The sequence below is a fragment of the Solenopsis invicta genome, chromosome 16 (assembly GCF_016802725.1).
Source record: "Solenopsis invicta isolate M01_SB chromosome 16, UNIL_Sinv_3.0, whole genome shotgun sequence".
NCBI lineage: Eukaryota > Metazoa > Arthropoda > Insecta > Hymenoptera > Formicidae > Solenopsis > Solenopsis invicta.
The window spans coordinates 21,425,679-21,907,633 of NC_052679.1; the positions used below are offsets into that span (position 1 = coordinate 21,425,679).

At 34.5% G+C, this 481,955-nt stretch overlaps 18 protein-coding genes and 3 long non-coding RNA genes across 35 annotated transcripts; 10 read left to right on the forward strand and 11 right to left on the reverse strand.

The window, feature by feature from the left end:
• Positions 1–4,093: 4,093 nt before the first annotated feature.
• On the forward strand, positions 4,094–19,203 carry LOC105193219. 4 transcript variants are annotated; one of them, XR_005576589.1, is made up of 7 exons: positions 4,094–4,108; positions 16,070–16,199; positions 17,009–17,233; positions 17,335–17,415; positions 18,088–18,524; positions 18,618–18,949; positions 19,129–19,203. It is a non-coding gene; the product is annotated as an uncharacterized LOC105193219 (long non-coding RNA). The 4 variants fall into 4 exon arrangements; XR_005576590.1 differs by lacking the exon at positions 4,094–4,108 and having other exon boundaries at positions 15,983–16,199; positions 18,602–18,949; XR_005576588.1 differs by lacking the exon at positions 4,094–4,108 and having other exon boundaries at positions 15,992–16,199.
• Positions 10,964–15,153, reverse strand: LOC105193218 (multiple epidermal growth factor-like domains protein 10). Its single transcript, XM_011157588.3, has 13 exons — positions 15,021–15,153; positions 14,570–14,743; positions 14,342–14,482; positions 14,118–14,258; positions 13,892–14,038; positions 13,658–13,792; positions 13,477–13,596; positions 12,782–13,069; positions 12,586–12,705; positions 12,283–12,402; positions 12,027–12,182; positions 11,784–11,945; positions 10,964–11,274 (listed from the first exon to the last, which is right to left on the reverse strand). The coding sequence occupies exons 1-13, from the start codon at positions 15,079–15,081 to the stop codon at positions 11,198–11,200; spliced, it is 1,842 nt and encodes a 613-aa protein (XP_011155890.2). The 5' UTR covers positions 15,082–15,153; the 3' UTR covers positions 10,964–11,197.
• A 4,879-nt stretch (positions 19,204–24,082) lies between the features above and the next one.
• Positions 24,083–28,817, forward strand: LOC105193220. Its single transcript, XM_011157589.3, has 3 exons — positions 24,083–24,231; positions 25,132–27,396; positions 27,677–28,817. The coding sequence occupies exons 1-3, from the start codon at positions 24,204–24,206 to the stop codon at positions 27,889–27,891; spliced, it is 2,508 nt and encodes an 835-aa protein (XP_011155891.2). The 5' UTR covers positions 24,083–24,203; the 3' UTR covers positions 27,892–28,817.
• A 2,371-nt stretch (positions 28,818–31,188) lies between these two features.
• Positions 31,189–39,594, forward strand: LOC105193222. The gene is made up of 4 exons (XM_011157590.3): positions 31,189–32,088; positions 35,216–35,371; positions 36,566–36,697; positions 37,221–39,594. The coding sequence occupies exons 1-4, from the start codon at positions 31,959–31,961 to the stop codon at positions 37,295–37,297; spliced, it is 495 nt and encodes a 164-aa protein (XP_011155892.1). The 5' UTR covers positions 31,189–31,958; the 3' UTR covers positions 37,298–39,594.
• A 65-nt stretch (positions 39,595–39,659) lies between these two features.
• On the reverse strand, positions 39,660–43,361 carry LOC105193224 (EEF1A lysine methyltransferase 2). Its single transcript, XM_011157593.3, has 4 exons — positions 43,023–43,361; positions 42,838–42,936; positions 40,130–40,539; positions 39,660–39,813 (listed from the first exon to the last, which is right to left on the reverse strand). Exons 1-4 carry the CDS (start codon positions 43,076–43,078, stop codon positions 39,719–39,721), a joined length of 660 nt encoding a protein of 219 aa, XP_011155895.1. The 5' UTR covers positions 43,079–43,361; the 3' UTR covers positions 39,660–39,718.
• Positions 42,812–46,844, forward strand: LOC105193223 (ferrochelatase, mitochondrial). Of its 2 annotated transcripts, XM_039458989.1 has the most exons (10): positions 42,872–43,007; positions 43,853–44,137; positions 44,227–44,292; positions 44,727–44,925; positions 45,005–45,226; positions 45,348–45,449; positions 45,750–45,915; positions 46,001–46,108; positions 46,209–46,373; positions 46,444–46,844. In XM_039458989.1, exons 3-10 carry the CDS (start codon positions 44,253–44,255, stop codon positions 46,639–46,641), a joined length of 1,200 nt encoding a protein of 399 aa, XP_039314923.1. In that variant the 5' UTR covers positions 42,872–43,007; positions 43,853–44,137; positions 44,227–44,252; the 3' UTR covers positions 46,642–46,844. The 2 variants fall into 2 exon arrangements, with proteins under 2 accessions (XP_011155894.2, XP_039314923.1); XM_011157592.3 differs by lacking the exon at positions 43,853–44,137 and having other exon boundaries at positions 42,812–43,007.
• A 3,085-nt stretch (positions 46,845–49,929) lies between these two features.
• LOC105193225 (leishmanolysin-like peptidase) lies at positions 49,930–319,081 on the forward strand. Of its 2 annotated transcripts, XM_039458987.1 has the most exons (15): positions 49,931–50,195; positions 112,276–112,358; positions 175,171–175,271; positions 261,739–261,769; positions 277,698–277,780; positions 304,326–304,437; positions 306,191–306,372; positions 307,988–308,191; positions 312,548–312,773; positions 313,057–313,250; positions 313,326–313,458; positions 313,590–313,749; positions 313,833–313,999; positions 314,081–314,200; positions 314,303–319,081. In XM_039458987.1, exons 2-15 carry the CDS (start codon positions 112,353–112,355, stop codon positions 314,456–314,458), a joined length of 1,875 nt encoding a protein of 624 aa, XP_039314921.1. In that variant the 5' UTR covers positions 49,931–50,195; positions 112,276–112,352; the 3' UTR covers positions 314,459–319,081. The 2 variants fall into 2 exon arrangements, with proteins under 2 accessions (XP_011155897.1, XP_039314921.1); XM_011157595.3 differs by lacking the exon at positions 112,276–112,358 and having other exon boundaries at positions 49,930–50,195.
• On the forward strand, positions 112,366–162,870 carry LOC113003187. The gene is made up of 2 exons (XR_003268302.2): positions 112,366–161,351; positions 162,581–162,870. It is a non-coding gene; the product is annotated as an uncharacterized LOC113003187 (long non-coding RNA).
• A 1,086-nt stretch (positions 319,082–320,167) lies between the features above and the next one.
• LOC105193227 (prominin-2) lies at positions 320,168–425,161 on the forward strand. Of its 5 annotated transcripts, none has more exons than XM_011157597.3 (21): positions 320,168–320,539; positions 320,604–320,761; positions 320,953–321,107; positions 321,245–321,289; positions 402,655–402,809; positions 403,678–404,061; positions 405,695–405,750; positions 405,991–406,166; positions 406,673–406,860; positions 409,968–410,063; positions 412,804–413,006; positions 414,211–414,346; positions 419,050–419,220; positions 420,508–420,607; positions 421,369–421,563; positions 421,967–422,189; positions 422,751–423,050; positions 423,345–423,497; positions 424,043–424,176; positions 424,254–424,298; positions 424,837–425,161. In XM_011157597.3, the coding sequence occupies exons 5-21, from the start codon at positions 402,755–402,757 to the stop codon at positions 424,871–424,873; spliced, it is 2,652 nt and encodes an 883-aa protein (XP_011155899.1). In that variant the 5' UTR covers positions 320,168–320,539; positions 320,604–320,761; positions 320,953–321,107; positions 321,245–321,289; positions 402,655–402,754; the 3' UTR covers positions 424,874–425,161. The 5 variants fall into 5 exon arrangements, with proteins under 5 accessions (XP_011155899.1, XP_039314918.1, XP_025987253.1 ...); XM_039458984.1 differs by having other exon boundaries at positions 320,168–320,528; XM_026131468.2 differs by having other exon boundaries at positions 320,168–320,384.
• Positions 325,465–398,057, reverse strand: LOC105193226 (trace amine-associated receptor 9). Of its 2 annotated transcripts, none has more exons than XM_026131470.2 (12): positions 397,752–398,057; positions 397,051–397,304; positions 371,420–371,696; positions 369,720–370,034; positions 366,745–366,870; positions 358,999–359,115; positions 354,311–354,465; positions 353,470–353,617; positions 335,992–336,246; positions 331,883–331,982; positions 330,405–330,533; positions 325,465–329,298 (listed from the first exon to the last, which is right to left on the reverse strand). In XM_026131470.2, exons 4-11 carry the CDS (start codon positions 369,936–369,938, stop codon positions 330,406–330,408), a joined length of 1,248 nt encoding a protein of 415 aa, XP_025987255.1. In that variant the 5' UTR covers positions 369,939–370,034; positions 371,420–371,696; positions 397,051–397,304; positions 397,752–398,057; the 3' UTR covers positions 325,465–329,298; position 330,405. The 2 variants fall into 2 exon arrangements, with proteins under 2 accessions (XP_025987255.1, XP_039314922.1); XM_039458988.1 differs by having other exon boundaries at positions 397,051–397,265; positions 397,340–398,057.
• Positions 424,983–428,312, reverse strand: LOC105193233 (insulin-like growth factor-binding protein-related protein 1). The gene is made up of 4 exons (XM_011157605.3): positions 428,143–428,312; positions 427,723–427,924; positions 425,654–425,957; positions 424,983–425,416 (listed from the first exon to the last, which is right to left on the reverse strand). Exons 1-4 carry the CDS (start codon positions 428,298–428,300, stop codon positions 425,247–425,249), a joined length of 834 nt encoding a protein of 277 aa, XP_011155907.1. The 5' UTR covers positions 428,301–428,312; the 3' UTR covers positions 424,983–425,246.
• Positions 428,313–434,708: 6,396 nt separating this feature from the next.
• On the forward strand, positions 434,709–436,476 carry LOC105193228 (trafficking protein particle complex subunit 1). Of its 2 annotated transcripts, none has more exons than XM_011157598.3 (3): positions 434,709–434,945; positions 435,420–435,629; positions 435,718–436,476. In XM_011157598.3, the coding sequence occupies exons 1-3, from the start codon at positions 434,847–434,849 to the stop codon at positions 435,844–435,846; spliced, it is 438 nt and encodes a 145-aa protein (XP_011155900.1). In that variant the 5' UTR covers positions 434,709–434,846; the 3' UTR covers positions 435,847–436,476. The 2 variants fall into 2 exon arrangements, with proteins under 2 accessions (XP_011155900.1, XP_039314250.1); XM_039458316.1 differs by having other exon boundaries at positions 434,710–434,997.
• Positions 436,477–437,591: 1,115 nt separating this feature from the next.
• Positions 437,592–452,476, reverse strand: LOC105193230 (E3 ubiquitin-protein ligase RNF19A). The gene is made up of 13 exons (XM_026131465.2): positions 451,940–452,476; positions 448,522–448,759; positions 448,298–448,437; positions 448,001–448,190; positions 446,563–446,874; positions 446,349–446,493; positions 446,131–446,267; positions 445,880–445,977; positions 440,161–440,359; positions 439,822–440,014; positions 439,583–439,748; positions 438,592–438,974; positions 437,592–438,511 (listed from the first exon to the last, which is right to left on the reverse strand). The coding sequence occupies exons 2-13, from the start codon at positions 448,682–448,684 to the stop codon at positions 438,265–438,267; spliced, it is 2,373 nt and encodes a 790-aa protein (XP_025987250.1). The 5' UTR covers positions 448,685–448,759; positions 451,940–452,476; the 3' UTR covers positions 437,592–438,264.
• LOC105193229 (uncharacterized oxidoreductase dhs-27) lies at positions 442,135–445,631 on the forward strand. Its single transcript, XM_011157600.3, has 3 exons — positions 442,135–442,814; positions 442,929–443,177; positions 443,266–445,631. Exons 1-3 carry the CDS (start codon positions 442,701–442,703, stop codon positions 444,211–444,213), a joined length of 1,311 nt encoding a protein of 436 aa, XP_011155902.1. The 5' UTR covers positions 442,135–442,700; the 3' UTR covers positions 444,214–445,631.
• Positions 448,060–448,520, forward strand: LOC120359700. Its single transcript, XR_005576472.1, has 2 exons — positions 448,060–448,201; positions 448,292–448,520. It is a non-coding gene; the product is annotated as an uncharacterized LOC120359700 (long non-coding RNA).
• Positions 452,477–454,555: 2,079 nt separating the features above from the next.
• On the reverse strand, positions 454,556–456,091 carry LOC105193231 (dihydroorotate dehydrogenase (quinone)). The gene is made up of 2 exons (XM_011157603.3): positions 455,588–456,091; positions 454,556–455,507 (listed from the first exon to the last, which is right to left on the reverse strand). The coding sequence occupies exons 1-2, from the start codon at positions 455,937–455,939 to the stop codon at positions 454,684–454,686; spliced, it is 1,176 nt and encodes a 391-aa protein (XP_011155905.1). The 5' UTR covers positions 455,940–456,091; the 3' UTR covers positions 454,556–454,683.
• A 1,032-nt stretch (positions 456,092–457,123) lies between these two features.
• LOC105193235 (odorant receptor 2a-like) lies at positions 457,124–459,792 on the reverse strand. Its single transcript, XM_026131438.2, has 4 exons — positions 459,566–459,792; positions 458,920–459,394; positions 457,800–458,024; positions 457,124–457,619 (listed from the first exon to the last, which is right to left on the reverse strand). Exons 1-4 carry the CDS (start codon positions 459,695–459,697, stop codon positions 457,279–457,281), a joined length of 1,173 nt encoding a protein of 390 aa, XP_025987223.2. The 5' UTR covers positions 459,698–459,792; the 3' UTR covers positions 457,124–457,278.
• Positions 459,793–460,822: 1,030 nt separating this feature from the next.
• On the reverse strand, positions 460,823–465,664 carry LOC105193236 (odorant receptor 4-like). Its single transcript, XM_039458471.1, has 5 exons — positions 465,464–465,664; positions 464,817–465,291; positions 463,233–463,463; positions 462,657–462,991; positions 460,823–461,208 (listed from the first exon to the last, which is right to left on the reverse strand). Exons 1-4 carry the CDS (start codon positions 465,593–465,595, stop codon positions 462,660–462,662), a joined length of 1,170 nt encoding a protein of 389 aa, XP_039314405.1. The 5' UTR covers positions 465,596–465,664; the 3' UTR covers positions 460,823–461,208; positions 462,657–462,659.
• Positions 465,665–467,516: 1,852 nt separating this feature from the next.
• Positions 467,517–475,983, reverse strand: LOC113003169 (odorant receptor 30a). Its single transcript, XM_039458780.1, has 4 exons — positions 475,938–475,983; positions 475,620–475,738; positions 468,585–468,923; positions 467,517–467,732 (listed from the first exon to the last, which is right to left on the reverse strand). The coding sequence occupies exons 1-3, from the start codon at positions 475,981–475,983 to the stop codon at positions 468,588–468,590; spliced, it is 501 nt and encodes a 166-aa protein (XP_039314714.1). The 3' UTR covers positions 467,517–467,732; positions 468,585–468,587.
• Positions 470,602–472,084, reverse strand: LOC120359723. Its single transcript, XM_039458472.1, has 3 exons — positions 471,957–472,084; positions 471,363–471,583; positions 470,602–471,190 (listed from the first exon to the last, which is right to left on the reverse strand). The coding sequence occupies exons 2-3, from the start codon at positions 471,489–471,491 to the stop codon at positions 470,624–470,626; spliced, it is 696 nt and encodes a 231-aa protein (XP_039314406.1). The 5' UTR covers positions 471,492–471,583; positions 471,957–472,084; the 3' UTR covers positions 470,602–470,623.
• Positions 475,984–476,583: 600 nt separating the features above from the next.
• Positions 476,584–480,677, reverse strand: LOC105193232 (odorant receptor 49b). 4 transcript variants are annotated; one of them, XM_039458468.1, is made up of 5 exons: positions 480,372–480,676; positions 479,874–480,189; positions 479,715–479,801; positions 477,312–477,542; positions 476,584–477,081 (listed from the first exon to the last, which is right to left on the reverse strand). In XM_039458468.1, exons 1-5 carry the CDS (start codon positions 480,501–480,503, stop codon positions 476,741–476,743), a joined length of 1,107 nt encoding a protein of 368 aa, XP_039314402.1. In that variant the 5' UTR covers positions 480,504–480,676; the 3' UTR covers positions 476,584–476,740. The 4 variants fall into 4 exon arrangements, with proteins under 4 accessions (XP_039314402.1, XP_039314404.1, XP_011155906.1 ...); XM_039458470.1 differs by lacking the exon at positions 477,312–477,542 and having other exon boundaries at positions 480,372–480,677; XM_011157604.3 differs by having other exon boundaries at positions 479,715–480,189; positions 480,372–480,673.
• Between the last annotated feature and the right edge of the window lie 1,278 nt (positions 480,678–481,955).

Sequence of the window (481,955 nt, forward strand, 5' to 3'; positions counted from 1 at the left end):
TTTACATGCAACACTTGTAACTAACACGTATAACTAATTAATTAATTTTATCTATTGATTTGTTTAGGTAACTGAATTGAAGTAACAAGGCAAGATTAACGGAAATTTATGTAAATTCTATAGAAGATTTAATAAATGTTTAAATTTAATAATTTATTAAATTATATGTTATTAAATTATATTTTAAATAATAAATTGGTAAAACAAATATTTTTTTTAACTATTTATTACAAAATACATTATGGCTACTGTATTCATTTGTAATTATAGAAAAGATAAAAATAAAACTTGTATTAATTAATGTATTTATATTTACTTTCTCGAGTATCTTATATTCTTTAACATATATTCTTAAAGATTTCGAAATAATTGATATGGCGCGCGTAATAATCTGTAAAAACGTTTTTACGTGTAAAATTATGAAAAGAGCTTATTAATATTTTTAATGATTTAATCTTTTCATCTATAAATTTATTTAGATAACAAGAGCACATTCGTCATAATAAAGAATCTTGTTAAAATCATGTTATTAACAGAAGAAATCGTAAGTGGTGACAGATAAATACGATCTATAATGCTACATTGCGAATATCAGTTATTTCAACAAAAATAAGATAAGTATCAGACGAGATGTTACACACTAATGAATGAAAATTCCTAAAAGAATTAAAGAGATCAGTAATTGAATTATCTCTTTATTCACTTCATAAACGTCAACAAAAAGAAATATATAATTTGCTGAAAAATAAACAAAAATTAACTAGACTTTAAGTATAATTTTTGTCTTTCATATCAATATTTGAAAGCTATCTATACTTTTTGTATTCGTTTAGAGCGTTTCTTTCATACCCTGAATGTACGAGAAATTACATTTGGGAATCGCAAGTCCCAAGAGGAATACTACCTACGCCCAACCTATTTGAAACGTGCACGATCAGATCGGAAATAGATGACAACGTGTATGATACGGGGAAAAAATACGGTATTAAGATTAAACAATTTATATGCGTGCTTAGAAATTCTTTTCAAACATAAATAATATCTTAAACATGCTTAATCTAAATAAATAATAACAAGGATTAATTTTTTGAATATTTCTTGCGATAATATGCAATAATATTTAAAATATAAATATATAAATTTATTGTATTATCTAAAGTTACGTTACTAAATACACGAGAAAATATTTTTAATATTTTGTGGTTTATAAATTATTTTCTGCAAACTACATTTTTATCATAATTTATTTTTAAACATATCAATGATATTTATTTAAATTAGCTATCAAACGTTCTGATTATAATAACCAAAAATTCTGCTTGCTTTCACCAGAAACATTCAATCATACAAGTTTTGTTAATATAATCAGATTCTTTTTCTCAGTGCAAATATTTTCGAACACATTTACTTATATATGGTCAGATATCGTCAGACCTGAATAGTTTTCAATCAAACTCAATCTTAGTTCAATTTATATTTAGATAGATGGATAAGGATAAATCTTAGATATGATTAGATTAAGGATTAATCATATGAAGATCAAATTTGATTCTAGATGTGGTTACATATGAACATATATTATTTATTTGAGCATATCTAATCAGATATAATTTGATCTGGTCAGCTCTAGTTCAGAAGGTGTCTAAAAAAACTGGTTACAGATCTGAATAATTTTTTTTAAACAAAGTAATTATGTAAGACGCTCATGAGTAAGGCTACTAAAATTTTTGTAATTCTAGCAAATAATTTGAATATCTTAAACAATTATTTTGATGGTTCAACAAAATTATTTTTAAGATCTGTATCAGATTAAAATGTTAAACACTTTAGCAAAACCGTTTTTTCTATATAGATTAATTTTCAATATATGTTTCAAGTAATATTAACCTTTTCTGATAACATTTACTTAAATACACATTAGAAATTTTCTGCATGCATACTGATTTAATGTATGTATGTATATACGTAGCTAATATATAGAACGTGTCTATATCTATAAATGCACAGAACATGCGTCACCGTACGATTTATACAAAGCATCGTCATGATTATCTTGGTTGCAGGCAGAATGATACAAGAACAATATATCTAAATGTATATCACGAATTGCAACTCGTTAATCTCCTTTATCGTTCGATGCATCTGTTGCTTTACAGAAATAAAGTGATAACCGGAAACACAGTTCCAACGATTAATCCCGTACGGTCTTTTACTTTCTTCAAAATTTTACTGAATTTTGATACTTCAAAATTCAACATTTTTTTTATTCTGGAGATGTGAAACGCATTCTTTTTCTCTCTATTCCGACGTTTGCTTTTCCTGCAACCCGTAGCCTTGAATTGAACGGTTTTTATGCATTAAGCCTTTTGAACCCAATAATCCATGCAGATTGCAGCTTAGCGTCTCAGGGATTTTTCCTTTTTCCATTGCGATTTACACTCCTCCCCTTTCCGTTTGTCTGGTCTTTTCCTATTCCCGATCGCTTACAATGCGTTCTTATTTTTCGAACGTACAATAAAAGCAAACGTAAACTATCATCCGCATATGATCTTTCAACGACGCACATCCATGTCAAACTGTTATGGATGAGAGACAGCCGTTTACCAATAAAAGTACCTTTAACTGGAGGATACGAAGGACATGTTTTACTTGTCTTAAAGTTTCATTTGACAGTGCACGCTTGTGGATCTAAACTTGATCCTGCATTTTTGAAAAAAAATATTAGTGACGTATTCTCGATGTAATTTATAAGCATTCATACGTTGTAAATTTATTATGGGTTGTATATAAGAATAAATAAAATATTCTTTATAATTTGGTTGATATAAAGTAATAATGCGATTTATTTATAAAGTGGTTATGATAACTGTCGATTAAGTTAATAGGAGAACTTATTAAAAGTTTACATATACATTTTTGCATCTAAATTTATGAATAAATAAATGGACTATGAATAAATAAAAGGACTGACCGTACAATACCGCTATTGATTATTGTTACTTACATAAAATAACTTTGTCTTTAACTTTGAAAAATAAAACAGGATCTAAACAAGACGTGTTTAGAAATTAAAAAAAAACAAACGAATAGTAAACGTTTCATAGTCTTTTAAATTTGTAAAATCTGAAAATAAAATGTATATTTTCGAGTAAATTGTATAAAATGTATTGTTGATGTACTTAACATACATATGTCACTAACGCCCTTGAATACGATATTCTTTGAATATATATTCGTATTTTTTGATAAGACATAAGGAAGTGCTTACTTAAATTTATCATATCTCTTCCTTTATTACAGATAAATTTGCTTGATGAGCCTTCATATTTCTCATTTTTATCTCTACAGAGAAAAATTTGACTTACTGAAGTACCTAAAAATATTCAGATATAGATATGAAAAGAATGTTGTTGAATCATTAATTACAAAGAATGCTCAAGCATAATGAACAATGTTGTAGAAAATTTTGACGTTTTGTCAATAATTTTGATTATTTTATTCTAATTATTTTGAGAATCCAAAGTTATTATAAAGATCTACATCTAGATAAATTTTTAGATACCTCAGCAAAACTATTTTTTCCGTGCATATGTATGTTATATACACAACATTATTTAATAACAAAAAAAAATAGAATATTTTGTATACTCTTAAGTTTCCCTTAAGACACAATGTTCTAATTTATAACAAAAATTCTAATATAAATATTAAAAAATTATAAAAAATTTATTTTTGTGTTATTTTTTATCCGTGGAAAAAGTATATACTTACATTTTAAATTTTCAAGAAAACACATAACATGTCATTGTATTTGCAAGCAAAATACTTTTTAATTGTGCTGCTGGCAGCGAATTTTTAAATATAAATTGGAAATTTAGACCAGATAAATAATCATGGAGGAGAGTCGTCGTCGAATATCCAGACGACGCTGAATTACACGCGTGTGTGGCTGATCGATACTGGCGTCGCTAGCTGGTAAACCGTATATTCCTCCTTTACGCATCAACCCCTCGGACGGATCGCGCCCTTCGGTCCTGATTCGCCCTTTGGCTGGAGCTACCCTTGGTTAATACGGGGTAGACGGTACAAAATACTTGCATCCTGTTGTGTAAGTTAAAACATTTTTGTTGTTGTTCGTAATAAACATACAGATGAGAAAAAATTAAAATAAACTATGATAAATATATAATTTTATATGAATGTACTTTACAATATATATGGTCTTACAAGAAAAGAACTATCCAATTTATTTAACTTAACGTGTGTTTACATGTTACATTACATTAACTTTTAATATTTTATATTATGAGAATTTAAAGTTTTTTAAATTTTTTGTTTTAGACATCTAAATATAAAGAAATATAAAAAATTATATATGTATTATATTCTAAATATATATAATATATTTAGAATAATGTATATCATACATTAGAATAACATAGATATATATATATATATAGATTTATTTGGTTATTTTATATATTTTTCAATAGACTACAGTCAAAAACATAATTTAAAGTTTATTTGTATATGTGTAAATTTTAATATTTAAATTAAAAAATTTTGTAGTTTAAATTAAATTTTTTTAAAATTTAAATTTAAAATTTTATTTTTTAAATTTAAAATTTAAATTAAAAAATCCAGAATTTTTATTTTTATATGTCTACTTCCTTTTTTTTCTTTCTGTGCTTTGATAATTTAGAAAAAATGGAAATTTAAATATAGCACAAGCATGTATTAAATAAATGAATTCAACGATAAAATATTGAAAAAGCAAAAAAGAGAAAAACTCGTTCTCTTGGAGGGAACTTTCGCGAAACGATTCGTTACTCTTTACAAATTTCCGGACAGATCAACCTGGATATCAGCAAATGGTAATTGCATCGGTTCCAAGAGATGAGTATGCATTCGAGCTTCGAAATGGAAGATTTCTGGCTCACGTCCAAATTGGGTTCCCTACGTGTTGCATGTTGTAAAGTAAAATGATACAGGAAGTGCAGGAAGCTACGTATATATGAGCATACAGTCTGTATTTGCAATACATGTACTTACTTAAGAATTATGTAACTTCAGATGTCACATGTAAAATTGATATAAGAAAAAATATTAAAATAGTGCAGATAAATTTTTTAATTCATCGATTGATTAATCGTATTACACGTAAATGCAATTTTGTTCTGTAAAAGCTGCATTTGCGCATAATGAGATTGATCAATCGATGAATTAAAAACTTACCTTTCGTATAAAGGATTTTATGTAACGTTAATTAAAGTTTGTCTCAAATACGTAATTAAGTTTGATATGCTAATGATAAAGTTATTTAAAATTTAAATCTTTTCTAAAAAAAATAAGCTTTTTATACATATTTAACAGTAATTTTTTTGTTTAGCTTATAATGTAAATAGCTTCTATAAGTAAAAATTAATATATTGCATTAGTGTCTGGCTATGACTGCATTTAATAAAATGTGTTAAATAATTTTGTACGATGTTAACACTAATAAAAACTGCATTTGTAGAAATGGGATCACTGAAACAGTAAGTTTGCGATTCGTTTGATAGATGGCAATACGGACTTCTTTCTCGCACGTTTTTGTCAAATAAAATGTGCAAATATGCATCGTGCATGTCGGTAAAATTACACGATTTTTAAATTGCATTGAGATAATGATTGCGCATATTTACGTTTGCTTTGCTCGTGGGAGTGTATGACAGTCATGAACATTTTATGTGACTTATTCAATAGCAATGATGACATTTAAACGCTTAAAAAGTTGGACATTACATGCATAATAATCGAGGAAAATAGAAAATAATATTTAATCAAGCGCATTGGAATCGTAACGGGGTCATCGTAAGAAGATAACTCGCCCGCAATCAGGAATGACGCATTATTTCTCCCTCATATCTTTTGTTATGTATAAATTTTTTCGTCATAAATAGATGCTAATAAATTCAAAGGAACGCCGAGCGACGCTGCGTGCCTGGTATGCAAAATTCATTCAAATAGCCATGCATTGCCGGCAGCAAACGCCATTTTATGAAACGTAAAAATAAAACGCGCTGCAACCATACGTATATATAAATGTTGGATGCTGTCAGGCATGCGCGTTAAAAAAAACACTTATTCTGCAGATACGATCGGACGTCACATTTTGCGGCAGCCCTGCTGAAATCTGATAAGAAAAGTGCGCAAGTTTAACGAACACTTAAATGTAACCATTCCTTCCAACAACGTTCACGTTCCACTGTATATAATGTCGCGATAAGATCTAAGTAACGAAATTAATTCGATTATATCAGTATTAATATTCGAAAAGTGTAAAAGCTGCGTTTTCTAAATTTTATTTCTTTTCTAATTTTATCATATTAGAATAGAATTAAATTCTATCCTTAAAAAAAAAAAAACTGTTTGATATAAGAGATTGTGATGGCAATACATAAAAATATTGGAACAAACTATTTTCTTTTAGTTATACAAAGTATTAGTTATACAAAGAACACAGGAGAAAATTATTTTACATTTTCTCTGTTTAACATTGCCGCGCATAAAATAATTTTATTAAGAAGATATAATTTTTTGATAATTATACTGCCCTCTTCTAATAAATGCTTTCCGTCTCGATCGAGAAGTTCGACCTAAGGCGACCCGGCTCGATCGTTGCGTATTCTCGCGTCTGGTCGCGCGACCTTGGCCTCCGTTAGCACCATATAACGCATGACACATAAGGGCGGGTAATGTCGGACACGCGATCCGATATGTATACGCGGGTAGCAAGAAAATCGCTGCGACACAATTCACGACGCGCGTTCCGCGTTACCGCCTTCAAACGCGGCTGAGCACGGAACCGCCGCTGGATTTATAGATCACCCGGGCGCTCGCAATATGGCGCCGGCAAATTGCACCAGCTCTTCTCATTCCTCAACTCTGACGTCTTTCTTCAACGACGATTTTCGTCACGGGTGTGCGATGCGATATCGGACACGAACTTTCCCCGACGCCCCAGATCGGCGCAAGTCTGGGCAAGTCGGCCTGAAATTACGTGGGGAATTACGTGGTGCGACAGGCCGCAGTATCAGATCTCTGTCCGTCTGTAATTTTCTTCCTGCATTAGTTTTCGCGACGTTTTGTGCATGGTCGGGAACATTTCGCAGCGCAAGAAACGCGAACTTGTTAAACTGAATCGTGACCTCTGCGTCAACTTCGCGTCGCGATTTCCTTGTAGCTTATAGATGATATCAATGGCTGTAGAGATTGTAATGCTTGGCTACGCCTTTTAACTGTTTCGCAAAATCGCGAGCAAACGAAATATAACTATTCCACAAGTAATTAATTCTTACTTAATTTTGCTAATGATCATTATTAGATATTAGGAATAATTTTTGTTGCATTTTTTGATGAAATTAAAATATATTTTTCGAGGGTTTCTCTTTATAAGCGTTACAATATTTTTAGAATATTATTCGAAAATTATAAAAAAATTAAAATAATATCAAAATAATCTTTCAGGAATATTATTGGAATATTGTATTAATGATACATGTTTGTTTTATATTATATCCTTGGAACATTATGAAAATGTTCTATAAATATTATTTTTGTTTGAAAATTAATGTAAATTATTATGCATAAAATATACATAAACTTTACAGTTATTATATTTAAAAGTTATAGTATACGATAATTGAAAATATTGAAGTAAATAATATTATTTACTTCTCACATAATATTCATATAACATTTATATAATATTCTTAGGATTTGGCATATAACCATTTTTTATTAACATTAAATAATTTTTTTTTTTACAGAAATGCTATTTAATATTAAATAATGTTGTAGCGCTTGTAAGATTATTATAAAAAATTTATATTTATTTAAATAAAATTATTAATTGATAACTTCGAGTTTTGGCTTGTGTTTCTTCTTTTGAAGAATGTGGAGAAATATCATTCATTTTTTTGCTATTGTCACAACTAAAACTGTTTTACTGTTTTACTTGAGTTATTCTCTCGTGTGCGTACTTATCTGCAACGTTTATGAAATATGATTTCCGAGTATAAGTCAGTGCGAGGCCATGAAGAATGCTAGAATATTTCTTTGTAACTTAACCGCGTGCTGAAACTTCAAACTCCGTGCTTACGATCTTCGTGGTAGCGTCACTTCCTATCCGCGTGAGCGAGTTCTGACCCATTTTACAAAGAAAGAAGCCAGGTCGTGCCTCTATCGGCTGTCCATCTGGTTGGCGTGTGACCTTTCGCATCCCTTCGTTAGCTTACCGCGCGCGAATAACGGATAAACGAGGGAACGTTTTGGCTGATAGAGAGAAGCATTTGTATACCGTATCCGATATCAAATCACTTATTCGAAGATTTATAAGCAACTCGATTTTTTGTGATAGATACATCTAGGTGATAAGAATACTAAGTAGGAAGGTGTGTGGCTTATATCTTTGAACTTTCGTGCCTGTGTCTACGACAATATACTCACTTATGAAATGTGCTTTTAATGCTAACAGAAGTTCTTCAACTAACAAAACTATTTTGATTTTTATCTAATTATCGTAAAGAAAGTACTCATTAAAATTTGAAATAATCAAGGCAGCTTTGTTTAATAGAATATATAGTAAATATATGAATCTATACAAAAAAATTGATTTAAAAATTAAATTAGAACTTTTAAAGACTCGTGTTTTATTAATATTAATACGTATAAAATTTTACTGTATAATAAGTTAACTAATAGTACGAAGCAATTTGACCATGTAGACATTTTACATTGGCTTTATACAGATTCTAATGTCCCCTATCTTTATCCTTGCGCCGCGTTATTATGATCGATTGACATTATCTCGGCGTCAATTACACAACTAATTGAATTTCCCTGTTTCTAGCGTGTGAATGTATTCTTGTACCGCCTTTGGAACAGATTGATAGCTCTTCCGTTCTTCTATTATTTGAAATCCATATTCTGGTATCCAATTTTGTGCACGACATTTTCGCACAGCTAGTAGCTTTCAGAGTATATTGTTAGTATAAAAGTTAAAATTAAGATAAAACACACTATTGTTAAAATGATTTCTAAATTTCTTTACTTTTAATTAATATATATATAAATTATTTTTTAAAAATAGGCTAGTCATGTCTGAGTAGAACAAAATAATGTATTATCATTTCAAGCGGTAAGTAAATTAAGAAAAAATAGTATTCTATCTGAATTGTAATTAGATTAAGAAAAGATAGTATTATATCTATCTAATTAGTTATAATCGTCAAACAAATATTGCGATAAAATCAGTTCGTTCCTGCGATCGTTAGAAATAATTTTCCTTAATCTGATTTCGTATCTATGTTGCATAGCGCAGGTGGTAATTTCGCTTAGGTCATATAAATGGAGATTGCGCAGAAGAGTGGAAGGGTACGAAAGATCACGAGGTTGTTCGCAATTCAAATTGTAATGTCAACGATGCACGCAGTACTCAGAACGAAGTAAGCAGTAACCTTCGGTATTGTTGGTCACAAAATTTACGAAGCAAAGAAAAGAATATAATATAGAAAATACAAGGAAAAAAAGTTAGAACGTTTTGTGACACAATTCTTTTTAATCAATTTCCGCAGGGTGACAAAAGTACTAAGCTCGTTAGCAATCTGTGACGAGGACTTGGCCTTTGTTAGCAATCGTCAGTCTTGAGATCCTTGACAGAAGAACCTTAATATATCTGATGTTGTCAATATAACACGCTCGGTACACTTGTGAAATGCATAATCACGTATAGAACTGAATAGGCATTGAATTAATACAACTTGTAACGAAAATCCCGAGATGTGAACTATATAGCTGAGACTATCCAATAATTTAGGGCTTGACGACAACCGTAGATGGATCCATAAATTGAGATTGATGCTTAGATTAGAGGTAAATTATTACGGCGGTCCTATTCGATGGCGATCTTAAAGCGTATCGTAGCATTCGTAACTAAAATTGCGGCGAAAGTGATATCTGAGTAATATAAAAGCCCGAAATGTACCAAAAACGTATTTAAAGAACTTCTTGCAGGCAGTATTAGAAAATTATTAGAAAATCTTTTATATTCCTCTTGATCTTTTAGTATTCTTTGAAAAAATTTCGCTCAATTTTGCGCAAAAAACAATTTTAGTTAATTAAAATGATAATGTTACATTTTATATTATCTATTACTATTTTTTTAAAGAGATCGTCGCTATTCCAGTGTCTATCGGACTGTAAATCTTACAAAAGAACATTTCCATCGCTCCACTCATATCTTGAAAATGTCAGACAATTTAAAACGTATAACAGATAAGTAAAAGATCCTTCGATGTAGTACGTTTATTTTAAGGTTAGTAATACTAAGCATCTTTTAGCAATAATAGTCGTTAAAAGAATTAACAAAATTTTTCTTTACAATAAACTATTATTTATTTCTACAATATTTATGACGTGGAACCTTATCATAATTTGGTGAATGTTCCACGTCTGGTCGATCACACAAAGGGTGTATATATACTTAAATAGTACGCCTTGACCTCTCTGCTCCCCATTTTTATGACGTCACAACCCTTAAATACATCGGCGACGTCATCGAGAGCACACTTTAAGCGAGCGTTGCTCGCTCACTAAGAATGGTCATAATGAGTACGGCCGCGGCTCGCGTGTCGACTATTTGGTCTCCTTATCACGTCCGGCGGAACCTTAAATACGCAGTTTTCCTTTCATCAATCTTTAATCTCGATCACCGGAAATTGCGGTATTCAAATCACACCTTGCCTATAACCCCATTTTTCTTTTACCTACATCACGCACAAATAACCTAATTGCATTATAGCATAATTGCAATTGATATTAAACTTGGCTGCCCAATCACTGTGATTCAATTTATAAAACGTATGAGCAGAATAGCATTTTCTATTTTTTATTATCTATTTTCTATTTTCTTTTACTTTTAAATTTTAGTTTCAATTTTACTGTGCATACACATATATGCTCTAGAATATATGCAATAGTTGCTCTAATTGTACTATTTGCCAACAAGAAAAAATTTGCCAGAAATCTTGACTTTTATCAAGTTTTTTTATTAAAAAAATATTAATGGTAGGTAATGACAAATAGTGCAATTTATTTTACAGAATACTTGCGTCCTTTTTTATTTCAAACTACTTTCATATATTTTCTTACAAATCTAAATTAATTTACTAGAAAGTATAAAAGAGAGTACGATTAAAAAAAATCCCGTGGACCTGACGTTAACTGCACTACCTGGAAAAAGCACAATTTAATCAATTTATTATTCAGGCTGGCCTGAATAGTGACAAAGTAAATAATGATAGAAATAGCTTTCATCAGTCAAACGTTGGTTGGAAGGCGAAAGCTATTTCTATCGTCATCGATTATTACGCGATAACGGATTTCATGGCAGTTGTAAATTTATTTCCGACTTGGTGTTCAAAAAATAGCAATGTTTAACAGAACATTGCTTTCCACGCTTTCTAAGAACGCGCAAAAGTCCGTTTTTAGATGAGCCATGCCGTTGCAAGCACGTCTTATCTTCAATGCTAATCGAAAAAATTACACGACACAGCTCTCTCAAACTGGCGTGCGAATGTGTGACTTGTAATTGCAAGTACATTATTCTGCCACATAAAGGGTTTTATGTGGCACTTGGGGAAAGGTTCTCGTTAATCTAAATTACTTTCACGTGAGCGGAAAAAAAATGCAGCAAAATTTTTTTTCATTAACTGACGTTTAACTGAGTCAAGGCTACTTACCTGATAAAAAAAATTTTGATTTTTGCGGATGATCTATACAGATGCTACCATTAAATTCTTTATAGCCCCAGTTGCATGCGCATTTTCCGTTTTTGCAAACTATTCTGTTCTCATTGTAGGTTTCGTAACACTCGCCCCAATTCGTGCAAGTCTCACCGATAACTAAGCGAGAGAATATACATATAAATGTCTCAATAAATGATTTTGGTGAAAAAAATAATGTAGCAAATTATTTAGTCTTACGTTTCTTCGGGAAACATCTTTTAAATTTGTATTGGTCTTCTTTTTTACAGGTACACGCTTTGTTGCCTTTTGACGTTGGCAATTCTTCACAAATCGAACCCGCCGTAACGGCAGAACATTGTATGTCCTCGAAACAAGGCTTGCCAAACAACGATTCTAGAAACATATCAAAGTAGCCAAACGTTAAAGTTACCGCATCGATATAAACATAAAAAATTTTAACAATATTTTCTTAGAAACTGACACAAATGTTTACCTGGTATGCATGAATTATTAGACGTAGCCACGTAACCTGGTCTACAAGTGCATTTTTTCGAAATACATTTAGAATTCCCCGGTGCGCAATCCTCGTCATTTTCGCAAACGGCATCGATACCTAAAATTCAATTACTACATCGCGTAAACATTAACTTTAATTAAATTTTAGTTACATATTACATTAATTTTTCACATAATATTTCTTGAAATTTACTTACAAATGTGATACAAAAATATATAAACGATTTTCTCTCAAGAAAAATTGATTGAAGAAAAATTGCTACAAGAATCAAGATATTACCTGCGTTACATGTCTTGTGTATTGATTCGTAATAGTTCTTGTCACAGATACACACTTTTTTCTTACAAACGGAATGTGGTGTCGCACAATCAATGGGTTTTTCGCAAGCTTCTCCAAGTCCTAAGATTTAGTGCAAAAATTTTGTCAAACTCCACGCAATAAACTTGGAAAAGTAATAAAGTAAATAACTGCTAACCTCTTGGTCCTATACAAGACTTCTTATCCTTGCTTAAACGTGTACCATCAGGACAACTGCATTTATCCTTGCTGCACGTTAAATTGCCATTGAAATCTTTTACGTAACAGTCTCGATCTTGTTTACAAGTTTTGCCGATCCCGGTGTTTCCCCAGCAAAAGAGTTCGCTTTCGACGTAATGGGAAGTATCCTCATTGCATGTACATTTATTATTATTACACATAGCATCAGGACCAAAGATATAACACTGCTCGTCCACTTGGCAATTTCCCTTATACTTTCTGGTCACTGAATAAAATAAATATATTAAAAGTCAATGTAATTTTAACATCCTAACTGGGATGATACTTTTCTCAATAAGTTTTTTACACTTTTCTAAGATGTTTGTCATCATTATTAAATCTGACAATCAAATTAATGTGAGATATTATTTTTAGCTTCAGTTTACGATTGCATTTCCGGAAAACGTTGGAGTACACGCAATTTACAGAACTGAAAAATGTGCTTAATAGTTGATATAAAAATATTATTAAGCACCAAGATCCCTGTTTCGAAAAAAATAGCATTTCTTCTCATTTTTTAATTTTAACGAGAATCAGAATTTCTTTTACACATACTAGAGCATTTGTTTGTCTCCTACATAAAGAAAGAGAATTTATCAAAGTCATGTTTAGCTCTTAACTAAAGTTACTTACCATCCAGACATTTGCGATTATCTTTAGATGCGACCGTGCCTTTCGTACAACTCCATCTCCCCTCACGACAAATAGATTTCTCGATGTGGCTGGCGTCAGTTGGACAGGGCTCCCCTAATTCTGTCGACATAAGTGCACAAATACATTACCTACAAAATGGTGTCTGTGACATTAATATTACCTGGGATACATTCGGTTTTCGTGGTTGATGCAAAATATGCACGAGCACAACGACATGTCCCAGTAGGGCCACATTCGGAATTTTTCACTGCTTTGCAATCCTTATCGGCTGTACAAATATCGCCCACTCGAGTTTCTAAATATACACATGTATAGACACATTCATCAATTTATTATTAAAAATGTTTAAAGATTTATTTGTACTATTGTCACATGTACAATTTATATTACAAACCTTTATCCCAAATTCTTTTGGTTAATGTAATGTCAGACGAAAATTCGACAATTTCATCGACTTCGGATTTTATTGCACATACGAACTCATTACATGTCGCATTGCCAAAAGTACAATCGATATCAACTGTGCACTCGTCGCCTTCGGCTACGCAAACAACATTAAATAATGTTATACGATATTTTAACGTCGTGTAAATTTATGTGTCGCTAAAAGCATGATCTACCTTTTCCTTCTCTCCGACAAGTACGATATTCGCGCTGATAAAAGCCAGACCTACAGTTGCAAATTCCTTCGTTGCAAGTGCTTGCTTCAAAATCGGCGTTCACATAACAGTCAACATCTCTTTTGCATTTTTCGAATAAACCTGTGCATTAATAATATGATTCAAAATCTTTCTATCATTAATGATATAAAAAAATACAACAGAATGAAGAAAATATTGCTTACCGACATATTGGTTACATCTACCGTGTAGATAATAATAACCGGGACCACATACGCAGACGTTTTTCACGCATTTAGCTCCGTTAAGAAGATAAGCTGAACACTGCACTGTGTCCTCACACGTTTCATAGATGTTAGTTGCAACTGTGAAACGTAGCAATAATCTTTTTATTCACATGTTTTCAATTATAAGTTTAAGCGAACAATAAAGTTTCGATAAAACAATGTTACCTTTAACGCAGGCTGTCATATCGGTGTTAAAGATATATCCAGACGCACACTGGCACAAATTGTTAATGCATTCACTGTTTTTTGCCGTACAATCATCATTAGAAACGCATTTCCATTCATTTGTACACATTACATCAGTCTTTTTTTTCCATATATTAATGTTAAATGTAAACACTAAAACATTTTATTTTTTGCTTTAATAGTAATAAAAATTTTTATTTTATATTTGACATAATTTAATATTTACATGATTTATTATATTAAATTATGCCAAATGTAAGATAATTTATTATGATGTAATATATAATATGCTTAATATATTATATATCATATAATTATGTACAAGAGACTATTAATATAACTATTTTAACGAAATTGCACGAATAATATGCACATAATAATGTATAAAAATATTGACATTATTATATTTAAAAGTCTTGTATATGCTTACCATTACAGACGAAAAATTGTAAATATAATAAAATATAAATGACTTGCTGAATGCGCTGCATCTTTCGAACTTTCGAGTATTATTGTAGCGTCTTCAATAATGAAGTTTAATCAGACTGGCTTCTTTTATCAAATCTAAGAGCAGTGCCGGCCCTAAACAGAGATAAAACGCACGGATTAAGTTTCATAAATTTCATCAAAACGATAATAATAATTGTTAATATTTTCTTCTCTTTATCTATTGCATTTGATTTTTAGAAAATCTCTTCTACTCCGTTTTCTTTTTGTGTGTTCTATCATAGAGTTCACTATATTTTATTTTTGTATCTGCTTTTAATCATGAAAAGCGTTTCTCTGTTTTATAATATGTATTAATGTAAATGTATTACGTTATAATAAAGATATGTAAAAGTCATTTTTTTAATAAAAAAATTGTACTGTTTTCTTATTTACTTCTTATTAGAATGGCATGTAAAGATTTTACACTTGGTTCTTTGGAATATAGGATCGGCACTGTGTTTCATGATATCATCCCGATTAGAACACCTGCTCTGTTATCGTAAAATAATCTTTGAAATGATATTTGAACTTATATTGTCAATATATTACGGAAGTAATTATAAAATATACAAAATATTAAAAAAATGTGCATGTAGGTATGTGCGTGTATGTGAGTGCAAGTGTGCACGTCATGTTGTGTTTAAGTGAATGTGTGTGATAAAAAAATAAAATATAACATGTCTTTTTTTTCCTCACCAGATATGGAATTCCTCTTTATTCTTTAAGCTATTTTTTTTTCATCTCTGTGTTTATTCTGTTTACCATTTTGTTAGCAAGGTAGTTTAATAATTAACATATAGTTTTAGATAAATATAAATTTAATTTAATCAGTTATTATTTTATATTATTTTATATACGATAAATTCCATAATATAAAGCAGTGATGCATTGATTACAATACTAACTTCATTGAATCCCTCGTCTGTGTGGCCAAGCTGTACGGATAGCGTTCAGCTCCTGTTACCTTCTAAGAAGTGAATTTGCTTACAGAGATTTAGTTACTCTTTTCGCACACCATGGTTTATGAGTTATCACTGACGACTGTAGCATTCATCTCATTGCCAGTAGAACGATTCAGTTAGATCATTCAGTCGTGAACGAACAACGGAGCATTAATAGAGTGAGCAATATTACTTATATTTTTTATAACTTTGGGTTAATTTAAATATAAAAAAGTGATAATTATTTATGTCGCAATAAAAAATTGATTAATACATTGCTTATAGAGTAACTAAAAAAAATTATTGTAGTTAAATAATATTAAACATAAAAATGAAGAAATCCATATAGTCTTGTGTAGCGATTCTTGGTGCCTAAAATAATTTTTGTGTGAATTTTTACAATCTCCTTTATGAATTCTGCATATAAAATTATAACATATAGTGAGAAGGTCGTGAAATAGTCATGAGCCATTACAGACGTAAAACCATGCAATTTTATAACCACATAGTAGACGTTACATAATGCTTACTAATACCAAAGAAATTAATTTTTAAAATTATTTTTTTAAGACAAAGAAATTATTTTTACAAATAAAATACATTTTTCAAAGTGTTCATAAAATCTCGTTTTATAGCACTTATTAATGTGTAAGTGTTTAAATTGTAAAGGTACTCTATGGTTAAATCTGTATTCATAAGAATTGTGTCGCGTTAATATTTATTGAGGCACTTAACAAAAAACAAAATGATATTTCCCCACCCTCTATCTTTCTTTATACTACCAAACAAGAGCATTAAAACTTTATGATTTTATGTATGTCTTTCTAAACATATTTCCAATCACATTTTGTGATATTTATATATTGGTTTTAAAACTTTCTCTTTGTTAAACTGTCCAGAAAGAGTGATTAAAGTTTTTAATGCAATTTTCGGTTTTTACATGACTGTACATATAACAACTAAATAATTCTATTATTCTTGTGTTTAGGATAAAATAGGAAAAAATCTTGTCGAAGCTAATACAAAAAGAAAAAAAAAACAGATATTTGAGATACCAATTGTGATTATTGAACGCACGTTGCGTACTCATAATCTATTGTAATTTCGTGTAGTCGTAAAGGCATCAGTTTCCAAAATACTTACAAAACTTCCTCAAAATACATTTTTAAGATCTTAAACTACAAGAAATTGCAAGAAAAGTAAAAAATAAAAGGTAAGTTTTAAAAATAAAAGACCTTTTAAATAACTATGTTTATTAATAAACATAGTCACTTTGTAAATAAAATGCCTAAATAAAAATTTATACTTTCACAGATAACATGGAACCCTCAATTTCGAAAATAGAACTACATCAAGTCATGCAAGAACCCGTACAGAGGGGCAAATGTACATGCTGTAAGTGTTGTTGTATTTGTTTTGTGATTTTAATTATTCTTGGAGCGATTTTTGTTGTTATTATGGTGCAGCAATTTGGATCTTCTGTTGATTTTTCAACAATATCAAAAACACTATACAATGATGTAAAAGATACTATTGAAAATACTATAGATACCAGCCGTATTAAATGGTGATTTAGAGAGATTCTATTCACTATTCCATACGTTATTGAAGATATCCTGCATGCTATTCGAAGCTTTATTGAAGAGATTCTATATTCTATACTCTATATTCTCACATTTTCAAATCATTTGATATATCTTTATGGATAATAAGTTTAAACAGAAAATGAGACGTTACTGATGACAAATACCTTTCAATGATTGAATCACTGTCTGAAATACAGATGCTACTTCCGAGTACAGAAATACTTGCAATGTTTGACATATCTGAGGTCGATATACTTAGATAACATAAATAAATAATCTTTTAAAAGACCTAAATTAAAAGAAGAAAACGAGACAATTGTAATAAATATAGTCGTTATAATGCAAGTAAATACGCAAAATTCTATTAACTTGCGAAGTAACAAAATAATTAACGATTACGTTAGTAATGTCAAAAGATTTTTGATGAAATTATCCGGAAATTTAGTACACAATAAAATATTTACAAATTGTCTGGTACCAGGACAATTTTTTCATATTGCACCTGTTGATGAAAAATGTTAATACTGAAGAAGAATGAAGGATTTGTTTCATACAATTTCTTGAGAAATTGAAACATATAAATGAAGTAAAAACATCAAGCAATTTAAAAAAGTTCAAAAGTAGGAATGATTTTGCTGAAGACGTTAATCATTTAACATTAAAAAACTAAGAAGATCATGTGTTAAATGCGTCCAATAAACTAAAAGATTTACAATCCAATATTATAACAATTTTAAAAGCTAATAATTTCGAAAAACATACACGCCTGTTTCGGATGCAAAATAAAGCTTTGACAAATAGCTTCCAAAATCCGAAAGTTTTCGATTTAATCAAAAGATGCACGAGATCGTAGTGACAACATTGTTTATTTGAAATTTTTGTTAAATAAATAGAAAAAGCAGAAACGGATACAAAAAAGTAAGTAGTAGAAATTATCTCATCTCTATCTAATGTACGTAAGTCTTTTGATGCATTAGTAAACAATTTTGAAAAAGTTTTCTTACTTTTCAGTGTAACAAAATTGTTTGGAGATCGATTTGTAACACACCTGCACGACTTCAACTAATCACTAAAAGCTATTTATTACTGAGCGAACTGTAATTATACTCGATTGCTGGATCTATCAGATTTGTCGCAAAATAAATACCGATGGTGGAATCTGCCAAAGGAATTCGAAATATTGATGATCGACGCTTATGTAGAGCAATAAGCCGCTCACAGATCACTCTAGCCAATCTCAAATTTAACCGATAATTTTGTTACACACGCGTGGCAACACATAAAGCACGCAATACGAGAAGAAACCGTATCCTCAACAAATTTACGAAACAATTCAAAAAAAGGTAAATAAATTTTTATTAAGTATCTCGCAAATTTTACAATTGTATATTAAATGTTATATTGTTTCTATTACATAAAAAATTGGATTTATCAAAATTATGTAGCTCTTAGAATTAAAAGCTGTGTTTAACTCTTGGTTAAAATTACTTACATTTATTAAGACAGTTGCGATTATTTTTAGATAACTTCACAATAAACGGATTTTTGGATGTCATTGTTTTAACAAGGATCTTCGAGTTCTGCCGAACATCATAAATGACTGAATATATCATCAGTATTACCTGCAAAATTATATTAATATTGCTGAGGATACATCTGATGCCTGTGTCGGATGCAAAAGTTATACAGTCACGATGGCATAGAATCGCTTATAACATTTCGACATTCTGCATTCTTCATCTGTATCTTACAATCGCAGCTTATCAAAATTCTTGATCATACACATGTATAGACACATTCATCAATTTATCATGAACACATTTTTAAAGATTTTACGTTTTGTATTATTGTGCACTTATTTTATTATGATAAAAAAATAATTTTTTGAAGGTATTATATTATTTACATTTTTATTCTCAATATATTATAAATTGGAAGTAAAGAATATCAAATATATAAAACATTAAAAAAATAAAAATCTAGTTATGTATTCATATATCATATATAATAAAAAAAATGTATAAACAGTAAAATGTTTTGCGTGAACCGAGTATTCTATTATTTCAAATATTTCACAGTTACGCATGATAGTTAAATAGTATCAATAAATAAGTAGTTTAAATAATATCACTAAATCTAAAAAATAGTTGACTATTATATTTAAGTAAGTACGTCATCCTCAAATGATGAAAAATTGCTCTATTATGCGATAGTTATTAAAAATAACGAAAAATATCAGTAGTAGTAAAAAAATATTCAAAATCTCAATAACAGTTTTATCCGTATCATAAAATTTATCACACATCTTTTAAACTTTGATCTTATTGTAAGCATCAGCAAGATTAAAAACATTGTAAAAAGGTAAAAATTGTTTCGATATATTAAAAAAAAAATTATTTAATTTAAAAAAATGTAATTTTTCTTTTTTTTGTACCAAAACAATTTTTATCTTTTTACAATTTTTTAAATCCTGCTGATACGTCATACACGTTTACATGTTTTCACATATACTTACATCGTTGCCTACTTGGCCTTTGCGAGGCTACTCCATGCGTTTATCGGCCGTCGGAGGGAGAAAACTTGACAAAATGGGACTTGACAGAATCGGCATCGCACTGTAACTATATATGAACATGTCTAGAACAGTGCAATCATTTTTGCACACGGGTGGCTAACTCTTTTTGTATATCCTTCCTTTGCTTATGACTATGACGTCATTACTGACGTCTGTTACGTTTATCTCATTAATAGAACGATTCAGTATATCATTCAGTCATGAATGAACAACGGAACATTAATGAAAGTGAGTAACATTACTTATTTTTTTTATAAATTTGTTCTATTTTAAATATAGAAGTGTGATAATTATTTATGTCGTAATTATAAAAAATTTATTAAAGCATTGCTTATAAAGTAACTAAAAAAAAAATTTATTGTGTTTAAATAATATTACACATAAAGATAAAAAAAGGCAAATAATCTTGTGTAGCAAATTTTGGTGCTTAATAATAATTTTTGTGTAAATTTTCACAAACTCTTGTCTTATATAAACCGTGTGCCGCATGTTCATTGATCTTGTAACACAATCACTACATGAAGCATAAATACATAAATTAAATTGACAAGCAATTTAATAACATTGATGCTACAAAGTATTCATTCTTCTCGAAAAAATTATAAAGAATTAATTGTAAAAAATAACACCTTAGCCAGAATTCAAGATTCTAGATTTTTTTATATTCTACACAAGTGTCCTACCAATTTAAAACACGTGACATTTTTATCAGTCTTAATTTTACTTATAGTTTATATAATATTCACAATTTATTCTAACATTTTGTTTTTTTAATTAATTATAAAATGTAAATAGAGTCCATATAAAATAGTCCATTACAAACTGATTCTTGCTTATTCTGACGGATTATTTTTCTGGTTCTATATCATCGTTCAGAAAATTTCCTATTCTTTCTTTCGAATTTTTATGTTTTTAATTTTATGTCTTTTTATACAATAATTATATATAATATTAGAAATATTTTAAATAACATTAAATTCTTTCTATGTGGTCATAGATGCATCAATTTTTAAAATTCTTATAAAACTTCTTAGAAACACATTTTTAAGATCTTAAGCTATAAGAAATTGCAAGAAAAAAAAAGACAATCAATTATATTTCAAAAATATAAGATTTTTTAAATAACTATTATTATTAATACACATAGTTATTTTGTAAATAAAATGTTTAAATAAAAATTTATATTTTTACAGATAACATGGAACCACTAGCTTGGGTAGTAGTACCACATCAAAACGAGCAAAAATCCATACAGACAGAATGCAACTCTATATTTAAGCAATGGTTGAAAATTTGTATTGGAATTTTAGGGTTTTTATTGTTTTTTATTTATGCTACGAAGGAATATCGACGCTACGCTCGTTATTCGAGAAGTTAGAGAAACGTTATTCGCTATTCCATACATTATAAAAGACATTCTGTATGCCATTCAAGACATTATTGAAGAGATTCTATATTCTATACTCTATATTCTCATATTTTTAATTTATTTGATATTTATTTACAAATAATACGCTTAAATGGAAAATAAAACGTTACTCTTGATGAATACCTTCCAATGATTAAATCTGTTTGAAATGTAGATGCTACTTCCAAGTACAGAAGTGCTTGCGATGTTTGACTTGTCTGAGATCAATATACTCAGATAAAATAAATAATTTTTTAAAAGACATAAAACTTACGAAATAGCAAAACGAGACAATTGTAATAAATATAGTTGTTATGATGTAAGTAATTAAGCAAAATTCTAATAATTTGCAAAGTGACAAAATAATTAACGATTACGCAAGTAATGTTAAGAGATATTTAATGATATTATCAAAAAAATTAGTGCACAATAAAACATTTACAAACAGATTAGTACCAGGACAATTTTTTTATATTGCACGTGTTGATAAAAATGTTAATACTGAAGAAGAATAAAGGATTTGTTCCACACAATTTCTTGAGAATTTAAAACATATATAAGTAAAATAAAAACATCTAGCAATTTAAAAAAGTTTGAAAGTAGGAATAATTTCGCTGAAGACGTTAATTATTTGATATTAAAAAATGAAGAAAATCATGTATTAAATGCGTCCAATAAACTAAAAAAAATTTACAATCCAATATTATAACAATTTTAAAAGCTAATAATTTCAAAGAACATACAATTAATGAAGCTTTGACAAATAGCTTCCAAAATCTTTCGATTTAATAAAAAATGCACGAGATCGTAGTGAGAACATTGTTTGTTTGAAATGATTGGTAAATAAATAGAAAAAACAGAAACGAATACAAAAAAAGTAAGTAGCAAAAATTATCTCATGTCTATCTAGTGAACATTTACGTAAGTCTTTTCATGCAATAGTAAACAATTAAAAAACAAAATTTCTTACTGTTTAATTTAACAAAATTGTTCCGAGATCTTTGATTTGTAACACTCCTTCATGACTTAAACTAATTATAATCACTAAAAGCTATTTATTATGGAGCGAACTGTTACAATTATATTTGTTTGCTTATCTATCAGATTTGTGCGTTGAATGATTTGTTGCAGACTAAATACCAATAGTGGAATTTGTTAAAAAAATTCTAAATATTGATGATTGTTTGTATAGATTAATGAGTCGCTCACTGATTACGCCAGTCAATCTCAAATTTAACCGATAATCTTGTTACACACACGTAGTAACATGTAAAACCCGCAACACGAAAAGCAACGGTATTCTCAACAAAATTACGAAACAATTTGAAAAAAAAGGTAAATAAATTTCCATTAAGAATTACAGAATTTCGTAAATTTTACATACGGAGAATTTTATATTGAATATCATATTGTTTCTATAACATAAAAATTGAATTCATCAAAATTATATAACTCTTAATTAAAAGCTATTTTTAAGTCTTGATTAAAGTTATAATAGTTTCATTTATTAAGACATTTGCTATTATTTTTAGATAACAATTCAACTTAACAATAAATGGATTTTTGGATATCATTGTTTTAACAAGGCTCTTTCAGTTCTGTTGACATAAATGTCTGAATATCATTAGTATCATTACCTAGAATATTGTGTTTGCGACGTTAATATTACTGGAAATACATTTGATGCCCGTGACGAATGTAAAATGTGTACGGTCACCACGTCATGTTTCGTAGAATTGCTTATGACATTTACTCCGACCGATACTCCTCATGCGCACTTCTCATCTATACCTCACAGTTACAGCCCATCAAAAATTTTGAACATACGTATGAACACATTCATCAATTTACTATTAACATTTTTTAAAGATTTTACGTTTTGTATACTCATTTTATTATTATAAAAAAATAATTTTTGGAAGGTATTATATTATTTATATTTGTATTCTCAATATATCATAAATCCGAAGTAAATAATATACATAAAACATTTAAAAAAATGAAAACCCATTTATATGTATTGGTTCAATACTCTGATCATTTCGGTCATCATTTCATACAAATATTTTTACAATATAAATCTAAAAAAATAAAAATTTAATCACTTGTTGTAAGAGTTATTATAAAATATAGTAACTTGAATTATTGCAATGTATTGAATTATGATTTAAATTAACAATAAATTTTAAATAACATATTGACAATCAAAAGATCAACAAAGAATATATTGATTTAATATATGTTACAATTATTAGAGTTGTTGTTTTCGACTTGTGGCATACTTGATCTTTCTAAATGTATCTATTGTTCTTTAAATAATTTTCCATACTATTCATATTAAATTTATTTTGTAAACAAATTTTAAACAAATACATAACAACAAGATAAGTTTCTGTTGGCAGCAAAACATAGCCATCAGTACTATTGACCCGGAAAGATAAGTCCGGGTGGTGACCCGATGAACATCTTCCTCGTATCTAAAAATATAGAAGGGGACAAGGAGGTCTTTATCACAATTTATATGTTTTTTTATATCGGGTCGGAATTACTACTGCGCTAAGCTCTTAATGATTTCGTCTCAGAAGAATGTTCAGTTCACGATTATTCGCTCATCATGAAGGAACAGTGGAGAACTAGTAAAAGTGAGCAATATTACCAGTATTTTTACGTTAAATCGAAAAGAGTGATAATTAAGGTGATGGTCATTTAAGATTAGGGTGGTTTTTATTAATTTGTGTAAATTTAACGTAAAACATGTAAAAAGGTTATTGGTGTCAATGTAAACAGCAAACATAATTTCAAAAAATAAATATTATATTTATATTCTTTAAATTAATTGTGAATTTTGGAAAAATATTTAAAAGTGTTTATATATAAGAATTGATCACAAATATGGATTGACATATTTAAATAAACGTTAATGTACATTAATGTGCTTTTCAAGTTTAACTTGTTGTACGTTTAGAGTGCTAAATACAATCTAGTAATTATAAGAATATAATAATTTTGAAGAATTATGAAAAAGATTTAGAAAGACTATAAAAGGGTAACAAGTAATAATCAAATTTTTTTTTAATTGTAATTATAATTGATTTTATATTACAATAATCATTAAGAAAATTATAAAGAATGCAAAAAATTTTCTATAGTTTATTAATATATGTATATCTGTAAAATATTTAAATTTACAAATTTGTCTCATAATTAATATTCGATCGATAATTGTTACCATCACCTTATTTATATCTCTATTTTGTATAATTATAAAAAAGTTATTTAAAATATTGTTCAAAGTTTATAAAAACTTTACTATGCTATAATATTAATATTTCTATTTTATATTTTCTTCTTTTATTCTTATAAAATAGTTATACGTTGTAATATAAAGAATTTTTGAGAATGTAAATTTTTATTTTACAACAAATTAATTTAATCTCTCCATCTAATCTGACATATTTATTCCTTAAATAAATGTTTATTAAAAAACATAATTATTTAGCAAATAAATTTTAAATAAAATAAGAAAATTGTAATTTGTACAGATAACAAAGAACTCGTACTTTTGGAGGAAGGTTTATATCAGGAGAAAAACAAATGCATAAAAGAAATCGAACGTAAAGCTAGCTGTTGCACGCGATGCATACCGTATCTAAGATTGATATTTTTATTACAAGTAATGTTATTCTTTGGATGGGGCTGTTACATGGTTTTCAACATTTATTTTCCTCAAGTAACGGAAAATGAGACTACAGACATCGTTCTTGAAACATACTCACCAATTAGTGAATCTCTGTCTGAAATACAGAAGTCACGTCCAAGTAACGAAATGCCCGCAATATTTGTCAAGCCTAAGGTCATTGTAGATAAGATAAATAATCTTCTAGAGAATATAAAACTTACAAAAGAAGAAAATTTAATGCAAAACGAGGCAATTGTAACAAATGTAGCTGAAATGGAACAAACAAATATGCAAAAATCTAGTAACGTGCAAAATAACAATATAGGAATAAGTAATATCAATAGATTTTTGTTGCCGACACTATCATCTGAAAATTTACAATTTTTGGGGAAACTATTAACCGTAAATAAAATAGGAACTAATTTAGATTTAGAAAATGATTTTACTGAAGACGTTGATCATTTGACATTAAAAAGTGAAGGAAATTACGCATTCAATGTGCCCTATAAACCCAAAAGTTTAGAATTTGATGTCGCAGCAGTCATAAATACTGACAATTTCGTAGATCATATGATTAATGCAGATCTGACAAATACCTTGAATCATATGATTATTGTGGATCTGAAACAGGAATTTTCCGATTCAATCAAAGACGCGGCACAAGATAATCGCAATGAAAACAGTTCCTTTGAAGAAACTGACGAGCCAGCAAATGTACGACAAGAACTGGATCTTGTCATTTGTCCACCTCACGATTCTCATGAATCTTCTGATGCGTCAATAACAGACTCGGTCAAAGATTTCTCTGCTTCTCAACCCGTATTAGTAGTATATTCAAAACAAATGGAAAATAAATTAAATGACAATATTGATGAAAGCAACGAAGATAAACAAGACGTAAATGATAACAATATGATGATGTTAGCATCCGTGTTTGGAAATGAAGATTATTTGGATGTATCGACAGTGCAAAATACAGAAGAGCAACATTCGTTGGAGAGTATCGAAGAGAGAAGAAAAGATGAGGAGTACGAATTATTGGACTCGTTTATGCAACCAAAAGTGCAAGATAGCAAAGAATCTTTAACGCCAACAGCTGACGAATTCCAATGGTTTAATATGCCTCCTCGCTTTACAGATTTTGAAGATATATCAAGCTTGGTACCTCAAGATATATCAAGTGATCCCAAAATACATAGTTTCTCCTGGGATACGTATGAGAAGATGGATATTGATGACGTTACTCCAGAAAGTCACTGCGAGATAACAATTAACATGGGTATTCTTAAGGTACAATGTCCCGCTATTAAGTTCGATGAAAAGTGGAATCTTACTTCTCCCGAGATACCTTCAATCGATGTTTCAAAATTTATTAATTTGAAAGATCTTCTCGATGATTACTTACCTCCTGAATGTGACGAAGATGCAAGTGAGCAATTGGGAGTTGAAAATATTTCTAATGATAATTCTGATAACGAAGTTACAACGTCGCCGCATAGTACACCTGGCGTAATCAAGTCTGATTTACAAGAAAGCACTACAAGTATGAAATTTTTGAATGATGCGTTATTGGATTCATCTGAGGCAGCATTTATAGATCCTTTCGATAGCAGAGAAATCAATCATGATTATTCATTTTACGATTTATTTTACGATTTAAATGAGGAGGAAGTGACACAAGTAACAACATTATCTTCTTCTACTTCAGAACTCGATTCCAGTACTGTTGATTCAAATAAAGAACCGAATCTATTTTTCGATAATTCAAACACACAACAGGAACAGCAAAAAATCAGCAAAGAGCAAGATTCTTCAGTTTCTGATAATATTGAACTTACTTTGAAAAATTTCGAGCATTTTTATGCTTTGGAAAAGAAGCTAATTTCTCAATTTAAAAATGAAATGTCAAATATCTTGCAAAATCTACCAAAAAATAACAATAACCGGCACAATGTTTGTAATATATTACGCGACATACGTAATTCCATATCGCAACGCCCATTGTTTGGACAATATGTTATTTTAAAGTTCTTGGAATTTATACAAAATCCACCATTCGATTATCCACACGACATGGACGATTATTATCGAAAGAAACGAATGGTTGATGATCTAACATGGCAACAAGGTATGTCAATTATTACATTAAAAAAAATAGATTTGTTAATATATTTTACTTGCAATATATTACACACATTTGTCAAATTATTTGTTAAACTTTGAAGGGCTCTCGTATTATTCTTTAATTAGTTTTTACAATATTTTTTAAAGCAATAGTTACATTATACAAACAAAAAAAAAATATTTTATTAGTCACTTATCATTTTCGTGATATAAATGTAAATGAATACAATATAAAGAGACATATCTCTCTTGTTATTAATTTATGTAAAATAATTACGTTACAGATCCAGTATCAAATCAGTTAGAAGAAAATAGTGAAAACGTGGATTTATTAGAAAATTTGAGAAAAATTTTCCATAAAATAAAAATTCTTGCTCTCTCTATCGACAGACTTCAAGAACGATATCTTGTTCGTAATAAACTTGAAGATTACGCATCGAGTGAATTTCCAAATGAAACTGAGGAACGCCAAGAATTGTATGTATCAAAAATTGTATAACAAGTAATAGTAAGCGGAAAAACATGCAAACTTTTGTTTGTTTTTGTATAGTGTTATTCTTTCTCTCTCTCTCTCTCTCTCTCTCTCTCTCTCTCTCTCTCTCTGTTAATTTGATACTTTGTGTGAATGTTAAATAAATGATTTATTAAAATGCTATAAAAGTTATTTATGATTACTGATTATCACGTATTATAAGAACCTTTATCATAATTAAAACAAATATTAATATAACAGCGTTTGCATAAAGCTCATTATAATTGTTTCTATCGCAATGCGTTAACGATATACTTAATATGTATTGTAGTCATAAAATTTGTTCGTAAAAGTACTTGACAAAAACATGCTATGGAATAATTAATGCATTGCTCATATGCCTGCGCATAGACCTTGAACTTATTCATGCTAATTTCTTACGATTTTATACGTAGCTGCGTTAATGCGATAACGATCCATGCGTTAGTTGAGTGACGATTGCAATTGGTTGTCCGGTGATTACAGAATTGGAAAAGTAGGCCAGCAGGCTTGTATATCTTTAAAATAGGTTCTTGATTATACTGAAAGTGCACGACCTTTGGTTATTGTTTTCACTTTAAGATAAATTTTAAATTGATGTTGTATTTACTATTTAAAAGTGTTTGTGCACATAAATAAAGTCACGAAATTTCCATTTATCTTATTAATTCGAGTGTACTGTAATATTAACCTTTTGATGTTAATAAATTCAATGTGTTAGTGCAATTAGTCATTAAAAGCATATATAAAATATATATTTTATCAATTGCACTTTATAAATTGCATGAAAAAAAATTAACAATTTATTCATAGCAATTTCAATATTCTAATTAATCGGAAGAACGCTGCAAGTATTGGGAAATACTCAAAGTTACGTAAATGGAACTTTTAATAAAATATGATTGCCGATCTTATCAGGTTTGTTATTGAGTTGATGTAGTGTTGCGCTTCTTTATTAATGCCAGCACTCAGCCAATCACAGGCTTAATCGCGCGCTGACCTTACACCTTACAGTTTCGTGAAACATGCAAGATCGACCACGACAGTTCGATCAGTATTTCGATCGCCGGACGAGCATTCCGGCAAATTGCCTTGTAAATCATGTCTTGCACGCGTCTTGTTAAATTTATGAATCACACGCGAGCCTCGTGATCGACGATCGATGAGCTTTTCTAGTCGAAACAAAAGGCGGTGTGATGGTTATAAAATTGGCACGACAATCCGACACGCGCTTCCCGCTATTGTAAACGTGCAAGATGAAGCGCGATGCACTTGGCGTGCAAGCGGACACGTTTCTATAACTGTCTGCCTATAAAATACCGGTAACACTAGGTGCTATAAATTTTCGGTTGCTTTCGTGCACGAGCCAGTCGGATGCGCCTCCTTTGTAACTTACATAGTTAACATTTCGAGCTCGATGGAAGCTTTCGAGATCTGACAAAGAAATGCAATATTGCGATACCGAGTACGTGATAACTAAGAACTAAGCCAGATGTTTAGATAAGTTCTTGCAAGAATTACTTGAGAATGCTTTAAAATAAACTGTGTTTTGCGGGAAAATGTTGTTTAATTTTTATACGTTCTTTAAATATATTTTTTACATACTTTTAATAATACTTTTATATTATTTGGGGAAATATATGTTCTTAAATATGCTATTACAATAAATATTTTATGATAAAGGTGGAGTAATACTAAATATTTTACGATAAGTTGCTTCTGGCTTAATCAAATGTTTAGAAATAATTATAAATAATTCAATGATACAAAATTCTCTTTTTGTAACAAAAATAATCTAATTATTACTTATTTATTATTTTTTTAAACGTATTTTTTGAAAGTTTTTTTACATTATTCGTTTTAAAATATGAATGAATGCCGTGAGAGCCAACACAAGATGTTCACTTTGATGTCAAATTAATGTAATTAACAAACAATTATTAATACAGTACAGACATTTTCCTCAGTTTTAGATTACATTCAGTGTAAAATTATTCCATTCCACTTGCGATGGTTGATAATCAAGCTTGTCCAACGCATATATAAAAATGTCTAGATGCAGTAAAATAGTGTAGACAATATGATAGTCGTTGCATAAAAAGTTTTTATAAATAATCATAGTAAAATAATTATGTATAATATTTTGACGACGCGGACCGTAAAGTATAACATTGTCTACACTATTGTACTGCATCCGGACATTTTTGTACCTGCGTTGCACAAGCTTGATGATCAACTATTGCAAGTGGAATGAAGTAATTTCACACTGAAAGTGATCCAAAACTGAGAATTGAAATGTTTGTACTTTATTAATAATTGCTTGTTAATTACATTAATTCACACGTAAACATCTTGTATTGGCTCTCACGGCATTAATTTATATTTTGATTTACTTCCTCAGAGCCTTTCCTAGTTTAATTATTTATTTTATTTTTAAGTTTACAGCAAATAGTAGTAGTATTTTAGTACAGGGACGTAAAGATTATTACAATTATTAAAAGAAAGTTATTAAAAATTGTTAAAATAATCAAAGTTGTTAAAAACGATAATTAGGTAGTAATTTCGTTGCTTTTTTATGTTCACAAACTGTGTTGCAAACTCAAAAGCAGAAAAAAATATAAATAATAAAATAAAAATTTTAAGACTTTTTTGAAAGAAATAATGATTAAAAGTAAGTAAAACTACTTAAAAAAGAAATTTTTTTGTTTAATAATTTATAAAAAAGTGTATAACGATTTACAACAAACTCATAAATAAATTTTTTTTACTGTAGTATATGAACGGTAAAAACCCAAGCGAATATTTGACTCAACGCATGTAGGTCGATTAAATTGCAGGTTTTTTAGATGAGGTATTTCATGTAACCCATATTCGGCGGCAACATGAGACTAACTTTTTACTTCACTAATCTCGTGATTGCGAAATATATATACTTTGAAAAAACCTTCAACAAACATTCTTGTAATTTTCTTTGAATTAACAGGGAAAATTTAAACAGATTGTTGATATGGCTGCAGTAATTACAAAAGTTTGCCTCAGATATGTGACTTTTTAGATAAAGCTGATGTTATGGTCAAATTGATGCATTGTTTAATTATTACATAAGAAATTTATGCGGGAATTTTTCAAGATTTGCTATTGATATATACAAAAAGAACAATTTTGTTGAAATGCCGACCTAAAAATAATTATGTTGAATTAAAAAAATTGTATCGAATGTTTAACTTAATTGCTTAAAAAGAATGCCAAATTGTTTGCAGCAACATTATCATGTTTAGACGTCTTACATAATTATTTTAATAGCCCAACATAAAATTATTTTCTGATCTGTATCTAGTTAAATTTTTAGATGCTGCAGTAAAATTGTTCTTTTCGTGTATGAGAATCTCTACATTGGAAATTGATAAGAATGAGTGATAACGATGCAAAGTAGAATGCTTCGGGGGTTTTCGTATGGTATCCTTAAAGGAAGTCAGATTCTGTGTGTTGTATGCATAAATTTTGCTGGTAATGCTCAACAATGGCTCGGCAATAGAACATCTAGCCGCGTCTTTCGAGGCGATCGAAGTTCAACCAGCTAGCTTCGTATTCAGATCTCAAGGAAGGTGGTAAGGTAACCACCCTATGGCAGAGCATTTTCTGCTTTAGTAGTGGCAGCACGTAGGTGGTTTCGTAGTGGGGAGGCTTCGAAGGCTTAAAAGGCCTTCCAACGTCCTTGTAACACGCAGTCTTGGAATCAAACATACTAGTATTCCGCGTAAGTGGATCGAAAGTGTGAAGAATAATCTCACCTAACTTTGTCGTCACGGGTTCGTCCGGTTAGACTTTCCTGAGTGATCTGATGTAGCGTAAACCGAAATTAATTTATTGGGAAGACAAGGAAGAAATAAATTGGGGTGATAGTTATCGATATAAAAAAATAAAAAAATCTTAGAAAGTGATTTTTTTCTCGCGAGTTAGCCCTTTGCTTGGACTTGTGATTAGTGACTTGTGTATGATTAGTGATTATACACAAGTGATAATAATTAAATTATTTGCGTAACAATTGAAAAGTTATGAGAATGGGATTTCGAATAGTTTTGTCCATCGTGTTGGCCATATCTATCTTTTCGCCACCGATGTCCGGTGCTCTCACAACTTTTGGGAAGAGCCCACAAAATCCACCACCGCCACCTGCACCTACAAGTATGTAATAAATGAAAATTCAAATAAGAGTATACTCTTACAAAAATAATTCACTATTTTTACATCTCATATGGACCATTTTTAGATCGTTCAATTACTTTTATGTCCCTTTCTTTCTTGCACTTTCAAACACACGCAGTCTATTGCGAAAGAACATTATGGGTACACATGAGTATGCATATGAGTATTTTTAAGTAGATCGTCAGTTTTCAATACTCATTTTTTAATTGATGAGGGATAACACGTTAATACGTTCCCATTTTACTTATAAAAGGAAGCTCAAGTAGAATACCCGCGAATTTCGTATAGCTTCAAATATATTTTAGTAGTTATCCTCCACTAATTCACATGTAAGCGGCATGTCATAATATTCACCTTGGCAAGAATAGTACGTTTATAAGATGCTTGCGTAAGTATTGAAAAGATATATACTTAGAGTTTCAAAACATTTATTGAAGTATTTATAAGATGGAAATTTAAACATGAAATTGTTTATGAGATGTTCATAGATTGTTTGATAGACGTTCGAAAAGTATCGTGTGTTTTCTGAACGCTACAAATATTTAAAGGATGTTTTTAAAAACATTCCAAAAATATATAACATTTTTCAAATGTTAATAAAATAGCCGTAAACATCTCATAAACAATTCCATGTTTAAATTTCCAACTCATAAACACTTCAATAAAAGTTTTATAAACATGCTATTTTTGTCAGGTCAAGTATTCGCAAGAAATTTGCATCGAAAGTTTCTAGTGCAATGTCTTTTTGATACCTTTTGTCTTTCTATTATACAATAGAAAAGAAAATAATATGAACCCATTTTTATTTTATTGAATAACTTTGTTTATAATTAATATCTTTTATTGAAAGATTATATTCGTCAAAATGTTTAACAGATTCTCAAAATAATAAAATATTTATTATTTAGGATGTGATTTATAAAAATCTAATGCACTGCATAATTGGTGGAAGAAAAAAAGTGGTTGTAATATGGTTATCCATAAAAATAATTTGGAAAAATTAGTTTAAAAGAAACACAAAATTATATATTTTTAATTTTTCATTGTTAGGAATGGAATTCCTGATTTAGAATTTTCCTCCGTTCAGAAACTTTAGAAATACCATTAGAAATTTCATTAGAAATATTATTTTATTCCTGGTTAACATTAAACAACAAGCATAAAATAATGTCTCTAATGTTTCTGAACATTGCCTTTTAAAATGACATTCAATTTATCGAAGAAATATTTTGATATAAAAATTTTGCTGAAAAAATCATATTAACAAAATTCCATGTTATTATTTTTAACTTTGTATAACTCAAAATGTATAAAGCCGAATAAAAAGTTAAATAACAAAAAAATACTCGAGTGTATGTACATTCGTGTGACAATATACTCAAGTTTAAGAATAATAGGAAAATATGTGTAATTAAAGATTAAAAGTATACCTTGAAAAAGTTTAGAAGTGATCAAAAGTAAAAAATGCCTTATAACAACTGTCAGTTATTATGTATTGACTTATTAAGGCTATAACACACACCTTCCATAACCGTAACCATAAGACGTACCGTAAGAATTAGCTAATCACAGTCGAGAATTCAGATTCTTATTTTTTAATCTTATGATTACGGTTATGAAAGGTGTGTATTATAGCCTTTAGCATCACTAAAAATTGACGGGCTACTAAACGAATAACTCCAAGCAATTGTTAGAATACGTCACCTAATAACGGAAATAATAGGAGTAGCCATAATACTCTCTTCTCCTCTAATAATTATAATCTACTGAATCGTGCGGTTTTAATATATGCAAGAAGAGTGCTTATGAGTGCTAAACGAGTACTTTGTACTTGTAACTGAATGTTTTTACATCTCAAATTTACGCAAAGCACGTTTTCATAACTCATAAGTACTTATAAGTACGTTATTACCACTCGGATGTACATACTCGTATGCAACCTACTTTATCATTCTTTTTTTGGAAAAGTTTCTGATCTAAATTAATGGAGGACATAACTCATTGAGTCAAATGCACGATTTCATTACTCAAACTAAAAACAGTGAAATATTTTTATAAGGATACTATTAACATGGTAGAATATTTTTATATTCAAATAAATATTGAAAATAATTATTGAACACAATAACTTAATATAATCTTGTAATTTCACCATTTGTAAAGTACAATCCAAACTCAATTGTAAGACTAATTTTTGAGTAGTAGACACATATCTTTATGCATGTGTATCAATTCTATTATATTATCATCCAATGATTTAATATCAGGAAAATAAAAAATTTATTTGATAAACTTAACTCTTATTTGGTTGATTTAAATTTTTTAAAATGGCTCAAGAATTACATTTTAATTATTATTAAAATGGTACAGAGCTTTATTTTACTATAAATAATATTTATATACATTTATTGTACCATGTATACATTTTATTACTTTTCTGATATTACATAAAATATAATTTTATTAAGCATAACTAATGCGTAAAGTGTGATAATTTTTTTTCCATTATGTTTCTTGAATGCATAACAATGTATGGACATGTTCTATAGCAATCGGCATTGCTATGAATATGCTAATTAATGTCTAATAATCAGTCAGTTTAAAAGTGTGTAGATATAAAAATCTGATGCTTGAGTGTCAAGGTTAAATCTTGGTGCGGATGAATATTAATGCTGTGCTGAATGTCAGAGTAGCAATCTGCATGGTTTGCAACAATTATTATAATATTTTAATTTTTATATTATTTGACATTATACTCATTTGTACAAAACTGTTTTAAAACAATTTACAAATTATATTATAATGAAAATATTGCACAAACATTTCACAAATTTTATCTTCACTTTTTTGCCTTAATAAAAAAGAACAAGAAACGAAAAGACATTTTGAACATTTAAATATTAAGTAAGAACTCTGCATTTATAGAATGATTATTGCAAAATTTAAGTTATTATTTTTGTTTCAAATTTGCAAATTTATCTCTAGTAATCTGCCAAAATAATATATTGCATGCATTTTTATGAGATGGATAACGCATTAAATTGGTTAAAGGTCAAATAAAATTACGGTTTCTTATACAGAATATTATATACATGATATAATACAGTTACAGCTAGTAGTGCTCGCGAGTGTAAGACGAATAGCGACTGTGCTGCAATTCAAAATACGACGTGTATGTCAGATCAACGGGATGGAAAAACACGATGTCTCTGCGGCGATTACTCGCCACCAAAGAATGGTGTTTGCAATAATAAATTTAAAGGTAAACCAATTTTTATTAGAAAATTAATTTTAAATTGATAAGCTAACATATATAAATTATTTGTTGACGAGCTTCAGAAACGTTATACAACATGCAACATATTTTCTATTAAATCTTTTATATATGCGCGTTTATATTTTCAATGTCATGCATATAATTTATTTGCATATTTTATTGCTTTCATTTCTTGAAACTGGTCAAATTTGGAAAATTGTTTTAACAAGAGGGCGGTACCAAGATTTGCATATACTTACGTGCTATAGCAATATGTGAACACACACATGTGATAGTATTCGCAGTCAGTCTATGGTTATCTATGCAAATTGGTACGGAGTAAAGGAGTACCGCCCCGACCTACCTTCAGTAGTTACGGCGATATACAAAACTCGTTTTTCTTCGCTTTACAGCAAGAAAAGACGTGAATGTAGAACGTCATTAAAAGTAAAAACAATATATTTCATCACTAATCTCTCGCAAATTATGTTACGCAGGAGAGAAGTAAATGACATTAAAATATTATATATTTATTATAATATTTTATAACTTGTAAATTGTGCTCATATATAATTAAAGGTATAGCCCTATGACTCTCATATTAAATTGCATCAACACGTTGACAACATATTATTAAAAGTCACAGCAACAACCGTACCTGGTACGATGAATTTTATAACTTTGGAAATCGTGTAAACGTGTACGTTGTACAAAGCAATTTGTAGTTCGATACGTAATTTAGATTTTAGAGGTTCGCGAATTGACCCGGAAACTCGGCAATTTCATTTGATTAAATGATCACTATGCACGTTTCCCTTCTGATATACGGCGGAGCAGCCGATAATTGCCTCGAACATTTTAAGGGTAATCGTGATTACGAATCGATTGGCGCTTGAAAGTTCGAGAAATTAGATTGCTCTATATTTACAATGATTAAAATAATATAAATTCATATAAATCATAAATTTAATAAATGCACAAACTTGTAAATGTAAATAGTAAATATAAAGAAAAATATATTAAAAAGAAATGTTTAAATATAATTTATTATCACATTCATTATATATATTCTGCATTTTTAAAGATAATTAATAAAATATGTTAGACAAAATTAAGAAATAAAGGACTTTGCACTTTGCTTTTTTCAAACGTTTGCATAAATTTTTAAACTGGTTTAAAAATCATGTTCTTATTTTTTAGCACTTCATGCAACTTGTAATTCTGATATAGAATGCTTAGAAAATGCTCAATGTGTGCGTCAAAATGGCACATCGGGAAGACGCTGTTATTGCCGAGAAGGATATTTTGAAGATTTTCCATTTTATTGTAACGGTAAGTTTTATTTCTCTTTTTATTGCTAGAATTTTTGTTAGTAGCATATTAATTGTTAAAAGTATATTATAATACATTTAACTGTGATCTCTGTATGGAAAACATAACAATTACGCACTATTGCTTTATCTATCTCTATTCACATATAAACAAGTTTATTGTTCACTGCCGGAAGGTTCATTTAATAATACTCAAAATTCTGTTTTTAAAAAATTAATATTTAATATCTTTTTTTCAATTTTTCTGAAAAAGAGAGTATATATAAATCTATGTTTACATTAAAAATTGGAAAACGATAATAATTTTTTTGTTAAATATTGCTTATCATTAAATTAACAGGAAATATAATGATGCAATAATCTCGTCTAACTGTGTTTTGAGATATCATAAGCATATGTTGTAATAATCGGAAATTTGAATTTTTCTTGTAAAATATGTAATTTAAATAATTAAATATCACGTTTCATGTGTACGTATACATTGTATTAAAAAAATTAGCTTAAAATATTTACATTTTTTACAGGTTGTTCCTCCATCTTCACGTTGTATACGACGACTCTTCTGGCTGCTTCGCTTATGCTTGGATTTAGCTGCATCTAAAATATTTAAACTTATAAAAAATTATCTTGATAACTTCTGAGTCTGATAACCCACAGTAAGAAAACATTATAATTCTTCGAATCAACGAATCAAAGGAGAAAAGTCGCCTTAAAAATACACTTATCTATAAAAGTGTCCATTTAGTTTAATGAAAGCGTTTAAATAAGATGTACGTACGAATATGTTCGAATGGTAATGCACATTTATGTGTCAAATAACTATGAACTACGAAAGAACCTTCACCGAATATAAAGTATGTCAGTAACGACTCACTTTTTCTTGATAACTCTCTTCAAATTCTTTAGAAAAATGGTTTTCTTTAAAGGGAATTTATTTGTTCTCCATCCTATCAGCAAATTTCGAACAAACAATTGTATGAATAATAGAATGTTTCCGTATCTTGGGTAAAACGTTTAAATTTTATAAAACTATTAATATGAAACACAATAGAAAAATGATTAATTTCTTCACACTGAAATAATCGTCATTATTTTTATTTTATTCGTAATTCAAGGCAAACAATTTCTGGAACAGTTTTAGGTAGGAAATGCATATGCATTATATGTTACAAATATACGTTTAATAAAGTTTAGTATTTTCTTTTAGGATTTCCTTTTAGACTTGGGAAATTATCTTCATACTTTCAATCATTTTATAACTGATGTATTAGTTTATAATCGATTCTTATAAACCTTATAACAATTAGCAAGAAAATATAAAATATCGTATTTAAGTTGGGAGAATAAATTTAAATATTTTCGAAGTTATTTCTCTACGAAAACAATGAGTGATTCAGAACTTTCAGTTGTGTTTAATTTTATAATTTTGCGAAAATAAACAATTTCGCCACTAAATAAATTTTATTGAAATGTTGCATTAATTGTGACTTATTCTATTGACAACGTAATTTAATTAATCAATTTGCAGCTTAAACTCGTAATACAAAATGAATCTTAATTCTGAATCATCTCGTCTAAATCAATAGTCAATCAATCGTAACATAATAGCGAATTCGATTGGACTGCACTAGTGCACACTGATGCACATAAAAGCCGCTATACATTAATTTAATTGCAGTGTAAAAATGGCATATTAGAAGTCACATATCTTTATGTAAATTTATGTACGATGGCTTTAATGTGCGCCAATGCGCACTAATGCGTCCAATCGAATTCGCTTAGCAATCCTTCGTACTCGTCAATATTCTTAGTAGTTTTAAAATTATTACAATTAGAAAAAGTTGTTACAATAGTAATTAAACTAGGATAAACATTAAATTCATTATTTTATACAAATTTTTTCGTTTGTTGTACAATCATAATCTGCCATTTTATGACAGACTACGATCGTGCATACATGTACTTTAATACGATCATACTACAATATTATGATATTTTTATTCTTTGTAATAATCATAACACGAGTGCGAAAGACTAAAACAATATATAATATTAATGTATTTTAAATGAAATTTATTATTAGAATGTTGAATTTAACTATTTTTAGAATCTGATATAATAGAAGTAATGCTTTGATAGTAAATTTTTGCAACGTACATGATTAAGCTTCGTATTTCAACACTCAAAAATAAAAGCATTCATAAAGATTGCACGTATTGTAATATATTAAAATATGACATACCTAGAGTAATTGAATTTTATGTCATATTTTCCTCAATGCACGAAGTATACGATAAAAACAAATTTACAGAATGATAAAATTCTCACAAAATTTTACAAATACTTCAGAATTCTGAATTCTAAAATTCAGAATATCAATTTGATGAATACGCTACATCAAAAGAAATTCTTTTAAAAAATATAAACTTTTGTCAATTATAAATATAATCAATATCTGAATTATTAAAATATTGAGTCGGAACAAAAGTTTGTATCGGTTTTCAATAGACCTGTTGATAATAACTATATTATACTCTAATTAAAAATATTTCACGTTAAACGACACGAAACATCGCAGAAATATTCTATATATCTCTATATACATTTGTACATAAATCTATGTACAAATATTTAAACATTGTCTTTAAATTTTAAAAAAACGCTACAAATTTTTGTTCCGACCTAATAACTGCACCCAATAAGTAATATTCATATTTATTTACTATTGTACATTTAATAATTAGATTAGTCGCCGTTTAATTTATTATTAGTGTAAGTATCTTTTGTAAAATTTGTAATGTGATAATAATCAAGAAATGTAGTATTAGCAATTAATTTCACTCTAATGTCATTTTATGTATTTGGATATTTCTTGCACAAATAAATTCTTGAACCTTTTTGCAATCATTTATTCTTTAAAAAATATTCAGGATGAAAAAGGTGTTTAGAGTAATCAAAATCTCTTTACAAATTAGATAATTATTTTATTTATCTTGATGGCTAGGTATAAAATTCTTCAGTGTTACTTTTTCCTAAATACCATTTGTGTTACAGTATTTCCCGTCTGCCCACCAAACTGGAACGTATCCGTAGGAAGTTGATTCACGAATTCGAAATCTGTGAATAATAATCCCATTATCATAACGTAGATTCCAAGAGATCACATTCCAAGAGATTATCTTCACATTATATTTCAAAGATGCAAAAGACGTGAAATGTAATGATATAAAAAAGTGACAATTTCTTTGTGAGAAAAACACTTGTCTTTGATAAAATAATTGGAAAAATCGCACATGTGTAATAAATTTGATTAAATATTATAATATTATAAACAATAAATAATAACACAAATAATATTTGAACTATTTTAAAGAACAGAGATATTAAAATTTTACTACGTTAATTTGATTAAAAATGTCATAATTATACTAACGACTCTCAAAATGTTTCAGTAATTCTTCTTTGGTCCAGTTACAGGATGTTAAGACAAAATATCCACCTGGCAAAAGGATATGGTATATATTTTCTATATATTTCTGTCGCTTTGCCATCGGATCTTCTGGATTTAAACTAATAGCGTCGTAAGTGCCTTTATCATGGACAACTTTAAAATCATGCGGTAATGTGTTATCGAGTATATCGCATATCTCTATCTTTACATTCGGTAAGTTGTTATCGTTCAGCACTATGCGGGCCAGATCTACTCCTTTCTGTGAATAATCCACCCCAGTCAAGTTCGCGAATCCTTCTTTCGCAAGTTCCACCAAAGTCATCGCATTACCGCATCCTACGTCGATTATCTTATCGCTCTCTTTATTTAAATCCAATTTCGTAGCGATCCATCTACAAAATAACTTCCTTTATATCTATTCTAATATTTTTCGGGTTTTACAACAATCTTCATTCATTTTTATTTGCTTTTGTCTACTTCAAATATTTTCAAAAAAGTAAAAATTACTTTTACGCTAATTAAATTTTCAAAAAAATTGTTTTTCTTTAGTATCAGAATTTTTTCCACATTTCGTATTATATAAAAATTATGAATAACAATATCAAAAATTTGTTTACGCAAATAAAATTATACTAATAATATCTCGACTACAAAATTTTGTACAATTTTTAATATACTATTCTAATAATGTCGAATTGCGCGAAAAAAAGATCAAATGGAAGAATTATAACACTTCAATAAATATTAATTTATTATACGTATTTTAAAAATACTTGTTAACGTAAAAATACTTATTAACATTAGAATTATCAAAGCAGTCTAAATAATAAGTGAGTAATTAATTTGCAAGCATTTTTTACATCTTCTAAATTCTTATTTTTATTTTTTTCAATTATTTTTTCATCTGTATTTTGACCAGGCTTGGGTAGTAACTAGTTAAAAAGTTAAAAGTTAAGAAAAAAGTTAAAAAGTTAATAACTTTTAACTTAATTTAGTTAATTTTAAATGTGTTAATTTTTAACTTTAACTAGTTATTTTTAAACATTAACTTAGCAAAAAAATTATAAAAAATTAATGTCAAACATACACGAAATCAACTTCAAATCGTTCCTACCCGCTTTTGCACTACTAATTAATTTTTGGACATCGCATTGACGATAATTTACGCAAACGCAATTGGAACGAAAAACGAATGCTGAATCTTGAGAGCGAATAAACAGTAGATATAAATGAATTGACTCACCGTTTACCGTTGGTAGCTCGATTTCGTCTAGCTCCGTATGACGACGGAGTTTTTAAACGTTTGAGATCCAAAATCCTCCCTCACGATGATTCGTCTTGATTCACGCTTGGCAACCGTTCGTTTTCGGTACTTCCTGGTACTCCCGGTACTCACGTGCGTCGGAAACTCGGGATACGAAGCAACGAAGAAGATGCGAAACACGATTAAACGCGACACGACTTCGCACCATGCATCGTATGCGACACGACGACGACGGATGTTTGCACGAACGCCCGACATTTTACTTCACTTTCGGTTCTCTCGAAACACTCACTCGCGTACGGAACGACGAGAATGCGAGTTGAAATACGCTGCGACGCACCGCGACCTTCCGTCCTTCTGCCTAACCGACCAACTCCTGCCACTGCGTAGCAGCGTGACTGGCGCGTGGCCGCGCCTGCGCGCCGCTGCGCCACTAGCGCTGCCGCTACGCAGTAGCAGCAGTCGGCCGGTTAGGCAGGACGGCGGAAGATCGCGGCGTGTCGCAGCGCATTTCAACTCGCATCCTCGTCGTCCCGTACGAGTTTTTAACGCAAGTGAGTATTTCGAAAGTACTGTGGGGTGTCGAAAGTGAAGTGAAATGTCGGGCGTTTGTGTCAACATCGTCAGTCGGATACAATGCATGGTGCAAAGTCGTGTCGCGTTTAATAGTACGTTTCGTATCATTCTTCGTTGCCTCGAATCATATCCCGAGTTTTAGACGCGTGTAAATATCAGGAGTGTTTAGAAAGGGCAGAAAACAAAGGATCGTGCGTTTGCCAAGTGTGAATCAAAAGGAAGATCGTCTTGAGAAGGATCTTGGATCTCAAGCAAACATTCGAGAGCTGAGGCCGAGACGGAGCTGAATAAATTGCGACCAGCGGCGAAAGGTGAGTCAATTTGTACTTGTATTCGTCTCTACAACTCGGTATTCGCGTCTTGTCCTCATTATGCTCACATAAATTATCGTCGGTATTTTTGACAAACAAAGCACTTTAAATATATTTTTTATATTTCTTCATAAAATAAACTAAGGAATATCTCCTAAAATTTTTTATTCGAATCACTCTGTATAGTAGAAATAAAGACACAAGTTAATCATTGATAGTTCTAGTGTTAATAATGTCGAAGAGAAGATAATTATTAATCAACAATCGAGAATTGTTTTTAAATCTATATGTGAGCTCACGATTATCCGCAGTAGAAAATACTATCGTGCGCGAGATTGACGCTGGCGGTGACAAAAACGATACCGACGGAGACGATAGGACACCGCTCGGGCTCGCAGATGTCGCCACCAGTGGCGCGCGGGGGAACAGTCTCGCTCGCGTCGCGGTTGTTTACGTTTCCGCGGGAAAGCCCATCGATTTTCGGTGCGGTGCTGTTTACCCGCGTGTTGCGTGCCGACTCCTGTTCTGGCTTCGCTTACCGTACGACCTTGCGCGTGTTGGCCGCGCCGAACCATACCTCACCCACGTCGCCGTGGTCGCGGAAGTTGTCGAGCTCCTGCGCGTACGCGTTCTCCCAGCTGCGGCAAGAGCGGGCAACAGAGGGTCAGAAAAGCGGCGAGTGATGCACAACGGGTGTTACGCGATCACGGTACGTATTACTTACTACTCGTGAGTGCCCAGATCCGAAGATGCCAGCTCCTCGCTCGACCGTTCTGTCATTATTCCACTGTGGTTCGCCGAAGCCTGACTGTACGTGACAATGTCGATTCAGTCGGGTCTCGTGATGCTCGTGAGGCACGAGTGACCTGCTTGGGTGGTACCGGGCGTAGACTTCAAACGGAGTAATCGCGATCTAGTTAATTGCGTTGTCGTAAAAAATGAATTGATTGTGAATCGGAAATTCAACAGCAATATTTATTCACGAACCGGTCTAACAAGATCAACGTGGAACAGGGGATTTCGTTGCTTCGAAATTTCGTGACTAGATGACAGCACCGGTTGGATAGTCTCTGTGACAAACGCACGTTTACTTTTTAGAATAAAGTTGTGCTGTATATTTCAAGATCCAGATTACGTTTATATGGATCATTTGTTTACGTTTTATTCACGTTATGTATACATGGATTTTTTTTTATTGAGACAATGCAAGCAATGTAAATGATTCTATTAAATATGAGATTTTATCGAAAAAGCAGTTTTTTTTTATAACTACACTAAGTATTAAATTATTCTAATAAGACTAATTTTAATATATAAAATTAATAATTCTATCATAAATTAGTCTTTTTTATGTTGCATTGGTGTTGTTAATATTTTTTTAGCGTATTGCATAGTACAGGTGTTTTCAGCGCTATCTGGGAACCGTAATGCTAACCGCAAATCACACAGTCACCAACGAATTCATTCACATTACGAGAGAATTCTTACGGTGAATTCTTTCGTGAATGTATTCAGGAATTCGCTATAAGAATTTATTTCAAGAATTTATTTCAGGAGAGAGATGGATTTGCCAGGAGTTTTATAATATACAACATTAACATGACAGTGTAATGAACATGTGACAGAAAAATCGAATGCATACGTTTTAATTTTGTTGTTCAGTTTTCACTCGTGTGAAATTGTCGCCATTTATCTAAGAAAGCAGATTTTGTAGAATTAAAAGTCTTTAATGAGTCTGTTTACATAGTTTTTACCTGAATGCGAATATATACATTTGCATGCGTTACGTCGAATCTAACCTAACCTATTTGTGGAACTCAAATTTTATCTTATCTAACGGTACGATCTACATGTCATTGTAATAGTGCACAACTGACAACTCACAACTCTCGTGATAACTTTTAAGTTGCAATTTTTAATTTTTTCAGCTTGGGTTATTAAGTGCTAATTAGACATGAGCATTAACAGTCGGTTATCGAGCCTGTTGTTTTTCGGTAAGTGAATGGACTTCAATATTCTAAATTATATCTTGTAGAAACAATAACGTGAACGAACTGTCAAGTAACGGCAGTATAGAATTGATAAAATTCTCTTTTGATAAAGTTCTCTCTGCGAGCAACATTTAGGAATTTATTAGCTATAATGTTAACAATGAAATCAATATATATATTACATCTTAAAATGGCACACAATATTAATTACGTTTTATTTGTAGATTTAAAAAAAAATATATTATAAACTTTTTAAATTTAAAAGATCTTTTATAAAACGGGATATTACAGTAAAAGTTAGATTTTGTGCAGTTTTTTTTTTTACTACAAATGTAGAACAGTTTTACATTTTGCTTCATATTTTATTTGTCCTTGAAATTTTTGCTATATAGAGTAATCAAATAAATACTAGGTAATTGTAATATATTATTGTATAGGGCGACAATGCACGAAATCTACTGCTGTAACACGATGTTACGCTTCTGTTGCTGCAAATCCAGCAGACCAAGACGGTGTAAAACCAAAAACTGGTATATTAATGTTGAATATGGGTGGTCCTGCCAATATCAGTCTAGTCCATGATTATTTATTTAGGATAATGACTGATCGTGATATGATCCAACTGCCAGTTCAAAGGTTTTAATCGAAATTTTATGCATGGCTTGTACACAGAAGCGGCTATATAGGAGAGATCTTTTATAAAAATATGTTGCAGTAAATTAGGTCCTTGGATAGCTAAACGCCGTACTCCAGAAGTGCAGAAAAAGTATTCTGAGATTGGTGGCGGATCACCAATTCTACAGTGGACGAATAAACAGGGCGAGCTTTTATGCAAACAACTGGATAAAATTTCGCCTGAAACTGCGCCACATAAACATTATGTTGCCTTTCGATATGCAGATCCTCTCACAGAAGATACTCTTGAGAGGATACGCAAGTACGGTTATCATATTTTCTTAGGTGTAATGCAATCCAAACATCTAACTACATATAAACATGATTATGGAAAGATGAATGTTAGAAGATAATTTGAATGAATTGCACCTTTCCTTTTTCAGCGATGGAATACAGCATACCGTACTTTTTTCTCAATATCCTCAGTATAGTTGTTCCACTTCAGGTTCCAGTTTCAATGCCATATACAATTATTACAGGTCTAGGTGATTATTTTATTTAATGCACTTTTACTATAGATGAGACTAGTTATAGATCGATATGTGTGAAAGGCTAGTTGAAGTTATCTGTTTTCCATGTATTTATTACAGGCATATTTATTCAAAATTAGAGATGCGGCACGTGTTCCTTATACTGTATATGTATATTTGCAATACAGAAAATTTTTTACGTTATATAAAATAAATTACTGCCTGTTGTTTCAATGTATGAGATATAATAAATAAGAATAAGTAGAAAATATGTTAAGATATATGTACACAAAACGAATCAAAATTATTTTGCAGAGAATTACCAAATGACATGAAATTGAGTGTAATCGATAGATGGGCCACACATCCGCTTCTTGTGAAAACATTTGTCGAGAGAATTAAGGAGGAACTTGCACAATTTCCTAGCGAAAAAAGAGACGATGTGATAATTTTATTTTCAGCTCATTCCTTACCATTGCAAGTTATTATCACGATTTATTTAGTATATTTTGTCTTATGATCTCTTAGAAATTAGTTTGATTTGTCTTTTCCTATAATTACTTTAGGTTGTAAACAGGGGAGATTCTTATCCCTCGGAAGTTGGTGCCACAGTTGCATTGGTAATGAAGGAATTAAATAACTGCAATCCATACAGCTTGGTGTGGCAATCAAAGGTATATACATAAATGTATATACTGTATTAAAATTAATTTAGTCGGTCTAGAGAAAGGCTTGCGTTTTACGCATTACGTATTACAAAATCTATATATTTAGGTTGGACCTTTGCCATGGCTAGGGCCTTTTACCGATGAAGCGTTAAAAGATTACGTTAAACAGGGCAAGAAAAATTTCATTCTGGTACCAATTGCATTTGTAAATGAACATATTGAAACCCTTCACGAATTGGACATAGAATATTGCAGAGAACTTGCCGAAGAAGTAAGAAGTGCTGCCGTATTTTACTATCTCTAATGCGTTGAAAAGAGAATTTTATGTTTAATTTTTCTAGCTTGGAATTGAGAAAATACGAAGGGCCGCCACGCCGAACGATCATCCTGTTTTCATCGACGCTTTGACAGATATTGTTGTATCTCATCTTAGATCGAAACAATCTGTAAATCCTAAATTTTTAATTCGGTGTCCTCATTGCGTAAATTTAAGTTGCGATGCCAGCAAAAAGTGGTACGCTAAGATTTGCAAAAGTTAATGGTATTTACGACAATGCCCGGGCAAAATTATCATAAATATTATATTTAAGTGTAAATAATAATTAATTGTATAATTTGCTGTATCAATTATATGTAATGTTATATAATGGTTTGTTAATAATTGAATGAAGGGATCTAATGGAATATATATGTATATTATATTTGTGGAAACATCGGTGCAATAATATCGAATAAATTATAATGCTTGTTTCATTTCGTAAATCCCTTGCAAAATTCCTCTAGAGATCGATAACTGAAGCAGCTTTATTAACAAAAAATTTTTATTTTTTTTTAAGGACATATTGCTAGAATGTTCAACAAATTGCTTTTGTTTTTATTTATTTCTTTATTTATGACATAATTCAAGATAGTATAATATCTGATTTTTAAGTAAATACAATATCTTCAGTTCTTATCAATCATATTTTTTGTTACTTTTCATTGTTTGGTGTATTTTATATGTTTAGTGCATTTTATTTTTTCAACGAGGTAAAATCACGATTATACATCATGTGTAGAATCAGCGATCTCGACACTTCTCCTTTGCTTACTAGCTGCGTCTTGTAAAAACATCACGACAATCAGGCCGTAATAATTCTATTATTCCTATACAAGAAGATTACTGCATGTCAAGCTTGATAGATCAGACCGTAATAAACCTATTATTGCTATACAAGAAGATTACTGCATTTTACATATCAAGATTGATAATTTTCTCTACATAGTTGCTTACAAGGTGCTTGCGATTTTGCGAATATTTTATACATCTGATTCTTAGTATAGAGGTTTTTACATTTGTTAAAATTTTGTATTAAAATTCTATTGAAAATTTATGCTAATGCATTTTTAACACTTGAAACTTTAGACGTATTCGAAAAGATATAATTATACTATATATATGCATTTAAATATTATATATAATTATTACGCTCTTAGAAATAAAACGCGAAATATAGTTGCGAATAATTTAATACTTTTTATTTAAATCTATTTCGATGTTTATTGGTTTTGTAGTTTACTTTAATCGTATTAAGTTATAAACAAAAAAATATTTCTAGAATTGATTACCTTTATTTTTAGAAACTCCGTGCGATGAGATTAGAAATAAATATTTAAAGTTTAAAAAGCTAACTTTTATTGTATGTGCAGTATTTCAACTCTCCACTCAAGATTTTGTTTTATCACTCTCTATATAGAATAATATTGACCTCTTTAATATTTGGTCAAAATATATGAAGAAAATGTATTTAAATTTCTTTTGCAGAGTACTCAATATATTAAATAGTTGAGAATTTATTATTATGAATTTCAACATACTTGAAAAAAATAGAATTTATTTTTATTAATAAGGTTTTCAAGAGATTCTCTGTGCATTTTTGAATTATCTTTTTATTTATCTCATTTCTTCGATTTTATACGTTATAAACTAGTCAGCATGTCGTTATATTGACTCAAATTCACATTCTACTGTGTAAATACTGAATATTTAAAAAAATTTTTTATTTTTCTTTGCGTTTCCAAAAGAAGATATGAAATACGATTGATAACAAAAAAATCTCGATTTCTTTCCGATCACGACAATACAAGGATCAGATTTTTTATTGCGTCAAAATAGGTATTATTAACTATGGAGAATAACGAATTATCGCGAATGATATAGTGTAGTAAAGATTAAGTTACAAAAAATCAAATTAATTAATAATTAGTAATTAGTTTCATTTTAACTTACGGTCACACGTAGAAAAACGAATTAATATATCGCTTAATATTACTTTACACCGTGTAAAGTAAATTTAGTTTTACTTTTGATAAATATTTAATGATGCAGAATCGACATGTTACTTGATATCAAGTAGGTAACAAAATTCTAGGCAATAAGCATCTTAAAGGGATGCTAAAGTGACAGAATTATCGACATTACAGGTTTGAATTTTCTTTGAATCTGTTTTACAGAATTGAAAACTTTTCTACATGTTTAAGAGAATATTCTATAAGGTTAAAAAAAGTATTTTTCCAGAAGTTTTTAGAAAGATCTAAAAATTAACAAATTATATATAATCTTTTACTACCTAATAGTTTAATAGTTTAATAATATTTTGATATCTTATAAATTTAAAAATATATATTTTAAAAATTTGATTTTTTTTTACCTTTTATTTGATTATACGAAAATATTCTTTTAAAATAGACAAGACCAAACACTTTTAAATTCTGTAAAACTAGTTAGTACTATTTCAGCAGATAATTTGAACCTGTAATGTTGACAATTCCGTCACTTTAATGTCTTAAAATATATTTTTATTTAATTATTTTGGATTGATTGTAAAACTATTAATGTTATTATTGTTGTCAAGAAACTTTTTTTTTATTGCAAGCTATATTAATTCTTGTGAAGAAAAAATACCGAGTTATTTCGCGACTAGATAAATCAATTTTATTCAAAATATATTGCCTTAAATGTTTTAGAACATTTTAGAATAAAAAAAGTTACTCTAAAGGATCAATACATATAAGTATATGTATATATATCTATTTCTAAAGTTAATCGTTTGTCAATCGTATTTCCAGGTATGTTCAATATTTTATGCAAATTTTATAGATGTTTGTTTCGTCATTGGAATAAACAATTATAATGTTTTTCAGTTTTCGTAAGAATATACGAACTGTCGAAAAAGATTGTATTTGTTACATTGGTAATGTTACAAATATCGTTTGATATTAATTTATTCGCCGTTATTGACAAGCTTAAAATACCTTTAAATATTCGATAAATAAATCATACATATAAAAATGAAGCAAATATACCGTAGTCAAATGATTATTACCGAATTATTTTTCTCTATCTGTATTTTTTGATGATGATACGTTAGCATCTCGTATGCATACAAAAACGTACGTATTATAATAAGATACAAGTTGTAAACCGTTTCATTATTTAAGTACATTAACTTTAAATAAACATAAACATCTTTTCGCTTCGATTTTTTGCACTGTTTGTTTCGACTGGAGTACGAGCGAGGACGGTCGGTTCCCATTAATTCAGTCATTCATTATTAAACAGCAAATAAAAGCGTCTATGTCGCATTAAATTTAAGCTTGCCTCAGCACATCGTACAAATTCTTCGATTTCTTCACAGGTTCTTTACGACGAGGGGTTTATCCCAGCGACAGCGTCGTCGTCGTCGTCGTCGTCGCCGTCGTCGTCGGCGGAGTGCCGCCTCCACCACCACCACCACCACCACCACCACCACCACCACCGTCGCCGCCGCCGCCGTCGCGCTCATCGGGGTATCGAACGTGAGTTGCGCGGCGCTGCCTGCCGCCGCGGCGCCGGCTGTATAAATGCGCGGCGCCGGCGGCCGCGCTCAGTATGTGTCATGCTCTGCGAGCGCGCGCGTCGTGCGTGATGGCGGCTCGAGTGCGGTTGAAGATCCGCCGCGGCACCGGCGTGTCGTCGCTCGCCGTTCTGCTCGCGGTGTGCGCTGTGTTGGCTCCTGCCAGTGGGATGTTCGAGCACCGGCACTGCGATCACCAGCATCCACGGGCGCACGAGGTAAGCGGCACGCGTTCGCGAGCATCGCGAAGGGCGATTCTAACCTCTTCTCGCGCACCTTCGTTTCCTCGCTTTACTCCTCGCTCTGCTTTCCCCGCCTGCGCGCGTACGTGACGTCTTTCGCACACCTCGCGTTATCCTCCTCTCTGAGACTCTCTCGCCGATATCTCGCGTCCGGGTGATCACGTTTCTCACGTATCTCATCGTTCACGTCGAACGAATTTTTACTTTGCTCGAAGGAAAGTCGGAGTCGAGCGCGACCGATCCGGCGGCGCGCCGTTACTCCGCGGTAACAGTGTTTGTCGCGTGCGTCCGCACGTGTTCACTCCGCGTCTCTCTTTCGCGCACGTCGCGCGATAGTCGTAGCCGTTCCCCAATGGGGATTGAATCGCGCTTAACGGCACTCGCGAATGCGTTTCGACGTTTCCCTTAATTGCACAATTTCTCGTAATATTTGAACGGGCTAACATGACGTAAATGGTGCGCAGCTCGCTGCTACGAATTCGCTGAGGTGAACGAAGTCAGAGTTGCGAATTGCATTGGGACGTGAGATCGGTTAGTGTCGTTGACCGCGTTCGCTCGTAGCGATGACAAAGACGCGCGTGCACGTCTCATTTTCGCGCGGCGTTTCGACGCGCCATTCATACGTTGCGCCGATAGAAGGAAGACTTCGGTGAATGTTTCCATGCGCGGCGTCGGCGGCGGGAGGGGGGAAACACGTGTTTTCGGAACAGCACGTGCTGCTGCGGGATGTCTCGGCGCGTTGACCTTCCGCGGATTGCGGCGTTTCACGGACAATCGAGCTCGATGACGCTTACCCGTACCTGTGTTGACATTTAGCAACGTTCTCGGAGCGTATCGTTAAAATCTGAGGTATTTTTAGAGAGAGTCATTGAAGTCAACGTGGGTGTGCGAGATTCGTCAATATTTCCCCGTTTACCTCCTGTTTTTTTTTCCACGCTTGATTGCACGTCACGTTGATACGCGATTCGAGACTCGCGTACTGTCGAGCAACGTCTGTTGTGCTGTATAAGATATTAGCAGTCCAATCTCGAAATAATGCTCTGCTTATCGTGTGGTCCTTCGAATCTGCACAAAATCGGTACAAATTGTATATTTTTGTAACTACAAGCTGTTCTAAATAGAGAAGAAGGCGGTAATATGGTAACTGTTTTTCTTTTATTGAATAACTTGATTAATAGTTAATATTTTATATTGAAATTGTTATATTTGTCAATGTTTAACAGATTAAAATTAAACGAATAATTCCATAAGCAATTGTTAGAACCACCTAATAATCATCGTAATGTCCACAGTAGCCATAATACTACTTTCTCTTCTAATAAAAATTCTTTGAATCCGTGTTACGTTCGTTGATTAAATTAAATTAAAAATACTTAACGTCCGTTTATTTCTAAAATAATTGAAAAATGAGAAATGAAAAATGAGATTGCAAAGAGTTAATATATGATTTTGGGCGGGAGCAAAATATTTGATTTTATTCATGAGCAGTAAGATTTATTGCTTGCTATTTGAGGCATGAAATCGTTGCAGATAAGATAGTAACTTTCATTGTTTGAAGACTAATTTACCTCCATCATTTATTTTGCCATTGGTTTACGCGAGTCGCGTATACTAATTGTCCGTGTTGTCATTTTGAGGAAAATAGAATTAATATTTGTGTGAGATATATTTGTAATGTGATGATTTAACTTCCTATTAAGTGCTTTTGATGTGTACGTTGTACTTTCGAGGATCATTTACGTTCCATCTCTTGTTACGGATATCGTTTATCTCATTAAATCTCCATCATTTGCTGTAATATACGTTCTTTAGACTATATTGCATAATGTTGCATAGAACGAACTTCGTTGATACTTGATGCTTAATGAATAATTCATAATTATTGTAATAATCATATCATTGATGAATGTTAATTACATTAGTTGCAAATATTAATTGCGCTGTCGCAAATGTTCATTGATCTATAGGGTATTCTATTATCTGACACCATTTTACTACTATTGGGTAAATTTGGTAAAGCAGAAACAGTTTCGGTAATTAATGTTTATAAATGAGATGCCATTTGTTTTCTAATTCAGCTTTCTGAATTAAATCTTTCAATCGATTTTGTATTTTCTGTTTTAGATTGACTAGAAGGTTCGGTTATTCAACAATAATTAATTTTCAAAATTAAAAACTTACGAAAAGATAACTTTCAATCTTTGATTAAAGAAAAATTGATTCCACTTTGATCAAAGAAATCCGTGTATGAAAGAACGACGAGATTGATGGAACATGTTATATCGTATGGCTTGTATCGTTTGCTGGGTACTGTAATAGTTTCGAATTTTAATTTCGTCCTTTGAACACGGACTATTTTTCGCATGACGGAAAACAATGGACAAATGCGACACAAGTTTCAAAAACGTAGATAGATGGACAAGTCAGCCATCCGTTTCCTTTTCCGTCTCTCAGCCTCTTTTTACCGCCGAAAAAATAAACTCAATTTTCAGGATTGGAATGGCTGGTGTGCGACTGATCCTCTATTCGCGGAACGAAGTAACTTGATTGACTTTTCATTTGGTTAGATTTGACAATTTTTGTTTGCGAAAATAATCAATGTAAAATTGTTCTTAATAAAATAAAAAAACGCAGCATTCCTTAATTTACAATCGATAAGCATAAGATTTTCTTCTTTCACCCCGTATAAAGAAAAAAAAAAAAACAAATGGACTTTTGTAATTGTCAAATTTATATCAATATTTATATCAAAATCAATATTTATATCAAATTTCTATGAAAATTGAATTTGTGATACGTGAAATTAAAAATTTAGTGACAATTTTTTAATTGTATTTATCTTGAACTCTTTTTATTATTCTACGGTGCAAGAGCATTTTCGTATCACTTCAAAATACAAATCCGGGTCAAAAACATATTTTTCTCCGGGGACCCGTTTATTTTCTTGCGCTAAAAAATAGTTTTCCATTTCGACACGAAATTGGGTGAAAAACGAGAATATTCGGTAGCACGGTGTTGTGCCCATGGGCGCAACTTCAGGGTCTAACGATTCTATTGTTAACATGTACTGCATATGAGTTTAGGTACCATTCAAAACAAAAATGAAAAATCTTAACATTCAATGTTTTGTTTGAAGAAAATAAAAGGTAAATACACTCTGTCACGCGGAGCGTGCTTTAAAAATATATGTCTGAACAACGTAATCACACGTGATTGTCCGTTAATTTTCATTCCAAAACTTCATAACAGCGCATTAAACAAATTTTTGAATGGTCGATAAATCAATTTTTCCCCCAGTTTACAGTTGGGATTTATATTTACAGACTAACCAGTTTCTAACATTTTGATGAACAAGTCGAAATGCACGGTGGCGGTTTTATATACGTATTGAATGCATTCGTTTTAAAGGATCGTTTCGGGGAGAATTTGCATGCGAATGCAAAAGTTTACGATCGTCCCACTCGTGCTTATGGCACCTCATGCGCTAGTATTCGGAAAACTTTTTTATTTGGCGGTCTCACAGTCATCACGCACTGATTTTATGCGTTTCTAAGGATGCAATTCATTATCTCGCTTTGCTCCGTATCTGACGATAAAAGAGATACAGAATTATGCGAATTGTGTATCTGTAAGCTGGCGCTTAGCCAAACTGTTTACGTGCTCTTTCGTTAATATAGGGCGCGTTCCAACGTTTGCAACGCTCTTAACCCTTTGGGCCCCCCCAATGGGATACATGTTGTATACATATATATCCCATCAAGCGCTCCAAGATACTGCATTTGCCATATAATTCTCGTTTTACCTTAATAAGTAGAAATTATTCAAAATAGTTATTAAAGAAAAAAGAAAAAATTGGGCCCCAAAGAATTAAAATCATCCTTGTTGTTTATCGAATATTAAATGAGGATAAATAATTCTCACGAACGTTGCAAGCGTTAAGTGGAGCGTGCCTCTAATAATACGGGAAATAACGGTCTTGCACAGATTGGTATTATGTTGGGTAGCGTTAATTTATTTTCCTCTAAATTACGTTGTGCTTTTTCTTCTTTGCAAAAGGTGCGTAATAATTTACGCAACTGTTAGAAATTTTTTCTCCTTAATCGTGATTATAATACTAAAAAGTTTTACGAAAATTAATTATTCTGAATTAAGCTTATGCGAACGGGAAGATCGGATAAAATCTGAATCGTTCGTATCAAAATTTAAATCTGTTTGACACGACGACGAAATTGCACTCGTAACATCTATAAAAGGGATAATTGCATGTAATATCTCGCAATTCGCTTGCGCGGCGAGAAGTGTCGGGTTTTCATTACGATTATCCTCGTAATTTTCCCCCGGCTGCGCGAGAAGAACGTACCGCGCGGAGTGTCAAGTTTTCATTACGATTATCGGAAGTACTTCGCGCTCGCTTGCTGTCGCGACGAGAATAAAAGTAAAACGAAGGTCGCACGATTTCGTAGGAAAAACTTTTCTAGTACGGGCGCTTCAATGAAAGTGTACGCGAATGGAATTTCACCATGGCACACGTATACGCGCGCGCTAGCTCTCGCAAAGTCCGGTATTTTTCTCCGGCACTGATTTATTTACGAGGCGGTCGGCTGAAATCTCGTGTGCAGAAAGGTTATTAAGAAACTCGATTCCCATCGAAGTTTATGGGCTTCGTGAGACGTGCAACGATATATGCGACGGTGAGGGGCTTAAAAGGGAGGACATCGTGGAAACCGGACACGCGAGCTTTACGTATTGCATTTTTCCGACGATCTCCCCTCGGCTCGGATCAATCGATCGACGGTACTAAGTTCTGTCCGCACAGACAAATTATAGACAGTACATAGAAACAATGATGGATTTATCGACGATGGTATATTTTTATCCGGCCAGTCGATATTTACGCACGTTTTATTTGAGAAAATTTTATTTTATAAGCTTTTCCACGAAGTATTCGATACAATTTTTTATACGGAGATAGAAAAATATATAAATGCGTGTTTATTTAATTCCAGTTGTAACAATTTCCAAGAAATTTGTATGTGCTACGTGAAAATATTCGCAGTAATTGACGTTTATTGCTTAAGTGAGGACCTGTTGTTTCATTGTAATTTTATTTTAAATAATATAATTATGTTATACGAGTTTGAAGTTAAAAAAAGAGATTCCGTATATATAATAATTTCCAAATACTACAAAATATTTTTATTAAATATTACTATCTAACAGTGTTAATTTTATACTTAATAACAGGTTATCATTAAAAATGCGCATATATTACGAGATTAGACTATAAGATTCATTTTAATTGTTGATTGTTTTAAACTTGACGGATTTTTTCAGTTTTAAAAAGAGAGATGATGACGAATTGATGAAACGCGATATTAAAGCATAATAATGAGGATATATTCTAGAGTATAAATGCATTTATGTTATCCCATGCGTGGACGTTGCAATCTTTCGAAAGCTAACACGTTGCAAAATCTTATACTCAATATAACGATTCAAGGATACTAAGGAACTTGCTGATATAAATACAATTATATGTGTATGTAGGAGGTAACAAAGAACAATAAAACCGCTATTAGTCATGCAATGAAAAATATATTTTTTTTAATTAATAGAGAGAAATTTAGATTTATATTCACTAAAAAGAAGTTTAATTTTAAAATAATTGAAATATTTTATTTCTGTTTTTATTTCTTAAATACTTAAAAAGGTTTTATTAAACATTTAAAACTGAAATCTTTACAGCATTTAAATGTTTTAGTGTATTCATTCTAAATGCCGTTTAAAACTAAAATATTTTTAAGTATTTAAAAAAACAGAAACAAAAGTAAAATATTTTAATATCTTTAACTTCTTTTCTGATCTAGCATTGATATGTAATTAATTATAATTATAAAAACATTATAGACATTATATGATATAATCGAATTAATTATATAACCATAATTACAAGAAATCGGTGATCGAATTTTTTTACGAATTCTAATAATAACGCGTAAAATATACGTTATATATCAGAATTTATATTATAGACTCGCATATGGCTACAAAATGTGCATATTTATAAATCCAAATTTTATAAACTTACTTGTGTGTGGAAAGATAATGATTCACATGTAGTTTTGTAATCTGTCCATCTGGCGCTGGCTAATTGGGATCTTTGCAAGTGCATATATCCACACGCAAGCGCTCGATTAGCGCCGACGTTGACAAATAAAAATACTGCAATGTAAGTCGTTGCATTCGATCGGAAATAATATCGCATGCAATAAGAATCATAGCTAGAAAATATCTCTCGCAATCGTGTGAGTTTACCGAACTGTGAAAAGTGAAACGTAGCAAGACGATAAATCTGAATCTAGAAGTAGACTGTAATGTCATTGATAAAATATGTTGTGGCAGTTCGTTTTGTTAAATATTTACGATTTTTTTACGCGTTTATTAAGTAAATATTGAACAAAATGTTTTAATATATCTAAAGTAAACAAGAGATACATTATTTATAATTTAATGTTCCGCAAAGTAACCATATAATTAAACATTAATCTTTTATTAATTATTTCACTTTTCGCGTTATATTTTGCGATATTATAATATATTACACAAATTGAAATTTAAACAAAGGTTTTTGACATAAATCTAAAAAGCAAAGTTTTTAATAATTAAAAAAGTTTATAATATTTATATGAATATGAAATACACATTATTCCATTTATCATTTGCATATTAAAATTTTATTCGTGTAAAATTATATTTATAATGTATTTATAATGTTTAACAAATAAGGAATTAATGTATACAAATTATGATTTTCTATGAACGTAAATCTAGATCGAGAAGGATTTAAAAACTCGAGGCACGCGCGATTATGCATTTTATCCCGAATGCAGAAACGTATACAAGCTTCGAAGCACTTGCGCCAACCGCTTTAACATACACGTATTAACAGTTAATCAGGTCGGGCATGCAGCACTTCTCATTAGTAGCTTCTGATTACGCGGCCTACTTAAATCAGGGTGCAACAAAGCTTTCTAAATTGTTGTTTGAATATTGTATCACTTCCGCATGCGCCGGGAGATGGAGGATTTAATAACAAACGTATCGCGTCTATAACTATGGGGTCATGCATTATATCCGGGACGGTATGTTACAGCAGCCGCGGCGCGTTGAACGGGTAAATTAAATTTCATCTCCATCACGTTTGTAACAATGGTGATCTGGTAACGCCGTGGCTCTTATCAATAGGTAATGATTATTACCCGCGCACAGTTTCGCGTCGGTTCGTATGTCGCTTGTAACACGCGCTTCATCCGCTCTCGTCATCCCAATCATTTCATCAAAACATCTACGTGGCGCATCCGTTCATGTTATCGGCGTTTGCTGTCGCTATATCAGTAATCAGATGACGCACTCTACAATAACGAGTTGTACATATGTATTACGCGAAAGCGATGAAATATCTTTCATGCAACTAACATCTTTCATTATTAAAGCTCTTTGTGATGCATATGTATTTTAACTACTTATATAAATGTGTAACATTCTGAAACATTTCTTCATGTGATGAATACTTGGTAATTTCATTTACAGTTACATTAGGTAATTCCATAAGATATCAAAAATGGAAGAAATTGATAAAATTATTTATAAATTATAACTTGATATTAAAATTAAAAAAAAAACGTAATATAGATTTAATTGGTTTGACTTTTGCGATATTTGTTTAAAAGTATCTTTAAAAAAAAACTGCTGTTTATTAAATCGCTGGAAAAATTAGTAAAATTCCAATTTTTCCAAAAAATTAGTTTTTTTGTGAAAAAGTGCTGTTTTTACTGTGTAAATGACACGCCTAATTTTTACTGTCCATCATATTTATATGATCTACAAAATTATGTAATTTAATTTTTGTTAACATTTTTATTTTTCTTTCTATTTCCGGTCCGACGCACGGACCGGAATGTGGCGAGCTACGGATTCAAAAAAATATATGTGGGTAGCTACAAAATTATATACCGTGAAATAGGGTGATTTTAGCACTGGTGAGATCACCATGGTACAACACTTTTTAATTTTAAATTTTATAGCGTACTCATATTTACTACTGTCACGAGAAACCATGATCTAAAGTTATTAAATCACATTTTTTCGTGACAGCAGTAAATATCAGCTTGTTATAAAATTTTTGAATTTTGAAAAGTGTTGTATCAAAGTCACCCTTTTTATAATGTATTTTGATAACATTATATATTTATCCATAATGTATTCATTGTAATTCTTTAAAGGTAATGTTATTGCTTAACATTTCCGATAGCACAAAAATCCAAAAGACGTCACAAAGATATTCCTTAGACGTTTTTCGGGCGTCTTTACAATATCTTTCAGACTTTTGGGATCTTTTGGGAACTTTGGGATTATTATCACATAATAATTTTATTTAACTTTAGTTAAAAGTGTACGCAATCATTTTCTTTACAGAATAAAGCTAATATTTTACGAACACATGTAAATTTTTCCAATAAATTTTCTACATTTGGGAAAACTTCGAAAAAATCTGCAAAAAAATTGAAAAAAAAATCCGTTTTTTTTTTTCAAGTCTTTAAAACTGTACTTAAAAGTCATTTTTGAAATTATAAAATATGACGTATTCATATTGACGTATTCATATGTGATATCAGAGTAATTTTACGCAGGTAATGAATTATGAGAATATTGCCTGTAGCAATTAACGAAACAGTGGTGTGCGTTAGTCAGATAAATTATATTTGTACCATTACGTGATTAGGAATCAAACTGGAATTGTGCTATTTGCTTCATAATTTGATGAAGATATAATATTTGTACCTCTGTATGCCTAAGGCAGAATATCGCGATGGCAATGGTTGGTAGGCAACCAGAACTGTTAACGAATGTCGAAATAAATCCAATTTTAAACTCGACGGTTACAAATGATTGGATGAACGTGTTCCGGTAGATAACTTCGATGAAACGTTCCTCCATTAATTGAACTTGCAATCAAGTCGAATTCGTTTAATCTAGACTGACTCCGGGCTGAGATTAAACTTTTTACGTTTGCGTAGAACGTTTGATTGACCTCGAACGATGAACCGAAGATACGTAGTTGCGAAGGATAAATTGATTTGATGTAACGGATATCTATCTTTTTAGAGAAAATGTTCTCGTCTTACCCTTCTGACTCGCTCGCGAACGACGTTCTCAAAATTCTAAACACGAAAGGAAACGTGCAACTTGATTTATTAAAAGAAATTTCATTAGAACCAGTTCCCGGGGTATTTTGGGACTTGCCTTGTACAGCGAAGAATGGCATTCCGTACGCGTCCAGATAGTTATCAGCTGTGCACGAACAAAAGCAAATTAAAATGCCTTTAGAGTCGCTTTCCACGTTCGCTGTTGTTGGGAAATGCAAACTTTCTCCTGGCAGCAGCCTGAGAATTTAATAAAACGAATCGCTCACTCGGGAGTAGTATAACGGTGTAACCTTAACCTCGATCAAAATAGTGGGACGTGAAATTGGCGGAGTCGCGCGTCACCGGAGCCGGATTACGTATTGCCTTTGCGGCCGCTTTGAAAGTTTCGGGGCATCGCTCGCTTCGAATGAAAATGGATGGCCGGCCGCTCTTCGTGCGGCGCGACGTTCTCTCTTTTTTTATTCCACCCCTTTTCTACCGCTACCGCGCTTGTTCTCGTCCTTTTGCGTCCCGTTTTTCCGTCGCTTTTTGCCCAACCAACTTTTGCATCCCTAGGGACCACGCGAATTGCATAGCCATGCATATTCGGAACTTTCTGCCGGCGCGGCACCTTCGGTTCATCCTTTCGTTAATAAAGAACGGCCCGTTTGGGACATCGATTCGATCGGAAAAACTGCCAACTAATTTCTCGCGTATAGACGTATCGAAATCCACTATCGCTTGTCTATGCCCAAGTAAAAAAGAAACGCGATTTGTCCGTAAGATAACATTTTATTTGGCCGACAACACGCGAGTTTATCGGTATAATAATCAATTTTCTGCTAAAACTGACATTTGTTGCAAATCTGCAAATGTTTGATGTTTTTTTTTTTTATCTTGTACACATGTGCAACTTTTCACGCGATAATTAAATTTACGCCATATGAATTTCAGTTATCTCCAATTGCATCTCTTACACCTTTTTTTTCGAAAGTCTGAAATTTATTCATTGGAACCTAAAGGATCTTGGACGCAAATAAATGTTAAGAGAAACTTTCCTGTGGCGAGAAGCATATTTACTTCGTACAAATATAAGCCAAATAAGAAATTATTAGAATCTTCTGCACAGTCACAGCGTGTAGAAAGAACTTTTATTTTTCTTGCATGAGACTTTATTTGATTCTCTCGACAATTCGAAGCCAAAGAGATCACTCGTACGTTTTATTTCTCAGGTGTTACTTTTAAAATTCTTCGATTTGCATACTACGACTCTCACCGTGTTATTATAGAAACTTTATTGGCATAAATTCCGCAGTCAGACCGCATAAATGTGGTCGGTTGGCTGAGCCGTCTGTCTAACGACAGGTCATAGTTTTCGTAGGAAACGTTCCGGATTAATCACGGCGGATTGTTTGAACAGACAATGGCAGTCACGGTAAACTCGAGGCGTGGGTGAATATGGTTCAAAGCAGCATGGTACGAAACATTTCGGGAACGCCGCCACTGCGCTAATTAGTGGACCATTCGCAGATGAGCTTAATATTCCATTTCCGCGAAGGCGGCCGCGTTTTACATTTTCTGCCCCGCGTACCGAGATATCGCGTCTCAGCCGCTGTAGTTCTTCGCCGCGGAGTTCGCCGGTCCCGTTGTTGAATCTGCTCGTTTTTCCGACAACGCGGTCTTGATTGCGAAAAATTACACTATTCTTTTGAACTTTGGCAACTGTGACGAAGTCCTTTCACTGGTACAAACGGTACGATCTGTCGTGAAAGAATAAAAAATTTCTATGCCAACTTGATGTCCAAAAGCTCATGATAGAGAACGGTGTAGAACAAATGATTGTATATTAAAGTATTTAAAAAAATATACATATAATTTAAAGAATTTAAATGAAATAGTTAAGAGTTATAATTGAGAACTAGAAATATATACACATATATATATATATATATATATATATATATATATATATATATATATATATGTATATATATATATAGTTCTGCGCTCTTTTAAAGTTGGCAGATATACCGTTATGCTTAAAAAAGTAATTAAACTCTTAGAGATTCTTAGAGACATGAATCCTATTTTATTTTTGCAAAGCATGATATTTCGTGATATCTTTTTTCTTGGTCAAGTTTTACGATAGACGCTAAATTGTCAACTCGCCGCACTTGTTAAGCTTATTATGCATTCCACGTCCAATCGCGACTCCCGCTTCCATTATTTATGTCATTCGGCAACTTGGCCCTATAAAATAGTATCCTTCCTGACCCGGGAGGACGCGTTCGCGTGTCGACGTCTTTACGCTGCACAATTTCCTGGCAGCGCGCCAAGCGTGACCCTCCAGACAGCGTCACGCCCCTCCTTACGAGTGTTGTAATTCCAGCGCTCTTGACGAAGTCGGATAACGAGGGGATCTCTCGGACGCGAGAAGGAACGCGGTGGAAAAAAAAGAGTATACGCAGGGATTCCTCGCGAGCGAAACGCGGGGAGATTTTCGAGCATAGATCCGGCACGTCGAACGAGAATCCGGAGCGAAGTGGCCTTCCGAAGTAAACCAATCTGGCCGAGGCTTTACGTCGCTTTCGTTCTTCGGTAAAAGTTCCAGCTTCATGTGGGCGGTCCCGTGTGCTCCGGGAATGTCGGCGTAAGCGAACGGGGTGTGCAGTTCGTGGATGGCCGAAGGTGGGATGAATGAAGAGGCAACTGGAGTTGCATCCATCGATCGGTCTATTCGCACGTGCATGTACGTGCCGCTAGATATAAGAAACCTAAGCCCCGACCGAGCAAAATAGGATTTCTTCTTTTTTGCCGATTGTGACATAGATCAATCAGAAAGATATACGTGTATACTCGTACTCTCTATTGCTTTGAAACCGGGGGGTTTTCGCCTTTTTTACTGATGCAGGTAGCCATGGTTGATCATATCATGTTCGAAAAAATAATATTTTTTATCATGGGTCGCGTTTACTGTTTTTCTACTAAAAGCTAATTTATTTGTTACGTTGATTACTAATCCATTACGGATTTTATTTTGGATAAAGCTTAAATTGGAAAACACTCCCTTAATTGACTCGCTCATTGTTTTTTGTTTATTTTAATATTTTTTAATAGAAAAGGTCTGTTTTGCGATTTTTTTTCGGAAAATACCGATTTTTATCACTGACGTGACTTTTATCTCAAAAATATGAAATTTTGCCAATTCTGTAGTGTTGACTTCAATAAAATCAATGCTATAATTTAATTCTTTTTCTTTACTATTGTTTTTTTTTGTTTTTTTTTTTTTTAATATGCCTACATTTCTCTAAAAATTTGACATACGTTAAAAAAATGAGCACTACTTACGATACGGGTTTAGAATGATATTTTTCAAGATTTTTCTTAATAAATGAAAGAGTTAAGTCATTTACCATAAGCACTTAAAATGGTCCAATTGGTACACGTGATACATTCACAGACAGCTACAAGTTTTATGATTCATATATAAATATGTGTACAATACATGCAGAAATAAGAGTAAAAGCGATTTCTTGATCGATAAAATTTCATAATATACATGTTTCTTTTTTTAATCTTTATATTTTGAATTTTTCAATATTAATTTGTCTATTTCCCTTTCTCTCTTGATGTAGAGAAATACATTTCTATTTAGTACTTTGCATTGTTTGAATTGTTTCGAATTGTTTCGCGACAAATATTTCAATTGCACCATAACAAATCTACTTATAAAAGATTAATTATTTGAAAATATTTAGGCATCGTTCAATTAAACGTGGATTATTGCATCGATAGCGACGGTAGCGAATTGCTAAGCGGTTTAACACATAATATAGACGTTCACCGAGAAATTAAAATTCGAATTGCCTCATTTGGTTTAAATGTATCAATATTTATGAACAAATGATTCGGCGATTAGGGGAGAACGAATGTTTGTACGGTAGAGTGGATTCAGTGGATTAACACGAGACGAAAATAATGGTGTGCCTTCATCTCGATGCCGCCAGCTATTAATTCGCCCATAATTAATGATCGATTTGGATCGAAATCGAAATCAAGAGCCATGACGTCGCGGTTGATGCGGTTGCTTTAACGCAAATATTTGCCGCAATCGTGCCGCGGGGCGCGAGGACTTAGATTAAACTATTAATTATTCAGCCATTGAGTGGCGTTTACAGACGACGACGTTCAGCGTAAGTTCTATAAATGCGGTTAAGTTGCACAATTACATTTTCGGTGCAATTGCACGTTTAGCTTACTAGCCGCTGTTTGTTCAGAAAGTCGGAAATGCATTTACGTCATATTACCGAGTTATTTTAATCTATTTGCTTGAGCCGTTCTCGTTTTGCCAACAGTATTAAGGTTAATAACAATTGTGGTCAATTTTATTTTTCTGGTTAAAATCGTTTTCTCTGGCCGAAAATTGCAAGAGTTAATTGTACATCGTATATTTTACAACTTTTTATGTTTATATATTTAATATTAATTAAAATTTATATTAAATTAGCACCATATATATATATATATATATACGTATTCATATATACAAAATTGATAATACAAATGTCAATTTTTATTTCATTTTAGTGTGATATGTCTGTTTAAAATTTAAAGGATATGCAATTAAAATAAAATAGACGAATACATTGGTCATATTGGATTATTGTGCTTATGATAATTTACATGTAACTTTATATATATATGTTCTAGTTCTCCTGAGATCCGCACAGCATATTCATCAATCTTGAAACGCAGCTTTCAAATTGAACCAGAAAAGTTTTATATCTTAATATTAAGAATAATTGATTATAAAAATAATTATAAAAAATTAATATTGTAAGATTATTTTTCTGGTTTAGTTTAAGAACTGCGTTTCAAGATCGATAATAACCGCATACAGTTCGAAAAACTAGAAAATCCATATAAAATCATATAAATTATTATTTAATAAAGGTCCATTATGATCGTTGTTACCGCGTTCTCAATTTTAATTGTGTTGCATACTTTACGGGTGTTATATGTATGTATTAATTATAGTTAAAAGATATACCATATTTGCCCAATTGATCATCCATTATGCTATAGTTTGCAACCAACGTGCCGGTGCAAGAATCCAATTCGCACTGGAGCATTATTAGTCTACGGGAATACATAGGAATGTATATTGTAGATGATCTCTTACACAGCATACAATACGGATAACAATGTTAATGAATTATATCACCGACACTAGAGTACTTAAGAGAATCTCGGATCCCTTGCGTAATAAATTATACATGTTGAACTTGTGATATTTATTTGAGAAGTTTCTTTGACACGGATCTATCTGTAAAACAATTTGGAAAACTCTAAATCACCTTGATGCATGTAGTGAATTTCTCATAACACCAGCGCTATTAAAGCGTTTTAAGGTCGAAGCGCGAAACCTACTTTCAAGGAACTTTTATTGCGCTGTACACTGTACCGTGCTTAACAGAATATTTATTGGAGCTTGTCCGTAGTTGAAAGCGTGAAGTTCCTTGGCCGCTATAATATGCACATGGTCATCCGTAGGGTCATATCCGGAAAATTGGCGGAATTATGAATAGATCATACAATGGTACCTGCCGTTACACTGTGTTGAAAAGAATTATTCGAGTTTAATTTCACGGTTCTAAAGAGACGTAAGAAAAACGGTGCTAGCTAGCGACATACTATAAACAACGAAGAGAAGAACGAATTCGTGCTATATTTAGAAAACTAACATTTATTGAACAATATATGCCCATTGGTATTTTTCTTTCAAACGATTGTATAAACTTTAGCTACAAAAATGTATTTTTTTTTTTTAGTCAATTTTTAGTTTTTGCGATTAAAAATTATTCCGCATAGCAGGCCAGTAAATTAATAAATTTTTCGAAATTTTTAAAAATTATTATTCAATAAAAAAATTAATAAACTTGATTTTATTATAAAGTTTATTAATTTATATCCGCCGTAAAAATTTTATTGATTTTATTATATATTGATAAATTATTAATAAATTAAAAATATAATAATATAAAATTTTAAATAATAAATAGATCAATCATGAATGTAATCATAAAACGAAAATTAAGCTTCGCACAAAGTAGAGATTCCAGCGATATTTCACTCTGTGTCCATGACTACATTCGTGATCACGATTGTACTATTATAGTCATACTCTCAATCGAAAGGGAGAATCACGTCAGAAACTCATTGTATTCCATTGGAATCACGGGCGAGTTCAAGCAGTGAGGTCAGGGCACAACTGACTTTGTCGATTCGATGAGATTCACCCGTTCGGGATGCGTTTCACGGCACGTCTTCTCGGACGAGGTCGGAGGGCACAATCTCTGATATCTGCGAAGGACCGTCGGAGAGGGACACGCCACGCCGCTTGATTTTACAACTCGAGAAGTTGCCCGCGAAAGTTTTCTCTGAAGAGTTCGGAGTTTACCGCTTCTTGTGCAAATAACGTTTCGTACGCTAAACTTATTCCAAGGTAGAGGGTGCCGCGTCCGCGCGCGCATACGCAGGTGAAACTTTTACCTTGCGTTTTCCTACCGTCTATTCTCTTTTGATATAACGCACTTCCGCGCTCGTGCCAGATACGCACCCAATGCTTCGTAGGTACTGCGTGAAATAAGGAGCGAATTTAATGCGCGTACGTTTCTCAAATCGGCTTTCTCGAGATTAAAAGACCGTATCTTAGCGTTTCTTTTACGAGTTTCGTCCGTGACACGTGTCACTTTAAAAGATCTGAATTTAGAAATTTATTTCAAAAATATCGTATAGTAGATATTTTATAATATATTAAAGAATTATATAGGAGAGAAAGAGAAAGGGCGCATAATATGAAAAGATAATTCAGTACTTCAAAGTGATTATTACCTTTTAGCTTGTGATAATATTACATAATACTGAAATCTTATATCAAACACAAATATGAAAACTAAAAATCAAATATAATTTTTAGCATAATGTTGACATCAACAATATAATCACTTGATATAACTATCATAACAATGGACTAGGCTTACCCGTAATATTTCTGACACACAGATGTTGAATGTGTAATTACTTCTGTCATAAATTGAAAAATCTCTTATATCTTTCCTGTGCAAGCGCATGGCACAAAATATTTTATAAAGCTTATCGCAGATCCATTTCCCGTCACGCATAACCGCATTGTAATTGCCCCGGATTCTGCATTAATACAAATGTGATTCTCACATATAAGCTCGTAGGCACGAAGGGGCGAATTGCATAGAAGCCATTCGGCAACTACGTAAAAACCGTTTCTTTCATTCTGACGCCGACAGCGACGATGATTCCTTTAAATATCGCGTTTCTATAGCGAACGTGAGTTGCGCTAATTACAACCGCAAAGTATACCGCATAAGCAAAAGTGTTCCTCTTGTGTCGCTTTTTCCTCGCCGCCTCGTTATTACTAAATGCATTCACAATGCGGCATTAATTAAAAGGTCAGTTTCTACAGCTTGCTGCTATCCTGCTGTGTGCACGATGAAACTTTTCTAATTAAAATTTTACAGTAGTCATAAGAATACGGCGACATAACGCAAAGGTCTCTTTAATTAAATCGAAGCCGAACTAATATTTTCCATAGAAAATAATACGCTTAAATTGAAACTGCTGAACTTGGGAATATACCGGAACAAATTATGGATCGTCCCACCATAATATTTATACATTATTCATATAATAGGAGAGAAGAGACGCATGAATTATAGCATCGGACATTGATTATTCTCTGCAGAGTTTGCATTTTGAAAAGCAATCATTCGGTCCGTAACAACTGACGTAATTGATTTGATTTCAATTATGTATTATCCATCGAAACTAAATATAAGGAGCATCAAAATTAAATTTTCGATTAATTCATTAACGACCTGTACGAAGGAATTAATGTTAAGATTTTTATTTGACTGAATTTGTTGTAATATGTATTGTTTTTTATCGCAGTTTTTTTTTATCATTACATACTCTCTAAACATCTAGTCATATTTATAATGTATGTTGCTAATGAGTCTCTTTTAATTCTGTAAATAATGAAATTTCTATCCGCGAGAGATCGCGAAGATAAATGAAATAAAGCTCGTAGTATACCAACAATTGTTATTCATGTTAAATTTGTGGCATTAAATGTCTTGCAAGGAATTGCATGACGTTGAAACAGATTGTTAATAGCTCGTTTGACAACGATTAAAATATTTCGTGATATAAATGCTGGCTCGAGAAAAACGTTTCTCGACACCTACTTCTTTATCAAATTTTCTTTTGTTTTCGACAAATAGACTATTTGCGTCACAATGTAAATATTGAAAATACAAAATCTGGGTTTTTTAGTTTTTTAGGAACATTTAAAAAATTTCTAAATAGGATTTAATAATACGGAATATTATTAAATAATTAATGATTCTCTTTTAATCTGGTAATAGTGTCGTTTATATTCGAAACAAGGGGTGACGTTGCAATGTAATTATAATGCAAATCACTGACGTGTATAATGCTTATAGAGCGAATGATAAGGTAATGGGAGCACCAGGAAAAATATATGGTCAAGTTGGCAGTTAATCACGCTGGATTTTCGCAACTATAACTTACGGACGCTACAAACGCACAGCTGGTTACTTTCTGAAGATATCTCTGAGTGCAAGTAGAAAAGTATGGGATTGCGTGCATTTCCGTTACCATCTTTCCGTGATAAAATTTAAACTGTTACAGTGTCAATAAAAATTCCGCGAGCTGCATTAGATGGCATGCACTTCAATAAATTCGCTACATTTCCTGCTTCTACCGAAATCTACCGAACTTTCGATACATTTACGTAACTTTCGAACGTTTCAGGATATCGAATTCACGATCGCTTGCTTCTATTTGCCTCGTCTTAAAAAAAATATACATTTAGTCCGTTATTTAATGGAAAGCTTTCGCAATTCGCACAAATATACATTCACGTAAAATGCATTTCTTTGTACTTTAATTGGTGAAAATAAATTTCAAAAATTTTAAAAATGCATATGTTTATAAAATCAATTTTATTTATATTGCAAATATTTTTATTATGATAAGATTTGTCATGAAAAATTCGCGATAGGGAATAACTTCACGTTCTGGTGAATTTAATGCATGACGTTAGGAATCGTGAGATACAGGACACTCCTCTGTACATCTACGCGGGACATCTGGTAGGACCACCCCCGTGTAAGAGATGTAACTTTAACGTATCGATCACGTTACCGGTCTAACCGTGTTCCTGTACACGCGACGCATTCACGTCGACAGCCGTGATTTGTCCCAGGGTATCGAGGAAGCGACTCGGCTCGATAGCAGAGAGCACAATGCACGTGTGCTTAAGGCGGCCCCGCGTATGCACACAATGCATGCAGGTGCCGCATACGCGCGCCTTAACGGCGACTTAGAGCCGTGCTAAATGGTACCCGAACCTTGATACAGCTCAAAGGCCATGTGCTTGGTATCCTTGCCTCATCAGTCTCAGCGCACAACAACGGGCTCACCACCGTTTGCTGTGATCTAAGTGAGTCTCTGTCTCAGAATGCAATGGGGATGGTAGCGGAATGATGGTAGTATACGCTCTACACACACTCACACACATATACGTACTATGCACACGAAGAACGGTCGGCGGCACGTAACCGGCGCGAATTCGAGATCCTGAATTCGAATCGACTGGTTGGTTCCCTTGGTTGGCCGCTTGCTCGTCTAATCAGATCGGGTTTGTAGGCGGGGCACGATCCAAAACCTCCACAGGCTGGAAAATCGAGGGTGCACAGCATATATATATATATATATATATATATTTGTATGTATATGTATGTATATGTATATATATCCGGCGACCTGGGCTATACTGTCGGAACAAAAGCTCGCTTGTAGCTACTATGTGAATCGACTAGAAGTTGCTCTTTTTCGGTGAGTGCGTTGCACGGCGTTGCCGCAAATAGGAAGCGTCGAAATAGGCTTCGATTGGTTTCACAGTATAGTCGACTCACAGTATAGCTCGATTCCGTCACGAAAATCGTATATAAGTTGCAAATTATTGAATATCTTGTACACCGATAAAAAGACTACTTGATTCGAATAAATGTTATTAGTACTATTTAAATAACTCACTAAACATTGCATACATCCGAATATAAACTTTCTGAATTAAATTTTAAGTAGAAATAATCGAATAATTGTTCTACTAAATTTATTTTATTTTACTTTTATCTTGGAGTTTAATTTTGGGACTTTGACTTCGAGGAATTATTTTTAAAGAAATCCTTTCCTCAAAATTAAATAAAGTGAAAAATCTTTTAATGCTGCGCCTTTTTCTGCAATTTTTACGAGAAATACTCCATCCATTGGCGGTGCCTGTCATTTGCTAAAGTCGTTATATGACGTATCTTATTGTAAAATGCTGTACTAATTTTAGGTATCTTTTTTTAAGAATTATTGGCTAGTCAGCGAAATTTAAGTGCGCGACGTAAATTTTGCTTTCTTGAAATAGTACCTTTAAATACATACTACGAAAGGTGCAATAAAATCACAGTTTCTTACGTGAAAGCGTCGTTGGTTTTGAAACGACGACGCTTTCATTTTGCGCAAGAGGCGCGCGCGTACTTTTGCGCGTATCGAAAACGATGTGCCAATTTTGTTGTTAATAATTTGGACGATGTAATGACGTCGCGAGAATCGTTGATTGGTGAAAGCGAAGTTTTTTTTTTTAACATCGCCGATGATTGACTTGTGTGCGAGGCGAAATCGGACATGCAGATCGGACAAGCAATTGCGAATTTCAATGCGAGTTAAATTTTTTTTTTACTACGAATTGATGACTCTATGCAACAAAAAAAAATTTATCGTTGGCCCATCTGTACAACGAACATATTTCTCTTCAGTCTTGTGCAAATATGTGTACGGTTCCGACATTTTTTTTTCACTGTAATATCATATCTGTATCACGATGAAAGCGTGTGTATACAGTTACGTGTATATGGTTACATTTTATTTTTATATTTAATTCATTAAATCGTTCTCTGATGAAAATACCGATGCGAAGCATCTAGCGGAATATCAACCGTCGTCACGATTGCGAATCGATCTTTGGTTCCGTATATTAGGCCGCCGTTTAAGTATTCCTAAGCGAGAAGGCTACGAGCTCGTTCGTGCCGAGAATTTCGAGGCCGAGTGCTATCAGGCCATTTTGATGTCGGCATTGCATACCGATAGTCCGACAACTCAGTGGCTTACATATGGCGTCTGAAGGCGTGCTCGTAGGCGTTTCGCGAATTACGACCATTTGGCTCTGCGATTGCAATAGGAATTTTATTTTGCGCGGAATCCGGCCCGAATCCGGAGCCGCGACTGTTTCTCGAGAGCTTAGCTCGGCTCCAGCGTAATCGTAGCACTCGCTACATTATCAGACGACGTAAGACAGTTTCCGCTATCGACTGATTTTATTGTTTCGGAAGATTGGTCATAAAGCGAATGAGCACCCTTCGCAGTGTCTCGAGTACGAAAAAGCTGCGAGTCCTGCCCTATCCGACTTTCGTCCCACTCATTTCCCTGGGCGATATCGACACCCATGAAAGCGCACGAGTGACGCTGCCTTTACTTCACCAGTTTCAAATTTCCATTTGCCAATTCCGGAAGAGAAAAGGCCGAAGATCGATCGATGTCTCCCTCGCGAAACGTGTGTTGCATTTCGTTTACATTACTCCCTGGAGTATGCGACATTCGAATTCGACTAAATAAAGAATTGTACCAGACGACAAATAAAAACGCGATCGTCTTTTAAATCGATTTGTTTCAGTTTATTTCAATTTAGAAGCATACATCGTATTTGAGACAGAATATGACAAAAATATGTTTTAGACGATTGTTGCAAAAAATCGTGTCTATAATCATTTGATTAGTTTTTTTTTAGAACGTTGAGAAAATTAATCAAATTATTATGAACACGATTTTTTTTCAACGATTGTCTAAGAAAAAAATTTTATTATGTAGTATAATTTTGTTTCCAAATACGACATATACTTCTATATTGAAATAGACTGAAACAAATGGATTCAAGAGACGATCGAGTTTTCATTTGTCGTCTGGTACATTATTTAGTCGAATGGATTTATGATGGAATATGTTCATTAAATTGATGAACATATTCTCCCTGTTAACATGTGCAAATAGATATTATCCACATTTTGATAGAATCTTGCCTTTCCCTCTTTCTCTTTCGGTTTACAGTGTTAAAATATTAAAATTTAAATGTAAATTTCTCACTTTGGACACATTACGGAAATTATCATTTGTCTTGCTAATCAGTTTTCTTTTATTGAGAAAATTATTGCGGAGCGTAACATTGTGTTGCATTTGTCCAATACCTATTTAAATCTGTGTACCAGTTGAGTATATAACTGCGCGAGACGGATACGAATGCATCGTGTATTGACGTGATACATATAGCATTGTTACTGAAGTATCAATAACCCGGTCGTAACGCAAACCACGTGCTTAGCGAATGAATTGTTCAGTTACCGTAAACATTAAAGAGTTTACGACGTATATGCAGAATCGTATGCAGATTGCAGGTACTTTATGTCGATTGCGTGCATAATAATTATGCCGATGTAGTAATAATGTTACGTGTCGAACTATAAACCAAACGTTATGCGATATTTGGAAATTAGCAGATGCACGAATGGTAAATGCTGGTATTTGCACCAATAGAGTATGCTAAATGTTAGTATTTAATGCTAGTGTTTAATGACATAATCGACAAAATGTTGAGAATTCTCGTTAAATGAACAATACTTGGCAAGTAGAATAATACACTCTTTAAAGATGAACAAACGAATCTTTATTTTTGCAATCAGTTAATTTTGCTTTCACAATTATGAGTAAATATTTTTTTTAAGAATCTTATTTTCTTTTTTTTATTTATTACTTTTTATAAATAGTAAAAGGTATATATTAATTAGAAGAATTTGTAGTAATTAATAGGAACAAATAATGCTTTATGCAATAGTACAATAGAATTATTACTAAAGTTTGTTTTTAAATTAAAAGTCGAACATTAAAATATTCCATTAATATAATTTAACTTTACTATTTTTCACGTATGTAATAATAATAAGAAGCAGAACATTATAAAAGGTTCTTGTGAAATTAAGAATTGAGGGGGCATGCACAAGAACTATATGCTCTTGAAAAAGTAATAACGTGAAAGGTTAAAGTTGCTCAACATTATTGATTTCCTAATGTACAAGAAAATTTCCTCGTTCTACGCTACAAAAGTCATGAATAATTGTACTGAATTGTTTCAGAATTTTGCTAGAAGTACTCTCCCCTTCCCTCTTCTATACATAAAACCAATCGTGAATTTCATCGATAATATAATAGAATAATTTCGTAGATAAGAGATGTTTATTATTTTTAGCTATCTTTAATATCTACATTATCGGAAGTCTCTATAAGTACAGTTAAATATTTTTCTTGAGTCTTCTAATCAATCTTGTCTTCTTTTAATGCTAACTTTTAGATAATTTATACAAGTATTTTTTACTTCTTAGAAATTTACTTTTTTAAATTATTAATATAGTAATTTTTTTTCTTTATTGCTTTTTGCACAGTTTGTAACGAAGTATTTTTATTTAAACGTTTTTATTGCACGAAAGGGATTTTTTTATTCAACATTTTGTACAGGAATTGTGATAATGTAGAAATGATAAAGTGTATATAAACACAATTTGGAAAAAGAAATATCATGAAACTTGCAAAGTAACCACAAGCTTTTAAACCTGTTGGCAATTGTGGTGACATCAATTTGCGGTTACGGGAATTAATACTCGCAAATTGATCTGTTTTATTCATTTAGTTGTCATTAATAAAAAAATATATTTTTAAATAATGGTTGTTTTTTTTTTACTACGAGCAGCAGATATTATAAATGCAAATGATTCCGGGCATGAATTCGAAATTATTTCAGTTGTATTGTCCGGCAGGGTTTAAAATAGTCAGATTTACGATAACGATCGCGTAAAGATTCTTCCTGCTCGCTCTCGATGGTTGCGAGCAATCTCTCTTGTGCTTTCAATTTAGCAATTTTGCTTCCTTGCTCCGACGAAATGACCATCGGAGACCCTTCCGTTTTTCACCGTTCTTTCTTTCCCTCGACAGTCAAGATTGGAGTGACGAAGGAATCCATTCTGCCCACGAGAACCATCGATCGCGGGAATTGAGAGGATTAATCTTAACGACGCATCTATCGTTCTTAGTTGTGCCATTTTCTTCGTTCATGAATTAGGATGTCACTGTTTTGGGGAGATGATAGATGGTCGTTAAGGACGTCAATCTACAGGGTTGTACGAGTTTCTGAGTACAATACTGAGGAAAAAAAAATGATTCATGCAGTATTTTCCCCACGGTTATGTACGCGTGATATATAAATAGGATAAAGAAAAATAAATCGGTTATTTTTTTGTACGAAACACATAATACATAACAGTACTTTACGTGCGAAAAGTTAATTTATGAAGAAAATTCAACATTTGTTAAGATTTGTTGAAGAAATCAGAAAATTGCTAAAATACGAGTTGATTTTGAAAGGTTTCGTAAATATATTTACTTTATACAGTTATCTCTTTTTAAATATTTATTTGCATTTTGTGATTTTTAATTTAAAAAGTAAATTTTTTAACATGAAAAGTTTTGTAGTAATTAATGTTGTCTACGTGCTGAAATAATACATAATAATAGCTCGCGAAGAAACTAATAAAAATCTTTTCTTGCTTTCATTCATTTATTCCTTTACAATAATTTTGCTTAATTTTCCATCTTGAATTGAAAGATGATGCTTAATTTTCTTTGTCTGACTATTCTCTATTACAAGGATTGTTCATTACTGAGCTCTTATACAATTCTAGGTATTACTGGCATCATAAAACATGCCTTCTTAAAGGAAGAAGATAGTTTTCCTTTTGATACTTTATTATAGTCTTTATTCGGGTATAATTGGTTGCCTTTTATGAATGTTGATGACACGATATGATACGTTAAGAATATAAAGTACGATATGTATTTACGAAGAATTACAATAATGCCATTTATGACATATAATCTTATTGTCATGTCCGTAACGTAGCGATGATAAATATTATTGAAAATTTATAAAAGTATTACCAACAATTGTTTTAAACGTCACGTCTACTCGTGTTTGTCAATTTTTATGACATTTATGCCGATAAATCGGTAATAATATTTTTGATATAATGGATTTTTGTTCAGTGCAAATTATCTACGCGAAACTACTTACTAAAATATACGATTATCTTTTTCACAAATTTTTATCAATCGCCACAGACTGCAATGTATGCTAAGGACGATTTGATTGTAAGAACGGTGTAAAATTATTAGAACTTTTTACGCGAAAAGAAAAATAAAACATAAGACGAAAATAAGTTTTAAATGAATAAAGAAATGTTCACATTTAAAGAAAAATGGAGAGGAGAGGAAAACGTATTCTTGAATTTTTTTATTATTTTTTTCCAAATGGATAATATACATATGATAATTTTTAATAATCAAGTAAAATATTGTTAAAAGTATGCTGTTATTGTTTATTTTAATCAAATAATCGTGTAATATTGTATTAGAAATGAATATTTTCATTAAAATTTTTACATATCTTTTTTATGTTTAAAATTTTTAATGTGAAAATTACAGCAAAAACATTTTCCATTATACAAAATTGATACATAATGCTCGGTATTTATGTATGATACAGAGTAATATATTATTTGTTTATAAGGTAGTCTATCGTAAATTTTAATTTAGAGTCTGATAAAGCTAATGAGGATTAAAACGGGTAATTGGATATTATTAGTATTTTTAATGTGTAAGTGTACGGAGATTTACGTGTTTTTCTACGTATTACATATACAGCTTATAAAGCATTTGTATTAATGTCAGAATCAGGCAACGTGCGCCATGTATGTGTCGTCTCCAAAAGTTTGCCGCCGTATATCACATTATTTGAGTAAATTATATCCTCACACCATTCCAATCCATCAACTACGTATATAAGTTCAACGTATATAAATTCCACGAGTTTAATTTGGCTCTTAAGAGAAATGTGCATGGATATATATAAAAAATGTATGCATATACATAGATATATATGAACTATAGCATAGGAATTTGTAAAGATAAAAATTTTATTCATAAATCAGAATGTTATCAGTGATAAATTGTGATATACTAAGAATAGAAATATTAATAAATAATACTACGATATTTTTAAATATTTTTCTAAAAACTGAGAATATATATGGAAACTTTAAAATTAAATATATATTTTTTAATTAAAATGTTATACAATATTACAAATTAAAGTTTTGAAAATACGTAATAATAGTGTAAATAAAAATAAAATAGGTACATATTTACAGTGTACGAGTTTTTGTATGTAATATATTTCGATAAATTTGATAAATTTGATTTGATTAACAATGATAAAATACAAGCCACTATTATATTTGAGGCTTAAAATTATGCTTAAAGAAATAGAAACAAAATGACAATTTGAAACTGAGGTACAGAAAACATGTTTTGTTATAACAATAGTTGTTAAAAGAATGTACCGAACAAACCTATAATATAAACAAATATTTTATTTACGTGTAGTTCTCAAAAGTTATTTTTAGTTGAGTTTTGTTATATTTTTCAACAGTAATTAAAAATATTTTGTTTCATATAACAAATTCGAAGCTTATATGAAATACATGTAAACAAAGGATATTTGTTTATATTAAGTATTTGTTTATTTTAACTAAATAGTTTTTCTTCAATATACATATTCTAACCGAATTATTGTTGTTACTAAAAAATTTTTTTCCTGCAAAGTATACTCTGATGTAGTTATCAATTTTTATAAATCGCCTAGCGATAATAACATAAAATTTTTATCAAAAATTTACATAGACATTTAGTCTTTCGAATGCAGTCTTTAAAAGCCGCATATGCGTGCGCACGTAACAAAACAACAGAATTTTCTATGGTCGATTCTTTCGCGAGGGTGTAGGTACTTACAATTGCTCACGAAGGTGAGAAGTTCTTTCGAGTGAAATATAAGCTATTACTGTAACAAGGTTAGCACGTTTAACGGAAAGGTGAATGACTCCTACGTTCGAAAGAATTCTTGACCGTAATCAAACGTGACTACCATTTGATAACGTGACTGCCGTTCGAACGAATCTGCACGTGAAAGCGCTGCCCGAGAAAGTTAACGAACCGTGCGTCACTATTGCTGCGTAATCGTGTGATGAACATATAGAAGATGCGGGACGCCTAGTCTAAGAGTGCGGCTTTATAACGTGATGATTAACTCACGGTACACGGAGTTCTCGCAATTGCTACGATTTATGGGTTAAACTTGTGTGCGATATTGCGGTATCAGTTGCGTTTCTTACATTTGAGATTACCGGCTGTTGTCTCATTTTACATGACTGATGCATTGCGAGATGCAACCGCCAGTTTCCCGGAAGAGATGCAGATTTCGGATGAATCTAATTTGTCCGCTTGCTTTTGCTCGCGTGAACTGCGGGCGTGGAGTTTGAAACTGTACGACTTGCAAACATTTTGGCGAAACATTAGACATAACTCTTACGTTCCATGTTTCAAAGAAATGGGTAATATGGCCTTATCGGGCGCGCGCGGTCCGACACGTTTCTCACCAGCGTGAGGTGATGTTGTTGCACGGAGATGCAGGAATTTCGTGTGTGCTACTATATTCGGCTGTTGGTTGCAGCGCATCGGGGTATTATTGCCATTGTGCGATGTCAGTCTCATTTCCCCGTATCTGTAATGAAATCTTCGCCAGCGCTGCTGCCAGTGGTCTTCGCGCAACGGCCCAGTCGAAACCTCATTGTCCTAGGCCAGCCGTATCTCCGCGTGTTCCCTCTAATGATATATACACGGTGGGCACGTTCTTGTTCGCCTCGTGTCTGCGCGGCGCGCACATTTGCAACCGTGGATCCGGCGCATACGAGTTAATGGCACTTCCGAAAGTCGTTGTTGCGGGACGTTAAGTGCGGCTAATGATCTCTCGTCGAGTTTCCTTCTCGCGTCCGAGGGGAAATAATTACATTCTCGTTCGGGCGCTTCCAGCCGCAACGCACGATCGGTCGGCAGGTACTCGCGCGCAGGTGTGCTCGCTCGCTCACCGTGAGAGGAACGAGAGAGTCGGAGATGGTCGACTAAATCGAGAAGATGCAATTTCAGCGAAACGAGCACGTACGCATTTCGCCGATGCGTCTTATTTACAAAGTGAATAGTAATAGAGTTCCGTCGCTTGTTCGCGATTCGCCGGGTTTCACTTGAAAACTTGATATTCTTTTATCACGATCGCGCGCAGAAATGCTCGAATCAATATCGGGGAAGGAACGAACGGAGCGGTATCGGCGGCAGCCGCGGGGAACTCCCAGGCACGAATCGAATGAAATTATACGATTCGACGAGCCAATTTTCCATACGACGTCCTCAGACTTGGTGTGTCTGCTACGCGGCCGCAGTACATCCACGCGTCTTCCGTATCGTACACGTAACCGCGCAATGAAAAAGTCATTTCTGCTCGATTCCGTCGTGAAACACACGCGGGATCGTACACGTGTGGGCAGGCGGGATGGTGTGCGAAAGGATCGTACACATACCTCGAGCCCCGCTGCTGCACGTTTCTGCGGGTAGATACCGACATCCTTGAATTCCATGAGCGGCGAGGCGAGCACCGTAGGTCCGACCATAAATTTCGATTTCCATCGCGACGGGAGACCATTCGATTCCACTTGGCGATCTATATTCGCGCGAGGGTAACGTACGTGCGGCAGATAGAGCCGGAAAATCGCGCGCATGTGTCTTGGAGATCACGCGAGGCTCCTGCGGCGTCCCGTGGGTGTCTCTGCCATCTATCGAGTTCCTTGACCAACGGGTCGTTGCCTCTATCGTGTATACTTAACCTTTGGACACTGTATCTTTATTTATTCAGGCGTAATTTCAAATTTTTTATAAGACCGCCTACGTAATTCTTTCATAAATTTTGCCGGTATTATTCACTCGGATGGATTGCGCGTAATATCTCGTCTGCCGGTGATAGTGTGCAAAATAACTAGAATTCATTTTCAAGCTTGTGTTTATAAATAAATAAACCGTGCATATCTTTTCTATTGATTTTCAAATTCACCCTAACAAGATATTATATCTAGAAAAAATTACAGGAATGTGAAACATTAAGTCTGGATTCTCATGCAGACATCGGCGCTTTGACATCGAGTGCTGATTGGTGAAAAACTAATAAAATTAGTGCTATTTACCCCTACCATCCATTTTTTACTAATCAATGCTCGGTGTCAAAGCGTTGATGTCTGCATGAGGATCCAGGCTAAGGTGGCAATTAATTATTTGCTTGAAATAAGATTAATTCCATACGTTAAAATTTAAAAGATTTATTGAACAGCAGCGAACGAGAAATTATAAAATGAGATTATAAAATATTCTCCTATTTAATCTCCTTAATTATATCTCCTATTTAAGATATTTAAATTAAAAAAATCGATAAGTGATTACATCGTATTATTTATAACAACATTCTTTATGATAATTTATGTATTGTGTACAAGAGATTACACTAGGATTGTCCTAGTACTAGGATTATCCTAGGCAAAGCCTAATTTTAATATGGCATAAAGAAATGCGAAAAGTTATAATCTTTATTATTATAATTAAAATTAAAACAGGAAAGGCTCCAAAGGCTAAGAACTGTCTGACATGGTTTTCTTTAACATAATTTTTTTTTATTTCACGTTTCTAATTACGCGATACATTTTATTGCTTATATGATAATCTTTAGTATCAAATCCATAGACTATTTGGGAGAAATGAAATTGGGAATTTAAAGCGTGCAATGTCTTTTTAAAGATGGTAATCCTATCGTAGTCACTCGCTCACTACGTGTTAAACCAAGTTGAGCACGTCGTTACACAAGTTTCACCGACGTCGCGATGCTAAGCGCTGCCTGCGCTTTCACCTATCTCCTCTTTCTGATATCATTCGTTCGGAATGTGTTCACTGTGCGCTGCTGCGCGGGTCGATATTCATGCGACAACATGGATACAACGATCTCCGTGTTATTCCACGACACACGTACAACACGGGTTGTGACATACTACACATTGCAGATTCTCGTGGAAAGAAGGATGCTCCAGATAACTGTGATTCTTAGTTTTCGCATACCGGGAACTTTATCTTCCTCGCGACCGTGGCATACCTTTGAAGTTCATAGAACAGCTCTCTGACTTTACTAGTGGGGACTAGTGTTTCTTTGCGAAACTCTGCTGTTTCTTCGCGGTTATCGTTCTTTTGCAATACTCTGAAAGCAACGATCCGCAGCGAAACGCAGATAAAATGTATGCAGTAGCACAAAAACAAATGTAAATGCCTGTGAAAATCTTTACGAAATCTTTAAAATAGCTTCAAACGAAAAATTAACGCTTTTATCCGACGCTTGTTTAAATGAATAACATTACGAAATAGTATACGTTACGCGTGGCAAATGTCGCGCGCGAGATCATGGTGGAATTCGTCATTTATCACCTCGGCGGAATTCGTGTATCTGAAACATTGTGATTCCTCGTAAAACTCTCATGAAGACGTCGCAGGAGCTATAAGAGCATAAGGCAGGAAGACCTGACGTAACCTGCAATATCGTTTATCCGACGGAACTTAGCTTAAGGGGTTAGCATAATCTTATGCACTTTGCCCTGATAAACTGGATTACGGCCTCTCTGCCATCCCACGCCAACTTACTCGGCCGCTTACCCGTTCCCCTCCTTCTCTCTTTGTCTTTCCCTTTTATTCTCTTTTCTTTCCCCCTAAAGTTTTTTCAGATTTACTCTTCTTTCATTTGTCATTCCTCTCATTTGGTGCCCTTCCTCTTTCACACACATACCCAGGCACACACATTCTCTATCCTCTCTTTCCGTTTAATAATTATTCTTTCCGCTTTACACGCATTTACTACTCTCTCTCCCCCATGCTTTCCTTATCCTTTCTTCTCGTATAATGTATGGTTTTACAGTTCACCACTATGCGCTTACGTATTATCTTTCCGTTTATTGCATAAACCCAGAGCGGTCTCCTAACTCTCTTAGCCCTTCAAATTCAACCCGGCGAACTTGACTTTACAGCCCTGTGGGTCCTGGCCGGTACCGCGTTTATCGGAGATTGCACACCGGGAGCATACATTTTCGAGCATACCCATCGATCAACCGCGCTGAAGCGACCCGTATCTTTTTTGAAATATATTTTCATCTATCCTCTTCTTCTTGATTACATTTGCACAGGACATTCTTATATACAAAGCGCTTTATATGTATATTCTATTTTATCCATTAATATTTAACTATTGATGCATTTACATAGACTAAAAATAAAAATTCGTAAATAAATGGTAAACGTTTTATTTATAAAAAGTTCTTGGAGTGGAATTTTTGTATATTTATTTAGTTATTATTTTAATATTATAAACTAAATAGTAAACTAGTACTAAATACTAAATTAGTATTATAAATTAAATACTAAATAAATGAAAAATTCCACTCCAAGAATTATAATATTATTATTTAGCATTAAATATTAAATTGTAATATTATAATATTAAAATTGATAATATGTACATTTATAACGTAGTTGTTTCATTAAAAACTGATTTCGCTAAATCTATGTACACATTGACTTATGTGTCATTTGTGGCGTGCACGATACGTGCATTTCTCCGCTTAGCAATTCCCGTTTGAAAGGGAAGGAAGTAATCCGTTGACGAGAGTAGTGCGTAAATACACGTTTAGCGTAAGCCGTAGATCGTTCGCTGATAACAGTCTGTATGCATGGGAGAAAGGAATTGGGAGGGAATATTTCGTCGTTGCATAAAGTACGAATCGTGCCAGGAATTTTTGCACATGACGGGCATACGTAGAAATCTCGGACGTACGTCGATGCCATGCAGAGACGACAAGAGCAAATACGTAAGGAATACGTTTTGCAACGTGTGTCGAAAGCATAAATTCTTTAAACTGATAAATTGCATCCTCTTTGCGTAGATACGGGCAATCGTAACGGCCAAGTTCATTGTTTTACATATCTTTATTTTGTTCACCTTTGTCGCAATCTATAACTGGAGCGAACGTGCTCGCTATTACGATGCATTTCTAGATCAATGTCTTATGTATCTCGGTACGTCAGACGGGAAAAGAAATGGCAAGGCCAGTTCGCGCGCGCGCGTAAACCGGTTTCCTCTCTTTTCTCTTAGATCATCTATATCACGTCACATTTCACGTAAGCCTACGCTCCAACGGTATGCATTCTAATCATGCGTACAAAATTTCTACGTTATTCACGAACTATTCAAACTGTCTTTTAAGTTACGATATTTATTCTCATATTATAGAGAGTTAAAATTTGATTTTTATTCAATAAGTAGGAAATCAACATAAACTGACGTTTGAAACTGATCGATCAATTTAGATATCAAAAGTTAATAAATGAACGAATTCTTGGTTCCACTTGACTTTATAGCCACTTCGAATCACTACATTACGGCAATCTGGATAATTGCAGTATGCCCTCGTTTCTGCATCGCAGCGCAGTACGAGAGGAAGTGCGTATCGAGCGGACATACGATTCATGTTGAATTCGTCAACATTACGTCTCGAAATGTTTCGTAATGCAAATTCATTGCTTTCTCAGAACTTTACGATGGCTTTGCAATTTCGGCTTTCACGAACTTTAGCACGAACCGATATATTATATGTTTTAATAAGGTACAAGAAACCAGGTTTCGTCGAGCATGCGGGATGGAAGATAGCATGCATCGTATAAATTATGGCCATATTTCATGTGATATCGTCCAACTACTTTCAAATAAGGACGTTCAGCTTCAATGATCCGATCATGTGCATCATTTACGTGTCTAGTCTATATGCAATCAATATTTTATTACATATTTAGATTTAATATTTTATCGCGCGTATATATATGCTTATAATATATTTATTGAAAATATCATATTAGTGTTTTTATTATTTATATGTAATATATATTTATAACAAAATTCTTGCCATTGACCGCAGAATTGTTATCAATATTTTCACACGTGGACAGACTATACGTGACAATAATGACTTTCTCGTTAAAAATTGAATGTTGTTTCGCGTTGATATGGACTCTTACTAACTCTAAACATAAGATGATCGCGATATAAATTTGTTAATTAATATACATTTAACATAATTTCCATTGAGTTGATGAAGACTAACTATAGTCGATACCTTCTACATTTGCATTGCATAAATAACGAACGATGCAGCACATATTTCTTTTGTAATATATTTATGTTTAAATGACGCTTTACTTCACCGCATGTGTACGTGGGCAGTTATTGATTACGGATATTTTTTTTTGTTTAATGTAGCTTACCATTACGTAAGTCACATTGAGAAACTTGAGCGTTTATCAATTCACGGTGTAAAGAAATGCACGCGTAATAGTCGGCTATATAGAATGACAGGTCGGCTAATGACGTGTAGCAGGGGGGAGGTAGCATGCAAATTACCACTTGCATACGATTTTCCCGGTAGCGGCGTCATGGCGTGTTGCTATTAAACTCAATACACGCTCCGGAATTGTCGCACCTCCATCACGCGCCATTGTAGAACTTGTAAAGTTCCCGCGTGGCGAGAAGATTTTGTCATTAGCATGATTGCGGTAGTTCTGCCGCGAAGCATTTACAAGTGATCCTACCCAATTGCATGCGCGCAATGACGGCGAGGGGGGTGGGGGAAGGGAAGTGAGGGTGGCTAAATACAGCATTAATGCGAATCGATAAATAGCTGCCGCATCGATCTTTAAAACGACGACAGCAATTCCGTTGATCGACAAATATTCTCTTCCGTATTTTGCCGTCATCTTTTCTAAAGAAGTCAATCGTACAGAGGTGCACGTCACGATTGCGCCCTTGCGCCCGCATTAACTGACACGCGTGCGATAGCCTTTCATCTCGACATCGCTTCGTAATGCAGCAATGCTTTGCGCTTTGTTTCCCTCATGCAAAGCACAGCGTGACGCAGAATGCCCTTTGAGTACTCGCGATTTAACATTGTTTGTGTATTATGCATTTACATTACGCGCAGGTACGTGAACATTGACAAATGGTTCGCCTTCGGCATTGAAGTTGAGGTTCTATACAAGTTGCAAATCTGACAGTTTTACTAACAAGAGTTGTTCTCGGTGAGAAAAACGCTTAGCGAATTCAGAGTTGTTCATAGCCCAGAGTATGTCCACTAGAGAAATTTATTATGACTATTTGCTCACAAATTGCTCGAAATGCATAAATTTTCAACTAAAAGTCCAATTCCATTAAGAAAATTATGGCGCAATGTTTAACTTTGCACTGATAGAGTTTATTCGGAGTTTATTTTCATTTTTAGGATGTAAGTTAATAAAGATAAAAGATTGCTTGTAATATGAAATATTACTTACAATCTTTTTAATTTTCCAATTATATAAATGTAATTTTTTATTTTTTTATAAAGTACGTATGAAGCACGAAAGAAGAACGTATATATGTTGTTTAAAATCATATTAAAATAAATATTTATTTGTATGTAAATACATTAAAAAAGTGTATTGCACAGACGAAGAAATTAATAGGGTCAAGTGTCTAAAGGACACTTCGTTAACGCAGAGTGTAGGTGATCACGGACGTTTCATGTATATGTAAAGGCAAGCTTTTTACGAGATAAATTTCTGTTTTGCATATGCGTGCACGATTGTCGAAAGGTCATTTAAATTGAGAGAACAAACAAGGTCAGAGCAGTCCGGTTAGTCGTGGTATTTGACAATCAAATTGTACGTCTCTGTGGCGCCGTCTTTCGTCGCTCATAATCCAATATGCTATGCTGAAAATTTCTCGCATAGTTCCGCCTATCTCTCCATATGCTGCACTCGTTTATCCGGCAATATCGTTCCGCGAGATATACGTAACAGTTTTGGAATACCTGACGTTGTACATTGTGCATGTAGAATCACTTTTGGTATGGAAAAATAGATTTTTCGTTTACCAAATTCATACCTGAATTTCAGTGACCATGTAACATTTCGAATACGCGGTAGCATGTAAAATGCATAGCAGAGAACAGGTATTGCACAGTCGCCGATACAATCGCTTATGTTCTGAAATCTAAACATTAATGTATATTTTGTCATTATCACAATATTGCCTCGTATTCTCGCTATTATCACCTCATAATTCGATATAATCAGTATTTACGGTTTCATGGGTATGCTCTCACCGAGTACCATTTAATAGCTTTCATAATAAACCAGAATTTGTGCGAATTGTTTGCGCGTCCACGATATACTAGATTTATTTATTCGTTATAAACATAAACATAGTGCACTTTCTAATGATGCATTGAATTACTGTTAACATGCAATCAAATATGCACACGTATAAATGTGTTTTTTGTTACGTATGGGACCCACGATCGATAAGAGCTTGATAAATATTTTAACAAATTTAATGTTAAGAAATTGATTTTTCTTTTATGAAAAAGAGGACAAACATATATAATTTATGGCGATAGAAATGCATTCCATTAGTAACAAAAGGAAGTAATTAATCAACATTTCATTACATCGGAACTCAAAGCATTCCGCGTATAAATAATAGCACGTTAATTATATTAGTTTCACAAATTTTCAATAAAATTTATAGCTTTTTCTAAAAATTTATTTTGTTTATATTATATTATTATAACATTTCCCAGTCCTTTGTTTGATATTTCTCTCGCGCGAAATGTGAGCTTTTTCTTATAATGAATCTTATAATATTTTTAAATATATTTTCGTATTATATAAAGAATTTATTTTTTATATTTTTAAAACAAAACCACAAAAATTTATATAACAGATAAAAACTATTATATTATATTTAAATCTTTTTAATAATACCGAATTGACATTTTTCTCACAATTAATTATAAATTAAAAATAAATTCTTATTCATTTTTTTTATATTAATAATCTTAAACAGAATGACAAACTATATATTACAAATTTTTAAAATAATATTGATTGCCGCTCGTGTTTGTACAGTAATAAATCATAGAAGCTCAGACCAAATTAAAGCGAACGTAACATGTTGACTTTCATTTAATAGCAATTTGTTTATATAATTTGACAGTCAAATCGTTAAAGTTCGCGATTTTTTACAAATTAATAGCGGTAGTGAACAACGTCAACTGCAACTCGGTTATCAGCGCATCTAATGCCAACGAATTATGTTTACCACCATATGGTTCGGAAGCAAACCGTTCTCGTCACCGTGCCCCTACCGTCCTCACATCACGTTTTGCTCGCCTTCAACCGCGCATTAGCGACATAAATCAAAACTTAGAACCCGAGTTCTAGTTCTCCATCTGGTTTCGGTACCGTTCTGCTCCGTTCCATTCTGCCAAAATCCGCCGCCCCGAGCGCTACTTACTTACGGGAAGACGCAAGTTACCTGGGCGTAATACGCTCACGTAAGAACGTAGCAGGTTGGGGATGTGGAATATCAGCAGTTTACTGGGCTACCATCGCGCGACGGGCCCATTCTCCCGGCTCCTGTACCGCGCGCAACTTTCCGGTCGAAGAACCAGTTACTCAGTATATTTGGTTATCTTCTCGACTGGCTCTCTCATTTAGCCATTTCCTCTAAAGCATGTGAAGTTCACGAAGACATTACGAGGTATAACTAAGCACGTTACCGAACTAATAAGAACGTGATTCAGTTGCTACCAAAATCGACGAAATTGGAGGTAATTAAGCATCTACTGAACGGGAATAAGCAAAGATATTGCAACTCATTTCTGCGCTTCTCTCCAACAAAAACTTGTTTTTACGCTAAAACGTTGGCCGATATTTCTCGTAAGTTTTATTATTGCTTATAAATGTTCTTTTTTTAATAGCCATTTTGATTCGATAAAACCAAGTTAATTCTATTTTTTATTTCAACTACAACTCACTGTGTAATTTTATTCAATAAAGAAGATTCATGGCAGAGTGAACATTACTGAACATTATTTTTTTAAATGTAATTTTATCCTAACAAATTGGAAAAGTTGCATTGACTCTAGTATTCTTTAGATATATAATTTAATTACTGTGGTTTGGTTACTTTAAATTTCGCATTTATATTTATAGTTGATGAAACGCTTTTAGTAATTTTTTTTAAATCAATATTTATTTTATTTGTACTTATATAGATACTTGTTAACCAATCATAGAATCAATAAGTTGATCAAAGTTATGTTTGTACAAATTTATTATTTTTGTTTATAAATTTATGACTAGCAATTTTTTAATAATTGTTAGACTATTGAATTTTTAATGAAACGTGAGATACGGCAAGATCTTTCATATAATTCACTTGAGCCAACGTCGAGGTTTACGAGTTCTCCAATATTCCCTCAAGAGTATCAAGATCCTCCAAAATCTCATCCCTCATTACGGTACCACATCTTCACGAGTTCACAAATCGTAAAATTATGTAAAATCGTCTTTGTGACCATAATCTCGTTGATCTGCATCGTTAATCACCAGTATGTAGATTCCATTTTCTCTCTGTTCGAAAATAAGTTTGGTTATTACAAGTAAAAATAATGCAATTGGCAGAAGTGAAAATTACTAGCGTTGCGTTTTGTTTCTTCCACCAGTAAAACCTGTAAACGATTTCAAATAGTCCGAAACGTCATGAAGATTTTCAGGTTTAAAATTGTGGACATTTTAACATTACCGCAAGCTTGTAGTAACATTGCAGAAATCTTTTGTAACTTTCATACAGTATTACAATGTATCAATGTAAGGTTTATGCAATGTTTCTTTAATCTTTTAATGATTCTAATCTTCACTTTTTAGAACAAATGTTATGATTAATGTTATTAAAATATGGATTTTTTAATTTTAAACTTAACTTTTTCCCTTTTTTTTTCTTTTCTTTATCTTCATTTTGTTCCATATTTAAAAACTCCTTAAATCATTTAAAATTAACTAAGAGAGTTAAGTTAAAAGTTATTAACTTTATTATTTAACTTTTAATTTTTTAATTTTTTAATCCTGCAAACGAGTTACGAGAGTTTGTAATGCGATGCAAGATCTCCATAAAAGTCTTTGATCAAGAAACATGGTAGCACTCGGTAGTCTCACACGGTCCCATAAGTTAGGCGGCACGCCGCGCCGTCTGGGCCGATCTCCCCACTCTTCTCGGTCGCTCAGTCATTCATTCTGTTCAACGCGCACGTGCGCGCCGTCGGCCACGTGCGCGGCAGGTTGAATGACCGAGCGACCGAGGAGAGTGGGGAGGCCGGCTCAGACAGCGTGCGGCGTGGCACCTATCTTACGGGACCGTGCGCGGTCAACAACCTGAGTGGGGCATTAATAGAGACGGCGTACATGTGCGCCTCGGGTAATGCGGAGTCTCTCTCGCTGCGCAAGATTACCGTGTCTCTTGATCAACGACTTTTAGGGAGATCTTGCATCGCACCGCATTGTAATAGACTCATAAATATTATTAAACGTTGGATGTAAAAAAGAAAAGAAATAAAATAATGAAAAATGAAAGGAGCAGGAAGAAAGGAGTTTTTAAATACGGAAAAAAGATGAAGCTGAAGAGAAGGAAACGAAAAAAGAAGAGAAAGAGTTAAAATTAAAAAGTACATATTTTAATAATATTAATTATTAATGTAATATTTGTTATAAAAAAGTGAAGATTAGAATTACAACCAGCATTGGAAGATTAAAGAAACATTGCATAAACCTTACATCAAAACTAATATTGTACGGAAGTTATAAAAGATTTCTGCAATGTTACTACAAGCTTGCAGTAACGTTGAAATGTTTGCAATTTTAAACCTGAAAACCTTTATGACGTTTCGAACTATTTATATTTACTAGTTTTACTGGTGGAAGAAACGAAACGCAACGTCAGTAATTTTCACTTCTGCCAACTGCATTACTTTTACCAATAATAACCAAACTCATTTTCGAACAGACTATCTATATTATAGAAAAAAAACATTTTCATCTTACTACAATACAGCCGAAATATTGCAGAATTATACATTTATCTTCTTTTTAACACAATTAATTTTTTCTTAATTATTCAATAGTCATGCGCGAAATTAGCAAGAGGCAAATACTAGATTAATTAATATTTGCATTCGAGTATTAACATAGATACTTCGATAGAAACCGTTGTGCCACTAATTACGCTGAGATTGGCAGCATATCAAATGATGCATAGATAATTAGGAAGGTCGAATTACATACACTTGTATGTTATAAATTGATCGATTCCAGAAGCCATGATGATGTTTTGATGTGATGAAAATATTGATATGATAACAGTAAAAAGATGCAAAACACAAATGATGTATATAAAAATGGAAAAAAAGCAATTTTACCGGAATAGTTAGTCAATAAATTGTTTGATTGTTTTCATTTGACGAGAAGTCGGAATTTCGTACTTGAAAGGACATAAGTAGATGTAGGCAGATTAAATGAAAGCAATCCCGATTTCGCAATGAGTCCTTCGATGGTCTTTGGCGACGTTCTTTATGGCGAATTCTCAAGCGTGAGTATTCGTTTGAAAACAGTTTACTTTGACGAAGGTGCTTTAATTAATCGCACCATGGTTTACCGATTAATTCAGTGCCTTCGCTTTGCGAAACGAGGAAATGCGGAAAGAGCGCGTTGATGTAAAGGGCGTGTCTCTCCAATGGGTACAACAAACGAAAGGAAAACACGGGAACAGCAATGACGGCGTCGCTACTTCATTACAGAGGATTTCAATTGGGTCGTTCTAATTATCGCTGAAAGCCTCTGAAATCGCGTGCTCGCAAGCCGACGGTATAATAATCCTGCGATTCATCCGCCTTGGCATTTATACGTCCGCATGAAAAACACGATCGTGCGCGAATGAAGGTGTAGTTTCTAATTAGTGATAAACTCAGCTTCGCGATCATGCATATTACACCTCCTACATTGGAGAATGGTATTTCTAATCTTTAATTAAAGGCCGAGAAATATTCTTAATAGAGAGAAGGAAACTTGAACTCTTAATATCTTTTATATATTATCTTTAAATTCGGAACATTCTGTAATTGTAAAGGTGACATGACGGACCTTTTTAGAAGATTAGAAAATTTCAGTGCTACCTTAAATGACATAACATTTAAGATTTAAGATAACACCAAGATTGGTATATTTAGTACATTGGATGGTATATTTATCCGAATCAATTTTGGCAAAAACCGTTGAAGTAGTTCTTACAGTTATCTTCTAATTGGTAGATGATATTATCTATTAATTATTTATATATCTCAGTGAAAATAAATTTTTGATATTGGCATGAATATTCCAGCCGTGTCATGTTAACCTATTTCTCTCGAACTTATGAGAAACGTTAAAACAATGACGATGGCAGGACGAAATTTATATTTTTCATTTATGTCTTGTTTCAATCGCTTTAACATCACGCAATCGGAGGTACTCACGCGGCGAAGATACAGATACGTCGGCTTTAAGAGATGACGTTTATCGTGCTTGAGGTAATATAACGTCGAGTTTCTTGCTCACTTCCATCCATCTTCCGTAATTCCTCATTTCTCTATCTATCTATGAGCATCCTTGCTTCGTGAGATACGTCTGGCAGATCCGACATCACATTATACACCGCTCTGCGGCTTCTTTCGGCAAATTGGTTTCTCGATACAGTTTAACGCAAAGCGAAAATTAAAAATATGAATCTTTTCTTTTCGATCTATCTAGAAATTAGCGCAACGTTTACATGTCAATTATTTCCCGATAAAAATTAGGATAAACGATGAATGGAAATTCTCTTTTCTCATTCTAGATTTATTTCAAATTAATTAATATTTATTGTAAAGTAATCTATCATATTTTGAGTGATCTATATTTTATTTTACTTAAAAAATAATTCTTCTTTAATGTTTCTGACGGATACTACATGTCAGTTAAGTAAATGCTCAAGTAGCATTGAAGTATACTGCAAATCCAAGTGTGTACACTCTAAATCTAAGTGTGTGTAATTTTTGTACTTTTTATACCCTTAGTGTATCAATCTTAAAATATAAACGTGCAAACGTGTAAAAACAAAAGTTATATGCATAAAAATTACGTAAAAAGTGATTACACATTTTGCACACTTAAGTGTGTAAAAGTTACACACTTGGATTTAGAGTGTATCTTAAGTATTTTCGCGCGTGCTTAAACATATTGGCACATTAATCACCGGCTAAGAAACAATGCTTTCCGCTATCTTTGTTATCGTTCTGCTTTACGCGAACCTGCAAACTACAAATACCTCTTAGCAGTGGGTTTAATTAAAATCCTCTTTCTACGAGCTTACCTATATGGCTCCTCCTTCCGATGATGCCGCCTCTTTTCGACGTTACAATTTCTGGCAGTGACAGTTTCTGGCAGTCGACCAAAATCAACCGGGGATTCGCGACATGGCTGCGGAAAAGGAAGACGCGCCGAGCCAAGATAACGTAATTAAGAGTTCGCTTTAAGATAGCGACGCACCTGGTTCTTTCCCGTTATCGCGAGCCGGCTTTGTTTCCACCATCTCGTGTTCGCGATTTCTATCCCCGATTTTTAGCACGTTTTCCAGAAGAAGAGGCAGAATCTTAATTCTTTTTTTTTCTTCTGTCTCGTATTACCGAGGATTTGCGCGCGAGAGAAACGTCTGCCGCGCCGGAACATCTTCGTGAGATTTCTCGAAGATTTGCGCCGGATGTCTCTATGCTCCGCTGAGTCGTCCACCAGTCGGGTTAGTCTTATTCGCGAGGTACATTTTAACAAGACTATTCAACGACTGTGACCTCAGTCGCAGAGATAATAGCAGTATTTTATGCCTTATCTCTCTCGCGAACTGACAATGGTTAAATCGACCGTTCTCGGCCGCGAGATACGTGAATTTGAATATTTCAGAGCTCGGCAATGTGTAATTAATGTTTCCCGTATCGGCGGTACAGATAGATATACACTATACTGTTTCAGTGCAGAATGTAGAAAGTAGTTCGCTCCATTTTAGTTTTTATCTCTTAAATTTTAATTATATTTTTTTGCGATACATTATTTACGCATTTAAACGCGCCGACGCGCAATATTGTTGTCTCAATAGGAACTCGCTGCTTTTCTCTCTTGATTATCGTTGAGATACGGGATCGATACGTAGCTCGAATATACGTGGAAATTGTTGCTTCGCACACGTATATACTCGTATTGCCGCGCTGATCAAGCGACAGACATTTCCAACAATTCGTGTCCTCGTTTGTTTCGCGGTAACTATTCCTGGGTAGGGGATTGCCTCGTCGACGAGCGCGAATTGTCGTCTCCAGTTATACATGGCGACGAGAGGTGGGAATGGAGAAACGACGGAGGATAGTGAGTACCACGAGTGGAACGTAGATGTAGGGGGAGGGGCGAGGGGGAAGCCTTTAGCGGTGGAAATGCAAGGGCACTTTGTATCCTGAGATTCATTGTCCGCCACAGCTCGAGCAACCTACCAGCTTAAGCAATGCATTATGCGGGACCACCGACAAGACGCCATTTAAATGCTCCGGAAGGTAACCGCTCCGCTGTCAGCCCTCATCCTGCCCGCGGTCGTGGCTGTCGTGTCGCGTGTCACCGTGCCTTAAACAATGCTTGCGCGCGTGCAGAAGCGTGCATGCCGCTTGGGCGAAGATTACCCGTCTACGAGATGCGCGCACCGCGCAACACTTCGATGTTGCGGTTTCGCGTATGTTGTTGTTGTTGTTGCTGCTGCGCGCATTAGATCATTCAACAACAGTTGGCGAGCCGTGATAAGTATCCGGCGTGTGCGTCGCGTTACGAGGCGTAACGTCGCTATCGGAGGCTGAAATTTTGATCGTGTCGTCTGGAAGCGGCGGCGCGATCCATTTCTACGGCCGAGCGACGAATGAAAAATGAGTTAAAGGGAAGTTAACTTCATTCGATTGCCGCGCTTGCCGTTGTAAAAACGCAATTTGTCGCTTTATCAATCAGCGTCAATGAATTTATCGCGATGCTGTTTAATTATTTCATTCTATCTTAATCAGATCTCGGTTGTTGTATTATTGCATAATTTCTATCCTCCCTGCGTGCCATTCCCCGATAAAATAAACGCGCAGCTGCACGCGTACGAGTGCATACGTCTAATCATCCGTCTTCGTAACACGCCGCCGTCTTGTATTTTCTCGCTCAGACCGGCGGCGGCGCGGCGCGGCGCGAATCAGGCGGCAGAATACCGCGTGTTTCGCGGTCGAATCTCGAAGTCTTTAATTAATCATCGCTCGCTACAGAGCAGCAATGCGCGTGCATTTCGCGGAATGCACTCGTGACATGACCGGGCGCAGTTTGTGGATAGTTCGTCGGTTATCTTACGTAATTGCGTATTCACTCATTGCATATTAAATGACGGCGGTTATGTTTATGTTTCCTGCAAAAGATAAACGATACCCTTTTTTTTCACGATGTACCTCGCACGATCGATACCCTCAACTCTTTTTTTTTATCAGCGCATCAAAAATTTTGAAAGTATCAAAGCAATCGCGGTGTTTTTTCTGCTGCCGGCAAATGAATTGCAAATATCGATGGCAAATATCTCCATAATATTCTCTTCACAAATATCAATATTTTGCGATATCAGTGTTTTATTAACCGATTGAATGAAGGTGCTGGGTATCGATGCCGCTCGAGTTTGATATTTGTGTAGAGAAAATACATGCGTAATATTCCGTACACGAGTTCTTGGACGCTCTTTATCCATCATTGTGGAAATATTGCCGGGAAACGGTGTGTATGCGAACACGTGAAGCTTCTAGCTTGATATGAGATACAAGAGGAATGTGTTAACGTGTTGTAAAGAGGACGCGATTTCTCTTCGTCTTTCCCCATCTCATCCTGTTTCTCTTTGTCGAACTCTATCTCATTCTCACACATGCTTTTCCCCTTCTCTACGTTTACCAACCTCACTTTTTATCCGCCACCCTCGCGCGCTTAGAATTGTGTTCAGTGATAGAACGCAAAAGAGGGGAACAAAGAGAAAAGAAGGTGTTGAGCGAGGGAAATGGATGTAAAAAGCAGTAGACACACTGTTGACAATCGAATTGTGTCCAGTGGCACATACGTGATGTATGTTTGAATATTTTTGTCAACTCAATCAAGTAAGCGCAATCGAATGATTGAGGGGAGGAGAGAGGAGGCTACATATATATTTAATTATTTTGCGTTAATTTATTATTCGATTTTCATTGACTGAGCTCTTTTATCGAACGTTCTATTTTCTATCGCTTTTTCTTCATTAATCTGCATTTTACAAAATATTTAAAAAGATTATTCCAAGCAGTTGAAGCAACTGTTGTCGAATTAATAATGGATGTATTGTTTAAATGTTAATGTTCTATTATATTGATTAAATTTGTCTTCGTGTTATTTTGTAAAAATAGTCGAGTAACGCCGCCGACGCAATTCCTCCGGGAGCGAACGTTAATCAACCTTCAATAACAGAATGAACGATTCAATTACGGCGTATCACCATCGTCACTATGTCGTTTTTGTCTACCTTTCCCGACGGCGTATCACCATCGTCGCTATGTCGTTTTTGAATTGGCTAGGTCAAACGCACATTGTGATTGACATTAAATGCACGTGTCACCCCCTTCGCACGGCCGGAATCGTTTTCTGACATGGCCGGCAATGCTCTTTGGCCCGGTCGAATGGTCGCTCGTTACGTCCGTCGTTAATCGTCAACGGCATCGAATGCTCGTTTAGCGCGCCTGTCATTGCCGACATTAGCGGAGCAGGATGTTTCACCGTTTTCCTCGCCCGTTTTACGGTCATGCCGTTTCGCCGTGAACGACGGCGTTGCGTGTCGTGGGAATCGTAGCCGCGAAACGATATACGATATTCCCTTAATCACAACTATTATGTTCGTCGAATTAGTCACAAACGCGAAAATCGATACCGCGCCGATAATCCATCATCCTCGCGATGGCATCCGCACGTCATTGTTGTCGTTAGTGCGACGATTAAAGCGTCGTCAGACATGTCCTCGCATGGTGCAGCGCGGTGCAAGATTTACGGTCGATCCAGATTAAAATCTAGTCGACATTCATAGGCAAAGAATTTGCGGCATAAGTAGACAAAATTTTATTTCCTGACGTTTGGAGCCGCGAGACGTTGGAGATTTAATTTCTACGCGACTGCAAATCTTCGATCTAAACGAGATATCTCGTTTCGATTTGAAATTAGCTTGTCGCATCGGTGACTGATTCTACGAAGAATTTTCTTACGCCAAATGGGCTTTAAAACCGTCTGAAGAGTCGTTTTAAGATAAGAGCTCGGCTCGATGAGGATCTTAAAGCCCGTCCATTTCAAGGGTCTGTCTGTGCCCCTCTTCCGTAGATACGTAGCTCTTGGCGAGGAAGGAAGAGAAGAAAATAGCGAACGAATAACACTCGTTAAAATCACGAACGATGTAACGGTGGAACAAACCTGCATGAAATTATGAGCGGAGTTTATTTTCCTCTTTCTCCTTCCGTTATCTTCCGCGTCAGCTTTATGCTGATCCATCATGCTTATCCACTGCGCGTTCGAACATTTTTTACCTCAGTTTATGAAGCACATCGCTTTTGTCTTTTTCGATTTTTGATATTTCAAAGATAAACGATTGCTCTTATCGCATGCATATTTCTATAAAGGAATTGTTTTTAAAATTGTTCCGCGATAGAGAGAAAGTGCGAGATAGACCATTCAAGTTTTTTTTTACGTTTCGTAAATGACCGTGCGATTCCACGAGCTGTTTGGAGCTGGAAATTACCTATTTAGGGAAATCTACTCTGTTTATGCACTCTCATAAGGAGTCTTACAATTAGCAGTTTTTCCAAGACTCGAACCTTGAGAATCTCTAGGAGCTCTTGAGGTGGGTGCGTCGAGGAGTTTACGAGCAACGACGAATCCCATTTTCCTCTACAAAAGAGGCAAACAAATTGGAAGTAAACGATGATCGTTAGAATCATCGCTAATTCAGAATGTAGCAAATTGTTATGAAATTGCTATCATTTCTTTCTCCTTTTTTCTTTAATGTCAAATAATGGCTCGACAGGTTCATGCATATCATCCCCCGTTCGCTTCCGGGATGAATATAGAATCCCCTGTCCTTGCCCCCTCTCCCAATCTCACAGAGCGGCGGTCTTATCTATTCGCCGTTCTATTACTCGCTTCCACTCGAAACCCGATTTCTCTTGGCGAAAGATTCACGAAATCCCAACCTCTTTCTCGCTCGTCGTCTTCTTCCACTGCGTTCTTCTCCATCGCTGAGCATCCGTCAACGTCGCGGCAGGAAGTTCTCGGGAAGTAAGCGGTCTGTGAATTTACGTACGTCGTTCCTCTGTGCATCCATGTCACAGTTCTTACATTCAAAAATGCGGTAACCATAATATTCTACTCGTTTGTGTGTCGCTCCGAGGTACTTTAAAAAAAATGCATTTGATGGTGAATATTTTTTACGCTCACCGAAGGAAAGAAATACATACTCTGAATATTGCAATGGTGAGAAATGTATGTTTTAAAGAAATTTTTTAATTATCAATTTAACACGCCGGAACGGAGAACAGAAAGATTATATCTTACGTAAATCTTCCACGAAATCATGCAGAAACGTTTAAAATCAGCGTTAAACAATATATACAAAGACTATTTGTTTGTGCTTAGGAGAAACTATTCTAATTTAAAATAAACGCCTGACGAAGACACCGAGATAACGCTGCGCATAATCGCGGCCGAAGTAATTTAAATTGGAGCTTTAGTTGCTGGTCGATTTCATATCTTACGGCGAAGACGGTTTTGCGCGAAATGCCGCTGCTCGTTTCCAACCCCTGCACGTTGGGGGATGCACCTTTCGCCCGCCTATTCTGCCTTATTCGAGTCAACGTTAATCTTCCATCTTACACAGAAGAAAGATGTCTTCCGCGCTTTTCTCCCGCTTTCAGACCGAACCTCGCTGATGCGTTTTTATCGGACCACTTTATCGGCGTCGTTCACGCGCCGACTTCTACCTGTTCTCATCCCCTTCACCGGTAAAACAAGTTTCAGCGTCGTGTCGACGTCGTTGTCGCCGCTGAAAATCTCACCAGGAATGAGAAGCATATATAGAACGATTCTAAAACAATATAAAAAAATTTGCGAGCCTATTTATTTATTATTAATATTTTATATTAGATGCAGTTTGCTAACAAAATAAATTAAAACTAAGTTAAATTTATATTAAAATTAAAATTCTCTTGAAATGAAAATAATTTGCAATTGAAAAGTTTTACTATTTATTAACATTTTACTTTTGAATTTTCCATTTTCAAACATTAATATAAAAAGTAAATTTTAATATTTTAAAATTATATTTTTTATACAAATATATTTTAAAATTTTCATTAAAAAAAACTCCAAATTGATTTAATAAATATTTTTTTAAGTTTTATGATTTTAAGATTGTTCTGCATGAGTCAATTTCAGTCGTTTACTGACGTTGCTTATGGAAGTTAAATTTATATTAAGTGGAATTTGATTATTCCTTGCACGGAACGAGACTATTTTACGTCATATACATGGCTATTATTTTTGTATTGTTGGAACTTATTTAGACATATGTTATTTTTAAAAATAATCGATATCGTCTGTCGCGCTTTTAGCGTGTATTGCAAGCTGCTGTAGTAACACCAATGTCAGCTCTAAATGTTTATGTGAGTCATTTATACACATATGTATGCATGTATATGTACTCGTATACACACCCATACATATACTTACACAATATACCTGACTGTATCCCCTCGTGACAGTGGGTATAACGAGACAAAAAAAATAGACAGTAAAAAAAAGCAGTCGTCATATTTTTGCGCAGGGACAAATAGAATTCGTAACTGTAGTAAAATTTAGTAGTGAAATATTCCGGCAACAGTAACTGTAGGGCGTAGATATGTCAGTGATGCAATCTTAGAATGTGTCGTTAAAAATTTAATACAGTTGGACTTTACCTCGTTTTGTTTTATTATTTTCAAAATCTTCACAGAGATAATATTTTTTTATTTTATGTGTTATGCATTTATGTTAGTATATTTTTTTTTATTAATTCATTACTGGGATAAAAAATAATCAGAATTAAAGAAAAATAAATAGAATATCTCAATTTTTATATTTAATTAATGAACAACGTTGTTATCTCATTGTCAGCATTCAAAATACATTTAGACGCGTTTAAATTATGTTCATAAATTTATTACATTAATACATACTTAATGAAACAATGATGTGATTAATAGAAGAACATATTGCCGCTTATGTATCTGTATTCTTACAATCTTTATTTCATGCACGTTTTATAACGGAGAAGCATTACACAAATCTCTTTATGATCTCTGTATTGCGAATGCTAAATCTAAAAAAATCATATTGTGCGAACAATTCGTGTCACCGTACGCAAAATGTACAGTCATGTTATTAATAGCGCTTCTGCGATCGTGATACCGCATAAAATTCAAACAGTTTTATTTATCTTTTATCATTCTGATCCGATAGCAATTTATTTGATAAAATTGATGTATTTTTGCTAATGAGATTTTTGCATAATGAGATTTTAATTATATTTTAAAATGCTGCTGCTACAGGAGCAAGAGAAATCAAGTTTGAATGTGCAAATAAATGTAACGTAATATTATAATTTCTTTCTTCCTGTTTTTCATAAGATTTTTAACATCTAATTGCATTTCTCTACATTTTATTTTTTTATTCTTTTTTTTTACTGTTTATTGCTTAAAATGTACCGAATATTTTATATTTATTTATTTTTGAAAATTATTTATCGAACATTTATTGAATTATTCATGCTTCAAATACTGCATGATACATGTCCATACGTTTTAACAGAAGTATCTCATATACAGCTATTAAAATTACAAAATTACAAAAGCGTCTCATTAAATTGAGAACACTAACATTTATGTGACATTTCAAACATGCATTCAATCCTGATTGCAAAAGTAAGCAAAACACATCAACCAAATTAAATGATGGAATTTACGTTACGAGATGAACCAGAGCATTTGAATTATGTTAAATACCATTTCTCTTTCGTTAACGTAATCCGTCCAATCTCACGCTCGGAAATAGTCCAAGGAGTTTGTAATGGAATCAAGTAGTTTGCAAAGTCGGCGACGGCTTTGAATTACATTTTCGAGTATGTCAAATTTATATTTAACTTAGCGTAAATGTTTTGTCAGTTTTTATTTAGTGTTAAAGTACGTCCAGCGCTTGATACATGAATTTTACTTGGGTTTATTTGTCGTGTATTTTAAATTACTTTGCAGCTTTTACCGTGCTGCATGCAGAGTTTGCCACTTGCTAAGCGCGCGCGCGATGCTCTTGTTTTATCGTCATTTTGACACGGGCGAGAAGGGACCGACGCGACGGCCGCGGCGTGTCAGCTTTGCGAGCATTCAGCAATAAAAGTTGTACCGTTTCGCGCATTTGCACGTGTACGTAATTTTTTCGCACGGCGAGAAATGTAACTCGCTGTGAACGAAGCCCGTTAAAGTATCCGGAAAACGACGGGACAATGCAGTACACACGGAAAACTTTACGTGGCAACGAAATGTAAGTCGGTAATACGCATAAGGCTCGAAAGTCCGTTACAGTGCCATGAGCGTTCATCATAACGAGCACGAAACGCTTAACGCAATGGACACACGTGTGGTAGACCGATGCGTAATCGGGGCAGCATGAGTTTCGCATTTTAACGTTGGTTTTACCTGGTGAAAATTATTTACTCGGTGAAAACATTTATCTGCGCCTCGCGTGAGAAGGAAGGAAATTTCTACTTCATGCCACGTTCTACTTCATCATAATCTGATGGCCACGTGAGACGTGTTAATTGACACACGATATTTCACGTTAGCTGCGCCGCGGGGAATCGCAACTCATTCCGACGAATATCGCCTTCCGTCATTAATCACGCGATACGTACGGACTAATCGATTGTCGACAATATTTCCGCCACGTATCGCATAGGAAATACGGCATGCGAGGCGTACGGAAGCATCGCGAGAGCGGCTCGTGTCGCTTCGCTATCGCACCCGTCCGTACCGTTTTATCATCGCGGCTTGAAGAGTGCGAGTGCGTCGCACAGAGAGTTAGTCGCGCTCACGAGTATTTCACGTAGTGGTGAGAAGGGGGGCAGGAAAAAAAAATAAAATTTTGCACATTCGCCCGTTCGCGTATGTGCGCAGCTCTGCGCGACGTGAAAATTGTAATCTGCACCGAGCAGATAGCCGAAGTGTCCGGTAAATGCTGAGAAATACGGTGCACGCACGACAGCCTCATTCTACTATGCTGCGCGTTGTGCTGTGTTATAACCCGAGGCAAACTACGCGAGCAAAAACAAGATTTTTGATGCGCGCAGGACGATAGGAAATCTGGATGAACCGTAGTTCACCGTGAACGAAATACGTTTCGCTATTGATCAAATATATTTTAGTCTCTTGGCAATTAATGAACTATTTTAAAATAACAAGTAGAAAAAAATTTAATTATAACTGTATAAATGGATTGGCATTCTCTAATTAATTGCAGATAAACGAGAACACGAGGATCGTGAGTTAGCATTTTTTTTTTTTAATTTATTTCCCAAGTGAAATATGATAATTTGTAGTATATTTGTGACGCAACTTTTTTTTTGTTTATTGATATTATCATGTCCAGAATATTAAATGTTATATCGATTCGCATCTGCCTGTTTGAAATTGAATTCACAATCCGCGTCCGGATAACAAGGCGTATGTCGTTTATCCAATATCAAGCAACGCTATCGCTCGGTTCATCGACCTGCAGTCTGTCGCTGTCTTTTTCGTTTAAATGCGTTCCCAGTGATGGATGGTTTCGAGAATATAACTGTCGGCTTCGGAGCTTCGTTGGAACTGAGAAGCGCTTGCGCGTAATCTGAAAGGCTAGAAAGTGAGATGTGGCGAAAGTCAAAAAGAGAATACCGGGCAAGAAAAGTTACATTGAAGAACAACGGGGAGAGGAGAGAGAGACAGAGAGAAGAGAGAGAGAGAGAGAGAGAGATAAGGAGAGATAAGCGAAGAAGAAGAAAGAAAGAAAAGGAAAAATGAGAAAGGAACGAGGAAGTACGAAAGGGGGAAAGACAGAGAAAGACTATTCCTTCACGGCCGAGCGACAACGCGAATCATTTTCCCTTAAAGCTCCCTTTTGCTCCGGGGCAGTCTTCCGTTTCGAAAGCAATTTGCCCTGCCGAGCGCCGTGCTACGTATATCTACCTACGCGGATCCAACGGACCGGCAAAAAAAGGCTCCGGACTCGTTACGTTTCCCGAGCGAGGTAAATTCAGGGTGCGAAGCGTAGAAGGAAAACAACCAGAATTCTCTCTAGTTCTCTCTCTCTCTTTTTCTCTTTCCTTCCTTCTCTTCTCGGCGCAATCGCGAGGGAAGACGGTCGTTTTCCATTAGGCTTTCGGATGTACCGGATGCAATAACTTTCTCTCGATACGAGCGGTAAAAATTCATTTGACCGCAATTCGCCGCTCCTATGAATTATCGGTATATTGATTTACTGCACCGCGATGCTGGGCGACATTTTGATGAAATGTCCGATGATTAGAACCACTTTTAATCGACTTGACTCCTGTCTCGCTCTTATATTCATTATTTCAATATTTCTGAATATTTGCTGCGGCCGTGAAGATATTTCTATTAACTCTGCGCTATACTTGATTAACTTGCATAATTCTTCTCATTGATAATATTTGCACGTTAAATTCGTTTGCTATGTACAGAGGAGGCATTGACCTATTAACAGATTTCTAATTAACGTAAATTAATGAGTGAATAATTATTAATTACAATGTATTCATTTCACACACACACAATGGTACACAAGATGCTAGATTTGCTCGATGGCATTATAAATTAAATATAACCCATAAGGAGTAAATATATGTTGGCGTGTAATTTTTTTGCTCTTGTGATTATTCTTTCTTCGACGAATGTCATTTTACACGAAGAGTTAAATGTATATACCTTTAAAGCTAGTGTATCGACGAGATTGTTAAATATATATGTCTATATCTATGTACGTTCGTTCATTAATTATGACAGATTCGAGCGAGGATAATAATTTACTGTAGATCACGCAATCCGCATGAATAGATCACGCTATTGCAATGAGGATATACATAATGTCCACATATCTGTCAGAGAAAGCTGCAAAAAAAGCGTATTATCGAATGATAAAATGAAAGTATCAAAAGAAGGTTTCTACGGTTGTACAGGTTTCACCATTTGTGCACGTCATCGTGCTAGTTTCAATTTCAATTATTTCAGAAATCATTTTGATGTTTGCAGATTAAACAATTTAAAGAATTAATTATTTATTTAATTACTTCAAGAACGACATACGTGTGGTGCATGTGCGTATTCACTTTATTCTGAAAAATTGATTGAATTACGTAACATTCGCAAAAATCTTTTTTTTTAATTACATTAAATCTGATTTATTTTTAAATTAATAAAAAAATGAAAATGTGTTAAAAAGATTAGATTCATTTCCTTCAATTTGCAATTAAGGAGAAAAAGTGAAATTTCCGTATTGTCGCTGCACTGTGTGAACTAACCATTGGATGCGATGCGATAAAATCTTTATTATCCTCACACGCGGCATAGTTTTTCGGTGCCACGCAAACGTAATACCGGAACTCTGCTGTTGAAACGAACGTGATCTTAGCAATCTGCGTTCTCGCGACCTGCAGATTGCATTTCCTGCTTTCTTCTCTTTGAGCGACAGCAACGCCCGAGCTTGTTCCGATTTTAACGTTCGACGAAGTGCATTTTCGCGCGGCGAACAGTGAGCTCTTAGACGCGCGCCCCGTATGCAAAATAGAACCGCGGGAATAGAAGAATCGGTTTTACATTGGTGATCGATAAATCCATTCTCTCCATCGCGTACGCGTGTTTGCTTTGCCAGCAACCTCCGACACGACCGTTCCCACCGACGTATCCTATTCGCAAGACCGTATGCGACGTCGCGATCGACGTTCCGTCCGCCTTCGTCGGAATTATTTCCATGGGGCTTGGCAAAGCGAGATGACATCGCAGTCGCCGGTCTCCAACTTCGAAATTTCACATGCAGAAAGTTGGTAGTCTCCGAACTGTTTGATGTTCTTTTTTCAGTCTGAACAACCGGCGAGACTCACTAGTCTGCACCGCCATCCGTCGACATTGCGAACATACGTAATACTCTTTCACTTCGACGCCTTTTGCGTTCGTCCTGAATCTCTTACATCAGTATTTAGATAATGTTGCGTTTGCATCACCATATTCTACATCAATTCGCATGTTACATATTGAATATGATGTACGATATTTACGTGAGGAGATGTAAATGCGCATATATAAATATATAATTATAGATTGGAAAAGAAGAAGATGAAGAAGAGATTAACTTATTGTTTTTCTATAAGCATTTAAAAATATTATTTTTGCCGATTTAGCATATTTACGATATTTTAAAAGCTGCATTAATCTGTATTAAGCTATTTTATAAATGCGATACATCGATTGAGAAGAAGAGAACAACGAAAAAAATATAATTATTTACTTGATGGCTGTTTTAATGCAAATATCTTCTTTCATTTTAATGATATCAGGTCGTATTTCAAATTATGTCCCGAAAACGTCAATTTTGCAAAAGATAATTGATAAGGATGCATCACATGAATAGTCATTATGTGCATCTTATCATATGGATCGACCTAATTGCAGCGAACTGGGATATGCCTCAATTACAGAAGCAAACAATGATAAACGATGTATCGAGCTTGACAACTCAAAGTATCCAGTTCCATATACGTTGCTAATTACATTCCACTAATTATTACTTTTTCCTCGATATGTCTTATCTGCTATTAGCAACGTCAGGCGAATAACATGTTTGTAAATTACTGCGAAAACTCATAAAACTGAAACGTAATATAAATTTTAAGCATTACACTTTGCACGATGTATTTATGCGTATAATTACTTATACATCTATAATCACGTTATAAATAGTAATTTTATGAAATAATTAATTGATAAAAAATAAGAGGAATAATAGAAATAATGTGGAATTTGCGTATTCTGTGAACGCTATTGAATATTTATAATGGATGAAAGCGAATAAGGGATGTGGTGCCAAAGGAAAGGATGATAAAAACGACACCGAAGAGGTTTACGAGTATTGATCAATGTTATTCTAGAGATTGAAAATGCCTAAATAAACTCGCTACCCTTAATGCGCTTATTGATACATACTGGCTTTATAAGAACAAACTCGTTAAAGAATATATATTTCAATGAAAAAGAATTATTACGCGGATATTAATTGTTATTAATTCCTAAAAATATTAACTAAGCTGATGCATAAAAAATGCAACGATAATAATACTGATTGATGAAGCAATTGATTTAGCTTACGTAGCAATTATTTATCTTTTCTCAATTTTAGCCATTTTTTTCTGCTACTACGAAGAACATTTATTGATCTTAATAAATGGGTCATATCTTCTTGTATTCTGATAATTTGACATATAAAACTGTACTTTTATGAGGTATGAATAATGTTGTGTGATACTTCTTGCGAATGAAAGCAAAATCGAAGATCGTGTTATTACAGATAAAATCAGAACCGGTTATATATTTTTCAACTTTTGAGCGAGAAATAGTAATGCCTAATGAGTGTGACATGAATTTTATTCTTGATGGAAAGTATGCGAGAATCAGACTAATTAGGATGTTCTATTTTCTCAAAAAAAGTTTTTTTTCCAAGAAAATAAGACATTTTAATTAGTTTGATTCTTGCATACTCTCTATCAAGAGTGAAATATATATTTTTAATAAGTTCTGAGAATATATATAAATCTAACAAATTTAATTGGAGTATAATTTATTATTTGACATAATTGTATTCATCCTGGACGCGTGTGGGCATCTGAAGAGTTTATAATGCATCACTTGTCTTTTAATTATATTTAATTAGTGGACTCATTAACTTGCGCTTTGCATCTTACAGTTTGCCATTCATCGCTTGTCGATGTAGCACTCTGCAGGTGGGAAAATGTGAAGGGAAATATTGAAATTACTTTCTCGTTAACGAATACGATTCGGCGGAATAAAGCGTCGAATACATTTAACCATTGCTGCAATGCTACTCTTGTATATGCTTCACTCTCATTCGCTATGTAAATACAAACAAATGCATTTCCGTAACAGAGAAGTAACTAATACTACATATTGCATTCTTATCAAACGCTAGCGATCTCGATTATCTTCAAAGCACTGCCGCAATTTTATAAAAGCTTCTATGCGTATTGTAAAATTGATTACACCGGACTTTGTGAAAACTGACTTTTGTATACATTTCAACTGTATAACTCTCATCTCTCTATCATTACAATACGGATTATTCGTTACGGAATTCATTATATACTCTGCATTAGTCCGCAAATAAAAACTTAGTAATTTTCTGCTTTGATTACGCAACATTGGAAATCTTTTCATATTGGAAAAGTTCGCTTTGACAACGTTTTGCTTCGAGATTGTTTTGTTTTCTTTTTTTTTATACAACGGAGAAGATAACAGATTTGGAAAGAATTCACTATGTATACTGCAGGTCGAAGACCGCGAAGCAACAAGAAAAGAATTCCTGTCGGAAGTGCGCTCGACATTGCTCCTTCGGGATGTTTTCCCTCGTGTATCCGCGACGGCGCTCTTCGATCGTGAAGAAACGCATCTTGTGACGCGACTCGGTAGCTACCTGACAGCCGTCGGTGGGAAACACGTCCAGGGACCGATCAGGAAAAGGGGGCACGGAAATATCGTCGTTGATTGCGTTCGCGCCTTGGCGCTGCCGCGGCACACACAGGCCCGCGCGGTATGTCAAAGCGACTGGCATCGATCGTACGACGCTCACCTTGTTACCCGTTTCATGGCTCACCTTGCGATAGCTTTGCGAGAGGGGGGGGGGGGGAAATCCTCTTCTAACAAAATTCAATATCCACCCGGCGGCGCAATACGCTCTGGAACAGCACCAGAAGGGCGCGCAATCCGAGAATCTGCGTGCGTCTTATCGGCGGAATTCCTGACATCGCGGAGAAAATTCTTTCGCAATTGAGGCGCGCCGCCTGTTCTCGATGCAGTTCGATGAACCTTCTGAACGGAAATGTCGCGCTAGGGATAAAGTAGATTAAGAGAGATGTGAGCTGCGCTTGTTCTACTTCGAACGAAGGTAACGCACCATTGCAGGAGTATAGAACGGTTAAATATTGATAGGTGACCGGAGTAATTATGAGAGTAGTGGAGCAGTCGTGAGGTAAGCGCCTCGAGTGCGCCAGGAGTGAGAACGAAGGATCCCCGAGTTCACATTCTCCTTTAATTTTGCCGTCGCTTGCCCATCATTTGTCCATTCTCTCGATTTAGCATTTTCTAATATTCAATTACTTTCCTCACGACGGACGTTTAAACCTCCTGACGTTCGTCAGGCGCAACATTTGTTTGCTTTTAAACTACGAATAATCGATAGATTAGTCCACGTCCGCGTTCCCATTATTCTCGCCTGCTTTATTCGTTGTTTGCTTATACATAATCGCGCGCGATTCTCCGGTCCGTGCAGCATGTGGCGCGCTATCAAGTGTAGAGACCTTCTCTAAATGCTAATCCTAATTGCTACGCATGTAAACACCGCGGAGACTTTACTCGAGTTTAATCTCCCCGTCGCGAGACAAGGCTGGCCTACCTTGAGATCTCACGCGCTGCACATGTTGATATATAATACGAGCTTTCACTCTCGCGCGTGTGACATCGCATGCGAGTGCACGCGCGTCACTCGCAAGTGTACCACTGTGTAAATAATAATATCTTGAAGGGGGAATGTAATTAAAGGGGTGAATTCTTGTTACCAGAGACTCGACGTCTCATTCCAGAGACGTTGATCAGTTTCATCTTACCCGCCTCCATTTTTCGAGAACGTTATTTGTACATATACATACATTTTCTAATGAGAATCGTCGAAGTCTGCACTGGACTATTGCGAATGTTACATTAGTCCCTTTTGAATACCGCGACTTCTCTCACAAATCTATACACCTGATATTCGCAAGCCACATTTAATCTTCCTTTTACCGAGCGGGTTCCAATATCTCGATATCGTTTAAACGATCGACCTCAACTATTATCTTTTAATATTCGACTTCAGTCTCCGCGGTCTGATTTCGCACGACGTAATAAATCCGTTGTTCTCCCCTGTTCTCTCTCAATTTCCGCTTTTCTTTCTTTTTCTCTCTCTGTCTCTCTCTCGCGTATATACTAGTTCCCAGTTCTACGTTACATAATACAAAATTTTCCCTTCCATCTTTCGTTCCGCCAACCGTCGCCGTCGCCGTCGCCGTCGCCGTCGCCGTCGCCGTCGCCGTTACCGCCGCCATCTCCTTGTCGGTTCTTTTTCCGCTCTCCTAATACCACTCAAAGCCAATATACCTTCCTACTTGCCCTCGTAATGGCCCATTTGCCAAAAAGGGCATTTTCCTCGGCGCGCAGCGACGACGTGCTCTTAACACCTACCGTAATCGACTTTCCCGCGTAGCGCCACGGCAGTGTAATTTTTCGGTAAATTTAAAATCCAACGTAGCGATACATCATATTTCAACTGCCGTCGTTCTTACTATATACTGGGCCGTCTTTACTGGGCAGCACTCTTTTGTCTAGCGTAATTTTGCCAACGATCTTCGGTACGTGTACACGTGAATATATATTCGCCCGAATTTATCATCATGCGTTTCTTACGACGCGACGCGCAGGGGAACGAGGAAGAGCGCGAAACGCGAGAGCGGGAGGATAAGGCGAGGTGGAGGTGTCCGACATTATCACGACGGCCTAGAGTAAAGAGGGTGGTAAAAGTGAAATTATGACTGCGCTAAGTCCGACTCGCCGCTTCTACGGCGCAACTTCTCTACGCGACCCGTTTCTATAATGTAACGATGTGATGTATGTGCTCTCGCGGACCGGAGGCCGGCAAAGGCCGAGGATGAGTTATGAAGGCGGTGGGCCTGCGGACTCTTCGCGGAAGAAGCTAGAGGTGCATCCGGCGTATTTAACATCCGAAAGAGCCTCGGAGTACATACTCGACACGTGCGCCAGGTTGAAAGGATCTTTGCTCTCGGTGGAATTAATATATCGTTGGAACGTGATATCAAATTCTTTCCTTCGCTGCGACGGTGCGGCGGAAAGTCCTTCCCTTTCTTAGCATGTCGTTAATTAATAATGCGTGTACGTAGAGATGTTTTTTTTTACAGTTTTTAATTCTCGCTGTGACATTCGTCGTTAATTTCATTAGAGGTGGATTTCGCAATAAGAGAAAAGATTATTTATATTTATTTTTTTCTTAGATTTCGTAATCAAATTTAATATCAAATAATTGGATAAATAAAGCTTGGTAAGAATTCCAAGTTCGATTCTTTATTAAATTATTATATTATATGTATGTGTATGAGATCTTGTCACTTAATATCTGAAAGAATTTATCAGATTATGACTAAAATTATAATTCAGGTTAATTCAGAGATTGTAGAGATTATAAAAAAATTATACAGAGATTAAATCCGTATTCGTATAATTGGATAATATAATAATTGGATAATAACGGAGCTAGAAATGTGACAGGCGCGCCAATTATAAACTCTTTAATTCTTTAATTTCCTTTGAAACAACATGTTATATTCGTTTTGTTGGATTTTATCTTGCCACTGTTTTCTTGCGCGGCTATTCTCTGTCGAGAGGATACTTTGAGAAGATGAATACCTTGTGACTGCTATGAGACATGCCGGGTTAATGAATAATAAACATCTCGAGTTTTACCTTAGGAAAAATGATCGCGTCGTTAAACTTAATTGAAATATTTTCGCAATATTAATCACACTTACCACTGAACGTATTATATTTATATACGATATTATCAATGGATTAACAGAATATCGAATAAACAAAAATTAATTATAATACTTTATATTATTTATAAGAATAAACTTTTGAATGTAATTATTTGTTTAAAAAATCTATTCTTTTATTTTGAATTAGATCATGTAAATTACTTTATCAACGCGTAAGGACAAATATTAATTTTAAATTAAAACAAGAAATATGACATAATATTGTATCTTATTCTCTTGGTTTTTTTTCCGAGCTCCTCTTTATTTGTCACTCTGCTGCGCTTCACCGGGATGCTCTTATTATCAGACCTTGGGCGCGTTTTCTTCGTTGTAGAGAGCGCAAAATCGTCATGAATATTTCACGAAAGTGATGGCGTAGAAATAAAGGGCGAAGTGGGTGGGATTTCATCTCTCGTCGCGAATATTAAAATACTGAAGCGAGGTAAATGAAAGGTGGCAATGTTCGATGCGGAAATAAATGGCGGGATGGCGAGTGAACGTAATCGAGGATGAAAGACCGATAAGATCAGCGTCGCTCGATGAATGCTGGCGCTGCAGGAGGACGTATGACGCACAATGATCGTGTTGCGCGGATTAATCTGGAAAGTGGTCCAATAGCATCCCCAGAATCTCGGGAAACCAATGACAAGCGGAATACCGAAGCGTCGGAACGGCGATGCACTGCTTAGACAGTCAGAATCTCTGCTTAGATAGTCTGAACATAATCCTGATTCTATTAAGATGGCGGCCCACTTGCCTCTCAAATCTCCAATCGGGCTCCGCGTATGCGCTCTATTTGCTATGCAGAGTAGCTGCTAGACGTGATGGATATCCTGCAGGGTGAATTTCAAAATCCAAACTCATTGTGCCATGATGTAAGTGCCTTCGTTAAGGTTCCTTGCATTACCTCTTTCTTTTAACGGGGAAGGTGAAATATTGGTTTAATCATGGCTGAAGACAAAGGATAGAGAGAAATCTATACGTGATAGCGATTATATATATTTTATATATACGTATATACATAAATTTCAAAGAGATTTTCATGGGTCTCGACGATGCGCCTTACGTCTCTTTTATGAGAAAAATAGCATGCTTACGCTTACAATTTTCAAGTAACTATGGGTAATCATACTTAAAATGACTTTTTTAAGCGCGCTAGAACATTTCCTTTGCACTTTGCCCGCCTTGTTCCACGCGCAGATTGTGCTTCTGGTCGTGATCGGAGCCGAGTTCACGTGCATACGCATGTTATCGAGCGAAATGATCTTAATTCCGTACTGCGAGTCTCTCTCTTTCTCTCTTTCTCTCTTGCGATTGGTGTGCCTGCCCGTGGTATCGGTGGCACTTCAGTAGCGTTCGCGTGAGAAACGCGAACCAACGAAACTGCTCGTCGCATTATTCACAATGATTTATCCGTAGAACGACGACGGCTCGGAGGTTACGTCGCGATTCTCTCTCTCTCTCTCTCTCTCTCTCTCTCTCCCTCTCTCTCTTTCTTGGCTGTTAACTGTAAAAGTCCGCTCGAGGATTAACGATCGATACGTTTGAAGCACGGCTCGTGTTCTGGCACGAGCCTCAAAGGGATTCCATCTCGATCTCCGTGCTCTCGATTCTTCAAACGGAGCGCATTATCCTTCGTATATCTGGAAATGCATTAAGCTACGTTCCGTGAATTGCTATAAAAATTGGTTTCTACAACCCTTGTACCTTCGCCAGCATAGATTAAATCTTTTCTCTGAGGGTACCGGAATTATTTCAACGCTAATGCACGCTATCGGATCTATATATCACAATCGATAGCTACTTTTAAAATAATTTCTTGAATTTCGAACGCATCATTACTTTATTTATCTCTTCCTTTTATTAATGATTTGTTATCGTCTTCTTTGCTTCATAATGAATAAAAGAATTTCTTATCTTAAATCTCATAAAAGATTCATCGCTATGCCATATCGGAAATGTGCTCGTACAAGCAAGAGACAAATTGATCAGATATGTAGAAGCACTAGAAGAGTGCTTTTACATTTTTACACTGTCACTTTGTCTTTGAGTAAGGCGTATTTCTGTTTCTTTATTGCTTTTCTAGCGTTGAAGGAACTAATGGGTCAGGCGGAAGCTGAGTTATCGTACGAAGCGTTAAGAAAATGCTAAGGTCGAAAGTAAATACCATTCACTTCAACTTATGGTTAGCGTAAGTGCATGGAAATTTATATTTTACGTCAAGATTTTCTGTGTTCGCGATAATGCAACGCTGTGTCTATAAAATGTTGCATCTTTAGAGATGTTCTTAGAGATATTTTTAGAAGCTTTTTATTTTATGACGCAGCCGATTGTGTGTTCGCGCTCAAATATTAAAACTAAATAAAATAAAACTTGGCGCATGGATAATAATCACTATATTTCAATTACAGCTGTAATTGTCTGCTTAAAGTCGTTAGTAAATGACGTTAATTATTTCTATAAAATTACACTTTAATATACCCTGTAATTTATTGCTGTAATTATTTTCTACTTTACAAAGACTGCGTAAAAAAAATAATCATGAATGATATATCTGCGTAAGAAATTGCCGGAGACGGAAGTTACGCAGATCCCAGGAGGGGAACCTGCGTGAATCTCTCTCTCTCTCTCTCTCTCTCTCTCGGTGCCAATTTCACGGGGAGGCACTTATCCCAAATGGTAGAAAATGACGGGGAATTATTTACTGTAGTAAGGTGAAGTAGCGAAAATTGGGCACAGCCGTTCTAATTTCATGCCAGGGTAACGATCTCGAGCGCAACCCATTGACTGAAAGGCAGCGCGAGTTACTAGCTCGCCTCAGCTGCCGTCTGCTTTCTCATCCCTATATGTGCTTCATCCAATTCCTACCCCTCCTCGAACATCGATGCGGAGCTCATAAGTTCTACGGTCAAATTTCGCTGTACGAGTATAATTATATAGTATATACTTGTGCGTACTTATACGGATGCGTTTATTTACCTACTCCGCGTTATCGAGTGCTCTGAAAATCGAGTGATATGCGTTATTAATTTCTTTATGTTGAACAAACATTAAAGAATCAAATATAACTGAATTAAAAAAAACATATACATTGATGAAAAGAAAATCGAAAACTTTCTATTTTTTTTCTAATAAAAGAAATTACCAATAAAGACTTAGTATAAGTACGCTTCATGTGTTTTACAAAAAGTTTTATATAGCTGGTATAAAGAGAACGCGCGTAAAATCAAATGTTTTGCATAAAAATAATTTTAATAGGAGAAACAGAAACCTGGTATGCTTAGTTTTAAAACAAGAAAAGTAAAATGCAGAAGTCTTGACCTAATTACTTTCTCCTCTTGGTTCTACAATTACTTTTTGCGTGGTGTCTGTGTCGAAAGTTTTACTGTCATTGCAAGAACTTTTTATTTTCATCCGTGTATCTCGTGTTTAAACGCGCAATACATATTTATAAGCAATATTTACTGGCACAAAACATAGGCTAAATGTAATTCAAGATTTATATACGTATTTACATTTGGAAGAAACATTTGTATTACGCTTATCAATGTAGAAATTAATGTAGAAATTAAGATTTTTTTTTACACTTATGATTTTACTTTGAGTATTTATTTCTAATCTCACAAATGTATGTAATGCTCTGTTTCAGGTACGTTATCTTCATAGCACTCTCGCCAATGGTTACTCTTTAATGATATTCTGGGAACATGTCGGTTGCGTCGATTGATGTCGGTATGTAATTTGACTCACATCGGTTGCTTGGTAATGTTCGATACTCAATTTCCGAATGTCCTCCATCAGTGTCTGCTTTGATATCGATCCAATTTGGAACGCTAATCACATGTTGAACGATTAAATTATTGCATTAACATGGCAATGCCTGCATTGCAAAGTGTTTTCACGACTCGCTTCCGACTTTGAGAACATAGAGCGATCATGATTGTTACGTCATCCGAAATATTACTCATGCTTCCGACAATTAGAGCTTGTATTTGTCTCAGTTTGATTTATTACATTTGTTAAAATGAAAACTACAATAGGATAATGCCTGTGAAATCAATATATGTCCAGATTTATAATCGCATTTTTTGACTCTTGAGCAGCATTTGCTGAAATCAGTTTTGACATTATACGATAAATAAATAAATAGATTTAAGATGTTGAGAGCCAGTTTAATATTCATCATGTCACATTTGCAATAGCAATTTGAGGAATTTGAATCTGTTTTAAAACACAGCTTGAATTTTATTTATCTTGATTCAAACATCGATTTGTAAAAAAAAGCATGTAAATAAAAAGCTTTATAAGCTTGCATAAAGAACCTGATTTGTGTGTGAAGTTTCAAGAATAGATTTATTAAATTCAGAATATGTGAAATATTATTCTTTACTACAATATTTTTATATATTCTGAGATAATACTTATGATTCTCTATATTTGATATTAATAAGGTAGCAATATGCGCTTATTTTAAATTATTAAATTATTTTTTCAAATTTGATATGGACGTATCAGCGACGTATAAACATGCTGGTAGCTTTAATATTCATTAATATAAGCTTATCTATGTTTTAATCGGAAAAGTACTTATGGAAATTATTTTATTATTAAGTTACTACAGTTTTTGCGACGATTTATTCATTCTATTTTTTATTTATTACAATTATAATATTTGATTTAAAAAATTTGTATGCTTTACTTTTCTTTTATAAAAATCTGAAAAACATAATGAATATATTCGCATAGTTTTTTTTTTTTTAATTAAAACTGATAAATTTTAAACGATAGGTTTACTAATTCTTTTCAAATAAAGAGTAATTATCAATTATTGAAATTGTTATTAAAGAAAGAAATTATTTACACACAGTAAGAAAAATTTTCCATTAGTAAAACACGTTTATTTAGTAAAAATCAAATTGAGGCAAATTCTCTCATTAATTAGAATTCAAGTAACAATATTTTCATTTCAATTAAATGGAATTAATCATTATCTTAGATAACGTTAACGAGCTCGCGAAATGAAACGCGAAACGTGCAATAATATCTTTACTGTTACCAGAAGGTTGTGATAAAAGACTATTTTTGTTTTAAAAATCAACAATTTAAACGCTTGTCAAATGAAATACTTCCTGTCTTGAATAACGAGCGTTTAGTCGATATCGTTCAGGCTAGCGTTGCTATATCAAGCTAACGTAATATCCTTTTGTACACGTAAACCATGCGTCTGTCGATCGATCTTGTTCTACCTCGCTGATTCTGTTGACGTATCTACATATGGATTCACATATAGATTCGCGACGTGTTACAATCGCGCTGAGTTATCGCAATTTGCATCTCACGCATCAGCGAGATGGAAAGGACTTCGGGAGTTCATAGAATAGTAGGGTGACTGAAAAGGAGAGCTTTTGCGTTCAGTTAACGAGTCTGCTCTTACTTTGATACATCAAGAGAGAGAAAGAGAGAGAGAGAGAGAGAAAGGGAAGGAAAGAGCAATCATCCTTTGTACGAAGTAACGTACGTCAGCTATGCTAGATATTTACCAATAAATTATGGCATATGTGAAAATTTAATGAAAAATTTGAATATAGAGGTTTATCGATTTGTTGGCCATAATCAGAATCCTTTAAAATTCTTCGTATACTTACAGATTATAAATAGAGTATTGAACGATCGTTAGATGTAAAGGTGAAATTACATGATGTATCTTATCTGCTCTGTATACGGAAAGAAGCAATTATTCTGGTATTCCATGCGGCTGCATTGAACGTTACTTAATACATACGAACAGAATGAGGATTCGCGTCATGAGGATTGCAGGGCATGCGTTACAATTTTGCCGAATGGAATGCGCACTAGCGAAAGCTAGTGGTTTATAGCAGAAATTCGTAGAATTTCCAATGAACTGCGGTTGTTTGCTGACTATAGCATTCTCCACTGCTCAAAATTTTATCTGTCTCGTTTTATGCCGCATTCATCTACAAGTATACATAAAAGGTCGAAATATTTATGCTCTTTTAACGTTGATTTAAATTTAACTGGCTTTTATGCAAAAAGGATCAAGCTGTTTTAAATTAGATGGACTTTGAGATAAAAAATATGTATCCAGATCGGATTTACTTTTACAGTAAAGCGGTATTCATCCTTTCTAAATATATCATAAGGAGCAAATAGTTAAGCGATTGCTAATGTTCTTTTTGTATAAATATAAATGTATAAATTACTAAATATTTAAAATTAACTGATCAATTAAATTCTTTAATTAAATAGTTAAAATTGAGTTAAGCTTAAATAAAACGACTAATCTTTTAAGTAGAGATTTGTGTATTCAGATTATATTTAAAATTATTTTTGTTTTAAAATAGTATCATATTATTAGACTCTTTAGCCTATTTTTCAGTATTAATAAAGATACATATTTGTTTTGGATATTGCTCGATATTTTTTATATATAATAAAATCCGTCCAAATATTTGTTCACGAATTCATTTGCCCTTTTATTTACGATTTTCATTGTCCGTATGTTGTTAACATAACAGCTTATTCTTTATCAACGATTTAAATTTATACATGCTTGTTGCAATATCAGTAATTAGAGAATATCATGAAATTTATCGAATTGCTGTTGTGAACGTTTGATATAAAGCGTGTTTTTATCGAATATCACTAAAATGCATTAAGTATTGAATGAAGTATTTCTGCGTTTGATAAGGTAGATATTATATTTTTTATCATTCTTAATGTTTAAAGACAAATGAGTATTGTCATTGCAAAAGTGTGAAAAATGAAAGACAAACCTGCATAAATAAATTAAGCTAGATATCCGTTTACTGTCGCGATATATAGCAAAGATTAGGTCAATATCAATAAAATATATCGGCAAATGTCAATGAAAACGAAATTTAAAATGTATAACTAACGCTTGATTGATTTTAGATCAAATGCATTTATCGTTTATGCATTATAATATTTTCTATTAATTAGTTTCTAAAATAAGTAATCGTTTATCTAATTCGCGTATCTGGTTTTACTTTACTTTTCTCTCTACGCGGAGGCGAAATACAGTCGCCAATAGGCGTTTTCTCGTTTCAAGATTGATCGTTGGCCTCTAACATTGCCTCGTGTGACCGCAGGGGATCTTCCTTTAAATTTTCAACGTTTACGACGCGTCGAGTCATCTTCGTGGGCGTGAACGATCCTGAAAATACGTTCTTGCGAGATTGCGACCCCCGAGGAAAATCTTCCGTTCTACCAGGTGAAATCTCTGCGAGAGAGAAAAATCTCTCTCGCCGGTAGTCCTGGCGCGCGCGTGGTCTTCGCGAAAGTTGATCGGATTGAGCATTGTAACTGGATAAGGGTGTCAGGTATATGTACAGCCTCTCTGTAGACGCGCGTACGAAGGCGAAGGACCTGTGGCCCTACAGCGTCTTCGCAAGCTGTGCCACGATGCTTTCTCGCCGGCCATTTTGCTTGATCTCCAAACAAATTTAATTAAACCGGAGACGCGCGACGCGGTGCCATGCTCGCGGAAATTGAAATTAGACGCGCGCGCGACTTGGCATTCTTTTTTCTTTTTCTCTTACCCTTCTTTCTCTCCTCTCTCTCTCTCTCTCTCTCTCTCTCACTTTCTCTCTCTTCAATTTTTTTATGCCGCAAAGTACTTGTACATCATCTCAAGCTCGTCCCACTACATCCCGCGGTGTTTTACGCGGTTTCATCGCGCTTGTGATCCTTCTTCATACGCGTGTGGATCGTGCAGTCGTTGCCGTTACTACGGCAACCTTAATTGGAAATTTCTTTGTGCGTGTCTACAAAGTTTATGCGCAGTAATAGCTTACGAAAGTAATCACTTTTCAAGGTTACCACACACATATATTCTCTTTTTCTTATATCTCTTCAAAGACGCAGAATTTATATTTTACATTCTTAACACAGGTATTTCTTAAGTAGATTATTCAATTTCTGTTTGATATACAAGTTTCAGTATAATCTGTTTTCATCGTTGATTTCTCAAACACAAAAACAATTATTTTGACATGTACTTTATGTATTTATTTTTTTCCCGTAATCCAATTTAAGTTTTGTTTCAAAATTAATTAACTACAAGTAGCATAAATCCGACGTTAAACCTATGTTACAAATTGCAATTCTTAATTGCTTATGTTTTTTTTTAGTTACGCGTTTAATTATGTTAACATGATGCTAACAGAAATTGTAGTTAGAGTAAACTGGGTCTCATAAGCCGCTAAATTCGCTGGGATGTTTAATACACGAGGGATTAAGGATTACTCGGTATCAGTTATATATATGTTACCGTTGATTACGATACCTAGACAACAGCAGCGAACACGATTAAAGATTTACGGTTAACGATTTAAAAAAAAAAAAACAGTTACATTTGAATCTCACTTTTTGTTATCGCGTTTGCGCAATAATGCATTTTTCCCAATTGCATAATGTGTTTTATCGCACATGCAATAATAAATCAAATGGACATTAGCTAAAGCAATGGTGCACTAATTGTAAGTTATTACTAAATTGCTCGAAAGATTTCGAATGAAACGTCCTTGGCACAAATTGTTCGTGTGAGCGAGTTAGCGTCTGAGAGACGTTGCATTTGCCTTCAACTTCGAACGAGGGAAACAGGTTAAATCTCAATCGAAGTCTCGAACAACGTCGTTTGTGGAGCGGCGGGCCGCGGTGAAAGCGTTACCTATATCGAGTGTAATTCACCTCGGAGGGTCTCGGTGTGCATAAAGTTGTACTGATCGCGCGAGGATAGGAGAGAATCGACTGCGAGTTGAAACCACCGTTTGAGAGGCCCTTTAATTGCAACACAGGGAGGGAACTTCTCCCACGAAACTTTGGGCATTCGAGGCCCGCAAAATGTTGCGACACGGAGCGAATCGTAAATACCGCTGGAGTACGGAATGTATCGCGACGGGCGATGGCCGATCTCTTAACCTCCTCTCGGAAGAACTTCCTTAGAAGACTCTCTAAAGTGGCAAATAGATTCGTGAGTTTGCAACGATCTCGCGGATTAACTTCCCACTCTCCTTCTTGTCGCAGCGGGTCACCCGCGGGCTATTCTATGTTTCATTTCGCCGTGTTTCAAATATAACTGAAGTTTTATGATCATTTCAATTGACGTAGTTCATACTCGTTTGATTTCATTTCGCGAATTCTCGGCGCAGCTTATTTCAGCCGCGAATTCCGTTTGGCTTCCGTTTAATACGATAAATCTCATCGGAATTTATTTCGTGGACATGTCGCTTTTGAACGAAGCGTCAATATATGCATTGTTTCGTAAATTTAAACTCTTTTTTAAATCACAAACTGGACGAGGTAATCCTTATAAATTTTGTGCTGCTGAAAATAAATCTGTAAATAAAATTGCTCTATCAGGTCACATCTTTTAGCTTAAATTAACCCAGAAATACTCAAACATGCCATTTCTGACACTTTTAAATCCAATTTTTTAAAAATGTAATGAGAACATGACAGTAATTTCACTTGTGGCTACGTTTTCAGTGAAAATCTATTAGAATCTCCTCATCTGATTCGTAGTCTAAAATCCGTATCGACTAATGATATTAATCTATTTTATCTTGATAAGTTGAAAAGTTCTATATGTCTTTTGTTTATTTTGGAAAAAAATAAATTATAATGAGATTTTCTCTCATCTTTTATGCACAACAACAAAAAGTGTGTCGGGCAAAATTTCAGTTGTTATTTGAGATTGCGCTGCTTTCAAAATTCCATTTTATTTTATAAATTAAAGTGTACGTTTAATTCTGACAAGAAACTTTAAAAATATATCTACGAATATTTTATAATTTGAAATTTTTATTTTATTTTAATGTTGACATGTTTTGTGAAAGATAATATTTATAATTATATTTCATTATTTGTATATATTTTTAAAATGTTGATATACTTTTAATATGTATTATACTTACATTTGATTAATTACGAACAGATTATTTTGTACTGAACGGAAAAAAACCGGCGTAAACGGAATGTGACAAAAGACAAACGAGGATAGTGAACTTGCCATGAAAGAAATAGTAATTTACTTAGTCTCGATGAGTCTATAGACATTATGCATTATCCACAGCGTATCAGCAGTATTAGAGCTATAGACCGATAGACTGTCAAGATGAGTTTATTAAAGCGACTCCCGCGCGTAGACTTCTACTACAATTTATCCCAGTCTTCTTTATGGAAAGCGTAATTATGTGATGAGTAATAGGAACTTGTGTTCTCAAGACACATTTCATTGCTTAATATTTACGTAGTCCACGATGCAGAGATATATTGGGAAACTAAGGCGAATACTTTGTCTACATTACATGTTTTAAAGCGTCATTAGTTTTATGCAATTTATACGCATACGATTTATAATATACGATTTATGAAAAGCGTGAAAAAAAGGTTGATCATTACGATTTTCCATCTCTTTCTTATATTTTATTTTCTTCAAGCATTTTTTATGTAAATGTTACAACTTATCCCTGTTACTTTTAACCCCAATCTCTCCTGCATGCATAAATAGAGAGCTCACAATTAGAATCTGTTATTTAATTCATAGTAATCCGGGTCGAGAAGAATCTGTGTCACTTTAAAGATTAAGACTGTTAGATTGAAGAATTTCAATACGTAACATTTTCGATAATAATTTTTTGTTAAGATTAACTTCTTTGACTAGCACAATTAGTTTTTACTTTTATATTTTTTTTTGCTGTTTTTTGCAAAAAATAGATTAGAGCTATATACATCAGTATGTGTAGTTTAATTGTGTAAAGGGAATTATAATTCTAAAAATGTATATGAAATGTAACTTTAATTAACAAAATGGACAGACAATGCCAGCTTGAGCTTTGAACATAAGATAAAGGTGGATAATATAAAGTAACCTGTTTTTAATCTTCTATTGTTCTTGTATGAGGCGAATGTTCACTTTGCCTTTGATTTATTTAATTACATAAATAGTATAAGTTGACTCTGGAACTCTTTTTACTTACAACCTTTTAAAGTATATTTGTATTGTTGTTTTTCTCAATTTTATTTAGTACATTACAATTTTTGTTAGACTAAAAGTGTTAACGTGTGATATATCAGAGCGCAATGTTCATGGCGAGAGCAAATACGTACAGTCGACGTGACTCGTGCTGTTGCCTAACTTTACTGATTTACTGTGATAGATCGACGAACTGGTCGATGTCTCATCCTTTTGCTTTTACAAGACTGTGTTGACGCAACACAGACCGTGTTTACTCTGTTTTTATTTCTTTTATTAATTTCCTTTTTTCTCTCAACGATCATCTTCATGTGATCTGAGAAAACTACATACGTGTCGCACTAATATAGTGGCACACATATAGGCATGCCACGGCGTTTATATGAGAGCAATGGAGGCTTAAATTAACAATCCTCTTATATATAAATGTGTATATTAAAACTTTTAATTTATGTAGAGAGCTTTTGAAAAACGTGCTAATTATAACATTTAATTAAATGAAAGTCGCTAAAATTTAAATTTACTTTAGTATTAATCGAAAAAGTAAAAAGTGAAAAAGGAAAGGGACTAAAAAAGTGGGATATGATATGAAATACGGGTAAAATTTCAAGAACAGTAATAAATGACACAATAAATAAAATGTATACTTGTTTATTTATGTAAACTGATTAAAATACAATTAAACAGTATATTTTTTTACTGTTTAATGCTACATATCAAATAAAATAATATTACACATGGATAATAAAAACATAAAATTAAATTTTATGTTATTATTAAAATACAAATAAAAATTATTAAAATAAATTTTATTGTCTAAAATAAATATTATGTGTAACAAGAATAAAAAAAACGTTTACATTTTGTACTTGAGTAATCTAAAATGAGTTTTATATAATATAACAATCATTGCACATGAAAATAAATTTTTGAAAAATTTTGAGATATAATTGTATTTTTTATAAAAAAAAACATTGTAAAATATAAACATTAACATATTCTAGATTTTCTACTCTTGAAGTATTTTATATTATCTTGATGTAACGAAGTTTTCCCGTGTCAACAAATAAATTAAGAATCACAATTAAACAAGATAACATTATTTACATAACGTTATTGACCGCATCTATGGAATATAAACATTAAAAAATTTACGGTGGGCTTGTGGAAAAACAGTTAAATCAATGCAATATTTCTAGCAGCAATAAAAATAAATAAGTACTTATATTGAAGAAAATCGTTGCACAAAGTTTGTTATTTATAGTACGTTTTGCAATAACTGCAATAACTTCTAATGATTGCCACTGAATACAGTGTTTTTTATAATAAAAAATAATATTCCGTATTATCTGTCTTTATCCTAATTAAAAGCGATATGGAACGTAGTATATGATGTACTACAAATACAAAAATTGTATAAAATAACATTGAGAGAAATAATTTGTTACCATAGCAGATTTTATGCTGCTGTAGCAAAATTTGTTAGTTATTATGTAAAGAAAGCAAAGAGATTAATTAAGAGTACTTGTTGATATTTGCTAGCTATAAGTTTGCTAAAACTACAAATTATTCTGCTGTATGAACAAATTTATTTTTGAAGGAGCAAAAAGAGAAAGAGAGGAGCAGTAGTATGAACAGTATTATTTTTGCTCTGATAAAAAAGTATTTGCTAAGAATATATTATTTTGTTTTAACAACAAATTAACCTAACTTAACTAAAACAAATGTACTTGTAATTAGCAATTTTTTTTCTATTTTAGCAACGAAACAAATTCTGCCCTACTAACGAATAATTTCTAAAGTTAGTTGTCTACTAAATTTGATCGTTGCCACTACAAATTTGCAACAACAAAAACAATTTTGCTACAATAGCAAAATTATTTGTCTTCGTGAAGCTGTATTTCAGCTTTATAAAAGCCTTACTGAATAGGTTTGTGACACATAAATGTAAAAATTTAAATAAAGTCATTTCTCTAACATATAAATATTAAAAGAATAGCTTTATTTAAATTTTAATCGATTAAGCAATGAATCAATATATTATAAATGTAACAAATTATAGTTAAAAAAAAATTGCATGTATATGCGACTGTGCTCGGCCGTAAAGAAATAATAAATCTCTTTGTATCATAATTCAAATCTGAAAGAACTGAGTGATTAAAAACGTAAAATGCAGTCGTAGTGAAGCGCAACGAAGGTGAAGTTTTGTATAAACGCGGAGCCATTTGGCCGATCTCGATGGGTAAAATTTAGTGCCTTCGCGAACGAACAGGATAGATCGATAGCTGTCGAGTTGGCTTTATTAAGTCCTCGCCCAGCTTCGCCCTACGGCCGCGGTGCAAAAACCTTCGCGTACTGCCAGAGAGGTGAGGTCGGCCGGTTGTTAATCGATAGGGTCGTGTGTGGTACACTTGCGTGACGACTCGATAATTAATTGGCCCCGACTACATGCCGGATCGCGCGCGCATTTTTGCGACCGTCGCATAACGCAGCAAAGCTGCGTAACCAACGGTATCATTTTATGTACCGTCGATGGTGATTTATTGTAACATTCGACTTTCGCGTGAAATGGATATTTCGACGACAAGGAATAATTCATTAAAAGCGCAACTGATAGCTACGTCGATGCGCTCTAGCGCCGGTAACGAGCCAGTGTGCAATTTGTTTCGCTGGAAAATACAACGGCGAAAGGGATTACATCCAGTCGCTGCGCGGAAAAAAGCACGTTCCTGCGAGGTCAAAAAAGGAGTCAAAAGAGAATTTATCTTCAGAAATTGTACCACATAGTACATATGTCATGAATGAGTAATGCATTATGTGCAGTTGCTGAAAAAATTTTCTATCGACTTTTGGCGATATTGAAGAAATTTCGTTACCGTTTTCGTACGATTTTCATGTTTCGTGTATTAGGCATCGAAAGATTCTCACGCGTAAATGTTGAATTAGATACACGTTCGAAATAACGTTTTGTAATATCACATTTGAGATATTTCGCAGAGTATATCGAATGCCCACTTTCTTCGTGTCGTAATGATAAACTGCACGAAGTTAAATCATCGCGATAACAAGCTCTGTTTAAGCATATATATCGTCTTATGCTGCGCACGCGTTCGTGAAATTTTTCTGTCGCTGTCGCGAGATACATTGCGGACATAACGTGTCACGACGAAGCTACGTGGTCGTGAAAATCTTTCGCGCTAGCGAGATTGCGATTCCACCGTCGAAAAAGCGTTCCCGCGCCAAGGAATGTTGTCTTTAACACCGTCCCCCGATGATCCTCGCGTTCCTATTTTTTACCTCCAGCAGCGAAAAAGAACGAAAAATATCGCGCGCCAGTTTATTTGTCCGGCCCGGATGGTCTTATCGGGTTGTCGCTTTCTCATTGTTATCCTTGGGGGATGATGATAGTTGCCTGCACGACTCAACTCGCCGTTTCTCTCGTTATTCGAAGCCATTTGTGCTGGATATTTTGTACAATACAATACGCCGTGGCTCTTTTTCTGATTTGAAATTCAGAATAATGCTTGCTCGGTTTATCTTTCTCTCGCGAAATAAAGTTTGAATATCGACACAAAGTGGCCGTGAATAGCTTCGTAATTACTATGGTTGTTATATTAGCGTATATAACACGCAGAACGGCCGCGACTATTGCACTTTCTCCCAGCTGACATAAAATTAAGTTAACGAAGGCTACGTCAAAGTGATAAAAGTTATTTGGCGCCAACAAAATTAACCAACAAATTAGGAATTTCGTAAATAAATTGGAAATATGACATCTTTTCTCATTACCTGATACAATATTTTTACCGTGGAACAATTTTACTGTATAAGTAGATGTATTTTCTTCTGCACAGATTTTTTCTCTTAATGCTTAAATATTATTAAACTTCCGATACGTTTTCAAATACTTTTATAATATCCACCGATAAAAGAAAATATTATTGATCGAGGACGTGGATATAGCCATAATGCTTGACATGGATATACATATGCGTAACGGAGATAGCTTTGAAAGAAAAAAATATTATTAGAATGGCGTCGCCATTGGGAGCTGAGAGCAGCATTTGCCGTTTTGTTTCTAAGTAGCACTTACGATACAATGCAGCCAAATGCAATTCAATTTGATGCATCAAATGGTTCGAAACGCCATTTTTATTATTATCTTTCGATTAAAATTGCTACAACAAAATTGCATTTACATTTCACCTTTTATTTTTAATTTTAACGGAATACAAATAATGTTATAAACTGCTTAATAAATAATTGAGGACGAAGAAATTTAAATCGTAATACAAAGTTCTCCTCCAATTCGAGATTTATTGTTTTCTTAACAACGTCAATAGCAGATTTTATTTATTTATTAAACGACAATTCACAGACAATGCACACAAAAACAATTGTACATGAACCTTCCAGATTCTATGTTTTAAATTTTTGTCTGTAAAATTACCACATCTGCTAGCCACAGTCTATATTACGAGAAAAATTTGTCTATTTTGTGTTACAAATAAATTTTCAGCTGTATTTTTATTTGTCAAAAATTAATTAAATCGAATTTTTAAAACGTATTTTTAAAACATATTTTTGAAACGAGCTATTGGCACGCGCTAATGCATGGACAGCTCTGTATGTAGTTCTAATCCAGATTTACTCCTGGTCAATGTACCCGTTAACGTCGTTGGATCAATACGACGGCATTCAATGCTCAATGCTAATTATAATTGGTTTCAATTCGCCTCGGGCGTGACATTGAATCGGTTCGTGCCGAAGACGCAAGTATTCCCAGTGCTGCGACGTTATTCGTGAACAAATACCGGGAGGACGAGGCTTGGATGCATATGACGAAATGTACGCAGAGAGAATGAAAAAAAAAGGTCTTTGCCCAACTTCTCTAGTTTCCGCGATACGGTTTCTGAATATTTGATCTACCCATTTTATTTATTATTTATACGGGTTGTCGCAAGACGTTTTTTTTTCTATCATCCTAAGCAATAAATATAAGTAGATGGTAATGCTGTTTTAATAATAAATTATACGCCATATTTTAAATATCACTTGCGCTACATTGCTTATGACAATGTAAATAAGATATTACGATTAATGATAGAGCTAATGAATATCTCTGATACGATATCATAATATAGCAAAGGCCATACGTATTTGCATGTAACGAATAAATAGTAGAGGACATCGCATATCCGTCATTAATGGTCGTTCGTCATTAATTAATTCAAGTTACGGAATCATAATGAAATTTCTGCTACCGGAGATATGATATTACTCTATAACGCGTATATCATATCTGATATGTACTTTTAAATTACCTCCTTCTCGAACACACACGCGCACGATAATATCTATCAGGTAACGCGGAAGCATGCAACGAAAAATTTTTATCGCGATGAGATGCACGGATTTTCTTTTTATTTCGGGATGTAAGAACTTACGTTCGTGCTAATGCAGATAACATCGACGGATTTACACGTTGTTTGTGTACATTGTTAGTTCTCAAACGATGCGTTTGAGGACTCGTGGTTTGCGGAGAAACAAGAAAAGTTCTTGTTCCAAAGGTAATTTCAAGATTTTACATCATAAATTCTTAATTGATTGTTAATCCCGTGTTGATTTATTGCTGAACGCTGGTAGAGAGGCATACGTAAGTTTCTGAAACATTACAAAATGAGACACGAAACTGAAAGCTTTGGGAACCTCTGATGTATTATCGATAATCGAAGCAAACCGCGTAGAAGTAGTTGCGCGGTTTATGCGATAAGCCTTGTTCTCTTGTATCTTCATGAAAATGAGGTTGAAGACATCGATCGAACGGAGGCAGGTGTTCCAACGAGATTAGAATTGATCACAATTATATGCATTTAAGCCTGTTTGCAGGAATAGATCGCGTATGTTATCTACATAGCTGCGCTATCAAAAAATTATTCTACTAAATATATTAGAAAAAGTATGATAATTGTGGAAAATATTTGATTGATATTCATTTGCGCTTTAAAAAAATTAATATTTACGTTATGCTTTATTATTTATTGTTGATATAGTAAAATTCTGTGAAAAATAGAGAGGGATATTATTATATCGCATGAAATTACTGTTAAATACTTCTATTATTTACGCAATTTAACATACCAAAATTGTGTAATATTAAATTTAGTCTAAATTCTACGAGTATTGTACAAAGTAATTTAACTCGTTGCTTTTCTGTCTCTCACATTACTGAAATATATGAAGTTGTTCTAAACGGGTCCGATTCTCTCCGGAATCGAACAGTCTGCTGTAGAAGCAGATTGTAATTTCGAACAGTTGCTTTGAGAACGTTTATTGCCGAAGCGCGATACGTGACATCCAAGTCTTGCCGTTCACGGTGACACTATCTTTCGCACGAACACGCGTGAACTTTGCATTGTGGTACGTCATAAGGTGCCTAGCTACCGTAGCAGCATCCTCGGGATTCTGAGTATGGGGCGGGGAATCGAAGGAAATTAGTTTGAAGTTCCACTTTCCAAACGGGGAATCGGGCGTGCTATCCCACAGCGACGCTCGTAAAGCGCGAAACGAAGTTTCTTACGACGGCGATAGGATAAAAGACTTCGGAAAAGCGATACAGAGGCGCGGCGTATTGCACGGCAGCAATATATAGTTAAGCAACGTGGATAGAAGTAGACTGTTCTTGGCGAAAGTTTTTCTCAATCAGCCACGATACTTTCTTCCGCCGCTATTTCGTACGGCTTGCGATCCCTAGAGACAATTAAATCGTTTTCATGTGTGATTTATTTCTATTGTTCTCGTATAGGAGAGCACATAATAAAATAATACCTAGACGATGACGAATAATAGATAAAGCGCAAAACTTGTGAATGTAAATAAATGATTGGAAGATTATCATTGGATTGTGACATTAAGTTTATTAGATTAAAGATTAATAGAAGATTACAACATTTTTATTTGTATTTAAGAATTTATTATTATCTCATTATTGCTACTTTTATACTCGTGCCTACATTAGAGCTTTTTCTTTTATACAGATGTATGCAAAACAATACAGCAAAAATTCATTTTCAGCATTTTTTCGTTAGATCTTTAAAAAATTTATTTCCTAAACTAAATTTCTAAATTAATAAATTGCTCTGATGTAATAACCTGTGCAAACATTTGTTTGCTACATTATGCGATCTTCTACATAATTCAGCATCTTATAATATTATTAAACTACCTTGTAACCTGTCAACAAACTGAAGATGTTCGCACAGGAAGCCGATACGATATAGGCGATCTGAATAGATGACTTAACTGGATGACCTACACTAAGGATCATCAAGTTGAACCATGTTCGGCAGATCGCGGGTATCCTTCCCTGAATATCGTGTCGCACTATTCCGGATGCCCAGGATGCACATACCAATTAGCGAGATAATCTCGTTGTTTAGATCGATTATATAGCCGCCGGCGGATCTAAGTGTTTCGTCAGACGAGTTGGTGATTAACACTGATTAAACAGAAACGAATGCCTTACCATCAGCATCTTCCACTGAGATTTAATTTGTTCATTGCAAATCCATTTATAACAAAGTAACATGTTTACTTTGTTTATCTTTACGAGATAAATTTTAAACGTACGTTTGTTTAAATATTTATAATGATATAATAACATTTTAATCGATAATATAATCATTTCTGCGATACAAATTCGTATTAATAAAATATAAAATTTGTATTTTAGGAATACAATACAAATGCAATACATATTTAATGTTTTAGTAGTAGAATCACAGAGAAGAATAAAAAATATTGAAACATGCAACTCGAAAAAATTAAAGCCTCTGATATAAGATATACAATTATTAGTTTCAATAATGTTAATATACGATTATTAGTTTCAGTAATGCAAGTTGTTTATTATTAGTTTACTAGCATCTGCATATTCATTAACTCCATTGCGATTTTCTCGATTAATGTAATTGATATAGATATTTGATAATATAAGTACATTAATTTAGTGAAATTATTAAACAATAATAATTGTATAACATATCGATTTATAGAGAAATTTATTATATTTACGGTATTTAAAAAATGTATTAACATAATTTCCATAATAGTTTACAAGATATAATATAATTATTAAAAAAGAAAACTTGATATAATTATTTAAAAAATTACTTTTTAAAAAAAATAAAAGACATTAAACGCATGCATCAATTAAATGCGAGGCAATTATTGTACAAAATTTAAAGTATATTTTATTTTGATAATATTTTTAGTTTTGAATTACGATTTATTTTTTTGCAAAAACTTTTTGAAACATATACAGTTGTTCATGAATTTCTTATAAAAATATATTTTAAAATATTGCATATTTTTTTCAAAAAACTTGACTCACAATTGTTACAGTATAGAAAAAGAATAATGTAAATATAATATTTTTAATATTAATACGTAACGAAAAAAATGAATTGACAATAATTTTTTTTCCGTGTGTATACAGTTGCACATATTCTGTAATATTTTCTTTTTATTTGGAATAAATACATAGTTTTATAATAAAATAGTGTTTTTTTTTTACATTGAAACCACTTCTTTTTGTGATAAACTATGTTAGCACTTCTGTTTCTGTTTGACTCATTGTACAATATCGTTACATTTTTATAAATAATATTCAATGTAATGAATATGTCATAATTTTAAGCATCTATTAAAGAATACATCGTTTGATGAATATAATCGTTAAGTTTTTAATTTAAAATACGGATTATTAATAAAATTATTATATAAAATATAAATGAGTGGCTATAATACCACCTTTTCCTGTATGTATAAATTTTATTTTATTTCCTTTGCTGCAGATAAATTTTATTTCATTTGGTGCAACTACACGATATTATTACTTTTTTAGGAAAAATAAATTTAAACAATAACATATTTCTCACGTTATACTTTTGTTGAAAAAATTATTTTGTGCTTTTCAATGTTTTTTTAATTTGTACAGCGAAAACATTTCTATAACATTTTCAAGTTACCCGTATAGCTGTACTATAACATTTTTAAACTTTTTAGTGTATTGAAAAATAATATTATTTTGTATAGTTTTTCGCATTTTATAACTTCACTTCTATTACACGCGCAAAAGAATATTTTATTATTCTCTTTTTCGCGTTTCTTATTAATCCAAACACTTCTTCCATCGTATAGTTGATATTTCTCGAGATCTCAGTGGATTGGAAAATTGGACTATTACTGTATAGTCCCGATGGTATAAAATCTGGTGCTCTTATTTTTCCACAACTCCAAGATCAAGATAGAGAGCTTACATAAGATGGTAAGGTAGACACGATACGAGTGCGATACGTTATTGTTTAATAAAGGAAAAATGTGCTTTATCGAGCACACAAGATTTTCAATAGGTTACCGTAGGAAATCAGAGCGGACAGCTTATAATGTTATGTAATATAACGCGCAGATCGATTTTAAATAAATTCGAGTGCTCATTAAAGAAACATAACGGAAGCAAGATGCAATAAATACCGTTCATTAATTCGCCGTTTCGTTTTATCGAAGTATTACATTATGTATTACGTTGCAATTTTTAACTGAAAAATGTCATTGTGAGTCAGATATATTTAATATAAAATTCTATATTTTTTTTTATTGGACAGTGCAAAATTAAAAGAAGGTGTCTCTCAGTTTTAAGAATTCACCGATATTGGCACTATCGGTGCGACATAGTTTTATATATAGCCGCGGCACGACTATTTTAATCCGAGGGGAGAAAATCCTCGGCTACATGCGGAAGCATTACGTTATCTCGAAGCAGCAGCGTGGTTGTTTCTGTGCAAGCGGCTCCATAGAGTACTGTATGCAGATGCGACTAAAGGTGTAGCTAGGTATTTCGTGGGTTCTCTGCGATATACGCGTGAATTGTCGGTCGCGAATCCGATTTATCGCAGCAGAAGCAACGTTGGTGCCGCTTTCAAGCGGCGCGGCGCGGCGCGGTGCGGTGCGGTATGGCGCGGCGCCGCGCCGTTGATTAATACGATTCTCACGAAGAGTCAGAGGAGGTGCATCAATCACGAATACGTCGAAACGGTCGCTCCTAGTGAAGAAATATGCGGCTGCGCTATCATTCGCGCATGGGTATGTCGGAGTATGGAGCACGTACCGCGTGTGTGGGATGTCTTTAAAGTAAACGCGAACAAAGAGTCCCGCGATCAGCTCGAAAAAATTCCCGGCGCCTTTGGAATATGTCGAATCGGGCTGGTCTCCTTTTACCTTTTCCCCCCCACTGAATTTTAGGCGTGGATTTCTTTTAGCGGCTGATATTTCGCGAGTATTCCGTATTACGGGGCTGCGCGTTCACGTCGCCGCGTCGCTTTTCATGCATATGCAGAGGCACATGCATACATGCATCTATGTATGAGGGGATATACCCATGCATCTCTTGCGACGACCCAACGTTGATGACGAGCTATCTACCGTGCGAAATTATCGCAAGAATAATTCAATCAAAATAAAATAAATCGCGCCGCGGAATTATATATAACCAATTGATTCGCTGCTTTTTTTTTTTGTTTTCACCCCGAACGGATACGGCTACTATTTGATTGTATACTCCAGTTTCCGAGTGTATTGTATATTTTTTTGATGAAATTGTTCGTTTTTGGAAGAATGTAACAGGTGTTGTCGAAGCAGTCGTTCTTTCGACCTTTCGTTCTGAGAAACGAGACGAGAGTGTACTCGCTCATGATTAGAACTGTGAATAAACGGAAAATGGGGTCCGTCGGATCATAAATCTAAATGGCGATAACTATTTTTTACGGTTAACAACGAATACATATATCTTCCCTTCTCAGACGCGTTTTCATGTAACATTACTATATATAACTTTATGGATGGAGGGGGGAAGGGGATGTGTGATAAATGTCGACATCTCTCTCTCTCTCTCTCTCTCTCTCTCTCTCTCTGATTTTTAAGTGAGCTGCGTTCATTTAATGTGATATTCAAAAATATAATTTTAATCTCAATTAAACAAAATAAAATGTCCATGTTTTTTTATTGTTTTGAAAAGAATTTTTTACAATAGAAACAATATGCATTGAAGAATTGCAATAGAGCTTTTATCAAATAATGCATCAGTTAAGATATAAGACTAAAGAAATACTATAAAATAATTAAAATACTCAAATCAAATTTTTGGAGTACACAACCCGTTATCGTAAAAAACTCGAGTGTCAATGATCGATGAAATAAGCTATCGTGCCGTCGGATTGGTCTCACGCACAGTCGGTTTAGCGCACCAGTGCAGCTACTAAAAGTCTCCATTTTTCACTTTTACCACATACATACGTTCGAGAAACATCGTCAACTAGAGTGGAGGTGTGCTCGCTGTTATTCCTCGGCGATATTCCCGGCACGTGAGGGACGGCGGAGTGCCTTATTTTTACGCCTGCGGTCCTACGTGCGCCTGGCTCAGGGTTGAGTCTTACCACTCGGTCGAATACGTTTATTCGCTCGGTACGTATCTTGGGTGACAATAAAAGCCAATGGGCGACGTTGTTAGAGCATTGGGCAGGTCCGCAGTGTTAGGAATGTAGGTAGTAGTAGAAGCTGGGGCATCGCTTTACGAACGTGGGTTATTACGGTTATGCGAATGCATCTATAAAATGCAGCGCACCTGATGACGGTAAAACGGAAATATAGAGATTTCTTCCGGTCGATTACTGATAACGGGTGATATATTCCTGATACCGCATCACTGATTGCTTTGACAAAGCAGGAACCACGTACGAAAAATATCATGCATAAATCTAGGTAGGCAAGAAGGATTTCGCTTGAAAATATTTCTTTTGAGATATGTCCGTAATCGTATTATACGTAGAAGATTAATGGTTTTGACATATCTTTAAGTCGTATATGGCAAGAAACAATTCTTTTTAGCTTAATAGCATCATTTATACATGACCAAAGTCGCCCGCTAACGTAGCACTAAAAAGAATTTATAAGACAAGTAGGCAATAAATTGTCACTTTTGTATGAAATATATTGTATCTTTTATAATTCTATTCTCTTACATTCAGAAGATGTGATAAGAAGAGATTTATCGAGCTTTAATCTTAATAATAATTATGCAGGTTTATATCTCGACATTATTTTCTCAAATAATATTATCATTGCTATTTTACTTCATGAAATTTGTACTTTTTCCTACATTTTTGAATTTTATGCATGAAGGCAGTTTATATCTATCTCGCAAGTAGCATACTAATTAATGTAATGGATCCTTTGATGCGTCCATTACCAGATTAGTTGCTCATGGTGTTTCTTAAGAGCTGCATTAGGAAAAGAGCAATAAGTTTGATATTTATGCCTTTGCATAGCATTTTACATTCAAGTGCATAAAAGTGTAAATTTTCATATCGGCTTTCATCACATCTCGCTTCCCTTGATATGTAAAATTGACGTAGGAAAAGGGTTTTTATTTTATTCGTAGTTTAACTATTATTTACTGACATATCGTACAAGACACACGCGTACGTATTTCTTTTCGAGTGTAATGTGACGTAACGCGCATGACGTAATATCTGCATCACTATAATACACTTTTCAGTTATTGCGAATATGTTGTATATCTATACATGCGCTTGCTTCTCCTTCTTTGAATGATACTTCGTAAAACGAGTTAGAACGCAACACTACGAATTTCTCTTCTTGAGTGAATTCAGGAGCGCAATATTCTACAGTTATAAAAGAAAATATTTCGCAGAACCACGGCGGAGCATCATCCGTCTAAAATTAAATTCAGAATTACATTAAATATATATATATATATATATTTTTTTTTTGCGAACGAAAGAAATATAAATTTCATTAGAATTTATTCATGAGTGTCGTACTGGGAGATACTGCCTATACGTAGTTCTTTTTACACTCAATTTACATTTTGCATCCTATTACACACACTATACATTATGTATGAAATATTACATTTTGTTGCGAGCAATATTTATATTCCATTAATCGCAAATATACGTTATATTTTTACCTCGTAATAAAACGCAGAGATAAATCTATAAATTTTTATGCATTTATAAATTTTTATTGAATGAGGATACGAACGCTCTTAAATTTTTCTTATCGAAACTGCTTAACTATACTGGCGGGGTACAAATATATCTTATCGCACACAATTACGCAAATATGAGCGTGGTACAAGATTACTGTTGTTTAGAAACGAAAAATCAATCATTGGATCAATCATTGTATTATTGAGAGTACCCCCCTCCTCCTTCCTTTTAAGCGAAATCAATAAAAGACAGTGAATAATCACTAATGATCACAGTAAATAAATACTTTTATCAAAAAATTATTTTTAATGTAAATTATTAAAAATTTTATAATCGATTGATATTATAAAACATTAATTAAATGTTTAATACATTTTTTATAAAAATAAAATAATTAAACTTCCCAGGTGTAGATCACATTTGACCAGTGTAGTTCAAAATTAATTACGCAGTCTTTAATCTTCAGTGAATACACGAACGGTACGATTGGTAACTTGAAATGTGGGCTTTTTGTAACAAATCGTGTGTTTCGACGCATATTGTGCGGTTTCAGAGAAATGGCTCGGTCGGGATCTGCACGATCAGATCAGTGTCGTGGTCGCAACGTCATTGTTGCTACGAGGACGAAGAGACGCATTCCGGTACGCGTACCAGAAACGGAAGTTTTCGCGTGTTTGTTAACCAAGAATCCCGCAAACGCATCGGACACCGACAGGCTTTGGACGTTTATTCGCGGCGCTTGCATCGCGCGATGGCCGAGGTCAACGTCGAGGGCGAAAATCCGCGATCATACAATCCGTGGTCGCGCAATCCGATCGGGAGTACAGTCTCTGTATACCGCATACCAAAGCGCTCTCGCTTGCGATATAGGCTTTCATTCAATACTTTAGATCTCCCTTCTCTGTCGCGTTTTCTGTTAACGTTTAGGTCCTTTGCTTCGGTTACCTATAGTGGAAACCCTATCCACAATAGCGAGATTCAGATGTGCGCTTTGTCCATTCTCGTAATATGGTTCATTGTACTATTATTCTTGCATTCGTTGTCGCATACATTATTCCATGCTTGTGCTATATCTCTTCGATAACGCAACTTCGATCGCAAGCTGTGTTTTGTAGTTTCATGCGCATTCTTCCGTTAAATTTATCGACAGTAGTAATACAGAAAATATTAAACAATTATTACTTTTTGATTTTTGAAGTTTACCTTTATTTATTTAGAATATCTTACGCGGAAATAATTTATAAAGCAAAATATAATGACTGTTTTTTATATTAATTTTAATATATTAATACTTTAATATATTAAAATTAATATAAAATTAATATATTAATACTTTAAAGGTCTGATATGACCTCATGGTTTTACAAGGAATTTACAGCGACGGAGGATAATTTTATTTATCTTATTTGTTTTGTATATTGATTCGGTGAAAAAAAATAAAAAGAAGTATATAAAATTCGATCTAACCCCACTTTCACGTAAATAATAAAAATTTATCTTACCGTTAGAGAATTAATTGAAGCATGTTCATCAGTTTGAGTGAACGAGTTACATAGTTCCTCTGTTGATAAAACATTTCCTCGTACGCATACGTACACGTTACGTATGGTACAGAAACTTTTTGGTGAATATAAATATTTAAGACTTAAATGTTTTTACCCTGACCAAAGTAATATTTTTCGCATAAATTCTTTACAATTTTTGGGATAAGAGAGAGATCTGTAAAGATGTTTATAAGTATCAAAATTATTAAATTGATTAGCAATGAATTTTCGTGATATTACATTTTTGTTCGGCAAGTATGCGGCGCGCAGTTTGATATATCTTGTAAATGTTTGTAAATTTACTTGGAAAATTATTATTGAGCATTAAAATCTGCTTTTGATAAGTATAGTTAGTCTCGTTATTTAAATATGTTGATATACTTTCTGGTCTTTTATTATCATAATATTTCAATTATATTGAATATTTTTAGCATTACTAAATGACATTTCGACTTAAATAACATTTTCAGTTTGTATTTTTACATAAAAAAAACTGTCGAGGCAATGTGTTTAATAACAGGATGTATACTTTGTAGATTTATATCTCCACTAATGATACAAGAATGATAATGCTACCGTGAACATATAGTATGCTTTCGATAATGAGCAGATATTGAATTGAAATGCAAGCAGACGTATATCTACAATAGTTACATTTATCTTTGTTGATCGCTATAATCACCTTTTCTATAAATATATTTTTTTCTATAAATACATATATCCATGATATATGTATTTATTACTATTCATTATTCGTATCTGTTACCATTTAGCTGTGTATTTTTTTATACGTCGTAATTTAGTTACATATTTTTTTATGTTGAATTTCTAATGATGTATGATTATTGATTTCTTAATAATTATAGATAATATGCATGATATTAATTTATATATAAGATTGACAGATTTGACATGAGTTTAGATATATGGATATAATAAATACGTTAATTTTCGAAATCATATAGATTGGAAAATTTCGTTAAAATTGATGCATAATACATAAATTACATTTACACCATTATAAAAACATCTATGATGTTTTAAATTTATATACTTTTGCAATAAGTCCATGTATAATATATCACAGTAGAACAAAATTATTCCGACAATCCAAAGAGAGAAGGCTTTGTACATCTCGTTAAAAATACGCGCTTTGTACTAAATCTCTTTTATAGCGATAAATTGAAATAGTATCTGTGTTTATACTACTTTTTACTGTGCCGCTGATATTCTACTTTTTTTTCTTGCTATATCCACGGATCTCTCGGATTTCATCGGCGATGGAGACGGAAGAAGTTGACAAATGGTAGCGATCGAAGTCACTTGTAAGGTCCATTACGGCGCGAGACAAGTATACACTGCGCTCCTTCTAAAATCCGAAAACGTTTATCGGCTAACGCTCAGTCTTCTCGTGTCTGCGCCATCGAATATATCCTCTAACTCCGATTGCCCTTCGGTCCAAATAAGAAAATTAAATTCAGTTCCGCGAGGCTTTTCCATCTAATTTTCCGCTCGACGAATTTTTGGATGGTGGATTGAAAACGGTTAGTAGAATTTAAAGACTGCCGTATATATTATCGATCAAATGTTATAAATATACAACGTTGTTATAAAAATGTAAGTTTAAATTTTAAAATATATATTGAGATTAATATTTATGAGCAATGTGATTTTTTATCACGAGTACAAAAATAATGCATTTTAAAATTAAAATTTTAGAAAAATGTTTCTGATTAATGTGATCCGTTTTTCGATCTCTCTTATGCATGTGTATTTCTTATTGGTTGTCAATAGACCGAACTTAGAGTTTGAAAAGACACTTTATCAAAGATCAACGTGCACCACTGCGTTTCTGCAATTATTCGTTTCGTTTGTCGTGGGTCAAGTACGGGGAGGACCGAACAATTCCGGAATCGGTATTAATCTTCTGCCGTCGATTGGCTGTCCGCGACACTGCCGGGATGCTCGCGGATTTTTCATTCTCCGACCTCCGCTCCTTTTGCACCGTCGCCTCGCCTCTATTCGTTTTCTCGACAAAAAAAGGAAGGCGATCGCTTTAGTCAATAGCAGTCCCCGATAATTTATTGTTTATCGTCGAATAATTCCGCCGAATAATTCCCTCCGATTCCTTGCGTGCTTGCCGTAATTGCTAGTGAGATTAATCGTTTAGTCAAATATTGCTCTCTTTTCTCCGAATGCCGACGCATGACCCGTCTGAAGAGAAATCGACAGCATTGCAAACGTTCGTTTTCAAGTGTCCGCGTTGATCGCTTGTGTATACGCGGACATGCAATCGCGGATTAATGCGTCAATTCAATTTGTTTATTAGCCACGTGTAGTATGGAATTTTCATACAATTTTACTTAATCGGCTGAACGATCACCATGGGATTACTATACATAAAACAGAAAATAGCTCATTGTTTTCATGAATTATTACGCTAGCGAATAATTGAACAAGAACTGACGAGCCCGCATTAATCAGTTACAGATTAAACGACTCATAAATATAATATTTAACCAACGAGCGTGCGCATTATCGCTTTAATTCAATTTTCAGTCTAATCTTATCGACCTCTGATTTCATACGCGGAAATTATTTTGGTTTTGCGAGTTTTATCGTCTCGCATTACCGCACATATCGCGCATGAATATTTGTTTCCACGCAGCGTGCGATTAACGGAAGTGCATTAGTATGAAGTATAGCAGGAGATATCATAAATTAATACAGATTATTAAACAAATATTGCGAGAAAAACGCTAACGCATCGTGAAATAGAATGCTGCTCAGAACTGCAAGCGGTGTAAAAAAAAAAAAGCTCGAAACATCACTAATCTTGCTGGAAAAAATGATATTTTGATACAATGGTTTTCATATGACGCACAATAAGAATTTGATACGTGAGTATTATGTTTCTTTTCGGCCGGACTGGTAGGTACGGCCGGTACATAAATACACCACAAAATCCGTTGTATTCGCGAACCGTAAGGAATCACGTCCCTCCATGAATGCGTAAAGCGTCGGATTCCGTCGCTTCGAATTCTATTTATCGCATCCATTGAGAATGTTTGCTCATAGCGCATGACGGCCGAATTAAAGTCTATAAAATTTCAACTCGAATAGGTTTCCGAAATACTCGTCTACGCACGGACGGACGGTACGAATCGAAACGTATCCGTCCGCGCAACACAACGGCATCCGTCCGGCAACGGGTGTTATACGAAATCACGGGCTCGTAAACGAATCTGTCGCCGGTAGCACGACCGCCGATTTTATGGCATCGTATCCGAACTGTTCGACAAAAGCTGCGGGTGCCGCAAGTTACTCGAACTCTATCTTCGGCCGGCTTTTGCCGCTCGCCGAGCGTAACGCTGTGCCATTTTCGTTTTCACCCGTCACTCGCGTCCTCCCGCTTTCGGAATCATTGTACCGCCGAATGCTAGTCTCGCGTATCGCGCTATATATACATGCTACCTTGCATTGTTAGTACGCGTTTTGTTCTAGTCGGCAAAGACATTGTCAAAGGACGTAGTATGTAGTATTTCTGTATTAAAACTAGAACGATCGACCACCTCGCTATGCGGCAATTTCCCCAGAGTATTATACCCCAGGTCTTCATTGAACGTTATTACGCCTCGTCGTATGTACCCGCTGCGTATGTATGTGTATATGTATCTATTATAACTGTCAGTAGGAACACGTCACATGGCACGTTCGTACAATGATGGCGTTTCCAGATTTCGGTTCTAAATCGAGTAACGTGGTGCAACTCGAAATAGATTAAAGTGACCGCGACCGATATTTTGTTACCCGATATCGGGTTCCGCTACGGCTAAAGCGCTATACATGCTCGAAATTGTGCTGAATTAGCTATTGATAGGATACACAGGGTTACATGTAAATTCTGTAAATAGCTTGTTACAGGTCGTCTGATACCGTTTAGTTTAATTAACAGCATCTGTACATTAATGTGAAGCGGCAATTAATTTTGGGGATCAGGGATTAGCATTGTAAGGACGCGGAAATAGCATCTCATCTCAATTATATTGCAATGCAAAATGACAAATTGAATTTGCGATGTTAATTTAACTGTTTTAGTTTAAAGTTCCTTTGTTAACTCGTATTCAGATAATATTGAAATTTCAAATTTAATTTGTTTTATTTTATATTGATAAGTATGTAACATTCTTCTAAATTGTAATTGCCTGAAAATTTCCAGATGATATTTTCGAATATTTTCAATTAATAAAAAAAAATATTTATTAATTGATTACATTTTGTTATAATAAAAAGCACAACTCGCGACGTTTCTATCTGTTTTCCTAAAATATTTTTCTAAAAAAAAGACCTTAATACGCGAGAAATAAAATACGCGAGACATCAATATCCTGAAAAAATAAAAACGGCATTGATTTATGTAATGCATTTTTTTATCGCTTTATCTTTCAAAGTCGTGCACGTGGGATGAAGTATTCACTTGAATCCGAGCCTGAAAATGCTATACTATGCACTCCACGAATGCTCGAAAATCGCGCTCATGCATAACGACCTAAACACCACCCGTGCAATCCTCTTGATTTACGATTTTACCGAAACGACCGGTTGGGTACCAACCCATAAAGTCACCGCTTTTACTTCCCTCTTTCGTGTCAACACGCGCGAACTGACGTTGATATGCAGAGCCCGATAAGTCGCCATGTAACCGCGCGTTTGTATATAAAGTTATTATCTTTATCAAGATTGCCAATCGCGCAGCACTGGTATACCTTAGTTAGCGCAAGACATTGTGTCTTCAGATAATGATTTCCTCTTTCTTCCGGTGGTTCCAATGCATCCATTTTTAATATTTTCATCTATTGTTAATATTGAAATTAATAATAGATAATTTATCAAGATTAAATATCTCTCTTTCTCTTTTTCTTTTCGTCTCCTCTCTTTCTCCTCCCTTCCTCCAAAATTACTAAAGAAAAAAATAATAAAGAAAATGATTTATAATTTACATGAAACTGTAACTAGTGATTAAATATACGCTATCGCGATCATTTGCGTTATAGGCGTACATTTCTTTGTGCCTATCGCGTTAAAATTATCATCGTAACAAGAATTTTGATACAAATATTTTGCAATTTCGAATTCTCATGTCGTCATCGTTTTGTCCCCATCGATTGTGTTAACGTCCAGTTTGACATGAAATCTCATTGGTAAGTTTTCGTTAGAAATGTCGAGCACGCACACGAGCACTACCCTCTCGCTCGCACGTCTCTTTTCCAATTTTTTTCTTTTCTCACCTGTACCCCGAGGGGTATTTTGCGAGCCCTCCAAGCAACGGTGTCAGTATCACCAGGTTAGATAACGCCGGTGCCATCCTGAATCCCAAGTACAATATCTCTTCTATTCGCTTAAGGCGTCCTGTCCAAAGATCAGCGGCTTTTCAGTCGCGTGAGCGATAGATCTCATGCCTTTTAAAATTCCAACCTCGACCACCATCGGTATCGTCCTATCCCCTCCTCCTACTCCTCCTCCTCGATTTCACGAGGACGCGTCGCGAATCCTCCAGCAAGAACATCATCGTCGTACCTGTCCCATAACAACAGTCCGGCTTGCAGTAAAAGCAGGAACGTCTTTATTGCATCGTGCAAAAAGCGACGTTACATTTGACCACTTAATGAAATTGGTTCAATGGTTAACTCAAATAAAATGAAGAAGATGTACAATAGAGATACGACAGTTGAAACTAAAGTTTCGCTACTTTGGTGAAGAGCAATCTGAAGTCTCAATGCTGTCGCGCATAATCTTAAAAGTATTTTAATTAACGACTGACTAGGGATATTAAAATTATGCATAATATCATAAGAAGTATACTTTTATTGCAAGAATCGTTTAATGCTGTTTTTTCATGGAAACTTTAAGGTTATTCAGATAATTATATTCAAATATTATATTCACATAATTATTAATTGCAAAATTTTACAAGAACAAGTTTAATTGGTTAATGTGACACAATATATATTATTTTTATTAAATCTTGTATCTAAGTTATGAAATCTTTTGAAAATTATTGATTTAAAAATATTTTTCTTAAGATAATTTTAAAACCGTTTAAAATTATGTCATTTTTGAATTAAAAAAGAAACATTATTTGCTTGCTTTTTAAGATAAAAAAAGCTGTGTGTGCTGTACGTTTGATTAGATTAAAAACTCTGATTTTTCTCATATTTCTTTAAGGAGCCAGATTTATAGTTAACCAAGCAAAATTTTTTACCGTATAATTTTTAGCGACGCGTTTACAATGATGCTTTATGTTTTCCGCACTGATTGTAATTTTCTTTTTTGCGGGAATTAAAATCTTCCGTTTGGAGAGTGGAGACACGTAGATATTCTCGTTGCAATGTACTATACTCAGGGGGCACGAGTAGAAATATAATATCCTGGAGAATTGTGTCTCATTTATTGCGTTTCTAATTTTCGTCGTTGTCTTTTTTGTGTTACGCTTGCAACGGTATTATACGCCCCAGCAGCGTTATTTTTATCAACGATCCAGTACCATACCTTGCGACTATTATTTTTTTCCTTACCAAAATAACAGGGAAATAGCGCTAGAGTAAAAAATCAAGAACAGCACGAATTTTGTATTCTTATTTATCATTTGCATTATTTTTATTCTGTGATATTCTGCGCGTAGAAATACACAATTAATCGACGTATTTTTCGCAAAGTTTAATTAAGTTTCAATAATACATCGAAGTTTCACATTTACCGCAACTGCTTTTTGCATTTTTCAAAATTTTTTCCAAATATACATACGTTTATGATTTACGCATGTTATTACATCATCTCTATTTTCTGCAAATTTCATCGCAGAAATATCGAGAAAATACTGAAAATATCAATCAAAAATTAATTTTAACTTTTTTACATAACAGAGTGAGGGAAGAATAAAACTAATGCAGCAATTTTCAAATTTGCTTAAATCAATTATTTCGAAATAATTCAATTAGAGTGAAATAAACTCGTGTACCCATTTGATCTGTTCTTGTATCCATTTGATACTTATATCGTTTATCCTTTCTCACTTTCCATATGCGGCAAAGTTTGGTGAGGTTTATGCAAATATGTGAAACTGCAACGCGAGCGAAATTCTCCCAGATTATGCGGACGTTCTTGCTGAGGCAGGTACATGTTTACAAGAAGCCGACGAAGATCGCATGAGTTTGGCCCGAATGCGCGATGTATCTTCTCATGGAAGCGAATATCTCCCTTTTTTCCTCTTTTGTCGTTCGATCTGCATCTCCATCCGTCATCGTTTCACACTGACGTGAATTTTGAAAGAGCTCCCAGCGCGTAGCTCTCGTAGGGAAAAGCATGACTTTAGAGCAGATAGATCTCGGTAGCGAGATAGTAATAAATGACACTCGTAAGGAAGATGTATTACAATGCAGATTATATTACCTTATGGTGTACCCTAAAGCTTTATAATGCACAACGCAAGTGTGCATAATAAAAGTGAGTTGTATACTCCAAGATCGTAAATCTAGTTACACATACGAGATGATTAAAAAATTATGCATACTACATGCTTTCTTTACACGCGTGGTTAAGAAACACTACGCGAACGGAGTGTGTATTTTTTTATTCATTGGCTCATATCCTGTGATCGTCGATGAAATAATTTCTGTCTCCCTCTTCATACATATCGCGGAGGCTGGCTGCTTTGCAAGATTGACTTGTGGGCCGAAGCTTGTCACGTAGCTTGAAGTTCAGAGAGATAGTCTCTCAGATGGTAGCAAGTGAAGGCTCAAAGATACGGATTAATTGTCAGTAATGTTTGCGACTGAACCGAACGCTAGCGTGGTAAATGTTTGCGGTGCGCCAGCGGTACAAGGATCTCCCGTAGTCTGACCACTGACTGTTTTCAGAAACGTCCGCTTTACCCGGGAGTGGAAATGCACGCTGTAACTATTTGGCCAGACCGACGGTCAAACTTCCGGCTGCGAAATTCGACAAATATCCAACGGGTACTGTTTACTGCTTAGGAAGTGAGACGCAGAACTTTCGTACGACGGTGATATTGGCAACGCGTTAAACAAGCAAGGTGTTGCTCGCTGCAGATCTGGTAGAGATTGTGAATAGAAATTACTGAAATGTGTCGAGATATTTGGACGTTCAATTTGTAATTCTATACATATTATATGAGCCGCATTTGCTTCACTTTTTTCCAATACTTTTTCGATTATTTTCATCTCCGAAGTCTAGTTTTTTTTTCATGCAGTCTACTTTGAAATTTAATGAAGACAGACATTCGGTAAATTTATTTTATTGAATTTATTGACAATGTATAATTTCTGGCTGAATATTTTTCAAAGGTCAACATTTTTAATGAAACTTTTAGACATGCACAAATAATCAAGTTAAATCATTTAAACATAAAAGTGAGAAAAATTATATCGGTTTGCAGCGGTTCTTAGTGTCGAATAATAATTTTTTAAATCTCCAGCGAACTGCGCGTCGCATATTAAATTGATACGTAATATCACAAATTAAATTGACGCGCAATTTAATAAATTAATGCAATAAATTCTTTACAATTTTTTGGGGAAGGAGAGAGGAACTCTTATAGATACTTTAATACTATTAAATTGCTCGTAAATTTATCATAAATTGTAATATTACGTATTTCCAGCTTCATGCAATAACTGTGTTTCAAGTCCGACGAATATGCGATGCGCAAAATTATTATTAGACCTTTCAATTTTATGTTCGACTTATCATTGTTTCAAGTTTACTTTATTGTTAAACTATTATTTAATTACTATCAGCTAGTTCATTGTTTCATTGTTTCAAACGTTCCATAATTTGCAATAAATGCAAGTATAAACGGTGTATATTTACAACTAATTCTAATTACTATCGTCTTGAAATAAACAGCTTCTCTCGACACTGAAAACGCCCGTCGAAGTCAAAATATCATTTTCGCGATACGGTCTCAAGAAGGGTCTTAATGTCGCGAAGCTGAGTCATATATTACAAGCAACTTAACGCACGAAAAGCAGCTTCCTTGCACCAGCGGCGGCGCGCACCGGCGCTTTTATTAAAACGGGGAAAGACACGTTTGCTGCTCTGGTGAATCGTTTACCCGTTTGAGAGATTACTTTCGAAAGAAACGGAGGCGCCCACTCACGATGATTTGCCGTCTGGAGTAGTTCTCTCTGCGTTCGTGCAAGGCATCCCATTTTGCCGCTGTAAAATTAGATTTTCGAATTGCCGCTGTGTGCAACATCATAGCCGTTGTTATATGCATTTTTGCCGTGACGGATGGCCAAGTATAACGAAGTGAAAGGACGTTTATCGGCGGTGTAGCTACCGGTCACACCGCTGTAATTATCCACCCCTTGTGCACATGGCGGAACCCAGCTCTATCGATTTTCTAGATATGATAAAGCAAATTGTATCGAGGTCAGGCATTTCTTTACGAAAATTGTACGTTTCGCCGAAACACACGTGTTCTATTCTCTTAACCGAGTTATTGAAGAATTCATTTTGAACGCGATATAAAAGTATAAAAGTATATAGTATATTTATGTCCGTACGAATACGCGCACACATACATACGTGCAAAGTGTGGATTCAAATAAAGTTTAAGATGAAATTATTTTAGCAAAATATTTATTCTAGCAAAATATGTATGTGATTTTTTTATGTTTATTTAGTTTTCAGTATGCTTACACTTTTTACTTGTACTTTTTAATAACTTAAATTCAGATACACACATATAGAAATGCGTATTTATCTTAATATGTATATCCATGTTTATAAACAAATAAGAAGTAACATACATATATGTATAGCGATATGCATATATATGTTGTTAAAGCAGATTGCAAAGAGCATTTACTATGAGTGTTCACAAGCATCGTAATAATAATTCAAATAGAATCGAGGAACATAAGCTTTCGAAATGGTTATAAAAATTATTATAGGTTCATCTTATAAAATGATATAGAGAGGAAGATATATGTAAACTCTTCGAATGTTATTAAAATGACTTGTTTCCTTTTCTGTGTCTTTCTCTTTCACTTTTTTTCCTCTTTACGTGCTTTCGACTTTTAATCTTTTGTATGTCAGTGACACACACGCATGCGCACACACGTACACACGACACTTCTCTCTCTGTTTTCGTGCTTTTATGTCTGACATCGTGCTACTTACTAATTTAATGTTATCACAATTCTTATTTGAAGCCCACCTTTGACGAAGAATGTCGGATGTCAAAATTTGAAATTAGTTTATATGACAACCAGTGATGAGAAGGAAAAGAATGAATTTTTTTCATTTTTTTTTTATAACGAAGAGTTTTAAATCTGCTTTTACATCTTGTAATGCACAATTCAGTTTATACTAATTTAATGGATATCTCATCTAATAATGGAAAAGAAATTTGATTAAAAATTTATTAAAATTTTATATATACTATTTAAATAATCAGTAAATAAATAGCCATCAGTTGCATAGATGATAAGAGAATCAAACGGAACATACGGGTTTAATGCGCTAAAGGGTTTACGTGTTTCGAGGAAATAAAATTTGCATAAGCATCGTTAACTTTACATGCTTGCAGCGGGGATTTGTAAATCCCGGGTTTTATCTTAGGGCAATTTAGGGTGGTCAGAGACAGAGTATTATTTTCACGAATTCGCACAACTATTCACAATGAGACAAATTGTTAGATAAGCTTTCTAGTAACCCATAATATTCATTTTCCTCGGTTTCGCTTGGCTGAAACTCTTTCGCGTCGGAGCGAGGATTCGAGTCTTTGGACCTTTTCCATTTTCCGGCAAATCCCCGCGCCGAAGCGTGCAGCTGCAGGACGCCATGGCTTACGTTTTCAACTTCTCCACCTTCCGTCTTTCTCCTTTTCCTCGTACGATATGTCAGTCGCAAAATCTGTTTGTTTCCGCCGCTATGCGTCACACCTTCATGCGAAAGGACAGGATAGTCGCAACAGAGTCGTGTGTCATCTAGCAGCCTTTCTTTTCTTTCTGAATTCGCGTATAGTACACGTGCGTACATAGACGTACGACCATATCACTGCGTAATTTCTTTCTTGCAATGACATTTTGTCAGTTACTTACGTTCATTAATATTGCAGTCGACAGTCTTCGATCTAGAGTCGAAACTTTTGCGCGACACTACGTTCATATTTTTTTAAAAGTAAGTGCTCTCGTTTTATGAACTTGAAAAATTATTTTGAGATATATAGATTTTGTTTTTTTATAGAATTTTTATTTCGTTTCAATACACATAGAAGATTGTCGCGGATAGTACGTTGCATACGATGTTACTCTGCTTTCTCGTTTTCGCTTATTGTAACAAGAGCTTTCTAGTTTCGCTAATTAAAGTATATCCTATGCGCGAATCTTACACGCGCGTACCTTAAAATTAATTTTCCGGTCGAGATTGAATTTCATAGTATCGTGGAAAATTAAGCGGACATGTCAAGCTTTGTCAAGGACAGAATGGCGTGTTTCCCGAGGTTTCCTACCCGTTAGAATAACCGCGTGATGGAAGGTCTACTTGCTGTTTGCGCAGTTTCGCTCTTCCCTTTTCTCTTATCTCATACATACCTAATCGCGCAGCTATTCCGGTCGCGCCCGTGCAAAAACAGGCCAGTCGTCAAGTATTCATCGTTGCGACACTCCCGCATCGTTTTCGTTTCTTTGCACCTTCGTTCTTGCCACCCAATTAGCCGAGTCCGCCCGTACATTTTTTATCATTATGCTTCTTAACTCTTTCTCTTTCATTAACCGCCGCCGCGGGCACGAAGTTTAATTCTACCCCATCACGCCGCGCTATTGGTAAATAGAGATTTCCTTTTGAACGACGGGCTTTTTTCCCTACAAAAATATTAATTTCACAGTTAAATGGAGTGAAAGCACTTCCGACTTTGGCAGCTCTCGCCCGTTCTCGGTTCATTATTCCGATATTCCGTCACAGCGTTCGAATGTGTTTTTATTCTGCTTGCGCGCGCGCGCGCGCGCGCATATTAAATTTGCACGAACGGAAATGATATTGTCGCTATCTACGGCGCGTCCGAGCATCACTGGGAACATTTTTCTGGACTTTTGTTTCATTTTATCAAAAACGTGGCATGCATAATGGACATTGACGCCGCTCGATAGAAGAGATAGAAATATAAAAGAGATATTTTTCTATAGCGATTCTTTACCAAATTAAATTATGTATCTCTCAAACGCGTTTTATTTCAGCAATTTATTTTCTTCTTGTATTATTTACGTAATGTATAAATATGCACGCGCGCGCTGACGGAGCAAGTTTTCCTGGTCGCCTTGAATTCAGCAAGATTTATTTCACAGCGCGCCGCGGTAACTCCTCTCTCTCTCTCTCTCTCTCTCTCTCTCTCTCTCTCTCTCTCTCTCTTTCTCTCTCTCGCCTCTTGTTTTTTTTGCACGGCGCACGGCAAAGTGACGGAGGACCAAATGACCGAAGATGAAAACCGTGCCTAGTCACGTACAGAGCGTCGCGTAAAGTGTTCAAGTCCTTCGCTCGCCAGACGAGAATTACTGATGTGTAAGTCGGCACTTTGGTGTGCGCTCGTCTAGATAATACGCTTGAAACGTTAAAACACAACGAGGAGCATTCGTCTGTTTACGCGAGCGACTTTTACGGCCATACGGACGAAGTACCGCGGCATGCATAGCGTGTCTCGAGTTTAGTCCTCCGTGCAACTGTATGCGATTTCATCGACGGCCTTCGGACAGGGATATCTATGTATGCCTCGCGTAGCGCGTAGAATGGACCGTAAAAGCGTTTATATTTGACTTACAGATTTTCTGGTGAAATTTACATCTTTCAGAATACAAGGCGCAAGTTTCATTTAATACCGTACAGATGAATTAAAAAAAAAAAGTATTCGCCAAGTCGCCAGTCAGTTCGCCAGCTATGCGCGTTATCTTCGCGAGATTTGAATTACCGCAACAGTGAATTATAAAATGAAGATTTTTATTTCGTATCTAAAATAATATTGCAGTATTATTTTCCGTTGTAATCGTATAAAATTCAACAGTTCTCTATTTCATATATATATGTATATAGACGAAAATAGAGAAGTATTAACTTTTTATATGATTTATATACAATATATATATAAAACAGAAATAGGAAGAAACTTAGAAACGATGAAGATACGATTGGCACTTGTCTTTAATATCTTTAAGTTCTTCGTTAAACTTTGTTCGTTCTTACTAAAAAGAAAGTATAGAGAGGAGGAACTTTGACAAGAACTTTCTTGAAAGGAAGAAAATCGAATTTTGCGATTAAAAAGCCCATTCCTGATTCTAACGGTGCAAGCTACTTCACGTGGTAAGTGAGAAGGATTCGTGGTTTCGAAGTTTAAGGCGTATCTGATCCTGTATCGGAGAGTCGTTCCTCGAAAGTGCTCGAAACTGATAAGCCTCGCGAAAGATTCGCAAGCATCGGTTGCCATCTATCCCTTACCCTCTATCCGATCTTCTTTCTTCATTTCCCCCAAACTTTCTGTTAAAGCTGTGGCTTTCAACTTTTCGATTTTCCTTTGAGTTTGGTAATCTCCAGTATTTCACGATCGTGTCTCGTCACGGAAATCTCGGGCACGTGGTCCATTATTGCGAAATTAAGGCTAACGGGGAAAAGTTGTGATGCGAATGTGTTTAACTAATTAGCGGAAATGTGAGAAAGGCGAAGAACTTCGTTGCCCGCATCAAAACAAATTTATTTAGCGAATGCAGGACGGCGAAGCAATTCAGGCCGGAATATCCCTTGGGAGACTGGAACGATTTCGGTGAAACGTTCCAGAAAGTCGTAAAAGCTCCAGCCACTGGGAACCTTTAACTTGGCATCTTTCACGGCAACATTGCGAAAACCATATATCACCGCTGGCCGCGGACGCGCATTAAGTCCGCGTTTGTCCAGAGTTTCTCCGCGCATTCGTTGACACGTTGTAATTTTATCATCCCGAAGACGAATAATTTTAACGCTATTGTCGACCAAGTTCTCGGTAGTTTAGTCAGGACGAAGTATATATGCCGCGGTCAAAACTCTCAGCCGTACGTTTCACAGGGTCGGAATATATTTACATATTTGCGTAACTTATTTGCATCCTCGATAACGACTTATATACCGTGCAACCGCGGTTAAGAAAGCTTTCGTTAACAATGTGATTTAGGACCTTTAGAGTGGCGCGAGGGCAAGCAAAAATTCATGAGACGATGTGGTAATTAAAAAATAAAAAACAATAATCCACTTAGAAAAAGATTTACGGTCGCGAATGCATCGTGTTTATGCCCTTTCTATTCCATCTCGGCTGACTTTATTTTCATCGAAATGGTTTTCCCTTTTGGTTACCTCGAACTTATCATGCCACGGCTGGCGATTACGTAGGTCTGCACCTTCGTCTGTGCCCGTAAAACTTCATACACATTTATGCGCCTTCGTAAAGTGGAATGGTTGCCGCGTCCAAATCGCATTTGGCGCGTTTCATACAAATGTACCGTCTGCGTGTGCTCATTTATCATGAATATTGCGGTATCCGGAGGGAAGGGCAGAAAAAAAAAGAGAAGAAATTTGATGCAGAAAATCACAAGAGAAAGGAACGAAGGAGGAGTCGCAAAATCGAAAGGTATATCACGGTGTAAGGTGAGCAGCGCGCAGCCGTGTAACTCTAGTCTGCTAAATGACGATTTTGTAACGTAATATTCGTATTTTTGCAAAACTCCCTTGCGAGGAAAGTCTCGGCGACAAATATCGAATTACCGTAAATATTTACTGAAGGATGCAATATCAATGGCTTGTAATTAAATCCTTTTGTATAATTCGCGAACCGTGATGGATTACAGTTGTTATAATTTCATGCTCATGCATGATGGCTTTTCTGTGCCATGTATTATCGGTATAATTTCTGAATCAGAATTCAACGCGAATGAAATGAAATTTATTGTGATATTAATGATGCGCACCGGCACCGTATTGACGGGTATGCCACGCGGTGGCTCAATTTTAAAAGGAAAGACGTTAGAGTTGCGGTTTGTAGACACATCTTTGATGCATTTGAAAATATTCCACTGCGGTAGGAGTGCATCGCGCAAGACATATCGAGCAAGTCTACACTCGAAACATGCAACTGCAGTAAAGTAGTTCATCTTTTATTCAATACGCGTTCTAAATACGAGTAACGCAAATTTTACGTGTTTGAGAGCATTTGACGAACACTTCATCCGAATTCGCCGATGCATTTTACGGAAGTGGAATTCAATTGTACGCTATTCTGCCAATCGTGCAGATATCGGGAATGTAAGTTGCGCAGTTGCGTATACGCTATAGTTTATATAAATCACTGACGATGGGCGCATTAGAAATTATAGTTCCGACATGAAGTGATGCTTAAGATTTTCGCTTTAACATGCTACGCACCCACTGCATTTTGCGCTGAATGGACTGATGCGATGCGAGCACATACAGATGTGCCAGACGCAACAGCACCCCGCAATACGCTACGTTACGTGTACGGTATTTGCTTAACTTGATTGATAAACAGTCCCTCGATGGCGTGGAGTAGCTACGCCACTCCCGAGTTTCGATCTGGGCGGACCTCTGGGGACCTGGAAACGTTTACCTCGCACGTCACGTATACGTCGTGTGACGTAGATACTTTACGAACCACTAGTTCTCAGCGGTGTCATTCATGCGTTACATTTGTCTGCTAGGGCATGATGCGGGCATACCTACCTACCGTTACACTTGCACCGATGAACCGTGCAGCAATGCGCGAGAGTGAATATATAAAAACGTTCCGTTTACACATCAGTAATAGAATCCTATTTACGTCGTTCGTTTGACGTTACAGAATAGAATGGAATTTCGCGGATTACGTGAAGTACACGTGACCGGACTGAACCGGTCACCTTTGTGTAAAAAAAAAACACACATACACACAGGGGGAAAAAACAACACTATCGTTGGTCGGAGTTCGTGCCCTCTTTTTCTCTCGAGGCGAATTTAAAATTTTAATCTCGTCAAACACACACGTCATATGTGCCTGCTACATTTTCAATAACATTTAAAATACTCCGTTGTATATTTGATCGCATGAATTCTCCCGATATTAATGCACCTAGCGAGATATTCGGTTATGCGCGATTGATTTGCCATGATTTAGCACATCTGTGCTAAATTGCGCGAATTAGTGTACCCAAGTACACATGTACATCTAATAATTTATATATATAATAATTTTTTTTTATTATTATGGACCTGAAGATCCATTGTGATTACACTCTTTTTTGTAGATGTGTTTTGAAAGTCCTTTTTTAAATGTTTATATTAAATCATATTATGATTTTTGTGTCTATCTACGAGCAATGTTCTGCGTCTAGAATTAGAGTCCGAGGTTTACGGGTTTTTCTTGCCGGTGCGATGCATTAAAATTCAATCTTCGCGGCCTAAAGCGTATCCTCGATCTTTTTTTTTTTTGTATTTCGCGAAAAGTAATTAAAGCCGGCTTTGCCGTTTTGCTCCTCGTTGCCGTGGCTGCGCGGAGGCCGGGCAAAGGACGTGAGGAGAGGGCGCAAAGCCGAGATTCGATTTACTCACCGTTTCCTCCGTAGCCGAGCGTCGTAACACGAACGGATAAAAACCCATCCCACGCCCTTTCGTTCTGAACTTTTTCTTCCGTCCGACGTCATTCTGTCCCTGCGGTTCGCCGCTATATTCCCACATATTACGCCGATGTCAAATAATGCCGCCATCGAAGGTGAATTTATACCGAATACCCTACCAATTTCGGTCCAACAAGCGATAAAACATGCCGGAACCCTTTCTACGCACGTAACTCACCCTCTCCGCCAATCACGCGCATGCATCTCCCTCGACCTCTCCTCTCCACTTCCGGCTTTTCTTCAACCTGAATAGCAGGACTGCATAAGAAAGGAGAAAAATTTAATTTGTTGCACCAATTTTGCGCAATCACCCTTCGGCTTTTCGGACTAGGCTATATATGTGCATTATCCGTGGTCAGTATCGAGCGCAAGTAGAAACCCCTCGCATATTGCGCAAAATATAAAAGAGACTCGTAGACGCAGTTTTCATAATTTTACTTGACATTTTTTTGTTTTAAACAATTACGATTAAACTATGTTGATAGAGAGAACTATCGCTATAGTTTAAACTGTAATGATATCTCTATCATTCTCTCGAATTTTTTTCCACATTTATATGTCACTGATTCTGTATGATGTAGTTATTTTGTATTAAGTAAAATACGAACATGCATTGTAGTTAACTTGTAGCTAACTTGTAGCTAACTTGTTCTGTTGTTCCGTAAATTAGCAGGGTAATTATACATATCACGGTGTAAGCTACCTATACAACAAGCTTCATGTTAAATTAATGAAAACGTAATAGAATAAAAAAAAGATTGCAGATATGTACTTCTCGTAGATTATATTTTTTTAAGTTTATTTTATGATGCTCAAATCCTATAACAGTAAAAAAACCAAATGTAAACTATAATATTTTCAATGTAATTTTTTTAATATAAAAATATTCAATGCATTTTTTGTTAGAGTTAAGTTGCAATTGAATATTACACACACTTCTCATTCTACGTAGCTAAATTAGTCTTAAATAAATGAGTCAACGTCTCCATTCCTACATACATTGATTTAACTTATTTGATTAATCAAAATAACATGCCATATAGGAACAGGAACTTTTTTTTTCAAATGACAACGTGTGACTTGGGTTTATTTTTTCAAGTTGAAGAATATTAATATAAAATTTTAAAAACTTATTTGCCTTTTCTTGAATTAGACTTTTCTTTTTCTTTATTATACTACTGATTTGATTTAAATAAATTTTTGAAAATAGTACTTATGTTACAAGAGAGATAATTTGCAATAACTTATTTATTATTTCTTTCGTCATAAATATATAAACCGGCAACCTGGTCTTCTTTATTGATCGCTTTTGCATCATACTAGCATTTGTTATAAGTTAAATTTAGTTTTACAGACCTAATGGATATATTTTTCAAAAATATACTTGAACATTGTCAACGATATATTTAATTATCAAACGTAACAAATGCAGATCTGTAGTAAAAATGACATACCGAGAACTTGATAATCATTCAAAGTGCAAGAATACAGTGAAATATAGTAGGCCGATATATTGAAATTTAAGCGCAACATTTATCATCGTCTCGTATGACTAGCATATCTGCGATCCTTTAGAAGTTTGCATTTTTTACCGTAATACAGGGAAGCTGTTCGAGCTAAATGATGAATGTGGGGAGTATAAACGTTATCCATAAGGGAGAAACACAATGGTTATTTTTGGACTTGAAAAAATGGACTGGTGTACCCCATAAATAACATCACAATACGCGACACATGTGGTAAACATGATACATAGAGCAAATCAATGTTTTGTAGGGATGGAAGACTCAGTGTTCCTGCGGTCAAGAGTGGCCGGAACGTTGTAACACGTAGGGTGTGTTTGGGCAAACCAAAGTGGGCTTGAGTGTACGGGTCTGCCTCTACAATCAATACTTGCGTACGTGAACGAACGGAATGTAATTTACGATGTGCCAAGCGCTATGCTCGAAATATCTTGCGGAACTTGGGAACTATTTTAAACGTTACGAGCGGACGCGGTATTCCTGAAGAGGTTCCGTTGATCCGCGCTTTTTGCCATTCGAAGCAATTTACTCGCTCAGCAGAGCAGTTAACATTCGAAATAATGTTTACTGCGCTAGATTTCAGATTATCAGTTCTGCTTTCAAGTTCAACTGCAATTTTTCTCACACGCGTACGTATTTTTTATCAAATGCTTTCTCTTTCCTTTTGTTTTTTTACATGTCTGTCCGCGACTTTTCGCATTTCCAAGTTTCTATTTTTCGTAACTTTTTCCGACGCTTTTGGGTCACACGCGGTTGTCTACGGCGGAAAATGTCTGTATCCGTTATTGGACACATAGTTCCGTGATTTTACCATCTCGTATCCTTTCCACGTTCGATGAACCAGGACACCATATATGAGGATGGTTTGCACGTGCGCAAGGCGGTCGCTATATCGCTACACGTAAGGATCGTATGTGGCACCGTCCGGGTGATTGGAAAGGGTTTCTGCAATAGAAGGATATACGTGCAAGCATTGCAACTTGCCCAGTTCCGTTTGTCCAAAGTTAAAATTACATGTTTGTAACGAAAACTGGGAAATACTTTTCCTGTTTCTTATGTATTTTGGAGAAAACAATTCTAAACTCTCGTTTCATTTGATAACTACTTGTACTTTTACAACGTTTTCGAAACGGACTGTTATTTCGAGTTTCATTCGTTCAAATAATATAATAATTAATATTCTATAAAAATTTATATTTTCATCTTTCTTTATGTATAAAATACGATTAGAGTTTTCTAATTTATAATTTAAATATAATTTTTTGCATTGTTAATTTTTAATATGTTTAGATTAAAAGTTGCAACGTATGAACACGCGAAACTCCGCAGGACAATATAGAATAATTTACTTATATTATGATAAATTATTTTAAAACATTGTTTACAAGATTCCTTAATTTCGTAATTTTCGAACGTTGATGTTTTTTTTTACGCGTAGTAATTAAAAAGAATACTATTTTTTTTGCCGGATTCCATTGAAATTCCGTTGAAATCGGTTCGACAGTTCGGTTGGAATTTAGGGTTTTATCGGCGCAAACATATACATGTACATCCGCGCACTTTTCACAATAGCCAATATACGTTATGAAACTGCGACTGCCTGTAGGTAACACGCGGGTGTGTATCGAAATCTAGGTCATATAGCAGAAGTGACTGTCAGAAAAGAATTAAATTCCCTGGCAACATTTCATTTGTACATTTATACCTGTGTCTATTGATATATGAAAAAGTTTTTGCGTAATGTAAACCCCATTGATATTGAGTGAGGGAAAACGCGATGGGGAGATACTTTCGTTATGGAATAATATATCTACGTTGAAGTGGCGGAAAAGTTGGGAAAAACATCGGAACATATGAAACTCTCTCTCTACAACCATGCATCATAATTCTCGTGGCAGTCTGTAACAGTAAATTATAGTACTCTGGCATTTAAGAGCAAACTTAGTGATTATGGGATGACATCAGATTTTCGATTAAGATGGAAAGCTTGTTTTTCATATTTCTATTTAGTAATTAGGAACATGGATATTAATATCCAGACTTATTGTTAGATGAAAATTTGCTACCTAAATTTTAATTGCTCTTGTTTTCTTTTCGAGATTAATAGATTCGTAATTCGCACTAATGTTGCGCAATGCAGCAGTCGTTTTTGTCTCATGAGAAACTTTATTTTTTATTTTCAATATTTTCGATATTTTCTGGACTTTGCATCTGTTCCCATTTTGTGCACACGAAATTAATTTCTCGTTTCGCAAAATGTAATACGACGTGCCGAGCTATTCATCATCGAACAGTTTGATAATGCACCTATGCGCGTATCCGGCTGTCGCGCAACGTGCTAGTGAGAATCGAGAGACATGATCCCTCCAGATACACAAAATAAAAACAATAAAATCGAGGAAGAAGCTGGCGCGGCCGAATAACCATGCCGGCAATAAATCTGTCAGCGGGATAAAATATGCATCCGGGGAAAACGGGCGTCCCGCGCAATCAGGGTGCGAGCCTGAAACAAATGTACCCTACCAAGCGAGTGTCGGTCGTTATCGGAAAATAGTTTTGCGGCTGCCAGCCACGATGGCCCTCGTTGAGTGCGCTCGAGCCTGCGGCTGTTATCTTGCAAGAGTAATATCTCACTGAATGAGTCTCGACGTAGCTACTTCTTCCTTGATCTTCGATTATAGAATTTAGGATCCTATAGATTGATAACGGGACACTCGTCTATTTCGAGATAACAGCGTTTTCTTAGTATCCGATAATAATCAATCAAATCACAGGTGCTCTCGATTGATTAATTATCAACGATGCTGTATGCGAGAAGAGTATTTCGTTCGAATATCTTTGTTGGATTCCACGGTGCATTACACATGGAATATTATATTTTGCGATCAGAAAGGATTTTTAATTAATTTTCATTCTTTGCAGAAATTGTAACTTCAAACATTCCAGGAATGTGTCATTACTAAAGCTTATTGCTGTTTCAATGAAGCGTGCGATTGATCGACATAACGCGCTTGGAATTTCGTATTGCTTTCAAATTTGACTCTCGTTTGATTTTGCTGAAACATTCGTGTGACATCTAAGCGTCGTCTAGACTGTAAGTTTGTGATTTTAATGACGTTACTTAAATGGGATTATCACTCAATTTACCTTGAGGTCAATTTGAGTTTGCACGAGTTAATAATATTCGATTAAGTAATTTATATTCTAATTGGATAATTATTGTTAGATACACACGGTTATACTGCTGTGTGTACTTTATGCGCGTATACCTTATAAGGTTTACAGACTAATCAAACGTTCGAAAGCAGAAATAACGCATTGCGCAACAAAATAAAAGCAGTGTGTTTATTTTGGTCATATAATACACTCTTTTTCTCAGGCTCTCGCACGCACCGCCTCTTTTTTTTCTCGCGATTCGTTACAACAGTCGGAGTTTCTATGAAAAAGCGGTTTTACGCTCTTCTCATTTGAATCTCTTACAACCTTACAATATTACGAAATTTCTCCAATATTGCTGGATTGTATTTAATTAGTTTTTACGCGGTTCGTGATTACCGGTGTGCCGTATCCGCGTCAATGCATCTTTCGCCTTTCGATTTTGCGCGGAATCGGTACGACTATCGATTATCCGCTCGATTCTCCGTGCACGTAGTCCGCGGGCCACGGCTCGTAGTTTCGATTAGGGATTCTATAGTACGAGGTACCGGAGGGAGCTTTTACTTTGTTTCCGCGGTGATTTTCGACGAGGGACAGATTGCGACTCGCGCGTTCGCCGGCCGTGCCAGACGATTGCCGAGGGCTGACCACTTGAAACGGGAAGGGAATGATGGCGAGTGTGTGTGTAGGTGTGCGAGAGAAGACAGGGAAAACGAGAGGTGGGACAAGAGAGAGGCTTCTATTTGAATGGCCACCCATACCAACGTACACTTACGCGGCCACTGCACCGCTTCGCCTCGTTTCCTCCCCCGTATACCGCTCTTTTCCCACCGCGTACTTTCACCCTTTGCCACACGCCTCCTTCCTCGTCTACTTTCCAAATGTTCGAATTGCGTCCTGTCCGAACCGTCGATTAACATCCTCAACTACTCTCTGTCGCTCGATGCCCAGAGGGATGAAGTAACTTTTTCAATCTCATCGTGAAGAGCGAAAAGAGAGTTGTTAACATAGTTGTGCAGCTCAAAATTTAACTGGATAGATTTTATATGCTTTGTGTATTTGCTCATCCTTTTTTAAGAAGAGATTGGCTTTGTGTCGTCTCTTTGTGCTTCTTGTAAAAATGGTTCGTACAATCATGAGAAATTTATAAAGGATGTTAAGCGAAGCGTTTACATCGCCAAAGCTTTGGACTGAACGGAATTTGATGTAGTTGGCTTGCAAAATATTGATAATATTGAATGGACTACAAGCTTTTACAAGAGAGAAATGACAATTGCGGAATTTCGGAATATCTCTTCTAAAACATCGGATACTTGTATTGTATACGTATATAAATATTACATCCAAATATACAACTCGCTCTTTATTGTAAATTTATGTCCCAATTTTGTTTTATTGTGTAGAATGATTGATATGACACATAATATGCATCGCATTGCATATGCACTGCATGCGCCAAAAGTAACAAAAAAAAAAATTTATATCCGTATATTTTACACTATAATCAATTTTCAATGGAGTTTTTTTTCTATTTGACAATATGAAATCTGTTTTTCATATATTTTTAGTTTAAATTGCTCGCTTGTTACCTTGAATTATTTGTAACGATATTTAGAAAGTACTGCCTTAAATAAAACAAGAAGTTAGCATTCCCTTTTTATTTCCTTGGCTCTAGCATCTTTTAATCATGAACACTCAATTGAAGGAAAGTCATGAGTTTTTTCAGCTGCGGACAATTCATATGCGCCGACGACCAATAATTATTTAAATATTATTCCCGTTCTTCGGCGAAGAATCGGAATTCCGAATTCGGAAGAATCGAGACTCGTAGCTCTTCGCTCGGCTCATTAATAATGTATTATCAAAAGCTCCGGGAGAGTCTTCCGGGTGGCAGATGGAACGCAAGCGTGGGATGTCAATGTTGGTTACCGGGCGGAGGTGGGATACGGGAAGTAGGTCCGTGGTGTATGCCCCTCGTAAAAGGCGTCCCGACGCCACGCAGCGGCGGCGGGTGGCAACGGCGTCGGTGGCGGCTGCATTATCGAGTACACGGCAAGTCGCGAGTTTACAAGTTAATGCATGTTAAATCGCTCGAGCGGAATCGACCGGCGTGCATAATGGAACGTAACGCAGTCCGTGTGAGGCCCGCAGGGTTGTTTCAGGCGCACCGCCCTATAAGCGCCGCTGGTGTCAGGAGGTGCCGAGGGTATGAGAGGGAGAGCTCAGAGGTCGGCCTGTGACATTATTAACAGATACGACGTGCATAGACGGGGAGTTAACATATAACGAGGCGGAATAGAGCAAAATGAGCCTGTGCGACACTCAGGGGAGGGATGTCGCTTAAAGCGGAGTCTTCGAATGTAACCAACATCTACTATAAATTAATTTACATTCACGTATGTTAATTTAAACACAACGTAAATTTAATTATAGTTCACGTGTTTGTTAGATTTTTTTTGGAAGCAAATGCAAAGTTACAACGCGAATGCAATGTCCGTCATGTCTGACTCTGTTCAGCTTTTACTACTTACATCGGACATTTTAATATACAACAGTTCCAGGAGACGACGGATATTGCCCAACATGTAATATTACAGTCGCTAAATATCAACTGTTAATTAACAAAAATTGTTACGCAGAGTGTTTCGTTACAGTGCGTATAAAGCAACGTGTCACACATTATGTCACGCGTATACATACAGTCTCTATTTTCACGCACCATTTGCGGCTGGGAATTTCAAGCAATATCCTCATGCGTGCGCGGGATCAGCCAAGCGTCCAGAAATGGGTAGATTGTTTGACTAACGACATTCGGTCTTGGCCATTTCTATCGCGCCAAATTTCGTGTCCAGAACCCGTGAGCGCGCGTGACATGCAAATTGCTTTAATTTATACGGGATCTGGAGACTGTTGTTTGGTCAGGTTGGCGACTACCAGCCAGATTGGGACGGTTTGGGTTCGGCGAACGTGCCTGAGCATCGATTGCCACGCTTGCCCACCATGCAAGTCGTATTCCGTCATTTAAAAGCTGCCATCTGCAATAAGAACAAGAATAACCGAATAGTGGAATATCAATAGGAATAATACTATTTGCGCAGTATGATTGTTATAATCAAGGAACTTAAATCCTTCATCTGCTTCGCAAATATCCTTCGAAAACGCGCATAAATGTACATTTGGTTTGAATATTTTTTTACAAATTAAGTTCTAATTATCTGCATATAGTGAAAATTTATGATTTATATTATAATCTGCTGTATAGCTTTTTTTACCGGAATCAAAGAACAGAAGAACTTAATATATTTTATTATAATTTTTATTTATAAAAATTTAACAACTTTTGTACTAGTTACAAAATAATTTTTACAAGAAATATTAAATAAAAAAATTATATATATTTTTATACATATTACATGTATAAAATGTTTTACATTTACACTCCATGTGTTACGTGAGAATAATTGCGAATATAAACTCATTGTTCGTGTAGATTGAAGTTCTCTCTCTCACGCAAAGGTGCGTGCGCGTTAGATATGTGGACAATAGTCCACGTATACGTAATTTTTTTGCACCCCTGGCTGTAATTGACTACGGTCAAAGAAGCGAGAATGTTTCGTACAAATTTTGAGTAGGTATAGTGAGTGATGTGACCTTACAACCCTAACTTCGCTGATCCCTGCTTAGGTCGATATCTCATGGAACGTTAACCTTCGCGATAATGGGAATGAGCAACTACGATAAAAGGTTTTCGATGTTCTGCCATTCATCTAATAAACGCGAGTGATGTTAATATTCAAATCGTGTTTGATTTATTAATGATGTTTCTTCTCTGTGATCTTGTTAGCATAATCACGACGATAAATAAAATTATTACAAAATTTAATATGGATCGTAATTAAATGCCACTAGATGTATGTATTTTAATGAAGAATCATCGAAAAACTGATAATAGCTATGTATAACTGTGGTGTTATTATTTTAATTATTGTAATTTATGTATAAGTGTTTTTCGTTATGTCTAATGTTCATATAAATAGTTAGAAACATTCGCTTAATTGTTATATTTTTTACGTGACATTTTCACAAAATGTAAGAATATTTAATAAGTCATATGTAATAAAATAGTAGGTATATATTAATTAGTTGAAAAAACTCATTTTTATTACAGCCATTATTATTTTGTATAGAGAACTAAATAATGAATATCTTCTTGATATTTTGAATCGACTTTCTGCAGAAATATTTACTATGAACAATAATGTGATTGTAGATTAATGTTTTCTTTTTTTAAACGAATATCCACAAGGAGCATTTAATGAAATCAAAGTAAAATGCTTATTTGATAGCATGTGATATTTTTATAACGAATAAAACCCAAAATATTTTTTTTATGATTAATATAGCTTGATCTATTTATTGTTAGAAACTATTACTCAAAATAAAGATTTCATTATATATGAAAAACACGAATATATTTAACATGCGTGTGACTCAAATTATAATTCTTAAAAACAAATAATTTAATAATTGATGAAATTTAAAAATGTAAGTCTTTAAATATCATCTATTTCTATCTGCGACATAGGATTAAATTATACATTTCCTGTTTTTATAATTATATTACAAAATCCAGATGAGAACGCGAACATTTAATATATTCGCGTGTAACTCACCTTCACAAATTTTCGTCAAGTAATTTTCTAGTTAATAAAATCTAATTAAGAATACAAAGTTAAAAATATCAGCTATTTTCGTTTGGGATTAACTTTTACATCTCCTGCGTTTATTACAGTATTTTGGGACCCAGGTGGACTTTACCTGTTCAGTATGATGCAAGATTGCTGCGTGAAAGTGCATCTCATCGCAGATCCCGCAATAATGTGGTCGTAGAGCTTTTTATCGTTTCTCCGTTGGGCGAACTATAAACTCTTACATAATTCATAGTAGGTATAAACAGCGTCAGTGAGCCGCAAACCGGACTGGACGAAGATTCATAATATCGGGGATGCATCGCAAATTTGAAAAGACACACAGTCGGCTTTCCGGCTTTCCGCAAAGATTGCTACGTTTTTAATAGATCAAATAATCAAAGTATTTGAATCTAATGATTATCATTGATTTTTATATGCGCACAATTTAAAGTTTTCATGTGTTTTATCTGAGAGATAAAGAGAGAGAGAGAGAGAGAGAGAGAGAGAGAGATTTATACAAATTTATATAAAGTAATTTAAGTTTGTGACGAATGCTTCTCATATTATTTGTCTTTGGTCATTTCCTGTTTTGTTTTTTTTTTTTTTTTGCAAATTTGAATAAAACAACGAAGTCATTGTTTTCTTTTCCACTTAGATTTTTATCAGTTTTTCCTCTCATTTATTTCTCTATTGTTTTACATCAGTTCCGATATTAAGATCGCCACATTTTTTGTTTAAATTAGAGCAACTGAATTTCGTTGCTTGTTCTATTTTAGATTCACTGAATTAAATCACGGAACTTAATTACCGTAAATCGCGTTTCTCTAACCCGGAAGAAATTTCAGATTTCGGTTAGTTTAGAATCAAGAATGATGGAATTACAAAATCCAATTATCGTAAATCTTGTTTTTTAGTCGGCCGCGGAAGAATTTCAGACTCCATTTGGTCTCGAGACAGGCGATCGATCTATGTGGGACTATAAATTTTGTTTTCCGCGCTGGCCAGAGAGGAATTTATGGTACTATCTAACGTTTGATTAACTCTCTAACTTAACACATCGAATGTATTGGGATTATATGACTAGTGGTCATGCCATTATTGTGCGCTAGGTCAGTTTCTCCGTTCTTTCTCGTTTATCTGAACGAGCGACTATTTAACGTAACGTTGCTCAACATTACGAAGTTGTTGATTTTTATGTTATGTTATTCGTACGCAAAATTATCACGTGCTTTTAATAAATATTTATTGATGTATGTGACATTCCATGAATACTGTCATTAATAGTCAAATAAATGATCGAGCTATGTATACTGATTGAACTGACATTTATCGATGTAAAGATATCTAGATGCACTGACGTAATCTTTGTCAATCCGAGGGATCCTGGATTGACCTAGGCTACCCTAAGCTACGCGGGTATAACCCAATCTGTAATGCATGCAGCGAATTAGTAAGAGGATTATAGCCGTGTGTACGATCGATGAGATATAGGATTGGCCAAGATCGAAGAGACGCGGTCAATGTAACGAATACCCGCTTTTCATGATACGTCGAGCTCTTACTTCGGATATAAAGCTACTTAGAAGATTAAATTTTTTATACATATTCATATTTGAGATAAAAATTGATGAAAGATATCATATTTTACGTGTAAGATTTTTACTAGTAGAATTAACATTTTTTTATTTTATTTCTGTATTGAATCTTTCGATTTGGAATGCGCAAAAAATACACGTAAATAAAAATATATATATATGAGTATGTGTGTTAGAGTACCACACATTCATGTGATATATCAATGTTTAATATTGAGTTTCTACTAATAGTAGTGATGAAAAGCTTAACTTTTTAAAAAGGGGTATTTGTTCTTTCCAACTTGAAACAAATCAAGGAAAACGCCAACAGAAATAACCTCTGCTATTAACTGTGGCATACACGTACGATGAAACCATGAGATTTGTAGGGCATTTAAGATGATATAGAAGTCGCAGTCTTCGTTCTAATATCTTTCAGGTTTTCTCAGTATTGAAGTTGCTGACCGAGACAAAATAAAATTCGTGACCAGATTGCTCAGTTTAGAGATCTCTTAATGTATTACGCTTATGCGTGTTGCAAACTGATAGTTGCATTTAACATAACAAATATATCATTATATAATTAAATCTCAATACAGTCCAATGTGTTAACTCTTTTCAAATCAATATCTTCCATTTTGTTCGCCGTATTGCCTGTTCCAACACCTTTTAGCTCGTCGCCCAGCTTTTAATGGTCACTAGCTGTGAGGCTACTTCGATGATCGCAAGCACGAGCGGCGCATGGTACCGCCGTCTCGATTAGGCGAAATGGCTCTGAGAGAATTCACGGCATGTGGCGCAATATTGCCACGTGTAGATCACGCCGTGCCAGGTCGAAGAAGGCGGAGGTGGCGGCCAGGTTGTCGAGTGGTGGTTTAATATACGCTATGAAAGACGCGTACTGTATATTACACACGTACATACACACGTTTTACATGTAAAACGATACCATACTTTATACCAAAAATTCCATAAATTTTATACGACTGAATTCATGTTTGCGGTGAAGAGAACTGTATCATAGAAATTAAGATAAATTTGTACTTTTCTGTATTATTCGGTGATTAAATGTAAATTATCAAGTGTATTCTTATTTATAAAAAAATACGCAATAATATTTTAATTATGCCACGTTGTTCGAGCTTTTTTCGTAATCAGCCCTTTCATTCGCGATTAATGCATGGTTTTGCAGAATAATAATCTCTAAATACTTACTACTGCTAATCAAAAGCAAACAATTGACGTGTCATGTATAAATTATTACTAGACATTAAAGTGGATTGTCCTCAAGCGAATAGGTACGTGTATCGGATAGAACATGTGGACGTTTCATTGTTCAACAATTACGTAACACGTTGCATGATACCCACGATCAGGAAATCGCTTAGGAAATCCCTTACATCTATATTAATCGCTGAAACATTACTGCATATAACTTTATAAAACACAAACTTGCATATAATTTGATGTGAAAGAAAATTTTAACTTTGAGCTTTTTATATTTTTCTATTTCTGCATATAATTAGATTTTATAGTTTTATACATTCGTCTTCTCTTTTGTTATATTTATTATCCAAATTAATTTTTAGAACATTTACTTTAGAAGAATTATATAATCCAAAATCATATTACAAGAGAAAATGGTTTATAAGTACCGGTTCATCGAACATTATTAAATAATCGACATACAGAAACTTTTGCAAATTGAATAAACCGTCGTGTGTAGATCTTAGTTTACGAAACGCATATCTCTCGCGTTTGACTTCGAAGCTCGCGGGGACGGCGTAGCTAGACCAAAAGAGCATCTGCCCGAAATACCTTGTAACATTCTCTAGGAGCGCGTGTAACACACTAACACACCCACATGCCCGCAGAAATTTCCTGTCGCGTTAGAGTACAAAGCCCCACGACGCGAAATTTATTTAGGGCTCGCGCTGCACAATTTGCTACGAATTCGCTGCGACGTGCGCGCGCGCGTCTAGAAATTCACCCTCTCAGCAATAGGTTGAGGTAAAGTGGGATTAACCGAGCCAGAAAATTTTTCAAACGACGTAATGTTAAGAAAAGAACCGTGTATATAATTATTATAATACGAGAGAAATATGTTAAATTAAATTATTATCAACGCTATATCGATCAAACTCAACTCTCTTTAATAATTTTCCAATTAGTCTGAACATTACCCAAAATTTTACATAAATTATAGAGAATATATTATTGTCTACATAATATTGTCTATAGTAAAAATATGTAGATTTCAATAAGACGGTTTTTACTCTCGACTTTTTAGAAGAATATATACACATGAAATATGGATGCTCAAAGCTGTCTTCAAATTTTACCAAGTGTTGAACCGTTGTGCTTTCAATCTGTCGATGCAATTTGCTCTTTCCCCGTTTATACTGTCACGCAAAGTTTGATAGCGGCACTGGCAATAAGGGTGGTACGTGTCCGATGCAGTTTTACCCATGTCCTTCCTTATCCCATCTTTATGTCTCTTCCATTTTGCGAGACGTGCAGCAAATTAGTTCGTTAGGTGCGGGGTTGCGATGTCTTGCATAATGGATTCCCGACGTGAGCAAGGCCCTTTCATGTCTATAGTCGGTTCAGCCATCTACTCGACTAATTAGCTTGCCTTGACACAAACACGGCAGTTGCGTAAATTATTGCACCAACACGAACGCCGCGCTTTGATAGAACTGACCAAGCATGAAGAACTCTCGCTTTCAATCACTTATCTTTACGTTTGCTTTTATGAGACCGCAAGTTAAAACGCGATAAAAAAAGAACTACGTCAAAGCTCTTCTCTCTCATTAAGATTTTGTTTTTATTACTTTGCCTGCTTAATCTTTTATAAACATCTCATTATCTCATTATAAAAAGCTTGCTGTTACATTTTCTTCTCTTTAGTTTGAAATATATGCGTAAACTTGAATTTGTACATTGTACATGCAGTAGTTACATACTATTCTCTGCAATAGCTGCGCAATATATAAGATATGAGGTTTATCGTATGAAACACGGCTGCGAGAAATGGATATCCGTGTTTATCGTCCGACCTTGTGACTATAACGCAGTTGTGTAGAAACCGTGCGTCTCTTGTATTATTATTATCTCGCGTAGAAAACATTATTAAATCGTTGAAATTTTACGAAATGCGTAGACTACACGCCGCCATTGTGTATTAAATCTCGAAATATTCACGGTAGTACAAATGGAATGAGCCGACAAAAATTCAAGGCTTGATTCACCCTTAGGCCTAGTCATATTGTATATCGCACTCTCATGCCATTCGTACATAATGCATGCCAGCAGTAAGGTTGGGAATGTGGTTGATCGTACCGCAGTGTGCAGACGTTTAACCGTTGCTTCGCATTCGCGTGTGCGGCTTTGTGTTAGATAAGACTCGAAGCACGCATTCGATCACAAATGCAGAGATACCTGCGTGTAACGCGTACCTTACCATCGAGGGTAATAAACGTAACCGAACCGCCTGTGGAATCAATTCACATAAGTCGAACCAGAGCGGCGCGGGCGAATCTTGCATTCCACGAACCAAGAATAGTATACCGAAGCGAATTCGCTTCGCGTATGCAATTAGCAGTTGCCATCGCGTCACGAAGTATCATTTGATCTTTCTGAATGTAATTTGAGAATTCAAACGCGCGCGTCGATCCCACGCGATTCGAAACTGATATCATTTCAATGAACGTCATGCTCGCATTTTACGTCAGCATGGCCCACATCGGATCTCGCATTTACCTCGCAGATTCGCGGTTTATGTCAGTATGTGGAGCGAGAGAACATGACTAGGTAGAATGGTCGGCGGATTCTCCGTTGCGTATTTGATTTCCCGTACTTTAATTAGATTTTTCCTCATTTTGCTCTGCCGACATTTTCCTGCAGAAAAGCTTCTTCTCGATGGAAAGATTATATATTGCCACAGCCAAATGCGCTTATATTTTGCTTGCAGCGGTTATAGTGCACTTTTCTCAAAATTAACTTTAACATGCGTGTATTGTCTATTTTTATTCTATTCCGTTCTTTCTCCGTTAATGCTTTCCTAGAGACCCGCTGTACGCGCGTGTTTCAGATTGAGAAACGTTGAGAATTCTATAAAAGTTGAAACGACATGCAGCTTTCTGTTGTGTAAATAAATATTCAATTTTAGCGTTACGTAAAAGAGAGACAGTGGATGCTTTGTGTGACATAGAAAATATTAAACAGTCGACACGCCTGACCGTGTAACCGTGTGCACGCTCCGATATCGCAAAAGAGTGAGCCGTCCTTTTTTCCCCTAACACGCCACTATAATGGATATGCAAATCATATTAACGTCAGTTGATGGCTTAATTCAGTTTGTGTCGAAATTTTTGGATATTCTTTTTGCGCCGATACTATGCCGATAAGCATTATTTACGGTATCCTTGTTATCAGAAATTGTTCTTTTTTTTTAATTAAAAAAAAGTATATATGTATAAAATAAGTTAAAATCTAATTTGTCATTTTTGTATATATATTTTACACGAAGAATTGAAAAAGAAAGTACTGTTCTATTATTTACTACAACTAAATTAGTTGATAATTAGTTAAAAATAATTTAATTTAGAAATGTGATTAAATTGACTTATACTGTATATATACATCGATTAAATTCATAGATTATATTATTTTTACTAAACGCGCATATTAATTTCTTTTATTTCTATTATCAATATATTTTATAGTGAAAGAAGAAGCGAAAGCATAGGTAAACATATTGTCAATATATTGCATCGGAATATAATTGTAGAATATAAACAATCTTTTAGAGTCACTCGCACGTTGTTGTACTCGTTGCTCAGGCAAAAGCTAGAAATTTGGTGTAATGATTTTGCATTTAAGTAGGATAGTAGAAACCATTTTGTGATAATGGTTCCTTAAGTAGCGTTAGAATTGTCCAAAGTACCGTTTTGACAAAATATACCGTGTCCTCGTAATTTCGTCAAAAAGTGCTTCGTGCGGTGGTAATTTCAATGTTTAGTGCCTCTTATGTCGATACGCGGTTTCATGATAATGCGAATAATATTGTGCAGTAGATAGAAAAACATGTTTTGTTCATTTACCGCATTATCCACCGCGCTATTTGCGTATAATATGCATTATTAGGTTTGTATAAACAGAAAATATGTTTAGATATGTTCGCATTACTTAACGATATCTTTGCCAGGCGATGCCCCATCAAGATAGCACGTTTTGGATAGCTATAGAAATTGCTAGCTATAATTCTGCAGATAACAATGCAGCTGCATATTCATGAAGGCGCTCTACAAAATGCAATAGCCATTTATCTGTCGTTATATGGGAATCCAGAATTTCCAATAGCCACGATTACAAAAATCGCAAGTGAGATCGTGCCGCAATGCGCGGACTGCTGACTCTGAATGTTGATGAAATTCCCGAAGTAAATTTAACAAAAGACTTCCCGACGTCCCGTTTTTTGAATACGAAATACTTATTCAATCGCATGCGACCTCACGCTTCCTAAATAAGCTATGACTGCGGAGAATCTAGTTTCGCTGGGATGCGCTTTTACATGATACCCACGTTCCGCAGACACCGGCACAAGGGGGATTCCGAAACGACGCCTTCCCTTCCGTATTCCCAATAGTAGAAGATTCCACGTACAACCAATCGCGTATATACATACGTACAGCGAGTGTATAAAACTGCTTGCTTTAACCAAATGCGTACTCCAATTTTTGCGAAGCTTAACATAAAATACCGAAAGACGAGAGAAGATGGGAGGAAAGGATCGAAGATGTTTTGTCAAATTTGGGACAAGATCTTGTATTCGCATAGTACACTAATTTGGTATGCATGTCGATGAATATTGATGAACTCTTTCGATAGCGGAGCTTATAAGCATAAATTAAACTTCAATTATTTGCGCAATATTGATGAGCTCGTGTGCGTGCCCTATCCTAGAAACTTTGTTGCAAAATCAGAGGACGGCATTTTCATGCGGCAAGTATAAACTTGCTTTTGTGTGCGTATTAACCTATTATACGTTCATAAATAAAGCAACTTGAAACTTTAATGTTTTTGCTTTTGATCAAGTTTCCTTTGTCGCGAGAGAAATGTCTTGCTTTGAAAGAAGGCTTTTACAATATATATTTCGTTACTTCTTTCAATAGCTTCGCTTATCCAATGATATAACTATACTTGGCGCATTCGACTCTTTTATAACTTGAAGACTACAACAAACTTTCACAATTTTAAACTGTATTAAAGTTTTTCAAAGATGTTCTTAATGTTTGAACTGTATTTTGCGATTAAAAAGCTTGCCATGATCGATAATTTTACCAAGTAAATCTCTTGGCGTTTTTTTTTGTTGTTTCCATAAATTCCGCAACACGTTACTGTTTTCTTTCAACGCTAGGGAAATCAGGCACGTCCAGTGCCAAAGTTACGCACTTAAACTGCATTCTACGAAACGTGTGATTAAAACAGGTAACGCAATACGTCAACCGTATTTCACAACAATAAACTCTGGAGATTCGTTTTCAGATATGCCGTATCGAGTGACACCCGAAACTACTGAACACGTATTTCAACGGGCGCGCGATATCGTATGGCGTATATTTTCCCGAGCTAAGTGCTGTTCGCAGTGTAAAAGCGGAATTGATGTATTACGCCGACTGGCACGTTCCAATTCGCACCGTGGCCGCGGTAATGCTTGCGGTGTTTCGGACAGCTCCCACTGCACAGCATTATGATCATGACAGAAACTCGAGCGCATAATTCCGCGTACTTGCGCGTCTTGTCTGGCGTCTGGTATTATTCGCTATCGGACAGGCCTGATGATGACTGATGGAAGTCGGCCTATTCGATTTGTCGTGACGCGACGGGAAGGAGGGGGACGGGGATGAAGGGGGGTGAAAAAGTGGAGTGGATCGCAATTACGGAGCTTCTGCCGCGACGTCCGTGGCATCAAACGGGGAATTACCTCGTCTCGGCCGACAATTAGTCCGGTTTCGAACTCTCTACCGTCCTCCATTGTACGAGAAATCTTTTACCGAGCCTGCGCGCGGCAGAAATAGGATTATTGTCTCTACCCCTCGATCCCTTTAAATCTCATTTCGGACAGACGTGTCTTTTCCCCCCATTTTCCGTGACCCAATCCTCCATCGAAGGGAGTTTCGTGGCAAGAACATTAACCTCGATGTCGAACCACGATTCTTACATCTTAATCTCTCCTCCGGTTAAATTTATATATGAATAGCTTAAATGTTTAATCTGTCACATTGCTCTTTTAACAATATCAATTATTTCAGAGCATGAATTTTCGTCGTTAATTTCTTGTCAACGCTAATGAGTTTACGCGCGACAGAGTTTTATCGTTTGAAAGACGCACATTGAGATATATAAACGACAAAGTTTATTTTGCTGTTGACGGTACTGCAGCACGGAAGCTATTCTCCGACGTGTTTTCAAAGTTTAGGAGCTAGAGCTGGAGCTGGAGCTGTCTTCTGACAATCAGAGTAAACGGAAGAGGAAGTCGGTGCGACCGGCAAAGATCCCGACTGTTCGAGAACAGCTAGTTACAAATGATAAAATAACAGAGTTCATTTAATCTCTCGTTCGTGCCTTTCGTTAATTGATGAGAATCAGCATTGTTTCCTGGCAAGGTAAACTTCGACTATTCTCCTTTCTCGTCCGCGCTCGTTAGAAAAGACGAACCGTTCATTTTCATGAATCATTTGATACAATTGCATTGATTTCGTATTCATTTATGTTTCTTATTAACATTGCAAATATTTAACTAGTATTTAAGTTACGGTTTTTGACGAATTTTGAATTTATTAGACTTCTATGGGTTAAAAACTTTGAAATTTTAACATTTTTAAAGGTTTTAAATAACAAGAGCTCCGTCTAAAAACATTAGGTTTCAAATAGATTCTGAATGAAATAAACAAGTTGTTGTTACCAATTTTTGCATTCTATATATTTGGACGTCTGCTTTTTTAAAATTTAATTCGTCAAAATTTCTTTTGAAATGCATCGAAAACACTAATATTCTTTTGGAAATAAATAGAATATTCTGTTGGTTACATCTAGAGACTAAAATGCCAGCATTAGTTTCACAAAAGCAGAGTTCTGCAGCTTTTCTATTCTGTAATTGTTTGTATCGCTGAAATATCGTCCGTATTGCTGAAACGGCAAAGAATTTAATTAAGCATCATCCTCTTATAACAATGCGATCAATCGTTGATGCTTGAAGACTACATCCGGTTAATTAAAGCTATTAAAACGTAGGACTCGAAATAAAGGATTCCGGGAATCTCGAGAATTTGCTCACGCTCTTCGGTTCATTCTTCCGCGTGGAATTTGTTTTATCGCGCACGGCTAAACTACTCCCATAAATTACTTTCTCCATGCGATCAGATAATGTCCTCAAATTCACGCGCACAACTTCCGCCGTAGATCAATCTCTTCCCCAACCTCCGCTGGTTGAATGGGCGACCGAGGGACTCGCGCTGCTTCGAAAAACAGCGTAACATTGCGCCGGATTTCGAAAACAGATCGTTTCGAAAATTCGCCAGACAAATCTTGCGACTTGAATCCGTTATCATAATTTTTTTTTTCAAGCATCAATATTTAAAGTTGTTACAAATGTTGGAAATCGGAGAATTTGATATCGTTAAACCGTGTGAACCGCGATCTTACGTTAACATCAGGATAATGTAAGACCGCGATTTGCTGTTCTATTAATTAATTTATTAACGATAATAAATTGTCCGATTTTAAATAAAATATTTATTAATATAAGATTTGTTGTTATTTATTAACATAATATATTAATAATAATATAAGATTAAAAGATATTTAAAATTTTATGTATTTTATAAATTTATTTATGAATTTATATACAAGAATCTGTTATACTGATTTTGTAGATGTTTTCGTTATTCTATTGTGATGTTAGAGCATAATACATTGCATGTACACTTGTGCCATCGTACGTGAAAAATTAAATTTCAGATCGACTAAAGCTTTAAAAATTAAACGTGGAATGGATACGAAGCTAAATTATGCATCATGCAAATGCGTCTAAATGGAACGGTTTGAAAATAGATGGCCGCGGATCGGTATATTCGTGGAGGGTAATAATAAACAATTTATCTCTCGCTATTTGATGAGACGTGTCAGAATAAAACCTCAAGGCGATGGATGAGCAATCGATCGTCGGTTATTTACGTTTCCGGGAAGGACGAGCGTAAAAGTGCAACAAAAATGCAGGGACATGCAGGGAAACACAAAATTTCCATCGTGCTGCGTGTAAATGCGGTATGGCCGGAAAGAGACGGGTATATCACGGTAGACGGCTACCACACGGAAATTGCCCACCTGCCTGGTTTCCACGATCTCTTCATCCCCCAGTCGCTATTTCGACACGTAGATATATGATAAATCGAAGTGCATCGAGGCACTTTCTCATCCGGGGAAGAAGATACCATGCAAACGTGTATTGGAAATTTTATCTCTCGTCATTTTCGCAAAATATATACTTTCGTAATTAATAATCGCTATTAAAATGATGTATTACGGTAATATTATATTTACATTGTCCAATAAAAACATGGGAAGGCTGTTGTTGTCACACGTTTACATTGTACGTTTCGTGCTTTCGCTTGCTGCAGATAATTTAATTCTTGAAATGCGAACATATAATATGTATAATGATATGTGACCGCATGAGTCGGTTACAGAAATTTACGAGTGAATAAATACGGTAGCTTCTCTATTCCTTCGAAAATAACAGACGTGTCTTTTTCTTTGAACTGAAATATAGAAGTTATTCCTTAGTGTTTTTATTTTTAATTAATTTTCTATTGCACAGGAAAAAAAGAATAGACAATTTTGTCAAATAATGAATGCAATAGCAAATAAAAAAAGCAATGCATTTCTATTTCTAGACTGCATATCAAATTATTGCAAAATTAAATTGTAATTGTCTCTTCAATTTTTCTTTAACGACTGTATAGATAAAATTGTAAAGAGAATATGATTTCAGATGCTCACACATGCACAATGTATTACACAAACATGTATATGTATATATTATCTTTTTTTTTCTAATTTTATATTCGAGCAATATTTTTCTAGTTATTCTCTGATGATTTTAGGAATGATATTTCTGAGGCTTCTACACAGTCGTAATCACTTTAATAATATCATTTCATGCAGCTTGCTACCGCTTCCATCATTACTATCCTTGGGACCAGCGGACGTAGCACTGGAAAATATCGATTCTCTGTGGAAATCATCTTAATGCCGACTGGCTGGTCTTGAATTAAGGTCAATAACCAAGATGGATGAGGCTTATGGAATTTCTCTGCAGGATATTTGTAGACCTCTGTCTTCTTGTTTCCCATCACACCAGCTGAACTGTCCGCTTGCTTAATCTTGATATTTCCTTTCCTTTCTTTTCCTTTTCTTTTTCCTTCCATTAGTTCCCAGATAATTAGATTGATGGTAATGCTATTTATATTAAATACGTTTGCTGAAATTTTCTTTGGCGCGAATGCAACATATGTGTACATAACAGGCTCGCACAATTAATATCTCACTGCTCAACATTATCAATAAAATTATTTCTACATTATTGTTATCTTATGAGTGTGTGTGTAATAAACAATGTGTTTTAAAACCTATTATGCAGACAACTCAAAGTTTAATTTAATTTAATGAACATTAACTTAATTAAAATTCACGTAATTAGTATCTAATTTAATTAATTTAATTTTACGGAAATGATAACACGCAGATTGTTAAGAACTAAAATTAATTACTATGTAAAATTTTTAATTTAACGATTTAATATACATATACGCGCGCTTATAATAAACATGAAACATTAAATCCTCATTAGAGCGTTTTAGCGTAATGTTAGAAAATCTACGTTAAAGATAGTTGGTTGGCTGAGGTATGTACTGGCACGCGCATCCCGTCGTATTACCGGATAGACCATGGGTATAAGGACAGAAATTAGGAGCGGTCTAAAGTTTGATAATTAAGAGAGTACTATTCGCTAGAGTGGTTTGTAAGTTACGATGGAGTGCGCGTGGTTTAGCTACCGTTATCTTCTATATACGTGATACTCGAGCGCCGCTGCATCTTAACTTCGACCTTCGATCCGGTCTTCGTGGTCCTCTCTGCGCTCCTTGGCTGGCGCAGTTAATGCCACTCCTATCCTCTTAAGATATCGCATTATCACTAAGAAGCTTTCCGCGCAGGACGCAAACTCTCCGCAAGTATAAAAGTGGATCGGATTAAAACTTAACGTGGATCTTCGCATAATTGCATTTCTAACAAGCACGCCCATTGCAACGAGGTAACGGTGACCTTCCTCAATTACACGGGGGCTCTATTAAACGAAGTGTCGGGCCAATCAAATCCTTGTGGCGAAAACTCGTTACAAAGTGGCGAATTAATCGATGTATTAAACTAGTAAATCTGTTCTTATAGTTCACAATCGAATCGTTTTATTACACAATTCGATTTTTACGTAACGTATCGATTTATCGTTATATATATCATATATTCTTCACTCTTATAAATGTTTAGAACGACATGTACTAATCGATGAATGCTCGTACTCTGCTGAAAGCATGCAATTGCGTTGCGGCACATCACTTTGTTTAAGTTCTCTTCACACCGGCGTCTATCCATTACCTCCTTTCGGTTCTATGACTCTATCGCTCGCAACTTCTGACTGAAGCCCGACGGTGTTCAAGTTAACCAGAACTTATACCTAGTTTATGCACCTGTCTCTTCCCTCTTATAACCTCTGTAAACGCGGTTGCGGCCTTTGCCGCAAGCTGCTATTCCTGCGAGCGCGAGATTGCAGCCGCTTCACCGTAGAATTCGCAACCTGGAGCACCCCGTCGAGGAGCGTATCAGGTTTACGCACCGCTGGTATCAAAATACCAGGCACAATTCAATATAGTTAGCGCATCTTCTATTAAGATCTGTCAGTAACAAGCTTAACTTTCGACGACCAATTATCGCGCTGGTCTAAATTTTAACGTGAATATCCGCAACTCTCTAGTCATGGTAAATCCTGAATTTTCTGAATGCAAGATATCGCGGCTTTCTAATTTTACACGAGCGCAAACGAGTAACTATTAACTGTTTAAAAAGGTTTACGAAAAAAAGTCGAAAAGAAACCTGTATATTTCCTAGACAGCCACAGAGGATTATTGCATAAATTATTGTGTCGAGGATGGACAAAAATGGCTGTTTGCTTTGTGTATTTTTACTGGATTTATTTTAACATAATAGGAATTTGTAAAAACAGACTATTGGTGTGAAAGTTAAACGTTACAAAAACGGTCGTTTATTCGTGAGTGGAAATAACTCTGTATCGGTAAAACAATAATACTCCAGGATTTCTTGGTAATAATATATTTATGTAAATACTGATAACCGTAAATATATAAAATCAGCATGATTTCAAACGTATGATAAATTTAACGTTATGCTTATTTTACCTGACTGTTGTACATATATAAACAGCATGAAATGTGCTGTAATTATATCTCGAGCACTGTTGCGATTTTCGCGGAAAAAAAGTGATTATAATGAATTTCAGTTCAGCTCAAACTAACAGCATAACTAAATTTAATTAGTTATTGGCGTTAAAATTATAGGTGCCGTTGTAGATCCGAATATCCTGAATAAAATTTTAAGTAAAAATGCTCTAAATTTATTGTCCAAATTCATTTTATTTTACTCGAAGTCGAGATCCTCAAATTGGACTCCGTGATGAAAGTAAAATTGAACGAAGTAAAAAAAATCCATAATGTTACGTCTTTTATCCTATTCTCTGCGATTCTTATGAGAAATACTCCATCTGTTGGCGGTGTTGCCATTTGCTCGTAGATTTGTTACAACTGCTGCGGCTGTTAAATAAATTAACAGATTCCATCGATATAATTATAACAGGCAAGTGAACTTTGCTAAGAAACTGTTGCAACAACAATGCTGGCAAATTTCTCTTGCTGCAATAGTAAATACAGTTTTAGCAAACCATAACTATAGATGCGTCCGTGAAAGTTTTTCTTTCCGCGTTAGAGCTGCTTCACGTTATTTTACAATCTAAGTTATCAACACATTTATTAATAAATAACAAACAAAGCTCTCAAGTTACGCGATATTCTACATGGTATTCCTGGCATTCTACGCAAACTCTAATCAAATTTCGCTTTTGTTTTCCAGATAATTCACGGCGTACACATCGAGCCAGCGCACGAAGTAAAGAAACGTAGCATCAGTCAGCCAGTGCGCATTCTGCTATCTTACGACGAGAGCGTCTTCAGGTGAGTTCGTACATACGTGTTTCCGCGAAATTCAACGATATTTGTCGACGGGCATGGGAAATTACGGAGAGTTACGGGTCGACTATATCGGGGTATAAATCGAGTTCACCTTGCAGCACAGCGAATTGCCGCTAACTATCTTAAGCGGCAATCTCCTGCGAGTAATCGAAAATAGAGGAATGTTCAGCTCTAATTTGATTTATTCGCGAATTCGGGTCCTTTCGCGATTTCGTGTGACGTGGAAAATTTATCTAAATATCGGAATAAGAAAGAACTTTTGATAATATTTCTCCCCGTGTCATAAAATGATTGAAAAATCAATGAGCATAACCATGAAAATAATGTAAATTTCTTAGTACATTTTAGTTTCAGTTCATCTTTCTAATTTCTTCATTTATAACATTTTATAAAATTATTTAAAATCCTGAAAGAATAGTTTTTCCAGGTAAAACAAGTAATTCGGCACGTGTAATTAGGTTAACATACTCTGTAATTTCTTCCTCTTGCGATAATTAATCTCTTTCGCACGCTCGCAAGTCACTGGATTAAATACTGGTTTTTACAAACGTCGTCTTGTCGTCACGCGTACAATGGGTGTGTCCCATCGCATCTTCGCACTTTGTATAACGCACAGCGAGATCTTTTGCGCGGAGGTCTAATTTAGTAAAGTGCTCATAAATATTTTCTCTGCCGTTTAATTTTCAAATGGTGGCAGAAATTAGCTCGACTATCGCGCAATACTTTTGTTACTCCATGACGCTGCCGGGTTACCTGTCGCTTACTCGCGTCGAGAAAAGAACGATACAATTCACTTCTCCCGCAGGTATAGCTTCCATCTGTAATTGTCGCCGTCCTTGCGGCCGTTATTTCTAATTCGCGTGAAAATTACTGTAACGCCGTGAGGCGTTCCATAAACATTTACATCGCAAATATACGATCGCATTTGCCATTTCCAAGGAATCTACTCGAATCGAGAGGGGGTATATGCTCCAACGTGAAAACTCCATCGCGAATTTCGATATTGCCAGGTAATGTCTTGAAGAGCTACGATAATGGTACCCGAGACGGCGAATTTTGCACAGTTATTAATATTTGTATTATTTTCTGTGTAAAGTACTGATATTCTTACCTACGGTTATTTCTTGAGAATACCACTGCAGAAATTTAGGGCCGTTGCTGATAATATCTATTCGCATCCCTTAGTGTCTTCTCCCGCAACTGCGGAAGGTAATGCGTTAAGGCTATAATAGCTGGAAACATGATAAGCAAAGATATCGTTATCGTTTCAAATGGCGATTTCGCGGTAGTTAATGTGGGACATAATATCAGAATATGGCACTGTTACTAGCATTGTGTATAACGTGGTACTTGTACATTATTAATAAACGATCGTTTCACTTCAAGCACAGTATCACGCGATGTCACGAGACATTTTATTTAAAAATAAAAAAAATTGAATCAGTCTCATTATAGTAGATAAAAATATGTTAGCATTGTTTTCAATACAAATGACAAGATTCGTAATTATTGAGTAAAACTTTCCTGGTAAAAATGTATGCAGTTTTCCTAGACATCCAGTTATTATTTAATAGGGTCACTGCACCAGTCAATGAAGAAAAATAAAAAAATTGAACCAGTTAATAAACATATAAATAAAATTGTAATATAACTATTATACATTTTTTAATAAAAAATGTTACTTTAATAAAATCTTTATGAAAATTAGATCATAAAAAATACAATTAATTCGCAATTTATTATTTTAAAGTCTTATTATTTTTATATACTTTTCTGAAATAATCATTCACTGGTGATTGTTCAGCGACTGCAGTGACCCTGTTACTGTATTTTCATTACAACAATATTGCATAGAAAATAGACAAGAACTTGATAGAATTTTATTCAGTAACTGAAACAGTTTTCCTGATAAATACATGCGTAGACATCTGCCCAAGTTATTGTCTAGTATTAATAGATGGGTCTTCAGGCTTGCTAGCAATTGAAGTCCATTTATTGTCCTGTTTGTGTTCAGTAAATGAATTCAGATTATGCGCATCTTAATTGCAGGCAAAGCGTTATACATCTTGATTAGAATTCTCAGTAGTTCTACTTTTCAATTATTAAACAGAAGTAACAAAACTGTCTAGTAATTATTAAAAAAATGCATGAAAACTCCACTAGGATTGTTCCACTTTAAAATTTCGCTTCTCCGCAATTGCATTGCGAGCCATTTATTTTGATATAGGATTGTCATGCAAAAACGGCAAGTGTCTAGAGGCTCATAAAGCAATTATTTTTTATTACTTTTTCTCGCCCATTACTGTAAAGCAAATCAATGTTGGCCATCTCGATTCACTGCCAATTTCTGAAACAATCGTTTCACACTCGTACATAGCGCGCGTTAAACGCGCGTAGCGTCGCGCAGTTTCGATACTCTCGAAAACGCTTCCGTTCTCGCGATCGTCGGATAGGTCGACGTACCGGGCGCCGTGTCGTGAAGTGCAACGCGACGACGTAACAGTTGCGAAACGACTATTGCGAACTCCTATCTTGCCGACGATTCACAGACCATTGACCCGTTCCCCAAGTTTGATGCGACGCAGCGCATATATAAGCGGTGCTCTCTTTATCTCTTCCCCTTGCTGTGTTTTGCTGTCGCGAACGTATAATTATGTCCCAAGAATAATACATATATTAACGATTCGCGATATCTCGTGGTAACCCGGCTGGAACGTCGGTCGTATTACGCCAGTTACTATAGGACAGGATTTCTATCGCTCCGCTGAGCTCGCCAAGATTTCTTAGCGCGGTTCTTCGCACCATGCGTGCATGAGGATACATTGCGCGCGGAGCGGAAGCGTAATCCGGATAAGTGCGCGCTGCATTCGAGTTTCATTATCCCGAAATTTCACCAATGTTTTGCGTAACGGAAAGATCGACGAAGCGTTTCGCTAGGAGAACGCGGCGAACAGCGCTTTTTATTCGACGCGAAAGATAACTGAGCAATGGCTGCGGAGAGATGATTGAAACACTCGGGCTAGAGATAATGTCAAAAGCTGAGGGCGGACATCTGAAGTGTGTCATTTCACACGGCGATGACGCGAATCGCATAAGATTCAGTTTAAAGTGCCGACCCCAGCGACAGAACAACTTTTAACTTTTGAGACTGAAAGTTCAGCAGTTGTTAAATGCCTTCGTGGTACTCGGCGAAACTTTTGGAGTGTCGGAGCCCCGTAAGTTTCTACGTTACATTAACCGCACGTCTTGTTCCTCGGGTATGTATTCAACTGTAAACACGATCTTAGCTATGCACAAAAGATTTTTCGACCTAGTCAGTTTTTGCGTAAACATTGCAACACCGTTCCTTGCAACGACGTCATTGAATATGACAGTTGCGGCGGACGGTTAAAGAATTTTTCGGCTTACCGAAGTTAACTCTAGCTCGCCACGCATGGATACGATGTTTTACATTGCTGTAATTTTTTTTATAATATAATTTGAAGACTAAAATTAAGATTTAAAAAAAACTTTAATTATTCAAAGACTACTCATTCTTTGCCAATTTTTGTAACCAATTTTTTTTTTTTTTTTTTTATTGTAATTGTTTGAGAATAAAATATTTTTTACTCGAGTCTCGTTTATCGTCTTATCAGACTCTGAGGTTATCGATTTCATATATCATGAGCTAAAAAATATGCTTTCTGTTCAAAAATATAGCGTGCAAGAGTTACAGGGTTCTACAAATCTATTGATGGAGAGGAAGGTAATCAAAACTAAGTGTGGGGAGCTAGGGTTAATCTGCACAGTCGTTTCAGTCTGTTCAGCATATACTTGGCACGTTTTAACTATCCTTTTTGTCTTACTGCACTTTTTCATTTGTATTCAATAGACATTGTTTCTTAAGCCTTCTAATTATAGAGAGTGACATTTCTAATTTCGAGATAGCAGTAATACGAATAGAAGCCATGCTCATGCGCGTATCTGGACAGCTCGAAGTCTGACACTACGGACTGACACAATCGTGTCGCGATACAACGGCGTGTACGCATGTAAAAGTCAGACTAACACTTTCCGCGAGATAAGGTCACGTCGCGTTGCACAGGTGCACGACACTGTATCATTATACACCTCTTCCTGTATGCCATTATACCTGGGACCTGTGCGACGTGCGCATTACGGCGAGATCTTCGTATCCGTGCACGCGTAGAGGATCATTGACCCGTAACAACGAGTCTCGTTGATTTCACTTTCCACGTGCGGCGCCCGTCGAATATTTACGATGTTAGTTAATTATGCGTTATCGCGGTAATATACCGATATCCGCGATCTCGTAAAGCGAAATGCAATTTCCGGGGACGTATTTGTTGTATAGTGAAGTAATAAACGGTATCTCCTACAAAAGCTTTTGTTTCGATCTAATAGATGAGAAATAACAGTATCAGATGTGAAGTTAAAGAAATATTGCAGTCGGCATGAATTTATTCTGCATTGGCTCTCATCTATCTAATTAGATGAATTGTGAAATCGCGTCGAGAGAAATATTAATACTAAATAATACAAATAATACAATTTAAGAGTAAAACATTATTTATATTAGACATTCTGACAAAAAAAATTCTACATTTTACATTCTAAATACATTGCTGAATAATCTTTTTGGAACTTATTAAAAATAGTTTGTTGAAAAATTCCGTGACACATTTGTGCATCGTTGATAATACCGCGTACAGCGATTTTTCCAAAAGAGTCTTGCATATAAATCCGCAGCATTTTCAATATTATTCATCTGTGGCATTTCTCATTTTTATTTCAGTTTTTGAGCAAATGTCAGTCATCATTTATGCATATCACACGTGATGCATAATTACGAAGAATGTACACTAGGTTCCAGGAATACCTTAACACATGAATTTGTACGAGTGTCAAGGCATATCGATATAGTAGAGACGGCGTGTTCCGACTCTAGATATTTTTTACATCGTGACTGTCATCATCTGTCAAACTCAAAATTTTCAGCAAATTTCTTGACAACACAATCACAACTCTAATATTTTCAAATTAAATTAAATTATAAATATTAACATACACTTGTCATACTGCTCCAGTTGCTTTGAATATAACCAAAACAGCGTTGCCAGACAAAGAGATCGTATGTATTGCCAGATGACAGTCATGATGTCAAAATATCTAGAGTCGGAACACGCCGACTCTGCTACATCGATATGCCTTGACACTCATGTGTTAAGGTATTCCCGGAACCTAATGTACGATAAAATATGAACTCTGAACATATCGCCGAAGCAAAATTACCTGAATTCTAAAAACTGTTCGTTGATAACCATTCATACTACGGGAACAATGCACTATCAAACTTATCACGCGGATTGAAATTTCTCATTTGATAGGATAAAATTTTTGTTACCGTGTTCCACGATGCGGTGTTATTAACAGATTCGCTCGCGAGCCGGATGAAAAAAATTGCGAGCAGCGTGGAATAATAACGGGCAAGCGCAAACAGCAAATTAATTAACGAGTGAGTCGAAAGTTAAAATGTGACGAGATGGATGTTTCGAAAAAAAAAAATTACCTTTTCGCGCGAGAGTGCAACCGTGGTAGCGAGTTTAGCAGTGACTACTGCATTTGGCTGGATAATAGATACATTAGCTCGCGCGTGTGGCATTTTACGTGCCGTTTTTATTCATCGAAACTGCGCCGCCGTCAAATTCAATATATATTTCTCTTTCGCCAGCGAATCGTCATTTTATCATACGGCATCACGTGGATCCGTACCTTTTTCTCGGCTTCACTCGATAACCTCGGTTATTAACTCCTCGTCTGTTTTTCATATTCGGTCGCGCTCGTTATTTGCGGCTCGATTTGGCGAACGATATCTGCGCCGGTGATTACAATCGGCAATATTTTTTGTAGAACGGCGGCAGTTATATCATATTGATAAAGCACTTGCGAGTATTGCACATCTCCCTCTGCGAACGTAGACTATCCGCAAATAGTTGAAATTCGCGATCGTACGCGTGCATACATTTTCCGTTTCCGGATGTATTACGAGCTGATCCGATCAATTTCTATTACATATGCTTTACATAAATAGACGCGTGGACAGGCAGAAATATATGCCTGAGGAATTAATCCTCTCATGCATGTAAGCCTATGATGTATTCTATTTCCTGTTACAAATATGAACGATTGATATTTATATCAAATTTTATTTAAGCATATAACCTCCATTTCCATTAACGCAATAACTTTAACCTCAATTTAACTTGCTCTTTATCTTTTTCTACTTCCGAGAATTAGAAAATGGACATAAGAGAGTTCATCAATACTTAGCGAGAACTAAAAGTGAACTTTGTGCGCTGAATCTTTATTTCAGAGGTTTTTTTCCCCCTCAAATAAATCGCCCAAATAAAATCATAGTTACGCAAGTTGATGTTTAATTGAGCGAAATGCGCTGAATTTTCAGCAAATTGCAGCGCATTCGAATTTTCACTGTCCCAACCCCTTGTAATTAATAGTGGTTTCTCGTTATCGATAATTAATCCCGTATCGCCCGTATGTGACTAAATGAAAAAAAAAGGCTAGAATTAACCGGCGAGGAGAGATCCATCGATATTGTCACTATCCGACCGTGGGGTGATTCCTCTCGGGAGATCATAGCTGGCGAGCCATCCCACAGAAAGCGGCGAAATTTTCACCGTGTAGCGTCCAAAATTTGGCCGCGCGCCAGAGAAACCGCAGTGATGTTGTATAAAAGCCCGTTCGCAGTTACGCGGCCTTATTGAATTTCGGCATCGGTATCGACGCTGGAAATGGAGCTCTCAATCTAGGGGTTTATCCATAGCCGCACGTATGCTCTTATTTTCCGAATACAATCATTGAATACCACAACCCGAGAGTACTTGATGCCCATATAAATCATAAAAAAAGGGGGGGGTTAAGGGTGAGAAATTTATAAAACTACTGAAAGTGGGAAGTTTTTCCCCGTCTTAAAAGTAATATAATTTAGAGAAGTATAAACTTGTAAGACAAACCCCGCGAGCACTTTTCAAGTATGCGCAAATCGCGAGCTTGCAATTTATTTTAACTTTAGCAGTAATGCTAGATAAAGCGGAGTGCTTAACTCAAGTAAGAGATTGCCATTCGCGAACTTCTACATTAATGCTGGCACGCGAGGTACCATAGTTTTCAATATAATTGCATATATTGGAATTCTCTTTGTAACGTTACAGAGGCATTGACACGTTAACTTTGACAGTTCGTTAAAGATGAATGAATGTAGCTTAAAAGCTTATCAAGATTAAAAGTTAAAGCATTTTGTGCGTCTACACTATTTGCATCAAAGGATTACCTGTCTTTATCATCAATAGCGAATATTTCCTTTCATTCAACTTCGTATGATTATTTCAGTAGCTGCTCTTTCAACGTTGCCCTTTTAACCCAGCTGAACCACACCTGCAATTTGTCTTTCTAGTCTTGCATGCAATAGCAGTCTTATAACTAGATTGAAGCTAGCTTACTGTTCACGGAAACTTGAATTTGTTAATGGAGATGAGTTCTCAGAATATAACGAAGCGTAAATTTACTCGCTTTTGAAAATCATATAAACCAATTTGAATGTCGTTTAATGACTTCTTACCTTGATTAGCGCAGTATATCCATCTTGATATTGATTATTGTAGAGAGCTCGGAGAGACACAGTTGTTTTTATCTTTGCGCTTTCATTAAGATGCAGCGTTTCAGTAAGTAGGAAGTTTTAGGATATTGATGAACTTTCATAATAAAACGCGTCGCGATTTATGTCAATGTTTGCACATTTGTTGGTGTGACTGTGGCATGAGATACATGATATAAAATATTTTATGACGTCTTTTGACAAAGTTATTGGAAATGTTGTAAATATTTCAAAAGGTTTTAAAAAAAGTAAGATATTCCCGATATCCACTTTTATATCTGTATTTATATGGGATAACAGCATCTGTTTAGAATGTATAAGATTTGTAAGCAATACAAATGTACCAAAAAATGATTTTTTTTCTTTTTACAATTTCATAAAAAAATTGTCTTGCTATAAGAATAGTATTTTCTTTTGAGTTCGTTAAAACAATTTTGATCATGAAACGATTTGTAATAAATAAACTTACTGTAAAATGTAACTAGATTAAAAGATAAAATTGTATTCAATTAAAATGAAACATTTTTGTACAAATTATTTAAAAAAGAAATGGTTGTTAATTTATTTGCGTTTTAATTTTCGGCGAATTTGTATTCTTCCGTTAAAGAACATTGTTTAATTACATTCGCCAAGAAATTGAAAATTGTTTTTAAATATGCTGCTAGTAACGTAAGAATTTTATCCGGTGCACGGTGTACAGAAACGTTTGTTCATGTTATAATGAATTTGCAACGCGCGTGGCACAGTCAGCTAGTTTCTCACGAGCGCGGTCATTCGCAATGAAAGTGTAGAAAACACGGTAAAGGGAGAGAGAGAGTCTGGTAATTTTGTGCCCTTTGTGCTCGTTCCCATGTGCATATTTATGTGCTTCTACCCAAGTGGCGCTTCATCAACGGGTTCCAGTTAGCAACAATTTCTGAAACGTTAACATTCTTGCCTCTGCATACGAAAACAAGTACTGTGATACTGATAGTTTGCTTGCTGCACGGCTAGCTTCCTTTATTCACATGCTCATCTCTAATTCATGTGTAAAAATGGGGTAACGAACAATAGCATATAAATGCACTCAAGTTCATATATATATATATATATATATATATATATGCAAATTAAATGAGATTTTTTTCACACATCTTAAATTTATTAAAGCTTTTTACAATGTTTCAAGTACCATAACATTTTAATAGTGTTAACTTGAACTGTATACAAATAATAAAGATATTAATTGAATGTTTACTATTAATGAATAATATCGCTCATAAACATTATAATTATAATTATTATTTGATATCATATGAAGTACACATGTATATATATTATTAATAAAATGGAAGTCAATTAGATCATTATCGCATAGAACACAAATGTACATATCATACGCTTGCGTGAATACTTTCTACAAGAAAGTTTTCGATAATATTTCTTAGGAAAAACCTAAAGTCGAGAAACTTTCTTTAAGGGCGAAATTTTTTCATAGAACTTTCTATTATAAAGTTGTTCTTTGGAAGAAAACTTTCTTCTACAGGTGCTAATGGATTATTTTTTAATTTATCTTATGATTTATAAGATGTTTTCTCGTCAACGCTTTAATCGCAAGCAAAGTATACTTGTAAAGTATGTTTCTTATTTAAAGCCGATATTAGTTTTTATATAATAATTAAATAAATAAAAAAATTATAAAATCATAATATAAGTTATATAAGTCAAAAGTATTTATAATATATGATCAAATTTTTTTTTTAATAATTTGCTGTATATCAATTAATGATGTAATAGTCGATTATGTATAGAGTTCAACTAGAAATTCTTTATATTTTTTTACAACATAAAAACGTAAAAAAATATTAAAATTTCTTTCCTTTTAAAGTACTTAATTTTTATAAATACATATTTTTATATTGCGATTTTAATACTTACTCCTTTTATCTTCTTCTCAATTAATATGTGTTCACAAAATGCGTATAAACAAATTGTTAATGATTAATGTAAAAAAAGATAATAGTTGAATTATTATTATTGAACTTAATACCAGTTTTACGTTTTAAATCGTAATGCCTTTTCGCGACAGTGTCGAAAATACCGTGAAAGCTTGATAATTTTTTGCTTTCACTGTTTGCCACCTATGTGTCTACATAGTCACGTGCAACAGAGACCGATGCCAGCGGCCATTTATAAAATATTAGCGAGGTGACGTTTTTCAAAGGCAACCAAGTTCATGTGTGGCGCGCGTGCACAAGCTTTACCCGTTTCTACGTCAAAGGTCTCACCCTAATTGGTTGTTTGCATTTGCACACGTAAATTGTACATTGCTGTCTCCCTCTCTCTTCCCTTCTCTTGCTTTCTCCCTCCTCTTCTATTTCCTCTTCATCGGCACACTATCTATGCTATCTTTCTTCCAGTAAATGTTTGCCTTGTCATGGCTTTGTGCAGCAACAGGCCGAAATGTCTTCGGTTGACACTTGTGCAAATTTGCTGATTCTACTTACCAATTGTAAAATAAACGTAATGTTTAAATATTGAAATATGCTTATTGACATAGCTCAGTGCAGTAATTAGACTTTGCTCTAATATGCAAAAGACTTTGTAAAAGAAATTTTCGTTTAACAAGAAAAATATCAAATTACCAAGAAAAATATCAAATTACCAAGAAAAATATAGTTAAATAAACAACATTATGTTATATGTTCAAGCGAAAATTTGAGCAGTAGTATTTCAGTCGAGTATTTTATATAAAGTATCTTTTTTATATGCGCATGCATTCGCATTTCATACTCGCGCATTTTTCTCGCGTAAACTTCACGAAGAAGAAAATGAGTTACGGAAAAATTACGGAGTTACGGGTCTTCATAAGCGCTCGCAAAATGACATACGTACATACGAGTAAGTTGAGATGAAAGAATTTAAAAGATCAAAATTGTTGACCGTATAAGCGCTATACGAAATGTTATGTCGAGTTAAAGATCAAAGAAGCGATAACACCAATGTAAATAGTTCTTTTTCTTTTTAACAAAATAGAATTACCCAAGGAATTACAAAAATTACAGAATAATGACGACAGTCAGATAAGTCTCTGGAAATTATTGTGCTGTCAGTTTATCGTGCTATCAAGGGAAAAATCGATCACTTAAAGTCCACGTCGATATCACGGACTTCTACGTAACCGTTTTCCGCAGAATATTGGATTGTAGTATATAGAGCTTAAATTGGAATTTAGAAATTACGTTACTTTCCCAGTTCTTCGCGCAACTATCGTATAGATCCTTATCTATCGTAGAACCAGCCTCGCCGCCTTCTACGCTACTAATGAACAAAACTTTCTTCTTGCTTTTTTAAACAATACTCTCTCGCTGCTAAACTTCGTAACGAACTTCGGCAATCGCTTTATCCCGTAGACGGAGTGGGGGGAGGGAGAGGGTGGCTGTGTATTAAGAGACTTTTGAGAATACTGAAGGGGGTACACGAGAAAGACTCTCGCAGGAAATACCTTTCGAGGCTTTAAATGCCAAGGAAACAGTGCGGGTCTGAAAGGAAGTAAGCAGAAAGTACGCCAGACTTGTCTGTTTGCGAGTAAATTTGATTTCATATAAAAATATATACATAAATCATTTGATTAAGAATTTTATTACTGAATCTACTAATCTGTTAATGTATAAATATGTACAATACGTATTTTAATAGACCCAAGTGTTGTAATAACTTTTAAAAGTATTACGATATATATCGCAATACTTTTTTTTCTATCGTGAAACATCACTTTTATTTTTAATATATTTTTTAAAATATGCAATCGTGAAATGCGAAACGAAATTTCTGGTACTATAAAATCTGTAAAATCATAAAAGTTCCCTTACGTTAAAATGATTTTAATTCGCTGTAAAAGTTCGTCGTGATACGTGAATTTTCGCGATTAAAACGATTTTGCAGTTTGACGGAAAGGCATGTTCCAAATTAGAACCGATAAAGTCGATGACCCTTTCGTATATATAATGAGTTATTTAATTTCATGAGTCAATATTGTCCTTCTAACTTGATGAATACAACCGATGAATGAATTCCGTTCCTCTAGTCTGAAGATATTTTATGTTTTTTGCTGGCTGGAAAATTTGTAAGGCACATTTTACACTAATCTAATCTTAGACACATGTTTTGCTATTTAATAATATATTTACATTTTAAAATATCTTTTTATATTTCTTTATATGTCCACGCACACATAACGAATATATATATATATATATATATATATATATATATACACACACGTATATAAGTCTATAATCTTCTTAAGAAATTATCTTCATAGATAAAGATAACAGGATACTACCAGGAAAAACCGGAAAAATCTGGAAAGTTCAGGGAATTTATTTTTTATCCTTGAAAATCATGGATTTTCCTGAGATTTTATTAGTACTCGGGAAATTTTTCAAACTTTTGAGAAACTTTTAAATTTAAAATCCATCTTCCTTTTTCTGACAAAATTATTTCTTGATTATTTCTTCCTTGATAATACAAAATTTATTAATAATGAATATGGCACACCACACATCATATGTACACTCTCTCGTGATTCGCGAGTATTTATTTAAAAAAATTAATGATAATAGAGGGTAATACATCATTTTAAAATTGCGTTGTGCATTTAATCTTACGAATTTTGTACTTCCGGTAAGCTAGATGTATTACGGACAGATTATTTAATGCCGTTCATATTATTTCCTTTTATTATAGTTTATTTTTCTTTTGCAAATTTAATATTTAGAACTTAATGGCTTTTCTTTGTGATTGTACAATTAAAGAACATTAGAAGGTATAAAGAAAAAGTATTTCAAAGTTGCATTACAAAATTCTTTAATCTTATCTTGAATGTTGAGTACTTAAAATTCCTGGAAAATCCCTGAATTCTCGGGGAATCTTTTTATAAAATTTGAAGGATTTTGTTTACAAAACACTCTGAAATAATTAACATGTTCCGCTAAAGCAGTGTAATTGTTCCAAAGATCCCAGATTAGAACACGAGTAGATATTACTATTTTCTTTGCGTATCTGAAATCTCCGCAAACGCATCTTGAATCTCTCTACGGTCTTTGCATCATAAAGCTCTTCGTACTCGCGAATCTCTCGCATATCTTGTTAGCGAGAGAATCACGTACGGCCGCCCTCGGCGTTCGTTAATTGCCGTAATTGCAATAATTAATTCGATTCATTCCCAGCTGCGTCTGATTAATTCGGTCTCTTCGCCCTCTGCACGCAGCCATTCGTTCCAGCCGGTGCGTCATCGTCATAAACGTGCTTCGAAATTTCGTCCAGAAGCGAGGAAAATGCAGCAACGCACTTCCGTTTGAATTTTTTCACTGTTACGTTACATATGGATACACGCAAGATCAGAAAGTATCGTTGGAAGAAATTAAATATAAAATATTAAATATCTCGTAATCTTGATTTTTTGCGCTTTCGAGTACATATTTACGTAACATTATGTGTAAAAGATAATTTATTTGATTGCGATAGAGAAAAATAACGATTTTCACATTGAATTGCTTAAGACATTAAGGCTAGAGCATTGCACAGTACGTATAATGCAACGTAATGCATTATTTACAAATTATCTTGCACGGCAATGAACGACATTTTTCACGCTGCATTGACGATTGTGTGCGTTGGGCGTTACCGCATTGGCCGCTGCGCTTTTGATTCCCATGCCATTCAACTTGACTTTTGCCGCGTGTGAGCACTTTCACCGCATTGAAACGGAGAATGCTCGTGAAGCGCGGCAGGACGATGCTGGTGTGCTACGAAAGTGCAGACCGTCGATGGCGCACTTGGCATCGCACGCATGAATGCAGTGGATACAAAGTTCATCGCAGCAACAATAAACGAAAATCGTTCGGTAACAAATAAAACAATTATTTAAATTGTGATCGCGATTTTAATCGCTATGAAAGAGATTTGGCTGAAAAAATATCATTGCTGAGACTTACGGAAAAAAATAGCACTGCCGAGATTTATATTACACAATTAAAATATATATTTAATTCAAACCGTCATGACATTATATTTTTCGCAAAGCGGTAATTTTTTTTTTTAGTTCCGCATAAATGAGCTACAAAGATTAAACGTAACGAAAGTTGTAAATAAATAAAGATTTAAAATTCCCAGTTTCATTATTTTAATTTGTCTGAATTTCCTCGTCAACATTTCGACGGAAATTATGCATTTCTTCTTTCACGGATATGTAATTATGAACGTCGAAATGGAGCACTTGTACGTGCCGCGGATAAATAATTCCAATTCAGTTTGTAATACGCGCGTTCGCGCTTTATTCACTCCAAACATTAAACGAAGTAGATAACGGAATCATTGAACGTGCAATTAATTTGCGTAGATCGATGAATTTAATACATCATCGCCGCTAAATAATGGCTCATCGTTTAAAATATTAAACACATAACTTTTCAACATGTGAATGCTAGTGTAAGGGCCTTACATGGGATCGCTAATATCGGGGCACGCGATTGAATTTTGTATTAATATTTCATAATCAGGCTTCGGTATGCGGGAATGTATTGCGTCACATTTTCACGAAAGTGATACATGATTATAACTGATCTAATGCATTCATGAATATTACGAGTGACACTGTGATACGTTATGCGCGCATTATAATGTTCCAATCTACGAAATTCTCGGAATAAGCTTTATATTTACGGGGAAAATACCAACTATTCGATGCGGTCACAAATAACGTGTTTATCTTTAATTTATGATAATTACTGCAATCCGTTAATGCGGTATTTTCCCGTAAACGGTGATACCGTTTACGCTTGTACAATTTCTTCAACAATTCATGTTCGCTAATGCGATCGTTTCTCGATTTCATGACTATTGAGGGTCTGCATGCTACTTTTGTCAAGTATCAATCTACTTAGATTGCGTGGTTACAAAACCAGGCCAGCTTTGTAGTGCGACACCCTTTCTCCGAAAATACAAGGGTACTCAAATGTCAGGTTGCAACAAAGCTGCGGAAAATAATTGGATGCGAAATTGGCGAAAATACGGCGCGGCTGACCTCGTGACGAAGCTGATCTTGATAAATAATGCGTTTACTGTTACACACTTGCCATTTTAAGTGGCAAATGGCACGCGCGCAAAATGTCTAACCGCTTCTTGGTGCTAATTTCCGTGCATCGGGGTTAAATGGGACCATGTCGTAACACGAATTTTCCATATAATGATCTTACAGCTCTTTCGCGCGCCGCTCTCTATCAGAATGCTTGATTACGAAGTATGAAACTTGTTCGTGCCGGTAGTAATCATAATAATGATATCGATATTGCGGTTTATTTCATATTTGCAATTAGCGCAGATGATCTTCCACAAAAACTTTCTAATTGCAGTGCACAAAAGGGAAATTTATACGTGAAATTATTATGTTCCGCATAATTTGATTTAATTGATAAGTCTAACGTTGCATTTCAGAACATCGAAATTCTATTCAACTCTTGTATCTTGTATTACTCAAAGATATATATAATTCATGAAGTTTTGTCTTTATATGCAATACCAATAAGATCGTGAGGTGCATAATATTAAAATCAAGAAATGACCAATAATGATCAAAGCGATCTTAGTGCTCAAATAATATTTCCTTATTTATTATTCTTAAACATAAAACTTACAAATATCTCACTACACAATTGTAAAGAAGTTCGTTCTCTGACGCGTTGCATAAAGAAATAAGTGTCTTCTTTTCGTATCGATTTTCAATTCTTGACACGCGTAATTTGTTTTATTTTAAACAAAAGGAAGTAAACTCGGTTGGTTATTACATAAGGCTGACGCAAATTTGAAGCTGAATGGATTTAACTAAAAAGAATAGTAAGAGTGAGAATGAGACGTACGCTGACTCGAGTTCTCTTCTTACACATTTTCTAGTTTTTTGAACTGCGCGTCTCTCGGTCTTGAAACACAGCTCTTAAATTAAACCAGACTAGTGGTAATTGTAATGGGAGCGGATGGGGCTGTTAGTTCCTACGTCGCGTCATCTAGATTTCTAAAGAGTTTCTCTGTGACTTCCGTTAAAGATTTTAGAATCCATATAGGGTCGTTGCACCACTCGCTGAACAGTCGCCAATAAATGACTGGTTAGAAAAATCATTAAAATAATAAGACTTCAAAATAATAAACTGCAAAATTAATTGATATTGCTGAAATCTAATTTTTATGGAGACTTTATTAAAATGTAATTTTTTATTCGAAAATGTAATTGTATTAAGTTATTTTATGTTTGTTCATTGACTGGTCCAATTTCTTATTTGTTCATTTACTGGTGCAGTAACCCTATATGGAATGTGTGGATTCGAACTCGCGACTTGTCAGTTATGAGTCAGAATAATACTAATACTAACAAGCATCTACAAAATATAATTATAATCTCTCCATCTCGAAATATTGTGTTTCTTGATTTAAAAAATTAAAATCTTGATTAAAAAATGTTTCTCAACTTTATAATAGATTACTTTTACGTTGATAATTCATTGATACGCTTCAATACGTTTTGCAATTGTCTTTTATTACATAATAAAGATGCGCTATAAAAAAATATTTTTATTATATATGATTGTTAAGATGAATATCATTGTTAAAATGAATATCATTTACCTTAACATTTTTATCTTTATAGAAAATATATATTTTAGAATTTTTGGATGTAAAAAATGACAATTTGCTGTATTTAATTTTTTTTAAATGTACATTTAGAAAAAATTATGTTTGGCGAGTCAAATTTTATCTTTGATGAATGGGTTTCGAGGCACTTCTTGTCTTTTTTCATTGAATTTGCATGCAAATACTTCTGACGCTGATTTTATTCTCCGTCGCCGTCAGTTTATCATATTACGCAATCCACGTCATACATTTGAACATTTTTTGCATATTTAACTTTTAAGCTCCACCCTGCTAAATGCAACAACTTTTTCAAACTTATCTATTTATTTTTCAAACATGATTAAAGGAAATTTGTGAAATTCAATGCAGTTTGATGAAATACATTATATTTTTCATGATAAAGGAGTTAAAATTAATCAATTGCCAATTTTGCGCAAATGTCGAGTGAATATAAATTTATATTGATGTCAATTTCCTGCGTTATTTGAACTGAAAAGGATAGAATGAAGAAAAAGTCATATGAGGGAGGAAAGCGTGAGTGTGAAGTTTCGTAGAATGTATTACTGCGAAAATCTACCAGGCAACTTGGTTTCGTCCGTGAAAATACGTAAAGTTGGTCTCGAGTTTACACGTTCCTGGCGAGCTCTCTTTTTCTTTCGTCCATGTCCTTTGTTTTCTTGTGAAGCGTTCTAAAACGACAAGTTGCTTTCCGTGGAACAGATTAAATTATTCCGTCACTGTGCTCTTTGGTAATACCTCGGATGATTTCTGCCAAATAATGTGTAGCTTACATATATTTTTTTTTAATTTTTTGCGTCATTTTGCAGTAGGTATATGTACAGATTGTCTCAAGGACCATTAGTTTCGTCATCTTCAAAACATAAAATTTATAACTATATGGATATATCGAACGAGAATACTCTTCTCTTTGAATTATAATTATTAATTTTAATTTGAATATTTATATCCTAATTTTTTTCAACGAAAATATAATTTACGTAGTTTACAATTAATCGGTAGATTACATATTTGCAATGATAATAATTTATATAATAATAATAAATTTTGTTACTAATAATTCATATATTTTGAGCCAGTTTTATTATTTCTTGATAAATGATATAAAATTTTTTTTATTCAGATTTAATAGTAGTTTTTTAATCAACTCTTTTTTAAAGACTCTCTTTTAATTGGCAAACTATTAGCGATGTTAATCACATCAGATAATCACAATCAATTAGCAGCACTAATCATACATCAAAAGAATTGTTTTCAACGTTGATTTTGGGATGGTAGGTAAATGGAGGGCGAGGACGATACAGTTGGGGAGAGCCGTATAATGCGAAACCTCGAACCTCGTAACTGCATCCCGTGGTTACGCAATAACTTTAGCCCGTAACGATCCGGTTCTCTAATCGTCACGATAATGGCGCGGCGACACGTCCGGAGCTTAACGACCGTGTAAACGGGCATCCACGTTGTCAAGTGCCGTGTTTTAAGCAGGCGGATCACGCTCGTGAGCGAGCCGGCGCGCTCGCAGCTGTGCCACGCGTGTTACCGAATGACAAAACATATATAGTGCCGCCGAACCGATGAAGGATGTATCCCCGCGACACGGTATTTTCACGCGGGACGATACGTGCGAGCCGGCTCGCGCAGCTGAGTCCCGATCGCAAAAAATGTCTTCTCATATTGCGAATGCCCTTGAAATATTTAGCAACATGGATTTTACATGGATTGACGTGTTCCACGAAGTTCCATTTTTTTTACCGATACAATCGTGATCGATATATTTGCTGTCGAGGCATTTAATCTCCATGTCAATCTCGCTGGCGAAAAAATGAATTTATCTTTGTTAGACGAATATCTAAATGTCCTGATTTATTAAACAGAGGATTTGAGAGATAACAATGTTAACGTATTGATTATTCACGGAACTGTTGTTAGATATTACAGAGACAGTTTTTTTTTTATGTACACTGTAAAAAATGTCATGAAATTCAATGTATTTTAAGTTACACATTAAATTTAATGTATTTATAACTGATAAGCATGTGTATGAAATTTAATGCACTTTTGTCAACATTAAATTTACATTAAATGTACATTGAATGTTTTTCATGTGCCTGCTTGAAATTTGCTTCTGTTTACATTACATTAAATTTTACTACCGATTTTTAACAGCGTAGTCAATAAAAACAGAATTTCCTATCTATACGCTATTGCATTAATATTAATTATATTACACTTATATTAAAAAAAACACATATTATTTATATGCTACGCTCTATAATTTTAACACGTTATTTCTTTAAAAGCATCTTTTCTTAGAAAATATATTAAACTATATATAATATAAGAATATACTAGTATTGATGATCCTAAAGATTATTGTCTATTTTAGATTGATTAAATATGTTTTTTATTTATAAAAGTGGATGGTTCCTATCAAAATAGTTATTAATACATTCTTTTCTTATAGCCCATTAAGCAGATACGATCAAATATTTAAAAAGGGAGCGAGGGTAACTGAATAAGATGAGCGATAAAGATAAATTTAAAATTCCTATTATGAATCTTGAAAAACAATTTTGTATATAGGTTAACAAAGTAACTGTGCTAAGCATGTAAAATGATATCATATAGTAGAAAGCAATATCTTAAGGGACCCTAAGAGTATATTTGATTCGCGCGTCGAGAGGGAAGGAAGTGCTCTCATCGATTTTGACTTTGCAACGATGTAGATACCATTTGAAACTTCGAAGCCTTTTTACACTGTCGAACGTCGCGTCTGTGCGGAATATTAGCATAATGGGAAAAACTTGTAAGTCGCCATGCCCCATAAATGCGAAAGGAAATCGTTGTCGATCTCTACGGCGGCGATCAGGAAGGATCCTTGAAGGATCGTGCGCGGAAGTCGCATGTTGCCGCGGACGTTTCGCGAAATTATTTATTTGCTGTCGGAAGACAACCGAGTCACGTTACGTCGTTCTTGAAAAGTTTCTTATAAAGATTTTAGTGATCGTTAATCGTGCCGGTATTTATGTGCTGTCAACCGCAAGACACTATTAAAGAAGATAACGAGAAATATTTTTATCCTACGCGAGAAATATGTCTCCGCGATCTGTATAGTAATTACATAAAATTAATGATTGATATTGAGGGAGAGTGGCATATTGATAGGTTGGAGAAAACGTTTAAAATATGCGAGATTCCATTCGTTTTTAAACCCAAGCCGTTTGAAACCCGCATAGCGAGTTGTAGATATTTAATCCTGTTTTGTAAAAACAAAATGTTGTTTATTACACATTGTTTTCGATGAGATAATCGTGTGTTTTCAAAAAGAGCATTTGTGGCTTCGCATATATTATTTTTTCATATAATAATTAGTTTTTGCTACAGAAACGAATTATAAACGAACATTTTAAAGACTGTTTTTACATCACGTGAGATTGCGGCATTTTATGCATAATGCCAATTATTTCCAACGTCGTAATTATGCGTATACATATATCGTGCTGGTATAACGCAATATCTACGTTATTTTAAAAAATCAACAGTCTTGTAGGCACGATAAGTACGAAAGTAACATGGAAAACTTACACACATTACGTACTTTGTCGCACGATATGTACAACAATATAGATGAACAATTTTCAAATTCATGTTTGAAATTTCTTACTGCGACAACTTTTTTCATTTCATGTTCATATCATGTTTCTACAAATGTTTGTTTTCATTTTTATTGAAAAGTATTTCATATAACTTTATATTTATGTAATAAAAAAGAAACGTATAATACAAACCATTTTTAATAATTCTACAAGAGCAAACACAATATAAATGACTTTATAATACGACTTTGCCTTATTTAAATTGTTATTAAATATTATGTTTACTTTATTTTTTTTTAATGACTATCTTTTATGAACCTTTAAATATACAATCTCAATGAAAACCCGCAGTATAAAAGCATTTTATTAATTGATTTTTTTCATTTTTTTTAGAAATGTTATCACAATAAAACGCTTAATGTGCTTCTGCCGTTTATTTAATATTTTCTTGGTTTTGTTTCACTGTTTTTCTGAAAATATTGATTAAATTTATATTTAATGTCCTCAAATATTAACAAATTATTTATCACATATTATTATAGAACAATCAATAAAAAAAATCATCTTAAATGATCATTTATGCAAAAAAATGGGGCAACTATTCTCGAGTTAATAATACGTGTCTATAATATGATTTTATTTCTTTTCTGTTAAAAATTTCACGAGGCTTACTTTCAGGAACTTATTATTATCTGAAATAAAAGTTAAAAACTATTATAAGCTATTATTATCTTGCCGTAAAGTACCGAATTGATATCAAACAGCAAATGGTCAACGGACGAAACTTTTTGCTGGTGCGCGTATATATACACCTGGCTGAAAGAGCACTTTCATACTTTCGATACCTTTTTTAATCGTCCATCATATGTAGTCTGTTCACGAGTGGGAGAGCAAACTTCTCCGAGATCCAAACTGCTAGAGACTCCCGCCGAAAAGTAATTGAGCGGAAAAACTTTCTGCGCGCTCTCGCTCTCTTCGCTCTCCTTCTGAAGCTCTCGCACAAAAGAGAAACCTACGAAAAAACCGCCGACTAAGGGCTTCGACTCTACGTTGGTGCCGTGAAAGAATGGAAGTAGGTGGAGTTGGAAATATTTTTCACAGCTTCAACAGCGGTTGATCGGGCGATAAAAGAGGTTCTCGTTAACGTGTTCTTAATATTGCCGCCAGCAAGAGTACCCCGCGGTAGTAAAACGCGAGGACGAATAATTCGCGTGACGGAAGGCACGTTTTAAAAACACTTTACTGTCGCCTTCGTTTTTCGATGATTCCGCCGATTCCGACTCTGTTGCGGCCCGGCCCTTTTTTCCACCTCTTTTCCACATAGTTCATTTGCCTTCATAATGGTACAAAAGGATCGGGACGCGAGCGCTTCCGCCCCCTCCTCTCCTCCCTTTTAACGCGGTGTAATAACGCTGCCCGGTATTTTAACGAGGCTGTAAAGCAATCCGCAATAATCTCCACGTTCTTGTACTACTGGTGACTGCTATTCGGCTAACGAAGGACGTCGCGGTAAAAGCACGCCGGTACTTTCCGACTGAAAAAGAATTGGGCGTAGAACCGTAAAGAAAAGCGCAAATAGTCATCTTTCTATAACTATGTGCTACCCTGTTACTTACAAACGTAAACAAACGTCTTAATGGTTCTTTGTGTAAAAATATGTTCCTTTATATAACTCACAATGATCTTTGTATTTCATCGCTTTAAGATCTATTCATACAATTGTGATACGAAAATAGTATGTTATGATAAAATGTTTTTCTGTGATGAATCTGGTACGAAACCTCTGTGAGGCCAATGCTCTAGTTAATAAAAGGACTTTTATAAGTGAACTACCTAAGAATCAGTCATAGAGTGATATTAGTGCTAATATTATATTGTACGATTTTATATACCTTTTCTAGTTCACGAAACTGTGCGTTGAAATAAATTTTTGCTCTCGAAACACACTTCTCAAAAATAGAAATTAGTAATATCACATTATTAAATTGAAAGTCTATTCAATAATAAATGATGCCAACAAGCATCTGAATGTGTCGATAATGCCAGTGAGAATCTTTTTCCCTAAAAAAGTAACATATTTATTGTAGTGTCAGAATTGTGCTGCTTTATTGTAAAAATAAATGTCGATAAATATTTTAGTATCTTTAATATTATATATTTAGTATCTTTAATAGTATATTATTTTTTTTCTGATGTCCAAGAAAAAAAAATAGAAAGATGGATGAACGTTTATATTTGCCGTTATCGTTTTAGTCATCGGTTGTTCTTAAAGTACTGTCACGTTTGACCTAAATCGATGAATTCGTCCTCGAAGTCACGCGTGATTCCCCTGATGTTTGTACATCGAACCTTCGGGGTGCATCACAAAAAAAAAAGATATCGAAAATGCGAGAGGAATGAGAGCGTGCGGATTTAATATGCAAAGACAAAAGTATGAAAAATAAGAAACACTTAAAAATCGACCAGAGAGATTTTATGCAAAGTCGGCGCGCTACCAGATATTGAAACTCGTATATTTAGCTCAAAGAAATCCGTGCGGATGACTCTCCTTCCGTTCGTAAAAACGAACATCGAACTATTTACGTTTTTTGATGAGAAATTCATCCCGGACATCACTGTTTAACATTTAAATTGCATATTTTTAAGCAAACGGCAGGCAAACAAACATCCGTTTCGTTTAATCTGACAGACGATTTTATTCAACACCCTGCGTCAGTTTGTCCGGCGTCCAAAGATAATACCGTCATCTGCAATTCGCTGGCGTCATACGCGACGGTGTTAATCGTAGCGACACGTGATAAATGGCACGCTGCGATTCCCTCGTCGACGATTTACGCAAGTACGGACGCGATCGCCCATCGCCGGCATGCATAACGGACGATGCATCGCGCGAGCTGTCAAAATTATCGAATGGAATTATTAATCGTAGCACCCACGACCGGCGGACCACCGGACAATAGGCAGTTTGATGTGCATTTACTCGCTTTTACTCTGCAGTCGTTCGATGCGTAGTTAACACGTTTGAAACGCAGTATCAAACGTAAGTAATCCGTTCGGCTTGTCGATTATTTTTCGCGAATCTTATTGACGAGTAGGTTACTTGTAAAGCATGGCTATAACTACAGCAGCTGGATAAATTTGCCTGCGGTAATTTATTTCCGATCCATTGAGTCGCGTGATTTTATCATGCGCGAAAATTTTACGAAAATTTGGATGCACTGACATGAAAATGATGATTTTATGAAACGCACATCTGTATAGAATAATTTGCAACAAATCTATGAAAGTTCACGCTTGGAAAAGATATTTTGCAAGTTCTGCGGATGTAGAGTGATTTTTTTCTTTGACATTTATCTTTAGATTATCTTCATTTCATTATTATAAAAAGCTCACATTAATATAATTAAGATTACAAGATTGTCATTAATGTCGCTCTTTGTTTATATTCCAATATTGTTTCTTCTGGCCCTATGCGATGGAATTGTTCAAGTAGCAACTGCGCAACGTACTTATCAGAAAATCTATACATCATTAAAAAAATAATTTTCAAGCCTCCAATTCAGCTTCCACAATGACGACTCTCTCACTCGCGGAGTCATGTCGCAGCTGAACTTGTCATTAACCCTGCCCCCCAGGCAGGCACCAACTTTTCTTATTACTCTAACGATCCCGCTGCTACCCTCTGTTGGATTTCCTCTTTTGCTTACCGCGAAATCCTCCGCCCATTATCCCTCGCTTCGGTAAAACCGCGTTTCGAGAGATTTCCCTTTTCAACGACGATGTATAATTCCGCGACCCCGTCGACGATGACGACGACGATCACGCAGATTTTGCCTTTTGCAGGACTGAGCGGCGTTTTCGCGTGAAGTACTTTCGCCGTATGCACGCAAGTTAAAACCGCATGAAACCAACGAAACCCTTGTAATATTTATGTATAGCTGAGGAAGATATAATATCAGCAAAGGATGGCGAAAATTTCCTATATGATTTTCATTTTCACAAGAAAAACATTAATTACAACAAAAAATTCCGTCTTGCACGCTCGAACGAGATTTCTCGAAAAGGTGACTGATGTGGTTTCAAAGCCTGAAATTAATCATTTTTTGCGGGGTTCCCAGCGGAATCATAAACAAGCGGGGAGGCTTTAATGGAAATGTATCCCTCTTCTATCTTTCATAATACATAACTTGAAGAAATTGGAAAATATTTCCGAGATAAAATTATACGGCCAAATATTTTCCGAACTGACAACTCGCTGCGGTAAAAATATACAGCGTTATCTTTTACGCACCGAAACGTTCGTTTATTATAATTCATTATTGAACAGTCTAAAATTTTGACACACCGTTTAATTTCAGATATCTCTTCGGTTTGTGAAGTTTTTATATCTTTATTTTCTTATGTAATTTATTACGAGGGATTATTATATTTTCTCTCTCTCTCTCTCTCTCTCTCTTTTTTGCTTCGTCAATATATGTATAATATATTCAAATTTAAACTGTACCAAGTATTGCATATATTTGTCTTTTGCGTCGTATAAATTTGCAATCCGCAGAGGGATATGAATTTCAGGTACGACTTTTCTTTTCAATTTCCGCTCCGATTAGCATTTTGCATTTCGTCGTTTTAATCGTGCCATCTACATCTCTCTCTGTGTCTCTGTGTCTCTGTCTCTCTCCCCTCAATGCGTTACACCAGTTATGCGATCCCGGATCGAAATAATCATTCGCTCCACTGGCAATTGGTTCAGCGATATCACATGTTGGGCTCGCTCACCCGGATTCTGCACAAAAGAGCCCGATTACATAAATACCGTAAATCTCGCGATACCTAGGTGCCAGCGCGGCGGTTCGTACGCAACTTTTACGCGCGGACACGCATTTCGTATCTCGATGGTTATCTCTCGACGGTTTATAGCCAGCCGGTACAGGCCATGACCGGCTCAGAGGCCGTGATAACGCTCATGCCCAAAGGGGGTGGTAGTCGCCCATTCGGAGGGGAGGAAAGAGAGGTAGGTAGGCAGGCAGGCGGCGGCGGCGGCGATGTTTTACGACGAGCTGTAAAATATATGCATACCGTGTATATAACGGCGAGGGTGGTCGCGTAAAAAAAGAAGAGCGGGTCACGATAGAAGAATAGAGTGTATAGGTAGGTGAGAAAGGGAAACCCGATGGAGCGTACAAGATAGAGGGGAGGGGGTGTATCAAGGGGACAGAATAAAAGATGGAATGTAAGGTGTTGTACTAAAAAAATATATGCGTGTAGCATGTCCTTTGGTCATATATTGATTTCCACATTAAGTTATTTTAGAAAACCATGATTTGAAAAATCTAATTAAATCGTATTTTTATTAAATATTATATATGTACTCTAATAACAATCTAATTAAAAATGAATGGGATTACGTGTACGTAGACTGTTCTTTTTCCACGAAATTTATCCTTAATATTCATTACTTTTTCTTGAATAAAGAAAGAATACAATACTTATATATTCATTCTTTTTGAAAAGATTAATATACATAATCCGAATTCTCTTGAGCAACATCTTGCAAAAATATTTCATCGTTTACAAGTAACGAAGTGATCAGATTCCGTACAGGATAATCTTTTACTTATATCATTAATCTCTTATTTCATTACTGTATTGAATTATTCAGCCGCCGTATATATTTTGATATCAATTTTATTCCCGAATTATTCACATCGATACATTTAACAATAAGCAGTTAATCGAAGCGTGTATCAAGAGACCGTTATATCCCCAATTAATTAAATAGCTATATCTTCCGTAATGAAGATAAATGTATTGGTATAGGGATTAATTAATTAAGTTGATTGCAATATTATATATGAAAAGATTGAAGTCAATTCTGAAGAATATCTCGATTTATAAGAAATATATTCGTCTCGTGTATCATATAATGTTAATGTGATTATCGATGGGACTGTATACATATAAAATAATAATGTAAATTTTTAAATAAAGTAAAGTAAAATTTTATTATTCTACACCCACCAGAAAAGATTTCTGGATTCAATGCTATTACTCTTCTATATAAAATGAGATTGATACATAGGAACAATCATAATTATTGTTAGGAGAAGAATGTTTTAAACGGAAAAATTTTTAAATCTAGAATGAAATGATCTTGGTATTGCCCCATTAACTTTCTCAGACAAATTTAAATTAGACAATGGAAATTTGTGACAAACTCTAATATTCTCGACTTACTAATAGATGATCTGAAGAAAATTGAATTTGAATTTTTTTTTTCTAATAAAATATTACGAAGCCCTATAAAAGAACAAGCTTCGTGATACTAAAAGCATCGACACTAAAAGCCTCTTATGTTCTACCGTAAAGGCGTAAGTTTTACTCGTTTTACGCATAAGCAATGGCTGCTGAGCTTTTCGCTATTCGAAGCGATGCATTAATTATAACGCATCGCATCGAATCTTTCTTACGAGAGAGCATTTATCCGCATTGATGATGTTCCGAACTGCGTAACGGTTAATCATCAAGGGTTGTAGCATCAAATAAATTATTATTTTAAATAATAAATAATTAGAATTTAATCGACAAACTGACAAATTGTGTTGAATAATTAACTTTATTCACAACGTTTTGACCTTAGGTTTAGATCTTTTTCAAATGAATCGGTTAAAATATGAATATTAATATTAATTATTAACGTTAATATTTTAAAGTAGTAGAGAGGGATATTTTGACTATTGCTGTATCAATACAAATTGAACAAGAATGCCTTTTACGGTCGTAGCTAGGTCTTCGTGCTTGTATTGTTTGTGTGATTTTATATGTATATATATATATATATATATAATATATTTTATATATATTATACATTCTTATTCAATTTGTATTATCTTTCTCTACTACTTTAAAAAAGTCACGCTGCCTTGGAAAGCGTTCTAACCTGTACAGCACGTAATATTGCAACAATATTACAATATCGCAGTAATATTACAATGATATTATAATATTACAGCAATATTGTTGTTATATTGCAATATTACGTGCTGTACGGAAACTCATAGTCGATTATTGCGAGAAATATCATCACAGCTTCAGTGATCGAGTTGGCTAAGACACCCGTACTGGAGATTCGGGAGCTTCCAGGTTCGAACCTTGGCTGAGGTGATATTTTTCGCAATAATTTCTTTACAGTTTTTTCAGGGGGCAAAGGGTTAATATTTAATAATACGTAATATTACTTAATCTTGTTCAATTTAAAATTGTGTTATGACTGAAAATTAATTCGGCGTACAATTCATTGAACTTGAGGAAAGTATATAAAATCACACAAACAATACAAGCACGAAGATCTAGCTGCGATCGTAGAAGGCATTCTTGTTCAATTTGTATTGTTAATATTTTATTTTAAAGGTAAGAAAGCTGAAATATATATGCTGAAATTTGTTACTCTTGTCTTAAAATAACTCGCGCTGTCGTGTCTCTTGATAAGTGAATCTTATTTAATTCGCGGAATAAGAACAAAAATGATCGATCTCATTTTAATATTTTATTTTTTGATGTATAGGGTTGGAATAAGATTAAGTCAAGAATATTTCACTTTTATTATTAGAAATCCTTTTTTAGAAGATATCATTCATCTTAATCATCCGCGCTTATAATTCGTCGACTATTTTCAAATTACACGAACTCGAAATATTTTGCAAAAGTAGGAACAAATGCAATTCACAATTTACTGTTGCACTTAAACTTTGATATAAATGTTAGACATAAACTTCATCGTTTACAATCTCCAAAATATAACGGTTTTATTTTATTTGCAATCGATACCGCTATCTATTAAGATAATTGGAGAGGAACGGTTCTTGTATAGAGTTAAATGAATAATATCGCGAAATATATATATATGCACATATATAGAAATATATATACATGTACACATAAATGCATATATGTATATACGCAATAATATCGTAATGGTTTACGTCCCTAATATTTCGAGATTAACTGCCTACGATCGATTACCGGATTACAAACTCATAAAAGCAGGATATCCGATAACGAATTGCCACGATCCTGAGATAACCGAAAGTTTCGGGTAATTGGATATCTACTTGGATACACTGTAATACCAGGCATCCTCCCACTCAGTGACAGAAACGGCGGTGTTTGTGTTTGGAGCACAGGATTAATAAGCTTTTTGTGATTTAATTTATTCGCGATTGTAATATGCTAATTACGTTTGAGGAATGGCGCAGATTATTGACGCAATTTCTTCTTTTTTTCCTTCTTTTACAAGCTATCTTTGTTTCATCAGGTACAAAGAAAAATCTTGATTATCGATTAGCATTTATTTTCATATTTTACCTTCTTTGTTTTCTCTTTCATTTCTATGCAAAATAACTCTCGCAGCGGAATCTTGTGCGGTAATGCGTATGCAAAAAACGCATAGAAATACAATAACTTTCTTATCGCTTATATCGGTGAATAAATTGCGGATCGCAATTGAAGTAATCGAATGAAAATCCGTGGCGACCGTTGTACGTACACGGAGGCCGAACATTTCGAGTGACATTATTGGTCTATATTTTTGCGGCGCTAAGCACGCCCAAAGGGATTAAGCGGCCCTCGGAGAAATACCCTTTGAATTATAATCGCGCCCATCGATTCACATACGTTCCCAGTCACTTATATGCGTTTTGGCAAACGGGCCAAGTGCCCGGCGCGGGTGGAAAAAGCTGAGACGAAAAAGGAGATCGATAGTGCTGCGCTATGTGGAACGTCCTCGAGCGATGTTTTGCATTCGCTGCGTGGCTCCTCCGGGCCGTTGTTTATTTAATCGTGGGAATCGCGCGATGGCTCAGTGCCAGGCTACCGGCAACCCGCCGGTATCCCCAGTCTCCACGCCTGCGCGATCACGCGACACACGAGGAGTCATCGCTCGAACACGAATCCGTATATAAATTTATGATAATAACGTCCGTCCTCCATATATACATATATATCTGTAACCAACCGCGTTCTTCTTTCCCTTCAATGCCGCCACCGCTACCGCCGTCACCACCGTCGTCGTCGTCGTCGTCGTCGTTGTTTCCGGTCTCTGTGTGCGTGTGTGTGCGCGCACTCGACGTATATACCCAACGCTTCGTGCTCTCCTATGCTTTCTACCTTTTGTCGCATTGTGTGTCGTGCGCGCCCAACGGGACGACGACCCGATTTTGCATTTATATTCAATCGTTCGTGATAGTTTGCAAAGCCGCGACTCGCGCGTGCCACATTCGGTTTTGCCGAATCGGCAGGACCGCGGCGCGGCGGTGTCGCGCGGTACCGCAGTGAGAGACGCGAAAACGCGTGACAGTGCGAGTGCGCGAATAGAGAGCGGACGCGGTGCGTGCGCACTTTTATTTTCTCTCTCTCTCTCTCTTTTATAATGCGCGTTTCAGCCGGATGCGCCGCGTAAATCTCGTCGCGCGCGTTTAATATCCTGTAACACGAGCGCCGCTCCATTTTGCATTAATTTCACACCGTCGATTTATTCGCGATTTGCGCTCGCTAACGGCACGGCGCGCAGCGGGCGAAGCGACCACCTTGCGAGCGTTATCAAACTTTCACACGGCCGGGACGGATTAATTACACGACGATGGAACGCGCGCGACAATCGAAGGGCGACGCGCGGGCTCTGCGACAGTGTAAAACAATTTTTTTTTTCGTGGCACTCTCCTCTCTTGCGCGCGCGTATGCATGCTGCTTCGTTACGCGTAAAACTTTCAGGCGCAACAGCGCTGTTACCACTACCGCTGGTTGCCGTTCGGCTGTCCGGCCAGTCAGAGCAGACTGACGGATAAATGCGAGACGGGGGTGTTACATGTCGAAAAGTTTGCACGAGGGAATTGGAATTTCAGAGAGAGAGAAAGAGGGACGGGAATATGCCGCCGCAGTTCCAGCAAATTATTTATTCTCTACGTCCTACATGTCGTTCTTTTTTTCTCTTTTTTTTGTCAACGAACTCGTCTTGCAAGCTGCAATTATGGAGCGATTATTCATTCGAGCATTGCCAGCAGATGAGAATATCTGATTACTATTACGTGGACTTATTCGACTCGAAATGCGTGCCATTTTTAATCCGCCATTATTAATTGAACAAAGTTGAAATAAAACATCTTGATTTCAGTAAAGAAAAAAAAGTTATAAAATTGTGTCACCATTATAATTGTATGATTGAATTTTAATTAATAAAAGAATAGTCTAATTGCAATTCGTTAATTTCTTTTCTTGTATATAGCACATTGGATAGGGAAATAAATCGCTTATAAGATTGTTCAAACTTTGATTCTGTCATCTCTGTTAGAGCGGTCAGATTGTTTCTTGCTTTCATTTACCGAACTAGAAATTTTTGCTACCTGAAACGATGTCACGTGCATCAGACAATTATGTCAGCGATAAAAACGAAGAGCTTACAGCTTTTAGACACACAGTAACAACAGATGATTTTGATGAAGTTTGATTAAATAGTAAATTCCTGCTCAGTAGGTGCATGCAACGTGCATTATTTTTTACGCGATCCATATTTTCGATCCATGTACGGAATGCAGTATCATGCGCTCGAGAGAAATACTGTTATAAAGAGATACCATAGCCTCCTCTTCGACTCGCGTGCCATCCATCATCCTTTAAATATCGATAACAATGTTACCGAACTGAAACTCGGAAGCAAGACTTCGTAAGTTTCCAAAAATTCTTCGTACGTGTGAAATATGTGAAAGCACCGGCGTGTAAAAGTCAGATTTTCTTAAAAAATTGAAACTCGCGCTGTCGAAACGCGCTTGATGTGGTAAGATCGATCGCTTTGTCTAGCCTTCTCTTTATTAAACCACGATATTCTATCGGACACCCGTGTCATCGGTTTTTTCGGGATTCTCTTGTTACCGTTCGACGTTTGATCCCGGCGTAACGATACAGCGGCGCTTTTTGCCGTGCGCGGAATAGTTGAAAAAACTCCGTAACGAGTTACCGCGACGTATTCTGTTTACAGAGCAAAACGTCCGTCCGTCCATCCGTCCGTCCTAGAATTACAAGCTGCTCTCTCTCTCTCTCTCTCTCTCTCTCTCTCTCTCTCTCTCTCTCTCTCTCTCTCTCTCTCTCTCTCTCTCTCTCGCGCCATCGACGGCACCGAAAATATTTTTTGGCCTCGGAACAAGCAACTATTCTCCATCATCGATATCCGGCGCGACGCACGGCGAGTTCCACAGCGGAAGTGCGGTAAACGTCGATAATGGACGAGCGTCGATCAATGCGCGGATCCTCTTTAACATTGCCGATCCTGTAACAACTGGTGTGAAATAGCGGCACATATGCATGCATCGGCGGAGAATTAACGCAAATGCGTCAGGATCCTATATGCATATACATATATGTATATATACTTTCACGATATTTGCATTTATACACGCACACACACGCGCGCGCACAAAAACACACACACACACACACATACACACACACACACATATGCAGTCAAAAATTGCGGAAGGTGTAGGAGGACAACCAGTCGTCGGAACAGTTGGGGACACCTGCGGCGAGCACGCGCAGGTATACAGTCGCCGCTGAATATTCATCCGGCGGCGTTATCCCGTTCGAAACTTACCAGGGACAATTTAAATAAGTCAACGAACTGGTTCTCCTCGGTCGGAATCCCGAATGAGCGCGGCGACGATAGACGCCGAAGGCCTTGTAATGGGATTTACTTTCGATTATATCGGTCAGAACTTATCTGCTGCTGCGAGCTGCATTAACGCCGTCGAAACTTCAGCGCTGACGAAAGTTTCACGCTCGACAAGTTTAACATGTCTCTGTCTGGATATTGAATTAATCACTACGGCACTATGTAGAAATCCCTCTGAAAGGTACTTTGTTAAAATTCTACGTAGAAATGTGGCAGATTTAATCAGGTCGCGCTCAATTGTCAATCCCGTCGTTCTGGATTTATTTAGAGATAACGGAGACCTTAACATTCTTAACGGAACCCGTTGAAATTGTATTTATCACTAATTATATTCATCAAGATGAAATATCTTGACAGAAAATTTTTAATCTCTTTAAAAACAGATTTCATTAAAAATTTAACTTTTTTTTATCTAATTATCTTAAATTTGAATGTCATGAAGAAATCATCAAATTTGTCGAAAAATATATTTCTACTATTATATATTGTGATCATAAAACACGGATGTAAGAAGATTTTATTTATTTCTTTGCTCGCGAAATCAATTGCTCTTCGGAAATTCCACGTGAATTTCAGCCGGTCACACTTTAATTTTGATAAATAGTCCTTCGTAATCTTTAATCCGTCTAATAAGAGTGTACGTAAGAGGGAATGTGCTGAATGCGAATGTGCTAGCGCGTGGAAAATCGCCGGAATGTCTGATCGATCAAGAGGAAGATGGGAAATGAGAAAAAGAGAGATTACATCGCCTTAGGAATGATAAAGTTTCCCGGGCGATTTACCGAGGTAAGCGACGAGGTAAAGCCTCACGGTTGAATCCGTCCCTAGACGTTTCCACCGATTCTCCGTCACCGAATCGATCAAAATCTTATTCTCATTTACCGTCCGCTATGCTTCGGGGCTCCCGCTTAATCCTCTTCGATAATTTTAATTGCAGCCGTCGGTCGACACGGAAGAAAATCCTGACAGTGCCTGTATTACGAATATATGAAGTGCTTTCCGCGGTAATTGCGATGTTTCCTGTCGGACAATAAAAGCTGAATTTGAAATATTACATAAATTGGCTTACGTAAACGAACAGCGCTAATTTCTTTTAAGAAGAAATTAAATATATTTGCACAAATAATTGTTTTACGTTAAAAATTACTTGATAATATTTAATTATTTGCGATATGATCATATAGTTTTCTTTTTTTATATTCTTTTTCTCCTTTTCTTGCGAAATTGCGCGTTTTTTGTGTGATAATTGCATGTGATGCGTCGAAAGTGTATATCTCTTTTTTTCTTTTTACCGTAATATCCACGCTTGCACTCATGAAATTCAGCGCTGCCATTCAGTCACTGAAATCACTTTTTGTCGCTTTTTTTGACAACTTACTGAAAAATCACTGTTCCATCCAAAAAGGACCACTGTAGTCACCTTTTTTCTGAGTTTATATAAAATTTGAAAATATATGCGTTTTGTTTATATTTTATTATCTCATCTGATAACACTTGCTACTTGCTCACTGTTGCTTATTAGATATCAATTGTGCTCATAATTCGATTGGATAATGCATATCAAAGTTATATATTTTTTGTAAAAGAGACTAAGCAATCCTCAAAGAATATTATATCCTCGACCAGAATATTTTTTGCAATAATTTCTTTACAATTTTTCGGGTTTAGGAGGGATGGTAAAAGTGCAAGCATCAAAAAATAATTAAATTAATTAGCAATTTAATTTGATGTTATTACATGCGGGGTTCTTTTTAAAAGCTGCGTTTGAAGTCCGACAAAATTGCGGCGCGCAGTTTTGGGGAAATTTGTAAATGTTTATAAGTTTAAAAAAAATTATTGAGCACTAAGAGCTATTTTCGACCGGTATTCCTTATTTTAATTTGTTATTATACTTCCCGGTCATATTAGGATTATCTGTAAGTTATAATTTGTTCGCATGAGACTTGGCTCGTAACAATTCGCTCGATTCGCTTGCAAAACTGTTCGCCGTATTATCTCGAAAGGATTCAGATGATAATCCCAGTGGGTAACCACTTTATATGCGAAAGTCTCAAGCTGCGGAAAACCAATCAGCTCTCAGAGCCAATCTACGCCGTCGTTTTCGGATGCGAATCACGGATAGGTTGAACGCCGTACGCGATTATCGCTCGATATTCTCTCTCGGCGAAGCGTCGTAGTGTGGGGGCTCACTAATCGTTAAATTTTTTGGTCGCAACAGTATATACTATATTATTGTATGTACTTATGTTTATGTATTTATCTTTTTGTTTTATTTAGATAATAATACTATTTAAATTTTTTTATTATTATAAACGTTTTATGTTGTTTAGTCTTTTGTTTAATCTTTATTTTATTTAAAACATATTATTTACTTTATCCAATAAAATTGTACCAGAGAAATATTGTATTGTTTCGTCGTTTAATTCTCTCTCTCTCTCTCTCTCTCTCTCTGTCTCTGCTCTTTCTTCATTATAAATTTTTAAATCATGCTATGAAAAGATGATATATGTGTTAAACTATCAAAAAATAAATTTCAGAAAATAAAAGTGATTTTTTTTTCCTTAAATGATCTTAATCGTTCTGAAAATTAGAGGAAAACTGTCACTTTGGTTATTTTATGCTTGAAAAGTAATTTTGTCTCATTTTTTTTCTGTCTAAAAGTAGTTTTTCCTTTTTTTTTAGTCCACTGATTTAACCGCTGTACTATCAATAATTGCGTATTTTTTGTACTGCTGCTGGTTGTAGTACTATAGCGGATGAAAACCGTGAAGCGCGACTTCATCATTTTCATAAATTTAATGATTCTTTCGATGCATTCTTATTTAGACTATTTATTTCGACGATTTTGTTAACTGGAACAAGAATTAACAAATCTTGTAATTATTGCAATTGCTTAATCACATCTTATCATTTCTTGTAAACTTTCCTAAGTACGTTTTAAAAAATACAAGTTACTCTTTTAGCATCAGAATGATACAATTGTCATTTATTTTCGCTCAATTGTGAAAATACGTTCGATTCTCGCGAAGAACACGAGGAGAAGGAAAATCGAAAAGTAAACGTGATTTCACACGATCTTTCGCGTTTCATCGAACGTGTTGTTTTAATGATGGCATTATCAGAGCGATTAACACGATCGACGCGCTGAAGGCCCAATTAGCGCAACGGAGGCTATTAGTAGCGAGCGATAATGACGGAATTGTGGAACGGATCGGCAGTTTCGATGTCGGATCCTGATCGTGCTTGGGGTAGCATCGAAGAAATTAAGCCCGCCGCCAACGGAACGCCAAACGGTGCGGCAACAAAGCTAGGGCGTGATTATTCGACTCTCATCGGCTCTCCAAGCCGGTTCCTGTAATTAATAGCCGTTGCGATTAGCACGGTCATTTCCGAAGATTGCGGTGGCGGATGCGGAATCCACGCGCAAATTGACGCGAGCGGCTTGAAGATGACGCTCGACTGGTGCACGAGAAGCGCTAATTCGTCGAGTAAAAACGAACCGTACTTACCGCGCACAAAGATTATTTATGCCGAGCGGCATTGTCTCCTATTAATTAATCGAGTACTTCGTGAAAACCCTTCTACGATGCTTATTGACGTGACAAGACCATAATCTGGATTAACGTATATAATTCTTCCTATTAATTCGAATTTTTTACGTGCGCGTGCGTGTACGTGTTCTAAAAGTGACGTATTCAGTTTTCCATTGTCAACATCGTTACATCAATTCTGGTTATATCGGTTATTACATTGGGGGGAAGAAAAACGTTCGATATTTGTGACTCCAATTGCACGATGTAAAATAATTAATAATAATAATAACCTGGTGTTTATAGCTCTATCAACTATGACAAATTTTACTATAATTTGAAATTTTAATATAATATAAGATATCAAGATATAGATGCCAAAAATAAAATAAACATTTTTATGCAGTAAATACAATTACAATTATAATATATAATAAATATAACCATTTCTCAAATATTTGCTTACTATTTACGCAGTAATAATAACTAAGAATTATAACTTGCATAGTTAAAGGAACTACAAATATATAGTTGGCACAAAAAAATGACTATAAAGTATAATTAAATTATGTTAATTGCAACCGTTCTTTTACTAACGGAAGATTTTTTTACGGCTCTTTATAAAACAGCTTTTCAATCAGCAATTCTCTTGAACTGCGGTTAGTTTCTTCCTTAATGAATTTTCAGTGAAATGCTACATTTATTTATTTATTTTCCGTTCTATTTAATAGAGTAACTTCCGTTATTTTGTTTGCTTATTCATTATGGACATTTCGCTGTTTGAGTTATGTCACCGGCAATATGATAATTGCGTGCATAAAAGAACAAAGGAGAATAAGTGTGAAAGAAATTCCTCTGTCGTTTAGGTCCGTCATATTTCCGACATCAATGTCGCTTACGAGATAAGATAAAAAAAATTGCCTTTGCTTCTTTGATTTTCCTCGTCCATCCGGAAAATGCGCGCAGAGCGGGGCAGAGCGGCTAGCACCGGCGGCGATGTTCCACAAAGGTAATTGTTTTTATCGCGCATTTTCCCTGTACATTTGTTCTTTATTATACGCGCGCAAGGATGAGGTTCGCGTTAGTACGTTTCCGGTGCTTTTACGATCCTCCCGCGATGCGAGCGCGGTTTTAACCGCGGACGGGAGAATCAGAGCGCTAAATAACGCGCGCCAGCCCGATTAATGCAGTTAATTAAAGGAATAAATTAGTACGTTGATTTATATATAACAGCCGCGGAAAATATTAAAACGCGTTGGTCGTACCTTCTCGCGATGGCGCGGCGGCGGCGGCGGCGGCGGCCCTGGCGGCACGGCGCGGTAACTCGGACGGTACATTTTATCCCTTTTCTCTCTTATTGCGAAATAAATCGAGAGAAAATATTATTGTCTTCTCGAGAGCTTACGCGAGATGCACGCTCTGTCATGAATTATCGCGCGTCCGCCCGCATTTTTAATTCGCGCCTCCCGAAACAGTTTTTCATTCGTTATTAATTAACTCATTAAACGCTCGGTGGGCACGTATACGTGCCTGTACGTACACGTTTCGTATATACGTGACGGTTATTATGTTCCTACGATCATTTCGTGAAATTAATATTTATGGAGGAACGGCGGTCTCGCGCACGCTATGTTATTACACCCATCACGTCGGGTCGTTTTACAGCGTTTCTTCGAGTAAGCGCAGAAATTCGCAACATTTTCACCTGTAATCAAATCCGCTGCGATATTTCAGCTCGTGATACGGAAAACTATCGCAAGACAGTAAGATGAAATTTATTGCCAATGAAGCGAGAGAATGGCGAGTGGCCTCATTCTACATTATTAAAAGATAGATTTGCTGACAAGCATATTGTATTTCGATAAGAAGCATTATTATAAAATTGAAACGTAGCCGATAAAAGCGTATGCGACGAGCCGTGTGGCGTTATAGTGACATTAATAATGGGAAAGACGGTATAACGGAATATTTGAGATCGATAATAATTTTGCTCGTATTACGACGTAATTATTCTACTTTCTCAATGGCATCGTCTTTTAACCCTTAATGTATTTAAGTAAATTTCATTGAGAGGAAGCTGCCATTCATCGGTGTAATATCAATTAACAACTATAACAAAAATAATAAGCGAGATACGAGAAATAAAAATTTGTTAAACTTTCATGTATTGATTTTAGAATATGTTACATTTACTTGAAGATATATTTTAAAAATAATTATGGACTTTGATAATTCCAACTCGTTCGTTTTGCTTTTCAGAAATGGGCCACTCCGATAAAGATTAAAAATGCCACTTAAAACGAAATGCCGTTTGATGTCGCTTCAAAGTCCTTCGAGAGGGAAAAGGGTAGTGGCTTTTAAAAGTTTTATTATCTTTATCATTAATGTCTTCTTCCCTAAAAAAAAAAAAAAAAAAAAAAAAAAATATAGTCTCAACTAAAAGACGTTTAAAAACGGTGTTAAGTAGTTAAATGGGCGTAGTTCGAAGGCATAAAGTGGTGAAAGAAGGAAATTGCTTTTTGCCTTTCCTTTTTAAGTGCGTACACGCACAAATGCCCGTAAAGGGGAAATAATACATCTTATTGTTAATGAAAGAAATAATAAAAAATTTATATGTGTTTCACGTATGTATAAACGTCCGTAAAAAGATACTTGTGTGTACAGCTATTTTCGCAGCTACACAACGTTATCTTTATTATATACGTGGGTATAACCGTGTACGTATGAGCACCTCGCATGAGAGGGTTAAATTTCCATTTTATCTGCCACCCTGATCTAGAGCGTGCCATTAAAGTGTGCCATCCGGTAAGATGGGCAATCGCTGATCAAGGGACGAATCGTCGTATTAAGTAACTCTAGCTCGCTAAACGACCGTGGGGAACGTTGTGGGCGACGCAAGAGAGGTCAAGGCTTCGAATTCCGTTTTCCGCAGCGTCATCGGGCGGAGTGGAAGGCGATAGCGAGCGGTAACGTCGGGGCCGTTAAGTTCCCCGGCTCTCGGAAAAAGGGGTTTGGTAGATCCGGAGGTTGACGTGCCGCTCCATTAGCGACAAACGAGGCACCCGGATCGATATGAATGTGACGATAAGCGCGAAATGTGGAACAGAAGCTTTATTGTTCGTCTAGAATACCGACAATAAAAGCGTGGTCGCGCCCAACAATGCCACAGCCGTGTTCCGCGCGTGTGTGCAGCTTAGGTGCGACCATTCCGCCGCCATTTCCCATCTCCACCATCGTCGTCCCGTTTAATACCGACCCTCTCCATGTAGTAACCCTCGCCAAGTACGTAACCGCCCCCCTTTTATCGCAACGATATCCGGACCCGCGGTGAAGTCCTGATCGTCGTTTTTTTTCTTTGTCCCCCTTCCCCCCCTGATAATGAGCTACTCTCGGTTTCCACGGTAAGGGCTTTATCGCTCTCGATTATTCGTAGTATCAACACCGCGTAACCTCCGGATCTGAAATAAATTTTGCTGAGAAAGAATACTGTATCGCGTTCAACAAAATATTCGGATCTCTCGAATGTCTCGCTGAATGTGGAAAATAAGTATGCGTTACAGCGATAACAGTTTCGACTTTCAAAAAGCGGAGGTAATAAGAAACAAAAGTACAATTTTTCTCCCGTGCATTGTCGTATCATTATACGACTCGCGCTTGAAACTGCACCGGAAGAGACTCCATTAAAAACCCTGGCCGGCGCGGCGCGGCGCGGCGCGGCGCGGCGCGGCGCGGCGCGGCGCGGCGCGCGCGTTTAATTCCATCATATATATAATCTTTCAGCAAGAGAGAATTGCGTTCGAGCTTTGCATTGCTCGAGAGACACTCGGTTCTTTTCTTCGTGCGAATAAACTTGCCTCACATGACGAGAGGCTCTCTCCGTACCGAGAGAGAGAGAGGAACACAGGATTTTTATCTTTCACCGTCCGTTTCCGTCCGGAACCCCCTCGCGGACCATCTCTTCCTTTCCCGTATCTGCTGTGTGACGACGTGAGAAAAGGGAGAAAAAAGAGCACAACAAGTGCGGCGCTGTCCGCATCTGTCTGACTGCTGGGGAAACGCACCGCCGGTACCCATTTGATCCTCGGGCTCATGGTACCCGGCGCGCAACGGTCGCACGGCCAGGATGCAAATGATGCACTCTCCAGAATTAAAGTGTCTGCAGGTACACCTGCAGCCGAATTCAACGATGCGGAAGGGACGAAACTGTTTCTCGGTTGCCGCGTATTTCTGCACATCCTCAGCCGTGCTTTTTTTTGTACCTTGGTCTTTCCTGTCTTCGCCTTGGTCGCCCCCGCCGTACCTCACATTGATCGCCGCACTATTCTCTGTTACTTTCTCTTATCTACCGTTTATCCTCTTTTCTTTTCATTTCCGTAAATGTAAAGCTTTAACGTGAACATTTACGTTTGTGTCAACAGGCCGAAAAGGAAAATGGCAAGGTAAATAAATAGCTGCCAACCGAAAAGGAAAATACACGTCGGAAATTAATATTGCGCGCATGCAATTTATTACTCGTCAATTTTAACTTTGCCGGCGCCGAGTGAAAATCTCGTGTGATAGAATTTGAAATTGCGGCGCACTTGATCAATGTGATTAATCATGTCTATGTCTGTTCCCGCGACGTGATAATATTACAATGCACGATAAATGCCGCCTCGTAAACCTGCAATGGTCTGTACGGAGCTTCATCTTCTGGGATAATAGAGACATTATGATTATTATCATGTTTGAACATATTCACCACGTGTCTTGTATATTCAAGCTTAGTTGCGGGCTTTGCGCTTATCCGTGTGTTCCCACCCTTCTGTGGCGTCCGTTTTCCCTCTCACGTAAGGTCTGAATACACCAGTTTTCCTCCCCTCCCCCTCGCATCTATATCCAAACTTAAACTCCTCGCCTTAATAGCGAGTACGTTCAAAGGAAGTTCTGAAATAGTCTCGCACGTTGTACTCTATTATCAATGACGCGCGCCAACTTTTTCATTGAATTATTCGAGAATTGTATGCGCATTCTTGAAAAATAATAATTATTTACTTACATAAGCAGAGAGAACGGTTTGACTAAAAATTGATCTAAAAATTTAACCGGATATACAGATCTGAAAATAATTTTTTTGTTAGCGCATTAAAATAATTATGTAGAATGTTCGAGCTGGCTGCAAAAATGTCCAAATTTATTCGTTATGCTTGAATATCCTTCATAACTGTTTTAATGGCCCCCGATAAAAAATTGTTTTCAGATCTGTATCTAAATTTTTAGATACTTTAGCAAAATTGTTCTTTCCATGTGTGTATGCGTATCACTCCTGAGAAATCTATGTTTTTAAAATTATAAGAATGAATATCATTTTATGTTTCTATCAATTATAAGATATAAGCAATTGCAATGTTTTCAATATAAATTATTGAATTTTGATGTTATTTAATAAATTTAATTAAATATATAATTATTTAATATCTTTCCAATATAAAAATAAAGTTAATAACTAAAATTTCCCCGCGAGTATATTTATAACTGATAATATTATTAAGTAACGGATTCTCGTTTACGCGCTACATTATTCAATTTCTATTCAAATTGCATCGCTGAGAATAGCATTGGCAAGAATTATTGCCGCTACACCTTAATGCATTATCGATATAAGGAAAAATCGGTTCTCGGTTCTTATGAACTATAGCTTTTCAGCGCACGCACGCTCCAGTTACAGCACACGTTGAGCTTAGCGTAGGGCAGTGATCCTAAACGTCTCCGGAAATCCGTTGATCGTGATAGATCTGCGTATAACGTCCATAAAGTTACAGTGTAGTGCCGTATAGTGCGAGGTTTATGGTTTCCCCTTAACCCCACGGGAGAAGTGCGTCGCCTCCATCCTCGTAAGGTTGTAAATCACTACCGGATACTTGATTCATTGGTCGTTCCTTGCAATATGGATTTTCAACCAGGATAACGTAAATCGCTTTCACGACCGTATTGATGAGTTTCCATTGCGATTTTCCCGCTAATGCTTAACTCTTACTCATTATTTTTGCAAATCAATCGTAATTATTTATTGCATTCGAAATCAAGCTGTACATTGTAATTGATTTTTTTGAAATATTAATATGCACTTCGTTCTTGAAGCAATTTTTTTTTAGGTCGATGAAAATAGCCGCGACATTGATTTCGAATATTATCGAAACATTATCTCGTAATCCGTAATATCGCTACAAATGACGGATTATTATTCCGTAATGGACGTTATGACATAATGAATGTAGATCGCTGCTTTACTTTTCAAATTTATAATTTTGGATCTTGCTTGTGTTACATATGATTAACAAAACAAATTAAAAACAAATTAAGCGATGCAAATAAATTCTTGCATTTTTTATTATAAAATTAATTGAGAAGAAAAAGGTTATTCTTTACAAATACACAAATTCTGTTTTAGTAGTTCAGTACGTTACGAAAATTTATCAATAAATTATTTCAAGAAATTATATCTGTTTTTGTAAACTTGTTAGAAATAAAAATGTATAAACTAATATAAACTAATTGTCTTGCGAAGCATAACAAGTAACTATTTATAAACTCTTTAATAAGGATATTGAATAAAGAAGGGAACATTCTAGCGCTGTACTATATATCGATAGGTATTTGTGTCACTCGAACTGCACACCCATTTTATGTATAATAAAAACGAGAAAGTTTTCGCACTTCTATTCACTTTGCCATTGTATTATGATCGATTGCTGAAGGAAAAAGTTCACACACGAGATGAGGTGTCGTAAACTTACTCTATTAAGTTCGTAGGCGCTTTGAAATTATAATTGCTACTGTGTTCAATCTAGAGATAACACGTATCTGCTTTATAAATGATGTATGATAAATGTGCAACTAATGTATGTAGTTGCGACATTTCTTATTTTACGCCACTTGTTATTACAATATATTTAACAATGGCTTTGTGAAAATTTTTTTTATGATGACATCTGAAGAATCGGAGAATAATATGATATGAGGAATTACGTACACTGAAAAAAAAAAGTTTGGTAATAGCTACCAAATGTTGAGTGAAATAATGCCAATTAATATTTGATTAATATAACCAATAATAATTTTATTTCTCTAAACATAGTAATATTTACAAAATATTTAACAAAATAAAATTAATTTTACTTATATTAATCAAATATTTAATTGACATTATTTCGCTCAACATTTGATACCTACTACCAAGCTCTTTTTTTCAATGTGTATTATATTTCTTATACAGATACGTTACATTCTTATTATTTCATTAAATGTACCTTTCTATTACAAAGAAACTATTCTATTCCAGTTCTCTGTTCTCTTTCAACTCGTAATTCGTTGCGCAGTCAGAAATTCAAGCTGGATTTCAATTTCGTATTCTTCCGACACTCGCATGTAACATGTGAATGAGTTGCGCGGCTTTCGACGACAAGAGGCTTTACCGATGTCTTTCAGCGGAACGTGAACGGTGGCTACAGACTGTAGCCGTTTCACGCAAAGTTACTCGCTACTGACGAAACTCGAAGGTATGAGACTCGCGCAAAAAGTCGACTGCTCGTCGAGAAGCCTCGCAGATAATTCCACTTGGCTTCGTTCACATTAGAGGCTTCGAAACGGTTGCCAAGTGTCAGCGAACTCGGTTGGAATTCCGAGTACTTTATGCAAATGAATACGTATAGGAGCGGTCTATGCACAGCAATAATTTGTTGCTACGCGCGAGAGACTGATCGACCAAATGTCGAAATGATTATTTCTGCGTTCTTAGCGCACTTGAAATTTATAAAGCCTCTCGCATACGTCACAAGTATAATTCACACGGAAAGATATTTCAGAAAAATTTATAATATTAATTATTAATTGTGATTTGTATTTGTTTTATTTCTTCTTTTCTTTCTCTCGATTGCTTTACAAAATAAACAGATTATTTTACTGTTTTTCTAAAATCCATAAATCGACTCTTCTCGTTATTTAAATACGTTGTAATAGTGATACAATTGTTTACTTTATTGATTAATAGAATTTTACGAACTGGTCTTAATACGCTGAAACTAAATTATGCAGATATATCGGTAGGAAAGCTTCCACCATTGATATGAAATCATCACAATGGGATGTCGACACAATAGAAACTCGCGGATCCATTATTTGATGGCATTCTCGACGTAATATATAAAAGCCTATAATAATTGTATTTGTGAACAGGAATTAAAGTGCAAATATTATTTATTTAGTTTTCTATGCGTTTCCCTATTTTTGATGCTTAAAGAATTTATAACGACGCAGCAAGGAAAAACATAATCAATTTCCGGTTATTTTAGACAAAAGTGACTTTATATAGAAGATTCTCGAAGCCACAAGTAGGTCGTAAATAAATGAGGGAAGTAATAAAATCTCATAATTTTATAAATTCAATAAATGATTTGCGCCAGTTCGTTATTAATCTTATTATATTTGTAATGTAAGCTACTTGAATTTTGTTAGTTTCAAGGATGATTGATAGCCCCGAGGAATTTAATAAAAGATCTGTTGCACAAATAACTGAGTGTTACGTAGGTAATAGCATTATATTAATTCGAAAATATTTATCATGTAAGTACTCTTTCATCATTTTCCAGACTTTAACAAAAATACTAAAATTATAACAAATAACAATGAAGGTTTGATGAGATCCAAAATTAAACAAGTACTAAGAGATAGAGCAACACATAAATACACAGGTCACGTTGGGTAAATGCGAATTTATCAATTTTATAATAATTATCTCATAACAATTAATCAATTTCAATTGTTACATAAAAATGCAAACAAAAAAATATTAAAGTATGTTAATATTTTAATTTTGTTTTTATGAATTAATTTTTTGTAAAAATATCTTGATTTGTGAAATTTGTGAAGTTTTCTTTTAGTAAAAAAAAAAAACAAAAAAGCAGCAATAATATATTGTAACATTTATTTAAAGAGAAATCTTGTTATTCGTTGAAAAGAAAATGATCATTGTGCGTGAAGGAGAATCACAATTGTTCCAATCCACAGTAAATCACGTAAATTTCACTTTTAAACCATGATGATATCGATCGCGCCATCATTTGTGTCCGCGCACAGACAGAAGTAGTCAGTCGTGTTCCCGATGACGTTCATTTGCGGGGCGCAATGTCGATTCCCCCGATGATTCCCGGATCGGTCTGGACCGGTCCGGATCAGGCCGGCAACAATCGCCCCGTTCTGCGAATTACGGTCGCGCCGTCATTATCGACATTTCGGCGCGACATCGGTGCTGTGAATGTGTAAGCGGACGAGCGTTATCGTTATACGCGTCAACGTAAACAATGCCGCTGCATCGACTGGATCGCCGGATAACAAGCGGCGCAGGTGAGAGAGCCGGGATAGAACGGAAGAGAACGAGGTGGAGAGCGCGCGCGAGGCGGCCGGCCTCGGCTCGACGACCGCCGCCCGAGGTAGCAAAGGCGAAGCGCTCGTAATTCGCTCGATTGTACAAGCAAATGACGCCATGATACATCAGCACAAATTGATTTGGCCACTCCAACTGTGCCGCACCGTCGTGCTTTACAGCGAAAACGATCGGGTACATCGGCGCGTCCACGGCTCGGCCATCAATTAACTCGCGACGGCTCTTCCCCGAACCTCATCGCGGACGCCCGTTTTTCGGCTATTAATTCATTTTTTTTTTGTTTTTACGTCGCGTGACAGGACTGCACCCGAAAAAAGTACTCGTGTAAAATAACGCGCGCCGTACCGGAACGTGAAATATTGGACGGGATCGGTTAGTGCTTGATTTATGGCTAAATAAAGAAATCTTTTGCGTGCCGAAATTAAGTTGGGACGAAGCGGAAGCGCGGTTTGTTTTTTTTTTTTTTTTAAGCGCCGATCGGTATCGGTGTCCGTATCACGTCCGCCGATCGGTATAATTACGCCGATTCGCGAGACGGCTATCAATTAAATCGAGATAGCTCTTTCGGATCTCGCACTCCGAAAGCACGAGAGATTTTCGAGGTTTTTGCGCTCGTTACACTCGTTACATTCGTGTAAAATATCGCGCCACGTATTACGTACCTACGTGACGTATTGCTCAGGATCACTGTGTTTACTTTGCAGCGAAAAGAAGCAAAAAGAGGCACTGCAGGAATTAAAGTTCGAATAAGTTTTTTCTTTGAAAGTGTATTAAAAGCTCTTCGTATACCGTCATCGAAACGAGAGAATTCAGTCGATAGACTTGCTAGGAATCCTTTGAATAGGATAAATATTTTATGATTTTTCCATAAATATTTATAACTTGCAAAACTGAAACTTCTAATTTACTCGAAAGATGATGTTTATTTCATTGATATATGAGCGATCCTTCGATTCAATTCATGAAGAAATGTATTAAAATTGTATTAAAACGTAAATTCAATACCGCGAGCGGCATATGTGTGCAATAATGAATAATATACACGGTTCGTTAATGGATTATTTAATTAGCGTCGGACCGCATTATTTGGTGATAATACCGTTTATGGATCACGTGCAAAAGCTTGTTTTCGAAACGTAGGGAGCTTGTTCTCGAAATGTACATTTGATTATGTGAATTTCAAATCTGACACGTGAGCCTTTCGTATATTATATTAACGAGGAAATTCATTTACGTAATTGCATTTGACGATAATTTCAAATATTGTATCTGCGAATGAATAAAAATCGCTTGTAAACCGTAATACTTGGAAATAGCGCGAGCATACTCTATTATTAATCATCGAGGAAACGGATGTGCGAAAAATATCAGTTCGAATGATGGCAATAAAACGATCGACGAACGTCAATGCGCGAGCAGTACAATAAATAATTATTGTATGTCCGCCGAGCGAGTTCTTTCATCCGGGGAAGCATAGTTCCCAAGCAGAAAATGGTTATGCGTTCATTTCTATGTCGGCGTAGATTTGACAGCCCAATTTTTGTGGCGCTGAACGAGACGGGGCCGTCGCATTGACGGACGTCCACGTGACGTCCCTCAATTAATATCGACGGTATCGATGTGCACACGCACCAGCGAAAAAGAACGAGCCGCCAGTTACGCCCCTTCCCGTCACGAGCCGACGCGACGCGAGAGATAAAACGCGCGCGCCTGCGTTATTTCGGTCGAAGAAAAATCACTGGCTATGAAATGGCAAGCACGCGCTGATAATTCTATGTGGCGGATATTCATTAAACGAGCGCGGAAAATCGACGGAAAGTGACGTTCGTTTCGATTATGTATGCGTGACACCTGTTGGGCATTTCATAAACAGAACAATGTCTCGTCATTGTCGTATCTGTTAACGATTCATTGACGGGTCCGTTCATCGATTTTCCCCTCTCCCCACGACGATGATTTAATCTTTTCATTACGGAGAGTTACACACACCTCATAATATGGACAATATTGTCGGATTTAATTTCTAAGCGCGTAGCAAACGGGCGACGCGAAATTTTAGCTTTTAAGTAAATCCGGATGATTATAGACTCGATTACGCTCGCGCTCGGTTGTGTTTGAGGACGAAAGGAAAATCTTTTATGTATAGCCTTCCGCCATCCCGTTCGTGTCTAAATCTCTATTGTATACGAAGAACTCTTAATGAGCATCTTGATAATCTGCAGTATTGTCGTACTACTTTCGCAGAGAATTATACGATGAAAGTGCGAGTAAAAAGTCTCTGCGGCCTCTAGTTTCCGCTGAAGAACATTCCGCTGAAGTCCCACTAATGATGCTGCGCGTATGATAAACACGCTGTGCAAGTAGTCCTGTATACAACTTCCCTCGGAAACTGCCGGCACACTGTTTGCGCTTGCATAAATACACGTCCCTCATTAACGACGCTTTACGCGTAACCGGAATGAAAAAAGGAGAGTTGTCTTGCCGAGACTTTTCTCGACGCGACGTTACATTTACAATGTTATTGATTCTGCAGTATCGCCGATAACACAGCCGCGTACGGAAATGCATTTTACACGCGCGCGTGTCCTCGTGCTATCCTCATAGTTGTACGGCAAACGATAAACATATATATTTATTTCCCTCGGAAAATACGCGCACTACCGCCAATTAATTTCCTGCCCAAAATAATGTAAACGTAGATAACCGATATCGATACACAAATTTTCAATTAATTTGTACAGTCAGACAAATATCCAACGTATGCGTGTCGGAATACGATACTAGCGTTGGTATTTAATAGTTGTTAATTTCAAAATATTTCGCCGCTTGCCTCCATCATCACGATTATTTTGATATTAATCCTTCCTTTTGATAGAAACTTATTAAACTGCCCGTTGAAATTAAAATCGTGTCTGTCGATCCTTGTGATTTGAGATTCTCCTGCGCAAAGACAAAGAGCTTACGCTATTTCGTACCTTTAACGTCTCAGTGCACAGCGGCGGCGGCGGCGACGGCGCGTAATTCTAAATCCTATATTTCACGCGATATTTCGCTTCCTCCTTCTCCTTCTACCCGAGATCGGGTAGCTCGATCTCCTTTAACGAAGCCCGGAAAATCCTCTGAAGCAGCGATTTATCTCTCACCTGGACACTAATCCTTCTTCACGGACGAAGAATGTCCTCCCTCGGGACAATGCTGTCATCTTCCTTTTTCTTCTCGTCCGAAAGATTATACAAGTTGAGTCCGCTTACAGTGTACATGTTGACACGCTTCTACTGCGTCATTTCACGTCTGCATTAATAATTACTGATCTAAGCTGCCGTAAAGGGCTTCGGGGATATATCGAAACGCGCGGCAACCGAACGTCTGTCTCCGCATCGTTTTGCGAAAGTCCTCGCGGCATTAAGTAATGCCATACGTATCTCCGCGGATGACGTCGGCCTTGCCACACTGGCGAGAAACCTGTTGCATACGCAATTGAGAGTGTGTGCGTGTGCATGTATACGTGAGAGTGTGTAGATGTGCAAATGCACGCGGGAATGCGTAGAACAGAAGGTACCGCAATATCTACATGCACGAGTGCGCGCCCGAGAATTGCTGCCGCTTATGTATATATAATGTGCAGTAAAGTTGCAGACAAATATTTAAATTGGATCGTCTCGAATTAAATGAGAAGCAACGAAGCCCTTTAACTATCACGGTCTGAGAAGATTGAAACAATCGCGAGACGTGCAATGCGCTCTTCTCTGTCATGAAAATCAGACAATGTGGAGAAAGATCTGCGATCCGTAAAGAACGCTTCTGTTGAAACTTGGCACGATCAAGAGTTCAGAGAACAACAGAGAGTGATATTTTAGGTGAACGATACGGTACGATAGGTCTCTTCTCCTAATTCAAACTGGCGCGCCCTGGAATCGGTTATTGTGTGCGGCCAGCGAGAAACAACGTGGGAAGACCACGAGATGCACGACGTGTGTCAAAGGGCACCCCGTGCCGTAGATTTATCGGATCTAAAAGTTGCGAGCGCGGATAGCACACTTCACGGGTCGCGCACCGGACTCGTTATTCCTCTCGTCGTCAGCGGCAAGACTCGGTTATCCCTTAATCCTGAGATGAATCCCGACGCTCTAATCTAGCGATTAGACTCCGCGGCCTTTGATTTCTTCTGGTTTCGAACTTTGCTGTGCTCGCGCCGAGATTTTAATCCGTTTAGAGTTCAGCCGAACCTTCTATCTACAATGTAACGAGATACGCTGATAATTAAAATTTGCCTTTTCCTGATTTTATTAGCTAATACCAACTTTAGGTAATAATTTATTATCTAAATGTAGAGATAATTTATTTTATCTAAAATTAGGAAAGAAAACAAATGTTAAAATTGACGCGCGATCAAATTAACGAATGTTTTAATTTTAATTTATGATTTTACATATAATAAAAATTTACGATACGCTTTGAGTTTTTAGCGAAAAATAAATAAGTTCGTTTTACACAAATAACCAAATTAGAACGATATTCGCCTCAATCTTGTATATAAATTATATTTTTCTTACATGAAATGTTAAGAAACGTAATACTTGAATGTAACAATATATAATAGCCTTAAACTTTAGATGTCTTTTTATCAAGTAAGCTGATTTGCTTAAGAATAACAGTCAAAACGAATAAGGAGATTCGCGAGAGGTTGCTAGTCGCGCGCGCACAAAGGCCGTACTGTTCCCAGGCTGATCCACCGTCGTCGCTTGTAATAGAGGCGATTCACGATCCACGCCTATTGTGAACGAATCGTGGCCGAATGTACCGGCACGATCGAAAGGTGGCTCAAGGTAAATTTGCAAAAAAAATTTTTAATCGCCCACTCTTGAATTTGCAATCCTGTTTTCTACAGAGTACTCTTTCCAACGTTCCGTTTCAATTTCACGATTGATCCTCCAAATAATTCACAAATACTTATTGATTGTATCGCGTGGGAGATACGTTAAAATAATATATTTATTGCATTTTATAATGGACGTTATACGCATTAATTTGCACGGCTTGCGGATATTATTTATTTATTACAGATAATTACTAATTACTGCTAATAGATGTTGTTTCGGATTAAATGGCGAATTACTGCTGCTAAAGAAATATGCTATATTTATGAAGTTGATTTGTTAATTATGCGATTGATTTATTTAGGTATTAACGGAGAACGAGGTCTACCTCGTTAACGGACGAAACATTGCCGGGTGCCGCGTACATATTTACATCAAATGATTAAATGTCGTATTCACGTGTCTGCCGATCGATAATCATGACTCGTTAGTATATTAAATCAAGTAATTATAGCGATTATTGATAAAATAAATTATCACCATGAAGATAATCTTTTATCGTTCATATAATTAATAATTGTTTTTTGTCTGTACGCCTGGACTGCTGTATCTTTAATGATATATGCTGTTTTAAATTATATATATTTTAAGTGAGCACAATTATTTTATCGCGTTATTCATTTGCATTATAAGCTCGCATTAGTTTGAAATATCGGGAGTATTGCTTCATCATTCATACGGACAGATAATTATGTTACAATATCTGCGAAAAAACTCTGCATAAATCTGATGCAAGAACTGCACAACCGCGACATTAATTAAAAAAGGCGAAAGTAAAACGATTTTGATTGTGTATTTTACGCTTTAAAGAGAATCATGAAACACTAAGATATTAATATTGTCGTTAGATTAGTACTTTTTTTTATTAATACGCTGTTTGATGAGTCAGTATGACGGTAATAAATTATGCGCATAACAAAGTGAAAAACATTCTAAAAATAGAATATCGCGTATCAAAAAATACAAATATTTTTAAACGTAGATATCGATTCAGAAATTATATTCGTCAAGCGTTGATTCGCTTGTCGATATCCGAGAACTCTTCGAACCTTTTAATATTCGAATACAATCAGAATACTCCTCGTTATTCTTTCATCGGAAAAAAAAAACTATGCCCTTAATGAATGGTCTGCTATGGACTGATGAACGATTAGAAGGAACGGTAAGGAAAATTGCATTTGCTTAAAAATAGTTCACGAGATTATCGGAAAATCGAGCTCTTCGTGTGGGCGACTCGGAGTTGAGAGTTCACGTCGATAGCAGGAAGAGTAACGATCATAATGTATGCATGGGACATGAATGAGATGATTTTATTTGCCCGCGAATGGATTTTACTACTTTCGTGAATACATACATGATCATTCGTATTCCTAGTTTCGTAAATCATTGTAATTCTTCGATGTGGTTGCCTTTTAAGAATTAATTGTCATCATTCGCTTAATACATTTGCGAAATACATTCGAAATTAAAATTAAACTAATTGCAATTTATATTAGCTATTACGTATAAAATAATTTTATATAATATTATTTATACTATAATTTTTAATAATATATAATAATATTGATTTAATAGCATTGTTTAAAAAAATCTACGAATGTTAACAATAATACGTAATAAGCAATAATAATGTGAGATCTTTTATGTTTTATCTTCAATTTTTTTTTAATTTCTAAAAATGTTAATTACCTCGAAATTGAACTTGAAATTGTTCTAAAACTTATTCTCTATATGTATGTATTTATAAATCTTGTAATTTTTTTTTAATTCAGAATGTGAACAGAAAATAAAAAAAGATGAATATAACACCAACATTGAAAAAAAATCGTATTATTTTGTAAAAACAAAAATGCTTTTAACTATTTCATTTTTGATCGAATTTTGTACATTGCACTTTTTTGGAATGTATGATCGAACTGTTGAATGCACGCATCTTGCAATCCTGTATTCGAGGCGTGCATAACGCAGGTCACCGACGTTCATAGCGCGGCTGGCGTGGCTTCCGGTGTGCGGCGGCCGTAAGGCGTTCGCGAATGCATTCTCGAGCGCATTGCACTCGCGTGCCTTACGAGTCGGGCATAACGGCGATCACGCGACCACTGCTGTTTCATTATTGGTACTCTCGTGACAGCAACCGAGAGATTTTCTTCGCTTGGAGTTGAGAGTGAAAGGTATCTCTTCTCGACGAGACATTTTAAATTTAAAAGATGAAGAGCACGAGAGACTAGTATAATGCAGTATAATAGTATAATATAGTATAAAATTATGTGTAATAAATATATACTATGGTGTGAAATACTAATACATTACTATCATTATTTAAAAATTTATACTATATTGTTTATAATAATTTTTTTTGTTTAATAATAAAGATAGATTTTTGTCTTTATCCATTGTTTTATTGATGATTACTGGACGTGTAAATCTACTCGACAGAGACGTAGCGAATTATAAAGGCAGTATCACTACGTAAAATAAGCGTTTCAACCTATACAGCACGTACGAGGAAGAACAGGTGGTACATTGCTGAGCAGGAGATCGGGATGGGTATACCTATGGTGGCAAGCTTTCAGCAAGTGTTACAAGGCTATTCTCTTCTCTTCGTGACCGCCAGCACGTAGCGTTAAGTACTTGCGAAATTACACGCATAGATGCTCTCTACGGTGAACAATAGCTAATGATAAATCCCACGAATCCACCTGACCTCGAGAATCGAACGTTAATCTTAAGCGTCGCTCTTTGACATATTAACCTAGTGGCATATTCGGAAAATAAAAATTACCGTATGTTTCTCGGGATACTATCGCGTGCATTACTGTGTAATCACTCGTCTTCGAGTCATGTTGTTATCACAAAATGCAATAGAAGAATAAATAATAGCTTAACGTGCGTGTTAGTTATCGTTATTACGAGATTCGCTCTCCGCATTAGACAAGGCTCTTCTTTGTCGACTTTCTTGTGGATTTTTCTGTGATTCTCAATTTTTCCAATGTTTTCAACATTGTTGTTTTTTATTTATATACATATATAAAAGCATTAGTACACTTAAACTGTATTTGACGCACATTTGACGTTAATTGTGAGTGATGAAATCTAAATTTGGTTTGCTTAATAGATAACTTCCGTTCAATGTTGATGCTAGTATGAGAAATGCAAATCAAGCAGAAGTTCGGGTAACTACATGAGAGAGAGAGTATGAATCGAAGAATCAATTCAATTATAGTTAAACTAAATATCTGGATATTGGCGGAAACAGTTCCGATGTAACAATGACTAATTATAGATTTTATAAACGCACCTATTTTTGCATTAATAAAAAAAACATTACTATTCCATCTAATGGGTTCCATCTAATCGATATATGCATTACATCGATAAAACTTTTCGATATCATCCTTGTTATAACTGCATGCGCGTACTGAATCGTGATTTCTGCCTCACGGAAAATTGTCTCTATTCTGGGAAAATGATCTAAGTGCAAACGTAATCACCGGTGGATTTCTCTCCGGTACGCGAATTGCTTCCAACTGCGATATTCCAGGTTTCGTTGAAACGCGAGATGTCAACCTGGATTCCCGGGAAACCTAATTCGGGTCAGAAATACAAAACCGCCGTACGTTATTTCGAGTGAAACAACGGCTTTTGCAAATATGGATAAAATTGTGTTCCGCGCTGTGGCGATAATTGCAAATCTACATTGTTGCGTATACGAGAGAAGTCGCGGCGAATCTGCAAAATTTCATTATCGTCGGTTGCAATGTTTTTCTTCTCATTATCGAGCAACAGGCTACGCGCGGGATACTGATAATTCTTCGTAACGGTAATACAGTTCGATCATATCATGAATTGGATTACTGTTTACAAATTTAATTGTTCCACACACACGAGGAATTGATTGATTTGAGGTAAACAATAATTTCCCAATACTTGATTATTTGTTCCTAACAACAATTCAACGCCTTTTTTATTCTCAATACAAATAGCATTTTATCTTTATTCAATAGCATTACTACGCTGATTTTAAATAAATATTGCCACGATATATCTAGGCAGTTGCTTATATCAATTTACAAAACGTTACTTATTGTTTTTTTTTTGTTATTGGAACTTTTATGAATGTATAAATAATTGTTTCAGTGAAAGAAAAGAATGAATTTATCTGGCATTAAATAACAGTATTTTTTTATATCAACCTGAGAGAGAGAGAGAGAGAGAGAGAATATTTTTAATTAAAACTAGTACAAACAGGAATAAATTTAATAATTTTGAACATTTTATATCATTTCGAGATCGCATAACAATATTAGATTGCTACTATTACTAAAAGAAACATATCTCTGTCATAATAATTGACATTTACATATTTCACCAAAATAGTATAGCTCACATATAAATTTTAGTTTCTCCGTAATAACTCGGTCAAAATTGGACTCATTCGAAATGTAAACGTTCGCGATGATGAGGACACGTATCTTGTGTGCCACCCAGAAATGGACTCTGATGAAAAGCCTCAGAGTGCTAACAAATCGACAGGTTCGGCCGAAGTTTCGCAAAGTATTCGTGTTTTGATTGAAGTGATTCACGAATTTCACGGAAGTAAAGCGGAAGTAACACGCTCGTCGATTGTCCACGAAATTGGAAGAGTAAATCCCGTGCGTACGAGCGCGCGATCAGGTCAGAGCTGCGCACCTGCGCCTCGTCAGGGATCGATCGTTTCGCCGATAGCGGCATGGCAACGACTACGACGACGGAGACGACGTGGTATTCATTCCGGAGAACTTCCGCGAGAAGAGCGCGCGTAATTACTCTTCGTTAAGTTTTCAAGAGCGCCACGGACGTACCGGAGACTCCGACTTATCGAGGAAATGACTCCTCACCGTTCGCGCTTCTCTCTTGTCTCTTTCTTCTCTTTCCTCCCGACGAACCTGTTGCACGTCTACGCGCTATTCGCGACGACCGACCCCCCCGACGTCTTTCTCGTTCGAAAGCGTCGCCGCGGAATCGCGTTTCATCACGGTTTCATGCCGTAGCGTTCGACCGCGAAATTGTTACGCTGCAAAGCGGCGATGCGCCAAGCGCGAGAGATTAATGAGAGATTAATGAATATGGTGGCGCGATTCGTAACGCGGGCGAATGTTAGATCAAAACAGAAATGCAATCAGTTAACGAAACCACGAGAATGCGTGCGAATTGCGAAATTTATTGACCGACATGTTAATTATTCGCAACGATGCTCACAAAAAAATCGACGGTACTGTCGCACGTTGCACTGTTGGCTCATCCGTTTTAGAAACGTAGATAATGAAGTAGAGAAGGTATAAAGAGGCGTTACCAACCAAAATTGAACGATTAAAAATTTCGATGGTTTAGTAACTCGTACAAACATACCATTTGATGGCGTTCTATCTGATAAGAAATTTGAAAAATTATTAATCACTTTTCTCTTTCATATAATATGTCTTCTTGACATTCGTCTGTGCGACGTAGCAATTTTTATTACGACCATCTGCCACGATGTACTAAGCTAAAACAATGCAAATATCAAATCTGCTGTATTCCGAAGTCCGTACAAACAATGCACGCGCTCACAATAAAATATAACAGTAAAGTTTGATGTTCGGTTTAACAGCTCGTAACTCCGCAAATTTTGAACCACGAATGATTTGTTCATTTTATTTGGATGTAACGTTTAATAATCGCGAATAACGTCCCTAATTTGTTTCATTTCTTTTATTTTCCAATTACACGTGCAGCAATGTTATATGGAAGATAGGGAAATGAGAAAATAAAAAAAATGTTACATTATCTATTTTATCTGTTATCAAATAAGAAATAGCACAGTGGCTGCGAACTCGATCAAGGTCATCGACGTACCCGATGCCTGCCTGCTTGCCGAGCAAACAGCCACCGTGGTAGCCGTACCATGCGGAAACTAGATTTGTGGAGCCGCAGTTGCGAGGACGTTGTTTGATAGCGCACGCAAAACTGTATCCGAGCAATTCCGAGAGGAATAACCTGAAATTGAAATTACTGAAGTTAAGACCGACGTGCCGGAGACCATCGAGCGTGAATGCGAAATGTAGACCGAGAGCGACAATACAAACGCGGAATCGTGTTTGACTAGCTTCGGATTCTTTCGGAATTTTTCTTTCTGTGCGCTTTTCCTTATCGCTGCTTCTTCTTTTCTCGTGTTTTTCATTGAGGAAATGCACCGCGTCGCGGCGAGGTACCACGATGACAATCGCTATTTTTTGCAAATGCTTTTAGCGAAATGCATCAGCGATAAACTACGTGAGATAGCTCTCGTTTATTTATTTTCGGTGTGTATCTTCTCATATTAATTCGCTTCAAATTTAATAGCGATTCAATTATACATTATTGAAATATAATATATTGCAATCATTAATGCCATTGAATAACAATAATAATTAATATTAAATAGATCAATAGTTTTAGTTGGTAATTTTGACGTATCGTGATATAACGACTATGAAAATGTCGTACAATTTTGATTGTTATATTTAACAGTTGTTTCGTGGGAATTGTGTCTTGTTAATTTATACACGTGACACATTGTTATTTTAGATTAATTAAGCCTGGTGAATAGGATATTGATAGCAAACGGCTTTGTTTATGGACGCAACGCTATAACAAATTGCGAGTATAATCATATTATGTCTATGTACAATGCCTATACATTACGAATGCGATTCATAGAATTTGATATGATTGTTGATTGTGGATTAGTCTTTTGTGTTTGTATATTAATATCAATGTGAATTGTGTGAATGATACGCACTGAGATAAAAATTAATAAATTTTAATAAATATTTGCTTGAATAGTTACAATGAGATTTACTAAAAAAAAAATAATAATAGTTAAATTAAATTAGTAAGTCTTGTACCAAATAAATATTTATTTGCATTTAGTAAATATTTCATTTCAACTTTTATTCAAATTAATACTTATTAAAATTTAATAATATTAATATATAAATTTAAATCTTTCAAAGGCAATATATTATAATTTTGTTTTTAATAATTTATAATATCTATTAATATGCATTGATTATCTTAGAAGCTAGACTTTATCTACAAATGTAATCTCTGGCGTAGGATATTAGGGATAACCGTAACGTCAGCAACTTTCGCTGTCGCGAAATGAAATCTTCGGCGTTTATCGAGTTTCGAAAATAATCTCGTTTAGCGCGATTTCATTTCGCGATAATATTAATATCTACGGTAAACGAGTTTTCAGCGCGAGCCACGCGCGCGCACACACACACACACACACACACACACACACACACACAAATACACACACATACACACCTTCTGAGTTTTTCCCGTGTCCCATCTCCGCCTTGTCGTCCGCTGATGCATAGAAATTTCCTTCGTCTAGTAAAAAATTCTATGCATCCGAGAGTATTCTCAATGAAATGGGTAGTTGTGAAACCCCAGAATACTCCCTCGAGTTATAACAATGATACGAAACGTTACTCAAATAACCGTTGATCTCTTGCCTCATTCTCGAAACAACTCAGAAGGGCAAATTTACTCGCGGAAAGTTACAGTTCGACGCGTGGTCTGCGCTCACCTCTCGCGCACGAGCAATCTTTTTGTCTTGAAATGCATTGTTAATTTTTCAAATTCTTTCCCTCTCGCATCTGTGTCTGCACGCAAACTTACGCAATTTTCTACTGTTGAAATTTCTTCTATTTCACTAGCGCCATTAACTGTACGTAATATTTGAAACAACTACTTTTAAGATAACGTCTGCTTAAGAATAATATTATTGCATGGTCGTAACATTATAAATGCAATGTCGTGCAATGTCGCTCCTGTTTATGTAAAGGCCATTGCGCATAAAAAATTTAGTCGTAACTGTAAGGCCGTAGTTGTAAAATTTGACTTAATATTGTCAAACGTGGATAAATTTGATGCTATTTATTTTAAAATAATGGCATACGTATATAGTCTTCTGACCTCTTGGCACCCTTTCTTTCAACGATAAATTTCGTTTTGTAGCTTAAAGATGGCCAAGTTATGTGACAGCTGGTGACAGTTCAAGCATAATCACAATGCCATAATCTTGGTCTCAAGATCCATCAAGTAGAAAGATTACATCTAACGCCTATGTTCAACCAGTATGAAGAAAGCTGCACATAATCTTTAAACTTCAAAACGAAATTTATCGCGGAAAGAGGAGAAGCAAAGAAGTTAAAATATCATATACGTCATATGTTCGAAACAAATTTGCGTCAGATTTTATGCACGTTTAACAATACCCCTTCAAACTTTATAACTACAGCCTTATGGTTATAACTAAAAACCTTTTTACGTGTAATGGCCTTAATGCATTGTGCATCGTGTGTTCTACTGATCGGCTTCATGATAGTTCCCGGATTTACATTGAAGAAATATTGTTGATACTTTGAATAGAAAGTAATCGAGTCCTAACCGTCGAAAGCACTTGGCACGTTATACATGTGACTATAACATGAGGACATGCGCGCGCGCGCGCGCGTGTGTGTGTGTGTGTGTGCAGACACATTATTTGGATACATAGATGTTGTACGTACAAACACATAACAACGCTTAAAAATGAATTCTTAATCATTTTGAGACGAAAATCCTAATACCAAAATGTTGGGGCTAATAATTTTTCAATGAGAGGTATTTAAAGTAATAAATGAAACCATCACGTACTCAGATATGAGTGAAGGTGTATATAATGGGGTATGATAAAACTAATACGAAAGATGAGAATTATATTTAGAAACGCCATTTCTGTGCGATGTGCAATACTTGAGTATTTTGACAGTTCGATTTGCCAACTTTAAATTCTTTCATTCAAAAACTCTGATATTAATTTCGACATTTTAGTATTACCTACATTTAGGATTTTCGTCTAAAAATGATTTTAGGAATCTACTCTTAAGTGTTATTACAGTCTTTACGGAACATCCTGTATGTATGTACATAGTTATAATATACTATGTACAGATACGTTCACGCCGATAGACAATTTTGAGAATCGCATCCGAGAGAGAACAAGGCGGGCAAGATCGCCGGAAGGCACACAGTGTAGGAATCGAGAGAAAACTGTCGCAAATCGCGGATAAATTTACCCGGCAAGCAGCCCGATTAAATTGACTTCAATTCCACGGCTGCGTTGGTGGTAAATACTCTCTTGGCTTGGGAAATCTCGATTGTTAAACGGCATCGGTGATTCCTCGTCTCCTGGATTTTTGCTCTGGTTATTGGATTCTTGAGTTCGGTTTCTATCGTCGTTGGACAGAACGACGGTGGCTGCCGCTGAAATCTCTCGTAGAATATCGTTCTTTTTCAACCCGATTGCGTACACACGTGTATCTCACGGCTGGGATTCTCAGCTCCGACTACGTACCCAGCTCCAACTGATAATGCGATTTATCCTGGCTGTTCTTATCGTTCCTTTGCATCTGAGAATGCAAAGAAACGGTGGTTCGAAATATATTTTTGTGTTAAATTTAGTTTCATTTTCTTCTTAGATATTTTAAAATTATTAATATTAATTTTATGATAGTCAAGGTGAAATGAGTTATTATTTAACGGATTTCGACATATTTAATATTACATGCGTGTAATTATTGCAAGTAATGAGAGCTTTGATTAAGCTTTGCAATTTCAATTTAACTTTTATACGAAGTTATACATTATTCCATTATATATAACATTAAAAATTACAAACAGCAATTTAATAAAACACGTGATAAAAGACTTGTTTAATATTTCAGCTATTAACACGATTCAAATTTTTTATTTCTCTCTTTCTCTCTCTCTCTCTCTCTCTCTCACATGGGAAACGCTCAGTTAATCCTATTTCCTGGTTTAAAGCTGGATTCGTTTAATTTATAAAATTCTATGGATTTGACAAAGTTCAAAAAGAATAGATAGCACAACTTTTTCTGCTTTTGTACATCTGTGTTACCGGCCTCGCGTCCTAATATATTTATATTCGCGTACATTCTTAAAATATTAAATTACGTAAATCCTAAAGCGAGATTTACGTAAGCAACGAACGTAAGAACAGGAGCATCAATGTCATTTTAAATGAAATTGGGCCAATTATGGAATAAATTAATCAAAGTTCATTCCTTTAATCTCCTTACCACCGGCATATCTCCTTGCAAGCCGGGTACTTTCAGCTCGATCCTTACCGCAGTATATCAATTTTATAGTTGTTACCATCTGGATACTAACCACGGAAATCTTTTGAGAGAGATTACCCGCACTTATATCCGTAGGATGATTACGTCTCGCTGAGCTTGGCAGCCGTGCGAAAGCTCTGTCGTACCGCAGAGAAAAAAAAGTACCGAAATTAAAACTAATTAAAACTCGTATTTTCTCACGAGTCGCGGTGAACACCGTCGGAATGTTCGTTAAACGAACGACTTTCATGTCGTGCGCCACCGAGCGAAACAGAAAAAAGGTACGAGAAAACGTCTCCGGAGACAAGAAAGACGCTAATGACTCACAGAAGGATACTGGAGTACGGAGCAATATAATCCTGGATGCATCGCGAAAGCCATGACTTCGAAACGTCTCTTCAATTATTTAAGGATAACGGGTACAAATTCAGCACTTCTTCAGTGTTTTTCCAATAATTTTTCTGAAATAAGTTTCTCAAATCTCTTTTTGTTCTCCACGTCTGAGACGTTACTTTTTATTTGAGAACAACGGATGTCTGGAAGCTCGATTTATCCATTTAATTTGACGTCTTCGATGATCTTTGCATCATTTCGGTGCAACATCTTGAATTTTGCATCAATAATTGTACACCTACAATTACATTTCCAGTAATCGGTACTTCAAATAAGTGGTATCCGAATAACCATATTACGAACCAGTGACCGCTTAATCGTGATTCCGGAATACGTGCCGGAACGTATTTACACACTTATTGCTCCATACATTAAAGGGCTGGCGTATATGCTCGTTGGAATTGGACGTTCACAAAGATCAGTTTATCTAATTAGGTCTAGCGCGGGCGTCGCTCCGCTCCGCTTCGTCGCCACTGATCCTCGTTATCCCGTCCAATAATTGGCGCCCTTCCAGAAGCATTGCCGCGGATTTGCCAATTTATCGGACCGCGTCGGTCTGGCGCTTCTGAAATTCGATCAGCGCATAAGAGGAGTAACTTTGAAAGCTATTAGTTCGGCAAGCCTAAATGGACAGAATTAAATCGGATCGAGCGTGAAAATCCAATAGAGCATAAACGTATCTTAATAATCTCTATTCGCATAACGGAACGTCGACGCCACGGAAAATTATTATGCGGTATTGTAATCTTGTTCCGCGTATATAAATGGAATTTACATGGAGATATGATCAACGTACTGGCGCAATTATGATAATCTATGCATAGGCTTTTCTTTTATATACGTACAATCATGTTCTATTCTCGGGAAAGCCTTCCAGAAACGTCGAACGATGGTATTTTCGTACTCTCTCTGGCATACAATACTATCATTTCTATATGAAATTAATTCTCCTTTGAAATTCTCTAGTACGAAGATATAATTAAGATTATATGAAATAGTTGTCAAATTCTTTCCTCAAATAATTATTTTATTTCTTAAAGTCTGAATATGTAATAAATGATTTGAATGACGGAACATTTCAGAAATTATTTCAGCTTAATGCATTATGTAGCATCCTAATTTAAATGTGTAAATGTAAGTTAAAATGGGTTTCTACTTTATTTAGCATCGTATAATAAAAATGATCGTTGAAAAAGTAACGCACATGTGTGATAGATAAGGATACCAACATGATTTCTCTCATTCGCTCTCCGTCCCTGTCTTTCGCTCATTCGTTCGTTCATTCTCTACTTATCTATCTATCAATCTTGCGCGTGTCTCAAGTGTCGATAGTGAATTAAAGTTGCGTGACAAGGAATTTATTTTGCGGTGTCTTGTCTAACTTTGTTAGAAACTTCGACAGCAAGTATACGGTTATACATCCACACTGTGACGTAACATTAAGAAACTGTCGCCTCGCGATTAAAAACTTTGCGTTTGGCGTACGCAAAGTTTCATATTATCGGCGTGTAGACGTCACGGGCTGCGTCTTAAGTTTATAGTTTAATCGATCGAAGATATCTCCAAGCCGTGTACTCGCACAGTCCTGCTAGATTTGAATCGTGTGGAATTTTTTAACGAGACACTTCTTCGTTATAACGTTGCATCCTCCGTTGCAACTTAAGAATCGATTAGATTCCGTCGGTAGCGCGTCGCCCATTCACCAAAATTATCTCCGAGGCACGTCGAATCTGCAACGGCATAAGCCGAATACTTCATCATCCCCGGCGAATTATTACCTTCCTCAGGAACATAACTCGATAACCTTCATTTTTCACCCGCCGAGCACGTAGGCGGGGGGAAGTTTCCGGCCGTGACGGTCGACCCAGGAAGCCACTGCGATCCGAAGGGCGAAAGGTGCATTCCTAGGGCGCAAACTTGTGCAAAACCTGCGACGCGGAAAGACCTTATTACGATAAATCACGTTTATCGAACGTTCTGCCGCCCGACAGCGCAGGTAGTATGGCTGCCTAGCTTCGTATTTGACTTGCAAAGCCTAGAACCTGATTCAGCGATCGAAGAAAGGAAGAAAAAGGAGTCGCGCGTCGTTAGGTCGCACGCGATTAGCTTTTCGTCTGGGCGGGTTGACACGCCCTCCTCGTTTCCGCGTACGTTTAATGGGCTAATCGCAGTTCTCCGATAGAGCTATTTCGTTTGGTTTGGTTTGGTTTGTGTTTACAGTTAGCTGCAGTAATGAATTTCGCGGTTTACGACGACAGTAACATTCGGTTATAAAATAATCCGACGAATGAGTTCTCTTTCGAGCTTATAAAACTGGCCAATAAAATGAAGTGTTCAATAACCGAGCCAGCGAAGATTTCGCAGACCGCGAAAAGCCGCTGAAAATTTTTAAACCGAACCTGACCCCGTATAGATTCTACGGTTAGCAACAATTCAATTTTCCAATGTTTTAATTTGCGAGCGGATAAGCTAAATTGCTAAAAAAATCTCGACGCTTCTCCAATATAGAAAATTGGATCAATCTCTAACATACGTGAAAGACGTATTTCCAATCTATAAGTTTTGTTTGTATAAACGCCTAGCCATATGAATGAAATATAAGAAATATTACAGATATATGTGATTCGAACGCGAAACAATTTAAAAAACCTTTTTGGAAACAATATTTTTACGATAGAGAAAATTTAATCTAGTTAGATGCACATATGGACCATAGGTCCGTGTTCGGAGTCGTTTCTCAAATCTTAGATCTCGGTCTGTCTTTGTCTCGCACATGGTAAAATGTAGAACGCGAAATAGATAGACTGTTTTCTTTCATATCATCTTGATATTTGAGAAGTTAATGCAAGTTTTCTCGTAGTAAAGTTCCGTTATTTGACGTCAAAATAAAATCACGGTTTCCACAGCCAACATATGCATATGCTTTGATAACTACGCAACATTTCCCGACAGCCAAATCGATTTTAATATTTGCAGTACGGCGAATACACATTTAGCTTTCTGGCGAACGAAAACATTATTGATTCGGTTTAGCGCGTGCAGTCAACGACAGCTACAGATTTTGCAGAGAGATACGGATTCCAGTTTTAAAAAGATTGTTACAGAAACTTTGTACAAAGTAGAAAATTACAAAGGCGAAATATTATCCAGTGATCTATGCCGAATTTGCGCTTTGCAGAGTTACGTCAATGCTCGTCTACGTTTTACTGTTGTTCTCTTCGACACGAATCAACTGTGTAAAGTAATAGTTTCTAGCCATACATCGCCAAACAACTTCCATCGATATAGAATACTGCGGAATCGAGTTGACTTAAAAAAATAGGAAGATGATACGCGCATACGTATGCCCAGTTTGCATTTGAATGTCAGCGTAAGCATACAGTGAAAATAATCGTAATGTAACTTTCCAATGAAATGACTGTCGATCGATACCATTCGTTTTTCTCTTATTATATAAGGTACTAAATGATTGAAATATTCCCGTATTTGCGTTATGAGGAGACACTATTAAGTTAAATATCTTTGTGGGAAAAGATGGTGATTTGTCGGTAATCAATTTAGCGCGGAATCTAATCCAAAGGAATATTTTCTTTATAATGTTACTTATTACATTATTTAAATAGCCTTTTAATAAACACTCGAAACATGCGAGGTCAATGTATTGAAATAGTGACGAGGAAATTCGGTATTTAGCATTTTTGTACGCGAATCAGATCATTTAACACAAAATAGTTTCTAAAATTACTTTAAAAAAGTATTTAAAACATGAAATTTAAATATAAAATTACTGGCCTTCAAAAGCGGAGGTTAATTTATTGCACTAATATTTTATTTTTAATGCTTATGTTTTACAGAGCAAAGCTACACATTTTTAAAACAGGTACAATTGGCAATTAAAACCTAGTCGAGTTTGGAAAAATTGCATTTTACTTTTTAATTAAAAAGCTAAAAAAATTGCAATTTTCTGCTTGCTTTTGGCATTAAAATAATAAAATATCGAAAGATGAGTGATCCGTTCACGTTGCTTTCAATATAGACAATTCTGATAAAAATAGCATTTTAAACAATTTTTTTACATGTAGTTTTAACATTAATAGAAAGATGTCTCTGAAGATTATGTCCATTAAATATAGCAATGTCAATTGTCCATGAATTGTATATAGATTTTGAAATATAATACACAAAGCAAATAGAATACTGAGAGCAAATTTTTTCCGTCAGATAATATTGAAGATACGTATTTTTTAAAATATTTCCTTTTTCTTACAATTTTACATTGATCGTGCGTATTTATAAAACAATCTCTTGGCAAAGACGATATCTGATGTACCCCATCTCCTTATTTACAAAGTTTGCGTCTCGGAATTTTATTATGTTTAGTTGATTAACATCGACTCTGTAAGCGAATTTGATACTCCACACAAATGATATTCCACGACAAAAATCGACGATTATAGTAACAACCAGGCGGCTTAATAAACTTCCCGCATATTATACAGGAGCTTCAGTCGTTAAAGGTTCGAACCTCGGCGGAAGTGAGTCGCGAGGCGAACAGCGGCGACACTCATTTCCGGTTTCGTACATTCTCCGTGGTCATTCTTGCGCGCCGGAAATTACAAGGATATTCGATGGCCGACTTGGGATCAACAAGGGCGCTGTCGTGCCAGAGGGAGTGTGAATCCGAATCTAATAACCTCTTGTTCTCTCGACAGCTATATAATAATCGAACATGTACAGTATCAAAATTTTCTGAAATAACTGTAACTGTTATAACGCAATATTTAACCATTAGCCGATATATATTTCGATCTCGAATCAAAAATATCAAACATAATTGGAACATTATTGCACATTATATTTATTATTTGCGTGTATGTAAAATAGATATACATGTAAATGGATACTGACTTTACGTCTACCATTTATTAGCATTAAGGTTAAATGGGCAGCAAATAAACGAAGTAAATGGAGTAATTACCGTTCAATGATAAAATTAATGGCTATTTTAAAATCATTATAAGTTATTGTTAAAAATAAAAGATAAATTAGAATTTATTTTAAACTTGGCATTTTTAAAGTTAAATTCATCTTGATTAATTTTTAATTCTTTTCACATCACTGATTCTCTTAACAGATTTGACTTCTGAAAATATAATGCAGTCACAACGTCCATCAAATAATAATCGGAATCGGCATTCACATAATAGGAAGATACCAAACTCAACATTACTTTCAATACTTTTGTGTTTTATATTTATATTTATGTTAAATGCTTTAACGCTTATTCCATCGCGTTACATCAGGTGTTGGATATTGAAAAATATAAAGATATCATCAGCAATTTCATGGATGCTATCAGCAGATATATGCGTCATGCTTTTATGTTACATTCTTTAACGTTTAAACAGTTTGTAAACGCTTATGGATATATTAAGAAAATAATCGAACTAATGTAACAAAGAAACGAGCACTTAATTTATATTTAACTATAATAATGTTTAATATTACGGTTTTGAAAACGAAATTGTAATTGCATCATTTTATACGAGATTATTGCGAGAGAGATAATCGTAGATTCAATCATTGATTGACGATTGCTCATTCATATATGCGTCTATCAGCGATATCAAGCTCAAAATTCAATTTTATTGAACCGTTTGCTCGCTCGAAGACTACCGCCGGGAGAACCGGCGCGGCGTTTCTCGGCTCACATCTTATTCGACGTAAAGCAATCCGTTTCTGTCGGTGGAACTGAGTCTGCTGAGGAGTCCCGCGTCTCACCTCGTCCTCGTATTCCGTATCGACCTACCGGCTGCGTAAACCTTGTTCCGGATCATCGTCGAATTTCTCACACCGCGGATGGCCTCAGGCCGAACCGGAAATTTGATTTGATACGGGTGAGGGCGGGAATGCGATTTATTGAAAGGTCGTTACGGGCGCACGATATATTCGTTATCCCCCGGGTGGCACGGCAAATATTCCGAAGAGTCGCGAGCGAGAGGGCGAATTTGCTGTCCGTGGTCGAACAGTGACCGCGGCTAGCAATGGTATCATCGAATTAGGTTGCCCGCCGAGCGGCGCTAATGTGAAAATTACGACCGCGGAAAGGCTCGCCGGTTTATAATCGGATCTACGCCGTTGAGCGGAGAAAAGCTGAATATTTGTGCGCGATCCGGGAGAGACACGGAGGGGTTTATCGTCCGTTGCTTCATTACGGATTCCTCGACGTCGTGTCTCGTCGGGAATCGTATTGTTTATACGATAATGGACGGTAATAATGAAATAACCGCGTAATTCTAAAAGAATCTTTTGACCACGACATTGCATAATTTCTCGGCGCAGTCATTCGGGCTAACAACTTTTTAATTCGTAATTCAATTAGATAAACTGTTGTTGTTTTTTTTTCTGTAATTATTTCCTCTAAATCATTGCTTGTAATTTTACATTAATTGTATAACGTTCGTAATTTTTTAAACTTATCTTTCTTCTAATGTTTAATAACATTAGGTTTTTTTTAGATTATGTTTGTTATACAATTTTTATACGTATGCGGATGATATTATATACAATACATCTTTTTATGAAATTTGACTATTGTAAGTGCGTATTGTAATGATTTGTTTTTTTGAACTTCGAATATCGCAGTCAACAAATAATTAAATAAAGATTTGAATTGCTATTTTACATTGTAAGTTTAAAATTAAAATTAAAATCTTATTTACATGCCTCAGTCACGGATTCAATTACGTTGCACAAAACTGTTGTATACGAATGAAAATCCCGAAGGATTAAATGGTTGGAAAAAGAATTAAAATATATCATCAAATTTCGTGCATTCTCCGTTGAGCAAACAAAAGAAAAGCGGGACATAGGAAAAGGACTCGGAAGGTCTCGAGACCAGTAGCGTCAAAGGTAATGCGGAAGAATATTGGATTCTAGAATGTGAATTTTGTCGTTGCATTGCGCTTGGCGCGCAGGCCGGTGCGCGGCGCGGAGGCAAATATCATCCATTAAAGCCAGAATAAAATATTATTTCGTGCATTTTGCCGTGCCGTCTTAAATTTTAATATAGCGGGGCGATGCGACTCCGGGTTCTATACTATATCATGCGGCGAATCGTTAAAGTGGAAAGTACCAAATTGTATCGTAGTGCATTTCGTCTCCGTTGCATAGAATAGTGGCGCGAATACATTTACAGCGTTAAACTAAGCATGAAATTATGACGAAGTGCCGGTGTTATTACGAAGCACGAGATTTGGGACTGCGGATTAAGTTGCATATTACGTAAGCCGTATTTCAGAGGGGCAGGGGTTACGTCTATGTTACGCTGGACGTAACAAACATTAAATTCTACTCAAAGCTAGTAGCTGCAACGTTGCTCAAAGTATGCAAAGCCCAAAGGATGAAAGTTCAAACAATATTTATCACAGCAGAGCGACGTTCCACCGCTGTCCCTTGATAATCAAAATTTTGCGAGTTAATTATATGGGTATTATATCATTTTTGTGACAGATAAAAATACGTAACATTTACGAGTATATCAATTTTCAGCTGCATGATTGATCCGTGTATGAATAAAATTTTCTTTAAATAATGCATATCTACTCAAATCACGGAATGTACAAAGAGATCTTATTTCATTATTGTAATTATTTCGAAAAAAGTTCAGATTTTAGCAGATTTTCTTAGATTTATTCCCCTTCTTTTACATTCAGCGACACAAAAACTTTGGTCGTGAATATCCGAATTTTGACTTTGAAACTAGCAAGAAAGAAAAAAACAATGAAAAATTTAGTTTATAATACTTATGCAGCGCAAATGATTTTATTTTGCTGCAGTTTTAAATAAATAACTTTATTAAATGAGTATAAGTGGATTCAAATAAAATTTTGCGCAAATTATTAGAATTTTATTAATACATGTAAAACATTTGATTTAATTCGTAATACTACTTCCTCCTCAAATTTGCAAATAAGTATTACAAAACGATTCTACATAAGAATCAAGAGCAAATAAAACATAAAATAAATAACTTTTAAATTTTGGGTAATACTCCTGTGTGACATCCCATATGTACATTCTTAAAAAGCGAGAAGACGTTGGATATTACGAGCGAGAAGAATCTCGTGTACTATCTGCATGATGACGCGTCGCTGCAAATCGCGGAGACGTTATAACTATCGCTAGACGTGGGATTTAGAGGATTAAATCGAACACCACGCGACGGGCTATATCGCTGGATACAAGCGACGTCGGAATACCAAACTAGATAAACTGCCGCGCTGAGTTAGATGAGACCACAGGCCATAGGCCAAGTCATGCGCGCGGGTATCATGTGTTTTCAGAATTCCATGGTTATGCCGTGCGACGGACGAATATCTTATCCGGTGCGCCGGCGTAGCGAAAACCCTGCTACGCGTCTCCTCGTTGCCGTCAAATCTGTTTAGCGCGTGTCACGAATCCGAATGGATCGTCGTAGCCTGATCTTTCGCTCAGCGGGACGCTTTGAATGCCACTTTGTGTGCACGACCGTCTCACACCTGGCTACACAAATTCCGCGCAACAGCTCGATACTGAATTACTGTATATCTAAAAATGATAGAAATTTTAATATCGCTGTAAAACGTTTTTCCATACGAAGAACAGAGTTCTTTTCGACCGTTTTTCAATGAGAAATGTCTTCTTTTTTTTTTCATTAAATTTGCGAATTTTATATCTACTTGTAAAAGCTTTAAATACAATACAAACAGATTTTTAATAACAGCTTCTTCAATATGTAAATATAAATTAGATGTTTCAACGAGTAGTTAGCATTATTATTCAAAAATTATTAATATTAAAATTGTTTTCATCGATATGTAAACAATTTAATATTTGATTTAAAAAACTTGTTAAAATTTAATATACTAAAAAGTTTATCCGTTAAATATTCAGTTCAATATTGTATTTAATATTGAGTTTTATAACAAACTACAATTTATAAACAATGTCTTGATGTTATACAAGCGATCTCCAACGCCAGTAATGTTCTCAATTAGTTCTCTATAATATTGATTACAGTAGTAAAATACGTTCTCATTGATCTACATGTTGCACTCTATAATTAACTTTTACAGCTCAGTGTAATTAAAATAAAAATAGTTGAATGACGATACTGCGAGACATCTCATTGCGCGGGTGGGGCTTGACAAATATGCCGCTCTTCTCTTTCGTCTTCCTTCTCGCTACTCTTTCTCCGAGGGGATAAAGAGACGGAAAGAGACGGTAAACTGTACGGGAAGAGCTCCGAGAAGGTTATATCGTCACGTAGGATTAAACTTATACGACCAGCCGTTGTCTCGCGGGCGTATTTCAAGTGCCATCGGTGCTCTCTTCCCCTCCAATTCTGCTCTCGAAACGTCTGCTGCCACCGAAACTTCTCGTCGACGTCTCTCTATGGCAAGGCGGTCCATGTTATACGCGCTCCACGACGAGCAGGGAACGAGAGAGTCGGAGAGGCAGACAGAGATTGCGCCACATCGGATATGAGGCGGACGCGAAAAGCGGAGGATGTGACGTTCGACGTAATCCCGGGGCGCAATCCTGACGGTGCCGCGGAAACCTGTCAACTCGTGCGTAAGCGTGTCAGCCTTTCGACGCGAAACAAAAACTATATATGACATCGGTGAGATTGGAAAAGGGCAGAAACACGCGCGGCACAGGCTGGTGTACCCGGCAAGCTGAGTCCGCGTACATTTTCGTATATCTCGTATCATAAGGAATGACGCCATTGGGAATCGCTCGCAGCTTTGCAGCTCCCGCCAGTATTTCCGTTATTTTACCGTTTTACACTCTAATGCAAATCATAATTATGACGCGGTGAGAGAATAATTTTCGTTTCGCGCATAGAGACGAATCATTTCTTCGTTACTCTTAAAAGATGAGTTATTTCTTTATTTTTAATTTCTGTAATCACATATATGACTTCTACGATATAATTTTATGTAATATAATTAGAGGTATGCGAATAAATTTGTAAAGTCGAATCGAATCTTTGATATGCTCGAATTGAATCAAATCTAAAATTTTCATGTTGAATCAAATAAAACCTTTTTAATTCGATTACGAGTCGAACTGGATCCAATTTTTTCATATTTATATTGTATATTAATTTAAATGTTTCAATAACGTTACAGATCAATTCTTTAACAGAAAAAAATTAATTGCAAGAATTTCAGAAAACTTATAAAAATTGTACTTATAAAAATTTATATAACAGACACTAGATTAGATAATAAATATGAGAGTGCCGATAAATGAGCATTGAATACATAATTACAACGTTGCTATGGAAATGATGATAATGCACTTCATTAGCATTTTGTTCTAAGTAATTCTATAAAATCATGATACAAACGTATGAAATAAAATTAACAAAAGTTGAAATAAATTTACAAAAATAATTGCCTGTCGTTGGCACAAATTTTTTAATAGTTTATAAGATTTAGAAATAACAAAGAATTTTGAAAACTGATAAACAATCACGAGAATTGGTATGTGCTCATATATGGTAAGATTAGTCGCAGAAGATATAAATAAAAGAATTAAGATAAGCGATCGATTCGAAGTCAAATCATCGATGATTCGAAATTCGTGAACTATCCGCAGTTGCGGACAATTTCCTATGGCGTCATTCTTTATGATACGAGATATACGAAAATATATGCGGACTCAGCTCGCCGGATACCAGCCTGTGCCATGCGTGTCTCTGGTCTTTTCCAATCTCACTGATGTCATGTATAGTTTTTGTTTCGTGTGGAAAGGCTGACACTTTTAACAATCATCGATTGAAATATTTCTGTGACAATCCGTGAAAATCCTACGAAATTTCTATGAAAATCAGACAGGTCGTGTTTCATCAGAAAAATGAAAAACGCATTGCCCCTTTTTTCTCTAACCCTTCAACATATACGACTGGTTGGCTTTATGCGGAGCATCGTGTACACTGTGTACAGGAATAATACGAATTTTCACAAACGTGGATTTACCGGATTTCAAGCATGAGCCACGCAATTATTGTCCGCGACCGTTATATGCGCATTGCAATTTCCAATAAAACGGATATCTCGTGTCATAATGAAATCAATAAACAAGAGCATGCGTGCGTTTGTTAAATCGCAGCCGGTGCTCTTGAGGAGATCGCGTATCTCGAACCAGGATTGCTCGCATTCTCCGAGGGAGCAATGGGCGAATATCCGTGACACATTCTTTGTATAACGGCCACCTACCGTAACGCAGTAATTTTACATCGAGGCGTCGCCGCGAGTAATTTTGTCAGAACCATAAATTCCAGCTTGACTCGTTAGTTCGGGAGTACTCTCATCGTTTATATCGCGACATGGTTCGTACGCTAATACCTTAATGTGGAGCATAAAGCAGCTCTCCAGCGGCTCGTTGCACGCTCACAGGAATGGAAGGCACGATCAGCAACGTTACAGCAAATTTCTATCCTTCCGCGTGAGGTTTCACCTTGGCGCCGCAAGTGGCTGATTGTGCGATGCCGCAAGATGCGCAAGATACGTTCGCCGGTGTGCTTAATTAACTCGGATAGCTCATTACTGACACCCCTGCCACGCTGTTTCGGTCTCTCGCGATATGACGCGTCTACTTCGCTTATCAAGTTATCAACTTCACACGAAAGATGTCACGTCGTATCATCGCGCGGAATTTTGTGAGTTTGCTTAATCCTTCATCCTACATTTCATTACGTATACGCTGTAATTGTTAAAATATCTTGCTCGATACTCTATAAATCGCGTCTTAAAATATTGTGTTTATAATATTTTAAATATATAATAATGTAACAGCGTATGTTATACGAATAAATTTCAGTTCGAAATAATTGTTCCATACTATTATGTTATTTCATATTAACAATAATATAATTTGCATATAATTTGTTAGGCAAATTCTAGAGGGCTATACATTTCTGTTAAATGGAACTGACGTGAACTTAGCTGGCTGTTTTTATTTTAAGCATATCAAAGTTATTATGTCATAAAGTAGCATAAATTCAAAACCTTTTCAAAAGGAAGGTTTTATGTGCAAAGAATAATGTCACTATAAAAACTTAAAGTGAACACCACTGGCGAGGAAATTCACGAGATAAAAGTTGAAGCTATATAAGCTATATATCCGCACTTACATTTTAATAAATAAAATATGAGTTGAAAATTTTTACTTTTATTATTAGTGTTTACCATTTTTCTTTATGCCAAGTCCTCGATTCAACTTCGCTACCTTCTTCATACTCCGAAACGCAGAGGCGAAAATACTTTGCAAAAGACGTCACGATAAACGTCACCTCCGTAACACTCCGTCGGAACTTTTTTTTTCATAGCGCGATCGTCACGTATGCAACTGCTGCGTATCTTCTTCGTGCGCCGATGGTCCATCGATTACGCAGCAAGAGTGCGCGGAGGTGTGGCGATGAATAACGGGGGCCGAAGAACGGACCGGGGGAAAGACGGAGTACGGAAATTTCGTGCGTTCCTCCCCGTGACGGCACGGGCATTAATACACGCTGCCGTGAATTTACGATGCCGTGGAAAAGCAATATCTGTCGCTCCGGGGGCGTGCTGCTGCGTCGGGGGAGGCCCGGCCGAATGTTCTGACAACCACCTGGCAATCCCTTCGATTATTCGTTCATCCGCGTCGCAATAGCGTGCACGGACCAGCGGCGCAATCAAAGTCGGCCTCGTAAACCCGCCGGTTTTATGCCAAATCCGCCGGATTCATCGTACCGCCGTCAATCTCGGACGCGCCGCCTGTCACGTCACGTTCGCGCGAATTTCACCCCGGCGTGTTCCTGCGCGAAAGAACAAGTTTAATTCGTGGGGGCGTCTCGAAGTGTACGGTGCGGCTGAGCGAGAGAAAACACAATTTAAACTGTAATCTAATATTAGCGTATACCAATCCGCTTTCTCTAGAAAATTTCGTTTTAAATTTAAAATATTTTATTAAAACATTTAGTTTTGGATTTTTTTATCGTCACGTATATTATTGTTTTATTCATAAAATAATCCAGTGTAATACATCAAACTTCTGGTATCTGTCTCCAAGTATCATATGATATACACCGAATACATTTTTCAGTGTTACGGAAGATGGAGTTCCTGAGATTTTACGATGTTACTTCTTCCACTTGACTTATGATATGTTGACTACGCGATGTAGATATGCTCATGATATTTTCAAAAATATCGGGTTATTCGATTTTAGATGTAACATGAGAAATGTTAAGAAATACGAATACTGGAATAGATAGATGTTTTATTCTAGCTCTGCATTCGAATCTGAACGTTAGCGAAACGATGGTGAATCAATAAGAAGAGTAGATTTGGAAAATGTAGCATACGCTTCCGAAAATATCGTATCAAGTATAAAAAAAACCTTCTCCAAATTTAGAAATCAAATTTTGCAATCATTTTTAAACAATTTATTGACCTAGAATTTATAATAATCGCATTTTTCGTTACTTATATATTTGTGTTCTATTTTATTGACGTGTTAAAGAAAATTCTTTAAAATTATTTTAAAAACTGCATTTCTAAAAATTTTTAGTTTTAGGATTTGTTGCAGGTATATTTGTCAATGAAAAAAAAACATTAAATTTAATATGTAAAACATATTATATTTAATACATGAAAAATAATACGTAATAGGCATACGTTTTGTTTCTTTAAAACCTATGTTGCATTTGTTTGATGAAAAATTATAAATGAAATTAATATTATTTTTGTCGCTCGACAAATAGATTTTTTCGTATTTCTTTTGAACAAAGTTAAGTTTATTTTTCTTAGAGAGGAAGCTTTGTTTATCGAACGGCAGAGAGCAGAGAGCTTCTGCCACGTCGTTGCTTTGTCTTTCCCGTGCGAAGAAAATAACGGTATAAAGTCTCCAAAAAAATTTCCGTCTGGTAAATCGAACGATATAAATTTTCCGATCTATTTCACTCCTACAACTTTATCTTTCCTATTTGTTTTCACTGCTTTATCACGTGCCACAGAGTCGCTGGAGTCAATCCTGTCGTTGAGAATTCTGCCGTACAATCGGGAAAACGAGAATAAATCCAATGTGGGTTGAGCTACGAACGAACTAAAGGGTGGGGCGTAGAAGTGGAGCAAATAACGGTTAATTGGGAAAGAATCTGCGGATACGTGACATTACTCGTGATCGAACTGACTGACCCGAGCTAGACAGCCACGGAATCTTTTTAGATTGCCAGTTAAAGAAGTCATTTTCGTATTACCTCTGCGCCAGCGACGTGACTCACGGGCTGGTTACAAAGAGCTTGTAATCGACAAGCCTAATGATCCGCGAGCAACACAATTTCTCCCGCCTTCCTTTGTCGGAAAGGGAGATTTTCGAGATAATATCATTATCGTCGATTGTACCGCATTGCGTTTGATCTTATCTTCTCGATCTTCACAATAGCATCCTCTCTTCTCTCGTCGCCCGCCATCTGTTTATCTACTTTGCCCTTCCACACGACAATCCTCTTTCCCTTTTCTCCATTCAAGATCTCGCTTGATCCCTCACGCAAGAGGCATGTTGGTCGATAATGCTGATAAGGGTCGCAAACTTTAAGACGAGAGAAAAAAAATGATGCGACGATAAATTGTCGTTCTTTGTGTGAATCGTCACAAGACATATGTTTCGTATTATTTGTTATAAAAATAAATTAACTTATTATAGTGAAATTGTATTATTAGTAATCATATCTATTTCTTGAGAAAAATTTTATTATATTTTTTAACAATTTGTTGGTTTTCTAGAAAGAGATCTATATATTTATTTCTTTTTACCTATTTTCTTGAGAGATTTATATTGCATGTTTTTCGAGAAATTTTTTTATAGTCAACAAAAAGATTTAGTTTTACCATAATAATTATTCCATCAGATATTCTTGTTGAACATAAATGAAATTATTTTAGGATAGAACGAACATACGAATGAAATTCATTAGTTTTTTGTTTATGATATAAATATATATGCAGATTACTTGATATTCGAGACCAAAATTAGGACATATGGTTCTCATGAAAGTTTCATTTGCGTTTTAATTATACATAAATTGCGAATCGTGCATAAGCTTCTCCCGATATCTTTAACATTGTAATTGGTTTAGATTGCGTTAAATAATTATTACATCAAACGATCACAAATTGGTTATGAAATAGTAAAGTTAATTTCTCTGCCTCTCTCCCTCTCTCTTCCCCCTTCCCCCTCTCTCCTTTATGTGCGCGTTTGTACGCCAAGAGCTGAATTCTAATAGATAGTAAATAGAACATATACTCAGCTAGTAGCGTGAACGCAATCAGGATGCGCTATCTCATGCAAAGCCTCGACGGTCATCTCTACCTCCTTCTCCTCTTACTACCTCCTCTTACGTGTCCCTTCTCCCCCCTTTCTCTCTCGTCCTATTCCCACTTTCGAGTAGGAGCTCGCTTTACGCTCGAATTTGAACCCTCGAGAAAATTATAGAGGTGGGTTTGCGGCGGTGCCGGCCAAGCTAATCCCACCGTATAATTAACCACCGGCAACCGTCCGGGTTCTCCCTGCCACCGTACGCCATTACTCATGGCTAAGCTTCCACGAATGTGTATACACATACGCCATTCCCTCGCGATCCCGCCGATTCTACCGTCCGCGTACAGGTAGGAGGGAGGCCTCTACCACCTACCCGTCTATATCCGCAAAAAGAAATATACGCGCATCCGTATAGCCCGTGTACAGAGCCACGGCGACATGTACCTGCCGCACGCCTCTCGACGGTAGGTGGATATCGATTCGGCGCGGTGGATGCGGTTAGACCGCGAGAATGGTCGGACGATCGTCTTCGGAGCGTGAAGCGTGTCGGAGGACTAGGGAGTAGTCCCTCATCCTCTCGGTCTCCACCGATATAGCCCGAAAAACCCTAAGGAGAGTAGGGCGCGTCCCGATTGTAATTGAACCGTGGAGCGTAAAGCGAAGCACCGGCGTGGCGGCTCGAATGGACCATGAGTACACTCACGCCGTCGACTATTCTACTTTCCGGTGGGCAATCTACTTTAAAGCTGCGATCAGTGAAACGTCGTAAAGGTAACCATGGCTACCTAATTATGACTTTCTGCTACTTGGATCCCCGTCTGCCTTGTTTAGTAGGGAAAAAGTTTTAATGATTATTTCACACGCATTATCCCTCCCGATAGCATTTATTTAGTCTCTCATTCATTTGAATATTAGATGATTATTTATTTATATATTCTGTTAAGAAAATTAGTATTTATGTGATTATTAATGGTATTATAATTATAATTATATTGCATTGCCCCTTAAGCAGTGATTATAGTCTATCAAAATAATTTTCAGTAGTAAGAGTCAACGATATATAATACCCTTGTACGGTTAAGCGTCACAATTCGCTATTACTCGTTTATTCTGTAACGTAACAATATGGAATCCATTAGTATGAATTAAAATGGATTCGATATTTTTAATAATTAATAATTTTTTTTTATATTTTCACTTTTTTAAATGTTTTCTTTGTATGAAGAATGCTATCATATTTTTAGCGATAAAGAACTGTTAAAATAACTTCTCAAAATCTTTGTACATTTTCTAAAATGTAACATTAAAAAATAAAAATAAAGCTAGGGTGAAATTTTAATGAATAAACGTTGCACATTACGAAATATACAATACACGTTTTGCTTATGAAATGAATCATTTTATGTTCTATTTACTATTTAGAGTGAATCGATGTATTGAAGTGTATTCTGCATAAGGCACAACATTTCTCCGTTACAAAGAGCGTGTTTGCATGAAATATCGACGAAGCGATACCATTTACCTGTCGTTTTGATTGTCCGGTGTGTTTTACGAGAGCTGTACTACCAACGGACTATCCGGAATCGTTTCATGAAAGCACCGGAGTAGTTACCATATCGTCGCTGTTATCGGCATTACGACTGCGTTGGCGCGAGGCCACTTTCGTTATTATCGTGTTTAAATGGATGGAAAAGTTCGTCGTTAAGGTCGACGGAGAGTCGTCGCCGCGCCGCAGGCGTTATTAAATTACTCGCTGACTTTCCATGCCAGTGGTCGCGCGATAGGTTCTTTTTTAGTCCTCTCTCTCCTTTTCTTTCTCTCTCTCTTTCTCTTCCCCTCTCTGTAGTCGGCTATAGCTATCTTATAACTACGGTGTTTGCTCGCGACCTAAAGTTTGCAGGTGCGTGAGCGAGACACTTCAACATCAGCGATTCTCAAACCACGGTAGTTCGAAGCTGAAAAGATATCTGGGACTGAAAAAGCGTTGATAACCGTTGATCCTACCCTCATTCACTTCGTTTACTCGCGTCGTGCGATAAGCTTTAATTAGAAGGCATTCGCGATCGAATGGGTATCTCGAGACCAAAATGCACTTTGCGACAGTGCACTTCTACGAACGGGATCTGTGAAATAAATAAAACTGAACGTAGTGATATCACTTGATATGCGAAACTCTTCTTTTACAACTGCTCTTTTATAATCGTGTTGCATTACACGAGAAAATTACATGCTTAAAATTTCGTTTACATTAAGAGTATTCTCGATTTTACGTTCTCATGTTTGTTATGCGCATGACTCTTTTCTACTTCTCTTTCTTTCTTGCTTTCCTCTTTTTTTCTTCAGCACAGCGAATTTACATTTCCTGACGCTTTTGTATAGACGCTGACTGCAAAGGTCATACAAGATAAATTAAATGCTCCGTAACGTTAAACAAGTCCATCATGTAATTAAATGCGGCGTAGTCAGAGAAACTATAAGGATATCAAAATAATGTCGTTGGAGTCGCGAGAATTCAGGGAAATAATGAGTTTGAGAGCTCAAGTATAAGTTTATTGCACATTTTTTACGCGATTTTTATATTTCGAGCAGTGGACGTCATGCTTGCGGACGTCATTTCTGCGAATGTAAAATATTAACTCGCGCGAAACATAGAGAGAGATATTGCGATATTCTTGTCTTGCATCCGTTGAACAGCGGTATCTTATAACTCGCCTCTAGCGAGCGCAATCAGGGAACACGTTGGCTCTAATGCACCGTCAAATGAAGTTCGTGATTTCGCCGAGTCGATTCGCTACGGACGAAAATAATACAGCTGCGCAATAAAAGAAACTTTGAAGAAACGCCGTCATTATAGTGGCCGCCGCGAAAGAAATACTTTAACAGCGAGCGTTCGATCGAAGTTATCGCACTTCTACGGCCGGTCCGCACTAACGACACGGTCGTTATCTCAGGGAAGTTCTCTTTTTTTTCCTAATTGAAAAAGAGCAACCCCTTTAGCGAGAGCAGACACAGAGGGGGCTGAGCGGTGCAGCTTAAGCGATCTCGGTAATGGATGGTGGAAAATAGTTTTCGTTATCGTTGCCATGACGGATGGTCTCCGTATCGGATAAACGATGTTTCGCCTGTATAACGCGTCCCGGCCATTGCCGATTCCTTAAGCTGTCCTCGGAAAGCGCCGTCATATCGCAACGCTAAATCTCCGCCGACGAGGGTAAAGCATAGCGACGTTAGCGCGACTCCGAGAGACGGAGAGTGCTTTCTCCATGGAAAATGTTAAGGGTGGAAGATCAAGGGCCGGCCTCGCGATGAAGGAAGTAAATTACTAGCGCTCATGAATTTTTTATGGGCTGTCGCAAGACCCGTCATCATCGTCGACAAATTCTCGAGCGGCCCGGCTTAATGAGGCCGATTAAAAGTTGGATATCAAACGCGCGCTCGATCGTCAAACGAATGCATAATGCAAAAATCGTTACACCGACGAAATATCAATTCCGCGACGTAACCGTTGAAGTATTCGCTCCCCGTCTCGTCTCGATGGAATGAAAAATTTTATTTAACTCGACGCGCTACCTCGCCGACGACGACGTTGAGGTGTCGCTGAAAAGTGATTACGGATAACGCCCGTAACGCACGTCCGGTAAAATGACTTTTTCTTCACGGTGTGTCACGTTTTCGCCGCGTAAAAGGCGAGACGGCGCGTCCACGTGCTCCCACGTGGAACAAGATGGTAATAACGCGGTAAAGCGTTTAGCGCGGCGAGACCCGTTGCACTTCTTACGCGCGCGTTTACGGTGCGCAGTCGGCGGAACGAGCGGGAGCGATCTCGTTTCGCGCGTCAGGCTGCCGCGGCATTAAGTCCCCGCTCGCGGTCTTTATTCACGGTGAACCTTAAATATGGAACGGCCGCGTGTGCGGCGGTCACGAGCCGGTGGCGTCGCGCGACACAGTCCGTTACGATCGCATAAAACGAAGAAAGATTACGACAAGCAGGAATGGCCCTGAAGAGCCATCGTTATGAACTAGGTTTACTATTCCGTGTGAAATGTCAAAAGAAATATTTTCTCTCGTGGAACGGGCCGAGGTCTGACTCCTGGAGAATACGAAAAGTATCAATTAGAAACCTTTTTTTTCTTCTAATATAATTTCATAAGCTTCCGGTATGAGAATACTTCCGGTTGAAATCAAGCATTCACGATATGACATTCAAATCGATTTAGTATCAGACTGTAATATCGATCAGTCACTGTCTCGACGTATTGAAATATGCAATTATGTAAATATATAATACATACGTCTGAGCACTATTTTATGCAGTATGTTTATGTGGACCTCAAATTCCGGACCGTATAATTAATGTCATTAATCCTAGAATAACAGAATGTAATCCAATATTGTCTGCGTTTTGGTACACAATGAAGATTGTTGTGTACTATGTCGCATTAAATTTGAGGATATTATATTATTAAGAAGGTTAAATCCCTCTTTCGCTTCACGCTTGCATATTACATGCAGATCCCATAAGTTGATAACCTTAGTAACGAAAATTTCGCATTTATATGAGCGCTTTCCGCCGTATGATAACGTGCAATTCGACTTCAAGTTAATTCGAATAAAGGGTGAATGGGGCACTTTTGGAATCTAATAGTCACTTGCGAACAATAGAATCTCTGACTCGCGCAGCGAATCGTCGCTCGACATAGACTAATCTTGGAAGCTAATAGTCATTGTGCTTGCATTTCATAACGAATTATGCACTTACATAAATGCAAATTGTGCGCGCGCATACGTCGCACGGTATGTAAATTCTTGCCCGCGGATGTTCTGGTTCGCGGTCTAGCGACAACCACGCTATGGTGGTTGTGTATTCATACTTTGAATTTACAGAAAACGCTTTTTAAGACGTTTGTACAGAGTGCAAAGTAAATGCGACATTTTTTTTTTTTATCAAATAAGCATAAAATTGCCTGTTCTCTTTCCGAAATGGTAGCGCAAAAAGAAGGAAACCGCTTGCTCTTCTGAGCGTGATAAAGCGTGAAAATCTATGAAACTTTATGAATTTTCTCAAGCAAGTGGTACAGATTCGAATGGCAAGATAAGCCCGCTGGAAATTATTTTTTTACTATACTATTTTAGCATCGTTAGAAAAATGAATCTTGCATTACTCGCGTGGCTCATCAATGAAATTTCTCCGTCCTAAATATTAACTTGGTCATAAACTGTTCGAATCGTAATCATCAGGGTGAATGTGTTTCGAGTATTTTAAGAACGCGTGGAAAAATGCTTTGCTACACTTTCGTGTTTCCTATATCCGTTGCTATTTTGTCACGTGCTTTACAGAATACTTTATCTAACGTAAAAGGCTCTTTCGCTACGTAAAGTTTTCCGTTTTTTTTTCCCTTACGCGACAATAGGCGGTTTGAAAGCGGAGATACTGCGATGTAATGGTACGACAACGATAACGGGAGTAGACAACACGCCCATAGTGCTCTCGCTCGAAAAATCTTATCACTTGTACACGTTCTCGGGTGCTCAAAGACTTTGAAGAGACGACGAAGTGTAACTGTCGTTTAGCCTCCCATATTGTACGCCACGCACCTTCCTTGCATTCTAATGAGGACTTTAGACGCGGCACTTGTATCCTTCTTTCTCTCACTCTCCGTCTCCGTTTCTCTTACCGTCGACGCGCGAGACCGTCGCGGACGACTGCTACTTTTATTGCAGCATAAAGCGTATGTTTCCTTGAGAAAATGAGAATGTTTAAAAGGATTTTATGCTGGGCGTAACGACGCAAATTCAGCAGATGTGGATTTACGCGGATAGAGCGCGCGATTACGCTGGAAACGTTCTTTTAGTGGCAACATGAATTTTTATTCCCTAAAAGTCGTTCTACCATACCCACGCTGGCGAACATATAGACATAAGAAATTGTAGGTAGCGAGACTATGTACGTACAATGTAATATCATTTTTCTCTCTGCGATATTAATGAAAAACTAAAAATATCAGATACGCGAGACGTATAAAAATAAAGATAATCGATCGTGGATTTTTTACTGTTTTCGTATAACATGCGTTTTGTCTAAAATATAATAATTACATCGTGCTCGCTAACTGCCAGCAGTATTTCGTCTTCCTTGCAGCAAATAGCGAACGGATGATATTTCGGATCGGACGCGTTAAGCTCGAAACAATCGCACAGCATTGCCATATTTATCCAAGGCAACGAATGACCGCGACCCCATTTGCAGATCGTAAAGATAATAGAGACGCATAGTCGTAGCCATTCTGTATCATCAATAATCCAGCACCGTAACGTGGCCTGCAATTTGCAGGACATTAGCACCGCGGTCAGATTTCGGTGTTCTGCACTACGAATGATGACTGATTTCGTTAATGTAGCGAATACACGTGCATACCGCGCGCGGTTTCTGTGTCCTATTACGGGGTGGCCGAAAGATAAGACCGCGAGTAATATGATTTCGCGATCTACGTGACTTCTAACCGCGACGAGTACGCGATAAAAGTTACACGAGTTTCTGCGCTACTTACATTTTTGTTTTATCCAGTCCAGAATTAGGATCGGAAAAATGTCTATGGAAATCGAAATATAAAAATTGCTATCTCCCAACTTAGAAATTATCATAATTAATATAGTTTTACGTATTTTAAGGTATCATCATTGTTACGTGTTTTTATCTACTCTTTTATGTAATTCTTCCAGCACAATTTTTTAAAAATAAAAAAAGGGCTTTTGTCTGTATGAAACAAATTTAAAAGTCATCAATAAAATTTCAAATATTTGAAAGATATTATATCTTAAGTTCTCATCATTTATTGTGGTATGTATATCTTTTAATGTTAAAATTAATGTGCTGCAAACTTTTAATATTTTTATAATACAAGTCAAAAAGATTTCATCCACTCATATATTATAAAACATTTTTGCCAATTCAATTGCAATAATTAGCTTGATTTTATATATATATATATATATATATATATATATATATATATATATATACATATATACATATACATATATATATATGCTGTAGGCTTATCAAACGTATTACCTGTTACATTACTAGACTTGGTAATTAGTCGTAAAAGCCTACTCAAAATTCTGTTGCTATGGAATATCACGGATGTTATAACCAGATTCACACTCAATTAACATGCTCGCGCTTACGTTGCGCGCGACTCCGCGGTGAGGCGACATTATGGATTTTATCGCGGCGGCCGCTAATTGCTACTGAAATTTATCTGGCGCCTCCATATTCTACGAGATATTACTACACCGCTGCAGTAGTACTCGAGATCATAACTTACCGTCCTAAATCAACACGCTGTTCTCCGTGGCGCTAAAACCGCGGGAGTGGTGTCTCGTTTGATTTTGCCGGGTAACTCGCTGAGTAACTCGCTAAATCAAGTACATTTGTTTAAGCTTTATTTTGTCCCCTATGCAAAGTTCCAGGCTATCGTTGCCAAACGATGCGATGAGATCGAATTCCGGTCATAACAACGATACAAGTACTTAATCGTAACGTTGAAAAAATTTTTTTTTCTTTGTTTAAATATATTGCAAACAAATTCATGAAAAAATCAATAGCTTTTAGATAATTTCATGATGTTATATGTATAAATATATAATATACTGTTAATTGATTATTTTCGTCATTTACTAGCTAATACAGTTATAACATAAAAGTTAATATGATGAAGAATATGAACAAGAAGGCTTTTACGGAACGCCAATTTAGATGATAGAGATAGAGGCTAAAAGAGATGTGGAAGATATGCACTAGCGCGACATGTACAGGAAATTGTATGTTGTATGTAAAGGAAATAGTGCCATAAGACAAGGGGGAGAAGAAGTAGCCGCGTGAAGGAAAGCGAATGAGAAAAGGAAATAGGAGATGGAAATACTAACGAAAGATAGAAGGCTATATAGTAAATGAGAAAAAAAATTAAAGAAAAAAGGGAGGGGAAATGAAGGAGCAGAGTGACACGAAACGAAATGAGGAAATAAAAACCAGAAAGATTTTCGGACTGAGACGGAAGAAAATGAGGAAAGGGGCGGAGGGGACAAGTTGGATTAGCTGAAACTATCTAGTAGAAGAAAAGGGCGCGAAGGACGAAGACTTGGCGAAGGAGTAGGCAGCCCACTCGCGCGCACAGATTAAGCATCTTAATCACCTACGAGTAAAACTGCAAATTGCGCACTCGGGTGAAATGAAAATGGTACCGAGTATACGTACCCTCCGTTATAAAAGAGGCACGGCGTGTTTGAAACAAAAAAGTTCAACGGGCTTGAAGCACAAGCGAGGAGGGGACGCGCGGAGCTCCTGAACGCGGAAGCGAAGGGTGAATGGTCATAGAGAAAGGGTCGACTAAAAAGTCAAGACACAGGAGACATGCCTGGTGAATCGGAGACGCTTTGCGTGAGTGAAAACGGTGTGAGTTACAGCGAGCTTAGCAAGAGTGCAGATAACTTTTTTTTTTCTTTTTAATCAGCGATGTTAAACTGCCGCTTTAATCTCAGTTCTGCAGTTTTAACGGCGGCATTTTCTATGATTAAAAACGAGCTTGTTTCAAAACTATGCGATTGCATTAACAATACAATTTTCCACCGCGAGAACTCCCCCCGTATACGAGGGGCTTTTATTGTTGTGGCCGTATTTTCCTATTTTAATTTAAAGTTAATATTTACTAAACTTATAGGAATGTTAAATATCGCTTAGTAAAATATGGGGTGTTCAGTAATTTTACAATTCCCTACTTCTTCGTGTTTAATTTTTCTTCTAGATTTATCTCCGAATACGAGATCTCATAAATCTGTGTGTGCGCTGAAAGGGATAATATTAAGTAAACCAGCGCGGCACGAATATATACCTTGCTGACAAGTAGATTAATCTACTTTTGCGCAATAATTTTTGTGCATACGTCGCCTTCATTAAAGCAGACCGCAATCTCGTCTTTTTGAACCTTTCGCTTGATAATGTACAACTCAGCGTAAATGATTATCTCACCGATGAAAATTTATGTTTACAAAAATGTTATCACTTGCGAAAAATCGGAAAAACGTGATTAAACGTTGTTGACAGGAAAAATTTCCATTTCAGATTTGATGTCAAAACAGCAAATTGTTTCAATGTTTATCCCCCTGAGACATTAAAAAATAACAGTTACGTATAAAACGCAAGCTATCACCTTGCGTTCCATCGCTTTCAGCGTAACGAATAAAATAAAAATGAATCAAAATATTATTGTCATATGCAACAATAATGTCAACAACGAAATAACAATATTAATAAAGTCTCGATAATATTAAAAATACAACAGGGAAACAATCGTGTGATAATTTGCAACAATTAACGATTGATATGCAAAGCGATTCGATATTTTGCTCTTTATCGAAGATTAAAATGAATATAATTTCAATATAGATTTTATAAATAAATATAAGCAGATAAAAAATAATCTCTCTAAAATTATTCTCTCCAAAATTCTTGAAAATTTAAATGCATAACTAGTGCGAAGTATTTCTTTTCTCGTATCTGTGCTTAAGTGTGCACGTTTCATGTGTAATTTTGCATTTCCGTATCTAGTGCGTCAAAATTAAATTAGAAAAATTAAAGGCTAGAATAGAATAGAATTTTGCTAGAGTTTTAATTCCCATTTCTAACAAAGACTCGCTATATTACGATGCCGACGTTACTTTTTGCTGCGCGGAAAATGAATTAAGGCTAAACGCTGGGCAAAGAAGAGCGTTTACGGCGTTTCTAATCGCCGAAACTCCGGGCTTACCTGTCGCGAAACGCGCGACTTGTACGGCAGCTCGTCAACTTCTGACGTTCCACACAAAGCGCCGCACTCGCGAGAGTACTCACCGTGAAATCGCGTATCGTCGTACATACCGCACCTTTTTGCCCCTCACTGAGATTAAAGTCCTTTGCGCTTTGTCCACAAGAGTGTCTGACATCCTTCGTCCTCCGCCTCGTTTCGCACGATGTTTCTCCGAGCGGAAGATAAACGCCGACGGATAAGCCGACGAATAATTTTCTTCAACGCATATCAGGCCGAGCAAAATTAGTCCTGGGGATGAAATGTGGGGGATAAAAGCCGCGGCGGAGCGGGGGAGGACTTGCGCCACCCTAACGAGACTCTAATCTTCTTCCCTCGTTGAAGCTTAGGGCAGCTCGCTCAAACTTTCGCCTTGTACACCGGGTAATTAAAATGTTAATCGAGGAATTAGCCAGTTAAGGAGAAGGTTTGCCCTGGCATACTTTGGTTTCGCCCGCACGTCGTCTGTCTTGGTTAACGGAACTCGGAAGTCGAACTTCAATTCGGGTTTAACGTGAACGAAGCGGCCAGAAAGATAGTGACAATTCTCGCGAGGGATAGGTGTAAATGTAATAATCATTTCTAAAGCCATTCTTAAAAAGTACATAACGAAATATATAGCTGTATAAAGGGTGAACGTTAAATATTGCTGTAGCTTCATTAAAATTGATATTATATTAATTTTCGAGATACTCGCAATTCATGAGAATTACGTTAATTATTTCCTGTAGTTTGCGTTACAATTAAATTGGAAATTTAAAACTAGAAAAGAGAAAAAAAGTTGTGAAATAAGAAATGTCAGAAGTAATATGCACAAAATTAAATAAAATGTTGTCGACGTTGTCTATATATATATACTTCTGCGCGTCTGTGTTATAAACGTAATCTCTCGGTCATCTACGAGAGCGGTTTGGGATTCCTATTTTGGAAATTAGTTGGAAAATTAGTTTTGGCCACCAGTTTACTACGAACTTTTGAAATTGGTAGGTTGGAGGACTGGCACGACCGGGGAATATAGTTTTCTGTCGTCAACGAGTAACCTCGTACATTGTCAAGTTCTAATGTTATTACAGTTCATTCCGTGCGGCATTTCAACATCGGTCACCGACGAAATGTCGACGGGAAATTGTTAACTTCCGTTACATCTAAAAGACCATTTTTCACTTTTTGTTGCAGGTTGGACGACGAGAAGCTGGATCTCATTAACGTGAGTAATTTCGATAAGATGAAGCATTACCTTTTACAACCTTAATTAAACGTCTCGCTCGTAGAACAATATAGAGCAGAAATTATATTTATCTAGAATCTGAGAATCAAGTCTTCTAAAATATACAGTTACAGAAAATGTAATATTAAAATAATGATACGCAAATTAGTAATAAATGGAAGAGCAAAATTAACAAGTATTTAATTTTTTAAATTTAATGTCTAATAAAACAATATTTTTAAACAAAAGAATAATAATTTCAAAGAAGCATAGTAATTGTCATTTAATAATAGATTAATTTAATTATTTTTAATTTAATTGTTATTTAATTCCAAGAAAATGCAATATATCAATCAATTCAAACTATGCGTACAGTATATAGATCTGAAATTATCATTTTGCTATCTAGTTCTCTTTACACTGGATCGATTAAAAGCCCCGCGATATTAGCTCTCTGTAATCGCGTAAGCCTCCGTACGATTTCGTCGACGTTGATCGACGTCGATATACGGGACGCAGCGGATGGAAATGGACCATGGTAGAACTACGCATTCCACGCCATATCAAACGTTGCCGGCGTCATGGCGGCCTAATGCACCGCGTCGCGAGCATAACTGTATGCGCCAAATAACCGGAAATTACTGGGCGCATTTCAATCAGAATCGCCCGGCAACGTCCGTCGCATGGACCATCGTTTGTTCCGCATAAATAGATGCCTAGCTTGTACGATAATCTCTCGAATTGAGCCGGGAAATCTCGGGGAATTGCTGGCTTCTCTCTGGAGAACTGCTTTTCCGGTAAAGCTACAGCGAATGATCTCTGTATTCAACGGAAGTGCTCGTTTATCATTCACGATCATATTATCTGTTTGTCACGCTAATATATCGGTGAATTATGGAAATTGATAATAGAAATATCCTTCTTAAATTTTGCATCAATTCTTTACCATTTAATAGTTTAATTTAATATTGATGGTATTTTAAATATATCGAATGACTAATTAATAAAATTGTGTGGCTTCTCGGTAAATCAAATTTCTTAAGAATATGAGTAAATAAAAATATTTTATGCGTGGCTTAATTTTACCTTGAATAATTAAGCTATCCAAGGTTGAATTTCTAAAAATGAGTAATATTGATCTCTTAATTAAATTTTTGCTGTGAAAAAATTAATCTCAATTATCAAGGTATTTCAGTTTTTCAAACGGTGTAATTCTGCTTGCATTTTATTATACCCATCATAAATGTAATGTATTTAACATTTGCATGTCCATGTATACTTAAACGGAAAAATTATAACGAATTTCGTGATTATACAAGCGCGATAATAATGATATTTTGAAGTTTGTCTTTCGACAATACAAAATGGAGTGTAAATTGCAATGGAATAGAGACAGAAATTTGCAATCCAAACAAGTGCAGAGCAATATTATATATTGCAATCGTCACTAAATATTGAAAATGATTTTCCTCCGTTTATCCTACGTCATATTGCGTACATCCGCTATGAAATTGCGCACTTAAGCAGGATAGAACGTAATATCGTGCAGTAAACGCCACAGATTTATCTCGATCGTGCATTGCTGTATTTACCAACATGTTCCAATTGCGGTAGTTACGATACTTTACGCATAGTACGGCAAAACAATTGTCTTTGACTTGAATGTACGTGCATTTACCCTTGCAATTGCACTTCGCTAGTGACGTAGGAGCGCAGCTCATTAAATCCCCCTTGTGGTCAAATGTTTCAGCGAGCCACGACACTTTGAATAGCCTTTTGATAAATATATACGTAAACGGTGTTTTATAGCATGCTTTATATGAAATGTCTTGAAGAAACATTGCGCTGAAACCATCATTCTGCTTTATTTTACTTCGCAATACATAAAAGAAAATTTTTTAATTCCTCGTATTTTTCGTATTTCCGTACAACTCAATAGAAAGAAATTTAAAAAATATAGTTACATAAAAATAATAAATCTGACTTCTATATAGTTGTTCGCCATATGTGAAAAGTAGTTTTATTATTTTTATATTTTATATAGCTGTTGAATGTGTATCGAAATTAGACTTTTTATTTTCATATGTGTATATACTCGTATATACAAAGAAAACGATTTCTTTGAACTTAATAAATTTTAATGCAAAATTGTATGCAAATAAATTTATTTAAAATTTCAAACAAATCATTAAGTACGATTAATAATAGTGTTATTTTCGTTAAATAATAGATATTGTTTGAATAAAACCATATTCAAACAAATAATGTTTTGTATAAACATATGTTGTTTCAATGAAACTTTCAGTCAAATAAACAGGAATACAAATTTTGATGAAATTTTTTTCTTTCTAGGTATTAATTGCACACACACACACACACACATCAACTTTCAGCTCTTTAAAATATTTCAAAAAGATTTTTATCGTTTTCTATCATCGTATATTAGTGATATATGTAGTCGGTTATATAGTAAGAGGATCAATTGAAAAGATACACATATTTTGCAATCTTCATGGATATCGAGGATCTTTATTCCTTCTCTCTTTTTCTGACGTCAGTATCGAGCATGTGCACCGGCAATCTCAAGAGAGTGCCTTTACTCCACAATCTTCCGCTTGCGTTTTATTGCCAGGCTACTCTCCTCTCGCTTGTCGAACTGCTCTCTTGATTTTTCTCAGCCACTTGTTTTCATCGCTCTCTCTTCTCGGACACTCTCCCAAGGGTGCTTCTCGTTCCGTACAAATCTTACTACTTGGTGTGCATGTGTGCGCGTGTGATTATAGACATACAATACCCCTAATATCAGATTATCCAAAGTAAATCTTCAAACAATTCAATAACTTGTGAAATAATTAATGTTGCTGTCACATTAGCAGCAATTGGTTCAATTTCAAAGCTTCGTAATCATTGTGTAATTTACTTCTTTTAGCAGAAATAATGAACAAGTTTATAATTACAACTAAATAAAAATTTATAACAATAAAAAAATGTATAATTTATATTATTTTTACGATGAATTTACCGAAGTTTCATTTAAATAACTAATGTGCTCTATATTTTTATTATTAAAAATGCATGAAATGCATTTTTCCGTTGGGATGTCATGCAGCGCAAGTCCTTCCATTTGCATATCATTTTGCAGTATGTGCATGTAATCTCAGGGGAGTGTCCACTCTACAATCTTCCGCATACGTCATATTGCCGCTGAACGACAATCCGGATTGTTCCCGTAGAAAAGAGAACCGCCCTTTTCTCTCTCGGTCTTTCGAATTTTATATGTCTTACAATTATCCATCGATTATTATTATACTATCTCATAATTTCACTGATATATGGAAGTGAAAAAAGAGCTTTCTTTTATTCTATTCGTGATGTTTTATTATTACACATAGTCCTTTTGCTTCTTTTTTATAAATCGAAAGTTACGTTATAAAAATCCCTAAATTTGTTTTTGTTGGATAGAAAATATAAATTTAATTGGGTAAACTATGTTTCATTTACATATATTGTTAATACATATATATTGAATCGTTTTAATATATTTTATTGACAATACATTAATTGTTTTTTATTTTATCATTTTTGTCATTATATCATGATAACGATAATATATGAATTTATGTGAAATAAAATATTAATGTTTTAATATTTATAATTGTACAATGCTCAAAAACTTTTATAGAAACTTATTAAGCTTGTTAGCGATATCTTTAGAACTGTAACGCCTGATGCACCTTATTAAGCATAAATCACGCTTTAATCATAATCATGCACACAAATTATTATATAGTTTAAAGATAACCTGTCATGTGCGCGCGCCTACGCGCGTATACACACACGCGATTATAACTTTGTAATTAATTTTTTTGATGTCACCCAATCTCGCAGCATTCTCACGTCGCTATTATTGCTGGTGACAATTTTGCGAAGTACCCTCCATGAATAGAAACTTGTTAATGAGTTTACTTCTCGTAGATGTGATTCTCCCGAGGCAATTTAAATTAAAGCGTTATTGTGTTTCGTTATTTATTCGGGAATGAAAGGGGAAACGACCCATTTATAACTTATCTGATATCAGAGAGGCACTAGGAGGGCGAAGGAACACTCAATGGCGGATTTTACAATGGTAAGATCCAGTATAACGATCGTCTCTCGTGCAAAAGAGTTCGATCATAGAAACTTTTGTCGAAGTGTGCGCACAAAGAAAGCGTGTTCTACATGCCTTCCTCGTGGCGTGTTTTCTTTTTTTTTTTCTTTGAAAAGTACGAAAAAAGAATGTTCTGCTGAACGAGAATCTTTACCCCCGACTCATGAGACAATGGCACGGTTTTTCCTTTCGCGTCGAGATCGATGAACATTATGGAGAAAGATGGCGCAATCATCCTGTCGCCCGTTCTATTATATATATTGTGTCGCGATAAGTTTTTCTGAAGAACTATTGTATTATAATGCACGGTGACACATTTATCTTGAGACCTTCCGTGCAACTAAACGCAATAAATAAGCTCAGCTTTCATACAGCAAAAACTTCGTACATGTGCGAGTTTACTGTCTTCCAGTAAATTTACATATAATTAAATTTGTTTTAAAATCAAGACTTTTGTGTTATTTCTCTTACATATAATTATTGCACATAAATATTTATGTGCAATAACTATATGTAAGATAAATAACATAAAAGTTTTGATTTTAAAATGCATATAATTAAATTTTATTATACTACGGGACAAATTCAATATCATTTCAACAATGTTAAATATATTCGTAAAAAAAACAAAAACATTAAAATTCTATTTGTATAATAGCTACGATCTAGCAGGGTCGAAGTTGTACAAGAGACTCCAACTCGATTTAGGCTGGATCGGAAAATAAGTTTCTTTTACGGCGAAACTTTAAGGTTTGCTGATGAAAAAGGGACATTTAACACGGCAACTTTACGAACCAACTACGCTGTTTAAATTAATTCCTCCACCGCGTTTTAAGCGCTCGCCTACTTCAGGCTGCTGCATTTCCGCGCCTATCGCCTCGCGATCGTTGTCGGGCGAGTCATGCACACACCAAAAGCAGCTAAACACAGTGTGTCGGGAACAGTTGTCGCGACAGATACCACCACTTTGTACTCTCTCACGTTTGGCTCTGACATTAATACGGCGAATTATATTGCGAATGAGTTTTCGCGAGTGTGAGTGCGGAAACAGATTTAAACGACCCATATTAGCGCAACAGTTATATTTCATCAGCGGATGAATATTCATAATCCCCGTATCTCACGTTTAGCATTATTGTTACACATCTGCAATACGTTATCTTGATTAATGATTAATTATCAGTATTATATAGATACATTACATCATAACATAGCTTTGAACGGGAGCAAGCTCTATTTCCATATCGAACATGTCCCGTTCTTCTAAACGATTTATTATACTCGCTGCTTGTATTTCGCAGAAATTTGATCGGAAATAACTATTACATTTAACGAGATAATAATTTGCTTATCCAGTGTCAGCGGAATAAATGAATGTGTAACATCAATATCTATTCACGAAAGTTGTTTTTCGCAAACAATTTGCCGCATGTTCATAAATATACAGGAAAAAAAATACAAAATATTTCACACATTTTCCAGACGAATTAAAGTATGAAGAAAAATTAAAAACAAAATAAGACAACGTTGAACGATATCAGGATATGCTTTTGCATAAGTTTAAATAATAACTGGTACGTACTACTTTGTGTGGAAAAAAATATCTTTATGTTCACGTTGGCAAACGAAAAGATTTGTATCTTGATGCGTTATAACTATATATTGCAGTTTCTTGCACTATTGACGATCGGATACGAAATTGTCAAGAGCGTGGTAAAGTTTATATTTTTATATATCGCCGCGTGTACACCTTTTACCTTTTAGCGCGCGAATGTCCCTCGATTCGAGTCTGAAATGGATTTGCGGAGTTAAAGCACACGTGCACCAGTTTGCCTTTAAATTCGTCATCGAGAGTTGCAGCATGCCTGCCGTTCGTTCGTGTTCGCTTCCAAAGGAATTGCGTTTTTCGCAGACCGTGTTTTCATCTATTTCCCCGTTTATTGCATTACCCATATGCCTTTAGCGATAAAGGCGCAGTTTTAAATTAATTCATTCCCATTGTTCCGTAAATAGGATTGAGAAAGAAATGACATGCTGTTGTATTCATTAGGAATTTAATATTGAAATAAACGACAGTCCTCTTAGTTTAATTTATAATCGAAAGAAAAAAAACGCTTGGTTTTGCGTACCCTACGTATATAAAATCAATGGCGCATTATGAGATATTTTTATGAGAGGTAGCGATTTTTCATGAAACGCCGTGAATGATATATTTTCACGGAGTTGGGATTTATAGCTGACAATTGTGAGTTTTGGATTTTGGCCAACGGAAACGGAACCGTGTAAACAAGTTGAAGCATTTGCAAGCAGGTATATCGATTCGTCACACACTATCGAGACATATGTCATACAATATTCTCTTTCGCCTACCTATCTCCGATTCGAATTTCCCGTATAACTCGGTCAATATTTCAATGAACTAATTCGTATATACATAAGTTCTTTTTCCGTATTTACATTATTAGGTTGCGAGCGTCAACTACGAAATTAATTAAAATTTTTTGCGATCTGTCGTAAACAGCACGCGATCCGTGACATTTAATGGACACCAGGTGTACTGAAGAATGCAGGCTAATTACAGTGAAGCAGGAAATTGAATTTTTATCCAACTTATACGCTCGCGCCGCCAGCGATAATTGAATTCAAACTGCGAGTTTTGACGACGAGTTCGCGACTTTTTGCCGTGTAATCACAACAATGGTATCTCGGTGACGGCAGATAGATTAAGCTGCAACAAGGCAAAATTAAATAATAATTTGCAACCAGGCGAAATCCGTGAGTATGTTGCGCACGTGCTCGGTGTGCAGGCGCATCGCGTATAATATACTCGCGGTCACATATCCTCGATAGCTGCATCGCGAAAGAGTACACCCCCTTTTTACCTTTATTTCTGTCCTGTTGATTTTATTTGCGAACATGCGTTGCGAATAAAACAACACGAGTCGAGTGCGCGCTCCTGCTCATGCACTAGGAGCATCGCGCCGCCGCGCCGCGCCGCGCGCCAGTCGGATCAATGGAAATAATTAGCCGGATAAAAACGGTAACTTGACGGTCCAGTCGTTGTGTAAACTGCCCAGGTTTACGAAAACTCGTCAACAAATATATTCTGAAATAAATTTTGCAAATTGCGCGACGCGTTAACGCGATTGCAACCGGTGTGTTTGCAATTTGCTAACGGCGCGAGCGTATGTATAAAATAGATAATGATCTCGGATAAATAGACAGGAATAAAAATCAGAACATATCGCGTATTATGCTCCTTCCATTTTACGTATTTACTTATGGCACATATTTTCGATTTAACTGTTTTCGTGTATAAAATAATTGTGAATTTATCTTTTTTTTTTTGTTAAATATTGCGTTAAATTCTTGAATATATTTATTATCGCGCTGAGTAATATGAGTTGTTTTCGTCGAAGTGGGACGCGCGCGCATGTGCAATGATCTTATTAATATATTTATTAAACTTGTAATTTAATATTTACCAATATTCTCTTTGTAGAGGCTATCAGTCCCGTTTACCTCTTTACTCTTGTGCCGCAAAGCAGGCTCTTCTCGCAAAATACAATTTCCGATATCGTGGAAGGAAAGCCGTTTTCGCAAAGGCAAGCAAAGTCGTGCTCCTCTCGAAAGCTCTTTACCGTCTTGATAGCTGATACTATTAAGAGGATAGTACGCGCACACGTACACGTATATATGCGATATCGGGTAATTCGTTCTAAAATGCTATTTTCAATTGTCTAAAGTATTATTTTGTCATTTTGTAATAACGTTAAGTATTGTGAGAAATATTTATTTCTCATTATATATAGATAGAGACATTTATTTATTAATACACAAAAAAATTAGTATCAAATGAATAATTCATTGTTTCGTACCTATACGAGTATAAGCAAGAATATCAAATCTTTTTGACAGAATTTATAATCTATAAATTTTGTTTCTTCATGTTAGCAAATTATGTCTAAGATTATTAAATTTTTTTAAGAAAATTTTATATTTTTGCTTAAATATAAAACAATAAATTATTGATTTGATACTAATTTTTTTCTGTGTGTATTGAGCTTTATGTGCAAAAGTTTTGACTCTTTTTGGCGTTGCGCTCATTATAGAGTATCAATACTGGCAGATGCTACGATAAATTGTATATTAGAAAGATGATGTCAAACGCTATTTATAAAAGAACCAATGGTTATTACCAATACCATTTGAGTTATTTAGAGTGTTATTAAATTTACACTACCTTATAAAAATGAGACACACATGTATCTGAAAAAGAATATTTATATATAATGTACGAGTTTTTTCCTGAAGAAATAAAATTAAATAGATGCTATAAAAAACATTTGTGATGAATTTTGAAAACTTTCAATGTCTTTTATAGCATCTACTATTTTCGAAACTCATACATTATAATTGCATGCAGATATTCCTTTTTCGTGAACTTTGCTGTTACAAAATAGACCTGTAATGTAAATAATTCAAATGGTAATTTTTTTTTTTTTTTAAATAACTCTTGACATCACCTTTCTAAAATATATAATTCGCCATAGCATCTGCCAGTGTTGACGTACTATAACAAGAGTAACGTCATCTCTTTAAAAAGGGCTAAGGCTTTAAATAGGGCTAAGATGCTCGCCTAATACGATGATTTTAATATACAGGCTTATTACGGTGGAATAATACGTGGTTCAAGGTTCACGTATACGAGGTTTATTAATCCGTGTACGTGGGAGAACTTGGATAGACAAATGATGCTGTTAAAACTTAGGACAGCTATCGGTGGTTGAGGGAAACCAGATCTTAATACCTCGCATGTATTTAATGATGTGCGGTTGCAGACTGTCACGATGCGACGTCCGGAGCTGTAGCGAGGGAGAGTTGTAATAATATAGACTCTCTCCCTGCAATATCTCTACTAAATTCAACTACTTGTCACATATGCACGCGAATATTATCTCCAGAGTAAATATCCCGCGGCAATATGTTTATATTATTAGGAAGGAGCTTCATTATATACAAGAGCGAATCTTACTATCAAATAAATAATAATCGATATCACAAAATTTAACACGTATAAAAATCCTCTGTTTAATTAACATTTACGTTTTTCACGTTACAATCTTCGGTTGGATTCACATTATTCACCAATTGCCGGTGACAACGGGTCGGTGCAATTCGTCTTCCTACGGCGTTCCTTCTTTCGCACCGGCCGCTACTTAGTCACCAGAAAAGCAACGAGCTTTCGCTCCATGAATAAAACGCTAGTTATCGAGATCATAAATCGTGAGGAGCATGCCGCGGCCGTTTGCGCCCACAAGCACCAAGTGGAAACAGCGCGCGCTCGCGCACGGGGTCAGCTGTGGGATTCGTGCATCGCCTGGCGCTTGATTTATTCAGAAAATTTTCACCGCGATACGATTCCCTTCTCCCCGCTGCCGACTTTGCGCGGTAAGTCGAATAATTGCCGCCCCCGGGAGAGTAAATGAATCTAATTGCATCTAAAATTTAAATGGGCGTTTGGCATTTGCATTTAATACCGACGTCTAACTAGCTGTACGAAGCTCGATAAAGCAAGACCAGCCACGAGATCTGCCGCCCATCCTCAATGTGGCCACAAGATTCGACGTCCTAAACAGGTCCTTTTGTAGGGACCCGCGATCGTTAAGCCGCGCGATTATGCCGCTAACATGTCGCTTAATCGGATGACATCAGTGGATACTATCAAAACACATCGTAGAGTTTCGTCAACACTTGTAATCTGTTTGTGGGAAATTGAGAGAATTATTGTTTTATAGTTTTACCTTTTGAACGATTTGTTAATTTCAGTAAGAGAATAGCCCCTTTGACTCGAATAGACTCGTTTCTACGTGTATCTGGTTTCAATGCGCGATGCGAAGCTTGAGAATTCTCGTTTCATAGGCTTTTAAAAAACATTTATCGCAGTGAGAAATCTTGTCCGAGTACAGAAGTTTACTGCGGTCAACTTCGAGCTCTCGCACAGTTCTAAACAGTACTCCGACGTAGGTCGATGTTTAGCAAGCGGCAGAGCGCGGTTATGCGCTGGAAACTTGCCGCTTGATTGCTCGCACGCAGATACGCTTTCGAACATGACGCGAAAGGAATTACTTCATCAACGACGTAACATCAAACTTTACCCTGTCCCCACATAGTCCAAGAGTCTATCCTGGGAGCTGTCACTAGGGGTGTCCCAATACGTACGACTACTTCGATTGCCTTCGACGACGACGACGGTATGTCAAAGCGCCGAAACAGAGTTGCTGTAACTCACGCGATGAAGGGAGAAGGCGGTAGTGAAGCAAGGTAGCAACGGTGTCGAATATATTCCATTAGCCATATATTCAACGTCAGGAATATCAAAAGCAATACATATTATTTTAGCCACGACCTTAGAAGACATTCTTGCTTAATTTGTGTTGTCACAGTAACGATCAAATATCCCTCTACATATTATTTTGTTACGGTATAAATATTTGTTTTCGTACTAAAGAAATTGCTATCACAGACTATCACATTTTCTTTATAATTAAATAAATAGCTAAATAATTTACGAATATTTCAGTCACGTCTACATTTGCGGAGCAATTTATTGATTTTTCGTATTTGTATCTCTATATTTCCCTTGTGGTATAATGATGCTGTCAGTCAGCTCAATGAATAATGTAACACGGTTTGAATTCAATACGCTTATATGCGTATATTTTTACATTGACCGAAATTTGATCGGTATATTATAACGTATAAGAAAAATCACGGAGGAAAGAGTAGAAAGTTTATTTACTTTCTATTTTTTTTTCAATTATCTAATGTCAATGTTATTATCTACGCTAATATGTATATAAATGAGATTAAAAAATTAAAGTTCGTAAAGTTTTTAATTTTCTTTACCGAGTTTTACAACTCGTTCAAAGATACGTTCTTCCGTCATCGCTCGTCAAAGTGCGACTTTACGCACGCAGATAGTACCCCTAGGCAGGAAGCTACTCATTCCTGCCTGACAACGGAAAAGGCTGGCAACTGATAAGGCCGCGGGAGTTACGCAATATTGTGATAAAGGCGAACGTCGTCCCTCCTGTGTGGGGTGATAAACGCGACGCGGAGGCTCGTAGACGCGCACGGCAGACGCGGAGAGAAGGACGCTCGGCATCCCGTCGCGCGATGCGAGGAACGCACGATGGGACATGGCGAGGCGGCACCGGGAGAGAGGAATGCCGGTTAACGAGGATAAAGGGCATGGCGTAATGGACAGTGCGCGCTGAAATTCATGCCCGGCCGTAAGAAAAATTGGATCCGCCGACGCCGCGCCGGGCCGCGTCGCCACGGCCGCGCTTTTCCCACTGGAGAATTAATTCGTTGAAACTTATAACACGGGTTCTCGCCGCGTGTGCTATACACACTGGCCGATAAAGCGCGGACGTCGTTAGCAGGGAGAAAGAAATTTCAAGTCGTCGGGCGTCGACTTTCATTAATGAAGTTTTAAGATAAAGAACGTCATTGATCGCAACTTTGAAAATTTGAACGTGAAATTATCAAAGCCCTTTTTCCACGAGGGATTTCTGTTAAAGTTGAAGCTGCTAAAAATGGTCTTTCTAAAACGTACGTTTATATCTCTCGTTAATTAAATTACGAGACACGTTTAATAAGAAAAGATACATGTCTGATGTTAATTTGCTATTTTGTTCAAGATCACGTTACGTATTCGACGGAACATTGTGCAATTTTTAAAATATCTCGCGAATTGGCGGCGTCGAATGACGATAGAATTTCGTCTCCCTTTTTTTTGATAAAAAAAGATTCCTGTGTATTTCGAGAGATAAAATAATACTGCGTTTGGTGTGTTACTATCTGTAGAGCGATAGTGCGGGAGTTTTGACAGGTGTATCTTGCCGTGTTTATCCACGTTATCGTAGAATCCCATCGTAACGGATAAAAATCGCGCAGAGCGATTTTGGAGAAGATGCGATCTCAGCACGGATTATTTTCCTTTCTGCTTCAATCCGTTGATGCACTCGACTAAGAGCACCTTTTCTCTCTCTCTTTCTCTCCCTCTCTCCGTTACCGTGGAAAGCCATACATCTGAAACTTTTCAAATGTATCTGCAACGGTCGCATTGTACGCGTATAAAATTTCCTAGAATTTCCAGCATTTTGCTCGTCGTCAGAATGAGACGGGTCGAGAACCGACGTCGTGAGCCGGCTAATAATTATCGCGGTCGTTGACTGAGCTCTCATTTTCAGAATCGTATTTTTCCGAAATGGTCGCGGACGTATTACGCATGCGGGAATTCGTGAAATAAAATCCAGCAAGCCGAATTAATCGGCCCACGATTCTACGATGGAGCCAGCTGGCACATTCGCGTACGTTAAATACGTCAGGTCGTTTCCAGGGACCTGAACGCTCGCTACTATCCACCGGTGGCGCGGCTGTGGGTTCTGTATCTGCGAATCCGAAAAATCGAGAGCGAGAGAGAGAGAGAGAGAGAGAGAGAGAGAGAGAGAGAGAGACCGTAGCCTCTGCCGGATCTCTCATCCTCCTCTCAAGCCCTTTCAACATCCGTCTTTCTTGCTGTTCTCATTTCGTCTCTCTTTTTTCCGAGTGAGCGTTGACGCAACGCCAAATTGAATTCGGCCTCACGCGACGGTTCGTGAATAATTCTGCGAGAGCACCCGTGTGTCGTCTCTGTCAACAATAATCGGCCAGTTGTCGCGCATCTCTCTTCCCATCTTGCACGCTGCCTTTTTTCGCTGTGCGCTGGCAGCCACAACTGCAACCGCGCGTTGAGAATACGATGGAAAAACAAAAAAATATAGACAGAGAGAGAGAGAGGGGGGCGGGGCGAGAAGAAAGAGAGCGATTTCGCTAGTCCTGGAATCGAGGTTTTTCTCTCTTATATTTTACCCTGTGCCCGCATATCGATTTATTCATCGCGGAAATCGAGCGTAACGAGGCGCAAAATGCCTCCAAACATTGGACTTTGTGTCTATCCGCGTCCAATTTTGTATTCCACCCTTTCCGCGTTCTTGCGGTCACCGCTCTCTGCACCTGCTTTTTCCTTAAATAAGTTATCATCATGAACAGTTTCATCGCTCGAGTACAATTCCATTCCTCCGCAAATTCGCTACTTGTCGCTGTTTAAATATACCAGCTGAATTTCCCCAATATGATATCGCTATTGCTACAGTAGCCAGTTAAACGTGACGATGAATTTATCGTAAAATTACACTTAACCGTAACTTTACGAAGAGAATTAATTATAAAAATATTTCCAATTTACATAAAGATTAGTTCCTTTGAGAGTAATCCTATATATAAAAAGTTATAACAAAATTCCATTAATTGATGTTAATCATATAAAGATGAATAAATCACTTGGAAATTAATCGCAATCAATGAAATCTTTCCATATTTTAATATAGAAATTATAATTTTACAAAATATTTAAAAAAATATTAACATAATTTTCTGATGTTTAAAAATATTTTTAAGAAGGTTAATTTTGAATTTTGGCAAGTATCAATAACGATATCTATGTTAAAATATAATCCAATATATGTGTTAAATAAAGTCACAGAAAGATACATTTCACTATTTTACGTAATAAAATATATCATGATTGGTGATGATTTAAAACAGGCATGTTACATGTGACATGTGTTAACAGAAATCTTTTTTACGTATTTTTACATTCTATTTATTTCAGGATATATTGGCAGGCATATCTCTGACACTCTGTCGAGTGAATTTTGTTTTACTACTTTTTTTTTGACAACTCGTTTACACTCGTAACCATCATCCTGCTGTTTAAACATATTCACATTAAAAGATTACATCGTCGCGAGAGGACTTTCCTGTCATGTTCTGAAATGGCTGTGTGTTATTAACACAAATGGAGTATCGGCCTCGAATCATAATGCGACAGTTTATTTTCCCTTCTAGTGCTTGTAAATACGAAGAAAATGTAATTGAAGGACGTGAGACTGTTAACAGCCGGTCTCGTTTCACGATGCAATCAGTGAAAAATAATTGCAGACAAAATCAACCGCTTACGCGTTTGTTTTAATTATCAAGCACTTGCCATTGGGCCAATATTAATGGACTGCGTCTGCTCGAACGTAAGGTTTTCTCTCTGTGCAATGCCGTTGCTTTAATTGCACGCTCTCAGACGGTAACGATTACTTGTTAAGTCGAAAATAATTTCTTTCTTCTTCGATGTATTTTAGCGAAATAAAGAAATAAAATAATAAAAATTCAACACAAAAAATACATGTTTGTTTTATTATTTTTATGCACTGATTTTATTCAGATCGCAAGCAAAAGTTCAACATTATATAAAGGTACCATTGGAGTTTTTATTATAATATTTGTTTTCGAGATATTTAAATCGGAAATTTGATAAGACAAAAATTCTGTATAAGTTATTTTAAACCTTGTCTATGACACATCACATAATATTCACCTGATTTATTTGGCAATATTTTTATATCGATGACTCGTCTTTTTTTTAGAAAAGATATCTATATATCTAGAAATTATCGAAAGCTCAAACTATTTCTTAGAGATAATTATCACTGTTTCACTAGGAGATACAAAATTATATAAATGTTTTATTCCGTTGGACAGAAATACGCCACGAAGAGAACGTTCAAGATTTGTCGGTTGCAGACATTTATAATTATTTCTAAGTGCATTACGCAAGGTGGATATTCTCTCCCTCGCGTTAGTCTTGCATCTGTCCTCGAAGAATTCTTTCATTCCTTTATACTTCTCTTTATTACTTTGCGAATTATATCTGAGGAGTGAAAACTTTAATTCCGATAAAAATTCCGATATATTCGCATATTAAACGGCACACAGTTCCATTTTGTTTATATAAAATCGCGTATTCGTTGATTCTGTATTAGAAGAATTACATTATTCTAGGGATTTCATTAATATTCCATTAATCTTTTTATATCTCGTGGGAGAAAATATCTTGTGAAAGATTTTACAATAACGTTATGATAATTTCTCAACGGATATTTTATTCAACGTAAAGGACTGTGATTACGCTGCGTGTATAATCATAATAAATGTGCGGGATAAAGAGACGTTTCTCTGGGATCGACGTTAGACTTTTTACGTTTGACATGAATTGCGTATGGAGGTACGTAGGAATTAAAAATCGTGTACATTCCGACACCCTTGGCCAGGATTAACCCTAAAAAAGCGTTGCATTCTCACAAGACCGCCGCGGCGCCGTTGCGGTACATTATAGAAGGACGCATTATAGAAAGTAATTCTGTTGTTACATGCCGGCGTAACTTCATAAAACCAGACCAGGCACTTTTTCCATCTGTCGAGCTTGCATTATTTCATTCTTTCAGTGCTTTTCATTCGTCCGTTCCGTCCGCTCGCTCTCTACGCGTTTTCGCGTCTTGCGCTGGCAACAGCAGTTTCGCGCAGACAGAGAGTGGAATACATTAAATACAGAATGTTGCGTAATGGCTCGGTTATCCTCTACGTAGCGATAACGCGATGATGTTTTTCGCGAAAAGAGGTTCGCACTTTTTTTTCTCGTCGCTATGCATTCTCGAGCGAAAAGATGTTTTAAACTTAAGACTTGTAGCGCACATGTAACTCGCTTATGCACATTTTTGTTTCCAATTGATGTGTCACACATTAATCCGTCTATTGAATATGCGACATGTCGCATATTCAATATGTGCATGAATTAATGTCCTTGTGTCGAATTTAAAATCTGTCTGTCTCGTTCGATTTCAGAATACCATTTTACCCGAGGCTGTGCACTTTTGGGAACGAGCATTGATGGTGCGAGAGACAAAAAGTACCATTAGATTGAACAGGTAAGCGTTCGATTTACTCAATTGTCCTAAAATATTTTTCATACTTTACAACCAATAATGATTTATAAATTTTATAATAGTTTCGCTTTTCCCATTTGTATTAAAATGATAATTTTTTAACTTGAAATAATATTGCGCGCGTGCGACGAATATTGAACATTTATTATTTACATTTATAGTTAATATTTTTCGTTCTTTTGAAAACATTAATTTAGCAAGATAAAAGACTAAAATATTATTATCTTAAATACTCTTTTAGACGCTTTCCTAAATAATTTGTAATTATTTTTAAATCAATTAGCTTTAGAGAGAAGTTATAAATATATTGTATTCTAGGATTAGTAATAGAATGCTAATGACCGAAAAATAAGCACTATTTTTAAGACAACGAAGTGACGGGAATAAAAGGAAATGGAGGGAAGATATTAACGTTAGGTAGAGTATAATCCACCGAAAGCCGTTTGCATTATTTTATCTTAACATGCGTAGGTACACGGCTGCAGTCGTAGCGTTTATTTGCATAGAGACCAAGATGCTTAGCTAAAAGCGTGTGAATATGTATCGCACGTATTTGCGTTCGCATAACCGTTCATCTGATTTACTACTGTAGAAACACGTACTAGTGTTATTACGGTCCTAAAGCATTGTGACGTGCTACTAGTCGTGATGAGGTTTCACTTACAATTAGTCACTTCACTAGTCACGAGAATTCCATTGTATAGCGTTAATTAAAAATTTTTCAAAGAGAAACTATATCGGATTAAATTTGACTCGCCATATCTAAAAATGCATAGATGATGTAAAATTTCCTATGAAAATTTGATATATTCGAAATCTTTTTGCAGTAACGCCGACAATGGCTGTGCTGCTAGATATATATAGGAAAGAGATAAATGTTCGCTCTCGATCCTTTTCCGGATGCGGTAGCCGGCGTATAGTTTGGCTGCTAGCAGATACGCTAGCAACCTAAATTAATGCATCCGTGTCCGCCGACCAGATAAATAGAACACATGGAAGTGCATGGACATAAAGTCGCGTGTACACATAACTGCATAGTTAGGTGGTTTTCTGCGCTTGTAAACAAGCTCTACATTCCTCCCGTGTTTCTAACGAGGCATGACTTTTCGCCGCGATGTCCCTCACGTTGGTACGGTATTTCCGAAACCATGCGCAAATTGTCTTGCGTGAACAGCCATTCGCTAAGACAATGTAGCTGCGAGTTTTCTGTGATTATGGATTTATGGCCCCAACATGTGGATGACTTAGTGCAAATATGTAACTCAAGATGCTAAGCTTTGTTGCAACGGATATCACTTTAGTCACTAACGTTCCCATAAAACCGTAAAATGACAATTATATGCGTACTAGAGACTTAAGAAAAGACACAGCTTTATATTTTTTGCTTTATTCTTTTCATTAAAGAAATTTAAGAGTAATTTATCGCAGATAAACATTTAAAAAAATATTTTTTATGGAATAATAATTTGTCTTTTTATTGTGTGAAATAAATTTTCTTGGAAATATTAAATTTATGGATTATATAAAAGCAATAAAAATAATAATTTATATGCATAAAATAAATTTATACGTCGTAATCAAATAAAGTGCATTCAAGAATTTCTTGATTTATTCTGCTTGATTTTCAATATTATTTATTTACTATATATTATTGCACTTACTTTATTTTCGATATGTTAAACTCATTCAGTTATTGCATTTTCTCAAGTATACTTTTTATCGAAACAAATCATGATTGTACATTTATTCGCGTTTCTTCTTTTATTTACTATCATTTGCTTATTCCTTTCATTCAATGTGAGAACATAAAAATTGCACCATTTCAGTCGACCAGCAGCGCCAATATAGACAATATTTCATTATTAGACAATAGAAGAGCAGTTAACCTCCTATTCTAAGCCTACCGATTTTGTCTCTGACAAATAAAAGCTTGACGCTTCCAGTATTTACTGCTGTCGCAAGCAAAGGGTGCTAAGGGTGAAAATTACGCGAGGGATGGCCACCCTCTGCTTAAGCCGCGATCAATGCAAATTCGATCGATTGGAGCGTGAACGTGCGCAACACGGTTTTCTTTAGTTTATCGTGCTCAAGCGAATATTTCGTATCCTTATAGGGTGCTGACGTTCAGTGAATAAAAGAGAAGAGCTTACGAGAGAGACGTTAGAGGTGTAAGCCAGGTGCAGGATATAATACACAGAGAGACGCGCGAACTAAAATAAGACAAGGGGGAAACGCGGGTTCGATTCCGCGGCACATACATCAATCTCTTGCCAACTTTCGTTCCTATTGCTGCCAATAAAAATCCAGGCGGGAACTCGTGGTAATCTTCGCGTGTCAGCTGCTTCTTCGCGAAAAACTTTGCGCGTTTATCGATCTCCTATGTATCATTATATACTATGTATTTCCCGTCACGGCTGCGGCAAGCCGGAGATAAGACATTTGCCATTAAAGTATGTTCAATAGAGTTGATCGAGTATCCGCGCAAATGGAGACGTCAATTTCCGGAAGACCGAAAGTGCGAATGACATCGTGCTTTACGCTAGTCACGTAAATACATTAAAATTTTTGATGAATTGAATGTATTTGTATAAATACGGTAAGCCGGAAGAAAATTGCTTCAGCAGGATTAATCTTGCGCTACAATAGAAAAATCTTGAACGAAGTATTGTACACAATGAGACAGAAGAACATTTTATGTATATAATATTTCTAGGAACAATAGAGATCGAACGATTTCTACGAAGGTAGGAAGTAGAAAATAATAAGTATCAGTAAGATACGGTATTATTGATATAAACTTTAAAATGTTTTGTTATTTTCGTAGACAATAATGTTAAATAAAAATCTTTTTTTTTTCATTTTTTTTTAACTTTGATACAAGATTAAAGTAACTTTCATAATTTATAATACAACAATTTATCAAAGTTATTTCATCTCGAAGGTATGATTTACAATGAATTACGCAGCAATTTTTCGTGGATATATTTTTATATTAAAAATTCAATGATCTTCCAAATATAAAATCTTTTATCATAAAAATTTTATTTACGAAGAGAAATTTAAGAGATACATATTTACATTTAATTGAGAAACTGCCATAAATATTGATTACTCCGTTAATTATTCCTGAGCCTGAATATAATATCTATACCATTTAGAATCCAAGTTGCGGTAAAATTTAAAAAAATTATTTTCGAATTTTCGACATTTTTTTACAGAAAAAAGACAAACACGTTGGGAACGCAATTTTTCATAAGGCGTTAAGAAAATTGCATTATTTATTTGTAATTTTCCTCCTTCCAAAGATTAATCGCGTCGAAATATCGTACAATGCATGCCGGATTATGGACGGGCAGCACATTAATTCGTGTCGGTCTTCACAAAAGGTAAATGTAATGCCTGTCGCTCAGAATGCAGAGTGAAATCGGATCAAATGAAACCTGTGCACGGGGGTGCCCACGCATACAAGCGCAGGATTGCATCGGGCACGCATCAAAGGAGATTCGATTTGAGAGAGGGGGTGAAAGAGAGAGGGAGGGGGAGGGAGAGGGACAGCCGGTTGCGTTTAAACGGGGCAAGCACACGTGTAACGTTTATCGGTCGAATGCGCGCCACGATATGGTCGGTGGGGGGCAAGGATTGTGGAGGATGATTCGCGGGTCGTTTACATAACGCGATATTACGGCATAACGACTGTAACGCTTTAATGCACTTCCGGACCGTGCATCGAGTTGCCGATTGAAGATACTTCGAGAGCCTCTTCAGCTGTTTGTATGGGAGTGGTTTAGTCTGCGTTCTCTCTCTCTCTCTCTCTCTCTTTATGTGGTTTGAATTGTACAAGCTGGATCTGTCCATCTAAACAACGTGCACAAATTTGAGTATCACGAAATAGTCTTCGATAGAGACATAATCCATTATCTCTTGAAACTTTAAGCTTTTGCTGTATCATATTTTCTTTTATTTGTCACTGCGTGAAACTTATTTGAAGTATGGAAAGTAGTAATTGTTTCAATATGTTATTATATGTATGTGGAAAAACTTTTTTATAATTATTCTATCTACAATATCAATATTTTTTTCGAAATATGTATTTTTTGCGCAATATATTTAGAAACAATATATGTATAATTATATTTTGTTGTATGTAAAACACATTTTGGGCATTTAGTTTACGTAAAATGAGATTTTGCTTCGTAAACGATATTTCATTAGTGCAATATAAATGTTATTCACGATATCTGTTACTAATGGAGATAAATAAAAGAAAAATATATTGGTGACCGTATAGTTACATTCATTTGACGTCATGAAACAGTGGTAGAAATTTTATGTTTAATACGGCTGTATCTAGGCTAGTATCTAGGGAACCTGAATCCTACCAGCAAGGTGTAATTACTTCGCGTCGAACATAAATCTCGCGTAACGATGGAACGCGTTAACGTCCGCTAATAGCATTAATTAGAATGCCCCTGCGGGTGTACGCGCTAACGCGAATTGTATATCTTGCAATTAGGGCAATTTTTTCGATATTTCCTACTTTTTGTATGGCCTATGCTCGTTACTAATTATGCTGTTCTGATATCATATATAATGTGTGCTTATAATAAAGACTATATGAACTATTAATTATTTTGCTATACTATTTAAAAACAAATTCTTTTATTATGTTTCTTTAGACAAATTCATATTTGTTTTAACAATTCACTCGATTAACTTTCGTTTCCATATCATTAAGCGTAATAATTAATTAAGCCAATCAATCATAAGTCATAATTGGTAAACTATCCATAGATAATTTATTTACCTCATTTAATCTGACAGTTTGAAATAGCATACATGTAACTGATATAATTTAAATAATCAAATTGAAATAACTGAATTTATTACGTAATTAATAAACGATATTAATATATTTTATTGCAAAGCTTCTATATAACAAATAGCTTTCGAAACTCTATAGGTTCGTTATCACGAGATCGTTATCATATTTCACAAAAAAAATACGCTGTTAATTTGTGTACGAATATTGATGTACTAGTTATAGAAACGAAAGCTCTTTAAGCAACAATAAAGCCAGATGATATTAACAAAGCGGAGTAAAACGGTATTACGTTCGCTGGCTCGTGTACCAGTTCAATTTGAACGATTTATTTTTTAAAATACGGATATCACGCGCCGCAATCAGGGTATTGTGCTTTTCAGCTTGTATTGGCTCGATTTTCATCAATAGCTTTGATAATCGCACGTATGTAACATATCATTGAAATTTCTATGGGAATGTTGGCAGTATAATCACCTGGTCATACAGTCAAGCGTCACATATTTACACACGATATGCATGCGAAACAAAATATTAAACATTGCCCCTATTTAACTGAATATGAATAATAACGTAAGGAAAACATAGATACACAAATATATATTTTTAAGTCTATCTAATTCCACATAATTATATATGTTCAATGTAACAATCGGCGTAAGACCGTGATGTGTTTAATACAATTAAAATTAAAATATATTATATATGTTCAATTTTATTTCATTACGTTCAGTATGTTAATGTTTTGAATTTGTGATATTGCGAATTTATGTAACTAGTACGGGAGAATGGATGAATGCAGAACGTACCTAAGGAAAAGTGAAATATTTATGAAAAATGTTTTAAATGTAAAATAAAAGATAAAGTTAAAGCTGAACATTTCGTCTATCACTGCATAACAGATTTAATAACGTTTTTACCCCGTAATACATAAAATTATTTCTCACACGGAATGTGAGAGATTCAAATTCAAATATAAATAATATAATTAGACAATCGCTGATACGGCGCGCTCGTAATCTAAATGCGTCAGCCGTGCGCACTTTTTTTGAAAATAATTAATTATTACAATTAAATATACTATTATGAATATAAAAGTATAGAATTTGACAAATTAAAAATCCAGCTTTTTAATATTATCTTAATGTCGTGAATTGATTTTGAAAAAATAAAATTATATAGATTTATTTGAGAAGCAAATCTTATAAGAAAAATATGTCAAACTAACTTTAGTCGATAAAATAAAAAAAAATAAACTGTTCTGAAACTTTCTGTATATCTCATTTGAACATTCATTTTTAAAGTGATTTCATCAAAAATTTCCTAGCATTTACATTGAAACACGTATCGATATTTTGCAAATTGATATTCACGGTATTGCGTTCTCATGTTTTTAATATAATTCCTTTTTTTAGTAAGATTACGATTACTCTTGACAAATATTGCATAATACATTTTTTATTCTTTGGATATTACGAGCGTGGCGTCGTCTATTAATATTAGGAACTCATACTGCATACCCGTGCATCGGTATATGTACGACCGGCTTCAGTTAGCCGTGCAAGACCGTAATTAATTTTAATGATCTCCCAGCACGACAATAGCGCCTAACTGCCTCTTGGTTCCTCGTTCTCCCCGTACCAGAACGCGCCTGTCGTAATTCGGTCGGAAAGAGAGAGAGAGTGAGAGAGAGAGAGAGAGAGAGAGAGAGAAAAAGCGAATCAAATTTCAGTAAGCACGACGTCATTGTACGAGCTTCAAGAATTACGGTAATCGTTTTGTTTTAATTCGTGCGCCGGTAAATCACGCTGGGGCAATCAGGATCGTCGTAGTTGAAATGTGGAATAGGCGCGCATCACGTACGTGTCTACAGTAACAATTTCAGCTCGTACTGACGGCCACGGGGACTCCGATATTTTCTATGACCATGACTGGGGGGTCCTAGGTAATCACATCCATCTACGACGCGCGCGACACAGAGACATTTTAAGCCGGGACGTTATGGATACGCCAAACGACCTCCGGCGGCAGCGTAATTGAATTTGATGCGATGACCTGCAAAGCGCATCCTTGTTTCAGGATGACGTTGATCTTCGTTGCAACGCTTTAAGGTTCACATCTGGATATTTGATCTCGACTCTCTCATATATTGATAAAATTCAGCAGCCAGGCTGCCTCTCTGGAGGAGCGTAATATAATTTGACGGTATAACGCGCCACGCTTTTCGACTGTTTTTTGCCGCTATTTTTTCTGGTTGAAAGATAATATTAAGGGAATAATTTTTGACAAGGGGAAAAAAGAGAAATCGTGATATATTTGTAAAGAATTAAGAAATATTAACGTAATAAAAATTCTGCCATAGCATGTAATTATTTTCTCTTATAATCACTTCTGAAAATTAGAATGAAGATACCAGAAATAAAAATGACTTACGTAACAATTATTACAAATAGAAGTATTATTTAGAAGATTTTATTAAAATTTTGTTATTGAACGTTGGTAAGAGAATTTATTTTATTAATATATATATAATAATTTTTCCTATATTCTTCTCTAAGTGCAGTTAACAAAAGAAAACTTTTTCCATTAGAAATAATATTGGAAATTGTGTCATTGTATTCTTGTGTGATATTTTTTGTATAAAGCGATACTTTGTTGCGAAGCAATGGACGCTGACAAACTTCTTGCGTTACGTTTGCTTTTAACTGAAAAGAAAGAAAAAAAACAGAATTCTTTCAGTTAGATTTCCGTATCTGATGCCAGCTTTTTCCGATACTTTTTATTACGTTTCGCCTACCTTACATGATATAGATTTTATATCTAACGCTTTCATTATTTCCTGTTCTGATCATTCCATTTGTGTTTTCGCGGCGTAAGTAAGAGAGTGACAGAACTTTTTCATCAAAACTTTCTCTCGGTGTTCGTACTCTCTGACCGTCGAATTCTGAAGAAAGAGGCTGCCTACATTCTTCCTTTGCTTTCTGTCCATCTCTTCTAACTCGGATTTCCGGATCTGCTTTACTTCTCTATAGTTTGCCGTTAGAGCATTTCTTAACAATAGAAGTTTTCTTAAATGGACAAGAAGAAAAGTAAAGCAGAAGCGAATATATAGTCCATCTCACAAGAGCGAATAAACCATATTTGCAAGAAAGTTAATGAGAATGTAAAAAAATGTACAGGCTAACTTCAGTACAAGTGTACAGCAATTAAACTTAATTCAAGTATTACTTATCATGTTTAAGGAAAATAAATGAATATAAATGTCATACTGTTTACTGTTATAAAAAAATTAGAAATACGAAATACTTATTTTTTTATACTTGGAAGAAAAACTAAACAAAAAAGAAACTTTTTTTGCCTTCAGCCACTTTTTTATATCAAAAGTGGTGGGAATTATAGTCCCTCATGAATGGGACAATCAATTGGTGTTTATTGAGGAAACTGATTTTTAAATTCAAATTCCTAATATCTAATATTCCTCCATTATGCACCATGACCATATTATTTAATATATATTATATTTATTTTTTTATCATTGTAATGAAAAATTAAGAATAAAGGACGCTACTATTAAAAAAAAATCATTGGATATCGTGAATTAAATAACATTTTTATAAAATTTTATCGACTCTCTCTCAATTATCGATATAAAATATTACATTAACAAAGTCACGCATAATTCGGCGGCTCGGCTTTAGCGTGCAAACGCTATGCTAAATCACTCAAGTGCCACCGAACACGATCGCAGACTGACGAGGTATTCGGTTAATTGGACGAATCGTATCTACCAGTTGCTTGTCTCTCGAAATCGTGTTTCCGTGGTTATAACTAGCTGCATGTAGCGGATGTTTCTGTTCTGGCTTATTTGGCTCATCTGTTATATAACTCGATTGTCACACGGAACAGATACGGGATATCCTCGTGAACGATAGATCGGCAATACGGGCAATTAGTTTTGTAAATTCTAGTATTCGCGTTCTCTGCTACAAACGAGAACATTTTTGCGCTTTTCCTGAAAAATTTGTGCAAAATTTTATTTTATTCATATTTATAGTTCAATAGCGGGTATTTTCTGCTTTGTAAGAGGAACCGGAAAGTTCTATTCATTTTTCGAACATAAATATGTGATTTATTTTATTCACGTGTTTAATATTAAATCTTTATCTTGTTCTCAAACGGAACTTGGTAGCGGAATTATGTTATCTTCTCGATTTGTATGCAGAGAACCATATCTAACATCAGAAGTGAAAGACCGAAGTATTTTGATAGAATCTCATCTTGCGGATTTTGGAATATAACCACAATACCGGCTGCCTAGATTGTCTGTTAACGAACGGAGAACAGCGCTCCGTTGGGATTTACATTGGTATTTGCGAACATAGTTGACATTGTTGGCGAAATTATTGAATACCGAATATTTCTCAGCTGACGCGACAGTACAAATCTTCCAGCATTATCAGAAGCGAACTATTTGATACGAAATCTTTGTAACATACATTTGCAAATATGAAACGTTCTATTCTAGGTGAAACTACTTTCAAAGAAGTGAATTTTGTAATATTCAAAAAATATTTGATCACATAGGAAAATTCTATTTTCACGGATTCCGCTCGTTCCATAAATTACTTCTTTTGTGATCTAAATTTCGATGGAGCAATACTTTTGACCTGGCAATCAGAAAAAAAAACGTACAAAGGTTATGAATTCGGCATTGTATACATGAATGTGCACGGAAAAATCGAGCTCAACTAACATCGAATGAAAAGTCAAATTCGAGTCCATCCTATTTCGCAGAACTACGGTCTATATTTTTCCGTTATTATGCTTGTACAACCATCCGGCATTATGTACTCCAGCAGCTGGTGATACTTTATTATTCAAAATGAAACTTTCGGTTCGAATATGGGTCGCGCGCGTACTTGCGTTGCGAAAAAGCGAAGAGGAAACCCTGTAGAGAGAGGCGAATATGAATTCTTCATGTTTATAAATTATTCGATCTAGACAAGTTAAAGAAGAATGATGTGCCAAAGTGACGTTATAATTATTCTTAAAAGATTAGAATTAAAAAAATATATACTTTTAAAATTAAATTCTATCATTAACGTGAAAATACAATAAGAAAATAAGGAAACTAAATGAAAAAGACAATCTGTTTACTGACGCTGAAATACAAGTTACATTTATGTAATCTGAAAAAAAAACAACGAAATTTATTACATGTAAAAAAATTACTAAATTCTGCGGATGTAAGAGTCAATTATCAAAGATTAAGCGTTTAAAATTTACTCGCAGCCCTACCAAATTTGTAATGGACTTTTTATCGAGAGTTTGAGCGGCGTTCCATGCTCGACAAAGCTCTCTTAGGCAAGGAAGAAAGCAGGCTTCCCACTTGAAAGCCTGGCTTCGGTGAGATGGGCAGGTTCTTGGGTTAAAACTTGGTAATCCCGCTCCAATTATTTAGGCTAATAGCGAAAGTTTCGTCGGCAGTCGCGTTAATTAATTGGCAAATAGTCGATTCACGAGTCGGGCCGTTTTTCCGGCTCGGTAGATTTTCGTTCCCGTTGTGATTTAGTGTGATTGGCGTACGACGATAATCCTTTAACAAATGCTTTATGTTTACATTTTTCTTTGTGGCCTTTATTCCTACTATTGTAAATCAATACAACGGATCAATTTGTATCTATACCCATTTTCCCTTTCTGTTACAAAATGGGTGATATCTTGTGTATATAAAATTGTGTTGTAAAATTGCAACAATACACGTCGCCTCGCTGATCTTGATAAATGCCCTTTTATGTGTAAATGAAGTTATGGGCACTACTAGTCGAACATACTGTGCTACCGTGCTTTATCCAAGAATCGTGTCAAAACGCTGCCGTCGTACCGCCATAAGTAAACAGTGCATTCTCTATGTTATCCTTTCCTTCATCTCCTACTATGCAATGCATAACAACGGGTACTCTGCGTCTCAAGACGCAATTGTTTGCCCAAGGTTCGTTGCCGCAATTTGTTTCGCTGTCACCTGTCCATAATTTTTCACAGCATAAAACGTGCCATGCCAAGAACAATAAATCTAAGAAAAAAACGTAGGGAAGAAATATCGTATCCGTAAGTCCGCATGCCTCTCCTGCGAGATGCAATTAATTAACGACTTAGGGAATCCCTTTATGTAATCCATCATTATTAGGAGCTCTTTACTATTTTTGTATATCGTATTTTTATGCAGTCAGCGTTGAGTGTGTCTCATTTTCATTTTTTATCACCCTTGTATTAGATGAACAAAAAAATTAGGACTGAATAAAAATATTTAGCTTTAGAGTTAAAAAAATTGATAATTTTAATATCTTGATAATATCTTAAATATGTTTGTAAATGCCCGATAAAAGAGCGCTCGTTGAGTACATTAAAAAAAAGTGGAAAGTTGTCATTTAGCAACGTATTTTACGAGTAAATTAGACGCAATATCGACAGTAATTTCTCTCGTTGAGGATGAAACGATCGATGAAGGATAAATACAAGAGCAGTGTGGGGGATACACAGTAGAGAAATACTCCCAGTCAAATACGTTCAATAATTCCTGAATCCTTTTGAGATGCGCGCGATAGAATTTACTTCGCTCCGTCTTCTTCCCGCTTACCTTTTCATCTTTCTCGGCTCTCACGACGCAACGACAGAAGAAGCCAAGTTTAGCCCCGCTTATGTATTCCCTTACTGCTTACCAGAACAGCCTCCGCGCCTTCGAAGCGAGAGCTATAACGAAATCTATGCGTAGAATCAATCTTGCACGAGGCTTCCGGGATCTTTCACGACTTTCGGCGTTCTTCTCTGCGACGCAAAAAGACACGAGTGAGAAAAGTAACGTCCGCACGTACCGCTATTCACGATACGAAAGGGAGGTCCGTTGCATTATTCAGCGAGTACATACCGAACGTACCGGATACTGGGAAGCGTTTCTTATTTTTACAAACTTCGCTTGTTCCGGGAGTCCGGCGGCGCGAATTTGTCGTATAGCTACATGAGCACCGTGTATGTACATCGATCGTGCCATGCGACGGAGATTAAGCGAAGCGGAAAATGCAAGGGACGTGGATTGGCGAGAAATGCTCTGTTTTGAACTTATCGAATGATCGTCAGACACGAAAGCCACATTGAAGATACGACATGAATATGGATTAATTTTTCTGCACGACAATCCGTTTCCGTTCATCACGATTCACTTTTTAACTAAAGCTATTACGATGTACTGACAATGTAGATTTTAGATACAAATAAGATCGTTTTGTTGCAAAATAATATTTTTATAAAAAATACACATGAAATAAATTCACGTAATGTTAAATGCAGAATTACGTCAATCCTTAGTTCTCACAATGTTGATGAAGACGTATGAATATAACTTGTAAAAAATATTCATATGTTTTCTGTAACTTTCATTAATGAAAGTGGAAAACACTCTTCTGTGTAAAAATTCGTCAGAATAAAAGCATCGTGTCTCCGGCTTGTATATCACGGAGCTGGAATGAAGAATAATACGAGCTGTTTCATTGCATGTATTGAAAAATCGACTTTGTCATAAAATACTTAAAATGTTTTTTCTTTATCGGATTGACAATACTGTCAACTTCGTTTAAGAACGGGCATCTGACAAATTGCACCTGACAGATTTCACATCGGTATCGAATATTATTCTTATAGTTATGATGTATTTTTATACTTGTAATCATAGCTATGCACTTGTACAGCCGAGCTCTCGGAGAACCCTCATTCAGAGAATATCCATGCAAATGTCACAGGAAAGTTATTATCCCTGTTTTACCCCTAATACTCGGAATAAATCGGCCGGTCTGTATGAAAAACATTTTTCCGATAAGGAACAAATATCCATTCTCGGAGCTGACATGAAAACAACATGTCGCTCATATTCATGTTCACTGTTTTTAATCGGACTTGTCGTGCACGGAACATCAAGCTTTCTGGTTTTATCATGATCACAAGCAACATTAAGGGTATGAAAATCATACGAGGTATCATATACCGCGTCGCGGAAGAGTATTTTCAATCCTGCATCATGGATTGCGTTTCATGAAAACAGGAGACATCAAAAGCATGCGAAATGAGAAATCAAAGCTTACTGAAAATATTACAAATAGGAGAAAATAAAGCATAATGATCAGAGGATATTACTTCCTGCCTGTTTTAGGATCGAATTTTTTTTATTAATTATCTTTTGAATGACATTAATAAAAAGTTTGCGCTGGAAATTGCAAAAGAATATTTTTCAAACTGTAAATATCTTTTAAGTTTATATTTTATTAAATATCTGTTGGAACAAAAGAGTTTAAAATTTCAAATTGTATTTCAATGTTAAATATAAAATGAAGCGCGAACGAGTTTGTGTACGATAAATTTACTAGAACAACAAACGATAAAGCATCTGTTTAATCATGAAAATTAAAAACAGTGCGATGGAAACTTTTAAATTTTTTAATTGCCGATTATTTATGGAATAATAGCATGATGCAATATCTGCTGTGCTATTCGATTAACTTTTTTTTACAGTTAATTATTCATGTTGTTTAGTCATTTCCTATAGTTGTTGTTGTATAATTAACAAGTTGTATACTTTATTGCCGCATTTTAAAGTGGATAAGTATAACAAAAATAGTTTAGAATCTCTTAATGCTTTTTCAGTTGCAATATCCCAAATATGTACTTTGTATGGCATGATGCGTGACACTAATCCGGTTTTACAAGTAAGCGCGATGTATCGATGTGCCCGCACCCTGCGTCGATCCGTGCCATATGTATTCCATGTTATCCGCTCAACAAGCATGATCTATCTCTGCTAAAGACAGATAGATTAGGAGAAAGAGAGAGAGAGAGAGAGAGAGAGAGAGCACAAGTGAGCGAGAGTGCGAAGAAAGAGAGAGACAGCGAGATGCATTAATTCTGAGTTGCGAGACGAGCAGCTCCTGACATTAGTTACCGACATTCGGATCGGTCCCCGTTATTAATCTTAATCTCGATACTATGAGACCGTGCAGACTATTCGTTATCGGAGAACGGACGAACGTGACATTTTCCCCGCGCCAATCCGTATCGTGGTATCGATCTCGCACAGCCACCACCCGCGTTCTTTACCTCTTCCTTTTTGGATCTTTCGTACTTTGAGGACTAACCACCACCACCACCCCTGCCGCCGGTACTACCACCACCATCGCCACCACCTCCGGATGACGAAGAAGAACGAGGTTGTTGCGACGGCGCACTTGAAAAAAAAAAAAAGACGAAAAGAGAGATACTGGCCGTACCGGTACAAAAAGACTGGAACAAGGCGTGCCGTGAGAAGGAAAAATCCGATTGAGACAAAGGGATGAACGCGGATGAAGAAGGAAGACTCTCGTCACGAAAATAAGGATTATAACGACGAAAATACCAGATTTAAAGTTATTATTCTTGAAGGATGATCAATGTGCGCTCTATGTTGTGCAAACATAAAAGATACTTTGAACAGCGGAAAAATTGGAATTTTTTTGTTAAAAAACAGAAGCAAACAACAACAGAGAGAATCAAGCTAATGTTGCATAATGAAGACGGCGTACTGACCTGAGAGTGCGCATAATAAAAATGTATAATAAAAACGAATGGATAGGATCAAGGGGAAGATATCACTTTTAAATTTAAAATTCATGGAAATTATAATGACTGGATAACGGTAACTATCTTTTAGTGATCGAAAAAGTTACTTAAATAACTTGAAGTGGGCGGAAGTGAATCGCGAACGAGATTTCAATTAAAAACCAGTAGATATTCATTTTCATTTACTCTTAGTATTACCCTTGATATACTTAAAAATAAAGTTAAGGAATTAGTTCAGGAATTTATCAAAAGGCGTCAGATTATTTACCGTTCATTTAAAGCATTTAAAAGAATTTGAAAAGAAGCAAAAAAAATTCATTGTTTTTATCAAACAGCAAAATTTAATAATGCTGTACAATGAAACGAACTAATCTAGTTTTAAATAAGATATCTGCCGTATATTTAATTAATATGCCAGGAAAGTGAATAAATACATAATTATTTATTCCCATGCATATTACATGGAAAGAATGAATTTGCTAAAATATAGAGCTGAAAATAATTATGTTAAACCATTTAAACCATTTAAAAAATAATACGGATCCTTAACTTGGTTAGAATGTCAAAACTGTTTGCAGCAACATTATTGTGCATATCTTACATAATTTTGATGGCCTAAAATTATTTTTTTATGTATATCTAGCTAAATTTTTAAACGCTGAAATAAAATCGTGCAACATTTTATTGTTTAAGCTTATACAAAAATAATTGAATTATTTTATGGATGCATCAACGTTTGAATCATCTCTTCGCGAATAATTGTACATACAGGCGTATCTATTTCGTGTTACAGATGTCATTTCGTACGCGTGTATGTTGCACGGTAATCGGATAAAGCGCATTGTGCAAAACGTTATTTTTGATAGCTTCGCGGTTAGGTGCAGTAGATCGTTTGAAACGCGCCGCACTAAAATACCTGTTACGATTCCTGTTACGGCAAAAATTACCACGTTGTGAGCTTTACGATCTTCCATATGGAGAAGATTATAATGTCACGGGAGAGATACGAGATTATAACGTACGAGGAGCTTTCGAAATTTGTGGTTACACTCCAGTTGATGGATATTGTATTGCGACAGAGTGTAACTATACATACATTATTGCATTACTCTCAACGAAATAGTTACGGATAAGATTATATAGTTATTTTATCATGAATATTATTCTTTCTTAAGTATATCAAATATAGGTGACACGAGTTGACAAAAATATGCAATAAATAATAAAATGATAGACAGAAAGTAATTATTGTTATGAGCTATGGGACATAATTCTTTTTACAATAATTGAAGAATTAATTAAGTTATATTGTTTAAACGCTTTAAAATAATCACAAACTATGGTGTGATAACTTTCTGATATCTAATTTCGTATTTTTAAGTGTCTTTAATAATATTTTATCGTCGAATAATAAACGCTTAAAATTTTGTTTTTTAACAAAGAACATTCCTAAATTTAGGTTTTTAGATATGTAGTAGCAAGGCTATTAAGGAAAATGACAAGTAAAATTAGACACTATCGGTATATGCATTACAAGACTATCTGCCGTTATTTCGGACAAAATTATGTCATGTTAGGAAGTGCTAAAGTCTGCAGATTAATGGGAGCATCAGCAGTAATTGTATTATGGTTGTACTGCCTGTCAGGCCATTTCGGGAAATAAAATCAACGGGGGGTCCTAAAGTATAGTGACATACTCTGAGAAGCTAACAGCTGCTGTCGCATAGTGGGCGAAACCAGGACACAATAGAAGATATAAAGTACATATAACGAATCCTTTAACTCCCAAGTGACATGGTATTTTATATCAGGTCTCGAATTTTATTTTTTTTTCTTAATCATCTCCGAATAAATAACGATATTTAAAATTGATAGTTTGTATAATAAAAGATTTTTATTAAAAATATGTACATTAATAAGCTATCACATATTTTGAACACGCAAGTAGCTATCCTTGCAGCGCAAATTCGTTGGAGAGAATATCAACTCGTGCATTTTCGTATCGCGCCATACTTTTACCTACAAGACGAGCACGTGCGACGAATTCTCACGCACAGGTACGACTGTCCTTACAATATCCGGAGTACGTGGAGATCTTGTAAAAATTCACGAAAGTCTATACCACGTTCAGTACTGGCTGGGTACTCTAAAATCCATTACGAGAACACGCGGCGCAAGCGCTCCGTTTCGGCCGCGACTAGTGAGTGCCCGTTCAAACTTTTAATCGGATCGCTTCTCGGTGTTTATTTTTGTTCCGTCTCCGGACTCGTCCCATCTCGTTTCCGTCATCGTTGTTTCTGCCCGTCGTTCTCACCTTTCACTGCTAAATCACTCTTTTCTACGAACGTCCTTTGCCAATTCATCAGAGTTGAACGGAATCGAGCCTGAACTCCTCTTTCTTTATACGAATGACGTAAGAGACGACGGATGAAATGGTTCGAAGAAGCAAACGTTTGCGATTTGGCGAATTGTCGAAGAAGTTTTGTCGTTGCGTTGCGCAATCTGCTCGCGTTGCGTCATTGAATCTGGTGCAACACACTGGCCACGTTAGTTTTGTGACTACAGCGATCGAGCATTCCTTTATTAAAATGTACTCCATTCTCCAATAAAAACAATGTTTGTATTCATCACAGAAATGGCACGTAGATACATGTTTACTTGCATTTTCATTTTTTGGACATCCATTAAGCACAGTGTTCTTCAACAAAAAACTTTACTTTAATATCTGTACGAGGAGTTCCAAAAATATACATATATGTACGTCCATTAAATCATGGATATAAAAACTAACAAATTTATTTCTATTTAGAAAATAAAAAAGTATCCGTTTCTGGATTTTGAATTATAAGTTTTTGATAAGTATCCAATTTTAAAATATATTGAAAATTTATATATTTAATTGCGATCTCTCTCTCTCTCTCTCTCTCTCTCTTTATCTATCTTTCTCATAAAATTAAGACTTATTCCCAAACTCGATCACGATCGTGATTTCGTAGAAATTTAGTATATGCATTTTATAAAATGGCTATGCAACCATGGCTTCAGCGTAGAACGACACCGTGTTCGAACGGCCTATGGCACGGTTTCTCTTCTGCCATACGGTTTTCCTTTATCAACCTCGGCAGATCCAATAGGGATTACGGGAGACTGGATGGGATAGCGCCACGGGATAGGATAGGATAGCATCTCTTGCAGGATTTCCGGGGATCCTCTTCCTTCGATTCATAAATATCCCCCGGCTATAATACCCCGCTGAAAAGGCTCCCGTGAGTATCTGCGCGATACTCGCTATCGGTACAAGCTCCCGGCACCGTTGATGCAGCCCTCCGCTCTCGCGAATCCATTATTCGTAACAGACGAGCGCGAAATTTACTTTCGCGTTGTGTTCCGATAACAATGATCTCCTTCTGTGAAACGTTTCAAAAAATTGACGAGGATTAAACGCGGTTCAGACGCAGTGAGAGTTTAAATAATTTGAATCTGCTCCGATTGTTGTAAAATATAATAGTATAATCATTTATTGTATTTTCTGATTCAAAGTAGACCTATAATTTCATTTATTAATTAAATTAGCATTAGATGAATATTAATTGAATCAATTTGCATTTTTGCAACTTTTCTATCTGCGTTAAAACGTATATAATTTTCTATTTATATATCGCAATGAAAATGAGCAATAAAATGCTTTCGTGTATTGCTCCTTAAGCGCAAATAAGTTCTAGATTGATCGAGCTCGTTGGTAGAATCCCTTCGAAGCGGCAAGTAATATGGAAACTTTGCTTTCGCCTTGCGTCTCAGTAGGGTGGTAAAGTTCTTGGAAAATGTTACGGTAGACAAGTTTTTATCTCTCTCGGAAAGTTGCGCCATAAGCAGCCGATATCCATTCGTAGAATTCCTATTAAAAGGTGTTCTGCAAGCAAAAGTTAATATTTTCATCCGCGCGACTTTACGACGGGCGCGTAACTCGTTAAATTAATTTTCGATTTATCGAATAATGAAGTATCAAGTCGCTACTAATTTGCAAACAAATAAAGAGTCCATTATTATTGCCGAGACGTGGTTTTTACTCGAGCTAATTAGTAGAAAAATATCAAAGCTTGACGCTGACAAAAATAAGTTTAGCAATCCATCAAAAAGGCTTAAACATTAAGAATGGCCTCAGCTAACTTTTATGAAACGCCCTCAAAGGGACATTCTGTGTTCCATAAATATCGTTCTTACTTTCATATTTTCTAAGACGTTCACGCCGGAGAAAACAATGCACTATTGTCCCTCGGAAAAGGGGAGCTCTTTAATACCAGCTAATTAACGAAATACTATGTATTCGGTATCCCTGCTACGACGCGAACTTTTTTTGAAAGTGAGCTTGTGTGACGTACATGAAAGAGCTACATGAAAGAGCTTTTTTCGTTACCACGTCGACATTGCACGAAAATTAATTATTAGCCGCTGGCAGCTTTGAAAAATTTTCTTAGCGTCGGGCTACACTTTAAGTACGTAGTATCAAAAGGTTACAGGTTACAAAGGATAATTAGCGAACTTCGAATGCGTTAACAGATCACATTGTAATTGGATCTCCGTCTTTTCCTTCCTGCGCGTTACTTGAATCACCTTAACTATTCGCTCGTAATGATTTTTTTTATCGCAGATTTTTTTATTGATTGACAATTCATATCAAACGTTCAAGAATGAATTTTATATATAATTTTGGAACTTTATATTCTAATACTTATTATTTATTATACTGTCTCGAAAAATAAATGCATATGAATAGTTTTTTCAAAAAATACTTGAAGTTTTTCTAAAATGTGAAATGTTTCTTTAAATATTTATTCTGAATATACAAATAAATTATTTTACAATAACATGAATTGTTACAATAAAATTAATAAATAATACGTACATATCTTTCATTTTATTTTATTTCATGTTGAAAAGGCTTGGACTTGAAGCTTGTGTTTGAAATTCAACCAGTTGGTTCGGAAATGAATGAAAGCACGTTGAGGAAGTTATGTGCGCTTCATCTATACACGTGTCTACAAATAATTACATCAAGAGCCATAATTATGTCGAAGGGAACCAATCTTCCGTCTATTCTCCGAGCTTATATGCTAGCAACGTCACGTCCCCGTTGTTCGTAACGCGAAACACGATGCGGTAGAAACGAGAAACGTAGGCTACTGAAAAGGGATAATGTATAGGATAAAGTATACCGCTCTAATTAACGTCAGCACTCTTAACTTCAGCCGCAAACGTGATGACTCATTAATGTTATCTACTTATTACGGTTTTTTTTTAGACGGCACATATTAACAGACACATAATATTCTAAAAATATTTCAACATAAGAGCTTTAAGTGGATAATAAAGTGTATACGAAATGGAGAGAAATAAAAGGTGACACTTTGGCATCAAATTTTAAAATTGCAGCATAATAATTAACCGAAATGTGAAGCTTTTGATAATGTGATCCTCAGATATATAAATCGTTTTTTAATTAAAAAAAAAACATAAATATGTTACTTTTACAATAAATTATTGCGATGCCTGCATATAAATTTGTATTCTGAATTTGGATCTGAATGCAATTGAGAAATTTGAAATAAACGAATAACTTTTGAATGTGATTTTATCGAGGAATTTAAACGTCATTATATGTCATTATATCAAAAAATAGTTTAGTCTTTAATTTGCGCTCTTTATTCGCGGTAGATAAAATTTAAAAATACAACAATTTAAAAACATAATTCGATTTCAACGATTTTTTATTTTTATTATTTATTTAAAGAATGCATTAATATTATGTATTTATAGTTCTCAGTTTTTCTAGATATTAATTACGATGTCAATAATTGCGATGTAAATAAATATGACCATAACGCTTGATATATCCATGAACTTCTTTCATTACATTGCGCTTTTTAGTATCTCCATTACAAAGAATAGTAAATCTTGAGCGAACAATAGACAACGTCTATTCTTGTGCATTTTCTTCAGTCCTTCTTTTATTCCAGCAACAAAGGGATTGTAAGTAGTTATTACATTCAAATTGCAATACAGGAAACTCTTGACGCCAATCTCACTAATAATATCTCCATTTTCTCCGACTAATACAATATTTTTAAAAAATAATACAATTACCAAAATAAAAAGCATAGCAGATATGATTTTAAAAACTGTCGTTATGAAATCGATCGACAGTGTATTTGCGTTTTCCTTCGCTTCGCTCTTCACATTTTTCTATATTTTTGACTTAATGTTTCAACTTTGCCTGCTTATTATCGATAAAATTTCTATCATTTCAGCCAGAAGTGTGAGGTAATTGACGAGTCGGCATTAATCTTCGTTTCAATGACTCTTTATTTATCTCATTTAACTCTGCCCTTTATCACCATCACCGGCAGTCTTTCCATTACCCGTCATTCTCGACAACGAAATAAATTTTGAAACGTTTTTCAAGTTAAACTTATTGCCACTTTAAATTCTGGTACGTTGGAAAAGCTTCCAAAAATTAATAATGTACTCAGCGTTGTTAGTAGGATTTATTCTATGTGATCTTTAGTAAACAGTATTAATGTGAACTTAGCTACCACAAGGTTAGAAGCCGTCAACATTTACGTAGTGGTATAGGCTGATCACGTACGAGAATACACCACTTGACCCGTAGGCCGCAGTAGTTTGCTTTGCTATTGACTTCGGTCAGGCGTACTACCCACTCGGCCATATCTACTTCATCGTCAATGAAGGATCTGTGCGCAAGTAGTATGCTGCTTTATATGTCAGACAAGTAAGGTGTGCTACTCAACTGTGATGACTACCCGTCGTTTTTGGAGAAGTTTCTCTCTTAAGTACTCTTTGCCCTTAACTACTTCGCTACTTTACTCTATGTCTGTGCAAAATTTACGAGCACATGCAGCAGCGTTCAACCATTTATACTGTTATATGGCCAATCTATGGCGAGACCCGAGTACATGGTTATATTATTATGAGTTCGTATAAAATTTCTAGTTTCAGTCTCGTCTGTGAAATTCGAGTTAAAATTGCAAAGTATGTGTAAATTATTCATACCCAGCATTTTAAAAAATAAATTAATTAACGTAGACGTAATATTGTGAAAAGTACATGGGAATACGACGTGAATCAATGTGAGAAAAATTTAGCGAATATTCATTTGAATTAAATTAAATTTTTACGAAAAAAAAATGACGCGGTTACATATACTAAAGTAGCTTTAGAATTGCATTAACATTCCTTGCTGCAGCAACGAAGGAGAATATAAGGTACTATTGTGGCTGAAAGGATGCAGGAAGAAGACGAATATAACGGATTTCCGTTTTCAAAGGAAAATGAGCATTCTCAGTTACATATATATGCATATAGAGTTTTATATATAACGCGCGCATATAAACTGCATAAGGCGCATATAAACGCCTTCTGCTTTTATCTCTCGGTATGTTCGCTACAAAGGGCTGACTCGAGCGCTAAGTGAAGAACATTATCACTTGAATGCCGTAAGAGCTTGTGGTTGCGCGTTGTAATAGTGTCAATGAAACTTATATTATTCGCTAAAACTTAAATTAAATTTTGAAACTTTTATATTATGTTCAGAACGAATATTAATATATTAAATGAGTTTTCAATTGTAAATATTATTTTTTTAATACCGAAAAGCGCGGTCTGTTAAAAACGGTTAATTTAGCCTAGCTTCTTCTATTGAAACTCGTAGGTTTGTTCATGAAATTACGCACATTATTATTGTCAATATCAGAAGGCAGTTCAAAGCATAGTTTGTTTTTGAGGTTAGAATCATCTTATTTAAGTCCTAGCCACAATAGAAAAATATTAGTTATTAGAAATAGGAATTAAAATTTTAGAATCAATTTTCTCAATGAATATAACGCACAAAGGATACAAATAAAACATAAAACATAAATGTGCCGTACAAGATACATGTTTATTGAGGAAACTGATTTTAAAATTTCCTATTGCTAATATCTAATATTCCTCTGTTGTGCGCAGGCCCTTAAATTTAGTAAACTATCTATTTAGTGAAACCCCATTAAAATTTTTTCACTTCAATATCTTTTATCATTTTGAAATTTTACCTTTGCGTATAAACGATAGAAAGCAAAAAATTTTTTTTTAAAAAAAGAAAAATGGTAATTCTCTATAAATTTAAAATTCGTGTGTTAATTTTTGAATTGATTTTTTCGTGCAATCACATGATAACTGTGAATCATGTGGTTTCCACCAGCTGTTATATGTCTTCAGAGGAACCGAAGGATGTTAGGTTGGTGTCGGTACCCAACGAGCTCTTGGTAATGCAGAAAGCGTGTCACTGCAACAAATCCGTACTCACGGCATTACGTGTCCCGAGTAAGTGCAGCGGAGTGGTGCTTTCAAAGTGCTCGGGACTCCTTTAAGTTACCTGAACGATAAAGTTCTTTGGAAGTCACCGTCAGCGTCTTCGTCCTTGCTATCATGCCGAAAAGTATTTCCGAATTTCGAAAATTTTGATATCAAAGAAGCTACGGATAGTCTGACGACGACTTTGTGCTTTTAGTATAGAATGTGCATTCAAATATTTTTGCAATCTGGTATTATAAATATCATTCTTAATTTACAAATTAAGTTTGGGAACATTTCAGTATTATATCAGACATTCTCAAATCTATAAGAATGTTATATAATTACAAGAAACGTTTGTAACGTTGTCATTTTGATATTAAAGTTTTGTTACATTTTGTTAAGTTTCGATACTAGTGACATTAATATTAATTTTTAATAGCATATGTAAATTAAAATTGGTATAAATTTCATATCTAATAATTACATAAATAATAATTGTATAAATATGATATGATTCGTGTTACATGTATGTCCATTTGCCAATGTAACGTATCGATGATTACCGTAGCAGAGAAGGTTTTCGCTTACTCATCGTTTGCACATATGTGTGTATTTAGATGGGATCGAACGTCATTTTGGTGGGATCAATCGTCATCCCAAAGGGATTAAGCGCTAACTCTGTAAGCCCGCGCTTCCACGTTGGATTAAATTTGCACGTTAGGCAAATATGAGGCAAATTATTATGAAATAAATTGCTATCGTTTCGAGTATTAAAGAAAGAACACAATAAATATGCTTCAAATACATTTTTAATAAATAAGCATAAGACATGATATAATTATGTGAAAATTATTTATTCCACATTTTATGTGTAAATTGGTAAATTTTTATTACGAAAGAATGAATAATTTTTCTCTCTCATCTTTTATCGCGTAATTACTTTTTTTTTAAGAATAGAATTAATAGTAACTAAAATATTTAATTTGAGATTTTTAATCTCATGAGATTTTTAAGTCTTTTCAAATTCATAGTAATTGATTACAATTAAATTTTATTTAAAGAATTAATAAATACTTTTTGTTTGAATCTAATTTAGAAAAATTTTTTATTTTTACTAACTTACAATTGAACTATCAATGTCTCAAAATTTTTGAAAAAAATTTTTGAAAAGATAAAAATAAATTTAAACGTAACTTGTACGTTTTATGCTATCATAAACAAATATTTTGAAGCATTTCACTTTTCTTGGGAAAGGAAAATGCGCATAATTTTCACGAAAAACCGATAGCGATATCGAGTCGACTTTGCGAAGTCTCCGAAATTGCGAGATTCTATCTTGACAAGAATGTATCTCGCGTCGGCAATAGAGAAACGGTTTAAGTCGCACCTCCGTTTTCTCTACAAAGATCTTGAACGAAGAAGGCACAAGAAAAAGAAGTAGCCGGAGGATACTCTTAACGGAACGGTAAATTGCTTGGAAACTGCTGTACTATTTACGGACAGCATTTCTTTCTAAGAACTGCGTGGTCGATTTCGAAGCTCGACGTTACATGAGATCAAAATCGTAAGTTCCAAGAAATTGAAAGACTTATGTACCATGATCTTAGGACACAAAAAATATTTTCACTGCGGACATGGTACATGCCAGATAGCTTTTCTCTGAAAGTTTTTCGAACAATTATACGTTCCTATCTGACAATATGAACCTGGAATTCCTCAAAAAACTGTTTTGCCTTCATGTAAATCAACTCGACCGAAGTTGTGATCCGATTAGCGACTTATACATGGTTTGGCATACACCCCTCGCAGTCGTAAAGCCCAGATTTAGTAGGCAATTAGAGTTTTTGGATTTGCACATAATGCAATGCTGAAAAGTTAATCTCTTTTCCTCTTTCGTATATAAAAGAGTGCGAATCTTATACGTCAGCAAGTTACACGATTTACATCGCGATAATAATAGACATTTTTGTCATTAGTGATGCGACATTAATTAATTCTCTCGGTCTTTCATCCAATTTGCAGTAATCAATGTCGCACAATATCGGACGCTGATGTTATCCTCGCATTGTTCGGTGAAAATTAACCAGTCTGTTCATCATATCAGATCTGGTTAATTCCTCTCCCCTTCGCCTCTCTTATATATTATAGCTTGAAATATATATTGTGTGTATTGTAATCGTTTATAGTAAATTTAATATTCATGATATTATCGCAACAATTTATTTTATGCGTAATGTCAGAATATAATTAATGCATCTTTTTCCACAAAAATATCAATTAAACGAACGAAAAGAATATACGTGTCTATACAAATTATTTGTATAAGAATCATTTCTAAGCTGTTTTATGTTATTCATTGCCTAACCAAACTTGTGACGAGAGAGTTATATGTATAGGTACATACTCGGTCTCTGCCGGAATTTATTAACTAATTTCTTTTTTTGTGAAGAAATTCACTACTGGATGATGCAGATCGTTCTTCTTTTCAATTTCGATCTAACATGAGTGAAAATGTCTTCTTACCAGAAACGTCGAACATGCTTGTGTCATGACGTTTATTTAGCGAAGTGCATCTTCTCTTTAGTGCTCACCTTTCCCTGGAGTCCTCTTTATCCTTGCTTGCTGGTAGCACCATCGTATCTGATATAGTCGGATCCACTTTTACCTTATAAAAGTATATACTGGGTCGATATCGTCCGGCGTCGATGGAACATCGTTGTCCTGCGATAACCATTTCAGTACCATCGGGATGTTCCGAAGCAGCGTCGCTGTCGTGCTTTGACTTTCGTCAGATAATACCACTCAAAAATGTGTACACGAAGGTATATATACTTCGGGAAAAGAGAAGAGTGTGAAGTCTGTAGTCAGCTTCATTGTAATATCACGTCAATATTATCATATTGTATTAATTTACATAGCACGTTTATATAGGAGTTAATTTCAAATAGACTTTAATAGAATATTAATCTGAAGCTCTCATTTAAATACTTATTGTCACGTGCATGTATGAAAACGCATACATTTTCACATACAAGCGCATCATTTAATTAAATTATCTATTTAAAAATATACATATATTTGAAAAATAATACGGTTGAGATTGCACTACATTGCTGTTAACTTGAGTTAACCTTCTCCAAGTAAATCTGCAGTATTATATAACGAGGATTATTAAATATTTTATGTTTCTTCGTATTTAAATTGACTTCACTCTTTTTTGGTTCTTTTTCATTAATAATCACAATTTCATCTGACTTTCTCAGGTGCTTTCGCTTGTGAAGGCTAATAATTTCGCGCAAGTTCTCTCGAAGTGAACATGTCCAATAGAAAGGAAAAATAAAATTTTATTTCTCTCATTTGTAAATCTTGATAGCTATTTCCTCCTTCAGAACGAGATTTATGAAGAGGTCTATGCGAATATAATATGAAACATTTTTGCTGATGAGTATTGGAATTTAACGTGAATAATTCTTATGGGAATTTATATTGAAATTTCTGTATTTACAGATTCGCGGAATGAAATGTCCCTTAGGAAGTCAAGTAAAAAAATTTACGTCAAGAATTTACATTAAATAATTTTATAATTTATTTCCGAGGAACTTTATTTCCACGAACAATTTCCGGTGTTTTGGCGCGCTTACGGAAACGCGATATTTCACAATCTAATTCTGACGAGCTTTATTTCCGTGAATAATTTCCGGTATTTTGGTATGTCTGCAGGAAATGCGAGAGTAGTCAAGTTTTCGTCAAGGACCACCACACACACTGTATAGATACTTGCCGTCCTGTTACTATGTGCGGTGAAGTACGCGTCCCGGAGGACCATCTTGACGTAAGTAATTACCCGATAAGTTCTCTAAGCTGAGTTAAACCGTGCAATAAATATCGAAGCCAATCAAAGGAGTAACGAGTAGATCGAGCATTGGCGTTGGTATTTTGGGCATTGGGGAAACATGAAATTGACAACTTATTTGCCCGTTACGATGTAAAATAATTAAAAATTTATGCTGTATTTTTATGCTACGTTTCAACTAAATTTTTATTTTGTTAATTTATTTCAAATATTTATTTTTTTAATTTGATATATTTTATATATTGAAAGTTATCAAACACAATTTCTTACTTAAATTCTTGTTAATAATAAATTAAAAATTTGTTAACAAATCTTTATAGAAACATACAGGATATGCTTTTTAAAATATTTCGTAAATATTTCATGCTTTCTACCTATATATCTTTTTATATACATATATGTCGTGTAACCATTAAAAGAAAATCTCTGTTTATTTAAATTATTATATGTGACCATAAAAGTTAATTGTATAAATTGCATGCTGTTTAAAATTTTCATATTTGTGCTTTGATGTTGAATTTTTGAAATAGTATGAAATACGCATAGTAAATTTTGGTTTACTTTTTATGTTAATCACAATAATATTATTTGTTTAATGTAAATTGCAAAAAATAAAAACGAAACAAGAAAAATAACCAAAAATAAACACGTATAAAAATTGAATTAAAAATTAATTTAATATATTAGGATTTATTTTATTTGTATTAAATGATAGACGAGCAGTAATAATTCAATTAAATTCTAAATTTGATAATGAAATGTCAAAATTAGATTAATATAAGTGAAATATTGACGTATTAAAGTATTAAACATTTTTATTATTGATTGAATATATGTATATAATGTCAATACAGTGGATATATATGTATAGTAAAAATGCAACGTTAGAAGCTTTTCTCAATCCAGAGAATTTTAATATTAGATAACACTATTGAAATTTGTTATATAATTATCTCCAGAGAATAACTCTTCGATTTACTAAATTTATAATTATCAAAATTTTGTAATAATATTACAATGAAGTACAATATTACTATAGTTTAGCAATTATAATTAGTATGATTGAATCTATTCGTGTATAATTATCCCCAAATATTAACTACAAGATCATTGCTGGTAACATATGGAGTAAAATTTGAGAGAAATTTTGCTCCTTTTATAAAAGCTGATGGGCTATAACCGTGGCAGATAATAGGATATTTTCAAATAAGAGATTCGATATTTCTATGAACGCTTCTTGATCGATTACCGGGACTCGTACTGAGAGGTTTTAACGATAGCAGTCTGGAAACGAGAGGCGCTAATTGATGAGTAGCCCTGAGAGGCGAATTGGTGTCGGATAACTTATTAAGGCGAGGGCGTCATCACCCTTGTTGTTGACGGTATTCGTTGACGGCGCAAAATTATTTACCTCCTCGCCCAAGGTGTCTTGACGGTAATGCGATTCCGCCCCGGTTCGTCAGCATTAATGTTTCTGAGTACTTCGTCGCTTACAGGATGCAATCTTCTTTACAGTATTTTGCGTGTCTGACACTCATTATGACGAGCAAGGTTACCTTTATTTTCATTTTACGTCGATGTAAAATTTTCGACATCAAAGATATGAAAATTGTTTTCTTTTTTGATTAATAATTATCCCAAAATCGAAAATCTCTTGAAATTTCTTCAAAACAACGTGCTTTCTCTAATCACTTTATCTTTGTATCTTTCTTAAACATGCATGTTTGTGTAGGTTTGCAGAACATGCAATGCGACGGGACACAATTGCGGAATAGCTGAAGGGAGTAAAGCTGGTCCGGGAATCGATGGTGCCGATTTTGTCTTTTATGTATCCGCTATGCAGACCGAGAGATGTCACAAAGGCTTAACAGTAGCCTATGCTGCTCATTGTCAACAAGAAGCAGCCTTGGATCGGTAAGTTCGAATTCTTGCTTCTTATAATAGTCAATAAAAATATTACATTTAATAATTTTATAAGCTATATAGATTTTATTAGTACTCTCTATTTTTAATAAAAGTTTTACACATTGTCTTTAATATTACCGTTAATAACGAAATGAAAAATGCAAATAAAAATCCATTTTCATAGAATTGTAACTTTTTATTGTATAAATTGAAAAGTATATTCTTCATCATTATTTAATGGTGTAAATTTAGTTGCCGCGATATTTTGAGAACGTCGGAATTAATAACATATTGAATAAGTGCGCGTCGCGATTGAAACATATGCAATTTTTAGCTATTTGTATGAATAGAAGGCGGTAGAGATGAAGGCAAACACCATCTGGTCTGAATATATTTCATGAGAACGTCGGATTAAATATTTGACAAGATTTATAAGAGAGACTGTTTGTACAAATCGAGCGATTTAACAATGGCGAACTCTCATATTAATGATTTTAATTAAAACGATATATTTTATTCTAAATTGCTCTATATAGTTGTTACGGTCGTGTCAATAATATATGTTGAGATAACATAAAGGATAGTAATTTATTTATTCATTAAATTATAGTTATTAAAATTATATTGATTATTTAGAATATACTCGTATAAGAAAAAGTCGTTCGCAATCGAGAAATATTTTACAGGACTGAATTTTTTTTCATAATCGAAAATTGCTGGAGCAAAACGTGACGCTCTCTGATTTGACGTCTAACTTTATGACTTCGCCAAAACGTGAACGCATATTGAGTAGATTAAATTTGTCTGTCAAGTACATACGTCGCGCACGTCGTACCACGGTCGATGTAAATGGCGTTGCGCGAATTTTATTATTCGCACGACGTCTGATCTTGATAGATCGACGATATTCGTACGCCGCGTTGCCACTTGCTTATGGAAAAATCTTTAAAATATTCGAGTGTAGAAAAACATCTTACATGACATATAGCATCTTACATTAGGGAAGACGACGAGGGTTAAATACCCCATATTTTAGAATTTTGAAGCTACAACTACTCAGATAATTAATTCTTGTTGTCTCTCCACACACACTCCACTTTTGAAAAGTCGCGCTAGAGGTGTACAGGAAAGTTAAGTATATCTATTGTTAAAGGCCATGACACACAAAAAAACTTGGCTAAAATTTTTTTTAAATAAGCCTTGCTACTTTACTGTTATTAAATCAATTTTTTCTTTTTTATAAATGTAATATTATTCCGATTGTAATAAAACTCATAGAGAAGTTTATGTTCTAAAATCAATGATTTTGTGATTTAAATTCACTGTTTCTTTTAAGACATACTAAAAGAAGCACATAACCAGCAAGGTCCCAAGATACCATTTAGCCCCGATTGCCCTTACATAATTTTAATATTGATCTAAATATCCTACGCGAAATTACACTTTATATGCAAACAATTTATTTCTTCACTAATATATATATATATTGCAAACATTTTAAAGAACTCCTGTGTTTTTCAAGAGGAAATAATGATAGGACTAATACAATTTCTGAAAACGCTGTAATTAAAATAAAGACGGAAGGAAATTTCGCGGTTGCTGAAGCGAACTAAATTGCTTCCAGGCCGATAGCTGGTCATGCCAACCTATGCCCGGGAAGCATCAGCACGAAACCACAGGAGTTGGAAACGTTGCTCAGCACCGTTAAACACGAGATCCTGCACGCTTTAGGATTTTCTGTGAGCTTATACGCTTTCTACAGAGACGAGAACGGTGAGCCCAGGACGCCTAGAAGAAGCGATACTGGAAAACCATCCCTTAATGAAAAGTACGTTCTGCTTTTTGTTCGTCTTACGTTAAGATTCCTTTATTACCGCGTATACAAGACGCGCAAATTATATTAGTTTGTTCATTGAGCATGAAATTGAATTAACCCGTACGATAAATGATTTTTCGAATTATTAATATACTTCAAATTTGATTGCAAACACGATGAGCAAATTAAGAAATATCTGCGATTTTCATTAAAATATTAAATATTAAATGTCACACTAATCTGCAATCGATTATTTCTGTATAAATTAGCTAACTACCAACAGATTAGCATAAACATTAATGATTCCTCGAATAGAAATTAGAACTTTGCGTAGACAGCATAATAGATAATAAATAATACTATTGTCGATCAAAGTCATCATGTATTTGTGTATATAATATTTTATATCGTGTTATTGTCACGAAACTATTTATAATTATATTTACTGATGCAATTTTCAATCAGTTGTCAAACATAAATATAAAATGGTCTATATCGGTCGTAACGAATCTTATTGTTAATATTGAATAATAATTTTTACAATCACCGACTTATGCGAACTGCACGCTACATGTTCGTCGGAAACACAGTTATGGCATGATGCCGGAAAATGTATTATAATATTATTAAATTGATAAGCAATTTAATAGTTTTGTTGCTCAGAAGCATCAAAAAAATTTTATTACGAAAAAAATGACATCTCAACCAGAATTTAAACCTGAAGCTTCCTACATTTTGTGCGGACGTCCTACCAGTTCAACTTTCGAGGCAACGTAGCAATACTTTCTTACAATAACCAATATGTGTTACATGAACGTTGTTTTCAGGCGATGTAATATCAACGATAAGTTTGAAATTCGGACCGATGAAAAATTTGGCATCATGCAATAACTATGGCTGCGTTTCAATATACACTGTCAGTATTGAAAATCTATAGTTCACGTTATGTATACTATAAATTTTTAGTACTAGCAGCCTGTGTTTCGAATTCGACGAATATGCGGTGCGCGATATTCACATAATTCACGAGCAATTGTAAAAATTATTATTCGGTACCAAGATCCGTTGTGATCGATATAAGCCGTCTTATATTTATGTTTGACATTTTCGTCGGTCCGAATTTCAAACTCATTGTTTAATCAGCTGATTAGAAATGTAATTTGTCTCCTTGATAAATGAATATTCATTATAATCTATTTCTCTGGAAGACAAGTGATTATTTGTTCGATGTTTGGAGTAAATTTCGTGAGTTTTTTTATACGTAGTTTTGCATGAAATTGATGTTACACTGCTTCTGTATAATAGAGAGGGAAACGCATACTTGGCTTCGCCATCTCATCACTCGACTACGATGCGTTAGCCATCTTCTTCTTCCTTCTCTCACCCCTATAATTGTCTGACGGTGTATCTGCCTTTAAAATTGGAAAATTCCTGGTATTCCTGGTTCTATACGAGTCGACGGACCGTAACGAACTGGCTTCCAGCGTTGGCAGATGCGAGCCCTTCCCCATGCGATCTTTCTTCACATACCTCTCTGTTTGCCTGTCTTCCATTCGTTATTTTTTGTACTTACTTCTCATGTTCTCTCCGAGACTCTCCCAACTTGCTATATCGCTCGGGTGTCCATCAAGTGGTGAAAATCGACGTTGTTCCATTCCAAATCACGAAATTCCAGAACAGATCTACAACGTTCCGGAACTACAATAGATTTTAGGAATGACTTTAACGTTTTTCACAAGTCTCTTTCCAACATTCGCTCTGGCGTATAATTTTCCAGTATGTTCTCAGAGCATTTCTTTAAGTGTGTCTGGTTTCTTCAGCTGATCTCATGAATTATCGCGTTGATTTGCGTTTCGAATGTTGGCGCAGATAGATCTTTCTTTCTCTCGCTTTAATAGAACATCGCTCATCACATTGCATAGCATTAGAGAATTATGAAGCTACTTGGTAATGTATGCGGAATTTTTTAAACTCGCAGAAATTTTCTGTCAGAGAGTTCTATGATTCTTTCTCGACGACGGACGTCTCAATATCTAAATTGAGAATCAGAGATTTTTGTTGGAAATAGCTGCACGTTTTTCTCCGTTCGTCACAATTCTTTATTCTTTTAATTTCTTTGCTCCCTTTTTTATCTCCCGTTTATTTCAGTCCTATTTTTTTCCATCGTCTTTCGCTCTCTCTCTCTCTTTCTCTCTATTTCTCATTTCAATTCTAGCATTTCTTTCCGTTCATTTTCGCTCCGCTTCACATACTGCGTTCTCAGTTACAAATTCCAATGTTTCTCTGCATTTCCTGTTATCTAGCTGCTCGTGAGCTCGCACGTTTTCAGCCTACCTGAATATCTCTACGAAGATCCTCTTACGTTTAAGGTTTACGTTAATCCCTCTTAGAGAGGCAAAAGGAAAGACGGGTGAGAGAGAGAGAGAGAGAGAGGGGGGGGGTCTTTGTAATCTTAGATTGCAACAAGATGTAAATCTTATAACATGACACGATAGTGTAATATTAGATGTGATTGTGAAATGATAGATGCACATTTGTCTTTATTTACAACATAAATAACTTATCGTCATTAGCTTCGCAATTACTAAAAGCTACTTTTTTTTTAGTGCGAGAAGTATACTATTTTTATTCTACACAGTTTGTCTTCATTGATAGTATCTATTGAGTTTTTACTGCTATATTACGTGTAATTAATTAGCATTACAATGCAAATTATTCGCATTGTTCAAACATTTAAATCTAAATGACGAAAATACTACTTTAAATTGTGACGAACTGACATATAATATAATATACAAATCGATACTTTTACAGTTCATGTAATTTGTCGCGAGTTAATTTTAGAAAGCTTTCCGATGAGATTTAAAAATGTGCGCATGAGAAAGAAATGAAGTTTACAACACGAGTTTAATCTCCTTCGTAGTTTTACAATACGAGATTGGCGCTTTTTTCTCGTGGTCAGCATTACATTTGATTTCTATACTCACGTTGTAAATGCGATAATTTCATCAAAAAAGTGAAATTTTAGGCATCTTGATAGGACAGAAGATATTGACTCGGATTAAAAATTTTTTGCACATTTGTTATTAAAGTCAAGTCACAACTTTTGCGCACTATCTAATTTTGAATACCACAGTTTCAAATTTTTCGCTCAATTCTATTGTACACTACTTCTGTGCCTCTAACAATTTATATATATTTGAGATACGTTGACAAGCTGTTTTGTATTGACGCTTAAGCGTAATAATATTTTTCATTTCGTGCTCACGAGTTTTCAGCAAAATGGCTATTCACAAATTCATCCGTCATATTGAAATCGGATAGAGGAGAGTCGTTGTCGAAAACAGCGTTTCTCTGATGTATCAATCACTTTATACAGGAGACAGACAAAGAGAAAGAAGATGTACGCGCACGAGAAACAGAAAAAGAGAAAGAGAAATTAAAGTGTAATTTTATCTATTTTGCACTTGCGTCACAAAGATATTCAATGTTTAAGGATAGGAACGGCAATTATCTCCTCAATAAAAATCGAATATGTAAAAAAAATAATATATGATCTTATATCGCATAGAAAAAATGCAGTGTAAAGAAAAGAACAAAAAAATTGAGATTAAATAGTTATTTATATAAAAATGTATATAATAAAGTCGAGGGGAAATTCACAGCCGGCATTGGTGTACAAAATTTCGGCAGTGGACTGCCGAAAAAAGTAAGCAGTGACCTATAATATTGACGGCATTGTCGTCAGTGGTTGGGAAGTGGTGAGCTCACTTCAGAGTCGGTTTTTCGATCATGGGGTTGAGCACAAAAATTTTTGAATACTTCGGGAAAGCTTTAGAATTCTTGTGCAGGCATTGGCGTATGATAATGGGCACGCGGTAGTGTTCATAATTGCATGGCATTGCCTTAATTTTAATATAGGATTGACGGCATTGTAGGCATTGACTAACAATAAGCATTGTCGGCAGTGTACAAAAATGTCGGCAGTGTTTTACAGCAATGCCAAAAATCGGCATTGATGTACAAAATTTTGGGTTGTGAATTCCCCCTCGAATAAAGTATAACATTGAAAGTTTTATCTGTGAAATTATCAAAGTATGATACATGCAGTTTTTTGAATTATTCTTTAGCGAGTTAAAAACTCCAATGGCAAAGTCTCTGTCGATTTTGTTTTATTAATATCTATAATCTACTTTTTCGCAAACAATAATTTATTCAAAATCCGATTGAATTGCGAGCGAGATCCATTCACGAATGCAATCACATGATATATGATGTCACAGCGATGAGATTATTATACCGGGCGACAGTAGTTCTCGACTACCAAATCAGCATATGCTAATAATATTCGATACTCGTTTCGAATAGGTTACAAACGCACCAGTGGAGCGAGAATACGATCAAAACCGTGGTCAGGCCTCGCTGGCAAGTGCACGGCGGTTACGTGGAGAGGACTATACAAATGATAGTCACGCCTCGAGTCCGTGCCGAGGTTCAAGCGCACTTCAATTGCCCGGAACTCGAGGGTGCGGAATTGGAAGACCAGGGTGAGGATGGCACAGCCCTAACACATTGGGAGAAACGCGTATTTGAGGTGCGTAATGTTAAATCCCCGATTTTACTCTTCGCCGGATGTACAGCGATACTCGACCAACAGTTCCAAATTTCCGCGGTAGAAAATGGAACAAGGACAGATAGATTTTTGTACTTTTTCGTTATTTAAATGTTGAAATATTAATAAAATTATGTTATTATCCCAATTCTAAAAAGTTTGATATATTTACTGCGTAAAATCACGTATTCTCGCGTTTGAATTTTTTAATAAAAAAATTTCAACAACGTTTGCTATCATAGATTGGTTTTTTCCATTTATTCAGAACGAAGCCATGACAGGAACGCACACGCAGAATCCAGTTTACTCGAGGATAACGCTTGCTCTTATGGAAGATACCGGTTGGTACAGCGCCAACTATTCGATGGCACAAGAGCTAGGTTGGGGGAAAAATCTGGGATGCAATTTTGCTATGAAATCCTGCAAGGAATGGATATCAACCAAATCATCTCCGTTGTCGTGAGTATATCGGAATATTCAGCAAAAATGAGCCGTATATCGCAATGATTATATGTGAAAATTTTAATATTTTAGAGGAAAGTCGATACATCCTTTTTGCAACAAAGTGAAACAGGATCCATTGCAGACCGAATGTACGGACGATCGGAGTTCAGTAGCCTTGTGTAACCTGGTGAAACATTCGCAACCACTACCCAAGAAATATCAAGTAAGGAATATGTAGTACTCTTAAAGCAGATGCGCGTGCAAACAAAATATCTACTATGATGACGTTACATCGGCAGCATGAGAATATTCGCGTACGTGAAGAATCTCGGTTGACGATTTCTTCCATTGCAGAACTTCGATTCAATTCCCCACGTACCGCCGGGAGAGGAACAATATTACGGCGGTTCGGTATCTCTAGCGGATTACTGTCCTTACATACAGGAATTCACGTGGAGAGCGCGGAATATAGTGGTCAGGGGTTCTCACTGTCTTTACGAGGAGAATAATCCGCGTAAGTCACATAGATACCGCATGCGCGTTGCGAAAAAATAATTTCAAAGGCGCAGAATATGAGAAGTGGATCTTTCTTTTTAGATCCGGACAAGAATTTCGCATTAGAGAAGTATGGTCCTCATTCAAGATGTTTTGACCACACTAATGATATGTGGGAAGAGAGAACTTGCAAACAAGCGCGTCAATGGCAGCATTGGGGCTCCGGTTGTTACTTGTACAAGTGCGAAGCTGGGAGATTGCACATTATGGTGAGTATTTTACGACGCAACGTTATGGATGTTTATAAGGATTTATTAAGGAAATTAAGGCACAATTTTCTTCTTTTGCAGGTCGGCAATTATACGTATACTTGTTACCATGCTGGACAGGAGATTATTATAAGAATTATGCAGAATGGCTGGTTGCATAAAGGTGCTCTAATTTGTCCCCCCTGCCGAGATATTTGTCAGGTATAAATAAACACATCTTAAAGTAACATGTTATATGCAATGATTGCAACACGTAACAGATGTAGCCAGATGTAATTTAATACTCTTTTAAATTTTTCTAAGGCGGAATTTAAAGCACGGGACGAGTGGTGTAAACCAGGAGACGAACATCCACCTTCCATATATTATCACAAAGACTATCTTCACTGTGCGTCCGCAGATAGTTTTAGTCCAAGTATATCAATGCTTATTGCAATGTTCTGTTTCGTCTTTAGATGATAAACTGTCTCTTTTAGTTAATTAGTTTTAAAACATTATCTAAATCCAGATACATAAATATCATTTATTGACTTATGTATCACGTTTAGATAACGATATTTTCAATGTGGTTCGAAAATATTCTATCCTACTTTTCACTATTGAAGAAACATAATGAATATTGGCCGAGATGACAATCGTAAATAAACTCGTTATCTACATGATAAAATGTTGGCTAAATAATTTAAAAGATTAAAGGAATTATCAATTGGCTTTAAATAAGTTAAATATGTGCGATAAACATAAAAAAATTAAATTTTGATTTAACGATTCGTGATGATAACGTGACGAGGCATTTTTAGGTGCCAATTTTATATTACATATGCTTCACTGATTTGAATTATGTATTTAGCTAATTTGTTAATTTTATTATTACATATATGTTTCGCTACCTTTGATTCTAACACATGATATAATTTCGTCATTATTTCATGTGCGAACACTATCTAAGCAAAGGTGAATAATCTTGGTCATCGCTCAATTTAAGACGATGAATAATTATACCGTAACTAATAGGTAATTGCTAATATTATCCAATATATGTACACACGGACTGCAACCGCTGCCGATATAAAAATAATATAGAATTTTATGAATGACGTAAATTAGTTGTAAAAATTAATAAGTTTAATAAAGAAATGCCATACATTGCTGATAAATGATTGTGTAAAAATATATTTTGCATGATATAACGACGCAAGTAATAATTCATAAAAAAAGTAGAAGTATGTATATATCGGATACGCAAGTTACATTTACAATTCATACTTGCGGAACATTAAAAAATAGTTTTGTCAGCAATGTATAACGAATTTACAATATGTAGCAATTTTTTAAGCGTTATTATATTAGGAGCTTAATTAAGCTATTGTTCATAAAAAAAAGACCGACTTTACATTCCATTGAGGCTATAATAAGTTTAATTTTCTTCAACATTCTGGATTATTGACAACATTAATGAAGCCACAACATTTCTCGCGACATGTGTATGAAAGTTCGTGTGAACATATGCACGCAAGTCATATCGAATAATATACGAATAAATGTGAAAATTAAAGTGATTTAAAAATATAACAAACCAATTTATAAAAGATTCTGGATTGTTGCGAATTTGGGTGGATATCATGGATGTCGTAAATGTATAAAAAAAGTCTTTGTATATATAATTAAAAAAAAAGCGAAGTTAGATTTATAACATTTTGTTCAAGTGTTTTTTGATGGATTTTTAGTCACTGGAAATAAATTCGATGGCTAAAATTGATTATCATGTTACAATTTTGAGGAAGATAACATCAAAAAATGATGATATATCACAACTAGTTCATTGATAAGTGAGTCATGTACGAGCGAAAAAAGTATTATAACTAATGACTCGTATATGTACATGAGCCATTTAACGTGACAGCCATTTAACGTGACAGCCATTTAACGTGACAGGAGTATTGAGAAAATTTTGTATAAAACGAAAATCGTTATGAAACGTGACACAGACATAGTATGAGGTGAAATAAGTGGATTTGTGTTTAGTAGCGGAAAATATTTCGGAAATAATTATTCGAATTTATTGCAAAAGAATAATGCTGGACATAATATTAAATATCAAGCACACGCGATTAATGTCCCTTATTTTAACTGTATTTAAAAAACGAAGAATTAAATTGAAATGGGATAAAATGTCCGTTATAGTTAAAAGTTGATACTTTTGCGTGGCATTAACAAATTTAAAACAAATTTGATATCGGAGCTATAATGTCTAGAAAATCATAAAAATCATATTTTACCTCTTTGATGCTATTTTTCCCAAAATTGTGATGTTATAGTCAACTTCGGTCAACGGTTTTATTTTCAAAGAACAAAAGTTTATCCAAAAACAATTTGTTTATTAAGATTTTAAAAAAGTGTTGAACCGTGTTATTTAAATTATGTTCAATGCGTACAACTTTCATCAAAAAAATTACTTTCATTACACTTTCGATTTGTATGGTTTTGTAGATTTATAATATATTTTATCTACAATATGATGGAAATTTATTATTTATGATTTTTTATGTTTATTATAGATATATGAACGCAATGATTTGTGCAGAGTAGTAAATAAAATATGTAATAATTTTAATCTACTGAAAGAAATGGCAAACGATGAGATCAGTACATTGACTGTACAAATATTATGATCTGAGTTATCGTCTATAAGACAATAGCTAAACCGTTATGGATACAACAATAAAATATTGAGCAATTTTTTTTGTTATTTGTACGAAAATGGCGAATTTGATATAACAGCATTTTTTAAAGACATTCCAAAAGGATTATTCAAATCCGTTATGTGAATAAATGTGTGATTTCATTGTTATAACACATATTCCAATTTGATGCATTTGTAAGATTGTAATGTGTAACTACGAGAGCATTTATTTTAATTTTGTATAAAAATGATTAGTATTTAACATATATACTTCGTAAAAAAACTTGAAGATATTTCAGTATTGCATCAAATATACTGAGGTTTATATTCGAGAACATTTCTCGTGAATTCCTTCTGATGTCATTGCTCGACAGAAGAACGAATTTTAATGCGTTAACAAACGCCGATAAATGTTAAATATTGAGCGCGTCAACTATCAATAAGAAAAAGACGAGTACGTTTTAATAATTATATAAGGCCCAACTATAAAAATCGAACGTAGATGTGTAAGTGTGTACGAGTGTGTGTGTGTGTGCGTGCGTGCGTGCGTGCGTGCGTGCGTGCGTGCGTGCGTGTGTGTGTGTGTGTGTGTGTGTGTGAGTGAGTGTGCGTGCGGCTATCTAAATACGTGTATCATAGATTGTTTTCAAAATTCTGAGCTGTTAGTTTGTTAGATTTTTATAGAAACAATTACAAACTTATATAAAAGTGTTAGAATGCATGTTTTAGCTATTAATTTGTTATTTAATTTTTAATAACATATTTTGTTATAATAGTTATTACAAAAAATATATTGCAATTTGAAAAAAATTGTAACTTCAATAAAACTCTATATTACAATTGTACAGCTCAGAAAAATTGTATATGTAATTTTAAGTCTTTTTTTTAAGTACAAACTGGAAGTTATGTAGCATTTGTGAAAAGAACCACTCACATTTTATATGGAAATAGTAGCTTTGATCAAATTGAGTGAAATTGAAATTTATTTTAGTTTAGATGATGCTGATCAAAAGTTTCCTTTGGCAAAAAGCGTTACAATCATTTAAACTAAAACATATTTCAATTTCAGTCATTTGAACCAAAGTCACTTTTTTCATATAAAATGCGCGAGATCCTTTATAACTACTATTTTAGAATATTTTATAATATAATAAAATATAATATTTTATATATATTATGTTTTTATTAAATAATTTTTAAAAAATTTGGCACAGATGCACAGAATTAATAAAAAAAAAAAAAAATGGTAAATTAGAATTTTTAAATAATCAATTAGAAAATAGTATTAGTTTTAATTTTATTTTATTACAAATTATTGCAACATAAACATTGCAATTACTTATAGAAGGTGTCTTATAGAAATCATCTTATGATTTAATATTCATTGTAAACTTAATAAGTAATATACCATTACTTATTAAACATAAAACATATTTAAAAGTTTAATTCTACTTTAGTAAGTAATTGTGCCATTATCAAAAATAAATATTCTGTATATTCTATGTATGACAAATTAGAAAAATATAATTCTCTTTATTATTAAACTCATTGTTAGTTGAAAAATTGTTAACATCGGCAAAAATTATTTAATACAAAATTTAATAGTTAAATAAGACTTAACGTATTGTAAGCTCTAAGAATATGTTTAAGAAGTGAGATTATTTTTACAGGTATCGGAAAATTAATGTAACTATAAGAAACAATATATACCAATTTACAGATATACTTCTGTTTAATAACAAGAAATAATAACTGATAGTTAATAAGTTTAAATATTAATACCATTGTATACACAGATTTTATTGCAAAATTGATGCATTTAATCTTCCTCTTGTGAGTTTTATTAACATAAACATTGGTAAATATTTTCTTGTATTCTTACAAATTTATAAATGTATGAGCTTTGGATTTGGATAACTTTAAAAATATTTGGATTGATACCTCAAAAATAACTTTTCATAAAAACGAGCTTATAGCTGCAATAAGGAAAAATGTTTAACCATATCGTAATAATATTATCACAAAGGAGGATTTATGACACCAATCTTGCAATATATGGCATTAATTTTTCTTTAATTTAAAATATGCAGACTTATAACACATATTAAAAATTAAAACAAAATTATCGTTTGAACACATTTTACATTTCATTTTATCTAGATCACTTAATGCAAAATATTCTTAATCATCGATAATAGAGTATTTAAGCGATTTATTTGCATCGTAGCACATAAAAAAGTGCTCACTACCTCGGCTATGTTAAGCAATCTGTATTTTATTGCAATCGCCACTAAAGAGGTATATAAGAAATGTAATATGAAACTACCTAGTATTTTGTTCTTGTGAGAATAAGAATTCTGTATACAGATTAATAAATAATTAAAAATTTAGAGTACAAACGGAGTTTTTTCTTAAATTGCACTTGTCATCAATTACAACTTTTAATTAAAATAATAAAAGACTTACCGACACTGATGCGGACACTGATGCAAAACTACATTAATCTGTAACATAATAAATATAACCAAATTAAAATAATTATTGTATCTTGAATCTCAAGCACACATTTTTATTAGTAAATTATTTCTGTTTCTATATGGAATGTATTTATACATTACATATGCATTATATTATTATCTGAACATATAATAAAATATATTGCATGTGCAAGTATTACGTGCTGTCTGGATATCAAATCCATCTCTTTCACTGCATAAATTAATAGAAAAATGCAAGACATTCACATGTGTCCCGAAGATGTCCTACCTGCCCACGAACCTGCAGATGTCTCCAAGGCTTCATCGTCATCTCACGCTTCCTCGCCGCACACGCACTGGAAACACTCGCGAAAACACGATCAATCGTCGCAATAAGTCAATCACGATTAAATTAAACATTCTTGAAATGATATGTATAACGGCACTCTTTCGACAAGAGACTCGAACGTCGACAACTTCGCTTCGTCGCGGCGTCGTCGTGGTACGTCGTTGTCGTTCCCGAATCGCGCGAATGATGAGAGTCAATCACGTTCTTACGATGAATATCGTAATCAGATACAGATTAACTTCAACTTCATAAATTCGATTCATCGATGCTCCGGAAATGTTCTGAGGTCTCCCAAGCTTCGCCGTCTCGCGCTCTTCCGTCGTACATGCACTAGCGACTCTCGCGAAAACGCCGCGATCAAACCAATTTGCAATGGGCCTCGTTTATTCAATATACGGCGCCTGAATCCGGTAAAAATCGTTTACATTATATAATATCCTCCATTCCCACAAACGCGCACTTGACTAACAGTAAGCTTGCTGTTACAATACGCCACTCGCGATTGAACAATGGCGAAACAAAAAGACCGATGCGTTATGCCGCTCCGTCGACGAGACATACAAACGTCGACAACTTCATACCGACGCCGCGCCGTGCGCGGGAACGACGTTTACGAATCGCGCGAAATTGGCGAGAGTCAATCGTCACACTCGTCATCGCTACGCCGGCCACGCAACCACTAACGAACGAGTCGCCGCCGTCGCCGGTCACCTTGTTTGTTTCGGCGCGAGCGGACGAGCGAATCGTCGGATATAAACAAGCGACGGATACCAACAAGATGCCCGGCGACTCGCTCGTTAGTAGTTGCGCGACCGGAGTAGCGGACAGCAGCAGTGACGAGCGTGACGACTGATTCTCGTCAATTTCGCGTAATTCGTGAGTGTCGTTCGCGCGCACGACGCGCAGCGTCGGCATGAAGTTGTCGAGTGTCGACGTTTGTATCTCTCGACGAGCGGAGCGCCATAACGCATCGGTCGTTTCGTTTCGATAGTGTTCAGTCGCGAGTGTCGTATTGTAGCAGTAAGCCTACTGTTAGTCAAGTGCGCGTTTCCGTGTGCGGGAATGAAGGATATAAAGGATTTTTACTGGTTTCAGGCATTGTACATTGAATAAATAACGAGGCCCACTACAGATTAGCTTGATCGCGACGTTTTCGCGATCAAACTAATCTGTGAATGTTGCCTGTGACTACAACGGGGGAGCATGAGACGACGGCGAAGCCGGGGAGACATCAGGGCGCCTCCGGGGCATCGGTGAGTCAAATTGAAGTCAAAGTTAATCTGTGTCCACTTACGATATTCATCGTGAGAACGTGGATTGACTCTCGTCGTTCGCGCGATTCGGGAACGACAACGACGTGCCACGGCGTCGGTACGAAGTTGTCGACGTTCGAGTCTCTCGTCGAAAGAGTGCCGTTTCACATCGGTTACACATATCATTTCAGGAATGTTTAATCATGATCGTCTTACGATGATTGGTGTGATCGCGTTTTCGCGAGTGTCGCCTGTGAGCGTGCGAGACAACGACGAAGCCTGGAGGACATCTGCAGGTTCGTGGGCAGGCAGGGCATCTTCGAGGGACATCATCTTCGGGTCATCTGTGAGTGTCTCGAATTTTCCTATTAATTTATGCGATGAAAGTGATGGATTTTGATATCCAGATAGCACGTAATACTTATAAAAGATTTATAAATTATAATATACAATTATTTGATTATTTTATGATACAATCTGCAGGTTCGTTGGCAGGCAAGCGTCTTCGAGGTCATCTTCGGGATATCTGTGAGTATCTTGAATTTTCCTATTAATATAAATGCAATAAAAGTGATGGAATTGCTATCCAGACAGCACGCAATACTTATAAAAGATTTATAAAAATTTATAATAGATAATTATTTGAATATTTTATGAATATTTACCAAATATTTCATAAACATTTTTGTGATTTTAAATTGAGCAGATCATAAAGTTTAAACGTAAATATCACATAAAACTATGTATAAAATATGTAGTTTATATTTTAATAAGATTTTAAATATTTCCTGAGTTTTTTTCTTTATATAAAATACCTGAAAACTATTTATATAATATTTAAAATAATAAATAGTAATAAATATTCATGATTATTTATCATAAATATTGTGTACTGGCTGGGTAAAAAAAGGGGCAGAAGTTTGCGAGACATCGAACAACTGCATGATAAAGCGAATATAACGTGTGAATATTTTATTATTGATTTATTATTTCCATGTCGTGTTACATGTCGTGACAGTTATATATACACAGTTCTTCCGTTTCGTATCTTTAAACAGACATAGCATAAGAAAAGCAACAGGTATAGCATTGTAACGCCACCTTACTCACAAGTAAAATCGACCACTTTGGTCGTAAATTTTATATGATTTAAAATAAAGTCTTAACTTGATAATACGTATTAAAAAGTGATAAAATAATAATAAGTCTGTGTAATATTATTATTGCACGAACGTCAAATTTATATTACGTAATTTAAATATAATACAAAGTTAAATAACTATGTTACTTACTATTCAACCGCTTCGTACCATAACTCTTGAAGCCGATGCGTCTCGGGTCTCGTCGATAACAACAAAAAATAAATAGTTTGTAAAGGACGGCAACTTTACTGCGATGCCCCGCAAGTACAACGCAAATCAACGACTGATAAAAGAATGATTATCTTATGCAGTTGAAATCACAATCCTCATAGAAAATAAAATCGACTGTCGGGTATGTAGTTATTATAAACTAGAAATATTTTACTACCTATGCAGCAGTTACTACCAGCGGATTACACAGTAGATATTGTACGTATCACTGTGATTATCACTGAGGATATTACTATTCTTGTAATAAAAATTTACTTTTTTGAAAGTTGTGAAAGTATGTAATCACATAAGGAGATGCTGGCGATGTTAGTTTTACCGATCGATAGAATGTGTGCATGCGATATGGATAATAATAAATATCAATATATCTCTCCATAGAAGCTAATTCCGATGGAAAAATATGCTTGCTTTCTACGTACATACAAATAAGTAAAACTTTTATCTGTAGCAAACGAATCGATCGCAGAAGTCGATAACAAAGAATTATAATTATAATTGTCTAATTTTTTATCGTTTTTTTACATGAAATTGTTGATTCCGCCATGTGTTATTGCAAAAAAGCTTTATAATTCTGTGTAATTAATAAAAAGATTTCTATGTCTGGAGAGAATAGTGTTTAATCAGTAAAACAGATCTATCGCCAGCATATCATAAAAGATAAATATATATTTTTTTGAAAAAAAGCTAAAGCTAAAAAATAAATAAATTGAATTATATACAATAATATTATACAATAATTATATACAATATAAAGAACATTGCAACAAAAAAATTACAGAAAATCTATAAAAAAAATTATAAATTTAATAAATAATTACAAATCAGTTATTTTTAAATTGCCTGGCAATTTTAGAATTGAAGTAATAAATTAAGCAGCAAACAATGTTTTACAAATATTTTTAAATATTTGAAAAGTGTTTTTTAAAACGTTAAAAGTAATTAAATCCTCTTTATGTCATTAAAAAAAGACGTTTATTTTAATGAAAGGATAATTTTTAACTTTTGGAAAATGTTTATTTTACATGGAAAAAAATGTGACCCTTAATATCGCATAAATGTTTTAAAAATGTTGAAAACTGTTCTTTCATTAAAATAAATGTTTTTTTTGTAATGAGATAAAAAAGGCTCAAACTATTATTTTAAAACATTTTAAAAAATGGTTTTCAAGTGTTTTAAAAATACTTTTAAAAACATGCTTGCAGAAAGAAACGAGAATTATTTTATAGCGATCTTTGCGTGTAACGCTTAATAAATAAATTCATTGATTCGATTATATTTCAAATAATTCTTCGAATGTATCACATGTCTAGAAATAATTGAGACTTTATTATATTGTGATTTACAATGCTAACAGTAATCAATGACTTAATGGTAATTTAAATACAAATACAAAACGCAACTATTGTACTTAAATGAATTATAGCGCTCAATTCTTATTTACTCTGCAAGAAATAGCCGAATTCAATATGTTGTTCTAGCAATTTTTTGCAGAATATGTACAATATTTGCTTTTCTCTTTCAGTCCACACTGCCGATTTATAAAAGACTTCTTGCTTAAGGCATTTATTCGGTGGTATTACTAAATTTCGGTGGGTTATTAAAAGTCTCATGTTTCTTTAATAATCTAACTAGTCGCCATTTTACTTTTGGCTAATAGTCTTATCTAAAATTCTACCTACATGCATAATCGCCGTATGTGTCGAATTGCCGAATACAAAAAACGATTTGCATTCGATTCGATAAAGTAAATTATAACATCATCGCGAACCAACTGTCTCATACCGATGATGAATTATTTGCAGGCAGTGTTTCATTTTTTACTGTCCAATTGTACCTTCACACCAATTTACTACGTAAAAGGGCGAGGTGATGTCTCTTCTTATTTACATCGCTTTTTACATCGCGCTAACGCTAAGTTTTATCGCGTTGGGAGATTTCAATGATCATTCTCGATGTTGCTAAAAATGATTTGTGGTTTTAATGTGGTTTTAATGTGGCGGCCACACAGTTAAAACAGAACGCTCGAAAAGTGTTCGTTGGAATCTGGATGTGCATATGTAGGTACACGACGTCCTCGTGTATCTATGCGTGTATAAATCCAAACCCTAATGAACTTTTTTTGAATGTTTTGCTTTAACTTGTGGTTGCCGCAGTATGATTTGTCTCGAAAGTACATATACATATAGTCCTCTCTAGAAATCTATATTCTTTCTCGACATACTAAAACTTTAATAAAAACTTCCAGCAGGTTTACTAAGATACGTAAAAGGTTTTACTTCTACGTTTAAGAGTCTCAGGAAATACAATTTGTACATGAGACTTTATACATGAGACATCTTGTACGCCTAATTAACGCGATATTACATTATTACGATTTCAATTGTTTAGTTCGGCACAATTTGAGTTCCTTTGCATTCATAGACTTTTGCACATGTAATGAAAAATGAACATGATAAGAGTTATAAAAACAAAGGTATATTTAGTTTTTAGAAATATCGCCAATCCTCTTGAAGCGCTTGGAACAAACTTGAGTTTTTTTCAAATGTATAGCTTTTTCGACAATAGGTACTTTTTTTTAAATATTGTTCATGTTTATGGATAGTATGTATAGTACTATCTTTTATTCAATACATATGATTCAATCGCTCGTACACGTATATAAATACGCATAGATTCGTAATCAATTAGATATTCAAATTTTTTACATGTACAAATAGAAAGTTCTTTTATTAAATAACCTCTTGTGAGATGAAGAGGAATGAAATTTTTACAGCTTTCAAAGAGCTTTGAATTACCGTCTGAGGCACACGGCACACTTGGTTATTAACCATTTAAACACAAGTAATGATCCATCAATTATTTATTAATTTACGCGAATGAAATAACGGTGGATTTTATCATTTGAAAATATGCGCGAATAATCACTGCAGATGAGCACGCAGATGCTCGACAATACCTTTAAGTTTTGTTTTAACGTAACTATTCCTCGAGAAATGTAAATGTTTCTTGATATAAATTCTTGAAAAACTTACTTACTATTTGCCATGATCTAGCGATATTATCTCACTAACTATATATCCCGCGGTACAAATTAAAGTTACCGTAAAAAGGGGATATTCTTTTTAGCCTAAAGTATCCCACAATATTAGAAATTTACAATTATGCTACAAAAAATAAAATTATATAGATTTTGTTAACAAAATCTTATAAAGTTAACATTTTGAAATGTAAGGTATATATACATGTGATTTAAATATAATACGTAAACTCAAGGGATACAGAAACATATTATATAATTTAAATAAAAGACAAAACAATTTTTTTTTTTCAAAATTTAAAGTTAAAGAAGTTATATAAATGAACTGAATTAATATTATATGAGCCAAGATGGATTGTCCAGCTTACATTTATAAAAAAAAAAACAATACAAACACTTATAATTTGCGATTATACATAGAATTGTTAAACATTTCGATTTTGATTCCAAGTTTCATGTATAATCGCGACTTATGAGTATTTGTATTGTATTTATTTATGAGTGTAAGCGTGACAATCCAGGTTGGCTTGTTAGCTCTTGTATAATACTATTTCGTTTTTAACTCATACATTTTCAATAATAAACTTTATCAATAGGATAAGCCATAGAAAGTATTACTTATATAAATCTTTTTACATTAGAGCTGTGCGCAATATTTCTAATTATAAATTGAAAGTGTAATTATTTCATACATATTAAAGTTTTGAGAGAAGTCCGAATCTTATTTGATTAAGTATGAAACGGCGTCATCGACCTCGTTAATATTTCTACTTTTAATCATCTCGATATTTCTTTGCTGAATAAAAAACTTTACATATTAGTGAAAGATAATTTTCTTTTTACGGAAAAATTCTATTCCATTAAATAATATACGGCACTGATTCCGTCTTTCTTGTTAAAGCAGAGATGCCAGCTTCTCTCTATTATTATTATTATTATTATTCTGTTTCTTCGAAATTCTTCGGTAATGTTTAAATTCTCTAATTGTTTCTGTAATTAAAAATTTCTTATTTCTTTATAATAATTATTTTCACAATAGTCTAAACAAAATCTACACTTTGGTATTTTTACGCAAATGCAATAAGCATACAAAAAATTGATATATTACAATTAATTTAGATTTGTTATAGTTAACCTTGCAAGGCTGTTTTTCTATTATTCTATGCATTATAAGGTACCTGAGCCAAATAAAGCTTACTTAATTAATTTTAGTTTTTAAAAACTATAAGGATATTGTAATAAAGTAAATAAAAATAAAATTTATTTCACAATTATTCATCAAACTAAAATATATCTTCCATATCAAATATTTATAAATAAAAAAAAGTTGTTTTAAACTCAAACATGCGGCTTTATATAAAAATCATGCATAATTATATACAAAATGTTATGTATAATTATATTAAAACGATTTTTTTATCGGATAGGTAGTTAAATACTATAATGTTACAATAAACTATAAAATAATGTGTTTAATAATTTTTGAAGTAATTTTTTAAAAACTATACCTATATTCTCATTTTGTCACAAGTTTCTGTTGCACTAAACAGAGGTGATTTTAATTCCTCTTTATTTAAGAAACTTTTAATTTTTTTAAACATACTTTAGGCTCCAAACGCGCTTTTATGCGATAAATTCAAAAGTGGCTCTATTTAATGTTGGACTTTATTCGATTCAAGTACCTTACTAAGTCAAAATAATGCAATGATGCATTATTTTGCCTTATTATATCATCGTTCAAACAAACCTTTTAGAAAATCGCAGATAACTTATTCTTAATAACTAATCGAGACTTAGAAACTAGAAAAGTACATATGAGAATAAATTAAAATATACATTTTAAAAAAATGTAGGAACAACATCGCTATTTTGCGTATTATCTGTAATTAGTTTGGTATAAAACTCTGCGAGATTAAAAGAGTAAGTTCGGATATCTGCATTTATTGTGCAATTTCATTAGACCTTTTATGAAATATATGTAACAATGACATGGATATAACATGTTACGCCTTAGTCTTCGTACCAATGAACTCTCGAGCTTGAGCAAACAATTGCAATTTAAACAATTGCAATTTAAGTTCTTCACGAAGTGTACATATTTCTTCGACATTTGCAATTTTATGTCGTGAGTGTATCGCACATCTTGGAACAGCCTCAAATTACTTTAAAACGATCAAATTCAAATTTAAAATTTCCTTAATGAGGACTTAGTTTTAAATTGAATTGTGACTAGAAAGAAATGATTTAAATTTGTAATCTATTACTCTTTTAAAACACTAGACAAAATAGGCGCGCCCGTGTATATTACATAATTTCATACAAATTACAAATTGAATATTACATTATTAACCCTTCAATACAAATAGTCAAAATACGCGATCTTCGCGAACGGCTGTCATTTACGAAGTAAGCGCTGAATGAGAACCAATCAGCACATTGGAGAAGCGATAACAATAAATTTCGAGATTTTGAGTATCGATGCAATGCACTTTTTCAAATAGAGAAAGAGAAGAGAATTTTAGCTTTTTGTAATAAGTGTAAAAGACATTGTTATTTGTGGAAAATAATTTTCGCGTTTGAATGGGCACATGTGCAATTACGGGGAACGATTCGATATCGGAGACCGTTGCAATGTACATTCTGGCTTCTCGTCACGTTGTCGGTTTAATGAGACCGTGTGTCATTGCACTTCGCGTCTAACCGGCCGATCAGCTAGATTAACCATGATTTTTGAGCTTGTCGCGGGTTGACAAAAGCACCCCAGAAAGTGCGTCTCCTTTAAGTGACTTGCTACCCTGCGACTATGGCTTGTAAAATACAAGTGTCGTACGAATCGTGGTTAAAAAAGCTTAGTCGACGTTAGACGTGTGTTAAACGTGATTCGGGAGGCAGAATACATTTGCAACGAGTTTACTGTCGATTCCGTATAAATCGCGTTTAAACTGCTAAGTCGTTATTTCACAAATCAAGTAACAAGCAATATACGTCTCTTGCACGTGCCACGAAGAAGATGCTGGTAACGAAATAAAATGCTTCTTTATGCTGAAATTTTTTTGTTTTTCAGGCATTATTTTTATTTTTAAAAATAAGAATTATATATAAGAAAAAACAGGCGCGCGCTACAAAGCTTCTAATATTGCATAATTTTAACAAATTACAAATTGAACATTACATTATTAACCCTTCAATACACATAGTCAAAATACGCGATCTCCGCTATGACAGCCGTTTTCGAAGTAAGCGCTGAATGAGAATCAATCAGCACATCGGAAAAGCGACAACAATAAACTTTGAGATTTAGAGTATCGATGCAACGCACTTTTTCAGATAGGAGGATCTATGCTTTTATGCATCTTAAAAAAATTGTAAAGGAAAGTGCTCAAAATTGTATGTCCAAGTAAGAGGCAATTTTTTGTTTGAGTGCCTAGCTCGTAGCGCGAACACTCACGTGTGAATAATTACTCGTGGAAAATGGGATTAGATGGCGCGAATGACGTTAACACTCGCAGAGTGCTTCGCCGTGATTAAACATCTACATGTATATCGTCGAGAGCGGCGCGATTAGTATTAGTTTCCTCGTTGATGCCGTGATTAATTTCCGTAATCGATCTCGTCGCGACGAGAGCTTAATCGCGGTGTGTCGACACACGCTTCGCGCACGCTCGTCTGGGAGCATTCTGGGAATTCACGTTTCTCTTATGTGCTGTTGCATCCAGTGAGTTCAGGCTCCTTCTTATACGAATCGAAGTAATGACGATGACAATGATGTACAGCAGCATTCCGATTTGACGACGTGAATCGTTAATCAATGTTTCATCGCGATTCCATATCTCTGACGAGATCTGGCAGGCTTTTAAAGCGCGCGAATTCGGAGCGATTCTGTCGATCGTGTCGATGATAGCTTGTTCCGTTCGACGCGACTTCGTCGCAATTGTTCTCTTCCTCGATGCGTGAATCTCGTCCTCGTGCCAGCGAGGCTGTGACGTGGTCTCGCAGATATCGGTGCATAAACGACGGATATTGTGCTCGATAGTTTTGGAGCATCGGATGCCGGCTTGCCGCCACGCTGTACTAACTGGCGTCGTCCGGAGATCCGAAATCCTCCGTCTGCGTGGCGGCATCTTTGGCTGGAAATTGCCACCGACACTCATTAGCAATAATAAATCAGATATGCTATATGGAGAACGAGTTATTTACTATTGGAAATTAATTAGAAAAATCTGGAATTTTCAGGGAATTTTTTTTTTATTCTGAAAATGAAGAATTTTCATGGAATTTTATTGGAAATTTGTGGAATTTTATCTTGTTTAAGTTCCATTTCTTCTTTCTCTCTTTTTGACAAAATTATTTCCTTAACGTTTTTTCTAATTTTTGATAATACAGATGTCGAATAGTAATCAATACAATATACACCTCTCTGTATTATATTCACGTATTTTTTTTGTGTGACTCGCGAGGTTTTATTAAAAAATCAATGATAACACATCGTTCTATAAATTGGCGTTATGTTTCGCATATTGTATTCAGTATTTTTAGTGAGCTAGATCATTGCGGACAAATCGTTATATACCACTTAATTAGTTTATTCCGGGAAAAATTATTTATAAAATATATATAATTGTATTTTATATATTTTATATATTTATATATAATTATATATTTTAATATATATGAACATATTTTATATATCACCATATATAATTATATATAAATATATATGAAATTTATATATAAGGATTACACATAATTTCATGCAATCATTATATTTAATTATATATAAAAATTTTTTCCTGGATATTATTTCTTTTTAATATTTTTTAAAATTTAATATTAAACTTAATTGGTTTTTCTTTGTGATTAAGGAACATTAAAAGATATACAAAATAAATTATTTCTTTCCAAGCTGCATTAAAAAATTCTTATCTTGAATTTTTAATAAAATTCCTAGAAAAACGAGAAATTCTCGAGGAATTCTTTTTCAAAATTTGAGTAAACACTCTGTAGATGAAAAGCTTTTGTGATAATTATAAAAACTAATTCAATTTCAAGATGAAAGCTTTTCCTGTTTTTCTGTACCTTTAGAGTGATGCAAACACATTTTTATTAATAGGAAGATGTTTTCAAATTAATTAAAGATTAATACCGCAGAGATGACAAATTCTATGTGATGTATTATAGAATAACACAGATAGCAGTGAATAATAGAATAGAAGCATATATTTATGCATCGCACCTCACGTGGATGCTATGTCACCATGTGTTACATGTCCAGTTTCCCAAGGGAGTGGTGGTGGCGTATTTGCTAATGATAACGAGGAACAACGCGCCATTGAGCATCGTTCCATTGAGCAACGCTCCAAACCTGAAATAAAATAAAAAGACCCGTACAATAGCTTTTTGCGCTGATTACTGTAATTATAACTTCTAATGGAATTGCATTATAACATATAACATATAATGCAATTCCATATTATATGTATAACATATAATAATTATTTCCGCGATAGCATAGAATATCATTTTGAATAATAAATTTGAAGCAAGTGTGTCAGCAAATTTGTTTTAGCTCTATACATTTGTTTTTAATCGGATCGATAATTGAATATCGCGACATGTTTCCTAATGTGATCTATACTTTAACAAGATTATATTCTTTTGTCATTTTATCACAGCCATGATCGCTGTGATAGGATAGAGAATATAAGCTTGTTAAAGTATAGGTGTTGCAATTATTCTTTTTATTTTTCTGAAGATTAAAAATTAATTCTTTATATTAGAATGAGAACTTTAAAAATTAAATACAATGTTTGATATTGCGAAATATAAAGTTGATCTAAATATGTAATTAATTATTTTACAGAAAGTTCCTATATTCATTCTTGCTCTAAAATTTAAATATATGATATTATTATTTGATATTAATAACTCAGTGCATAGAATTACATTGATAATAACAAAATTTGGCGAGTTTAATTTTCTAGCTTTCTAGTTAAAAGTAAAAATCGAAAACTTTATCTGGTTAAAAGCACTAAGTTATAACGTTTAAGCAAAACAATTAATGTTTTGCTTAAACGTTTTGCAACACAATTGGCAAACGTATATATAGCATCAGTAGCATGTATAGTATCAATAGCAGCAGACGCAAGATATATTCCAAACGTGATTACGATGCAGTTCGCATTTACGCGAATATAATGACACTGATTATTACTAGCGATCACATTAAATCTCGGTTTATGGATGTCACATAGAGCGCGAGAATCCAGTTAATGTTGATAATAGGTACTGTCAAAAGGCTGATTCCCTTCGGTTTAATTAGCGCAAAACATTGGTTATGTTAATCCTTTCGCTGCTGGTGCGAGATCTATCAATATAAAGGCAACCGAATGAATTTTATCGTAATTAGCATGATAGATAGGTCCAAAGACTGTGAAAAGATCCATTGTTAAGGGTTTATTTTTTTCATTTAATGTATCCAGTCTTTGTTATTAGGAAAAAGATCACATGAATGAGTTATGAATTTGTTTTTAAACTTTTGTTTAAGAGGTGCTTTTAAATTCAAACATATGTTTCTAAAGCTAGTGTCTATTATTACGCCAGCTTTAACACTATTATATATGAAACTTTACATGGAGACATTTTTCGTAATAATCGATTTCCTTTTTAATATGATAATAATAATAATTGCGTTATAATATTTGTTTAACATACCTGATAGATCAACACCTGCGATGCTGCAAACATCTAAGCCGCCGGTGCTAGTCGCGCAACAGTGTTGTTTCGTTCCTAACGGCTTAGACCTGCACAGAATCTGCATATAAAAAGGAAATTAAAATTATCCGAATTATCAATCATGACGTGCATCGATGGTTGAATAATGCCTGTCAGTTTGCGAACGATAAATCAATCGCTCCAAGTAAAAGTAGATTTTATAAGCTTTATTGATTACCCGTGTGATAAGGTTGAAAAATTCCCCGTGAGAACGGATAATAAATAATCTTTATATCTTAAAGCTTCCCGATTATCAAACTTCCCTGCAATATATTCATGCACGCATTTATGCATTTCATTTATCAGATTAACGTAAAGTAGCTTCTAATTGTAAGCGATATATATCGCTGCGCTTTCATAAACTTTACGTTACGACGCTTCGGAATAGTACGCTTGAAATGCAACGTTGGTCCTCAAGGAATATACGTGTAACTGAATATGCAAACGTGCCTTTGGCAAGCTATTTCCTACACATATAACATTGTACCGCAAATTAAATAATGCATCAATTGTATCGTTGGAATTTATTTTTTTCATTGCAACATACTATTAAAGTTACATTTTATTCTTTTTTGCTTTCAATTTATAATAAAGAAAATAACTTTTATATAATAATTTTAATTTTATAATAAAAATATTTTTCTACAGACTAGAATTTTTTTCTATCTTAAAAAAAAACAATAAAATTTTTAATAATTATTGAATATTTATATTATAAGTCTATTACGTACGCAAAGCATCCGATTCATATATTATTTTAATATGAATCGAAAAGAATGCAAGAAATTGAACAATACTCTCGCGATTTACTTTAGAATACAACCTCGCGTGAATTATTTAATATAAATTTTATGATAATTTTATTTAATAACCAAGCCAGTAAAAATCAGGATTTAACCGCAATATCCGGCATACAAGTCTCAAAGTACTTATTTTATTAAGAGCATACTTATATCTATGCAAAGTGGTTTTCGTAAGCTGGTCGATCTATCGCTTTATCAAAACATTAACACATACAGATTTATTGCCACTTGCTATTATTAAATTTAATATGTAAAAATAGACTATGAGTTCCATAAATCTTCTTCCAATAGTTACTTGCATATTTTTTATTAAAGATAAATTCTTTGTCAAATGTAAAGTTGATGTTATTATTATTAAAGCTTTTATTTAAAGCTTTAAAGGGATATACTGTTTTTATGTTTTTTTTTAATTGTGCAACAAAACTTGATATTTGAACCGAAAAAATAACACGTAAAAATTAATTAGTAAAAATGAATTTGGAAATAATTTAGCACTGGAGCTTAAATATACATTTAATTGCTATCTCACAATTTCGTAATTTTACTGTTCTCAATAATCGATTAATCGATTTCTTTTTTGCGACAACAGTGAGCAGACCTGTGATTCACGTGAGAGAGTAATGATTTTTACTTCGAATATGAAAAAAATTTCATCCGTCGTTTGCCAATCGAAAGCTCGCGTAAGCCAATTGTAAAGAAGTATCAAATGTGCTCCACGAGGATATTTTACTGTACTTGCATGTAGTTTCGCATCCAATGAACGTAGAGAAGAAGCCGCGGTGCACTTCGCGCGGTGATTAAAGATTTACTGCACGCCGACAAGCTTTTCGGAATTCATGGCCTGTAAACTCGAATCTTCAAGATCTACATATATGGTACGCGACATACTGTCCTTTTTCTCCTAATCTTGCTGAATACAAGAAGAGAATTCAGCAAAAGAAGAAAAAGAGACCGACCGCTGGGTCTGTTGCGGAAAATATCAGACGTGCTGCGTAACGCGTTCTGTACCGGATAAATCTTGTTTTCCCGGCAGGTGCTGTCGCGTTCCATCGTGTTCTCGTAGAAGGTCGTGTTAAGTCGTTCGTCTTCATTCGTTCGCCGACGACGTGAACCGTTGTCCTCCTCCAGAAATTTACTGATTCTGTTGCAGCACCGAGTGCGGCACGATTGATTTCGCGGAATAAAAGAAGTGAAGCGCAAAATCACAAGACGAAAAATGTGGAAATGTGTGATGTAACGGAAAGATAAAACGAATCGAATAGAAGGAATCGTGTAAATAAAAGAAAACGTTTGTTTTACGAACTTGCTGAATCTCTTCAGTCGTATAAATACTATAAATTTTTCGTTTATCTCTCTTCTCCCTATAGTTTATATTCCATATATCTTATTTTCTTAATTGAACGTTGTTACATTAAAGTTTATTTGAGTTATAACACAAAATAAAGAAATACTATATTTTTAGTAAAGCTCATAATTACAATTTATAAATATTATTATAAATTATAATTTTAAGTCTTTAAATGGAGGAGAGGCAGCATATCTAGTATATGTTATCACGCGATTCGTATAAATCTTCCTGCTTATTTGCTTGTTACAAGGAAAGACGCGTTCGCTCACTTTGCCGCTACTTTGAGGATGTAAGGGTCTTATCTCAAAATATTACCAAAAATATAAAAATTTTATATAGAATATTCTAGTATTACGTTTGAGTATCTGTGTAAAATTTGAGAACCATCACTTATTGGTTTAAGATATTTAATTTTTTGTTATGAATCTTGAATTTTATGTAAAATTGCGTTGTGCAGTACTTATTTGCAAATTTGGAAAGTACACTGTAAAAAAATTTAGTAAATTTACATGTAATAGATGTAAAAATTACATGATTAGTTCCGTAAAGAAAATCATGTAATTTAGAAATTGCGTAATTCCACAAAAAAATATGTAGATTTGTTTTTATCGAGTAAATATGTATATTATATTTTATACGGAAAGTTACATGCATATATAACGGAGGATATTTAAATTATATATATAATTATCTAAATTTTTGTAACATTATGTAATACAACAATATTCCATATATCGCTGTGAAATATAATACGATCAACGTTCACTATGCATGCATGAAAACTGCCCACCTAGTCATCACTATGTGCGGGCACAATAAGTAGTCATTCTATTATTTAGAGAGACAATATTTGAATGTATAATATGTAATTCAATTGCAGAACGTATTGTTACCATTTCCATACACGTTGTAAATTTACTTCTGCAATCTACTTAATTACAAATGACAAAATTAATCTTATCTTTGCATTGCAAATTTACAAATGCGTGAAAATTTACAACTATTTAGTAACATTTCACCTATAGTGGGTAATTTTGAGAAAATTGTTTTATAGTTTAGCATTAACAATTCAATCAAAATTTTTACATATACTAATAAAATTCTAATAAATCTTTGTAGAAAAATTCATTTAGATCCACTTATTCGTTTAAAAGTCATTTATATTTAAAACTGCAACAAAGTGTAATAATTTTTGCTATGGACACAATTATTAATCAAATTTTTTATTGTTTCTTTTTTGCAACTAGCTTTGGTTGGTTGGTTCTAATTTAATACCGCGAAATTTTCTTTTATTTCTCTAATGCGGTCTTTACGCTTTCAGCAAGAAAAGGCTTATGGCAACCGCCGTCACATAATTATATGGTTATTAAATACAAATTACTATTGATTATAAATTAGAATTTATTATTTTAATTTATTGAAATTTTATATAAATTAATTGTGGTGCATTCTGAATGCGCAAAAAAATTTTTATTTTACAACTGTTGAGATTTCTTTTATGAAACAGAAAACGTAATTCTTTGCCAGACTTTTGTCCAGTTGGAAAGAAAAAAATTGTCAGTTGCAAAGTACTACATCGAGTTAAACTTTAATAGACGTTTGAGAACTTCCATTCGTACATAACAAAGTTTACGTAAAGTGTTTATACGTGTAAAATAGTGTTGGCTATGGCCGTAATAGTCGAATATAATTCGCAAAAGTTATAGACAAGCTTTGGATACGAAGACGAAGCCAAGTAAATTTGATTATTCCGAAATGATAAGAGCATAAAACTTTTCGTTTTCTTATTTATATTAGAAAATCAATTTTAATAGTTTTGGAATATGACTCGTTCTATGAAGATAAACATAATGCTCGTTAACACTAATTAACTAAAATATAAATATTTATATACTTACTTTAGTATAAAGAAGCTCTCTCGAAATTCGGCGGAAGTGATTATTGAGCAGCCAATAAAGGAAAGGATTCCAAAAGCTGTTAGAGAGAGCCAGCCACGTGGCTAGGAAGTCGAGAAATGGCGGTGGTTTACTTCCAGTACAGGCTGCAACGACTTCCTGAATCGTCCATGGTGTAACCATGACGATGAAACCTAAACTCATTGCAGCCATTGTTCGCGAGGCCGAAGTCGACAATCGTCTCTCGTGGGCAACAAGCTGAAATATGTAAGACGTCTTCTCTGTAGCGTTTTCATCTCTTTTAGACGAAGGTCAAGATACAGTTTCTCGCGATAAAATTATTTTCACGCAGGGATGACTGATTCGCACGTTATTTGAGTTTAGCAAATTCATGGTACTGCGGACGTTTATGTACATTTATATGTACATTTATAAACATGATTTTATGATTATGTAATAAGGCAAGGAACATTTTAAAAAGTTGAAGCAAAAGTTGTGCGCACACGCACAAAACCTAATTTATCATTATCTTTTAAATATTTAATTCAGTTTTATCTAAATAATATTTTTTATCTGTAGTGAAGAACTATATCATATTTTAATAACATCTTAATTTAGTATTCTATGATGGCTCAAGGATTGGCTTAAGAATGTATGTGTCACATCTCTGAGTATATATTTCCAAAAATTTAAAAATATCGTAGAATATTTTGTTACGTTTGAGTATCTAACTAAAATTTGAGCATAATTCTCTTATTCGTTTAAAAGTTATCTACTTGCGCTGTTTGCTCTTGATTCTTACGTAAAATCGCGTTTCGTACATCCAAAGAAAAGTTTCTTCGAGTCAATAAAAGTTTGCATTAATGAATTTGTGCGTTACTAGACGGTTAAAGGAAAGTTTGTTTGATTTAAAGAAAATTTTTGTTTGTTCCTATTATTAGAATTAAAGAAATAATTTGGATATACAACGCAATTTTTTTTTTAAATGAAAGAAATATATTTTTAAACCAAGACAACTAAATTATTTCTTATATTTCTGTTAGTATTTTTTTTATTAAAAAATTATTTGTTTAACTTAACAAATAATTTTTGAACAAATAATTTATTTACTTTCAAAAAGGCTTATATCATTTCTTGAAATCAAATAAATTTTTATTTTTTTCTAAAGTATTTTTATTTTTACGTAAAAAAATTAACCTAAAGGAACGATTTTGTCATTTTAAACATAATTTTTGATTAATTTTAACTAATACTGTAGAGTCAAAATCTTCTGGAAATTTATTTTTATAATTTGTGTCAAAATTCAGGATAAAATTCTACGTATAATTTTATGTACTATGGTGTAACAAATATTAGAATAATTTGAAATACACACACCTATATAATCTGTAATATAATTAATCTATTTAGAATATATAAATAAAATGCAAAGCATATAAATCAAAATACACGACGAATATTGTATAATATAGATCATTTAAAATGGCGATGTAATTAAAATGTTAACAACATACAGAGTATTTATTACGAAGAAATTTATTTTTAACGGGATACCAACATTTTATTCTTCATTAAATATTCTTTTTGGAAGATGGTACTCATCTTCTTAATAACTCTTTCAACTGATGAATTTTTGAATAGAAAGTTAGGTTTAACGTTGCCTCGATCGACTGTCGAGTTTTAGGCTTTGAGATTTATATTTAATTACATCGATCTTACCGCAAATGAGATTTGAATAGAAGATTAAACGAGACTATTTTTTTTTATTAATGCCAACCCTAAAATGTCACAAGAAACTTAAATTCTACTTTCTAACATCTTCAATATAATTACGTCGACCTTGCAAATAATCTTCTTAAAGGTTAAATTTCCTTCCATAAAGAAGTTTTAAGTACACAGTGCGTCTTTTACGATCACTATCGACATCCCAAATCTATAACCTATCTTTCGATATTCGCTAACGCAATTGTTCGGGAGAGTAACGGCTGCACATTATCGACATTTCCTTAAAAGCCCGTTGATCCGTCTTGAGAACTTTCGTGTTTTAAAATACTTTCACAGTTTCCTAAATGATTACATTTCAAGTCAAACCAAATGACATTTTTTTCCAAGTAGTACATTGTGTTAATTAGCACCATTTTAATTAAATAAAAGCTTAATTTGAGTTTATTGTGAAGCAAAGCGATATTCTCTGGAGAACAAAGTTAAGACTGAAGAAGATGACACAAAGTGACAATTTAGAAATTGAAGAATTGCATCTACAACATCCAGATAAAATGCTTTTTAACGAAAGGGACGTGTGACATTTTATTAAGCGGTAAATCCCTCGCGCCGCAGTTGCGGAAATATAATCTCGAGGGCAGACGTAATGCCAGAAAAGATCCGGACGAATGGCTCTTAACGCGCGAAAGGCTTGCCGACGCGTCTCAGTCTCGACTCGTCCTTTAGGCCGACTTGACACGGTTACGAAAGTCGCTAAGCGCTAAGCTCGTCAGCATCAAAGCCTCTCGTCGCGCGGCAGTAAAGGGATTACGAATCTGCTCGTTTAGCTAGATCCGTCCATTTTCACTCCTTTTACTCCACGCCCGCTGTCTTCTGTCTCTTCTTTTTCCCTCCGTTCTCTTTCGCGGCATCTTCTATATGTAAGCTCTTTTTGAAAGCCTCGAATTACAACGATAACGTCTGGACAGGTGTGAACGTCGTTGGTATAAAATGTAAAATTTCTTAAACGTCCGTGAAAACCAATCAAAAAGAAAAAAAGATACGCTTGTGAAGTGGTTTCATACTGAATGAATGAATCATTACTGTGCCGAGTGTGCAAGTTACTTTGAAAGGACGAGAATAAAGAGAGAAATATGATTACAAGAATTATATACTTTAAATAATATGCCCTGAGGCTAGAGGAACTTTGTTTTATTCATTAACAGTTTATTACTTTCTTTCTGAAAGTTGAATAGATTAAAGTAGAGGATCGCGGGATGTACTCGAGAAAGGCGGAGAAGAAGAGAACAAGAATTTAGACGGAAATGCCGTCCCCGAGCCATTAGCATATCATGCCGGTGTTGGCAGCGGAAAGGCAAAGCGCGAGACAAACTATTCGGTCGAAGTATTAGCATTCCGGTTCGATTTATCGTCCCAACTTTAGTGGCCAGGAAATCCCGGTACTCTCTCCGTAGCGTGTGTCTTGTATATACATGTGCCGTACCGCGAGTCATCGCGACTATTCTTGCTGAGCTTATAACTCGTTAAACTTTCATCGTACCATCGCTCTGTTATAAGGCAATAGAACTTTCGTTCCAATGGAATAAGAATCTTTGCCTCGAGCTTTCAAAACTCAGAATCGACTATTCAGTACGAATTGTGCAAACGAACGCAACTCTGTTAATATAACCCTGCCTTTCCCATCGCGGTATATACATATTTTAAGGACATTCTCGAGCTTCTTTTCTCGCGAATTCTGCGATACAAGTTACGCAGAATAACTTTTAGGAGAATTACAAATTCTCGTCTAATTTTCTCGTTTAATTTTCATCATCGTGCTGATGCTAAGTATTTAATCGAGAGATTTTTTTTATTCACTTAAAGAAGGATAGTACGCGACATTGTCCCGCGAAAGCATGAATCTTTTACAATTTGATTTTAAGTCCCTGGGAAAAAAGTTTTTCTATATAATTATATATAAAATATGCGTTTACATATTTTGTGTATAATCATATATAATTATATGTAAATTTATATGAAAATTTATGACAATTTTATATGGACATATTTGATATATAATTAATATAATTATATATAATTTTATATACAAAATTGTTTCTGGCTCTTTACTTTCTAGGTGGAGAAAAGCCAGTTAAATGTACGTTTTTTGTTACTTTGTTCGTCTAATAATAATAAATCTCTTAGTTTATTTTCTTATTACGCGTCCACTCATTGCTCACTGCCGCGACTTTAAGTCGAGTTTAAACATCGTTTTGAAACCGTTTCTGAGAAATCACCTCTCTTTCTCCGTCAGATTGTGCTCTTTGCGAAACTTCGCTTAGTATTTAATTTTCAATTGTTCTATTTAATTTGCAAGTAGCAATCGTTACTGCACTGCAAATTCAAGTGTATATTTTTGTGTGTAAAATGTCGTTTTTTTACACATCTATATGCATGTAATTTTTGTATTGTTTACACGCTTAGACATGTAATTTAATATTGATATAGATTTAAGCGTATAAAAAATACAAAAATTACGCATTTGCATTTTTTACGCTTAAATTAACTTTATGCCTGTAATTTTTGTACTTTTTACACGTTTATACGTGTATCAATATTAAATTGTACATCTGAGCGTGTAAAAAGTACAAAAATTACACGCACAAAGTTAATTTAAGCATAAAAAATGCAAATGCGTATAAAGTGACTACACGTTTTACACACTTGGATTTGCAGTATAGTCATAAACTTAAAAACTAATTTGTTTTAAGTAAGATATACAAGTATGGAGCAACGTTTATTGCAGAGATCTTGTTACTACTATTATATTAACGTCATGTATAACATATTTCTCATCAAATGTGTCTTTTACTCAATTTTATCGATAATCTATATTTCTCAACGTTGTGCATTTCGAATTTACGAGTTTCCAGAAATGCGGAGATTATCTATCATCGTTGAATAATAGTTTCAAAAGAAAATAGAAAGACCTTTTTCAATTTCATACAGTCAAGGAGAATAATTTGTCGAACGGACAGAAACTGATGATACTTGCTATGCTGTAATTTATAAGATCTTGAAAAATTGAAGTAAATTATAATATTAATGATATGATACACTGTAGACATGATAATGTAAAGACAAATGATTAACTATTAAAGTATTGCGTGTAATGTTTCCTTTTGAATTAGCATAATGTGTAAAAGTATTATTCAGGATTTAAACTACATTACTTGGCATTCTGAAATAATATTAATGCTTTAATTCTTTTTTTTCTAATATATTGATCCTAAATAAGATGATTTGTTTAATGATACAGTATATGTATATTATTGTAGTGCGTAGGAGAAATTTATATATTAAAGCTGAAGATTTGTGTCCCTAAGCAAACAATTATAATATAAATAAGCCTTTAATGTGGTTTATAATCCTAGAAATAATCGTATTACCACAGGAGACGTGGCGCAACATAGTGTGTTAAATTTATATATCTCTAGATGCCATTTGCAGAATGCGCGCATTTACAACAATGCAGACATTGTTTCCATCGTAATTATGCAAGGTGTTACACTATTTCGGAGCAATCTGTGTAATATGTGAATGTGCATTATAGAGATTACCCACGTATTAAAACGCTTGGTTTAAATTGGTTTAATCTTCTTAAACAAAATTATTTTTAACATATTGTTTTCGAAAATATTTTACTATTGTATTGAACTCTCTTTGTTTTTCAATTATTACACGCGGCCTGCAAAGCAAGAAATAGAAAATATTATTTTGACTTTTGATATGAATTACAGATTGTGTAAAGTAAGGTTTACGTAAGAATATAAAGTTACGTAAAAATATAATACATAAAATAATACATTTAACAGGAGCTAATATTTAGTTCATTTTTGAAACTATCATTATCTAATAAAATTTAAATTTTGAATAAGAATGAGATTCATATGTAAAATGATTGCAATTGTGTGTATTATGCCGATGTTTTTCAATTACAATCTAATTATCGAATGTATTTAGTTATGTATAGTTGATGAGTTGTGGAATTTTCGGCTATTAGATCGAGAACGTCCGCGGAAATAATTACGCTTGATAATTAAATACACGTTAATGGGTATCGTATGTTTAATGAGTAACGTTCAATCTTCTCTGCAATGTAGAATAATGTTTTTACATTAGATTACATATTGTTGGTACATAAGCGTTTAAATCTTGCGCGAGTACTTTAGCGGTAGCAAACTTTACAAATGTACAACTCGCCACTCTATTTAACTTTCTTTTCTTTTTGTAAAGTGCCATAATAAGAATTCTTTTCGCTTGCGAAAATATGCATTCTTTTGCTAAAAGTGGAATCTATTTTGATCAAATAATTTTGGATAACGATATAAAAATTTTATCAAAGACATTTTACTCATTAATAAGCTTTTAAATATAATATCCAAAACTTCATTTGCGAATGTTATTTTTTGTCATATGTCATTTATTTTTAATAAAATCCAAGAATATTAGTTTTTAGCCTCTTTGTGGACAGTTTGTTTTTATTAAATTTATTCACGTGACATCACCATGCACCGTGATACTTTTGTGGTGATATTTTCTGTCAGAAATGAGCGTTTTTGTTCAACTTCTTTCCAAAGTATTAAATAAATAGTCACGATGGCGAAACTTATGAAGCACTTTCACGTAAATTGCATTTGAGTTACAAGTAAATACACGACGGATCACACGTGTGGAACTAATAAAGGCCTCCGGCACACATGTTCCTTTTTTGTCATTACTCTAGTCAATTCTAGTGTGATGAAAGTAAGTTGGCTCATATGCCCCTTCGCGTCGTTCTTATCACCCTCCACTGGAGTCTCGGTTGTCTTACGCACAAACTCTGCTGAGGATCCTTCTCGCTCTGAGAGAAAAAAATAAAGTGTCATAAACGCTCCAAAAGACATTATTACCGTTGGGTGCCGCGCACGTCGTCTTTAGGAAAAAGGATTTTAAGTAGAAAATATTTTTCCACCGCGAACACAAGAACTGGCACTTTGACATAAGGATTATAACTTTTCCCTCAGTGTTACCTCTTTTGCAAAAAATCTATTTTGTCCACATTGCAGGAAACACGTGCCATAATGTATAAGTGGAATTTTTAATACTTTTAATTTACTTTCTGGAAAATTAAAAATTTCATGAGTCCATTCCATCGCTAAAATGCTTTTGGCAACATCTAATCTATTAAGCAATTTTTTTTTAAATTAAAGCGTATTCTTTAAAATTGCATATATGATTCATGTAAATAAATATTGAAGGCACAAACATAAGTATCAAAAATATAGTGTATACTTAAATTAATTAATCAATTCCGGAATTTTTTTTTTAAGTATAAATTGAGCTCGCATGTCAAGAAGAAGTAATACACTTAATCGAATTGTGCATTTCTAGTTGCTGTAATATGTGAATACGATTTTCTTCCGGTACATTGAAATGCGTCCCAAGGCGTCTCGCACCGATAATACTTACATTCATGAATTCTCTCCTATGGAAGAATTTCTTAAGCGATTCTTTTATCTATCACTCGGGATAAAACGATTACGTATTTGCTTTGAATACATAGCATCTATTCAACAAAGCGTGAGATGGAACTGTGAAGAATTCTTTTATTGATAATACAATCTCTCTTTTATATTTATATTTTTTTTATTAATAATAATTTTTATCTTCTTTTATTAATAAAACGTAGTTTTTAAATATTTTAAATATCTGCGTTTTAATTACTCAAAAAAATGGTCTTGCAAGCCATAATTTTTTGGCTGTACTTGCAAAAAATTTACTAAGCTTAGATAAATGATTAGAAAATATTGTGATATCACGTATATGTTTGGTATTTAACAAATTTAAATAATAGAGTTTATATCTGAATTGTTTATCAAAATTAAAAAAAAAAAATTTTCTGTGATGCCCATTAGTCATTCGTGCTTGTTAAAATTTAACTGTATCATTGGCAATGAGGCCTAAATTTTCTAGATGGTTTTTCTAAAATATTGCTGTATATGGGACAAACAATATTTTAGCAGATACAAAAGATAGCGATGAATTTTTATTTGATACCTCGAAATTTACCTACGTCAGCAAAAAAACATTTTTTTGAGTGATAAAGATTTATTGAGACATTTTAATTAAAACAATTTGTACGCATCATAACATAATTTCAACAACTTATTTGCATTTTTCCCTTTAAGAACTACATATATTATTGGTTAATCCACTTTTGGAGTATAACGTGTAGTAGGCGACGCGGAAGAATATATTTTATTTTAAATATCACATATTGTGGTGAAACGCGGATAAAATAGAACTAATAAAAATGAAGCATTAATGAACGTGGTATTGAGGTTAGACCAGAAAAAGTGTAAAGATGGAAAATTATTGAGATAATCCTCGACGCGGAAATCCATGAATTCAATCTTGAATCTTGAGCCCATTCGATTCCTCATCTGAGACTCGTTCCACCTCGTTATCTCGCGATAAGTAGGAGCAAGATGAGGTACTAGAAGAACGAGGATGGAAACGGCTTTAAAACCTTTCGAATACTCGATGACCGTATGATATCCTCGTGAATTTCAAGTGACCTGTTAGATTTGACAACGTGATCTGGACATTATCCAACGTCACGCGTTTTAATCCGTGCTTTTTTTTTTTCAAATCGAAGATCGATTACGATCGCAAAAATTTCTAGTCTTACTTAAATACATCAAACTTAATTCCACTTAATTCTGAAGAGGCAACTTTCTCATAAATAAATTTATTAGTTTAAATAGTTTTTAAATTGCGAGTACTTGAAAATTTCTGCATAGTTATTCTATTAATGCATTAAAAAGTTGCTTTACCTACTTTCGTCGTCAGACGAAAGCGTGATGCGTGTTACTTTAATAATTCCTTTTAACGCTCAGTCAAACAGTAATTTCATCCAATTCAATCGTGTACTTTTCATTATGGCAATTGATATACAGTCCTCTACTTTGCACTCGATTATAGTGCCCATCGATGATTCGATTCTGATTGAAGTAAGTGATCACTTCTGTTGCTGAAAAACTTTCAAGAGATGCACGTAAAATTTATGAAATAATAATAATTTTGTGTGATTAGAATAGACGATATATTTTAAAAATGTCATTAAATTAATATGATGAATTATTTGCAGATTGCAATAATCTTTCTTGTATTTCTTGTTCCTCTGTTCTTTCCGAAAGACTTACTAGAAAGTTTTAGACGAGAAGTTTATAAGAGTATCTCCTCAATAACATAGTAAATTAGTTTGTTTTCTCTGTAGTTATTCTCTTCCGCTTTTAGCTCGAATCTATCTTGGATAAAATTTGTTCTTTTTTTTTTGTTTTTTTGCAATCGTGAATCTCGGAAGAGCTGCGGCAGGTTGAGAGAATTAGAGAATATCCAATAAGTCTAGAATATGAGGACTTCGCATGTAAGAAAATTGTAACCGTGCAAGGAGTTATCGGAGAATATTATCGAGAATGTCGCTTTAAAAGTAGAAACATCGTGATAAGCACAAAAGCGTAGCACAAGATATGTAACAGTTTTATTATTATATGTGAAAAATGTCATGAGCGAATGTAAAACGCGGCTACAGATTTTTTGAACTTGAAATGTGTTAAATAGAAAAATTCGTACATGGCATTGTCAGTTTTAAAAATTGACGTATTGTTTATCTCGATAAAGTAATATCTCTATACTCATTATATACAATAAAAGCAAGTAATCTGCTGATTAATTACATGTATTTGTCTCAGTGCTTGTTGACAAAACTTGTCAGACACGGCGGCCTTCGTTTTTATACCTCTCGAATAAGTGGGGTATTGTTCTCCTTTTCTTTCTTTCGTGCTGAAAATCTCTCACACATTGACGGAGAATACCTTTAAAAAACATTCTCATAGTCATTGACCTACATCGAGATCACGCATCGTAAAAAACGAAGACAAATAATATAGGCGCGGCCGAATGACGAATTACTTACAAATAAGCCGGTTTCTACGTTTTCCATTAGCTGTACTGCCTTTAGGACGGTCATTATCCTTTTCGAAAAACAGAATGATCATGATCTTTTTTATATGCTTTGTCGATTGAAGGAAACGATATGAGAGACAGAATAGAAGAATATAAGAAACTGTGTTTTGACGATACGGCGGTATAACGAGCTTGATTCTAAAAGTTTAAACAGTGCTAAAAAGTTGTTATGAGAAGTGGGTCGCAGGGATGTTTCATACAAAATGTAGTACAGAACGAGTTCTATTTCATTTTAATGAAGATTTACTTCCCTTGCTGAATATAAAATTTAAGTATGAAAGAATAGTTGGATTATTATATAATATTATACAAAAAAGGTTAATTTTTTGTGAAAATTTAATTAATTGTAAAATTAAAATTAATTCTGAAATAAAGTGAATAACTTTCACTTTATTTCAGAATTAATTTTATATAATAATTAAAAATTGTATTACTGGCAAAGTTATTAATTTCAATGAATTATTCATTTGAAAATTTAATTTATTTTATATAGAATAATACATTAATTTTGCTTTAAGTTGTTAGTTATTAAAAGATTTATATTAATTGTAATTTATATTTAAAAAAATAATATGTATTATGTATTCAGTTATTTTATGTATAAACCAAAATTTTAATTTTAACATCCGATTTATGTTTGTTATTGTCATACAAATATATATTTATCGATAAAAATATTGATATGTATTATTAACTTTACTATTTCATGATAAAAGTTAGCAAACATTATGATGGTAGTGATGACAATTTAGAAAAAATTTAAAAATATTATTAACCAAGAAAAAAAGGAGAAATTAATCGATTTGTCGTAGGCCAAGAACAAACAATAAATTAGCGGATGTTAGTTAAATGTATTTAATTTGTAGCTAAAAATGTCACAAAGAATACAGCAAAACAAGTTTCAACTTTAGTTTGACTTCTTCAGTCACAAAAACATAATAAAATTTAACTATTGACGGATAATAAAAAAATTAAACGCAAAAAACATAAAATAATAAATAAATAGATTGAATTAACATACACATTAATATTTGTGGAATGTACTCTTAATAATAATTAATCGTCCTAATAGTTTATCGCTTGTGAGAGAATATTATAATATCGCATGTTGGAGTAATCGATTCGCCTAATGCATTAATATTATAAACTCGCACGCTGTCAACAATGGTTGACGGATGTTGACCATGACATAAAGCATGAACGCCGCCCACGGGAAGTGATTTCTGACCGTCATTGTCGAGAGCCAGAGGAAGAGAAAGATTCGCCTGCCCTCGTCCTGTAATTCCTCTCTCTGCCATCGTGCTTGTGCACTTAACCCATTTTGTTTCGTGATCCTGCCTACTCGGAAAATATGAGCCAACCTCAAGAACAAGGGAGCATAACGATTTGCGACCGATTACGAATCATTTCGCGATAGAATAGGGAAACGGAAACGCACTTTAATGCGCGGTATAATGCGCACGCGGAGAATCACGCGTGATGTGGGATCTTTCGGTCTCGTGAGCTTATTCATATTTGGATGGTCCAAATCGCGGAACACAGCGCTTTGTTATAATGACGCTTTGCACGGGTCAAGAATTTATTATATACAGCTAATGCGCCATTAGCTCGCGCGCGAAGGGAAATCGCCTAAATAAAGAAACGCGCGGGCAGAATTTCTTGGCGACGGTGCAGCAGAAATACACGGTGCGACTACTTCAAAAGAGAGACCGTCACTTGAACTGGGTTAATGATCACAGCAAGATGATTTATAGTGATTAAGCCGTCGCGCGTTCATGGTACTAGAAGATAATTTTTCAATGCTTCAACGACAGTAGATTAGGTAAAGCAATAATTCCTAATATCATTTTTTTAGTTTGCAATTAAAATGTTAAAGTTCCTAAAATGAAAATGACGGAGTGATTCAGCTTCTACTATCGCTTTTTGTCCATGTGACAGGTTATTTGATGAATAAATTTGGAATCGATTTTTCTTAAAACGAATTTCCGTTATAATTTTTTTTTTATATTGCACACTGGATTGCTATAATGTGATAGTAATGATATGAAAGATAAAAATAATTACAGAATCTGTTTTCCTATTTCTTTAAAATTTAAAATTTTTAAAGTTATTAATATGTTATTCTCGATTAAACCACACATACTGCGTGGATAGATAAATTGAGTTTTGAGATTTTATTATTAAATGCATCGTTTGTGAGAAAGAAACGGCACAAGTTTCTTTGGGAGCGTTCTCCCAGCTTGACTGACTTAATCGGCGCACCTTTAATTTTCTCGATTTACTCGAGTCTTAAACGCTTGACTTCTCACCAGAACTCTAGAGAATCGGTGAGACGACTTACGATGTCGAAACTAGAATCTAGAGTCTGGGCATAGACGGAATTAAAGTGGGATTATTGGATTCGAAGTTAGTTTAGTAGAGGTTTCGAAGTGTTTTCACCGATAAAATAAAAATCACCTCTATTTAGAGCTGTTTCAGAAAATATCCATTTTATTTTTGATATGATTTCTTTCACTTTCTAAATATTTACATATATATGTATGTTATTTATATACAACCTTTATGTATATTTTTTTTACTAAAAAAATATTGTAATATCACTAAAAAAACAATTTTATTGTATAATAATACCTAAAAATTTATCTAGATATACAGATCAAAAAATAATTTCAGATTGAACCATCAGAATAATTATATGAAATATTAAAGCATGATAGACTTAATGACTGTTACAAAAAGTTTTAACATTCTCGAAACTAGCTTAACGTCCAATATAATTTTTTTAATGGTTAACTTAATTATTTTCAGATCTGTGTTTCAGCAAAATTGTTCTTTTCGTGTATATTAAAATATTAATTAAATATATATATATATATATATATATATATATATATATAATTTAATTAACAAAATAAGTATCTAGAATTGACCCTTCTCGAAAATTCCGTCGAAGGTTTTAATAATATCGAAACTTCCAACTGAACGAAAGTGCTGTTGTTTTGTGCTGTTTGTTCGAACAGTTGGCGTACGGCCTCAATCGATCTCTCGAGCACAACACTACTGATAAACAAACCCAAGAGTAAGTACGTTCTGTTTCATCTTCTTTGTTTCATCTTCTTGTCACCTGATCAGTCTAGATTCTTATCTTGTGTTAAAGAGAATTGAATCTTTAGGAGTGACCTGTGAGAAAGCTAATATTGAAACGATGTTGAAACGACATCTTAAATGTCGAAATTAGTTCGATAGCATTGATAAGAGTAAGAAATTCGATGTTTGTTTGAATTTATTTTTGAGTTGCCTTAAACAATTTGGCATGAATAACAGATAGTCACTTCCGTTACTACGTTGTTTAATTTTATTTTTGTAACTGTATACATTCATTTATATGTAAAATCTCGATTCTAGATCGCAGTTTGGATCTAATGTTGAAATAATTTATCACTTCGACATATATTAAAAATTTATTTGACGAATCATTAATCCTGTTCTCTTTAATTGAATTTCTTGTATGATTCACTTTTTTCTTTTTTTATATTAGAGAGAAGAAGAAAAGTAAATTATACAAGAAGTTCAGTCTCAGAGTACGTAGGAAGAACAAATCTTAATAAGGGAAGCAAGGAAAAAGAAAAATGACCTAAATTACTCGTCGATTCGACGTCGAAATAATGTTGAATTGAAGTAAATTTCGATATTGATTCGACGAGTCATTTCTTATCGAGAAGAATTAAAAAATTAATGGATTTTTGAAGATGCTGCAAGTTCTTCCAAGTTTCACAGTCCTTGTCGAATTCGTAGTGGTTTTGATATTAAAAATTGTTCGGAGTTTAGCTGTCAATATCGAAAATTTTTCAAAATCAAGCTGTTTTTGATGTCAAAAATTTCTCGAAACCGACTCTGTCCGAATCACGAATCGATATTGCATTTTGATCTCTTTTCATATTTCGACATCGCTTTGATATCGTTTCGATTTATTTCTCACTGGGGAGCATTGCTTGTTATAATATAAAAGCATGGAGCAGCGCGCTTTCAGACTTTGTCATATTGCGAATGTCATACACGTATTTCGATCGCTTCTTGATCGTTGCTCGTTCCACGTGTCGATTTCGCGCTTCCACTGGGTTCCTGTAGTCTTTATTAATTTAAGTTTGTTTTATTCCTGAAATACATTCTTGCATTATGATTAATTTCGAGTCTTTTGCCTAAGCTCTCGTCTCGAGTTTCCTTTCTTTTATTTGTTGTCGGGTGCATTTTTCGACCGGGACTCGAAAAATACAACGCTTCCACTTAAAACTTCTCTTCGCAACTTTAGAAATATACTCGTAGATAATGATTTTTAAAGTTTGTTCTATATACATGAAAAAGATATTTGAGAAAACAATTTCGCTACACGGTATAAAGAGGAACTTGATTTTTTTCTTATCGATGCGAGATCACTAAATATGAACGAGAAACGGAACAAGGAAAAAATGAAGTAAAATAAGCAAGTGCTTATTTCAACCCAACGGGAACAAGGTCGGAACTCTCTGGCCTCTTTGCAGGATGGTTCTGGCTAATGTCAAGATAAATGCGATTTCCTGGGATGGGAAACGCGGAACGCGGGCGACGCGGGGGCGCAAGAAGAAAAATATTGTTTGCCGCGAAAACTGGGGCGCACATCCTGAAGAAGGGCGTTGGTAGTGGTCTGACCACGAAAGCGTCACGCGGGGGCTGAGGTGGAAAAAGCCAAAAGCGAGTCGGCTCTCGTGCCGGAGTAGCTTGCCAAAATTTCCAAGGCGTAAGATTCGTTTTTAGAGCGGAATTAAGAGGAGGAAGCTTTTAGAATAGGGTTACTTAAATCGGGTCACAAGAATCCTTGCCACGACTCGATGGAGAAACGCGGCGGAGTCGATAATCTGCTTCTCGATGCATTTTCAGCGGTAAATGTTATTACTTATTCACGATATTTCGAGACATGTAAGTCTCCCTTTTCCTCCATCGAAAGTATTACATTTGCATTTTCTTATCTGCTGTTTCTCTAAATTGAAGTAACTGTGAAATATTTAATATAAATCGTAAAGAGATTCTCGCTAGTGAACGTACCTTCCATCAGTGCAATTTTCTTTAAAATCTGAGCTATATAATTTTAGCAGAGAAAATTGAAACTTCTCAGAGAGCGCTTCAGGCGCATATTTATGCAAAATTGAAAGCTGAAAATATGACATTTATTATTGCACCTTTCAAACTTTTATATCTTTAATAACTATTAGCTTTTTTTGTTGCCACTATATCGTATGCAAATATAGAGAAATATACGTATATGCAATCTGTTATTATCACTTTGCGATGCTTTCTGCGCCAAACAATTATTCTCGAAGTATTCACGATCGCTCGTTTATTGAACTATTCTCCCTTTGAATACACGGCAATTCTGTGAATTCCATTTATTTGGAGGATTCCGCCAACTATTTGTATTCTACTAGGTATTGTTGAGCTTTCGCGACTATTTTCGGAGATTGGTAGATCGGCTGATAGAGCCAGTTTTGCCGTCGCGATCGCTCAATGTCTAGCGCATAGCGCTTTAGGTCAACGAGGACGACCTCAGGAGCTCGTTATCGTGGATGAATTCAATGCATCGCAGACGACAGCAAGCGACAGCGAATTCAAGCGATGCTGGCTTAGCCGCGTTTGAACCATCCATCTTGCTTCGGACGGTTGTTCTCCCGGCAATGCCGAAGATACCGATCCAAAGAGCTACCAGTGCGGACTTTATCGTCGGAAATTACGCGTTTTTCCGCAGATATCGGCTGGTTTATGATCATTTCTATCACAACTGTCAATGCAATCATTATCAAACACATCGGTTCCCTTATTGCGTATTCGAATTTTTGAATAAGACGTAATAGAAAATAAAGTGAAATAAATTTATTTTAATAAAAGTGATCAGAATAAGTTACCGTTGAAAGTGTTGTCTGAAAGTAAGAATATGTTTCTGTAAGATATAATGTACTATATATTCTTATTAACTCGAGAATAGTTGCGCCATTTTTTTGCGTAAATGATCACTTAGGATGTTTTTACACCCCACTTAAAAGTTATTCACGACATATTGTAAATTATGAATTGTTCTTTAATTTATGAATATCTAAGAATATTATGGATATAGTTTTAATCAATATTTTTTGTTAAAAGTAAAAAGAGACCGAGGAAATAATTAACATACTGAAAAATATTAAGCAGCTTATTATGATTTCTGAAATATTTTTGAAAAATGTTGAAGTATTTTTACATTATCTTTAGTATTTCTAAAAAAATAAAGATAACTGTTAATAAAACGCTTTTATATTGCGAGTTTTGGGATTGAATGTATATTTAAAGGTTTGTAAAGATATTTACTAAAAAAAAGATGAACATTATGTAATATCCATTTTGGAGTATTTTCTACAAACCAGCAAGTTTGATGCTACAAATGTGTAAAACGCTTTTTTTACGCAGATTAGGTTTCGGAAAATTTGATTGAAAGATAAATATGGCTTTCCGATCGGTAAGAAAAACTACTGTGATGTGAGTTTCAATGTTTTTTTTTACATCCTAGCATCGGAAGAGATGATTATTCTCGGGTTAATAAGACATATGAGAAAGACTTTATTGTCCTATTAAGTACTTTGTAGATAACTTTCTAACTGAGATAAATACCAAAGGCTAATGCTAATAACAGCACGATTGTAATCGTGCAAATTAAAGTGTACAAATTTTAAAAATGATAATTCTTTTTACTATTTTAATATACTATTATAAAAAATACAATTTTATAATTAATATTACTTGCAACAAACCTATTAATATTAATTAGATAATTTAAGATATTTGATTTTCATTAATGATATAATTGCTTTTATTTAGTTTGTACAGTTTATTTATTTGTATCGGGGATATCTTGCATCTTGGGAAGTCTTTCACAATATTTTCTCGCAATATTCTCATACCGCCTTTAGCGGTAGCTTCTGTGGCCTCGAAACGAGTGTATTTGGCGTTTCCGCTTTAAGAGATATAGGTGGTAGGGATAGTCGATTTTTCGTCATGCCAACTGTCCTCGAAATCGTGTTCATTCGTTGCGCGGATGCTTTACGTGAATCTCTCGTGTTTCAACAAATTTTAACAGATTTAGAAACTAGTTTACGAGTTGCTGCCCTTACGCGAGAATACACTTGAGAATCTTACATAAACTCTTGCATAAAGTTCTTCGGTACATCTGCTTGCAAGCTTTATAATTTCATTGCGCAATTTATGGAGAACGCGAACTTGACGCGAGCAGAGAGTCGCATAAAACAAAGTTTCACACCTTCCTCCTTTCCACACATATACGCACGCACGCATAGTCAATTTAGTATAAACGATGTTGATATAAACATGAATTTAATTCAATACGAATTTAATTTTGATATACTGTTACACGTTGTTTCTCAATATACTATAAAGTTGTTATTTAAAGAAGAGAAAAATTTGCATTGGTATGATCTTTTTACCTATTAAACGTGAAAGGCAATAAGCGATTTAATTTACAGAATGTTAGTTTTGTGATTCATGCTGCGTAGCGCACTTTGTCCATGTGTCGATGTAATGTTTTTCTTTTACGCTTTACGGGATTGTTTTGTTAATTATCGCCAAACGAACTGCTTTGACGATAAACTGTCGATTTAAACTTCATTCACAAAGCGAATAAACTTGACTTACCCTTTCTATGTGGCCGCCACTAACGACCTCCGGCGTGTTAACACAGACTACTCTTTTCAAGCGTAGTTTGTTAACGTGAAAGGCCGAGCCATAGCAGTACATCAGCACCATCGTCGTCGGAAAATAAAAACAGCAACACGCCAGGATCCTGAAAAAGGAGATACGATAAAGAGCATTTTCCGGTCCAGAAAAGCAGTAATTAACGCGTCATAGGCGAGCGAGAATATGAAGTGTTGCCGCAAAGATGATATCATGCGAACACAATAAAATTATATTCGTGCAAGCAGATTGCACGAAATCTGATGATACGTGCGCAAAGTTTATTATTAGTATCTATATTACGATAAAAACAGTTTCGTGATGCATCCGTTTCAACTTTCTCTACCAAAAATAAACGTAATTAATATGCTTCGTATTGTACGTTGTGAGGGTTGACTTTAACCCGAATGCATTTAAATTATCTTCAACCTTTTTTATTTCGATTTCTAGAACAACGGAAGCCGGTGGTATAACACGAATAATTTTGTTTGAACTCATGTGGCGAGATAATAGTTTCTAAATTACTAAACCGAAACACTACGATAGTTCGGAGAGATGGTCTTTCATATTTAGTACCGTTTTAGATCAGACTTTAAGCGCACGGGAAGGGGACGTTAACGCCGATATGTCGCTATCTTTCACGGTTGATCGCCTCGGTGTTTCCCCAAGGCGATCGCTCGCGCGACGACGTTCTCGACATTAAATTGTAATTGTTCACAATTGGTCATCGGCGTGGCGAACAAACGCGACGGATCAGATCGTAAAATGTCAGACTTATCGCCGGCATTCACGGTGACGATACCTAAGGGATGCTCTGGCGAAGAAGGGGTCGCAGGCAAGGAGGCCAGACCCATTGAAGTAGTAACCGCCTCTGGGGAGTACCAGAACCCCGAATATTGCCACGCTCGCTATCCAGGTGGTCGACATTACTGCCACGCAGCCCTGCCGCATGTAATACTGTATCAACATAGACAGAAAACGATTACTCTTTCTCATTCATACACCGAGCGTTTTACAGTATGCAATGATGTGCGTGTATGTACGAGTATATGTGCAGTTGCCTGTGTTTTTCTATTGGCCAGTTCCGCGGCTTGTTTGCACTATTCCACATTTCGTATTGTAGTAGACACATATCACGTATCGTTTACTCAAATGGTTACCATTCACTGTGTTTTTTTTTTTTTTTTTTTTTAAATCACAGAAGTATATTGCAAATCTCCTATTGGACGTAAGCCTGGACGAAATATCTAATACTAGTATAAAATAAACAAGTACTAGTGCGTATTTTATCAAATGTATTAATACATTTGTAATGAAATTTTTCAAATCAAATATATATGCACCTCGATACTTTTGAATTTAATATGAATGTAAGTGCATTGTTGCAAATATTAAAATAAAATTTGAAGAGAAAGCATTATATTTGCCGTTTCTCAAGAATATGTATATCTCTTAAATTAAATGTACATTTAAAACTTACATATTTTATAACACTGCATTTATTAAACGAAAATTAAGAAGAAAACGCATAAAATGAGCATTAAATTTGCTGGTCAGAATTAAAAATTTTTACTAAAGTTGAAAATTATCTTTTAAAAGCACCGAATACGCTATACGCTATTTTTGGGCATTACGTCTTTAGTAAAGTCACCCTGATCATGTGATCAAATCTCCAAGCAAGTAAAGAAAGTTTCACGGACCAGTTTTATCGACGATCTACTTTTATGGCACAAACCCAGTGTGTTAAGCATTATCGAGATTAACCTCGTTCTGATCTCAGAAAACGATCAATGTAATGACACTCGACCTGCTCCCCAAGTAATAAAGATCGACGCTTTGTGCGACATCTTCTTTGTTTTCTCTTAATATAGATATATTTCTTAATTCATAAATATTATTTGAAATACAAAATATATTAAAGTTAAAATTTCATAGAATGGTCATTGTGACTACGAATATTATATAGTAATGTCGCAATACATAACATAAATATTGAGAATAAATTATTTTTTTCTTATGCGTTTTTTTCTCTATTTAATAAATACAAAATAATACCATAACGTATGGAAACTTAATATGCAAATGCATTTAATTTAAAATGTTTATTCTCAACAACTGGCAGATTTTATAGTTTCTTTTTTGAATTTTCTCTTTGTGTTTAATCCCAAAATTTGCAATTTATCAACACGCGAAAGCTTATGTTTTCGTATACATCGAGGACAAATAAATTTGTATAAAACTAATTAAATATTTATTTATTCTTAAATCATGTATAGTTTATATAATATGATACATATAATAATGATGTCGCGAAAAGAAATTTAATAGATTGTAATAAAAGTCACAGCCACAGTCACCGAATAATGCTATACGTAACTAACGGACCTGTGCGTAATATTACGCCATCCTAGATTTTACGAGACCCATAGAAGTTACGAGATTCATTCTAAGTTGAGAATCCCTGAAAATATTATCGAAGATATTATCGACCCGCGTAAATGGTGTGAGGGCTGATATTCGACGTGTATTGTGAATATCAGAAACAAAGGGCTAAAGACCAAGTTGCTGCGAACTTTGAACTAAATGCATGCTCTATATGGTTGAATATTGCACTAAATATGGATAAAGCTGATGTAACACGATGCTCCATCTACGTGCTTATGTAATGTGATAAGAGCAAATGTGAAATTGAAATCGAAATTAGAAGCAACAGCCTCTATTGATCGAACATAAAAAGAGATCGAACCGAGGTCTGTCAGAATTTGATGAGCGGCCAAACGTTCGATAGGCGGAAAATTACTGAATGAATGGAAGACACGACTCAGCGATTCGTCGGACGTCTTTCTTTTACCTCTGATTTTTATATTGTGCTCTCCTTCTCATTTTCGCGATTCCTCTTTCTCATTTGTGCGAATGGCAATTCTATTTTCTATTGCATTCGATTGTCCATTGTGAAGAAAAGAATTATAGTAATATATAAATTGTAGATAAAATAATATAAAAAAACATTTATTGACATTGATTGCGAATCTATTAATCTTTAAATTTTTAATTAAATAAATCCGGAATATTTTATATATAGCAATTGAAGAACGATATAGTTTAATAATCGTAAATAAAGTTATGTAGGGTGTAGAGAAATAACTGTAAATGAAAATTATTGCCAGATAGATAATAACGGCATTAAGGTAAAATGTAGGTGACCAACGAATTGCACATTTTCTGAAACAAAAGGAGAATTATGAGAATGGCGGGAGATATATTGAAAGGTGAGCTAAAAAGTCCAATGTGGGTAGCGCTAGAAAACCGCATTCTTTGAAAGTAGCAAGTCCGTTGGTGGTACGTATATAGAATGATTCAAAATTCTCTTGCACTTTTGAATATGTATAAGTAAATAAAATTCTTTCAGTGATTTTTTCTTTAAAACGCTCTAAATCGAAACGATTTTAATCACCATTGATTTTTTTTTATTTCGATTAAATCTATCATGTTCTTTTCCTCAACTATTCAACAGTCAAAGGTATGAACATTTTTGAACCGCCCTGTACACTTGTCTTTGCTACACGTAGATTTCGTCCTGGTTACACGATTCATTGCTACGACCGCGGGAATAGAAGGATACGTGGTAGGCGAATGAGAGGCCACAGTGGCACTGTGCATTTTGATGCGCTTTTAAATCTCCTCCGAAATTCATTTTTGCGGTTAACCCAAGGTAAACCGACGCACGTCCGAGCCTCGACAAACCATAGTGTGAAACCACAGGCACGCGAGGAAGGATCCCGCTAATATTGCTTTCGAACTTTGCAGTTGATGCGTAAAAGTTACTTTTAGAACGCCCGATCGCTTTTGTTGCCGCTGTTCGCGGAAGATGATGCAAAATTACTGGATTATATTAACCCGCAGTGAACGACAGGCCGGAATTTCCAAAGTAATCTAGCAGATTAAGGAGCTTCTCGGCAAAGTCGGACAAGTTAGTTTTGATGAGCTTAATTTTTAAATAAACTCTGTAACTGTCAGTGCTCATTATAATTTATACCACATAAAATATATGCGACATGTAATGATTTTTTTTTAGCAGATTCTTTTCTTGTATATAAAATATTTAAAAGAAAGCTAAGATAAAGGAAATGTATACGAACGATATATAAATGTATACCGATTTTTTTAGTTATAAAGAAAAATAAAAAATAAATATCCCATTTATAAAATCAACGCGAGTGTACCCACTTATTTCATTTTCACATTTTTTCATTGTATTAACAAAACAAAAAAATCGCTATTATTTTTATTTCATATTCGCTGAGTGGAGATATCCTGCGTCCTAAAGAGAGGGAAATTGAGAGAAGGAGAGAATAAGAGATTATTTTTTGAAATGGACTTCCTACTGTCTGTTCTGTTGAGCTTTCAATCTTTTTTAATATTCATTTCAATGGCTCGCATGTTTATGTATTGCGTGGCGCGTATATGCACACATACATACATACAAATAAGATATAAAAAATATATACGTTTATGTAATATATAATGGATAAAGGTTTGATGAAGATTTTAATATAGTACGTAGAGAGAGGGAATCGAAACATCGATATTTTAGCTGAGCCAATATTGCCTTCAAAGAGGAAACATATAATGAGAAATATCTTTATCCTTCAAACTCACGTGATTGCGAGTGAATGATACTGGATTGTCGTATCTTATGAATAAGTGATTGTACCATGTAACGAGAAATACTTTCGTTCTTCAGATTCATGAATACAAATATCGTCAGACATCCTCATATTATATTCATGAACGAAATGATTGTATCAATAGTCGATTCACGATAGATTCTATCTTCTCGTAAATTCATACGAATCGAACAAGTTTCGTTAATACCTACCATTTTTATTGAGCAACAGTTATTGTAACTGAAATGACAATTGTCTCCAATCAATCAACTATTCGATCGTTTCACTTCATATCGTGTTTAACAAGAGCAAATTTACTATTGATAGATCGAATGAGTTGAGAGAATGAATCTGCAGATGGAAGAAACGTTTGAAACGAATAACATCGATTGATACAAAATTCTCGTTGAAGCAATCATAAAAGAATTGGTCTCATTTCTACTGTAGTAGAAATTCGAAAATAATGTTCATAAGAAAAACTTATTCAAGCGTTGTCTAAGAGAATGATTTTATTAAAAAATATGAATATATTTTATTTAAACATTTATACTACATATTATGTAACTTCGTTATAAAATGAAAATAGGAAAACCGTGCATCGATCTCTGAATATGATTAAAATTTATCTGTTTAACATTTTAAAGTAGAATATAGATGTATAAGTGAAATTTTGCATAATAAAGAGTATCTATATTAGAAACTTTGCAAATTGTTATTATATAATTATATCATGATACTGATGTGCGACTTAATGTGTAATAGTCTATGAGTAGTTAATAGTGTAACAATTAAATGAGTGAATATATACGGCAAAATAGCTTACCCTTTTAGAAGAGTGCTTGTGATAGCGATGAGGGTGCAGCATGCAAACATAACGGTCGATTGCCATGCAGACGAGGATAACGGCACTCTGTTGAGTCAAAGCGCCTCTAAGAAGTGCCTGGAACAGTAAAAGTTTCCGAAAGGGCAAACGAGATTCTTCAGGTGTCGCGCACTCTCTCCCTTTCTCTTTATCAGCCTTTTCAAATAAAATAAGTTATAACTTCTTGGAAAAGTGCATAGGTCGACAAGCAACAAGACAAGATAGGCCAGAAGTTTTGATGAGCTGAGAGAGCATTGGAAAAATCTACTGTGCTTGCAAGCAGCTTCTCACAATTATTATATTATTACATTATTACTTTTAGTTTTCTACAGTTTGTCTGTTAAATATCTTTTGATTTGTTGAAAAAAAATAATGAAAACAGATTACACAAGTATATTTATTTTTACTTACACAAAGTCAGATATTATTACAATAATTTAATAATATAAATATGCGTAAACACTACAGTGATTTCAAGATTGATAATAATTTTGCATTTGATTGCATTGTCAATTAAAATTAATTTATATAAGGAGATGCATATTTTTTCTAAATATAGCAAAGTAATCAGGATTTTACTGGACGTTGACGAGCGGTTTACCGCAAATTCCACAACATTTTGCGATGATTTTCCATTGAACATCGGAATTCGCGTGAGAATTGCATTGCTGCCCTAATTTGAAGGTATATGCGGAGACAGTCTCATCTAATTAATTGCTACAGGTTGGACAATGGAGATTGGCTTAATTATGGTGTCACTGATTATTTACGTTGATGTCTCGTGTAGAGACGGCGTTACAATTACATTGCTCACATTTCTCTGTACGAGAAATCGTTTGTGAGCTCTATAAACCTGGCGCCGAGTCCTGTGCTGTAATTAAATGTCACGCTCGAATAAAAAAGGACCGTATTCATCACCGTACAATGTTGCTTCCGCGCCGTTGAACTTATCTGCCTGTGAATTTTAGTTTGCGATTAAATAGTATAACGTGGTTTTTGTAAATTCCGCGCGTGTAGACACACGGGTTAAAATTGAATTTACGCATGTTAATTGCTATGAAATTGTAGAACATGGTTTCGCAGATTCTAGAAATTAATAACGTACAATGTACATTATTATCAATTGTGCGGAACAATTGGTTTGTTCAATTATACTAAAGGGATCAAATAATAAAGGAATCAAATAATACGAATCCGCATTGTTGTATTTTAATTGGATACAAGTATAAATCAACTTCTCTCTTAATAAATTAAGAATACTTTGTAACTTCGATATTTATCAGAAGAGAATTTTGAATCGAAGATAGTGAGCTTGCTTTCGTTATTTATTAACGCTTGTTTCGCGATTTTGCGCAAGTACGTTCATGGCTGGTAATGTATCAATTACGACACGTACCAAGTCAATTTCGTAACTCAGTATGCGAATGGACTGACGGCAAACGCTAATTTGTTCTCCAAACGTACATACATTACACGAAGCTATTACGGCTAGCAAATTGCTAGTAGGATCACCGCTACCTCTTTCATCCTATTGAAATCTAGAGCTTAGAGCAAGAGAAACGCGATTGTAACTGCAAATTAACGTTAAGCTACTTAAAAAATTTAGAATTTTGTTTAAAAATTCTGTTTAGAAATCTTTCCTCTATTACTATTTTTTATAAATATTCAGATTAATTTTTAACATTTATAAAAATGGAATAAGACATACGTAGAAACATTGATTTAACTTTCCAACGAAGAATTTTTTAATACACACTATTGTCTTTGTAAATTTATTAAGCAACAAGTAAATGTTAAATGTTATATCAAAATACAATTCGAAAAAGATTTTTATTTATTTAAAATTTGTCAATTTTGATTCTATTGATCATTAAACATTTACTATGCATGCAAAAATATTTCTTAATTATTACGTATTATTGAAATCAAATATATAGATTCTAAGGAAATGAAAAATTATCTACATATTAAGAATTTATTTATCAAGGAATTTATTAATTCCTTATTAAAAATAAATTTCTTGACAAATAAATTTGCAGACATAATGTACAAAGTATATAAGTACATAAAGGATGTTTCACAATCCGCTGTAGAATAAATAAAAAATAAATATCCCGTATTTTCTCGATCAAATATCGTATAATGTCGACTCATGTCTGTCGATAGCGTATTCGTTCAACCACATATTGAGCAATCTCTCGTAGCTATCTGCAAACGGTATTGGCCGTCGCGGCGTCGTTTAAGTCTGATACGTTGGACTGCTTTGAAGCGAGAGATAGTTGGAACGTAACGAGATGTACACTATCGTGATTCGGGACACGCTTTATCCCGCAGGTGCCGGGCGAGACAGAGGGACCGCGATTCGATCTCTGAGAAAGTAAAACGATCCCAAATGCCACGAGCCGCCGAAGGCGATAGACCAATTCGATGAATCAGTGACGTTGGTCTAGCCGTAAAGAAACGGCGAGATGGGAGTGCGAGTGTACCAAGTGTACGTTTTAAGATGGTTACCATGGTGACCGTTGGCGTACAGCCAGGAAAAAGCTCTGATAATCTAAAGAGGCCAGGATCGGTCTGGCCTCGTTTCGAGCCAACCGAAACACTCTCCCGGAAGACCTTAACCGAATATTTTCGCCACGAACTAACTTATCACCGAGCAACCGCTAACCCTCTACCATCGTCGCCGTCCTCATTGTCGGATCGCAGCGGGCAGGGACGTTAATAGAACATCGGCTAACTTTTATTCAGCCATGATCGAAATAATTGGCGTAACGAGTTTGAGCCCTTGGCTCGCCGCGGCAGAGAAATTCCGTCGCGAAATATCGACGAGCGATACGACGAACGCTGCGTCGGAGCGCTGTTTCGTAAAATTGCATTTACTGTGGAACGACCTTGGACCGATTGCAGTGGCGCGCTACAACGGCAGCGCATCCTTTTAGCGGCGAACGCTCGCTTTTTGTTGAAATAACGAAACACGATGGAATCTCGACGGCCGCGAGAGCCCAATTGCGAAAATGTTACAATGCCAGCGTAAACAGCGGGAAAATAAAGTTAACAATCAGGCAGAGTTGACTTTTACTCGACGCCTTTCAGGTGCCAATAGCAACGATTTATTTTATTTTTATGGGATCTCTGTGCACGTACGCTATTGAAAATGTGAAGCACGTCACCGGTATGTCACGCGCACAAAAAGCGCCGCATCTCTCGTGAAAAATTCGCAATTGCTTCTCTTAAACGCGATATAATTCTTCACTCGTCGTTAATAAATGAAGCGGGCATCGGCACGGCGGCAAGACGGGGCGTGTACCTGGAATTGTGGAATATTAAATTTGCAATCTCATTACTGCGCCGCCGTTGCGCAAGACCTTTTTCAGATCGGTTTATGCCGCGAAAGAGAGAAAGAAGAAAACGGTGTCGCGCGAAGCGATGAACTGCGTTAGCACTTCAGCGACTTCGCAGCTCGTTCGTGATAAGTAATGACATTATATAGCTAAATACAGATAGCGAGCATTGGAAAATTTATTAGTAGATGTTCTGGAGTTCGAGTTGTATCAAGTCTAATTGGCGAACGGACTTGCGATAGAATTCCACTGTTTATTCTACGAATAATAATACATGAAGGAAGAAGATTAAATGTCGACACGTTAGAAAAATGTAGATTTTTTATTAGCGTTATTATTAAAATAATTACTTTTTATTAATATTATGGAAATTATTTTTCAGTTCAAAGAGCTTTAATTAACATCTTTTTAATCGCATTGAAAAACTGTGAAAAATTACCGTATTGTCTACAATGTAACAGTATTGCAATGCTTAAATGCATTACAAGCAACAGAATTATCGTAACATCGTAACAACGATGATTGTCTTCCATCCTGACGCATCACCGAGCAAGAACAAGCGGCATACTAGTTTATCGAAGTTTACGGTTTGGTTTCTAGCGGATATCTGAATACACAAACCCATCACAGCCTGGGGTTATCGCTTAGACCCAGGAGATTTGTTGCCACTAAGAATAGATTCCATGAATATCGAGTGGCTGAAGACGATTTACCATTCTGGAATGCCTAGTATTCGCGAGAACGGCACATCTCCGTGTCATTCTCACACTCTTTCCCGATGGAGCAATTGTCAACGAGCTGTAACCGGCCCGTTCTCAATTATATTTCTCTACGGGCGATACCTACTCGATACTTGCACGTGCAGCGTCAAGAAAAAAACTGCTTATCTTGGGGTTTGAAAAGACTAAAAAATTAAAGTACTAAAAATTTAAAGAAATTTAAGTCTTTTTTATAGCAAAATCGGCTTTTAAAGTTTTATATATATAATGTTTTTTTTTTTACAAATCGTGATATAAAATTGCATTATCTTTTTATATTCTTTGACGTTAAAAATACCGACAGGAACAATTATATACAAGTGCTATTGGGGATATTAAAATAACGCCAATCTTTTTTAATAACTCGAATATTATTGCTCATTGTTGTCACGAATAGTTATGGATGTTGTTTCGATCGACGTTTAAAATTGATGGAATTGATTGCCCGTTAACGCAGTAGAATATTAAACACCATTAATTCCGTTATAATACATAAGCCATTAGCCGCAAATTAAATTCAATCCTATACAACTGTCGCCGTTGCGCCAGCACGAAAAAGTACGAAATCGAAACTGTGAACACGCCTCTTTTATTTGAAATTTTACACGTAGTTTTACACGTTCGTTTAGGACTTTGCTTGTTTGCACGTTTTTTTTTCTCGCTTGACGGCGGTCTGGCGTACTATCGTTACACTCTACGAAGTTAATAGATTCGTACGAGCTTCTCTTTGTGCTAACGGTGTTTACTGTGCCTGTATCGAATCGAGTACTGCTACTTTCGTGTGTACATCAAAAGTTGTTAATAATGAATGAGGGATGGCACGACACTATTTCATTGTGCGCTTACGACAATACAAAATTTCTTTCAAGAGAATAGACGAAAGAATTCTCAGAGAAAAAGTTCTCAGAAAATCTCAAGAGATTTTAAGAATGTATGTCTATATAAAATATGAAAGAAAGTAGCATGTACAATTTGAGATATAATAGTACGTATGGAATGTTATAAGAATGCAAAAGATGTAACAGGAACACGAAACAAGACTTTTACTTGAATCAGAAATGTTAACCCTCTCTCGTTCCTATATCTATTTGAATGATATATGAATAAAGGGACTAGTATAATATTCGTAGGAATATTATCTTTATGGTTTCATGAAACTTTTGCAGGCTTTGAGATGCCTGATTTTCTATTACAAAAGTCGATGGTCCTCGTAAAATTTTACAGGATCATCCGCAGCATCGAATATCTTGTCTGAATTCCTATCCAGCTGTTACACATTTCAATCGTATCTATATCTCATAATTTTTTAATACATCTGTTATCAAAATTTAATATTAGAGTAATATTTTATATAAAAAAAATTAGAACTTGTAAGAACGAATTGAAAGAATTATAGTATATTTCTCTTTATATTAATGCACATTAGTAGTGATTTATGAGATACATAGAGAAATATTTGATTCAATTAGAAGAACTATAAATATAAGAATCTATATAGAACGTATTTTGTATTTCATTATATTTTATTCTTGAAATTTTTAAATTGCGTTACATGCTTTTCTAATTATCAGATATCTACGTTTCGCATCTGTTTATTAATGATCTGTCTCCTCTCAGCTTAGTCTTACTAATTGTACCACGTTTCCACTTTTGCAACCTATTCAGCTGCATAGGAACTTGCTCTCGCGCGTTTATTAATTCCTTTTGCTTATAGTTCCTACTTGCTACCGCATTATCTTTTATTCTTTTTAGTCACTTATCGTTCTATTTTGTTCTTTGTACGATACTCTTTTTAAGATAGAATCTCTCGAGCAGTGTTTTAAAAATGATGTTAGTTATTAATGTGCACGTTGTAAAAGAACAAATCCTTTCTATTTCTTTTCAAGAGTGCAATCTTCTTATTTCAGAAACACTCATAAACGCTCTACTTTATAAATTCCGATGAAAAATATATTTTCTTCAAACTTATTTTAATATCCATTTGATATGATGTAATTGTAATTATACACATTTTGCAATTGTGTAACACGCATATAATATAATTCTACAATTCTCGAAAGTTATTATTGAGTTCTTCACGAAAAGGATTATAAGTCTTTCAGATAGAAATAATAATTTTGTTTTATTAAATATTATATAAATATTTTATTGTAATTTATTTCTTTCACAACGTTTGACAGATATCCGCTAAGAAGCGTTTTGATTACAATTTGCATGAAGACAATCCTCTTTTCATTCAAGTTGATTGAAATATATATCTTAGTTGCACTAAATTTACATACAGTTTGGATATTTGACGAAAGTGACGTAGCCTGAGAATCTTGATAGTTACGGACAGTGTTGTGACACGATATTATGCACGTCTCTAGAGATGCAAAGCCGAAACATCGGAAGACATCAACATCTTAGATATGAGGAAGGTATTCCGATATAACGCGACATATATCTCTGCGCAGTTGGAATCTTATCGGGAAAGTGCGGCAAAGATGATTTGTTGTTATGGATATAGCTATAACTTACGATATTCTGATAAAAATGACATTGCTCCATTCTCTATTTCTATATTATATATATAACATATGTACATTAATATCTCAACCAATACTATCACAAATCTATTATAAAAGATAAATATAATGGAAACAGAAAAAAATTAATAAAAGTTTGTTTAATTAAACATCATGTTTGATTAATGTCCACCATCAATCCGATTGAAGAAAATATATTTTACGCGGTCGATATATTGCATGGTTAATTAACAGCAGTGTCATTATTGTATTAAATAGTTAGAAAGAACACATAAAATGACACGGATATATTGCATAATATATCGCATTTTTAGTTGTAATGTGTGAGACACAAATAAATGTCCCAACATACATTAAATTATGACGCGCGACAAATGCTTGTTATAAATTGAACATAAAGTTGTATTTGGTTTACATATGTATAACTTGTGTTTACTAATTTCGTTGCCAGGTAGTACGGCAATTTCCTGTTACGGTTAGATAAGCAAATACCACGAAATTCGAGATCTGCCGACGAAACGGCGCATTTCGGAGTTTAGCACGTGCGAAATGAAGAAATATACCGTCACAAATCAGACCGTTGCCTCAGAAGATGGCGTAGAGAGGACGAGGGAAGGGAGCAATGCGTAAAGATTATCGCCAGGAACTCCGATAACGTCGCAGCCGCCGACTGGTGGAGGAAATGGCGGAAGAAGTACCGGCTGCCGGAAGCGCAGCCACGAGTTTCAAACGATAATAATTTCCTGCCAAGCATCGCGAACACCATTTCAAGATTTCCTATAAATTCCTCGCAAAGAGAAGCTGTCGAGGTTATTGAACGACTCTTTAACGCAACGCTATAAACGATAAGTACTGTAATCTCCGTAAACGTTATATTCAAACTAACATTCATCATAATATAAGAAACAAAGAAGCTATCGATATACTGTCAAGTTAAAAATTTTATGTTTATGTGGCATTAATTGAAATAAGGTAACAAACGTCAATTTCAGCAAAACGATATAACGTGAATTGCATGACAAATATAAATGTTCAAAGATAAATCTCAATTATAAAATAGTAATATATTGTAAAAGTTACCTGAATTTGACAGACAACTTCGCCATACGGCCAGCATCCGTAAACAGCCGGTAAGAAACCGAAAGGCGTCACTAAAAGACCAATCGCTAGATCGTTACTCGCTAAGCTCGTCAGCAAATATCTGGGCTGAAAGAAAATTGAAGAGACCTGTTGATCGTCTTGGTCAGTGTCAATGGACGCCGTTACCGAACGGTTGAATTGTTGTGTAATGTGCGCGACATTAGCGCCATCATGAGGCTTACAGCAAACAAAAAAATATCGATTGACTTAACGAAAACTCCCTTTGACTAATAGTGAATCATTTTTATATAAGCACATCGCGTTATCAGTTTAGATTAGTTTATTTAACTGACTTTCTTACAATAATTAAATTTATTCACTTCGAATTAAATTTATTCACTTATTGATTAATGCTTATGAAAATTTATGTATGCAATAATAGAAAATTTAATTATTTATAGATCAAATAAAAAATACACGTATTCAGCTGTTAAAGTTGGTAATATAGTTTGAACTTTTAGTCTTTACAATATTACTTTTATTTTCGCTAATAATTGTATGGAAATACAAACTTACTTTCATGTACATATTTATATAGTAGACTATGTAACTTTTACCTATACATAAATTAGATCTGGGAGCGCGGAGTTGCTGGGAGAAGAAAAACTGAGAAAGAATTATATATAGAAAGAGAAATACAAAAAAGTTAAACTTTATTAACGGCAATATCTACGGGCGTAGAAGTTTGTAACTCCTGATAACAAAATGAGATAAATGCTTGTTAGAATAACAATTTCTCGAAAAGCATTTAAACAAACTAATGATGCTGCTTCGCAGCAGCGCATTGGGGAATAAGGGTTCATTTTATCTAATATAGTTATAGAAGTGTGTGTGTGTGTGTGTGTGTGTGTGTGTGTCCAATTTATATTTGGAAAGGGGGGGATAGGTGTAAAATAGCGACTATAAGGTTTGTCATTTTTTTCTAATTTCTGTGATAATGCAAAAATTATCTTTTTTTTTTCAAATTTACCAAAACCTTATCTGTAAAAATTAAAAGCTGTAAATAAATTAGAATTTTTCAAAATTTTTAGATTATTTAAAGACATGTCAATTTCATCATTTTGCCTCCATATGTAAGATGTCAAACTGTCAAGAAAAATGAATAATATAATAAAACAATGTATTTTGATTGCATTTATATGTAATTTTTTGGTATTTATTCATAAGGAATTATTACATAATAAATACAGTAATATTTAAATTACATATAGTTAAAGCTAAAAATTTTTTATGAATAAAGAAGGTATATAATAAATTTATATTATTTTTATATTAAAGTAATAGTTAAAGGAAAATATAAATGAAACGAAAAATATGTAATTTGCAAAAGTAAAATTATTAAAATTATGATATATTGTAATTAAAATTGCATTATCTATAATCAGAATGCTGTTAATTTTATTGAACTGGTGCACACTCAGTGCGCATTAAATGCAGAAATTCGAACTCCAATAGACGGTATCGGTTTTAACGCAAAACGTACTCAGTGCATTTCAGTGTTGCCCGATAAAACATGCTATAACATTGAATATACTGATGCACAAATGCGTCATCTTGCTCATGCACGACGTTTGTCATTTTATTGATAGTCTTCGTGTTTTTTTATTTATTAAATATAAATATTACAATATTAAAAAAATAAAAAGGGTATTAATATTGTTATCGTTATTGTATAGGTTATTAGCCATACAATATTATAATTTTATAAAGAACATAAAAATATTTACTGTAATTATGTATATTTACTATAATAATTTCTTATGAATAAACAAACATCAAAAAATTACAATATAGATGCAAACAAAATACATTCTTTTATTACATTATTCACTTTTATGAACAGATCAACAGATTGAAATCAAACTACTAAATATTATTTATTGTCGTCTGAAATCTTTAATAAATTAATCATCTGTTTGTCATATGTTATTAAGAAAAATTAATAATTCGTCATCTTACTTTTTTCCCTATATTTAACTTTCGAAAAGATTTACATATTCATACAATGAAAATCCATGAATTTTAATAACATATTCTAATAACACGCTACGTTTTAACAAGGATACTTTCAGCATTAGGTACAATGTCAGAAAACTTTAATTAATCAAATAAACAAAAGAAACATTCACTCATAATGTACAACTTTTACGGGCATCATCAGTCTCTACGAAACTCGACGGTACTCATTTAGAATCCAGAGGCATGGCTATCCTGTATTTCGTGTAACTAACCACTTCAGACTGATTTACATAGGAAGAAGAGAGAAATGGAGAAAATACTGTACACTCTTCCATTACGGACTGTGAATTATCGTACCGACTGAGACTTTTGTATCTAATATTTTACCATAATCTTTTCATAAGATATAAAACAAATATAGTTTTAATTTCACATGTATGTGCATAATTCAGTGAGAAATTAAAATTATATTTGTTTTATATCTTGTGTGTGAGAGGTTTATGGTAGGTAAAATATTGAACATATTATTTGAAAGATAAAAATAGAATATTTAATGAGATGTAAATACATTGCTGGCTAACAGGAAAATGTCAAGATATATACATACATACATACATATACACATATACATTCATATACATACATACATACATACATGCATATATATATATATATATATATATATATATATATATATATATATATAATGTATAAATTTTCAAATAACGAAATTTTCAAGAAAATTTGTTTTGTGCTCTTCTTTTTAATATATATTCTTTGCCGAGAGTTTGCGATTTTCATAGATTTTGCAATTACTATTATTACACGATAAAAAGAAGATTAATTTTTAATTTATATTTAATAAATTCAATCTCAACAGAGGACAGGACTTGTTCACTCATTTGTTAAAAATTGTGTAAATCAAATTGTATGCATTATATGTACTATCAACTTACCTGAGCATGTATGTATTTGCTGTACTGCCTGCTATTGATAACACATATCACTAGCAGATTGGCGCATAGGATACCAATGCTGAGTAGAAGTATCAGAGTGGCTCGTATGAGTTCTCCAGGGCCTGGACCTGTCCAAGTGGGATCGGACGTGCCAACTCGCCAACAACTGCTGTTGCTCAGTGAGGGTGCAAGCAGTATCGTCTGTTTGTGCTCCATCATCAACACTTTGTCGCTTTCTTCCCCACGTGATTACGGTGCCGAATCCCCAGACGAGACACCCGTGTCCCGCTTGAGGCACACGTACTTCGTACGTTTCTGAAAATAATCTTTTTTTAAACGGGAAATCTTATTATACTTACTTAAATATGTAATTAAAAATCAAAGGTTGATAATAAGTCACAAAAGGACCTTGTGGAAATTGCTTACACGGTACTAAAACTTTCAGAAACGCCTATTGATTTTTCCCGGTAAAAATCAGAAAGAGAAATTAAACTCAGCTCTGGCAACAAATCCTTTTACGTTCTCAAAGACTATCTTACAGTCCTGTGATCCCTTATACTCGTATAACGATATGTGTAATGTAGCAGATCATAATTTAAGAATAAATTTTAAGCTAACAAGATGTCTAGCTGCCTGAACGATACAATTTGCACAATCAACGTCTTAGTACAGAAATAAAATCGAGGACAAAACCGTCTATTATAAAACCGATAATTACGTACAGTGCAGAAACACGACCGGAAACATCAAGAACCAGACGAATGCTAGAAACAATCGAAATGAAAACCTTCCGCAAAATCACGGGAAGAACATTATTCTTTTGTATAGTATCTAGTCAAATTATTAGAATATGAAATGTAAGGACAACATTAACAATTGGATAAAGAAAATAAAGAAAGGATGGAATGATCATATAAGCAGAAGACAGAATAGTATAAATAGCGAAATGTGCAGATGATAGAATGCGTCGTGAGATCTCAGGGAGAGCGTAGAATACTAACAACTGAAATGTCATAAAAAGCACTTTTAATTAATGATTTTTCATAAATCTTATACAAAAGTGCCACAAAACAAACAAAGTTTTATGAACATTTTATAAAATACATTTTATTTGAAAAAAACTTATTTTTTTAAATAATTTATTTGGCTTAAAAAATAACTTTTTAAAATCATTACTTTGCTGTTAGTAAGCATTACGCAACATTCATCACGAGATTGTAAAGTCACAAGAACGGTCTTACGCTCGTAATGCAAATGGCTCACGATCTCCCAACCTTTCTCACTACATGATATGACTTTATATGCCGAATTCATATACACACATTACGACACACATTAAATTCAATATTACTTTATTTGAAAGCTACACTCGAGGCCCTCAAGCTAAAATAAAATTAAAAACAATCCTCGTCTTTCCTCTAAAATCTTCAATTTTGGTACATTAATTTGATTATTTTATACATGAGTGTGAATTGCCGATTACAAGATATAATGCCACTCAAATTATTATAGAAATAATAAAGAGACTTTATACAATTGTAGATCAATAATGTTTTCTAAAAATATTGTTTGTTTTCTGATAAATAAAAAGATTGCAAATTTTTATTTTAAGAGTGACTATTTTTTCTGCAATAAAATTTAATAAGATAAGTTTTAAAGGAAAGGCCGAGATGGTTGATAGTGAAATCATTGTAACGTACCTTTCATCCCTGTCGGTCGCAAATTTTCGAGGGTCCGCCTTGATGATGGCTGACCAGCAGTTTTAAGCACTGCTTCTTCATCATCGAGATCGTTGAGTATCTGCACGGTTGCGAACGTTTGAGTGCATCTAATGACGCACTCGAAAATCCGTTCGCGAGTCGTCTGTACGCACTTGCAAAATGATGTGTGACTGCGGTGTATAATAGGTTCTTGGTATGCGATGCATCTCAGCTTACATCCACAGTGTCGACGGGCACACGGGTGAGAAGACAAGTTCTGAAAAAAAAAGAGAGAAAATGTAATGAGGAAATGTAATATAAAAATAACACATAATCAGAATCTTTCTCCAAATTCACGCTTTTGCACAAGCAAATTACAAAGTTTTGGTTATCTTACCGTCTGTCTACCGAGTAACGTGTGTATGATAAAATGAGATGAAATTCGGTTATATATTATTTTCTGTGCTAACTAGACTTGTGGAAGATACAGATGCAGAAAAGAGTGTGTGTGTGAAGCTTTCATATCATTTGATGGAAACTCACTAAACATTGACAGTTCTGGGTTTATTTTTAATAGTTCTACAGTTCCTGATAGATAAAACAAATAGTTCTGGTCTTTAAAGCCAAGAAAAGAATATTTTTGCAGATTAACTCAAGGAGTTTGAAAATGGAGAAATATAATAGTAAATTCATAAATTATTTAAAAGATGCATACTATAATATTAGGTTACTGTGTAAAATATAAAAATATAAAATACAAATTTTGTTTTATTCTACGTTTATGTTAAACTGCAACAATTAATTTCTAAATATGTTTCTGACTTTCCGAGTACACGTCGGCATTCCTATTTTATACCGTTATGCGAGAGCATTCTACGAAATCATAGAATGCGTTTGAAACTCGTACGTTTCAAGTTTTATTTGCTCTTGCCCGCAATATTTCCAACAATCAAGTGTACGGATGCATCGCGCTACGTTTCCGGGAATTTTATTTGTACCACGTAAACGAACGAAGCCGTTGGTCCGCGAATTCGACGTTGATCGATCGCGCGCGTCAATTCCGTTCGCGTTGATGGTGAATCGATGATGCGTTACACTACGCCGGAGCCGAATAGATCTCCGCGAATGTATACGGATCATGCTCTTCCGTAATAAGCTTGTCCCTTCGGACTGTGAATAATTAATTGTAAATCTTTTATAGATTGGACGGAGAAAAGCCATTTTCAGTTTTTAACATGCACCGACTCATACCATAATTAAAATTCAAAAGAATCTGCATCTCGTTGCACATTGAAATGGCGGAAATAGAAAAAAAATTAATTGAATATTTCTGCAGATATCGGAGGTATTATTTTTATTACAATTTTGTTTGGAATTGAAGACAGTACTAGTAAATATCACTCGTCTGATTTTTCAGATGATAATCAATGCATTGACTCCGCGCGCGAATGTGCAAGTAAATACTTATTGAAAATTAATGTGCTACTAAGCCGCTTATCGAGATGAGCTAAAAGACCAAACTTCATTAATCATTACACATGCTTAAGTTATAAGTGAATAAATTAATTATTTGCTTGTCATTTATTATTTCGTTAATTACATAAAAACTTTGTTTTCACCACTTTACACTCATTACAGGAATATAGTTTATAACTATTGTTGAAACTGTTTGTTTAATCTTATAACATTGTATTGTATTATTATTAAATAGTGACAATAGTTTTTGAAAGTGGGGCGTAATTTATTATTACTTATTACATTTTATTAGAGTGCTAAAAAAAGTATTTTTTAAAACATGATGTTCTCTCTCTCTCTCTGTAGTTTTAATTATTTTTTTATTATAATATCAAAGTGCATATTTTTTTAATTCGTGAAAGATTACAGTCACCGTGAATTATTCACAAAATAGTTTCTGCTTCGCAACAGAACCTTACAATTACGCAAGGTGGTTGCTATCTGCATACTCCGCGTAGATGTAACCTTTATTAAACCGTACATTTTTATTTCATTGAATAAAGAAAGCGCAGCAGTAGATAAAATAAAGATAGAAAAGTTTGAAACATTATTTGTAAAAATAGTAATAACGATTCTTCTGAAATAATTTATTTCTAAAAATATAGTAACAAACACGATTATACATATATAATTCCATTTAGAAATATTATCAATTTTTTTTAAGTTAACTTGGGTACACAATTTATAATTTAACTAAATTTTAATAACATTAAATGCCTAATTGTGTGATATTATAAAAATATTCTAAGAATTATCAGAAGAAATTACATGATGCGCGATTCCTTCAATGGATTTGCTTACACGTTGTTATATTTGCTCTGATGCATGCTAAATACGTTTATGCATTGAGTGCGAAACGTTACGAAGCATGAATTATATGTTTATTAAGGTGCATCGTACGAAGCATGTTTGCGCACGGAAAAAATATTGTATATTAAATAGATGTATGCTGAAGCAGCTAATTTTCGTCGTTTTTAAATTAAAAATAAACGCTGTTGTTTGTCTGTCGTTGACGTTTTACTGCGCATATCACCATATGTAAACGATCCACCATCGTTGCTGTAATCTTTGTATGATGTACCATAATAAATATAGAAATCATACATGTCAACGTGCCGCGTTCAGTGCGCGAACATATTTAGCGTAAGTACATCAGAGTAAGCGTAGCAGCGTGCAAGATAATCATTCAAGAAGTCGTGTGTGATTTTACCGTGTTTGTATAGTACATATATTCTCCAAGCGGCAAATAAATGTGGCTGGCAAAGACGCTTTTCAAAACGAAAAGTCCGAAAAGTGTAGTTGAATTCTCCAACAGTTCACGGGTATTGTTTGCCGCGTTCTGAATTGAGCACAATGCATTTTGGCGTTCATTATCTGTTTACGAGCTTTATTATAAATCACATCGACGATTAACGGCGTATTGATTATCGAAGTATTTGACAATCCGTTCGATTGTAAGATCGAATTGCCCGTTAACGCTGCGAATCGCGATGCAAAATCGATAGCAAGGCTTGAAAAATGAGAAGGCAACTAACGCGAGCGCGAGATCATCTTTGGCGATTAGATTTCGGTACAATTAAAAGGCTCAGAAGGGATCCACCTCGGCTCAATCCTGGAAATTCCTTTCTTTCATCCACGCCTTTGCGCGGATTTCCCTCTTTCTTTTCAGTAATGATTCGACAGACACCGCTCGTTCCGACGTTAGAGCCCACTCCATTCACGTACGTGCTCGTGCCTATTATTCGCACTGCTGCTTTAGGCTTCACTGCTATTCGTTTCGCGTATATTAAAGCAAAGATGCGGCTGGCATACGTGCCTTTATATCCTTAACGATCCTTTTTATATAGATCATTCGACGCGAATAAAGCGTATTAAAATATCCATTCATGAAAAATTTTATGGAATACCGTATTTAATTCTATTTTATCAAGGTGATAAATAAAATAATAACGATACTTTAATTTCTACATTTAAAATGCGTTTCGATCATCAGAAAAAATCAGCTATCGTTTTTACGAGTGATTACGTACAATGTCAGAATTGACTGCTTACATTCTGTCTTTTTCACTGCACCTGTTAAATTATCGTTAGCATGCTAACTTTTTTGCATTCACTGGTCTACCAATCATTCAGAACAAATGGCAACTAACTTGTTTATCGAGAAAACTGAGCTCGCTTGGTTGTTGTACTCGAAGCCTTCGATTTAATTTACTCGGTGTGCAATCGATAAATAATGTTGACTTGCCAGCTTTCTCGTTTTCACGCTCGGATAGAAAGGCGAATGGAATGGAAACGGTCTCACATACCATGTATGTACATATTCACATATGTATATAGACCAACACAACACACGCGCTTTTGCATTCTCTATGAGCAGCTCTCGCGCGATCGATACGTCATATATTTCACGCACACGTGCTCGCTATCGGCGAATAAAGGCGTGCAGCTTCGTTTCCTGCAATTACACGAGCAAACATCGCGCCGCTGTTTCATTAAAATAACATGCAGAATAAAGTCCAAATTTCTCTCTAAACGATTGGGCATTCGCGAAAAGTCCCAAGACTTACTTAAGCCAAATAAGATCCAGCATTAAAGACTCACTTTTGAGTTTATCATTTAAAACGAATATATGCTCGAAAGATGTTATAGGAAATAGTTAAAAGGGGTTGGAAAATTAGAACTGGCAACAACATGTTTGCTTAATGCAGCGAAACATGTAATGAAGCAGACCGTGTTTATAGAATTTGTTGCAAAATTTATTAAGTATACGTTATTTTATGGTTTACTGTAACATGTTATTAAAATATTATTTAACTTTCTAAATATAGAAAATAACAAAATGGCTATTGTTATTGTTTGTTATAAGTGAGGCTAACATCAGAGGATAATGATTTTTAATTATGTTAATTTTTAAGAAGCTAAAATTGCACCCAAATAGGCAAAAATTTTCAAAGATTAAAAGATTAATTAAAGAGAAATTTAAAGGTAATTGTAATATTTAATAATAGAGTAAATTTTAAGAGATTTTGTTTTTATGATTTAATAATTATTTTGAAACGGATTTAAAATATAATGTTTAGTCTATTTGTTATTTTCAATGTACTTTTTTATTTGGGTCTTATTATATTGAAGCATATAATGAGGCGCAATATTAAAATAATTTTTTTGTTTATTTACAATTTTGTTTATTTTATATGGAAGATATGATTTTATTTTGTGAGTTATTGAAATAAAACGTTTGGTTTATTTCAATATTCTCAAAAAGAATTTTTTTTTAAATAAAGTATATTAAATGAACTTTATTCGGCTTAGGTATTATGGAGAGATTTTATGGAGAGAATTATATTTGATTAAAAGAGTACGTTGATTTCGTGATATTTTAATTTTTCCGATGTGACACTAGTTTAAACATTCGCATTTTTTAATTTTACTGTAACAGTAATTTAAATTGATAATCGCACACGCGGTTTCGCTAAATCGACGCAGTTGCGCGTATGTTACGGCATGGCAAATAATGAATCGAACGAGATTATCTTTAGTACTATTCATGATAATCGTAAATTTCAGAAAATCACAAAATAAGCAAGGATAACGTTTAAATCATGGAATTTGTCGTTAACATAAACGTGGATTATTAAACCGATTATTTGTAGTTAGTAAATAATACAAAAATGTTTGGTAATCATACTTGTTGCCGTCCGTTATGATTCATCGCCGTTTTTCTATTTGCTTTTGATCCCGAATTATTTTTGATATCGCGCAAACAATTTTGCAAATCGTAATAGCAAATGCGAATATATTAGCAGTTTCAGTGAGTGCTAAAGTGTCCCCGGAAGCATAAGATGAAACTATTGCAAAATAAATTCAAAAGTTTTATTCCAACTGCGCATTCTACATTTCTTCTGTAGGATATATCTAAACTTTCACAAGTTCTTCTTGTTTTGGGTTGTATGGTAGGTATATCATTTGTGAAAACAATGTTGGTCTTACGTGAATTCTACGGAATATTCAAGCGCTGTGACAAAGTAGAATATTCTAACTTCCTGACGATGTCAGCTTTTCTCGCTTTATGTACTAACGGGGATACGTTCAAAGTTATTCGCACGTTTTACTTTACGAACTTCCAATATCTTGCCCGCATATATTTAAACAAAAAAAAAAGAAGATGCAGTGTATTTTTGGTTATAGATCTTATTTTTTTATTGCTTATCTTCATCACACTTTATAATTTTGATACTATTTTTGGACTCTTCCTTATTTTTTGAGTAATAATATAAGAGTAATCGATCCCATTAGAACAAATTTTGATTATATTTCCGTTGTATTATTTTAAATTTATTTAAAATAATTAAATTAAATTAAATTGATTTAAAAATATTAAATTTTGTTGTCATTCTTTGCTCATATTATTTGTATTAGCATATTATTATGCTAATACGAACAGTTCTATGTAATGATGTACAATGCCGACATGAAGAACGGCGAATTCACACCTGCGACGAAGTGACAAGATATAATGCAATACAGACATAATGTAATAAACGAAGAAATTCCAGAAGGAACTCAGCCCGCCGTTTTCCACGGAGGGCCCGTGGCTCAAGTTCGTTATAGTTGAGCGACACGGAATAGATAAGAGCAGCGTACACTGATAAGTCGCGTAAGTAAGTTCGTTGGCGGGACCGATTCGTATCGCCGCTGCGGTGGTATTCCTCTCTAAGAACTTCACCGGCTGAGGCACCGTTCGCATGCAGTCACTTGGCCGATAGTAGCGGCAAGGCGGAGTACAGGCACGACCTGGTGGGATACAGGGTGCTCCGCAACCGGGAGGACGGGAATTAAGTTAGAGAATGGCTTTATTATGTCAGAAACTACCACCCACTCGTTACGACGGAACCGGAACTCGTTGAGTACCGACAATTTAGTCGCACCGGCGCCGGATGCATTTAGATGGTGAAATTAAAATTTTTTTTTTGTGAATGGTAGCTGCCTCAACCCTATGAGATTTCGGCCGTCTTTGCCGCGTTTGTCACGTGCGTAAGCGATCGAACTCATGAAACTACGATTATAATGGTCGACTACACGCGAGATGCACTCCACGGAGTGCATTCTACCATCGTTCGATCGGCATACCTATGTAAACGACCAGTAAGGACTCACGACGATCGTTAGCTCTAATGGTGGAAGACGAAACCGTGCGGTAAGTCTTTTTTATTATCTCTCACACAGTAGCTTTTCTATAGATACATATATCGTCGTCTATGGATTTTTAGGGGATATATCCTTCTCTCTTCTTGAAGCCACCGCGCTGAATCGGAATATATTACACTTCACGTGACTACACTCGATCGATTTTACGTTAGCGTTCATATATCAAACTTCCATTCTTTGGCACATTATGCAAGTTAATCGTGTTGGAAATTAATTGGTAAATTAATAATTTACCTTTAATGATCCCATTGTTTCTCATTAAATCACTAATAATATCCTATTAAAATAATTTTATTTTATTAAATTATGCCAACATCATTCAGTGAAACGTATATCATGATAATATTACTTGCTTAATGATGCACGTATATTAATTCATATTAATCCTTTTGTTTTAGATTTTGATGAGAGTACATAGACATTACGTCTATTTGAGCATATTTACTAACGATATTGTCCTGTATTCCAATTATTTTGAAAGATTAATAATATATAAATTTAAATTCATTAGGTTTAGTATTTATTTTTAGGCAGTTTTTAGATTTTTTTATATTAAAACTTTCTATTAAAACTTTAAATCTCTCTAAATTAGAACTTTGTTGCAGAAAACTGATTTAAAAATTAAAGGAATTTAAAAATGTGTATCAACACACTTGTATTATTTTATTTGTCAAAATGTTTTAATCTCTCTCTCTCTTTTTTTTTGTTGCTATTTTTAATATTAAATAATTTTATAATTATCTGCTGGCTTGCTTTGATTACGCAAAAAAACGTTCTTAATAAGTATAAACTTTACAAAGCATCTTGTACACACATCGATTCTCCGCTGAAAAATGATATCTCTTGTGCAATACTTGTTTGAAATACGAATACATTTTTATTATTTACATCTCAATATATACTTTTGCACGATCACATTTTACGACTGAAATCGATGTTGCAATATATCAAACGCCTGTACGATGTCTGTACTATATTGCTACGATTCATATCGCGCGCAATTAAAACTGTTTCATATCTATCATAAGCAAAAAAAAAACAAGATTCGTTAAAATAAGAGCGCCGTATCTCTTGCGGGCTCCACCATATTTATCTGCTCCGACAACGATCACCCTTTACGTTTTGTCGACGTATCGACAAGTATCGCGCGCTAACGTTGCCAAGTGAGCTATCCTGTGATCGTCTATAAAAATGGATCGTACAGAAATGTTCGTTTGATAGCAAAATTTTTCTTCTAAAGGAGAGAAACGTGTTGTGCACAACACTCCGTCAATTCGTCACTGTCGGCCGTAAAGCACTTGCTGGCCCCATACATCTCTCTTCATAAAAGCAGCAATCTGAAAAAAATCTTACTGCAGAAGATATCCATAAAAGTGTCGCCGAATCCAGCCCCGTAAAACTCTCTACCCTCTTTCTTTTTGCCGATCCTCGGTTAGGAGCGGCCGCGCGACAAAAAGAAAAGTCGTTAGTTCCGCGCGAAATAACCATTTGTTATCCTCATTCGTTTCGCCTCGCGGCCATACCCGGACTTCCTTGTTGACGTGTTTACGTTCGCGAAGACTACGCGAGATGTTTCAAAGGGACGTTTAAATATCTCGAATGTCCACGATTTTAGGATTGGAAATCAGAAACTGACGTCTCCGAGAGATCCTGTGTGAAATAACTTTGACGTTAAATGCTACGCAATTATTTTATTTAGTTCCGCCGTGTTCACTTCTCGATTACATGCGAAATATTTCACGGGAAAGAAGCAGAGAAGCAATTTTTGTCGGAGTATTAAATTTTAAAAAAATAACTTGATATTTTTATTATAATTTCTAAAATTTGAGAAATAAAAATTTATGTAATAATTAAGAGATAAAGCTAATAAATATTTATATTATCAAAATTGTTCTTGTTAAAATAGATTCAAAAGCTTCAGGATTTCTCTGATCTCTCTGAGTTATGTTGTACCAGAGAACAAGCAAACGCGAGAACACAGTAGTGATCTACTTTGACACTTGCTCCTGATACGAATGTAATAGAACATGTATCAGGATAGTGGAATTTATTTTCGAAAGGCGATCAACGCGTATATTCGAAGTTCTACGACGACGATACGAGGGACACGCGAATCGGATCACATAGCTGCGGAAAAATATTTGTGGTCTATATGGTATTGTTGAGGAATCTTGGAAATATCCGCGGGAATGCACACTAAGCGCCCGAGTAAAAATATTCTTCCACTTTTATTACGGAGACAAAATACTTCGCCAGTACATGAAATATTTATCTATACCTGTAAGTAGAAATGCATCTGTCGTAATACGAAAGAATCGCGAAAGAATCTTTCTATCGCACGCAAACGTAAATTACAATTTAACTCTATGCTTGTCAGCGCCGTTATTTAAACAGCGCGTTACATAGTTTCGCTGTTTCGCGTCTATGCCGTTGCATATTTGGAGAATTCTGGCTACACCTATTGTTTGGACGATCCGAAATATTTTAACACAAACTCTCGAGATGAGAACGCTTTTATGCAAATATAAATCCGTGTCTCAGAGTATAATTGTTCATCAGACGAATCAATATTTCTACCGCACACGACTATCGGAGTCTGATTCATATGTAAATGTTAAATTGTAAATCGCTGAGATTGCGTTTATATTTGTTTTAAATAACTCTTTGATGGCCATATTGTTTATACGTTTCTTTTATTAAATTTATTCAGTCAGTAACTATTGCATCACCGCATTTCAAAATGAAATAAAAATCTGGCTACAGCATCGTGTATCGAAAGCATGACGTTTCGAAATGGATTTTTTTTTTTTTTAGAAAAGTGATGTTCCAATACCCCATACTCGAACAGTAAATAAATGTCATGATACTGCAATGTCGTGTACAAAAAAACTAATTAAACAATGAACGGATTATATGCCGGATATGATTTGCATATCAGAATTTTAAAATTCTGTAAGCTATATTTTTCTAAAAAAAAAAAAAAAATGTCGCTATAAATCTTATTACGGATGCAACAACAATTATTTAGTAATAATTTATAAAGATTATTTTATTTTAAATAAAAGCGCGTCGAAAAAGATTTGTTTTCCATTTTTATTATTACTTTAAGCTTTAAATGAAAATACAAAATAATCACATTGTGAAACACATTAATTTTTTATATAAAAATTGTATAGATTAGTTCCGTATAAACTTAAATAAATCATTTAAATAACAAAATATTTATTGAAAATTACCTTATAACTAAAAAAATGAGCTAATTTTATATCACTTTACATTCTGTTTAAATAAAAAAATATTTGTATTTGCTTTCTTTTTTTTTTTTCGAAAAATTCATATATTTGAGTTTTTATAATCTCTAATTTTAGTTGATATATCAGTATAATAATAAAGCTTTTAGTATAATTTTATTATCGTGAATTTACACAAGAGTTATTCGCTGAATTTAGTAATTTCAAAAAGAGCAAATTTCTGACTGTACATACATACATATGATACGATTATTATTGTAGTAGAAAGGAACAGAAGGAGCGGTCCTCCAATTGTTTCCTACTACCCCGGAAGGGACCAGAAGCGAGTGAAAAATTTCAGCTATCGTGTCGTGCGGTACCGTTCTGGAAACCGTATGCGTGGCAGAATCAAGGCTGGCATTTCCGTACTTTCTCGGATAACGTGTACAAGTGCAGACAGTTGCCAACTGCGAATGCGCGGTCGGAACTGCATGATGTCCGTTTGCTCTTGACTTACTCGAGCTAAATTAAAATTGGGCGAGGAGTATTTTTTGACATATTGCCGACGAAAGTCTATGGCCTTTGTCGGCAACGTGTACAGGTAAACATATCAAAAGAATAAATATGCTGTGACGTAATTTGTTTGCGGTTTCTCTTCCCTAAAAAAAAACACATTTTTTTATTTTTCTTCTTGCTTTTAATTTTAAAACCTTTTCTATCTTTTAAGATAATTGAATATATGTTAAATGCTTTATTAATACACGAAATCTCTTAATTATTAAATGCATTATACATTGAATTTATTTAGGAAATCAACGACATTTTAAAAATAAATTTCTAAAATATAGAAAAGAAGGTAGTATTATGGTCACTTTTATTATCTCCGTTATTCAGTGACGAATTACTAGTAATTGCCTGTGGAATTATTTATTTAGTAGCCTACGGTTATGTAACGGCGCTAATATATCAATACACAATAGTCGACAATTGTTATATAGGTAAATTTACTTTTGAGCATTTTGAAACTTTTTCAACGTACATTTTAACATTTCACATACTTCCTCTTTGTTTTTAATCATGAGCGTATTGCTACACAAATGTATGTACATACATTCGAAAGTTTTTTTTTTTGTTATTTAACTTTTCATTTAGCTATTCATACTCCGAGTTACGTAAAATTATTCAGTATTATATCATTTTGTTAATATGGCTATCTAAGCGTACTCGTAGGCTACTACTGAGATTTTTATATAAAAATATTTTTTTAATAAATTTGATTGTCGTTCTAAAGAATTGGACTCTAAAACGTTAGAGATATTATTTTATCTTTATTGTTTTCTGAATTTTAAAAAAGAATAAAATGTATCGGGTGCATTTGGTGGTCATACTCAAACAGAATAATGGGTTACAATAAAATGATATTAAAATGAATTAATCAAAAAATTTAATAATCATTTCGCAGTCATTTTGACGTCGTGATGATTTTTTATTCTACTTGGGATAAATTTGTAATGTCGACAGTGGGAAGTTTATGTGTAAATGTGCAATATTTTATTTTTTTTATAATTAAAAATCTAAAAAAAAGTTTTGTAAAAATTGTCAGTTTGTCCTGTGATCTATTTTCTAATTGAAGTAAGTCAACATTTACCTCAATCTAAAACCTAAAACTTCGCGGTTATATTGTAGCTTTTTTTATTAAAAAAAAATATATTATTACAAAATACTGTGTTTTTTTAAACAAAATCAATTTAAAAAATTTATTTTTGTGGCTATATTATTATCCCTGTTTCTTTTCGACCCATTTTTATAAATCACATCCTAAGTAATAAATATTTCATAACTTTGATTCTAGAATATATTATACGACACTTTGATGAATGTAATGTTAAGTTTTGATATAAAATATTATTAAAAAAGTTGTTGAATAAAATGTGAATGGATAGCCGTAATGCTATCTTCTCCTCTACATATTACTTCTCTTTTGAATTGAAAGAAATTCCGTGAAATTAAAATAAATACGGAATATTTCGTATGCCATCGAAACGAACACAGAGGATAGTTTATATTGCCAATATCCTCTTCACTTCTATGGTTTATAAACCGCGCAGTATGCGTTACCGCAGTAATAACGTGCGCGCGCTGTCAGATTAAATAAGCATTTAACAATTTCGCTGATGGACTTGCAGCTGTAAGCGGAATTTTTCAGAAACTGCGTCACCCCGCGGTCAACGATCTGTAATCGTGAGATTTACGAGCGCACTGAGTAACGGGTTGAGCAGACTGATAAACGAGCGAAGTTCTGAGACGAGAGCGAGAATGAGCGTGTCCCCTTTCATAAAACACGCGCCCGGAATTCGTCTGCGCGAAAATGGTACATATAAAAAAAAAATCTTTTGAGCTGACAGTGCGCACGGGGAAAAAAGTTTCAATCGATGGAGTGGCGAGACTCAAACGGAATTGAAACGGTTTAGATCGTCATTTCTCGTGCCATTTTTGTGGCGCATGGCTCTTTGTACACACTTTTCTTTGCGTTTCAGAAACTGTCGACAAAGAAATAAATTCTTTCTTTAAAGCGTAACACGATGTAAAGTATAATGAGATGTACGACGTAAAAGCATTTATGTCGACGAACTCTTTTTCCGTGGAAAGTATGAAGAAAAATTTCGAATGAAGAAATTTCATTTCATCCTTGTCAATGACGCAAGCAGATGTATAATGTCATCTCATGTGCGTAATGATAAATGAGATGCTGTTAATTCAATGAATACTTTTCAATAGCTAAATTTAATTCAGTAAACCCATTTCGCTCTTATAACGCAAATTCTTTGTAAAATGCGGACGTATCATAAAATTCCATTCTCTCGCATCTGCACGTTTATATCCCACGCGACATGTCACGTTTCTTTTTTTATATATGGCACAGATTTTTGCGTTACGCTTTTCATTCAAGTTCGGTTGGGAAAGTGGAGGAAGAGAGAGAGGGAATGTCGTCGAAAAGTACACGTCAGCACTCGTGGACGACAGTTATCTGACGGTATTGTGGAGCAAAAGCGTCGCGATTTACAAATGAAAAGCGAGGCTCTTAACGAACGGGCGCGGTTCAGCATTCAGAACGATAAGTGTTAAAATGGGACACGCGCGGCAGACATTGTCTGGCAGGGTCGCGGGAATAAAAAAAGAAAAAAAAGATAAGTTCTCGTTTCCCGCATATTCACAGGATATCCTGAGTGCGAAACAGATGCTTCCGCGAATGAGACATCCGCGCGAATCGTCATATCCGTGAAAAGGTTGAAGAGCTAGGCGCGTGGGATTGCGCGATAGCTTGGTGGAAAATGGTTATGCCGTTTGCGTCGAGTCAGCGTCATAAATTTTACGAACATCCAATCTGCTTTTCTTGAGTGCTCGCGCGCTTTGCCGGGCCCCGTAATGCATCGCTTGATGGCTTAAAAGCGCGTAAACGGATTGGTCCACGCGTTAACGAAGTGTTAACGATAAATGATGGTGCCACGGGCTGAATGTCTTTTTGGTCGGTACATAGATTTTGCTGTTCTCTCTCTCTCTCTCTCTCTTTCGCTTATGTTACGCCGGAATTGTACATATTTCGTATTTATTCATATGACGCTACTAAGCTCGCGGATTACAATCGGGTTAGTTTTTGCAGATTATGTTGGACGAATACGTAACTCGCACATCGGCGCGTTCTGTATTCTCGTGTATTTATCTCTCTGTAAAGCGTATCTGGGTTTCTAGAATCGAACATAAATCAGGGATGAATAGTGAGGTCAATATGATATCAAAATAGCATGTTTAATAAATTAAGCAAAGAACGTTTCGTTAGCTTACTTGGATAATTTAGGAGAATGATTTACGAATGAGATTGTAAAAGTAATTTTACATTAGTGAACATTATGATATGTAATACGCTGTATCAAAATACGTCTGGAATATCGGATGTATAAATAATAATTTTGACGTGGTACTTCTCGTCTTACGAGGTAATCTTCGATCGATGTTGTAAATGGAATAGCTGAGAGAGTTGGGGATTACACGTGTCAAATATCGGCATCAATTTAGCAGGAGGTACCTGGGGAGTGCCAATTATGCATATCGAATACATATATAGAGTACATAATCGATTTCGGTATGTCGTAGCGCCAGCAAAATATGTGGTAAATGATTGAGAATGCGTGTCAATTGCAATGACGAGAATTCCAACGTGGCGAGAGCAAATAAATGGTAGCGAGAATTTATAATGATTAAAGTGGATTGCGCAAACTGATCTTTCGTAATTGGAAGAATGAAACTGATCAACGTTCGTCGGATACATGCATACGTGCGCGAAATCGAATTATTGCATTAATTAAAAAGACCAGTAACAGTAATTAACGACAATTTGTGTCCCTTCTCATCACTTGTTTTATCACTTGTTTAGTATCAAAATTTTAAAATTGGTATTGAATAAAAAGTTCAAATTGTATTTAAATTAAATATCTTACAGACGGTTCTGCTAAAGAACATTTCTTTATGTATTTTAATACGTAGCGAAATTCTCTCGTCGGTCTTGCGGTATATTCAACGCAATTTCACAGTACTTCTATTATCTGTTTATTTTCAAAACTTTCAAGTTTATACATTACGATGTTGATTTAACAAAATTGCACAGGTAAACAGATAAACTGGAGAGAAAAATAAGGTAACAGGTTTTTGTGATGCTTTCATGCTACACCGACAGCGGAAGTAGTAAAGCTTGGCTTTAGTCAGACATGCAAGTGCAAACCGCAGAAGTAACTGCGACTCCTTACGCTTTGTTGTGCTTGGAAAGGAGCCGATTGCGTTAGTATTACGGGATTTGCTTTATTTCCATTACAAAATGATAAAAAAAATATCTGTTTATTTTTATATGCAAATGAGGAAATAAGCAAATTCTTGTCCCTCTCGATCAATGATAAATAAAAACACGGTAACAATATCAATATTACCTTGTTTATGAATCAACAACTTTTTAAGAATTTATTGATTACTATTACTATCCAACTCTTCATATCTTTACAATGTTTTCATAAAACTTCGTACATGTTCTGCAAACAATGGACTTCTTATTCCCTTTTTTTTATATTCTTCTCTCTTCGTAAAAAGTTTGGATATATCTACAGAAGGGTGTGAATTACTCGAAGAATAAAGAGGTACTACCCGACAATATATTGTTATAGCTCTACTTATACATATAACTTTTGAACGAACATAATCCGCGCCATGGAAGCATTAACTGAACTGACGATATTTTACTGAGGATCAGCTTCAGATAGAAAATAGATCGTAAGATTAGCACCCTATAAACACCTGCGAGAAATAAAATCAACGTCTTATTTTATTATCCTAGCACACGGGTACGAATTGTATCCCCGGATAACCTGCTCCTATCAGGAAGCGTCTCTGTCGTGTATCCGTGGCTGTTGTTTCAGCAATTTCGTGGCTATATAACCGCACAGTTACGATCGGAAAGGGATATACACACGGAGCGAAGAGATTGACGCGCCGGCTATGATAACGAGTAAAGTCCGAGGGTGGCGAGAGGGTTCCTGCAATGTCGTAAGGACGTAAAAGATATAAAAGAACGAATTCGGCAGTTTGCGCGGGTGCGAAACTTTAAGCGATGCGCCGTAAAGAGAGTAAAACTTCGCCCGCTCTTTCTCCATGTCCTTATAGTATTGCCAATGCACGATGACTCGCAGAACTCCATAACATATCTTTATGCGACATAAGTCGTAAAAAAAACGAGAGAATGTTCAATGTGCGTTTTGATGGAATACTTAATGACAGAAAATTGCATAACTAAATTCAGGTTCAGATGTAACACGTATGACATCTAGCAGCAGATATCTCTTTTTAAATTCTCTCTACTTCCTTGTGAATTATATATCTTCGTGCTGCATGATATTTTTATGCGCAAGCAAACCGTATAACTTACGATACATCACAATTCAGTGAGATTACCAGAATATATATCTAAGCTGTCGTATCGTTGGCGTGTAAAATTTACGTCGTGGCGGACATCTTTCATCCTGGCAGGAAAATAGAAACTCAAAGGAAGAGGAGGAACACACAGCGATTCGATCGGACTTTCCCAAAGGTGTCGTATTCGGGGAAGTTCCGCCGATAAATAATGGGGACCGTTCTCCACGCTCGTGTTCACGCATTGTCGTGAATGTTCGCGCAAGTAACTTCAGCTATTTGAACAGAGACAGACGTCAGCGGAATGAATCGTGAGCTGACACCACCGGCATAACGTGTTACGGAACATCAAGTTTAAAATAAACATGCGTAATTCTCTACTCTGCAAATCTCCATTTCTTTTACATTTTATTTGAGGCAACAGCACTTAACTTATATTTACATTGTTGCAATATAAGTAAAATAAAGATAGATATGCTTAGAATATATATCTACATATACGTTAGTATAATGGTGATATTTTCAACTTTCGATTCCGAGAGGAAATGGATGATCCAGAGTGGATGTCGAATTTTTTTAATGCAACATGTAATTTTTATTACAGATTCGGATTATATGCAAAAAGTAATTTGTTTAACACAATTAAAATTTGATGACGATTATATTATCATCTTAGTGCTCAAATTATATTTTGTGATTTGTAACACATCTACTGATTTGAACCGCACGCCATCACTTTTGGTTACTTACTTGAAAACGCAGCTTTTAAATTGAATCAGAAAAATAACATCTCAAATATTAAATTAATAATTAATTTAGTAATCCTGATGCTCACAAGCATCTATAAGATCCTCCTCTCCGCGAAAACAAACTACAAGTAATTTTCGCAACAAATTGTTCAAACTTTGCAACGAATACAAGTAAGTGGTAGCAGCGAAGAACTGTTATAAACTTAGTTAAAAGATATTTTATTGACCTTGACTTTTGATCCCATTAGCGTCAATTGATTTGGTTCACATTTTGCCTCAGGAGTTTAAGTCCTTTAATATCTATTGGAGAAAGCAAAGTTTGAAAAATCGTTTTGGAAAAATATTGCTAGACGAATGGACGGGCAAACAAACCAACATTGTAAAATGATTGTTTGATACACTGCATTACTTAACTTAATAGAACGATAATCAACAAAGAGAGGAAATATGTAGAATGCTGCCATTTTATCATATCAGAAAAATAACGTATGACATTTAATATACAATATCCGATCTGGCGATAATTACCACGTGAACATATTACGTACACGTTGTTGCTATTGTTACGTAGTCACGCATTACGTGATTAATTTATATTGTGAAATTTGTGAAAATATGTGTGTTGTATGGTAATTACGTTTATGTGCTGTATAAATTTGTAGAAATGAAGAAATTAATTACGAAATGCATTTGTTTACATTAAGCCATAGCGCATTTTCTATGAAGTCAGTCAATTAGCGCAACAAATTAATTATGCAAATTGTTGCTTTTCTTTATGTTTGTCATTCGTCCGTGGTATTTATTTATACATATTGACAAATGGAACATTTATCAGATCTCTCCTACGAAATATTTATTACGAACATGCTCTCTTCGCATGTGTTCCATTTGCGTAACGTCGCGCGACAGTAAAAACATATAGCATTGATTAAAAATAATGAGATTTCAGCATTTCATTTAGAAATAAGCAGACAAGCATGACAGAAGCCTCTAAATCTTATTCAGAATACACCGCTTGAAAATACGATTTAAATTTATGTAAACTATATTGCATCGTATATCGCAGTACGACATATATCGCAGCGACCATGGCATTATTCCCATTTCCAAATAAACGCAATTCCAAATAGATTTGCTCTTTCGCGCGTGTTTGAGCGTATGCGCTCATAGTAATTGCATTTTGAGCGGCTAGCGTAATTGTTTTCTAGCTAAGTTACGCGGGCGAAGTACATAACGTTTGGTCACTAGCAGATTAGAACTTTGCAATTTGTCTATTTGTAATTTGTTATTTGTAATTGCACAACTTTTATTACTATTGAAAAAAAAGTGCAATATACATTTCAAAGAGAAATTCCGCAACAAAAGAAATAAATTCTCATTTGATTTTCAAAAATTGAGAACAGAACTACAATCGATCTCATTGATTTCACCGAAACGATTAACCGCAGCCGAAATTACGCAGCTATATACTAACAAGCTTATTTAACGTACTTATTAGTCAAACATTATTACTAGCTCACATAAGTATTATTTCCGTTTTTGCCTTGATGGAAGAAAGGCGAAGTTTCAATTGAAAATGAATATTACATTGATTATCGTTTGTGTCTTGTAATTTGTCGCGATGATGTTATTCTTCGTTTCTTCATTCTCTCATTTGTACTTCTCGTCGAGGATTCAAAAGGAGAGCTCGTGATAGAAGAACTTCGCATTTTTTCCCTCCACCTCACTCGCTACGTTTCTTTCCATCGCGACTTCCGTTTTATCGTCGTAACCGTAAAGCAGGAAGAACCAAGGACATAAATAAGCCTGGCAGAAATTAATGCATACGAAAGTTTTTTTTTTCTAACCGGAAACGAGGTTGTCGAGCATGTTAAAACTTTCGTAGAGGTTTGCTCGAAAAAGTTCGCAAGTGAAAGGGTGATGAGCGGTGAGCACGCGTCCCCTGCGAGCCGCGTACGCGATTGCGCTTGGAACGAGACGGTTTTCCCGCTCGTTCTGTTCGCCATTTCCTTGGTCATTACCAAACTTTGCGACCAATGATTTCTTGAGTTAATTTTAATTTTTATATTTTGCGCAAATACTGTCGATATTTCTGCAATGTTCAAAAGCGTTCTCCTTCCATTGCAGCTGTATGTCCTCATTTTTAATCACTTTTTAAAGAACATTTGTTAAACAATTAGATAAAGAATTAATTAATCTGAACTATTCTAATAGTAATATCTAAATTATTCTATAATCTAATAATCAAAATCTTAGAACAGACAGATAAAAAATAAACATTATTAAATTAATTCTTTTAATATTTAATTTTAATTAAATTATCTATGACAGTTACGTAAACATTAATCTATGATAATTACATAATAAAAATTAATTTTGTTAAAACTTTTTAATTGCTGCAAGTAACAAAAGCATTTTATTGTAGGGATAAACAAAAAAATTTGTTACTACTAATCAAAACTTTTGCTTGGTACATTTTAATTAAATTATTTTATTGTTACAATAAAATTTTAATTCATAGAACAAAACATTTTTTGTACCATACGTTCTTGTCTACGAAATTTATTAAGACTAAATAATAATATTAAATCTATACCTGTTGATTTGATGAGACTCGACGTGCGCACCTTTCTCTAAACGTGAATTTTGAATGACGTGCCTGTCTTTGACTGTCCGTCGAGACAACTCTATATGATCTCAATTATAAAAGCGAATGTCAACTTGATTGATGCCACACTTGTGAAGCGACATTTCACGCGATAACTAAATGCTTGAAATCCAGCTTCAATTTCAATGGCGGTTTCATATTAAACAAAGCATCCTGCAAATTTACACAGAATTTGAGATATCGCGAGTATAGCCAGGAATGCAATTTGTCAAATTCAGTAGTTTTTGTCAGGAAAAGCCGAAGAAATTCTTTCATCGGCACGATATTTCTAACGTTTTATATTGCGGTGACAGAAGAAAAGCTCATAAACTGGAGAACCTCGAGAATGTTCTTTGAACTCTCTGTTAGGTATGCCGTCTAACATCCGATCGTGAAAATTTAACACGGTGACGACAAGCTCATGTTTTTTGTCTCTTGATGCTCGTGAGTACCATGTCAGTTCACTTTATACTTTTTTATCTTCCGTCAACATGAGGGTAATAAAAAACCGACAATGAAAACACAGATATGAAAATGAAAATTTACAGTGAAAATTTTATGCGTCCAAATAACGTTCTCTTTTGACGCAATGATATCTGTCTTTCATACAGTACAATCGTATTACATATGTAGAGGCATATATAATAGTATTTATAATTCCATATGCTCTCCACTCTGGTCGGCAGCATTTAGTATTCAATCCGTATAAAGCAAATTAGTTTTACTGGGTTGCTGACGTCTGTCATTGAATGTACTGATTTTTCGATGAAAATGACAAAAAAACTACACGCCTCGCAGTTTCACGAGATGCTTTATATGCACATATTCATTTGTAACAATCTGTCGGTGTATTGCATTAATAATCAATAACGCATAGCACGCGATTTATCATTATAGACCGCGGGATATAAATAATGTACGTTGTATGAATAGGAAATTAATGTGACTTACATCAGATTGCATCAAGAGCATGATTAATAGTCGCAACATTTAATCAATAAGGGCGCAAATAAATATGGTCCCCGAGAGAGCGAGAGAAAGCGAGCGTGACATTCACTCAAAAATGTACTTAATTTTATTTATCTATTATATTCTACTAGTTTCTATTATTTAAAAACTAATCGTAAGAATATACTTACAATACTTGAAATTTTTATAATTGCTTGATATTTAATAGTTGTTATTACCATGAAAGAGGATTATACTTTAAAATCCGATGTGATATAAGTAAAAACGAATAATTCAATGAGTACACACAGTGATATATTATTTATATATTTTAATAATAATATTAGTATGAATTTCTTAAATTATTAATTGTCGCGATCTTGAACTTGTATTCTATTAAGTAAGATCTTATTTTACTTAAAGATTACTCTTATCGTACACCTAACGCGGAATCTTGAAGTGCAAAATTGTTCACGATGATAACGGCCATGCATATTAAAATGTAGAGAGAATGGAGAAGAAATCGTTAGTCGGGCACGAAAGAGCCAATGGGAAAAGGAAGTTTTAATCCTCAACCTGATATAGTACAGACAATCTTCCTGCAAAATTTAGTTTTAACTTTTCCCGAGAACACTTTTCTAAGTCCACCGTTAATAGCGAAACAAATAGCGGAGTTACTAACGTAAATACTTTTCTGTAGAAAATGGATTGCCATTGTGTGTTAATAGACTAAAATTGCGTGTAACAAGATATTCTGTGTACGTGGTATAATTTTTGTCGTTTTATGAGGAAAATGCTCTCCATTGGACACGATGAATACGAAATGCATACGAATATTCTCTTGCAAAACTTATCGCAAAAGTGGATGTATACCGGATATCCTATTTGTGTATACACGGAAATTGGAAATAAAACACGTACCAAGCGCTGTAACAACGATTTTATATTTGAATCCACTAGTCGAAAGGTTGAGCAAGGTTTCAATTGCAAATAAACGAAATAGTGGCCGAATGAAATAGCTCGTAAAGTTGGAATTTGTTACAAACTCCACGTTTGTGATCATTGTTTTCGATTTTAAAAAAAAACTTTTATGTTTGCAGCAGAAAATTATGATTCATTGATAATTCATCGAAATATAATTCATTTATTCGTATTTTGTTGTTTACATAAATGCAGTAATTATGATTGATATTTGCCAAGAGTGCATATTTGTGGTACATTAATTTAATTATTCCTCGTGTTGTAATAATTTGCGTCTATTTATGTCTAATTAAACAAATATCATTATTCACAATTATATTCATTTAATAATAAATTCTAATTTATTAATTTAACTTATCTCAACATCATTTTCAGTGACGGTTTCATTATCTCAATGAATAAACATGTCAAAGTACAAATTCGAGTTGATGGTTAAAATTAATAATTGATTCCAGTTTTTAATTCGTCAAAAAATAAAATTACGATTCCACATCATTTTGTACAAACGTCAATCATAAAGCGGAAATTCCAGGATATATGCACGCATTATCTAGTAATATTCGCATGAATGTCCGCAGACCGCATAATTTTCTGCTTTATGCTAGTTCCTCCTCGACGTATGTAACATCAAAGTGCGCGATGGTCATGCGCAATTTGACCATTCTCATATATCTGCCAAATTCAGATTACGACTTAAATAAATATGAAAACCCAATGTAACGTGATCCAAATGTGGCAAGTCGATTATTAAAATGTTCGCGGAGCGAAATTTCGTCGTGGTATTTTTTCCTTCTAGTTTCATACTGCAAACTAATATAAAGTATACTTAACAAAGTTTATTTCACATGGAATTTCAAAATACAAAATTCATCATGTTAACAACTCTATTATGTTTCATTTTGCATTGGAAAATGTAATTCCATTTTATAATTAATAAATGCGAAGCAATTACTCAAGATTGTAGACTCTAGATGAGATGGATCTAAATGGTCTAAATGTCGATATATCGAATCAAATAGTTACAGAACCACAAGATATTGCAAACTCTATCAAACTGAAGTTTAATTCCAATGTCAATCGTCTTGTCAATGGCAGACTTACGAGGAATACGTATAATCATCTGCAGTATTCACGTGAAACCGTTCGGAGTTGTATTCTTGTAGAAAATTAAACTCGTGAAATCAATATTAATAAATATTTTAATAAATAATCTGAAGAAGAAATATATAATATTTTAATTTAAAAAAAGCGTAAAATAATGTTTTGATGTATGTGTGAATATTGAGGCGAAAAATAATTTTTTTATGTAAACTAAATTTTCATTATATTCTTTAAAAAATATTCTGTGAACGGTACAGAAGAATTAAGTGCATTTTTTATATTTAATATTACAGGATAAAGGAGGGCAGGAGTCAAATGTTCATTCATAACAATGGTGAATAATGTGATTTCGCGTAACAGTAACGTTAACTTAAATGTTTACACCAAGTGCTCACTGTTACGTGTCGCGATTAATAGCCGTAGCCAATTTATATTATCTACCTATCGCTGGCCGCACACACGGCGAATTCGTGAAAACCCCGCGATAATCCATTTAAGCCCAGTTCGCTGGTTCTAGCTGTAAAAATTATCGGTGAAATACCAGCTTGGAATACTTCGCACGTGTCACCAACATTCAATTATATATCTCCTGTAATTGTGCCTACATGACACTATCATTTTTAGTCTCAATACATAAATTTATAAATCAAAGATTTTCCAATATTTGAATTAAAAAATTTGACGAGGAACTATATGAAAGCCAATTTTTTTTCCATTAATTTGTTTTACTATTTTATGTATAAAATAATTTTGTATTTACCGTTGCTTAAAACTGTTGATTAGAATATGTTTCCTATAATTTTTTTATACTTCGGCGTCTTTTATTGTAATTAATTTTTTAGTATTTTCATAAATATTATAATTCTTTGTATCATAAGTGCATTAATATCGAAAAAATAAAAATTAGGTAAATTTTGGAAATTATCTGATCGTTGTCACATCTTACGGATTCTCTTCATACAACCTTTGTAATTTTATCAGATATGTGTCGTAAAAGCAGCTCTATCGAATCCCGATGGAACACATTCTTGGCAGTCTGTTTCCTAGGAAGTAGATACGAAGTGGTAGCGTTTCACTCAAACACGCTTCGCGCCTCGTAAAATGGGGCTTGCTCCAAGTTTCGCGGAGAAACGGGGTGAGATGACACGAGCGTTTTACAGTAAAATCATTAATTAAAACGCTCGGAGCGAATGAGTGTACCATATAACGGGCTTATGCCGCGATATACCTTCTGTGATGCAATAATGTAGGTGTGCGAATGACCGTCATATACGCACAGACGACGGTACTTTTATAAGAGGGAGTAAAAAAAACCTGATAATATATATGGTGAGAAAGACTAATAAAGAGTGACGATATTTTTACATCACTCTTCAATATCGCGCTCGAATTATATTTAATATTGTCGACAAGCCACTTTCGTCGAGGATAGTGGAAAAGTGTAATAAATTCCATCACGGCTCGCTGAAACGGATATCACGCGCTGGGCTTGCGCGATCAATTTAAAGCGACCAGCTATCAGCGGCGACGCCACTGGAAAACTATTAAGGTGAAGCGTTTACAAGTACAAATTGAAGCGCAGCTTTCCGATGCATGCAATCATTTGCATATATTGAATTTGTCACGAAGCAAGAAAGGAATCCTTTACCGTGTAATTGGCGAAATCATGGAGCAAATTTATCGATTTAAAGAGAAAAAAAAAACAAATCACTTCTGATTTGCGTTGATAATTCATGCTATAAATAATCAATCGCTTTTGGAGAAAAATTTCCTTATTTATATTTCATAAAGGAAGACTTATTAGAAATTATGTCGTTTATAAATTCATACTGCGCTTTCATTCAATTTACGCCGAGATGAATACAAAATTCTTCTCCAGATCACAGAGAATCTACCAACGCAATAACTTCGCATTAAAATAGAGACTTGTTTCAGTCGAGATTACTTAAAAAGATTCACGGAATTAAAAAATTGAATTAAAAGTTACAATCAGAGAATATTTCAATAAAATTTTATACACAATCTGTGTTTAACTACGTTTAACAAATTTTATGTTATGAAACGGGATAAAACAGAAAATGTTGTGCTTTATTTTGTTCACGTTGACAAACAATTGTTTTATTATTAAAAGCAAAAAAAATGAAACAATTGTTAAAAAAATAAAATTGCTAACGGAAAATCGTTAAAGGTAACAAGCAAAAAGCTTTTACGATTTGATCTTGCATGAAATTTACGCATCCCAGGAATCGTTTAATATTAAAGATGCTTGTCCCAAGAAAGTTTTGAAAACTTGGTCAGAGAACTGTGACTAACAACACGATCAAACTACTTCCTAACCACGGATCTGCCGCAAGCGTATCGCACAATATCCGTCAAGCTATGGTGTTTTGTTTTGTGTTGCTTGTATCAATCTCCAAACTACATATCCTTTAGATGGAATAATACGAGTAGTAGTATAGATGTAAAACTTTCGCGCTGTGTAAGATCAATGTTTGTTTAATGCAAATTGTTATTTTAAATATTGATGGAACGATATGAATATGATGTATGTATGTATTCTGAGAAATACGTGCATAATATTAATATTTCATAATATTAATATTAATATTAATATTTTATATTACAACCTTAAATTATTACAATAATATTATATCATATCTTTATAAATTTTTTTGCTTTTATGTAAGATGTACATTCTAGTTTTATATTCCATTAATCTATATCGTAAAAAGATATGGCCTCTGGCCTCTTTCGTAGTTCTTTATAGCTTAACACGGACGCAATGTTTGTAATGTAATATCTTAAGTGCAGCTGCAGACGTCAATAGCAGATATAATCGAATAAGAAAACGTACATATATTGATACTTTGGACGATGGTAATCCGGTATGTGTCCTATAAATCCTAGAAATCAAATTTTTATGAAAAATGACCAAGATTTTAATTTGATACATTAAATTTATACTTTATTGCAATTTGATCGTTAATTTAATATTAAATGTTTCATATTTCTTGAAGCACTAAATATATCATTAACGATGTAGTAAATTTACGTTAAATACTTTTACGCACAATAACGATTACATATTGCAAATCATACGCTTTGTAAAGCTGTCTTACAAACTAGCTACGCAAGCTTATTTCTTCTTAATATTTGTAACAGAAAATGCATCCCTTAATTGTAAAAAGAAATGTCGTTTCCTTGAAGCTAACGCAACCGTATTGCTCCGTTCTGTGATACGCCCTACTTCAAACGGCATGCGAAATAAGAGATGTGCAATTTCAGCAATTAGATACGTACTCGGCAGTAGTAAATCCACGAGTGTCGATAAGGCTTGAGTAAGTATAAGACGCTCCGGAAGGTGGAGGAGAAAAAACGCTCGTGCGTGACTTTTGAAGGTGAGAAATCTTGAGTGGTTGGTATATTCCGCGGTGAGATCCGATAGATCACTCGATCGAGACACCAAGATGGATCACGCCTGGCAAAAACTTCACGATTTGGCTCCCCTTTTTACCCTTTGACACAGGAAGGCGCCTTTGCCTTTTAATAACTTTCTGTAGAAAATTCATGTACTACCGTGACTACTCACTCTCAATTTCATTCTTTTCCTTCTCTTTTTACTCGAGATCTAGAGTTTTTCATGCGGGAGTAATGAATTGCGAACTGTACTCTCTTCGATTATAAAATATGCAATGAAACGTAATGAAGCAAACTTGCGATTGCACACAATTTCTTCGATTTTTCGCGAATATTACACTCCAAGTGTTTTATTGAAAAAAAAAGATATCAATTTTTTCCGAAACTTATAGAAAAAGTTTATTTTATGCGCGTAAAATATTAATGAATGTATTTCAATTATAATATACTTTAATTGTAATATATTTTAACTTAAAAAATATGTAAAACGTCATAAAATCCACCTAAAAAGGATCTTTGCAAAAGCAAAAAATTAGTCAAGAGTTTAGATTTTTCTGTTTTACAATTAACGTAACTGTCGGCACCTTTTCTTCTTTTGTGCAGATTGAACGGAAACACTTTCGAAGTGACGATGTATGAAAAAAAAGATACTTGTTTTCTTGTATCGCCTATTGCAATCGATATTATCGATGACAAAGTCCGTGTCGCTGGTATATATCGTAGGAAAATTAACGACGGCGTCTCTCCCGAGGATGAGATAGTCGACGGAGCGCGTCGTAGCGTCGCGATGCTGCGGACGCCACCGAGAGAGCCGAGGGAAACGAGAGAGAAAGAGAGGAGCGTCGCGACGACGCGGAGGCTGACGACGCACTGACTGCCCGCCTGGGTGCTCCCGACAGTAGTCGCGCTGAGCGAGAGGGAAAGAGAGTATGAGGCAGGAAAGGGTCGGCAGAGAAGGGAGAGAACGAGAGAAATAGAGACAGAGAGAGAGTAAATGTGGATGCAACCCTGGTCTCCCGATCTCCTAACTGCACCGACACCCTCTCGCCGTGCCAAAATCTATCCACTCACGCGTTCGTCCGAGAACACCACCCGATGTATCCTCATTCTTGGTAGATCGAGAATCGTGCGTCGAAGATCGCGACACACTTTCGACGAGACGGCGACAATGACGACGAAAATAGGCAAAGTTCAGCTAATTGTAAGAATCGTGAATATTGTTGCCAGAAAATGGTTCCGTTGAAAATTTTATTGGCTAGGGATACAAGACGCGTAGAAGACAGTTGTTGTAAAGAAAAAGTATGTATCCAAACAGCACACTTTATGTCCCAAAAGATGTCCCAGGGACGTGCCTAGGATGTACGAATTTACGTTCCTTTGAACGTCCCACGGATATCCCTGGGATGTCTCTAGGATTTGTGCTATATAAATAATATGTTTCCAGTTTTATGACGACTTGTACAGAATAGTTGTTAATGAGCCCCTCTAATGAGGTGGCACTTTACGTATCTTGATGAACTATGTAAATTATAAAAATATGTAATAGACACATCTCTGACTGAAGTAATATAATTTTCCCATAGTGTGTGTGTGTGCTTTTTCCCCAACGAGTACGTATTTTAAAAGTGCGATATTTTTCAAATTGGAGTGCATATTTTAGTACGCGTTTCACGCAATTGCGGAATTCTACGTCGAGTGATTTAACGCCAGCACGAATGAAACTTGAATATTTAATTAGGTAATATAAAATAATGGAACGCATACACAAGAATGTTAAATAAGAATGTGGTAAAACCGTCTGTTTTCGGGGAGGGATATAATTTTTTTCGTTACGCTTTGCGCGGACAATAAGTGGCTCATTATTTCGAATAAGTGTAAGAAAGATGGTTTAAATAAACGAACACGGAATATTGAAAGTAAGTTAAGCGTCGCGTACGTTTTCATCTGTTTCCCTTGAATAGTAATGAGGTACAGATTTTATGCACACTCGACATTATTCTGAAGTATGTTCGAAATTGCAATTATACTTTTAATTACATCAATAATAATTTAGATGGGATCTTAGTTTAGATTGAGCAGCTTCCTTCGTGCTCCCGGCGCAATCAATTAATTAACTTGCAGTATCGTTATTTTCCTTTGATGTCCGTGAATTTGCGTTTCCTTGAACATCTCGGAAAGTTGCCAGCATTTCTCATCTCACTTCGGCTAAAGATTACATGATTATAAGCAACGACTTACGAAAGTATCGTAAATCATGTAACAGCTGATACTTGATATCAATTCTACGAAACTACAAATCGCTTACGTGCCACAATAACGTGCAACACTCATTAACAAATTGCCTCAGTTATCTACTCCTTTTATACCAGACGCTGTGATATATTTCTCGCCATTTTGTGCATGCAATAGCACGAGCCATTTTAAATTTCTCTAAATATATCGCACTTGGCGTGCGGTGTTTCACGCAAAAGTTAGTGTATATCCTCTAAAAAAAAATAAAAAATATAAAAAAAAATAAAAATAACTGTTATCACAATAAAGCAACGTCGTTTACGGTGAGATTTGTACGAACATGAAACGGGAACGTACTTATGCCGGCAAGTATTTAAAACATTCTACTCACGTAACACATTATAATAACATTTTACAGAGATATTTTATATGCAGTTAATTATATAGAGAGAGTTCAAAGTCATTTGAGATTCTAGATCTTTTCATAGGTGAAATTATTTGAGATCCTGGAGAATCATTTCATAGACAAAGGCTGCGCGCACAAAAGAACTTGTTATCTTTATTAACTTAGTAGGTTAACAAAGTATCCTCCGGTTATATTGAATTCAACCGCGATATAGTACACCACAGACGTGTAAGTATTTACTCACAGCCGTATCATGCAATTAGCCGTGTTTTGAGGGAGAATCGCATTGAGAAGTGGGACGGGAATTACGGCACAGGCAATTAAGGGACCGAGTATACACCTTCGCGTAAGAGTGAAAGAGCCCATTCACTGATAGAAGAGGTCTAGCCAAGTACCCAGTCATTCACTATCGGCGAAAGTAATCTCGCACTTTATCTCCGCGAAGATTTAGCCGCGGTTGGGCACCGCTGTTACCAAAAAACCAACCCAATTCTGGTTTCACGTAACTGGCAGTAACTGTAGGTAGGTTCAAACCTTTGGTTCACCGTTCGTACATACACGACTAACCGCGCACAAACGGGATCGAGTTATCAACAGCGAAGAAAGGGGATCAAATTGCACGGTGATTTAGAGATCGCGAAAGAGAAATTCTAAATAGAAATACGTGACGCATATGCAATAACGTGATATATCCAAATAGCGCCTAACATCGCATTAATCACATTGAAAAAAGAGATTGATAAAATAATCAAATATTTAATTGTTTATTTTTGTAATAACTACTAAAAATGCCAGTTAAATATTTGATCAATATAATTAAATATAATTTTACTTTTCTAAATATTTAGTACTCTTATACCAGCTTCTAGTAATATTTATTAAACAATTAAAAAATAAAATTATGTTTGTATATTGATAAAATATTGAGTTGATATTACTTTATTAAAACATTTGATAACTATTTTATCAATCTCTTTTTACATTGCACGTTATTTCGATCGTAAAATGTTTGATTGAATATCGTGTATCTTGTACAATACATTGGTTAGAATTTCATCACAGTATCTTATTTTTACGTTACAATTTGAAATCTGGTTGCTCACTCAAAGGCCTGAGAAAGAAAATTTGCGAATGCCTTAAAGCTCATGAAGCTGAGAATTTCGTGAGTACGTAAAACTTTACACGTTATAATATCAGAATATTGTCGGTTGAATTAACATTTCTTACTTCATCTTATACGCATTCTGTATGCAAGTATGCCTCCAAAGTTTGTTAAACTTTTATAATAGGTGGGTAAATTGAAGTCAGAATATGTCTAAAGTTTTCAGACAGGATTTGCCAGAATTGAGTTTAACGAAAGAAGAATTAATAAAATTCATTCAACTTATTTTTGAATGATTTTCGTAATACTCTTCCGCTATACGTATATGTACGTATATTACATACAATAAAGTCTCCTGCGTGAACTTCGCTGCGCTATTTAATAAGGCACAAAGTGGACAGACGTCGGTTAAAATTCCAGCCGTTAGTACATTCTTCGACATACCTTCGAAATACTTTTCAAGTTATTCCGCGAGAATATTCCACGAATATAATATCCGTCGTTAATCAGTAGACAGATTCGCGATGAGTTGGTGTTTGATAAGAAATTTCAATTTGAATTTTCATTAACGTCGATTACTGTTATTTAATTCAGAATTGCATTTTCAATTTAACTCGACGATTTAACAAGAAACGTGCAATAAAACACATTATGTTCGCTTGATCCCCGCTCTTTAAAGGATTATCGACGACGTAGTCGGGCTTAAACTGTAAGCCAGTACTTGTCCCTCCGCCTTCACGAGCGAGTGAGGACGTCGAGATCACGATTTGCAGCAAAGCTTGACAACAAAGAATTTATTTGTTTTATCGTTTAATTTGTTAAATATAAATAACAATAAACAAAATTAATTCAAAACCAATTGACAGACGTACGTATTAAAAAAATATGTTGCATACGACATTCTATTAATGTATATTTCTGAATGGAAATAATGGTTTTATTAATCCCCCCCCCCCCTCCTCCCATTAGGTAACTTTCGTTACAAATTGCAGGAGTAAAAACTTTAGCGATATATTTTACTAACTTTTCGTTCGACAGAACTGCAATTTTCCGAGTCAGACTATTTTCAAGCAGAACTGTTTTTGACCGGAAATGAAATAAATCTGTGACCAACAGTGCATTAATATCTCCATAAACTACATACCGCATAAAAATAAATCCATGACTAACGCACCATTAACAATCCCTATAAACTTTATATCACGAAATAAAATTAACGCAGAATTTCATCAAACGACAAAAAAAAAAAAGATCATACAGTTAACGTTATATATCAAAAACTAAGCGGAAAGTAATTTTCATTTGTTATGTAAAGTACTCGGTGTTTATTTATTGTAAGCAGCAACCATGTTGGTGCCTGAGTCAGCGATTATGCGTCTAATTTAGTGGAAACTCGAATGCTGCAAAACATTTTTCGATGCATAAATGCTCCAACAATTTGCACAATATATTACAGACTACCGACAACTTAATCTGCTATTTATTAATTTATTTATTTTACAATTATTTCCAAGTTTCACAGTTATTCCCCGTTTATATCATTAATCAGATTACGTTAAGTACGTTGTCCCAATTAGCTTTTATATAATACTTTTAAGTCTATATTATTTTTATTTTGCATAATTTAATTACATTTTTCTGCACAACTTCTTAACTTCATACTATATTGTGTGACACCGTTTCTCTTACTTTGTTAATCGAACTTATTATTTTCGTATGGCTCGACAACATCATGATACATTTGCAGGGTTTCGCGGAGAAGCCTCTACAAGTACTGGAGGTGACAGTCTACCTGCCGCTGCGATTCAATAAAGACGCGATCGCTGTCAGTGCCGATTATCGCATGGATGAAAACGTCGGAAAACGTCGGTGATGCTAAGCGGAAAATGATTGTAACTCAAGGTACGAGTATTTTACTTCTTGCTTCTATGTCGTACGAAATACAGGTCTAATTTTCGTGAAGCTATTTTCGTGTCGCAACGCTCTTTGCTAAAACGCTTTGAAATTATCATTCTCAGGAAGGTTTTGACACGAAGGAGCGCAAATAGAAGAAGCGACATTCTATTTTGAGTCTTATGTCGACAGAAACTGTAATGTTTTAGGAGGATTCAAAGCTCTCCCGCGTGTGCTCTGTGTGCGTAATTTTCATTTATAACGTTTGAATGTTCTCCATTTTATCTTGTACGATGCTTATTAATGACGAATTTAGTAAATATTAGAATGCGATTGTCACATCGAGGAAATTTAATTTGTCGGGAATTGAAATGAGTGAATTTCTATCAATAATTTACTAACGATGTTAGGTAAGATTCTTCGGACGTGGCCAATTTTAATATCGCGGTTAAGCTACGAAATATTAAAAGCGGCACGTTTCGTTATTTTCTTTTTTTTTTAATACGGCGATTCATTTAAATACCACCGTAACGTTGCTCTTATTCAAGATTCAAGCGGAACGGTAACCGGACAGCACATTAATTGGAATTTCAATTTTGCTGCCATTTAAACGCAACTTGAAACGTGCAATCCGACTTCGAGTATACATTGTGGAAAAATATTAATAAAGAAGAGCGCGCACATCCACTCAAGTTTGCGGAACTGTCTGGAGAGATAATAGCATAGATTCTTTTATAAAGTTCCGATACTATATATTGAAATAAGTTCCACAGTTAATTAATTGTTAAAGCACAATAGATTTTTATTGTCCTTTCAACTCGCGGGCGAGCAGTAAGGCGACAACTTCGTGTAAGATTCGCTTCTCCAAAACTTCCAGTATTCCTTTTACTCCTCTCAACCTCGAGGGCGTACACACTTCAAGAGTCGGTCTCAACTGATTCGACTCCGAGCAGTAACAATTGCTACGGGTCCACCGACAGCTTCCTCATTCTTCGTTCCCCAAACGAGGCACGGGAGGACGAGATGGACACGGTGGTGGCGGACGTGCTCGTGGACGATACGAAGAACAACTCGAACGTGTCGCATCCGAGAACGTTGACCTTTCCCAAAGACTGGGACGAGAAACCGAGGCTAAAGTTCCCGAAATTCGCAGAGGAGGGGCGTTATAAGATGACGAGTTTGCATCTCGATAAGGGATGGTTCCCCTTCGATTTTCTCAGAGGCTTCCTATCCTTCGTACAACCTTACGACATACCGATCGGTAAGGTTTAATGGCAGTCATAACGTTTCCAAGCGAAATCTCTTTTTAGTAAGCTCATAAGGTTTCAAAATCTATACGTATCGACAAATTCGTTTCGGGATCGAATGGTCAGCATTTTACGAGGTGTCTAGCAGTATCAATAATTCATACGCAAGCTGTTTCAACTAGAAAAAAAGAGGAGAGTAACATTTTGCACGTATAAAACATGTGCTGCGAAGTACGAATTCATTTCATGCATTTGAAATATCTATTCGTTCAAGCGCCTGCGAACGTTATAACTTTTAATCCTATGTGATTAATTAAGTTTTATAGATGACTGCGAACTGCAATTAAGGGATACTTTTTATCTATATGGACATGCGTGACATTTATGTAAAAAGAGATCAATAATTATTGATTCATGTACGGTCGTGTAGAGCAGTGATGACCAACCGTTTTTAAAATAGGCAAAATTTTGCGGGCTGCGTTAATGCGCTTTTTTCGGTAGTACATTTATGCGCTGATGTATAGAAGAAATAGAGCTTTTTTTATTACAATAATTTTTAAAATATTGCAACAAATTAGGGGAGAGTCGCTGCATACGTACCTGTCTTCTATATCATATTTCCTCTATATTTTATATTTTTACTTAATATAAACAACATTTAGTAGTAAAAATATAAAATAAATAGGAAATGAGGAATAAATAAAAATTTAACAGATTGTAATTTGTTTTATGCATGTTAACAACACTTTAAAAAGTCAGATCCAGCTCATGTTAATTTTTGATCAATTTATGTAGCTGATAATAATGTGATCATACAATTTTTAATGAATTTTTATCTTTTCATAAAAGCATTGTAGAATATTTTATATTCATTACATATACACATTTGCAATTATTATACGGATTAAATCTATATTTTTATAAAACCTATTGAGCTTCATAAATTAAACAACCAGAAATTTTATTGTAATAATATTAACGTGAGGCTGACATGTGATAATAAAAATTGATATGAATAAAAATATGGGCACAAATAATTGCACAAATAAATTTAGATCAGTTTTATTTCGATGTTCTTACTTTTTTATTGTATTATTATTTATTACTTATAATTATTAAATATTTGATCTTTTTTAGTAAATTATTAATATGTATTAGTTAATTTCTAGTTAAAATATAAGAAATTGGTTAAGTTATTTATTATATTTTTAATTATTTTAATTCATGAATTTGATATTTTCAAAGGCAATTTAAAAGACCGGCTAGTATGATTTAATTGACTAAATTGTACCTTTTGCAGCATGCTGCAGAGAAGTTTATAATAAGTTAATTTGTTGACAAAAGGTTAAACATTGTAACCACTTGAAACATTAAGTTACAATTTCCAACGTTTATTCGCATTTAACTTAATATCAAAAGAAAAAGATAATAAAAAAGTAACTTAAGTGGTGTGCGCATTTTCCACTCTTCTCTACCAACATTTTAACGAATTTATTCTCAACGTGTTTATCCGACCGTTTAATAGTTCTCTTACGGGTTGGCAAGTAATTTGAGCACAATAGATTTTTTGGTACTATCGGGCTATTATTGCTTTCCTTCCAATTAGCGATGCATAGTGAAGATTATAATCTCTCTCCTTCGTTACAGATCTACTAACAGACGCCGTGGAAAATCGCATAAGCATCACTAAATTGATCTCAGAGGTAAGGTGAAATGCTGAGAAATCAGAAATATTTAACTACCAGCGAACGACGAAAGGGGATCATTAGAGAAAGCGTAAGCTTCATTAAAATCTTGTAGCAGAATCTTCGATATACTTCCGAGCATTTTGTTCTGAAAAGAGAATTGCTTGCGACGTATAGGCGGATACATAATTTTCACGATCTAACGTCGCGCGAATGGTACTGTTAAATTTCTCAGAAGTATCTTTCTTACTTTTACAGTCTATGCACGTGGAAGCAGCTTTTCTGGGCTTAGTAGGCATGTGCTGCGTACTGGCCTGCATAATACCTGGCATAGAACTTTGGCTCGCCTGTCGCCCAATCAGAGAGGATTACAAACCCTCTCGGCATCCCGGTGTTCTCGCATTTCTCCTCGCTGTTCTCGTCCTTATACTCGGGTAGGATCTATGACGATTCCCCATTCTTAGACGACGCTCCGGAAACTTATTACCTTCACTTCCAACCCTACTCGTGTTCCTTGATACTTCTGTCCTTCTTGATTACACTTCGTGAGTACGTAATCGTCGTGAGTTTAATATGACGAAATTTCCGTAATAAAAAAAAGAGATTTTAAAATTAATACGGAAGATTTATTACTTGACTCCTGGTATATACTTGTAAATCACAGTTACATTGTCTTATTTTTAATTATTTTTAATAACAGGATAAAAATTTGTATTACTTTTTTATATACATTTACATTTATATAATGTATTAGAGTACCTATAATATTAAAAGTACGATAATATGGAGCGAAAATAAATGAATAAGTTTGATGGAAGAGAGAGAAAGAGAGAGAAGAGGTTTAAGTAGGCAGCTATTCGTCTTGTACGACGTTGGGAAACCTTTTACCTAAAGCAAGCACTCACTACGTTATTCATAATCTTTGGTGCGTGACTTCCAGGTCTTGCATGGTGACAATGATAATATGCAACGAAGCAGTGGCGGTCGGGATCGAGAAACTCCCTGTGACTGTAGAGACGGCATTGCAGGATTTAAAGGACTACCACGCGAACACGATGTCACAGCTGCAAAAGTGCCTCGCGAGAAGTTTGGACGTGGCCAGCGAAGCGATTCTCACGGATCTGGACAGTGAGTGAAATTTTCTTTCTAGTGGTATTAAGACACTTGAACGCGAAAAGTTCTTCCGGGTAAAAAGATCGCATCATCGTCCTCTATTTTATCACGTTCAATGAAGACAACGTACAAGAACCACTTTTTAACCATAGATAGTGGTAACTATGGACACGATGCCTGAGGTGTTTACCGAATGCTCTTTCTTGTTGGCATGTTACACGTACGTAACCCAGTTACTGTAATTGCGTTCTGTCTTAAATGCGCCGTTCTTTCAGACTTTCTACCTCCGCTCGTTACGGCCGACGACGTGTGAGAAGTATAACCGTCACAAACAAGCAAAAAAGTAAGAAAGAATCGTAAAAATTATATGGAGACCATAATACAAGATCTTTATAAAGCGCTACAACATACGAGATGCTTAAATGATGAAATAAAAGAAATGAAACGTCTTGGTAAAATATTTACACAATTTAATAGAACATATTTTTTGCGCTAATTTCGTTCTTTCGTGTCCCTCCTTTCCACACATTGCGAGAGTGAGAGAAAATAATATTTTGCTATACTGTTAATGGTAATAGAAAATACAACTCTCGACAAATTAACTAATTTCCGGAATGAGTTGAGTGCGGAAAGTGGAGAACCGCTTGCGGTTCGATTGCTCGACTACTTTGATACAACATAGCGCTCGGTTGTATAAGCGACTCTGCGCTCTTGATTCTTGAACGAAGCCACAAACTGGTTAATTCCACCACTAAATCAGTAGGCCGTTTAACAATCGTCTGTACGATATCGAATTTAATCGATTCCATCGTATGTGTAGACTTTACCGCAAATGTAGTTAAAATCAAATTGTTTAACATAGATTAACAATTTGTTAGCAATAATTACTTGAACTTAAGCAATTTGAACCGCTAATATAAAAGCCGATACAAAATCCAATATTTAATCGTTATGAATTTGATTAAAAATTTAATAAAAGATTTTTAAAGCTGAATTTTTACGTCGCTATTAAAATAAAACGTCATTAGGTAAACTAATGTATAGATCATGAAGTAATCTGCAAATATTGAAACACAACTGATATGTAGCAATACGAGAATATGCATGAGTAAATGAAGAGCAATGTTGGATTGTCGGATTTTCCGACGGATTTTTCATTCGGATTTGTGGAGCATTAGGTCCAACAAAGGAGTCTAATATAAAATTATATTAATATTTTCAAAAGCTTTTATTCAGTCTGATTATTTTTATTCACTTTATGCGCGCTATCAAAATACAACTGGCACAGAGTAATTTCTTGCCATACGCCGCAACTAGAAATATTTTTAGTTAAATGATGTGTAACGCTTGTGAATTATATACTATACACATTTGCATTCACGATATATCCATGTATGTTTGACGCATTCGCTGGCAAGTTGGGATATTTTTAACCGTTCTCTCGCAGGATGTGCGGCTGTTCCGCAATATTTTATGCTCTGTATTCATTTTGCTTGCGCGCATCATAAATTCATTCGCATGATAAATTCATTTGTTAATGGTATAACGATTTAGTTGATTTGGCTTGCGTCCATGGTGAGAAGTGCGCGAGAAAAATGTGCGTAAGAAAGCTTTTAATCTCGATAATTAGAATAATTCTCTCTTAGGAAGAGGAGAGAAACGCCACGTTACACGCGAACAGAGCGCCAAAATCCGCCCTTTCATGCCTTTAGGACCGCGCCGTTTCCATTTTACTCCATTTGAAAAACAAAGTGCCTTAATTACCATATCTGACAGAAAAGCTATAAATCTTTCACACGTTTATTTTTTGTAATGCATAAATACAGTGAACTGCCTTTTATTTCCAATGCGGTGAATCATATATCAAATAATATTTTGTTGTTGCCCGTGATGTGGAACGAAGTGTGAAGCACATTTCGACCATTAACTCATTACGCGCATTATACTGAGCTTGTTTCCACTAAATTGGAAGCTATTTCAAATGTTTGTAAACTTCTTTCTCGACGATATTCCGCGATATGCGCGCGAGAATGCTCGTCTCAACAAATTTCGGCTGTATGGATCGATCGATGAATTATCGGGGGCAAAGTGCCGATGTCGAAGTGCCGTCGTCTAATGACGTTTCTCGCGAATGGTGAGACGCATAGGCGCCTAATGAAAGCTATTGACGGTCTATAATTGTCTGGTAATGGGTCCATCGGCATTGGTACGTTAACAACCTCCAGCAAATTGAGCTCGTTAGTGCAGTGCGGCCACATGGGGCATTACGCATGTTGGCCGGCACAAAGCTCGCGCGTTGCACACGTCGCCAGCCGTCTTGATTTCATATCACGTACCGTGCGCCAAGTGGAACGACAACGATACGGTTTATCGACAACGTGACTCGTTTCTTTCGGGGTTCCACATACTGAGGGAGGAACGTACGTCATAAGATTCCCGCCGAATCACATAGCATATCTCCCTCGGGATCGATACTGCACAAATTAAACCCGAGATTCCAAAGTATTGGCTGGTATAACCCACGGCGTTTACACGGAATATCGATTTTCTGCCATTCGCCAGCAATACGGTTCTCTCTCTCTCTCTCTCTCTCTCTCTCTCGTACAAGAAATGAAAATACATTTTTAATTGTTATCAGAAATTTTGCGTTACCGTCAAAGGGCGGCATTATCAAACTATACCTGCTCCGGTCCAAAATTCCTATCAGATCGTGATAACCGACGCGCGGATACAGGGCGGATAAATTATTACTGCCACGCACCGACGTGACGGGATTTACAATGTCGCTCGCGTTTATATACTACATGGATATCGCGTGTTCGTTAGCCCGAGGCGATCACGATCCATTTTTAACGTTCATCCCATCACGGCTCTTTATGCCATCGTTCGATATTCTAATAATTTTACACTTTTACTGGGCCTTCAAAACTGTGATCAGCAGGGAACGTTTTGATAGAGCGGCAATATATTATCACCGAAACGTTATGCAGAGAATATTAAGCGGTCTGTGCTAGTGACATCGACTGTCCTTTGTATATGCATGCGCAATATTTGTATGTTAATGAAATAATCTGTTGACTAAGGGCAGACGCACGCGCTAAAATTTCGCTCGTGTTTTACAGACGTCGAGGAATTATTGGGCAAACCCGTGCAGGCCGAACTCTTGGCTGAAACTGGACTTGACGTGGCACTGGATGCGCTCGTTGACCTGGGAAATGGTAAAAACTATTATAACTTTCTTTTTTTTTAAATAAAAGGCTAAAAGGAACAGTTTGGTATAACGTCAAGCGCAAGCTGTTTCTAATCTCTCTCCCAGCTGCCTCTAAGTACTCTCTATGTACAACTTACGTAATTAATTATAATGATTTGTGAAAGCTAGGAACGCATATTTTGCGGCGCAATTTATTCTACAAAAATCTGAATACACAGCCGCGAGAAATCACGAGACTGGAATTTCGCACTTTGCGGTTGCGCGTATTGATAATCTTCAGTAGGTAAACCCTCTCTTAACTTATCATCGGATATCTCGTATAAGATCTTTAAGAGCAAGAAATTAACGGGCCTTTGTAATTGCGGCCACCGCATCCGGTATGAATATCCGCGAATATCCTGCACCAATATTTGTCGAGTGGCAAGGGGTTGTTCGCCGAAATGTTTGAATATTCATAACCGCAATATCTACACAACGTACTCGCGTCCTATATAATAATTTATACATGAAATAATACACGTACAGTGTGGAAAACCGACCACGTCATTCACTCGTTGTCTCACAAACTGCGCGCACTCGCGATAAATCTGACGACTTCCCTGTGGTTTCATCGGATTACGCAGTGGCATCACGCGATTATTCACTCATCACTCAAGATTGCACGTTTCGATAGAATAAGAGCCGCACTGTCAAGCCACGTTCGTTAAAATTTTATTAATTCTGCGGAAATGGAAAAGACACCGAGATTTTAATTATCTCTAAAACAACGCATTTCTTTGCACCAAGTTCACTTATGCGATATTCGCATACGTAACATCAACGATATTGAATATCGGATACCGTTCGGTTAATCTAGCGCGTGTAATTAAGACGTTTGTAATTAAGACGTCAGATATACGGATAACATGCCTCTTTTGGGACCGCCAATTTACCCGACGTCACGGCTGGTTTAGGTTGTTTCTGGTAACGTTATTCGGTCTTCAAATGAATTCACTACCGTTAAGTGACCTTCTCTCGACCTGGAGTGTCTCTTAGTCACGGTACTAAGTTACTAACAGTGTACTAACTAAATTAGCAGGTACTACCGCAACTACGAGCCTCTCGCTCTTGCTCTCTCCTTTCGAGCAACTCCCCGTCTAATCACTACACGTGTATCATACTTACACGCTATACTTAGTACTCTGTACCGGGTGTTTTGAAATAAACTTGTAATACGCCGGTTGCTTACAAGAAGCCTTAATGAAAGAGAGAGAGTACATTGTTTTAACCATAAGAAATTTATATATACGAAAAAATGTTTTGTTGGAAATTATTCAGTATGCAAGACGCATTAAAGTAAAATTTAGAAATATTGATTTCACGTATACTTTTCAACCTTTTATAATTAAATAATATTGCATAAGTATTTTGAAAAGATTGTTTAATATATAATGTTTTTCGAAACATTGTTGAAATGTTTTAAAAACGTTATTTCAAAGTCATGATCAAAGTTTATTGTTGTAACGATAATAATTTTATGTTTATTGGATACTCTTTCAAAATCATGGTAATCATGAGACATCATTGCCTTCGAGGAACTTTACTATAATTTCAGTAAAAATTTTTGAAGTTTGTGTTATCTTACGACTATCTGATAGCGAGGGTAAATTCAAAGAGGAAATTCTCTCTGCGTATGTACAGCTTATCGAGCTGCTAAAAAGTATAAAAGTTATGTAGTTCTAATGTAGCCGGATATCCGGAAAATACATATGAACCTTTGCGAAGTAAGTCGAAGTAAATAATAGGCTGCCGATATTGAACCAACATAAATAAGAAAGGTAAAGTTACACACACCGTCCGCGCTTAAAAGTTTTAATTAGACAAAATTCAACGGCGTGTGCGCGCAAATGAAGTTCTCAGGCACTTTACAGTTTGAACTGCCACATGGTAATTATTAAACGTTCTGTTCATTCCCAAATGTATTACTAATTAGTGCCGACATATTTATGAGTGTTGCATGTACACAAATAATTGATACGTCGTCTATTTTTTATTATTAAGACCTCTTTAATCAATTTTGTTTTCTTCTCTGCGCGGTGTTGCGATGGTAAATTCATATTCATAGCACACTCCGTATACTGCCACGGGGCACGACTCTGGAGTCTCTTTCCTTGAGAATTAATTCAAGTAACGAAAACCTGTTATATAGTGGCAAGTGCTCGGAGACGTGATATCGCTATTATATATTTCTCATCGGCGCAGACAAAGTTTAATGCGTAAATGGCGAATGGCGGCATCTTATAAATTGCTTCGTTATACCGCGCGTTATTACTTTTGGTTGTCAGCTAATAGTTTGATAGCTTACTCGTGCACCCACTATGTCGAAAGTTTGCCTTAAGATTATTAAGTCCATCGATCTGAATTACATATTATCGGAGACGCGGACGAAGATAAATGTAGACAGTTATTAAATTACAAAAAGAGATTTTGCATTAGTGGTTTAGAGCGAGCTCGTGTATCCTTCGTAATCACATCCAAAATTGATCTCCTTGTTGAGTAACAAGCATTTCGCGTTCGGTAAATGTCAGAACCAGCACTTAATTCTATAATAAATTGAACAAGATGCAATCCAGGCGAGTTCGATTTTCACACTGTAAACTTTGATGATTTCTGCACTAGTTTGTAAAGAGGTGTTAGGCAAACGAAGGTAAGAACAGTGAATACGGGATATATACAGGTCGTTAATGGTATCGTATCGCACGTTACAGCGACGCAAGAGTTATCTGCCAGGACGGAATCTTTGCTCAGGGAGGGTGAACGAGCTCGCGAACTAGGATTGGAATTGAGTAGAGAAACGGAGGAGATACGGCGGGACTTGGAAGGTGCAGTGAGAGCATGCTTGGGTCCAGATCGTTCTCTTTGTGCTGTCATTGACTCTTCGGGGATTCGCTTGGATCTACGGATAGAACGGGTGAATAAACTTTACGATTGGCGTTCGGTCTAACGCATTCCAGGGCTCGCTCGGCGAGATAAACGATTCTATTCGCGGCAACATTTTCATCATATGCTCCACTATTTTATTTGAAACAACGAAAATGATCAAATAAACACAGATTAGTAAAATGTATTAATTTAATAAACAATTAAAATTGCAATGATTAATGTTTGTGTAATTTAAAAGTTATAACGCTATTCATCTGTCACACACACATTATCTCTCGGAATTTTAATTAAAATTTTTCTCGATATTTACACGTGACTGCATTGAAATTTGTTACATGTTTTTACTTTTAATACATTATTTTTTCCTCTGCTATTTTATACTTTTCTTTATTTAATTATGCATTTAATAATTGTATAAATTTTTTAGCAATTGTAATTTTTTAATAGTGTTTTTTTTAAGTACCATTTATCAGTTTTATTTTCTTACATATTTAAAAAATTTGTAAATGTTAAATTTAGAAAATAAATGTGTTTAAATCGACGGTTCTAGAGTACTGTAGCAGAGACTTTTCGAGGGTCTCTCCATCTTTCGTTAGTCACGAAGCTTACACGCCCCCTCGCATGTACACGCGAATACACATAAGTGATACACTTCCCGATTCAAGTGCACCAATTTTTCTTCTTTTTATTGAATGAACGCAATTACGTTACACGGTAATAGCAGTGTTTTTTCGCGCAACTTCTGTTTTCGCATCTCGATTTATCATTCATTCAATGTTTCGAAGTTTTCCCAGGATGGAAATTTATCTCGATAAATTCCTATTATTGAAGAATGAGAAGTATACGTGAGAAACGTATAATTTTATTTGTTTCTTAAAATTATACTGCTTTTACATTTTAAAACACTTTGTTACTACGTGAAAATATTAAATTCGTTTTTTCAAACAATTTGTCTACTGTCGATATAACGTCAATACATTATTTACTGTTCGTATGAGCAATTCCATTCTTGTAATATCCATACTGGTAGTTTCACAATAAACAAATAAAATTTTAATAGCAAAATAAAAAAGTTTTAATTGAAAAAAGGGATCTCTTTTTTTGTAGCAAGAGATATTAATAGAAACTTTTATTGTTCCCAACTTTTAAAATGCACGAGTTTCAAAACACTAGGCTTGCTATCAAAACTTGTTTCTCTTTTTCTGAGATACACTCTATATTTTCTGTCGTAGCTATTGAGAGACGATCGAATTCTGCGTCTACGGAGCACCAGTTGGAAAAATTTGACGGAAGCAAGACGCCAGGCTCGCGGAGAGTTCCTCCATGTACCGCATTATATTGCCCGGACCACATTGGATGCTCGCAATCGTAGGTAGAATATTCACGGTTCTATTCTCGAAATTGATATTATATCGGGAAAAAGTCAGAGACCTCGCATTCTCGATAGCGAGCTTTTTTCGATACAAACCAAATTGCAGCCAAGCGTGCGTTGGAGCATTCGAGAATATGAACTCTATGAAATTTAGTTGAGCATATGTAACTACTATACATATAATACTTGGTTGAGAAGGACGTTGGAAGGAGACAAGGGAAGGGAGAAAATGATATGCTATAGCGTCAGAAAAGTTTTCGACATTGATGCCACGTATTATGATACGTTATGGCACACGCGACGCCACGTTGAGATCGCGATGACACTTTAGCGTAGAAACTTTGCCAAAGAGCTCGTGCTCCCGAAGAAAGCTAAATTAGTACCTTCACTGCCAGGTTCTCTGGATGTTATGTGAGATTACGCGAATTAAGCTGGATAAATGGTTCACAGCGTTCCGCTGACAAACTAACAAATGATACGAACAATTGCTATTTCACGTTGCAACTCGCTAATTTACGAATGCTAATTTACAAAGATATAGTGAATACGTACATACACGTCATACGTTTCTATACCTTTTTATATTTATATATTGTTTGATTAATTCTTTTCCATGATAGAAATTTGATTTATTAAAGGAGAAGAGAGGGGATAATATGGCAATAATTGTTATTTTGTTGAATAACTTTGTTAATAATTAATATTTTTCATTGAAACCTGAACGATTATATTTGTCAAAGTATTGTTTAACAGATTCTAAACTCAAAATAATGAAATATTTATTACTTAGAACATGATTTATAACGTGGCACACTGCCTAATCGGTGGAAGAAGAAAAATGATGGTAATATGACTAGCCCAAAAATAAATTTTATAAATAAGTTTAGTTTAAAGAACACGATATTTTGTTACAAAATTATATATTTTTAATTTTTTATCGTTTAGAATTTTTTTGTGTTCAGAAACTTTAGAGATATCATTTTCTCCTTGTTTAACATTAAGAGAAGAATTTAGAAGTAAATTTTAATATAATAGTTGTGTATAATAATTCTATCTCTTGTAACAAAATTATAATTTTAATTTGATAATTAAGACTTGAAAATTTACAATAATAATTACAATTACAATACTTAAGATTTTAGTTAGCTTTCGATTAATTCCACGGCCTTGTATGAATAAAAGCATCGGTTTACTCGTAGAATAATTTCCATCGCGTGCAAGTTCGAGCGGCAATCGGAAAGGAACGTAATAGCCGCAAATAATAGAAGGAAAAAGCGAAAAAGAAAAGAACGCGAGAGTATGATGAACATTTGCCACGATTAAACCATAGCAAATGTCGATAAATCTCATTCTAGTCGCTGCACGAAACGCGTCCCGCATATTTCGACCGCCTAAAAGAATGAAGTCTTCATAAATGGAGATTCGAAGAAAATAAGTCCAACGGATTCTGCGGAGCGAGGATTATTTCCATCGTGCAGGTGCGCGGAAGTATAGAAATTGTATGCATATACTTGTCTCAACATTTTGCAGTAGCGGCTCTCGGTACTTTAAACACTAATATGCGTTTCGTATAACTTGAAAAGTTTCGCAGAGGGAATAACGGCGAGGAAAGCCGACTTTGGTAGAACAGAGAGTGTTAGAAATAGATTTATCATGCCGGCGGATCCGATTATAAACATTTAGAATGCTACGTACATCGAAGTAGACAACATCAAACTTCCGAAAATTTTTTTTCAACGTTTCACGCAATATTTTGTAAGCAATATTTTGACGTGAAGTATCAATATCGAAGAAGCAGAGATGCAATGAAGAAACAGCAAAGTTTCCGAAGAAAATACTCTTTTTGTAGATTCATAACGCTCCCCTCGCGATATCTCCACCGAAGCTTCTTCCTCGATATTTCCCCTTATCTGTAGTCTTGTCTGTATATTGTGTTGAGAATCGTGATATATTTTAACCCATATTATAACTTTGAAAGAAGGTAAACAAACCAGACTGAAGCAGATCACGTTTTATCGTGAACGAAGTTGAGAGAACACAAACTTGTTAGTTCCATAAAAGTGCATTTTGATGTACTGATAATTAAGATACTCTGTACCGATGTAATTGAAAAAAAAAGATAATGTACATGTGCCAACGATGCTTACCTTCTTCTTACCTAAACAAAATTTATATTTACCTATAATTTGCTTGCGTAACGAAGGCTAGAATTCTTTGGGTCTTATTTTTTATCTCATGTTCAAAGCACATGAGATCACAGTTCTGCTTTCGCCAAGCATTATAATGAACATTTCATTTTGGATTCAAAGCTCAAGTCTTTCAAAATGTTGACAGCCTCCAAGAATGTGACGCATGTATTAATTCCGCGCTGTATTTTATAAAACGCGCATAAATTTTCAGTGTGAAATATTCCGAATATATTCAAGCAAAGGATTATTTTCAAATGGAGAATTATTTCGAGAATTATTTATAATTACGATAACTAAATGATACAAATATAAAATGAAAGTGACCAAAGATATGCAAGATTTATAATTATTTAGAAGATATTTAAAGAAAAGATTTATTGTATATGAATATTTACTAAATAGAAATAATATAATTAATATTCAAAGATTTTAACTCGCGAGAGTCCTGTACATAATTTATTTTCTACAACTACTATGTTCGTGCCTAATATACGTATGTTGCGTTTATTTGTAATTACAGATAAATACGGAAATTTTAGCCTGATAAAGAAGCAAGCACGAATCATCTTGTTAAAATATTTCCTCCCGTCTACATTCTCCCTCGCTCTTTAGATCAAGTCGTTTAGCGCGAACCGTCGCGTTTCTCAATAGCAGTTTTTGCGCACCCTTTCTGCTCTTTTTCCACGTCGTACTGTATAAACGATATTTCGTCACGGGCCGAGGGGAATTCGCGTCAGCGTTTCTGCTCCAAAGTGGGATGAGCGCGAGACCATGTGGCGGAAAAGGGAGAGTCCGGGAGACTTTATCCTTAATAGACAAACGAAATGCGGTAAATGCTTCGAGCAAACATCTTTGTGAACCCCGCGATCGTGTTATATATCTTTCTCGAGACACACGTATAAACTTTCACGATGAGATCGGTGATTGATGCTGTGAGAGTCAAGCGTTGACGGCCTGTCGTGTCGGACAATATCACGGTCCTACTCTACTTACTGTTTCGCCAGCATGTATGCTTTGCAAACATACAGTATAAACTTGAGATAAACTTGAAAAAGAATTTATAAATAAAAATTGCATGCATACTGTACATGTATATATGTACACATTTATTATATACATATAATTTCATTTATCAATCAGTTTTTTTTATTAATTAAAAATGAAAATATTCTGTATCTTATTTAGACAAAATTCTAAAAATGCAGAAAAAAATTATGATATTAAAATAAAACACTTTAGAGAAATTTCTATACAATTCCATAAAAATTAGAAATGTATTTATCTTTTTCTCTACATTTTTTTTCTTTCTTTTTATTCATTCTTTTTATTCAGTTTTTACTGGCATGCATTAGTTTGAATAAGTATTACAAATTGTTAATTACAATTTATTTCTTTATTAAATATCTGCGATGAATAAAATATGATAATATCGAATATATTCAATAAACGCATCCGACAGCAATTTAAATTATAAAATATTTGCAATATAGCGTTGATATATAAACATATTGCAAAAAAATCCTTTGTAAAAAAAATCGTTATCGAACGATGGACATTATTTTTTCGATTAATAAAGCGTAAAGATGCCAAGAAAATTATTAATAAAGAAAATTGAGAAGATTCTCGAAAAAACGTGGTATGATGGATGCTGCTACAGCGCCAGAATGTCGATGAACCAAAGGCAATGTGGACTTGTACTTCTGTCGATTCGTCGTCGACCAATAATGCTTGTCGCCCGCCGCCATCCATCGGTAGACAGATCCGATAGTGAGGTGACGGGCGACATCTAATGCGAAATCCATATCACATTAATATTACTATGCGATAAGAAAAGTCGCAAAAAATTTGTAAAGATTCGTCCCAATGTCGGGACGATAGAGTCGAACAAGTTTAACGTTTGTCGATCGGAGGTTGTTACCGAGCAGTTTCTGCATGTTCGCGATGAAGTCGAACCGGATTATTATCGAAGAAAGTTTACCGTTCAAGTTACGTATTCTATGTGTTAATACTAGATAAACAATCGAATTAACTTTGACGTAGAATTTCCATGTGAAATTGATGTGCAGTAACTTGCACTTTTTCTTTAGAAAGAGCAAGTCATTGCAAGTCCGTTTTTTTTTACTAGCCACCTTCTATCATCTTAATAACGTGTCAGTTAGCGTGAAAATTACTACTTGAGGAACTTTACTTTCAGAGCAGCGAAATATAATATTATGAGAATAATATTATTATCGAATTATCTTGAGGATCTTATTATTTTACTCAGTAATTTTGTCAATTTTAAGTTCACAAATATCACAAACTCTTAATTTAAAATTAGAGATAACGTTAATGCAATTAATGGCATTTGCTTTTAATATTAAGGAATTTTGTATTATCAAAATTCAATGCATTAAGACGTGTGTACACATTTATCGTGAACATCTTTTCTTTATGAAAGCGCTCGTGATACATAAAAATTATGTAAAAATTTAAAAGCATTCAAATAAAAATATTCTATGTTTTTGTAGAAATTCGACGCGAGATCAATGCAGTACGTGTCAGGATTATCGAGCAAACGCGCGCTGTAGAGACGAACAGTTCCGAATTTTCAAAGCAGTTTGATTCTGCGAGAAGTATCGCGGATTACGTTATACCTCATGTCACCTCTTTCGAGCATATCAGATGGATCATCGGAACGGGTACGTAAAAATATTTTCAATATTACGTTGAATACTTGTGTGTTATTCACTACGCTATTTGGAAAACGATCGTTGAGATTGTACGAAACATCTTCGAGTAAGTGACGGATTGAAGACGATAACATGAGGAATTGTATACATATTATCATTATGTATATATTTTATATATATATTTACGGTGAGTCATCTCACGCAACGTAGTTAAGTTCAAAGTAAATTTAATAAAAATCAATGTTTAATAAAAATTTAAACGTTTAAGCTAAAAAGTTCAAGTTATGAAAATGTTTTATAACATCTTGTAATATCTCTATTTTAAGGTTCCTTTCTTACTAGTTTAAAATCACATCATACAAGACATTTTGATGGTTTAATAAACAGTCGTTAAATAGTCGTTAAAATTGTTGAATAAATATTTCCATACATTATAAAATCGGCTAAATGTTTTTTATACGAACGTTTAAATGTTCGTTAAACGTAAATGGTGTTGCTGTGGACGTAACGTATCGCAAATAAATAAATAAATCCTTTACATAAAAACGTTTCAAATAAAATTTTGCATATAAAAGTATTACGGTATGAATTTTAATACCTCATAAACTGTTGATTTTTTGATAAATATATATATTTATCAAAAAATCAATATTATATTTTATTCTTGCATATTTCGAAATAAAGTATAAAAAATATCTCGTAAACTATTTATTTTTACAATATCTCAATACTTATATGCACAGAATAACAAAATAAATCAATTAGTGTAAAGAAAACGTAATTACTTTTCAAAAAATGTATGCAATTTACAGGACATAATCATATCTTTGAAAGATAATCATGTATTTTTTTTATACCAATTGATTTATCTCATTATTCTGTGTAAAAGTATTAAAGAAAAGTTATAGTTGTCAATAAAAAAAATATATATATATACACATATACATGTATAGAATATGTATATAAAGCAAAACTATATTTAAATAAAAATGGAGAATTTTTAATTAATTTTATTACTCCGAGAATGAAAATAAAATATACGTATGCATATATCGCGTTTTATAAAATACATACAATATTAAATACGATTTAAGTCTATTTATGGATTATTTATTTAATATGATATTTATAAGAGAAAAATAATTTACATATGAACAATTAATTATTATACATAAAGGTATAGTAAGTAGTAAAGTAGCAATATGTGTATAAACGAATATGTAAACTGTGTTACACGTTTTGTAATAGAGCAAGTATAAGCTAATGGAATAAAATGTTTATTTATGACGTGTGCAGCTAGTGCTTTATCCATTTTACTGATTCTTTCGTTACTGATTGGAGCTTTGTGTTGTCGTTGCGGATCATCTGAAGATAAAGTGCGTCCACTTCTTTTATGGTAAGCATTACATAACCCGTATAAATTACGAAAATCAAAGTTATGTTACATTTTCAACAATATCTTACATGTTCTATGTATATACACCGACGTTGTATATTCTATGTATATACATAGAATGTGCATGAACTTTAATTTATAGATTTCTTTCGATTTCAATAACCTTACATACATTGTCAAATAAATGACAAGTGACAGCTAAAATCTTTGATTGCTACTCAAGATGGTGATCTGGACAATATATATTAAGGTCATTGAAATCGATGAAGTCGCCTTTGATATTGAATTTTTCCTCAAAACCACCTTGCACCAGTATAATTACGTGATAGTAAAATTTTTGATACTTTTATAATATATAAAATAATAAAATAAAGTTTGCGTTTTGAGTATTTATATTAAATAATACAGGTTTTTTTTATAGAATAAATACACTTCTGCATAATCGTATAAAATTTTATTGATTAACTTGAACGACATTTATGAAAATACTGTGCTGTTAAAAAACAAAAGAAAAGAGAGAACAATTGCAAATATAATATAACAGAATTTATTATCAAATTATATGTAGTAGACAATTATCAATATAATGCAGAAGACAATATTAGAATGTAAATATTAGTAATAATCTTAATTAATGATAAATATTAATTAGTAAATTAGTATTCGACAAGCTCTGACAGCACAGAATTTGATCGGGGATAATAGATTCTGTAGATCTAATAAGATAGATCGTCAGATTGAGTGTTTCGATCGAATTTCAGTGGTGTGGCTATGAGTTGTTTTGTCTCGATTACATTATGGATAGTGTTCGTCGTTGCTTTGGGCATCGCTAGCCATACAGAAATGTTGATATGTCGACCACTGTTCGATCCTGACTATCATACTATGGAAGTTGTATTGGAAAGTCGAATGTTTTTAGGAAGAAAACTCACAGTCCCTCTTAAGGAGCTGTTTGAGTAAGTCCCTTTTGCCTTAATCAAGCCAATAAAGCTTTATGATATTTTATCTAAAATAATGGTACATTGCATTGAAAATTATGAACTGGATACTGTTACAAGAGTTGTTTAAAAATTATTTAAAAAGTTAATTAAAAAATATATATATTAAATCAATGTCGCAATCATGTTTTCAATAAAATGGACTTTTTCTATTGTTAGAAATACAATATTTTATGCATTTTAATGAAAACACGTTGAGTTTAATATAAATTTATTTTTCCGTAGTTTGACTGTAGACTGCAGTCTGAGTGTAAATTATATTTTTTTACTTTTATTTATATCATATATTCCCTTCAGGCCGTGCCATATAGATACAGCGACAATGTATGTTATGGTTTTCAGCAGCAATATTTATTTGTAGAAAATGTCAAAACAACGAGGCAACCTATCTCGCTCTCGGGCTGGAAAACGTGATGAATCTGGACCATTTGACTGCGCATTGGGCATGGCCAGGCCTGTCTAAAGCAATCTCTAATGTCAAAGTCGATTTGAAGGGTTTGCAAATATTAACGCCGAATTTACAGCAACATCTTGAGGATCTTTTATACGCTTATAGTTTAAACCTCACCGGGAACAGAATTATGGTATTTATTGCGTTTGTTTGTTATCTCACTCACGTTAAATATAAACTCACAACTTTTCATCTCTATATTCTTCCAAATGAAAGCCTTTTGTATTTTAAAATAAAAGCGGAAGTTTTTACTAGACTTTAACAACTTGATTAAAGCTCGAGATTACTCTGGCTTTGAAGAGAATTTCTCCTCGAAGGAAAAATCTGGTATTAAAGGGAAGTAACAAATTGCGCAGCTGCATCACTACGTAATGCTAGAAGGCTACTATGATAAACGACACGGATTTCACAGCGAGTTGTTTCCGTGATTATGGTTTAAAGCCACAACTAATTAAAGTCTATTTAGTTGCACGTAACTGCGTCAATTCATCAACCATATAATGCACACATGTAAATTTATTTTAATATCTTACATTCTCTTGTATAATATGCGACTTACTCACATCATTAATACGCTTTCCTTCTTTTACGTTGATAAAGTAACAAAATTTGATAAAGGAAGTTACACACAGACAAAAAATCGTCTCTTTTATTTCTCAATAATCTCTGTTTTATTTTCTATCTTCTCGTACAGATTCAAGGACCGATTCTTAGTAAAGATATAAGTACATTGTCCGATCTATTAGACAATGTATCCCATCAGCTGCAGGACCGAAGTATTGCCAGGGAACTGCAAAGTATCGGAACGACAATACGGAATCTGACATTGCGACGGGTAAAATCACTGATAAAGTTACAGAACGATCTGATTTATCGTCTTACGAGTCTAGAGTTGCAGGTGCAACCTCTTTGGCGTCAAGTCAATCAATCAATTTCTCATTTGAGGACAATACAATGTTACTTAGATCATCATGGAGAAAAGATTGCTGAGTTGGTGAATAGTGTTAAAAATTCCTCTCTGTAGATTATTAAAAAAAAATATTCAATTTTATCGTTAGATATTTATAAGATAAAATTTATCATTGATTACGTTCGGCGAAAAAAGCAGCTTTGCAACTTGTATAACTCATCAATATGATTAGTTTTTACTTTTATTGTTAGTTTCTACCGAATCTGAACGTATAAATCAATCATATTAAAGAATTTTATAACAGTTATGGAGCTGCTTTTTTCGTTGAATGCAATTATTAGTCTTTATTAAATTTTATTGTTCGATAATCGTTTGCAGAAGAAAAAATTGTATGTGGACCAACTATCGAATTACTTGAATCAATGGCGAACTCACGTATTTTCTGAGACGAGAGTATCCAAGTGTCGACATTTGTGGAACGTTCTTGAAGGATTCAGATACTTACTGTGTGCTCACATTTTAAGTCCTCTTGTATGTATAATTTAGAATGTAGAGTTAAAAATGTATTTAAAAATTAGAGATATTAATAGAAATATTAAGCTCCAAGATCCACTTTTAACAAAAAGTGACACTTTTAACAAAAAGTGACACTTTTTCTTAGTTCTTGTGTTATGTGTAATAAAGTTGCATCAGTTAAATATTAATAGCGATTTGATCGGACTGTACTAGTGCGCACTATGCATATTAAAACCGTTGTACATTGATCTAATTTACATGTAAAAGTAAAATATATTTTGCATATATTTTGAATGATAAAATACACACATTTTATCAAACAGCACAAATATTAAGGATATATTAAGGATTTCGCGATTTAACGTGTTTACATATTTAATATTAAACACGTATCTTTACGTCGATTTGTGTAGGACTTTAATGTGTGCTATAAGTGATTTAATTATGTAATAGATATAAAAACGAAGAACAATATTTAATGTGTAATAGCACAAATAACTAATGAAGCAATTAATTTCACATTTTCAATAAAGTTTCTTATATAATCTATGCGCTTTTAGGACGGGTTCTGGTTTGCTACGTTCGTAGGCGTAATCGTTATGATAATCAGCACACCAACAGCGCATATTTTGTCACTGGTGCATAAGAAATTGTCTCAATTTATAGATGATGCCACCCTACTGTCAACAAGAACGTTAGTTCATAATTAATTGACAAATCTAATGGATTTAAAATATAAGCTATTAAAATAAAAACGTATATCTTTCTTAGGGAAAGTCTCCTTACGGATGACGACAAAACGTGGCAAATGCCAGAGTGAGTAAATATTAATATTTCCTTTTTATTTTATATAACGCAGTCGGTAAATACTTTAAAAGATTTTGGAGATAACTCCTTACATTAATTCAAGACAAAAATATTATATGGTCATATGTCTGAAACAATCTACTTTCAAAGATATAGAATGTCAAAGTTGGTCAAAGTTGAAGGAAAAATTTCGTTTTTTTTTCAGAAATTTAAAAAACTGGGATTATTTCCATATCATTCAAATATGAACAAAGTTCCATCAAAAGTGGCTTTTCCAATGCAAGTGGCTTTTCAAAATTTTCGAAAAAAAGACAATTTTTTTTAACTTTAATTTTGTATCTTTGAAACTAACAAAAAAACCGTTTCGAATATATGATCATATGAAGTTTTCGTCACAAGTTAATGTGAGGAATCCCTTAAAATTTTTTAAAGTACTTAACGATTCTATGATTTGAATTGTAATATAATATTAAAAACGTGTATGTAAAATCACATTTTATTGAAATTTTTTTCAAAAAAAGTTTTTCTATAACTGCAATTATTACAGACCACCGCCGCCGCCGCCGTCACAAAGCGATTGGTAACAAACGAGAATTGAAGAACGAGGACTTCGCGTGTGTTGTAGGCAGATTCAAAAAGAAATTAATGTAGCAAAGCTTTAATATAGCAAAAAAACGTTGACGAGGTTTGAAGTATAGATCGTACAAAATAAGTTTTACTTGTATCTAATTTACTGCAAGCAGATTTCTAAAAGCCGACTGCCGTTCATACATTTTTTATGAACTATGACTCACGTGATCTCAGAATTCTACCATTTGTGCGAGAAATTCTTCATGTGTTTGTTTGTTAAAAAAATAAACCTTTCAAATGTATTAGTTAGCTTGTTTTTCTTATCGCATTGTATTCGTGGACACAGCAGTTACGCGAAAGATTGTTAAACGAGATGAAAGCGCAATCTCACAACATAGACACGAACGAAGATGCGCTTGCTTCGCCTATGGAATTGACAGCAATGCAGTAATACATGCCAATGTGTTCTTCGTCCAGACGAGGCAATTGCATCCAAGATGTTCGCATGAGCGGCTCTGGACCATCGCTCGTGTGTACCGTCGCCCCGTGTTGCTCTGCTGTAATTAATATTATAATTTATTGAATTTTATAGTACATCATACATGTAATTTGCAACACGTATTACTTAAATCTTAAGACGGACTTAAATACCACTGCCAGATAATTTTTCAAATTTTTCTCAACATTCTACTCACAGTTATATTTAGTGCAATTTGATTTATTTGTTCAATTCATGTAACGCAAAGAAATATTTTGCAGAAATATTTTATTTCGATAATATTGTATTATTTTACCTGGTAATTTCAACACTATTCTCCCGTCGTCCGAATGAAATTCCCAAAAGATATCTGGTACAGGAAAGCCCTTTGCCTCGCAATTGAGTGCGACGCGTTGACCAAAGGATGAAACAACATCTTCCAAAGTTGATAGAATCCAAGGTCTACTTTCGCAAGGACCGAGGTGTTGCAACCTCAAGGAAGATGAGTTCCTGAGTTTCATCGCCTCTTCGTGCAACGCGCATGGCGTCGAGTAAGTTTCGTTGTTGCTACCGCATGCTGGGCTCTGCTCCATGCAGACGCAGGTTGCCTCTGGAGCATCCTGCATAAAAATTCAATCTATTCGTTTCTATTAATTGCATGCATATCTCTCCCCTATACCATAAGAAGTTGTTATCGCCATTTTCACATCGCTACTATATTTTATCTATTTTACAGAATGGCTGCCATTTGATATTTTCAGAAATACAAAACAATTCTACCGTTTTGCTACGGAGAAGTTAAATCGTTCGAAGTTGGTAACGCGGCACTTTGTGCGCCAGCATGTCTTCGCTATGAGAATTTCCACAGAACTGGCACAAACATAACACTTCACGCGAATTGTCTTCATAGATAGTTTACTCAACTGGGAAAATAATTACTATCCGTTTAAGTAGTTTCAATGTAGTTACTGTTTAACATTTAGAATTCATGCAGTTACCCGGAACAAGCTATGAAACGTGATGTGGCCATTTAAATACGACTCTTCAACCCTTTGAGACCATATAGCGAAAAGTATTCTTATCCAGCCCGCGTCTAGCATAAACGGTCTGCCTGATTGTTTGATTGCATGACGTGTGTGCGCATATATTCTCACAATGCGATCACGGCCCACGGTGCACGATAAGACGAAATTAGATGCGAAAAGGCCAGCGGAACGGGTCAGCGACCGTAGGTCGTCGATGGCTGCAATCTTGAAGCTGCGTTAGATCTGACTGACAGCGTAGCACAGTGGGTGGATGATATATACGCGACACTACGTTAGATATCGTTTGCGCAATGACGCGAGATTCCCATTTTTATGTCAAGCTAACCCAGAAAGCGGGACATCTTATTACCGGGCTCATTGAGACCGAGTGATCTAGGACGTGATCTCCTTAAATCTAATTGGGAAGGTAAATTTATTACTTGCGGAGGTGATAAATATCGCACATGATTACTCGCGTTTTCAGATTCGCGTAAATTCAACGAATACTTTGTAAAGAAATCTATTACGTAAAAACGGCAGCGTGTAAATTATATCTATATAAAATTTATTAAAAACTAATAGAACAATTGTACTTAAACAAAAGACTGTCGAGATTTAAAAAATTAAAAATACAATTACAGGTTGACGAGAGTGGACATGCAGCGCAAAACAAATTAATTAGTCATTGACAAAATTTATTTGTTAATTAATATAATCGAACGTTTTGATTCACTTTAAAGTCATCCTCAGCGTACTAAATAACAAAATTTGGGTAATTATCTAGCCATCATCAATCCGAAGCGCGGATGAGTCATTAAAAAACAAATAATAGTCATATAAATAGACAAACGGACAAATGATATTCTTTTAGTAAAACATCTGTGATGGAACGTTTCTCGTCTTTATTTGAATTATCGGACTATGTGCACGATTATATTAAAATCGACGACAATATCGCGCATATCCATACAAGTTGTCGGAGACGTTACGAGACTGCGATATCGAGTCTAATGAACGTTACACGCTGTACGCAATCCAAACACGTAATCGATCAGCTGTCGCGAACATGACAACGTATATATGTTTCCTCTTCTCGAAAATACGATAACTCAATAATACAGTTACGTTAGAATAGAACAAGCGAATAAATTCTAGAAATTCATCTATACAATTAAATTGACCATTTTAGAAACAATGCAAAGCGACGTGCGTGCTCTTAACGATATTAAGAGGAACGACTTTTTATAAAATATTCAAAAGTCGCTTCTCGAGCGTTAGATATTAAAGCAAAATGAAGCGTATGCTCAAAGATCTCGGTAAAAAAGATCTCTTGTAAAAAAACGAGCTTTACGTTTTGTACCTTTTCTTGCAGATCGGAGCGCAACTCGCACAGATAATTTCTTGCGCAATATCCGTCGTTACGGCTCTTTGGAGATAGAAGAGGGATGCTCGCGTTCCAACATGGTTCGCCAAGAAGACGGGCGCACAAACCAGTCTCTGGACAGCAGCCACAAGGATCAGGTACGGAGCCTAACAAGCACTTTCCAGGATTCTCTGGGCATCTATTTATACGCACAATGAACGACAAAAAAATATTTTGCGACGATTTATAATAATAATAATTATAATATAAATAAAAAATAAAAATGCATATATGGAGAGGAAAATTTAAATTCTAAACAAAATGTTCCAATACTGACTGAATCTCTTTGCGAAATTCTTTGCGACCATATTGTGCTATGGTACACTCTTCGATCGTGTCCAGCTTTACTATATGTACCTGTAATATCCGCACTCAATGCAACCTTCTGATTGCGCTTTCTCAGTGACACTCTTATTTTCGATGGTTCCGGCGACAGCGGGAGCACCTCGTCGGAATGTTGCACAGAACACCAACGCTGTTAAAAACGTGAACGGAAACGCTCTCCGGCACGTCATTTCGCCGACTGACAGAAAGCGCGAGCGTCATTCGCCATGTCACTACCGATGTGATGGGGGAGGTTGAAGCGTTATGTATCGTATATATTAAAAAAGAAAATTCAGGCGAGGTAACTGCTACATAAACTCTCGCGATATTGTATTTAATATTCAATCATTTGTGTTTTATAAATATAAATGATCGAAGAAGTATAACGTACGATAAAATAAAAGAACTGTATTTATATTGTTAAAATGAATATTTTCTCTCGTGTACAGTTCGATGCGTTGATAAATCATTTATTTATCGTTACACATTGTTTCACATTTTATGAGTATTTCCATTGTGCCATGAGTTTCATATTTGGGACAAAGCATAGCGTACAGGCTATTGATCACGTGTATATTCCGTGCTAACTTTGATTGCAAATTTTCAGAGTTGTGTATAAGTTTTCGCTTATTCGTCCACTCGTGCATTTTGATAAATTAAAAGTTTTTATTTTGTTTCGTTTAATCGCAAGCCCGTGAGTACCTTGTGTAATTACAAGCTCAAATATTTCCAGCAGAGTCTCTTGCGTAACAAGCAACGATGATAAAAAGCTGAACCGGTGGACCAGGTAACGGCTACAAGAATCAGCAGAACGAAGGATATTAGTGCCAACGGGCTCGGTGCGAGAGTCGAATAGCCGATGCCACCGAGATTAGAAAACACATCGAAGCACGCGCTCTTCTTTTCATTTTTCTGCGCGTATGCGCTCGATGTTTCCTCCGACGTACAGCTGACACCTACTGGATGCACCACACCACGTGTCACATTGGTCCTTTGGTCACAACACAAGGTACAGTAAACATCAGTCTCTAGCGCATTACATAATTAAATTAATAAAACAAACTTCCTGAGTATCTTAAACTTTTTGAACATATATATAAAAATGTATTTTTCTGTGAATCTTTGAAATATGCATTGTTAAAATCGATGTAACTAAAAAGTTTGTAATTTTATATTGATATTTCTGTCCATTTTTTGATGAGCCACATAAGTGAATTGTGTAAAATACAAAATATTAAATATACTTGCCTAAAATGTATTAAAATTCATTTTTAACATATTTTTGCAAAATATCTTTTCAAACGAGGGATCTACGTAAAGAAAGAAAGCTTCTTGATTATCGAAATATTAACAATTTTATTTCTCATCAATTTTTAAAACTGTTTAAATTAATTCAAAATGTTTATTAATAACTTTACTTGGACTTATTAATAACTTTTCTGTATTATTCGTAGAAATGTTTTACAGATAAACGTTCTCTCGGAATTTTATTCACAACTTTCTCAGTATTGGCTACTTCAATATATATAACAGCAGTTTTGATTTACGGAGTGATGAGCTGGTAACGTCTCTAGACGACCTAAGTGAGGAAGATTGAACGGTCGCGAATTAGAGGCGGCAGTTTTGAAACGTTCAATCGCATTATACGATTTTATCGTAAGGTAAACTAGTAGCATCTGTCGTATCTTCTCTGAAGGATCCACCGTTCCTGCGTCGTCTGTCGATCCCACATGTCGGTGTGGTTGTCGAGATGCTTATTGAAGCATCCGCCAACGGTGCGACACGTAGCGGAGTCTCGCGAAAAATAACGCATCGTCGAAGCGACGTTTCATTCGATGCCGATAAATCCTTTACTTGATTAAATGATTTCACGCGACTCGATAATCTCCCTGAAACAGGATTCCCAGACACGTTTCCGTCAGCGGGCGAATATTCCTCACGGAGTGCATAACAAACGGGCTTTGCACCGCTGTTGGATTGAGTGTAGGTAGGTGAAGTATACCACGAATCCTTTGAAGATTTTTCAATGGTACATCCGTCAAAAGTCTCCGCTGCATTTTCAAAAGCGGTCTCGTCTCTTTTCTCTGGCATGTCGCGCGTATCGGGATCGACAGATTCCGAAAGGTTCGTGGTCTCCGACAAATTAATAAACGTCTTTGACGATAAACCTTGCGTAGATCCCTCGTTCAATATTAAATCGCAACTTTCGTCAATGTATCCGAATCCATTCTCAGATTCAATGCAAGATTCTGCGGTGTAACAACAATTGCAACCTTTCCTATCGTGTATCTCTCGTTTCTCACTGTCACTTTGTTCACTACAGACGCTACTTCCCGAGCCATTATCGCCAATGATCACACGCGAAGACTGACCTGTACAGGGCGAGGAGTGTTGACCACTACGTTCAGTGCAGAAAGTCAGTTTTCCGCAAGGCGTCGGAGGACGACAAGGCGAAGCGGTCGCGATCGGCCGACAAGGTGGGCAGGACGGACAGGGCGTGTTAGGACGGTAAGGATCCTTAGCTTGAATGGGTCGTCGACACTTGGAGGAAGTGCATGGACCGCAAGATGGTGGCGGACATCGTTGACAACGCGGACAATGACACTTGGGAGCGGGTGGTAGCAATCGAGGAGATGGGCAGCAGAGACGCGCGTTGGGACACTTGACCGTCGCTTTTGGGAGTCTTCGTTCGCTGGGTGGACAGGCGCATTCCGGGCTGGACGAACAGTCGCAGGAACACTCGTGAACAGCGCGGACGTCTACCTGAATCGGCGGCGGGCAGCTACAGCCGCGTAGCGTGGGTTGGCACAGGCAGCCGTGACTCGTATTACATTGGCAACAACTGCGCTTTTTCAGGATGGATTTTAAGGCGCAGCGCTGACAGTCGGTTGCCCGATACGACGAAGATTGAGATCTGCATTGCGAGGGGCAGCAAGACGAAGCGGTCGACGAACAGTCCGCGTTAGGAGAATTATAGCTAGTCGATGAATGGTTACAGCTTGGCGGTGGGCAACCACCGCCCGCTTCCCGTTTCACGGGTTCGGGTGATGACGATTTATCTGCCGGTGCCATTTCCGATTTACTTGCCCCACCCGCCAAACGACAGCTCCCGCAGCATTTCTGTTGAAGGTAGAAGAATCGGACGATGGTTACAAAGCGGGGCACAGCTTATCGCTGTAACCGTAGTTGCCGTAGTAGTCGTCGGCTTAAAATATCGTTCATTTGTGAAAATCCTAGTGCAACACGATGATGTCTTTTAAATCGCGTAAAAAGTAAATGCACGTAATGACCGTACATATTAAAGTTAGATTGCATTTTAAACGTTTAACATCTTAAACGTTTCCATTACTAAGCCATTAAAGTCTGTATACAAATTAGTTTGGCCAACTTTACGGATTTTACCGAATAATTAAGAAACTTTGAAACGCTCGCCTACTTCTAACTATACTATACTAATTTACATAAATCGAGTACGCGAACTAACCGCGCCTGAATTAAATCCTTGCAGTCTTCCTATCAAATTTAATTAAAACGTACACGGGATGTCAGAAACATTAATTGTGCCTTGCACTGTTCATTCTGCATTGCTTAACCCCGCTATTCCGTCAGTTTGTCATTGCGTTTGAATTCTAACGGATACGTCTTGACACAATTTCTCACTGAAACATATTTACTTTGTATTGCCAAAGTTGATTGTTAATGATGATGAAGTTATTATTAAAATTTATATTACGATTATTTTATAAATCCTAGGAAAAATATTTTTAAAGCAAAGCTTGAGCAATGTTAAACTGAACAGCGGGATTAAGTAAATCTATTGTTTCTTTGCGCTGGTATTTACTTTCATCTCCTTTCACGGTAAATACATGCAAAATTTACTACCTCAAAAGGAATCTCAAGCGTTTCAGAGCGCGTCTCAACAAGGAATCTACCTCGGTGTGTACCTGACAGTCCGACGTAAGTAAAACGGTACCGGAACACAGGGCCGTTGGTGAAAGACGCGGTCGGCACGAAGCGACAGTTCTGCTGCGAACAAAATGCGACACGGCGCAAAATACAAGGAAATCCAATAATTCTTTCAATATCTCTGGAAAGAAATATTCGCTCGGTGTTCATATTCATTCACGAATTCCTTTTGCCGAAAAGAAAAATGAAGAAGAAAGGTACCGCGGACGCTACAAATGGATAGTGCTTTCACTAGAACAGAGATAGGCGCTAACTCCAATTTCTTTCCAGCGCTCAATAAGTTTACCCTAAAACATTGCGGATGTCGCAACATTTTTCTTACGCACACCGCAAAACAGCCGGGAGCGAGGGCTGCTGAATTTTACAACGTGCTTTAATACAGAATGTCGATGAAACACCTCGAGTACACGGAGAGTAACATCGCGAGGTCGCTGTTACTTAGAAGCGAGAGGAGCGCGAGCAAATGTTCCGGACTGATATAGAATGTTTGATATAGAACGTTTCTTTTCATCGTCGTGTCACGAGCAGCGACGACATTGGTTTCTCCCTCGCGCGTTTCCCTCCGAGACATCGATATTGTTCAACCATCGTTATTTCCCTACCACGGTCGGCCGCAGCCGCGGCACTTGTACGCCTGCTGGCGACCGTGGTCGCTCCATTGACGGCGCAGCTCGGCAAAGTTATTCAACCATCGGCAATTCGGTTTAGGTGGCACGTTACTGTTCCAAATCTCCTCCTCGACGCACTGACACGCGCCCGTGGCGGCGGTTCCGGTGGGCCGCAAACCGCCGCAGATACCGCGATCCAGGTATCCTACGTTACTTTGGCAATTACACGAAGATATGAGCGTCTCACAACCGCTCCTACCCGATGAACAATTGCTTCCTGCATCCAAATATTGCAAGCTAAAGCCATCACATTCTCATGATACATCCCCATACATTGCAGCACAGAATATTTTAGCAATGTTGCAGCACCTGCATTGCAATATTGGTGAAATGTTCTGTGCTGTGCGGGATTCGAGTTATGGATTAGAAAATACTCAAAACGAAATATAAAAGTTGTAACAAGTATGTGATGCTTCAATATATAGAATTTAAACATTAGAATTATATAAACGTTATATAACAATTAATTATAATCATCATTACTTTTGAAAAAGATCGAAATTATAATATAACTACAATTATATTGCTGCAACTTTCACGTTATTTAAAATGTGACACTGAAACTTATTATAATATGTATAGTAAACTGTGTCAACAAAAAGAAATATCTTTATTTAATTATAAAATGAATAATGTCTTTGTAGAACATCTTTTTTAAATAAATTAATATTATTGAATGACTATTAATAACGGTTATTAATATTACGCTTGCAAATGATAAATAACAAATTTTATGAATATTAATGGGTGGTAATTATAAATAACATAAATATACACACATAAAATATTATTTTAATTTGTATACTAACCACAGCAACCGGTGCTGCAACATCGGCTCTTACCATCAATTTCATCACAGAAGGACATATTGATTTTTTTTCAAGATGAAATTTAATTTTCCAAAAATGAGGACTTCGCGCAGGTATGCCATTTACGATTTGTAATAGGTGATATAATCGACAGGAGTATTTGTACGGTTTTAGCTTACATTTTTGAATGATTTATTTCGTTTTGGTTTATTGATTTAACAATGACAAAGTGTTCTTTGACATGTGCCTGAAAGTGTGAAGATCAGTGAAGATCAATTGCTAGAGATATGAAAGTGTTTATTAATTTCATTAGTTGCCATAGAAGCAACGATTCTATATATAAGGTTGAATACAATTTATGATTATATCATTTATAACTTATGTGTATAAGATTTAAAAAATTTCTTTTTTATAAATTTTTATATAAAATATAAAAACTGTAGATATAGGAAAAAATGTATGAAGATTATATATGAAACTATACATATTTTATTTATAGATTCATGTGGTGTAAATCTAAAAAATATTATACGTATAGATTGTAATATGTAATATGTAATATCTATACGTATGTAAATCTATACGTATAATATTTTTTAGATTTACACCACATGAATCTATAAATAAAATATATATAGTTTCATATATAATCTTCATACATTTTTTTCTATATCTACAGTTGTTATATTTTGTATAAAAATTTATAAAAAAGAAATTTTTTAAATATAAAACAAATATTCTGCGAAAAATATATACAGTTACAAATTAGAACGCTGTAATTAATATTTTAATTGAGAATTATGTAAAATTAGTGTATATGTCGCAGGCAAATAGCAATTTTAGGAAAATAGTATAATAGCATTTGCCTGGTCAAATAACTTAAAATTAAAACACAAAATGCCTGCTTTAAAAACACAAAAATTATGTAATTTATTCTAACCTAACCTAACCTGGCAAATGCTATTTGCCTAGTCAGATACTATTTTCCTAAAATTGCTATTTGCCTACGACATATATATTTTTTAATATTTTGTTCAATTTTTCATTAACTGGACTAATGCGATCTGTATTATTGCAACTAGATAAATACATAACCCAGTATTATCGACGAGTTTCCTGTGCACAAAGTTTGGTCGTTTCGACACCAGATGACCGGGTCGTCGCACACGTCACAGTTTCGCACAACTGAGTGAGTGTGAGACTTGAGACGTGAGACATTGTACGCCAAAACAATTACGAGGGTAGGATTGGCAGAATTGACGGTGTGAAACGAAAGGGAGACGACGTGCCAGCGATGACAATCCATAACTTGTACATCTTTTCGAAAACCGGCACGTTGCTGTACTACGCTGAATGGAACAGATTAAATAAATCGGGGATAACGAAGGAGGAGGTAATGCAGTTGTTGACAATCGCATCGCATGTTGATTAGAAGAACTAATCTAGTATGTCAACAATATTACGATATCCGCAGGGGTGACTGATCCGCACAGTCATTTGGGCTTGGCAAACCCACGGACTCGAGCTGAATACATCGCGAATACTTATGTCATATGTGTACATCATGTACTCTTTGTACATAGTTGAAGAAAAATCAATATAGAAGTGAACCACAAAGTTAAGAAATTGAAATCTAGATGTACTTGAAATAGACAAAAAGAAACTTTGTTATATGGCGAATAGTAGTTTATTTCTATTGTCATTGCACTAAAATTTTATCAAAGTAAGCTGGCCGATCATAAAGGAGAGAGGTGCATACATGTGTAAAAGATAATACAGTCTATTCGATTAGGTGTTACTAAAGTTGACAAAAAATTAACAAAATGGCATTAACTTAACAATTACCAGAAATTTATTTATGATTTAGGAAGCAAAATTAATGTATGGAATGCTGTTTTCCATAAAATCATTTGTAAGTAAAATCTCACCGTTGGATCCCAAGGAAGGGTTTTTGTATTACAAAACAAGCAAATATACGCTACACTACTTTGAAACACCATCGGGTCTTAAGTTTGTCTTGAATACGGATAATGCAAGTCAGAATGCCAGAGAATTATTGCAGCAATTGTACAGAGAAGTAAGATTATATATCTCTATTTTCTACTAATAAAAAGGTATTGCAAAGGTGTAGATATGTTTGCATAATTGTATATTTTTCATTTTAGGTCTACCTGGAATATGTAGTAAAGAATCCACTCTGCCAATTAAATGAACCTATACAAAGTGAATTATTTAAAATTAAGGTAGATGAACTATTTAAAAAATCTCCTCTATTTCTAAGTCGATCGTTATAGATATTAATAAAAATATAAAATTTTTATGCATAAAAAAAGTCTTGAACTTTTTTTAACAACTTCTAATAATATGCGGTATTATCTAATCCATTGTTAAATGAATCAAACATTACCTAATGTGTCGTTTTAAATTTTATTTTTAAATTTCAAGGATTTGCATTACATCAATATTTAAATTGAAGCAATGGTGCACGGAGTTATGTATTAAATTTCAAGTTATAATGATAATTATGAATTATAATTTTAAATGCAGTTTTAGTTTTTCTTGTAGCAGTTTATTTTACTTCCCAGAGAAATATATACACTTATTACAATAACGTGTAAAATGATGATAACAGTGCATATTTAAAAGATATTTCTGTGCTATACAATATTGATGACAGGCAAGTACAGGCAAATTAATATATTTATGTATTATTTGTAGATGCCACAGTATTCTAAACATACTAACAATAAGTAATAATCCTAATTAATATTTGCGTCTTTGTATGATGAAGATAGTACAATAGGCATTCGGAAAGTCACAGATATTTCAGCATCTTAAGTAATTATTCTTATTACTATAATTATGTATGCCATCACATGTTTCAATTATTTCAATAAAAACAATTCTGACTTGAATGATAAAAATATGTAGGAAATGTTCATACATAATTAGGAAATATATAGTATATTTTATATATTTGCAGAAAAATAGCATTTGAAAACTTTATAATTATTCACAGTCCAATGTGAACTCATGATCATTTGCGCATGTTAGTATGAAATTTTTATAGAAGCATAAACATAATTTTCCATATGTATCTCGATATAAGAATTGACTAAAAAATATTCAATGTGAGATGTTCGAAGATACTAAATCAAAACATGATAATTCTTTATTGACTTTTAAGTAATTTTGAGAAAAATAAGGACTTAATTATTTAATTTTTTAATCAATGATTAACATAATATATTAAAAATTTACTTCGTTATCTCTTTTATATGCTAAATGTATCAATGATTTCGAATATGTACATTTGTGTGTAAATTTCACTTAAATGTAACTAGTACTGTTTGCATATATGTATAAAGAAGATGCGGCAGTTTGTCATAGTTCAAAATTCGTTTTTTTTTTCTAGGTATGCGTATACAAAATAATTTTTTTGTAAAACTATCGACTAATATATTTTATTACTTTTTGTTTTATAAGAGAGTAAACATACTCTTTAAAATAAAAATGACTAACATTTTTAAACAAAATTCTGTTTATAAAACCAACATGCATGCATATTTGAATTTGTTTTAGAATTATAGATAAAAAATTCCAAAAATGAACTAATTAATATAAAGCATATTACCTTCATAATTTTTTTTAATTATTTAATCAGACATTGGTATCAATAGTCAATTGGTACTTATGAACTGACAAATGCAAAAGTAATATACGAAATTGGTATTTCATTAGACAGATAAATTTATAGGATAGATTTTAAATTTTATAATAGGCTCTATACATACATAATATGCTCTATATATATATATATATATATATATATATATATATATATATATATATATATAAAATAAATATATATAAGTAAAATAAATATATATAAGTATATATATATATATATATATATTATTTATGTACATATATGTATGTATATATCGCATACTATAATTTCCATATAGGAAACAGCAATCTTTTCCATTTTACATGACGTAACGTATGAAACAATAAAGAATATTGTTTTAAATAAAACTGCTTGTCGTATTACATATATTTTCATATAGCAAAGGGAAACATATTTTGGGGGAAATATTCATATTCAAATATTCTTATATGTATATTGACCGATTACATTAAAAGGGACGCATAATACTTAAAGACGTAATGAGCAATATTCGACTTATAAAATGCAGCCACAATCCGCGACGTTAACTTTCATCTTTGTAAATCTTTTTCTTAGCTTGTGTATTGTCCACCTGTTCGTTACAAACTGTATTTCGCGAACGAGGGAATAATATACATATAAATAATAGGATTATTTGGCAAAAAGAAAATTTTGTTAATCTTTTTTATCGTTTATAACGAATTGGAGGCCAGTACATGTGTATGTGTATGTGTGTATGTAAGTGTGTGTAAACATTCACAAATTTCTAGTATATGCATAAAATCACAGCGCAAATGCACACAATCAGTAAAATTGCATTACCACAGTTTTATCTCTTCACGTGTAACATTTGAACTATTACTGCATGTTGCGTATGTGAGTATGTACACTCTTCGCGTTTATACTTATGAATTATAGTTATGTAGTTTAATACATATATACACACTCATGAATATGTATATACGCATTTATACATACGTCGTAACGTTTTGAGAGACACATGCATATCATGACATCCATAGATTTTTCAGTCTTGATTTTTTTAGCATTGTAAGCTCTCGTCCGTACTGGTAGGGCTTTGACTCTCGTCGTGTGAAGGCATGCAGTTCCGATTACCAGGAATCTGCGACACGGTCGGCATTGGTTCCTCTATAACGGACAATCGTTTCTCGCGATCCGCAGATACCGTTGAAGTGTGAAAAAATACATTTCTCAAAGTAGCTACGTTCACGCGTTCCCGCGAAGCCTCGTCCACGGGGCTCTCAACATTCAGTTCACCGTTCGGACTCCTAAACAAACATATTATCATATAATTTCATTTCTCAAGCTTTTAATTGTTTGATGGAACACTTAGTTGCGTGATTCGTACTTAGATATTTTTTGAACCTCCATTTCTATCTCTGAATCTTTGTTCCGCTTCCGTACTCCCGTTGACCGATTATTTGCTGCGCAGCCTTCCAATTTGCTACCTACTACTCTTTCTTGATCTGCTTCGATTACGCTAACGTGATCGTCGAATCGTACTCGTTCTGAACCACCGTCCTCCCCGCACATAGTCCAACTATTAGAGTCACTACATTGACGGTCAAATGTGAGTTTACGGCGGATACGCTTTGCTAAACCAGGTGCCACTTCTTCTAGCGAGCTCAAAGAAGTGGCTTGTCCAGCAGAATCACTGTGACCACCGTTAGCAGAGCTAGCCGCCTGTTCTCCTTCCGTGCTTCTACCACCACTGATTGAACTGCCATCCATCTATATAAATATATAAAAATAATAGAACTCAGAAATTATCTTGATATATTTTCAATCGAATATTTTAATATTTACTCAGTAATTAAAAAATGAAAAGACTTGTTATTTAATATTTATCAGAACGGAACAAATACCTTAAATCAAAATATGAATTAATGCCATGAGAGCCAACTGAGAGAACAAAATGTTCGTGTGAGAATTAATGTAATTAACAGTTATTATTTCAGACGTTTCGATCCTCTGGTTTGGATCATCTTCAGTGTAAAATTATTTTATTCCACATGCGATAGTTGTTAATCAGGTTTGTGTAACGCAGGTACCAAAATTGGCAGTGATGCAGTACAATTGTGCAGCCAATGTGATACATTACGATACGCGTCGTTGTATAAAAAGTTTTTTGAAGTTATGGTCATAACGAAGCGGATGTACAAAGTAATAGCGATGTGGATAGAACGAACGGTTACGGAAAACTGAGCGGTATAATCTGTAAGAATAACTGCTTGTTAATTACATTAATTCTCACACGAACATCTTGTGTTGGCTCTCACGGCATTAATTCATATTTTGATTTACTTCTTCAGAGCCTTTCCTATTTTAATTTCAAATACCTTAAAGTTAAGAACGGAACCAGCCAGGGCTCTCGTAGATGCTGCGCCATCGTCCAGGGCAATAGAAGCGTTTACAGATTTTTCAGACAGACTAGTAGCCGCGGAAGTCGTCTCGCTACATAAACTGAAACGTTGAGTAGACGTAACATCAGCCTGAACTTCCAACCTGTAGAGCCACATAATTGAATGTATCAGTAAAAAATACATTATACAGTCTAACAAAAGAGAAATAAGTATACCTTTGACCGCCGGGGAGTACGCTGGAGGCTAAACTAGCAAGGCTGGTGCCAGCGAGAGCCACGTTGCTAACACTTTCACGGTCATTTTCTCGGCCCAATTTCTCCAACTGGCTGCCGCTACCTAGCGACAAGGAGGCCTCCCCTATCGACGGATTGCCACCGCGGTGACTTGCGACGTCTATTGATGCCGCATCTGTAAAGTGACGGTCTTGTAATAGGGTTTCGATCGCAATACGTTCGACCTCGATACGAGGTATGAATAGCCGCGACACACACGTGGGTAAGATTGATTTAATCGAGCGGAACATGTGTGCATGGCACAAATGGCCTTGTATTTACCTCCGCCGTTGCGAATGCCCAGAACCCCCATCAAGTCATTCTCGTCATCAAAATCAAATCGCACCCCAGTGCCGCTCGTGGAAACACCGCAGCCTCCGCTTCGGCAGAGGGATACCGGAACCACACCGTAGACGTAGAACAGCAAAATGGGTACGCCGATGCCCACGGCTAATCCTGCTAGTACTGGCGACACCAAGACCTGTGAGAGTCATTTAAATAAATTAATAAACGCCTTTATTAAAAAAGACTGTTATCCTCCATAACGCTTGTCAGGACAGCAAAGTGCAATGCCGAAGAGATAATGCGTCTTTTGTTGCTCCTTGCTTTAAATAATTCACGCCCGACACCTGTTAATATTATAAATAGGAGCAGTTTTAGATACACATTGAAGGCCACGACGTTATAGCTACATGGAGTTATAAGAAACTTCGATAATGAAAGTTTAAAGCTAACGTCGCTCGGCGCAGCCGAGTAAATCATGTTTTCGATAAACGATTTTAATTGATCATTTCTGTGTTGATATAATATCCTGTTTTACCTATATCTCGAAGCAATAACCGATACGATATTTTATCTTATCCAGAGCATCTAAATTAACTTTAAGCTCGTTTCTCAAGTCGGAATTTTACATTCTTATTGCATGCTTATCAGTCGGCGTGTTATGTTTCCATAAATAGAACGACTCTGCTTGTGTTTCTTCTGTAATTCTGAAGCGAAATAGAATGTAGCCTATTGTATAGCCATCGGCGGAGTAAGGAGCAAAAGTAACAACGAGCCAGAGGTAGATCTTATACTCCTAATAATGTCTTTCTCTTTAGATCTCAGACCTATCCAAAATATCACTTGCGAATTAAAAGGCTTTCCCTCATCTTGATTGAGAGACGGAGAGTAAACAAATATAATAAGTACAGAGCTCCGCCTGAATCTAGCCTGTACAAGTTCATAGAGATGGAAATGATTCAGTCTAACGGAAACTTATTCGGTAATTTTGAAAAGCTGGAAAATAATAATTTAGAAATTTCAGGAATAAAAAATTTTGATATGAAGTTTAAAAGGAGCATTTAGCCTTTATGAGTAACATATGAGTAATACATTTTATTTAACTCATATCGTTCATAAAATATTTTGATACTGTATATTCATATAATATATAGTAATTAGGAAATTAGTTAATATAGAGTAACTAATGAAAGTTCAAATTTTTCATTAGGATTTTCAAAACAAAAGGTATGAAAGTGCAGTATAGTCTTTTAATTTATATTGTATTTTTCATATCATCATACTTCACAGACTTACAGTATCTTTATTACTTTAATGTTTTAGCGATTACTATGGTATGTAATTGAAAAAAATTTTAAATTTTACAAAATAAATGTATTTCTATGAAAACGAAATAAACTTTCTATAATTGCACTATACTACAAGAATATCTAACAAAACATAGAAATAATAAAAAAAAGCTAACTTTTTAAATGAAAATTAAAAATTCTTCAGGACACAACATTGCTCTCTAATTCTTGTTCACTATGTAATTCATCATCAGAGAACATTTCATTCATAACATTTGTTAATTCAATTATTAATGAAACAAAATGATTAAAAGTAAAGACAATAATAAATATTAACATTGCACTGTGACGAATTGAATTTATCCAGAGACCGTGGTGCACTAGTACCAGGACAGCACCAGTGCAGAATCAATGCAGATCTACCGAATTTGCGAATAAGATCTATGATCGGAATTGGAGATGCGTTAGCGTACTCCGATTTTCAGATTTCCTGCGATACCTCGGTAGCGCCGAATTAGCGAGTACGGTCGAAGACAACCGAGCACGTGCACATGCGGATGGGGAGGAGATCCGGGAGAAGCAGAAGGAAGAATATTGATCGAGAGTAGGCATGCGCAAGAGTCACGGTGTCTCGTTCTCGGCGCGCCTAGATAACAAGGAGACGTGGTCATTTAATGTGAAGCAGAGGAAGAAGCAAAAGAAGAAGAAGAAGAAGAAGAAGGTGCGCCTAGTTTCGAGAAAGAAGACTGATTCAGTCAGTCAGTTGGTCGGTCGGTCGGTCGGCCGGTCGGTCGGTCGATTGGTCGGTCGGTCGGTCGGTGCTCCGAGGGCGTGTCGATATTAAAAAGACAGTTCTCTCCACCCATACTGGGGCATCGAACCATAGTCTGCTCCGAATCGGCGCAGAATCGGAGGCGGCGGACGTAGTCGGGAAGAGGCAGTGGCACGTAACGAGGAGGGCTCATTCAGCTACATTCAGCGACGGTGATTTCATGGTGGCGAACACACGGACGCACCGTTAATAAACCAGCGCGTACGCGTGTGCGTGCACGTTGCGCGTGTATACGTGCGATAATTTAGACGTGCATAACATCGTCCGCATCATTATTCGGCGGAGCACATGCCTTGTTAACGCCAACCGAGATCAGGCTGTTGTGCACCGAGTGAAAAAATCCACCAGGAGCATTATCGAACCGCGTCGACGGATTATTGGCAAAGAGAGACAAGATTGCCGCTGAGATAAAAAAAGTCATGTCTGACAACGACACCGACACTTCCTGCGAGGAGGAACAAATTGTTCCGGATTGGGAGGTCCGGGAAGAGTGGCTCAAGAGCATATTGAAGCAGTACCTCAAGGAGGGTGAGGTTAGTCATGTAGACGAGTAAAATTGATGTCTAGGTTGAGGCTCGCGAATATATAGTATACGTACTAATTGATACGCGTTGACATCTGATTTGTGCATTGAATGGTTTATTTAGGTTGACATCGTAGAGCTTAATGTACACCCTGAATGCAAGTTGAACAAGAGCACACTAAGTTCTATCACCAGAGTAAGGGTGAAGTGTATAACAGACTTTGTATATGACGACTCGGGAACAGGGGGACTGGTTGATTTTACTAGGTACATATTCGACCTTTTCATAAAGCGACTTCCCCAGGATCCGCTTAGCCGCTTTTTCGTTACAGAGAACCAATTTGATCTCAGAGAGATTAAGTTTTATACGACGGTAAGGTGATATATGGGTAATTAAATCAGATATGTGATTTTTTTTCTTATTTGACGAATTCTTAATGCTGTACGTTTGTATGGATCAGGTGAAGCCGGATTTGAAAGAATTCAATAAAAGGCAGCTAGCGACGTCGGGGGAAAAAATTTTATTACCAGTTCCAGAGTGCTATCACACTTATTATAGCCCTGCAGGTGGAACTGATGACAGCCCAGTGCCACCAGAATCAATGCTAGTATTGCAAGATTTGACCGAACCCAACTTCAAGAAAGTTGAGTTCTCGGAAGGATTAACATTAGATGAAGCAAAGTCAGCAATGTGTGCCATTGCTTGCATACACGCCCACTCCCTGTCGATGGAATTCGTAGATAAGCTATCTCTTCCCGAGCGTTATCCATTTCTTTTCCAAACGATAAAGGCAACGGATTCCTACCAGCAGCTAGTGGAGCGTAGTTTACCATTATTGACAGATTTTTTGAAGAATATACCAGAATTGGAGGTGGTCCTCAAAACTCTGCTAATTTTGCGACCTCGCACCAAAGATATTATTTCGACCCTTCTTGCTCCGGAAAGTCCACTGGCGTCAATAACTCACACCGATTTCTGGAGCAATAATTTGCTTTTCAACATTCAAGATAAGCAACCGGAAGTGCCCTGCTATATTCTCGACTGGCAGATGGTCACTTACAGCCGGTCAACGAATGATCTCGCATTGTTGTTAGTGAGTTCGGTGCCCACCGAAATACGGCGTGAGCATACTGAAACGCTTCTAAACACGTATTGGTCCAAATTGACCTGGACGTGCTCGCAACTTGGCCTAAATATTTCCAAGGATTTAGGTTACACTAGAGAGGATCTCGACAAGGACTACAGAAAGTCCCAACTGCTGGCGCTTTTACTTTGCATCGGATCAGTGAATATTGCACTCGGTAATCCTCGTACGGAACAACGATTGATCGATGTTCTCCATGATCTATATAATGATGGCATACTGACGGATGAAGCTATTATCGCGACAAACGAGACTGATTCTTAAACATCGCTGCCACAATTAGTATAGGCATCGACGAATTAATATTTCTGAATTGGGACTATAAGTGAAGAATTTTACAAGTAAATAGATACTTCGATAGTCCGTTTGTAGAACATAAAGATGCAATCTTTATGCTCTCAATTCAAAGGAGATTTAAGAGGATACTAAAGCTTACGAATTGAATGATGATGACTTGCACGTGATTTACAATACATACACATGATTTATGAAACATTAATACATCACTACATACTACTACGTTAATGTCGCATGCACACATACGAATAATTTTCACATAAGCTTTTTGTATCGAATTAGATGTCTAAGTCTAAATTTTAAGAACTCGAACTTTGTTTTTTTCTACATGTTTCAAGACTCCAATTCTTTAAGTACGGATTACACAGCTTTTATATCAAACATTATCATGACTTAACAACTCTAGAGACGCCATATAGTCTAAAAAATAGTAAAAAAATTTTAATTAAAAAAATTTTTGTGTTTTTGACATAAAATCCATACTGTAGAAATGTATCAATGCGTATAATTTAATTCTAACAACCTGGAATTTCATAGATTTCCAAATTTATAAAAGTAACACATACGAAATTATCACAAAATTATTGCATTTAATCGATAAAATAGAACGACTTTAGGATCCTCTTAAAGCCATCAATAATATGAAGAAGATAGTTGCAAAGAAGCACGACTCACGTCGGAAGAATACGGTTGACTTAAAAACTGGCGCTATCGCGTGTCTCTCTTTGCGAGATAATAAAACCAGAGGGACAAAATGGGTCAAGATCGATATACTTAATGGATACGATAGATGTCTCAGTTATATTATTAATGTAAACTTTGACAACCTATCGACCATTATACTCCTTAAAAGATACAGTATAATGGTTACAGTATTTTAATGATTATTCACGCAAGACTCGCTTGCAATTTGATGAAAGTCTCGAAAGCAAAATAATATCGAAAGCCAATTTTCCCCAGAAAAAGCTGCGTAATAAAAATATCGATTTCTTAATAGACGCAGGTTCCTCTCTAATGTGATTTTATCAATTTGGTTTTCTGCTCGGATACAAATTGCTAATGAATTTTAATGCGCTGTGCCAAGTCATTAAAAATCTAGAGGCAAATAGTTGTGATACAATTATTAAAACGAAATCAACTAGATCCATGGTTAATGATATATAAAATATATATCAAAGTTACAGAATATTTTCGTGATATACATGAAACATAAAACAATTATACATTCCATTTGTCCGAATACGTCCCGTGATAAACTTCCGATAATTATTCCAGCGAACGCACGTTTTATTAACGATATATACAATTATTGTACTATCCATTTTCTCTGTATGAACGATATGAATAATAAAATATACTTCGATGTTATCACGAATAGCAAACAACATTCCTATTGCAATTTATGCAGACACATGTTCCTATATTTTTTGTCTTTCAGTCGTAAACAAAGAAAATTTATACGATGAATTATTAATTCTCAATGTGGAATGAGCAATATTGAAGAAACGTTTAGAATAAATAATGCTTAATCACGAAAATGTAGACACAATCAAACTGATATGTTAGTATCTTGCAAATACATTGAAAGTGTAACACACTTTAATTATAAAAAAAAAATATTTAATAAACTTACTGATGCAGTGACTCCCCCTGCGATAAAGGCATTTCTCTTGTGCTTGTTGGCTTTCTCGTACCTCGTATACAATTTTTGTCCTACCCACACTGGTATACCTTAAATACAAAATATAAAATATTTGTAATAACACATTTTCTTTTTTATCGATGCTATATATTTCTAATATCGCAACTCGTTAGATATAATATTACAATTCGTTAAATATAATTTAACTCGTTATATAATTTGTTTAATATAATTTAGCTAACCTATAATCATGGCTGGAAATGCTATTCCGGCGACGAGACCAATTCCAATCGGTGCTCCTACTAAAGTTCCAAGTTGCCAAAGAATCTTTTTCTTTCTGGACCACGGCTTTTTACCCCAAAAGGTGCAGCCAGAAGGACTATAATATAAAATAAAATGTAAGTATGTTTGTTTAGATATATGCATTTATAATTTGATTCAAAATATTTATAGAACATACCTAAGATAATGAAGATCGCTAATTTCTTTCATACAAAGCCAACAAAATTCAGCACCGCAAACTGCACAAGTCATATGATTGCAACTTCCATCGTCCATTTTGACAATTAAAACTTGACATCTGGGGCACGGTTTTATGTCGTCTCCTAAACACGGATTATAAATATAATTTTATATTAATTAAAAAAAATAGAGAATTAGTTTATAATACTTACTGTGTTGAGAGTCAGTTTGACTGAAACTTAGCGAGGAGCTCCGTTCATAATATTGAGAACGCTGTGCTCTGGCAGCATCGCATGTTTGATTAGGATGCCACCGCGCTTTACAATGATAACAAAAGTACGAGTCGCAACCTGGTCGCTCACAACGTAATTTTGGACACGAGGCGCAACCACTGGCGATGACAGCAAAACTACAATCCGGAGCAGGGCACCATCTTGCATCAGGCTCTACGGCAAGTACTCTTCGAACCATAAAATCTTCGTACTTTTCTAACTGCGTTTGGTCGTTCAGAATCATCCGAATATCTAGAAAAATGTAACATAGAAGATTGTGAGCGATAGCAACTCGTAAATCTTACAAGTAGTATATATTATAATTTCAAAGGCTCGGAAATGATTAATATTTTTTCAATTTTTCCACGGATTTAAAAAATTTTTTTCTGTCATACAAAAGTCTGAAAGATATTGTAAAGATATCTAAAAAATATTTTTATGACATCTTTTGGACTTTTATGCTGTCAGAGATATTCAGACGTTCAAAAAATTACAATGAATATGTTATGGATAAGTATAGAGTATAATATTATCAAAATATCTTGGAAAAAAGGGTGACTTTGATACATTTTAAAATTTACAAATTTTATAACGGGCTAATATTTACTGTTATCTTGGAGAAACATGATTATTAACTTTTTTATTAATGATTTTTTGTGACAGTAGTAATATGAATAGTAACATGATTACGCTATAAAATTTAGAATTGAAAAGTATTATTGTACCATGATGACCTCACCAAGTCATCCTGTTTTTTACGGATATGATTTTTTAATCTTAACTCGTTACACTTATTTTCAAGCTTGTAGCTCACCACACTCCAGTCCGAGAGATGGACCGGAAATAAAAAAAAAAAGAAAAAATTTTTAACAAAAATATAGTACATAACTTACATAATCTTCTACATTGTATTAATAATGGATATTAAAAATTAGGTAGTATGTCATTTACATAGTAAAAACAATGCAATTTTTCGCAAAAAAAAACATTTTTCCGAAAAAACAGGAATTTTTCTGTTTTTTCACTGATCTAAAAAAAGCTATTTTTTAAATTAATATATATAATGTTAAAATCATATTATTGTTACACAGAAAGAACACGGTTTTGTTAAAATATCTAAAAATTTAATCAGATACAGATTTGAAAATGATTTTATTGGATTACTATTAAAATATGAAAGACGTTCAAGTATGACGAGCAATGCTGTAAAAAATTTTGACATTCTACAGTTAGAGTCCTGTAATTATTGAGTGTCTCTCAATTAGTTTAGTGATCTAACAAAATTATTATCTGTATCTAGCTAAATTTTTAGATGCTTTAATAAAATCATTTTTTCCGTGTTTGTATATATTATATATATTTGTTATAATATACTCACCATTTGGATGCAAGGGTTCTGAACACTCTGGGCAAGCGATATTAACTCTGGATTCAGAGATTTCCACTTTCAGATATTGTTGGAAACAATCATAACAACTGCGATGATGACAAGACTGAATAATAGGAAAGAATTCTACTGGTAGTTCGGCCAAACATAACGGACATTCCATCAATCCATTTTCGTTACTCTGAAATAAATGTAAGAGAAATTTAACAACGATGATTTATCGACAAGAAAATTCGTGACTTTTACTCGGCTTTTTTCGATGTATATGTTATCTCGCTTTAGGCATACCTTTCCTGCAGAAGAAAGCACAGAACCTTTGCTGGAAGCGCGCTGCAGATCTATGTTGTGAAATTGGAAATGACTCGACCCATTGCTTACTCTGGCCTCTCCTTTCTCAACGTCCGCTCTGCCGCTTGCTTGATCTTTAGCTATGAAAATGTTTTCTATTTTAAAAAATTTTGTTCTCGCTATTATATATATTGTAATACAACTTGATAAAATTTGAAAAATACCTCTTGCATTTCTATTACTTGAACTAGGTGTTCTTGCAATGCGACGGCCAATAAGTGGACTGGAGTACAATAATCTTCGCAGGGAAAATCGAGGAAATAGTCTCCGGGGACGTGGTGGTGCACCGTTACAGCCACCCACGCCATTTTCACTTTCTTTAAACATTCTGAGAGAAGTTGAGAAACGTTATGCGTTGCTAGAAAATCATACTTCGCCTTGTAACGTTTAGAACGATGCGTTCTGTAATCAAAACAATTAATTACAATTAATTAGAATATCTTAAAATTTTAACTAACATGCGAGTTATTACTAAAATTTCTCTTTTTCTCTTTTTGTAGAAGCGTTATATTAACTTGTAAGAATTTCTGACGAAAATGTATAAAATTACATTGTGTATTAAAATTTATACAGAGCTGCCGATAAATATTTGCAGCTGTTCAAACAAAACTTTATTAAGATATTGTACCGATTAATGTGTTTTTTTTTCTCCTTTTATGTGCATTATATAAATAGAATTGCGTCATATGTGTTATCCGGAATATTGGAACTATTAATCATATAGCGTGATTATGTTTCAGAAAACTTCGGATTGCACGTGTGATCTTGACAATAATCTCGCTTATTCATTGCCAAGTGATTCACCGCAGTTAGAACTTTATGAATATCATGTCTTCATCGAGAGATGTTGGAAAATTATTTACATTCAGGCCGCGTTATACTTAAAACCATATTGAGACGAAAATAAAACCAAGTCGATCGGCGAGTACAATAAACTCGGCAAGCGCATACACGAATAAATAGTTGGAACTATCGCAGTATTTAAAATTATTTTTATCGAGAGACGGAAACTTTGAGTAATAATATATTTATAATATTTTTAAGAGAAAATGTATTTAATATATACGAAAGTAACACAATCGTTTCTTAAATCCCGGATACAAACTCGTTGAAGCGAGTTAAGCGAAAACGTCGTATTCGGAGAGAACACGTTGTTTCAGTCTGACAGATTTATTTGCTATGCGTCCGTGACAGCCGATCTCACAAGCACGGCTTCACACCTCGAAAGAATGGCAAGGACAGCCTTTCTTTTTTTTTTTTATTCCTCCTGCAACACCGTGCGATATGTCATAATCATCCATATTTTTAAAAGGTTTTTGTCCAAACGAATCTCTCGCTTTCTCCGAGAAAAAAAAGATACAAGTCGAATCGCATAAACGCGATGGTCATTGGCGATTTCACCGCATGTCTATGGGATGTATGAATTATCCGAAGTGTTGCAATATTTAAAAGTCATGCAATATGCACGAAATTTCGACACGCTCTCGATTCGTGAAGGAGAGATCGTGTATCTTTCTCTTTTTCTTTTCTGTCTATGCGCAAGGTACGCATATATTTTTCAGCTCGTCTCACGCTTATCTTTTAAAACGACTCTGCTGAAACGCATTGTCTTATTTCATACAAATTGTTTTTTCTTTTGCGTGTTACGTTACACGATCGAATGACGCTTGACAGCAAAAATCAAACGACTATTAAATCAAAGTCTTGAGAACATCGTTGAAAAATAAAGCTATTAAACTCAAAGCTATTAAACTCAATTAAATCCATTTAAGCATTCATAATTTATCAAAATCTTTCGAGTTCTGACATCACACAAATAAAATTAAATTCCTAATTAATATAAAATCAATATTAATGATACAAATAACATGATATAAATATATAAATAAAATCTCACTCAATTAATTGATGTTTGGCAGCAAAGTCTGCTTGAGAATATCATTTAAAAGTAAAAGTAAAAATTTCATTATTCATTTAGGCATTCACAATTTATGTAATTTATCAAAATATTTTAGGTTCTAGAAAATCAATTCTTAATATGAAATACAAGTGATATAAAATCAAGCGGTATAAATACTAATGATACAAATAACAATACTGATATAAAATAAGATCTTATAATAGAATGATGTTTGGCAGTAAAATTGAACGATTGTTAAAACAAAGTCTGCTTGAAAATATGATTGAATAGTAAGACATCATTATTCATATTTGTGTATTCATAATTTAATTTATCAAAATATTTTAAGTTTTAGAAAATTAAATTTTTAATCAATATGAAATATAAGTTATATTAAATCAAGTGGTATAAATATTAATGATACAAATAATAATACTGATATAAATATAAAATATAAGTAAGACTTCACAATAGAATGATGTTTGGCAGTAAAGTTGAACGATTAATTTAATTTGAAAATCTTTTGAGTTGTAACATTACATAAATAAAATCAAGTTCTTAATTAATATAAAATACAAGTTACATGAAGTCGACAATATATATATATAACAATATAAATGAAAAAAAAAGATAAGCTCTCATAATAGAATGCTTGGCAGCAAAATCGAACGACTGTTAAAAAATCTGCTTGAGAATATCATTGAAAAGTAAGACTTTATTATTCATTTATGCATTCGTAGTTGGATTTATCAAAATATTTTAAGTTCTAACATTGAACAAATAAAATCAAGTTCTAAATACAAAAGTGATATAAAATAAATATTATTAATAATAAATAACAATACAAATACGAATATCAATATATTATAAAATATGGATAAGATTTCAGAAATCGTCTCTAATGACGACGATGACGTCATCCGTATATTTCAATAGAATCGCTATTCCCTTCAGATTACAAAATTAACACAGCTTTATACATTAAATTACATGTACGTCGACATTCGTTCAAACGAATCCCCGTTGGATCAATAAAATCAAATTCGGATGACGCTAATTCGGATAAACTCACTGCTCAATGATTTACGACAATAAAACTTAATAGCCGCAGATATCGGATCGAAGTTAGTCACGACGCAGCTCGCTTAGGCATCTCTAGCGAGACTATTTAAACGTGGCATCGTCCATCGCGAAAGAGTCGTTAAAGACGCAGCGGAGAATCACGGCGACGAGAAATCGTCACACGCGGACGATCTCGGAATCTCGCGTTCGCGCGTTGATCATCTGGCCACTGGCGTGTATGTACGTGATCGTTGAACAAATGTAAGTGCGTGCGTGCATGCGTACGTGCGCGTGCGACGCGGTGAGACTCGCACTTTCGACGACTCTGTTTACCCGTCGGAACGCGCGTCACATCGTCAACACGCCACGAGCCGACGAACGCGACGAATGCACTCGTCCCTTTTTTTCTTTCTTTCCGCGAAAGAGATGTTCTGGAATACCCTAGGTAAGGCGCGGCCGAGAGAAACCACCCCGTCGCTCGCGAAAACGCCACGCGCGCACCGATGACTGGCACTCGCTGGTGCAGCAGGTGCGAAGGCGACGAGAGACCGTGACTCCCGTCTCTCCCACGATGAGCAACGCGTGCTCGCCGTCGTGCGTCGTTGCCGAGAAAAACGTACCTCCGCCGTGCCGTCGAGTCGTAGGCCGGTCGTTCGCCAAGGTGAGCACGATTCGTCGCAGGTCGCAGACCACCGGGTCGTGCGAGACTGGCCGAATATTCGCACAATTTGTTGGTTAAGGATGTTCACTTTGACACAACAGCTGACTGCTCCAATTACGACGGTGCTGCGTGAAGGACTCTCTGGAACTCTGGAGTAGATTCAGTAGATCACGACTTCGGAACGCGCGACAGCGGCGCCAGGCTACCAGGCGGCGGCGATCGGCGTTATATGTGCACAGACCCGGGAGAATTTAAAAATGCGGAAGCCACGCAAATCAATTAAAATAGGTTCCTGGATTTAATAAGGATTACATTTATTTTATGTGATAAAATGCATTATAACGTTTTTTTCTCTAATTTTATTATAAATTTGTGTATTTTCATGTTAGGGATATATTCTAATAAATTGTCACTGAAGTCCTACTTCCTTTAATTTTAAAGCCTTTAATTTCACAGTCGATAATTAGAAAAATGATAATGTATGGCTATAAGGTGGTTTGCGTACGCTCATTAGTAATTTATTGTCAGTATTTTAAAGAAATGTTTCAAACTTTAAACTACTTATATAAAAAAAATGAAAAAGTATAAATTTTAAATCAGAAAACATTCTGTTATAATTTAAATTATTTAAAAAACTTATTCTTATTTTGAATTAATAAAAGTTAAAAAATATTTTCTTACAGCTGTAAATTATTATTTTTTTAGTTACTGACGTAAAAGAATTTTGACATTAAAAAAAAGATTTAAGCGACAATTTTCTTTTTTAGAATATATCCTACGCATGAAAATACACAAATTTATTACACACTTACAGGAAAATGGGAAAAGAAAGCGTAATACTGCATCTTATACTTATCTTATATCTCAAAACTCTAATTAGAGTTCATAAAAGAATAGAATTTTAGAAACTTTATTGCTATTAAATAGAATTTTTTAAAAATAAAATAATCTAAGTGGGCCTTATTCAAATATCTTATATAATACATGTAGTAATATATAGAGCGTTTAGATAGTTAATATCGTTCAATCGAATATTGCTATAATAAATTCAGATCGCTACATCAGACAACTTTTGTAAAGTTGTAAATTGATAACGATAAATGGTTCGAAACGTCGACTATCTGATCAAAGGTTCGAAACGATCACATATGAAATGTAACTGCATTGCAACAGTAAACCAGTCTAATTTGCATAGACACATTTGCGCTTTGTTTTATTCATAGGTAAAAAAGTTGATCATCATAATTACCGAAATCCTCTAGAAATTCTTTATGTACTTTAATAACAAATGTAATTTTATGCTTAATAAGTGACAGTTGTAGGAATTTTACTTTGATTGGCCATTGAAAAAAAAGCCCGTGTGACTAGTACAGATCATGATGTAAGAACATATTTTGATATATTATCCATATATTATCCATAAGAGCTGACGCAAGAACTAGTTAATGTTTAATGTGATCGTATATACATGCAAAATTTTCCCTTTATGTAAATATTATATTGATACGACAACAGGTTTGTAAATTTTTATGCTCTATTGCGTACCTGTATGCATTTTTAGATTTACATATTATTCCGCGAAATGTACTTGCAGGAAATCGCCATGTAATATTTTAATTTATCGATTTGAGTCATATATCAATATTAATACCTAATACATATGATAATAAATTGGAAGTGAACTAGAAATAAGCAATGTTGCAACTAATTGATCATTTAAAATTATTAAATAAAAATAAAATAAATTACGTAAAGTATGTAAATGTTTTATATGTAATGTATTATGTAAATTAGGTATTTCTTAAAAACAAAAAGTTTCTTAAATAATTTAATTTGATAAAAGATACTTCTCTTTGGATATGAATTAATACGCAAATAAAAATAAAAATTAAAAAAAAAAAATAGGAAGAACACATAACTTACATTATATAATGATTAGTAAAATTCCTTTAGGTTATAATTTTGGGGCAATTTTAAAACTGCACTAATGATCAGTGCAATCTGAGCTATGTTTCAATGTACACTCTGAGTACTAAAAATATAGTTGTCGTTACGTATACCATAGATCTTCATAGTACTGACAGTGAATTTTAGAATGCAAATGCTGTTATTACTTTGAAAATTCTCTTGCTAGAATAAATGGTAACTTGGAGATTGTTACTAAGAACAATCTCTCGTTATTGTCACATTACTTTGGAGTATATTAGAAATATACTTGGAGATAATTGGAAAAAATAACTTTTTTCATTTAATAATGAAATATCACATAAAAATCACATCAAATCAATCACATAAAAATGAAAATAATATGTATTATAATAATCTAAATAAAGATAAAATAAAGTTGTTTCTTTATCTAGATGATTATATATTAGGTTGACAAACAAGTTTTTCCTCTATGTTTTTCCTCTATATAAATGAAGAAATATCGTTCTTCTTCTTTGTAAATGAAAAGCATATTTTCATACAAAAAGCAAATCTTTCATTTATAGAAAATAAAATATGACTTTTTTACTAATCTAATAGATAATTTTATACAGATAATGGCAAACTTTGAAAATAAGTATATATGTGATTTAATATAAATACAATAAAAACTTTTATTCAATTATAACAAAGTATTGTTTATGTACAATATATTTTATAAATAGCATTTAATAATATAGATTATTTGTTCATGTGAACACGTGAGAATCAAAACATTTATTTACTTTTAGCATCCTTGCCTATTGCATCTGTCACAGAAGAAAATCCATTTGTTTCAAGTATTTCACACAACTCTCTTTTGATCTTGCCAACAATTGGCGGTCCGTTATAAATGTACGAGGTATAAAGTTGTATCAGAGTAGCACCAGCTCTTATTTTGGCATATGCATCAGATCCAGAAAAAACACCACCTACCCCAATAATTGGAATGCTGCCATGTGTTCGTCTATACATATCAGATATCATAGATGTAGAAATATCTGTAAGAGGTGCACCACTAAGGCCACCACTTTCCTGTTTGTTTGGATTAGTTAAATTTGGTCGCATAATTGTTGTATTGCACAAGACTAAACCATCAACTTTGGATTTCTGATTTAAAACTACATCTGCCACATCTTGTCGCTCAGAATCTAATAAATCAGGAGCCAATTTTAAAAACAACGGCTGTCTGCTACCCACCAATTCCCTCGCTGCATTCACTTTGGTCAATAAATCTTGTAAATTCTTCTTGTTTTGTAAAGATCTAAGTCCTGGAGTATTAGGACTAGAAACATTAATGACAAAATAATCTGCTACATCCATGAATCTTTTTATGCCATCGATATAATCTTGAATAGCATCTTTGGTCTCTTTGTTTCTTCCTAAATTCACCCCAAGAATACCATCAAAGTTTTTATTCTCCTTTAACCTCTTAAGGCGCTCCCAGACGATATCATGACCATCACTGTTAAATCCATATCTATTTACAATAGCATTATCTTCCGGCAACCTAAAAACTCTGGGTTTTGGATTACCAGGTTGAGGTTTAGGTGTGACAGAACCTGCAGGAGAATGCTTTATAATTATCGTGTTACATTTAAAAATAATGAAATTTGAGTCTTTTCTGTTGCAAAGATTTTACCTATCTCTACAAAACTGAAACCAATCTTGTGCAATTCTTCTACCACTTCTCCTTGTTTATCAAATCCCGCAGCCATACCAATTGGATTTTTAAACTGTAAGCCCAACACGGTTGTGCGGAGCAGGCTGGGATCTTCAGTTTTCTGCTTCGGTACAAGACCATATTTCAGAGTCTTTACTGCAAGTTTGTGAGCGATTTCCGGGTCTATCAACTGCACCAGAGGTATAGCAATGTCACTGTAAAATTTTTCGTTGCCCTGGTAGAGAGAAATGCCACTAAACAAAGCGACAGCACTACTCGTTACAGTCAACAATGATTTGAGCTTCGCTTTATTGCTTAATCGTTGAGCCATTCCAATTATTTTTGATGTGTTTTACTGATTTATTCCGCGTCACCGATACATAAATGCAAATATCATTGAAGAGACGGAGCTCACGTGCCCGGACAGATTAGGTTAGAAACAGTTAGAAAACATACTGTTGGTAGCGCCGCTAATATTTAAATCAGAGGCTGCTCTCTGTCTCTGTCTATAGCACGATAGCCGCCTCGAACTCGAAAGTCGAATCAAAATAGTTCCAATCCAGAAATGATTAATCGAATCGATATCGATCGATATCGTGTGTATCAGAGAAACAATTTGACTCATATTTTAATTTATTTACATTTTTTTATTATTATTTAGAAGTAATTATAATCTGAGACATGTTTTAAACATAATAATAATTTGCATTGTAATATAAACAATAAACGTAAAGTTAAGATCGAGATACGTAGGTCGATCTTGGCGCGTGAAGTTGACTGCACGCGGAAGACGAAGCCGTTTCTCGCCATATTCAATTTCATTCGCAGAACGCAGTGGACGCGAGATGGATCTGAATTAGAGCAAGCAGCGTCGCGACTCGTTTAACAGGTAACCATTATTATCAATCTCACATTAATACGTACTGTGATACGTATTGCGATTAACGCGCACGGATCTGCCTACAATATCAATTACGTCTATTCCAATTGAAATTATAAGCGCGGTTGCGACGCGTAAAGCTACCCGTTCGAGAACGAAGTCGACTCGTCATTCTTGTCCGATTACAAAATGCAGCGAACGCGATGCAGATCGGAGTGAGAGCTAGTAGCGTCGTAAACACGTTAATAAGCAAATTTATATTAACCTTGCGATAATTTAAGTTTGTTGCAGAAAATGCATAAACGTCAAGTTAAGTGTGGGACATGACAGTCGTCGCGGTGGCGTGGACGTGACGCGAAGACGAAGCCGCTTCTCGCCGTCCTCACTTGCATTCGCGTTTCATTTACAGAACGCAGCGGACGTGGGACGGACCGGCTCCGGAACGGAGGTGTCCATCGCGGCTCGTTTAACAGGTAAGTGAAATAAATAAATTTTCACGCAAATAAATTAATTTTACAAGCCATTAACTTATTTTAGTAATGTATTTACTTAACCAATCATTTAAAATAATGTATGTTACAATGACACACGTAATACATATTAAATTTATTGATGTCATTAAAAATGCAATTTTATTTATTTTAATTTGATTATTTAATCTAAGCCATATCCAACACGATATAATGTGTCTTACATTAAAAATAATTTTGTAAATACAAAAGTGATTAAAAATGATGGAAATTGTAAGGTGTTACTTTTCGAGATTTTTTTTATAATGACAATCTACATTTTACGCGTCTACCATCACTCGTAAGACGGACAAATACGACAGCGAGCTTTTTAATATGTTCATAAAAGTTTTAATGTTTACAAGGAAAAAGTTGCCAGCTAAGAGTTGAACTGGTTTCTGCGATCTCATAATGACGAACAAGACATTCCTCATCAATTTTGTTGACAAGAAATACCAATTACTATTGTAAATTGAATCTGCGATATCTTCCATTTGACATTTCAGATAATCACCCACGAAACAAAAAAAAAATAATTGTAACAGCAAAGCGCTTAATACTGTTATCGTTTTAGTTATCATTATTACATCATGCGATTTTAATGCCAAGATAAGTTGGAAACCTGAAAAATATATATCACTTGATTACAAAATATGTATAAATCTGTTACTTTCCGATATTATTGACACAAAAATTATTTATTATTTTGTCGTTATTAAAATATTACTAAAAATGTGTTACTATGAAACATTTTTTAGATATTTGATAAGATTTTAATTAAATACTTATTACCGATAATTACCAATCAAACTAATAATAAGACAACTGAATAGCACTTGCACGAGCAAAACGGAACTTATTACTTCTACTAGAAGTTTTGCATGCTTTATTAGATAACTATGTCTAGACGTCAATTTTGAAATATCTCCTCTTTGATTATTTACGCCATAGTTGATGAAGTCAATTTTTAGAAGTTCTATTTGCCCGCAAACGTGGAGAACAATAGCCAGGAAAACTGCATCACCGCCTTTGTAAATACATTTCAATGATTAAGCAATATAAAGTTTTAATGTATGCATTAAGAGAATGCTGGCGACGTTTGCTTTACCGATTGACTTATGTACGAGTGAGATAATAATATAATATGTAGTAAATATATCTCTATAAACTATCACATCAATAAAGCACGTATACATATGCACACATTTTTAGAGATAACGTTTTTTTGTACTAAAGCTCTTAGCTTATTTATAAAAACACAGTAATGTTGTTTCATGTAATTCCGATGGAACAGTGCTTGTTTTATAAAATTTAAAACTTTTATGTGCGGCAAATGTCAAAAATCGAAAACTTCACCATAGAAATCGATAACAAAACTGTAATATTTTCTATTTTATTTTGTTTTTTATGTAAAATTGTTGACTCTACTCTGCATTATTGTGTAACCTTTAATGGTAGAAAAGAATTTATAATTTTGTATAATGAAAAGATCTTTCTGTCTGAAAATAATAACATTTAATCAGTAAAACAAATCTATCGTCAGTATTCCTTTAAAATAGCTGCATTTAAACTATATGACAAATTATTATTATATTAATAATAATAAAATTATTAGTTTATTAAAATCTGTTGCAAAAGTGATATAAAGAAAATGTTGTTATTTTGTAATAGTAAAATAGCAATATTAAAAAGTATATATGTATTACAAAACGTGCAAAAATTTAATATTCAATACGAATAAAAATAAATGTTTTATTTACGTTGATATCAAATTTAATTGATGTGCTAATAAAATAGTTGAAAATATAGATGTAAAAATTAAAAAATTTATTGATCAATTTCATTAAAAGCAAAATGTTTAAAGTAAATTAATATTTTGTAGTTTGTGCAAGACTTTTCGCTATTAATGATTAATTTATTACCACAATCGCTAGTGCTATTAAGCACCATTAAAAAATATTGCACTGCAGAGATTAACAAAAATAAATTCGTAGAGATATTAGATTCCTTTAAAGTCCATGTCATAGGTAAGGGTAATTGTGCTGCTTGACTCTTGATGGATAAATTAACTTGGACGTCCTTATTGCCCGCTATCATAGGCGTCAGCACGAAAATTGATGAGGCCACATAAGCAAAAAATAAGATACTATAGAAAATCATCCTTCCCATAAATGCATGCTGCCGCATGATTGTGCGCTTTTCCTCGTTGTCGATTGCATGATAATCGGTCACAGCAGAAGAGAAATTACAAATCAGATTGTCGGCGTATAAGCGGAAGGACAACAGCTTTAGTATAGAGAGAACGGCGCAGAACATAACCATAAGGGCATCAAGTTTTACATATGCATCGCTGCTACCGAAATTGATTTCGAGGAACAACATAATCATCAGCACGGTCTACACAGACAGGAAGAATAAACTGTTTATTACAAAGTTTTATTTTTGTATTTTGTTTCCATCGTGTTCATGTTGCACTAAGCGTCTCACTTGAGCTGTCGAACTCGAAAGTACATACAAGCAGAAGAGAAATTTTATCACAATATGTAAGATAAAAAATTGAAAACGTACCAAACTGAAGATACATACGATAAAACGGACTAATGAAAATGCATTATATTTTTGCAATGGCCAAACGCCTAATGGTAAAGTTAAGAGTTTGAAAGGAGTCATAGCATACGCCACATCATCATTCAATGACATTATTGCAGTAAAATAGAGCTTCACATTGCACGGCAACTACTAATGTCGATCTTTGTCCATAATACGAATCGATCATCATCAATGTTTCCTACCATGTTTCCCGGCTTACGTTCATATTTTATTAAAGTTGCGCAATTTTAACATTTACAAATGTAGCCTGTTATCTTTCAAAACACAGTATTATTACAAATTGAAGGAAGTACATTTTTATATAAAAATAGGGTAGGAAAAAGATCGAACAGGGAAAAAGTTTTATCTTCTTTCCATTGCATTAGGTTTAGTTATTGGCTGTCATTGATCATTTTTGTAATATATTTTACTTCGATATCATATTTTTGTCAAGGATATGTGCTGTCAATGTTATGTGTTAAACAACACAGGCAGTGTCATCGGCATATACAAATTGTTTAGGTATATTTCATATTTTGTGCAGAATAACTTCGGTATACATATATGCCGCACAAGAATTTATACTGTGGAAGTCAGAAAAAATAAAAGAAATGAAGATAACGTGCTCGCAAACACTCTATTATGTATCTTTATGTCATTAGTACTGTGTTGCGATTTCAGTCTTTTTACTATAATTAATATTACATGAGCATAGATTTCTGTGAGCTCAACAATATTAATAAAATAATGATGAGTTGAATCAACATTGTAAATAGTGCATCTATGTTTACAACCTACGTAAAATGATTATTCTTTCTGTAGGAAATTTTTACTTTTTGTAAAAAATTAATGATTATTTTGTGATGAATAAGTGTAAAGGAATAGTAAAAGGTAGAGTATAGTAAAATAGAGTATAATAAAACACAAATGCTCAGCTTTTATATTCTTTATTTATATTCATAATAATTCCCTTTATGAGTGGCTATACATCACAGCTCTTTTTTATACAAAATACAAAGGTTTTTAAAAGATTTTTTTTCAAGTAAGAAAATATATATATCTTCTTTCTAATTTTTTAAATAATAGAAAGTTTATAATACAAAATCTTTATGAGTATAATTCATAAATTTTAAACAAAAGTAATATTTATTAAATTGAGTTTTTAATAAATTTGGAATATATATTAGAATTAGTCTAACATTTTTGATTTGATAAATAGACAAATAAACCAATGTGTTATGTTTATAGCAATTTTATTAAAATTGTGTTCTATAGGCTACTATCTGTAGATGTCGAGGTGAAAAATATTATAACGTGCATCTATAACACTTTACACTATGCATACTTTAACTACGCATTAAAGAAAAATACATAGAAAAAGTTGTTAAGCTAATATGTTTGTAAGTTTCTTTATTCTCAGGTTCACCATAACTAAAATTTTTAACTTACAGCTTAATTGGAAGCTGGATCTATGTTATGACAAATACTATATTTCTACACTTTTTTAAGAAAATCTTTTTAACAAATAGTCTGCCGCTTCTTCAGTTTTCGTCTTTAAATAATTTTTGCTGATATTGTTGACGAATTAGCACTAAGAGAGTACTAAGAAAATCTTTAAAATCCTGTAAAAATGTTATCAATTAATGTGGTGTCTTATCATATTTAAAATATTTTTTCTGCAAAAATAAAAGTTCTAAAACGTCTCAGATTTTTACGGCAATGAATGCTTGCAGAAATAGAATGCTAACAGAACACGATGACAGATTCATTGTAAAACTTGTTATTTTGTAACTATCTAATAATTAGTTTATAATAAAATAACTATTCTGTTTGATTTTTCTGCGTGTAATCTGTTGTCGGATAATATTGATAAAATTTACTAGCAGAATAAACATTTAATGCAAATGTAGTTCATGACAATTTGTCACAATATTCTACTTGAAACATTTAAGCTATTAGCACATTGTTAATATTTTTTTTTAGATTCTAAATCTGAATCAGGATAATTTTGACTATTAGTTGAAAATGTACCACTGATAACACAGGTCTACAAAATTAGGGAATTTCTGTGCTTTGAACTTTGAATGACGATTCTGTAAGATTTTGATGCGCTAAAAACGATTACGTCGTCCATTTTTTCCAACACTCTTATTTTTTAAATAACTGTAAAAGAACTTTTTTTCAAACTTAACTTTTTTATGAATTTTTTCTGGCCAAAGAAAAAATGATAGCAAGGTCATCTTTATGGCACTTTACACAGAAATGTTCCCACAATACAGAAAATATTTTTTCACAACTTATAAAAATGTTTTATGTAAACCGTAAACAAAAAGCATTGAAAATATTGTGAAAAATAGTAAAAAAATAATATTTTTCAAAAAAACTAAATAATTAAAAAACAAAAAATTTAAAAAAATATATTTGATTATTTGGGTTAATTAGCTGTATATTTGTAGTTTAAATTTTTTGTTGCAAAATTAATTTCCGTTTGTTAAAAAGTTATTGAATTTAAAGCACAAAGGGATCTTGCATGCGGTGTGATGTAGTCGTTTTTAGCACATCAAAATCCTATAGAAAGGTCATTCAAAGTTCAAAGCACAGGACTCCACCATCTTTAATTTTGTAGACCTATGTAATCAATGATTATTTGAACTAAAAATCAATATTTTTTGGGCATTTACCAGTATTTATGAGTATATTTACTAATACACAGATCAATAGAAATTTTTCAATGATTACCAGTAACTTTTCATTGATTTATAAATTAAGATAATCATTGATTTACCAGTACCAAGTATGTCAGTGATAATTTAATAATTATCCACAGGTTTAAAGACTACTCAATAGTTATCAAATTGTGCAATATATTTTCAGAATCACAAGTGTCATTACATAACTTCTCACCGTAACGTGTAATATATTTGTTACGTTAAAAAAAATTAATTTTATTTATTTTAATTTAATTATTCCATTAAACTACCTGCGTTATGATGCCATTCAATAATTTCACAAAATTGTTAATGTGCGCATAACATTATCCGTTTAAGCCTTTACTTTATTAATTACTTACGTCCTATGCATCCATCATCACTCGTAGGACAGAGAAATACGATAGTGAGGTTCTTAATATGGTCATAAAAGTTTTAATATTTACAATAAAAAATTTGCCAGCTAACAGCTGAACTGGTTGCTGCGATCGCATGATGACAAACAAGACGTTTCTCATCAATTTCGCTGGCAAGCAATACCAATTACTACTGTAAATTGAATCCGCAATTTCTTCCATTTGACATTTCAAATAATCGCCTACGAAAGTATAAACAAACATTTCTAACAGCAGAACAATCAACAATATCGTGGTTCTAACGATCAGTACTACTTTCATTGCCAAGAAAAGTTGGTAACCTGAAAAATACGATTATCGTTATAAAATAAGCATTAATTAGTTCTCTCTCACATTATTGATACAAAAACTTTGTTATGCTATATTACGGGACAGGTTTGGGAAATATAATGATTGCAAAGATATTTAATAAGATTTTAGCTGAGTATTTTTTTTTTTTAACAAAAAGGTTTATAATATTGTAGTAGTATTATAAACTTGGTTGTATCGTATAAAGATGTGCTAAACTTGAAAGATATTTACCATACAAACTAATAAGAACACAATTAAACAGTATTTGCGTCAGCACAACGAAACTTATTACATCTGACAAAAGTTCTGCATGTTCCATTAGAAAACGATGTCTTAATACCAATACTAAAAAATTCTCATTTTCGTTTTTATTTGTCATGCCATATTTAGTAAACTCAATTTTTAGAAGTTCCATTTGACCACAAATATGAAGAATAATAGCGGCGAAAAGTGCATCATTGCCTTTATAAATAGATTTCATTGTTACATTAAAATAATTTTTGTTGAATATTTTATTTATAATAATTATTATCAATAAAATCTGCAGAAGTGATGTAAAAAAATCAAAATATTATAACATTTTAATTGCAAGATAGCTACTATATTAAAGAAGCATCCATTTAAAAATATCATAGAATATTTTATATTAAGTGTATAAATAAATGATTCAAATTTTTCGATTAAATTCAGCGTTTGAGATAAAGTAATATACTTTGAGATGAAGTAATATGAACTTTTCAATCAACTTTTCAAAATATTTGCCATAGCTTTCTATAATTTTAAGCCATCTTCCGAGCAGCAAAAGAATTCTGAATTAATAATTTTCCATCTCGGAAAAATGCTAAATCTTTAAACATGATAAGGTTATTTTCGAATTTTTTTCACTGATTTAAAGTGCGTATTAAACAAGGTATGTGGCATTAGTTGCAACAAGGGATGATCCAAAGGAGCCTCTGGTAAAATAGCTAGAAAGTACAAGACGTTTCAGCTAAGATTCATTATGTTATCCTTTGCTTTAAAATTTGACTATGCAATTGCAAATAACTATTGCTTTTGCAATGTATACTTTAACGTTATCCGGCATCAATTTCACAGTACGTTTTTCTTTGACAGTATATAAGCATTTTTGTTTCAATTCCTCTTTCAAGTGCTTTAATTGATATTGCTATAAGTCCATAATAACTGTTTTATTCAGTTCTAACAACTCGCAACGAATTACTCCCTTTATCAAATTTATTTTTCAGATGTTGACGAGATTGAAATCATCACTTTAAAAATAATTAAAATCAAAACGCGCATATATTATACGACACAATATCCACGCCTGAGAAAAGAATACATCGATTCGCATGCTTTTACTGCATTTTTCCTTGATGAATTTTGTAAAGAATATGATCTTGAATATACATCTTATTTGTTTCTATTTTTGGGGCTAGTAACTTGAATACTTTTTAAGATAATCTTGGGTCTTTTTCTAAGTTAGATGTCATTTTTAATAGATATATGTTAATTGTAACTGTAATTTTAAAAGAGCGGTAATGTTAATCAATTTAAAAATTAATTTTTCAACTTCTTGCAAAATTAAGTTATTCATTTATACACTTATTATTTAATATCGACAAAAATAAATGTTTTATCAGATGTTCTATTTTGTTTGTAGTATGTTAGTAGTTACAGCTTGCATATTAAAGATCGGCTATGAGAAAAAATAAAAAAATAAGGATTTTTATTAATAAAATATATAAAAAGTAAGAAATTAAATTAAAATAATTTGTTTTTTGCAAGTCTCTTCGGTAACGACAATTAGTTTTTTACCACAATTGCTGGCAACAATGACCGCCGTTATCAAAAATTCCATCGTAGATATTGCGAAATATATACCCGTTGGGATTTGCATGTGTCCTAAAAATGTTATGGGGAAAGGTAATTCTGAAAGATGAAACTTTATGGTTACATTAACTTGGATGTCTTCATTATAGTGTGTTACCATAGGCGTTAGCGTGATAAATAATATAGCTAAATAAGTGAGAGGTACTAAGCTATAGCAAATTATCCTTCCCATGAATGCGTGCCGTCTCATGATGATGCGCTTTTCTTCGTTATCGATTGCAAGATAGTCATTTACAGCAGAAGAGAAATAGTAAGTCAAATTCTCGGCGTGTAAGCGTAAGGTCAACAGCTTTAGTATACCGATAATGTTAGCATATATACACAAAAGATCTTCAATTTTTACATAAGCATCGCTGCTACCGAAATTAAATTCGAAAAACGTCACGATTGCCAGCGCAGCCTGCACAGACAGGAAAAACGGTTTATTATAAAGCTTTAATATTTAGCTTTTTGCTTCCACTTTTAGTCCATGCTGCACTGAACGTCTCATTTGATCCACCACATGACGTATCAAAAATACAAGTAGCAGAGAAATTATGCTGATACATGTAATATGAAAATTGCGAACGTACCATACCGATGCCGCACACAAAACATCGGGCTAAAGAAAATGTATTATATTTTTGCAACGGCCAAACGCCTAATGGTAGAGTTAAGAATTTGAAGGGAGTCATAGCGTAAGCGATATCATCATTCCATGACATTATTGCAATCGTCTAGAGGTCCACGATGCACGATACTTAATAATTTCGGTCTTTAGTCACAATATGACTTGATCCAGTATAACAGTATTTCTGAAACAACACGAGTAATATTATCAACAGCGACGAAGAGTTTTTACTTTACCGTAATTATACTGTTATTGTTTCTTATAATAACGAATTTGTAGTGACTTTACGATTCCTTATAACTGTAACTATAATGTTATAGTTGGGGAACAATCACTGACAAGCAACTCGTCATCGTGTATTTATTGAAAAAGTATTCATTGAAAAAAGTAACTCGATAATTGACTCGTCACGTAACAAGCATAAGTAACGCCAAAATAATTTGTTATACTCTGTATTGTTATGTAACAAACAAAATAACGATGTAGTATTTTAAATGAGTAACGTATAATGATATTTATAACAAGTTGATTGTCAAAAGTGATTATTCCAATCTTGACTTTACCATTATAATATTTTAGTTGTTTACGTCATAATTGATCAAGTTGATTTTTACTAATTCTATTTTCCTGCAAACATGAAGTACGATCGAGAGGGGAACTGAATCACCTCCTCTGTAAATAGATTTCAATTTTAAGCAGTATAGAGCAACATTTTAATATCAATATTAAGAGAATCTTAACGACATAATGTCTTCGATTAACTTATGTATGCGTATAAAATTGTAGATTATTAAACGGTATGATTAAATGGTTAGAGTTTTTATTGTGGAGAAATAATTATTTATTTATTCCGAAATATATTTAGAGATCAATTCAATTTAACTCGTTGTTAAATCTGTTTGTCTAGCAACAATAAACAAAATCACTCGCATCACTCGCACGGAAATTTATTCCCTACAATATTAATGTATGCAGTATGTAGTAAACAGTACATTTTTACGAACTATTATATTAATAACGCACGTATACTTTTATGTGCAGAGATAAATTTTCTTGTATACTAGAACTCTTAACTTCTTCATAAAGAGTTTAGTTGTTTTATGTAATTTCGATGTAAGAGTGCTTGTTTTATAAAGTTTTGAACTTTCATGTTCAGTAAATGTCACAAGTCGACCACAAAATACGATAATGAAGTTATAATATCTTCCGATTTTTTTTTTTGTTTAAAATTGTTGATTTTACTCTATGTAATTTTCTATGTTTTAATTGTAGAAACAAATTTATGATTTGCTGGCTACTATTCTACTATATATCCTTATATTAAGAGTACTGTGTTATGATTTCAGTTTTTTACTACAGTTAATATTGTTTAAAAGATTTCTGTCAGAGCATCAATATTAATGAAACAATGATGAGTTGAATCAACGTTGTGAATAGTGCAACTATGTTTATAACTTATATAAAATGAGTATAATCTCTGTAAGGAATTTTTACTTTTTGTAAAAGATTAATGATTATTTACTGACAAATAGTGTATCGGAATAGTAAAGGATAGAGTATAGTAAAATACAAATATTATTTTTTATATTTTTAGTTATTTTATTCGTAAGTGCTTATATAGTTCATTTGATATAAAATACAAAAGTTTTTTCTTTTCAAATAAAAAAATAAATACTTTTTTCTAATTTTTTAAATAATAACACATAGTTTACAATATAAAATTTTTTATTAGTATAATACTAATTTAAACATAAAGAATATTTGATAAATCAAATTTTCAATAAATCCAGCATATATATTGAGGTGAGTCTATCATTTTTTATTTACAAAATAAATAAATATACCAATGTATTATAATTGTAAACAGCAATTTTATTAAAATTGGATTCTATGTGATACTATCTGTAGATGTTTGTAGATGAAAAATATTATTATAATGTGCGTCTATAATATTTTACTTTATCGTAACTACGCATTAAAGAAAAATACACAGAAAGAGTTGTTAGGATCTGTAAGTTTCTTCATTCTCTGATTAAGCATAATTACAATTTTGAGCTCACAACTTAATTGGAAGCTGGATTAACATTATGATAAATACTATATTTCTACTCTTTTTCAAAAAAATTTTTTTAACAAGTAGTCTGTCATTTCTTCGGTTTTTGTCTTTAAATAATTTTCGCCGATACTGTTGACGGATTAGCGCTAAGAGAGTACCAAAGTTGTATAAAATCCTGTAAAAAATGTTATCGATTAATGTGGTGTTTTGTAATATTTAAAATATTTTTTTGCAAAAAGGAAATTTTCAAAACGTCTCAGATTTTTGCGGCAATGAATGCTTGCAGAAATAGAATGCTAACAGAACACGATGACAGATTCACTGCAAAACTTTTTATTTTGTAACTATCTAATATATCGTTTCCAATAAAATAACTATTCTATTTGATTTTTCTGTATGTAGTCTGTTGTCGCATAATATTGATAAAATCTACTAGCAAAATAAACATTTAATGCAATTGTAGTTAATGACAATTTGCCACAATATTCTACTGGAAACTGTTAAACTGTTAGTATATTGTTAATATTTTTTTTACATTCTAAATCTAAATCAGGATGATTTTGGCTATTAATCCAAAATATACCACTGATAAAATCAGTGATTATTTGAATTAAAAATCAATGAATTTTTTGGATCTTTATTAGTATTTATGAGTATATTTGTTAATACTCAGATCAATAGGAACTTTTCAATGTTTGCCAGTAACTTTTCGCTTATTTTTAGATTAAGATAATTACTGATTCAGCAGTATCAAGGATGTCAATGGTAAATTAATAATTATTTAATGATTCAGATTTAGAGGGTACTTAATATCAAATTGTATGCAATATATTTTACAATCACAAGTGTCATTATATTACTTCTTATCATAATGTGTAATATATTTATTACAATACAAAAAATTAATTTTATTTATTTTAATTTGATTATTCTATTAGACTACATGCGTCATCGTATTTTACAAAATGACATTGACAATGTGTGCATAATGTAACATTTTTGAGCTTTATTTTCATTAATTACTTACGCTTTACGTATCCATCATCACTCGTAAGACGGAGAAATATGACAGCGACGTTTTTAATATGGTCATATAAGTTTTAATGTTTACAGTGAAAAATTTGCCAGCTAACAGCTGAACTGGTTGCTGCGATCGCATTATGACTAACAAGATGTTTCTCATCAATTTTGCTGGCAAGCAATACCAATTACTACTGTAAATCGAATCTGCAATTTCTTCCATTTGACACTTCAAATAATCACCTACGCAACAATAAGAAAACAATTGTAACAACAAAACGATCACCACTGTCGTGGTACTAATAGTCAGTACTACTTTCAGTTTCAAGAGAAGTTGGAAACCTGAAAAATACGATTATAGTTATAAAATAAGCATTAATTAATTCTCTCTGACATTATTGACACAAAAAGCTTTGTTATACTACGGACAGGTTTGGGAAATTTAATGATTGCAAAGACATTTAATAAGATTTTAGCTAAGTGTCTTTTTTATAACAAAAAAGTTTACAATATTATAGTAGTATTGCAAACTTGGTTGTATCGTGCAGAGATTTGTTAAACTTAAAAGATATTTACCATACAAACTAATAAAAAGACAATTAAACAGTACTTCCATCAACAAAACGAAACTTATTACATCTGCTAAAAGTTCTGCATTTTCCATTAGATAACGATGTCTTAATATCAATATTGAAAATTTCTTATTGTCGTTTTTATTTGTCATATTATATTTGTTAAACTCGATTTTTAAAAGTTCCATTTGACCACAAACATGAAGAGTGATAGCGAGGAAAAGTGAATCATTGCTTTTATAAATAGATTTCAATGTTATATTAAAATAATTTAGATTGAATATTTTATTTATAATAATTATTATCGGTAAAATTTGTAGAAATAATGTAAAAAAATCAAAATATTGTCACATTTTAATTGTGAGATAAATACAACATACATTAAAAAAGCATCTATTTAAAAGTTTCAGAGAATATTTTATATTAAGTGTATAAATGAGTAATCTAAGTTTTTCGATTAAATTCACAGTTTGAGACAGAGTAATATACTTTGAAATAAAGTAATATAAACTTTTTGATCAAAATATTCGCCGTTGCTTTCTATAATTTTAAGCCATTTTTTGAGTAGTTTATGAATTAATGATTTTCCATCTCAAAAAAATGCTATATCTTTAAAAATAATAAAGTTGTTCTCTTTCATTGACTTCAAATGCGTATTGAACAATGCGTGTGATGTCAGTAGAAACAAGTAATGTTCCGAAGGAGCATCTGGTGAAATAAGCTAGGTAGTACAAATACGTCTGAGCTGAGATTCATTTAGTTATCTTTTGCTTTAAAATACATTGACTATGCAATTGCAATTAACTATTGCTTTTACAGTGTATAGCTTAACGTTGTCGGGCATCAATTTCACAATACGTTTTTCTTTATCAGTATATGAGCATTTTCGTTTAAATTCTTGAATTGAGTGCTTCAATTAAGGTTGATACAAGTGCATAATAACAGTTTTATTCAGTTCTAACAATTCGTAACAAATCACTTGCTTTATCAAATTCTTTTAGATTTTTATATATGGCCAGATTAAAATCATTACTTTATAAATAATTTAAATTAAAACGCTCATATATTATACGATACAATACTCACGCCTGAGAAAAGACCACATCGATTCGCACGCTTTTATAGCAATTTTCTTTGATGAAATTCATAAAGAACATGGTTTGAATATACACCTTATGTGTTTCTATTTTAGGAGCTAGTAAATTGAATACATTTTAAGATTATTTAGGTCTTTTTCCATGTTAGGTGCCATTTTTAATAGATATATGTCAAAATTGTAATTTTCAAAGAGCGGATATATTAATTAATTTTTAATTATTCTTTTAAGTCCTTAAAAAATTAAGTTATTCATTTATACACTTATTATGTAGTATCGACAAAAATAATTGTTTTATTTAGTTTATAGTATGTCAGTAGTTACAGCTTACATATTAAAGATCTGCTATGAGAAAAAATAAAAAAACTAAGATTCTTATTAATAAATTTTATAAAAAGCAAAACTCTTCAAATTATATTCAAACAATACGTTGTATGCAAATTTCTTTGTATTAATAATTAGTTTCTTACCACAATTACAGGTGGCATTGATTATGCATATCAATAATTCCATCATAGATAATGCTAAGTATACATTCGTTGGGATTTGGAAGTCTCCTAAAAATGTTAGGGGCACGGGTAATTCTGAGACATGAATCTTGATGGTTACATTAACTTGGATGGCTTCACTATAACTTGTTATCGTAGGTGTTAGAATGATAATTAAAACTGCTAAATAAATAAGAAGTACGATACTATAGCAAATCATCCTTCCCATGAATGCGTGCCGTCTCATGATGATGCGCTTTTCTTTGTTATCGATTGCAAGATAGTCATTTACAGCAGAAGAGAAATTGCGAGTCAAATTGTCGGCGTATAAGCGGAAAGTCAACAGCTTTAGTATACAGAGTACGGTGCTATATATAGCGTAAAGAGCATGGATTTTTATATAAGCATCGTCGTTACCGAAATTAAGTTCAAGGAACATCACAATCGTCATCACGATCTACATAAATAGAAAAAACGGTTTTTTATAAAGCTTTAGTATTTAGTTTTTTGCGTCCACCTTTTGTCCATGCTGCACTGAACGTCTCATTTGATCAACCACATGACGTGTCGAAAATATAAGTGACAGAGAAGTTATGCTGAGATATGTAATATGAAAATTTCGCACGTACCATATTGATGATACACACGATATAACGGACTAAAGAAGATGTATTATATTTTTGCAACGGCCAAACGCCTAATGGAGTTAAGAATTTGATGGGATTCATAGCGTAAGCGATATCATCATTCCATGACATTATTGCAATCGTCTAGAGGTCCACGATGCACGATACTTAATAATTTCGGTCTTTAGTCACAATACGACTTGATCCACTACGATGTAGTATTTCTGAAACAACACGAGTAATATTAACAACAGCAACAAGAAGTTTTTACTTTATCGTAAATATACTGTTATTGTTTTTTAAAGTAACGAATTGGTAATGACATTACAATTTCTTATAACGTTAATTATAACACCATATTTGACAAATCATTACCTTTGATAAGCAACTCACTGTCATTGTACATTTATTAATGAAAAAAGTAACTTGATAATTGACTCGTTACATAACGAGCAGAAGTAACGCAAAAATGATGTGTTATACTTTAATTTGTTATGTAACGAATAACGTGAAAAGATAGTATTTTAAATGAGTAACGCATAATGGTATTTATAACAAATTGATTGTCAAAAGTGATTATTCCAATTGTGGCCTTACCATTATTATATTTTGGTTGTTTACGCCATAGTTGATCAAGTCAATTTTTAGTAGTTCTATTTTCCTGCAAACATGGATAACGACAGCGAGAAAAACTGCATCACCACCTTTGTAAATAGATTTGAATTTTAAGCAACATAAAGCAACATTTTAATATAAGCATTAAAAGAACCTTAGCGACGTTAACTTTACCGATTAAGTTATGTGTAAAATATTACTGTAGTATGTAGTAAACAACATATTTCTTTTACGTACTACTATATCAATAACGCACGTATATATACATGCACAAACGGAGATATATTTTCTTTCATTTTAAAACTCCTAACTTTTTTATAACGACAATATTGTTGTTTCATGTAATTTTGATGCAAGAGTGCTTGTTTTACAAAGTTTAAAAGTTTTATATGCACATGTGTTGTCACAAGTTGACCACAAAATCGATAGTAAAGTTGTAACATTGTGTGATTTTTTTTCGTTTTTTATGTAAAATTATTGACTTTGCGTTATTGTCTATGCTTTAATCTTGTAGAAAAGAATTTATAATTCTATGTAATAAAAGTTTTGCAGAGGAACTATTTTACTATATATTTTTATGTTATTAGTACTGTGTTGTGATTTCAGTTTTTAACTATAGGTAAAATTGCATGTGAGATTTCTGTCAGGGCAACAATATTAATAAAACAATGATGAGTTCAATCAACGTTGTAAATAGTGCAACTATGTTTACGACCTACATAAAATGAGTATTCTCTCTGTAGAGAATTTTTACTCTCTGTAAAAAATTAGTGATAATTTCATGATGAATAAGTGAAACGGAATAGTAAAAGCTAGAGTGTAGTAAAATACAAAGCTTAACTTTTTATATTCCTGATTATTCCGTTTGTAATTTGTTATATATCCCAACTTTTTTGATATAAAATACAAGATTTTCAAAAAAAATTTTTTTTTTTAAATAAGAAAATACATTTTTCTAATTTTTTAAATAATAACAGTTTACAACATAAAATTTTTATTAGTATAATACTATTTTAAACATAAAAAATATTTATTAAATTGAATTTTTAGTAAGTGCGGTATATATGTTGGAGTTAGTCTAACAATTTTGATTGGATAAATAGACGAATAAACCAATGTATTATGATTGTAAATAGCAATTTTATTAAAATTGTGTTTTATATGCTACTATTTGTATATGTTCATAGACGAAAAATATTATTATAACGTGCATCTACAATACTTTACGCTACCGTAACTACAAATTAAAGAGAAATGCACAGTAAATGTTGTTATGATTTGTAAGTTTCTTCATTCTCAGATTATTCATAATTAAAATTTTTAATTTACAACTTAATTGGAAGCTGCATTTACATTACAATAAATACTATATACTATTTTTACTCTTTTTCAAGGAAACCTTTTTAACCCTTTTAACGAATAGTCCTTCTTTGCTTTTCGTGATTAAATAATTTTCGCCGATAGCTGTTGACAGATTAGCGTTTGAATACCATGAAATTGTTTGAAATCCTGTAAAAATGTTATTGATTAACGTGGTATCTTGTAATATGTAAAATATTTCTTTTGCAAAAATAAAATTTTTAAAACGTCTCATATTTTCGCGGCAGTGATTGATAGCACAATAAAATGCTAACGGAACATTCTGACAGATTAACTGCAAAACTTGTCATTTTGTAACTTTTTAAATATTTGGTTTATATTAAAACAACTATCTGTTTCTATTTTTGAGGGGCGGGGGGAGACTAATAAATTGCATACTTTTTAACGTTATCTTCGCTTTTTTTCCAAGCTAGGTGTCATTTTTTATAGATATATGTCGACACTGTAATTTTTAAAGAGCGGGAATGTTAATCAATTTTTAATTAATTTTTCAATTCTCTGTAAAATTAAGTTATTCATTTATACACTTATAATTTAATATCGGCAAAAATAATTGTTTAATTTATAAAATGTTTTATTTAGTTTGTAGTATGTTAGTAGTTACAGCTTGCATATTAAAGATCTACTATAAAAAAAATAAAAAAATTAGAATTGTCATTAATGAATTTTATAAAAAGTAAAACTCTTCAAATTAAATTAAAATAATATGTTGTATGCAAATTTTTTTGGTAATAATAATTAATTTCTTACCACAATTACTGGTGCCAATTACCATCAATATCAATAATTGCATCGTAGACATTGCGAAGTATACACCCGTAGGGATTTGTAAGTCTCCTAAAAATGTTACGGTAATTTTGAATCTTGATTCTTGATGGTTACATTAACTTGGATGTCTTCACCATCGTCTGCTAGCATAGGCGTTAGCATAAAAACTACTAAATCTACATAAGAAAAAAGGACGATGCAGAAGCAAATCATCCTTCTCGTGAATGCGTGCCATCTTATGATAATGCGCTTTCCTTTGTTGTCAATGGCAAGATAATCTTTTACAGCAGAAGAGAAATTGCGAGACAGATTGTTGGCGTATAAGCGGAAGGACAACAGCTTTAGTATACAAACAACATTGCAATATATAAGCAAAAGAGCATTGAGTTTTACATAAGCATCGCCTCTACCAAAATTGATTTCGAGGAATAACACGATCATCATCGCGGTCTACACAGACAGAAAAAAATGGTTTATTATAAATCTCTAGTATTTACCTTTTTTCTGCCACTTTTTGTCCATGCTGTACTTAACATCTCATTTGATCTACCACATGACATGTCGGAAATACAAGTGATAGAGAAGTTATGCTGAGATATGTAATATGAAAATTGAGAACATATCATACTGATGCCACACACAAGAGAACGGACTAAAGAAAATGTATTATATTTCTGCAACGGTCAAACGCCTAATGGTAAAGTTAAGAGTTTGAAGGGAGTCGTAGAGTAAGCGATATTGTCATTCCATCACATTATTGCAACCGTCTAGAAGTCCACGATGCACAATATTCAATAATATTGGTCTTTGTCCATAATAAGACTTAATCCACTACGGCGTTCTATTTTGCATTCATATTTTATTGAAACTGTGCAATTTTAACATTTACCAAATTACCTTTTTATTTTTCGAACAGTTACTTTAAAAATTAAAGTTAACTGTACCTTTATATGAAAGAGTGAGGCAAAAATCGATTTAATAGGAAGGGTTATATTATTCTCTCAATACTTCGTATTTTACTACTTGTGCTACTTCTTTTATTTGGATATCAACTTTATATGAAAAACAGGTACGATTAGTTTATATTTATTAATTTATAATTTAATGTACTTCTTAAACAATACGAGTAATATTATCAGCAGGAATGGGAAGTCATTACTTTATCGTAACTTTGCTGTTATTTTTATCTTTTTATAATAATGACTTGCTTATGACGCTGTATTTCTTCATAACGGTAATTATATCCCCATAGTTGGAGAATATCATATATCACTTTTAATAAGCAGCTCGTTGTCATTGTACATTTATTATTGAAAAAAATAATTTGATAATTCACTCGTTACGTAACAAGCACAAGTAACGCAAAAATGATGTGTTATACTTAGACTTGTTTTATAACGAGTAACATGCAGCGTGTAATAAGTTAGTATTGATCAAAATTATCAAAAATGACTATTCCAATCTTGACTTTACTATTACTATATTTTGGTTGTTTACGCCATAGTTGATTAAGTCAATTTTTAGTAATTTTATTTTCCTGCAAACATGGATAATGATAGCGAGGAAAACTGAATCATCTTCTTTGTAAATAGATTTCAATTTTAAGCAACATAAACCTACATTTTAATATTAGAATTAAGAGATACTTATTGACGTTAACTTTATAGATTAAGTTATGTGTGCGTAAAATATTAATGTAGTAAAATAATATATTTCCCCGTACTAATATTATATCAATAACGCACGTATTATTATATGTGTACAAAAAAAACAAAGTTTTTTATATGCTAAAACTCCTAACTTCTTTATAAAAACAGTATTGTTGTTCCATGTAATTTTGATGCAAAAGTGCTTGTTCCATAAAGTTTATATTCTTTACGTTCTTTTATGTGCAGCAAATATTGTCACAAATCGACCACAAAAATTGATAATAAAGTTATAATAATTTTCTAATTTGTTTTTCATTTTTCATATAAAATTGTTGACTCTACTCTGAGTTATTATCCATACTTTAATTGTAAAAAAAAATTTATAATTTTATGTAATAAAAGATTTGCTGGCTACTATTCTATTATATATTTTTATGTTATTAGTACTATGTTGTTATTTCAGTTTTTTACTATAGTTGATATTGCACGAGAGATTTCTGTCACGGCAACAATGTTAATGAAACAATGATAAGATGAATCAATGTTGCAAATAGTGCAACTATGTTTATAATTATGTTTATTTATGTAAAATGAATATACTCTCTGTAGGGAATTTATACTCTCTGTCGAGGATTAGTGATTATTTTGTGATGAATAAGTGTAACAGAATAGCAAAAGTTAATTATTTAATTATTTAACTTATGAGTGGCCATATATCACAGATTTTGATATAAAATACAAAAGTTTTCAGAATTCTTTTTTTGAATAAGAAAATACTTACTATTTCCTAATTTTTAAAATAATAACAGACATTGTACATTATAACATTTTTATTAGTATAATATTATTTTACACATAATAGCATTTGATAAATTGAATTTTCAATAAGTATGGCATATATATAGGAGTTAGTCTAACTAATTTTTGATTTGACAATAGACTGTTGACGGATTAGCGTTAAGAGAGTACCTACGCATCGACCATCACTCGTAGTACGGATAAATACGACAACGAGCTTTTTAATATGTTCATAAAAGTTTTAATGTTCACAATTAAAAATTTGCCAGCTAACAGCTGAACTGGTTGCTGCGATCGCATGATGACGAACAAGACGTTCCACATCAATGTCGTTGGCAAACAATACCAATTACTACTGTAAATTGAATCTGCGATATCTTCCATTTGACACTTCAGATAATCGCTTGCAAAACTATAATAAAACAATTGTAACAGCAAAGTGCTCAATACTGTTATGGTTTTAATAATCATTACTGCGTCATGCGCTTTTAATGCCAAGATAAGTTGGAAACCTAAAAAAATACGATTATAGTTATAAAATATGCATAAATTAAGCCTCAGACATTATTGATACAAAATCTTTGTTGTGTTACGTGATAGATTTTGGAAATATAATAATTTTAAACATATTTGATAAGTTTTTAGCTAAGTGTCTTATTTTTAACAAAAGGGTTTATAATATAGTGATATTATAAACTTGATTGTTTCGTGTAGAGAAATGCTGAACTTAAAAGATATTTACCAATGAAACTAATAATAAGACAACTAATCAGTACTTGCACAAGCAAAACGAAACTTATTACATTTGCTAAAAGTTCTGCATGTTCCATTAGATAACAATGTCTTGATGCCAGTACTATAAAATTCTTATTTACGTCTTTTTTTGTCGTGTCGTGTTTAACAAATTCCATTTTTAAAAGTTCCATTTGACCACAAACGTGAAGAACGATAGCGAGGAAAAGTGAATCATTGCCTTTATAAATAGATTTCAATGTTACATTAAAACAATTTAGGTTGAATATTTTATTTATAATAATTAATATTGACTAAGATCTGTAGAAATGATGTAAAAAAAATCAAAATATTATCACATTGTAATTGCAAGATGGCTCCTACATACATTAAAAAACATCTATTTAAAAGTATCAGAGGAGATTCTATGTTAGGTATACAAAATAAATAATCCAAATTTTTTGATTAAGTTCAAAGTTTTAAATAAAGTAATATACTTTGAGCTAAAGTAATATAAACTTTTCAATCAAAATATTCGCCGTTGCTTCTATAATTTTAAGCCATCTTTTTATCAATTTATGAATCAAGAATTCTCCATCTCGGAAAAATGCTATGTCTTTAAATATGAGAAAGTCGTCATTTTTTGATCTTTTTCACTGATTTAAAGTGTATAATATCGGACAAGGTGTTGCATCACTTGAAACAAGTGATGATCGAAGGAGCATTTGGTGAAAAAGCTAGGTGTTACAAGCCGTCTTAGCTAAGATTCATTGTTGTCTTTTGCTTTAAAAACAATGTGTAGTCTATTGTTGTCATGCATTAATTTCAGTACGTTTTTCTTTGCCAGTATTTTATTTCAGTTCTTGACTCAAATAATTTAATTGACATTGGTACAAGTTTACAATAATTATTTCATTGATAAAATTCTTCTTCCAGGTTATTGTATGTCATTCAAGTAAAAATCATCATTTTTAAATCATTTAAATCAAAATGTGTACGACACAACGCCTTCGTTGAGAAAATAACAAATTGATTCACACGCTTTTACGCTTTTTCCTTGATGAAATTCGTAAAGAAGATGGTGTTGGATATAGACCTTATTTATTTTTGATGCTAATAAATTGAATACTCTTTAAGTTTAAATTGGGTTTTCTTTTAAGTTAGGTGCCATTTTTAATAGATATATGTCGATATTATATTATTTTAAAACTGCAAAAATATTAATTTATTTTACATTTCAACTCCTTGAAAAATTAGGTTATTCATTCATATATTTGTTATTTAATATCGACAAAAATAAACGTTATATTTATTACATACGAGGTGTGTTCAAAAAGTATCGCGAATTTTGTGTTTTTTCAAAAATTATTTATTTATTCATGAATATCTATTTTGTACCCTTCAAAGTAATCCCCATGAGATATTATACACTTGTGCCAACGGTTTTTCCAATCTTCGAAGCACTTCAAAAAATCATTTTTTTTTTATCTTGTTCAGCTCCTCCTTCGATGCCGTCTTTATCTCGTCAAGCGTAGCGTAACGTCGTCCTTTCATGGGCCTCTTTAGTTTAGGGAACAAGAAAAAGTCACAGGGGGCCAGATCTGGGGAATACGGTGGCTGCGGCATCATTAGTGTGTTGTTTTTGGTCAAAAAGTCGCAATTGAGCAATTGAGCAATTGAGCAATTTTGGTACGAATTTCGCGGCGACCCGTCTCATGCCCAAATCATTGATAAAAATCGAATGGCACGAGCCAATCGATATGTTTAGGTCCTCAGCAACTTCTCTAACGGTGATTCGACGATTGGCCAATACCATTTTCTCCACTTCATTAATTTTTTCGTCTGTTGTTGAAGTGCTCGGGCGTCCGGCACGCTCTTCGTCGTTCACATCTTCTCGGCCTTCTGAGAACATTTTGTACCACCGATAAACGTTGCTTCGGTCCAAGGTAGCTTCTCCGTATGCCACAGTCAACATTCGGAATGCATCCGCGCACTTAATTTCGTTTTTCACACAAAATTTGATACAGGTTCTTTGATCCATTTTTTTGAATAGGTAAAAATCGAAGACGATCCAAAACACGTGCAAGCAAAGCAGCTGTCAACAATTAAGTGAACATTCAAAATGGCCGAGCTTGTCGGCATAAGTGAGAGACATGAGTACCAACATAACGCCACAAAAAGATCGAAATTCGAATATACGTAACCCGCGAAAATTCAAAATTCGCGATACTTTTTGAACACACCTCGTATGTTATTTAGTTAGTATGTTAGTAGTTATAATTTGCATATTAATAGATCTGCTATAAAAAAAAATAAAAAAATTGGGATTCTTATTTTTGAATTTTATAAAAAATAAAACTATTCAAATCAAATTAAATGCAAGTCTCTTCGGTAATAATAATTAATTTCTTACCGCAATTACCGGTGGCAGTGAGCATCAATATGAATAATTGCATCATAGAAATTGTGAAGAATACACTTGTAGGAAGTTGCAAGTCTCCTAAAAATGTTACTGGTATGGGTAATTCTGAAGCTTGATTCTTGATGGTTACATTAACTTGGATGTCCTCACCATCGCCTGCTATGATAGGCGCTAGCGTAAAAATTAATGAAGCTATATAAGCAAAAAGTACGATGCTATAGCAAATCATCCTTCCCATGAATGCGTGCCGTCTCATGATGGTGCGTTTTCCTTCGTTGTCGATTGCAAGATAGTCTTTTACAGCAGAAGAGAAATTGCGAGTCAGATTGTCGGCATATATGCGAAACGATATCAGCTTCAGTACACAGAGAATGTTACAAAACATAATCATAAGAGCATCAAGTTTTACATAAGCATTGCTGGTACCAAAATTGATTTCAAGGAACAACACGAATATCATCGTGATCTACAGACAGGAAAAACGGTTTATTATGCAGTTTTAGTATTAGCTTTAGTATTTAACTTTTTGTTTTCACTTTTTATTTATTCTGCACTGAACATCTCATTTGATCCACTACATGACGTGTCGAAAATACAAGTGGCAGAAAAGTTACATTGAGATACGCAATATGAAAATTGAAGACGTACCATACAGAAGCCACACACAAAAGAACGAACTATAGAAAATGTATTATATTTTTGCAACGGCCAAACGCCTAATGGTAAAGTTAAGAGTTTGAGGGGAGTCATAGCATAAGTGATATCGTCATTCCATGACATTGCAATCGTTTAGAGATGCGCGATGCACGATACTCAATAACAGTCTTTGTCCATAATACGACTTGATCCACTACGGCGGTCTCTTTCGCATTCATATTTTATTGGAACCGTGCAATTTTAACATTTACCGAATTACCTTTTTATCTTCCAAACATAGTTATTTAAAAAATTGAAGTTAACAGTACTTTTATAAAGAGTGGGGCAAAAATCGAATTAATAGAGAGGGTTATATATTTTCTTTCAATGCACGATCTTTCACTGCTCGTGCTACTATGTCTTTTATTTAGATATCGATATGTGTTGTGAGAAACACATACGAATTGTTTATACTTATTAATTTATAATTTGGTGCATTTCTTAAACAATACGAGTGATATTATCAGCAGGAATGAGAAGTCATTACTTTATCGTAATTTTACTGTTATTTTTATCTTTTTATAATAACGCATTGGTAATGACGTTACATTTCTTCATAACGGTAATTATAACCTCATAGTTGGAGAACCATCACTTTTGATTAGCAACTCATTGTTATTGGACACTTATTATTGAAAAAAATAACTAGATAATTGACTCGATACGTAACAAGCAAAAGTAACGCAAAAGTGATATTTTATGCTGTGACTTGTTATGTAACGTGTAACGTGACGAGTTGGTATTTTTCAATGAGTAACGCATAATGGTAACAAGTTGATTGTCAAAAGTGACTATTCCAATTTTAACTTAACCGTTATTATATTTTGGTTGTTTTTGACGTACTTGATCAAGTCAATTTTTAGCCCGCAAACATAGAGAACGATAGCGAAAAAAACTGAATCACTTCCTTTGCAAATAAATTTGAATTTTAAGCAACATAAAGCAATATTTTAGAATTAATAATGTAGTATGTAATAAACATCAGTATATTTCTACAAACTGTTATATCAATAACGTTCATATATATGTGCACAAACAGAGACAAAATTTTCTCTTATACTAAAACTCGTACCTCATTTATAAAAACAATATTGTTGTTTCATGTAATTTTGATGCAAGAGTGCTTGTTTTATAAAGTTTAAAACTTTTATGTGCAACAGATTTTATCACAAGTTGACCACAAATAATAAAACTATAACGTTTTCTGGTTATTTTTTTTCGTTTTTCATATAAAATTGTTGACTCCACTGTGCGTTATTGTTTTTGCTTTATTCGTAAAAGAGAATTTATAATTCTATGTGATAATAGATTTGCTGGCTACTATTCTATTATATATTTCTATGACTTTTATGTTATGCTGTGTAGTGTTGTGCTGCAATTTCAGTTTTTTACAATAGTTAATATTGCACAGAGTACAAATTTTTATGCGCACAACTATATTAATGATACAATAGTGAGTTGAACCAACGTTGTAAATATTGCAAAGATATTTAGAATCTACGAAAAATGCTTATTTTTTCTGTAGGGAGTATAAAG

Bases quoted from the DNA above. Each gene is read 5' to 3' on its own strand.
- LOC105193218 (XM_011157588.3), bottom strand. From the start codon at position 15,081: ATGCAGCGCATTCAGCAAGTCATTTATATTTTATTATATTTACAATTT. The intron at 13,793-13,891 runs GTTTGTAATATA...GTGTATATTTAG, and splicing joins CAAAAGAATTTGGGATAAAG to AAACTCGAGTGGGCGATATT. The intron at 12,183-12,282 runs GTAAACATTTGT...ATATGTTTCTAG, and splicing joins TAATAATTCATGCATACCAG to AATCGTTGTTTGGCAAGCCT.
- LOC105193220 (XM_011157589.3), top strand. From the start codon at position 24,204: ATGAAGGAACAGTGGAGAACTAGTAAAA. The intron at 24,232-25,131 runs GTGAGCAATATT...TAATTTGTACAG, and splicing joins ACAGTGGAGAACTAGTAAAA to ATAACAAAGAACTCGTACTT. The intron at 27,397-27,676 runs GTATGTCAATTA...ATTACGTTACAG, and splicing joins TGATCTAACATGGCAACAAG to ATCCAGTATCAAATCAGTTA.
- LOC105193222 (XM_011157590.3), top strand. From the start codon at position 31,959: ATGAGAATGGGATTTCGAATAGTTTTGTCCATCGTGTTGGCCATATCT. The intron at 32,089-35,215 runs GTATGTAATAAA...GATATAATACAG, and splicing joins ACCGCCACCTGCACCTACAA to TTACAGCTAGTAGTGCTCGC. The intron at 35,372-36,565 runs GTAAACCAATTT...CTTATTTTTTAG, and splicing joins TTGCAATAATAAATTTAAAG to CACTTCATGCAACTTGTAAT.
- LOC105193224 (XM_011157593.3), bottom strand. From the start codon at position 43,078: ATGACAGAACGGTCGAGCGAGGAGCTGGCATCTTCGGATCTGGGCACT. The intron at 42,937-43,022 runs GTAAGTAATACG...CTCTTGCCGCAG, and splicing joins GATCTGGGCACTCACGAGTA to CTGGGAGAACGCGTACGCGC. The intron at 40,540-42,837 runs GTAAGCGAAGCC...GTTATTTTGTAG, and splicing joins AACACGCGCAAGGTCGTACG to ATGGATCGCTACGAAATTGG.
- LOC105193223 (XM_011157592.3), top strand. From the start codon at position 44,253: ATGAGCATTAACAGTCGGTTATCGAGCCTGTTGTTTTTCG. The intron at 44,926-45,004 runs GTTTTAATCGAA...AATATGTTGCAG, and splicing joins ATCCAACTGCCAGTTCAAAG to TAAATTAGGTCCTTGGATAG. The intron at 45,916-46,000 runs GTTATTATCACG...TAATTACTTTAG, and splicing joins CTCATTCCTTACCATTGCAA to GTTGTAAACAGGGGAGATTC.
- LOC105193225 (XM_011157595.3), top strand. From the start codon at position 50,013: ATGTGTCATGCTCTGCGAGCGCGCGCGTCGTGCGTGATGGCGGCTCGA. The intron at 261,770-277,697 runs GTGAGTAATTTC...GTTCGATTTCAG, and splicing joins AGAAGCTGGATCTCATTAAC to AATACCATTTTACCCGAGGC. The intron at 313,750-313,832 runs GTAAGTCACATA...CTTTCTTTTTAG, and splicing joins TTACGAGGAGAATAATCCGC to ATCCGGACAAGAATTTCGCA.
- LOC105193226 (XM_026131470.2), bottom strand. From the start codon at position 369,938: ATGATGGAGCACAAACAGACGATACTGCTTGCACCCTCACTGAGCAAC. The intron at 354,466-358,998 runs GTAAGCTATTTT...ATGTTGATACAG, and splicing joins ACAAGCACTCTTCTAAAAGG to TATTACATGCGGCAGGGCTG. The intron at 331,983-335,991 runs GTAAGTATATAA...TTTTATATGCAG, and splicing joins GAGAGCTTCTTTATACTAAA to ATTCTGTGCAGGTCTAAGCC.
- LOC105193227 (XM_011157597.3), top strand. From the start codon at position 402,755: ATGAAAACGTCGGAAAACGTCGGTGATGCTAAGCGGAAAATGATTGTA. The intron at 413,007-414,210 runs GTGAATAAACTT...TTTCTGTCGTAG, and splicing joins TGGATCTACGGATAGAACGG to CTATTGAGAGACGATCGAAT. The intron at 421,564-421,966 runs GTAAGTCCCTTT...ATTTATTTGTAG, and splicing joins CCTCTTAAGGAGCTGTTTGA to AAAATGTCAAAACAACGAGG.
- LOC105193233 (XM_011157605.3), bottom strand. From the start codon at position 428,300: ATGACGTGCCGGAGAGCGTTTCCGTTCACGTTTTTAACAGCGTTGGTG. The intron at 425,958-427,722 runs GTACAAAACGTA...ATTTTTATGCAG, and splicing joins GCTCCGATCTGCAAGAAAAG to GATGCTCCAGAGGCAACCTG. The intron at 425,417-425,653 runs GTAAAATAATAC...TATTAATTACAG, and splicing joins AATAGTGTTGAAATTACCAG to CAGAGCAACACGGGGCGACG.
- LOC105193228 (XM_011157598.3), top strand. From the start codon at position 434,847: ATGACAATCCATAACTTGTACATCTTTTCGAAAACCGGCACGTTGCTG. The intron at 434,946-435,419 runs GTAATGCAGTTG...TTTATGATTTAG, and splicing joins CGGGGATAACGAAGGAGGAG to GAAGCAAAATTAATGTATGG. The intron at 435,630-435,717 runs GTAAGATTATAT...TTTTCATTTTAG, and splicing joins TGCAGCAATTGTACAGAGAA to GTCTACCTGGAATATGTAGT.
- LOC105193229 (XM_011157600.3), top strand. From the start codon at position 442,701: ATGTCTGACAACGACACCGACACTTCCTGCGAGGAGGAACAAATTGTT. The intron at 442,815-442,928 runs GTTAGTCATGTA...TGGTTTATTTAG, and splicing joins AGTACCTCAAGGAGGGTGAG to GTTGACATCGTAGAGCTTAA. The intron at 443,178-443,265 runs GTAAGGTGATAT...TGTATGGATCAG, and splicing joins AGATTAAGTTTTATACGACG to GTGAAGCCGGATTTGAAAGA.
- LOC105193230 (XM_026131465.2), bottom strand. From the start codon at position 448,684: ATGTTTAAAGAAAGTGAAAATGGCGTGGGTGGCTGTAACGGTGCACCA. The intron at 448,438-448,521 runs GTATTTTTCAAA...ACATTTTCATAG, and splicing joins AAGTAATAGAAATGCAAGAG to CTAAAGATCAAGCAAGCGGC. The intron at 440,015-440,160 runs GTAAATACAAGG...GTCACTTTACAG, and splicing joins GGGCATTCGCAACGGCGGAG to ATGCGGCATCAATAGACGTC.
- LOC105193231 (XM_011157603.3), bottom strand. From the start codon at position 455,939: ATGGCTCAACGATTAAGCAATAAAGCGAAGCTCAAATCATTGTTGACT. The intron at 455,508-455,587 runs GTAAAATCTTTG...ATTCTCCTGCAG, and splicing joins TTTCAGTTTTGTAGAGATAG to GTTCTGTCACACCTAAACCT.
- LOC105193235 (XM_026131438.2), bottom strand. From the start codon at position 459,697: ATGTCATTGAATGATGATGTGGCGTATGCTATGACTCCTTTCAAACTC. The intron at 459,395-459,565 runs GTACGTTTTCAA...CTGTCTGTGTAG, and splicing joins TCGTATGTATCTTCAGTTTG to ACCGTGCTGATGATTATGTT. The intron at 457,620-457,799 runs GTAATTATCGGT...TATATTTTTCAG, and splicing joins TCTTATTATTAGTTTGATTG to GTTTCCAACTTATCTTGGCA.
- LOC105193236 (XM_039458471.1), bottom strand. From the start codon at position 465,595: ATGTCATGGAATGATGATATCGCTTACGCTATGACTCCCTTCAAATTC. The intron at 465,292-465,463 runs GTACGTTCGCAA...CTGTCTGTGCAG, and splicing joins TTGTGTGCGGCATCGGTATG to GCTGCGCTGGCAATCGTGAC. The intron at 463,464-464,816 runs GTAAAAAACTAA...CTATTTATAAAG, and splicing joins CATTGTTGCCAGCAATTGTG to GCAATGATGCACTTTTCGCC.
- LOC120359723 (XM_039458472.1), bottom strand. From the start codon at position 471,491: ATGTCATGGAATGATGATATCGCTTACGCTATGAATCCCATCAAATTC. The intron at 471,191-471,362 runs GTACGTGCGAAA...CTATTTATGTAG, and splicing joins TCGTGTGTATCATCAATATG to ATCGTGATGACGATTGTGAT.
- LOC113003169 (XM_039458780.1), bottom strand. From the start codon at position 475,983: ATGGAACAAGCACTTTTGCATCAAAATTACATGGAACAACAATACT. The intron at 475,739-475,937 runs GTTTTTATAAAG...ATTAAAATGTAG, and splicing joins TTACATGGAACAACAATACT to GTTTATGTTGCTTAAAATTG. The intron at 468,924-475,619 runs GTAAACAACCAA...TAATCGTATTTT, and splicing joins TTGACTTAATCAACTATGGC to TCAGGTTTCCAACTTCTCTT.
- LOC105193232 (XM_011157604.3), bottom strand. From the start codon at position 480,503: ATGTCATGGAATGACGATATCACTTATGCTATGACTCCCCTCAAACTC. The intron at 480,190-480,371 runs GTACGTCTTCAA...TCCTGTCTGTAG, and splicing joins TTGTGTGTGGCTTCTGTATG to ATCACGATGATATTCGTGTT. The intron at 477,082-477,311 runs GTAAATATCTTT...GTATTTTTTTAG, and splicing joins TCTTATTATTAGTTTCATTG to GTTTCCAACTTATCTTGGCA.